Source organism: Macaca thibetana, chromosome 5 (assembly GCF_024542745.1).
Source record: "Macaca thibetana thibetana isolate TM-01 chromosome 5, ASM2454274v1, whole genome shotgun sequence".
In the NCBI taxonomy this organism is placed as follows: Eukaryota; Metazoa; Chordata; class Mammalia; order Primates; family Cercopithecidae; genus Macaca; species Macaca thibetana.
Genome location: NC_065582.1, coordinates 13,979,776 through 14,556,491, shown reverse-complemented (window position 1 = coordinate 14,556,491; position 576,716 = coordinate 13,979,776). Strand labels below are relative to the sequence as shown.

At 36.1% G+C, this 576,716-nt stretch overlaps 1 protein-coding gene and 1 pseudogene across 4 annotated transcripts; one reads left to right on the top strand and one right to left on the bottom strand.

Annotated features, from left to right (window-relative positions):
* The first annotated feature begins 29,263 nt into the window (after positions 1-29,263).
* On the top strand, positions 29,264-37,116 carry LOC126954768 (tRNA-splicing endonuclease subunit Sen2-like; annotated as a pseudogene).
* Positions 37,117-164,366: 127,250 nt separating this feature from the next.
* GPM6A (glycoprotein M6A) lies at positions 164,367-533,136 on the bottom strand. Of its 4 annotated transcripts, none has more exons than XM_050791341.1 (7): positions 532,815-533,136; positions 231,875-232,067; positions 203,942-204,098; positions 181,905-182,058; positions 171,751-171,827; positions 170,815-170,880; positions 164,367-166,485 (listed from the first exon to the last, which is right to left on the bottom strand). In XM_050791341.1, exons 1-7 carry the CDS (start codon positions 532,816-532,818, stop codon positions 166,333-166,335), a joined length of 804 nt encoding a protein of 267 aa, XP_050647298.1. In that variant the 5' UTR covers positions 532,819-533,136; the 3' UTR covers positions 164,367-166,332. The 4 variants fall into 4 exon arrangements, with proteins under 4 accessions (XP_050647298.1, XP_050647299.1, XP_050647297.1 ...); XM_050791342.1 differs by lacking the exon at positions 532,815-533,136 and adding an exon at positions 347,544-347,561; XM_050791340.1 differs by lacking the exon at positions 532,815-533,136 and adding an exon at positions 344,638-345,671.
* Positions 533,137-576,716: the final 43,580 nt, after the last annotated feature.

Sequence of the window (576,716 nt, the reverse complement as noted above, 5' to 3'; positions counted from 1 at the left end):
AAACCTTGTTAAATAAACACTGGTAGTAACATTGGAGGCTAATTCTTACAATAGCCAGACAATTTCTTTAATGAAGAGGAAAGATTTATTCACTAAATAGATCCCAGAATGAATCCCTAAATCACTAGTGTGCTGTGTGATTGGTAACTCATCCATTGAAACCTCAGATTTTTCACAATGAAGATGTTAGGCTAGATAATTTCTAATATTAATTGTTCACCTGTCTGAATATTGTATTTTAAAATATAATTGTTATTAAGTTGCATTTTGAATTACCATCTTGAGTTTTTGGTGGATTTATTCAATTAAAGTGATTGATGAGTTCAAATAAATCAGAAAATATGTAAAGACTAACAAATAGAGATGGAAAAGTTACAGTCACACCTAAACTCATATCTACATAGAAAATAAAATTTGCTTGAGTATAAAGGGCCTAGGACAATAAGATAAAAGCTTATCCAATGAAAATGGACATTTTAAATGCTGGGATATGTCATTCTCAATGCCTGGAAATCATAGATCTTGAACTTTCATAGGTTAATTACCTGACTTGACAGAGATAAGTTTGGTAAAATTATTGGAAAAGTTTGTTTTTGTATCTTCCCACTTACCTCACCCATTGCCTCTCAAAGATTGCTTTTCCTCATTAGTACCCTGGCCCTTTATTTAGTCATTCATTCAGTAGATATGTATGTAATGAAATCATTATGACATGATACCATACGCTAAAATCATAGACCTGAATAAAACATGCTTTTGTCTTCAAATAGCTATAGTTATTGAGAAAAAAGAAACAAGTAAGTAGTAGAAGTAAATGCAATGTGAGAAAAGGGATTTGGCATGCATCCAGAAAGCTCTCAGAAGGCAATACTTAAACTGAAATTTGAAAAAAAAATTATAACAACATATGAGGTGAAAAGAGAAGAGTATTCCAATCAGAGGAAATACCAAGTTGATGAGAGAGAGTGAAGCCACATTACACATTTAGAGAACGGCCAATATTTATTCACAGCTGAAGCAAAAATAGGTGTGAAAGTAAGAGTAAGTGAAATCCAAGAATCAGGAAGGAAGTGATAGTGAAGAGCTTACATTGTAAACTTAATTATTTGTATATGTATCTGATAGAAATGACAAAGCATAAAGCATGAAGAAAGGTTTAAGGTAGTAACATGACCTATTGTCACTTAAGAAGTTGTCTATGGCAGCATTTAGAGTGTGAAGGCAGAGCTGGCTCTTTTTTTTTTTTTTTGCTCTAATATGAATAATATTGATGATTATAATAAAGGCCCAAGTTAAGGTAATGGCATTGAAAACAGAGAAAACAAACTTGAGAGAGAATTTGATTAAAGAGGACTTGAAAGAAAACGAAGAGTCAATGAGGGAAGAGCAGAGATGAGTGATCACCAGATTTTGCCTTAGGAAATTGAGCTGATAACAGCGAGATTTTCCAAGGTGGGAAATATCCAAAGTGAAGCCAATTTAATGCCTAGAACCTTAAAGGATTGTTAAAAATTGGTTTCACACAATTGGTTTTAGGTGTTATACACTCAGGTAGAGATTTCAGTTAGGCAGTGATATATAGATAGCTTGTGAGATTAGGATTCCAAATATACATCTGGGATATAATTGGCAGCAGAATCCACAGAGATTTAAATGAGCTTATCTGGGAAGAACATATTGTTGAAGGACAGCATGAAGCTAAGGATACAGCCTGAGACATCAGTAATATTTGCAAGTCAAGTAGAGGAGTGAGTCTCATGCAAAAGGGCTGGGAAGACCCCAGGGAGTTAGGACGAAAACCAAAAGTCTGCTTATATGTAAGCTAAAGTTAAGAATTTGAAGAAAGAAAATGGTCAAAAGCATCATGACCTACAGAAAAATGTAATTAAAGGCAAAAATAAAAAAGACCATTATCTCCTAGATTTTTGAATTGCATTCAACTCTAGTTAGCAATAACTTATTGTATATTTCAGAATAACTAAAAGAGTTGAATTGGAATGCTCCTAACACATAGAAATGATAAATGCTTGAGGTGATGGATATCTCAATTACCCTGATTTGGTCATTACATATTGTATGCTTATATAAAAAGATCACATGTATCTCATGAATACTTACAATTATGTATTCATAATTAAAAATAGAGAATATTTACAAAAGTCAATCATTGTCTCCACTTACAAATGATACCAGCTATGGATCTTTTTTTTTTTTTTTGTAAATTTGACTTGGATTATTCCAAAGTAGTATTGTCCTGAAGACACAGGAGAGAGGTCCAGAGCACAGAGGCAGTTTATTTTTATTTTTATTTTTGTTTTTGTTTTTGTTTTTGCCCGAAATAATTACTTTCTGAGGAAGTGATACAAAAGTTTAATTAAATACCAATACTTCTAATGTGATGATTTACTTGGAGAAATAAATATTCCAATATGCTTTTCCATTTAGTAATTGTTGCATGAAAATTTAAAAAAAAAATGTTATCAAGTTCACCCATTGAAATCTGCATCATGTTCTACACAAGTTTGCTAATTTTTGAAATCCAGGGTCACTTAAATACCCTCATTCTTTTTTTTTTTTTTTGGAGACTGAGTCTCACTCTGTCACCCAGGCTGGAGAGCAGTGGCGGGATCTTGGCTCACTGCAAGCTCCGCCTCCTGGGTTCAGCCCATTCTCCTGCCTCAGCCTCCTGAGTAGCTGGGACTACAGGCGCCCGCCACCACGCCCGGCTAATTTTTTTTTTGGTATTTTTAGTAGAGACGGGGTTTCACCGTGTTAGCCAGGATGGTCTTGATCTCCTGACCTCGTGATTCGCCCACAGCGGCTTCCCAAAGTGCTGGGATTATAGGCGTGAGCTACCGCGTCCGGCCTAATACCCTCATTCTTAACCTGAAAGATCCTCAGACCAAATTTTATTCTGTGAAATATTTTTAACTTTTGAGACTAATCTGATTGTTTATATAAATATCAAAAATAGACCTTTAAGGTGTTAAATGGAAAAGAAGAAAAGCCTTAGATAAGTTTAAGTTCGAATTTATTTGTGTAAATAAAAACAAAAATGATTTGTGAATCCGCAGCTCTTTGAACAACAGCAGGTTTGGAAAACTCCAACCAATAACATGATCTGACAGCATTTACAGGAAACGAAAGTGCTGTGTAGAGACAACTCAGTTATTGATAAACTGGTTACAGCGCCTCCTGAAATTAACTAAAACTCAGCTGCTAGAGTTAAACTCCATATTGGTTTGGTGTGTTGGGCTTAGTGCAGGAGCCTCATTCCATGGCCTCCTATAAATTTTATTTAACAAAACAATATTTGAACATTTCATATTTTTGAAAAGGAAGAAGCCAAATGTTTAAATGTTTTGTGAGTCCCTCCATCATCTATATATATATATTTTTTTTTTGGAGACTGTCTCGCTGTGTCACCCAGGCTGGAGTGCTGTGGCATGATCTCGGCTCACTGCAACCTCTGCCTCCTGGGTTCAAGCAGTTCTCATGCCTCAGCCTCCCGAGTAGCTGAGATTACAGGCACCTACCACCACAACTGGGTAATTTTTGTGTTTTTACTAAAGACAGGGTTTCACCATGTTGGCCAGGCTGGTCTTGAACTCCTGACCTCAGGTAATCTGTCCCACTCGGCCTCTCAAAGTAATGGGATTACAGGCATGAGCCAATGCACCAGGCCCTCACCATACTTTATTTGTGAAAGATATAACCAACACATCAGCACAATAAAAATAATTTTTTAAAATTTATTTTTAATTATTTTTGGTGGATACACAGTAATTTTTCTTTTTTCTTTTTATGGGTACAGAGTAGGTGTATATATTTTGGGGGTAAATGAGACGTTTAGATACAGGCATGCAGTGTGAAATAATCACATCATTATTGTGATTAATGAAAGAATGGCGTAATCATCCCCTCAAGCGTTTATTTTTTGTGTTATACTTATTTTCTTTTAAACCATATCAACCACAAAACAAACAAGAGTCAGGTTATATAATTTAAAATGTTAACTTATGATATCTTAACTGAAAGTCTTAGAAAAGATTCCTTAAACAGATCTGGCTGTGCTTCTAAGATCAATTTAAACAAATAATATAAATATCTATATAAAATATATAATAATATAAAACAGATAAATAATTAAGACTTGTTACTAATGGTGTCGTCTATATTCATATGGTGATCGAACAACATAATAATCCTCCATTTCTTGCAATATTTTGATGAATATTTCTCCAGATTACTTACAAGTTCTAAGGAATATATTATTAGAATTCTTCCTATGCTAGAACATGTATGTTGAAGAAACTCATTTCATTTTCCTAGATTCCTTCCACAGTATCCATTGAACAGCGTTGTAGATTCGAAATTACATTATTCCATTCCTTTTCATGTATTTTCCTCGCTCCTAGTTCTCTTGTTTTTCCTGAATGCTGAAAGCAGTTTTTAAGTGTCTCTGACCTTCACAAATGACTGTGAAAAAATAAATGTTTATTCAAAAGTGTGGATTTTTAAACATCTTAATGGAGGTGCAGAAAATATGCCAACTGGCCTTTTTACTAATGACCGTTTTCACTCACTGCTCTGACACCGTGAGCAGTCACTGTCACATCTGTCTTCAGATGCTGGTCTTCTGCTGGGTATCAGCCAGGAGGCTGTAAAAAAACTATAGCCCAAGGCAACACGACTCAGTCCACAGGACTGCTGCTTTATCCCTTGAGGATTTGAAGTCAGAGCTCCTTATTAGTGGCCTCAGGATTTACGTTTCAGGCACACCTCGGGCCTAGTAACACAGGCCTTGTGACCATCCAAGTACCACAAGTTGCAAAAATCAACCTGCTTTTCACTGAAGCAGCCTTGATTTATTTACTATGTTGTCTAAATTTCTTTAAAATAAACTGATAGTGGACACATCACGTTAAACTTCACCAGCCCAACCTGATCATTTCTTTCTTTGACCTTTTTTTCAAAAAAACAAACATATGCTTCTAAACTCATATTTTAAAATTACCATTGACAGTTTTACTCCAGTATTTATTTAATATTTCCTGTATGTGGTAAAATCAGAACAGTAGAAGATAACATTACGTTTTGTTAACTGAACACTGTCTTTTATTTTTTATTCATTTTTACTTCCTTTCTATTTCGTATTTATATGTTTACTTCTATCCGTCACTATATTAGCCATTTGTCCCTAATCATGGTCTTTTTCTTAATTTCTCAGATTCTTTTGAGAGGAACCTTAGTCCGTATTTTGATGCCAAATCTGCCTAAAAATCATCCATGTATCTCACTTGTTCCTTAAGACAGCATTTTCAGCATTCCTTTCACTTGACTAGCATCCTTCAGGATGCCCTCTGAGGGCTGTTAGAGATCTGCTAAGGCAAAACCACAAAATATGATATAAATGAGAGCTTTATTTTACAGACGGCTTCTGAGCTCGTATCCCCTGTTTTCTAATAGACTATTGTCTATTTCTCTAATCTACAAATAAGATCGAACCAATCATCTAAGATGTGAGGATTTGATTTAAAAAAGAAAGAAAGAAAGATTGGACCAAATTAGCACTCTTAAAGAGCAAAACTGTTTTAACTGCATGAGGACCATTCTACTAGGTATCTGCATGAAAAGGTAAAAAGTCAAAATGCCATAGCTGACCCAAGCTTTTCATTCTGTCATGCTGGCTTCAGGGTAGAGCAGGTTGAATAATTTGGTTATTCTTTATAGAGGTTATATAAATTTATAGTTCCAGTGCTTTCATGGCTCCTATAATGTGGCTAAATGATTGAGGTTATGGGTCAGGAGTTCAAAGTAAAGGTCTGTTGCGATTGGCATCAGATGATTTCCTCTGCCCTCGCCACTAGGTTTGTCTACCTGAACAAATCCAGCTTCTAGCTGATGCCTTGTTCATATGGCTGCTACTACAGATTTGGACAGTCAATGGCTGATTTCCTCTGAAAATGCAATTAAGACATTGGGATTCTTAGTATTTATAGATCAATAATCTTTTTTCTCCAGCTTCAATGAGGTGTACTTAGCAAATAAAAATTGTAAATATTCAAGGCATACAATGTGATATTTCAATCTATGTATACTTATATTGATACATATGAAATGATTACCATGATGTGGCTAATTAACATATCCATCACCTCATATGGTTATATATTTTTTGTAGTGAGAATACCTAACATCTACTATTTTTGTAAATTTCAAGCATACAATACATTGTTATTAACTATATTCACCATACTGTGTATTAGGGCTTCAGAACTTGCGTTTAAAACTGCAAGTTTTTACCTTGTGATCAACATCTCCCCATTTCTCCTAACCTCAACCCCTGGTAACCACCATTCTACACTCTGTTTCTATGAGTCCAGCTTTTTTATATTCCACATATATGTGAAATCACATAGTGTAGGGTTCTTGTCACACGACCAGGAAAGATTAGGCTTGCAGACACACAGAAGGGTGAGAAAAATGGAATTTATTGGTCAAAAAAGAAAAAAAGGGAAACAGAGACTCTCAGCAAAGTAAGAGTCCTGCTAACAGGTTTCCCACCTCACAGATTGAATTCCAGGTTACCACCCAGGAAGAGGAGAGGCCAGGCTCCTCCCCACTGCAAAACTGAGCAAACCTCCCGAGGTCCCACCCCAGTGCACACTCACTCCTCCCAGTAGTATTTGTCTTTCTGTGTCTTGCTTATTTCACTTTACATTATGTCTTCCAGGTTCATCCTTGTTGCAAATGGAAGGATTTCCTTCTTTATTAAGGCTGAATAATATCCCATTGTGTGTGTGTGTGTGTGTGTGTGTGTGTGTGTCTCATTTTCTTTATCCATTCCTCTGCCAATAAACATTTAGGTTATTTTCATATCTGTTTTTGTTAATGATGTGCAATGAATATGGGAATGCAGATAAATTATCTTTTCTTCATTAGAAAGAAAAAAAACTTTACATAACATTATTTTGGCTATTTACCTTGTAGAACTCTAGAAATAACATTTTCATGTTAATAAATGGTTACTGCTGTAACCACCCAGTGGGTTCACCTTGCCTGCTGCCTAGACAGAGCCAATTTATCAAAACAGGGGAATTGCAATAGAAAAAGTAATTCATGCATAGCTGTCTATGCGGGACACCGGGGTTTTATTATTACTCAAATCAGTTTCCTACAGCATTCAAGGAAAGTGATGGGGAGAAGGGAACCAAGTTGGAAAACACTCTTTAGGATATTATCCAGGAGAATGTCCCCAACCTAGCAAGGCAGGTCAGTATTCAAATTCAGGAAATACAGAGAACACCACAAAAATACTCCTCGGGATTAGAGTTTTTAAAGACAACTTGGTGGGTGGGGGGAAGCCAGTGAGCCAGGAGTGCTGACTGGTTAGGTAGGAGATGAAATCATAGGGAATTGAAGCGGTTCTTTTGCGCTGAGTCAGTTCCTGGATGGGGGCCACATCAGATGACATAGCTTATTGATCCGGATGGTGCCAGCTGATCCATCAAGTGCAGGATCTGCAAAATATCTTAAGCACTGATCTTAGGAGCAGTTTAGGAAGGGTCAGAATCTTGTAGCCTTCAGCTCCATAACTCCTAAACCGTAATTTCTAATCTTGTGCCTAATTTGTTATTCCTACAAAGCCAGTGTAGTCCCCAGGCAAGAAAGAGGTTTATTTTTGGAAAGGGTTGTTATTGTTTTTATTTTAAACTATAAACTATAAATTAAGTTCCTCCCAAAGTTAGTTCAGTCTATGCCCAGAAAGGAAAAAGGACAGCTTAAAGGTTAGAAGCTGGATGGGGTCAGTCAGGTTAGATCTAGTTCACTGTCTCAGTCATAATTTTGCAAAGGCAGTTTCAGTGCTTTCCAAGGAAAGAACACTGGAACTTGAATTAAAAGACAAATCTTGGAAATTAAAGGGTGATTGGATAGCCAGAGGAGATAGGAGAGATTTCCAGACTACTTGTTTATTTTCAAGGGGGAATAAAATCCTGACCAGTAGAATCAGTCATTTACATATCAAAGGATTGTAGAGGAATAGAGAGCAAGAGTTTCTCTCCTTCCTTCAGGAGGGAAGGGGTAAATTTGGTTTATATAAACTCGCAGATTCCTAATTGTGAGATTCGTTTTCTACATAGAGGCTGCTGTTCTTACTGCTTTAAGGAATAATATGTTTCTTTTTTTTTTTTTTTTTTTTTTGAGACGGAGTCTCGCTCTGTCGCCCAGGCTGGAGTGCGGTGGCGCAATCTCCACTCGCTGCAAGCTCCGCCTCCTGGGTTCCCGCCATTCTCCTGCCTCAGCCTCCCGTGTGACTGGGACTACAGGCACCCGCCACCACGCCCGGCTAATTTTTGTCTTTTTAGTAGAGACAGGGTTTCACTGTGTTAGCCAGGATGGTCTCGATCTCCTGACCTTGTGATCCGCCCACCTTGGACTCCCAAAGTGCTGGGATTACAGGCGTGAGCCACCGTGCCCGGCTGGAATAATATGTTTCTTATTCAGAAAACCTTATATTGGCTTCCAGGGTAATATAAATAAATATATGTATTAACAACTCCTCAGACTTGTGAAAAGTATTTTTTCTAATTTATGATTCATTTTGAGCCAAATATATTCAGTATCAGTTGATATTTTTTGAGGGAAGCAAATATGATTAAAATACTCAGAATAGAAAAATTCACATATAAAGATCAACACCTTTTTTGATACAGCCTTGAAGTTAAAAAATTATAAAGATAAGCTAAGAATTTCCTTTTCCATTTTCCAATTCTATAGAAAAGCAGATAAAAAAATTTTGATGATAGTCACTAAAGAAGTTCACAGATGAAAAGCATATTATCTCACACCAATTAGGAAAGCTAAAATCCAAAACAATGACACCACCAAATGGCTTACAAGTGTATGGAGCAACTGGAACTCTCATTCATAGAGAATAAATGGTAGGAATTCAAAATATTATAGATATGTTGGAAGACAAAATGAAGCATACTCTTATCATACCATTGAACAATCACATTCTTTGGTATTTACCCAAATCAGTTGAAAACCTATATCCACACAAAAACCTAAAATCAGATTTTTATAGCCGCTTCATTCATAATTGCTGATATTGTCTGTCCATTTGTCTCCTCCAAATCTCATGTTGAAATATGATTCCCAGTGTTGGAAATGGGACCTAGTAGGAGGTGAATGAATCATGGGGGCAGATCCCTGATGAATGGTTGAACACCATCCCCTTGGTGATCAGTGAGTTCACCCTCATTTAAGCAACATCAGGTTGCTTATAACTCTGACATGTGCCCCAACCTCTCTTGCTCCCACTCTCACCATGTGATGTTCCTGCCTCTGCTTTGCCTTCTACTATCTTTGTAAACTTCCCGAAGCTCTCCAGAAGCTGAGCAGATGAAAGTGGCATGTTTGGACAGCCTACAGAACCGTGAGCCAATTAAACCTCTTTTCTTTATAAATTGTCCAGTCTCCAGTATTCCTTTATAGTAATGCAAAAATGTCCTCATACAATTGATAAAATTTGGAGGCCACCATATTGTCCTTCACTAGGTAAATAAACTGTGGTACATCCAGACAATGAAATATTATTTACCACTAAAAATAAATGAGCTATCAAGCCATGAGAAGACACAGTGGAAACTGAAATGCATATTATTAAGTGAAAGAAGCCATTCTCAAGAGGCTGTAAAATGGAAAAATTTCAACTATACAACATTCTGGAAAAGGCAAACCTATACAAATAATAAAAAAGCAGTTGTTGCCAGTAGTTAGAAGGAAGGGAGGGATGAATAGATTGAGATCAGAGAATTTTGAGAGTAGTGAAGCTATTCTGTATAATATAATTGTAGACATGTGTCTTTATACAGCTTGACAAAACCTATATAATGTACATTTCCAGAAGTGAAACCCTAGGTAACCATAAACTTTGGGTGACAGTAATGTGCCAATGTAGGTTCATCAATTGCAACAAATGTACCACTCTGGTGGGGGTTGTCAAAAGTGGGGAAAACTGTCCCATGTGGGGCCTGAGGATATATGGGAAATCTCTGTCCTTTCTACACAACTTGGCTATGAATCTAACGTTGCTTTAAAAAATAAAATCTACTCAAAAGAAGCTGTCTGAAAACTGTGTAGTTCATTCATTAACCAAGTAAGCTTTTATTGAATAACTACTATATGCTAGGTACTATCACCCTTGCCTTTGAGGAATTGAAACTCTAGAGCATGAAAAAAATTGTCAAGTGCTATTGTGATAAATATTATTATAGAAAAAAATGAGTTGTTTTGCAGGATGCAGCCTCCAAAACTCATAACCACAAAGATGAAAAGGTACGTGGTTGTATCTACAGATATCTTTTCTCTATTTCTGTAGCAGTTGAAATCACTGCTCTCCATGAAAGGAGAAATACCACATCTGATACGTAAATGTAGAGTGGAATGTGTAAACTAACAAGAGAGTTTTCCTCTCATACGTCATAAAGTTGTCTACCCATAACAGAAGTACCAAGGGAATATGGGGGAATAAACTAAGTACAGGTTGAGCATTCCAAATCTGAAAATTTGAAATCTGAAATGTACTAAAATCTAAAACTTTTGAACACTGATGCCCTAAAAAAATGCTTGTTTGAACATTTCAGATTTCAGATTTTTTTAATTTGTGATGCTCAACTGGTAAGTATAAGGCAAATATTCCAAAATGCAAAAAATAAAAATGGAAGTCTGAAACACTTCTTGTCCCAAGTATGTTGAATAATAGATACTCAACCTGTACCTCTGTTCCAGATTAAAATCCTAAACTGTGATACTCTTGCAGAATGGAAATTTTAGTCATGTAAATTATTTGCTTATACTATGACTTGGAGTTACACTGCTCATTACCTATGGACAACTAATTTTCCTTCATTTACTGTTCAGTTATAAAATCTATAAATATATACATACTACAATATAAAGTTTTACCCATACTGGGAAATGTAATTTTAGTTAATAATTTACAAGGATTGAGGATGAATTTCAACTACCCAAATACTGACATAACCTTGTGAAAAAATAATGGAGAAAATGGTAGCAGCTATCTTTCTGAGCAGAAATGCTTTCAAATTTAAATAGAAAGTTCAAGGTTCAGTGGTTTAAATAAATGTTATTTTTTAACACAAAGTAAAATATGATATTGGTAGTTGCTATAGTTCAGTGGTCAGTAATGTCATTAAATCTCAGAGTTGGGAGTTTTTTCTTATATTTCTGCCTATGTTGTCTATTCATCATCATGTTTGTTCCCTCATGGTCACAAGAGGGCTGCTACAGGACAATATCAGGGTTGAGTTCCAGGCAAAGGGAACATGGGAAGACAAAGTACCAGCTACATTTGTCTCATTAGTCAAGCAAAAGTCTTCCTAGAAGCTCCCTAGGAGTTAACCTAATATGTCACTGGACAGGTTGCAGAGTTATCCCAAGCTCCAATTGAGAAAATCAAGTTTCTGGCAAAGGACAACAGAGTAGTTTTGACTGACTTAGGCAAATCGTGATCCATGGCCAAGGGCTGGATTCCATTACAAGGGAGATGAGAGATGGGTATGACTAGTCAGTTGAAAGTATATTGGATACTCTACCATCAGTTGAAATTATATTTGATTGTCTGCCTGCCACCTAACCTTATGCACTAATCCCATGTTTTGCAGTGGTCAGTCCTTTCTCAGACAGGAGTAAACAGACCTATTGCCCATTTTGGGTGCTGATTTCCCAGGTAACCGGGGCTCTCAGTCCCTCACCTTCCTGTTTGATACTCCACATTTGCACATTAATTCTAGGGCTACGTTTCCAAAAATCTTTGCATTACAGACAGGACTTGATGCTTTGTTATGGAAAAAAAAATGTTGGCAACAGAAGAAGCAGTAATAAGTATCATGGGAATTTTATATTTTTAATTATTTTTTCTAGCAAATAAAATGGTACAAACTATTTCAAGGCCTCTCAGAAGAAATGTTAAAATTCACAGCAAGACGACGTTATTAGATTAGCAGATCTAGTTTCAGACCAGTGGTTACTAAATGACAATAAAATATCAGAAAGTTGATTAGGGTCTATGCATATCAGTCAGACTTCAGGTATAATGTCTTGGAAAAAGATGTTAATTGTTGGGAGGTATCAACTGAGAAACTGAGTTGATTCTTCCCATCCTGCTTTCAATAAAAAAAGAAGTTGTGGATAGTGTGAATGGAAAATCTTGGGGGCCCCAAAATTACTAAACTAAGGGAAAAGTCAAGCTGGGAACTGTTCAGGGCAAACCTGCCTCCCATTCTGTTCAAAGTCATCCCTCTGCTAACTGACGTAGATGCATATTCTGATTACCTCCTTTAGAATTTGTCTTTCACTTACCTGTGATTTGGAAGCACCCTCCCTGCGTTGAGTCGTCTCCACCTTTCTGGATGCAACCAATATACTTCTTACATATATTGATTGATGCCTCATGTCTCCCTAAAATGTACAAAACCAAGCTGTGCCCTGACCACCTTGGGCATAAGTCATCAGGACCTCCTGAGGCTCTTATGGGCACACATCCTTAACTTTGGCAACTCAACCTTCTAAAATGATTGAGACTTGTCTCGAAATTTTTCTCAATTGACAATAGATTTCTGATTAATCAGAAGAATTCAAAGACAAACAGGCCTGTGAAATTATAGAATTGTATCTTTAAAAAAGAAATATATATGATTCATCTTTTAGGAGAAATGCACTCATTGAAAAATTTAAAAATTTTTAACAAGGAATAAATTTATAGTTCCATAAAATTCAAGAAGTTTAGCTTTTGTAAAATAAAATATGAGAGGTGAAATGGTAAGCAAAAACTGAATGAAAACAAATACGTGAACAAAAATAGAAAAAAACTAGCTTGACGGAAGATAATTGGTAAGGCAATTAAATTGTCATAGCAGAATTCAAATCAGCATTAAAGTTCAAAAACACTGCACATATTTAAACTTGGGTGAATTTGAACTTGAAACTATGGGCTGGCCAATAGTCTCAACGGGAAAAAATAAAATACAATTACTACAATTTAACATTTAACAAATGTGGCCAAAGCTGCACTCAGGAGAGAAGTTCCCATCCCCAAATAGTTCACGTAAAAAGGAACAACGATAAGAATGCTTGCTATTCAATTTTTAATTTTAATAAAGGAAAAGTAACAAAAACCCTAAAGCAAGGAAATGGAAGGAAAGAATAGAACTGTCAGGGGCTGGAAGGGTAGGGCATGGAACTAGAATTTAGTGTAATAAGAAAAATGCAATGCTTCTGCAAATCTCTTGAATAAATACAGACATAGCTTATTTGAGAAACTCTGGAATAAAACTTATAATATACCAGACATTATTCTATTTAAATATTATATTATTTCTGACTGCTCCCCAAGGTATTATTACACTACCTCTTACAGATGGAAAAACCTGAGGTACAGAGAGATTAGGTAACTTTCTCTAGATCAGAAAGGCAGGGCCAGGCATGGTGGTTTACGCCTGTAATCCCAGCACTTTGGGAGGCAGACTGCCTGAGCTCAGGAGCTTGAGACCAGCCTGGGCAACACGACGAAACCCGGTCTCTACTAAACACACACACACACACACACACACACACACAATTAGCCAAGCATGGTGACGCGTGCCTGTAATCCCAGCTACTCGGGAGGCTGACACATGAGAATGGCTTGAACCTGGGAGGCAGAGGTTGCAGTGAGCTGAAATCCTAGCCACTTCACTCCAGCTTGGGCGACAGAAGAAGACTCCGTCTCAAAAGAAAAAAAAAAAAAAAAAAAAAAACAGGAAGTGGCAATACCAGGATTGAACCTCACAGTCCGTCTCTTGTCTCTGAGCTCTTAATATTAAACTATATAATTGATGTTTCTGAAATGTATCAATAAATAGGAAGTAATTTCAAGCAAGTGTCAAAGGCATGGTTTTGAGACTAGAAAAACTAATTGTAAATTGTATTTTAAGAATATTCAAAATTATTTTGGTTTGGAAGAATAATGGAGGTTGATTTTACTACCAGTTACTATGAAACACAATTATGTGTTTTTATGTGTAATTATATTAATATGGTAATATTACCATATTAGTAATTGATTAATAATTAATATGATTTTCATAATTAGACTATATGGAAACATCATTACATAATATAAAGTAACAAAATTAACCTTAATAGAATGAAATATGCATAATGATGAGATTTCAATAACTCTAGAGAGGGTTATTTAGCAAATGGACATGTTTAATCTTTAAAAAATTTTCTGATGTATAAAATGAATTACAGAAACATTTTACGATTAATTGTTTTAAATGAAAGAACTGCAAAATCTATAAGTGAACATTTATCTAAACTTGCAATGGAAGTTATTTTCTATGTATAAAAATGACAAATTGGGAAATTGACAGATTTAAGTATAAAATGTTACACGATTCAACATGGCAGAAACATCACAAAAATAATGAAAGAGTAACCTTAGAACTATAATATATTAATAAGTTCAAAGTATATACAAAAAGAAAAAGTAAATAAATATCAAATCTGCTCTATCAAATCCATTAAAGAAAATAACAAAACCCCCAATTTTAAAAGTAAAAGGCAATTCTAAAAAAAGGACCTGAAAAAAAGGGAACTCAAATTGTGAACAAATCTGTAATAAAATAATGACCCTATTATGAAAGAAAATAAAAAATAAAGCAACAATGAAGTACTATTTACATGATATCAAATTAGCAAGGATTTTTAGAAAGCATGTGAAGATAGTTCTGTGAGATAGGCACTCTTGGACCTCATAACATACATAATGTACTAAAGTCTTTACAAGCACTTTTGAAGATTTCTGTCCTGAGTGTTTTTGCCTTTGTTTTTCAATTTGATGTGTGGTGTAGTAGTGATAGCATGATGTCTAAGCTTTTATTCTCATCTTAGGTGAATCCCTACTTTGTGTTTGTCTACACACACACACACGCACACAATATTCAAGACTGAACATATGTAGAAAGTAAAGTGCATAAAGGAAAATTGTAGCCATACAAAAGCTTACTTCAAAAGGAGGGAGAGTGAGAGAGATTCTGCCTCTAGCAAGCTCAAGTGCACAGTGCATAATTTATTGAACATTTCTTTCCAATTTTCCTTAATAGCTTGCATTGTTCAAGGCACCAGTATTAGCTCTACCAATTTGATTGCTTCTTTTATGGCAGAGAATTACAGTGCTGTGAAGTCCATTATTTTTATATCACATTTAATAAGCTATTCATTTGACAATTTTGAAGCAGAGGAAATGAAAACTTGTATCTCTTGCAGATGAGTATTCTCAATGGCTTCTATATTTAAAGGAAATTGAAGCCTCAAAACCTTGGTCACTCAACTGTTTCTAACAAGTACTGTATATCACTGGATCATGCTTTCAGGTACTGGCCAGAAAATCTTACAGAAATTAGAATGCTTGGAGAAGTTTAGAATATCATAAAATCAAACTATGAAATGGCAGTATAAGAAATATCAAATTGACAACTCCCTCCCTAAATCAAAGTTCTTTTACATTACATTTCCATCAAGATCACAAGAACAAATAAGGATTCGTCTCAGGAGTGTTATTTGTTCTTCTTTATCACGACCTCTTTTCTACCTTTGTCCATTTTAGCTGGTCAGTGGAACAAAGAGTGGCTTTTGTTATTTCAGCCTGTTTTGGTTAATTTATTCAATCGAACTCATAAAAGATGTATTACTAAGCATGTGATTCAAGAAATCATTAACCTGAGTAAATATTTATTGCTCTCCATATAATATCTATGTTTTGAACAATGGCTTTAAAATGCTAAAAAATATTTTTAAACATAATAGAGAAGTAAATAAATATTTTAGATGAAAAGGGATATAGATAGACTAGTTTGTCATTTCTTGGCAAAGTGAAATAATATAGAGATAATATGTTTGTCATCTGCGGAATTTGGCTTTTCAGAGATATACAACATATTTCACATGATTGATATATTTCACATGCAATGTCTAGAAACTGAATAAAATTCTCTATTAGATACAGACAATGAAGCAATATGTCTCAATCAATTCTCCCAAAGTAAAACATAAAAAGACACATGAGTTTTATGAACAGAGTTTTCTCCCTTTGGTCTTTGAATAGCTTGATATTGAGGTTCAAATTTACTTTTAATCCTTACACTCTGTACATTCTATAAATATAATATTCTTAGAAGTTTCAACTTATCAACATCCTATAGAATGGTGAAAAAAAAGTAAGAGTAAAATTAAGCAATGTTTTCCAAGCTTGTCAAAACCATAAAAGCAACCTGTCATAGTTTCCTAGGGCTAACTTACTAGGTTATCACAAACTAAAAGGTTTAAGAAAACAAAAAATTATTATCTCCGTTTTGGAGGTAGGAAGTGCAAAATCAAAGTGTTAGTAGTGTCATGCTTCCTCTGAAGCCTCTGGGCAGGGGATCTTTCCTTGCTTGCTGTGGTTTCAGGTACCCCTGGATGTTCCTTGGCTTGTGTCAACATCACTCCAATCTTCACCTCCATCTTCACATGGCCATCTTTCCTCTGTCTTCACATGTCTTCTTACAAGCACACAGCTGTATTGAATTAAGACTCCCCCTCCTCCCCACTATGTCCTCGTTTTAATTTGATTACATCTGCAAAGACCCTCTTTCCAAGTAAAGCCACATTCATAAGTACTGGGAGGGTAAAATTTCAACATACCCTTCAGGGGAACACAATTTAATCCATAACATTATTGTGACCTTTGACAAAAGCACTGTTTCCACATTTCAAAACTAGAGATATTGAAATTCAAGGTTAAACAGCTAATACCAGAGTCAAGCTTGTTCTGTCAAGTCTGGGAATAATTGCTCCACATTTCTGAACCTAATAAATGAAGATTAACATACTTTCATATCAGAGATGTTAACTATATTTAGTGTCCTTTTTTCTTGATTTTTTGTCTTTAGTTTCCTGGAAATATGTAGTTAACTGAGTTTTTGAGGTGTGTTTATATTCTTAAGAGCAGTATTTGGGTTTCATAGCAGCTAATTACCAAAAGACAGAATTTAGTAGGATAAAAATATTTATATGAATAAAATAAGCAAGTTTTGAAAACCAAATAGAACCTTTATAGTAATTATATTTTGGAAATATATCTAGTTTTTTTATCTATTATATTTCTTAAAATGTTGATATGAACACTCAAACTCATATTATTTTTGGTAGAAAGTACATGTTACCTTTTGAAATGTCGCAATATCCTTTTAATGTCTCTTCAAGTCTTATATAGGTTAAAACTATGGAAGATTTGCTGTGACATGACTTTTGTTGCTTCTCTATTATAAGTGTAATATAAAATGTAAAATACTGTAAAAAATGTAATGCAACAAATTCCCTTTGGTGGAAGTAAAATATTCATATTAATGATGTAGGGAAGGCAAACCTTTACCTCGACCTTCATAAGGTCCCCAGCTGGGCCTTATAATTAAATTAATGTAAGATAGATTATCAGAAGAAAAATCTACAAATTTAATACAAGGTGTTTTTTTTTGTTTGCTTTAACTTTCCTTTTAAGTTCAGGGGTACACATGCAGGTTTCTTACACAGGAGAACTTGTGTCATGGGGTTTGTTGTACAGATTATTTCGTCACTCGACTATTAAGCCTAGTATTGATTAGTTATATTCCTGATCCTCTTCCTCTCCCATTTTACACCCTCCAATAGGCCCCATTGTGAGTTGTTGCCCTCTATGTGACCATGCGTTCTCATCATTTAGCTCCCACTAACATGAGCTTTAATGTGTCACAAGAGCCCTCATAAAAGGAAGAGCTGAAGTCACAGAGTTGAACATTTGTATACTAAATAGAACAAACAGTGGTAATTGTGGGAAGTACCTAAATGACGTGGAGAAGTTAAAGGTAATGAGAATTATTTTGACAAGGTCTATTTTTAAAGACTACAATTCCTTATGAAAGAATATTTGTTCAGGGAGGGCATCTTTCATATGGGAGTTTTTACCTGCTTTTCTCAGGAAGAAAGGGGGAGATCAGAATGTGCTTCTACAATCTGTTGCTTCCCGAGTGCCTTTGGCTCAGAATAATCTTTCTGACAAAATGGTGTATCATCTGGTGTCATATACTGTTAATCTTCAATGGCATAAATTGTGTGGTCTTCACTAACAATATACGATACCGTTTATAATTTTAATGGCAAATTTTCAAATGATTATTCAACAAGCTGATAGGTATGCTATAAAAATCAAATCAATGGCAATTTTTACCACCTTTCTGAATTCTCACCAATTTTCACACATTTGTAGTGTCAGAGAACTGATAATTTTTTTTCTGGTGCCAAGAAACTGGAAACTGGACAGATGGAAAACAGGCTTATTGGAGCATCAGCCATCGCTTGACTGGTAAGTTTGATTTTGAAGTTGACAGATAAAGAGGGGTTTACTTTTTCAACACCTCTTTGAGCATATCCCTAACATTAAGGCATTGGTCAGTGAAATTAAAGAACACTTGTATACTAAATGGAACAAAAAGTGGTAATTATGGGAAGTAAGTAAATGACATGGAGAAGTTAAAGGTAGATAAGAATTATTTTCACAAGGTTTATTTTTAAAGACTATGATTCCTCATGGAAGAATATTAGCATTAACAGTTACATAAATATTCATTAGGTTGTCCTTTGTTATATGCTTAGTTTTCCAGTTAAGTAAATTATTTTAGCCACTGGGCTTTAAAGAATATTTAATGGGAGAATACATATTCTTGCCTGCCTGAACTTGTTTATAATATTGCTTAAAAGCACACCTTATAATTTTAAACATTTAAGTAATTTATACAATCAAAATATTTTAAAGACACACACGCAACAAAGGCAAGCTTAAACCAAAGCATTAAACATTTTGGTTGACACTCCACCTGATCTGATAGCTGAGGGCATATCGAATTAGCAATCTAGAACTTGAGTTTTCATGCCCATGCAGAGACAGGAGATGAGGCCTTGGGTTCAGCTGAGCAGGGAATTGATACTGAGACACCTGCATGCACCTAGAATCATCAACAAGCCACAAATTCAATAAAGAATGTAGTCCCAGAAGAAGAAAAATGCCTGTAGTCCCAGCATTTGGGAGGCCAAGACAAGAGGATCACTGGAGGCCAAGAGTCTGAAACAAGTCTAGGCAAGATGGCAGACTGTCTCTACAAAAAATATTTGAAACTTAGCTGGGCATAGTGGTACATGCCTGCAGTTCCAGTTACTCAGAAGTTCAAGGCTAAAGAATCCTTTGAATCCAGGAGTTCACTGATGCAGTGAGCTGTGATCACCATTGCACTCCAGCCTGGGTGACAGAGTAAGACCGCGTGTCAAAAAGCCAAAAAGGAAGCGGCCCAGTAGAAAACGAGTCCTACTTACACGGGAAAAGAACAGGCAACAGGATGTGCGTGCAAAAGGGTCACATGTCAGACTTAATGAAGATTTTAAAGCAACCATTATAAATGTGTTCCAAGAAGTAAATGAGTGCTTAAAGAAGTAAGTAAGGAAAGCATGATGGAAATATCTTAACTAGAGAATATCCATAAAGAAATAAAAAATTCAAAAATGAATCAAATGCGACTTCTGAAATTGAAAAGTACATTAAGTGTAAAAAATTCATTAAATGGGCTCATCAGACTGTGCACAGTGGCTCACGGCCCTGTAATCCCAGCACTTAAGAGAGGCTGAGGCAGGTGGATGACTTGAGCCGAGGAGTTTCAGACCAGCCTGAGCAACATGGTGAAACCCCGTCTCTACCAAAAATACAAAAATTAGCCAGGCATGGTGGCGTGTGCCTGTAGTCTCAGCTACTCAGAAGGCTGAGGCAGGAAGATCGCTTGAACCTGGGAGGCAGACTTTGCAGGGAGCCAAGATCATGCCACTGGACTCTAGCCTGGGCAACAGAGGAAGACCCTGTCACACACACAAAGAAGGGCTCATCGGATGATTTGAACTGGCCAAAAATAATCCGCAGACTTGAAGATAGATGATATAATCCAAACAACAGAGAGATAAAAGATTAAAGAAAAATAAAAACTACTTTACAGTAATGAGGGACACTATAAGGTGAACCAACATATTCAAAAAGTACTAAAAGCAAAGAAAGGGGAAAGGAGGAATAATATTCAAATACAGAATTAACAAAAACTTCCATAATGTGATGAAAAACATTAATCTACACATTTAAGAGGCTCAAAAAACTGTAAGTAGGAGAAACAGAAAGAGGTCACCCTATCGTAATAAAAATTCTGAAAGCAAACAACAAAGAGAAAATCTCAAAAGCAGTAAGAGAAAAATATCAAGCACTAAAGCAAATACTGGTATCGCTTAATTTATACAAGCTAGAGGTATTCATATAATGTAACAGAATATTAAAATATTGCCTATATTTTACATTCTTTAGATTTTTTTAATATTTCAAAATGATCCAAAATTCTAATATTCAAAAGTCAAATCTAAGAATAAAAAAATTAAATATAACTGGAATCTAAAGACAGGCAGATGGACTGAGTGAAATTCAGCAGTAATGTTTTTTAACTGGTTCTGGTTAATCACTTCCATGTAGGAACCTTTATAAATCATTTGACCTGACTTTTTTCATGAACCCATAATGTAAACCTCAAAAATAATGTGTAGCTACCATTCCATTTGTGATGATGCAAATCTATCATTTTTTTAAATAAGCAAAATAATGTTAAAAACGTAAAATAATAAATAATCCAAGAAATATGTTTTACATTCTCTTTCTAATACTTTTAAATTGGTATTTATTGGCAAAGGACAGCGTCAGCTAATGGAAAGAAGACATAATTGATTATTTAAAGATCAGATGTTAATTTCTGACTGCCAGTGATTACAAAATATACTTGTTCACTTGAACAAAATTCTGTGAGCCTTAATGTTTTTATGTATGAATTAAGCATATTTTCTTGAGACCCAAAGACACAAGTCAGAGTAAAATGTACTGTGAGATATGAGTAATTCATAAAAATTACTTTTAATGTAGGCTGTCTTATGGTCACTGTACTTTTCCAAACCATAAATTCTGTGAAGATGGATGTTATCACCTATGTACAACTCACCTATGAGGCTTATCAATACATACTTGGGCCAGGCATGGTGGATCATGCCTGTAATCCTAGCACTTTGGGAGGCCAAGATGGGTGGATCACCTGAGGTCAGGAGTTCAAGACCAGCCTGGTCAACATGGCAAAACCCCATCTCTACTAAAAATACAACATTTAGCCAGGTGTGGTGGCGTGCGCCTGTAATCCCGGCTACTCGAGTGGCTGAGGCAGGAGAACTGCTTGAACCTGGGAGGCAGAGGTTGCAGTGAGCCGAGATGGTGCCACTTCACTCCAGCCTGGGCTAAAGAGTGAAACTCTGTCTCAAAAAAAAAAAGAAAAGAAAAGAAAACCCAAAAAACAAAAACAAAAACAAAAAACATACTTGACAGGAACCAATACATTTTCTTCTGTAAACTGAAAGTATTGAAGAGTGATACATTCTTTGAAACACAAAATGCAGTTCTCAAAGTTATGCTCTTTTGAACTTTAATTGAATATGTATTTTCCTTTTTACCACATATGCCAAGAAAATGAAATATTGAAAACAATGAGTAATGAATCAATAGGCAAACATCAATAGGCAAATTAAGAAACTCTTAGCTCCTCAAAGTTGCTTCTTCTGATGAAAAAAGTTATGTTTTATAAATTATATTGGTTTACCGATTTCACCAAATCCAACTTTCTCCTCCTTCCTACCTCACACAGAAATACAAATTTCTAATAAAACAGCTGTATCAAATCGACTACATAATTGGAAGTAAAACACTCTTCAGCAAATGCAAAAGAATGGAAATCATAACACACAGTCTGTCAGACCACAGTGCAATCAAATTGGAACTCAGGACTAGAAATTCACTCAAAACCACAAAACTACATGGAAATTGAAAACCTTGCACCTGATTGACTACTGTGTATACAACAAAATTAAGACAGAAATAAAGAAGTTATCTGAAACCCATGAGAACAAAGAGACAATGTACCAAAATATCTGGGACACAGCTAAAGAAGTGTTAAGAGGGAAATTTATAGCACTAAATGTCCACATCAGAAAGCAGGAAATATCTAAAATCGACACTCTAACATCACAATTAAAAGAACTAGAGAAGCAAGAGCAAACAAATTCAAAAGCTAGCAGAAGACAAGAAATAACTAAGATCAGAGCAGAACTGAGGGAGCTAGAGAAACAAAAAAACCCTTCAAAAAATCAGTGAATCTAGGAGTTGGTTTTTTGAAAGATTAACAAAATAGATGGACCACTAAACTAATAAAGAAGAGTGAAGAATCAAATAGATAAAATAATAAATGATAAAGCAGATTTCACAGCTGATGCCCAAAAATGCAAACTACCATCAGAGAATACTATAAACACCTCTATGAAAATAAACTAGAAAATCTAGAAGAAATGGATAAATACCTGGATACATACTCCCTCCCAAGACTAAACCAGGAAGAAGTTGAATCCCTGAATAGACCAATAACAAGTTCTGAAATTGAGGCAGTAATTGATAGCCTACCAGCCAAAGAAAGCCCAGGACCAGACGGATTCACAGTCAAATTCTACCAGAGGCATCAGCAGGAGCTGTTGCCATTCTTTCTGGAACTATTCCAAACAATAGGAAAAGAAAGACTCCTCCCTAACTCATTTTATGAGGCCAGCATCATCCTGATACCGAAACTTGGCAGAGCCACAATAAAAAAAGAAAATTTCAGGCCAATATCCCTGATGAACATCAATATGAAAATTCTCCGTAAAATACTGGCAAACAAAATCTAACAGCACATCAAAAAGCTTATCCAGTATGGTCAAGTCAGTTTCATCCTTGGGATGCCAAGCTGGTTCAACATATGCAAATCAGTAAACATAATCCATCATATAAACAAAACCAATGATAAAAACCACATGATTATCTCAATAGATGCAGAAAAGGCCTTCAGTAAAATTCAACATCCCTTTATGCTAAAAACTATCAATAAACTAGGTATTGATGGGACATACCTAAAATAATAAGAGCTACTTATGACAGACTCTCAGCCAATATCATAGTGAATGAGCAAAAGCTGGAAGCATTCCCTTTGAAAACCAGTACAAGACAAGGATGCCCTCTCTCACCACTCCTATTCAACATAGTATTGGAAATTCTGACCAGGGCAATCAATCAGATAAGATAAAAAAAATAAGGAGTACTCAAATAGGAAGAAAGGAAGTCAAATTGTCTCTGTTTGCAGACGACATGATTCTATATGTAGAAAGCCCCATCATCTCAGCCCAAAAACTCCTTAAGCTGATAAGCAACTGCAGCAAAGTCTCAGCATACAAAATCAATGTGCAAAAATCACAAGCATTCCGATACACCAACAAAAGACAAGCAGAGAGCCAAATCATGAGTGAACTTCCATTCACAATTGCTACAAAGAGAATAAAATACCTAGGAATACAGCTTACAAGGGAGATGAATGACTTCCTTGAGGAGATCTACAAACCACTGCTCAAGTAAATAAGAGAGGACACAAATGGAAAAAAAAAAATCCATGCTCATGGATAGGAAGAATCAATATCATGAAAATGGCCACAATGCCCAAAGTAATTTATAGATTCAATGCTATTCCAATCCAGTTACCATTGACTTTCTTTGCAGGATTAGAAAAATCTACTTTAAATTTCATATAGAACCCAAAAAGGCCCATATAGCCAAGACAGTCCTAAGCAAAAAGAACAAAGCTGGAGGCATCATGCTACCTAGCTTCAAACTGTACTACAAGGCTACAGTAACAACAACAGCATGATACTGGTACCAAAACAGATATATAGACCAATAGGACAGAACAGAGGCCTCAGAAATAACACCACATATCTACAACCATCTGATCTTCGACAAACCTGACAAAAACAAGCAATGGGGAAAGGATTCCCTATTAAATAATGGTGTTGGGAAAGCTGGCTAGCCATATACAGAAAACAGAAACTGGACTCCTTGCTTACACCTTATACAAAAATTAACTCAAGATGGATTAAAGGTTTAATTGTAGAACCCAAACCCATAAAAACTCTAGAAGAAAACCTAGGCAATACTATTTAAGACATAGGAATGGGCAAAAATTTTATTACTAAAACACCAAAAGCTATTGAAGCCAAAGCCAAATTGACAAATGGGATCTAATCAAGCTAAGGAGCTTCTGCATAGCAAAATAAACTATCATCAGAGTGAACAGGCAACCCATAGAATGGGAGAAAAATTTTGCAATCTACCCATTGGAGAAAGGTCTAATATCCAGAATCTACAAGGAACTTAAACATATTTACAAGAAAAAAAAACTCCATCAAAAAGTGGGCAACGGATATGAACAGATACTTCTCAAAAGAAGGCATTCATGCAGCCAACATATGAAAAAAATCTCATCATCACTGGTCATTAAAGAAATGCAAATAAAAAACACAATGAGATACCATCTCATGCCAGTTAGAATGGCGATCATTAAAAAGTCAGGAAACACCAACCTGGCCAACATGACGAAACCCCTTCTCTACTAAACATACAAAAAGTAGCTGGGCACGGTTGTGCGCATCTGTAATCCCAGCCACTTGGGAGGCTGAGGCAAGACAATCACTTGAACCTGGAAGGCAGAGGTTGCAGTGAGCCATTGCAATGACACCATTGCGCTACAGCCTTGGTGACAGAGCGAGACTCCTTCTCAAAAAAAAAAAAAGGAGAAATAGGAACACTTTTACACTGTTGGTGGGAGTGTAAATTAGTTCAACCATTGTGGAAGACAGTAAGACAATGTGGCAATTCCTCAAGGATCTAGAACCCTAGAACCAGAAATACCATTTGACGCAGCAATCCCATTACCTGGTACATACCCAAAGGATTATAAATCATTTTCCTAAAAAGGCACATGCACACGTATGTTTATTGCAGCACTATTTACAATAACAAAGACTTAGAACCAACCCATATGCTCATCAATGATAGACTGGATAAAGAAAATGTGGCATATGAACACCATGGAATATTGTGCAGTCATAAAAAAGAATGAGTTCATGTCATTTACAGGGACATGGATGAAACTGGAAGCCATCATTCTCAGCGAACTAACACAGGAACAGAAAACCAAACCTCATGTTATCACTCATAAGTGAGAGTTGGACAATGAGAACACATGGACACAGGAAGGGGAACATCACACACTGGGGCCTGTCAGGGGTTGGAGGGCAAGTAAAGAAGGGAGAGTATTATGACAAATAGCTAATGTATGCAGGGCTTAAAACCTAATTGACGGGTTGATAGGTGTGTCAAACCACCATGGCACACGTATACCTATGTAACAAGCCTGCACATTCTACACATGTATCACAGAACTTAAGGTAAAATTAAAAACAAAAAACAAAAAACAAAAAAACCCGTATGCATACACTATATCCTAGCATGTTTTCTTTTGTATATCCAATTTATGAGCAAAAGTTACACATGTGAAATATATACAAATGACATATTTTTTGAGATTATTATTCTTATAGTTTTCAATGGAATTGTATTTTACTGTAAAACGAAATGACAACAAACGAACTGAAGTGTCTTTTAAATTTTTCTGCCGCCTTTCTCCATTTCCTCATTTATCCACACTAACCCTCCCCAACACCACTACTCAACTCTTAGGAGAAAAGGCAAATCATTGACATTCTGATGGCAAGAGGTTTTCTTTTTAAGCACTCTGCTCAGCAAGAGTTAAAACAAAGTAAGTCGATCGGAATGAATAGATAATTAATCAAATATTCTCATGTTTGTAAGTGCTCCTTTCAACTCTGTAACAATAATTGATCTTCAATAGGTCAGGATTGACTCCTTCTAATTTTGTCATTAACGTCTATATGACCACCTACATTTTTTTTTTTTTTTTTTTTTTTTTTTTTTTTTTTTTTTTGAGACAGAGTCTCACTCTGTCGTCCAGGCTGGAGTGCAGTGGCCGGATCTCAGCTCACTGCAAGCTCCACCTCCCGGGTTCACGCCATTCTCCTGCCTCAGCCTCCCGAGTAGCTGGGACTACAGGCGCCCGCCACCTCGCCCGGCTAGTTCTTTGTATTTTTTTTAGTAGAGACGGGGTTTCACCGTGTTAGCCAGGATGGTCTCAATCTCCTGACCTCGTGATCCGCCCGTCTCGGCCTCCCAAAGCTCTGGGATTACAGGCTTGAGCCACCGCGCCCGGCCGACCACCTACATTTTTAAAATTAGTTTGTTAGTCTATAATTGTATATCAGACACTACACTAAGTACTTTAAGTTAATTATCTAATTTTAATACTATTTTATAAAGGAGAGAACTGAGGCTCAGAGAGGATGTTATTTGCTCAGTATGGTACATTGAGTAAGAATTATGAGACGTGACCACGTAAGACTACTGGTCTTTAAATAGCAGTTAAAATCACTAGTTAGGCACAAGAAGTTGAGCAGCTACTAAACATTCCTTGCTTGATTCCCTCTTCTGCACAGTAAGCACAATCATAATATCTATCTCCTAGAGTTATCATCATTATTGAGTGAGATGAATTTATGCAAACACATTTAGCAAAGCATTTGTCATGTAGTAAGCAATCAAAGGTTAATACATAGCCACAGAGCACTCCTAAAATATTTCACCCACATAATACAAATGCCAAAATTTACAAATCAGTTATAATAGAGATGGTCTCTCCATCACCATTATTAAATTTCCTTTGCACTTATTCAGAAGCAAGAGCGAATTTGAACATAGAGTGATGAGTATATTCTAAATTACAGAATCTGAAAATTCTTTTCTATGCAGTAATAATTCAAAAGCATTGGTTGTACAGTCTTAAAAAAGAATTTCTAAATTTGTTTGTTTTTCAAAATTAAGGAAATATTTTAAATTATTTGTCTTATTATCATTTTCTTTTCCAATAATAGAGAAATGTATGAAACCCAGTATATAAAGACAGTGATGGGCCAGGAACCCAAAATTTAAGCTCCAAACTATACCAATCTAATATACTGGAAAAAATCATAAAATGAACACATCTTTCTTACTATAGCTCCAATAAATATTCTAACTACATTAACATAGCTTAGCTCATTTAATCTAGACAGTAACCTATGAGGTAGGTACTATTATAATTTCTAGTAACAGATAAGAAAACGGAGGCATAGAAAGAGTAAGTAACTGATTCAGGGTCACACATTTAATGAGATTCATAGCTGCACAAATAGAGGACCCACAGGAAAGTTAAGTAACCTCCCTGATTTTCTGTTCTCAATTGTGAATAAAGGGCTTAAAAATGACACAGAAGGTAGAATTTTAAAATCAGACTCATTTGAATCACATCTCTTACCCAATGCCATTTTTTACAGATAACGTTATGGGTACTGGTGACTGTGAGACAGGCAAAGATGTAAACCTCTGGTATTGCTAAAGCAAATGCCTATGTCTTTCCTTGATGTAAGAGTACATATTGTGGCCCAGATTTAATATATGAGGTCTCTAAGTGAGCCATTCAGGGTATCATTTACACAATAAAAACCTGTTTAATTTTGAAACGTCTCTATTTTATACTCATATAAATGGCATTTTCCAATGGACCATGCCTCTTAAATCCATATTTTCCTAGTTTGTTTGCCATAAGCAACTCAAACAGAGCATGTACACCTTGCTAAAAAGCATCTTAAAGCTTCGAATTGTCCATTACCTTTCCACAGAAAATAGCAACAGGAAGCACATTTACTAGGTGACTTCAGGCAGTTTCTCCCCAGGATGCCCTTGGTTGGAGGACATGGCTACTAAACCTTTTTATCCTAAAGTTGAATTCGATTATTTCCAAACTATCTTTCAACCCTATCATTGTGTTACTTAAAAGTCAGTTGTGTTATAATTTATGAGTCTTGTATTTGACATGTTAAATTCTCGTTAATACCCCAAATAATGTAGTATATTAAGGAGATAAGCATGGCAAAATACTGTAGCTGGAATTCAATTCTTTAGCATAGAATTTTAAATGTTAAATATTTTTAAACAGTCCCTGAAATTTTTGTCATAGAACTACTCAATGTAATATTGTTAGCCAAAAGAGTAATAATTCAAAAAGCAGTTTTAAAAGCTTCATAAGTGCACAATTTTTTTTTTCTCACTTTGTCTGGAATTGAACAGCCAGAGATTCAATTATAGCTGTCAGAAATTCATACCTCATCATATTATGGTAATAATACATTTTCTTGGGAAACCAAGGCCAAATATTAGCTATATTTTATAAGCAACATATTGATTTTTCAAAACGGTTTATATAGGTTAAAACACCTCAAAATCATGTTACTCTTTCAGAAATATGAGAAAATATTGTGACATTTCATTTGAAAATACATTGAAAAGTTTTACTGGCTTACAATGATTGCATATATATGTTTTCACTCTGCAATCAAAATGATAAGCAGGTATGCCAAAAACAGACTGAGAAAAAAATTATATTTTTTCCTAGGTTCTCTACTAATTTGCATTTGCTTCTGGTTTATTCATTTTATCATCTTCAGGCAAGTGATAGCTGACACTGAACTATTCAGAAAAATTTTGGTGATAAGTGTAAAATTAATAATAAGTATAAACAGTCTACTCAACCTAAAAGGGAAATATATTTATGCCATGTAATAGTATATGAAGGCTTAAGTAGATGAAATAGAAAGAATAAAAATAAAAGTTGAAATGAAAATATAAGAAAATATTAACAAGTAGAATGATGAATACATCTCTGCTTTGGGTTAAATTCAAGGATGTGTAGACATATATTATGCATTACACATTTATGCTTACATTTTATTATTTAACGACATCAGTGACCTACATTTTTTCCAACTGTCACTTGTTTTATATAAAGTTTACAAATTTTTAAATCATGTATGTGGATTTTCCTTTGTGGTTTATTTATCTATAGTTTTAATTTCCTTTCTCATTTAGTCGTGAGATAAATATTCACTTTATTTTCTTACAATTTGAGGTTTTTTTTAAATATTTAAGTCATTAATCCGTGTTAATAAAAACAGTAATGAGAACAAATTCAGGGTCAGTTAAAAACAGAAGGATCGAACGGCAAGTGCATGGGGCCAAGAACAGCTCCTCTGAAAAATGGCAGAAGCAGTTTTCCATGCCTCAAACAGGAAACGAAGAATGTGTGAGACTTAAAGAGTCTCCATTGCCGATTCCTTCTGGTCAGGACCATGGTCCTCAGAAAGAATTCAAGATATTCTATGCTGAAATGATTAACAACAATGCGATTGTGAGGAATGCAGAGGACACTGAGCAGCTCTATGGGGAAGTTCTTTTGGAAAAGGTATTCTTTCAAGAAGCCGTCCAAACATCACAATTTCAGATCCTAAACTGGTTGCTAAATGGAAAGATATGAAGACAAACATGCCTATCATCACATCAATGAAGTATCAGTGTACTGTTGAGCGGGTGGCAGAGCTGATGCGTAGACAGGGGCAGGATGAGAGAGTACAGTACGCAGAATCCTCAAGGATTACGTGAAACCGCTTGAGCGTCCCTCTGGGAAAAGGAATGAACAGGCTCAAATGCATGATAGGTTTAACTCTGGAATGGTTTCCAACATGGAAGGTACAGCGGTAGGAGAGAGGCCTTCTGTGATAACCGGGGACTCCGGAAAGTCAGGTGTTATGGGTGATCCCAGTGAGTCATAGGCTGCCTGCAGGAGGGCTCTGGCCGCGATCCACCAACAGACGGCTTTGAGGAAAGCGTGGGAGAGGACGCTTCACCTCTGCCCCAAGTATGTTCCTGCAGACACGATGCTCTCGTCCTCCCGTGTGGCCCTTACCGTGAGGACAGCAGCCAGCATTTTGGTCTCCTGCATGTTGGGGACAGAGGGCCTGACCACGAGTACATGCTGGTGCAGGAAGCCGAGTGTGCGTGAGCGAGAGGAAGGATGCCCCAAATGAGGAACTGGTGCAAAGAGACGAATCTGCAGAAGAAATCCATATAGGATCTTTGAGTATTTGCGACTCAGCCTAGAGGAGGCCTTCTTCCAGGTCTGTGCTCTGGAATGTTTAAGTATTTGCTATGACAAGGAGCCTTTAACGATAGTGAAGCTCTGGAAAGCTTTCTCTGTAGTTCAGCCCACGTTCAGGACCACCTATATGGCCTACCATTACTTCCTAAGCAAGAGATGGTGCCCAAAGTGGTGCTCAAGTACGGGACGGATTTACTGCTATGTTGGAAAGGCCCTCCGCTTACCATGCAAGCTATTCTGTCATTATTGAGCTAGTTGATGAGCATTTTGAAGGCTCTCTCTGCAGGCCTTTCAGTTAGATGTCCCTGACTGCCTTGAGCAGAGTTTCCATTAATGTCTCCAAGGAACTCATACTGTGCTCTTTCATTAAATCCTCTACCATGACTGACAAGGAAATGGAGTCACCAGAGTATATGAAAAGAATTAGAGTTCAAGAGAGAGGAGTGACCAAGACGAACTTGAACAATTCCACCTCAAATTTCTAATTTCACCAACAACTATTTATTGAGGGCTAGGTAGAAAGTTCTTTTTTTTACTGTACTCCCCCATTAATTTATAAGTTTTAAAGGGCCTCGTGCTCCCAGCACCAGACAGTGATCAGTGTTTTTAAAGATCAATTACACAGAGGAGGAGAAACAGTCCTGTGCTGGGCCTGCAGATTCTGCCCTTGCATTGGCCTCTTCCAATCCCGAGCCTCTGCCTCTGGCCTCAGTCTGTGCCCTCCTCAGTCACTGGGGATGTTGGGATAATGAGTAGATGAATCCTGAGAGGACTCTTCCAACAGCAGGGACATTTTTTCTCTGATTTTACCTGAAGATTATAGTAGTTTACATTTATACAGTACAGTTTATGAAGCACTTTCATGCACAAGCATCTCTCGTTACTTACATCTAAGCTGTTCCCAAAAGAGTGTTAGCAGATTTAGCAATTACAAGATCTATGTTCCATTATTTTAAGTTGAAAAAATTGTTATATGTCTCAGCTTATCCAAGAACTTTGACCAATAGCTCAAAACATTTAAAAATCTCTTTAATATCTACTGAGGATTTCTGTATCACAAAGTCTTTAAAACATCACTTACCTAATTAATTCTCAAATGAACTCATTCGTAGGCATGTTTATGTACAGAACACAACCATATTGTACAATATTAGATAAACATAGCTTCACTGAACTTGTTATAACAGTGAGTGGTGAAATAATGTTTGGAGACATAATGAAAGCAATTAACATTTAGCAAAATATTAAAAAGTCTTTGTTTAATTGGTGAAAAAGAAAAAACAGAAGGATTATCTACAATTTTGCCACTTTCTGAAGAAATATAAATTTTCAAGTTGGCTCATGAAGGATTAGAAAATGTAAAAAAGCCAAAGATTAAGGGAGCCCCTTTTAGCTTTCAATCAACAAATTCTTCAAATATTATTAAATTAATGGTTTGTGAAGAATATATAGCATGTTAGGCACCAGTGGATGTGTAAACTGCTACAAACTTTCAGAACAGCAAATTGGCAATATAAATCATGAACCATAAAATCTTCCACACCGATAATTCTATTTCCAGGAAGCTATACTACTAAATAATCTCAAATTTAAATGATGACTTATGAACCAAAATATTAATTGTCCCATTAATAATAATACTGAAGAGTTGGATGAAATTTAAATGTTCAACACTGGGAAGATGACTCAGTAAATTGCAGTATATATGAGGGAGGAAATATGAGATAGATTTCAAAATTGATTTTACTAAAAATGTTAATGCCATGCTCAAGATTTATTGAAAAATCTATGATATACAATTATATGTATAGTATTATCCTTTTAAATAAAAGGTATAACATTTATAATTTTTAGTTAATACACAAATATACTTAATGCACAAACATACTTACATAGAAAAATTGATACAAGAAAATGCACTAAAATGAGAGTAGTAATTGCCCCTCAGAGGAAAAATTGATGTATAGGTTTTTTACCTTCTTTCACTTTTCTTTCTCTTCCATGATAATACCCATCAAGTTATTTCATTCTTCATTACAGTAGCTAACTCTGAGTCCTAACTAACACAGTGATTTTGAGACTGACTTTCTCTTTAACAAAATGGAAAATGATCCTTTAACAACAATTTATAAAAGTGTTAAATGATCTTGGAGGGTCCCTCTAGCTTTACCAAAAGAATTTTTTTCCCATAAAAAGTGAAAAGTCTCAATCCTGAATGGCACCCTGTTATAATTTAGAAAGTGCTATGGTGGGTTAATTTACTATCGCACAGCCCAGAAATGATCTCATTGACAGAGATGCCAAGGCACCATTCTGTTCTTTGATCAACCCCATATGATTTCCCCAACATATTAGCCATATTTTCCAAAGATCCTACCTTAATTTACTAACTCATTATGGACTTAGAGGAACGTAAAATGTGGATTCAATTGTTTCCCTGAACATTTAAGAAATGCACCAACAGCATTTCTTACAAATTTTTTTTGTTCTATCAACAATGTTACTTTGTCATAAATTAATGAGTTTGGTGCTTCTCTTTCAATTGTGTGTGGGAGGGAGAGAGATTCGTAATGATATTCACACTATAAATTGTAATACACAGCTACCCTTTTTGTAACTGTAAAGTCTGAGTCATTTTAGTGATGGAGAAGACGGATATGACAGGTTTGTGGGAAAGGGTGAGCCAACAGCCCATCTGAACACCAACTGTTGAGTGCCCATTCCCCCAGAAGTCATTGGATTTCTGGGAAGCAGCTTCCTAGACTTTAGTGTCCTCAATTAAAGATTAGACAGTTACGGCTTTTCTCTCTGTCTATTGAGGGTAGAGTACAAAAATAATTTCACTCAAAAGCCTTACTTAATGGCAGTGACATAAAGTGAGAGAGTTTTTAACATGCTTTCTCCACAAATCACCTACAGTTCCAGTTTCCCATTGTTAGGGGATCTTGGGGGTATTGCTTTTCTGGCTGTAAATCTGTGGCTGGTGGTACCTTTGCCCAAGTTTTTCTTGGGCCCACTGGGCTTGTTCCACCCACTTGGCATGGCAGGCTGCACTTGGCTCATGCGACCAGCCTGGATCCCACACCGTCAAGGAGAGTGTGAGTCAGGTGTGGAGGAGTGAGGGATGTGTGAGCAAGTATGGGATCCTGCCACTACACAGTCAGATACACCAGCTGCTGCTGCAGCATGGGCATCTCCAGGTGCCGGCTCTCTCTGGGAGGCTGTGGCTGGACCAGGTGCACTGCAAGCAGCTTCCCCAGCTGGTACTGGGGAACATGGTGGTGCCTGGAAGTTTAGAGATGCTAGGAACTGCAGGGCCCCAAAGAGGGAATCATTACTCTGGCTTGGGGAGCTCCCAGGTCTGGGGTCCTCAAAGGGCTGCAGCTGTTCTCTCCTTCTCTTCACTGGCAATGTGGCAAGCAAGAAGTATGTTTTAGCCCTGTTTTGGTTACAGCTCATTTAGCCTATCCATTAAGCGGGTTCCACATTATTGTCCTGCAACCAGGAAGAATGAGATATGCAGACAAGTGGAGGGTGAGTAAGATGAAGGGGAGATTTATTGAGTGATAGAACAGCTCAGAGGAGACCCACAGGGGGCAGCTCCCTTCCACAGCCAGTGTGTCCAGCTGAGAGGGTAGCTCCTCCACAGCTGGTTGTCCTGTCGTCTGCTCTGCCCTGGCTGAGCCTGAGGTTTTTATAGGCCTCAGAGGGGAGAAAGTGTATGCCAGTTGGTCCATGGGTGACCATGGGTGGGACTGGAAAGGGCACTGCAAGTTCCCACTCCATTCTGTAATACTGGCAGCCCCGCCCCCACCCTTCAGGCCCTCCATGGTGTGAAGGTAGGCCCTCACCACGACCCACTGCCTTCCACCCAAGAGCCTGTCTGCCTCCTGCAACTGTTCATGGCGCCCAGGCTGCTCGCACCAAGAGGTACTTTTAAGCCAGTGCTGAGCCACCCTCAGCCCCCAAGCCTCGGCTTCCCTCCCCTCTCCCAACCCCACCACTCATCAGCACCCAAAGTCTGGAGAGGGCCAAGGCAGCAGTGGGTTGGTGTGTCAGTGCTGCCCAAAGGATGCACACACCCCACTGAGCTGTGACAGCTCCCCAGGTTGCCCCAAGATCAGAGTGGGCGCCAGGAGTGGGGAGAGTCCAGGGAGTGGGAGCAGATACTCCTGAGCCTGTGGGGGAAAGGGGAGACCTGCCCAGGCCCTTAAGGGTGTAGACTGCAGAGATGCCAGGTCCTGTACCTGGGAGGGCAGGGCTCCTGCCAGCTTCGTGGAGCCTGTAGGCAGCCCCAGCTGTGCCTCCTCGCAGCCTGGGGTGTGTGCTCAAGGTCCACACTGGGCCTTTCTCTGCATGCCCCTCTGTGCCTGACCTCACTGCTCCCCAACTGGCAGTGGCTCGGCCCAGCCACACTGAGGCAGCCCCCCAGGGCAACCGGCTCTGGAAGTGCTCCACTTGTCTCTGACTCCCGCCGGTTCCGTGGAGTGCGGCACCATCCTGGGCCCAGTTCTGCCTCCTCCCTGTGCCAGCCCCACAGCAGTGTCAGGTGAGAGGGGTGACATGGGCCAGGATCCAGAGTGGCAGAGGCTCTGGGTCTGGGGCAGCAGTGTGAGGGTGGGGGCGGTGCAGCCAGCTGCCTTGGGGGTGCAGGGCACAGTGTTCCCACTGCCACTACTGCTGCTCCTGTAACCACTCCCTCTGCCACTGCTCACACCTCCCCACTGCAGCCATTGGTGGCAGCGGCCGCTCTAGATGGCCCGTCACTGCCATCACCATCTTGCTTCCATGTCTCCCACATCTAAACCTGAGACATCTCTGCAGCCCCCAGCCCCTGAAATAAGTTTTGCAGTTCTCTGGGGTTTTATGTTCCTCATATTCATCCCATTTACTAAACTTCCTGCTTCAAGTGCTTTTCCCTAGTTGCTGGCCCCCTCTCTACATGAAGCTGTTCTTGATTATCATGATAGTTATAGGTTTTGTTTATCTTTTTAATAAATACTTATTCTCTGTCATTTCTAAGGATTTAAGTTCTAAGAAGTGATGATACTTTAATAAAAATAATTAAAATCATCTTCCAAATGTACCTTAGATCATTTTATTCAGTTTTAAAATCCCTTAATTCTAGAAAATATTGTTATACTTACAAACCTTGGGGAAAATTTTTTGGAAAATACATTTAGTTCTAAAGGTCATTTTAGTAAGGAAGATGGTTCTCCAATCTTCTTTTTATATTTTCTGTATGTGTTTTATAAAAGTCAGATATGCTTATTGACACATATTTCAAAATTCTGGTTTTGTTGCTAAATCAGTTATACAATTTGTAAGGTGCTTACTAATGTTTACTTCATTGTCATGGGTTTCCAGTAATTGAATTGTGTAGTATTTAATTTCTTGTAGGTTTTACATTTTTTCTTTTACTTTTTAATATTTCCCATTACATTGGCTAAGATTTCCAGGAAGAAAATTATAAATTGATTATACTTGTAGATTTTGTATCTAATTGAGTTGAGCTAAATTTCAAAATTGCTATTTGTTTTCTATCAATTTATTCTAACACTTTAAACAAGTCTTGATTGATAACTACTTTGCTCAATTATTAAGGCAAAAAAATGTGAAAAGCTCTGAGACTTTTATATCATTGTTACAGAATACATGAATTATTATTATATGATTTGTGTAATTTAATTATTTTTAATGAAAAATTTTCTCTCTGATATTAATATTTTCCTTTTTCTGACATTAGCGTAGACATTTTAACCTCTGTAGGTTGTTTTGTTTACATTCTTGTTAAACTTTTACCAGTCCTTTTTTCATTTTTCAGATTTTCACAATGAGTAACAGGGTTATACCCATTCTATTTTGAAATAATGTATTTATTTTATTTTACATTTTGCTTGCCAAACCTCAAAGTTTTTACTTTTCTTTTCTTTTTTTTTTTAGATAGAGTTTCACTCTTGTTGCCCAGGTTGGAGTGCAATCGCACAATCTCGGCTCATCGCAACCTCCACTTCCTGGGTTCAAGCAATTCTCCTGCCTCAGTCTCCCGAGTAGCTGGGATTACAGCCATGTACCACCACGCCCAGCTAATTTTGTATTTTCAGTAGAGACAGGGTTTGTCCATGGTGGTCAGGCTGGTCTCAAACTCCCGACCTCAGGTGATCCACCCACCTCGGCCTCTCAAAGTGCTGGGATTACAAGGGTGAGCCACCGCACGGGGCCGAGGTTTTACTTTTCTACTAGTGACTTTGACATTTAGATTTGCTTTAATAACTGATATATGTCTTAATTCAGTTATGTAATTTATGCACTTTTATGTATCATGCTGTTTCTTTAATTTTGCTATGTGGCCTACTTTCCTGTTATGTTTTTCTTTCTGTTACTTAAAATGTATGAACTCTTTTCTTTAAGATATTTTTATACCCATGTGTGTTTAAATTGTGGTATAACTCATCTTTATTTGACTATCAATGCCAAGCCTGGAATAGTATCTATTGATTCCCCTGATGTGAGATGAAATTAGCACATTCATTTCCTGCTATCATTGAACCACCAGATTTTTGTGTGGCTACATTTAAAATAAATGAGAAATAAAAGGAATAAAAATACTAATTCAAATATAATTTGAAAAAATTTCTTGATGAGGTTGAGGAGAATGGTCAAATGCATGGCATACAAAATCATTTCTGTAAATGTCTCACCTGCATATTTTTCCTCTCGTAATTATTTTTTTGAAATGGAGTCTTGCTCTGTTGCCCAGGCTGGAGTTCAGTGGCATAATGTCAGCTCACTGCAACCTCTGCCTCCAGGGTTCAAGCAATTCTCCCACTTCAGCCTCCTGAGTAGCTGAGACTACAGGTGTGCGCCACAAGGCCCGGCTCATTTTCATATTTTTAGTAGAGATGGGGTTTCACCATGTTGGCCAGGCAGATCTTGAACTCTTGATCTCAGGTGATCCGTCTGCTTCAGCCTCCCGAAGTGCTGGGATTACAGGCATGAGGCACCATGCCCGGCCTCCTCTCATAATTATATTCGCTATGCCCAGTTGTGACTTTTCTATGTTGTTCTCTCTCCCGGATAAAGTAGTTCTTCTTTTTCCTTTATCATTCTCTCTACTCTCTTTCCCGCTTTTCTCTCTCTGCTCTTCCTTTCCCCAGCATTTTCCCAGTCAGGCCTGTTCCTCTTTTCCTTCTCAACAACTGGATCAGCCCCTTCCAGTTATTTAACTGAGACATTTTTCCTCTCTCACCTTCCTAAGTCTCCACTCACCACCATATTCAGCAAATCAAATCATTTCAGGGAATCAACTCTCTTCAGAAGAATGGGTATAAATACTAAAATTTTTTACCTGTAACATTCTTGCATAGTGAGAAATCATCCATGAAAAAGAGAAACGATATCTAATCTGTGTCCTCTCTAACCATCTTGGAGTTCATAACTCAAGCCTCTTGATTTTTCTTCCCTCACAGAGTTAGTCTTGGCTCAATTTTAAAACCTCTAAGATGTTTTCTTCAGCTCTTCTTAATCGTCTTCACTAAAACCTAGGAACTGGATTTGTAGCTGTCTTGAAATATATACACCAGTATTGGTTCTCAGAGGAGATCAGGCTGGTAAGCCAGTCACCCTTTGCTTCTTCCATGAGCATCCAGCCCCACCTCCTCTATCTACTCCCATATTTCCTAGGAAAAACAGCCTTGGATATGTAACCTGTAATTTCATTCTCTTTCTCTAGGGTCTCTCCCTCCCACTAAAGGATAAAGGACTATATACAGAGTTGCTTTTTGTTTGTTAAATTTTTCTCCCACATGGATATAATTCACCATAATATGTATCTTGCCCCTCCTTTTGTTACTTGAAAAAAATTACAAAGTCATTTCTTCTTCGTGAGTCCCTGGGTGCAGGCTTCCATTTATCCATATAGTCATGCTGGAAGCAAGTTAAGAGGAACAGTACCTAAACTGTGTTGTGAATGGGTACTGAAAACATCACTGGGAGTCAGGACCCATCTACCATGATTTCCCATCTCTCCCAATCCACGCTTCCCAGAAAATTTTGAATCTTCTTTTTCCCACATCAGAGTTGCCAAATTTTGAACAAGTTTTGATGCATTGTAGGGAATATGCAATACTTCTTACTTCCTCTCACTGACTTTTGAATTTTTCTTCCTCCAATTTTTGAACAAATAATATCATTCAATCAACTCTACTTTGCTGCTAGGATAAATGTCCTAATTCATTTGCATGCTCATGCTTCTCTTCTGCTGAAATAGTATTACATTATAAAATCCAAACTCCTAAACATAGCCCAAACTATCTCCAGATCTTGACTCTTACCCTTATTTCTCATTGGCTATAATGCATTCTCATCACACAATGAGGTCTTGCATTTTCATGCTTCTGTGCATAGTGTTTCTACTTGAAATGCTACCAGTGCTTGAAATGCTATTTATCGGACGTGTAATTTGAAATCTTACCTATCTCAAATGTCATATTTATCATGAGTCTACATTGCTCCCCACTGAGAAATAATCACTCTTGCCCTGTTAATCCCACTCTAAAACAATTGTCCTTTATTGTTTTTCATTGTAGTTACAGGCATATGATTGACTGTTACATTAATTCTCTTCATACCTTTTTTTTGTATTCATGTTCTTCTACACTGACCTTAAACTTGGCTATACTACTATTTGAAAATGGGACATTAGTTAATGTCCTACTAATGTATCTCATCAAGCAGATACTTGGTAGGTTCTTAGTAGTAGGTTCTTGAGCTTTTGCTTTTGAGAAATTTCCTTTTGGAATGCAGCTGTTATACAAAAAGAATGCCCAGGCTATCCTGCTCTAAAAAGCATCCATAGGGAAACACTGGAAAGTTGTACAACAATTGTAATAAGAGATGTCTTAGAGGAGAAATGAGGTGCTCTGGCTTATAGTTATCACCACTCTGCAGACACATGACAGAAGTGTTTTGAACTTTTCAGCCCAGCTTACTCAACAGCTGCCTAATACATGTGGCAAAAGAATGCATGAGCTAATAAAAAAAAAAGTCATCGTTGTTTAAGTCACTAAGGCTTCAGATGAGTTGTCATGCAGTGATAGATAACTCAAATAGTATGTTCCTTTGTTTCTGCTGTATTGAAAATACTTCAAATGAAATTCAGTGCATTTTTATTTTATTGAACAACACTTAGCATATTGCATTTGATAAAGTATACCTTAAATAAATATTTATCTAAGATAGTATGGACTCCTTTTATCTTCATTACAAAACTGAAAGATTTTCATGACATATTTTTATCCCTATTTAAAAATTATACAAATAATAATAGCTAACATTTGCATAGCAATTCACTACAGTTACAAAATCAATATAAAGAAGACTAACTTTGGAACTAATAAGCTATTACAGCAAGGTTGTAGAATACATGACTAATATATAAAAGTATATTGCTTCCCTACATGCCAGCAATAAATAATTGAAATTTGAATTAAAAATACAACAAAGAGAATTTTTAAAATGGAGATATATTCCATATTTAGGGATAGAAAGATTCAATATTGTCAAGAGGTCAGTTTTTCTGAACTCTATCTATAGATTTGATGCAATCCAAATCAAAATCCCAGCAAGTTATTTTGCGAATATTGGCAAACTGATTCTAAGGTTTATATGGAATGTCAAATTACATAGAAAAGCCAACACAATATTGAAGAAGAATAAAAATGTCTAAGGGCTGCGTCTACCTGACCTAAAGCCTTAATGTAAAGCTGCAGCAATCAAAACAATGAGGTACTGGCAAAAGAACGGACAAATAAATCAATGGAAGAGAGTAGAGAGCCCAGAAATAGATCCATGCAACTGATCTTCAACGAAGATCAGATGAAGGAGTGATAAAAGTTATCACGGTGAAATTTGCTCTAATAGCTAAAACTCTTGCTTAAAATTCTATTTCCTGTGAAAACTGATTCAATTATGTAAGTCTGGTATGTATCAAATGATAATTTCAAACATTAAAATTTTGATTTTAAGTGGAGGCCATCAACCTGAGTTTTAAAACTTCTTTAATAATTTATGAATATATGCACGTTATGCACATGTACCCTACAACTTAAAGTATAATAATAATAATAAATAAAAATAAAAAATAAAAAAAATTATGAATATTTAGTGTATCATATTTTCATTTCCAATTATTTAAAATTGTATACATAATTCCATCTTTCCAGCGTTTGAAACTGGATGTAAGGAAATGAATTTTGTGATTCCAGCATGTTGCCAGTGTCTGAATCACTGCCTGTCTTATTCTGTTTTGTGCAATCACATCATGTTGTTTACAGCAGCACTAGAACTTCGGGTCTGTGGAAAACAAAGCACCAAATACGTAAAGCAAATCATTCCAATACATAAAATACACTGCTGACCTGCCAAACCCTGAGTGGAATGAGTCTGACATAGCTGCCATGAAAATAGCTAGAGCTGTGTGCCCTTTAAAAACAGTTGAAATTGTTCAGCATTAAGAAGGAAAAAAGCAGCAATCATTACAATGCAAACGCTTATTCCAACTTCAATATAATCTATCCTTACCAGATACACAAATAGCTGAGCTAACTAGTATTTTGTGCATATAGGGGAATAGGTGACCTTTCAAAAATACATGGAATTGATAACTTACTGTAGAACATCAAAATAGGTGAGATAGAGGATAAAAATAAATCAATGTTGTTAAACCTGTTTCCTTAGCAACTAACCAATTGAGACAAAAAGAAAACTTTTTTTTCCTGTATGTTCTGAATTACATGCAGCTACATAATTTGCTTATTATAGACTTTATATAGACTCCTATGATGTAAGGTTTTTTCCCCTCTAACCTCAGTGTCCAAAAGTTATGAGATTTTATCAACATGTAAAGGTCATTTAAACACAAATATCTTAAACCATAAAATGTAGTCTTCCTTTGGCATTCCTTTGAGGAGAGTTGAAGGCCTTGTGATATTTGGACCCCTATTGCTAGAATTCTCAGTTTTCATAAAAGGGTACTAACCCTACTGAAACTTCAGCTATGGCATATGCCTGTGATTTCAACTGCCCATCACAGAATAGCTACACATATTATTCTGTTGTTATAACTCTTCCACATATTATTATATCTGCCCTTCTATCAAGTTAAAACAATAGGGAAACACATAGCTAAACTATTTAATTTTACCTCCTCCAGATTATTTTTACTAAATTGCACTCTGGTGTGATAGCATCAGTATATATATTGGGGATTGTTAAAACAACCCTGAAACGTTATCAAGGTATTGTCCAAAAAGTTGTGGGAAACTTTTTTATTATCTACTTCTTCAGGTTTCATGGCAAGATAATTCCCTGAATAACCTTAGTAGTAAAATAATCACACATAATCCCAAGAAATTGTTTCCATTCTTTTTTTATATACTGTGATTTAGTTAGTAGTCAGACTTTCTGATTCTCATGCATGACTAGTCTCTTATGACCAAATCTTCTCATAGTAACTATAGAGTTTACTATAATGTGGGGTTTTGGCTTGTTCCTCACTAAGCTATTGTCCCCACTCTTACTCTACTTTCTCTCTCATCTCACCTTAAATTATGAATTATGACATTAATTGGTAACACTAGTTACAGTAAGAGTAACAAATGGACCTCAAAAAGTCTCAAATACACAGAAGTTTATCTTATGTTGACATGAACAATGTTGGGCAAGTGTTTCAGGTAGGCTGAGCCTTCCTCCTTGTAGACATTACATAACACAACTAACAAAGACTTTGCCATCTGCAACATGTGATTTTCAATGTAACAGAGGCTATCTTTATCTGATTCAATAGGAAGAGAGAAAAACTATGAAGAAGTATACACAAAAGTGTTTTGTGAATCAGTCCCGGAAGGAATACTGCTTTTGTTCCCATTCCTTAGCTAAAACTCAGTGGTATGGCCACACCCGACTGCATGGGTAGCTGGAATATGTACTCTAATTATGAGCCCCAAGCAAATATTAATTTGTTGAGCAGCTAGCAGCACCGACTACCGACATATATCGTCAACTGCAAACCCTTACTAGACTGGTAGAGTAAGACTGAGTAAAGGTATTAAAGGTTGTTTTTTGAAACATTTATCAAATAAGTGTATATATTCAGCTTAAGTAAATGTGTCTTCATTTTGGAAGAGAAAATATGACTAAAATTGAATTTAAGTTATTGCAGAGTATTGTTGCCTCTGTTGATTCATATACAAAGACTGTTACTGGAGGTTTAATTTGCATAACATTTTATTAGCAATGTCATCCTGTTACATTGAACTTTATAACATTTTAGAGAATAAATCCAACGAGGAACAAAACTTTTTTACATGGTGTCAACAGAAAGACACACAGGAATCATAGATTCCATTATATACACAAACTACAGACATGCCATAACAGTTTCAAGAGTAGTGCATTTAAATTCTTACACATAAGCCTTCTAATAATGAAAATCAATATCTAGTTATTAATAAATTTTTGTATATGTAGAAACACTTTTTTTTGTTGTTGTTGTTTTTTGAGACGGAGTCTCACTCTGTCGCCCAGGCTGGAGTGTAGTGGCGGGATCTCGGCTCACTGCAAGCTCGGCCTCCCGGGTTCCTGCCATTCTCCTGCCTCAACCTCCCGAGTAGCTGGGACTACTGGCGCCCGCCACCATGCCCGGCTAATTTTTTGCATTTTTAGTAGAGACGGGGTTTCACCGTGTTAGCCAGGATGGTCTCGATCTCCTGACCTCGTGATCTGCCCGCCTTGGCCTCCCAAAGTGCTGGGATTACAAGCGTGAGCCACCGCGCCCGGCCTGTAGAAACACTTTCAAATAGATTTAGCAGTGACTTTGTATGACCTTCAGATACTCATTTATTTTCTTACTCTTTGGTTCCTTCTCAGGTAAACAAAGATAATACCAGAGAAAAGCAATCTGACACACAGTGAAATTATCAACTGTTCAGCAATTGTTTCTAGCAAATAGTTATTTCCTTAAAAATATGGTTAAAGCACCTTTTCTCTAGAGTGTGAATTATACAATGTCAGAGAAACCATAAAATATATTACTGTGGGTAATAGCAAACAAATAGCCCAACCTCATATATATGGCTCTGAATATCTATGACAATCTAGATAGCTATATCCACAAGAAGGATTCTTCATTTTAATTATTGAGCTAAGAATATGAGAAAAGTCAGTTTTACACATATTAATATTGAGGCATGCAGAAATAATCAATATTGCATTCAGGCAATTTTCATTTCAAAGGGGTCCATAGCCCTTCCTCCCTCCAAGTTCCATCAGTGTCAGGGCTGAATCCCTCCACCCCCGTAACTCAAACAGCTCTATTTAAAAGTACTTGTAATACTATTGTAGAAGGCATATACCATCAGTACTTACCTAAATATCTCTCTGATTGTGATAGTCATTAGTGTTCATCTCTAGAAATGTCTAGCACACAGTAGGCTTGCAATTTTGGTCTCCTTTTGGCTGAATGACAGCATGGGATTCATTCTGGTCAATGAATTGAAGGTAGAAGAAATAGACACCACCCCAGGCTGAGCACTTAGTCCCCAGTACAAAAGCCACCAGAGATCACTCTTATTTCCAGCATAATTGGCAGTGGTCAAGATGGGTTCTCAAATTACAAGATGAGTACAACTCATTATGCCACCTCTACGTAGGATGAATACAGCATGAGGAAGAAGTAAGCCTTTGTTGTTTTAAGCCACTTACATTTTGGAGATTGCTTGTTACAGTAACATCACTTAGACTTATAAGCTGAAATTTTATTTCTCTGTTGTTGAAAGCATTGTTTTTTCACCTTGAGTAAGTGTTTCACTGGAGCTTATTTTAACTATTCTTGCAGCTTTTCTACCCAAACTGAGAATAGCATGGATTGAAAACTGTCCAAGGAATATTCAGTTTGTTTTGTTGTTTATTTTGTCAGTGAAATTGAGCAACGCATGGGAAAGTAAGAAAAATTGCAGTTGAACAATTAGGGCCTAATTAGAGAATTAGGCCCAATTTTGAATCCCACAGATAACTCCAAGAAATTGTACCATTTGAAAAGATGAGTCTAAGGAATAGTATTTTACTAAAATTTCCTTTTTCAAGATTTTATTAAAATTCAAAATTTTAAGGAATATTTACAGGAAGTGTACCCATGGAAAAATGAGATAAGAATTTATGTAAGTGTAATTGCATGCTAAATATTAGACAACTCATCCACCAAGTCACTTAGTAATCATCTTCCAAGCACTATGTTCCCTTAAGAAATACTAATTGAACATTTCAATGCTGTGGTCGAAATTTTGCTTTGTTTGTATTCCCTAAGAATTGTATACTCTGTTTCCACCTTAGCTTCAGCTTCCCCATCTATAAAAAGCAGATAATAGTCAATACTCCAACAAAATTGGAGTATTGCATAAAATGTCTTTGTTCTCATAGCTACTAACCATCTGAACTTTATACTGTTTAGCTAGTTAACTTGTGTAGTATTTGTCTACACAAATAGTATTTAACACTTTTCTTTAGACTTTTGTGAACATGGGCTAGGATGTATGAGATGGTATGTCTTCAGAAGATTTTGAAAAAATACATTAACATTAGGGCGAAATGAGAGTGTATGCATTTGTACTTTCCTCTCAGTTGCAGTCATAAAATACACTTAAGATGCAAAGTTAAATCATGATGATAGGTGAAGCCAGCTGGACTTTCAGGGTTGAGTGGGGACTTGGAGAATTTTCTGTCTAGCTAAAGGATTGTAAACACACCAATCAGTACTCTGTGTCTAGCTAAAGGGTTGTAAATGCTCCAATCAACACTCTGTAAAAACTCACCAATCAGCACTCTGTGTCTAGCTAAAGGTTTGTAAACACACCAATCAGCACTCTGTAAAAATGCACCAATCAGCACTCTGTAAAATGGACCAAACAGCGCTCTGTAAAATGGACCAGTCAGCAGCAAGTGGGTGAGGCCAAATGAGGGAATAAAAGCTGGCCACCCCAGCCCGTAGGGCAACCTGGTTGAGTACCCTTCCACGCTGGGGAAGCTTTGTTCTTTCGCTCTTGGCAATAAATCTTGCTGCTGTTCACGCTTTGGGTAAGTACTACCTTTGTGAGCTATAACACTCACCCTGAAGGTGTGCAGCTTCACTCCTGAATCCAGTGAGAGCATGAACCCACTGGGAGGAACAAACAACTACGGACATGCCATCTGTATGAGCTGTAACACTCACCATGAAGGTCTGCGGCTTCACTCCTGAAGTCAGTGAGACCACGAACCCACCGGAAGGAAGAAACTCCAGACACATCTGAAGGTCTGAAGGAACAAACACCAGACACACCATCTTCAAGAACTGTAACACCCACCGCGAGGGTCCGCGACTATATTCTTGAAGTCAGCGAGACCAAGAACACACCAGAAGGAACCAGTTCCAGACACAATGATATTCTAGAGATTGGGTTTAATTAAGCAATATTTAATTGATCTTAGAAAATACCAAAAAATTTAAAATGCTTCTTAATATGTATAAGGGCTTTAAATACTGCCAAATGTATATGTTTTATGCCTTTTCCTAATGAGAAGATAAAGCCATATTTAAAACCTGTTATTGAAGGTAAATCAACTTACAACCTACTATGAGTTAGTCAAGCTGTCTTCATAAGAATAAAATGCATAAATTAAGAAACACAGAGATGAGCTGGACATGGTGGCTCACACCTGTAGTCCCAACTTCTTAGAGCTGAAGTGGTAGAATGGCTTGAATCCAAGAGTTCAAGTCTATCCTTGACAACGCAGTGAACCCCAGTCTCAAAAAACAAACAAACAAACCAAAGAAATACAGAGATGATAGAAAAGCATGGTCTTGGACAGGCAGCACCGCAGACTTGCTAGTTAAACTGAACAACACCCAAGCAGAGAAACAAGGGGAGAGAGAGGAAGAGGGAAGAGACTGCCATACATATGGCCAAAGATATACAAGAGATTATGCAGACTTGAAGAAACTGAGTAAGCAATATCCATTTTGAATTTACAGTCCCAGTTAGAGTCAGCATGCTGATTTACTGACCCCCAGTTTCAAGTTTTCAGGTTCTTCAGAAATTTTTGTCATTTAACCATCCTGAAACAGTATCTATTTTCCAGCAAATGATACAACCTCATCAGAGGCAGTTAAGGCACATGAAACTATATTAGCCAATTGTAAGTATACACTCTAAAATGAAAAGGAACACTTTTTTGTTGAAAAAGTACTTTAAATGGTACTTACAATCTGGTTAAAGAAATAAAAGAACTGCTGAATTTGTCAGAGTGGAAAGAGAAGTCTATGACGAAATGACCTGCTGTAGGTTTACCACGGTGAAGTAGACAAGTACTTAACCTGCAGTTGCTCTTAAATAACAAAGTTATATCAATCTCATTTATATTTTGTTATTTTATTACAGAATAAGGAAAACAAGAAAAAGCATTGGAGGATAATTATTGTATAATATATTCTCAGGGTTTGATTTTAAAAACACACACATATAACTGTACACATGCGCATAAACACATATAATGTTTTATCTTTTTGTCTGTCAAAAGGCAATTGTCCCTGGACTACGTCTACAGAGTTATTTGCCTCCTGAGCACAGGAAACTGACATGCCATGAAGGAAGGTAATATCTCCTTTTATTTTTTCTTAAGCCATTTACTCATCACACTTTAAGGGTATAACACCTACAGTCATTTGTCCCTTTGATAGTGGAACCATGTGCATCCATTCAAATGGTGTAAAGTTTTGGATTTAGTAGTGAATAAAGCTTCAGCATAATGACTGTTTTTCCAAATCCAACCCTATTGACTTCTCTGATCTCCCCAAGGAAGTCTTTCTTTCCTGGATGATGCATAATAAGCTGATTGCACAACTCAAAGACATTCACTACTTTGTCCAAGTAACACAACTTCTGTTATATCTTATTTTCTTTTCTAAGTAGGAAATGCTTAGAGGGCAAATATTATGTGTGTATTGTTTTTGGATTTCTTAAAGTTCCTTGTAGGATGTCTGAAATATCAGAAAATGTTAAATAAATTTACTAATGAGTGACTGACACTAGGATGTATGTGCCTGGATTTCCACTCTTCTAATTGGTTTGATTGACTTAAAATCGAAAATGGTTTAAAATATTACAAATGGCTATACATAGTAAAACAATGTTTTGACTTTATGACTTTATGTTATGACTTTATGTTTTGTGTTCAATATTGTTCCCCCAAAATTTATGAATTAAAGTTCTAATACCCAGTGCCTCAGAATATTGCTGTATCTGCTGTAAGGTTTTTAAGGAGGTGATTAAGTAAAATGAGGCTCCTAGGGTAAGCCGTAGTCTAATCTTACTTGTTTCTTCATAAGAGGAAATTTGGACAGAGACACAAAGGATGTGTGCCCACAGAAAAAAGGCCCGTGAGGACACAGCAGAAAAGGGGCCCATCTGCAAGCAGAGAGAGGCCTCGGCAGAAACCAAACCTGCTGACAACTGATCTTGGATTCCTAACCTCCAGAATTCAGAGAAAATAATTTATCTTGTTTAAGCCACCAATTTGTGGTATTTATGAGTCCTAGTAAACTCATATAATTTAAGAGGAAAACAAACAATGCAAGTTAAAAACTGCTGTGAAAATGTTTTATTCCGTATGGTATTAGGAATATGTGTTCTATAATACTGAATAAACAAACATGTAAAAGAAAAACTAACATATATTTAGTCACTATAGATATATAAATGAGAAACACTCCAAACCATAAAATAAATTGAAATTATTTTTAATACAAGGTTATGACAAATAAATTATATATAATCAAATAATTATAATAATAAATTATATAATCAATCAAACATCTAAATATAAATAAATCTAATAAATTATATATAATCAGACATCTAATTATATATATAATTGAACATATTAATCAAGTAAAACATTTTATTTCACTTGCCAGATCTAGGCCCGCTTAAAGATTAAAAATATATATAACTTGCATTTTGGCCTTAGAATATTAAAAGTTATATACTCATAAGTTTTCATTTGCAAGGCTTTCTATGTCAAAATGATCCTGTGCTCAAAAGGCAACAATTTTCCAGCTGAAAAACTACATGTCTGTGGGCCTGTCTAGACCACAGTAATGGGCTCCCAGTTGGGTTAAACATGTTCTCTGAAAAATGCGATATATAAAAATATAAAGACTACAAATTGAAGATCAAAAAGCCTTATACAATCTTTGAAAAATAAAATTTCAGTATGTAGTTACTTCGTTTTTCTTTAGGTATCCCAATATGCCAACTATAGAAATGGAAGATATATTAATTAGTCAGAGTTCTCCATAGAAACAAAACCAATAGCAGATAGATAGATAGATAGATAGATAGATAGATAGATAGATAGATAGATAGATAGGAAGCTTTACATTATTTGAAGTGCATGTAAGACATAATAATGTTGATAATTATATGATGTTTAATGGAAAGATGTTATATTTGGTGATAAGGAGGCGTGTGATATAGCTTGTATATTATTCCTCACTCAAATCTCGGGTTGAATTCTCATTCCCAGTGCTGGAAGTGAGGCCTGGTGGGAGGTGTTTGGATGATGGGCACAGATCCCTCATGGCTTGGTTCTGCCTTTGCAATAGTGCATGAGATCTTGCAAGATCTGGTCATTTAAAAGTGTGTGGCATCTCCCCCACCACCTTCCTTTTTTCCCTTCCATTCTCACTGTGTAAGACAGCTGCTCCCCTTCACCTTCTGCTGTAATTGTAAGCTTCCTAAGGCCACCCCAGAAGGCGAGCAGATGCCAGCATCATGCTTTCTGTAAAGTCTGCAGAACCATGAGCTAAGTAAACCTCTTATCTTTGTAAATTGCTAGATTTAGGTATTTCTTTACAGCAATGCAAGAACAGCCTAATAAACCCTGTAATTTTTTCCTTTATATAAACATTGATATTTATTTTAAAAATATATATATATATATATCATATTTTTATGGAGGCTCTGTCACAAATCTGCTATCTGCAACCTGGAGACTCATGGAGGCCAGTGGTATAGTTCAGTTTGAGTCTGAAGACCTGAGAGCTAGGGCACTCGAATGTATAAGTCACAGTCTGAGAGCAGAAGAAAACCAATGTTCCAGCTAAAACAGGCTGGAAAAGAGGTGAACTTTCCTGTCCTCTGCCTTTTTCCCTTTATACCCTTAATGAATTGATTGATGCACACAAATGCTAGGAAGGGCCATCTGCTTTACACAGTCCACTCAAAGCTAATCTCATCCAGAAACATCCTCACAGACACACCCTGAAATAATGTTTAGCTAAATATCTGGGCATCCCTGACACATAAAAATAACCATAACAGGAAATTTTGTAATTTTAATTAAATAGTAATTAAAAGCATTTTTTAGTACTCATAATGTGGATTTGGTAAGATGGCTCATTCAAATCATTTCAACGAAACATTTTCTATTAAAGAAGCTATTAAAGAAATGTGATCTGGAATAATGATTATAATACATTTACTTTTATGGATGATTGCATTGCAAGAGGACCTTGTTTGCCAACAATTATACAAAATACATTAAACAAATTACATGTGCCTTTTCTTTAGGCAAAAATGCTTTTGGTTTATTTCAGCTTAGATAATTAGAGAGATCTTTTTCTAGGCTCTTATAAAATTTGTTATACAGACTCTTATATTGATTCCAGAATTAGAAAGTTTTAATTGTAACGCCTCACCGAATTAATAAGTTTAGAAATGACCATGTGTCATATTTTAATATCTGGCCTAGACTATCCAATAGGCAATACATTCTAAATATACAGTATTTTTTGTAAAATTGATCTACTGCCCTAAGGTATGTTTTCCAAAGGAATTTTTATGTGGAATTAGTGAAGTCAGTGACTTCAAATCTAAATAACTAGTGCTGTCCAGGTGTGGTGGCTGCACCTGTAATCACCAGCAACTTGGGAGGCTGAAGTAAGAGGATCACTTGAAGACAAGAGTTTGAGACCAGCCTGAGAAGCATAGTAAAAATCTCATTTCTACAAAAAAGAAAATTAAGCAGGCACGGCGTCAGGTGCCTACAGTCCCAGCTACTCATGAGGCTGAGGTGGGAAGATCACCTGAGCCCAGGAGTTTGAGACTGCAGTGAGGTATGATCATACCACTGCACTCCAGCCTGGGCAACAGAGTGAGATCCTGTCTCTAAGTAAATAATGAATAAATAAATAAATACCTACTGCTGTGTTTTGAGTATGCCCCCAAAGTTGATGTGTTGGAAACTAGTAATTTTAACACTATTAAGGGGCGGGGCCTTCAAGAAATGATGAGGCCAGCGGGGCTCTGCGGTCATCACAGGAGTGGGACCCTGCTAAAAGGATGAGTTTGGCCCCATTTCCTCTCTTTCTAGTGGTTGCTTGCCTTTCTGCCATGCTATGATGCAGTAAGAAGGCCCTAGCCAGATGCTGAGTAGGTGCCAGCACTATGTCCTTGGACTTTCCAGACTTCAGGACTATAAGTAATAAATATATTTTCTCCATAAATTACACAGTCTGTGGTAATATGTTATCGCGGCAGAAAATGAACTAAGATACCTACCTTTATGCACACATTATGGCAATTTAGGCCTATAACACAATCTTGCTATGTTAGTCGTCCATAAACTGCCTACCAGATATTTTAATTGTCTTCTATTGAACATGCTTCCAGAACCTCAAGCACTTTGCCACTAGACCTCTCAAATTGCCAACCTAAGCCTGTTTCTTCCAATAGCTATCACAAGGGCATTATTGTGGCACAACTGGCAGATTGGTACTTCCGTAAGTTTTCTGTACCCAGTAATAAATCTAGAACAGCCCTCAGTAAGATGGCCTCACAAGTATTTTCCTTTCTCAATACCGACTGATTTTGCAATCAATAAGTATTCTATCAGCTGGGCACAGTGGCTCACACTTGTAATCCCAGCACTTTGGGAGGCTAAAGTGGGTGGATCATTTGAGGTCAGGAGTTTGAGACCAGACTGAGCAACATGGTAAAACCCCATCTTTACAAAAAAGACATAAAAATTAGCCAGGCATGGTGGTGTGTGCCTGTAGTCCCAGCTACTGGGGAGGCTGAGGTGGAAGGATGGCTTGAACCCAGGAGGTCGAGGCTTCAGTGAGCCATGATTGTGCCACTGCACTCTACCCTGAGCAACAGAGCAAGACCCTGTATCAAAAACAAAAACAAAAACAAAAAAAAAACAGCGAAAACTGTATCATCATCTATAAGAAAATTATGAGTTTAACTTTTGACATAATCAATGAAGAAATCTGCAGACCCACTCCCAGCAAAACTCCCAAGTAAAAATTATTACAAAAAACTTTTACAAAAATTGTTATAAATAACAACCACTTTGTCTCCAGAAATGGCCCAAAGTGAATAAACAAATACAAATAAAAGCAAATAAAACATTTTATTTAATCTCCTGAAACTCAGAAAGACCTATGAGACTATGATATTTTTATCTATGATTTCTTCTTATCTTGATATTTGCTATTTAAGAGTATATTGTTTTAATTTTCATGTATTTATGTATTTTCCACATTTTCTTCCATTATTTACTTCTAGTTTAATTTCATTGTGATCCTAGAAGTATGCATGATTAAATCCATATATATGTGGTATATACCATATACCATTTATATATGATATATACCATATATATATGGTGTATATATAGAGAGAGAGTAGCTTGTTATGGCCTAACATATAATTATCCTGGAAAATGTTCCCTGCATGCTTGAGAAAAATATGTATTCTACTACTGTTGTGTGGAGTGAGATATATATATATATGTACACACATGCACACACACACATATATATAATTATCAAAATAAAATATTGCAGTCTCTATTATTATTTAATTTTGTCTTTTTCCTTTAACTCTGTCCATTTTTGCTTCATGTATTTTTGACCTCTATTTTTAGATTCATGTATGTTAATAGTTGTTACAGCCTCTTGATGGATTGCTTTCTTTATGTTAAAAATTCCCCTTTATTGCTATTAAATGTTTCAATTAAAATTTTTGTGTGTGTGTGTGATATTAGTGTAGTTATTCCAGCACTCCCTCCTGGCATAGAAACTTGCCCCAGTGAGCAAGCTGGAATTGGAGCAACTGTGGCAGACTCTTTACAGTTTACTGTGCCTGTAGTGGAGGCCTTGCCCTAAACTAAAGGATGGGTGGAGAACTGGTCCCCTCGGCTTCACCTACCTATAATACAGCTTCTATAACATGGGACTCAGGGAATGAGAAATAGTTTTGCTAGACTGCTGCTCCCCAGGTGAAAAACATGCCCCAGGCTGGGAGCTGAGGGAAAAGGCAACCCCTGTCTTCTCGTCTGTCAACCTGACCAGATTCAGGGGCACCTAGAGAATTGGTAAAGCATTACTCCTGGGTGCGTTTGTGAGCGTGTTTCCCAAGGAGACTGGCATGTGACTGGTGAACTGAGTGGGGAAGATCCACCCTTCATGTAGGTGGGTGCCATCCAATAAACCGGAGACCCAGATGCAACAAAAAACGCGGGAAGTGGATTTCCTCTCCTCTCCTGGTGCCAGAACTCTCTCCTCCTCCTGCCCTTGAACATCAGGCTCTCTGGTCTTAGGACTACAGGACTTAGGTCAGTAACCCCTAGATTCTCAGAACTTTGGCCTTGGACTGAGAATTATATTATCAGCTACCCTGATTCTGAGGCTTTTACAATTAGAGCCGTGCCACAGTCCTGATATCTCAGGGTCTCCAACTTGCCCATGCCCTGTCGTGGAATTTCTCAGCCTCTATAATTATGTGACACAATTCCCCAATAAATCCCTTCGAACTTCTCTCTCTTCTTCTTCTCCTCCATATCCATATATACATGTGTGTATATATATGTATGTTGTGTGTGTGTGTAATTTTGTTCTGGATATACAGAAACAATATATCCAGAGCCAATAGAATATACATGTATATATCCTGTGGGTTCTGTCTCTCTGGAGAATGCTGACATGCCCAAAGTAACAAGTTCAGTGTAGAGCTTCTACAACTTGGAGCTGGAGTTGAGCCGAGGGTGGTAAGAGAAGACATTGTTTGAATGACATAGACTTTCCCAGCTCTAATTGAGATTTAGTGGGTTTTATTGAATAAATTGTTTCCCATATGCTGTGTGTCCTTGGGAAAATTACCAGAGATTTAAATTGATTTTAAAAAAACGTTTTTAACCACCTTAATTGGTGGTTTGCTAGACTATGCCTCTGACAAGTTCCTTTCTCTGCCACTCGGGAAGTGTTGTCCCTTTCTCTTAATTCTTATTAATTTTTAAACATGCTATATATCATAGCAATCATGTATTTCTAGGAAACATTTTCCAAATTTCTGTTAGAATTGTAATTTTACTGTCCATTTCAAAAATATATTCTTTGCTTAATTTTTCATATTTTAGATTGAATGACTAAATATACATAACAATATTCTTTTTATTGTTAATATTAATATTATTATTTTGCTGACTATTGGCTTTAGTGAAAATTAAGCTCTTCACACTCTGTGGGTCTCCTTATTCTCTGCATCCTCATCTCTTAAAGGTTTTATGTATGTGTGTTAATGTATACGTATATGGTGGCAGGGGCTGAAAGACAGTCCTGTGTTTATTTAATGCTTTCTATGTGGTAAAAATGATTTAAATCCTTATATCCTTTTAGCTAAATTTTGCAATTATACAAGACAGAGATTACTGTTCACACTTATAATATCGGTGACTAAATGAGAAGATACATTTGAAAGGTTCTTCTCTGGTGCCTTACTAAACATTAGTGTCCTTGCTATGTTTTTTTAATTAAGTTTTTTTTCATTGTCTTCTAACTTAAAATAGGTTATTACTATTTAACTTTTTCAATTGTATTTTCAAGTTCGTTAGTTTTATTTTTTCAAAGATATTTATAACAATACTGAAAACATAATAAAGACCAAATAATTATGTGTTAAGAGAATAAAAGTATACATAATTATATTCAAATAGAGAGTACTTCCAAAACCTGATATTTGTATGTTATTCCTCTCTGCATTTTTGCTGCTTCTCATCTTCTTTTCCTTAAAGAAACAATTGATCTAAATTCTGCACATCCTTCAATGGCCTAACTAAATGTATCGCCCATACCAGATTTTTACTAAATAGTTCCATACGCACTTACCTCTTCCCTCTCTGAAGTTCTGTCCTGATTGAATTGTTACATTTAATTTGTCTGTGCTTTCTCTTACTAATTTTATTTTAAATCTTGAAGGTATTACTTATATCTGCTACTTCCTTTTACCCTTCCATCACTCCTATGACAGTGATGAATACACAATACAGAGTTCATTTATTTTCCTTTCCTTGCTCTTTCCCTTAGGATGAAAGAATAGTTAGCATAGGAAAAATCATTATTTTGCTTTTAGACAAGAAAATTTTGACACAGCAATACTTCTGTTTAGCCTTCCCTCTTACGCTTCCCAAATGCATCTTACAAACCAAACCAATCTCTCTCCTTCGTGTTTCTATGCACCATTGCACATACTTTTCCTGAGATATTCACCAATTCAAATTTAGTTCAGAGGCTCCCGAATGTTCTCAATTCATGGAAACTTTCATGCCTCATAATTATTTTCATGACACCCCTGGACCAAAAGACATGCCTGACAGTTGTGCTTATTAAGTAATTAGATCCAAATCACTTAAGAAGTGTCTATGCCCTAACAACATAGTAACCGTCTGGAAAACAATAACATTAATGGAAAGAAAAAGTAGTATTTTAATTTAGCTTTTAAACAACAAAATTACTTTTGAATGGTATGTGTTTGCCTATTGGGCACTGAACAACTTCTCAAATATTAGAATTGGATTGAACAATGCCACCTTCCTTTTCTGTTCCATATTGATTTCCTGTACAGTTCTTGATTTTTATCACAACACACTGTGAAGGCCCAACTGAGCAAGGTCTGACATCACTGAAAGGAATATGGCAGGATATCATATCGAAATTGTGAAGCATTTTGAGCTCGTACTTCAAGCAGTATTCAACAAATATTGAACATCTGTCTTTCCCTTGAAATTTTAAAATACATCATGTATCCCTTGTGACTTCACTGGGGAGCCCTGGGATGCCTCATCACACAGGTCGTGAATCACTACTTCAGGTATTTTAAAAAAATGTATACTCCTCCCCCCAAAATATGAGCATCTTGAGGACAGAAATTGTGTCTTAATTGCAGCTGGCATTTGAAACTTGCCACACTGTGAATTACCTAAACTGCTAAATCAATATATTATTTCAGATGAGTAGAAACTAGAATGTTTTTTAGTTTGTATTGATACGGGGGATGATCCATGATAAATTACCTGTTGCCTATACCGACGACCCAGAGCATATTGTCATTGATTTGGTATATAACAAAAAGCCAGAAAATGGCACAGTCTAAAAATGGGCAACCCAACAGAATGGGTTTCCAAACGACTGGCTGGAGAGGAGACAGTGGGCCCTGGAAACAGAATGGCCCCTTCCTATAGAGTGTGGCCCAGACAAAAAGAGCACCTTTTCTGACACTATAAGGATTGTGTGCCCAGTGGCAGAAAAGATCTCAAAGTAAGACCAGATGTGTTTCACAGAGTGGTATCTTCCCTCTGAATGCTGAAGGAGACTTGGCTGGAATCCTTTATTCTAGGGGCCCAGGTGGACCCTCACCAGTAAGTTTCTTGCTAGTTGCTGTGAGACATCTGGTGAATTATCTTCATAGTTTATCACTGTTTGTCTAGATTTTACATTACTAATGTTTTAAACAGCATTTTCTAAATTATTTTCTGAAGAATGCTACAGTGTTCCAGGAGATGTTAATAAGATGCCATGAAACCTAGGTCGTAGCTATACACATTCGAGAATCATAGCATGCCCACATTCAACTCTTAGAGAAAAGCAATAAATACCAGCCTATTAAAAGCTCTGAGAAGTGCTGAATTAACTCAACATTCAACTTTATTCAGGACTTCTCAGAGATTTATATATGTATTATTATATGTTAAAATATATGGTTTAATATATAGATAAATATAATAAATATTACTAGTATAATAAATATACATTATTGAGTGCATAATAGATGTTGGGTTGGCAAATATTTTTTTCTGTAAAGGGTCAGAGAGTAAAGATTTTAGGCTTCATCAATCTCATACAGTCTCTGTCATATATCTTTCCTTAGTTTTGTTTACTTGTTTGATTTATAAAAACCTAAAAATTTAAAAAAAAATTCCTAACTCTCAAGCTTAAAACAGTTCAAGAAATAGAAAATTCAGCAGCAAGCAGCAAAATTTTCTACTCACATGGAACTTATATTCTTACATTACATTCCCACTCACATTCCTACATTTTGGGAGAGAAAGAAATCAAAGAAAGAATTTGAGTTAAAGTGAGAAACATTCAGATCTTTCTTTCACTTGAACATTTAGACTCTGGTGTAGAAATATTAATAGGCCTAATTTCAGTACTGTTGTTTCTCCAACGGAGAGGCCCGAGGCTAGGGAGAGAAAAGAGGATGTGGCCAGCCAATGAAGCTATCAATAAAAACATTTTTCAATTAAGTTTCCCATCTTACACAGGCACAGTTTTTGGTGCCCCCAGACAATTACACTGGTAACATCAAAGATCACCACTGATCACAGACCGTGTAACAGATATGTCAATAATGAAAAAGTTTCAAATACTATGAGAATTATCAAAATTCTGTGACAGTGAGAAACAAAATGAGCACATACAGTTGGCAATATGGCTCTGAAGACTTGCTCAACGCAGGATTGCTAGGAGCGTTCAATTTGTAAAAAATCCAACACCTGAAAATTACAATTATGCAAAATGCAATAAAATGAGGTATGCCTGTATAAGTATCATAAAATATACATGTAAGCGGTATTTTAAAAATCTGTTAAGGAAACAAAAGTGAAAGGATGCTGTTTCACATATGTATTATCAGGGATGGGGTTTCTGAGAACTGAACTTGAGTGGTTCCCTGAATGAAGTGAAGACTTGAGCCATACAAATTTCTAGGAGAAGGAAAAGAATAGTCCTAAGGTGCTTCAGTGCTAAAGGACTGAAAAGGGGCCATGGTAGCTAAAGCAGTCAATAGGGTTTAACAACAACAACAAAAAATTTGGCCAGAGAGATAATCAGAGGTAAATCAAGTCTGTGTTTGTAGAAGACAGTAAAGGCGTTGAATTTCATTCTGAATATAATAAGAAAGCTTTGGATGGATTTGAGCAGCAGAATGACTCATCTAATATTTATTATAGAAAGGTCACTCTTGCGGCTGTGCAAATACACTGAGGAGCGGGAGGAAGAATTGAATCGCAGAAACAATAGAAGCTTGGGTGGCAGTGGAAGTTGTGTTCAAAACTGATTGAATTTCTAATGTATTTTAGAGTATAAAATATATTAGAATAACAAAATGTTCCAATTAACTGAAAGTGGATAAGAGACAGAAGCATCAGAGATATCTCAAGCATTTTGCTCAATCAAGGAGACAGAGATGACATTAACTGCAATGGGTTCGCAGATCAGAAACTCAGTGTTAGGTGAGTGAAGCTTGAGATGCCTGCTGACTTGCTAATATTAGGTAAATCAATAATACATAGAAACTTGGAATTTGCCATGGGTCACCATGACAATATGCATTTGGGAAGCAGCAAGTATTCAAAGATATGGTACTTAGTGATTACCTAGAGAATGAGTATTAGACAAACCAGAGGTCCTTGGATAACAACCTGGGACATTACCTTGTTTAACAATCAGGAAGACAAAGAAGATTCAGCAAAGGTAACTGAGAAACAAACAAAATTAGGTAGTGTCAAAAGAAAAGTGAAGAAGGAAGTTTTAAGAAAGAGACAGTAACTAACTTTTAAAAAATCCTATGACATATCTATTAACCCCTAGTTTCTAGTTGTGTTAGTTTTCTAGGGCTGCTATAATAAAGTACTACAAACTGGGTGGCTTAAACAACAGAAATTTTTTGTCTTACAGTATTAGAGGCTGGAAGTCCAATATCAAGGTGTCAGCAGGGTTGACTGCTTCTGAAGCTGTGAGGGAGATTCTGTTCCATGTCTTTTTTATAGCTTCAGGTGGTTTGCTGGTATTGTGTTCCTTGGCTTGCAATGCATCACTCAAGGTCTGCTTTCATCCACACATAGTATTCTCGCTGTGTGTCTGTCCAAATGTGCCCCTTTATAGAAGGACAGCAGCCATATTGGATAGGGAAGTAGGTCCAGCATGACCTCATCTTAAGTGTCCCTCTAACAGCCCTATTTCTAAATAAGGTCACTTTCTGAGGTACTAGTGGTAAGCACTTCAATATATAGAATTTAGTGGGACACAGTTCAACCTATAACATGACTTTTGTATATAATATAGTTTAGAAGTAACTGGTCTGGACATATTTAACAAGTCCAATACTTGGGAAATGTGCTATTAAAATTTTTTCCATTATATTACAATTTATATAAATATAACGTATTTGGATATTGATGTTCTCTTTTTGTTAATGGAAGTTAAGCTGCTTTTAGAATGTTAACACAACCTCCAATATTTCTTATTTTACTTTACATCAAGTTTGGGTCAATATATCTATATTGAAATTTCCTCAGATAACCAAAATAGTAGACGCTGAGAAATAATCTAGGACATGGTGGAATTTTTTATGAGTATAAATGTCTTGATTAACTTTTGTGTAGCCATAATTATTAAGATACCCTTTCTAACTGAGGAACTCTGTGTTTGCAATACTGAGAACCAGCTATGTATTACAAGGTCTAGAGATAAATGCCAAAGGTTGAGAAGAAAAGATGTTTACACAAATCTCTGGAAATCGCATTTTGAAGTGAAAACTTGATGCCATTTGGTTTATTATCATTTTTTTCTTTACAAATACAATGTCATCAAAATAAAGATTCAAGAAGAAATGAATTTGGATATTGAAGTCCCTATTTAATTTTAATAAACCAAATCAATTTGGGTTTTTGTATGAAGTTATATTTAATTCATATTGAGTCATTTTATTAAATGTCTAAGGAAAAAATCTCAAATTTTAAAAACTTTAAACCATAAAACAGCTCATCATAGAACATGTTGTATTATTTTAGACTCTCATGCTCATTAAACACAGAATTGGCAAACAATTTTGGAAATTGTATCATATATGGAATGAGCGGAGTTAAGGCAACAACCTAAGTTATTGTCAGTAAAACAAATTCTGCTTCCTAATTCAATAAGCCTTGAGAGAACCGGTCTCCATAGTTACTACACTAAAGACAAATAATGACACCTTGTGGCTAAAAGCTTTCTTCCATTTCTGACAATTTTGAGTTTCCAAGGCTTGATATGAAGTTGTTGCTTTTCTAGATGAATACACAGCATTAGATAAAAGAACTATATATAATAAAATTGAACATACATATTCAGTTTGTATACTAATGAAATTAGATTTAAAAGTAAAATTGATTAGAATAGCTTTGGTTTCTTTTTCTTATAAAAGTAACATTTAATGTGATTCAAAACTAACCACCTAAAATAAAATCATAAAAACAAATTAGAAATGAGCATTTTAGTTTCTAGTAATGTATCAATTATTTAGTATGAATGTATATTGGTAAATTGGATAAACTGACAACCCGAGTACTTCCTATAGCTTCATGATTCATCTAATAGAAACCATTATCACAATGTTCATAACTGGAGCACCCAAAAAAATAATTTCTAAGTCATAGTCCTTTGATCAAGACTCAAAAACATACAGCAAAAAGGAAATATATATATATATATATATATTTTTTTTTTTTTTTGAGATGGACTCTTGATTTGTGGCAAGATCTCAGCTAACTGCAATCTCTGCTTCCCAGGTTCAAGCAATTCTCCTGCCTTGGAGTCCCAAGTAGCTGGGACTACAGGCATGCACCACCACACCTGGCTAGTTTTTGTTTTGTTTTGTTTTCTTGTTTGTTTGTTTTTTAGCAATGACGGGGTTTCACCATGTTGGCCAGGCTGGTCACAAACTCCTGACCTCAAGTGATCCACTCACCTTGGCCTACCAAAGTGCTAAGATTACAAGCATGAGCCACCGTGCACATAATCATTAACTTTTCTTCAAACAGTTGTGTCATCTGTCTTAAATTCCGATAGTCCCATCATATTTACTCAAAATACCAAAAGTCTAAAGAGAAAGATTTACTGCTTTTTCATGACCTCATTAATTTCTCAGTCTGGATTTAAGGCATTTTTATATGCCAAGTCATTATTTAGGAGACCTATTAAAAACCATCATTTTCTCACAGGAAGTATTAAAATAAATAGGACTTTTTGAAAACTAGTCATTATATTTTGTATCTAGAAGTAGCTGGGGATAAGTGAGAGTCATGTAGATTTTCCCACATTTGTCAAGATCCAATTGTTGTCTTATGATACTGCTTCTGGTCAAAATCATATGAATGCTTCACAGAACCATTCCCTGAGAAAAAACATTCTCCTCATCCTTTTAGTTTTGATTTTTTCTCTTTGTCAATTAGATCTGTGACTTTATTATAAACTACCTCAAATCCTTGGTGGAGCAAGCTGATTAGGAAAACAAATTAAAATAAGAAAGGATGAAATGAGTAATTATAGCCAGCACCTATGGAAAACTTCCTGCATAAGAGGCAGTGTTCTGAGTGCTTTACATGATTTAACTACATTTTCCCTTCAAAAGGCTGTATGTATGTGGTAGATACTATCCCCATTTTGTAGGTGAGACAACTGTGGCACTGATTAACTATTTCCCCCAGTGTTGCGGAGCTACTAAGTGGCAGTTCTAGGATTCAAACGCAGGCAATTTTCTAAAGGCTGCTATCCTGATTCAAAAGGAGAGGGAAGGCCGGGCGCGGTGGCTCACGCCTGTAATCCCAGCACTTTGGGAGGCCGAGACGGGCGGATCACGAGGTCAGGAGATCGAGACCATCCTGGCTAGCACGGTGAAACCCCATCTCTACTAAAAAAATACAAAAAACTGGCCGGGCGCGGTGGCTCAAGCCTGTAATCCCAGCACTTTGGGAGGCCGAGGCGGGTGGATCACGAGGTCAGGAGATCGAGACTATCCTGGCTAACACGGTGAAACCCCGTCTCTACTAAAAATACAAAAAACTAGCCGGGCGTGGTGGCGGGCGCCTGTAGTCTCAGCTACTCGGGAGGCTGAGGCGGGAGAATGGCATGAACCCGGGAGGCGGAGCTTGCAGTGAGCCGAGATCACGCCACTGCACTCCAGCCTGGGAGACACAGCGAGACTCCGTCTCAAAAAAAAAAAAAAAAAAAAAAAAAAAAAAAACTAGCCGGGCGAGGTGGCGGGCGCCTGTAGTCCCAGCTACTCGGGAGGCTGAGGCAGGAGAATGGCATAAACCTGGGAGGCGGAGCTTGCAGTGAGCTGAGATCCGGCCACTGCACTCCAGCCTGGGCGACAGAGTGAGACTCCGTCTCAAAAAAAAAAAGGAGAGGGAAATACCATTGGTTTCCCAACTTGGAGACTGTTCAGAGATAGATGCCAGTCATGGTTCAAACAGGAGACCTCAGACAAGCTAGCTACTCAGCATCCATAAACTTCTAGAGTCTTAAATGTAGCTTAGCAATATACGTATTTTTCAAGAATTCCAGGATTCAGTGAGCTTTCTGGTAAAGCTTTTGCCAGAAGACCACCATCCAATTGCTTATAAATTGTTTGCTGAGGGGAACAAAGAGGGCAATTAAAAGGAATCAGTTCCTGTATTTCACTTGGAAGTCTTAGGCTTCTAGGGAACAACCATGTTTTGATTCCCCAGATATCATGATCATTTAACAAATGAAATACCACCTCTGAGAAAAATAAAACTAAATATGACATTCTAAGTAGTTTTGCCCAACCACATTATCTTTTATTGCTCCAAGGCCTGTCATCGAGTGCTCAACATATTCTCTAAGGAACGTTCATTTAATTTGCTTGATTTTTAAATATATACATTTCAATTCACCTGATATTTGAAAGAGTCACACATCCCACAAATTACTGTATTTACTCTGTGGAGCCTGGGGAATTTAGGATTAACTGAGCAGTTGGGGTGTAGGGGGTGGGGGTGGAAAGTGTTAAACTAAAAATAAAAAGGTTTAAAATGTTTTCCAAAATTCTTGAGCATAAGAATGTAGGATTTAGTACTCTAATTAATGGGATTAGATGGCTTAGAGGAGCTTGAAAATGGGTAACTGAAATTTTTCACAGTAGAGTAGAAAATTCTAATTTCATTTACCTTAGAGTAGAAAAATTACATTAACTCATCTGTATCTCCAGAGTGTTGACACAAAGCGGATCTTGTTTATACTAAATAGAATAGAGAAAAACAATTTTCAAAGACTGGGCAAGGATAAAGCTGCAATAAAAGTCATCAGTGCTTGAAACACTCAAATGCTCCCTCAAGACTTGGCTTCAAATTTCCAATTTAAATGGAAAAACTCTTTAACAGCATCATATTTACAATGATGCATGCCAGTTATGTAATAGGAGGATAGACATAAATGCCAAAGGTTAAACAAATAAATTGATACTTATACACAGCTCTAGAAATGGCATTTTGAAATGAACCCTTGGTTTGTTACAATCTCTCTCTCTCTTACTAATCCAGTTCAATCAAAATAAAACAAGGATTCAATAAAGACTGAATCTGGTTAATGAACGTCCTATCAGTTTCAACAATTTAAACCAATCTGTTTCTTTGAAGTTATATTTAATTTATATTGAGTTATTCTATTACATTTTTTTAAAATCCTCAAACTTTAAAAACTCTTTTAAATATGCCGCAGTTCACCATAGAAGAATACAGATAGAACATAGAATATAATGTGGCTTTTAGTGAGTGACCAATAATTTCAGTGGTTTTCATTGTCAAAAAGTGGGTGTAAAAAGGGAATGAATCCTTTTTAAAATGTCTTCATCACCTAAGTTTGCTTATCTCAAGAGAATCTTTAGCTGAAATTTTAACTGCATGATATTTACACCAGTCTAGATCAAAAACTTTGGGGAAAAAAAAAAAAAGAGAACTTTTTTAAAGTAACTGCCACACTGCTTAAACAAGAAAATGATAATCATTTCTTCTATATCAAACAGATGTAGATCTTCCCAGATGCTGATGGGGAATATTCTGACATACATAGAATGTCTTTAGTGAGTGAGTCATATCAATATAACAGAGTCGTAAGAATGGAATTTATTCAGGTAAATTTCCCTTCAAATTTGTAAACTTCTATGTGACCCAATAGTGTGTGTGTGTGTGTCTGTGTGTGTGTGTGTTTGGGTATCTATCTAGAAATAAAGCTTTGTAATAAATAACAAATCAATAAAAAATTAGAATTTTGTCCTTACTATTCATTTGTTTTAATTATTTTCTTCTAAAGGTTCATATTTGTAGAATTGTTGCTTACATTTTATATACTAGTCCTCATGAATGGATACAGTCCAGGAGATGCAGGATATTTTCTTGAACCCTTCGTGGGACTAGTTACAGGGGTGCCCCATTTACTCAGCCCACCCCGCTCAACCCCTTGCAGAGGGAGTGAGCAAGAGAATGAGTGTGGAAAGCAAAATGAGTGAGTGTAGGAACCTGCAGGCCGCTTTCGCCCCAGCGGGAGCAAACTGCGCAGGCCTTGTGGCAGTGTCCAGGTGGGGGTGCCTGTGACCACAGTGCCCCAAAGGGCATGCCACAAGGCTCTCTTAGCTCTGCTGTCTGCAGACAGCAGTGTGTTATTAGCTCAGTGGGCCCTTTGCCTCACCACATAGGGCAGTTACCCTCTGCCAGCAAGGGCAAAGGGCAAGTGTGATAGCCTTTTTGGGTATCTGCCCTTTCCCGAATTCTTGTTCAGTGCCCAAGAGGAATGAGGTGATGACAAATTGAAGGATGGTGAATGTGGAGAATTTTATTAAGCAATGAAAGTGGCTCTCAGGGAAGAGGGGAGCTAGAAAGGGGATGGGGAGGGCAGGTCACTCTCCCCTGAAGTCAGGCCACTTCTCTGCCTCTCTCTTCTGAAGTCAGGTTGCCTCTTTCCAACACCCATCTACTTTTCCTCTCCACCAGCTGAGTCAGGGGTGTTCATAGGCACAGGATAGGGAGCAGAGTAGGCCATGGGTAACCTTGTTAAAGGCAATATTCAATTGGTAAAAAGACATTATTCAGAAAGAACCAATTGGGAGACAGCAGGCACACAGAGATGGAAGTTCTCACTTTGGGCCACAGGTTTCAGGCTTTTCAGCTCAAAGGTAAGGTTTTGTCAGGGACCCACCCCTGTCTGCCTAGAATTTCTCTGCGTCCTGTCATTATCATAGGGATTCCATGTTCCTTCATTAAGAAAATGATGCTAAAAGAACAAATAAAATTGCTTGGCTTTGGTATGTTGGGAGTTTTCCTCACTAACATCTTTGTATACTCTTGAACTCCCTTTTCCAACCCCCCCCCACTGATAGAATGTTTGATTATTCAAACAAATGGAATCTGCTTCCTTTGCATCCTGTTAAAAATGAACATAATTAGTCAATTAGAAGAGGATGAGGCCAAATCACCTGGGATGAGGCAGTTTTAAAGTAATTGCCTAATTCAAGACAAAAATGTTTTCGTCATTGTAACACGCAGTATAATGCCCTCCCTCACAATCCCAGGATAGCTCTGTCTTAATCACTGGAAGCTGTGAATATGATAGATTACATGACAAAAGGGAATTCAGGTTGCTAACCGATTGCCCTTAAAATAGAGAGATTATCCTGGATTATCCATGGGTTTCCACTGTAATTACGATGGTCCTTTTAAGTGGAAAAGGGAGCTAGAAGAGAGTCAGCAGGAAATGTGCCTTGGAAGATGGTCAGAATGCTGCATTACGGGGACTCAGCTGCCTTATCTGGCTTAGAAGACGGAGGAAAGGCAGTGTAAACCAAGGAATGTAGACGGTCTCTACAAGGTGGAAAAGGCTAGGAAACAGATTCTCAGCTTAAACCTCAAGAAGGAACACAACATTGACAACACCTTGATTTTACCCCAGTAAGACTTAATGTTAGATTTCTACCCGACAGACCTCTAAAATAATACATTTGTGTTGCTGTTAAGCCACTGAGTTTGTCGAAATTTGTTATGGCAGTAACAGAAAACCAACACAAAAATTAACTGAGAGGCTTTGATATACTAAGGTGAGCGCTAAGGATAGGAAGATTCAACCCAATTAACTCAAGTGTTTCAGTGAATATTTCTCATTAGGGTTGCCAGATAAAATACAGGATGTCTAAATGCATGTAAATTTCAGACAAACAATTAATTCCTTAGTATAAGTATGTTTAATATTTGACACATACCAAAAGTTATTCAATATATCTGAAATCAAATTTCACTGAGCATCCTCTATTTTATTTGCTAAACCTAGCAATCCTATTTCTGATTCATATGTCTAGGTAGTTTCAGGAATTACCTCTGCTCAACAGAATTGCTGCCTGCTAAACATGCTGAAACCCTTTTCTTAATTATGTTCCTACTATATTTCAGGTCTAATTTATCATGCACTGCCTGACTTTCTTTATGATAATAGGGCCGCCTAGTTTCCTGGTCATGCTATTATTGCCATGAATTGCAAGTAGGGTCAGTGAATTTTTGCTAAATGTGACAGTACTATATTGATTTGGAGCCTCATATGCATTGTCTTTCTTGGATTTCATCCAATTTCCATTTCTCCTCTGCCAAAATACTATGCTGACTATCCAAGCACTACTTAGAGAGCAGTGTTCAGGCTCTGACCCTGGGCATAAATGTGCTCCCCTTGCTTGTTTTAAATAATCTCATTTCCACAGCAGCTGTTGATTCTGCTTTGCTGAACCGTTCAGTAAATTGTGCAGTAATGCCATTAAATTAGAACAAATTAGCATGCCTTCTCCCACAGCACTTTCATCTGGCTGTTAACTTACATTTATGAAAATCATGACTCATGCGTAACTGCACATTTAATAGTCTAATATTTTCCAAAAGAATTACATAGTTCCTTTCAATAGGTTTTTATAATGCCAGGGAATGAATAAGAATAAAACATCTGTTTCTGTAAGTCTGAAAATATATTGTGGTACATGCCCACTTATTTCAAATTGACAAGCTTTTATTCTCATAGTATAGTAGCTATAGATCAGATTAATCTGTTTCTCATTCAGCAGAATATAACGAGAAAAGTAGAATGTTAATTCTAGATACGATTTAGGGGTACAATTTTAAGTCGATGTTACAGTTACATCTTCCCCTTAATATATTTGGAATTTATTGCAGAAATAGTTTCTTCCAATGATAAGAGAATTTTAATATAGATTCTTCAGGTAGACTTATCATATGCAATGAAATTCTTTTACACATATACGTGATTCCCAACCATAAACAAAGTCCATTTCTGTTCATTAAGTTTATGAATTATACATATTTTTAGAGTTTCAGAACAATTCCAAATAAAACTACACAAAATTTTCATTCAACACAAGCATAATTTTTCACTATTTTGCCTATGTAATAAGTACCATTAGGCAATATAGTCGTAACCCTTTCTATCTTTTCCTTTTGAGCAATACCAAAAGAAAGGTTGGCCATTCTGATTTGATAAGATGTGTAAAACACAAATCTCTACAAACATACAACCATTAAATGTCACTTTACAGTTGAAGAAACCAAGACCCTAAAAAGACAAAGAGTTTGCTTTTGGATTTGTGGTGGTTGATAAGATTAGCTAGAATACGAGATAAAAACACAAAGATTGTAAAGCAAGAGCAGAATCACAAGGCGTTGAGAAATGAGGGTAAAAATTGCAATACCATAAAGGTAAATATCTTACTGGAAATTGTCCATGACTTTGGCACTATATGTTTTCTTAAAGATGAGTAACAAAAAAGTTACTGCTTCTGCATTTTAAAGAAGCAATTAAACTAACTGCTCAGGAAAGACATAAATATTAACGGTCTTAATACTACATATGAATTCCTTCTTTTTTTTTTTTGAGATAGAGTCTCACTCTGTCACCCAGGCTGGAGTGCAGTGGCCGGATCTCAGCTCACTGCAAGCTCCGCCTCCCAGGTTTACACCATTCTCCTGCCTCAGCCTCCCAAGTAGCTGGGACTACAGGCACCCGCCACCTCGCCCGGCTAGTTTTTTGTATTTTTTAGTAGAGACAGGGTTTCACCGTGTTAGCCAGGATGGTCTCAATCTCCTGACCTCGTGATCCACCCGTCTCGGCCTCCCAAAGTGCTGGGATTACAGGTTTGAGCCACCGCGCCCGGCCAGTATGAATTCCTTTTTGAGTTCCTCATAAAGTACACCACATAACAGATAAGAAAGACATCTTACAAACTCCAGACAAGAAGCAGGTCGAAAATCCAAGTCTGCTTTTTTTCCACCAGACTACTAAGCAACATTGTTGGTTTCTGATTCTTCTCAATAAACCTGTAGAAATACTATAACACCTTCCATTCCTTCTACCTTTCAGTGAGGTTGATATACGTGTTTTTTTCTGTGAAGGCCAATTCCCTCTGATCATAACAGAAAATAACTTTTTACTATCTGTGCTTTTTATTTTTTATAATGTTTAACTAGAGTGAAAATTACAGGAGGATGTGTTCCAAATGTGTAGTATAACATAGACAAAGGTACATCATTTTTGATGAATGACTAAAAGTCTATGGTCCAATTTTAGTATAGATGAAAAGAGTGGGCCAATCTCAGTTCTCTGTATAGATCCATGTGAAAAATCACTGCAGTTTGACAAATGAGCTCATCAGGTTTGGTAAGCATAACATTTCTAGAGGAAAATGAAGCTGGGACTGCTAATAGCATGCAAACTTCTGTGAACTAGCTTTCCAGGGCCTATTTTCCCAAAGTAGCCCTGAAAAGATGCCTTGCAATTCCACCCCGGCCCTGATTTCAGTGTCCCATATGTCTAGTTGTGAGTTGAGTGCAGCTAGAAGACACTTCATTCCAATTTCAAATAAAATATTTATCTATCTACATTATCTCATTCAAAGAATCTTAAAGGCAAAAATGAAACGTTCCAAAGAGCAGGATTATTTTCAGGGTCAATGCACTAGTTGAAATTTTAAAAAATCAGCATCTTGTCTTACCCAGTGTTTTCTTTCACTGTTTAATATAAATTTCCTAGCTCTGCTTTGTACCTATTAGAACTGTTTACATTCATGCATAGAGTAAAAATAAGCAGTGTTCATTTTCACTCTTGAGGCATGAGGTTTCTGAATAATCAAATACAGACTACATTTTATATTGCTAAGAATATCTCTTTTATTTACCATAACAGAAGGGCAGGTATTTTTTAAATATCCATAGGTTTTTATGTTCTCATTTTGAAAAAAATCTCAAATATCCGCCAAAGCAAAACAAATAATACAATCAAACCCCATGGATCTATTAGTCAATGACAACAGCCTGCAACTCTTGGTCATTCTGGTTTCATCTATACCCTTACCTTCCACCTTACCCCCTACAAAATTACTGTAAAACAAACCCTAAAGATTCCCATTTCATTGTTTAATATTTGTATGTAAAGATCTTAAAGGAAAGAACTCTTTCATTCAACACTACCACAATTCTGTTATCACACTAAAACATTTACTAGCAATTCCTCAGTACCATCAAATATTTTTGCAAACCCAACTATCACACCACTAGATAATCTCATAAATAGTTTTTACCAGTGCTTTGTTCCAGAACTTTACACTTTAGTATAGTAACAACTCTATGAGTTAGATATGATTATTATTCTCCTGAGAAATGAAGAAAATGTGTCTTGAGATAGTAACACAAGACAGTTTGGTTCCAGGTGATGTGCTGTATGATCTGAAATATTCTATTAACTTCTTCCTGTAAATATCATTTAAGGGCCTAATATACAGCAGGGAGAGTAAAGGGCCATTGGAATATGTCAGTGAACATAGTAGACAAAAATGTCAGCCTCCTTAGAGCTCATATTGTAATGAAATTAGATCGAAAATAAATTTAAAAATAATGAATAGGTAAATGCTCTCTCTTGATAAAGGTAAAAGTGCTGTTGGAAAAAAAGAAAATAATATCACAGCTGACTGAGAATGATATGCGCTTCCAGGAAGGATCATTGAAATTTTAATTAGGTATTCGGGGTAGGCCTGATTGGAAAGGGCAAAGACTTTTGGGAGAGAGAAGTAATCATGCAAATATATCCGTAGAGAGACAGATCCCAGGACCAGGGCCTCAATTGGGTGAGAGAGAGGGAAGAATGAATTCTAGTATCAGCTAACCAATTGTTTCATTCCATGTGCCACTGGAGGTTTAAGCATGGAACTGTTGTACAAATCAACCAATGAGACCTGAGCATAAGCATGGTAAGAGTTTCAAATGAGGGTTTTCTCCAATGATTAAAGAACTCATATAAGAGATATTCTGAGGATGTCACTCCCTATCAAAATGTCAAAAAGTGGATGCCCTCACATCCTGCTGGCAGAGCATAAGTAGCATAAGTTGCTGTAATTTTGCTGATGGAAAATTAAATAATGCACTTAAAAGAATATTAGTAAAATTACATGATAAATATTATAATGCCTGTAGCTAAATTTTATCTATTGTCATGTATCAGACATGGTGTAATGTGTCTTACATTTATCATCTTGTTTAATCTTTAAAAACAACCCTACCCTATGAGTTAGATATGATTATTATTCTCCTGAGAAATGAAGAAAATGTGTCTTGAGACAGTAACATTATTTTCTCAGTTTTGCACAGGCAGAAAGCTAGGAGAAATTTTGGAGTCCATACCAAAATATTTGATCTGAGAAAATGTAAAAAATAGATATGAAATTATATGCATAAAGTGTGTACCAAATGCTTATTATAATGTGGAACTTTGAGAGCAAAATCAAAATAGCATTGAGGACCTGTTCAACTAAATTTGGCTACTTCTGAATAGAGAGGTAGTTAAATACATTGCAGTAGTTAAGATTCCTGAATAAAATATTGTAGAGGGAAAAGACACCAGAGAAAGGATATTGTAAAACATCCATTTTTAGACATTGAGGAGAAGAAACATACCAGAGAAGTTGAAGCATAAGCAATAATTTTATGTGTCACAGGAGAAGAGGGAAGGAGTAGTGAAGGTGGATTAAACAAAATGACCAATTTTTCAAGGAGATAGATTTGCTATTGCCTTTGAAAACTAAGAGACTATTGATGACCCTTAGGAGTGAAGATTTCAGTTGGTATCTAAAGACAGATTTCAAGATGTAATAAAAAGAAGTTGAAGCTGTCATTTCAAGATGTATTGTGGTGAAGAGAAACAAGTAGAAAATAATAGATTTATCTTTGACTCTGAGGTGAAGAGAATATCTACAGAATATTTTTTTGAGGCGTGGTTGTAGTAGTTTAGATAAGAATCGAACTAAGTGTGGTTCACACCAAGACCTTAACTTGTTTTCTCCTTTGAAATCCAGCTTTTGCCTTCACCACACTAATAAAACTATTCTGGATAAAAATGTTCCTTTTTATTTCTGTGCCTTAGATGTATTACATCATTTGAGCTATCTTTGTATCCCAGGATATCATAACCATAGGTATCAAAAATTAAAAGCATAAGTGAGGTTGAGGCTGAGACAGGAGACTCGCATGAACCTGGGAGGTAGAGGCTGCCGTACGCCAAGATTGTGCCACTGCACTCCAGCTTGGGTGACAGAGCAAGACTCCATCTCAAAAACAAAAAACAAAACAAACAAACAAAAAAAAACCCAACTATATAATAGGGTCTTACTCTTCTAAGAATTTCGGTCTGAAATTTCAGTCTAAAAAAGTTCCACTCTTTTCATGTAAATGTTAGATTTCTAGATATATGTATGCATACTATGGCTAATAAATTCAACAGAAGGAGGCCCACATTTATTTCATACAAACAATAATTTAGTGGTGGAGCATGTGATCTTATGAATTCTTTAGACTTCTGACAGTCATACCTGACCGATTTATGGCAAGGGAAAAAACTATTTACCAAAGGATACATTTGCTTGTCTGGCTTCTTTGAGGAACCCTGCCATTAATTACATAAGCAGATATTTATATCTTAACACCAATTATGACTTATTAATTCTGACAGCAATAAAGCAACTAACGAAATACTGTCACTCCTAAATACGTCACTTACGAAAAATTAACTCAATTCTAGCTAGGTTGCCATGCATTTTTAAATAACAAAAATAAATATGACTAAGTAACACTCTGACTTCAATGGATTAAAATTAAGCAAATTTTTCAAGTAATACTTACTGGTACCCAGTTTATTAAACCACATCTATCAATGACAGCAGAGCCACTATTTTTAGCGTTTTAAACTTACTCAAATATAGGATATATTGCAGATGAGTATGAGCTAAAGCTAGAGAAGCTCTAAAAAATGAAACAAATATTTTGCAAGGATATAGTTCACATTTACCATCTGATAGTTAAAATAATTACTTTGTGTTGTGAAATCTAGTGTCTTAAATGAAAACGGAGGACATAGAAAAGTATAGGCTCTCAATCTATTTTGAAGAAAAAATTCTTAATTAATTTTAAAATTCAATAGTCCTTGTTTATTTTTGAAACCAGACTTATCAAGATTTATGAAAGATGTATCTTCTGATGATCAATGTATTACATTTTTGTGAATTATTAATCAAATGGTGGTGATGAATGCTTTTATATTAACAGTATTGTGAGGGCACCCCAAAATTATTATACAGATATTAGGGTAATTCTATCGAGCCATAACTTTGCAGTGATCATCAGATTTAATTAACCTATAGAGTTTATTTAGTTGATATATTGATGTCCAGTTTCTCTCTCAGTAATTTGTAATAAAATTTGCCTGGGGACAGAACGTCGAAACAGTTAAATGATAACTGTTTAATCAGCGGTAGTTTAATGGGGTTAGCAGCTGTATTCTAATAGCATCCACAGAATGCTTTTTCCTAAGAGGCACACGAGCCCAGAAGCCAGCACTTCCCCTGGAGTTTATGCTTCGCTGTCCTGTCAGCTCCAGCTCACGCACAGTTTTAACCATGCACCGCAAAATGGCGCCTGTTACTTGAGTCATTCTCAGTCATAAACTTTAAGTCAGACAGGGACTGACTCTGCCTGTCAGGATACTAGGAGAAATACACAGAATTCATTAACAATATTGATAAAAGTATATAATATTTTTCATGTAATGGCACTATGGAATTCCTCATATTGTCTTCACTAGGTCATTGACCCTGCTTTACTCTCCTAGAATGCCTTCACATATAAAGCATCTTGTAATACCTTTTGAAACAGTGGCTATGCATAAAACTATAAAATCATGGCAGGTGGAGGTAATAGTCTTCTGTATACATGCAGAGAAGTCACAGGTAAAATATAACACCTAAGATTTAGTACATGTCATAGTTCAAAAGAAATGAAAATTATCTGCATGTCTACAGTGAAGAATGACAGAATGATAAATTTGAAAGGTGGAGCTATGTTATTGGGTGCACAGACATTTAAGACTACTATGTCTTCCTATTGAATTAACCCTTTTACCATTGTGAACTATCCTTGTTTTAGTTTAGTTTAAAATCTACTTTGTCTAATATTTAAATAGTGACATCACTTCCTTTTATTTAGGCTTGCATGGTATATTTTGTTTGCTGGTTTCACTTTCAATGTTTCTGTGTCTTTATATTTAAAATATGTCTTTAAAAATATCATGTACTTTGGGGGGCTGAGGCAGGTAGATCACAAGGTCAGGAGTTCAAGACCAACCTGGCCAACATGGTGAAGCCCCATCTCTACTAAAAGTACAAAAATCAGCTGGGTGTGGTGTCACGGGTTTGTAATCCCAGCTACTCAGGAGGCTGAGGTAGGGGAATCGCTTGAACCCAGGAGGTGGATGTTGCAGTGAGCCAGGATGGAGTCACTGCACTCCAGACTGGGGGACAAGAGCCAGACTTTGTCTCAAAAACAAACAAACAAAAACGAAAACAACAACAACAAAAAGAAACAAATAAACATGTAACAGGGTCTTACTATTCTTCTAAGAATTTCAGTCTGAGAATATTTTGTTATTTTAGTATATAGTCTGTACTTATTGTTATTACTGACCCAATTGGGTTTAAGTCTACTGTCTTCTTTGTTCTCTTATTCCAATTGTTCTTTATTTCTTTTTATTACCCTTTCCTACCTTCTTTTGGATTATTGAAGTGTTTCCTTTTATATTCCATTTAATACCCTTTCTTAGCTCGTTTTTATAGCTTTTATACTATTATTTTAGTGATTAGGTATTGGTGACTTATAAGAGCCTGCCTTAAATTAGAATATCATTACTTTCCTTAAAATAAATCTTACCATGATTTAACTTTAGTTATCTCCTAGCCCTTTGTTCTGTTGTTATATCTATTTATCTTCACATTTTATAAAACCACAGGCATAACTTTTAACACAGAAATTAACGTTTCTTTAAGTAGTTGCTGTTTTTTTCTTATTTTCTCAAGTATCTGCCTTTTCAGCATTCTTGATTAATGCCTGAAGTTCTGTATTTTCATCTGGAATCATTTTTCTTCCACCTAGAGAATATATTCTTATAGTGCAATTGTAATGGAAACAACTTCTCTCAGTTTGTGTTTGTCTGAAAAGAAAAGGCTTCCTTTTTTCTTTATTTTTGGAAGACATTTTACTTAGTGAAGAACTCTAGGTTGACCATTTTTTCCAAGACTGGTAAGCTATATGCTAATTTTCATTGTTTGTGTGCAAAGGGAGCTGAAAGTTTTATTGTTGCTCTTTTGATGCTATCACGTTTCCAAACCTCCACTCTAGAGGGGTTAGAGTTTTCTCTTTATCTTTAATTTTCAACAGTTTGACTAATATACACCTAAATATATTTTCTTTGTTTTTATCCTGGCAATCTGTATGGTGCATTTCTCATCATTTTAGGAAAAGTCATGCCACTGATCTCTAAGATTTTCTCTGTCCCATTTTCTCTCTCCGTTTTCCTGTCACTGCAATTACACAAAACACTCTGAAATACTTTAGGAGACAAATAATAGCTACCAATTTTTATTTATGTCTAAAATAAGTTATATTTCTTACATTGTGTAGTATCTTACAATATGACATAGATGAGAGGCCAGTTCTGTAAATAAAATGTATCACCTAGGTAGTACCATGTATTTTCAAGATTTTCAATCCAGCACTTGCTAAGTCTGTTGGAAATAATATTATCACAAAGCAATACTTTTAGAAGCACAAACTTACTGTACAATTCTTTTATAGATTGATACAAAGTAGATGTTTTATTTCCTAATTTTGTTAAATCTAACGCAAATAATCTCTGTATAATTGTGAAATAATTCATTTTCTGTTTGCTGTTTGTTTTCTCTCCATCGCACAAGCCCGACCTCTGTATCAGGGATGGCAACTTTACTCTCCAGTTTCCAAATTGTTAAATGAGGTCACCCTCATCTGTGACTCTATAATGAGTTCATTAATGAATTGTTCCAAAATCCCTATTTTTATAACGTTTCTCTTTCCCAATCCTTTATCCTCAAAACACTATCCCACTGCCAAAGTCTGTATGTAGGAAAAAATAAGCTCTCCTGGATATGGTGTAAGGAATAAGCTCTCCCTACTATGGAGTAAATAAGCAGTTCTTGAATTTTTTGGTCTTGGAAACTGATTGCACTCTTAAAAATTTTTGAGTATGCAAAGAGCTTTTGTTTATGTGGGTTAAATCTACTTGTGGTTAAATCTATTGACACAATGTTAGAAATTAAAGCTGAAGATGTGTTAAAATATTTTTTATTAGGCGATTTAAAAATAGAAATAATAAACCTATTGCAGGTTAACACAAGTAACACTTCAATGAAAAATAAGCATGTTAGAAGAAAAGGTGAAAAGAGCATCACTGTTGTACATCTTAGCAATCCCTTTAATGTCTAACTTCACAGAAGAATGCTTCTGCACACAATCAGTTATGAAACGGCACATCTTAATATCTATTAAAAATTCTCTCAAGGGAATGGGAATTTTAAAAGGCAGATAGCATCTTAGCGTTATTATGAAAATTATTCTGATTTGTAGACCCCTGAAAGGGTTTCACTGACCCTTCAGAGGTCCCCATACCATAGTCTGAGAACTGCTGATGTAGATACTAAGATTTTGCATGAGTGGAAAGTATCGAATTAAATACACAGTCCAATGCCCTCAAAAAAAAAAAAGCTGAGAAATTCTTACAGGCTTTCCCAGCTACTTGGTGACAGAAGCAGAATGATGACCCAGATCTTTCCCCTTCAGCATTTTTTAGAGGAAGTAAACCAAATATTCTTGGTAATGAGGATTAAAGTAAATTAAACAGTGGCATAGAACATTAATGATGGGACCTCAGACATCTTTTGACAGGTCTGGAGGGATTTTAGGAGAATAGGCCTTTCAGCTTCTCCCAAATCAAACCAATTAGAGGATTCCACATTTTGTCTGTGTCAAATCTCCCTCCAATAGCATTCTGCCTCATCTTGTATTGTGATACAGGCAGGGGGGGGGGGGGGGGGGGGGGGGGGGGGGGGGGGGGGGGGGGGGGGGGGGGGGGGGGGGGGGGGGGGGGGGGGGGGGGGGGGGGGGGGGGGGGGGGGGGGGACAAAGACATTCTAGGAGAACATAATAGCAATGAAAACAACTAAAAGTCTCTTCATTGTCTATTACTAGAGATACAAAAAAGTCAAATAGGGACATGGAATTCTTCCTTAGCGGTTGTGACCCATGCTGAAGATACTCAGATTGGTCAACTCTGTTTTCTGCATCAGCAGCTCATCTAAAGAGGTTTTGGTTGTGGCCTTCAGTGCCTCAAGAGACTATGGACTACTTCACCAACAGCGCTTCAGGTTGTTAAGGGTATGGCTCAGCAATACCATCATAACAAGACAGGACAATGCACCATCACTGATGGGCATACATACTAAGATGCAGCTCCCCTGTCGTGTTACATGATAAGGGACCAGCCGAGTTATGCATTCAGGAGCAGGACTGCAGTAGTAAAAATCTCAAGTCTGCCTTTCAGAAATTAAATGATTAGAGAAACTTTAAATAGTAACCTTAGACTACATACTGGAAAGTAAAATAAATAACAATCAAAGGGAGGGAATTTAATAAGCTAAGTAACATAGGCATATTTTGTAGAGAAACCAGAGTAATATAGTAACATACTTTGGGAAAATGTGCTTAAATTGGACACAACCATGTTTGTATAATTATGATTCTTTTCTTTTAGTGTCAAATATCTTGCCATTTTTATACTTAAGCTATGCTAGGTTCTTCTTGATATTCTTAACAGTGCTTTGCAGTTCATTTAATAAGTGCCATAATTTAAGATGAAAACTTACTCTGAAATTTAATAATTACTTGTTTGTTAAGCATTTTCCACAGAGAAAATTACCAGTTTAAAGCATTCATTTAAAATACATGCTACTAGAAATATAATATTATTTTGATAATCAATAAACTAGATTTTGCTTCTTCAATAAATATGGTTTTCCTTAAGTGTGTGTGTATGTGGACATATATATTACTATGTATTAACTATATGTAAAAATGTATATATGAAATACACATTGTATAAATATATATTATTAATATATATTCACTATATATTTGTAAAGAAAGTTTTCAATATGTATTTATATATTTATATAGTAAAAAATATGTAGTGAAAATTTACTAGTTCTGAAGACTAGGATATGTTTTTTCATAAATGAACGCAAAGGAACAATACCAGCAGAACATGTGATTTCCGAGGACCTGTTTTAGTTCTGTAATGTTTCAGCTTACTAAATTGTTCATGAACGCTTTATGTTGAGCATTAAATCTCAAAACATACAAAAATTTTCTCTGAAAACCAAATTATGTTACATTTTTCAGGGAAGTTATCATTTATCTTCTGATTGTTTCACCCTTTCTTACCTGTAGTAAGATGAATACAAGATAAAAACAGGCAATGTATGGCCAAAAAATTCCAAAGGGTCAACTAACAGATGAAAAATATTTCATAAGCATATATTTATCAGAGAAATGCAAATGCAATCCATCATTCCATACCATTTTACTTCTGTCACGTTGGCAAAAATGGAGAACTCTGACAATCCAATATGTAGTACATTATGTGGAGAAAAGATAACTCTACTATTTATTATTAGAATTTCAACCAATAAAATAGCTAGTAAACTTGCATATTTTTACAACGTAATGATAGAAGAATTCTGCTATTGACTATGCATCTCAAAGTAGCCATTGCGCGTGTGCACAAGGAGACATGTAAACTAATGTTCACTGCATCAGTGTTTGGAAGAGTAAAATTTGTAAACCCTTACTAAAGAAAGAACGGATATATACCATAATATACTTATATATGACATATAGCTTAGGTAGAATACGCTTATCTTCATGGTATGTTAAGTGCCAAATACTAGGATGAATTGAAGCTCTATAACAACCTGGTTAAATATACTGATGGTTAATTACATAAAGCCACATATTAAAGTGGCTATATCTTCAAAACAATGTTAAAAAAAGCAAGCTGCATAAAATATGCAATATGCTGAAATATATCAATATGTATTAAAAGTCTATTAAAATATAAATAAAATGATGCAATTCTATTTGTAATAACTGTTAATTCCTTTTTGTTTTCCAAATAATTTATTATTCTTATTGTCTGTATTTAAGACATACAACATGATGTTTTGTTACAGAGGTACATAATAAATGCTTACGTCAGATAAACAAATTAACGTCTCCATCACTTTCTATAGTTCCTTTTTCTGTCAAAGAGTGCCTCAAATCTACTCTGTTAGCAAATTTTCAATATACAAAACAGTATTTTTAACCATAATCTTCTATTGTATTGACTTTATATCTTTAGACTTATCCATATTACATAACTGCTAGTTTGTGCCCTTTGACTTTTGTCTTCCCATTTTCTCCCCATTCCCACACTATTATTTTATTGGTATTCGTATTTGTACATATGTATAGGTAATATGGTTTGACTGTGTCCTCTCCCAAATCTCATCTTATAGTTTCCATAATCCCCACATGTCGTGGGAGGGAGCCAGCCAGAGGTAATTGAATCACAGGGTCAATTATCCCCATGCTGCTATTCTTGTGATAGTGAGTTCTCATGAGATCCGATGGTTTTATAAGGGGCTTTTTCCTCTTTGCTCAGTTCTTCTTCTTCCTGCCATCATATGAAGAAGAACATATTTGTTTCCCCTTCTGCCATGATTGCAAATTTCCTGAGGCCTCCCAAGTCATGCAGAATTATGAGTTAATTAAACCTCTTTCTTTTAAAAATGAGCCAGTTTTGGACAGTTCTTTACAACAGCATGAGAACGGACTAATACAATGGGGTACGTGTGTTGTTTTGTTACATGCATAGAATGTGTAATGATCAAGTCAGAATATTTAGGGTATCCACTACCCTGAGTATTTATTATTTTTATGTGTTGGGAACATTTCAAGTCATCTTTTCCAGCTATTTAAAAATATATAATACATTGTTGTTAACTATAGTCACTGCACTTTGCTACAGAATATTAGAATCTATTTCTTCTATCGAACTGTTTGCACCCATTAACTAACACCCATTCACCACCCTGCTCCTATCCACACACCTTCCCTGTCTTTGGTATCTACCATTCTATACTATATCTTCATAAGATCCAATTTTTAATCTCCCCCATATGAGTGAGAATATGTACTATTTGTCTTTTGGTGCCTGGATGATTTTGCTTAACGTAGTGTCCTCCAGTTCCTCCATGTTTCAGCAAATGACATAATTTTTTTTCATTTTTATGGCTGAATTGTATTCCATTGTGTGGAGGTACCACATTTTATTTATCCATTCATACACTAATGGACCCCTAGATTGATTCCACATCATTGTAAAGAGTGTTGCAATAAACATGGGGGTGGAAGTATCCCTTTGATACACTGATTTCCTTTCCTTCAGATTAATACTCAGTAGTGGGATTGTTTGATCTGTAGTTCTATCTTTAGTTAGAAATCTCCATACTCTTTTTCATAGTAGGTGTATTAATGTATGTTCTCACCAACAGTGTATGAGTTCCCTTTTCTCTGCATCCTCACAGGACCGTGACATTTTTTTTGTTCTTTTCAATAATAGCCATTTTAACTGGGATAAGGTGATATCCCATTGTTGTTTTGATTTGCATTTCCCTGATGATTAGTGATATTGAGCAGTTTTTCATTTACTTGTTGGCCGTTTGTGTCTTCTTTTGTGAAATGTCTTTTCATGTCCTTTACCCACTCCTTAGTGAAATTATGTGTTTTTTCCTGTTGAGTTTCTTATATGTGTTTATTATTAATCCTTTGTTGGAGGAAGAGTTTGAAAATATTTTCTCTCATTCAACAGGTTCTCTATTCACTTTGCTGATTTTTTTTTCCTTTGCCATGCAGAGGTATTTTAGTGTAATATAACCTCATATGTTTATTTTTGTTTTTGTTATCTGTGATTTTGAGGACCTAGCCATAAAATTGCCTAGACCAATGTTCTGAAGTATTTTTTCTATGTTTTCTTCCAGTGCTTTTGTAGTTTCTGGTCTTATGTTTAAGTCCGTAATCCATCTTAAGTTGATTTTTGTGTATAGTGACAGCTAGGGGTCCAGTTTCATTCTTCTGCATAAGGATAATCAATTTTCTCAGCACCATTTATTGAAGAGGGTGTCCTTTCCCCAATGTATGCTCTTCGCACCTTTGTCAAAGAAATCAGCTGGCTAGAAATACATGGATTTATTTCTGGATTCTTTTCTGTTCTATTGGTGCATGTGTCTGTTTTTCCACCAACACCACGTTATTTTGGCTACTACAGCCTTGTAATATATTTTGAAATCAGGTAGTGTGATGGCTCCAGATTTGTTCTTTATGCTCAGAATTGTTTTGGCTATTCAGGCTCTTTTTCAGTTCCATATGAATCTTAAAATTAAAAAAAAATCTGTGAAAAATAATATTGGTATTTTGATTGAATGAAACTGTAGATTCATTTTGGACAGTATGGTCATTTTAATGATATTAATTCTTCTGATCAATGAGGATGGGATGATTTTCCATTTGTTTGCACCCTCTTAAATGTCTTTCATCAGTGTTTTACAGTTTTCCTTATATAGATCTTTCCCCTCCTTGGCTAAATTTATTCCTAAGTATTTTGTTAATTTTTTGAGGCTATAGTCAATGGGATTGCCTTTTTGATTTCTTCCTCAGCTAGTTTATTGCTTATGTATAAGAATGCTACTAATTTTTGTATGTTGATTTTGTATCCTACAAGTTATTGAATTTATGTATTAGATCTAATAAGTTTTTGATAGAGTATTTAGATTTTTCTAAATATTAAGATTATATCATTAGCAAAGAGAGACATTTTGACTTCCACTTTTCCAATTTGGATGCCTTTTATTTATTTATTTTCTCTTACCTAATTGCTAGGGCTGTTTCTTCCTGTACTATGTTGAATAGGTGTGAGAAAAGTGGGCATCCTTGTCTTATTCCAGTCTCAGAGGAAAGGCTTTCAGGTTTTTTCCATTCACTATGATGTTCACTGGGGATTTATCATGTATTTACGTTGAAATATGTTGAGATATCTTTATTACGTTGAGATATGTTCCTTCTGAACTTAGTTCGTTGAGAGTTTTGTCATGAAAAGATGTTGAATTTCATTAAATGCTTTTTTTAAAATTTATTTATTATTATTATACTTTAAGTTGTAGGGTACATGTGCATAACGTGCAGGTTTGTTACATATGTATACTTGTGCCATGTTGCTGTGCTGCACCCATCAACTCATCATTTACATCAGGTATAACTCCCAATGCAATCCCTCCCCCCTCCCCCCTCCCCATGATAGGCCCCGGTGTGTGATGTTCCCCTTCCTGAGTCCAAGTGATCTCATTGTTCAGTTCCCACCTATGAGTGAGAACATGCGGTGTTTGGTTTTCTGTTCTTGTGATAGTTTGCTAAGAATGATGGTTTCCAGCTGCATCCATGTCCCTACAAAGGACACAAACTCATCCTTTTTTATGGCTGCATAGTATTCCATGGTGTATATGTGCCACATTTTCTTAATCCAATCTGTCACTGATGGACATTTGGGTTGATTCCAAGTCTTTGCTATTGTGAATAGTGCCGCAATAAACATACGTGTGCATGTGTCTTTATAGCAGCATAATTTGTAATCCTTTGGGTATATACCCAGTAATGGGATGGCTGGGTCATATGGTACATCTAGTTCTAGATCCTTGAGGAATCGCCATACTGTTTTCCATAATGGTTGAACTAGTTTACAATCCCACCAACAGTGTAAAAGTGTTCCCATTTCTCCACATCCTCTCCAGCACCTGTTGTTTCCTGACTTTTTAATGATCGCCATTCTAACTGGTGTGAGATGGTATCTCATTGTGGTTTTGATTTGCATTTCTCTGATGGCCAGTGATGATGAGCATTTTTTCATGTGTCTGTTGGCTGTATGAATGTCTTCTTTTGAGAAATGTCTGTTCATATCCTTTGCCCACTTTTTGATGGGGTTGTTTGGTTTTTTTCTTGTAAATTTGTTTGAGTTCTTTGTAGGTTCTGGATATTAGCCCTTTGTCAGATGAGTAGATTGCAAAAATTTTCTCCCATTCTGTAGGTTGCCTGTTCACTCTGATGGTAGTTTCTTTTGCTGTGCAGAAGCTCTTTAGTTTAATTAGATCCCATTTGTCAATTTTGGCTTTTGTTGCCGTTGCTTTTGGTGTTTTAGACATGAAGTCTTTGCCCATGCCTATGTCCTGAATGGTACTACCTAGGTTTTCCTCTAGGATTTTTATGGTATTAGGTCTAACATTTAAGTCTCTAATCCATCTTGAATTAATTTTCGTATAAGGAGTAAGGAAAGGATCCAGTTTCAGCTTTCTACTTATGGCTAGCCAATTTTCCCAGCACCATTTATTAAATAAGGAATCCTTTCCCCATTTCTTGTTTCTCTCAGGTTTGTCGAAGAACAGATGGCTGTAGATGTGTGGTATTATTTCTGAGGACTCTGTTCTGTTCCATTGGTCTATATCTCTGTTTTGGTACCAGTACCATGCTGTTTTGGTTACTGTAGCCTTGTAGTATAGTTTGAAGTCAGGTAGCGTGATGCCTCCAGCTTTAGAACCACATGATTATCTCAATAGATGCAGAAAAGGCTTTTGACAAAATTCGACAGCCCTTCATGCTAAAAACGCTCAATAAATTCGGTATTGATGGAACGTACCTCAAAATAATAAGAGCTATTTATGACAAACCCACAGCCAATATCATACTGAATGGGCAAAAACTGGAAAAATTCCCTTTGAAAACTGGCACAAGACAGGGATGCCCTCTCTCACCACTCCTATTCAACATAGTGTTGGAAGTTCTGGCTAGGGCAATTAGGCAAGAGAAAGAAATCAAGGGTATTCAGTTAGGAAAAGAAGAAGTCAAATTGTCCCTGTTTGCAGATGACATGATTGTATATTTAGAAAACCCCATTGTCTCAGCCCAAAATCTCCTTAAGCTGATAAGCAACTTCAGCAAAGTCTCAGGATACAAAATTGATGTGCAAAAATCACAAGCATTCTTATATACCAGTAACAGACAAACAGAGAGCCAAATCAGGAATGAACTTCCATTCACAATTGCTTCAAAGAGAATAAAATACCTAGGAATCCAACTTACAAGGGATGTAAAGGACCTCTTCAAGGAGAACTACAAACCACTGCTCAGTGAAATAAAAGAGGACACAAACAAATGGAAGAACATACCATGCTCATGGATAGGAAGAATCAATATCGTGAAAATGGCCATTCTGCCCAAGGTAATTTATAGATTCAATGCCATCCCTATCAAGCTACCAATGAGTTTCTTCACAGAATTGGAAAAAACTGCTTTAAAGTTCATATGGAACCAAAAAAGAGCCCGCATCTCCAAGACAATCCTAAGTCAAAAGAATTAAATGCTTTTTCTACATCTATTGAGATGATTGTACAATCTTCGTCCTTCATTCTGTTGATGTGAAATTGATTTGTATATGTTAAACCATCTTTGCATCCCTAGTATAAATACTACTTGATCGTGGCACATTATTTTTTATGTGCTGTTGGATTCAGTTTTCTAACATTTTGTCAAGGAATTTTGTGTCTATGTTCATCAGGGAAATTGACCTGTAGTTGTTATTTGGTAGTTGTTCATTCTCAGGTGCAAAAGAGGGGACAGGAGTTAATCCTGGTAAGGATGTGGCATAGAGATAACCCCATCTAATTTAGTAATGTTGAGTTTCTTAAAAACATGATAAGAAATACAGTGCATTATGCTTTAACAAAATGGATGATGGGGTCATTAGTGTTCAATATGGTGAGCTCTACTTTATATTTTAAAGCACATGATATAACCATAGATACAAAAATTCCAGTAACATATTTTAAAAATAATTTTACTCTGATAAAACCAGTGAGGTATCATTCAAACCAAATTGAGGAATATGCACAAATGATGGTAGTACACCATTTTCCAGGGAGCTTATAAGTATAACTGGCAGAGCACTCATGAGATCAATTCTGAGCTCCAGAAGAGATGTGCATTAGGGGGGTTGGGTCCCAGTAGCACCAGATTCCTGGTTTCTAAAAGAAGATTGAGTGAGTGTTAGAGGAGGAAGTGCAACATCTAGGTAAGACCAGTCCAAGGCCACCGCACAGTTCGAGCACCTGTGCCATTCATATCCAGCACAAAGTGGCAGTGGGGTGTCCCTGGAATAGCCACAATACTCAAGTAACCTCTGCAGACATATCCTCCATTGAGAAATGAGCAGAAATTTGGCCAAATGGGATAGTACTCAATCTAATATGGCTTGCAACAAGTACCTGTAGTAATCTTTAAAAAGGGGACAATGACCTCTTTCTCAGCAAAGCTGGACTTTGGGGTAGAATGCTGAATAACAAACATTCAGAGAAAACTGTCTTTAGATTTCTAATGCATTATTCATCAGAATTATGGTCTATAAAAGCAAAACAGTTTCACTGACAAAATAGAAACATAATAGAACTAGGTTTTTTTTCTTTTTTAAAAACTATGGAACCAGTGATGACTTTTATTCATTTAAAAATTTTTATTATATATATTTAAGATGCACAACATGATGTTCTGATATACACATATATGGTAAAATTGTTACTACAGTCAAGCAATTTAATATATCCATCATCTGACGTAGTTGCCTTTTTATATATGTGTGTTAAGAGCACCAGAAATCTGGTCCCTTAGCAAATTTCCAGTATATAATACGAATGTTATTAACTATAGTCCTTATGCTATACAATAAATCTCTAGGCTTATTCATCCTTTATAACCCAATAATTTTGTACCCTTTCACATACATCGCTCCATTTCCCACTCACCTTTGGTAACCACTGTTCTGTTCTATTTCTATGAATTTAACTTTTTTGTTTTGTTTGCTTAGATTCCATATATAAGTGAAATCATGTAGTAATTGTCTTTCTGTATTTGGCTTATTTTACATAATGTTCTCAATGTTCATCCACATTGTCGCAAATGGCAGGATCTCCTCAATTTTTAAGGCTGAATAATATTGCATCCTGCATACTATATACGACAATTTCCTTATCGATTCATCCATCAATAGACACTTAGAAGTTCCCATATCTTGGCTATTGTGAATAATGCTGCAATGAACATGGGGGAACAGATATCTCTGTGAGATGCAATTTTATTTTCATTGGGTATATACTCAGAAGGATTCCTGGGTCACATGGTAGTTCTGTTTTTAATTTTTTGAAGAATCTCCGTATTATTTCCCATAATGGCTGCACCAATTTACATTCCTTTTAACAAGGTACAAGGGTTCCCTTTTCTTGCCAATAGTTGTTTTCTCTTGTCTTTTTGATAATAGCCATCCTAACAGTAGCGAGGTGGTATCTCAATGTGGTTTTTGACTGCAATTTCCCTGATAATTAGTGATGTTAAGCACCTTTCATGTACCTGTTGGCTATTTTTGTCCCTTCTTTGAAGAAACACTTATTCAAGTCCTTTGCCCGCTTATTTATTTATTTATTTATTTATTTATTATTTTTTGAGACAGAGTCTTTGTCACCTAGGCTGGAATGCAGTGGCACCATCTCACTGCAACCTGCACCTCCCAGGTTCAAGCGATTCTCCTGCCTCAGCCTCCCAAGTAGCTGGGATTGCAGGAGCACACCACCACTCCCAGCTCATTTTTGTGTTTTAGTAGAGATGGAGTTTCACCCCACGTTGGCTAGGCTGGTCTGAATCTCCTAACCTCAAGTGATCCACCCACCTCGGCCTCCCAAAGTGTTGGGATTACAGGCTTGAGCCACCGCGTCCAGCCCTTTGCCCACTTTTTAATTGGTTTGTTTGCTTTTTCCTCTTCGGTAGTGTGAGCCTCTAATATTTTGGATATTAAGTGTTTATTATATAAGTGGTTCACTAATATTTGCTTCCAGTCTATAGGCTATCTTTTCACTCTGTTGTTTTCTTTGCTGTGCTGAATCATTTGTTTAATGTAGCTACAGTCCCACTGTTTTATTTTTGCCTTTGTTACCTGAGCCATTGGTGGGATATCCAAAAAATGTCCAAGGGCAAGGTCAAGGAGCTTTTTCCCTATATTTCTTCCTAGGAGTTTTACAGTTTCAGGCCTTACTCTTAGGTCTTTGATCCATTTTGATTTGAATTTTATGTGTGAGGTAAGATAAACATCTACTTTCAGTTTTTTTGCATTTGAGTATTCAGATTTTCCAGCACCTTTTACTGAAGATACTATTCTTTCCCCACTGTATTATTTTGCTGCCCTTGATAGAAATTAGTTGATCATGAATACTTGAGTTCATTTTTAGGCTCTCTATTCTGTTACAGTGGTCTATGTATATGTTTTTATGCCAGTACCGCACTTTGTTTTTGTAATATTATTTGAAATTGGGTAGTGGAATGACTTCAACTTTATTTTTCTTTCTCATGATTGCTGTGGTTATTTGGAGTCTTTTGTGATCTAAAAAGCAGCTAAGAGTAGTAAACAGTTTTTGAAAATGATACAAAGGTAATCAGGCTTACTGAATCTTTAGGTGGAATTGAGTTGAAACAGTTTCCTATAACACTTTGAGAACTTGCAGAAAAATTTTGCCTTTAGAGGGTTCTAGCAAACCTATTCTCATTTCACTCAAATTATCTAGATCTTCTGAAGTTATTCAAGAACAACTTTCTATTTTGGCCATATTCTAAAATCAACTTGAGGTGTAGGAGCAGAGTGTATTTGTGAAGGAGTAGGAGCAAGACAGAGTCGAAGTGGGAGGGAGAAGCACATACGACCTGGAGCAATTCTGGATTTCCTTCCTTTAGGTGTTCTCTGATATACCCTCAGTCCATTTCAAATTTTCAAGCAAGCCTCTAAACTAATCCTTACAGCTTGTTTCAGGTTCAACGAGGAGGCAAACTCTCCACTACCCAAGAGAGCTATAATCTATCTATTTACACATTTTTTTTCTCTCATTTTCTGGGTTTCTGACAGCTTAACCTGACAGAACTCATGAATAAGGGCACCAAGCTGATTACCTTGCATTTCCTGCCACAGAACTATTGCCTGAGAAGTTTTGTGGAAAAATGAATGCAAATTCCACAAGGAAGTTAGTTCACACTTAGAAAGCTCTTTTTAAACTCATTAAATTGATGGCTTTTGGAAAGGGATCAAGGAGAGAAGCCATAACTGAAAACAATCAAGAAAGCATTCAGTGTAATCTGCTTTCCATAATAAGGCTTTTTTAACTATGTATATTCATCAATGAAATAAAATCAGATAAGCCTTGAGGAAGTGTACTAGCAATAACTATTGTACTAGAACTATAAGGTATAGAAAATGAAGAAAGTAAGAGACAGAATGATAGAAAGAGAAAGAGGGAGGGAGGGAAAGAAGGAAGAGGAAAATAAAGTTAAAATGAATTTGACAGAATAACTACATATATATTTAAATACAAACTATGTAATGTAACAGAACATGCCAAATACACAAACCAAAAAAGGAATGACAAGTCTTACAGGGCCATACTTTTGCATGAATAACTTCAACTTTTGTGGTAAAGCAGGGCAAAGACAGGAAATATAGGGAGAAGCACTTTCTTTTTTTTTTTTTTTTTTTTTTTTTTTTTGAGACGGAGTCTCACGCTGTTGCCCAGGCTGGAGTGCAGTGGCCGGATCTCAGCTCACTGCAAGCTCCGCCTCCCGGGTTTAGACCATTCTCCTGCCTCAGCCTCCCGAGTAGCTGGGACTACAGGCGCCCGCCACCTCGCCCGGCTAGTTTTTTGTATTTTTTAGTAGAGACGGGGTTTCACCATGTTAGCCAGGATGGTCTCGATCTCCTGACCTCGTGATCCGCCCGTCTCGGCCTCCCAAAGTGCTGGGATTACAGGCTTGAGCCACCGCGCCCGGCCGGGAGAAGCACTTTCAAATGTCAGAAGAATTTAATGCATAAGAGGTTTCTTTCAGATTACAAAAGGTCCAAGAGGTGGCAAGGCCATTTATAAAGACCTTATCCTGCACAATAAATAAAAAAAGGAAAAGGAAGGTAAAAGGAAGCAAAGAAATAAGGAGAGGAAGAAAATAAAGGAGAAGGAAAGGAGAGAACGGAAACAAAGAAATAAAGAGTGAGAGAGAAAGAAGAAAGAAAGAAAGAAAGAAAGAAAGAAAGAAAGAAAGAAAGAAAGAAAAAGAAAGAAAGAAAGAAAGAAGAAAGAAAGAAAGAAAGAAAGAAAGAAAGAAAGAAAGAAAGAAAGAGAGACCAAAAAGAAAGAAAGAGTAAGAAAGACTAAGAAAGAAGAATGAAAAAAGAAAGAAAGGAAGGAGGGAAGGAAGGAAGGAGAAAAAGAAGAAAGAAAAGAAAGAAAGAAAGAAAGAAAGAAAGAAAGAAAGAAAGAAAGAAAGAAAGAAAGAAAGAAAAAGAAAAGAAAGAAAGAAAGAAAGAAAGAAAGAAAGAAAGAAAGAAGAGAGAGAAAGAAAGGAAGGAAGGAAGGGAGGGAGAGAAAGAAAGAGAAAGAAAGAGAGGAAAGAAAGAGAAACAGAAAGAGAGAGGGAGAGAAAGACAAAGAGAGAAAGAGAGAGAGAGAGAGACAGAAACATAAGAGAGGGCTTTCTTCAGCTATATGCAAAATGTGGAGTGTAGCTGATCACAACATGTCCAGTTCGCCACAGTTTTTTCATTCTAAGTGTCAACTGTTTTATGTATAAAGAACCATAATAGAATATATAAATAAAATATATCCATCTGTGCATATCTTCAGTACATGGAAAGTATGTCCTGTTGGTAAAAGTCCTTCATAATAATGGATTTTGAGAGCCACTAGATGTCAGCATCTGATAATTCTATGAAAAAGACACATGCTGATTTTTTATTTCTGCGACAGACTTTCTGTTCAGCCATTTTCTTCATCTAAATGAACGTGAACCAGAAAGTCTACACCTTTTAAAATAATCGTATCACTTGTAAGAAGATAAACAATTTGATGTTACTGCTTTTACAATTATGAGTTTTACGATATGTTAAGCAGAGATATGAACAAAAATATCAGCCTCCGTGTGTTTGCGTATATGTATGTATACACACATACATACCTATACATGCATATATGCATGTACATGTATACCCACATGTATAATGTGCATTGCCACTATACAAGAAGAAACTGCTTAAAACATTTTTTACCTCCTTAAGCCCTCAACAAGTGTTTCCTTTCTTCCTTCAAGAGAACATTTCATCTGCCACATCATAGGAAATAATGAAGACATCAGAAGTTTTCTTTCTTGTTTTTATTCTATTGCAGAGTTCATCCTTTCTACCTTTAGTGTGGATATTTTTGGATACAATATCTCCACACCTCTGCAGATCTGTTTCCTTGAGGGATAAAATGGTATCTTGTCCATCATATGTGCTGGGCAAAATCGGTGACTTTACGAATGAATTAACATATGAGTTACTTAACTCATTATACGGAAATAATTTTTAAAGTAAGTCATATCTCTTGAGCCAGACCATGAGTTTGGAAGAAGTCATTCTGCAGAATGCATATCATTAAATTTCCTTAGACTACAGAAATTAAGTATCTTCAAATAATAAGTAGGAAATTGCTGTTTGCCTTTCTCCTAATATCACTTTTTCTCAACACCTAATTTTGTAGAGGAAGATAGCCAGAGAAGGAGAGAGGGGGAGAGTCTGTCTTCATTCCAACTGTGATGGCAGATACAATCAAGTGACATCTACCAAAGCCCTTAGCTGCAGTTGACAGTGTAATATTTTGCAAAGCCTATGTATGTGTAGGGGGCACAGATGGTGGACCCGGGAAACATTAACACAAAGGTCCTAAAGACTGATTATGCAATGGTTTTCTGTTGTGAACTGGCCACAGTTTGGCTGCATTTTTCCTTCAAGTCTTAGCTGTGAGATCCTTCTTTCAATTCCAGTTCTAAAACAAGGTCTCTCCTTTTCTCTGGGAAATTGTAACTACAGACTGAGACTGTAAAATCCATTCACTTAACAAAAATCTATTCATCCCAACTCTCTGTGAGGCACTGTGTTAGGTTCTGTGGGGGGATACAAAGATATATTCAAAACAGTCCCTATTCCAAGAGTTTAAAATGAATCATCTAAAAAAATTACAATCCTTTGTAGTCTTAATATTCCATAAGTGGTTGGTACTTCAAACCCATATAGCACAATTAGTCAGAGGACATTGAATCATCTTACCAAAAAATTCTCATTGATGCGTTTAACATACAGAGAAATCAAATCTTAGCAGCTGACTTTTTTTAGATGAAGTAATTGAAATACTTAGAAGAAATTGTTTGCTTCAGACTATGGAGTGAGCTGAGATTATATAACCATCTTCACTAGCATGCTACTGGTATTCAGTTCTAATGCCTCTAAAATCTTGATTGAAAACAATTTATTAAGCCATAGGTACAACAGCAAACATGAATTCATGAGTATGTTTTCATTCAGTAACACTGTTAATACAACAATGCTGCACGATGGCTCCTGGACACCAAATATTTAGTGGAAGAGACTTTATTTCAGCTATCTTAAAAGAATATGTCAGATGCATTTCTCTTTTTCCTTCAAATCTATTAAATTGAAACTTTTTCCCACTTTTACCTATTTCCTCTCAGTCTATTTCCTCTTTAGTAAATGCACTAAAAGGATGATGAGGCAAGAGATCAGGTGTGTCCGTGTGCACCTGGAAACATTTTCTCTCTCTTGCTGGTGAAGGGAGTGCTGGCAGAAGCGGACTTGTCACTCAGGCAGAGGGAACAGATGGAGTGAGAAAATTTCTACATACAGGCAGCCCTGAGGAGCTGTGTGGAGAACGTACTCAACAGGCATTTCATTTTCAATCTGCCTTCGCACTGTATTTATGATTTTGTGAAAATGTCTGGTTTCTTTAACTGAATGCTGCATTGAATTGCCTTACAAACTTTTATCTTAATCAAACAATAGCTCTTCAGGTAGCCTGAAAAACAAATCACAGACTTCCCAGGGTTGTGCATGAAAGGCTGAAAGCAGAATTTTGTAGCTTACAATTTTATTTTTTATGTATGTATATTTTTGAACACAGTATTGAGAAGATGTTGGATATGGGTGATTACTGGTAATATAATGAAAAGTGTATTACATATGTGTGTGTGTGTGTATATATATATATATACACCTATTATTTAATAAAATCTAGATGAAATGCTGTTTAAAAATGAGCAAAATTAAACTGTAGAAAAATGATAGCTATAAATTTAAGGACAAGTAACTAATCAGTTACTGAGCTGGAATAATAAATTACATCAAACAGGGACTGACTTGAAGACAGTAAAGCCTGTGACACCATTCATTTTACCTGTGTCCTTTAAAAACTCTCAGACAATTGAAAAAAATGGTATTTACAGAAGAAAATAAATTATTTGTCATTGTCAGAAAAAAAGCTTTGACATGTATAGATAATAAGATTTCTTAGAGTTGCTTATCCTTTTACAATAATAATATTTCAATATACCAGTTTTAAATATGTCACTGACCTTCAATTTCATAGCTCTTATAGCATGCACAAAGATCTAGGGACTGAAAATTCAGGGGAATAAGTCAATCAAATGTCATGAGTGATTACTGTGTTTGTATCTAAATGAGCTTTCCCAGAGAGCAAAATAAACAAATACATGAATAAGTCAAAAAATTTTTTCCGAAGCCACTATATTGCATCTTTATAATTTACACTTAATGATCAATGTCTTCTGTCTAAAAGGAATTATAGGAAATGAGATATAGAAGAGAAAGGAAGAAATGACATCTGTCTTATTTGGTGTTATTTTCTTCCTCTTCCCTTTTGGCCAGGTAATTGTCTAAGGTGTGGCTGTGACAGTAAAGGAAGAATGAAAGAATAGTTCTGTAGTGGGTTAAATAGTTACCCCTGCAATGGACTGAATTGTGTCACCACAAATTTCATATATGGAAGCCCTAACCTTAATCACATACAAGGAACTATATTGGAGATATGGCCTTTAAGAATGTGATTAAGGTTCAATGAAATCATAAGGGTGCAGTCCTTATAGATCCTATGGAATTAATGTCCTTACAAGAAGAGGAGGAGACACCAGTGTGCCCTCCCTGCCACATGAGAAGGCAGAAAGATAGTCATGTGCATAGGCAGGAAGAGAACCCTTACCATAACACAGACATGCTGGCAATCCTGATCTCAACTTCCAGCCCCTACAACTATGAGAAAATAAATACGTGTGGTTTTTTAGACACCCATTCTGGGCTATTTTGTTACGGCAACAGGAGAAGACTAACATGCTCCCCAAAATATATGTCCGCCCAGAAGCTGTGAATGTGATCTCATTTGGAAATATGGTCTTGGCAGATGTAACAGTTAAGGATTTCAAGAGGATATTATCCTGGATAACAGTGGGCCATAATGAAATGGCAAATGTCCTTACAAGAGAAGAGAAGGCAAGAAGACACACAGAGGAGAGGGTAATATGAAGATGGAGACAGACGTTGGGGGGATACATCAATAAGCCAGGGAACACTAAGAAATGCTGGCACCAGAAGCTAGAAGAAGGCATTAAATGAACTCTCCCTCAGTGTCTCCAAAATAAACCAACCCTGTTGATACCTTGCCTTGAAACTTCCTGCTTCTGGAACTATGAAAGCATAATTTTCTATTATTTTAAGCTACCAAATTTGGACAACTTGTTACATCAATATTGAAAAGCTAATACAAGTGCTCATTTACAATCAATCTATCAGCTAGGCGTCACTGAACACATTTCCTAACAAAAAGTTTGTCTGTATACAATACCAAGAGGCAATGAAGAAAGGTCCCAGGTGTGTTTTGTTTTCTTTTGTTTTATAGTCAATTATCATCTTCAGACATCTGGCTCCAACAAATACTGATCTACCTCGGTCACCACAGTTGGCTTTTCCTAGAAGTTCATATAAATGAAAACATACAGTATGTCATCTTTTATGACTAGTTTCTTTCATTTATATAATGCTTTTCAGATTCATTCATGTTTTTGCACATTTTAGAAGTTTGTTCTTTTTTTTTAATTTTTTATTGTTTTGAGACGGAGTCTCACTCTGTTGCCCAGGCTGGAGTGCAGTGGCCGGATCTCAGCTCACTGCAAGCTCCGCCTCCGGGTTCACGCCATTCTCCTGCCTCAGCCTCCCGAGTAGCTGGGACTGCAGGCGCCCACCACCTCACCCGGCTAGTTTTTTGTATTTTTTAGTAGAGACGGGGTTTCACCGTGTTAGCCAGGATGGTCTCGATCTCCTGACCTCGTGATCCGCCCGTCTTGGCCTCCCAAAGTGCTGGGATTACAGGCTTGAGCCACGGCACCCAGCCAGAAGTTTGTTCTTTATATTGCTATGTAGTGTTCCATTAAATGAGGTATCCAAGTTGGTTTCTCTCTTCACCAATGAATGAGCATTTTGGTTGTTTCCAATTTTGGGGCATAATGCATAAGTCACTATGAACATTCAGATTTCTTGATTTATGTATAAATACGCTTTCATTTTTTTCTTGGGTATATACCCAGGAGTGGAATTGGTGGGTCATATCGTAACTCTATGGTTAATTTTTTGAGAAACTGACAGTCTTCTTTCCAAAGTCCCTGCACTATTTTACATTCCTATCTACAGTGTGCAAGGGTTCCAATTTCTCACATCCTCGTCAATACTTGTTATTATCTGTCTTCCTGATTATAGCTATCCTGGTGTATGTGAATTGCCATCTCACTACATTTTCAATTTGCAATTCCCTAATGACTAATAATGTCAAGCATGTTTTCATATGCTTAGATTCCATTTACATATTTTTGATGACCTATTTATTAATATACATTTTGTTCATAATTTTATTGAGTTGTTTGTCTACTGACAGATGAGTTATGGGTTATGTTTTGGATGCAAGTCTTCTTTTTCTTTTATTGTTGTGACTTATTAAAAAAGTTTTATTTTTATGTAGTCCAATTTATTAATTTTATCTTTTATGCTAATTCTTATGTTTTATTTAAGAAATGTTTTACGAACCCAAGGTCACAAAGTTTTATTTTCTGTTCCTTTCAACACTTTTCATAGATTTAGTTTCTATATTTACATGCATGGTGTTAATTTTAGGTTATGCGTGAGGTAAGGGTCAAGGTTCGTTTCTTGTATATGAATAGACAATTGTTACAGAACCATTTGTTCAGATGATTATTCTTTCCTCATTGAATTACATTAGCACCTTTGTAAAAAATCAGTTGACGTATAAATATGGATCTATACCTAAACTCTGTATTCTGTTTCATTGGTATCAGAAACTGCACTACAATAATTAATAAAGCTGTACAGTAAGTCATGAACTCAAGTAGTGTAAGATAAGCAATATTACTACTTTTCAATACGGGTTAAAAGTCCTTTGTAGTTGTCTTATCTACCCCTTGTAGTTTCATTTCCAATCAATGTGCCAATTTCTAGAAAATAATAGTCTGGTGGGGTTTTGATTAAGATTATATTTTATTAGCAAATCAATTGATGGAGGTTGATACCTAACTACATTGAGTTTTCATAGCCATGAACAAGGTATAGCTCTCCATTTATTTAGATATTATAAATTATTTCTCAGCCATGTTTATAGTTTTCAGTGTATAGGTGTTATATTCATTTTAAAAATATACACCTAAATATTGTTAGATTATTATGCTATCATACGTTTTCTAAATTTTATTTTTCTTTTGATTATTCCTAATATACAGAATTCTAAGTAATTTTTGTATATTGACTTTCAATCCTGCAACCTTGCTCAATACACTTAGTTCTATTGGCTTATGTGATTGTTAATGATCATTATTATTATTCTCATTTTATTTATTTATTTATTTTTGAGACAGAGTCTTGCTCTGTTGCCCAGGCTGGAGTGCAGTGGCGTGATCTTGGCTTACTGCAACCTCCACCTCCCGGGTTCACGCCATTCTCCTGCCTCAGCCTCCCGAGTAGCTGAGACTACAGGTGCCCGCCACCACACCCAGCTAATTTTTGTATTTGTAGTAGAGACGGGGTTTCACCGTGTTGTCCAGGATGGTCTGGATCTCCTGACCTCATGATCCGCCCACCTCAGCCTCCCAAAGTGCTGGGATTACAGGTGTGAACCACTGTGCCTGGCCGTGATTATTAATTTTATGTGTCAACTTGACTGGTCCACAGAGTGTCCAGATATTTGGCCAAACATTATTCTGGCTGTTTCTGTGAATGTGTTCTTGGATGACATTAACATTTAAATCAGTAGGCTTAGTAAAGATTACCCTCCCTAATATGGGTGGGCCTCACTCAATCAGTTGAAGGCTTGATAGAACACAAAGGCGAACTCTCCTCCAAGTAAGAATTTTTCCTGCCTGATGCTAGTGGACTTTTAACTGGGACATTGACATTTTTTCTGCCTTCAGACCTGAACTGAAACATGAGCTCTTCCTAGGTCTTGTGCCTCCCAATGTTTGAACAGATACTATTCCATAGACTCTCCTGGTTCTCAGGCCTTCAGACCTAGACTAGAACTAAACCATCAGCTATCCTAGCTCTCCAGCTTGCCAACTCACCATGCAGATCTTGAATTGTCAGCCTCCATAAACACGTGAGCCAACTCCTTATAACAAATACACACACACACGCACACACAGACACACACACACACACACACACACACACCCTATTGATTCTGCTAGGGAACCCTGATTTATAAAGCTTATTTACAGATCCTTTAGAGCTATATACATGGACAGTCATAAAGTATATCTTCAAAAAAGCTTACAGCTGACATCATACTTAACGGCAAAAAACCCGAAGCTTTCCTAAGATCGGGAACTAGACAACCACTCTTTTTCAATGTTGTACCAGAAATCCAAGCTCATACAATAAGGCAAGAAAACAAAATAAAAGATGTACAGATTAAGAAGAAAGCAATTGAATTGTCTGTGCCTTCAGAAGACATGATTATTTATGTAGAAAATGTAAAATAAAAGAAAAAACTCTCAGTTAATTTTATGCCCAGCAAAGTGGAGAGATGCCTCCCTTGATTGTTGAACAAGAATCTCCCTAAGATTCCCTCTGCCAATACCAACATCTACTTTAAATATCTGATTGGAGTCTTATATTAGTCTTTCAGTTATTCGTGACATGTATCTGGAGGTTTCACTGAGATATTGATAATAAAATGTGCTGTTTGAACATGTACATTGGCATCATGGTACATTCATTTAAAGATTTCTGTTTGGTGGAAGACAATCGATTCCCTTTCAAGTGGCATATGACTATTAATATGGATTTTTCTTGTTTTATTTCTAATTTTGCTTATTTGAGTCTTGTCTCTTTTTCTTACTATAGCTAAGAGTTTATCCTTTTTTAGTTTTTCAGAGAAACCAAGTCTTAGTTTCACTGATTTTACTTTTTTTCTTTTATTAATTCCTGCTCTAATCTTTGTTATTTTCTTTCTTCTGCTAAATTTGGGTTTCGTTTTTTCTTTTTTTTTTTTTTTTTTTTTTGTTTAGTTGCTCAAGATGTAGAGTTAACTTGTTTATTTTAAATCTTTCTTCTTTTGTGTAGTAGGTGTTTATCACTATCAACTTTCCTCTTAGTACTGCTTTTGCTCCATTCAGTAAGTTTTGAAATGTTCTGTTTCCATTTTTCTTTGTCTTAAGACATTTTTAAATTTATCTTTCGATTCCATCTTTGACTTTGGCTGTTCGAGAGTGTATGGATTACTTTCCACATATCTATAAATTTATCCAGTTTTTCTTTTGTTATTGATTACTAATTGATACTTGGTATGATTTCAGTCTTCTCTAATGTATTAAGACTTGCTTTGTGATGAAATATGTAACCTATCCTGGAGAATAATTTGTGCACACTTCAAAGAATATGTATTCTACTAATGTTTGATGGCATGTTCTGCATATGTCTGATATGTCCATTTGTTCTATAACTTTGTTCAGATCTGTTGTTTACTTATTGACTTTCTGTCTGGATGTTGCATCCATTACTGAAGGGGTACTGAAGTCTCCTACTGCTATTGAAATGCTTTCTATTTCTCTCTTCAGGTCTTTCAATGTTTGTTTCATATATTTAGGTGCTCTGATGTTGGGTACCTATATAGCTATTATTTTTATATGTCTTCGTAATGAATTGACCTTTTATCATTATATAATAGCCTTCTTTATCTCTTGTAACAGTTTTTAACTAAAAGTCTGTATTGTCTGATATAAATAAGTGCCCCTGTAAAATGAGAAATTGTGGACACAGAAAAATCAGCAGGTGAAGATGGGAGGTATGCAGCCACAAATCAAGAAGCTATAATAGAAGCCTGAAATAGATTTTTCCCTGGAACCTCTTATGGCCCTGAGAACACCATGATATTGTACTTCTAGTTTTCAGAATTGTGAGACAACACATTTCTATTGCTGAAGCCATTCATTTTCTGTTACCTTGTTATGGCAGGCTTGGTAAGCTAAAACAGAAATGAAAACCATGTTCAAATCTGTTCCTTTAAGAATAAATTGTGATCAAAGCTGGAGAGAAAGTAAGAAAGTCCAATGAGGGAAAGATGTAGAACTTGACTTCCTAATATGGAGGGGCAATGGAAAGACACTGGCAGATATTATCAACCTCCTTTCTTCCCACAGGTAAACTCTTAAGGATAAAATATAACGGATCTTGTTTCCATGGTTTCCCCCCAGCCAGCTAGCTAAATGCAATCTTCTCAAATTGGTATTCGTAAACTGCCAACTAGTCAATTTACTTATGAAATTTATTCCCACACTGTTACTTTATTCATCTCTCCTTTCTTCTAAATTTTGTTTTTTTCTTATTCTTACTGAAAACAGTTCCCTGCAATAGAGAAAGCATATTTATGTGCAGATATGAAATGTCTCTGAGTTTTTCAGTGACATTGAAAAGAAAGATACAAACAATTACTGATATCTGGATCCCTCAGAAAATATTTTTTTTTAATGAGACGGAACTCATTTTGGAACTTCTTAGTATTCTATGACATGGTTCAATGTCAAGGAAAATTAATCTAGAATCAGGTTAATGGTATGAACAAAAGTACAAAGGGCTAAATGGGTATGCTATATGTAGGGAGCATATAAAATGGGGTAAGGAAATCAGATTTATTCTCATCGAAGAGTAATTACAAATAAAATTTGGTGGAGATGGTGGAGCCACAGTAGGTAGGACTCTCAGTCACTTGTCATGAAAATGAGAGACTTTTGTTGCTAGCCAGGTAAATCTGGACCTTAAATGAGAGATAATTGAAGGAGGAGGTTTCTCTTACTCCTTGTCGTGTGAGGTCTTAAATTAAAAACTTTGTTCAGAGAAACGGGTGGTACAAACAAACAATGAATTAGGCTATAACGAGGACCATGGGAATCATCAATTCATCAGTTTGTAAGTCATTCAAAAGTTTAGCTCTGACATAGAGAAGCATCAGTATTTATGCAGACATGAATACACACACACACACACACACACACACACACACACACAACCTGATTCTTTGTCATGCGTTCAGATCTGGAGGAGTATCTATACTCTATTATTTCTTATTCTACTAGATTTATTTGGTTCAGAGCATCTATGTTGCATATAATGTATTGTCACTCATAGTTTAAAAAACATGAATTAAGTTATAAATGAAAGTGAGAAAAGAAGTGCTAATTAGAACACATAGATTGATGAATTTGATGAAACTGTGGGAAGAAGAAAACAGAATTTATAAAAGATGGTATATGGTGGTATACCTTGAAGTCCTACACTATTATGGCACTATACCACATAATTAGTGAAAATGTTTTATTCTCTCAGGAGATGTGACCTCTGGAGTCATTGTATAAAATAATGAAAAGAGTGCAAAGATAGCCTGGCTCAAATGTTCTTTAGAGTCTTTCTATTATGTGCTTGCAAGGTGAGGTCTTAGGAATACATTTCTGACAGATTTATATTGGTCAAGTTCACTGTCAACAGGGCTACATTATTTTTAAATAATCATTTTCCACCACAACAAAAATTTACATGCAATAATAATTATACCTGATGTAAATGACGAGTTGTTGGGTGCTGACAAGTTGATGGGTGCAGCACAGCAACACGGCACAAGTATACATATGTAACAAACCTGCACGTTATGCACATGTACCCTAGAACTTAAAGTATAATAATAATAATAATAATAATAAAAAAAAAAAAAACAAAACAACTATATATCAAAAAGAGACGTGGAGAGCAAATCAGCATATCAGGATTTTATTCACAATTTAGAGGTATTGTCCTCAACAATTTTCTAATGATCTTGCTTTCTTCTTGTGTGCTCTTGAAATTTTGTAAGGTAAGTTTCCCCTTTATTTCACTTGATTACTTTACCCAAGCAATCAAACCACTCTTGTCAGTTTAATGAGGAGTATAATGCTCAGACTGAAAAAGTCCCTTGCCACTAATTTGCAATGACAAAACAAAAGACTAACACAAATATCTGATCCTGTGTTAAGCATTAAACAAGGAATTGTTTGTTTTACTGTTTAAACTACCATTATTGAAATTCAGTACTGGTAGCAACTTGCAAAAATTAAGATAGTATTGATTTTCACCTAAGGGTCTTATATATTCCTGAGGAAACTTAGAAAATCAGCAAGTTAAGGAACAATGTGGAAAACAAAACAAAACTTACTAAAAGTATAGGAGTATTTGAGATAAATATCTCTTCATAACTTCATCCTTTAGGCTGAAGTTTTAGGTTGATCTTGACCTAATTCTGTATGTTTCTTCCTTTTTAATATCCCCTAAATTTACTCTGATTTATTATACCAGATGTCGTCAGTGTGCTGTAGGAGTGGCAAAAGCAGAGAAAGGGATTCATCTAGACTGGCTTGAGGACTGGAGTCCACAACGGTTGAAGTGATGGAATTAGGCTCTGGGGATGAAAGGCACAAGGAGGGAAACTTGAAAAATGGAAAGAAGGAAAAGAAAAGTGATTTGGAACCTCTAGAAATTTGATGAGCAAATTTTGATTAAGAATAAAAGTTATGGTTAACTATTTAATGTATAAGAGTCAAGATGGTTGATAATATGGTATAGGTCATGGCCATAGGTCAATGGCTACAGATCATTGTGGGTGAGTTGTAAGGGTAAAACAAAGACAAGCCTGAGTGCTCTATGGGTTGTTCACATGCTTGCTAAATGCAGCGAGAGTATGGATAAGATTACTGGCAGAGAAGAAAGTAGTATCAGACACCCAATTCTCTGTAGCTCAGGATTGATTTGGGGTGTGGTTGTAAGATCAAGGAAGAAAGATAAATAATGATATAACGAGATGGCTGCCGGTTTAGTAGACTGAAAGTGGCAAATTACGCCCAAACATCTGGTCTGTGGGGCATATGGACATTCTGAGAACCGGAAGCTCCCCATCTGCTGGGTTTTACGTTGCTGAGATACAATATTTGTAATGTTTAGTAGGGATAAGGAGCTCTCCATAAATACATGTAAACGGAGAAGAGATTGTCATGGCTTTTATGAAAAGAAGATTTCGTAAATGACAGGAATATGATTCCAAAGAAAAAAAGGCAAAATACTTAGAATCAAGATAAAGGAAAAATTAAAGAGAAATGTATCAGAGTCCAGGAGATAATAGGTGCTGATCTGGGATCTTTCATTTTTGCATTACCAACCATGGGAAGTGGTGTTTGATCAGTGTATTTTAGATTCTTCATCGCAAATTACTCTTTCTCCCCCACCTTTTTTTTTTTTTTTAACAAAATAGGCTAGTAGTTCTTAGTCTTATTACTTTAGTAATTTAATTACTTTAATGATCTGAGAAAGATTGTGGAGGCTCACAGAAGCTAAATTTAAAAAGGTATTTAAATGTAAAATATTGAACGTAATTTTACAAATTTCTAAAGCATATCTTTGCCCCACACATTCTGACAAAATTCATGCTCCAGACCACTAACTGATTTTGACCTGTATCATTCATTTATGTTTCTACATGTAGTGTATACATATTATGTGGTTTAATTAATGTATTATTCAAGGACAAAGCAACAAATCAGCATTTCAGCCAGGCATGGCTCTAGTACCAGATTTTTCATTTACACAAATATGTAATAATGTATTTGTATTATTGAGATAATTTTTTGTGGTTGTGTTTTTATATAAGACATGTAAATACATTCTCATACACGACATCAGTACTTATGGAGGTGGGTCTCAGGAGCTCGTTACCTTATAATCCTAAAACTGCCACGGATTTCAATGCCTTTGGTTCAGTAAAACAATATTACCTTCCCTAAAGCTTTCTGCCCCATTTTGGAGTTCATTGATTTCCTTTTCATTTCTAAAGGGAATTTATTTTGCCTTTAAAATTTTTAAAATAGATTTAGCAGGTGCAAGTGCAGTTTTCTTACATGGATATATTGTGTAGTGGTGAAATCTGGGTTTTTAGTGTATCCATTTCCCCAATAATGAACATTGTACCCAATATATAAATTTTCTTTTTTCTTTTGTATTTTATTTACTTATTTATTTTTGAGATGGGGTCTCACTTTATCGCCCAGACTGGAGTACAGTGGCACGATCTTGGTTCACTGCAACCTCCGCTTCCCGAGTTTGAGCAATTTTCCCTGCCTTAGCCTCCTGAGTAGCTGGGATTACAGGTGCCTGCCGCCATGCCCAGCTAATTTTTGTATTTTTAGTAGAGACAGGTTTTTACCATGTTGGTCAGGCTGGTCTCAAACTCCTGACCTCTGGTGATCCACCCGCTTCGGCCTCCCAAACTGCTGGGATTACAGCATGAGCCACCGTGTCCAGCCCCAATATGTTAATTTTCAGCTGACACCCCTCTCTTGAACTCCCATTTTTTTGGAGTATCTAATGTCTATTATTCCTTTCTATGTGTCCACAGGTACCCATTGTTTAGCTCCTACTTACAAGTGAGAACATGCAGTATTTGACTTTCTGATTCTGAATCATTTTACTTAAGATAATAGCCTCCAGCTTCGTCCTCATTGCAATAAAAGACATGTTTTCATTCTTTTTGTGGTGGCATTGTATTCCATGGCATATATATACCACATTTTCTTATTTAGTTATCCATTGATGGACACTTAGGTTGATTCTATGACTTTGCTATTGTGAATAGTGCTATGATAAACACACAAGTGCAGATATGTATCTTTGATATAGCAGTTTATAGAGGAAACTCTGAGTAGTAGTGCGATTGCTGGATCTAACGGTAGTTCTATTTTTAGTTCTTTGAGAAATATTCATAGAAATTGTACTAATTTATGTTACTCTTCTCAGACCACAGTGGAATAAAACTAGAAATTGATACCAAGAGGAACTCTCAAAACTATAAAAATACATGGAAATTAAACAACCTGCTTCTAAATAATTTTTGGGTAAATGAAATTAAGGCAGAAACTAGTTTTTTGAAACACACCAAAACTTCTAGTATGTAGCAAGAACACTGCTATGAAGGAAGTTTATAGCATTAATTACCCACATCAAAAAGATAGAAAGATCTCAAATTAACAACCAAATGTTGTTGCAACTCAAGGAAGTAGAAAAACAGGAACAAACCAATAGCAACACTAACATAATTTGCTTTTAGTATTCTCCAACTGGTATTTTCCCAGCTGGTTTGATTTTCTTTCTATTTTACATGATCAGAGGCTTTGAAAAATATTTTTCTTAGGACTAAAATCAAATATAAACAACTTCAAGTAACATTTGTCAATCCAAGTTCTTCTCCTGCCAATTCCACTATTGTTTATTGTTTTATTGAACCATGGTATTCACTGCAACAGGTAGTACTATTTTTGAAGGACAAATGATACTTTAACACTTTGCAGTTTGACAGGATGAGATGAAGATAAGATAAGTAATGATTTGTTGTGTGGAAGTATGTTGAAGGACTTTGAAAACTGTGTGGATATGAATGTCTCTGATATAGGAGATATTACTCAAGACAGATACATAGCTGTTCTCCGTAATATAACTAAACAATTTACCCTTTGAAATGGAAAAGAATGACTATGGATATTTATCCGAAGTTCATATGTCTAAATCCAGATTTCCTCATCAAAACATGATATATGTTCACCTTTCCATGAAGACCCTTTTTTAATAGATTTATTGGGGAAATGTTGATATATATGCATATTTTTAGAAAACTGCATAGTGAATCCATGTGTCCATCATCTAGGTTCAGTCATTATTAACCTGTGGCCACCTGTTATTCTTTTGTACACCCACATCCTTGCTGCCTCATGAATATTCAGGAGCAAACCTGAGCCCAGTGCAGTGTATTGAATTATGTCTTGATCCAAACACTAATCCATTTTCAACCATACCCTGCCCTTTCTGCTCATCCCTGGCCTGCTCATAATGCCACCTGAGTCTCTGCCCTTCTTTTTATTTCTTCTTTTAGTTGTACTGCTCTAAAAACCTGAGCATGCCACAAGACAGACCATTAAAGTCAGTGCTGCATATAGTCAACACAAAGGGAGGAGATAGACCAGCTATGCCTCCTCTCTGCCCCTCCTTTGTTGTCACCCATAGATTCAGAGTCAAGGCTCCATAAAGGCTATAGAAGAATACCTGGTGCGTGTGAAGATCACTCTTCTGCTGTTGAGGCTGCAGGTGTTTTTGTTTCTTTCTAGATGGCCCCATTAGGCACTTTGCACACCACAGCCCCCCAGAAGTGTTGACACTTCTGAAGGTAACTGGCACTTGTGGAGTCATGGAAACCCCAGGTTGGATCTCCTATAATCTGAAATTTGGGGGCCATAGACACACTGTCCAAATCAAAGTCAAGAAGTCTTTACCTTCTCAAACCTCCAAGTGTTCATCTACACAGAGCAGGGTGCTCTCCTTGAAGTTTTTGTCCAGAATGACTGCTGCTATCGTGGTTATGTGGAAGGGAACTCTGAATCCCTGGTTGCTCTTGGCAAGGTCCTTGTATTGAGATAAAGGTATTTGATAAATAGGTAAATGTCATTGCTTATGAAATTAAGCCCAGAAGACTTTCTACCACATTTGAACATCTGGAATGTTCCCACCCATGAAATGTGGATTAACGGAAGAAGAAATAGAGAGACCAAGTTTCAAGATAGTGATCATTTCCCTTTCATGAGAAGTGGATATCAGGGCTGGTGGAGTCACGGATGGATTCTTGAACTGGCAGTGGTGGTAGACTAAAACAATTCTTCTATCAGCAAAGTATTATCTGAAAAGTTCAGGAGGAAGTAGTCACGGTTGTCCATGAAATAGATGCTTGGTGAGATAAATTTAACCACATTGGACATTGATGCAGTTTTACTTGCAACAGAGGTCTGGAATGCCATCCCTGTCTCTGAAGAAAAAAAAATCCATTTCTAGGACAACTTTGAGAATAAAAAAAAAAAAAAAAGCTCTAATTCCTGCATACACCATAATGCTTCACATGCTTTTGTAAGACACAGATACCCTAAATATCTTGGCTTAGACTTATTATGTTGGAACAATATGCAGTCTTCCTCTGAAGTGTAGAATTAGTAGGTGACACATTTTCTTTTGTTGCATTGATTGTGTTAAATGCACTTGGTTATAATTTGGGAATGGAGTATAATAACAAAACCAAAGTCCATGAGGACAAAAAATGATACATAATGTTTGAAATAGTCACATATGTAAGTAGGTATAGCAATTGCAGTTACAGTTATGCTAAATTAGCAGCCACCACTGTTAAAAAAATAATTAAAGAGGTGCTTACACAATTCACCAAATCCTGAGGTCATCTTCACAAAGCCATGCTATGTGAGTGGTGTGTTTGAAGAAAATGAGGCTTATGAGTGTGGTTCTTTACAGTTGTGTAAAAAAGATTCACATGGTTTGGCAAACTGCACTCTGAAACCTGGGGCTGCCTGTGCTTTGGGGCTTTGTTGCAGTTCATCCCATCAGGTAAGGTGTGTAGAGGACAATGGATGTGATCTTCCAGAGCGGTGAAACGGAACTTGCATAATTGTCCAGAAGATGTGTATGTGCAGGATGGGGTTCCTTGTGTGATCGGAGACTACTATAAAAAAGAGATGTAATATCTATGATAAGTGGCGCAAATAAATTTTGGCAAAAGGTCAAGAGTGCAAATCAGAGTTGCTATAGAGAGATGAATACCCAAGGTGAACGGTTTGGTCACTGTGGTATCAGTGGCACTACATACATAAAACGTATTATCTGAGATATTCTGCGTGGAAAAGCTCAGTGTGAGAACATGAAAGAAACTCCTAATTTGAGACATTATTATACTGTACATTGGACTTATTTCACTGATATCACCTGCTGAAATACTGCTGTCTGGGGATGACCGTACCTGATATTGGTGAAGTGAAAGATGGTACAGAGTGTTGTGCAGAACAAGTATGCATTGACAGGAAGTGTATCCATATGTCACTTTGGGAAAGTACTTGCTCCTAAGACCTGCAATATGAGAGGAATCCGCAACAGTAAACATCACTGCCATTGCAACCGAAAGTGGAAACCCAACAGCCTGATAAAGGGCATGGGTAGTGTTGATAGTGGCCCACCTCATCAAAGAAAAGTGAAAAAAATAGGTGTATAAAAGGATTTACCTAATACCAGTTTTTGAATTCCTATTTTCATTTTATTTTGTTATTTGTTAATTTTCTTTTGGACGATGTACAAAAATAACACATAAGGAATAACAAAACGCTCAGATTTCACCTAAGAAAGAATAGCAAAAATTTACAATTTCAGAACACAAACTCAACCCTTAATGAAATTTCCTCATGCTAATTATATGTCTTGAAAGTAGAAATGTTAGTGTATATTTAGTATATATGCCAGAGACCACTGAAAGAAAATCCCAGAGATCTATTGAAGGATCATAAACATTAGCCATTAAATAAACGGCATTCCTATTACATCTCTGCTTTTCATTATTTTAAGCATATTTACTGATTTACTTTCCATGGAATTAGTCTCTTTGTGTATCCCAAGTAAAGGCTCGTGAGTGGTAGTGATTTGTGTTTGTGTGTGCATGTGTGCGTGTGTATGTGAGTGTGCATGTGTGTGCATGTGTTTGTGTGTTGTAATTTGCTGTCTCTCAATTCCAACTTTCTTCTTCTGTTTACTCTGCTTTGTCACAGGGAGAACAGGAAACTAAAAATCACATATCTTCTTTGTCAGTCCTCCCCTTATTTGTATCTGCCAATGAGTGGAGCTAGAGGGAGACTGGAAAGCTGAGAGAAATGTTTGAGGGATATTTATGTCCGTGTTTCCTCAGTAACAGCTTTCACCTTGACAGCATCAGTAGCTTTCAGTCTGCATGTTTTTAATATAGTTAGAAGAAAAACTTTGGAAAAATTAAATTTAGTGGAGTTTGTTTACATAAAATGCAGCTTATAAATTGGGCAGCCCTCAGACACAGAAGTTCAAAGAGCTCCACCCAGCAATGTGGGCAGGTAGTACCTATAGACAGAAAATTAGCATGATGTACCGTAACAACTTGATTGATCACAGCTGGGCATTGGCTTTATTTGAGCCTGGGACAGTGAGACGTTTGCCTTATATGGACATGGTCTGATCAGTTGGCTGCTGTATTAGTCCATTTTCACACTGCTGTAAAGGTACTACCCAAGCTTGGGTAAGTTATAAAGGAAAGAGGTTTAATTGACTCACATTTCTGCACGACTGGAGAGGCCTCAGGAAACTTACAATCATGGTAGATGGGAAGCAAGGCACATCTTCCATGGTGGCAGGTGAGAGAGAGTGAGTATGTGTGAAGGAGGCACAGTCAAAGACATATAAAACCACCGGATCTGGTATGAACTCACTTACTATCATGAGAATAGCATGGGGGAAACCACCCCCATGATCCAATCACCTCCCTCACTCAACACGTGGGGATTACAGGTCCCTTCCTCTACGTGTGGGGAATTGAGGATTACAATTTGAGATGAGATCTGGGTGGGGACACAGAGTCAAACCATATCAGCCATGTATGATTAACTGAAGCTCGGCTGCTGTGATTGGCTGGGACTTAGATATTTGTTATAAGATTATACTCTTAAGTCAGGCTGCAGTTTGTTTATATACAGTTAGGCTGCAGTTTTCTACATAGGGAGTTAAAGTAGGGAGGCAGCTTTAGGAAAATTTTAATTAAATTTAATACTACATATATTTAGTAACTTCTGGATCTAACAGTATTTTCATGCCCAGAGATACCAGCACAGCTACCAAGCAACTTACCTTCAGAATTCTGAGTCCTAGGTCATTGAGCCCTCCACCAAATTCCAAAGGCTTCAGCGGCAGGTTGGCTCTGCTCTCTCCTCAGTGGTTGGAGCCCTAGAACAACAAGACCTATTCAACACTGTAGGTTCCAGGAAACCCATCCCCTTCCCTTTGCTGGGTGTCCAGGGGAAACATCACACATCAGCAGGTTCCGTGAAACTCTCTGAGCCATAAAACCAGCAAATTTTTATTAGCGATTTTCAAAAGGGGAGGGACTGTATGAATAGGGTGTGGGTCACAGAGATCACATGCTTCACAAGGTAATAAAATATCACAAAGCAAGAGGAGGCAGGGTGAGGTCACAGGACCACAGGATGGGGTGAAATTAAAATTCCTCATAAAGTTTTGGGCACACATGGTCATTGATAACATCTTATCAGGAGACAGGGTTTGAGAGCAGACAATCTGTCTGACTAAAATTTATTAGGCAGGAATTTCCTCATCCTAATAAGCCTGGGAGCGCTATTGGAGACCGTGGCTTATTTCGTCCCTTCAGTTTCGACCGTAAAAGACGGCCGCCTCCAAGGGGGCCATTTATAGGCCTACCCTCAGGGCGCATTCTCTTTCTCAGGGATGTTCCTTGCTGAGAAAAATAATTCACTGCTATTTCTCCTATTTGCTTTTGAAAGAAGAGAAATACAGCTCTGTTCCATCCGGCTCACCAGTAGTCAGAGTTTAAAGTCTTATATCCCTTGTTCCCTGAACATCGCTGTTATCCTGTTCTTTTTTCAAGGTGCCCAGATTTCATATTGTTCAAACACACATGCTCTACAAACAATTTGTGCAGTTAACACAACCATCACAGGGTCCTGAAGTGACATACATCCTCCTCGGCTTACAAAGATGACAGGATTAAGAGACTAAAGTAAAATCAGGCATAGGAAATCACAAGGGTATTAATTGGGAAGTGATAAGTGTCCATGAAATCTTCATAATTTATGTTCAGAGATTGCAGTAAAGACAGGCATAAGAAATTATAAAAGTATTAATTTGGGGAACTGATAAATGTCTGTGAAATCTTCACAATTTATGTTCTTCTGCCATGGCTTCAGTTGGTCCCTCCGTTCGGGGTCCCTGACTTCCCGCAACAATGGAGGTAGGTTTTTCCTGTAATGTTCTCATGATAGTGAACAAGTCTCATGAGATCTGACAGTTTGATAAAGTGGAGTTTCCCTGTACATGCTCTCTCTTGCCTGGTGCCATATAAGATGTGACTTTGCTCCTGATTTGCCTTCTGCCATGATTGTGAGGCCTCCCCAGCCATGTATAACTGTGAGTCCATCAAACCAGTTTCCTTCATATATTACCCAGTCTTGGGTATGTCTTTATTACCAGCATGAGAACAGATTAATACAGTTTTGAACTTTGCTCAGTACCATCTTTGACCATCTTGGGGAAATGATTTAAAGTTAGGTAGAATTTCTTCAAAATCTGAAATGAGAAGATGTTAACACCACTAAACTTCTTTGTAACATTGCTTATAAAATAGGATAAAGAAGATACTTAGAATTTTGAAAAAAAATCTAGAAAATCCCAATTAAACAATCATACTTTAAGGCTGTCAGAGGACTGTGTAAGCAATGAGGACTAAGTGAATGAAAATGTCAGGCATGGAATGCAATTCTGAAATAAGTTAAATTTGCAGCCATGTTTCCCTCTGGAGCTCTTGCAGATGCTGAATGTGAATTGAGGATTAGACTTGACCCAGTTAGGAGACCTCTGCCAAGAAAAAGAGAAACCACCAATCCTCTTAGTCACTACACAGAACCAGATTCATAAATTAGACATTTTGGAGACTTCAATTCGTAATGATTTTCCCCTAAATCACATTTGCTATATTTGAAGGCTTTGTGGGATGCTGGTGAGTTAATTTGAAATTTCAAAAAAGCATAGTTTCCTGAAATCATGTCATATTTTGGACATTAGTCATGGTAATACAGGGCTTGTCTCAAGCACAAGTATGTCTCTTCCTAAGACATTTATCTGATTTTGAACTTGCATGTGGCAAGAGGCTGGAAAGCTGGCTTCTGGACCCTTAAATGATGCAGATTAATCCCCATAATCTTTCAGAGCTGAGGAAATAAGAGCCACATAAACTCCCAATTGAAAGTCTAGCAGGCCTAGACCTGAGCAATATAAACAAAGGAGAATTAGTCCAAGATTTACCAAAAACTCCTGTGATTCATTTAGGTAATCAGGTCCTCAGCTTATCTTTCTAACAGAGGAAAGAGGAACAAATCTTTAGTGGAGCCACCTGGAACTCCTATGGTTGCTTTTTACATAATTATCAGCATACAATAAAATATTTCCCTACATGCTAAGAGTAAAAAAATTATGACCTTGTATTAGATAATAAAGCAGAAGAAAATAAAGGAAAGAAACAGAAGGAGAAGCTATAAGTGTGGTCAAGATGATCCAAACAGTGGACCAAGAGTACATTTAAAAAATGACTATGATTAATGTTTTAAAGTAGGAGAAAAATGTATAAAATATAAGAAAGAATGTAAAGTACCTCTTTACATTGAATTGGACATTATCAAATAAATATTTTAGAACTAAAATTACAGTATATTATAAGAACTCAGAATATGGGTTAAACTGTAGACTGGATCAGATTACAGAATCACGCAACTGAAAGATAAGTAAGTCAATGGGAAAATTCCTACACTGAAGCACACAAAAAAAGCATAGAAGTCAGAAGGTAAGAGGTATATAGAATACACAAAAAGTTCCCATATTCATATTATTGGAGTTCCAGAGAAAGCATAAAGAGATAATTAAATAGAGATAATATTCAAAGGGCTGTTTTAAAAAAATCTGTTAAAGGAAAGAAAAGTTTCAACCCACTGCTTCAAACCAGGTCACATACTTCTCAAGGGCATCGACAATATTTTTTTCTTGTTTATTTTCTTCTGAGAGATTTCTGCTTGCTAATAATCTGTCTTCAAGTTCATTTATTCTTTCTTTCTTCTCTTGGCTCAAATATTCTGCTTATTTCCTCTATAAAATTATTTATTTTAATTATCATACTTTTTACCTTAAAAACTTAAATTTGATTCTTTTATATAATTTATAGTTTTTTTTTCTTTTTTTTTTTTGAGACAGAGTCTCACTCTGTCACCCAGGCTGGAGTGCAGTGGTGCGATCTTGGTTCACTGCCACCTCCGCCTCCCAGTTTCAAGCCATTCTCCTCCCTCCGCCTCCTGAGTACCTGAGATTACAGGCACCCCCAACCACGACTGACTAATTTTTGTATTTTTAGTAGAGACGGGGTTTCACCATGTTGGTCAGGCTGCTCTCAAACTCCGGACCTCGTGATCCACCCCCCTCGGTCTCCCAAAGTGTTGGGATTATGGGTGTGAGGCACTGCGCCTGGCCAATTTCTACATCTTTATTGATATTCAGAGTTGCTTTTTGTATAGTCAGTGTTTGATCAGAAATTGTGCTTAATCCCATAGACTCAGTGATACTCCTATACTTTGCTAACAGATTTGACTGTGGCCTGAGGAATTCTTCACGTCTGTAATATGTCATGCTCTGATTGTAATGGCTGCACCGTAGCACATGTGCACAGCCCTCTGACATTCTGTCATGACTGTCTTCCCAGGAGAAATCTTGCTAGCTGTCTCTTTACCTTTTTCTCTCTGTTAAACTTCTGTTTAGACTGCCATTTTGCTTATTGCTATGAAGTTCATGAAGTTACTGACCCTTTATTAATTGCTTGCCACCCAACCTCCATTATTTTCAAAAATGTTCTTATTCATGAACTTCTTCATTTTCTAGTAAATAAAGTTAGTCTCATCAGTCAGAGCTAAGACCTCTCGGTCCTTCTGGGCAGAACATCTGTGACACTATACAGGAGTTGGAACTGGGGACAGTGAACCACTCTACTAGAGTGACATCTCCTTTCTACAAGAGGGTATGGAATCAAGATGGTAGACCATGGTCTTCTTGGCTTGCTCCTCCTGGCATAGAACCACTGATCTATAAGCAAACTGGGGCAAGGAAAACAGAGGACTCAGTAATCTAGGCCTGTTGTGTCTAGAGAAGAACTCTCACTCTGAGTGGAAGCTGGGTGGTTGATCTGGTTCATGGTAACACAAAATATAGCTTTTATAACAGGAAGCTGGAAATGGAATTACGTAAGTCTGATATTTGTTCTTATTCGAGTGAATGCATAGCACTAGCCTGAGAGCTTGGGGTTGAGTGAACACTCTTTTTCTTGGCCATATCTGTACAGAATATAGACAGTATCACAGATAAAAGGCAAATGCCAAAGATTTTTTTCTCTTCTACCAAGATTTAGAAGATTCATTTGGGTAAATGTTTCTCCAATTGTCGTATGCTCTTAGGACAATTGTCAGCAGCATTAAACATTTTTAAATTTTTCATCATTTGAATTGTTGTTGTGCTGAGAAAAGAGTCTGTCAAGCTCCTCATCTAGTCACTCTGAAACTCCCACCCCCATGGCATTTTGAAGAAACAGAAAAACATGGTATTTTGAAGGAGAAGAAAAACACTATCAGATATTCAATCCTATTACAAAGTTATGGAAATTAAAATAGTCAGATACTAAGCAGTGAAGTAAATAGAGAGGCCAAATGATTCTTTCAGTAGCTTTTGTTGGGTCAATTGATATCCACGTAAAAATGATGTATCTTTAGCACTTCCTCAAACTGTACTCTAAAGCCAATTTCAGATTAATTTAAGATGTCAATGTCAAAGAGAAATCAATAGATCTATTAAAGGAAAACACAGAAAGATGACTTGTGACCACGAAATAGGCAAACTTACTTTAAAAATCGGATAAGTTAAAAATATTTGATATATAAGACATTAAAAATAAGAGTGTCTATTCTTCCAAAAACACCATTAAAAGAATGAAAACACAAATCATTTCTTTATTTGGAGAATATATTTGCAAAATGCAAATGTGGAAAAAGATTCATATACAGTATGAAATACATAGGACTTGCTGTAGAATGAATGTTTGTGTTCTCCCCAAATTAATATGCTGAAACCCTAATCCTAAATGTGACGGTGTTAGGAGACACGGCCTTTGGGAGGTGATTAGGTCATGAGGGTGGAATCCTTGTGAGACTGGGGGCCTTAAGAAAGAGACCCTGGAGAGCTCCCTGACTTCCTTCTGCTACATGAGGACACAGCTAGGAGTTGGATGTATATGAACCAGGACTTGGCACCAGACACTAAATCTGCCAGTGTCTTGATCCTCAATTTTTTAGCCTCCAGAACTGAGAGAAACACATTTCGATTGTTTATAAACCACTCAGTTTATGGTATTTTGCAATAGCAGCCCTGAATGGACTAAGACAACTCCTTCAAAATATTAAGGTTAGAGAAAGACAAATGTACAGAAAATTGGGCAAAGAACTCCGTCACTTCTCCAAAGAGAGTGTCTAGTGGCCCATGAGAATATGAAAAGGCAATCAGCTTTTTAGGTATCAGAGAAATGGAAATTTAGTCTGCAATTTGATGACATTTTTCCGAACAGAATGGCTAAAATTAAAATTTTGGAATATATCAAAGTTTAGCAAGGATATGGATTAATTAGAACTCTATTATATTGGTGTTAGTTGTTGAAATTGGTTGAAACACATTGGACAATTGCTTTGAACTGTCCAATAAACATGAGCATATACATGTATTCTGATGAATTGCAATCTGAGTTATAGGCTAGACATAAGTGTCTCCATATTTTTACTGAGGGATATGAACTAATGTGTTCATAGAAATATTCATCATGATAGCTGAAAACTGACACACACCAAATAAATGCTCATCAGTGGTAGCCTAGATCAATATCTTGTGGCATATTCACATGCCAAAATAGTATAAAGGAATAAGAAAGAATGCTCTACAAATGTTTGCTACAACATGGATAAACTTACAAAATGAATGAAATAAATCAGCTACAAAATAGTACATACATATTACATTATTCCACTTACATAAAGCAAAAAACAGGTGAAAGTAATCTATGCTGTTAAAACTGAGGATAGAATTTATTCTTGCAGAGGGGTAAAAAAGGCGAAGCAACACAAAGTATACATATCTTATTTACATGCAATTTTTAATAATATAAAGCACAGAAAGGATTAGGTAACAAAAAATGTAAGTTTCAAAAACAAGACCTTCAGAAACCTTTTCCTATGTACTTCTCAGCCAACGTTAGCTACACTAGCTTTTTCCAACCTTAACTGCACTAGCTTTTTGCCTTATTTGGGTGTGGAAACAAGTCATGCCTTCTGAAATATACTTCTAAAATTCAGTACCCAAGTATATGTTTAATTAGGGTATGTGGAGATTTATCTGTTTTAGTCCATAGAATATTTTTAATATAAAATGAGATGTTTAAGAAATAAAACTAACAATCTAAATAAGAAGTTGAGTCAGGAAAATTACTTTACAAAACAAGTGATTTAATTATAGATGTATAGGAAACTATACTACCGAGTGCACAGGAAACAGATTAAATATATATTAAAAAAGCTTGCTCATAATTAATTAATAGCACCATTATTTTGAAATAATAGGAAATATTGACTTGGGAATGAAATGTAGTATAAAACACAGTTCTCTTAGTTATTTTTAAATCATCTTGATTTAAGTGCAGGCAAGCAGTGTATATTACCAATGTATGTATCATGTTGGCTCTAAGTTCAATAACATTTAGAAAATTATTTTAAAACAGTTTTGGTGAGGTATAAAGTCCATACTTTTTACAGATTTCTTTTCCTCCCCACCCCATTGTTCTTCTTCTGTAGTAGGGTCCCATCTGGGAGACCACATTACAGGCGGTCGTGTCGTCTTAGGCTCCTCTTTGTTGTGACTTTTTTGCAGGCTTTCCTGATTTTTTTATGCCCTTGACATAATTAGGAACGTTGCTCAGGTCTTTTCCAAAAGTTCCTCTAACTGGGGTTTCTTTTTCATTTTTTGTTTGTTTGTTTGTTTGTTTTTGAGACGGAGTCTCGCTCTGTCGCCCAGGCTGGAGTGCAGTGGAACGATCTCGGGTCACTGCAAGCTCCGCCTCCCGGGTTCCCGCCATTCTCCTGCCTCAGCCTCCCGAGTAACTGGGACTACAGGCGCCGCCACCATGCCCGGCTAATTTTTTGTATCTTTAGTAGAGACAGGGTCTCACCATGTTAACCAAGAGGGAGTTTTCTTTTTTTAAGGTTAAACAGAGTTTTGAGTATGAAGGAGGAAAATGACAAAAGTAAACCATTTTCATCACATTGTGTCTAGGTGCATGATGTCAACATGACATATCTGTGATGATGCTAGCCTTTGTCACTTGGCTTAGGTAGTCTTTCTCAGATTTCTCTACTGTAATGTGACTCTCCCTTCCTCATTTCCATACTGTCACCATTGGAAATAAGTCACTGTATATGTCCCAAAGTTAAGGGGTGAGCAGTCGAGGGCTGATCCAAACATGTTAATGCAGGTTTTGTGTAGACATGTTTATAGTTTCGCTGTATAAATACATAGAAAGATTTCTGGATCTCATAGTAAGAGTATATTTAGCTTTATAAGAAACTGCCAAACTGTCTTTGAAAATGGTTGGACTTTTTTCCATTCACAGCAGCAATGAAAAAGAATTCTTAACTCTGCATTCTCTGCACAATTTGGTTTTTATAGTTTTGAGGTTTTAGCCAATTTAACAATTGTATAGTGGTTTCTTATTTATTGTTTTTAATTTTCATTTCCCCATTAACAAATACATGCATTTTTTTCATATTTTATCTACAGTTCATCTATTTTCTTTGGTGAGGTGTCGTCTGTTTGGATCTATGTTTTCTTTTTCATTGGGATTTTTCTTTCTTATTACTGATTTTTAAGAGCTCTTTGTATAGATTCATAAATCTTTCACCAAATACTTGATTTACAAAAGTTTTTGTCTGATTTGAAATTTGTATTTCTATTCTCTTAATAATGTAGTCTTGAAACAAAAATATTTTAATTTAAAGTTTAATAATGTTTCTATTCATAGATTATATTTTTTTGCATTGCATCTAAGAATTTATTACCAAACTTATATTCTGTAGATTTTTTCCCATGTTTTCACCAAAAAGTGTTATAATTTTTCATTTTAAATTGATGTCTATGACTCATTTTGAGATTATTGTATAAGAATTTATTTTAGATTCTTTCTTTTCATATAGACATCCAATTGTTCCAGCAAAAATTTGAGCCATTCTCCATCAAAATGTCATTTTACCTTTGTCAAAACTGGTTGAATATATTTGCGTGGATCCATCTCTCTTTCTGATCTCTCTATTCGATTTCACTGATCAATGTATTTATTCTCCCACCAGAATCTTTCTCTCTTGACTAAACTAGCTTTATGATAGTCAGAAAATTGGGTCATGTGAGTCTTCTATTTTTGTTCTTTTTCAGAATTGTGTTGGCTATTTTAGGTTCTTTGCTTCTGTATCCAACTAAGAACCAGGATGTCGGTATCTCTAAAAACTTTATTGAGATTTTGACGGTGATGTTATTGAATCTACAGATCACTCTGGCAAGTTAACTTCTTAATAATAAGTCTTCTGATTCATGAAATAGAATACCTTTCCATTTATTTAGGCCTTTAATTTTTCAATCAGTGTTTTATACCTTTTCATATATAAATTCTGTACACCTGCGCATATTTTGAAAGATTTTTGCCCAAGTACTTCCGTTTTTTATAAAATTTAAAATTGTGTTAAAAACTCCACTTTCACATTGTTGATATATAAATAAACAATTAACTTTTTTATATTAATCTTGTTTCATATGACCTTGTTATGCTGGCTTACTAGTTCTAGGATTTTTAAAGATACTTTGAAGTTAATTACATAGACATCATGTCATCTGCAAATTCACAAATTTATTTTTTTTTCCTTCCAATATATAGACCTTATATCTTATTGGCCTGCCTTATTGCACTAGCTAAGATGTCCAATATAATGTTGAAGAAGGATCTCTGAAAAGGATATTTTGCCCAGTTCATGATGTTAGAGAGAAAGTATTTCATCTTTAACCATTAAATATAGTGGTAGCTATAAATTTTTCATATATATCATTTATTACATTAAGGAATTCACTTGTTTTTCTTTTGTTCTTATATTTTGAGAATTTTGTATTTTTAAAGGATGTTAATAATTGTCTATTTTTTCCACATTTACAGAAATAACCTTGCACTTATTCTGAACTACAAAGACTGGTTTACCTATGTTTAATCAGTCTGCATTTTTATAATGAATTCCACTTGAACTGCTATTCCCTACTTTTTATCTTTGCCGTATCCAATTTCCTAATGTTTTTAAGGATTTCTGTGTCTATTTTCGTAAACTGTACTGGCCTATGGTGTCCTTTTCTTGAAATACATTTGCCTGATTTTGTATACAGTAATGTTGGGCTCCTAAGATTAGTTGAGAAGTATTATTCTTCATTTTAATTTTGGAAAAAAACTGAGCAAAATCAGCATTACACTTTTAAATGTTTGGTAGAGTACACCATTAAAACTACCTGTGATTGTGTTTTATTTTTTAAAGCTTTTAACTCTGAATATTTTTTTTTTTTTGAGACGGAGTCTCGCTCTGTTGCGTAGGCTGGAGTGCAGTGGCCAGATCTCGGCTCACTGCAAGCTCCGCCTCCTGGGTTCACGCCATTCTCCTGCCTCAGCCTCCCGAGTAGCTGGGACTACAGGCGCCCGCCACCTATCCCGGCTAGTTTTTTTTTTTTTTTTTTTGTACTTTTTAGTAGAGATGGGGTTTCACCGTGTTCGCCAGGATGGTCTCGATTTCCTGACCTTGTGATCCGCCCGTCTCGGCCTCCCAAAGTGCTGGGATTACAGGCTTGAGCCACCGCGCCCAGCCAACTCTGAATTTTATAGCTTTTATAGATATGAAACTATTCCAGTTACATATTTTTTCTTAAGCAAGTTTAGCAGCTTGTGTCTTTTGTGAAATTTGTACAAGCTAAGTAACAAAATTCATGGCATATAGTTGTTCAAAGTATTCCTTTGTTATCCTTTTAGTGCCTGTTGAATGAGCACTAATGAAACCTCTTTCATGACTGATGTCACTTTGTGTCCTTTCCATTTTTTTCCTGATTAGCCTGACTAGAGGTTTCTTAATATTATTAATTTTTTTGAAAAATCGGTTTTGTGTTTTCATAATTTTTTCTATTTTTAAAAATTTGAATTCCATTTATTTCTGCTATATTTTGTGTTATTTTTTATGCTTGATTTAACTTTAATGTGCTATTATTTCTGCACTTTTCTAAGATGGAATTTAGGAAGTTATTAATTGAATTAAGTAATTTATTCTAATTTAAGTTTGTAAGTCATTAATTTTAACTTTATTTTCTTTTTTATATGTGCACTTACTGGTATAAATTTCCCTTATAGGTACTGCTCTTGCTACATCAACCAAATTTTCATGTTATTTTCATTCTCATTTAGTTCAAAATATTTTAAAATTTCTCTTGAGGCTTCTTTGACTCATATGTCATTTGGAAGTGTGTTGATTAATTTCCAAATATTTGGACATTTCTAGTCATTTTTTTTGTTATTCTTTTCCAGATTAACTCCATCACAACGAGATAAAAATATGTTGCATAATTTCTATTATTTTAAATTTTTTCAGATGTATTTTATGGTACTAACTGTGATCTACCTTGGTGAATATCAATGCAAAATTGAGAAATATGTATTCTACTATTTTGGGATGGGATGTTCTATAGATGTTATTTAGATCAAATGGATTATTTATTTTCAGATATCTATATCCTTGTTAGTTTTCTGCCTGCTTTACCTATCAATTATGGATGTGACACAGGGGAAAGGATATTAAGTTCTCCAATTATAATTATGGATTTGTCACTTTCAAATTTCATTTTCATCAGCTTTAGCCTCAAGTGGTTTGATCCTTTGTTGTTAGGTACATGCAAGCTAGAATTGTATTCTTTTTGGAGAACTGACCTCTTTATCATTATGCAGTGTACCTCTTTATCCATGTTAATTTTCTTTCTTCAAAATGTTACTTTATCTAAAATATATTTGTTACAGCTTTCTTTTGCTTAGAGTTAGCATGGTAACTTTCTCCATGCTTTTAATTTTAAGCTATAAGAATTTTTATATTTAAAGTGGGTTTATTGCAGACAGATATAGTTGGGGCTTGTATTTTTATCCAGTCTGATATAACTATTATTGTTAGAACATTCATATTCAAAGTGATTATTGATATAGTTGAATTGCAGAGTACTACATTTATTTATAATATTTTTATATTCATTAAATTTGTTCTTTGTCACTTTTTTCCAGCTCTTTTCTACCTTGTTTGGTTTTTAATTAAAAATTTTGTATGATTCCATTTTATTTGGTTTATCAGTTATACTTTGTTTTTTTTACATTGTTTTGATGAAACTTGGTTTGCATTACATATTGTTAAATAATCTTAGTACATCTTGAAATAACACATAGTGTAGAGTTCATATAGTAGTGTGTTTCATATTCTCCCTTCTGTCTTTCTGATATTGTTTTCATTACCTTAGTTACCCATATTCTATAATCATCGATGACCATTATACTGTTATCATTGCTTTAAGCAAACAGGTATTAACTCGAGAAAAATAAAAAGAGATTTTTACTTTACTTTAAATCATTCTTTCTTTGATTTTTTTTTTCCTGGAAATTCAGGATTTTGACTTATCCCATTCTCCTTCCTCCTGAAAAACGTTAAATATTTCCTGCCTGGGAGGTTTGTTGTCAGTAAATATCCTCAGTTTGGGCTTAAGAATGACATTATCTATCATTCATTGCTAAAGTATAATATGTAGACATAAAATTCTAGATTGGCAGGATTTATTTTTCAATTCTTTAAGGATGTCACTCTATTATCTTCTTGTTTACATTATTTCAGGGAAGAATTGGCTGTCATTCTTTTCCTAGGGGTTCTGTAAGTGCCTCTCATCCAGCAGCTTCCTTCCAGACTTTGTATTTGTCTTTTTTCCACCTGCAGTTTTAGTACAATGTTTATATGTAGTATGTCTCTGTGTGTGTGTCTATGTGCCTGTGTGTGTTTAATCTTTACCATAGTTGGTGTTTTCTGAGCTTCCTGATCTGTGGATTATTTTCGTGCCCTCAATTTTGGCCATTATTACTTTCTAGTATTTTTCCCTCTAGTATTCCCAGTACATATATGTTACTCTTTTGATATTGTTCCACAATTTCAGAGTGTTCTTGGATGTTTATTTCTTTATCTTTTTTTTTTTTCTTTTTGTGTTAAAGCTGAGAAGTAACTATAGACTTGTGTTCAAGGTCAGTTATTCCTTCCTCACTTGAGTTTCCTGACTACTTCTTCAAAAGTATTAATTTCTGGCCGGGTGCGGTGGCTCAAGCCTGTAATCCCAGCACTTTGGGAGGCCGAGACGGGCGGATCACGAGGTCAGGAGATCGAGACCATCCTGGCTGACACGGTGAAACCCCGTCTCTACTTTAAAAATACAAAAAACTAGCCAGGCGAGGTGGCGGCGCCTGTAGTTCCAGCTACTCGGGAGGCTGAGGCAGGAGAATGGCGTGAACCCGGGAGGCGGAGCTTGCAGTGAGCTGAGATCCGGCCACTGCACTCCAGCCTGGGCGGCAGAGCGAGACTCCGTCTCAAAAAAAAAAAAAAAAAAAAAAAAGTATTAATTTCTGTTAATATGTTTTAGGCTTTAAAAAAATTTAAGAAATTTTCTACCTTTTGAAAAACTCCTTTTTGTTTCCAGTGTGTATACAGCTCCCATCTGTATTTCCAGAACTAGTTTGTGTAGATACCAAACTAGTTTTTTGGTTTTGTTTTATGAAATTTACCAGTGAAACAACATTGTGCTGAGTTTCTCTGTAGAAAAGTTGTTGGCAATGAAGTCAATATAGAACTATTTGTATTTTCTGTTTCATCTTGTGTCACTTTGTTAATGCATTTTTTAAAAATTTATTTATTATACTTGAGTTGTCATAAAGGTGTCATAAACATGTTTATACTATTTTTCTAGCTATTATATGTCTACAGAATTTACAAGAATAAGCTCTCTGCTATTCTTGATATTGATCATTTCCATTCACTTAATTTTTTCTTGAGTGATCCACCTAGGTTTTTACCCATTTTCCTGCTCTTTGAAATGGTAAACTTATTCTGTTCCTTTTTTTCTATATCCTTTAGTTTGAAATATTCAGTAATTTCTATTGTGATTATTTATGCATGGATTATTTAGAAGTTGTTCAGTCTACAAATTATTACATCTCATAATATATTATTATTACATATTTAAACATTAATTTTGTTATCAATCAATATACTCAGTGTGATTTCTTTTTCTAAGTATTTAGAGTTGTTTCTTAATGCTGTACATGATCTCACTCTGAGAGTGTACCATGTGCCGTGAGTTTTCTGTGTCTGTTAGGTGTATTGTTTTAAGTATAAATTTGGTCATACTGCATGACAGAGGTTTTAAGAATACCTGTTTCTTTAATAATTTTTTCTTTGGTTGTTCTATGTAGTATTTCATTATATGGCTGTGCCCAGTTTTGGTTATCCATTTACTAGTTGATAAACAACAGATTATTTTCAGGTTTTGGCTCTTATGTATAATCCCTCTGTAATCATCAAGTAGATATCTTTGTGCAGATATATGTTTTTATTTCTCTTAGGTTACATGGAAAATTTATGTTCAAATTTTTTAAATAAAAATCACACTATTTCTGAAATTGTCTGCAACATATTACATTTGCACAAGCATATGTAATACCTTGCTTTTTCACATCTTCACCAAAAGTCAGTATTGTCTTTTTATTTTACAATAGTTTTTCTTGTACATACAGTGATATTTCTTTCTGGTTTAAATTTACATTCCTCTAATGACTAACAATGTTGAAAACCTTTTCATATGCTTGTAAGCCATTAATAGATCTTCTTTACTGAATTTCTACACAAATCTTTTGTCCATTTTACGGGTTTTGGCTTCTTATTAACAAGTTATAAGAATGTATTAGATATTCTGAATACAAGTCTTTTACAGAGATATTATTTTAAGTATTTTCTTCCAGTTTGTAGGTACACACACACACACACACACACACACACTTCATATATAAATATCTTTTTTTTAATATATATTTTTTTATTTATTTATTATTATTATACTTTAAGTTGTAGGGTACATGTGCATAACGTGCAGGTTTGTTACATATGTATATAAATATCTTAAGAAGAGAAAATTCATTGAAACAAATACATAGTTAAAATGTAAGAGCTAAGGAATCTCTGCTCATAGCAAGTAGAAGAAAATTGCTGCAGGGATAATTCTTCCTAAAATAAATAACCAAAAAAAAAAAAATCAAATTGGCTCAAAACTAACAATCCACAAATTTGTAGTCTAAATTGAGGCCTGAGGGAGTCAGCAGGATGACTAATTAAAAATGAATTCAATAAAGCTGTGAAAATTGGAATAAACATCTGTCTTGAATAGACTACACATTTAAATATATGACTCAGTAGGCTTGAAAATGATGTTATTATTTCATTTGTTTTTATGTATGCTCTTTAAAGTATGCTGTACTGCTAGTATATTTTTAAATTATCTTTTTATTTCAAATTTCTCATTTTATAATCATTTTATACATGTCAGTAGACACTTTGTATATTCTTTTTTATTCATATATATTTTAGATTTTAATCATGAAACATTAACATTTATTAATATAAAATAGCTACTGAAAAAAGATAGAAAAATGAAAGACAAAATAAAGCTAAAATAATAAAACATACATGCTAGTAGTGAGGGCTTCTTTCTCAAAATTTTGATATTTGAAATGCCTCAAATAATATAGCCAAATTTTCTTGCTTATCAGGGAAATGTCTCCATATTATATAAATTATGGATTCAGGAATAAGCATGAAGTGATTCAAAATGGCATTTCATTTGAAATGTAGTAAGTGCTCACTTAATGTCATTGATAGTTCCTTGAAAACTGCAAATTTAAGTGAAACGATATACTGTGAAATGAAACCAGTTTTACCATAGGCTAATTGATATAAACAAGAGTTAAGTTTCTATGGCATACAGCACATCATTTTGCTTAAAGTCAGAGTTTCCAAGAACCTATGAACAACACTAAATGAGGACTTACTATAGATGCGTCAAATATCTGGATCATCCGATCATAGACTATCTAATTAGAAAAGAAGGAAAAACCACTTCTACTTTTCTGACCTAGAATAACTTATATTCGATTTTGTTAGGAAGATGAGAGGAGAAGAAAGTATGGATATAAAATAAGACTGAACTCTGCTTCCTGTTAGAATACAAGAGGATGGTATCATACACAGTTGTACACATGGAAAATGACTTTATTTTTCCTTTATACCTCCCTGGTGAAAGACATGCCTGCCTTCATTGGAAATCAATATTGTAGTTATCATCAGCTTATTGAACATGTCAACATGCAATTGTCTTGCTTTATCCAAAAATCTTTAATCATTTCTAAATTATTACATGAAATACATAAATACAAGCTGATTAAGCTATATAGAGAAATAAACAAATATGAAAAGGTTTTATCTGTATAAGACCTCAAAATTTGCTAAAATGTCCTGTTTTATAATTACGTTTATTTAAAGACCTGCTATTTATATTTTTCTCCACACACTTTATGAAAAGAGCAAAAATCAGATATGCATACCAAGTGTGCAAGTTCGGATCCTAAAGGTCAAGGTTTATTCACTATACAACTTTACTAAACCTTACTCTTCTGCTTTTCTGTACACAATTTCTTTGGAAAATACCCAAAGAAGCAAATAATATTTTGCCTCATGCAATGACTGTTAGACTATCATCTTTATCAGTCACATCTTAGACTATCATCTTTACTGGTCATATCTCTCCATTTTCAATACTCAGCAACAGGAATCAGATGTTACTGCCTAACTGAGCTTCTTTCAGAGGCATTTTCATTATGATATCTCCTATTTAGAAACATTAGATTTTTACCTATTTTGGTTAGGACAAAGTAAACATGCTTTATATCAGATCTTAAAATGTATTGAAATGTAGCCTCACACTATGCAGATACTAATCTGGAAAAACAGACTTTAGCATCCTCATTTCTCTTCTACATTTAGTCATTCCTCTGACCAGAAGCTTTCTTCCATTCCCTCCTTACTGATATTTAACCATGATTCATTCTTTTAAAGGCTGCTCTAGCTGCTCTAGCAAAGTTAAGCACAGATTTTTTCCACTCCATGAAGTTTCCTGGAGCTGCACTGACTGTTGCTTCCTCAACCTCTGTACATGTCTCATTCAGTAAAAATTTCATCCCATTGATGTATATTTACATGTATTTTTGTTTTTGTATATATTTATTCCAAATCACTAAATAAATATGCTAGTTTTTGCCCCATAAAGGCACTAGCTAGGAAAATATACCCATATATAAATGCCTCCAAAACCATGTTTTTTAAAAGAGGGTGGTGAACGTATGTTAACACTGTAGAATCACTCCGTTTGTAATACCATGACTTTGTGTTCATGTTACTCAGTGCTTTACATATATTAGTGGTGATACTAGTCAAGTAATAATGACAGTAGACAACATTTATTTGTGTTAACCACTGTATTGAGCATGACCCATGTATTAACTCTTAATTCTCATAAGGTCTCTGTTATAGAGTTGGAAACATTGATGCACATTTATCTTACGTAACTAACCCAGGAAATCTGGCTCCAGATTACATTCTTACCACAATGCTGACTCTCCATAAAATGTAAATTTGATTGAATTGATTAAACATATATATAAATCCATTAAGAACTGAATTGTACACATCTTAAAATTCATTGTTCCATATGCATAACAATGCTTTAAATTAATCGGCAGTGCCACAAGTATGAAAAACTATTGTATATTTTCATGTTAGGTAAAGCCGTGCTTTTCCTTTCTTCACACACACACATAATATATACGGTGTTTCTCTCTTCAATCAATAATAATAAAATACATTATGAACACTGGGCTTAATAAATGATAATTGATTTGGCACATGATTAATTGCCCTCTGTAACAACCTTCTGGAATTTTCTGAACAAACACATCAACAGAAAGCTCTTTCTTCACACTTGTTTTACCTGTGTTATGAATAGGCTTAAGATATCACTTTTAAATAACTTTGTTGTTCCATCAATTTCTGTCCATGTAGGAGTAAGAAGAAACATTAATCAGACCTTCGCTGGGTGTGCTCTCTGCTCCATCTAAAGAAGAAAAACAATGGCTTCACTGAAGATTCAGGCAGCCCACTCATTTCTAATAAGTAGAGGGCTATGACTGGTTTTTCACGTATGTCTTTAGTTACAATTGTTAAGAATTATTTTGGGAGAGAAATGATGTCACCAATATGGAAGAGTAAGATATAGCATATTCTATCCCCCACAATAAAACAAATAAAGACATCTAACCGCAAACAAAATAGTAGTGGGAGAGCTAAAGGACCCATTTAAAAATCGGCAGCAGTGGTCTCAAACTCCTGGGCTGGGGCAGTCCTGCCTTGCCCTGCTAAAGTGCTGGGGCTGCAGGTGTCAGCCACTGTGACCAGCCTTACAATTTTTAAAATAGCATGTGGTCTTATATTTGACATAATATAGCAAATTAGGCTACCTTTACTTTTCTCTGTTTCAAACAATGTTTAATAATTACATTCCCTTGGATAAATGTTTCTGTTGTGAAAAATAACTGAAAACAAAATAATTTGTGTTTCTAATATTTACATTCTAATTGGGAGGTGTTTGGGTTATGGGGGTGGATGTCTCATGGCATGATGCTGTCTTCACAATAGTAACTGACTTCTCATGGGATATGGTTGTTTAAAAGTGTGTGATACCCCACCTCCTCATTGCCCCTTTGATGTATGTGTTCCTGCTTCACCTTTTGTCATGATTAAAGGCCTCTGAGGCCTTCCCAGAAGCTGAGAAGATAGCGGTGCCATGCTTATATAGCCTGAAGAACTGTAAGTCAATTAAACCTCCTTTCTTTTTAAATTACCCAGCCTCAGGTATTTCCTTATAGCAATGCAAGAACAGCCTAATACAAGTACCTTCATTCAATTGATGTGTTAAATTAAATGGATGGATAAAAGTTACCAACATCAGAAGAAAACAACTTTGCTGGACTCTTCAAGAAGTCAATGTCATGAGGAAAAAAAGAGAAGAGGATGTTATGGTTTGAATGTATCCCCAAATTTCATGTGTTGGAAACCTAATCCCCAAATGCATATGTTGATTGTATTTGGAGGTGGGGCTTTTGGGAGGTAATTGGGATTAGATAAGGTTATCAGGTTGGGATTACCCAGATGAGACTGGTAGCCTTACATGAAGAGGAAGAGAGATCTGAGCTAGCAGACGCTTGTTTTCTCACCGTGTGATGCCTTCCACCATGTTATGACTGAGCAAGAGGGCCTTCACCCGACGCCAGTGCCACACCCTTCAATTTCCCAGCCTCTAGAACTGCAAGAAATAAATTTGTTTCCATTATAAAATTAAAATAAAAATCTTCAGCAACAAAATGGAGCAAAAAAGAGAACATCTACACAGAATGTATTTTTGGTGATAACAGAATAACTGAGATGCCAGGAGATGACTGGGGACTAAGAAGAAAAGTGGATGCTATCAGTACTAGTTATGCAGGGGGAACAGCCATGGATTTCAGCTGCCTGGTCCATGGATGACACTAACATCTTTTGCCACTGAGGTAACCAACAGTCATTCCCGTCAAGAAATACGGAGAGGAGATGCAGCTGTACCCACTGCCCTAATAATCAGCTGCTGTTTTGATGCTCCAGGACTAGAGCTACCTCTGCCTACATCTGTCCGTGATCCCTGAGTCACAGCTGCTCTGCAAGTGCCCACACTTCAGACACCTGTCTGTGGTTCCACCGCTCACACTTATGCCTCCTACACAGGAGCCACTGCCATAGCAAGCTAGTTCACATCCTTGGCCTGGGATTCAAAGTGTCTCTATACATATCTGTGCTCCAGATACCAACTCAGCTGCCAAAGAGAGCTCAGCTACACACTCAGTCCCAGAGCCACTGGAGCTTTTCTCATGCCTATGCTCCTGTCCTTGGCTCTCTGGTTGTTTCACAAGTCCAGGCACCTTGCACATGATTACCAATGCAGTACAGAAGATGGCTGTGTCCCAGGCACTGGAGCCATAACTACTCCAGATTCCAGAAGTGAAGTCCTTACACGTGTGCCTAGGATTCAGGATTTGGCTTGGTGGCTGCTCCACAGATGCCAATTGTCAGATGCCAGTGTTACTGTCACTGCAAACAAGCTCCCAAGTTACCACCAGTGTCAAGACGGATGTCCTTGACATTGACTTTCCCAGTGAAAGAAATAGACATTGGAAGGACCCTTACAGCCATTACCAATGATCACCACTGCTGCAAATATCTAAAATGTTGGCCTCTGAGAATCCCTGCAATCTTCATCACACTGACCTTAGTTGACAGAGCTGAATAAACATCACACTGTTGCACTTCCACACACTCCTCTAGCAGACTCTTTGCCATCAAAATCATCCTGTGACGTCTAGAAGAGATGTTTGCATCACCAACTGCACAGACATCAATATAAGCCAACTGGAAACATGAAAAACCAGGCAGACATGTCACCAAAACAACACAATAATTTTCTTTCTCTCTCTCTCTTTTTTTTTTTTTTGAGATGAAGTCTTGCTCTGTCACTGGAGTACAGTGGCGTGATCTCAGCTTACTGCATCCTCTGCCTCCCAGGTTCAAATGATTCTCCTGCCTGAACCTCCTAAGTAGCTGGGATTACAGGCACATGCCACCTACCCGGTTAATTTTTGTATTTTTAGTAGAGACAGAGTTTCACCATATTGACCAGGCTGGTCTTGAACTCCTGGCCTCAAGTGATCCACCTGCCTCGGCCTCTGAGAGTTCTGCGATTACAGGCATGAGCCACTGCGCCCAGCCAACACAATAATCTGGGAAATCAGCAAAATGCCTGGTAAAAAATTCAAATAATTGTTTTAAAGAAACTCAGCAAACTTCAAGAAAATACAGAGAAAAAACTCAATGAAGCCAGAAAAAAACATAAATGAACAAAATAAAAAATTTCACAGAGATTGAAATTACAACAAAAAGGACTAGAAAGGCTGAATCTGAAAAATGCAATGAATGCAGTAAAAAATGTAAAAGAGAACATGAGCAGCAGAATTAAACAGGAGAATATGTACAGTTGAAGACAGTTTCCTTGAAAATATACAGAAAAAAGAAATAAGAATAAAAAGGAATAAAGAAAGCCTCCAGGATCTATGAGATTGTAACAAGAATGCTAGCTTTCACATAGCAGGTGTTAAAGAAGTAGAAGAAAGAGGAACAAGAATGACAGAAGGCTTATTTAAAGAGATAATAATTGAAAACCTTACAAATCTGGAAAAAAGATATAAACATTTAGGTACAGAAATAGGCATTTCTCAAAAATAAACATATAATGTCCAACAAGTATAAGAAAAAAAATGCTCAACATCACCAATCATCAGGGAAATGCCAATTAAAACTACAGTGAGACACTACTGGACACCTGTGAGAATAGTTATTATCAAAAAGATAATAGGTAAGTGTTGGCAAGGATGTAAAGAAAAGGAAATCTTGCTATAATGTTGGTGGGAATGTAAATTTGAACAGCCTTTGTGAAAATCAGCTTGAAGACTTCTCAAAAAATTAAAAATAGAATTACCATATGATTTAGTAATTCCTCCTCTGAGTATTTTTCCAAAAGAAAAAAATCAGTTTGTCAAAAAGATACCCACACCCCCATGTTCATTGCTGCTTTATTCAAAATAGGCAAGATATAGAATCAACCTGTGTTTATCGACAGATGAATGGATAAAGAAATAGTGGTGTACATACACAATGCAATAGTAAGCAGACTTAAAAAGGAAGGAAGCCTGTTATTTGGAACAACATGAATGAATCTGCAGGACATTATGTTTAGTGAAATAAGCCAGGCACAGAAAGGTAAATGATCTCCTTTGCACGTGGATTCTATAAAACATGAACTCATAGAAGTATAGAGCAGAATGGTCATAACCAGGCGCGAAGGGGGGAGAAATGGAAAGACATTAGTCAAAGGGTATAAATTTCCATTTCGACAGGAGGAATAAATTCAAGAGATCTATTGTAAAACATGACAATTATAGTTAATAACAATGTACTTTATACCAAAAATGACAAGTAGGTAATATATATGCTAGTTAACTTGATTTAACCAATCCACAATGTGTATATATATATTAAAACATCCTATTTTATTTCATAAATATATCCATTTTTTGTCATTGGAAATAAATAAAATATGAAAAGAAAAAATAGTTTTGATTTTTTGAACCATTGTTATTGTATTTACAGATCTTGTATGAAATGTAAGTATTAGCATGATTAAAATTAGTTTTCATTGGCAATATTTAAAATGCAAGATGTTTAGTTCTATATAAATTTCCTTAAAAACACAATTGGTGATGATTTCTGAAAAATATTCCATCAGTTTTTCATCTCTAACTGTTCACTTCTTGTAGATCACAGTTTTTCCAGTGTTCATTCTAGCTCGTTAACTACTATGAAAGTTTATAATTGCAACCATTCTTTGGAATCGTTTTACCAAAGGAGGTTATTAACGTCTATTTAAAATACATTAAATACAGTATATCTGCAAAAGTACAATTTTATTTTCTGCTTCAATTGAAGTTGAGTTCAGATGTCTAATGTCCTTTGACTCAATTGTAAAGAGATTGGTACTATAGCATCCACACAAAATGACAGATGGCCTCTTCATATTCCATTTCTTGTTAGCTACATAGGTGCATTTCAAGTGGATCAATTTACACTGTGGTGCGCTTTCTTTGCCTTAAAATTAGCATATTTGTTGTAGCTTGGTGGCTACAATGCTTTTGTTGCTTCTTATTATTTTACAACAAGTATGCTTTAATTTTTCTTGTCCTAGACAATAACACTGATTTAAGTGTCAGATCCACTGGGATTCCTTTTTTTGTTTGTTTTTTTTTTTGTTTTTTGTTTTTTTTGAGACAGATTCTTGCTCTGTCGCCCGGGCTGGAGTGCAGTGGCATGGTCTCGGCTCACTGCAAGCTCCTCCTCTGGGGTTCCTGCCATTCTCCTGCCTCAGCCTCCCGAATAGCTGGGACTACAGGAGCCCGCCACTATGCCAGGCTAATTTTTTGTATTTTTTTAGTAGAGACAGTGTTTCACCGTGTTAGCCGGGATGGTCTTGATCTCCTGACCTCATGATCCACCCATCTCGGTCTCCCAAAGTGCTGAGATCACAGGCTCCACTGGGATTCTTGTTAACAAAAAATTTAGTTGGTCTTGTCAGCTTTTGGCAATGACTATTTTAGGGGGAAAGTACAGGTATATGTAACTAGAAAGCTCGGGAGAAGGATAAGACCTCCATAGGGTAACAGATCTGTAATTACAGCTTTTACGGTGACCTCAGTAGCCATTTTATTGCAAATTCTATACCTTTAAACTTCTGACCCAGTTGGAACAAAAACAGTCTTAACTGGGTAACAGAAATCTTTTGGGTCAGGCAGGTTGTCACTCATTTCTCAGAACGAGGAAAGAGCTTTATAGGAAATGCTACAGTATCACATTTCATATGTCCTAATATCTTACACCTGATTCCTTAGAATGAGAGCCTAAGATAGGGATTGTCCTTCAAGTACTTTATTGAGACGATGCTCTGAGAGAAAACTACAATGAAAGAAAGGAAGGGAAAGATCTAAGAAAGAATGTGATTTTGCTAGAATGTAACTTGAGCCCACCCACACAGGGATTCTGAACCATGCATTTCACCATTAAGCAAGTCACATGTTGAGGTAAGATGAATGACATTTTTATCCCAGCTTACAACTCCTGTGAATCAACCATTGGCTGAAGGCTGCCTGGGTGTGCACGGATTAAAGGAAGATAGATATTACAAAATCATATAGTATAGAATGCTTACTCAAGTGTACTCAAGGACAAGTCTCAAGGAGAGGGTGCTTTTGTCAGCTATTAGCAACTTACCATCATGTCAGCTTAGAAGTATAAGTATAGCTAGCTGGGGTGTGGGTACACCAGCCCAGTACAGAAAATCTGGTGGGCATCCACATCTTCCACTATACTAAATAAATATCGCATAATATTCCAATTATGTTTGGGCATTTTAAAAGAGGAAAAAAATGAGTACTAAAGAAAGAGAAGGAACATGAGGCTTAAGCATGAAAGAATAGCCCAATTATACTTTTAAGTATTTAGAAAATTAGATTTATTTTCTCAGGATTATTTCAAAGTATACTTTTTTAGTAGGTCATTTGAAGTACCTTAAACAACTCGTGAGTTTTCCCTTTTATTACCTAGATTTCTGACAAAGTAATAGATTATATTTCATCTTGACTTTAAAACAGACAAAAATTATTATCTACATGGCCAATTTAATGCCAGCCAAAGTTTTATATGTAAAAAAGAGGTAATGAGAAATGATGGTAGGCTTTCATAATTCAATTCCCTATTATGAGGTTAAAATTACATTAAACCACGGTGCAATTAATGAACTACTGTCTCAAGCTCTCAGGCTACACTTACACTGTTGTGTTGCCCATATTAGTACTCTGCAAATGATACTTGTCCTTTCCCGGATTAATTGTTGCCAACAGGGAGTGCTAAAAAATTATTGACAGGAAATGGTAGGAAAGGGGTCTGTTTCTTCCTGTTTGCTATTTCTGTGACCATCCTTCTAGCAGTGGCCTTTGATCCTGTGAGTGGCAGCTGGTCTCAGCATTAGTTTGTCCCGTTGTCCAATGCCATTTCCTCCCAGAAGCAGATCTTTCACACCTTCTCTAAAATACCAACCTTAGGAGTCATACATTCTTCATGTGGTTATCATATCAGGTCTTTGCTGAAGGAAGGAAGGAAGGAAGGAAGGAAGGAAGGAAGGAAGGAAGGAAGGAAGGAAGGAAGGAAAGAAGGAAGGAGGGGAAGAAGGGAAGAAGGAAGGAAGGAAGGAAGGAAGGAAGGAAGGAAGGAAGGAAGGAAGGCCGGAGGAAAGGAGGGACTGGGGAAGAAAGGAAGGAAGCCAGCTAGGCTAATGTGGGTTTTTTGTTCTGTTTGTTTTGTTTTCTTTTTTTTTTTTCTTTGCGCTTTGCTTTATATTTTCCAGCAGGAAACTGGTGTATTAGTCTGTTCTCACGTTACTATAAGGAAGTACCTGAGAGTCAGTAATTTATAAAGAAAAGAAGTTTAATTAACTCACAGTTCTGCAGGCTGTAGAGGAAGCATGACTGGGAGGCCTCAGGAAACTTACAGTCATGGCAGAAGGACAAAGGGGATGCAAGCACATCTTGACATGGTGGCCGGAGAGAGAAAGAGAAGGGGGAAGTGGTAGAAATTTTAAACAATCAGATCTCATGAGAACTCATTCACTATCATGAGAACAGCAAAGGGGAAGTTCACCCCATGATCCAATCTCTTACCAGAGAGTCCCTTCCCCAATACTGGGGATTACATTTCAATGAGATTTGGGTGGGGACACATAGCCAACCCATGTCAACTGAAAACTGATGAATATACATGGAATTAACACTTTAAGTAAACTGATTTATTTCATAACCTTTGTGTTATTGTTTATCTAATTTTAAAGGGAGTTAAAACATTTAAGAGAGCAAGATATGCTCCATTTGTCAATGTTTTAACTAAATATAGTAAAATAAATATTAAACTTGGGATATAGTCATTTTTATTCATAAGTGTTTATTTCATTAATTTTATAAGTACTATATACACATTTAGAGAAATATTAATTTTGTAATGATTCCAGAGTCTGGAGTTATTATATAGGAGAGATTCTACTCCAAATAAAGTGTTTTAAAACAGTGTTTAAAATTTATCTCTGACCTTCACTAGGGAGTAATCAAGAATATTTACCGAAGTAAGTTATAAAACTCTGTAAATTGACTCACTTAACAAAGAAAAAATGTAGCTAATGAAAAATAAGATATAATAATTATAATTGATTTTGGTTTTAGGCTCAGAAATACTATGTTATATATCATTTGAGATATTATTCTGTGTTTATATTCTACTGTATGTGATAATAATCTAAGAACATACCTAATATGTATGTTTGTATGTATATAATGTTATTATGTATGTTCTTAGATTATTATCACATAGAGAAGAATACAGAAACATGGACTTTCATGTCATAACAATCACTGGGAGTTTATTAGGTAATCATAAGAAGTCAAGAAGAAACCATCATGGGTGCGGTGGATCATACCTGTAATCCCAGCACTTTGGGAGGCCAAGGAGGGCAGATCATGAGGTCAGGAGATTGAGACCATCCTGGCTAACACAGTGAAACTCTGTCTCTACTGAAAATACAAAAAAATTAGCTGGGCGTGGTGGCGGGTGCCTGTAGTCCCAGCTACTTCGGAGGCTGAGGCAGGAGAAGGGCGTGAACCTGGGAGGCAGAGCTTGCAGTGAGCCAAGATCACATCACTGCATTCCAGCCTGGGCAACAGAGCAAGACTCCATCTCAACAAAAAAAAAAAAAAAAAAAAAGAGGAAGTCAATGTTTTATGGCCTTTACTTACAGAGAACTTTTCACTCTCAGTAGAATTCTTTGAGGTATTATTTTTGTTCCCATTTTGCAGATGAGGAAACCAAGAAATCGAGATTTTTGGTGACTTAGCTATGTATGAACTGCTAGTAAATAGCATAGTCAACACAGGGGTTAGCAAAAATCCTAGTGGTCTATTAAGAAACAAAAATATAACTAATCTAAATAATTATGTGCTTATTTCTAACAGAAATACAGTCTCCAACTTATGATGGTTTGACTTATGATTTTTCAATATTGCAATCCTTGACAGTGACATGCATTCAGTAGAAATCATACTTTTTAATTCTGAATTTTGATTTTCTCAATAAATTACATGAGATAATTTAACATTTTATAATAAAATAGGCTTTTTGTTACATGATTTTGCCCAACTTTAGGTTAAGGTAAGTGTTCTGAGCATGTTTTTGGGAGGCTAGGTTAAGCTTTGACATTTAGTACATTAGGTATATTACATGCATTTTTAACTTACAGTATTTTCAATTTATGATGGATTTATCAGGACATGATTCTAGTGTAATTCAAGGAGTATTTGCATGGATAGAAGTCTTATGTCACATTTGTGAAAAAAAGTAAAGAGGTTCAAGATGCTAAATACTAATTAGATAATATGTAAAAATAAGTTAATTACAGGAAATTAACTTTTATATTTCTGTGATTCGTATATCATCACATTTCACTGAGTAGTTTTGTTTCCAAATAAAGATACAAAAGTTTTTTTCTGAATAGCAACTCTGCTTTTAATTGTAAAATTCTAAAAATTCTAAAATTTGTACAAATTACCTACATATTCTTCTTAGATCACTTTTAAGTACAAAGATAAAATTATCTTTATATAAATTATCTTTGTATAAAAACTGACAACTATTTGGATTATATGCATGTGTAGTTTCATATACAATTAATATCTTTAAATGCAAAGATTTTCAAGAAAACTTAGTTTCTGGCTTTGATTGGTTAAAATATCAAGGCAATCTAATTGTGTTAACGTACTGCTTCTGTGTAATAAATTATCACAAAGTTAGTGGCTTAAAACAACACAAATTTGCTATTTTGCCATTCTGGAAGTCAAAAGTCTGCAATGAGTTTAGATGGGCCAACCTTGTCCAGAAGTTCTTGGGAAGAGTTTGCTTCTTTGCCTTTTCCACCTTCTAGAGGCCCTGAGAAGCCTTCAGCTTTTCTAGGCTTTGGACTCTTTCCTTCTCACCAGTGTCGTTCTTCCAAACTCTCTGCTTCTGTAGTCACATCTGTTTCTCTGACTCTGCACCTCCATTTTTCTCTGATGACAACCCTTGTGATTACACTTGGGCCACCTGGATATGTGGCGTAACCTTTCCATCTCAAGACCCTTAACTTACTCATATCTGCCAACTCCTTTTGTCATATCAAGTAAAACAGCCATAGGTTTGGGGATTAGGATGTGGACATCTTTGGGGGACCTTATTCTGTCTAGCACAGTAACAATTTTATTTACTGATTCAGCAAATATTTATTGAGCATCTGATATGTGCCAGGCATTATTCTAGACATTAGGAATAGCTATTAACAAGAGGCCAAAATGCTCTACCTCCTGGAGTTTACAGTCTAGTGGGGCAGACAGGAACTAAGCAAAATGAATAAGAATGGCATGTATAATACATCAGATGGCAGTAATGCTTTGAAGAAAAACAAAGAAGGGGGCTGAAACACAGAGTATGGTTGGAGAAGGCCTGTCTTAGAGGCAAAAATATCAAGGTGGAAACACAGTAAATAATGCAGACATGTGGGGAAAGACCATCATAGACAATGGAACAGCAAGCAAAAAGGCCTCAGGTTGACAAAAGGGGGAAATTGTTAAATTAAGTTTAGCCTAAATTTGCCTCTTTACATATTTTAAGTTCAGCCTAAATGTTTCTCCTTGGGTAGTGAACTGTCTTCTAATTAATTAGATGTGTAAACAGACTGTAACTTACTCTTGTTACATGTGGCCAAGTGTCAGCCAATTACAGCAGATGAGTTTCAGCCAATCACAGGCAGTTAACTGTTCAAACCATGCTCAAATAAGGCAAATCCTGAGCTGTAACCAATCCAGCTGCTTCTGTACCTTACTTTCATTTTCTTTGTGTTACTTTCCTTTTTCTGTCCATAAATATGATCCCACCATGTGGCAGCCCCAGAGTCACTCTGAACGTATTCTGGTTCTAAGGGCTGCCCAATTCTCCCTTTGCTCTTTGCTCAAGGAGACTCCTAAATTTAATTTGTCTAAGGTCATTCTTTTAACATGTATTATATTCTTTTTGAATTATACACAACTTCACTAATAAACTAAATTATCTTCTTATCAAAATGAGTATTAGAAATTTATTTTTAAGAAAAATGTTGATTTTAAACAAAAATTCTGTGAAATGTGTGATTTACCTCTGGTTAAATATTAATAGATAAAAGCTGGGTCACTTTTGGACTCAATGGAAATTTCCTTGTGTGATGGAAGCAAAGATAAGGATACACTTGGCATTTCACTGAGATAAATGTTAATGCAGCATAAATATTAAGACAGAAAAGATGAGTTTGTATTTATTTGGAAATTTTAAACCAGTAAACAACCCACTTTCTGTGCTGCTACAACTGTTGCTTTCTAGATTAAGCCACAAAAATCTGGGTTACCATTTCAAGTCATACTTACTATACCTTGAGATCTTGTGGAGTCCCACTCCCTCTCACTAAGCTGCATTTAACCACAAACTTCTCCTAAAGAACATTTTCTCACTGCAGCAAAAATTTTAATATGACTCCAGGGAAATAAACTGTGTTACAGTGAGCCTGCAACACCACTGCATTTAATTGCATGTATTCCTACAACATTACTTGTGCTGTTGTGTCCTTTTGTTATGTCTTAGCACACATTGCTCTCTTACTCCTTGAACACACATTTGCTATTTTGTGTAATGAAGTAACTGCTGTTTTATATTTACAACTTGCTCAAACAGAAATTCATGCATTGGGATTGTGTACTTGATTTGTGAGCTTTTGACATCTAAAATTTAATTTTTGTTGAATTGGTTATATTTTGGAGGATGCTGAAAATCGATTTGGTGGACTAAGGCCCACTCATAAAACCCCTTCTGTCCTTGGTAAGATGTGTGCAAGTCGCTGTTCAGGATACCTTATTCACTTCCAATTTTTAAAAAAATCTCTTTTTTGGCCAGGCGCAGTGGCTCATGCCTGTAATCCTAGAACTTTGGGAGGCTGGTAGATGGATCACGAGGTCAGGAGATCGAGACCATCCTGGCTAACACGGTGAAACCCTGTCTCTAGTAAAAACTAAAAAAAAAAAAAAAAAACCAACAACAAAAAAAACTAGCTGGGCGTGGTGGCGGGTGCCTGTAGTCCAAGCTACTTGGGAGGCTGAGGCAGGAGAATGATGTGAACCCGGGAGGCGGAACTTGCAGTGAGCCCAGAGTGCACCACTGCACTCCAGCCTGGGAGACAGAGCAAGACTCCATCTCAAAAAAAAAAAAAAAATCTTTCTTATGTTGATTAAAATATCTCTTACACATGAGCTATGTTCAACAGAACTTCGTACTTACCATATAAATTTCCTTAGAAACATTTTATTTGATCTATATGCACATTCTACAGTTAGGTTTATTTTAATTAAAAAACAAACAAGCATCAAATATTAGACCATTAAAAAAATGATCCCTAGAAATAGGAACATATGCATAAAAATATTATAGACTACTTACAATCTTTTAAAAAAGTAAGCACTTTGAAAATTAGTGATTTTAATAATAAATTAAATTTATAAGGCATTTGCAGTTTACTGCCAACTATAAGTTTTATGTCCTCATGTAGAATTTCATGTCAGACATTCTCACCTGCTTGTTCCAGAATTATCTTAATTCGACCATCAGTAAATTTAAAAGTATATCTGTGGGTGTCCTGGAACCAATCCCCACCTGGTGGAAATGAGAGACAAGTATAACTAAGTTTATTATCAGCATCTATGATACTTCTACAGTTTTGTCGACTTTATTATATTTTGAAGTTATCTAAAAATGTATCGAAGGGATTATAGTTCTTCCTTTGTCATGCTAATGCTGAGACATTTGCCTTTGCCTTTCAGGCATTTTGCTTTCTGCGAGTGAAAGGAAGGAAGAAGAAAAAAGCATGAGAAAATGAGCAGGGGAATCTAGATAAATGAATGAAGTAGAGGGAAAAGCAATTCAAAACGGTTTCCTAAAGGCGTGAAAGCTCAGAAGGAGTTATCACAAGACGTGAAGCACTGTCCCACCAACCTCTTGTGTTCTTCTAGTTCTGTGTTTTGGGATTCAGCGGCTGCTGATTCTGTTTGAAGCAACGATGCCTAAAGCTGTAGAAGTTAGATTTGGGATGACTCTCACCTTTAGCACATGCAATTGCGTAAGTTACGTTTTACTTTGTTCTTTTTATCCACCTCTTGAACTTCAGGCTTATTTCTTAATTTCTTTTTTAATAAAACCGGTGCAATTTCTATTTTCAGAGAGAACTATGTGCATACATATTCAAGGTCAATCTAGTTACCTTTATGCTATAAAACAGCTGATATTTTAGACTCTAGTAGAATATAACATCTTCTGAATTTGATTAGCAATTGATTAGCATCTTACTCCTGGTTGGATCTTTAAATATATATAGAAAGCCTTTTGGAATTATGATAACTGAATTTATTAGGGAAGGTCGTGGTAAAAAAGAGTATTCTTGTGAAATCTGGCTTATTATGAGGCATATATATATATAATTTAATCATGAAATATATTGTTATCTGGATGGAAACTATTTCTGAGAAGTTCATCATAAAAAAGATCAACCTGGAATTTATAGTGATGGATTTATTAAGAAAATGATCATTCAATTGTATACACATTCTCTGAAGACAAATATTGTTTTAAGACTCTATATTCTACACAAAAATTAATATTTTCATAGTATGTTTGTGCTGCTGTAAAAATATACCACATACTAGGTGATTTATAATTAATAGAAATTTATTTTTCACAGTTCTGGGGGCTGAAAAGTCCAAGATCAGGGCACCAGCATTGGTGCAGAGCAGCAGGAGTGCAGAAAGTTTTTTAAAAATGCAGTGGCAGCTCGGGCCATCCTCTTAAGACAACAATTCTAGTATTCTGAACAAATAACACCTTTGTCACTGCTGTTACTACCTCCATCATTGAAATAGTATTGCTAGGAAACTGGAAATGAGATCACAGAGAAAATAAAATAAACAGGATATATCCCCCACTGTGAGTGTTAGAAGATCTATTTAATTCTCCTCAAGCAAAAATGAGAGGGTTTCTCCTGGGGCATTATATCCTTCTACTCTGATGCCACTCCCAAATATTGGGCTGCATTGAGTTGAGGCCAAAGTTAATGGAAAAAAAAAATGGTAAACTCATCACTAACTCAGGGATATTTCAAATTCTGTTCTCCCTCCATAATCAGCCTTTTAGTATTTAATTTTCAGTGTCCTCAAATCACTGTTTCTTGCATTCTTTTCAGGTTTCATAGCTGCATTCATCAGGTGAGACTTGGTATGTGTTTACCTCACTTTACTCAACACTAAAGCTTTACACTGTCTATTTAATGTTGGAGTGCCCAAGATATCAATGTTTGATCTGTTTCTCTCTTCACCCTCATTCCTCTGGGGAAGCCATTCAGTCTCATTGTTTTAAATAATACCTTTTAAATATCAATAACACCATTTTTTTAACCTTCATTTCAAAACTGCCACATTTTATGTGCAACTACCTACTTACTCAAAAACTTCCATTAGATATCTAATCGGTATCTTAAATATTTGTCCATTACTAAAATCTCGATCTTCCTTCCCACAGCTATTTTGCAGTCTTTAGTACCTCATTTGATAGTAACCTCATCCTTTATATTTCTCAATCCAAAGAATATGAAATCAACTTTGCCTCCTCTCTTTCTTTCAGACCTTTCTCAATTTGTCAGGAAATCCTCCTGGCTGTACCTTAACTATATATCCAAAATCTGGTCCTTTCATTTAACCCCTTATTGTTATTGCACTGGTCAGGAGTATCATCTCTTGCCGAAATAAAGGCAATAATCTGTATCCACTGCTAGAATTCAATCTACAAAAGGACTGTAATTTTAGTCTCTTTCTATAGTGATTTGAAACCATTTGAAACAGTACTTGGTACACATAAAATATTCAATAAATATTTTGTGAATAAATTACTGCATAACTAACTAACATTTTGTTGTTGTTGTTTTTGTTGCTTGTGAGACAGGGTCTTGCTCTGTTGTCCAGGCTGGAGTGTGGTGGTGTGATAATGACTAATGCAGCCTTGGCTTCCTGGGCTCAGGAGATCCTCTCACCTCAGCCTTGTGAGTAGCTGGGACTACAAGCACACACCACCATGCCCAGGTAATATTTGTAAAGATGGGTTTCACCATGTTGCCCAGGCTGGTATCAAACTCTGGGGCTCAAGCAATCTGCCCGCCTTGGCCTTGCAAAGTGCTGGTATTACAGGTGTGAGCCACTGTGCCCAGCCTCTAACATGTATATAGAATAGATATATACATTTACTCCTTACTAAAACTCTGAGGTTGATACTGTCATCATTCTTATAGATGAGAATCATGGTAAACAATTTCACAATTTGTTTGCTCTATTCATCCTAGCTCATTCCTCATTCAATCAAACAAGATTGGTTAGCTGATCTCTTACAATCAATCTCTTCATACCAACTCAATACAAACCCTAACATCATTGATAGTCTATTCAGGGTCTGTCAGAGACTTCTGTGATTCAAGAGTTTAATTTAACTGCTATCTGGGACTGCCGTGTCCATTGTTATCATCACAGTTGAGAATAAATGCAATTACTGGGAGAACATTTGCAAAAGGCTTACAGGATTACTTTACAGTGCTACATGAGTAATTTCAAGATAAGATATATTGGCCACAGTAGGAGATGCTCTCCTGTTCATAAAAATTTTCATTAACATAAAACATTAATATATTTGGAAGTTGTAATCAAATTCATCTAATTAGAAATGTTTCCTTAAAGTAATAAAACAAAATCAAGATGTACACAACACTGAACAGTATTTTGGATAGATCCCACCTCTTATCAAGCAAGCAAACGATTAAGATTTAAAAGTAAAATAGGTAAGACAACATATATCCAGAAAGCTAGTAGACAAATATGCCCTCACAGTTACCATCATTGGCCAAAACAAAGCTTTACCGAAAGACAGACAATTCCAAGTATTTCTGTTGTTATGAACCACAGACCTACTCACTTTCTTGGGCAGCTTATTTACCACTCCTGAGATAAATAAAAAGTTACATCAGACCATGAATTTACCCTGGCGGCTTGACTTTCTGGTTGCTTATCATTCCTCAAGTAACTGCTGCAAAATACATCAAAGCAAACTAACGAGCCACAGCAAGGACTCTGTCAATCACAATTTTAGTTAAAAATAGTGAGACAAAAACCAAACTAAAATGAAATAGCCTATTCACCTGGTACATCAGACTTGCATTCGCCAATCAGTTACAAAACTAGCCTGTTGCAGGTCATTTAAAGACATCAATCTCAGGTTCCTCAAAGTTACACAAAATAAAAACTATGCAGAAAAGTGATGAAAATTATCTAAATACCTTAAAACTGAAAGGGATTATGAAAGTATGGATATGATGTATAAAGTATAAAAATATGGATATGATGACAATATAGAAACACACATATGCTATTGCACAAAGAGGTTGAACCCTTGTAGTGAAATGACCAAAAGAGAGCATGAGCTTATTTCAAAGAATAGAGTAGGTTTCAGAGACCTACTCTGTCATTGGTTTCTAGTAGAGATTCTTCAGTGGCATCTTAAAGTATGAAGAATAGAAAAGGTCAAAAAAATGAACTTCCATTTAAAATTAGCTTATAGTCACAATAGCAGATCACACGTTAAGTCATTTATATTTTAATTCACTCATTGCTGGAAATCTTTGTTTTAAAGTTTAAACTATACCTTTATTCTGAAAAATCTGAAATTATAAGAACATTAAGTACACAAAGGTTTTCAATCCAAGACATAGGAATTTTCCAAAGTTTTGTGATTCTGGGAGTTAAAACACAAGATACACTATTTATTAAAAAATTAAAATATACTCTTTGGCATACAATCACTTGTAAATTAATCAGTCACAATTGATAGTTATCAATTGTGATTATAAACTTACAGAATATTATTGTTGAAAGTACCAGATAACAAAAAAACTTTCCTTCAATGCTGTATAGTTCTATTTTTTATGTAAAAACTCTGTCATTGACATTTTAAAATCACTGATTTATCATGCCACTGCTCTCCAGTCTGGGTGGCAGAGCCAGACTCCATCTCAAAAAAAAAAAAATAAAATAAAATAAAATAAGATCACCGATTTTACAAAGATTGCAATAGAAGGTCAATTATTGTGATTTTTAGCATAAAAAATTGATTCCTTTTTATGAAAAAGATGGGAAAATAGTAAATTGTTAAAATTATCAACTGGGCAGATGTTTGTGAAAATTATTAACATATGAAAAAAGCTATCATCAGTTAACATATTTAGTTCTATTATGCCTTTAATTTTTTATACCTCATGTTTTCTATGAAATTTTCAGCTCACAGTCCCTGTAGAAATCCCAGAAGCAAAGAAAATATAGCATGAGGTCATCCACTCCAGGGACCCGCCCAACTTATTTGAATCATAGTTTCAAAAACTTCGCATTTGAGCTTGAGACATAAATCAGTATAGTCTCAGATTATTGTCATGTTTTTGAATTTATTTATTTGTAAATAAAAAAATGAGAACATTATCTCTAAAGTTCTTTTTAATCCCCAAATCTAATAATTTTGCTGACATAATTAACTATTTCAGACATATAGTAATATAATGGTCTCACCGTCTGTCAGTTACTTCAAATGGATTATCTTGCAAAACTTTTTGAAGTAGGAACTTTTTTATCCCAATTTCAGTTTTACAGATACGGAAACTGACACAAATGTGATTTAAAATGCATCCAAGATTACAATGGCAGGACTAGGATATGAACCCAGAGAAATGGTCTCAAAAATATGCATTTTCCTTCTATCTTTGATTTTGTTTAATCTGACTTTTAAAATTGACATATTATTATAGAAAATGTACATAAAATTAAGTGTACAGACTAATGTACAGGTTCATGAGTTTTGACAAGTCTATGAACTCATACAAACACCACAGCAATAAAGATACAGAGTATTACCATCACCTCAGCAAGTTTTGTTAACAGTTTATGAAGAACGGAGATATCAGTGCTCAGCCCACAGGGAACTGAATCCTGCCAAAGACCGTATAAGTGCACTACCAAGCAGACCCTTCCCAGCCGAGCCTCAGGATGACTGTAGTGTTACAGATCTGGAGTCAGATGATGCAGATCATCTAGCCTAGCTGTGCTCAGATTGCTGACCAACTGAGGCTGAGATAACAAAGTTGTTTTAAGCCACTATATCTTTGGGTAATTTGTCAGGCAGCAATTGATAATGAATACCATGATAACAGGCTCATCATAAGATCTGCAGTTGATCTGGAAGATTTGGGGCAATGCCCAAAGATGCTTTTCTCTGGACTGAATGCTATCCAAAAGTGAGGGCAACTCCATGACTGGATATCTGAAAGGTTTTTATCTGAAAGGCAGAAAAGACAAGATGGTGATAAAGGTCAAGTGACAAAAAATCAGTGGTCACTTAAGTCAGCAATGAGAGGGAGAAAATAGACTATGGTTTGGGTGATTTTCTTGTTTCAGTTTCTGCCCATACATAATTCTGGAGTGGACTTGCTTTGGCCTTGTTTTATTATGGTCACGTTTCTGATGTCATGTATTTTGAAATTGTTTATGTTCTGCTAGAAACAATTCCAAACCTCCAGACCAGCTAGCTCCAAGTTGCAACAGTCAGGGGCTGCTTTCCTCTTTGTTGATGCTAAATATGCTCTGGACAGTCTTGTACAGGTTTTTTGTGGACCTGTGAGCTCGTTTGTCTTGAGTAATATCTAGGAGTTAATTGTTATAATCTAGAATTTATGGAGAATTAACGAATTGTATTTATATTAGTAATGTATGAAAATTCCAGTCCAACGACTTCTTGAACATATCCTGTTGTCACTTTTTTAAAGTTTTAAGTATTCTAATGGTGTCAAGTAGCATCAATTTTGGATTTATGTTTAATTTACCTTATAATTAATTATTTTAAGTAACTTTTCAGGTGCCTATTAGCCATTTGCACATCTTATTGGTTAAGTTTCTTTTCAACTGTATTGGACTTTCTTTTCCTTATTGACTTAAATAAATTATATATTCTGGATATATTTCCTTTGTCATTTGTCCAATATATGTATCACAAATACTTTCTTCTACTCTGTGTCTTTTGTTTTCATTTCAATAAGCTGAAGTTTTTAATATTGATAAAATCTAATTCATCAGTGGCTCCCTTTTGGAGTTTGGGCTTTTACAACATGTCTAAAGACCTTTGTCTCTACTAAAGTATTCTGCTACGGTATTTCCTTCTAGAAGCTTAATAATTTTAGCATTGAAAATTAGTTCTATGATCCACTTTACATTAACTTTTGTGCATGATGTGAGGTAGTAGAGTCAATGTTTATCCCCCTCACTTGTCCCTCAACCCCCCCACAGTAGATATCTGGTTGTTTCTTAACTATTTGCTAAAAATATTTCCCCACTGGGTTGCTTTGGACCCTTTGTCAACAGTCCCTCGACTGTGCCTAAGTCTAATATCAGATCTTTTATCCTGTTGAATTGCCATATTTGTCTGTAGTTAATCCAAAATTATATTGTTTCCATTACTAGAGCTTTCCAATAAGTCTTAAAATAAAGCACTGTAAATGGTCCAACTTTACTTTTCGTTTCAAGAGTGTAATGACAATTATAAGCCCAATGCATTTCTATATATATTTTAGAACTAGTTTCAAATTTTCTGCTCGAAAATCTGCTGGAAATTTGAATGAGTTGTTTTTCAATCTATAGATCAATTTTGGGAAAATTGACTTATTAAAAACATCGAGCCATCTTGTTTTTGAACACGGTATATGCCTTCATTTACGTAGGTCTTTTTAACTTTCTCCCTACAATATTCTGAGGTTTTACTAAAGAAATAACACATCTTAGTAAAGGCATTCTTAAGTATTTTATATTTTGTGATGCCAAGATATAATTATTTAAATTTTATTTCCAACGTCTGTAGTAGGTATATAGAAATGCAGAAGACATTTGAACATTAACTTTGTATCTTATGATGTTGCTAAACTTGCTAATCAGTTATAGTAGGGCATTTTCGTACATTTATAAGGATTTTGTATGTTAGTATGTCATATATAAATAAAAGCATTTTATTCATTTTTGTGCTGATCCATGTGTGTTGTATTTCTTTTTCTTGCCATATTGCAATAGATAAGAACCCCTAAGAGGTATGATGTTTAACAGAATTCGTGGGAGAATACTTTCTTAACTCATTTCCAGCATGTGATCTATCAAGGAGAATGTTCCACATGGACCTGAAATGAGTATAGTATTGTTCAATGTGTAGTTATTATGTTTTATAAATGTCAATTAAGTCCACTTAATTGATAGCATTGTCACCTTCCATTAGGCTCAATGATTTATTTTCTACTTTCTCTATTCACTACTCAGAACGGTGTGCTGTAACATTTGTCTGTGTTTGTGAGTTTTTCTATTTTTCTCTTTAGTTTTATAAATTTAGTTTCATCTATCTGAAGACCTGTTATTAGATGCATACACATTTACACATTTAAAGTGTTCTTCTGGCTGGGCGCGGTGGCTCAAGCCTGTAATCCCAGCACTTTGGGAGGCCGAGGTAGGCGGATCACGAGGTCAGGAGATCGAGACCATCCTGGCTAACACGGTGAAACCCCGTCTCTACTAAAAATACAAAAAACTAGCCGGGCGAGGTGGCGGGCGCCTGTAGTCCCAGCTACTCGGGAGGCTGAGGCAGGAGAATGGCGCAAACCTGGGAGGCGGAGCTTGCAGAGAGCTGAGATCCAGCCACTGCACTGCAGCCCGGGCTACAGAGCAAGACTCCGTCTCAAAATAAATAAATAAATAAATAAAAAATAAAAAAAATAAAGTGTTCTTCTAAAAATGACGTATCATTATGAAATATTTCTCTGTGTCTCTTTCTCTGTGTCTCTGGTAATATTTATTAGTCTGAAGTCTACCGTTCTGATATCAATATAGTAGCATCAGCCTTCTGATGTGTGTTCTCATTCTGCGTCTCTTGTAAGCAGGACAAAACTGAGCTTTGCTCTTCATTAGTGTAACAACGTCTGTTTTTTAATTGGAATTGAGAATGTTCTTTTTATCTTTCTTTCTTTTTTTTTTTTTTTTTTTGAGACAGGGTCTTGCTCTGTCACCTAGGCTGGAGTTCAGTGGCCCAATCTCTGCTTACTGCAACCTCTGCCTCCCGGGTTCAAGCAATCCTCCTACCTTGGCTCCCAGAGTAGTTGAAACTGTAGGTGCATATCGCCATGTCCAGCTAATTTTTATATTTCTTGTAGAGATGGGGTTTCCACTGTGTTGCCCAGGCTGGCCTCCAAACTCCTGAGCTGCAGCCATCCGCTGCTTCAGCCTCTTAAAGTGCTGGGTCTACAGGTATGAGCCACCGCACCCGGCGGAGAATCCCTTTATTTTAATGTAAATATTGATCTGCTTGGGTTTAAATCTACCATCTTATTGAAGTGGTTACCTTGCCTGGGATAAATACCTGGTGTTTGTCGTCTCGTTTCCAGAAAATGTAAGACATGGACACACACAAGGAGTTTAGGAGTAGAGGTTTCATAGGCAAAAGAAAGAGAGAGAAAGAAAAAGGAAAACAGCTCTCTCTCTAGTGAGAGAGGCGACTTCCAAGAAGAAAAGGCTCCCCCCTCCCAGTGGGGGGATGCGCCAGATTTCATGGTCAGGCTTTAGGAGGCAGTGTCTGATTTACACAGAGCTCAAAGATTGGTTTGATCTGGTATGACCTTTACATAGCGCCAGGAAGGCTGGCCTCCCCACGCCAATCTTATGCAAATGAACTTCCCCCTTGGCCGGCTTCCATCTTGTCTGTTCCTTACTGTACCCGTGGCTGACAAAGAGAAGGGAAGATGGAGCCTGTTGCAACTGCCGGCATCTATGTCTGTGGCTCAGTTTTACAGGCTGCTCTTTGTTAGAAAGAAAAATAATTTGGGGTCGCTTTTCAATAAAAAGGAAAACCTTACTGAGGACTTCCTTACCCTATCTGCCTAAGTAATTTCTTCTTAACTCCTGTATCATTATCATGTATCTATCTTCCTTTTGTCCACTAGCTTCTTCAGACTATACCTCTTCTTTCTACCTAAGTTTATTATTTTTAGTAATTTCTTGTAAATTTACCTTGTTTTTTTAAGGTATTCTTTGTATTTAGTTACTCTGTCAGTTAAAATACATATACTCAATGTATTACAGTCTATCTTGAGTTCACACAGTACCGCTTCTATGTATATTGTAAGAATCTTACAAACCTTACAAAAATATTAATTTACATTTCTTCTTGTTACATATAACAACCTACTGTTGATATACATATATCTGTACATACACACATATATTCAGTAAACTATATTGCTATTATTTTTGTATTGAACAATTTAATTTCAAATAATTTAAGAACCAAAAAGGAAATCATTTTTTTTGTTTACCAACATATGGACACTTTCCAGAAGAATTTAACTACAAGAGAAGATGCAATCTTTTATGGCAGACCAATGTTCATGCTGAGAACGGCCATGGTAACTGCATGAACTGCATAATTGTGTTTAAAGTGACATGGGAGATCTGTGAAAGCAGTGAGGATTAGGAGAATTACAATTCTAGAGAAGGCAGAACATTGTAAATTTGACCTGAAAATCTGTAAGTGTGTTTTCACTGAAGAAATTTGAAACTCCAAACACAGTTAAAAGGCTGAAGGTATGGCTTGGTCTAAGCAGAGGTCCGTTGCTGTATAATAAATACATGTGCAAATTTTGGGTTGTTATGCAAAACTGGAGAGACAAAATTGGAGAATTGAATGTCCTCATGTGCAAAGCTAGATCTCCCCTCTTTTTTTAAGAAAAGAAAATTATTTCCATAGGTTTTTGGGGAGCAGGTGGTATTTGGTTATATGAGTAAGTTCTTTGGTGATGATTTGTGAGATTTTGGTGCACCCATCACCTGAGCAGTATACACGGGAGCCGATTTGTAGTCTTTTATCCTTCACCCTCCCTTGTCCTTTCCCCTGAGTCTTCAAAGTCCATTGTATCATTCTTATGCGTTTGCATCCTCATAGGTTAGGTCCCACTTATGAGTGAGAACATACGACGTTTGGTTACTAAATTCTAATGCTGAGCTCTATAGGAGACTAAAGAAACAAGTGAAATTTTTTTGAAAAAAAGAGGCTTGGTTTCTCAAAGTTGATGAAATGAAATCATCACTCGTTCAGGTGAAATCTTTAAAGGCCACACTTTAGTGACATTAATCGAAAATAGAAACAGATAAGAGCCTTCGAGATACATGAGACAGTGGAAAAGTTTAATGTATAAAATTGAAGTTCTAGAAAGAGAAAAGAGGAAATAGGACTAAGAAAAATTCAAAAAGATAACTGAATTTTCCAAACTTGATCCAGTATGTGAATCTAATTCAGGAATCTTTGCAAACACCAATCAGGCTTAAATAAAATTTGGCCGGACGCAGTGGCTCACACCTGTAATCCCAGCACTTTGGGCAGCCAAGTCGGGCGGATCACGAGGTCAGGAGTTTGACACCAGCCTGGACAACATAGTGAAACCCCATCTCTACTAAAAATTAGCGGGGCGTGGTGGCGGGTATCTGTAATCCCAGCTACTCCATAGGCTGAGGCAGGAAAATAGCTTGAACCCAGGAGGCAGAGGTTGCAGTGAGGCAAGACCATGCCATTGCACTCCAGCCCAGGTGACAGTGCGAGACTCCTTCTCAAAAAAAAAAAAAAAGAAAGAAAACAACAGCAACAACTATATATATATATATATTATATATATATATATATGCTGAAAATAAAGGAAAAAAAAACTTGAACCAAACCAGCAAGAATAAACACATTTATTTCAAAGAAATGACAATGAAGATCACAAGAAAACAGTGAAAGCCAGAAGCAAATGGAATAACATTTTTAAAATGACAATGTAAAATAGAGTAAGTCAGTGAAAATGTCCTTTAAAAAATAAAGATTTTACAGTAAAGCAATAACTGAGAGAACACTTCCTCAGCAGGTCAAAGGAAAATAAATACCCAATGTAGTTAGTTAGGAAGAAAGGAATTACCCACTTGGAGATGTGGACTTATGAAAAGGAATGAAGAGCACAATTAAGACTGAAAAGTTGGAAAGCAGTAAAGGAAGCTAACGTGTCCTTCATTTCTACATGATTGTGAAAGGAATAAGAGTAACTTTTTATTTGACTGTGATAATCCCCAGGATGCAAATTATAATTACTAAAATTACAACTAAAAACTAGTAAAAGTATATACTTAAGACATTAATACCAGAAAATTTCTTTAAAAATGAATTAATCCAAGGGAAAATGTCAAGGAAGAAGACAAAAAACAAAGAGCTAATAGAAAACAGTCAGTAGATTATAGATAAACACCCAACTGTATCACATGAAATTAAATTGATTACACATCTTTTGTAAAAGGCTGAGATTGTCAGACTGGAAAAAAATATGCTGTTTATACACTCATCAAAACTGAAACGGAAATTCAATGGTAGGAATAGAGTATAAATAGTGCTATACTAACCTTAACCAAAAGAAAAGTGGCATAACTGCCACAACAAAATAATTTACGATCTTTTCAAGTTCACCTGAAACATTTACCAATAGTAATTTTATGTTGAGCCAAAAGAAAGTCTCAACATATTTCCAAAGATGAAAATCATGCAGAGTATTTTCACTGACCATGGTTAAATTAAGCTAAAAATTAATAAATAAATAAATAATTATAAATGTCCCCCACTGCTTAGAAATTAAATACTACATTTTTAAACCATTATTCAAATAAAAAATCACAATGGGCGTTAAGCATCATTTTATACTGAATGATACACAGATACACTACATCAAAACTGGCAGGGTGCTGCAGAAATAGAGTTCAAAGGAAAATTCATAGAAAAGAAAATAATTGAATATCAAAGATTTGGGTCAAAGAAATAATTTAAAGAACAGCAAATTAAATGCAAAATGGAAAGGAAAAATGAATAAAAATAAGAGCAGAAATAAATGAAATAGAAAATAACATGCATAAAGGACATCAACAACATCAAATACTGGATCTTTAAAAATAACTAGCATAAATGATAAATCACTGGCAAAGTTAACCAAGAAAGTAAAAGAAAAGACAAAACACAAATAACTAAACCAGAATGTAAAAGATTCATGTTTGCAGAACCTATAAGCAAAAAAAAAATCACAGGAGATATTACAAAAACATTATACAAAAATATTTGCTAATGTATATAAACTCCTCCAAAAACATACATTATGAAAATGACAGAAGAAGGAATAACAAAACATGAATTTTGGCAGTATGGAGATGTACTACTGCTTTGATTTCGCATTAAGGAAACCCTTGCCAAGAACCCTTGCTAGTAAGCAATCTAGCTGATAGCAACTTAAGTATCCATTTCACCTTTGAAAATGAGACCATACTCTTCTCAGGCAGCCCCAGCCAATAAGTGAGCACAACACGGGTAGGGCCTAGACTTTTCTTCCAAATGTGGAACTCTTCTAAGAGGCAATTTTTCACTGGAGTAGCCATTAGGTTGGCTGAGACTGTCATATTTGCATCAAGATCTCGAGGCTCTCCCTCATCAATCTTGTTTCTTCTCCAGTTTATGTTTCACAGGCATTAATTCCCAAATAGGTTAACTCTCACATTCCTAACTCTACCTCAGAAATAGCTTCTGTAGAACACAACTAACACATAAATATATGGTTACCTTTTAAAGAAATCCCACCCATTGTTTAAAACCTTTCCAGAAGACAACTCCAGGACCAGAGAGCTTTATTAATGAATTATTTTGAACCTTTAAGTAAAAAATAACACAGTCCTGTACAAACTCTTCCAGAGAGTAGCAGGGGAGGCAAGGGTGTGATTCTCAGCCCATTCATAAGGCTATCATAGCCCAACAAGAACATCACAAGAAAAAAGAGGTTGCAGGCCTGTCACCACTCATCAACATGATGGAAAAATTCTAACAAACTACTTGTAAATTAAATCTAGTTATACATAAGGAAAGATTATATGTAATACATAATCATTATGTATGTATAATGAAGTTGGGCTCATTCAAGTAGGCAAAGTGGTTTAACCTTCAAAAACTCAATAAATGAAGTTCTCTTTGTGAACAAAGAAGAAAAATGTCACATGGTCATCTCTGTAGACTCTGAAAAAGCATTTGATAAATATTAACACACATTTGTGAAGAACTCTATATGAATAGAATGGATTTCCTTAATCTGCTAAAAATGTGTTTACCAAAAATACACAAAAAATATATTTATTGGTGAAATTTTGCATCTTTGTCTAGATACAAAAAAATAAAAAAGACAGCTTCCAACCTTAATTCAACTTATTGTTGAACTGGAAATCTTAGTAAGTTCAGTGAAGTAAAAATAAATAGCTAAATAAATAAAACTAAGGGCACATGGATTATAAAGAAAGAAAGAAAACTCCCAGCATTCTCAGATGATGTGACTATGTACGTAGAAAATCTAAACAAGTCTACAAAATGTAAGAATCAATAAGTATATTTTTGCAAATCACTTATACAAGGACAATATTCAAACATCAATCATGTTTCTATAAAACATAATGCAAAATAAAATTTAAAAATATTGAAAAGAGCATTAAACATATATTAAATACCTAGGAAACATGTAATGGAACATATTCAAGATTTTTTCAATGAAGAACATAAAATACTGCAAAAGAAAATTAAAGAAGTCCTACATTAAGACAGGACTATACCATATTCAAGATTTAAAAACTCACTGTTTCAACCACGTCAATTCTTCCTAAATTATCAATATATTTGACGTACCTCCCCTTGAAATCTAGTGGATTTTTTTTTTTTTGGTAGAAAACAACAAGCTGATTATAAAATGTTAGTGGACATACAAAAGACCAAGAATAGTCCTGATTTCTTGAAATGTAGAAAAAAAGATGAATTTATATTAGCATACTTAAAATTTTTATAGAGCTATAAAAAATGTGGTTTCAGAAATGTTTCTGGAACAATTGGTTATCCTTATTAAAAAAAAGAAATTTCAAAGATTTCCAGTGTGTTAATCATACTTTTTTTAAAAAAAGGATAATGTGTTGATATTGATTCTAAGGACATCTGTCTATCAAAACATACCATTAGGAAAAGTGAGAAGGCAATCCACAGAATGGGAGAAGATATTTGCAATGTATATATTCCATAAAAAACTTGTATCTAGAGTGTTTAAAAATTGATTTTAAACAAGCAGAAAATCTAATGGAAAAAAGTGAGTGAAAGACTAAATAGCTACTTCAGAAGAGGATATCCAAACACCCAGCAAACATATGAAGTGAGCTCCATTTCACTAGTTATAATGGAGATGAACATTAAAATTCCTATGTGATAGCATAGCAGTACACCTCCACTGGAACGGTCAAAATGACAGAACACCAAATGTTGGTAAATATGTAGAGTAACTAGACTGTCATGAAAGCCCTGGTGCAAATGTAAATTGGTACAACTATTTTAAAAAACTAGTAGGCAGTATCTGCTAAAATTCAACGCATCCATAATATATGACTCAGCAATTTTATTCTAGATATATACTCAATAGAAATGAATATGCATGTATACATATATATTCATATTCTATATATTCATATATATTCATTTCTATTGAGAGACACACATGTATATGTTTATAGAAAGACAACAAGAATGTTCAAAGCAGCACTATTTAGAATATTTAAAAACTGGAAGAAACTCAAATGGAATGAATTAAATCCAAACCAAACCAAATGAAAAAACTTATAAACAATAGACATCTACATCTCAATGAGCAAAAAATCAACTACGAATATTTGCAACAGTATGAATGAGTCTCCAAAAAATGAAGCCAGACACAAAGTGTATGTACAATTCCATTTATATAATCTGTGATGTAAATTTCAGGAGAATGGCCACCTTTAAGTTAATAACTGAACGGGCAAAAGAGGGGCTTCTGAGGTCCTGGTAATGTTTTGGTTCTTTGTGTATTAAGTTTGTGAAAAATCATGAAGCATATACTTATGACCTGTGTACTTCTTTGTTTATATGTTACCCTTAAATTAAAAAGTTTAAACATATGCAAACTAGGCCCCTAAAAATTATTATAGAAACTTCTTTCAATTAAGTTAGATTTTGGATTTTTTTTTTCCTTTCCAAAAGTTACCAGTGTGCTGAATATTACATGAAATACAATTATTTTCATTCAAACTGCCTCTGTATAAGAGCTATAATACCAAATATAGACCACCTCCTTTACAGATGCCAATTTTATCAATTAAAATACAATTATTAAATAAATAGAAACTATTAAATAGAAAATATTAAATAAATAAAAATGAACACATCTCTCTGGGTTTCATGAGATTTGTGATATTCCTTTGATCTGCAGATTGAACTTATCGTAAGAAAATGTATTTATTTTATCTGACAAATCACAGCTCAAGTTCAGTTTAATAAAACCATTATTGCTTACCAAACTGCTCTGCATGGTTATTTACACAATTCTTCTATTCCCAACAGATTAATCTATTCTGCAAATATTCACTGAAAACCTGCTGTCTGACACACTACATTGTGCTGGGAATAAAAGGCAGAGGATAAGACAGTGGCCTCTTCAGGCTTGCACTTTCCTGGAAGGAAACAGACACAATACAATTTCCCCAAAATCACTTAATTATGACAATTGTTCTAAAAGATGGATTACAGCGTCCTGAGCACAGATATAAGAGAATAACTGAACTGTTTCTGAGACCAAACAGTTTGAACTGCCATCGATACAATCCACAGACATGAACTGAACGAGAAGAGGAGAGGAGTGTTCTAAGCAGAGACTGAGAATATCTTAAAGTCGAGTAGTTAAAACAAAAGAAGGATGAATGTGAAGATCAAAAGATCCCAGTGTGTAGAATTCTAACAGTCAGTAGGTAATCAGCTGGAACCTCAGTAGGGACAAGATCATGCAGAGCTTTATAAAGTATGTTATTAAAAATTATTTTCCTCCTAAAAACAAAGAAAGGCACTGAATAGTTTTAAGCAGAGGAGGGACAGGATCAGTTACATGTTGTTCATGTTGTCATCTCTCTGGCTGAAATGCAGACAATGGTTTGTGAAGCAAGTCACACAGCTGCATGTAGACCAAAGAAGAAGCTATTATAGAAATTCAGGAAGGGAAAATTGGTGTCTTGAAACTGATTGAGTGTGTGGAGATGGCACGTAATAGATGATTTTGAGAGGTATTTAGAAAATAACTTGGAATATATATGTTTGTGTTGTAGAGAAACTGTTGAGTAAAACCCTTCCAGCTGGGGCTGTGGATATGTATTGATGCTGCTTATTAAGATAGGGAATATGGGGAAAAGAGAGATGAGATTCCACATCGAATTGCTTCAGTAGCTGTGAAGCTTCCAGTGGGATGCTGAGAAGAGAGATTGAGGCCCACACTGGCTGGTTAACTGACAAATCACTGTCCTTTTTTTTTTTTTTTTTTTTTTTTTTCCTGGCACACAGCTACCTCCATTTCTCAGGGTTTTCCGCAGTTGGGTGCAGCTATGCGGCTGAATTGCGGAATCTGGGCAGAAGTCTGGCTCATAACTGCCGCACAGTCCTGTCCCCTCTGTTTCTAGTGACTGACTGAGGAAGATGAGTGGACGCTTGAGTGTGACGGGATAGCAGCCGGCCCTCAGTGACTGCAAGGGGCAGAGCTCCCTCTAATGATTCCTAGTATGCTGCAAACCACATGAGAAACAAAAATGCATAGTAGAAAGCTAAGCCACTGAGACTTCAGGATCGTTTTCACAGCTATTAGTTGACCTTACCTAATGGAGAAAGTGATACTGCAAGTGTGGTGCGTCTGCAAAAAAGGCAAAACAAAATACAAATAAACTCATAATTCTCATAAACGCATATGTGCATATGTGTGTGTGTGTGTGAGAGAGAGAGAGAGAAAGAGAGTTTATTTGCATTTTGTTTTGCTTTTTTACAGAAGCACCACACTTTCAGTCAAAAAATAAGAAATCAAAATCTTGAGAGGTCAAAAATAAGAAAACTGTTGTAGGCTTTTTAAAAATGGTGGCCTTTTGGGTACGTGATTAAAATATTTGGTAAAATGATCATTTTTTGTAACCTATTAAACCTACAGCCCGAGGGAAAAAAGTTGGAAAACAAAATGTTAATAGTGTGTTTTGGCTCCTGTTAGCCAGGTTTCCATAGGTGTTACAAGAAATAATTGAGATGAGTAAAGATGAGTTAGTTTTCAAAGAACTAAAAAGAGAGTCCAGAAATGTGGGGTTTGGCTAAGTTGAAAAAGCTGGCTGTTGCCATATAGATTCCAAACAGAAAAAGATGAGGCAGGATTGTGCCTGATAAAATCCCTTCGATACTCAGTCTGGTGATAAAGATCCAACTATTGTTTATCTTCCACACAGTTGTTTCAGATCATCTTAAGGTGGCCGCTATTAAAAGTAAAAGCCCTGGAAGCGAGGAAGCATTAGAACAATATGTTAGAAGAACTTTCGATATTGTTACTAGGACACAGAGTGGAAGCCTATTAAACTCTTGAGAAATTTGTATTGCCAAAAAAAAAAAAAAAAAAAAAAAAAAAAAATTGAGCTGGATTACATTTAAACAAATAAACCAAAACAAAATGTAAAAACAGCACAATGACAATCGAATAGCATCTATTGGATGTGACAATATAGGTGGCAGTGGTGAATTATTAGTGATAGTTATTTTGGTCAAATGAGAGGTAATGGAAGTCAGAATGCAGCTTTGATTTAGCAATTTAAGATTGGTGAAGTAAAGAACTACAGAGAGAGAACAGACAATTCCTTTGATAATTTTGACTGTGAAAGAAAAGTGGGTATATGTTGAAATGAGGTAAGGGAGAGTTTTATTTTTGCTCATGTTTTTGTTACATAAGATCAGGCAATTTGAGCAGAATCAAAAACTGAATGGTATATTCCTATAGAGAAGCAGTTTGAAGTTATAGAATATTAAAAAGTAGAAATTACCAACTAGGGCAAGAAAGCAGCTATGCAAATAGAGAAGTTCTGGTCTCAGACATGAGGAGGAACACATTCTCTGCAACACCCACAGAAGGACATTGCAAACCATTTAGTCCTGAAGTATCTAAGTGCAGTGAATACCATATTCCCTCCCATGGGAAACATAAGTGCTCTATATTTTAATCTTTCAGACACAGGCTCTCCCCACCATTCCCAAAGAAATATGATTGAGACAATAGAGAAGCATCCCATAATCTCAGTTTGATTATCAAATCATAGTATTAATACTTTGGCAGATGCATTATTTTATTAAAAATAATCATCCACCATTGATTAGCTATGTACAGCACCATCAATCTATATGCAGTAACAATATCTCATTTAATCATCCTAAAAACCTCACAAGACAAACATGTTTCTTACACACACCCCAAAATCTGAATTTTAAAGAACTGCCCCGTTTTTTCTTTTCCTAGTGCTCTAGTTTGATTTTTTTAATAATGGAGATTTTAAGTTAAATTGAATAGATGAAATCTCACTCTCTGGATGCCTCTCTTATCTATTCACAGAGGCTATTCCGATTTCCTTATTGGTGGTGATGAAATTTTTCAGTGCCTAAAATTCAATATTTACTGATGTTCTTTTATTATCAGCCCGGAAATCTGATTCCTCTCCACTGCCCTTCTTCTATTGCTCCTGAAATCCCTGTGCCAACAGTGTGGTGAAAAGTCTTTTGACCAGTTTAAGTTTCACCAAACTGTGGTATTGATTTTTTTTTTCCAGAAACCTCATCTCTCACCTTAAATTAGCATTCAATAAAGCAATGTTTTGGAAAACTTAAGAAAATATAGAAGAAAAATGTGTTCTTAATGTTTTAGTTCTAGCCAAGCCAATATCAGACAAATTCTTTGTGCCATAATTACTTCTCCTAGGACCACAAAAGGAAGAACGAATGGAAATAAATTGGAGAAAAAAATGAAATTGGAAAGAAGGCTGTCTTATTATACATATCACAGACACGTCAGGTTTCAGTGCTTCAAATTTAGAAAAAGATAAATATCACTTGCTCTCGCTAAAACATGTAGAACAAAAATAATGAGCTCATGTCTATAAAAGCGCCATAGAATAGAAAAAATTATTAGAACTCTTTTTATAACTGGTCTTTAATAAATTATCACTGCATTTTAAAAGCAAACTTATTTCAGTGCTGTGGTCATGTAACTCTTTTAATTGATAACTAGTTTAATAAACGTTTATTGCCTGCTATGTGCCATGTAATAAGGAATAAATCTAAATCTCCATGGACTTACATTTTACTGAAGGAAACTAGACAATAAAGATACATTTGTAAATGCATATAGTAGGTCAAATGGTAGAAAGTTCTCTATGAAAAATAGTTCACTCCTGTAATCCCACAGCATTTTGGGAGGCCAAGGTGGGTGGATTCCCTGAGGTCAGGAGTTCAAGACCAGTCTGGTCAATATGGTGAAACCTTGTCTCTACTAATAATACAAAAAAATTAGCTGGGTGTGGTGGCACACCCTTGTAGTCCCAGCTACTTGAGAGGCTAAAGCAGGAGAATCGCTTGATTCTGGGAGGCAGAGGTTGCAGTGAGCCGAGACCACACCACTGCACTCCAGCCTGCGACAAAGCAAGACTCTGCCTCGAAAAAAAAAAAAGAAAAAGCAGATAGAAGGTAAAGGTATAAGCCATTCTATAGATAGCTTGTAAGGGAAAACTAACTGAGACATTTTGAGCACACAAGAAAAAGGACGAGGCTCACAGGTATTTTGAGGAAAAGCATTCCAGGAAGAGTGAATGGCAAGTACAAAGGCCCAGAAAGGGCAGAGTTGTTGATGTACATGAACAACAGTGGCTGGGGCAAATTTAGAAAGGGTGAGAGGAAATGGGTTAGAAGAAGTATACGGTATTGAGTGGCAAGATAAAATTGTGTTTTGTAAGCCATAGTATAGACTTTGCATTGACTCCTGAATGTGGCAGGGAGCTTTAGGGGGTTGCATACAAAACTGTGATCTGATTTCCCTTACTTTCTAAGAGGATTATTTTGGCTGTTGGGTTGAGAAAAGATGGTTGAAAAGGGAGGTTTAAGAATGGAAGCACGGGGCTGGGCGTGGTGGCTCACGCTTGTAATCCCAGCACTTTGGGCGGCCGAGGTGAGTGGATCACAAGGTCAAGAGACAGAGACCATCCTGGCCAACATGGTGAAACCCTGTCTCTACTAAAAACACAAAAATTAGCCAGTCACGGTGCCAGGCGCCTGTAGTCCCAGCTACTCGGGAGGCTGAGGCAGGAGAATCACTTTAACCCAGGAGGCGGAGGTTGCAGTGAGCCGAGATCGTGCCACTGCATTCCAGCCTGGTGACAGAGCAAGACTCTGTCTCAAAACCAAAAAACAAACAAACAAACAAACAAACAAAAAAACAAAAACGAAAAAAAGGAAGCAGGAAGACCAGTTAGTAAAGGCCTCTAACAATCAGGATAGAAGATAATGGTGTCTTGAGGAATGGAAATCATGAAGGACTTTTTTCTGGGAATATTTTGAGGGTATAGCTAAAATGGGATATGAGAAACAGAGACAATCAAGAATGACTCACGTATCTGGGCCTGGGGCAGTTAAAGTATGGACTTGTTTTTTATGGAGGTGGAGAAGACTGTAGAAGGTGCAACTTACTGGGACAAGAGCAGCTCTGCAGTCTGGTATGTGTTAACTCTGAGAGGCCTCAAAATATGTTGAATATCCTTAGGATGAATGAGTCTGGATTATTTCAGAGGAAGACTCTAGACTGGAGAGATGAATTTGAAGTCATCAGCTTATTGATATTTTCAACGATGAGATTAGAGGTCATTTACTAAGAAAGTTAAGGACAAGGAATTACAATGGTAAAAGATGACATGGCTGAGAAAGAATGAGCAAGGAGATTTAGAAAGGCACAGCCGGGGAGTCGGTAGGAAAATCATGAGGATGAGTTCTCCTGAAATCCAAGGGAAGAATGTGTGGCAGAAAAGAGGGAATGACTGACTATATCAAATATTGCTCAAAAGTTGAGTAAGGATCCAATGGCTTGCACGACCATAACTAATGGTCTCTAATTTTTGGCCTCTTTACCTCGTTTAATGACTTTTCTTTTGTTCATCCACACTGGTTCAACTGTCATTTCAGGTAAAAACCTTTTCTTTACTGTTCCATTTGCCTGGAATGTTTTTCCCCCATATAACTTACATGACTTACTTCCTCAGCTCTTTCAAGTTGTAACGAAAATGTTACCTTCTCAGTAAGGCCTCCCCTGAAAATTCACCACCCCAGCCCAACCCTGTGACATTCCTGGAGTATCTCACATGATTCATTATTCTCCATAGCATGTCTCTCTTCAAAAATACCTTATATTCTATTTATTTATCTACTTAGTATCTACCTCCCTGCATCAGAATACAAACTACACTGGATTTTTACCTATTATATTCATTGCTAGATCCTAGTGTCTAGAAGATAACTGTAGTGGGGTCTCAAAATCACGTGATACAAAATGAATGAGAACTAAGCATTGGATTTAGCAATCTGGGAGCATTTGTCACTCTGCCATGGCATGTTGAATTTCCATGGATGTTGAATACAGGAGCTGATTACAAGGGATTTAAGATAAAATGATAGGAGAGTAACTGGAGGTGATTATACATATCTTTTACATAAATATGCTGTAAAGGAAAGTAATAAATAGGCTGGCTGTAAATCAATGTAGAATCAAGAGAGGGTATTTGTTTTTATTTTTATTCTTGATTGATTACTTTAAGATTGGGATAAACCACTTGAAAGTGAAAAAAATGATGATTCAGAAGAGATTAGAGAGAAAATAATTCTGTAGTGATAACCTTCCCTCAAGGAGGTGAGAGGCCAATTCATCCACAATAAAAAGAGAACAAGCAGGGATTATGCACGTTGATGCAGAGAGGTTGACAGATGAGTAATGGAAATTTACAGAAATGTACTTCTGATTATTTCTAATTTCTCCCTCAAATGAGAAGCAATTTTTAACTCTATGGATAGAAATAGTGTTGGAAGATTGATAGGAGTTATGATATAGTAACCAACCAGGGGATGTAGAATAGTGAATGCTCCAGACCATAAGCCAGCAAATGATGGCTCTCAGGCTAAATCTAGGCCCTCATGGGTTTTTGTAAATAAAGTTTTATTGGAACACAGAATATGGAAGTAATGGGCATTTATTTACATATTTTTATTATTGTTCTTGCACTATGAGGCAGAGTTAAGTGGTTGCAACAGAAACCCCATGGTACATAAAACTTCACATATTTGGCCACGTGCAGTAGCTCATACCTATAATCCCAGCTGGTGCAATGGCTCACACCTGTAATCCCAGCTACTTGGGAGGCTGAGGCAGGAAGATCACTTGAACCCAGGAGTTTGAGACCAATTTGAACAAAATAGTTAGAGATCCATCTCCAAAAGAAAAGAAAAGAAAAAAACTCACATTTTTCCTCTTTGGTCATTTACAGAAAAAAAAAGACTGCCAACTCTGTTCTAGAAAAATGGATAGGTTTCTTGGGGGTTCTGAGTGCTCACCTAAACTTAGGTGAGTCTCGGCAAGTGTTTTACTCCAGCCACATCACGCTATGCAGGCTCAAGTGTGGAAGAATAGGCAGACAGCTGAATTAAATCAAAGTTGGCATCTTACCATGCTTGTTTAAGGAAAGTGGAGGGTCAAAGGAGCTGAGGATTTGCCAAAGAAGTTTTTACAATGATGAACTTGTAATATAAGCTAGTTACTGAAGGACATAAGGGGAGTGAAGGACTGTAGGAGACCAATAGATATATGGTCCTCATGGAGTAAGAAAGCTTGAAAACGGCAGATGGAAGAAGGAAATTAGATACCTGAAATTTAGATTATACATGGTTTGCAATTATCAGAAATTGTGAATTTTTAGGATTTCAGTGGCTAGGGTGGAATAGGGTCAAAACCACTGGAGGAGAAGGATCAAATACCAGCCTCTGCAACTGACTTGTCAAGGTATTTATATTAATATCTGAAGTCTCCTCTTGTCTTACCAGAAACCTCTCTTGTTACTTCAAGCATAAAGTTTACACTTATATAAATCAGTATGTATTCTAATCAGAGAAATGTGAATGGTACCTGATGATGCTTGGATATTAGGTAGTAGATGTTAAGAAACCAAGGGGAAAAGTTTTAAGATATTTGTATCAACTTCTATAAATAAGATAACTTAGATGTTTAAAATGTAATTTTTTTTTTAAGGTGGAGTCTCACTCTGTTGCCCAGGCTGGAGTGCAGTGGCATGATCTCAGCTCACTGCAACCTCTGCCTCCTGGGTTCAAGCGATTCTCCTGCCTCAGGCTCCCAAGTAGCTGAGACTATAGGCACCTGCCACCACACCTGGCTAATTTTTGTATTTTCAGTAGAGATGGGGTTTCACCAAGTTGGCCAGGATGGTCTCGATCTCTTGACGTTGTGATCCGCCCAACTCGGCCTCCCAAAGTCCTGGAATTACAGGCCCTAGCCACCGCGCCTGGCCAAAAATGTGATTTTTCTATCATTGCATTTATCACATTGTTATCTGTAACCTACTTGATGTACTACTTACAAGTTATGATCTAAGTGGCTTAGAAAGCATAATTACTTTTAAATCATGGAGGTGTCATTTGGGAAAATTGTTGTCCTGCTAAGTTTCATTCACATGCCAAGGACACTCAGTTCTCATTCAGGATGCTGCATTTTTTCTCAAAGAACTGATCTCACTATCCAAAAATAAAATATTAATACTAAGAAAGATGATCAATATAGTAATCTCGGTGAACATTGTTTGCATAAAGAAAAGCAAATGTAGTTTGTAACTTGAATGACAGGGTAACTGTGTTGCATTGGCTGGGTCATTAAGTGTGGACGTGGATGGGACGATATGGGGATACTACTTCTAGCTTGTGTTATAAAGTAATTGGCTGAGTTATTCACACATTCCTTTAAATGTTGTTAGTATTTCTTAAAACTCACTCCTTGTTTCTGGGAATCTTCTTTATATATCAAAAGGCTAGGTTGACATCATCTTTTCTTTTGAGAAAGTTGATTAATAGATTAATTAATAGGGGAACAGGTTTCTAGAAAAATTAACAGACGTCAGAGTTAAATGATTTAAAAAGACTGGAAAAAAAATTGCTAATTCTCAATGCTCATTTACTAGAAAACACAAAAAAACTTCATGTGCATTTTTAGTGGATCATATGGGTAAGCTTTCATTGGCATGTCAACTAATATATCAGCCAAAATGGTAATGTTAATTTATTGATGACAAGTTATATAAATATTTCAGAGAAAAGAAATATAAATATCTTCGGGACACACCAAAAAAATGTGGAGAGAGAGAAAAAACAATAAATCTGGCGCTTAAAATCTGGTGCTTACCTACGCATAGTTAGTATCCTAAGTGATACCAAAAAAGCACCTCTGCCCCATCTTTTGGTGCAATATTTTTTGGTTATTGTTCTTTCCAATATACATGAAATGGTTTGGAGAATTTGACTCACACAGTTAGATTTATCTCCAAATATTCTACTTCTATCGGAATGGCTCTCAAGAGGCAAAAATAATTGTTGAAAAAGTAAAAAAGCAAACATTGCAACACTTCTCTAAAGACAAAAATAGTTCCCATGTTTAAAATCAGAGCAGCGGTGTTGGGTAGCTGGATGGGATCAGCTCCTCTGTCAGTGGGTTCCAGGTTCTTGGAGACTAAAGAGTGTTCTCTTTAGTGTTCCAAGACCTGGACATTGAACACTTGCTCAAGAACCTGGAGTGGAGGGCAGAGAACCCTGAAGAAAACAGTATGTGCAGTCTGAATTATCTTTTGCATAATTTTACTTAATAGGTTGTTATTTTTTGGTCTAATTTGGGGTTTTTGTAGTTTTGACTTTTTAAAATTGTTCCTACATGAAATACATGGCTTCCAATAACATTGCTCTTTTCTTTCTCTCTATTACTCAAAGGATAATAACAGAATTAGTTGGATTTACACTTAACCAGCTCTTCTCCTTTCTAGTTTTTAATTTTCCAATTGTTTGTTTATTTTTTAAATTTTGTTTGGTATTTCCAAGTACTATCTATAAAAGATTCCACAGATTAGCAATACAGTGGTCAAAATGATATTATTTCATTTAATATTTTATTTCATTATTCATTTAATAATGAATTTAAGAATTGATTTCCCTCATTTTTAAGTTGTTTTCAATTTTATATTGCTAACCTGTGATGGATTTTTGTGGTCAAGAGCCAAATAACCTAAAATGATCAAAAAGGTAAAATGTTTTTTGTAAGAAGAAACTCAAGGTCCTGGGTTTATTTAAGAAAATAAAAATGTCGGCCGTGCGCGGTGGCTCAAGCCTGTAATCCCAGCACTTTGGGAGGCCGAGACGGGCGGATCACGAGGTGAGGAGATCGAGACCATCCTGGCTAACACGGTGAAACCCCGTCTCTACTAAAAAAAAAAATACAAAAAACTAGCCGGGCGAGGTGGCGGCGCCTGTAGTCCCAGCTACTCGGGAGGCTGAGGCAGGAGAATGGCGCAAACCCGGGAGGCGGAGCTTGCAGTGAGCTGAGATCCGGCCACTGCACTCCAGCTTGGGTGACAAAGCGAGACTCTGTCTCAACAAAAAAAAAAAAAAAAAAAAAAAAAAAAGAAAAGAAAAGAAAAATGTCTACATTTGAGCTAGAAGCATTTTACACAGATTTGTCTTCATTGACTTAAAACAATCTTTTATCTGAAAACCTCACAGGAAACCAAAGAGAATTTCTTCAAGATGTTACAGTATAATTTAAATTTCCTGGTGGTCATTATATTTCTGCTGCCAGGTTGCCTAAATGAAATACATTTTAAAGTCACCTGTGTCTATTTTGTCTAAGGCAAGTAAACAAATAAATAAAACAAAGATTTACTTGTTCTTTGAAGAAATCTGATATTTTTAAGTTTTAACATAAAGAATGAAACTATTTACATGCAAGTTAGAGCTGACTTACACACATCTTATTCTCAAAGTAAGTAATTTCCTTAGGCTTAATATTACCTTTAAAATTCTCAAAAGGAAATTACTTGCTTTAAGGACAAAATGCACATTTTTACAAAGAGAAATTGACTTTTCAGTTTTCGAAAATTATAATAATCTTATAATAATACACTTTTTGTAAAGCATATATTATAAAATTGTTCATATTCATATTGTATAGTATACAATTATGTTGCTATTATAAGAATTTAATAAACACTGGAAATAAGAATTATCATTTAATAAAATATAGGTAGAAAATAGTTTTATTTTCTTAAAAATAACTTTTAAAAGCATAATTAAAATCCTTTGTCCACATCTACTTATAATTATTGTAGATATTTCTAACATAAGTCCATGAAGTTTTCATGTTCCCATTCATAGTAATATGTAAGTAGAGACTAATATAATTTCTTAAGCCTTATGAAAATTAGTATTTTTATTGATAACGATCTTATTATTTTTAACTTGCCATAACTTCTAGCTTGGCCAAAAGAAATCAGATGTAAAACATACAAAGCCTAGAAAAAAATGTATATACATTTAAATTTCATTGCTCTCACCTTTGTATTTTGAAGCAAACCAAGAAATCATTTTTCTTTCTGAATTGCATTGGGCTTTTTTTTCTCTGATAGTTTGTGAAGTACTAAAGAAAACACAAAACAATAGAGATCAGACAAGAAAATGGCAGCACTCAGAGAAAGTTATCATTTTCTAAATAAAATAACCTCCAAAGTCTTTGCTCCCTCGAGCTAGCATTCTGATAGTGAATATTTACGCACGGCATCGTCATTGAATTTTGACGGGTTAGGTCAGCTCAGCTGAAGTAGAATCATGAGGGGATAGCATCTATTGTACTTGAAAAGAGTTCACACACATAGGAAAGAGGAATAAACAAAACAAAAAAGAAAAAAACAAATACACTGCAGAAGCTAATAATAAGTACACAAAGTACACAAGTGTATTTATTACATTTTGCAAGCACTTTGTTCTACATTTCAAAAACGCCACCATCAAGCTGTTGGCACATTTATGTACAAAACAGATTAATTGTAATGCCTGCTACAAAGCACTCTGTGAAAATACAAACTCTAATACCAGAAATAAAAGTCAAAAGTGTCAACATCATTACATAAGTTGAAAAGACAGTTTTATCACAAACTGTTAAGACACGGAACTGAAACACTATAATATAGAATTTAAAGAAGCCCATTAATATTTTGCTGAATATCTGTAATACTGCATATATCAGAAAAATGTTGAACCAGTAAGATAATCTAAGCATAAAGAAAAGGAAGCAAAATGAACCCCAAATTAATTAAATAATACTACAGAATGCATAATCATGCCACAGATATCTCTAGTAGTACCCCCTACCTACTACAAGAACTTGTAAAATTACTGATGATGCATGACTAGTCATTGTACAAAGATTGTTTCCACTCAATAAATTTTATTAGAAATGCAGTTACACTGAGAAAGGATTTCACAATGGTCAAATCAGTGCACAATACTACCTAGTTTAATACACTGACAAAAATGTCTTGTCAGGCTACATCATTTTAGAAGACACTTTACAGCATTCTTGTAGCATTAGAAATAATCAAAAGAAGAGAGTCAAGGTTAAAACAAACACCAAATTTGGTCCAATAATACTGATTGCTTTTTTTAAAATTCCTTTGATACAGGTACTTTTTATAAATGAATATGAAGGAACATTCGGTTAAAATGACTTACTTGAAATAAAAACACAAATATATCACTACACTTTCAAACAATACATTCTATAGGGGCCTCTGACCACACTTTAGAAAACACTACAGGTAAACCAACATAGATTGGAAGGCTGCAAGCAAAGCTATTATATTAATGGAAGCCTTTTCAAATATATCATACACATTTTAGGAATAGTTTACAGAGGTGCAATCCATTAAAACTTTTAAAGTAGGTAAAACAACTTCCGAGGGGTTAGTGTGCTTATTCGTAATAAACCACCTTCATAAAGGTAATTAATTTTCCACATTAGCATATTAAAAGTTCCAATCCAGCCACTTCTTAAATCACAAAGAGATCATTCTCCAATAGTCTACAGTAGTTATTTCCATTAAAATTGTCTCTATATACTAAACTTTATAAAGGTAAGCCTGGTGTCACAATCTTAAAAAGGCAACTAGCCATGCATTAGCATTACTGTTTCTACATGCTCACAACATAAACATGAGTAATCTGAGATAAATACCTTTTAAGAACATCAAGAAAAAGTACAATGTTAACAAAGATAAGAAGCACTTCTTTTTTTTAAACCTACTCTTACAAATTTAGAAATTGCACCTTAGATTGATGAAAACATGAACCAGGGCCTATAGTAATATGGCCCCTGATCTTCAGACAAAATTTCCATATTTCAAGAGTCATCATGATGTCATCTCTGTCTATTGTTCATAATGTACAATGGTCCCTTTGAAGGTTACCTGTAGTTAAACTAGTTACCGAAATCAAAACTAAAAAGTATAAAAAGCTATTTTCTTTTCCAAACATAAGAAATAATGCAAAAGGTGTTATGTATAACACATGGGAAGTGGTTAAAAATCAAACAAATCTTTGCATTTGACGATGTTAGTGTCTTTGATTTTACAGAACTAGTAAATGAGTTTGAGAAATTTCAAAAAAAAAAAAAAGGCTGGATAGGAGCTTGTAGAAAAGATCTGACTTACATCAATTTAATAAATTGGGAAATTAAGTGCTAACCAACAAAGAATTGTACTCAGGTGATTCATAAGTCACCTTACATATCATTGATGAGAAGCACTTTCACTTTGTTTTTTAAAGGTTGGATGGTTGGATGGCCCTTAGTTAAACACCAATGCATTCAAATGGTAGAAAGAACAGGAAGATGCATTTATGTGTATGCATTGAGCCGCTCTTTGGAGCGAGTAGAATGGATGTCATGAAGCTCTTGCTCTTCCTTCGACTTGATGTCTTCATACTTCTGCATCCGGCAGGCGTCTTTCACATAGGCCCAGTTGGCAGACAGAACCATAAGGTAGTGAACCTAATCAAAGACAAAAATAATTTATATTGGAAGTTTGTTCAGTGTCTTCATTACACCTTGCTATCTGGAAAGAAGTCTTAGAATTATAGATCTTTTTAGGAAATGTTCACATATAAAATGGAACCAAAATTTCTCTGGTAATAGAAACAATGTAAAATATATTTTTCACTCCTCCAATTATATCCCACCTATTCTTGGCACTCTTTCTTTCAGTATCTCTTTCTCTTCTTTTTCAATTCTTGGAAGTAATCCAAGACTAATTCTTAATCTTTATGGGATGTTTCCTGCCCAATGTGTCCTCATTTGCCCAAACCATAGGCGATTCATTTCATGTTCATGTATCTATGTTTTATAATCCATAATCAGAAATATTCTCACATACTGTTTGTGTCTAATTGACTTGAATTAATTAGAGGATCTAATACCCCACTTAAAGAGAGATCATGGAAACCCCCAAATATACCTGTGGATTTGATTAACAGGTTAATTTTGCATATAATGAATTTTGCAGTTTCTTTTTTACTATAAACTACAAGAGATGAAATATTGTGTTATATGGGTTTTTTATGTGTATATACATTCACAACAGCTACAATAGTGCCATGTTCAAAAAGGAAGCTCCTGGTTTGTCTGGAGTAACGAAGTTGCTCGAGAAATAAAGCTTCTTTATTTGACTTGAGTTGACCCAGCAATGAGCCTGTTTATTTGTTTTTCTTTTCTTTCTTCCCTCTTGGTCCACAGGGGAGATAAAGCAGCTTTCCACATGATGAATTTTGATGAATAGGGAAGAGAAACTAAGTTGACAGTTATTTACTTTCTCTGAGTTTTAAAGGGTGGGCAATATTTTAATCCAACATTCAGAAAAATAGAACACTAAGATTTTGATAATTAGTAAACAGTACACTGAAAGAGGAGGCGGGTTGATTCTAGAAAAGTACAGATGGATATAAAGAATGCAATGTCAATTCTAAATAGCGAATATTGTGGCATGTTCAGATAGTCAACAAACAGCAAAAAAAAAAAAAACAATAATTTTGACATGGAATGTAGGGAAAAAGATGCATACCACTATAAATAACCTATTTTTAGAATTTTCTGTTTCCTCTGAAGTTTAGCATTTTGTTTAAGGAAAATTATAAGCCACCTGAAAGCAGGGGCTGTGAGTTACATTCTTGTACATTATGGCATTTACATAGTGAAAACTTAATCACTATATATATATATATATGGATTAAATAAGGCTTATACACATAATGAAGTTTATGCAGTATTTTGTTGCTATAAAATATCAAGTGCTGTGGAGAATGCTTAGCACATAGCAGATACACAAAATATTTGCCAAATAAATGAATACATTTTTCAATCTTCAAAAACTTTTCATAATATCTGAGAAAATGTGGCCCCCAAATTATTACTAAATATGTATGAGTGAGGCCGGGCGCAGTGGCTCATGCCTATAATCCCAGCACTTTGGGAGGCCAAGGCGGGTTGATCACCTGAAGTCAGGAGTTCAAGACCAGTCTGGCCAACATGGTGAAACCCCATCTCTATTAAAAATACAAAAATAGCTGGGTGTGGTAGCACGTGCCTGTAATCCCAGCTACGCGGGAGGATGAGGCAGGAGAATCGATGGAACCTGGGAGGCGGAGGTTGCAGCGAGCTGAGATCATGACACACTACTCTAGCCTGGGCAACAGAGTGAGACTCTGTCTCAAAAAAATACATATCTATATATTTATATAATATATATACTATATATAAAAGTATTTATTTTTATATTGTGTATATATAAACACATATGAGTGAAATACTGAAAAGAAATTCAAGGGCAGGTGCGGTGGCTCACACCTGTAATCCCAGCACTTTGGGAGGCCGAGGCGGGCGGATCACGAGGTCAGGAGATCGAGACCTTCCTGGCTAACACGGTGAAACCCCATCTCTACTAAAAATACAAAAAATTAGCTGGGTGTGGTGGCAGGTGCCTGTAGTCCCAGCTACTCGGGAGGCTGAGGCAGGAGAATGGCATGAACCTGGGAGGCAGAGCTTGCAGTGAGCTGAGATTTTGCCACTTCACTCCAGCCTGGGCGACAGAGGAGACTCCGTTTCAAAAAAAAAAAAAAAAAAAAATGAAAGTCACTTCAATTCAGAAACAGGTGCTTCCTAATGGATCTTACAGGCAGTTCCTCTGGCCTTAAGTGGAACACAAGTTACAGGGCTTATTACTGTCCCTTGCTAGGTGAACAGTGATTACTGAAATCTGGTCCAATGCTAAGTTGACTTACTTTGTCAGCATGTAGCATTCCTAACTTCTCTACAAAATAATGGAGTAGAGTAGAACAGAGTAAGTTCTTAAGAAATACTATTAATAGCATTATAATTAATATTCTTAAGTTCTTAATATTAAGTTTTTAAGAAATATTATTAATAATAAGGTGCCTGCTTTATTATTCCTGGTACTAGCAGTATTAGTACCAGGAACAGTAGCAGTCATTATATTTTCCCTCTCTCCTAAGACCTGCACTATTATTAGAGCTAATAAGTTGGAAATACGTAGGTCAATCATTTAAGCTAGTATGGAGTTTTGTGATGACTCTAGACAGAGAAAATAACCCCCAAAGAATGCTTAGTCCTTGCAAAATTATCTTCTAAACTTTCTGTTTTAAATAAAATTTATGTATAGATTTAAGAATATGGAAAGCATAGATTGCTTAAGAAATACCTAATATATAAATTTCTATCATCTCAAAATCTGTTGATTTGTTTTCAGAGTAAGCATTTTCAGGGATATTTAAATAACATTTGTCTAAATAGGTGTTTTTCACTAGTGTATACCTGTATTTTTAGACAGAATTTTATATGCACATATATGTAGGAAATGCAAACAAATGTTTATTATAATCCACTTTTTAAAAGATACCTTCACGGACTTCTTGTACCTGGGTATATATTGCTTGTACATACCCGTGTCATTAAAGTTTTTGATAGTACAGGAATGGGTGCATGAACACAAAGATACATATGTCTCCCCTGATTCACAGCCAGCATATATTCTCCTAAGGACCGTAATGTTTGATATATCATTGGCCAGAACTTGTTGATCCTTCCCCAGGGCATAGTTTAGCATTAATTTTAGGTTAAGAATATAAGGCCTTTGCTTCTTCTTCTATTTTGATCCCCCCAATTAATCAACCATCATGATCTTTATCAAGCATCTCACATTCTGAAACAAAATTTCTATATAGAGTTTTATTGTCACTAGATCAAAAATGTTGAGCAACGCTAAAGTAACAAAACATATGAAAATTCATGTTAGTACTGACATAGTCAGTTTTATTGAAAATATATGTAAGTCACTTTTAATAAAACAAATTAAATACAAAATAATTATGAAATCACTAAAATAACCAGTCTGACATGGCTTATTAGCACATTAGTATTTTTCTCATCATTCCTATTTTTAGTCTCTGACAAGAGAGAAAATCTTTTTTTTTAAGAAAGTGTTCCTTTCACCAATACATTAGATAGACACTGGCACCATAAGGAACGGAATTAAATAAATTCCAATTGGTTCACCATCTTTACATATTGACTCGGCTGTCACAGTCGTGAGGTTACTGGGAATCCTTCTAGGGCTCTAGACTACTCATCCTCAAGGATACAAACATAGACTGAAGATAGTGGCTGCAAAAGCTATTACTGATGCTCAGAGCACTTGCTCAGGGTTGATATTTGGCATTCCAGTGGGCAAACTGGAACTCATGCCAAGTTAGAAAGGAGACTGGCCCTGGCACGTGGTAGATCCTCCTCACCGTGGAAAAGCTTGATGTCTTAAAAGAAGATCTAAAGACTGGCTCTTAATATTTCTACAGCAAATTACATATAGAAGACATGACTTGAAACTACTGAGGGTTATTTTTTTAAAAAATAACCTAATTTGTTTTTCATAAATGACTCTATATGGTTTTTTAATGTTCTTAGTTAAGGAAAAAAATGTACATCAAGGAATAGATTAGATTACTCAGAATGTCACATTGGTATATACATACATGCTACAGAAATAATTTTTATATTTATAGTAATCTAATATCTAAAATCTTAATGAATTACTATTTTTGTTAATGTTCTCGATATGATAATAATACTATTTCTTGGGGTTTAGCCTTGTTGTTGACTTACTTACTTGCCCATTGTTCCCCTTGGTTTTTTAAATCTGATGAAATAAATGTGTTTTACATGGACTTCAAACTTTAGAGATAGTTTATCATCTCTACAAGCAAATAGCTCTGGAATTCACATTGAAAACCAAGCACCAGAGCTCTGAGGTCTTACCATAGCAATGACTGCTGCCCCAGCTCCAGCAAGCGCCACAATAAACAAGTGGAAGGTCATGTTCAGCTGCAACGGAAACCACAGAGAATCAAAAGGTGTCAGAGTTACAGGTAGAAGAGAGGCCAAGATTGCTACTGTCTTATAAACAAGGCTTTGTGCATCTTAAATAAAAGCAAGCCTGTGATAAATCACACACTTGATCAAAACAGATTATTACAGTATATTTTCCCTTGCAAATCATTTAAATCCTTTCAACTTCATCATTATAATATAATTTCATTATAAAGATGAGACAATGATTAATAATGATGGTTTTCATCACTAACATTACAACAATATAAGGAGGGCTATGCTCTCTTTAAAAATAACTTCATCGCTGGGCGCAGTGGCTCACGCCTGTAATCCCAGCACTTTGGGAGGCCGAGGCGGGCGGATCACGAGGTCAGGAGATCGAGACCATCCTGGTTAACACCGTGAAACCCCATCTCTACTAAAAATACAAAAAAATTAGCGGGGCGTGGTGGCGGGCACCTGTAGTCCCAGCTACTCGGGAGGCTGAGGCAGGAGAATGGCGGGAACCCGGGAGGCGGAGCTTGCAGTGAGCCGAGATCGCGCCACTGCACTCCAGCCTGGGCGATAGAGCGAGACTCCGTCTCAAAAAAAAAAAAAAAAAAAAAAAAAAACTTCGTCATGTTTTCAGCCTTCATTAAAATGAGTTTCCAGAAAATTTGAAATAGTTATTATAATGTTTATTGAAATATGTAGAGCATCTAATTCCTATTTAGCCTTTACTCCCCTGAATAACACTACTTCAAGTAAAATTGCCTCTGATAGAATAAAGGGGAAATTCAATATAGATTTAGTTTTAAGACATTATCCAAATAACAAAATGAATGCTAAAATTCTGACAAAATTAAAGGCTGTAAAACCACTCACCTCAGTAGATTCGCACATCCTCAAGAAATTCTCAGATACAGTACAAATTTTCTTTTCCTCTCCAATTGTCACAATTCCTACAATGTGTAGAAAATGACAGTTTAGCAGTATAAATGTTTTGAAGAGCCAAGAGAGAAAAAAATGAAAGTTTTTGCTAATCATATCTAAGCAAGTTCCATTTTATCTTATGTTATAGTAGAAAAAATTATTTAGCTTTCATTGTGGATAATAACTATGCAGAGAATTATGAATATAATATTCCAAACTATTCAGCCCTCAAGCAATTCAAATAATTTCAATCTGAATTTAATTGAATCTCACCACCAGAATTTCCAGATTCAATTATAGCCAGTTCATTGGTTTGGCCCATTAATGTGATAGTATAGGCATCACAATTATTTTGTTAACTATGCCCCAGACTGTGCTGAAGTCAGGATCTAAATTTGTTCAGCTGGTGCAATGCTTCTGTTAATCTATAAAAGCATATTGCCCAAAGGAGTACTTTTTTTTCTGCCAATATTGCAAATGATGCTATTAGTAACAGGAAATGAAAAGTTGCCATTTCACTTCTATTTACCCCTGTTCCAGTTGGTTCGTAGACCAACTGCAGTAGAATCACCTAGGAAATTGTGAAAAATATGTATTTTTAGACTCTAACACAAAACTGATAGATAGAATAGATGGGAATCTATGAATGTTGGGCCTAGAACACTACATTTTTAAAACGAGCACAGAGGTAATTCACTGGCTTGTCTCTTCATCTCATCTTAGAGAGGGAAAGTAACCAAGTTCATCTGATGATGGCTCTTCAATTTCATTTTCGGAGCTCTTGAAGTGCTAAACACATACAGGCATGATAAAACACATTGAGGACATTCTAACACCTAAGCCTTTAGCATTTGTTGCTCTTTAGTTGTTTTTGTTGTTGTTTTATTTTTATGGTTTGGTTTGTTTTATTTGAGATGGAGTCTCACTCTGTCACCCAGGTTGGAGTATAGTGGTGCAATCTCAGCTAATTGCAACCTACACCTCCCGGGTTCAAGTAATTTTCATGCCTCAGCCTCCAGAGTAGCTGGGATTATAGGTGCATGCCACCACACCCAGCTAACTTTTCTATTTTTAGTAGAGATGAGTTTCACCATGTTGGCCAGACTGGTCTCAGACTCCTGACTCCAAGTGATCTGCCTGCCTCAGCCTCCCAAAGTTCTGGAATTACCGGTATGAGCCATGGTGCCAGGCCTTCTTTATTTAGTTTTAATATGTATATATATTTACATATTCTTAGCTTTATGGGGTATCATCAATTCTCCCTCTCTTACAGAGCTCCTGTTGTTGGTTTCTCCTTTGCAAATAGTTTGTGGAATCTATTTCAGTGTGAAAAAATCTATTTGCAGTAAACAAACACAGAGATCCCTCTCTACAACCTTCCCTTTCTGCCAAGATGGTTCTAAGAGTGGGTACAAATTTAAAAGGGTTTTCTCATGAGATTTCCTCCCTAAAAATCACCATTGTTGAAAAAGCCTCTGGTCAAGGCTCTCTCTCTTCATAGTAATCCACTACAGACTTTATTCTGTGGAATATTTATGTTGTACTTACGTTTCCTTATCCATTTCTCAATTCATGTTTTCAGCAAAACACCTAAAAATTGTTGCCTAACCGCATTGCAATTCCGTTCCTTTCATTTCTACTTAAACCCTCTCAAGTCAGATTTTGCCCTAACCCCTCTCCATGGAAATTTTTCTTATAAAGATCACTAATGACCTCCAAGGATTAATTCTCAGTTTCCATCTTCTTGCAAGTTGGCAGTATTAAACACAGTTGATGGCCACCTTGTCTTTCATGCTCTCTTCATTTGACTTCTAAAATCTATACTTTTCAGTTTCTACGTTTCTTATCTCATTGGCTCCTTCTTCTCATATTTTTGTCTGTTGCCTCCTCTTCTCTCTGACCTCTTAAGTTGGAGCTTCCCACCCTTCACTCCTCAGCCCTTTTTCTCCCATGCATATCTCATCCAGTCCCAGATATTTAAATATTATCAACAACTCCTAAATCTATGTGGCCATCCCATATCTCTCTTCTGAAATCAGGATTCATATATCCAATTTCTTATCTGACAATTCTATTTGGATTTCTAATAAACAGTTTAAAAAAACTTCTGCTCTTCTCCTTTGCTGGTTCCACTCCCAAGCAAACACTTCTCATAGCCTTTCCTATCTTTCTTGATAGCAAATCTTACCATTTGCTCAGTCAAAAGAAATTCCTCCTTGAATTCTCTTTTTTTCCCCCCAAACCCTATATGCAATCTACCAGAAAATACTGCTGCCTCTATGTTCAAAATATATCCATAATCAGACCGATTCTTCCCACCTCCCTTGCCGTCTCCTGATCCAAGCCACCAAAATCTCCCACTGGGATTAGTACAATCATATGCTAACTGGCTTCCTCGCTTCTACCCTTCCTACAAACCATTCTTCAAGTAGCAGCCAGAGTAATCCTTCTGTTATTAGACCATCTCCTTCCTCTGCCAAAATCTGTAATGACTCTGTATTCCCCTCAGAATAAAGCCCCATACCTGTAATGTTCTGTAATGCACTCATCAAGATGGTACATCATGGGAACTTGTAAACTTCATTTCAATCTTTGCTCCTGCTCTCTTATTCTACTTCGGGCACACTGGCTTCCCTGCTGTTTCCTGAGAAACCAAGTATCATATTGGCTTGGTAACTTAGTACCAGTTCTTCTCTCTGACAAGAATATTCCCAGAGCTGTGTTCCTCCTGTCCTTCAAATGACAACTACTCATGAAACCTTTCTACATCATTTTAAAAAATACTATTGTTACAGTAGGTAGTTAGTCAGACATGAGCAGAGCAAGAGAGTTCCCCAACTCATCACCCACCCAGGGTGTCAGGCCACCATCAGGTGACAGTCAGGCAGTTGTTAACTGTCTTTCTAAAATAATAATTGGTCACAGCTGGCTCCCAATAAAGAAACACCTGTAGCTGGTGATCAGGAGCTTCCTGATACAAACTCAGGAGTTGGACAAGCAGGCTCAAGCATGCACACTAAGAGGCAAAATGGCAGAGTGTAACTGATATATGACCTTCCTCTAGGAACACTCAAATGATAAGTGAAAAACATCTCAAATAAGCATGCGCGAAACTCCAGAAAACACACTGCACGTACGGTCCCTCCCAAGTGCTGGTCAGCCACTGCGCATGCGGACAGCCCACCCCAAGGGAAGAACCAGGTGAGAAGTATGCAAGACCCTAGAAGAAGGCCAAGGTATAAAACCTCAAGTCAAAAGATCAGACAGTGCACTTGATCTCTCAAGTCGCCCGCTTGTTCCTTTTCCAGCTGTACTTACTTTCATTACTGCTCTAAAACCTTTTAATAGACTTTCCCTCCTGCTCTGAAACTTGCCTTGGTGTCTCACTCTGTCTTACGCCCCTCAGTTGAATTCTTCCTTCTGAGGAGGCAAGAAAGTGAGGTTGCTGCAGGCCCATATGGATGTGCCACTGCTAACGTCATTACTGAACCTGCAGTACTCCTGATGCTATACGTATATGTGTATACACACACACACAAGTTTTTGTGATAAGTATACCATATTTAACAAACATATATAATATATATTAAAAATTGATTGTAGTTTAAAAGTCAACATATGAATAATATGAAGCTCTAGAAGTGAGCCTGTGGAGGAGGAGCTCCAGCGTAAATTTGAAAACCTGATTATTTTGATTCTTGTATATCTGTCTATGAATGGCCAAATTGTTCTCACCAAAAATTAAGATTATTCAAATTTATATCAATTTTTCTAAATATTGAATATATATATTTATTACCTATGGAAAAGTTTTTAGCTAAATGGTGCAGACTGACATTTTCAGTTTCTTCAAAGCAATTAGGAGAAAAGGCAAGTTATAAACAAGGATGGCCAGGCTCAGTGGCTCATTCCCGTAATCCCAACATTGTAGGAGGCTGAGGCAGGCGGATCACCTGAGGTCAGGAGTTCAAGACCAGCCTGGCCAACATGGTGAAACCCCATCTCTACTAAAAAAATACAAAAATTAGCCAGGTGTGGTGGTGGGCGCCAGCTACTTGGGAGGCAGAGGCAAGAGAACGGCTTGAACCCGGGAGGTGGATGTTGCAGTGAGACGAGATCACGCCACTGCACTCCAACCTGGGCAACAGAGTGAGACTCTGTCTCAAAAATAACAAAAATAATAAGCTAAAACTAGGCAAGAGAAGCATTAAGAACTGAGTGCAAACAGAATTGGGGAGAACAGGGAGGACTTGATGCATGAAAGTTGCAGTAACAGGCTTTTTTAGTACTTTATATTTTTCATTCTAGCTAAGCACAAGTAATATATTTCTAGCATTGTGAGAATGGTTTGTGCCTGCAATACGAACAACTTCAGAGAAAATGATGCATGTGTACACAGTTACTATGACTTTCATCACTATGGCAATAAAAACCTTTGGTGCTTACTGGATGGTTAAAGTATGAGTCCTAGGGTTGTAAATTCCTATTAAGAAAACTGTAGGTCGGGCGCGGTGGCTCACGCCTGTAATTCCAGCACTTCGGGAGGTGAAGGCACATGGATCATTTGAGGTCAGGAGTTCGAGACCAGCCTGGACAACATGGTATAACCCCGTCTCTACTAAAAATACAAAAATTAGCCAGGCATGGTGGTACACGCCTGTAATCCAGCTCCTCGGGAGGCTGAGGTAGGAGAACTGCTTGAACCCGGGAGGCAGAGTTTGCAGCGAACCGCGATTGCGCCACTGTACTCCAGCCTGGGCGACAGAGCAAGACTCCATCTCAAAAAACAAAAACACAAACAAAAAATGTAAATGAGAGTTGGAGGTAAGCAGAATGAGCAGCTACTTATGACACTCTGATGTCTGATAGGATGATAGGAATTAACTCCCTACTATGAAATACAAATGCTCAAATTTAAAAATAATTTACATTTACATTGCTAATTTTAAAAATGATAGAATACCAGCGTATCCTTTTGCAGATTCTAGAGACCACCCAACTCCCCTGGCTCTGGGGGGCTTTTCTTTATTTTCAAAGTCAACAACAATGGATCTTTTCATACCCTTCTTCTCTAGTCCATCTCCCTCTGAGTGACTCCTCTCCTTTGGCCCTATTTTTCATTTTTAAGGACGCTTCTGATTACATTGATGCCACCTGGGTAATTCAGGCTAGGTACTTTCTTAAAATCAGTTGATTTTTTAGTGGCGGAGGACAGATTTGAGACTGATCTCCCATCCACCTCGGCTGCAGCACCTGAAAAAGCCTTCCTCCCTGGCAATACTTTCTGTCTCAGTGACTGGCTTTCTGTGTGGCGAGTGCTGCGACCTCGATGGAATCCCTGCTTTCAGCAACAAAAATAGTGTGAGCAAATAAGTGAAATGAAATCCTACTGAGAAGTGCTCTACGGAAATACGATAAAAACAAGCTGCTCTCGCTAACATGTGTGGGCGTGCCAAGTAAGAGGTAGGATTGGCTAAAAGTCTAAAAGAAGCCCTACCTACTTTCTCTCCATGGCTTGCCCTTAAGTTTTATCAAATCTTCAGGTTGTAATGGAGGAAAGTTTCAAACCTTGCATCTAGATGATGTAATGAGGATCGATTTTAACATTTCCTCATATAAAATTATACGAATAAACATCTAATACATCCAATGAAATTGAATCACAGAATATATAATTGGAGGATAACAGAAATCATAATAAAAGCTTCAAAATAAAAGTAAAATTATTTCCTGATGAATTTTGAAATACAGAAAATCCTAATATGATATGCTGTCTACAAATTGTCCAACTATATCAAGTAATGTCTCTGCCTTCCATTAGAATTGTTTGAATTGCATAAATGTATTACATGCATGGGAATGAATAGTGAGATGCATACCTCCACTAAGCAGGTATAATGGCCATTATAGGCTGAGAGTTCCTATTACATAGTTTAAATACCTGGTCTCCTGTAAAATAAAAGATAGCATCTATATGCTAAGGAGACAACTTTGCAACAAGGGAAATTACTTTAAAGTATATTCTTATCTATGCAATTGTCTTTTTGATGAATATTAGTAAATTCTAAATTGATCCTAATACAATGTTTGAGGAATGGTTCTCTGATGCTTCTTGATAATAATGTGGTTGTATACATACATTCAGGAGTCTTACCAGGATATATAATTTAGAGGGCAAATAAATACTATACAGCAATAGATTTTATATAAAGAGTTAAACAGAATGTCTTAATAGCTCATGTAAAGGCTGCATGACATCTAAAAAGTGCCTCCTCTTTCTTCCAAATTCACAAAAGAAAAGGTACATTTGGATAAATCTTGATAAATATGTTGTAAACATTGGTAAGCTTCAAATAATAATTTTAACCACATATTTATGCTTTATGAAATATGGAAACAAATAATATAGCACATTCTTTTTTTAAAAACAAGACAATCAGAGATATGAACTAATGAGACTGAAATAAGATTTTTGACCTTGAGTTGATGTCATAATGGGATGAAACCTTTGGAACTTGGGGTAGGTTGAATGTATTTCACAGAAAGAAATGGATGTGTATCTTTGGTGGCCAGAGTAGGCAAAAAATAGGCTCCCATAGACTGCAGTAGGCAAAAAATAGGCTCCCACAGATGTTCACATCCTTAACTCTGGAACTGGTACCTGTGTTGGAGTAAGCTGTGAAGGGGAATTAAGCTTGCAGAATTGTCAGGGAGATGCAACTTTGCTGGCTTTTACAGAAAATGGATTGCCATCATGATCAAGTAAATGTAGGAGATCACGAAAACAATAAAGTGGTTTGGGAAAAAAATTGACCTTTGCTTTCAATATTGTATTTGTCTGCTATTGCTGCTGTAACAGATTGTCACAAATGTAGTGGCTTAAAGCAACACAAGTTCGTCTCTTACAGTTCTGGAAGACAAAGCTAAAAACCAAAGGGTCATCAGGGCTGCACTCCTCTGGAGGCTCTAGAAGCAGGAGCAGTTTCCTTTCCTATTCCAGCTTCTCCAGGCCACCCACATGCCTTGGCTCTTGGCCCCTTTTCTCCATCTTTAAAGCCAGCAACACTGCATCTTTCTGCCTTTTTTCTGTAGTCTATCTCTCTCTGACTGACTCTTCTCTTCTGACTCTCTCTTCCAGTTTGAAGGACCCTTGGGATTACACTGGGCCCATCTGGCTAATCCAGGATAATCTCCCCATTTTAAGATCAGTTGACTAGCAACCCTAATTCCCCATTGACAAGTCATCTCACATATATGTATGTTTTAGGAATCGGAATGTGTACATCTTTGAGGATCCTTTATTCTGTCTACTTAACAGACTAATGGTTTACTTAAGATTATAGTTGAAAAAAGCTCTTTTGCTAAAAATTGTATTTGAAAAGCTGTCGAGTCGAAAATAATTGTGCTAAGATTCAGGACACTCACCTTTCCATCCCAGCATGGCCTGCTGGGTAGCTATATCCCTGGAAAATAATTTCATTTCTTAGGGCTCCATTTCTTTTAGACCAGACAGCTGGACTGGTGATAAATGAAGTCCATTTATAAAATTCTATGATTCTAAGACATATTCTGTGCTTAATGTCATAAGGAATCCTATATGCTCAGTGGTATAAGTCTCAATACTTTCAGTGAAATTAGGTTCATTTGGGGATCACAAGCACTTGAATGCATTGAGAATTAATAAGTTTTTCTTTTTTTAAAGTTGAAAATATTAAGATGGTCCATTTATCTTTTACAAAGGATTACTCTTTCTGTCCTTTAGAAAACCAACTTGGGGAAATTTTAAATATTATTTTTCTAAAGTCTCCCAATATTTTTTCAGTTTAGAATCTGGTTTGATAATACCAAAGACCTTATAATCACCTACTTAACTATTAGCATTTATTACACTATAAGAAATGAAATGTTTCTAATCAGAACATGCTAATCTGTTGTGTATTTCTGAAAATATAAACAATCACATTCAAGAGAATCTGACCCTCATGTATTCCAGTGGTAACACTTTCTTAAGATAAACCGAAGCTCTGAGAGTAGGGTTAACAGATTTAACAGTGAAAACAATCTCAGTGTCGCTTAGTTAAACTTGAATTTCAGATAAAGAACAAATCATTTTAGTATAACTATATCCCATACAATATTGGGTACCATACTTGTAATTAAAATATAGCTTGTTTATCTGAAATTCAAATTTAACTGGGTGCCCTGTATTTTAACCTACCAACCCTATTTGAGAGGCTAATCACATGTTTTTCAAATTTAACTTTTAGGATCAGCAGAATAAAAGGAAGACGTTTAGGACAAGGGGCTGAAAGCAGAGTCATGGCTTTCTAAGCAGCTGTTCTGCAGTGTCCTCCAGCAGCATTTGCTGTGGGCTCCTTTTCTGATTTCTACAAGGGATTTGATTTTGAGAGTAAAACCTCCCCAATGTCTGTATTCCCTCTTGCCATAATGTCACCCATAGAACTTTTCCCCCTGTATGCATGTACATATGAGTATTATTATTACATGAGATTTTTGCCCTAAATAAAATTAACCAAAGAGGACTGCTCACTTATTTGGCACTCTTTGATTTTATCTGTATTTATTTATTTATTTATTTATTTATCTTGATATGGAGTCTCACTCTGTCGCCCAGTCTGGAGTGCAGTGGTACCATCTCAGCTAAATACAACCTCTGTCTCCTGGATTCAAGAAATTCTCCTGCCTCAGCCTCCTGAGTAGCTGGGACTACAGGCATGTGCCACCATGCCCGACTAATTTTTTTATTTTTAGTAGAGACAGGATTTCACTACATTGGCCGCACTGGTCTCAAACTCCTGACCTTAGGTGATGTGCCTGCCTTGGCCTCCCAAAGTGCTGGCATGAGCCACCACGCCCCACCTGATTTTATTATTATTAAATGCGAACTAGTGTAGTGTAGTGGATCACACTACGGGGGGACTTAAGGCTTCATCTGTTAGGATGGTAGGTAAGCCTGTTCTGAACACACAGCTAGTTGGCTACCCTATAATCTACTTACAGCATAACCGTAAAGCCACAAGCCCTTCACACCCCATCTAAGTGAAATGTTTCCTGCTTTTCTGAAGTATGAGGAAACCTCATTAGAGAAAAAAGCTCAGTGTCCCCAGGTGTTAGTAGGTTGGCTTTTAATGTCTGTTCAGATAAAAAATAATCCATTTGCAAATGTGGATTTGCATGTCTTTATAAATTCTGTAGCTCCCATCATGTTACACATGATAACATAGAATCTCAAATAGGCTAACTGAGATTATACTCTACTTTTCCACTTCCAGCTCAGTACTAAGTTTTAATATGAAAGAGAGTTGACTTATGAGCAAGAACACAGCCTCTGATTCAACCTGTGTTGCCCATGTTTGAATCCTAGCTCTGTCAGTTGCTAGCTGTATAACCTTGGACAAGTCACTGAACAACCCCACTGTGCCTCAGTTTTGTCATCTACAAAAGAAGAAAACAGTATTGCCTACCATATAGAGTCATGAGAAGTAAACAATGTGACACATGTGAAGAACTTAAAATAGGGTCTATATGTGGTAAACCTATATACATACGAGTATTATTTTTACATGGGATTTTAGCCCTAAATGAAAATAACCAAAGCAGACTGCTAATTTATTTAACGTTTTTTGTTTTTATCATTATTAAATGCTAACTAAGATGTTGTCCTCCCATTTCAGAAGACAATGAACCATGTCCTTCTTAGGTGATCTTTATTGTAGACTTGACATTTTGTGCAGTTTTTCATGGGAGGATGAAAGTAGAATGCAGATATCACATTGAGTTTGGAAAAGAGCAAAGGAATCAAGAAAAGGAAACCACACTTCTAACCTGTCAATACCAGGGAATGTGATCTGACATCCTGGTCAATATACATGTGTATATGTTGTGATATTAACATCCATTCACCCTTGACTTTCTACTTTAAATTTGAAAGGAATAGTCTTAGCAGGAATACTCTGATAAATTTATCTCTGTGGTAGAAGAGGTACTGATCATTCCAAAGGGATCTGTAATATTTTAGAGGCAGCTATGTAGGTAATACAATACTGGGCGGGGTTTTACAGTTAAGAGATCCAATATCCACCTACCAAACTGACGAAGGTCCAAGCAGAGATTTGCTCCCTCCACTAATGTGGTGTTCCGGCAGATGGTCCACAGATTGAAGTACATGTAAACTGGCAGTGAGGTGAAAGCCGTGACTCCCAGCCAGGCCAACATGAAAAGGTATGTCAGCATAATGAACTGCAAAAGAGAAAGAAATGGAGAGAGAAAATGTAATCTACCAAAAAGGAATAATTTTGTGTTTAATCTGCAAAGCTCAATTATAGGAAGTTTATAGGTACACAGTATATAAGTCAGTATCACAACACTGTTGATTTGCAGCACAGGAAGTTGAGAAATAGTGCGTATAATGGGTTAAGTGAATAAACCTGCTGGAAAATCATATCTTGGCAGAGGTTCTGATGTACAAAGAAAAAAATAATCTATCTGCATTACCATGCCTTTTCATCCATGTATTTAAACTTAAAATCGCACCACGGATTTTTTTTTTAACTTTAGAAAATATTCCTAGGTATTTAGAAAGTATTCACCTTGCAAAGGGAATTCGGAAGAATTAAAAGTCTGTCAATAAATTTATGTAGGACTAAACTGTCATCATGTCATGTCATAAATATTTAAGCTATTTAACCATGTTTACAATTAACAAATATGGTAATTCTTAAATCACATTAGTATATAATATTAGTGTGTACTCTTCTTTTAAAATTTTTTTATAAACTTAAGTCTGTTTTGTTTTATGCATGTTAACATATATTTTATATATATAGTATATACATACTTATGTATAGTAAAATATTATTTTAATTTTGAAAATAAAGTTTTTAAAATACATTTCAGAAACATTTTTAATATTTATAAAGTGCATAAAAGGAGTTCATGTATCATAGACAGAACTGAATAGAATACTTAGTTTAAACATGGATTTACATGAAGTTTTAGTTCACACATAGTATAAATGCTGAGTAAAAGGACATGTAGATAGATGTATGTATTAGTGGATGGATGATAGACATTAGATAGAAAACGGTCTGAAATATAGCCCCTGGATGCCAAAAGCTACATTTCTATAGATATTTGGTTCTTCTGAATTTCAGAAGCACACTTTGATCAAAGACTGGAATAGATTCACTAGTGCATTCTGGCTAAAGTTTTAACACCTCAAGCAGTCACATTTTCAAAATAGCAATACAGCATATAATAAATATACTGAATGAAGCTAGATACCTTATTCAACCCTATTCATCTCTTTTGTGATGAGTTATTAGCTAGATTTTACCTCATGATTTAGGTGAAATCTCAAACAAGTCAAACTTATTCTATAACCCTCTTAATATGTACTGAAATTAGCATTTTTGAAAAATAGTAAAATGGGAATCAATCCTGTGATAGAACTTATGCATCTATATTAAAGTTGTATAGTGATTAACATAGAGTTTATTGGGATTAAGGATAGCAAGAAATTTATATAAAACATATAAAGAGAGGCAGGAGATCAAACCTTTCCATTAAATAGCAGTTACTAAATGCCCCAGTACTTCAGAAACCCAGAGCATTCTTGAACACATGTTTTCTAATAATATTGTTTTATCTCATCTCAACTCTTACTTCCTTTTTGTCTCTACTATGAAATGCTAGTAGTGGGGGCCAACATCTGTCTTGACAACATCCTTAAGCTAAGATTTGGCAGATGTATTTAAACCTTATACATGTAAGATGAAACAAACCCTACCTTAAGAATATTAGCGAATAAAACTTGCTGAATGTTAATTTATTTAAATCACCTAAGGAAGGAGAGTAACTATCATTAAAAAGCTATTCTTTTTAAAAATAATATCAACATTTACATTCCTTTTAGAATTATTTTGGTCTCGCTGAACATATACTTATGAGGCTAACTATGCGTAAATATGCATAAAGATTTATGGCAGGATTTCAGCCATGTAAGGCAATAACACTTCCCCCTTATTTTACTGATTAAAGAATAAAATAACCCAGGTGGAAATATAGAGAATATTTGGTCTTAAGACACACTTGAGACACACATGAGCAAAAGGGTAAACATTTTGCTCATCTTCCCCAGAGTGAAAGGATACTATTAATATTTTTAAGTGGTCTTTATCCTTTCCTTCTGGAATGTGAAATGAAGTATATCAATAGATGAAGCTCACAGAATAGTGGAGGGGTCAGCTCAGAATTTCTCGCCTCTCAAAGGCTTCCCTGCCCTATCACAACATTGCTTAGGCACCCAGGCTAAGTGACAACAGTCACCTAAGCCTCTGAACATGGATAAGCATACTCCAAGCGGCAATACCCATTCACCTCTAACCCTAATAAACTATACGATATAATGCAGGTCATTTTCCATCTTTTGCCTTGGATTCTAATATGCAAGAAGTAGAAATCTGTCTCTCTATTAATTTAACAAGCACTGACATGCCAGTTACTGTGTTCCTAAACTGAATATCACATGCTTTTAGCAATAAAAGGGGTCTTCCGGCATACTCGTGAAAGGCGTAGGCTTTTCAGCTGGCTTGAGTGTAGTCTGCTCTTTATACTTCTGTTTCTGCCTCTGTAAAATGGAAGTAACTCTAAATTGGCTTCATATGTTTAAGTGAGCCTGCGATGAGATAATGCATGAAAAGCATTTAGCATTGAAACTTGTTACATAAGAAGCTCTGACAAAAATATTAGCTATTTTTATCATTGCAAATATCAATGCAATTACTACTATTGCTACATATATTGTGTACATACTATGGAATTATATAATTATATATAGTCTTATAGAATGAAGGAATTAGATTTCATTACATGTTTGGATAAATTAAAAGAATAAGTTCTTGAGTTTGGGAAAGTTATTCAAAATGAACTCTCTCTCAAGAAGGAAGGCTCCAGAAATTCTTGGAAACCATGCTGAAAGTGAAGAAATCCTCTTAAAAGAACACCTTTGGGGGAAAAATCTTTTCTATTAACATTTTCATTATTTGCAATTGTAAATCTCAAGGCTAATGTATAGTCTCTAGAACAATGAACATGATATGGCAGCCGGAAGCACATTGCTTTGGAGGACTAAAAGCAACTCTAAAATCCATGGAAGAGTAATCAGCATGCTTTTGGTTGCATCCTCTTTATCTTATTTTTCCTTTGTTCTACCCTGAGGGATCTTTCTAAAGCTTCTTTTGAAGATGCTGTTCAATGTAGAATGGGACTTATAACTCAATAGGTTTAGATTCAAAGTAGCTTGGAACACTTTGAAGTGTGTCGCTACTGCTACTTTACAAGGCGATAAAAGGTCTAACTGCTGAAACCACAGGACTGACTTACATCTTCTTTCTGCTCTGAGCTACGTTACAGCAAATTAACAAAGTTGGATGATATAAAGTAAATCAGTGTGGTGAGAAAATATTTTCATTACTATTAATGCATAAATTTTGTGCTAGAAAAATGCAAAAGTCTTTATTTTCTAACTTCGAATGTAAACTGATTATATTTCAGGGTGTAGCAGTTCACTAAAGTATTCACTGAAGTATTTAAAGAAGCTAAAATGTAATTTGATCTCTCCATTTTATGTTCTATTTCAGAATCTGATAATTACTAAAATTGAAGAATTATTCAAATTGATCATGCATAATCCTATGTAGAAAATCTTTTGCTGTAATAAAATATTGTATAATTATAAATTTATTTCTAATGTCACACTGTTAGTCATATAATGGATATATATTTTTTGTCATCTGAATGTTAAATAAATTAGTAAGCTGCTCTTACTTTTGTTAGAACAAACTCTGAGAATGTGAGAAATTTTTCTGATTCTGAAAACAATTTTTGTGTATGTGCACCTTTATTAATTTCTGCTTTTTGATTAAACACTTTCTGAAATTCATCTTCATAATATCTGTTTGGGAAACAGTGGAAAAATGAAAAAAGTGATAAAAGTACTACTGAACTTGAAATCAGATGACCTAGTCACTAGTTTGACATATCACTTAATCTCCCATAGTCACTTTTGTAATTTGTGAACTGGAAATTATGATACTTTTCTTATAGGGCTATGATGTAAACAAGGGGAAGATTCTATATAAAATCACTTAGCAGAAAACGTAAGCAGTAACTCAAAGAGAGGAGATAGTCTGATTTAATAAAAATGTATTACTTAGTACTTTCAAAAGGTAGGTATGGACATAAGGAAACTATTTCTGTCCCATTGGGTGTTTATTGCTTTGAGCAGACACTGAATTTTAATTTATAGTAATTCTAGGAAAGGAAGATAAGTTCTGTAGAAATTACATAAATAAAGTGGCCTCATTGGCTTTTCTTATTTTGGTCATTATCTAGGATCACTCACATATATTAAAATGCTGACTAATTCCTCCTGACTCATACACACACAAAAAAATTCAGTAAAGCTTCCTTAATTTGAATTAGTTAATTCATTGATCTTTGATAGTAAAACTGGTATAAAATGATAAAAATTGGGTGCTATATATTTAATTAATATCTGACATATTCCATTTTTAGTAGCATTTCATCAGAACATGCAAATGTGGCAAAACAAGCATCCTCCTACTATATTTCCTGCTTGATTTTTGTTTTTACTCAGTATAAATTTCTTGATATCCTACCACATGTTAGCATTGATTCAACAAAATTGTTATGAATTATTTCTTTGTCACTTGAAATTAAATAAAAACACATGTGATTATTGTTTTGATGTCAGTCTGGATATTCTAATCACTTTTAGAAATCTGGTAGAGAAATTGAAACAGAATTGCAAGAGGCAAGGTTTCATGTTCTTTAGAAAAACGCGACATATTATTGCTTCTTGATTATGTAGCCATTGAGATTGCAGTGTATTTAACATGAAAATGACTTGTAAAATATAATTGGTTTTTCATCTGAACTCCTATGAACTTAGACTTAATGTCTAAGAAAATCACTCCCTGTTGAGGTCGAGACTTTCTGTGGCAACTTCAGCAGATGTGCACCGGTAGAGGTAAAAATAACACCTTGGAAGTCAGCAGCATTGATGAAAAGAAGCCAGCTGACTCTGATTCCAAAAGTCTCTGAGTCTCTGAACTAACTGATGAAAACATATGCTACATATTGAATGGAATGTTATGATATAATGAAGAGTTTCAGATATAAGGCACATTTAAACTTTAGTGAAATGAATAAAATGGATGTTTTGATGTATCCAAAGCCTCTTTATAACCAACAATATTCTATCAGATTGAACTCAGGTCATTGTTTCTCATTTTTCAAGGCATAGGATATAAAAATAGTTTACTAAATCTTAGCTCAGAACCTTATATTTCACAGTAATATATTTTGGTAGTATTTTCTCATCTTGGAATGAATTTAAAGAGTAGCAATCCAATCATGTTTCCCACTTTAACAACAAAGGAAATACCTTTAAATTTTATCAAAGGCAGAAATGGCTCAGAGTTTAATAATCCTGTGATTTTAAACGAAGCTTCAATAGATAGACAATAGCTGAGGGAATGCAACTTCTAATAACGGTTTTTACCATGGCCAGACATTAGGATCATCTGGTTAATGTGAGAGAGAAAAAGAAGCTCAGGTCCTCTTATGCTAACTATATTTATATTTTTAAAATCACTGCAGGTGATTCTGATAGATATGCAGTGTTAATAACTCCTTCTATATTGGAATCAAAGGAGATCTCAGGAGTACATTTGTTGTAAAGACTTCTTTGCTCTTCAACTGCAGACACTGACAGGGTACTATTCCTATTGTTTAAAAAAACAATGAGATGATAAACCAGACACACCTACTAATGTCAAGGAAATAGCCAAAGGCATTAATGAATGGGGTAACTGGATATGAGCCAAATATCTAAATCAGAGTGTCTTGAATTTGTCACTACTGAACTTGAGGCCAGATCATTATTTGTTAAGGGGACTGTCCTGTACAATATAGGACACTTAACAATATCACTGGCCTCTAACCACTAGATGTCAGATATCGGTTGTGCAATCAAAATGTCTCAATTTCCCTGAGGGGAAAATAGCTCCTGTTTGAAAACTGCAACACTAAGGCAGGAAAACACCAAGTTAAAGGGAAGAAAATGAATACCAGAACATACTATCACTACAATTGCAAAGTGAAAAAGCATTACAATCAAGTAGGCTCTGGAAATTACACAGTGTATAGCTTAATGCAGAGAAAATTACTAAATTGTTATGTAAATTACTCAAAAATATGCAATGATCATGATCGTCATCGTCATCAGCAATACAGCCCAAAACTACCTATGCTCAAGTTGTGATCAAAAAATTATTTTAAATGATTTGTTATGCTTATAACTTTATTCAAAAATGCCCAAACTTGGAAGCAGCCAAAATGTCCTTCAGTAGATAAACAGATAAATAAACTCCAGCACATCTAGATAAAGGATGGAATATTAATCATCACTAAAACAAAATTAGCTATCAAGCTCTGAAAAGACTTAGAGGAATTTTAAATGCATATGACTAAGTGAAAAAAAGCAATCCGAAAAGGGCAGTCACTTTCTGTGTAATTTCAGCTCTATGACATTCTGGAAAAAGAAAAAGTTGGGAGACAGTAAAGAGTGCAGTGGTTGCCAAGTGTAGGGGGAATGAGAGGGATGAATAAGTGGAGCATAGAAGATTTGTAGAGCCATGAAACTATTCCGTATGAAAGTATCATGGTGGATACATGTCATTATACATTTGCCAAAACCCAAAGAATGTGCAACACCCAGAGGAAATCCTCGTCTAAGCTCTAGACTTTGGGCAATTGTGATGTGTCAACGTAGATACATCGATCGTAAATTTGCCATTAGGGTGGTGGTGAGGTGTTGATAATGGGAGTCTGTCCATTTGTTGGGGAGGGGGCTATGTAAGAAATCCCTGTACTTCCTTCTCAGTTTTGCTGTGAACCTAAAATGGTTCTAAAAAATAAAATCTATTTATATAACAAAAAATGATTTGAGGAATCTATTCATGAGCATATATGAAATGCTAATATTATAATCTAAGTGTTCACTGTGTGGTTTGGTTCATAAAAACCACCAGTGTCATTGTGAAATGATTAAATACTTCAATCTCATTTGGTAAAGATGATTTCATCAGAATAAAATGATCGGTGAAACTGTCTGGTTTCCTACACTGAACTACAGGGATAAAGCTACAGAGAATTTTCAGACAGTGAGTGTAAGGGCTGAAAAATGTTACCTTAGATATAGAGGAAGAAAATCTTAAATCCTGTCATATGAGGTAACTTGTTTTTGTTTTGTTTGTTTGTTTGTTTGTTTTTTGAGACAGCATCTCACTCTGTGGCCCAGGCTGGAGTGCAGTTGGCATGATCTCGGCTCACTGCAACCTCCACCTCCCGGGTTCAAGCAATTCTCTTGCCTCAGTCTCTCGAGTAGCTAGGAATACAGGTGCACGCCGTCACACCTGGCTAATTTTTTGTGTAGTAGAGACGGGGTTTCACCGTGTTGCCCAGGCTGGTCGCGAACTCCTGAGCTCAGGCAATCCGCCCACCTCGGCCTCCGAAAGTTCTGGGATTACAGGCGTAAGCCACTGCGCTCGGCCGAGATACCTTTTTTTAAAAAGTAAAATAAAACTATCAGCCCACCGAAATAACAAATACATTATTACTATGTATTGTTACTTTGCAGAAGGTAAAAGAGTATTAAAAGTACTCAATGTCCTTTTTTAAAAATAGTTAAGAGAAAAATAGCATAATCAAAACCAATTATTCTGCTCCATAAATTTATTTTTTAAATGGAGCAGGTTTACATAATGTCTAAAGCCACAAAATGATAGTCACGAAAACTGCTAGAAAGGCAAGCACACTCTTGGTAAGTTTATCACATCACATTGTCCAGAGTTTTTTTATTCCCAGTTAAAATTAATAGAAATCAGGGCATGAGCTCTTATGCTTTGGTGGGGAAATATATTCAACTTTTTGTCTGTTTTACTTACTGCTTATCTCTAATGCTCAAGATAGTGCCTGAGACACAGTAGACACTCAGCAAATATCTGTTGAATGAATGATGTTGTGAATGTTAGGCTTGTCTTGTGAGAAAATGTATCTTACCATGTGTTTATCCTTATGATTTATTGGGTTTTGATACATTAACCTGATAACTAAAAATAAAAATATGACAAATAAAAGGCAACTGTTCACAATAATACAGTATTGACAGTTAAATGTCGTTTTTAAACTGACAAATCTCAAGATTTTACAAGACGATGATTCCTCATTTGTTGGAAAAGATGAGGAAAAGTGAAAGATTTTGGGGGAGAGCAAAATTAAAAAGAAGTATATAGGCTGGGCATGGTGGCTCACACCTGTAATCCCAGCACTTTGGGAGGCTGAGGCGGGTGGATCACAAGGTTAGGAGTTCAGCCTGGCCAACATGGTGAAACCCCGTCTCCACTAAAAATAAAAAAATTAGCTGGGCATGTAATCCCAGCTACTCAGGAGGCTGAGGCAGGAGAATTGCTTGAACCCGGGAAGCAGAGGTTTCAGTGAGCCGAGATCGTACCGTTGCACTCCAGCCTGGGTGACAGAGCAAGATTCCGTCTCAAAAAAAAAAAAAGAAGTATATGGACATTAAAGTTGTCTACAACCAAGTATGGCCCTAGTGATAAACATATGAATTCAAGTGTTGAAAATTTTAATATATTATGTTAAAAAATAGAAATACTAGATATACTCTTGGCTTGTAAATATTTTCTTAGAAATATAATGCTGAATAAAGGAAATATGGTGCTAAAAACATTAACAAAAATATTGCTGGAAAAATCATACACTAACATAGTCACAATTTTTTTAAAACACAAAAATAAAGTGTTGCTATTACTTAATAAAACAGAGTAACCACAAGTGAGCTAAAACTACTCAAATTTCCCTGTTAACAAATTTCCCTTGCTTCTTCTTCCTCAAGTTAAAATTAACAAAAATTAGAATGAAGAAGCAAAATAATCAAGTAAATGAAACTGTCATTGAATGCATATGCTGATCTGATTTATGTGGAAGAAAAATTATAACTATGGCTGTAGTATCTCACTTAGGTTGACAGTGTGATACTTTTTACTAGCACCCCTGCAAGTAAGGTAATTCTGCCATTGATGAACAATTATTATGGACTTTTCTACCTTGGTTATTCTAACTTTCATTATTAAATATTTTGCTAAGTAACCAAAAAAACTGAGATATCAGATTTACAGGCAAACCCTACATACATTTAATTGTGCAACTAGTATATACTTAGTATATACATAATAAATTTATCTATAACTCTGATGAAAACACTAGAATATTATCTTTCTAAGTCAGATGGAGAATTTAAACAATGTTGACACATTGACTGTATCTCAATATCAAAGAAAAATATAATTTCATTAGAAGTGAGTGATAACCAGTGTGCATTCCTTGATGGGCGTTTAATTTCAGATGAAATGGTGAAACCCCATCTCTACTAAAAATACAAAAATTAGCCAGGTGTGGTGGCGGGGCTTCTGTAATTCCAGCTATTCAGGAGACTGAGGCAGGAGAATCACTTGAACCCAGGAGGTGCAGGTTGCAGTGAGATGAGATCACGCCATTGCACTCCAGCCTGGGTGACAGAGTGACACTTTGTCTCAAAAAAAAAAAAAAGAAAAGTCACTGAAAGTCAGCGAGGATGTTAGTTTTCATATTTAAACTTGAAAAGAAGCAATGAAGAAGGCCATGCTAAAATGTAATTATTGTTTTAAAGGTGTTTCCGTTGTTTGAAAGTGTATGATCCCTAAATCAGCATGTGCGTTGTTGCTCTTCAAATCACCTCCTCCACTGGGACCTTCAGAAAGTTGTGCAAGACAAGCAAAAGTCTTGGCAATAAATGTTGGTGCATCTCTTCATATCATTGTCCTGGGATGAAGTGAAATATGTTTCAGACCAGTGAGATTATGTCTGTTTTTCTACCAAATGGCAACATACAGGCTCTAATTTCTATGTGAAATTGTAGCATAAAAATAGCTCTTAAAATTGATCACATAAAGGAAATTATAAGCTTTATCACAATCCAGGAGAACACCACATATAGCATATGCATGTGTCAATCTGCTGAGAGATTATCATTGAATCAGAACTTCAAATATTTAAAAATGTTAAAAAAAATAAATGCTACTTGAATACTTTTTGGCACATTCAATAGAAATAAAACAGAACTATACAGACTGAAATGATAATTTTTGTAAAAAAATTACATCCAGATTTGTGATAGGAAAAATTTTAAAGAACCAGAGAAAGCAACTAAACAAAACAATGACGGGTATATTTAATATTATTATGATTGTCAAAGGAATGAGGCATACCAAAGAAAACATCTAAATATTTGCCACAGGGTGATTCTACCTCCCTGTATAATATACTCGGGGTTTCGAGGGAAGGAAATGATTACAGGAGCACACCCTCTTGCCTGTACACCAGCTCACACACATTTTCAACTAGTGCTTTGCTTTCTGTCTCACTTAAAACCGTATTTAGCTAGGCCGGGCTTGGTAGCTCATGCCTGTAATCCTGGCACTTTTGGAGGCTGAGGTGGGTGGATCACCTGAGGTCAGGAGTTCAAGACCAGCCTGGACAGCATGGTGAAACCCCATCTCTACTTAAAATACAAAAATTAGCTAGGCATGGTGGTGTGCGTCTGCAATCCCAGCTACTAGGGAGGCTGAGGCAGGAGAATCACTTGAACCTGGGAGGCGGAGATTGCAGTGAACCGAGATTCCACCACTGCACTCCAGCCTGGGTGACAGAAGTAGACTGTCTCAAAAAAACCAAAACCCAAAACAAAACAAGAAAACATATTTAGCTAACAGGCAGGAAGAGCGATAGATAGATAGATAGATAGATAGATAGATAGATAGATAGATAGATAGATATGTACATACATACATACATACATATGAAAAACCGAAGAAGATTCTATCAGGATGATTTATAAATAGCACACCCAAAATGGCAGCTAGAAGAAAAATCATATTAATTTAGAAATGACAAGGCCAAGTTAAAATATAGAAAGTTTTAAAAACATCACTGCTCATACAATTGGAAGCAAACATGGTAGTGAAATAACTGTATATAAAATCACAAAGTAATAGAACATAATTGACAGAGTAAACAATATAAATTTTCCCTACCTCAAGCATTTTTCCTCTTCAATCCAGCCTTTACTTTTAGTCAGAAGAATTTTTCTAAAGTGCAAAACTAATTGCAATGTAGGAACTCTCACATATTTTTCATGGGAATGCAAAATGGTACAGCAGCTTTGGAAAGGACTTGGCAACGTATTACAAAACTTACCATACTGTTGCCATATAATCCTGCCATCAACTCTCTGATATTTACTTGAATGAGCTGAAAACTGGTGTCCACAGAAAAACCTGCACACAGACATTTAAAGCGTTTTGCTAATTGCCAAAACTTGGAAGTAACCAAGATGTTTCTCAGTAGGTGAATGGTTAAATAAACCTTGGTATATCTAGACAATGGAATATTAGTCCATGCTAAAAAGAAATGAGCTGGAGGTGATGGGGTTGGGGATAGATACTGGTCAAAGCACACAAGATTTAGTTAGACAGAAGGAATAAGTTAAGAAGTCTATTGTACAACATGGTCACTATAGTTAATAACAGTGTGTTGTAGTCTTGAAAATGGTTAAGAGAGTAGGTTTTAAGTGTTCTCAATACAAAAAAACCATGTGAGGTAATGCATTTATCAATTAGCTTGATTTAGCCATTCCACAATGTATACATATTTCAAACCAATATGTGGTGCAAAATAAATACATACAACTTTTATTTGTCAATTTAAATCAATCAGTCAGTAAAATAAAAATATTTTTAAAAAGAACAAATTGGGCTATAAAGCCAGGAAATGATGTGGAGGAAACTTAAATGCATATTGCTAAGTGAAAGAAGCCAACCTGTAAAAGCTGTATACTGCATGATTCCAACTATGACTTTCTGGGAAAGACAAAACTGTGGAGACAGTGAAAGAATCAGGGGTCTCCAGGTGTTGAGGGTGAGGGAGGGATGAACAGGTAGAGCGCAGAGGACTTTTAGGGCAGTGAAACACTCTGTGTGATACTATAATGGTTGATACACAACATTTTACATTTGTTCAAACCCGTAGAATGTACAACACCAAGAGTAAACCCTGATTTCAACTGTGGACTTTGGGTGATGATGCGTCAATGTAGGTTTGTTGATTGTAGCAAATGTACCAGTCTGGTGAGGGATTTTAAGAGTAGGGGAGGCTGCATATATGTAAGAGAAAGGAATACATGTGAGTCTGTGTACCTTCTGTTCAATATTGCTGCCAATTTAAAATGGCTCTAAAAAGTAAAGTCAACTTTTAAAAACTAACTGCAACACTTTCTTCTTTATTATCTTGCATTGGTCTCATCCACTCCACAAATCATGTTCATATACTTCAAGATTTACATGACACATCAGAGTTTTGCAACTACTGAACCTCTCCATCCAGATCTAGCACATGTATGACTGCAGCACTCTATGTATTTCATTCTAATTCACACCTTCTGGGTTACTTGTAGAAGTTCTTTCTATCCTCCCAACCCAAGATCAAGAGTCCCTTTTACTCACTAATTTGTTAATACAGTTATACATTCTTAAAAGAAAGGAATACATTTTGAGAAATTCATCATTAGGCAATTTAGTCCTTGTACAGACATCCTAGCATATACTTACACAAATCTAGATGTGTAGCCTACTACAAACCTACGTTACATGGTATAGCCTATTGCTCTTAGGCCATAATTCTACACAGCATGTTACTACACCAAATACTGTAGGCAATTGTAACATGATGGTAAGTATTTGTGTCTCTAAACATATCTAACCATAGAAAAGGTACAGTAAAAATATGGTATTGTAAGCCTATGGGACCACCCTCTGACACGTGGTTCAGCACTGATGAACACATTAGGGGGTGCATCACTGTAATTAAAATGTCCTGTGTGCCCACAATGGGTACTGTACTAGGCCTTAGATCTCCACTAGTCAACACTTCTTTATCACAGACATTAATCCCCTCCTCTTTGTGCAGTGTAAGCTATATGCATGTTCATCAATAGGTTTAGTACGCAGGTCTTCATGTACAAGTCTCCCATGTATTCTGACAGTACTAGGGGCTCCCCAGGGACAGGGACTCTGTTTTGTTTCTTGATGAATCCTCGCAATGCAGAATGACACATCAATCCTTGTAACAGATTCTTAAAAAAAATAAAACTGAGCTAGAGATTTTATTTTTTCAATTGAAAATAAAATTCAAATAAAGTCAAATTATATAAAAATAAAAGCATCCGATGGGCTTCGTGGTGGCTCATGCCTGTAATCCCAGCACTTTGGGAGGATGACGCCCGCTGATCACCTGAGGTCAGGAGGTGTTTGAGACCAGCCTGACCAACATGGTGAAACCCTATCTCTACCAAAAACACAAAGATTAGCCTGTCGTGGTGGAACACCTGTGATCCCAGCTACTGAGGCTGAGCCAGGAGAATCTCTTGAACCCAGGAGGTGGAGGTAACAGTGAGAGGAGATCACGCCACTGCACTCCAGCCTGGGCAACAAGAGTAAAACTCTGTTTCAAGTACAACATACATTTTTCAGCAAATATTACTGCAAAGGAAATTTCCATTTGGTGAGTACTAACAATATAATATAATTTTAATATCAGTGACACTGTAAATGTCTGAGAAATATACTTTTTTTTTTTTTTTTTGAGATGGAGTCTCACTCAATCAACCAGGCTGGAGTGCAATGGCATGATCTCGGCCCACTGCAACTTCCACCTCCCGGGTTCAAGCAATTCTTCTGCCTCAGCTTCCCAAGTAGCTGGGATTACAGGCACCCGCCACCACGCCCAGCTGATTTTTGTATTTTGAGTAGAGACAGGGTTTCACCATGTTGGTTAAGCTGGTCTTGAACTCCAGCCCTTAGGTGATTCACCTGCCTCGGCCTCCCAAAATGCTGGGATTACATGTGTGAGCCACTGTGCCCGGACTGAGAAAAGTACTTTTGACCAGTGTTCCCAATATAATAATGCTAGTCTTACTAATTCTTCACTGAATATTTAACTTTAATACCCTCAAAACACTTAGTTTCCCCGTAAAGCAACCTTAACATATAAACTATAGTAGTGGTTAATCTCAAAATGAGAAACAGAGATAAAGAAATGGAATCTCAATATGTTGTGAAGCAATATCTTTTGCAAAATGTTATTGCTTGAAAGGCAGAGTCCAAAAAAATATATAGCTCTTGAGTTTTTTCTGAAAATAATTTTAAAATATCTTTGCATAAAGATTTTTCCCAGTATGGCAGGCATAAAATTTCTAGTTGAAAAATAAAGGCATTCACCAACAAATCAGTACTTCAAAAGACCATTAGTAGTCTGTGGTTATTATTTCATCCTTACTCTAGTGGTCTATTTAAATACTAACTATTACTTGTTTGAAACTATTTGGCATACTAAAAGTATATTTGAGTTTGAATTAGCCAATTTTACAAACCATATTTTCCTTTGTCAAGTGTCACCTGAATGTGTAATATTGAGGCTAATCACATTGACAACAGTTAATGTGAGTGAATGTACCCAGATCGTTGCCTTGGGAGCCATCAAGTCTAAAAAGTTGAGGATGAGTATTTGCTATCCTTGAGATTAATTCCTGGCTTTATTGCAAAATTGGATTGAAAAACCTATACCTGAAGATGCCTTCATTTAAACTAGAGTATATTTGTAAGTAGAAATTAGAAATTCATATGTTATGGAGATATTTCCCTAAACTTTTTAGAGGGCATCACATTCTACAATTTAATTTTATATTAACAAAGTTAGAAACTGGAAGATTTCAAGTATTCTGTAAAAAGAAAATAGAGATCCATAGAGTATTAACCTTCAATATACAGGATGTTTATCATAAAATAGATGCTTTACATAATTATTTTTAATAGAACTACTTTGCTTAGGAAGGCTTGGATCAGATAATGTGTTATTTTATGTGTTTAGTTTTTCTTTTTAAGTAAAAGTACTTTAGACACTCTTGATACGATATGATGAGAACAATACCTCATCTCTGTGACCTTCCTCCTCATTACTCAAAACCCCAATCTAACCATGAGAAAAATATCCAACAAATTACAACCGAAGTGCATTTACAAAATGTATTACTTAGCTAATACTCCTTAAAACCGCCAAGTCCTTTGAAAACAAGGCAAGTCTTAGAAAATGTTGTAGTTCTTAGTAGTCTAAGGGGAGACAATTAAAAGTAATATGGTATCTTGAATGGGATACTGAAACAGAAAAAGAACATTTTGCAAAAACGAAGGAAATCAGAAAGAAGCATGGACTTTTAGTTAACAATAGTGTATCATTATTGGTTCATTAATTGTAACAAATATACCATACTAATGTAAAGTGTCAGTCACAGGGCGGACTAGGTTTGGTATATATGGAAACGGTACCATCTTTACCTTTCTGTAAATCTAAAATTATTCCAAAATAAAATGTTTATTTAAAAATTACTTTAGGATTATAAAAATGTAAGCAGTCATAAATTATATAAAATTTTATCCTAGGACAATCTGATAGGAGAATATATATATTTTTTTAAAGTTTTGGCCAAAGAGTATATATCATGACTTGAATAATCTAAAAAAGCAAACACAGACATAAACAAAATAAAATGTTCAACATTTTGAGAAGTTATTTTATTTTAATTTAATTTCAGTCACAACTTACGGTGATCTGAGAAGCATCCACATGATGCAAACTTTTTATCAATTTTCCATCTCTGGCTGCCGTAAGTCTCTTGTATATTAAAATCTAAACTAGATGCTTTACAGAGTTTTCCATTTTATCAATGCCACCTTATGAGACTAGCAGAAAATTTCTGTCAACTTTTCCATTAGACATCAGAAAAAATAAGAACTTTATTTTTTAATACTTTTAATAAAGTTTTAACTTTTTAAAAAAAGTTTAGAACTTTTTTAACTCTAATAAAGTTCTTATTTTTTCTTATTTATTTCTTCCTATAATTTATGTACTAGCATAGTTAATATCTTAACAGTTACACTGAGATTGGTCCACTGTCCCAGTATTTAGAGTTCAGTTCTGAAGCAATATACGAGATCTACTTCAGATACTTGCAGCAAATAAAATCCTGGCCCTTATTCCTCAATGCAATGGTTTTTCAAATATTATTTTAAAATCTCACCCCTATGTTTGAGGGAGTCTACACCTCCTACACCCCACCCTCCAAATCTTCCCTACTGATAAAATCTGAAAAAAAAAAAAAAAAAAATGATGTTGCCTTAAGTTTCCTAGAAAGAGGTAAGGCTTTATTCTAGGAATTCTGTTTCCACAGTTTGGGTTCAAATGTGTGTGTGTGTGTGTGTGTGTGTGTGTGTGTTTTATTTTAAAAGGCACTAGATTTTGGGGGCAGACTAGAACGCAGAGTTTCTTTATAATACTTAGAAATTTATCTTAGGCCTCCTTATAGCTAGTCATCAAAAGTTAGTCACAGAAATGCATCTAGGCTACCAAGTTCTTTCACATCCTGCAGGGCATTCTTGTATTTGTAAAAAGAGATAATTCGTGATTGTTGATGAAGTAAAGGTTAAGTTGAGGACATCTCTGTAAGGAATCAGTGAGTGATCTTACAAAGATGCAAAACTGAAAATGACTGCCGAGTTACAAAAGACCCTTGGTGAACAGACAACCATCCTATTAAATTAACTCAAATAAACCATAAAATGGTAGGGAAGCCCTGATCATGAGGTTAGTGGCATGGGCTCTGTGCCAGATGCTTGGATTCAAATCTGGCTTCATCACCCACCATGTACTCCAGGCAAATCAGTCATCCTCTCCAGGTGGCAGCTTCTTCATCTCTGAAATAAGGATAATTCTAGTATCTATGTGGCATAGTTTATCAGAGGATTCAGTGTCCTACAATTAAGTATAGTAGGTATAGTGCAGGCATATGTAAGTGCCTAAAAAATATTTCCCATTATTATTACTGAACTTATTATTAGCACTAAAATTTGATTTTAAGCTATGAAACGGAGCTGTGAGTTATACGGAATAGATTTTAAGATAATTATATAGAGTATGTCTTAAATAACTAATCTAATGTGCTGTGGTCAAATCTACAAACACCTGAGGCTAAGGAGTTCGTAAACCAGCCTGGTCAACATCATGAAACCCCGTCTCTACTAAAAATACGAAAATTAACCTGGCTAAGGCTGAGGCTAAGACAGGTGTTTTGAACTAAACAAACAGAATAAGGGTTGAATATCCTTTATCTGAAATGCTTAGGGCCAGAAGTGTTTTGAATTTCAAATTTTTTTTTAGGTTTTGTAATATTTGCATTAGACTTACCAGTCGAATATCCCAAATCCAAATACCCTGAATCTGCAATGTTCCTGTGAACATTTCCTTTGAGCATCACGTTGACAGCCAAAAAGTTTCACATTTTGGAGCATTTCAGATTTGGGATTTTCAGATTAGGATAGTCAACCTCTTATGTTTCTTTATCTCTGAAACAGGGTAACAATAGCAATTAGTTAATTTTGTTGCTTTAAAACTTATATATGGAAGAACGTTGCTGTTATAATAAGACTGTTATGAGTTGAATTGTGCCCTCACAAAATTCATATGATGAAATTCTACTATCAGTATCTCAGAGATTGACCTTATTGCTCTTTATTGAGTTGAAAAAGAAAAAAATAGGTCACTAGGGTGGACTCTATTCCAATGACTGCTGTCCTTATAATAAAGGGGAAATTTGGACACAGCCTTTCAGGCAGGAAGAACATCATGTGAATGTGAAGGTAGTGATGACTAGGACTTCTATAAACCACTGGATGCCAAAAATTACCAGCAGCCAACCAGAAGGTAGGGGAGAAACACAGAACCAGGTGATCTTTACAGCTCTCAGGAAAAAAAAAAAAAATCAACCCTGGTGACTCTTTGGTCTCAAACTTCTAGCTTCCTGAATTGTGAGACAACGAATTTCTGTTGTTTAAGCCATCCACTTTATAGTACTTTGTTGTGGCAGCCATAGCAAACTAGTAAACACACTTCCAAAAGTTATTATTGTTTTATTTAACTCTTAGAGCAGGTAGATTTATGGAAAATAAATTTATTAAAAATTCCATAGACTTTAGTACACTTGGGAAATCCATTACTTCGAAAGTGTTTTATTTAAAAATCTAAATGTCAGAAGAAGTACAGAAAAATTCTGAGATCCATAATGATGTCACAGTAGCAATCGGAAATTTGTAGAAATAAGAAAATTGGGGATGGGTGCAAAACTATCTCAAGATTTGAAAATGTGACACACTGAATGTCTCCTAATTTGCAGTGGAATAAATATGTTTTGGCTTAAACTTTAATAAGAAAATATGGTTAAAAAAATAAATATTTCTACATTAAACTTAATAAGGTTATGTTTAAAGTAGTCAATAACATATATTTGACTGTACTCAATTTGGTGCCATTTAATATTTAAGGTAAATCAATTGTGTTACTTAAAATACTTTAATAACTTTTCATATAATGTTTTAATAAAGTAGTTAATAATGATTTTCACCCCCAAAATGTAATATTGTGGTTTTATGTACTTCAAATTCTGGATTTTGAATGATAGATAGCATTAAAATATTGTAATGAACTTGAATTGGCCCTGATACTGCATGAGAGGAAACATAGAATGCAGATCAAGTTATGCTTTCAAAGGCATTCATTGAGTAAAGGGGATATTGATTATCTCTCCATTCAATGATACAATGCTGCTGCTTCTTTTTTTTTTTTTTTTTTTTTTTTTTTGAGACGGAGTCTCACTCTGCCACCCAGGCTGGAGTGCAGTGGTGCGATCTGGGCTCACTGCAACCTCTGCCTCCTGAATTCAAACGATTCTCCTGCCTCAGCCTCCAAGTAGCTGGGATCACAGGTGCGTGCCACCATGCCAGGTTATTTTTTGTATTTTTAGTAGAGACGGGGTTTCATTATGTTGACCAGGCTGGTTTACGAACTCCTGACCTCGTGATCCGCCCGCCTGGGCCTCCCAAAGTGCTAGGATTACAGGCGTCAGCCACCGCGCCTGGCCTGCTGCTTCAAAATTAATTGCATTTGTGCTGATGTAATTTCAATGAGTAACCGTTTACTCTTCATGCAGCAGAGAGAAACAGGGATAGAATAACAAGTTTCTGTTAGTATCAACTAAGGAAGATTTTTATATACTTGTTGCAAAAAAAAAAAGCCCAAAAAAAACAAAAAACAAAAATCATGCTTTAGTATTATTCGGTATCCCAAGTAGAGCTGCACTGATAGAATACCTTCAAAAGCACAGACTCATTCAAAGCTGCGGAACACAGGCAAAACAGGTTAACAGGTTCACTTTGAACATAATAAGGTAGACCGTAAGATACAATCTGCCTACAAATGAAAAAAATAATTATTATTATTATTTAATTAAAAAAAAAGGCAGCATCAGTAGAATGGAAATAAGTAGCAGGAGAGGGTGGAAGATAAATCTCTTTTCCCCTCGATTTCATGGAGCTGCAAGTCCTGCGTGATATGCAAGCTGAGGTGGGGGTGTGGAGGAATGGTTGGCAGAGAAGGGAGGCAGGGTTCTGCAGTGCTGGCTGCAGCCGCCACTGTTTACTTCTCAGTGGTGGAGCTAGCCCCCTTCGTGAAGGCAGTGCTGGGACAGCCAGGGTGTGGCTCAGAGCCTCACCCGCCGCTCTGCTCTCCCTGCAGAACGCAGGAGAATGCAGCTTCTACTCCTGTCTCTGCTCTGCTCATTCCGGGGTGGCGGGGAGGTGTTACAGGAGTGGGCGGGGCAGCTTGCTGGGCTGACACCCTGCTGCATTGCCTCTGGAGGAGCCCACGCAGCTGCTGCCACCCTTCTGGTCTGTTGGGTGGGACTGGTGACATAATTGTTACCATTATAGAAAAAAAAAAAAAACCAGAAACGTGGCTCATGGTTTGCTTCGAAAATTCCTGTTTGAAATACCTTTAAGATGCTTGAATGGCAGGCAGCTAACCAAGTGCATATCTCTCTAAATATAGATCTGCAGTTCTTCGTTGATTGCTTTTTCTTTTTATTATGAAGTTATTTTCAAATTCTGAATGAAATAACACAATTGACTGCACTCTTCCTGGCAGAGGGTTATTACCTTATGGTAAAGACGTGCTTTCAGACCCCCTATCTCATTATTTTTTCACTAGGGCTTTAGCATCACAGACTCGTCAAGCTGGAATAAGCTTTAGAAATGATCTTCATTTTGTAAATGAGGAAACTGTGATCCATAAAAGGTAAGTAACTTGCCAAGGCACACCAGTGGCATTACAGTGTTACTCTTCCAATTGTAATAAAAAGCCAATTACTATATAACTCAATTCACTCTATTGGCAGAAGAGAAATGAATCTTAAAATCGGAAGTTGCCTTTTTACTAGAGAAATTGCTTCGGCATCACTGAAAATTGGACCATGAATTATTCATGTTTTATTTTTTCATCAATCCAAGATCTCTGTGTAACTAAGTTTTTCTGGATCTATAATTTGATATTACTGATTTAAATAATTTCAATAATAAGGCACAGTTTAAAGCCACTTAGTCACATTATTGGGATCCCAGTTTTACTCTAATTCATATATTTTAGCTCTTTGGGTGTTACGATTAGTCTTGTCCCAAACTAAAATAGGTGATTCTCATAAGAAATAATTCCAGAGACCATTACAAATATCCACTGAAAGGAGCTGGGCACATTCCTCAGCCCCGGGCTCAAAACTCCCTGAGCCTAGCACAAACACATCCCATCCTCCCATCCCACCACCATATATCTCTCAAACTCCCTGAGCCCAGTACAAACACCACCTGGAAAGTCTCCGATAAGGAGACAGCCGTTCAAGGTTACTGAAAGCGCAGGAGCCAAAAGAATTTCTTTGTTCCCCTACAACTTTCGGGCTATAAAAAGCAAACGCTCGCATTGTTCGGGGCCCTCTTGTATACTGTGTAAAGGAGGGACCAAGTTCGAACTTGTAGTAAAGATCCTTGCCGCTTGGCTTTGACTCTGGACTCTGGTGGTCTTCTTTGGGGAACAAACAGTCTGGGCATAACACCACAGCTCAGGCAAACTATCTTATCAGATTATCGTTACTGTTGACACCGAGAAGCATAATAAAATGTGTTAGAAACAGGTTAAAATAAAAAAGGTTTGCTGGTTAACAGTTTTTTTTTTAACATTTCTGTGAGATTGAAGTAATTTACATCATTCCCTATTAGAAAAAGTTTACTTAATATGAATTATATGCTATAATTAGACACATGTTGTTACATAACATTAGAAAAAAGGAAAATATGTCTGTCAAGAATGGAAGCTTCAACATTTCATTCTAGAAAAATTATTCTGCATAAAAGTGCAAAAGTACTTTCAACCTTATTACTTTTCATTTTCACCGCTCTTATGCATTAATATGCATTTTCTGTATTAGGAAACTCTAGAGTAAGACTGTAAGTTTGATTTGCCATTAAATATTATATAAATTAAAATTTAAGGTGGAAATTAATAGAATTCTTCAGTTAAGACAAAACAGAAATCACATGATATAGCTGTCCTCAAATTTACAGTAAAATACAGACACATATGTTTAACAGGACACAGGCACATATATTGCTTATAAATTGGAGATGAATTTTCCTGTAATTCTCAGGAGAACCACAAAGCCCTCTGAAAAAAAAACCATAAATCAACCAACAGTGTTGCGACCTCTAGAAACAAAACTAGTTGTGCTACATAGAATCTGAGGATTTGAAACAGAATCTTCACAAGAAATAATCTTCATTTCAAAAATAATGTTATCAAGATTTAAGATAGCATCACAGAAATAAATGTTACTGTGTTTAAAAAAAATACTTTAATTCTTGGGAGATGAATGCAAACACCTGTGTGCTATTGAAATAAATCCACATTAAATACTGAATGTAAAGAATGAACATACCCAAGCGCTCACACATCTGCCACAAGTGGTGATTTTGAAATCCCCATAGAGATCTTTGATGGCCCCAGTCGTGAAGAAGCCTTCCACCATCAGCAAAATGCCATACACAAAGAACGCAGCTGCGATGCCGTAGATCACATACTTAAAGATGTCAATCCTGAGAGAGAAGACAAAGTGACTTATTTCAATAACTTCTCATTGCTGCTGTGCAGAAATTGACTCTCACATGCTCATGATTCTTTTGGAAGGAAAGTTATAGAATATTTATATTTATAATGAAGGTTGGATTTAAAAACATGTTTGCTTCATATATCTAATGTTTATATATAAATTTTGTGCTGCCACTTCCATATTTGTCGACAAGAGATTTAGGGTTTTTGTGTTTGTCAGTTTCTTCCTCTTCTTTTCTAGCCTCTCCTCTTCCCTGGTTCTTCCCTGGTTCACACTGAAGTAAGCTGAAATAAGCAATAAATTATACTTCTAAAGGAGTTTGCTCCTTATTCTTTTATTATTATTATTATTATTTTTTGAGACAGAGTCTGCTCTGTTGCCCAGTCTGGAGCACAGTGGTGCGATCTCGGCTTACTGCAACCTCTGCCTCCTGGGTTCAAGTGATTCTCCTGCCTCAGCCTCCCAAGTAGCTGGAATTACAGGGATGTGCCACCATGCCAGGATAATTTTGTCTTTTTAGTAGAGACAGGGTTTCACCATGTTAGCCAGGCTGGTTTGAACTCCTGAGCTCAGGCAATCCACCTCCTTGGCTTCCCAAAGAGCTAAGATTTCAGACTGAGCCACTGCTCCTGGCCTATTCATTTGTTAAGTAGGGTAATCATCATACAATTTCTCTAATTAAGACAAAATGACAAATGTAAAGGTTTGTGTATGTAACACTGGTTTTTAAAACTTATATTAAAAAGGAAGGAAGCTTTATAGTTAATGATGCAGTAGTTTTACATAAAATGATATAAATCCCATATTTTTGCATTACAGATAGTCAATTATGGTTGTATTCTACTTTGTACTTATCATAAACATTATGTGTATTTGTTAATGATAATGCAAGTAATGAAAAAGATGTGGTTTTGCAGATTAATATTGACAATGAGACTTTTAGGTATAATCACTAATGGATATTCTGCGGAATTGGGTCTGAGCCAAGATATGGCATACTTTTATGGTGGCATGGGAAGGTCCTTTTCATGTTCTCACAATTGATTACCCAGTTTTTCTTTTTTTTAAACACCATGTGGCTAAAATAAAACATTTATCTGGAAAATGTAAAACAGTGCACAGCCAGAACTGATACATAATAACAGATGGATATATGGATAGATAGATAGATTTAATTCTTTTCCCCTAGCTCTGTAACTAGGAAATGATATTCAATAACATTAAGAAGAATAATTCGTTCATTTATGAATTAAGATCATTGAATTAAGATCATTTGCATTTCCATGTTTTGAAAGCATTCATTCCATACATATGCTCCAAATAATATCTTTTAAATCTGTAGGAATATTCATAGTCCTAGGTGTAGCTAGAGTTAAATACTCCAGTAGGATTCATTTTATATATATCTCTCTCTACATGATCAGTGAGCATTTTATATTCAATGTAGTAAGAGCTGTAGAAACAGTCAGTTAAATGCAGATGTGGAAATAACACCAACCGAATGCTATACAATACTTATTTAACCTAAAAAATAGGTTGTATTTAATACTGGGAACGTATTAACTGTATCCATTTCTTTGGATAGAGATCATGACTTTCTAATTAAAAGTTAATACAGCACCAATATATAAGTACTCGTTGAAGCTAAATATTTTCTTGAGACTGCTGGGTGAATTCAGTGAGTATGAAATAAATTTACACTTTCAATAAACTCACCAATCTTCCTTTGAACTTCTAATTTCCTTCATAATTAAGATTTTTAATGATTTTTCTTAGCATAATTTCCACCTATTTATTTATTTATTTATTTATTTTTCAAGACATGGTCTCCCTCTGTCACCCAGACTGGAGTGCAGTGACACGAGCATGGCTCACTGCAGCCTCATCCTCCTGGACTCAAGTGATCCTCTCGCCTCAGCCTCCCAAGTAGCTGGGGCTAGGGGTGTACACCACCATGCCCTGAAAATTTCTTCATTTTTTTTTGTACAGGTGGGGTTTTGCCATGCTACCCAGACTGGTCTGAAGGGATATGAACTCCTGGACTCAAAGGCATCTGCTATGGTTTGGCTGTATCCCCACCCAAACCTCATCTTGAACTGTAGTTCTCATAGATCCCCACATGTCATGGGAGAGACCCATTGGGAGGCAGGTGAATCATGGGCGCAGTTACCTCCATGTTGTTCTTGTGACAGTGAGTGAGTTCTCATGAGATCTGGTGGTTTTCTAAGATGCTTTCCTGCGGCTTCTCGCTGCACTTCTCTCTCCTGCTGCTATGTGAAGAACGTGTTTGCTTCCCCTTCCACCATGGTTGTATGTTTCCTGAGGCCTCTGCAGTTGTGCTGAACTGTGAGTCAATTAAACCTCTTTCTTTTATAAATTACCCAGTCTCAGGTATGTCTTTTATAGCAGCATGAGAATGGACTAATACAGGATCTGCCAGCCTTGGCCTCCCAAAGTGCTAGGACTACAGGTGGGAGCCACTACTCCCAGCCTCACTTTAACTTTTGACATCTCTACTAGAATATAAGTTTCATAAAGGCAGAAGTTTTGGTCATTTATATCAACTACTATATCTTCCACTAGAATGCTATCTGACAGTACTGGATAAAAAACTGAATTGGGTGGGGGCAGTGGCTCAGGCCTGTAATCCTGTCACTTTGAGAGGCTGAGGTGAGAGGATCACTTGAGTCATGGTTCAAAATAGCGAGGTCAACATAGCGAGACCTGGTCAACATAGCGAGACTCCATCTCTACAAAAATAAAAAAAACTAGGCAGTCTTGCTGGCAGAAGGCTGTAATCCTAGCTAGGTGGGAGGCTAAAGCTGGAGTATTGTTTGTGTTTGGGTCAATGCTGCAAAGAGCTACGAACACACCACTGCACTCCAGCCTGAGAAACAAAGTGAGAACCTATCTAAATGTAAACAATGTGAAAGGAAAAAAAAGGAAGTAATTATTAAACTAATATATGTTTAATGAGTAATCACAAAAGAGCCAATGAATGAGAGAAGTGTCTATCAAAGGCCTCTTAATTCTTACCTGTCATTTTCTTGAAAAATACATTTGAATCCTCCAGATCTACTTAAGTATCTATCCCATTCTTTTTTCCCAATTAAAACTGGTCACATATATATCCTTTGTGGTTCAAACTTAACTTGTCAAATTATTTAAACAGATTTGAGTATACCAGTACCCTATTTATTTTCAACAGTAATTTTTTAGATCAAATTCAAGATTCATCAATGTAATTTTAATAGTTTCTAATTTGCTTAAATTCCATACCTCAAAAAACTGCATTTCTCATTGTTGTTTTTTATAACAGTGCATAGGGAACAAATATTCTATAATGTGTGAAAAGTGAATACATTTTTGCTACGATAAGGAATACATTTTCATTCTGTAACTAATGTTTAGCCTCTAAATTTGGTCTGAAATGTTATGTTTTGGTACCATTTTGGGGAAGTGAGGGGTTTAACATCTTTCTCCCTCTTGGGTAAATAGGTTTTCTCTACTTTTCTATGCGCTAACACATAAACAAGAAAAGCTAAGAGAATTTGTTGGCATAAGACAAAAACCTGTAAAGTAGGGAATGATTTTCTTGTAGAGGACTTGTTTGGTAGACAAAAGTACAAATGACTGGGGGTGAAGAAACAAAGAGAAATTTCTGAAGGCCTAGAACTGAAAAAATTGCAAACATGCTAAATGGGAAGAATTTGGCCAAAAAAGTGCTTTCAGTAATTTTCGTAGCTTTGATATGAAATCAATTATTGAGGGAAATCCATTTTAATCTCTAAAAACTAATTATTGTTCAGAAAATCTTTTTCCAATCATTTTGGTTCTAAAAATTTTCTGATGTAATTAAACAAAAACATTACACCCTCAAAGAACTAGATAATATCTGCTGAATAAATTTTTTAGAAAAGAACCTATAAATAAAAAGCAAGAGTCTGTATTAAAGAAATCCTGATATAAGCATATTACCATATCTAAATGTACCAGTCATGAAAAATGTGGTCACAGATTGCTAGTCCATTGAATAATTCTTTCAACACAAGAAACAATCAAGCAAAAAAGTTTTTGCGTAAGTCAGTCACATGATGGTTAGAATATAGCTATTTCTATTAAAGTATTGGACCTCAACAATATTTCTTCCTTTAGCACATGCATTTATATATATGGAAAAATCAGAGTATACATCTTGAGTTCATCATGTGGAAGCAGCCAATTAATATTTCAAATTCCCCACTCCAGGCCACACAGACACATGCAGAGACACACTCAGACATATGACTTCACACTGATAAGGCAAAGAACATATGGAACATCTGGAGAACTGTCAATGGCGTTGGAGAAAAGAGAAAGGATCTTCTGGGAGTAGGAGTTTTATTGAAGTGAAGAAGGGGTCATGGAGTGTGGAGAAGTATATATATTAACTAAAGGTCTATTTCTGCAGCCTTGATACTGTTTTATTAACAAATTGTTGTTTATTTCACATTCTCAAGCTTGAATTTATTTTCTTAAATTAATTAGAGTACGACTAGAATGGAAAGGGTGGCGTTAAGTGATGGAGACATCCTGTGATTATATACAAGCTCAAAATCAGGGGATAGAAGGCTTGATCATGCTGATAGAAATCTAGGGATGCTCTGACAATATTTTCGAAAGAATGCATGAAATAGAATTTGCTGCATATAAGATGAGAGAGAGAAGAGCTTGGTAATGGTAATGTCCCAGAGCAATTGTTTAGTGGCTGACTTTCACTGCCTGAATATTGCACAAATCTATTTGTCAAAGGCAATGAGGCAGATGATGTGAACTGTGTAAACCTGTCATGTATTTGAAAGAATCTGAGGATGTCAACTTTCAGATCAAATTTGACATCAAGAACACTTTAAAGAGTGTTTCATGGACTATTCTATACAATTTTTTTGGTTAAAATGGCATGTTTTCTAAACATATTTTAATTTTTTAATTTGGAAATGATTTCAAATTTACAGAAAAAATTTGAATAAAACAAGTAGTATGTGGAGCAACTTTACATCCTTTCTCTACTTTATAACATTTTATCTCATTTACTTCATTATTTTCTCTGGATGATATATCTGAACATAGAGAACGTCTTCACAGTATATAGTTATTGATCTCAGGAAATATATCATTGACATAATACTTATGTCAAATCTTTATTTGTATTTCAATTTCATCAACCGACTCAATGATGAATTTTGTGGGATTTCTTTCTTGCCTGATAACGGATCCAATCTAGGGGCTACTGTTATACCTATTTGCTGTGTCTCTGGTCTTCTTTAATCTGGAACATTTCCACTGTCTTTCTGTGTCTTAATGACATTTATGTTGTTGAAGAATATAACTCTATTCTGCCCTTTTGAACGGAATGTTCTTTTTGAGTTCATCTGATGTTTCCTCATGGTTAGATACAGGTTACTCATACTTGGCTAGAGTACTATACAAGTGATATTGTGATATTGTGCTCCTGTTAGGGTATCTTCCTCCTCACACAAAGTCCTTCCGCCTCTCAGTACTAATTTTAATTTTCATCATCTAGTTAAGATGATGTCTGATTTCTGTATTGTGTACTACTTCTCTTCCAACTAACAGGCGATCTGTGAGGAGATACTTTAAGACCAATCAAACATCTTGCTCCTGGTCAAAACCTCTCCCCAGTGTTTGCATCCCATCCAATGATGAATATTGCCAGACCCAATTTTCTTATCATGTTTCCAAAATGATGATTTCCTAACTCCATTACCAGTTCCACATTTGCAAACAGCACCTGGTATTCTGATGCAAGAAGAGCCCACCCTTTCCCCCCATTTACTGATTTGTCTATTTATTAGTGACACGGACTAATGGTGTCTGATTTTTTTTATCAAGGTTTAAATGCCATTACAATAGCTCATTATTTTGGTGCTCAGATTTTTCTAGACTTGAGCAATAGGAATCCCTTCAAGCTGGCTCTTGTATCTTTGTGACATGTGCCTAGCAATTTTTAAGAATACTCCTTACTTTCTTATATTGCAAGACGTCCCAGACTCATCTAGCACATACCTCTTTCAACCCCAGAAATAGGCATCTCTTTGAGAAACTCTTGTCCTATTAAAGAGCAATGGTACTGGGGACCAAGATGCGCTGCTAGTTGTGCTCACTGCTAATGTTGTGTCTGTACCTCTAGGTGTTTTTATTGTATCAAGGTAAGAAATACATGTATGTATACACACACACATCAATATATGCAACTATATAAACACATCTATATATGTGTACATGTATGTGTGTTCATATATACATATATATACATGTGCACACGTAACTGCATAACAAATATACACATATTTTAGAAATATTGAGTACACAGTGATACCTCCAAATCCAGTCTATCACTACAGAGACTTTTATTGCTTTCCTCCTTTGATATTTGTATGTCTTTCTTCCGTAATGAGCACACTGACTCCTAAGAACAATAACACATTTATTCTTTTGTTTATTTCCATAATAAATCTAAAATTATTTCAGAATTACTTATTCACCTCATTAAAAAATCATATCTATCTGGAAAGAGTTCTGGTGGTTTCCAATCCTTCCCACACCTTGCCCAAGACTGAGACTATATAGTCAATATACTGTGTTTCTAAGTTACATGGATTGGTGTATTTTTTCTTCCATTCATTGTGGCCATGCTAATGCAACTGGGTCTGTTTGTTTCAGTTTCACGTTCTCCATCTCATCCATATTGATTTAGTTTCATTTTCGGATATACAGGACATTAACATGCTTCTAAAAGTCAAATCTATACAAAAGACATATCCAGAAAAGTGGCAAGACCTTTTCTATCCTGTCCATCCTGTTCCTTGTAGGTAACCCATTTCGTTGGATCCTTGATTATCTTTACTGTGTTTTATGCAAAGGCAAGTGTGTGTGTGTATGTGTATATGTCTATTTTTCCTTCTTTTTACATGAAATGTGCATACTCCATATATTCCTTTGTACTTTGATCAATGAACAATAGCCTCTGAAAATTTCTCTATACAAATTCGTAGAGTATGTTCTCATTCTTTTTAACTGTTGCATACTACTCCATGTGTATTTACCCCCTATCATTTATTCACAAAATCTCCAATGCTTGCTTATATGGTTATCAATATTTTACAGTTAGAATATTGCAGCAATGAATAACTTTGTTCATATGTATTTTCAAATAATTGAAGACATATCTTTAGAATTAGGATGGGAGGATTGTTGAGTTGGAAATTAAAGACATAAGTAGTTTTGTTACATATTGCCAATTCCTCTCTACAGGTCTTGTACCATTTTGTATTCCCACCAGCAGTATATTAGAATGTCTGTTTTCCCCATCTTCTACAGAAGAAAGCATTGTTAAGCTTTTAAATTGTTGCTAATCTGATGGGTGATGAGTGGTATCCTAGTATTGCTTTATATATCTTAGGTATTTATGAAATTCAACATCTTTTCATACGATTATGGGCACTATATATCTTTTTGTGAATTGTCTATTCACGTGTTTTGCCATTTTACCATAAGATTTGTGGTCCTCTCTGCACCCCATAATTTTTAAAAGATCTTTATAAATAAGGGATATTATACTTTTGTCTGTTGATAGTTTAGATATTTGTCCTTGCCTAAACTTCATGTTGATTGTAATCCCCAGTGCTGAAGGTGGGGCCCAGTGGAAGGTGTTTGGGTCATGAGAACAGATCCCTTCTGGCTTGGTGCTGACTTAAGAGTCAACTCTTAAGTCTTCCAACCCTCTCTTGCCCCCGCTTTGGCCATGTGATGTGCCTGCTCCCCCTTCACCTTCTGCTATGATTGCAAGATTCCTGAGGCCTCCTTAGAAACCAAGCAGATGCCAGCACCATGCTTCTTGTAAAGCCTGCAGAACCATGAGCCAATTAAATCTCTTTACTAATTACCCAGTTTCAGGTATTTCTTTATAGTAATGCAAGAATGGTCGAACAGAGAAAATCGGTACTGGAGAGTGGGACATTGCTATAAAGATACCTGAAAGTGTGAAAGCAGGTTTGAATTAGGTAACAGGCAGAGATTGAGAGAGTTTGGAGTGCTCAGAAGAAAACATGAATATTAGGGAAACTTTGGAACTTCTTAGATAGTGATTAAATGATTGTGACCAAAATACGTGTAGTGACATGGACAGTGAAGTCAAGGCTGACAAGGTCTCAGATGGAAATAAGAAACTTACAGGGCACTGGAGCAAAGGTCACACATGTTATGTCTTATGAAAGAACTTGGCTGCATTTTGTCCACACCCTGTGCCTCTGTGGAAGTTTGAATTTTAGAGTGATGATTTAGGGTATCTGGCAGAAGAAATTTCTGAGCAGCTAAGCATTTGCATGGCTGCTTCTAACAGCCAATGCTCGGATGTGGGAAGAAATAAATAACTTTAAATTTGAAATAATATTTAAACAGGAAGCAGAGCATAAAAATTTACAGAATTTACAGCCTGGCCATGTGGCAGAGAGTAAAAAAAAAAGTTTCCTGGAGAGGAATTCAAGAATTCAAGCAGGATGTGGAACAACCTCTTGCTAGAGAAATATGCATAATGAAAAAAGAGCCAAGTACAAATATCCAAGACAATGGAGAATAAGCCTTGAAGGCCTTTCAGAGACCTTCGTGGTAGCCTCTCCCTTCACAGGCCCAGAGGCCTAGAAGGAAAGAATGGTTTCAGGGGACAAGCCCAGGGCCCCACTGTCCTGTGCAGCCTCGGGACACTGTTCTCCACATCCCAACTGCTCATGCTCCAACCTTGGCTCAAAAGTCCCCAGATACAGCTTGGGCTGCTGCTTCAGAGGGTGCAAGCCATAAGCCCTGTCAGCTTCCATGGTGTGCTAAGCCAGTAGATACACAGAATGCAAGAGTGAAGAACACTTGGTAGCCTCTGCCTAGATTTCAGAGGATGTATGAGAAAGGCTGGGTGCCCAGGAGGAAGCCTGCTGCAAGAGTGGAGGCCTCACAAGAACCTCTGCTAGATGCAATGCCAAGTAGAAAAGGGGTTTGGAGTTCCCACACAGAGTCCCCACCAGGGCACTGCCTAGTGGAACTGTGAGAAGTGGGTCACTGATCTCCAGACCCCAGAATAGTGGATCCACTGGAAGCTTGCACTTTGTGCCTCAAAAAGATGCAGGCACTCAAAGCCTGTGAGAGCAGCCACAGGAGTTAAACCCTTGTGCAAAGCCACAGGGGTAGAGATGCCGAAGGCCTTGAGGGCCCACCCCTTACATCAGTGTGGCCTGGATAGTGGGACATAAAGTAAAGATTATTTTGGAGCTTTAATATTTAATGACTGCCCTGCTGTATTTTGAACTCGCATGGGATGTGTAAGCCTTTTTATGTCTGTCAATAATTCTCCCTTTTGGAATGGGAATATTTACCTACTGTCTGTATCTCCATTGTATGTCGGAAGGAATTAACTTGTTTTTGATTTTAGAGGCTCACGAGTAGAAAGGATTTGGCTTTTCTAAGATGAGACTTTGGACTTTTGAGTTAATGCTGGAAAGAGTTAAGACTTTGGGTGACTGTTGGGAAGGCATGATTACATTTTGCAACATGAAAAGGACATGAGATTTGGGAGAGTCCAAGAGTGGAGTGATATAGTTAGGATATTTGTCCCTGCTTAAATCTCATGTTGAATTATAATCCCCAATAATAAAAGTAGGGCCTGATGGGAGGCGTTTGGGTCTTGGGGGTGGATCTTTCAAGGCTTGATGCTCTCTTAACAGTGTGTAAATGTGTAGCGTCTCCCCTTGAACTCTCTCTCTCCCTCTCTTGCTCCTGCTCTGGCCATGTGAGGTGCCTGCTCCCTCTTTGCCTCTCACTATGATAGGATGCTTCCTGAGGCCTGCCCAGAAGCAGATGCCACTGCACTTCCTCTATAGTGTGCAGAAATATAAGCCAACGAAATATATATGCATACACTTTTTGTTGTTTGAGAAGGAGTTTTGCTCTTGTCTTCCAGGTTGGAATGCAGTAGCATGATTTCAGCTCACTGCAACATCTGCCTCTTGGGTTCAAGCAATTCTCCTGTCTCAGCCTCCCAAGTAGCTGGGATTACAGGTGTGTACCACTGCACCCAGCTAATTTTTGCATTTTTAGTAAAGACGGAGTTTCACCATTTTGGCTAGGCTGGTCTCAAACTCCTGACCTTGTGATCCACCTGCCTCAGCCTCCGAAAGTGCTGGGATTACAGGCATGAGCCACTGCGCCTGGCCTTACATTTTTTAATATATATACATTATTCAGTCTTAGTTATTTCTTTATAGCAATGTAAGAGAGGGCTAAGATACAAGTGATAGATGTTACAAACATTTTCTTCTAGTTTGCCATTTGTCTTTTGGCTTTGCTTATGACATTTTGATATGCAACTTAAAAAAAAGAAATATGTTGTCAATGTTATCAGTGTTTATTTTTATTACATCTCTTCTGGGATTTTAGTCACAGTTAGAAGCCTTTACCTACACCCAGACGAATTCACCCATGCCTTCGTCTAGCATGTGTCCATTTTCATGTTGTTATATTTAGACATCTGATCAATTTAGCATGTATTCTTTGGCTAGCACAAGAATTGAATCTAATTTTATCTTTTTTTTTTCAAAATGGCTGTCCAGTTGTTCCAACATCATTTATTCAAAAGACCAGCTTTGCTGCAATGATTTTAGGTCTACTTCTGTCATACAATGGACTTCTATATCTAGATTTGTCTATTCTGTCCTTTCCATTCTGTTCCATAAATCTGTTCACTTGTGTGCCAGTGACACACTGTTTTAATCAAAGGGGCTTTGAATATGTCTTAATATCTTGTAAGATTAGATCTCTCATAGCTCCCCATTCTTTGTATTTTCTTAACTATTTGTGTGTGTTTATTTTTATACCTGAACTTTAGGTTGTTCCTGTCTAGCACTATTAAAATGCCCACTGAAGTTTTATTAGGGTACACTGAATCTATTCATTAATTCTGAGAGAATTAACATTTTGATAATCCTCAGCAAGAATGAAGAATACCTTTTCCTTTGTTCAAATCTACTTTTACATCTTTGACGAGTGTTTCACAGCCAACTTCATGTAAGTTTTGAACATTTCTTATAAAGGTCCTTAATTTACTTTTTTGGCTACTATAAATCAAATTTACCTTTACCTTTAAAAATTCTTCTTTAGCAATACAAATGTTCCTGATTTTTACATGTAAATTTTATATCCTACTATGTTGCTGAATTCTATTATTACTTGAATTGGCTTAATCATTGGTCCTAACATTTTTCAAATATATCACCCTGTTATTTGGAAATAGAGGGAGTTTTATTTCTTATTTGCCAATTATCATGTTTTCTGTTTAGAACCATGGTTTAAGCAGAGATTCGGAGAAAAGGAGGAGAATGAGAAGCAGAGATCATCCTAGCCTCCTTTGTTCTTGACTTTAGTGGGTGTGTCTCATTGTATAATATTCTGGATTTAGAGTTGTGACTTTTTTTACACCCACACACACACGTATCATACATCTCTTTCTAGTTTCCCAAAAGTTTATTGGGAAGCAGCATTTTTACTAACATAATTTCTAGATTGAAATAAAAATGGTCATTAAAAGTGTGTGTGTGTGTGTGTGTGTGTGTGTGTGTGTGTGTGTGTGTTTCTGTTTCAGGTCTTATGGAATGGGGTCTAGTCCTTCCTTTCAACTTAGAAATCTGCTTTCTTTTTGTCTCACCCACATATTCCAATGTTCCAAGATGCTGCTTATGCTCGCGTGATTTCTTCCCAATGCAAAAAGCAGGAAATCAGATGTGCCTTCAGTGAAACTACACAGGCATGCTTACTTTGTTCATGCATTTCCAAAAGTTTCTATCATTTTAATTCTTACAAAAAGTTCATGCATTTCCAAAAGTTTCTAACATTTTAATTCTTACAAAAAGTTGTCACAGCCAGCAATTATTGCAAGAGCAAAAATGAACCTTGATTACTATGGTCAGCTATAAAAAACCCTGCTTCATACATTTATTTAGATTAGTGCAAAAGTAGTTGCAGTTTTAACCATTACTTTCAATGGCAAAACCGCCATAACTTTGCACCAAGCAAATACTTCCTAATCTCAGACACCTATGACTATAACTTAATATGGCAAAAGAGTGAATATTAACTTTCATGGCATAAATTGTGATTGAAAATCTTGAGAGAAGTTTATCCTGAATTATTCAGGTGGGTCCTCAATGCAAGCTCATGTTTCCTTATGAGATACGAGGAGGGAGTTCTGAGAGACACACAGAAGAAAAGAAGGTACTGTGAAGACGGAGGCAGAGATTAGAGTGCTGTGGCCTCAAGTCAAGGAAGGCTCACAACCACCAGAGCCAGGAACAAGCAAGAAATAGAATTTCCCCTACCAATCTCTGGAAAGAGGTCACCCCTGCTGACGCCTTGACTTCAGGTGACTGGCTTTCCCAACTATGAGAGAATACATTTCTGCTGTTTTAAGCCAACCGTTTGTGACAATATGTTATGGCAGTCACAGTGAACTAATAAAGTTAACTAATTATTATATCTTTTTGTTCTGTTTGTAAAGACTGCTTGAAACAAATTCTGACATTGTCTAATGCACTTGTATGTTACAAGCCATTTATTAGAACACAGTGGTTTGATGCACACAAGTTGCTAGAGTATGCAATATTTCTTTAGAGCTGGAAAATGGCAATTTTAAAAAGTAAGAAATGGCTGCTTCTTCCTAAGCACTGAAAACCAAACATTCCTGAGTAAAAATGAGTAGCTTCTCTAGTCTGGGGTATAGATATATTGAAGTTGATGGTTCCAGTTGCTTCTCTACCAGACTTCAGAACAGAGTATCTGCAATTTTGCAGGCTATATTGAAGCTACTTTAGAATGTTTAGGGTTGTGATAAAGAAAAGTCATGTTTCATTATTTTTTATTGCAGTAAATAACACATAGTATGGGATTCACTGTCTTAACATATTTTTAAGTGTACAATACAGTATTGTCAAGCATAAGCACAATATTGTTTAGCAGATTATTCAAAGGTTTCCATTTTACATGACTGAAACTCCATACTCATTGAACAGCCACTCCCCATTTCCCCCAGGCCACAGCCCTGACAACCACCATTCTAACTTCTGCTTCTATAAGTTTGACCATTTTAGATAGTTCATATAAATAAAATCATGCAGCACTATCCTTCTATGACTGACTTATTTTTACTTAGTGTAATGTCCTTGAACTTCTTCCATCTCATATCATAATGACAGGATTTCCTCCTTTCTTTGTGGCCAAATAACCTTCCATTTTATGTATACACTGCATTTTCTTTATGCATTCACCTATCCGTGCGCATTTAGTCTCTTTCCACATCTTGATCACTATGAATTATGCTGCAGTAAACTTGAGAGTATATGTATCTCTTCAAGATCCTGGTATGAACTCCTTTGTATTAATACCCGGAAGTGGGATTGCTGGATCACATAGTGTTGCTGATTTTAATTTTCCAAGGAACTGCCAAACTTTTCCATAGTGGTTGCGCAATTTTACATTCTTAGCATCAGTGCACACTAGGGCTCCAATTTATTCCCATACTCACCCACACTTGTTGTTTTCTGTCTTGTTTTGTTGTGTGTAATGGCCATCCTAATAAGTGTGAGGTGACAGCTCATTATGGTTTTGATTTGCGTTTCTCCAGATGGTTAGTGATTTGGAACATCTTTTCACATACCTGTTGGCCAACTGTAAGTCTTCTCTGGATAAATACCTATTCAAGTCCTCCTTTGCCTATTTTTTAATCAGGCATTTTTGGTTTTGTTTTGTTGCTGTTGAGTTGTAGGAGTTACTTATATATTTTGGATATTAATTCTTTACCAGATATGCAGTTTGTAAATATTTTGTCTCATTCCGTAGGCTGCCCTTTCACTCTGTTGACTGTTTCCTTTTCTGCACAGAAGATTTTTAGCTAGATCTAGTAACACTTGTCTATTATTTTTGCTTTTGTGACCTATGACTTTTGTGTCATATCCAAGAAATCATCACCAAGATCAAAGGTATGAACTTTTCTCCTATGTTTTCTTCTAGCAGTTTCAGTTTTATAATTTCAGGTCTTACATGTAAAGTCTAATTCATTTTGAGTTTATTTTTGTGTATGGTGTAAGATAAGCATTCAATTTCATCATATTGCATATGAACATCCTGTTTTTCCAGCATCCTTTATTGAAGAGACTACCTATTTGTCATTGTGTCTTCTTGGTGAAAATTGGGTGATAGTATATGCTTGAGTTTATTTCTGGGTTGTCTACAGTGCTACCGTGGTTTATATGTCTGTCTTTATGTCAATACCAGACTCTACTGTTGAACAGCACAGTAGAGTGACTGTACTTAACAATAATTTACATATATTTCAAGATAGCTAGAAAAGAATACTTGAAACATCTCCAGAACAAAGAAATGATAAAAATTTGAGGCAATGGGTATCCTAATTATGCTGATTAGATCATTATACCTTGTAAGCCTATATCAAAATATCACATACACCCACAAATACGTATAATTATGTACCAATACATACATACATACATACATACATACATACATACATATCAGACTGTTTGTTTTTGTTGTTTTCTGTTTTTTGTCTGTTGGTTTGTTTTTTAGAGACAGGGTCTCACTCTGTTACCTAGGCTGAAGTGTAATGGTGCGATCATAGCTCACCACAGCCTCAAACTTCTGGGCTCAAGAGATCTTCCTGTTTCAGCCTCCTGAGTAGTTTGGACTACAGGCATGCACCACCATGCCTGGCTAATTAATTTACTTTTTTTGTAGAGTTAGGGTCTCACTATGTTGCCCAGGCTGGTTTCAAACTTCTGACCTCAAGTGATCTCTTCAGCCTTGGCCTCTGAACACGCTGGGATTACAGGCATGAGCCACAATGCCTGGCCAAGATTGTTTTGATTACTGCCGATTTAAAATGTTTTGCAGTGAAGAAGTGTGAAGTTTCACTTTTATTCTTCTTTCTCAAGATTGTTTTGACTATTTGGAGCCCTTTGTGATTCCATATGAATTTTAGGATTTACTCTATTTCTGCAAAATGTGCCATTGCGATTTTGATAAATATAGCATTAATCCACAAATGGCCTTGGTTAATAAGAACATTTTAATGAAATTAAGTTTTTCAATGCATAATATGGGATGTCTTTCCATCTATTTGTGCCTTCTTTAATTTCTTTCAAGAATGTTTTACAGTTTACAGTGTAAAAGCCTTTTCCCTCCTTGGTTAAGTTTATTTCTAGGTTTTTTTTTTTTTAATTTTTGAAGCTATTGTAAATGGAGTTGTAGAAATATAAGTTCAACCCTCTTAAATTTTTTAAGCCTTGTTTTATGAGCTGACGTGCTATTTCCTGGTGAATGTTCCAGCTCCACCTGGAAAAAATATGTACTGTACTCCATTGGGAGGCATGTTCTGTACATGCTGTTATGCCATTGTTCTGTGGTGTAATTTAAGTCTCTGTTTCCTGTCTGGATATTCTGTCCGTTCTTGAAAGTGAGGTATTGAAATCTCCTACTATGATTGTGTCACTGGTAATTTCTCCCTTCCGGTCTGTCAGTGTTTGCAGAACAATGTTTGTGAACCTTCTCCCAATTTCACTGAGATGTTCTCGGAGGTCACCATGTATCTACACTAGGCTAGTTCTGTCACTGCTTAGAATGAGGTGAGACAAAAATCAGTCCCTCAAACAAACCTCCAAAAAGCCGGAGCACTGGGTGTGTGCTCAGCCCTTCTGGTCTCTTTTTCTCCCAGTGCTGAGGTGAGCTAGCTTGGAAGAAAGGCTGAGGTGGGATAAGTAAGATTGCTCTTGTCCTCTGTTTCAACATGGCTATTATAGGCTTTCTGCTCCCCTGGAGTACTGCAAACTCTTAAGGGGATTCTGGAAATCTCATAAAGGTATTGGTCTGTAAATTGTTGCTGAGTTGATGTTTTATGGGGGACAAGGGCTGGGACATACAGTCCACCCACTTGCTGACATCATTTATCTCAAATTCATGTTTCGTTCAATTAAAACATATGAGACTGCAAGGGGTGGCATCTATGCTAGAAGTATAATTGTAAATTATTGCTGGCAATCACAGCAAACATAAACCTTTTAATGGTACCTTTTCAAACTTTATCTCAAACACGCTGTAAAAATACCTGGCAGGAAATGCTGCAATAAATTAGCCTAAGTTATGTGTTAATTTCCTATGACTGTTATCATCAAATTACCACAAACTTTGTGACTTTTAAAAAAAAGACACTTTCTTATGTTCTGGAGGTCAGAAGTTTGAAATCAGTTTCATTGGGCTGACATCAAGGTATTAGCAGAGCCCTGCTCCCTCTAAACACTCGGAGAAACTTCCCTTGCTCTTTCTAACTTTCAGAGTACTCCATTCTGGGCTTTCCTTGGCTACTGGCCCCTTTTCCTTCTTCAAAGCCAGCAGGTAGCATCTTGTTTTAGGAGTAACATTGCCTTCTTCTCTGGTCAAATGGCTCTCTGTTCCCCTCTCATGAGGACACTTATGTTGGGATTTGGGGCCCATCCAGATAATCCATGAGGAACTGTTCACCTCAGGATCCTGAATGCAATCACGACTTCGAAGTCTGTTTTGCCATAAAAGGTAACATATGATGTTACAGGGATTATAATATTGGGAGCCATTATCAGCCTGTCACAAGCTATAGACATCATTGAAGCTTAATGTTAATTTCTTGACATTCAAATATTCTTAGGTAAAGTTTTCCTTCAAACAATGTGGTGATGGACATTTGCTAATGTTACATTCCAAAATCCATTTCAAATTTTTAAATTATCGAACATTTAAATTATAATAAACCTGACATATCTTACTGACTTAATTCTCTTCTTTGTCACACAAGTATCCTTTTATCAACATGCAATATATAAAGTTAATAGAACATATAGCTTCGAATATTAAATTAGGAAAATTAAACTCTTACTTATCTAGGTAAGGATGAATTTTTGTCAGTGATATATCAGAAGATAACCCTCTGATGAAGAAATCATTAATTATGAAGTCACAGAAGGATCAAATAGAGAAGTAGTGAAGAAATTTTACATTCACTACTTTTGCCTTTCAAGACAACCATCCATATTATCCTACTTCTTAAGGGATTAATTCACATACTAAATTCAGACTTTCAGACTTTGTTACACAACTGTTTTACTAATTGTAAAAGCAATATATAAGCCTTGTAATTTTTTTTTAAAAAGCATACCAGAAAAATGCAGATTATTCACTGTTTATACTACCAGTTTTTATTTTAATTAATTCCACAAAGCTATGTTTCCTATATACCCCTTTGAAAATTTCCTTTTAAATCAATATATTATGAACATTTTAAACTATTATATACCTTTTAAACAATGTTTAGGATATGACACATTCTGTCATTTGAAGGTATCATGATCTATTTTACCAATTGTCTACTTTTGTTCAGTGATAGGAAGAATAAAGGGCCCCAATGATGTTCACATTCTAATCTCCATAACCTGTAAATATGTCATCTCATATGCCAAAAAGAATTTGGAGATGTGATTAAATTAATGATATTGAGGTGGGGAGATTACCCTGGATTATCTGGGTAACCCCGTTGTAAGCACAAGGATCCTTAAAAGTAAAAGAGAGAGGCAAGAGAGGCAGGGTCAAATTCAGAGTGAGATTTGAAGATGCCACACTGCTGGCTTTGAAGATGGATGGGGACCATGAGCCAAGGGATGCAGGTGGCCTCTGGAATCCAGGACAAGCAAGAGTACAGTTTTTCCCTGAGAGCCTCCAGATGGAGCACAATTCTGCCAACACCTTGATTTTAGCTCATTTCAGTTAGCCCAGTAAGACCCATTTCATACTTAACGACCTCTAGGACTCTAAGATAATACGTTTTTTTTTAAAGTAACCATATTTGTGGTGATTCTTTTTTGCAGCAGCAATGGTAAGCTAGAAATTGTTATTTAAAACAGCATGGAAACAATGATAATATTATGTAATATTTGTTCACAATCTAGATTTCTTTCCTGGGATAAATTCCTAGAAAAAAATTAATGTACATATGGTCAAAATGGTGTCCAGAAAGTGTGTGCCAAAATAAAGACGCATTAATAAAAAGCAAAGGTCCTACTCTCTCTTTGTTCCCTAACGCTAGGTATTATAATTTAATTTTCCTGATAAATTGATAGGTTATAAATAATGGTATCATTAAAATTACTTTTCTGAGTTTACTAGTGAGGATGAAAATATGCTTATAAGCTATTAATCTTTTGTAGTTTTTAGTATACCTGTTTTTATATTTTTCCTGTTTCTAGTGAGATATTTTGCTGTAGATGTAACAATTCTTCATTTATAAAATGAGCTCTTTTCATGTAAGTGGTAAATATTTTTATCAGTTTTTTAATACATTTTAATGTTTTTGTAACACTTCAATGAATATCATTTTAATTTATAATATGTCAAATACATAAATATTTTCTTTTGTGATTTATTATATTGCTTGTATCCTTCTTACCCCATGGTAAAGAAAACCCTAATTTATATTTTTGTCTAGCTTTTACAAATTAGCTTACTATTAAATTTTAATTTTTAATGCACCTGAAAAATTTTGGTAAAATATAAGGTAGCAACATAGTTTCATATATATTTATGAGTACTTACATGGATTTAGGTCTCTTTTTGCATTTGTATTCTGTTCCATTTTATATATTTTTCTATGTCTGTGCTAATACCTTACAGTATGATATTAATTACTGCAGCATCTCAATTCCCTCTGTTTGGTTAGCTTGATGCAACCTATAACTCTGCTCCATTCTCTACATTTTCCACCATTCTCTATTTGTGTCTGTTTAGTCTGATGTGGATGGAACTTTGCTCACATCCTTTCATATTTCAGGGCTTGAAGACAAGGAATTTTTCTTGCTCTACTATGCTTTCCTAAAGATGAGCACAGTGAGTGGCATATAATATCACCTAATTTTTTTTTCTGAATGAGTACATTCAATAAAAGATTAATCAGACATAAGATTAACCTAAATATATATATACACACACACGTATACAGACATATACATATACATATATATATATATATTTGGAAACAGGAGTATTAAAGAAGTATAATAAATACAAAGACTTTAAAATAAATTTTCATACTTGAAATTCATGATAGCTCAACTTGTGAAATAGGAACTATTACTAAGATAGCTATTCTTGAATTAACAAGACTAAGTGAATTATAGATTGTAAGCATTTCAGAACTATAAGTTCATTACCATCCTTGCCTAAACACCTTAATTGATAGGAAAATCACCCCATTTCAAGGTAGTCTGTGTATTCTTTTTTGAAAAGACTTTTGGAAAGTTCTTTATATGAAGCCAAAGAAAATATTTCTCTATAAATTGAAATACTTTGGCTTAAGTCTTTTTCTCTTTGAACCATAAAGAAAAAAGCAAGTTTTCTTCTACCTGATAACTCTTCAAATATTATTTGAATGAAACTATCATGTTCTTATTTATAGATATGTTTCCTTAAAGTTGCTATGATATGGTTTAGATCTGTGTCCCCACCCAAATCTAATGTTTAATTGTAATCCCCAGTGTGAGAGGTGGAGCCTGGTGGGAGGTGGTTGAATCATAGGGGAAGTTTCTCATGAATAGTTTAACACTATCCCCTCAGTGTTATTCTTGTGAAAGTGAGTGAGTGAGTGAGTTATGGTGAGATGTGGTTGTTTAAAGGTGTGCAGCACCTGCCCCTACTCTCGCTTGCTCCTGCTCTGGCCATGTAAGATATGCCTGTTTCCCTTTTGCCTTCCACCATAATTGTGAGTTTCCTGAGCCCCCACCCCCCCCAGAAGCCAAGCAGATGCCAGCATCATGCTTTATATACAGCCTGCAAAACTGTGAGCCAATTAAATCTTGTTTTTTCTAAATTACCCCATTTCAACTATTTCTTTATAGCAATGTGAGAATGGACTAATACAGAAAACTGGTACCAAGCAGTGGGAAATTGCTATAAAGATACCTGAAAATGTGGAAACCTCTTTGGAACTGGGTAATGGGCAGAGCCTGGAACAGTTTGGAGTGCTCAGAAGAAGACAGGAAGATGAGGGTAAGTTTGGAACTTTCTAGACACCTGCTAAATTGTTGTGACCAAAATGCTGATAGTGATATGGACAGTGAAGTCTAGCCTGAGGAGCTCTCAGATGGAAATGAGGAACTTACTGGGAACCAGAGCAAAGGTCACTTTTGTTACGCATTAACAAAGAGGTTGGCCACATTGTGTCCCTGCCCTAAGGATCTGTGGAACTTTGAACTTGAGAATGGTGACTTAAGGTATCTAGTGGAAGAAATTTCTAAGCATCAAAGCATTCAAGATGTGACCTGGCTGTTTCTAACATGCTTATGCTCATATGCATGACCAAAGAAAGGACATAAAAATGGAAATTATATTTAAAGGGAAGCAGAGCATACAAGTGAAAAAAATTTAGCCTACCCATGTGGTCAAAAAGAAAAGCCCATCTTCAGCGGTGGAATTCAAGCAGGCTGCAGAAATTTACATAGGTTAAAAGAAGCCAAGTGCTGATATCCAAGACAATGGGGAATAGGCCTCAAAGGCATTTCAGAGACCTTTGTGGCAGCCCCTCCCATCACAGGCCCATAAACATAGGAGGAAAGAATGGTTTCAAGGGCCTGACCCAAGGTCCCTGCTACCCTGCACAACCTCAGGACACTGCTTCCTACACACCAGCTACTCCCACTCCAGCCATGGCTGAAAGGGGCTCAAGTATACAACTCGGGCCACTGCTTCAGAGGGTGCAAACCATAAACCTTGGCAGCTTTCCATGCAGTGTTAAGCCTGCAGGGAAGCAGAGGGCAAGAGTTGAGGTTTGGAAGCCTCTGCCTGGATTTCAGATATATGGAAAAGCCTAGATGTCCAGGTATAAGTCTGCTTCAGGGGTGGAGCTCTCATAGAGAACCTCTACTAGAGCACTGTGGCGGGGAAAAGTGAAGTTGGAGCTCCCACACAGAGTCCCCACTGGGGTACTAGCTAGTAGAGCTGTGAGAAAAAGGCCACCATCCTCCAGACCCCAAAATGGTAGATCCACCAGCAGCTTGTATTTTGTGCCTGGAAAAGCCATAGGCATTCAAAAGCAGCCCATGAGAACAGCCACAGGGATTGAACCCTGAAAAGTCACAGGGGCAGAGCTTCCCAAAACTTGGGAGCCCCACCTTTGCACCAGTGTGCCCAAGATGTGAGACACAAAGTCAAAGGAAATTATTATGGAACTTTAATATATAATGACTGTCCCACTGGATTTTGGACTTGCATGGGGGCTTGTATCCCCTTTCTTTCAGTTTTTCTCCCTTTTGAAATTGGAGTATTTACCCAATGCCTATACCTCAATTGTATCTTGGGAGTAACTAACTTGTTTTTTATTTTACAGGCTCATAGGTGAAAGGAACTTGCCTCATCTCAGATGAGACTTTGGACTTTGGATTTTTGAATTAATACTGGAATGAATTAAGAATTTGGGGGAATTTGGGGAAAGCATAATCGTATTTGGCAATTTGAAAGGACAAGAGATTTGGGAGAGGCCTGGGGCAGAATGATATGATTTGGATCTGGTCCCCACTAAAATCTCATGTTCAATTATAATCCCCATTGTGGGGACTGGCGGGAGGTGATTGGATCATAGGGGTGGTTTCTCACGAATGGTTTACCACCATCTCCTCAATGCTGTTCTGATGATAGTGAGTGAGTGAGTTATTGTGAGATAACTCACAATAACTGGTTGTTTAGGGTATGTTCAGGGACAAACAGACTTAAGGCAGCATGATAGTAGGTATCAAAACTGTGAGTCAGTTTCAGAGTAGATGTCGTCATTATCATAACCACTATCACCCCTACTACCACCATCATAATAATAAACACTTGTATAGTGCTTACTCTGTGCCAGTGACATTATAATTCTTTTGAAATATCAACTAATTTTATTGTCATACAACTCTAGAATGTAAGCAGCATTAATACGTCTCTTTTACTGATGAGTTACTGAGGCAAAAAGGTTAAGTAACTTTTTCAAGGTAAGAAAGCTAGAAAGGGGCAGAGACAATATGGAACAAACATGGGGAGTTTGGCTCCAGAATCTTATCCACCATTCCATCTCGTCTGTCTAAATTCCTCACGGTTCAAGTATTGGGTTTGTTCTTGTTGTTATTTCACACTCTGGTATTTTGAGGTTTTTTAAAAACACCCATTCGAGAAGTACTAACCTGGCTGAAATATTGCCTAATGATATGCACACTATTTGATGGTTAATTCAAAGTCAGGAATTCAGTATGGTTTTCTAACAGGAGTTCTAGTTATGACTTACATTATGTCTGACTCCCAAAGACTAAATAATAAACATACATCAATACAAATTTGGCAGATCTTCAGCCATTGCTGTGAGTAGAAGACTTCAGCAATTTGGTTTACTTGTCAACAACCTAGTTCAGTACACGCAGTTTGCACAGTACTATGATTCACGTTAGTCTATGAAACTTTGTTTCCTATTTCATGTTGCTATTAATTCACAGTTTTCCCTTCTCACACTCATCCATTAAGCTGCTAATAACTGTTTCCTACTTCATTAACCTCCAAGGAGTAAATGTAAACTACAAGCAAACTTAGAAATGTAAACCCACATGAAGTTAGTTGAGAGCAAAACCTATATATCTATTTTGTCTGAGCTTACTGATTGATTTTGTTTTCGGTAAATATAAACTATTTTATATGTGCATGCAATATTAAAGAATTCACTAGGTAGTGAACTCAGTTTTTGATGTGTTAACTTGAAATTACAGTCAATTAAAAAAAATCAATAAAATTTTGAAAATAAAGTATTCACTCTGAAAAACAACCCAAATACAGTCTTTATCTTATAAGTTATAGGAAGGCATGCTTATGAGTAAGACTGTTCCTTGCCCAGTCCTTAGGAGAGCTATTCGAAAAGCCAAGTCACTTAGCAAAATTAGTGGTTTGGATTTCTGTGTGATATATAATTTTCTAACCAGTCTCCATATTTTATTGTCCAATATGAATCTGCTTCACAGAAGCAAAACACCTACCTTACTTCTTACTTACTTCATCAAATGACTTAGGAAGCACAGTAATAACATCTTTACAAAAGGCTCTCAGAAGAAAAAGCCTGAATCACAAGTATCAGAAAAAAATGTCCTCCTCATCACATAGCAGAAAGTGGCAAAGCTGTTCTGAGTGCTGAGTAGGTCTAAATGGCAATGCTAAACCAACAGAAGTTGTGATTAAAGTGTAGGAATATCTCCTAATGGATAAGAAGTTGCACACTTCTTATCAAAGCAGTTTGGAACTCATAAATGACCTGGATTTGAGAAACTAAGCTGAAAATTAAGGGATTAAAAGCTTCAGGGGAACAAAATAGACAAGAGACAGAGAGGTACTAAAAGTTATATAAATGACTATAAATGAGTTATATAAATGAGTAACAAAATCTTTGAGAAATTCTTTGAGAAATACATTCTTCTCTCTCTCTGGAGTTCTCCACATCTCAAATGTAATAGGAAAACAAAGTTTAATGAGTGATATCAGCTAAGAGTTTAGGAGCTCGACTTCAGGCCAGCTCCCACTGTCAGGGGCTGATGGCATTTAGAATTATATGTCTAAAATATGGATTACATAAGAATGAGAATTATTTGCAAACTCATTTATGGTCAGTATGGTTTGCATTATGGACAGGTGATTAGTGAAACAGAATAGTCACACGTCATTGTGTTTGCCATTGCCTTTCATGTCTTCTTCTGGACTTGGAAATATTGACCATGTTGAGATAGGTGTATGTATTTAAGAGAAGGGAGATAGTGGAGAGAGAAAAAGAGAGGGAGAGAGAAATTTTGTGGTCCCTGAGATAAAGAAGTGGGTAATTCCTCAAATCTTGAGGACCACAGATGGAAGATTCAGGGCTTGGACAACTGGTTTTATCTTTAAGTTCACACATCCAGTAAACAAGCTTCTTTTCCAAGTATATAATATAGGAGTGATGAATTTAGTTGAACTAAGTATGAGAACTATGGAGAAAATAAATAGACTGTAAATTACTAAAATTAGGTAAGTTTTTTCTCTGCAATTATGCTCTTACACATTCTTTTCCAAACCTACCTTAGTTGATTTCCAAGAGAGATGTATGGCGTGCAAATGTATTGTTCAGCCTCTTCTGCCTTCTGCTTGCTTATTTTACATCTTCTGTTTCCCCTGCATTTTTTCCATCCCTCTGATACCCCATAATGCAGCCCTGCATAGAGTAATATCTACCTCCTCGAAACCTTTATGTAATCTTTAAATTTATCACTTGGCACTAATAGTACTAAGAGGTTTACAGTATATATTTTCCCTCTGTGTTTTCATGAACTATTTGTTGGCAGGGAGAGAGTCTCAAATACTTTGTTAGCTCCAGAGGGCCTCTATAAGGAATTTTAGTAATGTGAAATATGAAAAGAGAGAGAATTTTGACATTTACATGTATTCCAATCAAAATGGTATGTTTTCTATTCCAAACATGCATTATTGGTTTCATATTTAATATATAATATGACAGAGCAAAGGTAAAAGTATGAAATTAAGCATATAATCTCCAATCTTTCTTCTAAACTCTCCTCACCCCCCCCCACATACACTGCCGTTAGAGCTTTAGTAGCTCTCTACAATATATGAAAGTTTGTTGTTTAAATATCAAATATCTTAACCGTAATTGCTGATAGATGTACGCAAGCATCTCTTGCCATTCATTAGGCTTATGATTTCTTACAAACTTGTAATTCTATAACTAAATTTAACAATTTGGATGTAGTTTATATAGAGAGAATCTGTAGATGTTAAGGACATCTGTGATGGCTTAAAATAATGCACAGTGAGAACATATTTTGTCCAGGGTAGGCTGCGATAAATCTAGAAAATGTCAGTTTTATCACATTAGAATATATCCATGCAATCATTTACTTAAGACTCTCTAAAAGCTAACCTGTAATAATCTAAAGCATTTTAATTATATTCCAAATGATGAATATGACTTATAATCTTTAAAGGGTTGATTCATGCTATTTGAATCTAAGGCATTGACAGCTATTAAATTTTGGTTTTATACATAGGTTTGTATTTAGTTTGATGAAAATTGATAAACTGTCTACTAATGCTTAAAGGATTCAATTTAATGCATAATGTCAATTTTTCAGGACTAATTTGTAAAATAAATTTACTTGCAAATAAAATAATAAAAAGTTGCAAATAAAATAATATGCAACTTTCAACTTGCTATTAATTCTTCATTCCCATTTGTCAGTGACCTTGGTGAAGCTTTCACCTGATACTACAGAGTTACAGACTATATTTTTATAATAATTTCACTTCTTAATTTAGTAGCTAATCAATTCCATTCTTCTAATCCCCATGTATGTGTAGGGCGTGGGGGGCACTGGTTTTCTCAATCTCATTTTCCTCATTTTATTTCTTATTTTCTTATCAGTGTTTCTCTAGGTTTTAAGTATCAACAGGTTTTAAATAAACAAATATTTCAGCTTTCCTTTTACTAAAAGTTTTGCTATGTACTCTGACCAGAGGTAAATGTCATCCACCCACCCCCTAAAACACAGCATTCTTGCTCTGTTACCTGATAGAAATGTAAAACTCTATTCTCTTTCTTTTTAATTTTTATTTTTTGAGACAGAGTTTCACTCTGTTGTGAAGGCTGGAGCTGCCTTATGTGCTCAAGAGATTCTTGTGCCTCAGTCTCCCTAATCGTTATGATTACAGGCATGTGCCACTATGCCCGGGTAATTTTTGCATTTTCAGTAGAGATGGGGTTTCACCGTGTTGCTCAGGCTGGTCTCGAACTCCTGGCCTCAAGTGATCTGCCTACCTCGGCCTCCCAAACTGCTGGGATTACAGGCGTTAGCCACCGTGCCCAGCCCACAACTCCATTCTCTCTTCATTTTCAGGGGAAATTAGTAACTTTAATAAATAAATAAAAGATGTTATGGTATTTATAAAAAATACTTTGAAATATACTTTTATGGAAAAAATTTATGAAAATTACTTTGAAAAATACCTTGTTCAAGATAATCTGCCTGTACCTGATGGAATATAAGAAATTTAGCAATATGATACATTCCTGATATTGTAGTTGGAGAAAATTGTCTTCTACCTAAAAAACTGTCTGGGTTGGCCGGGTGCAGTGGCTCACGCCTGTAATCCCAGCACTTTGGGAGGCCTAGGCGGGCAGATCACGAGGTCAGGAGATCGAGAACCTCCTGGCTAATGCAGTGAAACCCGTCTCTACTAAAAAAATACAAAAAATCAGCTGGGCATGGTGGCGGGCGCCTGTAGTCCCAGCTACTTGGGAGGCTGAGGCAGGAGAATGGCCTAAACCTAGGAGGCCGAGCTTGCAGTGAGCCGAGATCGCGTCACTGCACTGCAGCCTGGGCGACAGAGCGAGACTCCGTCTAAAAAAAAAGTTGTCTGGGTTGACCAAGTGTTTTTTCAGAGTAGGATCTTAGGTTATAATTACACCAGGTCGACAGGAATTGCCCTGCATAGATGAGAATTGTGATCAAGCTCTTTTAGATGGAATAATAAGATTAAAAAGCAAAGCTACACTAACCATCCAGATACCCACTCAGATTTGTAAATCTAAAAGCATCATATTAGTTAAAAAATGTATATACATTAAGAATGTTTGAGTTTATTTAGAATGACAAAATAAAGGAACATGAAGAACTTTACAAACACAGGTATCAAACAGCATGAAATAAACACAAGAAGTTATAACAAAAGCTATAAGGGCCCAGGAGACAAGTTTATTATCAGCTGGGATTACAAACAAACTGTAATAAATTATTTTCTTTTTGTGGGCATAAAAATCACTGAATAAATTATCTCAGTTAGTAACTTATTTAGAAATAAATGTTTCTATAATTCAATCCCAAACCTTTGTTCTCTATATTCTCCAATAAGGAGCTGAAATTTCAACAGCAAACTAATTTTCAGACTGTTTAAGTTACTTTTCTAAAAAAGTTATTTTAACATAATCATAATATAGTGATCTTAGGAGTTTTACATTCTATGAGAGAAAAGTATAATTGGTGTTTGAAAAAAAAAAGGTTGCTCGATTTCTTATGATTTACTCTTTTACGGAAGACAATAAGAACTTTGCACAATATTTATATCATTTCTGTGAGGCAGCAACAGTAAGATACCATACCCCAGGGCTGAGTTTATTTCTTTTAAAGGTGGGAGCACCCATGGAGCTTTGGTGATTTTCCTAAAGTTAGCAGCAAGGGCCAGATTTGTACCTGGCACTATTCTAACAGAACAGCCTCTGTTCAAATTAGAAGAGCAAGAAAAGTGCCAGAATTCCACTTAATGGTAACCAAATTTTGAATACAACTTTACATTTAAAGCATTGGTTAATCCCTGATTCAGTCGGCCTCTGATCCCGTGCTACGTGCCTTCTATTGACTGTAAAGGCAATTATGAATCATGATTGCCCTTCTGAATCATGTATGCCCTAAGAGTGCTGTTTCATTTATATCATCACCTCATTTAACTGTAGGCCCCACTTATTTAACACACAGAAGTGTAAATATATACACTGCAAAAATAACAAGAAATACTAGAGTGACTTACATGGTAAAAACATCCAGTGTGTCTCCAGCAGTTCTTGCCATCTCAAAGTAGGTTTGCAGAATGTTGACAGTTCCAGAAAGGGCTTCATGACCGCAGCCACAGAACAGGGCGACACCCGCATAGAGCAGGATGGTGGCAATCAGAGAAGCATAGGGAATGCCTCCCAGGCATTTGATACAGCATTCAAAACACCCTGTAGAAGATCACAAAGGGAGAAATTCATATTTTTGTTAATCTAATTTAAAATTTTGTTTTCAAACTTCAGCACTATGGGAAAGTATATTTGCACTGATAATACCAGGTCAAACATATAAATCAAGTCCTAGAGTATGTTGAAGGATACTAAGATCAAATTCCTTAATTATAAACCCATCCTCCACAAATAAGAGAATGTTTCCTATGACTGATGTCTTCCTCATCTACTGCAAAATCCAGAGAAGCCGTTCCTTCCCAACTGAGACTTTCTATAATAATTAATCTTCACCATAGTTGCATGCGTAGCAATCCATTTTGAATTTATTGCTCTCAAATGTTACATGCTTATGGTTTCATTTCAATGGTATTTATTCTTTTGCACTCCATGTATCTGTATTACCTTTTTTTGTAACAGATTTTTTTATTGATGTGTCATAGTTGTACATGTTTTGGGGATACATGAGATATTTTGATACATGTTTATAATGTATAATTATAAAATCGGGGTAATTGGGATATCCACCGCCTAAAATATTTATGTTTTCTTTGTGTCAGGAACATTGTGATTCATCTCTTCTAGCTATTTTGAAATATACAACAGATTATTTTTAACTATAATTTCCCTACTGTGCTATTGAATATTAGAAATTATTCTTTTTACATAAGTGTGTTTTTGTACTCTTTAGTCAATTTCTCAGACAGTAAGTTGAAGCCTGTTAGTATATTGTGAAGTCAACTTAGTGAAGTATTTTTTTCTTTTTTTTTTTTTTCCTTTTTTGAGACAGAGTCTGGCTCTGTTGCCCAGGTTGGAGTGCAGAGGCACAATCTCAGCTCACTGCAATCTCTGCTTCCCAGGTTCAAGAGATTCTCCTGCCTCAGCCTCCCAAGTAGCTAGAACTAAGGGCACGCACCTCCATTTCCCACTAATTTTTTTTGTATTTTTAGTAGAGACAGGGTTTCACCATGTTGGTCAGGCTGGTCTTGAACTCCTGACCTCAAAACTTACTGAACTTTGACCAGCAAATATTAAAAGTGGCAGAGACTGGAAGAGACAATATCTGAATGCATTTTATGTAGTAAGGGAAATTACTTTTGACTCTTTTGACTTCAGTGCTCCTATATGATATTTGAGTAGTGACTCATAATGAAAACCTACTTCTTGCTATCATTCATGGTTTTAAAACAATGACAAAGACAGTGGCACAGCAAACGAGAGCACGTTGGACACACCGATCACTGTGTGGTTTTTGCCAAATTTATTCTTTTGCGCTTATCATCTTTAAAAATGTGACAATAAGAGAATTTCTCTCATATGGTTCTCATGAGGATTAAATGAGTTAATATAAAAAAAAGTGCTTGACGTAGAGTAACTATTCACTACATGTTATCTGTCCTTATTAGATGTAATTTATTATTTTTTGGGGGGTCGGGGTGGGGGATGGAGTCTCGCTTTGTCACTCAGGCTGGACTGCAGCAGTGCGATCTCAGTTCACTGCAGCCTCCGCCTCCTGGGTTCAAGCGATTCTCTTGCCTCAGCCTCTCAAGTAGCTGGGACACTGAAACGCATCACTGGCTAATTTTTGTCTTTTTAGTAGAGACAGGGTTTCGCCATGTGGGCCAGGCTGGTCTCAAACCCCTGATCCACCCACCCCAGCCTCCCAACGTGCTGGGTTTACAAGTGTAAGCCCCCACACCTGGCCTAATTTAACTGTTATTTATGTGAACTATTACTGTGCTGTCATGTAGTTGTCAGAAATTCTTTAGCCATCGTGGTCACTTTTGCTTTTTGAAGTCTCATCACTTTTACTTATTGAAACACAGCTTTAATCATTTAAACTGAGACATCAGGAAACGATGGTAAATATTCAAAATAAAGGTCACAATTTCCTAGGCTTTTTCTAGATATCTTCTAAGAAATTAACTAGAAATGCTTAAGTGTATATATTTTGCAGGAGGAAATATTGATGAGGCACTATGTGACAGCCACAACTGATAAAGGAGAATTTAGGTAAGAGGACTGACAGGCTAAGGGTACTTGCAAGGATGACCTAGGTTCCACATGCACCCACCTCTAGCCACCCCACGCCTCAGATACACACACATATCCTCATGCCGAAGATTTCCTCCTTATGAAAATTCTTGATCAAATCTGTCTTTGTAATGCTGAAGCCCCTCAGATAATTAATGACTTTTCCTTTTTCTTCAGAAACAAATGACAAACAGGATTTAAAAATGGATTCTTATTGTGCTTAAGTCATAGGAAGATCCGTGAACACTTTATCTAGAAGGCATAGATGCATATAGCAACATATGAAGCATATGATAATTGCAAAGTTCCTGTGAGAACTAAGTTTATATTGAGAGATTGAGCTAGTCGGCTATTTTTAATGCTGCTCACTGAACTGGCCTTCTTGAGAATTCTAGTCCATCCCATCTGCCCCAGAGGAGGTTAAAAAAAGGAGTCTGAACACCTTCCCATTTCAGTAGCTGTTGTTTGTGCAGGCAAAATTGTTTCTTGAACATTCCTCCCCCAACACACATCACACACACCCACACACACATCCCCCACACGTGCACGCACGCGCGTGCGCGCACACACACACACACAATGTGGGGAAGTAGAAAAGGTTAGAACAGCTTGAAACTTCATGTAATAGGAAGAGATTTCACCAGCAGATGGCTAAAACCAATGTGTGTAGTATCTGAATGTCACTGAACACAGTTTTGGGTGGAGATTAACAGGGTGGCAGAAAAATCTTTGAACTATTCTGTCTCTTGTTGTTCTACAATTTCTACCTCACTGATTATTTAAAAATAATAATAAAAAACTTAGTGCCAGCCCAAAGTAGAGCTATCCCTATTTTTGGCAAGTATACCACATAGTCTCATGATTTCAAATCCTATTCATCTGTGATTTCTGTCTTTCGCTCTTCTCGAAGCATTTGATGCGGTTGTGGGATATTTCTACTATAGACAATCAGAAGTATAAAAACCAGATAGATGAACATGTTTCACAAAACTGTTCAAAATAGAGTAAGTTCATATATAAAGAGTTCAAACACTGAATGCCTGGGTGGGAACTGCTTTTGCTGGATTCTAGAGCCTAAAGTTAATAACTGAGTAAAGACTAAATCAGAATCAGAATAGCTCAGGAGCAGATAAAGTGGTAAGCTCATGACTGACCACCAAAACCACTTCTGGGGACTTCTGATTAATTTAAATATTAATTCAGGGTCGGTTTCGCTTATTTCTCATTGTCTCCACTCTACTTTAAATGGACCACTTCTAGCCTCCACACTATGCTCTGTAGCTGCAAGGGGGATACTGGAGTTGCTGCATCAGAGCATCAAGTATAACTTCAATTGAGTACTGGCTTTCAAATTTAGAAAGAAAAGCCCAAGATAAATTCTAAAACTGGGTCAACCCAAATTGACAAGGCTGAGATAACGTGCATTTCCAAATGAGTGTAAGGTCTCTTTACTCTATTTAAATGATACTATTTAAATTTCTCAGAATCATATTACCTTTACGGCAAATGCAAATTCCTCTAAACTTGCACTCCTGTGAAGTTAAGCTAGCATCTTTTGACTTAAGACCCCATCCTCCGTGGAACTTCTATTCAAAGGAAGAAATCTTAAGTATTTCATCATACACATATCGCGCTTGTAATGGGCTAGATCCTGACTATCCCCACTCTTCCACAGAGCCTGAGCTGCCTATCCGTGTTTAAAGAAGACTCTCAGAACTCCCATCTGGGGAAGCAGCGCATTATTTCAGTATTCTCTCCAGCTGCCAGGATCCCACGTAGTTGCTGGCAGGGGAGCTTCTTTCCACCCACAGAGAGGAACAGCCTTGGCTGAGCAGCAGAGTTGCCATAGCAACCCTGCCCCTGGGCCCCGGATAGGTTCCCAACAATCACCCTTTAAGGCTGCGGATCCTATGCCCCCAGTACCACGTTTTCACTGAAATGCAAATGAAAAACCACTCGATTAAATGAATATTAGTGAAGGCATAGTAAGTGGAGTGCTGGTGCTGGAGAAGATATTTTTTTTCTTGAGAAACTCTCTAGTAAAATGATAAAGATTATTTTGAACAGGAAACATTTTCAATGCTAGATATTATAATAAAAATGGGCCCATTAATTCTCAAATAGAACTGATGGCTCAAATAGGGAATACCGAATTTACATGTTCTAGTCACTACCTATATACACAAAGAGGTATTTCTCATATCCATTTTCTGGTTATACTTTCCAAAATGAAATAATACTGTGCCTTCAGCTTTAACATGAAAACAAATATTAAAAGAATTATGAGATGTTCAACACACCCTCTGAAACATTAGCATTTGCCCAAAGATTAGTGAAGTTATAGATGGACTTGTACTAATACAACAATTTCAAAGAAAATAGAAGCTGTTAAGATACGTTATTTTTTAAAGAAGATACTGACTTTTTAAAAAGATATTAATTTATTTCCATTTAAACATTGTGAAGTCAAACACATGCCTTTGCTTTTGCTCACGTCACAAACTGCATCAAAACAAATAAAGGGAAAAGAACCTAAACCAATAAGAAAAAGACCAGGAGAGATAGACAACAAAGAAGAGAGGCCAACACAATTGTGGATTCTGGAAAAGTGATTGACAGAGGAGAGGTTGAGAAGTGAGATTTACAATAGACTGACAATTGACTCATTGATACATTTTTCCTAATATTATTTACCAGACAGCTAATTCCTTTTCTCCTGACCTATGTCATCTTTGTCATTATCAAGTGTCTAGAGAGGTATAGATCTGTTTGATGGCTGTCTATTCTGTCCTATTAGTCTATTTCTCTGTCCCTGTGTCAGAAGTGTTTGAACCAAAGCAACTCCATCTTGAATAAGGGCCAGGTGAAATAAGGCTGAGACCTGCTGGACTGCATATCCAGTGGGTTAGGCATTCTAACCCACAGGATGAGAGAGTAGGTCAGCACGAAATACAGGTCATAAAGACCTTGCTGATAAAACAGTGTGTAGTAAGGAAGCCTGCTAAAACCCACCAAAACCAAGATGGTAACAAGAGTGACCTCTGGTCATCCTCATGGGTCATTATATGCTAATTATAATGCATTAGCATGCTCTGAGGCATTCCCACCAGTGCTATGACAGTTTACAAATGCCATGGCAGTCATGAGGTTACCCTATATGGTCTAAAAAGGGGAGGAACCATCAGTTCCAAGAATTGCTCGCTCCTTTCCCCAAAAACTCATGAATTATCCACCCCTTGTTTAGCATATAATCAAGAAGTAACAGTAAGTATCCTAGATAAGGCAGCTCAAGCTTCTGCTCTGTCTATGGAGAGTAACCACTCTATATCCCTTTACTTTCTTAATAAACTTCCTTTCACTTTACTCTATGGGCTCGCCCCGAATTTCTTCTTGCTCAAGATCCAAGAACCCTCTCTTGGGGTCTAGATGGGAACCCCTTTCCAGTAACAGCTGGGCCAATACCACACTGCCTTATAGTATGTTTTGATGTGTGGAGGAAATTGCCTCAACCAATTCATTTTCTTCATGAATGTCATGGCTAGTCATTGCCCTTTTACTTTACCAATCAATTTTTAAAACAGTTTGTCTGATTATACAAATTAACTCATTGGGATTCTGATTGGTCTTTTTCCATTTGTATAAATTATTTATGTAATTTAGATATTTTTTTTTACTCACAAACTTTAAAATTATTTCATCGATTCTATGAATTATTTTGAGTTTGTGGATTATTTTAAATTTAGGTTGGTAATCATACCATCTGTGAAAATTTTGAGCTTTCTTTCTTTTCAGTATGTGTGCTTTTTAATTTATCTTTTTATTGTCTTATGCTATTGGATAAAATACAGAGAGGAGATTAAAAATAATGTGAAAAGGTATCTTTTGTGATCCTGATATTATAGATAATACTTATGCTTTTACCATTAAGTTTGATGCTTGCTGTTGTTTTATTGGTTAAATATAGTCTCTTGTTTTAAATTATATCACATGCTTCCCACCTGGTAAAATAATTCTTTTTTCTTCTTTTTATCTGACGTTTCAATAAACTTTTCTAATGTAAGTTAAACATGCATTCATGAGGAAAAAAAAAAAAAACAATGGCGCCACTGGGTTTTTAAAAATACATCGCTAAATTTGTCATGCTAACTTTGTTCAATACTTTTGCATTTATCAATTTATCCAAGAGTTATTGAGCCCTCACCAGGTGTCAGACACTATGCTAATTGCTGAGACTTTAGAAGTAAACAAATTCAGTGAAAATCTCTGCTCTCATTGTAGAGGTGCGAGCAAGATTATAAACAAGATACTGAAGAAATATAGGTGAGATTGTGAAAAGTTCAAAGAAGGAACCCTAAACAAAGAGGTGGGATTAGGGAGTATTGGAATATCAGTTTCAACTTCCAATAAAGAGGCTAGGGAAGGCATAACTGTGATGACATTTGTGAAAAGGTCTGGAGGAGGCAAAGGGACCGTCCAAGAGGCTATCTGGGAGAAAGTTTCTTTTCTTTTTATTTTTTAATTTTAGTTTTTATTTTTATTTATTTATTTATTTTGATACGGAGTTTCGCTCTTGTTGCCCAGCTGGAGTGCAATGGTGTGATCTTGGCTCACTGCAGCCTCTGCCTCCTGGGTTCAAGCGATGCTCCTACCTCAGCCTCCCTACTAACTAGGATTACAGATGCCCGCCACCACACCCAGCTAGTTTTTCGTATTTTTAGTAGACATGGGGTTTCACTATGTTGGCCAGGCTGGTCTCCAACTCCTGAGAGAAGGTTTCAAACAGAGGGAAACTAAATGTCAATGCCTTGAGGCAAGTGTGTGTCTAGAGTATCTGAGGAAAATTTAAGAACCAGTAGAGGCAAGATAGATTGAGGTAGAGACAAAGGCACACAAGGAGAGGTTAGAATATAATAGGTGAAGTTATGGGGTCATCAATATGTTAATGAATGTCATTGACAACAAATTTTTGCTGTCTTGTTTTGTAAGGAAGTTTATACCAGCCTCGTAAAGTGATCCCTTTTTCCAATGCCCTGGGAGAGTCTGCATAAAGTCGTAATTACCTGCACAGTAAATATTTGGTAGAACAACCAGTAAAACCAACCAGTCCACTTGCGTATTTTATGGGAAGAATTTAAACTGCTGATCTAATTTGCTGATGTTTATAGAGTGATTCAAGTATTCTATTTCTTCTTAAGTCTGTTTGCTAAATTCAATTTCTATAAGCATATGTAAACTTCATAAAAGATATAAATTTTCTCAGTAAGTTGTATATAACATTTTAAATAATATTTTTAATGCATTCATCATCTGAGCATATATCCTTTGGTCTTCTCCAATGATTTTAATTCTTTCTGTTTTATTTCATTCCTTCTCTCCTTCCTCCCTCTTCTCTTCCCTCTCTCCTCCCTTTTGGTTTTTCTTTCCCTCCATCTGTCCCCTTTCTCTCTCTCTCTCTCTCTCTCTCTCTGTCTCTCTCTATGTGGGCCTCTCTCTCTCTCGTTTTCCCTCTTTCTCTCTCTGTCTTTCTTTTCTTCCTTTCTCTCTTCTTAAAGAGCATCAGCCAGGACAACCTATGTTTTATACTTTATTTTTGCTATTAAAACCAACAGGCCTGGCACAGTGGCTCAAGTCTGTAATCCCAGAACTTTGGGAGGCGGAGGCGAGTGGATCATGAAGTCAGGCGTTTGGGAGCAGCCTGGCCAACATGGTGAAACCCCATCTCTACTAAAAATACAAAAATTAGCCAAGCATGGTGGTGCTCGCCTGTAATCCCAGCTACTCAGGAGGTTGAGGCAGGAGAATCACTTCAACCCGGGAGGTGGAAGTTGCAGTGAGCTGAGATCGTGCCACTGCACTCCAGCCTGGGCGACAGAGCGAGACTCCATCTCAAAAAAAAAATAAAAAGATAGGATAAAATAAAAATTCCAATGACTTTAAACATCACATTTTACTTTTCAGTAAGTCTACAATATTTCCTTCCCAGCTTCATAGTGGGGATCTCTTCCCATTATAGCCATTCAGAAACTCAGGTTGATAAAGGAAAACCGTCTTGAACACTGCTAGTCATGGTATCAGAATAAAAACACCAGGGAAATCTCACTTTGGCAATCAAGTATTCTAGGCTCTAGGTAGTACACGCCATTTCTAAGCCCAGTGGGTAGAAAGAATCACTTTCCTCCCTCTCAAATACAAAGACCAAAAAGTGCAATTCTGCTATCTTTCCAGAAGACAGGGAGCTACAAAACTTAGCAAACAGCACTAATGGCTATCATAGCAAGTAAAGCTGAAGGTTTTCCAACATGATTATTCTTTTCAAATAAACTTATTTTGGTATGATTACTTTGTTTCATTAATTTCTCTTTTTAGATTAATTTTTTTTCTTTTTTATTTTCTTTGGGTAAATTTTCCTATACATTGTCTAATGTTTTAATGTGGAAAGATGGATGCTGAGCTCATTGCTCTTTGGACTTTTCTCTAATAAAAATATTTAACCCCATAAAGTTACCTTCTAATTCTGATTTGAGTGAATTCCACAAGTTCTGATATGCAAACTTTTCATTCTTGTTCAGTTTTAAGTATTCTCTAAAGTTTATTGAGATCTCTTTTTGACATATGTCATTTTTTTCTTGGATTATTTATTTTGGTTTTCAAATATGAAAGCTTTTTAAATTTTCTGTATGTTATCTGTTTGTATATTTATTGCATTATTGTTAGAGAATATGGTCTATAGGATGCCAGTCCTCTGAAATGTATAGTGACTTCCTTTAAATTAAATCGTAGATTTGAGTTTCTCAGTTTCTGAAAGCAGCAGAAATTTAGATCGCCAACTCACAGGAGAGCTGGCCTGTGGTACCAGATTCTCGGGAGACATATTTTCCCCGTCAACTCACTCAAGGTATAAAAGATGTAAATTTTCCCTTTCTGCCTTACACACAACTTTTGTTACTATTATTGTTCTGTAATTTTTTGCTTTGTTTAATTTTGTTTTCCTGGCTCAGCCTTTCACGGAGTCCTTTAGAGTCCTGACCCTCATGCTGTGTGTTCCAACTTGACCTCCCGTCTCTGGCTGACCTCACCTCTGTTTCCTAACTTACATTACCAGGACACCCAATGTGAAGCGCAAGGAAACCAGGAATATGAAAATGACCCAGGACCTGCTGCTGCCTGCAGTGCTTTCTTGCTTAGCTCCCTGAACTTCTCCTTTAACTTTATTTTTGGCCTCTGAGGGTTCTGCTTACTCTCTTGACAGTACATCAGTGTGTACATATATGTGTACATATATAAGTAATTATATTTTAATTGCACCTATATTTTAAATACACAAACGTATTTGTTTCCAAACTTCAATTGTTTGGGAACAAAAAAAGATTTTCTTGCTATTTAGTCTACCATACTACTGGTAACTCTTAATTAGAAAGAGACAACCACTAGGTATTTGAGGAATGCCTCCAACTTGGAAGATGGAAACCAAAAAAAATAAGCAAATGAAATTCCAAGAAATGAGAGATAAAGCAGTCAGCTGAAGAGAGTTTAAAAAGGGCATATTGGCACACCAAATATATATACATATGTATATATATACACATATGTGTATATTTATTTATTTATATACATATATTTGTGTATATACAAATACATATATGTATATATTTTTATATATTTCTTTAGAATATTACAAAATATATTGCATTCTAAACAAAATGGATGTATTTCTTTCTAACTAAAATAAGAATATGAGGCAACCAAGTAAAAAGGGCTCCCCAGAAAATAGCTGGCTTGAGTATTGGGAGGACGGAGTTGGGCCTCAGAAGTTCTCGCTGGTTTGGGTCAGGGGTGGGGAGGCTGGCCTCTTCTGTCCCTGTGTGGTAACCAGGAGATTCATTTGGTAAAGTGGGAAGCCTTTTATCAGGACTCCATCTCACTTTGCTGAGTTATATTTTCTTTTTCCTTTTCTCTCAATGAATTCTACTCATCACCCTTATATGTGTCTGCTAGCCTAATCTTTCCTGGTCATGTGACAAGAACGGTGTTTTCCTACAATAAATAGATGCTCTAAATAGGCAACTGCAATAAAATTAAAAGCTATTATTAAATGGAAATATAGCGGAAGTTTACATTTTCACAGTTTAAAGACACACACACACAAAGAAATCTATGACAAAGTAGAACAAACAGACAAAAGATGGAAACTGGCAAGAAAAGATAAGCAACTTAGAAGATCAGACAAGGAAGAACAACCACCACAATCGAATATAATGATATTCATCAATAAAGCAGTGAAAATGAAGATTAGCAAATTACTGAATAATTGATATAAAACAGTTTCCTAGAGTTAAGGGCCTGAGTCTGTAGATTGGTAGGACTCACTGAGTTTGTTTCTGGGGCTGAATCCCTCCCTTCCTGTAGCTCTTACAGCCCCCACTACCTCCTGCTGCCCCACGGCCACACTATGGCAGAGACAGGAGGCCTGATGCTGGCTCGTGCCCTCAGAGTGCTCCAAATTAATAAAGGAGGAATAGAGCAATTGGGGTCATGGACGATAAGTGTCTTAGAAAAAGTCATCATCAGAGAAGGAGAACGAGAAGTGCTTTCAGCTAAATTTAAAGCAAATGCTTTTATTTAGAGGACTTTTTCTGAAAACTTGGAACAGTTCTAAGTTAGCCTTAAGACCTTTTTCTGTCTATGGAAATATTAGTGGAGTGAGGCCAACCTGACTTTCTCTTATCCTAACATTGAGGGAAATATGTCCCTTGGGTAGAAATAAGAGAACAATTCAACCAAGACCTAACTGTAGTAAGTTTATTTCACATGCTCACTTCTTTTTTCTATGCCCTGCTAGCAGCAGGAGTATGGATTCACTACATCAATATTCAGAGAATGTTTCTTGAGCACCTATTTCTTCTATACACTGTGTATACAGAAGTGATAAAAAAAAAAAGAAAAAATATGGTCTCTACTCTGTTTGAGCCTATATAACAGTGAGAAATAAAATTAGGAAATTCCGGCACCTTTTAGAAAAATTCCAGAAAATATCCTATGAAAACATCCAGTATTGTGATATCCTTAGTGTCCAGCTGGTGTAGCCAGGATTGCAGTGTTCATCAGCACATCAGAATCAGTGGTCATGGGCTTGAAGTTCAAAATTATCCAAAGAATAGTAGACTAAAAAGCTTCTTGGCATAAAGTATAACACGCCATAAAGATGAGTAAGGATATTCCAAAACTGGGCTTCTGAGGAAGACTTTATACTGTAAAATGTTTAGCAAACATACTCTGTAATAGTTAACCCTTTAATGAATGACACGATAATCTCTATTTTTTTTTTTTTTTTGATAAGGAATCTCCCTCTGTCGCCCAGGCTGTAGTGTAGTGGCACAATCTTGGCTCACTGCAACCTCCGCCTCCCGACTTCAAGCCATTCTCCTGCCTCAGTCTCCTGATTAGCTGGAACTACAGGTGCGCACCACAACATCCAGCTAATTTTTGTGTTTTCAGTGGAGATGGGGTTTCACCATATTGGTCAGACTGGTCTTGAACTCCTGACCTTGTGATATGCTTGCCTCGGCCTCCCAAAGTGCTGGGATTACAGGTGCGAGCCACCAAGCCCGGCCTGATAATCTCTATTTTTAAAGCCTTTTAGAATATAGCTTAAATAATCCTTAAATATTGTTAAATGTTTATTAACATCTTATTTAAATATGTCCTGGCCTAAACAGAGCATAGAGTCAAAGTAAATATTTGAATCTTTAAGAACAAAATAGTATTACCAAAAATAAACTCAAAGGACAGGCTTTCATCTTAAACATTGCAGTCATGGCTATAATACTCTGCTTAAACAAATCAGTTACAAATTTAAAAAGAAATGTCTTTAAACAAGAAAATATCCACAGTGTTCAAAGGCATTTTTGTATCCTGTAGTACACAATGGAGGAGGATTTTCACTGCATTTTTTGCTGAATCTCATTATATTTGATAGTGGTTGTTGGTTTTCCTTGTCTGATCTTCTAAGTTGCTTATCTTTTCTCTCCAATTTTGATTTTTTTGTCTTTTTGTTCTACTTGTCATAGATTTTTTTTTTTTTGTCTTTTAGTCCTTCTGTGAAAATGTAAACGTCTGCCATCATATTTCTATTTAATAATATCTTTTAATTTTTTTGGTAGTTACTTATTTGTGGATGGGTATCAAAATCACCAGGGACGCTGTCAAAAATAGAGATTTTTTGATCCCCTGGGTTGAGAATCTTGTGGGTTTTTATCAAGTTCTTCAGTTGATTCTGATGCTGCAAGATTTGCAAGTCATGCAGTATTCTATAAAATCACATGAGATGCCCTGAATCCTTTAAAGTATTTGATAAACTGGGATATGCATGTAATAAAAAGATTAAGAAGGAATTACTCTAAAAACCTGAACAAATGCTTAAACAACATATACAGTTTATAGCTATTTATCTCAACAAGACAGATTTTTTTTTTTAAAACAGTTCCAAGGCATCAGAAACAATATCAAGACTTTTTTTGTTTGTTTTTATTTTTATATTTTAGAGACAGGGTTTCAGTCTGTGCCCAGGCTGGAGTGCAGTGGTGTGACATAGCTCACTGTAGCCTCGACCTCCAGGACTCAAGGGATTCTCTTGCCTCAGCCTCCCAAAGTGTTGGGATTACAGGGGAGAGCCACCATACCTGGTCACCAAGACTTTCAATGCATTGCCTGGTGTGATCTCCACAGCTCATATGAAATAGCTATAATTATAGTTAGGCAATTTCTCAAGTGGTTATTGACAGTAGATACTGCCAGAGTACATGAAAGCCTATTTATGATGATTTTTTCAGAAGAATGATGACATTTTTATTTTTAAAATGCCATCATGAAAATGTTTATTAAGATTAATATTTAACATTCAGATAGGTTTTTTTAGAAATATATTACTAATTACAGAACATTCTGTACTGGTCAACATGACTTAGCAAGAATGTTTTGATTAATTAAACTTGTTTCCCTAAGGCGGAGAAGTTAATTGCTTCTATTATGAGTAGAACCATACTCTTCTGACTGTGATAAATAAGCCCCCAGGGTGAGGGAACAGTCAGGTGGAGACATGTTTCTGATGTAGAAAAACAATCCCTGGAAGGAAAAAAAAAAAAAAAAAACTAGAACTCCATATTCCATACAACTGTGGGGTTCTGATAGCATATACTCTGCTTGTTCAGATAATGTCTGGAAATCCAGTTAAAACCCTCATTTTATCTTGTAATGAATGGACTGATGAACATAAATGCTCTTCCCCTAAATATTCACACGGTTTGATCTCTCACAGTCTTCAAACCTTTGCTCAAAATACTCATTCATTCATTTGTTCTTTCGTGTGTGTTTGTTGAGTTATCCATTGCTGCCTCACAAGCCATCCCCAAACGTACTAGCTTAAAGCAGAAATTTATTATAATTTCTCACATCTTATGGGTTTATTGGTGTCAGCTGGGCAGCTTTCACTCGGGATTGTTCATGCAGATGCAGCCTGAAAGTGAATAGGTCTGCGGTCATCTGAGTGCTTGACTGGGCTGGATGTCCAGGATGGTTTCTTCCTTGCAAGTATGGCACCTCAGCTAGCATGCCTCGAACTGCTGAGAACTTGCATAATTCTCCCACATTTTATTATCAAAGTAATCACAGGCAGCTCAGATTCAGCCGGGAGAGGGGATGGGAGGAAGAGTTGAAGACTGAATGGCAGTGGGGTAGAATCTGCAGCCATGTTTAGTCTGACACAAGCTGATCTATTTTAAAATTGAACTTTCCACCCAAATGATTGCTTTCTTTTCCCATAACACTTATCACCATCCAATGTGTTGTTTATCTTACTATTGACATTTTTTTTTTGAATTATTGAATCTCTTTACCAAACTATGAAAGCTATGAGGTCAAGAATTTGTATTTTGTGACTGGGCATGGTGGCTCACACCTGTAATCCCAGCACTTTCAGAGGCCAAGGCGGTCAGATAACCTGAGGTCAGGAGTTCGAGACCAACCTGACCAACATAGAAAAACCCTGTCTCTACTAAAAATGCAAAATTAGCCGGGTGTGGTGGCACATGCCTGTTATCACAGCTACGTGGGAGGCCGAGGCAGGAGAATCACTTGAACCCGGGAGGCAGAGGTTGCGATGAGTTGAGATCACACCACTGCAATCTAGCCTGGGAAGCAAGAGCAAAATTCCATCAAAAGAAAAGAATTTGTATTTTGTTCATTTCTTCATGCCCATGCTCTAGCACAATATCTGACACATAGTAGGTTCTCAGTTAATATTTGTTGAATAAATAATCCAATTGAAAAACATGTCTCAACAACCAACTAAGACAGATCTAAAAGTGGTCATTAGCTTCAAACCCTCCCCCATGTCCAGCTTGCAGAGAAATACCAGAATCATGATAATTTTCTACTTTGGGATGAAGAATGAGAAATGTGGGCAATGAATGGTTAGCTAAAACACAATTTTGTGTTTTCCTTCTATAACTCTTTAAAAAAGTGAGCCTATTTTTCTTTCTGAGTAACTTGTAAAGAGTGTTTTTGTAAGTTTGCTGGAGAGATAATTCAAAAGTCTTCCTGTATTATATACTACAATCTTAAATTTGTAGAAGAAGAAACTCTTGTTGTGTACATCATACAACAGAATGCAACAAAGTCACTGGCAAACTTGGACTTGTACTGAATGTATTCATCTCTAAACTTCTGTTTTGTTAATGACGCAATGTTCAGGATTATCAGTATGACTCTCCACCAAACCCAAAATAAAAACACAAACTTCCACATCAAAAACAACAGAGAAAGAGTTACAGAAGATCCTGAGACCTTCAGAACTATTAAATTCCAAACAGGGAAAGCTGAAGACATTGCCAATAAATGTAAAAAGAATTAGCCTCTTAAGCAAACTAATTCAGGAAAGAAGATAGTGTTTTTCTTAAAGGAATTTATGGTCACAAGTTATTTACTAGTATTTAATAAAATTGTCCATAATTTTGAAAATAATTTCTTAAGTATTGCTCCAAAATAATGTGGTTTCTGAGATATGTGTTTCATGGAAACAGATTTGTCTATGTTTTATCTTATCTCACATAACATCAATTCAGCAGCTGAAGGAATTATTTCAAAGTATGACCTGGAGTATGTCAGCCTCCTGCTTAAGATCTTCCAACTTTCCTTTACATTAACTTACCATTATATTTTCCACTCTCTCCTTCTACACTAGGATGCTGTTTGTGATCTCGCCAGCATCATTTTCCATTGCGGCCCACTTGACTCACTGCACACCAGCTACACTGGCCACCTTTCAACTCCTTGCAAACCAGCCTTTATGCTCTTCCTGTTTCCTCTGCCTTGGTGATCTGATGCTCTTCCCATGCTAGGCTCCTTCCTGCTTACAGCTTAAATGTCTCTTCCTTAGAGAGACTCCCTTTACTGTCCATAAAAGAGAACACTATTTATTTTCAATGTTTAACAAGGACTAGTGCAAATCTGCTATTCATTGGTGGTCATGTAGAATTCTCTTGATCATAACATCCGTTCAATTCCATGATTTAATCATAGAAGCTTACTTTTTAATTATGCATTTTTCTGCCTAATCTCATCACTCACAGTGATGAGAGTTCACAGACTGCCAAAATGTTTGCTGCAGTTGGAATTTTATAACATAGTATGGTAGCACCAGCATAAAATGCTGTTTCCACATACAGACATAGACATGAGTAATAAAATAGAAATAGTCATTACTTAAGACTGATTCTTCTTAGATAGACAACTTTTTCAAGACAGTTAAAGAAGAGAGAACCAGGTGATAAGATTGGTCCTCTAGGAAAAAAATGGAATGTGCTTCATTAGATAAAAATATCTCAAACTTATGAGAAAAACACAATTGAGTCTTCATGTTTTGTTCTTGGTTAATGTGATGAAGAATGTATTATAATTTTTCTAATGTCTCATGGATATCATGGAAAAGCTGTTATAATTGCCAAGAATTTTCAGCGTAAATAAGGTATTTTGTGTTGCTAAATAAGTACTATGTGTTATTTAGTGAAGCAATATGGCATATGAAGTTATTTTTTAGCTTTAAACAGTATATAAAATTTTGTAAAACTGCACCAATTAACTATAGCAGTTTGAATACCAGAACAGGTATACTGTTCTGGTGCCATAAATGCTTTCTCATGACCAGAGCAATTTTAAGATGCTTTCATTATTATGGTTATTGAGAAATTTTCTTAAAACAAAAATAACAACTGCAAAAATGGCAATAGCTTATGTTACATCAGATATTCTGTAGATTTGTTTTTATAAAATTAGTGTTTATATGTATCTGCTTTTTATAATTAAATGAATTCATCTGGCTTTTAAAGACAACAGAATCCCTTATACACAAATTAACTCATCAAAAATTACTTTCTTTTATATTTTACTATATTGTTACTTTAAAAACAATAAAAGAACAAACAAAACTTTATAAAGTAATCTAGAAAAAGAAATCTTTACATTAGGCTGGGTGTGGTGGCTCACGTCTGTCATCCCAGCATTTTGGGAGATTGAGGTGGGAGGATCACTTGAGGTCAGGAGTTGGAAACAAGCCTGGCCAACATGGTGGATCCCCATCTCTACTAAAAATACAAAAAATAGCTGGGTGTGATGGTGGGCACCTGTAGTCTCAGCTACTCAGGAGGCAGAGGTAGGAGAATCGCTCGAGCCCCGGAGGCGGAGGTTGCAGTGAGCTGAGATGGAGTCACTGCACTCCAGCTTGGGCGACAGAGTGAGACTGTCAAAAACAAACAAAAACAAACAAGCAAAAAAACAAGAATGAAAATATTTACATTTTTACAATTAAATTGGTGAATGCTTAAACCATATGACCCACACACATAATCCAGGAATGTGTGAAACAGGTTTGTTCAAAGCTCCAATGTAAAAAGGCAAAGATGGGATCATCTACCAGCACACTCTACTACATGATTAAATACAAATCATTTTAACAGAATTGGAGCATACTTAAAATACACTTGAGAAATTTGAAGGCATTCTTAAAAATGAAAATATAACTTTAACACCAAGTGACTAAAATAACTATAAAATAAATACTGATTATGAATTCAAGTTGTAAAAGAAAAATTAGAAATTAAAAAAAAAATCCAAATTCTCTTTAAAAAGAGAACATGAATTACTTATAGAAAGTTTCTTTAATTTAGTTCATAGAAATTCACTAAGACATTTGCAGATATAACCATCTCACTGAAAACATAATGATAGATTTTTAATGCAATCTGGCTTTTTAGAATTTATATATTTATTCCAAATTTTAAAAAATCATTTCTTTTAAGAAGCACATATTTTTAAAATTCTCTCTCATAGTTACTACAACATACCAAAATTGGGTATAACACAACTTTTTTTTTTTTTTTTTTTTTTTTTGACAGTCTCGCTCTGTCACCAGGCTGGAGTACAGTGGCACAATCTCGGCTCACTGCAACCTCTGCCTCCTGGGTTCAAGTGATTCTCCTGCCTCAGACTCCAGAGTAGCTGGGACTACAGGCACCCGCCACCATGCCCGGCTAATTTTTTGTACTTTTAGTAGAGAAGGGGTTTCACCATGTTGGCCATGATGTTCTCGATCTCTTGACCTTGTATAACAAAACATTTTAAGCCATATTCTCAAATATTTCCTACATCAAAAGGTTATTTCAAAATATGTATGGGCAAGAAAACAAAACAAATTGTCTCCTGATAATCACAGTAAGCCATTTTGTATCATAAACATTAGCAGAATGTTCAAAATGGATATGTAACAATTAATTTGTTACAATGTCAGAAACAAATTGTTACCAGTTGTTAAGAGGAAAACTCTGGAGTCCCGAAGTGCTGTCTAGAGAGCTTGAATTGTGTCAAGTACATTTGGAAATAGAGAGGCAAACGGCAGTACTTCAAAGTAGATACGTCACTTCTGCAATCAGTATCTTTTCTCAGGCATCAGAGACTTTCAAAAGCGAAAATATATTTTTTAAATCAAAAGAATATTTTCCTTCTCTCTCCCTCTCTCTCTTTCATTAAAGGAGCTATTGGCATATGCTTGGCTCCCTAAAGGCCAGGGAAATATTAGTTCAAAGTCCCTCATAAATCTTTTTAAATGTTATAGAAGAAACGTCGATTTTATTTGAGCCAAGCATAAGCCTGTCATTTTGTTGCTTCTATTACAACCGCCTGAGCACCCTGATAACAAAATACGGATGCACTGTTTTTTCTTCCAGCAAATTCAATCTTGACTAATTTATCCCATCACCTAAATACTTAATGTCCTTTGCTTCTTTTGATCATATCTCATATGACTTTTAGATGGTAGGGGCTGAAAATAAAGGTTTAAAGAGAGGTTAAAAGAACTCCAAAGCGGCCTATGAACGTATGATAACAGAATATGCCTTTGAGCTGTTTTTGTATTCTGCTCACCACAGGACACATCCTTAAGAGGGCTCAGCCCACATATGAAAACCTGCACTTCACATAAATCTTTTTATTTCATGTTACTAATCCCCAGAATTTTATGAATACACACAAAGCTCATTTTCAGTTCCTATCAGTCACCTCTGGTGACTGTGAAGTGAAAATAAGAATACTGCAAAATAGAAGAATGTCCATGGAATATCTGAAAAGGCAGAAATGCTGAAGAAAACATTAGATCTTTATTATTCTAGAATATGCTCTACACTGAAGTACAGCACTCCTGTATTGTAGTCCAGATGAGGTTAATAACTAGTTCCCAAGACCAAGGAATATGTTTCATGTAGCTTTATTATCCTGCATTTCATGCAGAGTTTGGCTCACGGACACAGCACTAAATAACCCCAATGACTTATCTTCTACCTCTATTTTCTGGTGCGTTTTTGTTCCTTTTGTACCAGAAGGATTAGTCAAGTTTACCCACTAAAATGTCTACCCTTCAGTTTCAACATGATGTCCAGTCAAATTACATTGGAAAAATATATACTGAATTCACAGCAAGAGAACCAAAAGATGGATCTTGAACTGAAGACGTCTTAGAAATGTATTTCACAGTGTAAAGAAAGATAGTCATTTCTGCATTTGGTTGTAACTGTTCACTGCTGAGGTGTGATGAAAAGACTATAGAGAAAGTAATATCAGAACTATGCTGTTTCTGTTTCGTGGGTATTTTCCCAACAACTAGTAGTTACTTTAGCTTTTCTAGTATATATGTGTGTGTGTGTGTGTGTGTATATATATATATATATATTCTATTTTTTAAAAAGCAAGATCTAGGCCAGGCACAGTGGCTCATGCCTGTAATCCCAGCACTCTGGGAGACCAAAGTGGGTGGATCACCTGAGGTCAGGAGTTCAAGACCAGCCTGGCCAACGTGGTAAAACCCTGTCTTTAATAAAAATATAAAAATTAGCTGAGTGTGGTGGTGCATGCCTGTAGTCCCAGCTCTTTGGGAGACTGAGGCAGGAGAATCGCTTGAACCTAGGAGGCAGGGGTTGCAGTGAGACGTGATAGCACCACTGCACTCCAGTCTGGGTGACAGAGTGAGACTCTGTCTCAAAAAAAAAAAAAAAAAAAAAAGCAAGATCTAATTTATCAACTTCATTAAGAGATGGTAAGGGACAAAGGACTGGCTTTATTATCGTTGTAGCTGCTGTACAAACTTAATAGTTTAATGTTTTCCTCAAACCACTGGAAAGCCAAGGGAGATAATTCTTAAAGACACTTCTTACTAAATAAATAACATTATTTGGAGTTAAGATGTGGAAGACAATAAATATCCTGCATTCTCAATGAAAAACTGTTGACACTTCATGTGGTTTCAATAGGTAGAAAATAGGTATTCACAAGGTATATATATTTGATGGTGAACAAATTTAGATAATTGAAAAGATTATTTTTACACAACATCTGATAATATTCATATTAAGACTGAACTTGGAATTGAATGTAATTGGAGTGAAAGACATTCACAGTGGTTTTAACTAATGACAGAGAAAAATGTACTCCAGCGGTCTAATAACTTTTACTATTTTACTTTTGTTCTCAAGTGTGACCAAGTTACATGCAATAATTTATAAAATTATATTATGCGACAGGTGCAATGTCTCATGACCATAATTCCAGAACTTTGGGAGGCTGAGGCTGGAGAATTGCTTGAGGCCAGGAGTTTGAGACCAGCCTGGGCAACAAAATAAGACCCCACTTTTACAAAAAGTACAACAATTAGCCTGGTGCGGGGGTGTGCACTTGTAGTCCCAGCTACTTAGGAAGTTGAGGCAGGAGGATCCCTTGAGCCCAGGTATATTTTAAAGACTGCATGAGCTGTGATCACACCACTGCACTCCAGCCTGGGTGATTAGAGAGTGGAAATCACCTAGTGATCCTCAAGCAGACCACCTAAAGACAAAAACTCCTTATCTGAGGAATTTAGAAGGGAACGAAGACCCTCTGGTCACATCTGGTTCCAGGCCTCTTTCAACTTTTATAGGTAACTAAAATTTCTATGCGTCTCCGGAATGCCATGCGGAAACTCATTTTACAACCTTAAGCTCCCGCCTTAAGGTCCATAAATACCACTAAGGAAAATCCACAATGCATCGCGGCTGCACCCTTTTGCAGCTTTCTTCCTTTCTAATAAACTTTCCTTTTTCACCCCTGTACTCATGTCCATAAATTACTTTTACCAACCTGTGAGTGGACCTTTTTTCCGTGCGGGGGCTCTGACACCTCACCCAGCAGGTGACAGAGTGAGACCCTTTCTCAAAAAACATTATATTGTGCATGACGTACAATATGTATAATTTTCTCTTTACTGTTAAAACCAGCAATATGTTTAAAAATCCTTTCTTTGACCAGCCATGGTGGCTCATACCTGTAATCCCAGCACTTTGGGAGGCTAAGGCAGGTGAATTGCTTGAGCACAGGAGTTCGAGGCCAGTCTGGCCAACAAGGAAAAACTGTCTTTACAAAGAAAAAAAAAATGAAAAAAAAATGAGCTGGGCATGGTGGTGCACACCTGTAATCCCAGCAACTCAGGAAGCTCAAGTGGGAGGATTACTTGAGCCTGGGAGGTGGAGGCTGCTGTGAGCCATGATTGTGCCACTGCACTCCAGCCTGGGTGACAGACAGAGACCCAGTCTAAAATATAGAGACAAAAGGTTTATGGTAGCTCCAGTGGTTTGCCCTCATGATGAGATTCTAAACATGGCCTACTCTTACTGCTGTTTAGTTACAAAAAGCTGATATATTTCTCTAAGATTATTTTTCTTTCACTTGACAAGTCACAAGATCTAGGGTAATTCATAATTCTGACTGAATGAGCAAAATCCAGAACATGAATGTGACAGAAGCAACCTTGACCATCTGAGGACTAGGAAGCAAATGTCCCTGAGGGACTTGGATTCCATTTATCTTTGGTCCCAGAAAAAAGTTAAATAAAAGTGAAAATCATTGTGCGTTAGGCTTTTCTCCCTATTTTCTCAGCATTATCCTGACTCCCATTTCAACTATTTATTTGGTTTTTAAATTCCTTAGAGGATGCCAGTTTGAAAATTCAACAGATGCTGTTGTGCTAAAAGGCAGGCAAAAGGGTATTTCTGAGGGAGTTTGGCTGGAATACTATATTTTCACCAAAAAGTTCCAGAAATTGAACTTATAAACTTACTGTGTTTTAGTTCTTTATTACCTAAATTAAGAAACAATACGGAATGGAATGTTCATCTTATAGCCGGGTTGCATTTGAAAATTAAGAGTAATAAGGGAAGGAGCTGGTCTTATTGCTTATAAAGACATATTAAGTTACACTAAATATTGAGTCTTTTACTGGACAAATAATAGATAAACTAATGGAACATTATCATCCGTTGATACATTAACCCCATAACTTTTGGGACTCTCATATTTTAAAAAACTTATTTAAAATGTATAATATATTATACATGTCATTTGTTAATGTTATCTGTTGCTTATTACAATTAAAAATAGACCTATCATATGATCCAGCGATCCCACTACTGGGTATTTACCCAAAGGAAAGGAAATCAGTATACCTACGAGATTCCTTCAGTTCCATGTTCATTACAGCATTATCCACAACAGCCAAGATATGGGATTAATCATCAAAGGATGAACAGATAAGAAGGATATGGTGTACATACACAATGGAATAGCATTCAGCCTTAAAAAGGAAGGAAATTCTGTCATTTGTAGCAACAGGGATGGACCTCAAGGCCATTATGTTAAGGGAAATAAGCCAGGTGCAGAAAGACAAGTATCACATGCTCTCACTCATATGTGGAATGTAAAAAAAGTTGAACTCGGCCAGGCATGGTGGTTCATGGCTGTAATCCCAGCACTTTGGGAGGCCAACGTGGGCAGATCACCTGACGTCAGGAGTTCAAAACCAGCCTGGCCAATATGGTGAAATCCCATCTCTACAAAACCACAAAAATTAGCCGGGCATGATGGTGAGTGCCTGTAATCCCAGGTACTCGGGAGGCTGAGGTGGAGGATATCGCTTGAACCCAGGAGGCGGAGGTTGCAGTGAGCCGATACTGTGCCATTGCACTCCAGCCTGGGTGACAGAGTAAGATTCCATCTCAAAAAAAAAAAAAATTGTTTAACTCATAGAAGCAGAGAGTAGAATGGCACTTACAGACGCTGGAGGTAGGTAGAGTAGAGAGATGCTGGTCGAACAAATGTACTGTGCATTGTATATGTTATTTGTTAATGAATAACAAATGTGTGTGGCAATAAAACTGAGATAGCTTGAGAGTCAGATGAGAATAGAATCAGGCCTTGAGAGAAGAGTGCTTTTCTCTAAAACCTGCAGCAGCTCCTCATTTCCCTTGGAGTAAAGACAGAATCCTTACAACAGATTGCCAAGATCATGCATGATGTTATCCCTCGTAACTGCTCTGACCTCACCTTCTACTTCACTCCCTCTCCCTCACTCTGCCACGCTCTCCTCCTTGCTGTGTCACTAACACCCAGCACACACCGGCCCATGGGCATTCTCCCTGGTGAGATCCTCTACTGCAAATATTCTTCCCTTACATATCTCCTGAACTAATTTGCCTTCAAGATTTTGCTCAGATTGTATCCTGACTACTCTACAAATTGCATCTTGCTCTACCCATATCCATAGATGTAAACTCCAGATTCTCATTTACCTGCTCATACAGTTGTTGCTCAATTAATATTTTATTTTAATGATAAAATACATATGTAGTAATTAGAAGAGGATCTTGCACATAATAAGAGCTAAACAATAATAAGCTGTTATTGTTAGCCCCAAAAGAATGGAGCTATATTGTCTCTTAATGTGTTATGTTTTGGGGGTTTTTTTGGTCTGTTTTTGTTTTTGTTTTTTCCTTTTTGCAACAGATTCTTGCTTTGTCACCCAGGCTGGACTGCAGCGGTGCCATCATGGCTCACTGCAGCCTCCACCTGTTGGGCTCAAGTGATCTCACCACTTCAGCCTCCCAAGTAGCTGGGAGTCGCAGGCATGCACCACCACACCTGGCCAAATTTTAAATTTTTTGTAGAGATGAAGTCTCACTATATTGCCCAGGCTGGTCTAGAACTCCTGCCTCAAGAGATCCTCCCACCGGGGGGGGGGGGGGGGGGGGGGGGGGGGGGGGGGGGGGGGGGGGGGGGGGGGGGGGGGGGGGGGGGGGGGGGTCAGCCACCCAAAGTGCTGAGATTACAGATGTGAGCCACCACAGCTAATCTCATTTTCTTATGCAAAATGAAGAGTGTTTTATTAGTGTATATTTTTGTTTCCCATCATATTTTCATTCAAATGTAAATGATCAGCCTGTATTTCAAAAACAATAAAAACAGTATCAATGAGTACCGTATAAATAAAAGGTAAATCTGTCTTCTGTCTATCATATAGGATAGTTCAATGTCTTGAATCAATACAGAAAAATTTGTATGCTATTTTGCATTTTAATAATTTACATGAAATGAATGCTTTGCAGTTCATTAGAGTAGATACAAACCATAAATCATAATTCAATTTGATAACGTGAAAGACATAATTAAAAATAATTAACTTTTATAGCAAGATACTTCACAGACATATCATCAAATTTATTTTCATGTATCATATAATGTTTTCCAAATACCTTGTTTCTTTACTAATACAACTAGAGTTCATTTGAATCATTATTTATCTGCATCTATAAAAAATTCTTCTGAAAATCTCTTATAAAAACTCCTAAGAATTGTGTTTCCTTTACCAAAAACTGTTGTCTCCATATTGTAGAGAATACATTTTGAATAAATTCTAATGAATATGTTTGTGTTAATGTTTTCAGACATTATTTCAAAAGCACATTATACATCTAAATAGCTAATCTTTCCTTATTGGAAACTATGCTGAAGCTTTATATGTTATAATCTTCATTCTATGTTGGTTATCTGATTAGATATTCTAGGTTATTCTAGGATTGATAGGAATGTTGATCCCATTATGAAATCGCAAAGCATTGTTATAATTATAATGTAGAGGAGCTAAAAGACACAAAAACTAAAATGCAAAAATGTTACCTTAATTTTTTATAAAAGGCTGGGCATGGTTGCTCACATCTTTAATCCCAGCATGTGGGGAGGCTGAGACAGGTGGATCACTAGAGGTCAGGAGTTTGAGATCAGCCCGGCCAACATGGTAAAACCCTGTCTCTACTAAAAATACAAAAATTAGCCAGGTGTGTTGATGTGCACCTGTAATTCCAGCTACTCGGGAGGCTGAGGCAGGGGAATCACCTGAACCCAGGAGATGGAGGTTGCAGTAAACCAAGATCATGCCACAAAACTCCAGCCTGGGTGACAGAGCGAGACTCTGTCTCGATACATAAATAAATAAAACTTCACATTTTCTGGAAGAGAAAAATCTCCCATCACCTTCTAAATTTTAATACCCCAAAAGAAAAAATAGTCAAATTGAAAATGGTCAGATTGCAGAAATTCTATACTGCATTTCACTGAAGGAAAGAAAACAGCACTAATTGACAATATGTCATCAGTATTACCAAAAGATAACATGTTTGAAATCTTTGAAACACACTTTTAAATAATTATTTATTACAAAAATAGAAGCAGTACTAGGCTTCACAAAAGCAACCTAGTAGACTTAAAAATAAAGTTCTGCCAAGGAACTTAGTTCACTCATATCAGAATGTGTACAGTGTAAGAGTTGAAGAATAGCAAATACTCATCTAAAGTTGCAAATGGTAAAAAAAAAAAAACTAAATTTAATGACGAATGCTACATAGGGAAAAACAAATTCATCTTGTCTGTATTCATTCAATATCCTTAACTTTTAGTTACAAATCTGTTAGTGAGATAAGAAATAGGACAATTTCTAGTCTTTTTAATAAAATAATTTGCCAGAGTAGTGAGTAGATCCATGGGGAAAATGCTATGCTAATGTGGTCTGACTTGCCATGGATTTGGGTCTCATAGTTAACCGATTAGAAAACTCATCACCTAAATACACTGCTTGAATGTTACCAATTATCCACTAATTTCTTCCATTAATGTCATTATACAATTATAAAAACTTACAGTGTGGGCCAGGCATGGTGGCTCACACCTGTAATCCCAGTACTTTGGGAGGCCGAGGTGGGTGGATCACCTGAGGTCAGGAATTTGCAGCCAGCCTGACCAACATGGTGAAACCTCATCTCTACTAAAAATACAGAAATCAGTTGGGCACGGTGGTGCACGCCTGTAGTCCCAGATACTTGGGAGGCTGAGGCGGGAGAATTGCTTGAACCTGGGAGACGAAGGTTGCAGTGAGCCGAGACTGTGCCTCTGCACTTCAGCCTGGGTGACAGAGGGAGACTCCGTTTCAAAAAAAAAAAAAAAACAAAAGAAACTTACCGTGTGTTTCTAGAAAATATCCCAAACAATTTCAGATCATCTCACTTCTTACATACTTCTGGTAACAATGGAGCAACTGTACACTCGTTTGATTATTATTAATCATCATAAGGTTATAATACTAAATTATAAGGAGGAACTTAGAAATATTAGATAGAATGAAACATAAATATTTTGAACACATGCAAATGGATTGTAGCTATTTTCCTGTAAGAATCTAAGAGAAACAATGAAATATTTTCCCTTAAAAACACAAACTAAAAATGATCTATCACCAAATAAAATTTAAAAATTAAAAAAATTAAATTCAAAGCAAAACAAAAAGACTTCATTTAACATATCTTTGTCAGATATTATTTTGAAAAGAACATAGAGCATCTGAAGCCGGAGTACAAGATTTTGTTTTCCAACCTTTGTGTTTATTGTTTTTGTGACCTTGTAGATTTACTTTCCCATCATGCCAGTTTCTTTTCTGTAGATAAAGATACAAATAATTATTTCAAGGACTATTAGAATATTCCTCGTTGTGGTGCAGAGGTCTCAGTACTGCTAAGTAATCGTGTTTTCTCATATAATTGTTTCTATTTTCTCCGTGCTCATAAAATTTCCTTTCAACTTCCCACCTATCCCTTAACTCTCAGATCACCTTCCGTTGCACTGTAACTGACTCTGAAACTTAGGCTGAAAGCTGTTGGTACCCTCTCCCTATTGCATTTCCCCTAGGCCTTCCCTAGTTATCAGATATTTTTCTTTCAATCTGCAGCCTTTGCATTTCTTTGTCTGAAGCTGTCTTCAGCCTCACAAATGCTTTTTCTGCTCATGAGGCAAATGCAGGGAAATTAAGGCCCATCTAAGAACACCCTTCATCCAGTGACTGACAGGAGCTGAGTATAAATATCGCAGCTTCTCTCGTGGGGCGACAAAACTCTTAAGGTGTATGATCTACACTGGCTCTAAGTGGTTCCCCAGGTGGATGTGGTTCCAACTGTTCAAAGTGATACACGGCTTGTAATCTGTGCTTTCTTGGTTTTCTTATTTCCCCAAATTGTATTAGCCATATTAATTTCCTACTCCCCTACTGATGTTTTCCTCATCTATCAGATCTAATACCAAAACTCAAATCTCTGTACCAGAGCAGTTTCTGGGGGAACTCAGTTGAAGATAGTGACCATAAGTTCCCGTTTGCTAAAACAATCCTAGCTTCATGATTAATAGTGCCTATTTTCACTCTCAAAAGTGTTCCAGTTTCAGTGACAAATTACATGGTCATCCTACTCTAGGGATTATAGAAACCATCAGATTAGAATGCCCCTCTCCTTCTGGTGGCAAGTGTGCAGATCTGCCAGAAAATGCACTTTAACCCATTCAGAGCCTCCTCTAGGTTCAAAGTGAAAATCCCTTCCCTATTGACAAGTGACAAGCTCTTCCTGTCTATTTAAAGTCAGTCTCACGTGGATACAAAAAAACAGCTGGAAAAAATAAATAAGAATTAGTATCTGCTAGCACGACAGGATGACTACAGTAAAAAATAATTTCATTATTCATTTAAAAATAACTAAAAGAGTATTGTTTGGAACAAAAAGGTAAATACTTGAGGTGGGTGATGGATACCCCGCTTACCCTGATGTGATGGTTATGTATTGCATGCCTGTATCAAAATATCTTATGTAAATGAATGTATACACTTACTATGTATCCAAACAAAATTAAAAATATATATATGTGTATATATATATATTCAAAGTCAACTTTCTCTCCTCCTGATATCTAAATATTCCTGTACAGTCAATAATGCTGCCTTTCATGCATACTCAACTTTCTCAACTGGATTTTCGCATTGGCTTCCAACTATTACTGAATCTTTTTAAAAAATTTTACAAATAAATATAAAACTCTCCTATACTCTGCATGCCCTTCTAGCAGCTGAAGTATAAGCTGCTGTCCTTGTTTATTTCTCTTTGCAGCCAAATTGCTCCTAATTGCTGTTTGTATTTTTACATCTTTTTGTCATTTTCTTTTCTTCTCTTTTCTTTTCTTTTCTTTTTTTTTTTTTTTTTTTGACAAAGTCTTGCTCTCTCGCCCAGGCTGGAGTGCAGTGGCATGATCTAAGCTCACTGCAACCTCTGCCTCCCAGGTTCAAGTGATTCGCCTGCCTCACCCTCCCGAGGAGCTGGGACTACAGGCATGAGCTACCACGCCCAGCTAATTTTTGTATTTTTAGTAGAGACAAGGTTTCACCATGTTGGCCAGGATGGTCTCGATCTCTTACCACACACAAACCATTCTCATGGTTTCCCATGTTCACCAAAGTACATGATTCAATTATCAGCTAAACTGCCCACTAATGGCCCCTCCATTTTTTTTGACACTACTTTTACTTGGGTCAAAAGATCCATTCGTTGTCTGGTTTCTTGGCATCTCTGCATCTCTTCCTCTACTCCTTGGCCTCTATCTTCTTCCACCAACCTCCTGGCAGTCTGTCGGACCATCCTTTTCTTGTCGACCACTCGAAAGGAACTTAATGGGTCTGATTGCATCTCCACTAGCCCATTTCTATCAGAAGACATTGAATATCAATTTGTCATTTCTCCAATTTATGCTTACTTGCTAATTATAAAAAGATACCATGGCATATCTGAAATTAGTTAAGAATATTCTTGATGTTAGAATAAAGACAAACTCTCAGCCTGGCTTTCAAAACTCTTTTTTCTGTGGCCACTGCTTAGCTGGAGTTTCATCTCTCACTGCAGCTGATGGAATGGATTCCTTGAGATCCTCCCTGGCGCACAGCTGATCCTGCAGCACCCCAATGCCTGGAATGTGCTCCCAAACCACACCTGCGCCACCCCTTCATTTTCACTTACTGAACTTGTACACTTCTGCAACAATTACTTCCGGAGACAACTTCCTTGATCTTCCTGACAACCTCATTCCACCGAGAATCTGACCTCAAGCGTGTCTTTGATTCTTTAAGGAATGTCGCTCTCTACAAGGGTAAGGCACAGCAGGTTTTTGCTCAGTGTCCTCTACACAGTGCCCAGCACAATATCTGACACAGGCCAGGCTCTATAAATATTTGTGGCAAGAACAGTTAAAGCGTCTGAAAAGCACTCTGTAGAAAATAAATTGTTCATTATTACAACTTACTTTTATTCTCTAGAGAGCAGCCTGAATAACTTTTTTTTAAAGTTAGATGACATCATTCCTTTTCTTAAAACACTTCAATAGCCCCTAAGTATACTCAGGGTGATAGGCTAGTCCTAGCAGTAGAAAGCCTTCACAGTTTCAACACTTGCTACCTCTCTGATCTTATCTTTGCTGAGCTCCAGTCCCACTAGCCTTGCCGCTGCTCATATATGACAGGGATGCTCTTGCCTCAATATTTTTGCACTGGCTGTTCCTTACACCTACAATGTTCTTCCCTCAGGTAGGGAACATGACTTCCTTTGTCACTTCCTCAAGTCTTTTTTTTTGGGAGATAGAGTCTCACGTCCTGCTCTGTCACCCCAGGCTGGAGTGCAGTGGCCCTATCTTGGCTCACTGCAACCTCCGCCTCCCGGGTTCACATGATTCTCCTGCCTCAGCCTCCCAAGTAGCTGGAACTTCAGGCGCCCGCCACATCGCCCGGCTAATTTTTGTATTTTTATTAGAGACAGGATTTCGCTATGTTGGTGGTCTCTATCTCCTGACCTCGTTATCCACCTGCCTCAGCCTCCCAAATTGCTGAGATTACAGGTGTGAGCCATGGCGCCCAGCCCACTTCCTCACTTCTTTATTCAAGTATTATTGCCACAGTACCACACATTTTTCTGAACTTATCTAAAACCCTTTGGTGTTCCCTATTCCTTGGTCTCTTTTTCTTCTATATTAATTATTGCTTTCTAGCACGCTAGTTAAATTCCAGATCTGTATAACTTTTAAGAGATGAAAGACTTTTTTCTATGAGTATGTGTGTATATGGATGTATATATACCTCATTTTTTTCATTAAACTTATCTATATAATCTGGAAAAGCATGGGATTTTGGAAGATTAATATTAGTTTCTGCAATTATATTAAACCAGGTAACAAAGATTTCATCCTATGTCTTTAAAAATGTACAAATAATGAGAATTTTTTGAGATGAAAATATCACCTTTCTATAACTAACTCAAATACTTAATACTACAACTTAAGGCTACCTTATAGTAGCAGATACTAGAAAAGCTTATAGTAGCTTCTTATGATACTTCTTCATACATTGAAAGTAATCATCAAATTTTCATTTACCTCAGAGAAATATTACGATATAATGCTAAGATTTACATTTATATAGGGGTTTAAATTTTGAGGAGATTTAACACCTATTAAGCCAATGATTAGGCAAGAATTTCTGTGTTATTAACTGTATTTCATGACCTGAGGAAACTGAGACATGGAATATTAATTTATTTGCCTAAGTCCACACAGACCACAGCAGCAGAGTTAAGCTATAAGCCACAACCACTAAGTGTGGGACCCAAGTTAGGGACAGGCAATGTAACAACGAGTGAAATGGACATGTTACTTCCCTCATGAAGTTTTTAGCCCAGTAGTGAAATGTCTTTTGACTGTACAAAATCACTTTCTTTTTTTTAAAGACAGTCCTTGTGAAGATGCAAGATAAATAAATAAATAAATAAATAAATAAATAAATCTCTGAGAAATAAAGCCTAAACAGTTCAAACTATTGTTAAAAAATAAACTAGGCAGCATGCGGTGGCTCACACCCGTAATCCCAGCACTTTGGGAGGCTGAGGCAGGTGGATCACAAGGTCAAGAGATTGAGACCATTCTGGCTAACACAGTGAAACCCTATGTCTACTAAAAATACAGAAAAATTAGGTAGGCATGGTGGCACTCACCTGTAGTCCCAGCTACTCGGGAGGCTGAGACAGGAGAATCACTTGAACCTGGGAGGCCGAGTTTACAGTGAGTCAAGATTGCACCACTGCACTCCAGCCTGGGTGACAGAGCAAGACTCCATCTCAAAATAAATAAATAAATAAATAAACAAACTAAACTCAATTGCCCTTTGTTGTTGCTGTTATTGTACCTATGTGAGGATAAATGTCTCCTTACTGGAGATTTGACTAACTTCATAATGTTCCTTCGCTTAAAAAAAAAGTGTTTTTTTTCCAAATCAACATGTGCTCTTTACTTTATGCACCTGAGAGCTAACTCATTCATTCTATCTCTGAGAGACCATGAAAAGAATAAAACACAAAGATTAAGGGAAACAATCTTGTTTACAAGCTTGACTGTGTGCCTATGAGTAGTGGGCACAGAGCATCGGCATTTAGTTCTGCTTTAAAAAATAGCATTAATCATCTCTAAAATGGTCTTTTAGTGATAATTTAATAATTACTTTATTAGGAAAATTAAAATGCTGTTGTGAATCATCATAATATTTCTGGCATTCCTATTTAAACTTTTATCCCAAACATCAAAATTCTTGTGGAGCATGCCTAATTTAATGTTTTGTTCTACTCAAAATTTCCAAACCTGAATTTCTTCTCTTTCAATTTGACTTCCATCATCAAAGCTTGAAAAATTAAAGTGTATTTTAATTAAATCTATCTTACTGCCTATATTCAATCTGAAACCAGGTTGTTTTAATTTTTGTGCCATATATATTTTTAAAATTTCAACATTTTCTTCTGATTGCCAGTGCTGCTCTTCTTACTTGCAACTCTTCAATTTGTACTTGGATTAATGGTTCAAAACCAGACTCTGTTCCCTTGCCTTTAGCTGTTCTCTTTTCTAATTTGCACCCAAAAGGCCATCAATTAAATTGGTTCACTACTGTCACTTGATCATTTTCCTATAAAAATCATTCAGTGGATTTCTGTGCAGTAATTATTAAGACATACTGACATTTTCTGCAGAGTTCTGCCTGATTGGCCACGATGAACAGTGAACAAAGTCACTTTATTTTGATGTTGGGTGGCTGACATGGTTTGAACGTTTAGTCTCAGTCTTCTTTGCTAGTTTCAAGGTTTCTCAGTTTATGTTAATTTATTTCAAATGTAGTCAATCCTTTACTTAAAAAAAAAAAAAGCTATATAATGGGCTGGGTGCGGTGGCTCATGCCTGTAATCACAGCGCTTTGGGAGGCTGAGGCAGGCAGATCATGAGGTCAGGGGATCAAGACCATCTTGGCTAACACTGTGAAACCCTGTCTCTACTAAAAATACAAAAAATTAGCTGGGTGTGGTGGTGCACGCCTGTAATCCAAGCTACTCGGGAGGCTGAGGCAGGAGAATCACTTGGACCTGGGAGGTGAACGTTGCAGTGAGCCAAGATTGTGCCATTGCACTCCAGCCTGGGTGACAAGAAAAAAAGTGCTATAATATTTACTTTAGGTAACTTATTCCTTATCTGAGCCCTTTTATACCCTTGAGAATGACTTATTTATAAGGACTTTCCATACTACATGTGTTTTTCAATAAGACAATGAACAATTATTGAATGCTTACTTTATAAAGGTCATGAAACTATATTTATCTTTGTTCAGAGCAGTGCTTTATATTGTATATTTTATATGTGGCATTTCATGCAACTTATAATAGTTTTCAGAGTACTTCCTTCTTGAGTTTTCCTTACTTAGGCCTAAATTAGATCTGTGAAATACAGAGTTAATACTTTTTTCTTCTGGCAAAAAAATCTCTCTCAAGCTCTATCAAGGGTGAAGAATTAGTGTGGAAATTTTAGAGGAAAGCTAGACACAAATGGCCCTAGATTTCAGGAGTTTAAAATCCTAGGGCCATTTAAAGAGAAAACTGATTATAGTTATATTCAGATTTGATCCTAAATTCTGCCTAATTGGGGAAGCAAGAAGGAATTGCTATTCCTAATTATTGTTATTAAGTAGTCCATTCTTAGTCTCTGAGAAGGACAAATTTGTCCTGAGAAGGACAAATCAGGCTGTGAAATGTAATGAATGCACAGATGATATCACTGTAAATTTTTTTCACAAATAAAATCCTTAATCAAAAGTAGTATTCAAATTATGAGCCTTTATTACAAACAACCATCAGAGTTATTTATGAATTTTTTTTTTTTTTTTTTTTTTGAGGCAGAGTCTTGCTCTGTCATCCAGGCTGGAGTGCACTGGTGTGATCTCAGCTCACTGCAACCTCCGCCTCCAGGGTTCAAGCGATTCTCCTGCCTCAGCCTCCTGAGTAGCTGGGATTACAGGTGCATGCCACCATGCCCAACTGATTTTTTTGTATTTTTAGTAGAGACTGAGTTTCACCATGTTGGTCAGGCTGGTCTTGAACTCCTGGCCTCATGATCTGCCCTCCTCGACCTCCCAAAGTGCTGGGATTACAGGTGTGAACCACTGTGCCCAGCCTATTTATGAATCTTAAAACACAAATGGATTTGGAAGATAAACGTCATATGTATAGAGTCATTTAGAAACAGACCTATGTGAAAATATAAGGGCAGTCACAAACCTTTCTAAATTAGGTTTCATCCACAAGGTCTGTGAGACTAAAACAATGTTTTCTTTTATTTTTATTTATTTATATTTTTTAGAAACACGTTCTCACTCTGTTGCCCAGGCTGGAATGCAGTGGGGCAATCATAGCTCACTGCAGTCTTGAACTTTTGAGCCCAAGGGATCCTCCAACCTCAGCCTTCCAATTAGCCACAGGCATGCACCACCATGCCTATTTTTTTCTTTATGTGTAGAGATGGGGTCTTGCTATGTTGTTCAGGCTGGTCTGGAACTCCTGGCCTCACGCAATCCTCCTACTTCATCCTTCCAAAACACTCGGATTACAGGCACGACCCACAGCACGTGGCATTAAAAAAAAATGTTTTATTGTAGAAAGGACTCTTAGAAGGAGTCATGTATAAAAATGCAAATAAACTAAGGTAGAGTCTTCACTTCCGAGGATCCATGCCACCTGTTTTAAAGGATGACCATCTGATTACCAAGTTATTTTCTCCTGGTGCACAAAATATTATCAATATTAAGATTTTCTTTTAAAGAAATTTGAAAATAATTATAATGCTCCACAAAGAAGGTAATCACTTTTGTTCTCAATAATATTGACTTTACATTGTTGAAACAAATAAATAATATCCCAAAATAGCTAAATTTACTGAGTAAAAACTTCTAGTGAAATATAGCCTTCAGATTTATTTTAACAAGGATGCTTACTGGCATATTTTAGTCACCAAGAGACAACATATATGACTGTGGACCCATAAGATTATAATGTAGCTGAAAAATTTCTATCACCTAGTGACATCATAGGCATTATAATGTCATAGCACAATGCATTAGTCACATATTTGTGGTGATGTTGGCGTAAATAAGCCTATTGGACCACCAGTAGCATAAAAGTATATTACAAACAATTATGTACAGTGCATAATACTTGGCAATGATAATAAATTACTATGTTACTGGTTTATGTATTTACTATATTCCTGATTTTTAAAGTACTCTAGCCTGGTCATGTCAATAGTAGAATTCTCTTGGGCACCCACCATTTACAGAACACAGTGTGAAGTAAAAGAAGTTCTCTGCTTTTGAACACTCAAAACCCAAAGCACCTCTTGGTCACTGTATTTGTCTGTTTTGCATTGCTATAAAGGAATTCCTGAGACTGGGCAATCTATAAGGAAAAGAGGTTTATGTGGCTCATTATTCTGCAGGTCATACAAGCATGGTACCAGAATCTTCTTCAAGTGAGGCCTTAGGAAAATCTGAGTCATGGTGGAGGGTGAAGGGGAGCAGATGTATCATAAGGTAAGAGAAGGAACAAGAAAGGTGCCAGGCTCTTTTTAAACAATCAGCTCTTGTATGAACTAATAGAGCAAGAATTCACAAATTACCTTGGGGAGGGCACCAAGTCATTCATGAGGGATTCACTCCCATAAGATGAGGTCATCTAAACACCTCCCACTAGGTCCCACTTTTTCTTTTTTCTTTTTTGAAGTGTAGTTTCGTTCTTGTTGCCCAGGCTGGAGTGCAATGGTGCAATCTTGGCTCACTGCAACCTACACCTCCTGGATTCAAGCGATTTTCCTGCCTCAGCCTCCCAAATAGCTGAGACCACAGGCACGTGCCACCTTGCCTGGCTAAATTTTGTATTTTTAGTAGAGACGGGGTTTCACCATGTTGGCCAGGCTGGTCTCGAACTCCTGCCCTCAGGTGATTTGCCTGCCTCAGCCTCCCAATGTGCTGGGATTACAGACATGAGCTACCGCGCCTGGCTGGTCCCACTTGTAACACTGGGGATTACTTTTCAACATGAAATTTGGAGGGACTAAACGTTCAAAGCATGTCAGCCATCCAATATCAAAATAAAGCTACTTTGTTCACTGCTCACTGTGGCCAATCACACAGAACTCTTCAGAAAATGTCAGTATGCCTTATGGTCAGTCCTACAATTTTGCTTCTCTTGGTGGTACTAATTTGAGAAAATATTCTCAATATGTTTTCTTAAAACCATTCCAAGCAAACTAAATACAGACACTAAACTGGCAAGTAAAGGACTCAACTCATCCGTATACTTCATAGTATCTCTGGGTGAGTTAGGTAGGGAGGCAGAGAAAAGGGCATCAAAATGCATGGGAGAAATAGAGGGTTCAGAGTTGAAATGTTCAGTGATTTGAGGATTAACAAAATTTTTATAGAAATTTTAAAAATCTCTAACCTTTGATAAACAACATGCAAAGATAATTTTTAAAAATATAATTCTCAGTTTCAAAAGGAGCAATGTGTTCATACTGTAAATAATTTAATGTGTAGCTAATTTGATTAAGTCCAACAAATTCCATGAGTTTTCATTTTAGATGCATGCTGCGCTCCACCCTCCCTACACACCATCTGCTATTTGCTTGAGATATACAAAGTTATCGGTGGCGTGGATATCAGGCAGAATTTTAAAACCTCAGTTTTTAAAAACTCACAGCTTAGTTTTGAAGGCTAGTAGTCTTTGCTTTCATAAAAAAAACATTTAAGTATAAAACTGACATAATTTGTGGAGGTGGTCATATCGTGTTCTAAGAAACCAGCGAGCATTTGGTATAAGTCTAAAGCAAGCATTAAAGAAAACTACAGCTGTGGCTGACAAGGTGTTGAATAGAAGATACTTTATTTTAGTTTTCATTTGACAGAGTAAATTCCTAATTGTTCTCATTAAGTTCTTCGCCTGAATTTTAAAAATTGTATGTTTGTCATTCTATTTACCCCATTCTTCTCCCAAAATCTCATGTTAGGTCATTTAGTCATCTGGTATGTGTATTTTTGCCAAAGAGATATAAATTCAATCATCAATAATAATAAATTAGATTCATTTTTTCAAATACCTCTAGATGGAAGTTGTTTCTAACAGGTTTCAGACATGAAATCTGCCATATTTTCCACCAAAAACAGAGGTCTCTATTGCTAGAAACAAATGTTCTTTCTAAGCCTACAGATGACTAACGCCTGTAGCTTAATACTGGTAATTCCCAATTTGAGAGTTAATAATGATCAAAAATTAAGTGTTGTTGAAAGTTACTAACTATATGTGTTAGGGAAATTCTCTACATATAAAAATGTAAAGATTGGCAGAATGGCTGAGCTGTTTTGTAAACATACAGACATTTTTCTTAATAAATTCCATTCATGAGTCACATTTTTTTGAGTAAATTATTCTATAATAGCAAACCTCAAATTCTTAAGGTTTGGGGGAAAAAGTGACATTCTGAAAATATTTTGATGAACCATTAGAATGCTGAGTCATTTGGCTTCTCTGAATGTGCTGAGCCACCATGATTTTGTAAGTTTTTTTCTGAAAAATGCTAATTCAGCTTTATATATTAAGAAGTTAATTTTTAGAAATTACCAAATTATTTTTGTTTTAGTTTCATAAAAAATAAGAGTTTTGATGATGATCATACTATTCCACAAAAGTCAAAATTACATAAAAATATTCTGGAAAACAGAAAATATAAAAAACTTTCAACAATGACTTTAAAATAGTACATAGTATTTGACCAATACTTTGCTAATACAAATATATAGAAAATATTGTCTCTAAAACTATTTTTTAAAGCTAGCTTAGTTAAATATTAAGGAATTATGAAGAAATACATACTAAATTTAGGCTAGCATATTATACATGTTTTGTCCCACTTGATTTAATTACATACTCAAAAATCACAAGCACTGAAGTCATATTGCATTTGATAATACATGTAGTCCAAAATAAAAATTGTATTAAAATTACTAGCTATATGATAAAAATGAAAGTACATGGAAAGTTAACTCAGAACGTTTTCTGTCACCATATAGCAGATAACTGGATGATATTTTGGATGATAACTTGTATTTATTTAAATTTAGGAAGAATCAGCATTACAGGCAAATTATGAATAAAATTTAAATAACCTAACATTATTATTTACAACCATTAAAAGTAATTCATTTATGGAACCTAATATTAAAGACCAGCAAGTATCATTGTGGACTTTTTCAGTGGAGAAAAATCTCTCATTTTCTATTTTCTTCCAGTATCTTCCCATGAATGCCTCCCAACAGAAAGAAAAACTAATGGAATATATCTTAATAGTGATATATTTTGAGCTCTAAAAATAGATTGGAGGTAGGTAAAATTTGCTTCATGTATATATCATGTAGCTTAGAAAATATTTTTCTTTCATTTTATTATTATTGAGTTTACCTCTTTTAGTTTTTAGAAGAGATTATTTCATGCTGTGTTTCTCACAAAAAGTTCCAAAATATAAAGAGCATCTGAGATAAACTAAAAGGGAAGCATTTGAAGTAACACTAAAGAAAATGGATGAAAGGGATTTTTTTTTTTTTTTTTTTTTTTTTTTTTTTGAGACGGAGTCTTGCTCTGCCGCCCAGGGTGGAGTGCAGTGGCCGGATCTCAGCTCACTGCAAGCTCCGCCTCCCGGGTTCACGCCATTCTCCTGCCTCAGCCTCCCGAGTAGCTGGGACTACAGGCGCCCGCCAGCTCGCCCGGCTAGTTTTTTGTACTTTTTAGTAGAGACGGGGTTTCACCGTGTTAGCCAGGATGGTCTCGATCTCCTGACCTCGTGATCCGCCCGTCTCGGCCTCCCAAAGTGCTGGGATTACAGGCTTGAGCCACTGCGCCCGGCCGAAAGGGATTTTTAAAGCCGGGCTTTGAATGCCACCAGTAAATATATTCCATGAAGGTCTGGATAGATCAGTGCATAAAGATCCAGCTGCTAACGTTATCCTAGTTCTGGTGTTCAAAAATGCACATTGCATCCCTTTTCTCTGTAATCGTACCCATTATAATGATTTTGAAAATTACAGGCTTATATTTTTCAAATTCCTCTGTAGTATAGATTGTCTCCTAAGAATCAGAACTGTCTAATTGGTTCTCCAACATATTCACAGGCACCTCAAATTCAGCATAATCAAAAATGACTTATTTTTGCATTACCTTGTAAAAGCTGATAGGGCTCAACAACCACTCAATTTAGAAACACAATACCATACATAACAAATATGAGACATTTCCCTTTTCTTTGTATCTTTCCTATCCCTAGTTATTAGGCTCTGTTTATTTGAATTTCATGAATTTCTTTCAAAACCATTGTCTATTCTACCTCTTCATTCCTACCATCTTAATTCAGGGCATTAAGAATCTTCTGCGTTTATTATAACCACAAAACTGATGGATCTCTTCTAGTAGATTTTTCACATTGCCACCATTCTTAGTTTTAATGTATGTATCTGAGGATATAATTGCTAATGGAAGACATCCCAAAATATCTTCACATGGAATGCATGACCCTTCATTATCAGGCTATATCTAACACCTAATCTTCTGTCAGGCTCTTGTGGAATATCAAAACATACCAAGCTCCTTAAAATTTACCAAATAAATCAGTTCCACACACTACTTTATATTTCTATCAACAAACATCACACTTATACTTGTGGGTTTGCACTGTTAATGACTAACCTAGATTGTAGACTCTTGCAACCCAGGATATATGTCTCATTTATCTGCTTGTCTTCACTGCTTAGCATGGTAATTAGCATTTAGTTGGCACTATTATATTCCATAATTTCTCAGTTTCATAATGTGTTTTTTCACAATTTAATGTTTCTGGGATGTCTTATAATTATTGTATAATTTAGAGCAAAATGTCTTCTTTTTTCCTTGAAAATGTTTTGGTAAATTAATGACAGATCTTGCAATCAAGGGTAACTTAGAGTCGGAGCTACACTTTTAGGGAAAGAAGAGAAAAAATGAGAGTTAAAGGTAAGAATTAAATTATTCTAACTAAAATTAAATGTGTTTATGGAACCAACTGATAAAAATATTCTATATCCATTATTTTACATAAAATTATTTAGAAACTTTTTGAAAATAAAATATTTGGGAGAAAAAAAGGATTAAACTTTTCTTCATCAGTGGATGAAATTGAAAGGGTAATTATTTCCCTAAGTTAGTACCCAAATACTTATATTACAATGTGGGACAGGAAGTCTATTCTGATTCCTAAGCTATATCCTCCAAAATGTAAAATAATTCCTTCTCCTTTATGGTGGATTGTTCTGATCTAGAGTAGCTGTGAATTCTCTATTACATCATGGATTAGACCAGTTTGCAAAATGGCTCACCTGCTTAAAATGTAAACTAATTACCCAGCAGCATTTATGAGAATGAGATGCCATATACAGAATAGATCAATAATACATGGGCTTATCAGTGACTTTTCAAAATGTGCATTACCAAAAACTGAATTATACTGTTTACTTTTTCTTACTTTATTTCATCCTCTTTGTATTGAATTTCACTGTATTAACAAACTCTGTTATTCAGGAAAGAATACACAAGTACGCATTAGGAAATGGACATTTAGAATCATGCATATTTAAGGCTCAGTTATTGGGTTTTTCACATTCAGTACAAAAACTGTTTCTTAGAATAAATTTCCTGCAGAAAACAATTTCAGGAATTTCAAAGCTAGCTATATACTAGAACATACACAAGAGCAGATGTGATTTCTAAGAGAAATCTAAGCACACTTGACATGAGGGGCCAAGGTCCTGAAGAGAAGAGAATCAAGGAGAGCCCTAAATATGTTGAGAATATGAACAATGAAAGTCAAAGACATGATCGCCTTAAATAATTAATTATTTAGCCAGGCATGGTGGCTCATACCTATAATCCCAACACTTAGGTAGGCAGAGGTGGGAGGATAACTTGAGACCAGGAATTTGATACTTGCCTGGGCAACATTGTAAGACCCCATTCACCACAAAAAGAAAAAAGAAAATAATAATAATTATTTCAAGTGTTAAAAGAAAATATTTTGCAAGAACAAGAGTAGAAATAAAGAAAACAAAATAAAGATTCTTTTTTTCTTTAGAAAGAAAAACATAAATGGAAAATAATGCCAGAAAGAAGGACAAGGAAGGGAAAATGAAAAGCCTCAGAAGGGCTAAATCTAGATTAACCCTGATTAAAAAAATAACTTATGTGGTTCAAAAGGTAAGTACAATTAAAATAAATGTCCATAGTAGTTCATGATGAGGCAGGAAGACAGAGTTAAAGCAGTGTAGATTCCAGTATAAAGTGTGGAAATTAGTACATTTTATTCAAAGTCAATTCAAATAACTTAAAAATTCATGTTGTGATCTCTTGGGGAACCACTAAGAAAATTTTAAAAAGGAATTAATACCAACAAACTAATAAAGAGGAAATACAAAAGATACAATTAATCCAAAACAAGTTACAAGAAGAAAAAAATGAAAACCATACAAGAAAAATACAAGTAAAAACTAAAAAGGTAGGTATTGACCTCGATTATTATTAATTAAACTAAATGTAACTGTACTAAATACTTCAATTAAAAGACAAATGTGTCTGAAAAAAATGAAAAAATAACTTTTACAAATACTAAACACTAGAAAATTCTGTTAGTATTCTGATATCAAAGTAAATATTAAGACAAAAATGATTGTTAGAAATAAAGAAGGACATTTCATTGACAGGCTTAATTCAAGAGAAAGAACAATTTTAAATTTGTAGGCACCTAATTAAACAACATTGAGTATATAATGTAATAACTGACAGAATTGAAAGGAAAATGAACAAATGTAAAGTCATAGTTGAAGAGTTGAGCAGATGTACATCAATATCCAATAGAATGAAAAAACCCAAAAGGTCAAGAAGACCATAGAAGAGATGAACAAAATGATTAACAAACTGACCAAATTGACATTCATTTACAACTGCAACCACAAGTTACAGAATATACATTCTTACCAAATGCACACAGAATATTTACCAAAATAGGCCATGGAGTAAGTAATAAAGTAAGTCTCAACAAATGTCAAAATACTTGAAATATACAATATTTCCTCACCAAAGTGGAATTAAGTTACAAATAAAATTTTTAAAAGGAGGGGGAATATCCAAATATGTTCAATTTAAGCCATATATTTCCAAATCACTTATGGGTCAAAAAGAAATCAAAAAGGAAATTAGAATGCATTTTGAATTAAATAATAATAAAAAAGGGCATAGCTCCAAACCTCTGATGTGTACTAAATCTGTGTTCCAGGGAAATTCATAGTCATAAATGCATAAATTTTAAAATAAGAAAGACTACCAGTCAATGATCTAAGTATCTACCTTAAAAAATTAGAAGAAAGAGAATAATAAAAATAAGATGGACAATCAATATAATATAAAAATTTAAAACTCAACATTTAAAAATATCTAATACTATTTTTAAGACTATTAATATTGGATTAGTTTCTTTAGATTTTTATATTTAAAAAAAAAATAGCCCAATATCATTAACTTTCTGGAGTTTGGGAAGAAAAAATAATAATACATATAAAAGCCTTCAAAGGTCCCTGGTACATACCATGTACTCAAAAGATTTTAGTTTGTCTGCCATTCACTTTTCCCTAGCAGATAAACATTGAAACCTTAAATATTAGCTGTCCATCAATACAAAACACTCTAGTAGAAAGAAACCTTCTTTTTCTCTGAAATTAAAATACATCTCCTGTTACTGGGTACAACGTTCTGATATTACTTTTTTATTTGTGCTGGAAGTATCGGGGGGCTGAGGAGGAATGGGTAGGAATTGTGTGTGTCTATTGCAGGAAATATAAATTGTTCAACCTAATAAAAAGAAAAAGGACAGGAAAGTAAGCAATTTGCCAGGTCCTCAATTCGTCTTTTCAATATTCTTTTTCTCTGAAAGGAAGTGCAAATTGTTTTCCTTTTTGTGACACTGTCTTATCTACTGCGGAAGCCATAAAGAAGAAGATAAGAAAGAAATACTCTGAGAGTATCATGATAAAAAATCAGAAAAAAACATGAAATACTAGATTTTTTACAACATACACAAAGTATTCATGCACTAAATGTAAATCTGCTATCCTGACATACATTAAGTGTCTGCTTTTTAAACGTGGTCTGAGACTATAGGCATTGGGTTCATTTTGGAGACCTGAGAATATTATTCTGCAGTAGTTCAACAAATTTCAGTGAAAAATTAAGCAGATGAAAGTGTTTTCTTGGGCCGGTTCCTCCATATGTGAGTTGGCTACAGCTGCCATTGTACTTACTTTGCATGTTTAATTTGCAAATTAGCAAATGAGAAAGATAAAAAACATGAGCTTTGTTCCGTTCAGTTAAACAAACATTTGTTGCCCACCATGTGCCAAGCACTGGGCTGGATGCTAGAAGAACGCAGATGAATGAGAGCAAGTCCCTGCCTCAAAAGACCTAGTGTACTTGGCAGGGAAGCTGCCGAGTCTTCCATCCAGGATGATACAAATGTGTGGTTCACAGAAATCCTCATAACGAGAACATTATAATTATTCCTAAGATGCATAAGAATCACTCAACTATGGAAAGATAAGATTGGCAGAGAGTGCAAAATAACCAAATACACAAAATACTCAACATGCTGAGGGGAGAGAAAAAACATCACCACTGATATTACCGAGGTGTACGTTGCAAAGTAGGAAAAAATGTGATCTGAAGCTGGAGAAGGAGATGGGGGTCAAGTTGGGAGGACTTGGTCATGTGAACAAGTGTGAGTTTTATTTTCTCAGAGTGGTATACTCAGATTTGCATTTTAGAGAGATCGTACTGTTTGTAGTGTGAATGATGGATTTAAGCTGGGACAAGTTTTGGGCAAAGAAGTAAGGGGTCACCTTTAATAGTCCAAATCAAAGATGACCAGGGTTCTCATTAGGACCTTAGAATGAGTGACAAGAATAAATAAAAGAAAATGAATTCATCATCTGCTAAACTGAAAATGGACATTTTGAGCACTTCCAGACAAAGAGGCTAAATTTCCATGTAATTCATAGGAACAACAGCTTTCCCCCAAAACCATACATTCTGATTCAGAAAGATGCATTCTGGATTGCTAAAAGGGAGAGAATTCGGGTGTGATGGGGAAAACATTATGAAAAAAAACCGTGATCTAAACGGGGTACTGTAGAATCACTTTCTGCACTCCTCTTGACTAGCAGTTTTGTTAATTCTGTAGTAAAAAACTATTAAAAGTTATGAAGTTAACTTTAGGTTGCACATCTTAGGTTGCCTACACATTAGCATGTATATAAATGTACAAAATTATGAATTCAATTATTCTGCACCAAGCCTTTGTTTGGTCTCTTAAAAGATCAGATTTAAAATCTAATTTTTTAAATTCAAAGATCAAAATCTGCAGCAAAAAAAATGACATTTGGAATTCTTATAGGTAAGTTTCTGAAATGTGTAACTCATTATAATTAGAATCAAGCTCCTCATACCCAAAATGGGTAGATCAAAAATATCTCTACCCTTTAGAGAATGGATCCTTTATATACTCATTTTTATCCAAGGACTTTGATTTTATATTTCTAAACCTATGCCAAATCTGATTTAGTCTTAAAAAAACAGAGTTTCTCAGATCAACTAGATGATAATTAAGGCTATCTTATGAAAAACTTAAATATTAGACATCAGGAGAGGTCAGGCTTCACAAACTGATGTGTGTTTACATGTATGGATTATCAACACACTAACAGAAATAAAAATTGGGAAGTGAACCTTGTTGCTTTGTGTGATGACTTGCAAGTACTATAATTTGGAAAATTGTAACCCATTAAGAAGATAGTCTAAATCTCTTGTCATGCACACACTGAAATACTCAAATATATTTTTAAAGAAAGAAACCGAGGCCGGCACGGTGGCTCACGCCTGTAATCCAAGCACTTTGGGAGGCCGAGGCAGGTGGATCACGAGGTCAGGAAATCGAGACCGTCCTGGCCAACACGGTGAAACCCTGTCTCTACTAAAAATACAAAAATTAGCTGGGTGTGGTGGCACGTGCCTATAATCCCAGCTACTTGGGAGGCTGAGGCAGGAGACTTGCTTGAACCCAGGAGGCAGAAGTTGCAGTGAGCCGAGATTGCGTCACTGTACTCCAACTCCAGCGTGGCGACAGAGCAAGACTCCATCTCCAAAAAAAAAAAAAAAAAAAGAAAAAAGAAAGGAACCCTAGAACATAGTATTTTTCATTGGTGTCATAATAAGTATAAGACTGAATTAAATATTACATCATTATGAGGGAGTATGAAATACAGAAATACTGTTTTTTATATGTGTATATATAGTAGTATGTACTGTGCTTTAAATATCTCTAAATATCTTTCAAACATATTCCAAGATATTGTGGGTTCCATTCCAGCCCATCACAATAATGTGAATATTGTAATAAAGCGAGTCACACACATATTTTTTGAATTCTCAGTGAATATGTTACGTTTACACTGTACTGTAGTCTATAAAATATGGAATAGCATTATGTCTAAAAAACAATGTATAAACTTTAATTTTAAAATCCTTCCTAAAAACTGCTAGCGATCATCTGAGCCTTCAGCAAGTCTTAATCTTTTTGCTGGTGGAGGGGCTTGCTTCGGAGTTCATGGCTGCTAACAGATCAGGGTGGTGGCTGCTGAAGGTTAGGGTGGCTGTGTCAATTTCTTAAAATAAGACAACAGTGAAGTTTGCCACATTGATTATTCCTTTCACAAAAGATTTCTCTGTAGCATGTGATACTGTTTGATAGCATTGTACCCATCAAACTTCTTTCAAAATTGGAGTCAATCCTCTCAAACCCTGCTGCTGCTTTATCAATTAAATTTATGTAATATTCTAAATTTTTATAATATCTTTACTAAGAGTAGATTCTGCCTCAAGAAAACTTTTTTTCATTCAGAAGAAGCAACTCTTCATCCATTCAAATTTTCTTGTGGGATTATAGCAATACATTCACATCTTCAGGCTCCATTTCTGATTCTAGTTCTCTTGTTCTTTCCTCTACATCCGCAGTTACTTCCTGCACTGAAGTCTTGAACCCCTCAAAGTCATCCACTAGGGTTGGAATCAATTTCTTCCAAAGTCATGTTAATGTTGATGTTTTGACCTCCCCCCATGAATAATGAATATTCTTAATGGCACCTAGATTGGTGAATACTTCCTGGAGAGTTTTTAACTGACGTTGCCTGGATGCATGAGAGAAATCTCTATCTATGGCAACTACAGCTGCACAAAACGTATTTCTTAAGTAACAAGGTTTGAAAGTTGAAATTACAGCCGGGTGCAGTGGCTCACGCCTGTAATCCCAGCACTTTGGGAGGCCGAGACGGGCGGATCACGAGGTCAGGAGATCAAGACCATCCTGGCTAACACGGTGAAACCTCGTCTCTACTAAAATACAAAAAAAAATTAGCCAGGCATGGTGGCGGTGCCTGTAGTCCCAGCTACTCCGGAGGCTGAGGCAGGAGAATGGCGCGACCCTGGGAGGCTGAGCTTGCAGTGAGCCATGATTGCACCACTGCACTCCAGCCTGGGTGACAGAGTGAGACTCCATCTCAAAAAAAAAAAAAAAAAAGAAAAAGAAAATTGTAATTACTTCTTGATCCATGGGTTTCAAAGTGGATGTTGTATTAGCAGGCATGAAAACAACATTAATTGCCTTGTACTCTCCATCAGAGCACTTGGGTTATAAAGTACATTGTCAGTGAGCAGCAATATTTTTAAGTAAATCATTTTTTTTCTGAGCAGTAGGTGTCAACAGTGGGCTTAAAATACTCAGTAAACCATGCCATAAACAGATGTGCTGTCACTCAGGCTTTGTTATTCTATTTATAGAGCATAGGCAGAGTGGATTCAGCATAATTCAGGGCCCTAAGATTTTTTGAGTGATAAATAAACATTAAAGTTACCAGCTGCATTAGTCCCTAACAAGAGAATCAGCCTGTCCTTTGAAACTTTGAAGCCAGGCATTGACTTCTCCTCTACAGCTATGAAAGTCCTACAGGACATGTTCCAATATAAGGATGTTTTATCTATTGAAAATCTGTTGTTTAGTGGAGGCACCTTCATCAATGATCTTAGCTAGATCTTCTGGATAACCCGCTGCAGTTTCTACATTAGTACTTGCTGCTTCACCTTACAATTTTTATGGAAATGGCTTCTTTTCTTAAATCTCATGAACCAAGATCTGTTAGCATCTTCTCTGCTTCAACTTCACCTCACCTCAATCAACCTTCATAGAAATGAAAAACGTTATAGCCTCTCTTTGGGAGTCGGATAGGAAAATGGCTGGAGCAGTGAGAACACATACAACTTTTGTTGATTAAGTTTGCTGTCTTATAAGAGCACAGTTTATGGCACCTTAAAACAATATAGTATTAGATTGGTGCAAAAGTAATTGCAGTTTTTGCCAAAAAAAAAAAAAAAAAAAAAAAAAAAAAAAAAAAAAACTAATGGCAAAAACTGCAATAACTTTTGCATTAACCTAATAACTTTGACAATCACTGATCGCAAATCACTGTAACAAATATAATAATAATGAAAAAGTTTGAAATATTGTGAGAAATACCAAATGTAACACCAAGACACGAAGTGAGCACATGTTAACAGTGAGCTGTTGGAAAAATGGTGTTAACAGACTTGCTGGACACAGTTGCCACAAACCTTCAATTTATAAAAAATGCACTATCTGCAAAGTCTATTAAGTTAAGCATAATAAAATAAGATGACGTCTGCATGTATAAATAAATGTCACATTTAACTGTAAAACATACAGAAGATAGCTTTAAAATGTATAGTAATATGTTCTTTGGTATCATTTATATAACTTACATTTTTGATATGTTTCATTTCTCTGCTCAAATACCAAACGTAGGGCATAACATTTTATCTCAACCCCTATAACCACACATCTCTGTGTGACACCACTTACGAGGAATGCATATGTAAAAAGTGATTGATGTCATCAAATCACCCTTACTTTTTTACATTTACATAAAATGTCATGATAATCAGGGTGTGAGGTCCTCTTTAGACATCCTTCCCCACAACTGAAGGCCAGCATGAGTTGTCAGAGAATGGAAAAGATGCCCCCACATCATCTATGCCTTCTGTGTGCTTTATGGTCTAACTACGTCCTCCAGGTCCTGCTGTTTCACACTTGGCCTATGTGCAGTGTTCCCAAAGCTTTAACCATTTCATTTTGTACATAAAGATCAGATTCCCCAACTGCATTCTGTTAAAAATATCCTCTAATCTTTATTCTAAGTGAACCTATTTTTTTTTTTTTTTTGAGATGGAGTCTCACGTTGTTGCCCAGGCTACAGGGCAGTGTAGTGATCTTGGCTCACTGCAACCTCTGCCTCCTAGGTTCAACCAATTCTCCTGCCTCAGTCCCCCGAGTAGCTGGGATTACAGGCGCATGCCACCACGACCTGCTAATTTTGTATTTTTAGTAGAGATGGGGTTTCACCATGTTGGCCAGGCTAGTCTCGAACTCTTGACCTCAGGTGATCCACCCGCCTTGGTCTCTTAAAGTGTTGGGATTACAGGTGTGAGCCACCGCGCCTGGCCCAAAGTGAGGCTATTTCTAAACCAAAGCGTGGACCTTGAGGCTCATAAAGGTAATGATGTCTAGGGGCCCAGACTTTAATGTGTACTGGAGCACTCTTAGATTGAAAAGTAGAGGATTTCCTGAGAAATTCTAGAGACGAAGTTAACATGGTAACATGGAAGAGGTTATAAAAGAAAGTATATGTATGTTAAGAGTTAAGAGTTTGGGTTTTTCTATTTTAGCTCTTTTTTTTTTTTTTTTTTCAGGGGTCTGGCTCTGTTGCCAAGGCTAAAGCGTAGCGGACCAATCTTGGCTCACTGCAACATCCACCTCCCGAGTTCAAGAGATTCTCCAGCCTCAGCCTCCTGAGTCGTTGGGATTATAAGCGTGTGCTACCACGCCCAGCTAATTTCTTGTATTTTTAGTAGAGATGGGGTTTCACCATGTTGGCCGGGCTGGTCTCAAACTCCTGACCTCAAAGTGATCTGCCCACCTTGGCCTCCCAAAGTGCTGGGATTACAGGTGTGAGTCACCGTGCTGAGGATATTTTACTATAGCCTCTTTTTTTTTTTTTTTTTTTTTTTTTTTTTGAGACGGAGTCTGGCTCTGTCGCCCGGGCTGGAGTGCAGTGGCCGGATCTCAGCTCACTGCAAGCTCCGCCTCCTCTTAACTAAAGCTTTTCAAATAGTTCTAGATGAAATCCAAAGCAAAATAACATTATAATTATAATATTCAAGGAAATTCATTTATTATCTGCAAATAAAGTATATGTATTGCCTTCTCAGTAATAAACATGGTAGATTAAATTATAATAAATTGCAGATGTAAGACTTGAGATGATATGATAAGCAGAAAAGGGAAAAAAGATTTGTATAATCTTCTATACAATTTATATTCTAAATATCTGAATACACTAATAAAAATTTAAATACAGCAAAATAAAATGCTTTAAAGAGTCAGAAAGGTGAATATGAGGATACAATAGCATTTAGTATCATACAGAATGTAGAAGACATGAAATATCATAAAATATAAAATATAGACAGAAAACTGATTGCATAAAATCATTACATTTTAGGACATATGAGATGAAAATCATGGAAATCATAGTCAATCAGTAAAATTAATTTTTTAAATTTCTCCTTAATACCTAGAATGACAACTTATTTCCCCAAGGATACTGTAGAAAAAATATTCTTTTGTTTATTTCTTATCACTAATCTGATAATTTAACTGTATAAACTAACCATATATTACTGTAATATTGAACATGTTTATATTCAGCAAATTTCTTAGACTCCACAGGGTTAAATGATGCTATCTATAATAAGAAGACTTAAGAAGACTTGTATTAACTTGGGGTTTCTGGAGAAAGAGGAGCTTTTTCCAGCTCACTTGCCAAAAAGCCAAATCTATTTTGTGCAAACTATATGACAGATCATTCTGGAAAAATGAGAGCTAATGCAGTATTATATGTGGTTATACCATGGACAATTAATAGTGACCCAGAGTCACACGAGGCACCTGTTTTTTTTTGTTGTTGTTATTTGGTTTTTTGTTTGTTTGTCTTACAATTCAAGGAAAATGAAATTTTATTTTATCATATGGGGAAAAAAAGGGAAATTTTTAAACATTGGAGAAACTATAATTGAGAGAGCAAGTTAAAGTAAATGTTATCCTTACAAATAATGGCTGACAGAACTTGCTCTATTTTCAAGAGCATTGTTAAAACAAAACAAAACAAACAAACAAATAAAACAGGAGTCAATTGATGCTAGTTCCTTCTTCCCTTGCATTTTTTATCCTGGGTTCCAGTCTTGCCTAATGGTACCAGGAAGTACCTAATTGCTGAAAACTATGGACCCCTCCTGTTTTTCTCTTTTTTCAGCATTTCCACATACTGATTCAGTCTGTCTTACCTAGTAATTTTGTACAATTGTGGATCATTTCTTTCTTAGGAAGATCATTTCTTCCATCCTCATTTCTTGCATACAGTGCATAGAGTGTTGCCTTCTAACCAGTCCAAGATGATGGTTTGAAAGTGAAATATTTTCAAATCCCTGTCCTTTGTGGAGCTCTTTAGTGTCCTTTTGTCCTTCCCGTGACCCTGATGATATAATCTAAGCCTGTTGGTGGACAGCACAGCAAACAGTTCCCTGATTTAGGAAGTGTCTCTGCAAGCCCGAGCCTTTTTCCACGCTGTCCTTTCTACTTGGAATTGTCCCATGTTTGCCTAATTATTGTCTACTGGTCTTTCAAACCGGTTACACTTGGTTCCTTCATCTTCCTCAAGCAGAATATGGTGATCCTTCCACTATGCTCTAAAAAGTCAGCTCTAAGAAGGAAGAATTAGGCCAAAGAAAGAGCCTGAAAGAAAACATATTTCCAGGGTTTGAAGGTTGGTTTCAACTCCTTGACTGCTAAGAACATCCACTTTTGACACATAATAAAGCAAAACAGCTTTTATTTCTATCTTCTTCTGTTTGCTTATGTATCTCTTACATGAAATTAAAGGACAAAGACCTCTTCCTGCTTTTTAAATTGTGTTCTGGAGCATCTCCAAGTTGGTTATGCCATCTTCCTTTCTTAAAAGGGATTTGGGGGCATCATCTGAATAGTGAGACAAGGCAACAGCTTACTTCATAAAGCTGTGTTAAGGCTCCATCTGCAGAGAATGAGCCGACTCTGTCCAATGGTTCGAAAGGAAAGCATCATGCTTGACAACGTGCGAACAACTAAAGACAGAATGTTATCTAGTTTTAGAAAGTATCATTTAATCAATTCCATTAGTATTCCCATGCACTGAAACATAGTGTCTGCATTTCCCATATGGGACACAGAGTTAAAACCCACAGGGATGAATTCATTTCCAGAGATCTGCAACTTTATCATTTTGTCTGTTATAGTACATGAAACAATCCCAGAGATTTTCAACATCATTAGTATTTGATGTTCCAGGTTCAATATACTTCAGTCATTCTTAACCAGAAAAGGAGTTTAATTTTACCATGAAACATGTATCTATATAAGCTAAAAATAATACTTAGTGATGTTTCATATTTATTATGAGAAAGCTGTTCAAAATGAGAAAGCTGTTCAAAATGATCAGAAAGAAATTATAGAGATACTAACACAGTCAGGTTAATAAAAGTCCTATATGTATAGAGAAAGCATAGGCATATTATTAACTTAGATTGCAAATAAAAATATCAAAGCAAAATGGACTGCAGATAATTACGTTTTATAGATGAAAATAGGAATGTAATTTTAAAAGGAATCTAACAAGTAAATAGTTGTAGCTGAATTGATAAACTCTGAAACAATGTGTTTTTACCTTCATAAAGTACCCTATTTGAGGCCCCAGGTATCACATTCCCTTCACTACATGAGAAATTGTATTCTTTGGCATTTAAATTCTAATTCTTCTTTATATTACAGCAAATTATTTACCCCCTCATATTTTAAACTAACAGCCTCCTTAATGGTCTTCCAAATTCTGCTTTCTTTACTTTCCAAGGCAGCATGCATGCAAATTTGACTTATTTTTCTAGCAATCCTATTTCCATTTGTAGTGTATGACTCGACTAAAATACAGGTTACTTTGTAAGGACCTATGTTAATGCTCGACAATTTGATCTTGTTGTGTCTTCTGCATCAAGCATCAGCCTTTAGGTACTCCATCATCTACTGTTCCCTTAGCAATGGTGCCCCAATATATACTAATGCACCAGGTAGGTCCAATCCTCATAAAGTTGGAGACCATTTTCACCTCAGAGTTTTGCTTATGTCAATTACTCCAACTAGAAAGATCTATGCTGCAGTCTATCAATTCACTTGTTCCTAATTCACCTATTGAAAGTATTACCAAATCACTATTTTTCAACACATCTTAATAAGAAAATGTTTCAATGACTTCTTAGTCCGAATCCCTTTCCACTCACTGCTAATTCCCACTAAACACTGAGTGAACTGTGGTTGAAAATATTGCCTACTGGCTACATGCATGGGTACGTGCCTGGCTGGCTGAATCAACAATCTCCTTGACGTGCTCAAGTTAGTTGGCTTAAACGACAATAACAGCAACAAGAACAAGGTCCTTGGCTTAAGGGAGAGGGACCACGGTGTTGAAAGGCAGATGTTAACCACGTGAAAAGTAGAATCCTTTTGATCCCAAAAGTAACTTCCAAGCAAAAAAAGATAAAAGAACATCTAAGGATAAAAAATATCCCACACTTCTAACTCTCTATGTACAAATGGGTTCATGTTGAATTTGTATTTCTATTTACATAATTTAAGCCCACTTTGTTCAATTGCAAAGCTGTAACCTAAGTAGGAATAATAATCCCAAAATGCTCAATGTTAAACTTTAGGACTACATTGTTTGTAGGTACTGTCTTTCAAAGTTTGTGGTTATTTACTTCAAAGCACAATAATAGCATACAAACTAAAGAAGGAATTGGCTGGGCGCTGGCTCACATCTGTAATCCCAGCAAGCACTTTGGGAGGCCGAGGCGGGCGGATCATGAGGTCATGAGATCGAGACCATCCTGGCTAACATGGTGAAACCCCGTCTCTACTAGAAATACAAAAAAAAAAAAAAAAAAAAAAATTAGCCGGGCGAGGTGGCGGGCGCCTGTAGTCCCAGCTATTCGGGAGGCTGAGGCAGGAGAATGGCGTGAACCCGGGAGGCGGAGCTTGCAGTGAGTCGAGATCAGGCCACTGCACTCCAGCCTGGGCGACAGAGTGAAACTCCATCTCAAAATAAACAAAAATAAAAAAAAAAAAAACAAGGAATTATAGGCAAAGCCAGCATCTAGAAGTACATTCACATTTGTTTTACCTACAAATAGAATGCGTAATGCAGGGACACAGACAAGGCTAGTGTAGAGCTGCAAATTATTTATCTAATTAAGATAGAGAACATTATTCTGCCTTCATCTTCTCAACTCTTTATTCCAGATGTCAGTGCCCAACCATTCTATTCCAGCAATGAAGTGAAATATTCATTGATTTGATATTCCTGTTGCTCTAAAGCAATCTCAATCTCTGTCTCCCTTCCTTCCTCCCTCCCTCTCTTCCTCTATGTCTACCATCCCCCCACACACGTGCACACAATTACACATTTTGTAGGCACTTTTCAACTACGTCTCAAGAATTAAGGAAAAAAATCTTTTAAAAAATTTTCTGTAATTTGAACATTATAATATCTTAAGGGAAAAACAAAACATTTAACCTTTCTTAATTCAAACACTTTCACATTTGTGTCATACATAACAACATAAAGACCCAAGGAAATATAATTGGTTGTTGTTACAGTACAGGGGAAAAAAGAGAATAATGATAATGTAGAAACAATGTGGTATTTCTGGTTGACAATGTGATAACTGTACTGAAAGATGTCTTAAATGAAAAAAAAATAAACAAATATGGTATCCTTAGCTATACCTAAAATAACTTCTTATTTTCTTCTCTGTAATTACATGGATGCTACAGAATTAACATTTTATGGTTTCAAATGCAGTCAGAAAGACTAAACATGAAATTTACCTTATAGCTTTCAAGAAGTAAAAGAGATTTTTCAATTCTAAAGTGAGTCTCTGTAATCATGCAATCAATAATAACATTTTCAAGGACCAAGGTTCAGGGTAGCTGAAATGTTTATTTATGTTCTAACACATTAAATAGGAAATAAGAAAAACTAACTCGTTTTCCTTAATATACAAGTTCAATCTAGTGGTAAAGAAAGTATAAATTAGCTTCTATTTCAAAATTGCATAAAAAAGTTTTCTCCAATTACGTTAGTAGTACTTACTTCTCTGCAAGCCCAACAGACAATTGCCTGGAAATAGCATTCACACACAACCTGTGTTGTAGGTAATTATGTAGTGTTCCAGGATGAGTCAAATATTCCTGTAATCCACCTACCTAGGTCAAATGAAGGGATTTCTATTTCCATTCATTAGCATTTTACTTGATAGCTTCTGTGTGTCAGTGACTACAATGAGCTCAGGAGATTTGGAAAGAATAAGTCATAATCATTGACATCACAAGGTCTGCAGACTATCAGGAGAGAAAACTGAAGACAAAGGCAAACTGAAAGAGGCAAACTTTGTATTGAGCCTTGAAAAATTAGTTGCTGTTCAGTAGGTAAGAGAGAAGAGGATAGAAGGTTTCAAGTCTGATCATATCACTATAGGAGCTAAGGCCTGATGTGTTAGGAATATCAAGTTATTTAGGTGATTAAGATCTAGCATGTTCTGGAAGGTGTTAGATATGGTGGTGGAGGGAGTGGTAAGACTTAAGGAAAGAAGAGAGTGTAGGGTTTTTTTGCAAGGCAGTAAGGAGCCATTGAAGGATCCTAAGCATAGGAGGCATATGCTCACATTTGCATTTTGGGAAGAATGCTCTGGAAGCTCTCTGAAGAATGGGTTTGTGAGGGAGAGATGGAGAGAATGGTGAACATATAGAGATTAGTGACATAGTTCAGTAAAGGAATGACAAGATTTGAGTTATGGCTGTAGTAATGGTGAGGCAGAATATATGGCAATCTTGAAAGGTTTTAAAAGGTAGACTCCATGAAACAGCCTGGCTGGTTTCATGTTGTGTGTGAGGGAAAGAAAAGAACTCCAAATTACTGACAGTACTTGGTTTATGAGACTAAGATATGGTGGAGCCATTCACTGAGTTTGACAGGATAGGATGTGGAGCCAGTAGAAGGAAAAACACAGACAGACATTAATTTGAGCTGTCACTGAGATATAAAAGCAGACATATCTAAGGGACAGAAGGATGTGTAATCTAGAAAAAAAATCTCAGAACTAGGTATATGAACTTATGAAACACCTGTACACAGTGGAATAAACACACTAAATAATATACGCAATCATTAATAGTCATGCACTTTGAATTAGTATTGAAAAATACTCTAGGTGATAAGCAATAAAAGGACAAGTAAAATCAATTGCCCCTTTGATAAAATACTGGCATCTCAAAGTAAATTGAGACTGTAAGCAGGCAAGGCAACTCTGGGGATAAAGAGAATGTTAGTTATCTGACGAAGAAAGAGTAGCAAGGTAATGAAGGCAAATATGGAGCAATGGGTGGGTTTAGGAAGGCGAAATGGAGGCTGCCTCTGGGAATGTGTAGCAGCCAGTCTGCACGATGACTCCCAGCAATGCTTGGGGTATTCATGCCCTTAGATAGTCGCCTCCAGCATTGCATTAGGTGTTATCTGTGTGAGCAACTGGATGTGACAGAGGTGACAGTGTGCCCCTCCTGAGGCCAGCTTATACAGGGGAGTGCTGCTTCAGTCACTCTAGGAGAAGTCAGAGCCAAGCTATGAGGATGCACAGGCATTCCTGTGTAAATACACAGATGGAGAGAAACTGAGGACTCCCATTGACAGCCAGCACCAGCCAGGAGCAGGTGAATGAATCACCTTGTAAGTGGATGCTCCAGCCCTGTCAGAACTGCCTGTGACTGCAGCCGCCATTCACATTTTATTTCAGTCTCATTAAAGACCCCAATTCAGAACCGTCTGGCCAAGCTACTCCCAAATTCCTGGCCCACAGGAATCGTGGGATAAAAAATGTTGGTTGTTGCTTTATGTCATTAAAATATATTACTCATGGATAAGTAACTAACAAGCACAATCATGATCAGTTACTCAAGTGGGGAATATACATCGTTCCTGTAGTGGTTTTAGCAAAAGACTAGGTTCAAAATCAATGTTCTCAACATGAAGTGTATTTCTTAGCAAGGAATGCAACAATTCATCATTTACACAATCAGAGATTGGGTAAATTGGTTTATACGACTTAATTTTAAAGTTCATGGAAAAAGACATGTAATGAGAAGGTTATCTGAGAGAATCATATGCTCATTAGAAAGTATTACCACAAGACCAAGGAGAGGGAACATCCCTGTATCCAAGAAGGAAGAAGGGTAACACTTGGTTGACTGAACAAAGAACCATTCATAGAACCCGAATAAGTATAAAAATGTACAGATAATACGTGTTTGAACAGATTAGCCAAGAAATGGAATTAAAAGTAGGTTAAAAGCCTAATATCATGATAAAATAAAACTGCAGTGACGTAACTGCAAATATGTTATGTAATCTAACATTTACAGCCAAGGCAGAAGAATGGAGAAGTAAGTGCCATCACACAATAGAAGAAGTTCAGTTCCTGGAGCAGGAAAGGCCCCTGCCAGTTGTAGCCCTTCACTTCCCCAGGGAGTGACCCAAGGTAACCCATTGAACCTCTCCAAATCTCTGTTTCCTAAATTAACCAGGGTCATCTCTAAGAGTTACTGTGAGAATTAACATTTGTATTACTTATTTTAAAACATCCAACACAGGGCTGGGACATAAAAAAAACGGTTAGTAAGCAGTACTTTCTCTTGTTTATTCCATTTCTTTTTTAAAAATTGGAAAAAATATAAAGTGCCATAAGAAAATCAAGGGATTTTGCTTTCTCATCAGTAACATTTTTAAGAAAATGGATAACAACTTTTAAGACGTCAATAAGGAATAGCAAGTGATATGATGAAAGTCTTAAGTTTGGCCAGACTCAATCAAATCTGTTGGCTTCACCAATTCCAAGCATATGATTACGTATGTAAAATAGCTTTCTAACTGTAATTCACTGCCTAAATGTGGAGTGTTATTTAGGAGACACTGACAGAGAGTATCAATTGATCCACCAGTGAATAAATAGCAAATTAAATCTAAAAATGACCGTTTTTTATAGATGCTAAGAGGAACATTGAGAAAATTTATTTAGATTTACAGAAACAAAGAATGTTTTTCCAAGATTGTTCCTGGGGTTGTAACAGTAGGAAAGTCCTAGTACATAAAAATAAATAGAAGATGCTGAGTACACCCTGCTGTCCTCTACTGAGGCACAGCAGGGGATACAAAATCACACACTGAACACGCAGTTTACCTCCAGTGCCCAGGAGGCGGTCAGCTTTCTATTTTGTTTTTAAAAGGGATTGCAACATCAAGTTTTATTTCCAAATTCATGCTAATTTATGCAAGGCAGACAGCCTCTTCCATTTTGTGGCCAATGAAGTCACAAAAATTGCTAGAATCTACTCTCCTTGAGACCTGAGCTTTGTTTGCAGTGTCTAGCATGCAGCACACAGTTATATTATTATAAAAAAAAAATTGTGCAAAATTAAATCTTTAGTCCATGCAATCAGCCATTCAAAAACTATTAAGTGTCCATTGAGTGCCAGCATGTCAGAGAACAGATGCTCCCGAAGGCACTTCTGAGCCCACAAGCCTCACTGTTAGTGTCTGAACACAGTATCCAGTTATTTGCTGTGTGTAGCTATGTGGGTTTTTCATAAGTGGTTATTTGCCTCATGATGATGCTTTTGTGACTCTGATAAAGGAAAACCAAACAAAACAGGGGTTAAAGGAATACAGGGTGGCAAGAGAAAATAATGATTTCAGTTATATGTAGATAATTCTTCAAGACAACTTAGCGTTAAAAATAAAATCTCAAGGCAGTAAGAGGTTAAATTGTAAAAGGTATAAAATTTTCTTTATCCCTTTTCTCCCTTTTGAACATAGCTTGCTAAAAAAATTTTGTTATGAATTTCAAGGGTCTTTTCCTTTTCCTTAAAAAGGACTTCCAAACCTATGCTGGCAATCAACCCATGCAAAATTCCAACAAGCAACTCAGTTTATTTAATGATAGATTGTGAGTTTAAACTCATGCCATGTATTTGAATCAAAATGTAGAGGAAGGTACAAACCTTTCAATGACGGTTATGCCAGAAATGAACACTGGGGTTTGTGAAGGGCTAAACTGGGACTGTTAATTTGTTTTTGTACCATCCCATAGCTTTTGATGTTTTACCGTGATTATGTATCACTTTATAAAAAATTTAATCTCTAAAATATGAGGAATTATATATTAATGAGGGGATATAGCAATTTTCTCCTTCATAAGAAAGAGATTATCTTTTATAGAATATTACCAGAAACAATACGAGAATGTTCTGTTTTAATCTAAATCTGGCTGGGCACAGGGACTCACTTATGTAATCCCAGCACTTTGGGAAGCCAAGGCAGGCAGATCACCTGAGGTCAGGAGTTAGAGACCAGCCTGGCCAACATTGTGAAATCCAGTCTCTACTAAAAATACAAAAATTAGCCAGGTGTGATGGTGCATGTCTGTAATCCCAGCCACACTGGAGGCCGAGGCAAGAGAATCGCTGGAACCTGGGAGGTAGAGGTTGCAGTGAGCCAAGATCGCACCACTGCACTCCATCCTGAGTGGCAGAGTGAGATTCTATCTCAACAAAAATAATAATAAAAGTAATAAAATAAAATAAATCTAAATAAATAAATCTGAAACACTTTTCTTCTCCAATCAAATTGATCCATGTGTATATTTTAAAATTTTTGACAGTCCCCAAGTGATTCCCAAGAATAGGTAGGTGTTTATGGAATTAAATATTTGTGAAACTAACAATGAAGAAGCAGGTACAGATGTATAAGAAGGTATCTGAGAAAAGGTGAGGAGACAAGCAATACAACCTTGGGGGACTGTTTTTATCTCTTATATCTCTTCACATTATAAAACTCTAGGGCATTTTATGAAAATATGCTCAAAAGACTCTCATGTTGAGGAAATATGTTTTAAAGGTTTAATCTATACTCAAATGCAGATTACAAAGATTAAATCAAGATTGCAATGACGATTATAAATTGCATGAAAATCATGGGAAAAGAATAAATACTCTTCCTATAAACTGAAAACCATAGAGAATATTTATAAAACTAGAGCTCCATAGCTAGTGAATTATTCAGCCATTAAATAAATGCAGGCAGAGAGAGAGAGAGAGAAAAAATAGATATAGAGATATACACCGAGATCTTCCTGCTTAGGGATAAAACTACAGAAAAATAGGTCTTTTAGAATGAGAAATGTTTGTCTGGGTACATACGAAATACAAACAGTAATAATAGACAATCAAAAAACATCTTGATAACCGCAGAATGACTGTGACATTAGAATAACAGCTAACAATTATTGAAATTGTGTTTTATACTAAGTCTAGTATTAAGGCCTTTTTATTTATTATCTCATGTAATTCTCATAAAAACTTCTAAGGGAAGTACTATTCTTATCCCAGAGTTACTGAGAAATTTATGTATCACTTTGAGAAGCAGCGACACATTCTCAGAGTCACTAGTCAAGATTTACGCTGAGCTAGAAACGAGTAGCCTTGCTTTAGAGCAAAAGTTGTTGTTTTCAAGATGGAGTCCTGCTCTGCCTCCCAGGCTGGAGTGCAATGGTGCGATCTCGGTTCACTGCAACCTCCACCTCCTGGGTTCAAGCGATTCTCCTACCTCACACCACGTTTGGCTATTTTCGTATTTTTAATAGAGACAGGGTTTCACCATGTTGGCCAGGCTGGTCTCAAACTCCCGACCTCATGATCCACCCGCCTTGGCCTCCCAAAGTGCTGGGGTTACAGGTGTGAGCCACCGTGCCTGGCCCATACAGTAAGTTTTTATATTTGTATAATGACATTAGTGGAAGAAATGAGTGGATAATTGGTAACATTCAGGCAGTGCATTTAGGTGATGAGCCATCAGGCCCAGCCTAGTGCAAAAATGTTAATGGCTACACTGCTGCATACAATATGATCTCCATAAATATCTGTTGAATGATGTGACAATGTTACTATAATGTAATACTGTATTTCTATTAAAATACAGCAGGTATCCTTCTACCAATATTTCAAATAGACATTGACCCACAAAAGCTACACACTTTTATTCAATTGTTTTTAATCTATTTTGCCACAATTAAATAGTTAAGTAATAGATTTCAAAATGTAGTATATAATTATTTGGACATCTGTAATGTAATAATTAATAATATACTAAAAGTTTTTTAAAGTAATAAAACTCACCTGATTTGTGTCTCTCCATTGACAAAAAAGTAAAAATAAAAATCATAAAATCTAAATTAATTGACGATTTCTAGTCTACGGACATGATAAATATCATCAACAGTTTCTTACCAGCCAAATAATAAGCTCTTTTTTTTTTCCTTTGAGATTGAGTTTCGCTCTTGTTGCCCAGGCTGGAGTGCAATGGCGTGATCATGGCTCACTGCAACCTTTGCCTCCCAGGTTCAAGCAATTCTTCTGCCTCAGCCTCCCAAGTAGCTAGGATTACAAGCATGCACCACCACACCTGGCTAATTTTGTATTTATAATAGAAATGGGGTTTCACTATGTTGATCAGGCTGGTCTTGCACTCTTGACCTCAGTTGATCCAGCCACCTCAGTTTCCCAAAGTGCTGGGATTACAGGCAAGAGCCACTGTGCCTGGCCATAATAAACTTTCAATGTCTGCAAAAGATGGGGAGCTCTTCAGATGCAAGTATTCTCGTCTAGTGTGCTTTGAATTCCCTTGGTCATTCTATGCTCACTTGATACTGAGTATGCATTTTATGACAGTTTGCTAAGTTTTTAATATAGTGCAGGGATGCCACTTAATATGATCAACCACCAAAGAAATTCAGCCAAGAACATCTATAATTGGTATTAATAATATATTGCTCCATTGCTCATATAACATGTTTGCCACATTTTTATTCACTCATTTATTTATTTATTTATTCTTTCATTCACTCACTCAACAACATTTAGACTAGCACTAACATTCGCAATATGTCAAATATTGAAGCCATAGGGGTACATTCACTATAGGTAGCGTCAGCTTGCTAGTCTTTTATCAAGTATTGCTATATTTATTATGAAATGTATTTAAATTCTGACTGAAATCAATAAAGGACATCAGACAAAGGATTTAAATGTCCTAATCTAAATATTCACTTCTAGACAAAATATTATTCGTGAATATTATAAAAAGGCATTCGATTAAAGAAATTATGGGAAAGTGATTCCCAGTGGGTAAACAAAACAAAAGAAGAACATAGGAGTATCTGTGCAACTGGCCACACGTGAAAATGCATGTCTCAAGGGCAAGTGCAGATGATTGCTTTTCCTTTTCCCGCAACCCCCAGGGTGGGAGTCTAATTCAACACTAAGAAAAACAGAAATAAGAAACAAAACGGATTAAAGTAGATGCAGCCAACCTATAGAGACAGAAACTAGATTGATTAGTGGTTGTGTGGGACTGGGAGAGAGGGAAGGGAAATGGGGAATGACGGCTAATAGGTAGAAGGTTTTTTTTCTGGAGTAATCAAAATATTCTAAAATTAGATTGTGGTAATGTTTTCTCAATGCTGTCTGTGTTCTAAAAACCATTGAATTGTAAACGTTAAGTGGGTGAATGTTATATGTAAAATATATATCTATAAAGTTGTTAAAAAATAGATGCTGCCAGAGTTTTTTCACTAACAATAACTGCCTTTCAATACATTTTCAATTATTTTTGAAATGTGTTTCAAAGCTATCTCCATTTCCAGAATTTTTTTTTTTTTTTTTTTTTAAATGGAGCCTCACTTTGCTGTCGCCCAGGCTGGAGAGCAGTGGCGCGATCTTGGCTCGCTGCAACCTCCGCCTCCCAGGTTCAAGCGATTCTCCCGCCTCAGCCTCCCGAGTAGCTGGGACCACAAGCTCCCGCCACCACACCCAGCTAATTTTTATATTTTTAGTAGAGATGTAGTTTCACCATATTGGCCAGGCTGGTCTCGAACTCCTGACCTTGTGATCCACCTGCCTTGTGCTCCCAAAATGCTGGGATTACAGGCCTGAGCCACTATGCCCAGCACAGAAATGCATTTTTAAAAAGTAATCTTTCCCTTCTGGATTAACATCAATGAACTCATAAAATTAGTTTCCATCCTGTGATTGCCATCAAGTATTTTGTCTTTTAATGGTAATATTATTTTTATTAATCAGATTCTTTTGACTAATTTATTAAAATTTTGAAGTTTTAGATAAGCATAGGCCCACTTAAGGACCAATGAAAATTAATTTTATTTTCCACTTATTGACAGGCCCTCATTAAATACTGTTAATCTAGGGAAAAAACATAATCATAAAGAATAACCCCAGATTATTTAATAGGCTCTTTAGTTAACAATGTGAAATAGAACATTGTGTGTGTCCCAATAATAAACTGAGTAATAACAGTGATTTCTTATGGAATTAGATCTACTATCAGAAAACAGGCTTTTTTAAAAACAAAACAAAATAAAAACAGTCTTTTATATATCCAAAGAAAATAATTTACTTTAAATTTGTTTTTACTCTCCAGTGAAAAATGTTTAATGTTTTAAATCCTAAACTACTGTTGATATTAATAGATTATAACACCATCTTTGGGAAGTCCTGCAGTTAGTGTTATCAGACTTGTTTTTGGAGTACTTTTTATGCAGTTATCAGAAACATGATTTTGGAAATGCTGTTTTAGTCAATAAGTAACAAGATCAAATAAAATATTATTTGGTCCCTTTTGTACTGAGGTAAAATACACAGACATAAACATCACCATTTTAAAGTGTACAATTCAATGTAATTGGTGCATTCACGATACTGTATAACCATCACCACTATCTAATTCCAGAACGTTTTCATCATCCCAAAAGAAAATTGTGTACCCGTTAAGCAGCGCTGCCTCATTTCCTGCCTCCCTAGAGCACCTACCAATGACTCATCTGCTTTGTCTTTAAGGGTTTGCCTATCCCGGGTATTTCATATAAAGGGAATCATGCTACACACATGCTTTTATGGCTGACTTCTTTCATTTAGCGAAGTGTTTTCAAGATGTGTCCATGTTGCAGCATGTATCAGTACTTCATTCTTCCTTATGCTTGAATGTTATTTCATTGTATGGGCATACCACATTTTGTTTATTCATGCATCGGGTGGTGGACATTTGGCTTGTTTCTACTTTGTGGCTATGATTTTAGCAGTACATTTGGCTTGCTTTTATAGATAACATATGTCATGTGATAGGCTTCTTTTCCAAATAAAAATTAAGAAAATAAGAATACAGGATTTGGGGAAAATTGTTTTCATTCTAAACAGGATAAATACCTTTGCAGTATAGAACTCATTCTTCATATTCAAAGATAAAATGTATATCCTCAATGAAGTATGAAACTCACTGTTTCAAAAATATAATAAAAACATCAGAATTGATAGTCAAGTACCTCCTTGACACATTGATTTGGATATCTGGTATACATCTCAAAGATAATATGTCCCGAATTGAATTATTTTATTTGCACATCCATATTAAATTTTCTTTAACCTTCTCCAATAACTCCATTCTTCTAGTGAATCAGCCCAAAGACATTCTTTTTTTTTTTTTTGATACAGAGTTTCACACTTGCCCAGGCTGGAGTGCAATGGCACAATCTTGGCTCACTGCAACCTCTGCCTCCTGTGTTCAAGTGATTCTCCTGCCTCAGCCTCCCAAATAGCTGGGGTTACAGGCGCATACCACCAGGCCCAGCTAACTTCTGTATTTTTAGTAGAGACGGGGTTTTTCCATGTTGGCCAGGCTGGTCTCGAACTTCTGACCTCAGGTGATCTGCCCACCTCGGCCCCGTAGGTGTGAGCCACCGCCCCTGACCGCCTGGTAGCCATTCTTAGCACACTGCTTTCCTCCCTATCAATGTAAAGTCCATCTTCAAATCGCATGCAAACAGTTTGACCTCTCCCGCTTTTCTTTAATATCACTGGCATTATACTAGACCAAACCACCATTTTACTTCGACTCTTCCTTCTTGCCTTGACCATATCAAGTTTATTCTCCACCAAAAACAGTGGAGGGAATCTCTTAAGAATTTATTTTTATTGATATATTGTAGTTGTACATATTTTGTGGGTACATGTGATATTTTGATATGTGGATACAACCTGTAAAGATCAAATCAAGATAATTAGTATATCCATTGCCTCAAATATTTCTCTTGTCTTTGTGTTCACAACATTGTAAGTCTTCTAAATATTGTGAAATATGTAATAAATAATTGTTAACTATAATTTCCCTACTGTCCTATTAAATATTAGAATTTATTTCTTCAATCTAATGTATTTTTATACCCTTTACGTCACTTCTTTGTTTCAAATCCTTTAGAGACTCCCTGCTACTCTTAAAATAGAAACGTCAGGAGGCAACAGGTGCTGGAGAGGCTGTGGAGAAATAGGAACACTTTTGCACTGTTGGTGGGATTGTAAACTAGTTCAACCATTGTGGAAAACAGTATGGCAATTCCTCAAGGATCTAGAACTAGAAGTACCATATGTCCCAGCCATCCCATTACTGGGTATATGCCCAAAGGATTATAAATCATGCTGCTATAAAGACATATGCACACGTATGTTCATTGCGGCACTATTCACAATAGCAAAGACTTGGAATCAACCCAAATGTCCATCAGTGACAGACTGGAAAGAAAATGTGGCACATATACACCATGGAATACTATGCAGCCATAAAAAAAGGATGAGTTTGTGTCCTTTGTAGGGACATGGATGCAGCTGGAAACCATCATTCTCAGCAAACTATCTCAAGAACAGAAAACCAAACACCGCATGTTCTCATTCATAGGTGGGAACTGAACAATGAGATCACTTGGACTCGGGAAGGAGAACATCACACATCGGGGCCTATCACAGGGAGGGGGGAGGGGGAAGGGATGGCATTGGGAGTTATACCTGATGTAAATGATGAGTTGATGGGTGCTGATGAGTTGATGGGTGCAGCACGCCAACATGGCACAAGTAGACATACGTAACAAACCTGCACGTTGTGCACATGTACCCTAGAACTTAAAGTATGATAATAATAATAATAATAAAAATAGAAACCCAGTCCTCACTATGACCTGTTAGTCTGTCTATGATCTGATCTCAGACTTGTTCCCCAAATTCATTTCATAGCTCTCTCTTTTCATATTGCCCCAGTGAAATCAGCAGTTTGTCACCATCTTCTCTGCACCACACTGTTCTAGAACCTTCTTAAATGCTGTCTTAATTCCTATCCACCCCCCCGACACACCTAACCATTCTCCATTTAACAACGTCCAGCTCATTGTTCAGGCCTCTATTCATATGTCATATTCTCCAAATCACCTTCCAATCCAAATCAGGGTGCCCCAACATTAGGTTGTACTTTGAAATGAACTGAAATAATTTGATTCTTTATGGTTTATTATTCTGCATTGTTTGGCACTGCTTATTATTTTAACTACTCATTCCCACATGAGACTGTAAGCCCACTGGGGGTTTTCACAGTAACAGATGAATATTCTTCTTTTAAGTAGAAAGTTCATATGGCGCTTAAGTCCATGTTATTCTTTGATCTCTAGAATAGTTCATGTAGTTAAAATTTTCATAAAGCCTTAGAAATTAGGAATAGTGACTTAATCAACTTTATTTTATCCCTTAATTTTTATAGATGAAGAACACAAAGGGGTTAGAAAGGTAAATGATTCTGAAATGCAGCAACTCTAATCATGTTAGGAAAACATTCACTCAGTAAAATAAGCCCTTACCTGGAGGAAAAAATCTGAAGAAATGTCAATCCAGATTAAATGAGTGATTCCAGTTAAAGCAATTTCAATTTACACTAGTCAGTTAAGTTTTGATCACTAGCTTCATTTTGCTTTTGTTGTTGCACCTGATTGCCTTTGATATATTAATTTATAAATAAAATGGATTTAGATTGATCTAATATACCTATCATTGATGCAGTGCTCTCTGCAGAGCACGTTGTCTAATGATGTGTTAGAAGATCAGTGCCTCCACTCACTCTTTTTTTTTTTTGAGACAGAGTCTCACTCTGTCACCCAGGCTGGAGTGCAGTGGCATGATCTCGGCTCACTGCAACCTCCACCACCCAGGTTCAAGCAATTCTCCTGCCTCATCCTCCGGAGTAGCTGGAATTACAGGCAACTGCCACCACGCCCAGCTAATTTTTGTATTTTTAGTAGAAACAGGGTTTCGCCATATTGTCTAGGCTGGTCTTGAACTCCTGACCTCAGATGATCTGCCTGCCTCAGCTTCCCAAAGTGCTGGGTTTGCAGGTGTAAGCCACCATGCCCGGTCTCCACTTACTCTTTACCTCTGAGTTTCCTCTGTAATCATAAACCTTTTCAGCAGTTAATGAGTCAATCCATCGTTTCAGCCATTGCCTTTCAGGGCATGAAAAGGGTATGCAGTAAAAGGTAAGGACGACTACTCTTTTTCTTCTTTCATTTTATAATTAATGAGTCTAGCACATTTTCCTGAAATAAAAGCTATCAGTACTGTTTAAATATTCAGGGGCACGTCAGTTCTCCTGAAGATACATACTATTCTTTTCAAAGAAGTTAGAGAATTTATAGAAAAGATCATGAGCCACAGATGGAACAGCTCTTGAAAGCCAAGATTCAAAATCTGCCCCCTTTTTGGCAGAATAGAGCTACATATGTTGTGAGAAGGTGACACTCCTGTGGGGGACAGGAAGATGATTTCTCTATACATGAGAACTGCTTGTAACCTGGCCAAAGAAAATGTGCTTGCACTACGTAGAGCAAATTTTTGCCAAATTCAGAAACCCCTGACTGGGCGGCTTTACCATTAAAACCTCAAGAAATCCTTTATGAATTCATTGTCCAGTGTTTAAACCAGAAATCCAGCATGTTTTAGAAAACAGAGTTTTTAGAGGACAGTTTTTTCACATTTCACTTTTTTTAAGGAGACTTTTAATAAAAGTAACTAGACACCAATTGTGCATCATCCAATAAAATATGTGGCTGTAGTTATGGCTTCAGCCATTGGGCAATAATGCATTTTAGGAGTTTTATAAACATTTTTTCTCCTGTATGTGTTCAATTACTAGCTAGAAAGTTTGAATTTCCTTAAATATGTTCAGCAGACACGGGATTGTCACCCATGAATTCAGAGTTATAATGCGGATGTTGAGTGGGTGGTTTCACTCTAGAACATCCCAAGGCCTCCTGCTTTCTGGCACTGGGAGAAACTATAAATTCTTTATGTAGAAGATGTCTTAGATGCTACATATTACAGATACCTACACTGAAAAATCAGGTAGCCTACTTGGGAGATTCAAGCAGATAACACATTTTTCAGAGATTTAGAGATTGCTGCATTTAGTTTAGCATTTATCAAACCAGATAGTAATTCACCCATAAAACTGAGAAGAAAATACAACGAAATTGGAACTTCTGTTACGAACAATATGCCTGGCTGGGCGCGGTGGCTCACGCCTGTAATCCCAGCACTTTGGGAGGCCGAGGCGGGCGGATCACGAGGTCAGGAGATCGAGACCATCCTGGCTAACACGGTGAAACCCCGTCTCTACTAAAAATGCAAAAAAATTAGCCGGGCGAGGCGGCGGGCGCCTGTAGTCCCAGCTACTCGGGAGGCTGAGGCAGGAGAATGGCGTGAACCCGGGAGGCGGAGCTTGCAGTGAGCCGAGATCGCGCCATTGCACTCCAGCCTGGGCGACTAAGCGAGACTCTGTCTCAAAAAAAAAAAAAAAAAAAAAAAAAAAAAAAAAAAAAAAAAAAGAACAATATGCTTCGTGTTTATCTAGAAAGTGGGAGAATTTCTGTTTTAATTACCTCTGATTTTGAATTACCACTTAATTACAACATGATGATGCTCAATTTGACAACTAAAATTCTAAGGAAAAGCTTTCACCTGATTAAGATAGGGAAATTATATGAAATGTTCAAAGGGATTTTTTTTTTTAAACTCTAGACTGTGAATATTGTATAAGAGAGTGCAAAGCATTCTAGGAAGGAAGTGTATCAGTTTTGTATCACTGATTAGACAGATTATGCCATCTACATTTCTTTCACTGAAAGAATAAATTCTCTCCATAGAAGATATCTTAGATGCCATTTATTGCAAATAAGGGAAAATGATGTAGCTTCTTGGGGAGATTCAAGGCGTTTCTTGGGAGCTTAGAGATTTTTAGAGCAAACAGAAAAGAAAATAAAAGCTAAAAAAAAAATAATAATAATTTGGTATAGTGACTAACTCAAGCAACATAAGGAGAAATAGTGAGGGCTAAGTTAAAAAAGGGAAAAAATGATGCATTGTCTAGAAAGTTCACTTGTCCCCTTATAAGAGTAGTTTATGCAATTAATTTTTATTATATAATAGGCTATACTTCACATGTATCACCAAACTTGAATCGAAATATCTGGCACTATGTATCATTCTGAACATAAATATTTAAAGATAAATACAGACATTCATGTGTAGTGCAAGATTAGAAAATAAGGTACTATCTTGGCCGGGCGCAGTGACTCACGCCTGTAATCCCAGAACTTTGGGAGCCCGAGGTGGGTGGATCACTTGAGGTCAGGAGTTCAAGACCAGCCTGGCCAACATGGTGAAATTCTGTCTCTACTAAAAATACAAAACTTAACTGGATGTGGTGGCAGGCACCTGTAATCCCAGCTACCCGGGAGGCTGAGGCAGGAGAATTGCCTGAACTCGGGAGGTGGAGATTGCAGAGAGGCGAGATTGTGTCACTGCACTCCAGCCTGGGCGACAGAGTGAGACTCTGTCTCAAAATAAATAAATAAATAAATAAATAAAACAAGGTACTATCTGAAAGTTAGTTTTTAGGAATATCTATTTTAACCCTCAATAATAAAATATCAATTGAAAGGTAGTTTATTAACCATGGTTGCATATTATTTCCAAACAAACTTGGGTTTCAATCTTGACTTTCCAATGAAAGTTTTCAAATGAGTAGCAATGTGAATGTGGATAAACCACATAATCTTTTTAAGCCCCACTGAGAAAACAGGCCTAACTTATCTTACCCTATAGTATTAAATGAAAAAATGCACAGAAACAATTCTAGGACTGTAAAATTGATTTAAACACAAAGGCCAATCTGGGTTTCAAGTTGGGAGAAAATGAGTAATCAGATTAGCAAACGCTTTGTGCAAAAGACCCAGGTGAGTTCAGAAGACAAATCAATGGACCCTTCTGTCCAGGGCCTCCCTGTGACTCCTCATGTCAGGGATACAAATCAGTGGACCATTCTGCCCAGGACCTCCCTGTGACTCATATGCGCTCCATGGTCACTCATCCAAACACCCCCGAATGAGGTCGCCACCAGGCCTGGGAACCCAGGGTTGTGTGCCATCCAACTTTTACAACATTAGATTGCAAGAGGAGCCAGGATGATACTCAAGAGTCTATCCACCAAATAAATGATTTATTCCCACATCTTATTTCTTTCTGTCCATGTCTTACTACCCTTTCAGTAAATGCTAAACTTGCCTGCTAACTACTTTCATTCCATTATATTTTATATCTCTTAGCTTTTGTTCCATTGGAAAAGTTCATGTCCAGAAAATATTAAATCATGGAATAAAGGTAAGATGAATCACAGGTAGTCTCCACTGATGAGCAGTCTCATCGAATGGCTAAATTCTATTCCTATGTGACATTCCACTAAAATATTCAGGAGGTAGAATATCAAGGTGAATAATAACATTATTTTTACACTTTTGACCTATTATAAGGAACTTTAGTTACAGTATTGTAAAAGAGATACCTAGATTCTTTTTTTTTTTTTTTTTTTTTTTTTTTTTGAGACGGAGTTTTCCCTCTTGTTGCCCAGGCTGGAGTGCAATCTTAGCTCACTGCAACTTCTACCTCCCGGGTTCAAGCGATTCTCCTGCCTCAACTTCCTAAGTAGCTGGTATTACATGCATGTGCCACCACGCCCAGCTAATTTTTTGTACTTAGTAGAGACAGGGTTTCACCATGTTGGCCAGGCTGATCTCGAACTCCTGACCTCAGATGATCCACTCACCTCAGCCTCCCAAAGTGCTGGGGTTACAGGCGTGACCCACTGTGCCTGGCCGATACCTAGATTCTTTTAACAGCTCTGTGGCTGCCAGTCTGGCTCACCTTTAATCTCTTAGCTCTTAATTACATCTCTTGGCATCCAGAATGACATTTCAAAATACTAACTTTACCATATCATTCGTGTTAGCAATACATTTTCAGAGAGGTTTTCTACACCTCAGAATGAATTTCAGGCTCATAACTCCCATTTTGATCTGCCCTTTGCTTGACTATCCAGCCTTCTCTCTCACACTTTCTTCCGTTTGTTCTACTTTAAGTTATCTTCCTTCACCACTGCACATGTGCTATATTTGTGCAACTTTCCTTTTCAAAATTTTCCCATGTGGGTCCAGTCTCTGAAGACTGAATTCTGACATCCCTGCCAGCCCTGATCCTTGCCACCTCATGGATGACCTCACTGCACAATGTCCTCAGCTGCATCTCTGACACCTTTCTACTGGTTCATCGGCCATAACATCCAGATATACTTAGATGGTAGCTGTGTGGACTGTTGTTACTATCTCTACACAGGCTTCCCAGAAGAGATCACTCACAACAACCTAGCTGATATCTGCCAAAATGATTAATTCATCCCTGGTGCATCCCTTGCTAGTATTAATCTGAGAGCTGCTTCCTGCACCTTCTGAGAATAAAACAGGTTACAAGAAAAGTACTTATTGAAAACAACAAGGTTTTTGGTTACCTGTCACAAATATGTAATGACTCTTCATTCCTGTGTTTGTCTGGAGCAGGAAGAATGGGGTGTTTTAGAAAATATTTTCTCTATCCTAACCTATCTCACCTTCATTATGGCCACAGTGTCCTAGCTCCTCCTTCCTTGACTTCTACCCATCACCAACCCTGCAATACGAACATATCATCTTTGACACATTCTAGTTGGATTTTGTCACTCCCACTGCTTCAGCTGTTTTAGTGCGTTCCATGTTTTCATTTTCAGTTTTAAGAATCTTCATGGCTGGGTGCAGTGGCTCACGCCTTTAATCCCAGCATTTTGGGAGGCCGAGGCAGGCAGATCATGAGATCAAGAGGTTGACAGCATCCTGGCCAATGTGATGAAACCCCGTCTCTACTGAAAACACAAAAATTAGCCAGGCATGGTGGCGCGCACCTGTAGTCCCAGCTACTCAGGAGGCTGAGGCAGGAGAATCGCTTGAACCTAGGAAGCAGAGGCTGCAGTGAGCCGAGATCACGCCACTGCACTCCACCCTGGGTGACAGAGCGAGACTCTGTCTCAAAAAATAAAAAGAATTTTCGTAAACCTTATATGTGATGTTTAGAAGATGTAAAAAAATCCAATTAAGATCCAAAGTAAAGTGCCAATGATTACCTCAAAACTAGCCAGATAGATGGCTCATTTTATTTATTCATTAATTCAGAAATGTTTATTACTGCATCAGGCATGGAGCGAGCAAACAATGCGCAATGGGTGGTGAACAAAGCAGGCAGGATCCCTGCTTTTATTCTTCTCAGTCAATGGACTGACTTTGCCTTGCCATAGTCTAATCAAATGCACTGACTAAATCTCTGTGAAAACCACACCTTCCTTGCTTTACTATAGAATTTAATTTTGCTTGTCAGTAATCTGAATTAATTTGTCTTGATATAAGAGGCCAACAGACTTATTTCTGACCCTTGGTCCTGTCATTTTCTCCTGTGCATTTCTAGGAATTGCCCCTTCCATCATCCTCCTGTTCAGGGCACATTTGCTGATCCTCCCAGGCCAATCACAAGGGGAAGCACAAGGGTATCTTAGGAATGTTTCCTATACACCTTCTTATTGTAAATAGATTTTTTCTGTCCCACAAACACCTTAATATGAGGCCAGTGTATCTGTCAATCACAATTTATTATCAGTAATTTCAAATAGTATACTGCTCCTCTTTTTATCCTCCAGTAAATAGCATTTTTAAATTGGAAAGAGAATGAATCCTGAGAACATGTCACTTTGAAAGAGGCTTTGGTTAGAGTAAAAGCCTCAGGAAAGGCTGAAGTCCTAGGGGGTTTAAAGGATGAAGAGCAATATGAGAGAAAAATGTTGCATGCTTACAAGAGTGTATCACTGACAAAGAGCTCTGTCACGTCCTATGTTACCAGTGTTTCATCCAGAAATGTCACAAATAGATCACAGAAGAAGGAGCTTGAGACTATCCCAATTCACATTATCCCTTTTTAGACTGGGAAACCTCCCTTCCTGTCATTGTGCTGAGTTTTGAGCCTCAGAGGTCTTCCTAACTGGCTTCTATCCACTCCCTCTGGAGGAAAGAGGAAAAAAAAATTAAGAGGAAAGGCAGAGACATCACACTGTACACTCTAGTCTCACTTTCCACATTCTCTTGGGTTCAGCATCCATCTTCCTTTCCTCTATTTATTACAATCATCCATGGGCTTCCATACTTTTTCTACCTATATTTTATGCACCAAAATAGAAAGACAGAGAGAGAAAGATATTCATTATAGAGTAAGAACCTTAATTATCTAGTATTCAGAAATCAAATGGAAGCAGGGCAAGTCCAATCAATATAAAGTAACACGCTTAAATCTCAAAGCATTTAAAATTTCCTCTGGACCCCCTTGGTCAATAATTAACCTTAGGCCTTGGCCAGGGCCATTGGAATAAATCAGCATACTAAAAGCCTTTTATGATTATTTAATTAACCAATCCTTTTCCATTTGTGCAATCTTCATTTTGAAAAACCTCATCCAGTGATGTTTTGGTGGTGATTCCTTCCACCCTTATAAATATCAAACATCAGTTTACATAAGTTTACCAGCCTAATGTTTACAAGCTGCAGTGCATATTAAAAAACAGTTGAATGGGTTTTCAGGAGAACAACTTTCTCTATTTGAGGCTTCTGAATTACTAAAATCATTTTGACCTGTTATGGAGTAAGATGGGCATATGCCATTCAGGATTCAGTGGAGAAAAATCTCTATTCTTATATACTCAAAGCCTTAAACAGATCACATGCTTAGCTCTGAAATTATTTCCAGAATTCACTATTGCATCTTTACGGCAAAAACAGAAAATAGGAAAACCTAATTGGCATAGACTGGTTGAAATCGAAAATGAAATAAAATCTCAACATTCAAACTTAGAGAAATAGCTTAATTGGAGCTAAAAAAGGATGATTCGCAAGGTAAATATTGATTTTGTATTTATCAAACTCTTTAAAAATAAGAATAATGCTAAATAATACTACTTTGATACAAAATGACATGTATATATCAGCACACTTGTGAGAGAAAGTAATGACATTTTATTTGTGTTCTTTAGTAAATAACAGAAGCACTATTATATGTTAACAATTTGAATGGGGAGAGAATAGGACTGGCTATCACTGTGCATAAAACCTGTATACCTCAGAGTCCTACACAGTTTCCATAGAAACACAGCAATAGCTAATGTAGAAGCTCTAGGCATCTCCAGACAAAAGGCTTGTCCGAGCTCTCATATCAGTATATGCAAAGTCTTAAGAACAAAGACTGTTTTTAAAAATAGAAAGGAAAATTTTCAATACACAAATTGTCAAATCAAAATGATATACCATTTCATAAATATTTTTAAAAATACATCCTTCCAAATAAATTAAATGGAAGAGTAAATAAAATTCCATTTCATTAATCAACATATCAAATTCATAAAACCCAGTCCTATCAAGTTTTTTACCCAAGACAGCTTGAGATTCATCAGGAAACCAGAAAATCCCAGTTCTCTAATGTCCATTAAGGACAATCAAGTTTCATAGACCACAGTTCTGTTAATATCGCTGTTTTCACCTTAGATATTTGTTTAGTAAAAGTAAGATCTCCTTAATGTGTGTCAAATCCAGTGAGAAGGCAATTTGTATTTCAATTTATTTTTTGTTTCTGTCTTCTGAGCCAAAGGTCTCTAAAATGCTCAGTAATTAACTCTTGGATTAACAACATCATAGCTAATGTAACTCATTCTGCTAATTATTTAAAAATATTAATAAGCATATTAATCTTATTTGTATAAAATCTAAATCCCTCAAATAGGGTAAGTCATTAGATTCCTCTCCCCTCTAATCTTTAATACTAACATTGCAGTATGTGGATATTAATTTAACACAGTAAAATAATAAAACAATCAAACTAACTTCTGTTTTACAAAAAACTTCCAATATTTTGTTTTGGCATAGAATTCAACAATATATAAATTCTTAAGAGAAACTAAAAACAATCAGCCACTGAGCTTATTAGATAAAATAATTTAAGTTATAAGTGAATTTCACAAACATTTTATTCAATGAAGAGTCTTGTACATAATGGCAAGATCCTTGTCACAACTGAACAACAGAGCAAAGAATACTGTTAATGTCAATATTACATCATTAAACTACAATTAATCAGTTAAAAACGCAGTCATGGCTGTCTAATGAAGGACATTTTTCCTAGGAAAGCTTAACAAATCACTATAAAAAGTTATACAAAACAGTTATTTTCTATCTCTGAGTTCATAATAGTGATGCTATATAAAAAATAATTCTTAAACATTTTGTTCACCCATTCATTGTTTTTAAAGAATTTCCATAAAATACGTTTTGTTTCTAAATAAACCAGATGATCTCAAAATTTTGACCAAAATATTAGTCAATATGGATATAAAATAATATCAGGATATAAGGTGAACAGATAGATGTGTGTAGTGCTAACACTTTTATTTTTAGTGTGTAAAATCTATCGTGGCTTCGAAGGTTCACATCCATATCAGTGTTCATTTAGGCAGAAATCTTTGGAAGTATTTCTAGTTGCTCTAGAACACTGCAAGGCTATATAAAAGAAGCATCTCCAAAACGTTCGCAGTTGAGAGCGATATCTCTCTATCAAATAAATAATTTTCACCTAATAAAACTTCAGAAAATTTAAAAATCTAGACTCAATCCGGTATAAAACACAGATCTGATAAAGATCCCAGATATTTTGTAACACTGAAAGACACACATGGGAAAGGACAAAGTGTTTTCTCTGTTTTGAAGATGTAAAAAAAACACCTTTTCTTTTTTTTCTTAATATACCCATTTCTTTTCTTTTTTTTTTTTTTATAATTATTATACTTTAAGTTCTAGGGTACATGTGCTCAACATGCAGGTTTGTTACATATGTATACATGTGCCTTGTTGGTGTGCTGCACCCATTCACTTGTCATTTACATTAGGTATATCTCCTAATGCTATCCCTCCCCGCTACCCCTTCCCCAACCTCACAACAGGCCCCAGTGTGTGATGTTACCCTTCCTGTGTCCAAGTAGGAACACCGTTTCTATAGTGGTGTTTCTCCAAAGTCATGCCCAACAAAATGAATGTGAGGAATGTTATTTAACATATATATTCAGAATTTCACTAAAAACCCTAGATTTTTCCATTAACCCAAATGTTGTTTCATTCTGCTAATAGTTTTTAATCCTTCCCTCTCCACTATTAGCTATTTCGTATTTCAAAATCAAGTAGAAAAAAATGGCAAATTTGATACAGCAGACGGGAAAAATGGCAGTTTCCTTCCAAATGCCTTGCTTTCATATTCCTTTAAAGGACTACCTACTAATTGTCAAAACCATTGAAAGAAAGAAATCAGGAAAATTTCTGGTGGTATAAAAAAGTCCACAAATTAATATAAAGCAAGCCATGTAAAATATACTCCAATAACAGTCTACGCTTTTCAGATAAGTCAATTAAATGTTTATTACAGCAGAGCCATTTTTCTCTGCCACCTTGAATCAACATGCTGCAGAAATCCAAGTCATAATCCATCAATCAGCCCAATGGAATGAAAGCACAAAAAGAGAGGTTATATTTTAGTCAGTGTTGACCAGAATATGAAACAGGAAACCTTGAGAATGAGAAAAAAATGAAAATTTCAAAAGACACTAAATTCTAGAAAATCTTCAGATTATAAAAAGCCAAGGACACAATATACCTGACATCACTCTTAATTTGTGGTGTGAGAATTTCCATAACAATTGCAAGAAGTTGAAACCAGAGATTTTTTTTAAAGGGACGACAAAAGAGATAACACATCCGTGGGCAAAGGCTTTTTCAGAAGGAATCTATGGCAAGATCCTTAATACAACTTTCTTAGAGAAAAATTTCAATTCAATATTATACTGAGTCTATCCTAAAAGTGTCCCATTTTGAACTGACTTACTCCCTGTGTTAAGTCAATTTATATGTAAATTCTATGGAAAATTAGGTTAACGTGCCTTTTTCATGTAACTGACAGTGAGAGCAAATGTATCTTGCCACTTGGCTTCCAAACAAAGGCCTAGCCACAACCTTGACATGAGGAAGGGAATCAGGAAGGAGGAACAGAAGCTCAGACTGAAAGAGCAAACTGTGCTGATTCATGATGTCAAAACTTGAGCTGCTGCCAAAAAAGTCAGGTGTGCAAGGGATCTCTGAGCATATTTTAACTTGTTCAGTCTCTAATACATTCAACCATTGATCTTGGAAGCATGACAAGGGTTAGCAACAGCTAAGAGGCTGCCCTGGGAAATCAGTTTCATGAACAGGCAAAGTAAGAATCCCTACTTAAATAATATGTAGTTTCACATGTTTTTCCTAGCAAAGTTTTAATTTCCTTACTAACTCTTACTATTCAATTTCACATTTACACATGATTTATCGAACCCCCACCATGATTTTTAAAATAGCCTAATACACTTTAATATATGCAAATGAAGAATTATATAAAATAAGTGGAGTTCCTGGGAACAAAGGGAAAATAAATTCATATACATAGAAATGGTGAAATCAATAGTGAGGTAAATCTCCAAATCTCATAGTGTCAAGGACTACGTACACAAATGAAAGTCCAACAGCTAGCCTTGTATAAAGAAAATATAATCTTTGCAAAAAGCAAAGAAAGAAACATTTTATGCACACACGGGTGTGTGCATGTGTTTTAATAACAGACATTTATAAATTCCGAATTTAATTTTAGACCATTGAAAAAATTATTAAGGATATATGTGTAGAGGAAGATTGTAGTAGGGAAGATAGTAAGTAAATGCAAGATAGTGAGGTATACTGTTGTTATGCAAACATACATAGGCTTTGGAGGAGAAGAATTTGGTGTTTGAATCCTAGTTCTGGCAATAACTAGCTATGGGGCCATAGTGAGTAAGGGCCTGACATATTAACTAGAGATAATGAAGATCATAGGTTTTATTTATTGTCTTTATGAAAAATAGCACTCAGCCTTTAAGAACCTTGGCAAACCTGTTTATTATTATCTCTTTATTATTATTATAATACTGAGTAGAGAGTAAAAAAATTACATATCTTAGTCCCTATCCTATCATAAGGTACTCGACAAATAATAGAGGCTTTTTAATATTAATTTATACTAAACATGCAGTTATTTCTTCATATAACATGCAATTGTGAGATAGAGAACATTATCTTCTTTATTTAGTTAAAAAAAAGGTAAAAATAATCTCTACAAGAGTCCACAAGTGAATGTATTATATCTACTTATGGGATTAGTCTTTATATTTTATAATTAGCAAAACAGCCAATTTTTAACTAGAAAATATCAAGACACACCAAATCTTAAACATAATTAATTTACTAACAGGATGTTAAATTAGCATAAATGAATTGGATATGCTATAATTTTCAACCTTCTCTTCAATGTTATTAGAAATCAACAACGTGCGCTATATACTGTCTACAGATTATGAAGACCATAGGAGTTTATTCAACTTTCTTAGATTAAAAATAGATTTCATTCTGATGGTAAGGAAACTGTAAAAATTAACTAATAAAAATTTTTTTAAATCCCTCAGATTATATGATAGGAATTATTTTTGTTTTATAACATTTACACATCAATTAAACCATAAAGGACAGTTTATCATCTAAAATAATGTTTTTAGTTAGTTCACTTGCTATTCATAGAGCAGAAACTCTGCAAACTACTTACTTTAGAATTTACTTATTTATCACTCATTTATTTCACAGTATAATGGAGCACAGATTTGCATGTAATCTGCTTACCTTTCAACTCTGACTCTACTACAATGCTTATTAAAAAATGTCAGAGTAGAACTTAAAGATTACTAGGTTGGGACCACCAGAATTCTGTTTTCTTATGGGATTAATGTTTCTTGTGGGAAAAATTATCCTAAGGAAGGCTGAAGCACTTAGATCTAGGCTACAAATATTAGACTGATATTAATAGAGTTGGGTACTACTATTTAAAATTCAAGTTTGGTGTCTGTCACTGGCATTCATCCAATAGCCCAGGTTCATGATGACAAAGAAAACTCTGTAAGGGGTCAGGTGCAGTGGCGCATGCCTATAATCCCTGCACTTTGGGAGACCAAGGCAGGTGGATCACGAGGTCAAGAGATTGAGACCATCTGGCCAACATGGTGAAACCCCATCTCTACTAAAAATACAAAAATCAGCCAGGCATGGTGGCAGGCGCCTGTAGTCCCAGCTCCTCAGGAGGCTGAGGCAGGAGAATCGCTTGAACCCAGGAGGCAGAGGTTGCGGTAAGGTGAGACAGCGCCACTTCACTCCAGCCTGGCGACAGAGCAAGACTCCGTATTGGAAAAAAAAAAAGAAAAGAAAATTCTGTAGGATAGTAGAAAAATCAAACAACATAGTTTTTTCCTTATTAAAGACGCCTCAGATGCCTCAAATTTTTCTACTGAGTATGACATAGATGACTATAATTACCTAACAACTTTATCACCTTAACAACATGTATATCTACTAAATATATAAAAATAACATAATTACTATATACAACAACATATTATATATTATGTAATTGTAACAAACAGATATATCAATACTATAATCATATAGTGATAGCTTGTGAATTACTATATAATTATACATATATATAACACATAAGTATAAATATCAATTATCCAGTTGGAATAAAATTTACTAATGTTTTACAAATTTATTGTATAACATTGTTAGTAATTGAGGTAAAATCTGTATTACAAAACGATATTCCAGAAACAAAGAATAGTTGATAGTAAGCTATCCAGTTCCCAGAAACGCTTATGGAAAGGATGAGAGCGTGGCTCCACGCTTTCTTTATTCTGCCTCACCCACTCTTGTTCTTTATCCTGTGAGGACTGCAGTTTCTCACCATACTGCCTGTTTAAATCTTACCCTGCTTGATGCAATCGTTGTTACCCATTTGATGTGGAAGTCTTTATGAATAGCATCTGACCTATAAAAATATTTTAAAACTCTCATGCACAGGTAGAGCAATTTCCATTTTATTTTAGCTTTATAATGTATACTAGACATCCTCCCAAATCAATATAGATTTACATCATTCTTCTCCAAAGGAAATTATATTTCACAGAAGAACTTAGGCTATATTATCAATATTGAATATTGAGTGTATTGAATAGCATTCATGTGGCTTCTAGTTCAGTAGGCGGGTTTCGTATGGGGCAACATGAATGTGTGTTTGCCTTGTTGGTACTGTTCTACCACAGCTTTTCAGGTCTCATGGCCCTCACGAATATGTTCTACCATCACCAAGACAAATTAAGGATAGTCTGCTTCACGCATCTCTAGAGGCAAACACTGAAGGTCAGTTAACAAATTTAAAAAAAAGAAAACTTTTCTGTTAAGCACAATAAAAATGAACATCTCTGCTCTTAGTTTTTCCCTTTGGCAACAGATAAACCCACCTGATGGTAGCATGATTGTTACCTAAAAGGTTAGCACTACATATATTCTGAGTAAGGAAATACGAGGGTAAAATTTTAAAAGGAAAGTGAATCGTAACTATAAGTTCAAAATGAATGTGTTTTATGAAAAGAATGACTTCTTCCAGAGAAGGTAATACACATGTATTCATTTTGAAAAGGATAATACAACCATAATAAATTACAGTAACTCAGAGGTGGCAGTATGCTCAGTGAAAAAAAAAATAGTTTAAAGTCAGAAAAAATTAGTATTTTAATTCATGTGTTAACTTTTTTTTGTTTTTGAAATGGAGTCTTGCTCTGTTGCCCAGGCTAGAGTGAAGTGGTGTGATCTCGGCTCACTGCAACCTCCACCTCCCAGGTTGAAGGGATTCTCCTGCCTCAGCCTCCCAAGTAGCTGGAATTACAGGTGCCTGCCACCATGCCCAGCTGATTTTTTTTATTTTTCGTAGGGACGGGGTTTTTTCATATTGGCCAAGCTGGTCTGGAACTCCTGACTTCAGGTGATCCACCCGCCTCAGCCTCTCAAAGTGCTGGGATTACAGGCATGAGCCACCATGCCTGACCCACGCATTAACTTTTGATAATTCACTTGCATGAGCTTCCTATTTCTTACTCTGCAAAAGGAAGTGGATATGTACAAGAGCACAGTTTTCTGTCTCTTTTGTTCATCCCTAGTGCTTGGCACAGAGTAGGCACTCAACAAATATCTGTGGAATTCATGAATGGCTATCATGCAGTTATGGTGAGACTTAAATAGCGTAACACAGTGTGTCACATTCAACACATTCAAGCCTATGTTTACCTATTTTATAGTTTTTGTTTAATGATTTCATATGTCTCAATAAGAATGTAACTTATTTTAAACTATGTCTTAAGGTTAATGAAAATTTGAATTTCCGCTACACAAATTAGCCAGTGTTTTCTGAATAATACCTAAAATATCTAGACACTATAGTGCTTTAGAGAAGCAAGAAAACTAATTTAACACTTGGGACTGTGATTATCATAGCCAAGACTTATAGAGCCTTACCATGATTCAGCCTTGCAAGAATCCAATGAGAAGACACCATTATCATTTTTACATTTTATGGTTGAGAAACCTGAGGTTTCAAGATATTTTGGGACAATCAGTCCCCAGTGTGTTCTCTATCTCCGAAACAAGTGAATTTGTAATCACCCATCTATAATAATACTGTGTTTTATTGGATGAATGTAAAAACTTCCTAATGGTAGGATTAAGCCAAATCCTGAATTCGGTCTACTCAGATTAGTGAGGTTAAATGATAAAAGGTATAGAAAAGATGAACTTGTGGTGGAGGAATTTAGGAGCCTTAGAAAGTATATGATCAATCAATTAGAAGGGCAAGATATTAGGAGAGGCCAGAAATGAAATATATAGTTAATCACCAAAAAGATCAAATAAATCAGAGATGTACAAAAGCAGTCTATAAATGAAGCAAAGAGCCTCAGGCACAGTAATAAAAAAATAAAAAATAAAACAAAAAAGATAACGTTCACATTAATGTCTTTAATTTTAATAACACGACTCAAACAACACCCACCGTGCGAAAATAAGATCATACAAGCACACACATGCTTCTATCAGAGGCCCAAGTGGCCTGAGGAATCCCAAGTGGTGTGTTTGTTTGGATGCCCTGAAGAAATGAAGGGAAGGGGGTGTCAGGGAGGGGCACCCAGAGCTCTTCTGTTGTAGCATTGACCAAAAAAGGTGCAGGCAAAGAAGGAAACATATTTCTTATATCATTAATGACATCCCTACTTCTGGATCTGAAATTACTTGCCTCTCAACTTTAACCATGTCAAGCTTCCTAAAACCCCTTCCTTTTTGAACTTCTACTTCACAGCACCAGCTGATCTTCCATACAGTTCTCTGATACTTCGGCTCTTTTCCTTCCTTTGCCTTCTAACTATGGGCGTTCACTTCATTTGGTCATTACCTCAATGATTTATTTTTGCTTCTGATTTCCTGCACTTGAAACCTTTAACTAGGGTCTCTATGCATATTCACATTTTAAAAATTCACAATCTTGATCATTCATTTGAGATTTATTTCACATTTCTAAAGGCTGTGGAACTTTGGGGATGCTATATAACATGGCCATTGAGATGACTCTCCTGTGCAAATGTCCTAAGATATCTTGAAATCTCAGGTTTCTCAACCATAAAATGTAAAAATAACAATGGTGTCTTCTCACTGGATTCTTGCAAGGCTGAATCATGGTAAGGGTCTACAAGTGTTGGCTATAATAATCACAGCATTGTTATTATTATCAATTTTGTGCTAAACCCTAAAACGTTTAGGCTAAAATTTTCCCATTATCTGACCCCAATTTTATTTCACAGACCATTCTTCCATATACTCTAGGATAAACGAGGAGAATATCTTTGTGTTTCCCAACAATTTTTTTCCCTCAACCACCTAGGTTTTTGCTGGTACTATTTTTCATTATGGAATATCATGTCATCTGCTTTCACCCTTCAAAATCTTAATCATCCTTGAAGGGTTCTACAAAAATGTCACCTTTATGCAGAATTTTAATCTCAACTGAAAGAATACTAAGGAAATTAAACCCAGTCATGTAAGGTAAAAGTGCTACGTCATGTCTTCCTCCCCTTACATATCTCTAATATGTTTTTCAAAGATGGAAATAATGTTCTGTTCATCATTGTTTTCTTGATGGTCTTTTTTAATACAATGTAGCAAATTAATAAAACTCAAATGCAACTATACTCTCCAGTTTATGTCAGTTTATTACATCCGATTAACTAGTAGAAAGACAAGCCATGGAAATTACAGATAAGTTGTTATTACCTTATACATTTAAACTACTTATATTCCATATGTAGTATAAATTACATTATTTATTGCCTGTAGCTTAAGAAATAGAACTTATTAATAAATAAATGTCAAAATTAAGTAGTGAAAATAATTATTCTCATTTCTTTAATATACGATGTTACCGTTTGAACTACTAAAATACTCTTTATATACCATCATTTTAAAATAAATATTTAAGCTTATTTTGTTGTCAATACACTGAGTAAACTTAACACAGACATGGTAATATCTGTACACGTAATAGAAATCTGAAAAAAATTTATTTTCATAAGTTATTAGCAATGATGGAGCAAAACTCACATAGTAATGCTATTAAATTATTTTCAAAATTTTCTAGTTTAATGATGGTTTATTTAATTTGCTTGTGACCTTGTTTTATTTATCAAAATGAGAAATGTTTTGGATTAACTTTTTTAAAAAAGTAATTTAAAAAATTTTTTGGCCGGGCGCGGTGGCTCAAGCCTGCAATCCCAGCACTTTGGGAGGCCGAGACGGGCGGATCACGAGGTCAGGAGATCGAGACCATCCTGGCTAACACGGTGAAACCCCGTCTCTACTAAAAAATACAAAAAAAACTAGCCAGGCGTGGTGGCGGCGCCTGTAGTCCCAACTACTCGGGAGGCTGAGGCAGGAGAATGGCGTGAACCCGGGAGGCGGAGCTTGCAGTGAGCCGAGATCGCGCCATTGCACTCCAGCCTGGGCGACTAAGCGAGACTCTGTCTCAAAAAAAAAAAAAAAAAAAAAAAAAAAAAAATTCACCTTTGCCATAATAATAAGGATGCTAAACATAAACATAAATTATTAAATAATCAGACACTGCCTTGTCACCCTATTTTCATCTACATAAGAAACCTAATTCTAATAGAATTTGTGTCCGATTAAGTCACATTAATTTTGCCACTAATTTTTTTTAAAATAATGGATAAAGGAGTAGCACAATTGCGAATTATTCATGATGTTATATTTTTCTCCATTTTTGTCAGAAATTCTTTTAATCCTTTTGACTTCAATATTTCATAAATTAAATTAGTGAAGAAATTCAGTATTTGTGGAATACCAAGTTAAATAATATGAAAGAAGCTTAACATACGACTTAAAACAATGCACAATTTTTGAAGCATAATATCAAAGCTTATTATTTATTTGTGCCAAATTATATTCTTTGATATAATTAAATAAAATGAATGCATACTTTGATTCAATTCCTTAAGGCAGAGATAGTAAATGGAACAAATGAACTGTATCATTTAAATGTTTTATACTTTAACTGGGAAATGGATTGTATTTGAATTTATATAGATTGATAAGAATTATCGGCAATATTTTATGGATTTCCATTTTGTCACATTATATCCCAATATTTGCAGACAAAAAAATTAGAAAAATAAATTTTCGTAACAAAAACTTCAAATCAGAGGAGAAAAATAAAGACTCAAATTCATTTTATGAGACTCATTCTATTTGCATAGCCTCAGAGTATCTCTCTGAAACATATACCAATTACAATGGTATATTAACATACATCCACAAATTTTTTGATATCCCTTCCTCTAGGAAGTGGAGCTTATCACCTCTCTTTAAAAGTGTAGTATAGACAGAACGTCTCACTTTCTTAACATACATAGTTTGAAAGGGGAAAAATAGTAACTTCATAGTGAAGTAACCTAGTAGACAACACCTTAGCCAAGTGATCAATGTTAATATTTCCAGTAATAAATATGGTGGATAATATGTGCTTCTGGATATGAAGTGATGAGAGAGGCAGATCACTTTTGTCCTATTCTTCCCCCAAATCTATAATCCCATTCTAATCATGAGAGAATATCAGACAAACACAAAATGAGGGAAATTCAACAAAATACATGACTAGCATTCTTCAAAAGTGTCAGGTCATGTAAAACAAAGAAATATGGAAACACTGCCACAGCTTGTAGGAAACTAATGCAACAGTAGTTACTTGGATTGTATCCTAGAACATTAAGTGACATTAGCAGATAACTAGTAGATAACATTAGCAAATCCAAATAAAGTCTGCAGTTAATTGGAGATTATTATAACAATGTTAATTTATTAATTTTGATTAATGTACTATGGTTATGTAAACATTAGAGGAAGCTGGCTTAAGTGTATAATCCTAGTTTCTGTACTATCTTTGCAATGCTTTTGAAAATGTAAAATTATTTCAAAATTAAACAATTGAAGGAGAAATTCATCTCATGAGTAAATAAAATAATGAATGTGAATTCTAATGAACTAGTCAAAAACAAATTACCATGATTATAGTCAATATCATCATTACCATCATGACCTCTAAATATGCTGTGTGTGTGTGTGTGTGTGTGTGTGTGTAATCATATATGAGAATGAACAATATTGCCAGAGGCTGAGGCAGTATTTGGTTGTGATTAAAGACACAAACTCTTGAGAGCAAATTCTCTAAGTATGAGTACTGGCCATTGCACTTCTCCACTATCAAATTAAGTTACTAGCCTCTCCATAAATCAATTGTCTCAATCCTAATTAAGAAAAGTAATAGTACCTACATTTGGTAATAGTCGAAGATCTCAATTCATCCCCTTTCTGTATACCCATGCTGCCTATTACATGGAAACATAGAATCTAATTCCCCCTCCTTGAAGCTGGGCTAGCTTTAGTGACTTGCCTTTGCAAGCACAATGTGACAGAAGTGAATTTCTTCAATTTCCAAAGCTAGATCATAAGAAGCCTTGCGACTGTTGCCTTAGTCCCTAAGATTACTTGCTCTGGGGATGTCCCCTGACCGAGTCCAGTCGCCATGCTATGAAAAGTCCAAGTTCCACGCAGAGGCCACACCTGGGAATTCTGGCTCAGAGTCTCAGCTAAGCTCACAGCCATCACCCAGCATCATCTGAGCCCTCTGAGACATTCCAGCCCAATCAAGCTCCGAGAAGACTGCAGATGTCCCAGCATCTTGCAGCCAACATCACATAGAACAGAAGAATGAATCAGACAACCCACATAACTGTGAAAAATAATAAATGAATGTCTTAAGCTACTAACTTTGGGGCTTTTTGTTATGCATCATGCCTCCTACAGCTGTTGGGAGAATAGAATTAGTAACCATATTGTATTAATATTAACTATTGTTATAGTTATTATTCTCATCTCCTCTAAAGCACCCTTAACAGTTACTCAAACTGATTATTCTTTTAAATCCCTTCCCCTCTTAGGCAGAACTAAAGAAGAAACCCCTTTTTTTTAGCATTTGCATTCATACTACTCACATGTTTTCAACAGATTTCACATAGATCATTAGAAAAATTCTACTAAAAGAAATATGCCAGAATATAACTTAGAGTTTGAAAAATAGATGCAGATAAATCAGCACTGTATATAAAGACAAATAAGATTACTCCCCTCATAACTGGGATTAATTCAACATCTAGTTACAGAACATATGCCACAAGCCAATCACCATGGCTGGGCAAGGCGGATTCAATGAGGAACAAGATGGAAATGGTTCTTTCCTAGTGTAGCTTGCAGATTCAGTCCAATCAGAAAGACAGATAATTACAGAAGCAATTATAATAGAGGGCCATAAACACTTTGATAGGGAAAAAAGAAAAAAAAAATGAGAGAGCATGGCATAAACCTATAGTTTCCAACCTGTGACCCAAGGCATCTCACAGAGTGGCAGCAAACTCACAGGATATTGCTGGATATTTTAAACTTTCAACAGAAAACACAGTGACATCCATTAACTTAAAAGTGCTAGGTGGGCCGGGCGCCGTGGCTCAAGCCTGTAATCCCAGCACTTTGGGAGGCCGAGACGGGCGGATCACGAGGTCAGGAGATCGAGACCATCCTGGCTAACACGGTGAAACCCCGTCTCTACTAAAAAAATACAAAAAACTAGCCGGGCGAGGTGGCGGGCGCCTGTAGTCCCAGCTACTCGGGAGGCTGAGGCAGGAGAATGGCGTGAACCCGGGAGGCGGAGCTTGCAGTGAGCTGAGATCCGGCCACTGCACTCCACCCTGGGCGGCAGAGCGAGACTCCGTCTCAAAAAAAAAAAAAAAAAAAAAAAAAAAAGTGCTCGGTGTTTCTTTTGACTTAGAGACGCCATGAGGAGAAATTACTAGGACACTACAGACACCATGAATTGAGAATGTTTAAAATCTCAGGTAGAGACACTTACAAATAACACCATCTTTTTTGAAGGTCAGGGAAGGTTTTTTTGTTTTTTTTTTTTTTTTTTTTTAAATGACTAGCAGGTATTCAGTTGGCAGGTAGCATTTGATCCAAATTATCCTTCTTCTCTCCCTTTTCCTGACTCTCCCCCTGCCACCGCCCCAATTACCTCAATTTGGGCATCTATAAAGTTCCCATGCTGAACATTTGCCCCCTCTACTTTTTTCAGTTCCTCACTTCTGATTGTCTATTTTCATCCCATATGGTGTCTTAGTGTCACTTCAAACTCAAAATGTCTAAAATAACACATTTTTCCTTTACCCAGCACCTTCTCCTGCCATTCCTGTTTCTCTATTCTCCTTATCACTCATGAAAGCACCTTGAGTCTAGACGTTCTCTTCTCCCTCAGAACTAATAGGATATGTGCCTTATCAGTCCATGCTCCCTTGAGTCAGTTGCACCCTTTCATTCTATGACTTTTCCCTTGGTCTGACCTCTATCATCATCCACCTCCAGTCTCATTCTCTAATCCATTCTGCACAAAACCTCCAGACTAATTTCACCACAATTCTTTCTCCAACAGAATGTGAGACCGAACACACACAAAATGAGAATTAGCCAAACTTTCTTTCTCTGAGTTCAAGGGACAAGGGTAAACTTTATTCTTTAAAGAGAAAGAAAAATATCTGTGGTCTTCCTTAAAAGGGTTTATTAACCTTTCCAGCCACTTGCTGGATGGCATTCCCTCCCACAACTGACCTCCCCCTGTGAGTTTTCCTTTAGCCTGTCATCTCGGTGTTTTTTTTTCTTTTGTTTTTCTATTTCTCCCTCTGTTCTTTTTTTTTTTTCTTTACCCTTGATACGTATGACTGTTCAAATCTTTATCAAAGATCAAACAACACAAAAAATAGCATCCCTTTCACTGGATGTGACATGCCAACTAATAACATTCATCTTAAAGCTTTAATAATGTATTTAATGAGGTATGCGCTATAGAGAATAAAGCAGAAATGATTTTCTCAATAGTTTCACTGATAATACTCCCTCAAAAGTCCTCCTTGACCTTACCTTCCACATCTGTCATAAAAGGGTGACACTGTTGGCCACTCGCTCCCTGTGAACTCTGTTCTCCTTTGATTCAAGGGCACATCCTCTCTTCTGTGACAATTTAACATTCTGTTTCCTGTTCTGAGATTTTTTCTAAATTGTTTTTTTAAGTCACTATTTTTGGTCCTTTTTGTTCTACCTTTAGGTTGATTTCACCAGTATCAACATCACCAATGATCGCATACTTGTTGATGATTTACAAGTACAGATTTCTAATTCAGCTTTTTTCCCCAAATCACAACCCGTGTATCTAATTGCTTTACTGACAAAACTCTTCCTAGTCAGACAAATTTAATATATGCAAGACATAATTTTCTTTGAAAAATCTGTTCCCTTTGCTCTCACTTCTGAAACAAGAATATTCACAAGCAATATAAAGCACCATTTTAAAATGACAGTTTTACCTACTAGAATATAGTCTCCATGAAGGCTGGTTTTGGCGTGTTAGCTTGTTTCTAATTACTGTCTTCCCAGCAACTTGATTACAGCTGGCCCACATTGGGTGCTCGTTATATATTTATTAAATGATGAACGAACGAACAAATCAATCTCACGAAGATGAAAAAAGTCATACATAGATATACTGTGAGATTTTAAGTTTTGAAAATTACACTTTTCTATTGTTTCATCCTCTCTTCCTCATTTTTTCCATCTATATTCTTCTCATCCTTTATTTCAGATTTGACTTTGCTAGCACCTCGCTTCTCCACCTCACCCTCCTCCTCCAGCCTCTTTTTGTCCCTTTGTGGATATTCATTAATATGTGTTACTCCAGTCAAAGCAAATGGAAAGGGGAGAGAGAGGATGTGTCTGAACAGGGAAGAGCAAGACAGAGAAGAGAACAAACAACAGAAAGGAAAAGGAGAAACATCTGAAAATAGATTTAAAGAATAAACGAAGGAGGATGAAAACAAAGATTTTTAACTGATATGTCAAGAAAAACAAAAGGAACAGTCAGAGATACATGTATTTTCAATCCTGAAATCAAGGGAAACCGTCATTTGTTTCTCAAAGAAATTTCTTTAAATTGGCAAGACATATTCAGTCTGTGTTATTAATAGAAATAAAAGTAGAAACATACGACTTTTTTTAAAAAAAATAACATTTTTGAATCCCAATACTTGAAAAGCTTTAATCAAAGCAATCAAAGCATCATACAGATGCAAATATAACACAGACAAAACCCTCATCCCTAAACCTAGAAAATTTAATGTTAGAGACAGTTATAAACTAAACTGAAACTAGATTTTATTACTGTTAATTATTTGCATAGCAGAAAATGAAAATTTTGCAGAATCATGCATCTATAGTGTTACAGGGGAATTTCAGAAGTGGATTTTGTTTTAGAAGTACATTTTAAAATACCAGCCAAGGATGAGCAAATACTTGAACCTATCCACCCTTTAATAGTTCTTAATGAAGAAATCAGACATATAAATAGAATGAAGACATTAATAAGGCTATCTAAAAATTTAAGCAAACAAAAACTGGTGCATAATGTAATAAATTAGAGCCATAGCTCCATGCAAGGAACTATGACAGAGAAAGAAAATGAGGAATATGAAAATAAAACTCATCAACGGTGCTGGTTTCATTTACACTAAGTGAACATCTCCTGGAAGTAGGAAGTTAACTTGTTTTGACCACAATGTGTTTGGTAGTGAGATTAGAAGGCAGCATGGTGCTGTAAAAAGAGTCTGCATTTGAATGAGGCCAGCAGGGTTTTAGGCCCAGTTCTATCACTAATTAGTTCCTAATCCTACACAGTTAATTTACTTTTGCAGAACAAAGGTGATCTTTAACACGTCTTCATCTCAAAAGTGCTATAATGAATAATGATTTTTAAAATTTATTTCAACAATAGACTTTTGGAATAAATGTGGCCTATTTAAAATATTTATTTTTATAGTTGATATCCATATTCAGCTTCTTGATTAATCAAAACATCCATGTTTGAATTTTAATACAAGCATACAAATAAGAAATAATAAAATTAAGACATGCCCCCTTAATTGATCTCACATATTGATTGTCTTGGCAACTAAACTCAATTGCAGAAGCTGTAAATCTGCTATGTTCAATTTATCTTGTTTTTACTATTTTATTATCCAGATAAAAGCAGGCTAATTTTAAAAAATAGTACTTTCTAGAAAGTCAATTCCTTCTCCTAGCCCAAATGTTTTCTGAGGTGTGAGAAATCAAGGAACATGAATAACAAAAAAACATGAATTGTGTCCTAGGACATGATAACTTGCTTTAATTTTCTATCTCCAAATTTTGTCTTTATGTTAACCGTTATACACCAGCCAAAGGAAGGGAGTTAAAATGTAGAAGAAAAAAGGTATTAATGAGTCATACCATCAAACCAACTCTCTGTTTCTCTCCTTAATCATTTGTCCTTTTACCATCTTCCTGGTCCCTAAATTTGGCTATGGCAGAACTGGCCAGCAAAGGCTGTTTCTGTGTGCCAATGTGCTTTTGTATGCCATCTGCAGATATCATCTGCCAGGCACCTCACAAAATCATTTACAAGGGGAAAGAGCTAAATAGAAATTGCCATTGATAGCAAATATATTTGTTCTGAGTAATATCAGAATTATCTCTAATAGAGAGTCCTTAATACTGTAAGACTGTTCCAACCTTTTCTTATTAAAACACATATAAAATCAAAACTATATTTTGAAATCATCTAAGTGAATTTTTAAATATCTAGCTTTTTACACATACATTTATCTTGTTAGCACTACATAAATAAATGTATAATAGCACATTCAAGGCAATTCTTAGAAATTTCTGCCCAATTTGCCATTATCTACACAGCTTTTTATTCCCCATCTAGTTAACAGCTTTTGAGAAGCCCAGGTTCCCAATTTCTGAGCATGTTTAATCGACCACTATGGTTGTCATGCCAACCAACACAGAGAATTCTGAGCTTACATGCGGCATTTCAATACAGTGACCCAATTACTTTCTGTCAACAAATTCACCAGCAAAATAAAGGGGCTAACACATTAATGAGATTTCCTGAGACTGCACTGTAGAGATGCTTGCAGTAAGATCACCACCAGTTTTTAAAATAACTAAAATGCTATTAAGTATCACAAGTATGATTCTTTTTATCTTCTGCCTTGGTTATTGTTATCTTTATGAGTGCATTTTCTATTAAAAATGCCTGAAGTCCATATATTTTAGCTTCTCTTTCACTACAAAAGCAAATGCCACTGGGGTGTCCATGATATAAGGATACCATATTCTACAAACTGGAAGTCACTCTATCTCAACATGATTTTAATTTTATATTATACAATGAAAATTTATGAAGGCATAGGGAAAGTTGTATACCCTTTTGGTTATTGTTTTAAAAAGTCTTCATTTGAAAACCAGAAACAACAAATGCCATGAATTAAAGGACTTTACAATATGATGAAATTATCTATTCATTGCATGAAAGATATTTTGTTCCTTCTTTTAGGGAGGAAGAAAAGAGAACATAGATGTTAGCACTAGGTTGAAACAAATATTTAAACTAATTCCTTAGACATATAATATACAAAATGTTTTAACTTCACCTGGGTATTTATTATATTTACAACTAAAGTTTGCTTTAATGGGGAGTGGTTGTGTGTATGAGAGAGAGAGAGAAAAGAAAAAAAGAATAAATACAATATGAATGTACCTATTTTCTGGCAAATCTTTTTCCTATGTCTTTTGGACTAGAGTTCCATTTTTTCACACTTTATAATCATGTTATGCATAGGCTCTATTAGGTAAAAGAAAATTAATTCTCAGATGAGTTTATTTAATAAATAAATCAGATGGCAGATGGGCTTTATTAAAACAAGTAGAGATAAATAAAATGTATAAATAGAAAATATATTCTTGTTTTAGCAAGATGACAAGAATTTAATAATATTTTTACATTACTCTTGATAATATTAGCTTTAAGAAATGCATCTAAAATTAATAGACGCATAGACATGGAATTCTAGCACCACTCCTTAGCATTGCAAATAGGAAAATTAAGGTCTCAGAGGTTAAGTGACTTGCCATATGCCACCAAGTCAACTGGTGGTAGTCACACAATTTGGAGTTTGCTTCATGATTTGACATTAATTTGTAGACTGATGGATGTATTGTTATAAACGTCCCTATATGTAAAGTAAGAGCAATTGATAAAAGGTTAAATTTGCCTATTTAAAATTGAACTCAGAAATTGATTGCAGTCACCATCTTAATCCACATAACAGAGAAGAGATTCAATTTTCTCTTACTTAATAGATGGAGACTACTAACAAAATGATTATATCAAAATGAAAGCACTCATCTAAAACATACAGAAGCAATATTCATTACAAAATAGTGACATTCATATTTTACCCGTTTATTCATACACATACGCACACACACACACTTTTCTGTAACAAGAGCAAACTAGTTTCCAAATATTTTATGGCTTTTATGCCTTCTGGAAATTGACATATTGTCCTTCTACACTCCCAGAAATACTTCTATATATTAAAATCTTTATGGGGAGCCTACTTTTTAAATCAAATTGATGCTTTGATACCATAGCATGTGGCCATATTTAGTTATTAATCATATAACCTGAGGAGTCTTCATAAGACCTAAGCAGTCATCAGTAAAATTAGCATTGAAATAAAATAATTTATAAAGCTGCAAATAAATGATTGTATTTGTTTATAGTATAACAGTTATTGACTCTGGTTTAAGTAATTTGATCTTATTATAAAAATATATTTCAGTCTTCTTAATTTCCAACTCATATGTGCTAAAAAATTTTAAGCTCATATGTTCAATCTCTCTGTTTACTGGTAGTAACATATAGTGTTTATTTCTTCTGGTTATGCATTGGATTGAAATTGCCATGCCAATAAATAGTTAAGTCAAAGGTGTAGAATGTATTAAGCTCAGAGTGTGGGTTATACCGTTTTTTTTAAATTCTGAAGCTTTGTACTGGATATTTGGTATCTACTCTTTCAAGTACATTTAAAAATAAAAAATAAGACTAGAAAAAATTAAATGAAGAAAATAGCCAAAAAGAAGAGGCAATCTTGTATGTTTTTTTACTGCTCTTGTGATACATTTATTTTAATGGACTTGGGAAACGCATGCTTTCTTGTAAAGATACTCTGTAAAATTGGGAATGGCATTACTTTTCAAAATAACAACTAAGTTTACTTAGAATACATCCACTGATAATTATAATTGATGAATATTAGTAAAATGTGAGATGCTAAATTTCAGTTTGTTTAATAAGTTTATATTTTAAAATACAATGTAAAACTCTTTATTTTGGAATTTAACTTATAATTCTTTGACATCTGATCAGAAAGTTTATTTGCCAATTTCAAAAGAAATATTGAAATTAAAGACAGAAGTACATATGGGATTCTCATGTTATTGTATTCACAATGCCTTTTCTTTTACATATTTATATTAAGAAACCTTTCAAACATAAAGCAAATAATATAACACGCAATGATAAAGTTAACAATGTGGCCGACCATGGTGACACATGCCTTTAATCCCAGCACTTTAGGAGGCTGCAGCGGGCAGATCACCAAAGGTCAGGAGATTCAGACCAGCCTGGCCAACATGGTGAAACCCCATTTCTACAAAAAATACAAAAATCAGCCAGGCACGGTGGTCTGCACTTGTGGTCCTAGGTTTTTCATTTAACATTATATCTTAAAAAGTTATCCATGTTAATACATTCTTTAACTAGTACAGATGAGTCTACTATTATGGACTATATTATGTATTTTGGTAGAACTCTTCCAGAAAATTAATAATAATTGCCCTTCTAAAAGATGTTCTATGGCTTCATACAATATGAATCCTCTTCCTCTGAGCTATCCAGGACCCTGTTGGTGGAGATTGCCTGGATACCCACCGTCCCCATCTTACAGCAATTAAGAACATGTTGGAATAGTCTGTAAGAGATCCATGAATTCTATTTATTTGTTTATTTAGAGATGGTGTTTCGCTCTGTCCCTCAGGCTGGAGTGCAGTGGCGCCATCTTGGCTCACTTCAACCTCCGTTTCCTGGGTTCTCCTGCCTCAGCCTCCTGAGTAGCTGGGATTATAGGCGTACATCACCACACCTGGCTAATTTTTGTATTTTTATTAGAGAAAGGGTTTCACTATGTTGGCCAGGCCCGTCTCAAACTCCTGACCTCAGATGATTCGCCTGCCTCGGCCTCCCAAAGTGCTGGGATTACAAGTGTGAACCACCACGCCCAGCCGAGTTCCACGAATTCTTCTTCACATCAGACACTACTTATACTTTTTACTTTGATCATGTGATGTCTTGACTTTCAGAAATGCATTTCCCATTGTTTATGATAGTAGGAGTTCTTTTCCTCTTTAAACTCTGGGAAGCTGCCAAAATTCTTCCCGATATTTAGAGGGAAAATATTTTAAAATACTTTTTTATGATGCTGTAAATTCTGATCCTCTTGGTTCACAAATATAATTTCATCCATTTATCCTAATTAGTCTTTTGCCTTTTAGTCTTTGTTCATTTCACTTTTTAACCTTTGTTAATTTATGTCATCTTGATTTGGATTCATTTAACTTTTTAACCTTTGTTGATTTATGTCATCTTCATTTGGATGCATCTTTGGAAACCATTTTCCTTCTAGAGTAATACAGAGTATCTGGATCTGCATTGACAGGCCTAAGAAGCAACTTCACCACTTACTACTGAGTGACCTTGGAAAAATCATCAAAAATCTCTGGGTCTTAGGATCCTCATCCATAAAATAAGAGTAATAAAAGTATCTGGTTTGTATAGTTATTGTGAGGATTATGTAAATTAATAAACATAATGCACTTGAAACAGTGCTTAGCTAATGATGTTATCTTAATAAGTGTTGAATATTCGTATAATTTCTTTAGATTTATGTATGTGAGTCCCTAATAGAAACCATAATCAAATGTTTATCTTGTTCATAGCCCTTCTTTGGACCTTCTATAGTATAAATATTTTCCTTTCAAAGATACAGTGCAATTACACACAATAACTTAAACAAGGAATTGTTTATTCTCTCAGTATTTACTGTCAATCATTATACTTTTCTGTTCAGAACTTTGAATTCAAGATTCATATTGCTCGGAAGTTATTCTAAAAGGATAGCATAGAAAGAGAAAAAATGAAGCTGATAATTCAATGAGCTGTATGACATTATAGAAATGTACTGGAACCTGGGGAATTGCATGACTTATGATGAATATGAAAGCCTGGAAAAAGCTTCCTGATGAGGTACTGGTTGAGGCATGGTCGGTAAGAAAGAAGATGGAAAGGAAATCATGATGGGCCTGTACACATCACGTGAGGGCGTGCCAAGAGACTATTTCAATGCTGAATGATGAGATTGGATAATAGGCCTAGAAACTTTGCTTTGGGCCATATTACAAATGGCTTGATATACCAAAATAAAGCTAATGGATTTAATTTTATAAGTAGTATAAACAATGGAAGCCTTTAAAGCAACAGAATCCATGAATATATTTTGTTTGAGAGAAATTATTCTAATTAAAGTGAATAGAGATTGGATGAAGAGAAGCATAATAAACACAACCTCAATAGCTTAAGGAAATAGTCAATTACATTACTGAGTACATGAAGATGAGAATCCGGAATTAGAAGATATTTCTGAAATGAAAGCATTTGATAACTCATTAAATATAGAAGAAAGTGTGAAAGGCATTAGTAATGACCTGTAAACTTCTAGCTTGGGACACAGTGTACATAAATGACAGATGTGATGGAAGTCAAGAACAAAGGATGTAGAGTTGATTCAGCAGTCAGTTGATAAATTCCATTTTGGACATATTGCAGCTGAGGTGCCTATGGTTATCTGAGGCAGGTAGCCTCTTCGAGGACACTCAATAATCCCTTCCTAGTAGCATTCATGTCTTTCTGAAATCTTCTCCACCTGAGTAAGGGTTGCACTTTTTGACTTGCTTCTAATGAATAGAATACGGCAGAAGCAATGAAATGTTGCTTCCAAGATTACACTATAAAAGCACTGTGGGGTGGACATGGTGATTCATGCCTGTAATCGCAACATTTTAGGAGGCCAAGGAAGGAGAATTGCTTGAGGCCAGGAGTTTGAGACCAGCCTGCACAACATACTGAGACCCTATCTCTATAAAAACTTTAAAAAAGTTAGCTGGGCATGGAGGGACACACCTGTGGTCCCAGCTGGGAGGAGACTGAGGTGGGAGGATCACTTGAGCCCAGGAATTTGAGGCTGCAGTGAGTCATAATCACTACTTTACTCCAGCTTGAGTGACAGAGGAAGACCCTGTCTCAAAATAAAATGAAATATAATAAAATAAAATAAGTAAAAGTACTGTGGCTTCCAACTTACATGGAATCTCTCTCCCCATCTACCTTACATCCTTTGCTCTGGAGAAGCCAAGCACCATGGCATGAGGCAGCCCTGTGGAGAGGTTCATGTGGTACAGGACCAGGCCTGCCAACAAGTCATCACTTGAGTGAGCCACTAAGCAGATTCTTCCCCCGACTCCAACTGAACCTTCATATGAGACTACAGTTGAAACTAACAGCTTGATTGCAATCTTGTCACTTTCTAACAGGCCACCCTGTTTTTCTCAAACTATATCACTGATATTTTCTTAAATATCTATTTATTTATGTGTGAATGCTGTTTTAGTTGCTGTCTGTCCCCCCCTCTTCTACATCAAAAGCTTTATAATGTAGTCTGCCTTGGACAGTGACACTTACAAGAATGGCTAGCAACTAGTCATTCTAAATTAATTATCTACTTATTTATTAATAAGACTTATATTTGTGTTACATATAATCACAAACATTGCAAGTAAATGGCTTTAAGTACATACAAGGAGGCGATATAACATAATGAATGAAGACAATAATATAATCTAAAAGATGAATAAAAATCTACTTTGATAATCTCTAATTTACCAATCAGTGCATTCAATGGTTTCTAAATATCTCAATTATTCCAACATATAGACAGTTTTCTTCCTATTTGATGGATAAGAAAATTAAGTCTCTTGATCAGAAGTTAAGTTAACTGCCTGAAAACACAACCAGTATATAGCAGAGTTAGAATGTGAATTTATGTTTGAATGGTTCTGTTTATTTATTCTACCTTCCCTCTGGTACTTTAGTGTTTTTCATTGTAAGTATGCAAAAGCTAAAATACAAACCAATCACCCTATTTGATTGCATTCACAATACTTTTATGTTGTTTTACCAAATATGGATTATAATTTAGGAGTGATATTTACATCTGGGAATTCTGGAAGCAGTTGTGAAGTTTAATTCCTATGGGAACTCATTATATATTCATTAGTTCAAAAACAAAGAAGCAAATAGCATGCACCAATGAAGGAGCTTGAAGACTACCTTCCTCTCAGTGATACCCCTAGGAACAAAACCTCACAATTTTTTTCCTGTCTAAACATGCTTTGAAAGTTGTTCTGACTCAAAACGGTATTTTCAAACATTTCTCATAAGTCCTGAATTGTTTTTTTGGTGTGTGTTAATCCTATGTCATTCTTTGTTGTTTTTAGTAAGTACTCAATTCTCTCAGATTACTAAAGATTCTCTTCTCTAAAAAAAATACTGGCAAATTTAATATCATATTCCATACCAATGCATGAAAAGCTGCTAGTCATTTTATTTCTTCTAGATAACTAACACATGTAAAATTGAACCAAATAATGCCAGAAAGCAAATACCTGATTCTACAGCACATGGTAATAGCTGGGGTCCTGATAGTTACAGTTCTTTCTTTTTATTCATTTTATTTGTAGATAAAAGATGTTCTATGATCTTATTCAGTCACAATATTGATAACCAACTATTTTAACTCTATTCAGAGGTAGAGTTCATTGGGCCTTTCATAATCTTGGTCATAAAATTTATTTATTAATGATGTTTGGGTAGGTAGCTGTTGGGATTGACAATAGTATTAATACCAGCAGCAATGTGTGATGTGATATCAATGTTTATATCCTGCCCTCAAATAATTGAGCTCCCATGTATATGGAATACATGGTAACTGTTTTATTGTTACATGCATTAGCATTTTCAATAACTGTAGGCTATCTCAATCAATTTCCCCCATCATTCCATGATTGCAGTTTCCTTCTATGCCTATTGAGTAATCCAGATTAAAGGCTATATATCATTTAACTCTCCGCCTCAAGTGATCGGCCCACCACAGCCTCCCAGTCATTTCACAATACTTTTTGAAGTAGTCAAGGGCTTGTGTACATGATTGTAGACTTCGAAATTCTTTTCATTTTCAAAGGCAAAATTATAGAGGTGTTGTCCAGAAAACCCTTAAAGTTCTCATTTTAAATGATTGCAATCTCTGAGTATAATTTCCTCTCAAATTTTGGGAATTCAAATCCATAATATCTTTGTCTTGGTATATAAATTATGAATCACAATTGGGAAAGCTACCAGGGTTTTTAACCAATAATCTACAAAACTAGCAATTCTCTAAGTGTGGTTCCAGGATCCACAAATATAGCATTACCTGAGAAAATACTAGAAATTCAGACTCCTGGGCCCCACTCCATACTCACTGAATCAGAAACTTGAGTTGGGGAAATGAAGTGCCATAATCATCAACAAGTAGGTGATGCCAAAGCAAACTAATATTGAAGAGCTACTCAGAATACAGTACTTTAAGTTACTTGTGTAACTTAAAAAGACAAATAAACCTCAAATCACAAACATAACACATTCATTGCAAAGTAAATAATCACTCTTCTAAGTTATTCATTTATAACAATCTAAGGCATAATCACCTCACCTTTCACAAAGGTTGTTGTTATGTCATTTAATAATTTTTAATGAAACTGAGTTATTTAAACTTGACATTAAGATTACCATGTACCCAAATTATCCTAAAAGCACTCAATTCACCTATTTAAGGCTAAGAAAACTCTGTTTATGACGCTTACAATCCAGTTATTCAAGACAAATGACCATTTCCTTCACATAATGGCCTCATTTGAAGAGCAAAACTGAAAAGCTAGGTTACAGAATGAGGAAAACTTGAAACACTTAAATTAGATTTAACAATGAGCAATATGGTCAACTTATGTCGTATTTCTTGTGTATTTACCAGAATCACTTTATCAAAAATATACATACAAACTTTGTACTAACTTTCTAATTATTATATTTCTTGGTGGGGGAAGGAGAGGCAACTTAACTCTTTTACTGACAATCACAGACAGGTAAGTTTTGAATGTTACTACTTCTCTCAAATATGTTCTTTCTGTTAGTCTCTTAATCCCAAGTCGATTCTTTTTCAGAACAAATGTAACCCACATTGGAATGTAAAGACATATATTTCTTAGTGTCCCATTTTCTCCTTAGAATACAGTGGATTTCCTCGGAAAGCAATTTTGCCAAGGGAAATGTAAAATGCATTTTTTTATATTACACCAAAAGAGGTATTCAGTTTTTGTCTGGCATGTCCTCTGCTGTATTGCACATGAAAGTGAAAGGAAAGCAATTGGAAATCCTTGCCAGAGGCTAGTTATGAGGAATGAGTTCAAAGATTTCAGTGGCCTGATACATAGTGCTTAAAATATATGAGTCTACTGTCTCCTTTCCTTTTTTCCTTTTTCCATTTTGCAAAACAGGAAACAACATTGTTCTTTCCCAACGTGGCTTTAAATAGCTCTTCCAATCTTGTTTTCCTGCCCCAAGATGTCTTAGGCAGCACTCACAGTCTCCCTTTGCTCATCCGTCTTAGGGAGCTCCAGTCAGCTCCCTTTCCTAGAGTATCACTGGCATCAACCCTTTTCTATAATATAAATCATTTCTTTTCTGGCCAAAAAATACATGCAGTTCTTTAATTTTTGACTCTGGGCCACTCATTTTGACTCATTGTGGGGCAATAGCATTCAATGACCTCTTCCAAAACAACAGACACTGAGCTCATAGTTTTTAACATTCCCCTCTCACACTAAGAACTGCTTGAATCTAAGTATCTAGGAATCTAAGAGTCAATTGAAGAACAGTTTTGCAAACTCAACTTATAAGAATAGTGACTGAACTTGTGCAAGAAAGTAAAAGCATACGAGGCACAGAAGTAATATTACTATTTTTGTATACAAAAGTAAAAAATGGAAATATTGGAGTCAAGAAGACTGAGGTATAACAGACACTTCCAAATGACTGCATTTGTCACCCTAAAAGTAGCAAATGTTTTCAAAAACAAACAGAACACCCTTGAGCAAGAGACTTAATATAAAACCCTATTGATAAGGATACAATTCAAATATTTTTTGAGGTTTAGCTCTTTTATTCATTCAACTTCTATGGACCCTGAAATGGGATTTTTAATACTAAATTTTAAAGATGTTTCAAAATTTTAATTTAAAAAAAAATGATCCTGAGAGTACAATATTTTTTAAAAGTATATGGATTCCAAAGTGGTGAGGAAGCCAATAAATAATTCCAATAACTGTGTAATCTGTGGTTGAGGGCTGAATGCTGTGGTTGAGGGCTAAACTGAAGAGTAATCTTATTTGAGAATGTACAAAATAAAAATAAATAGGTAAAAAAAATACACAAAATACAACAAAAACAAAATTATATAACATATACACAAATCTAGGTAGAGATATAGATTGTTTTCCTTAATCAATGTATGCTAACCCTGTGTATATAAGTCCATTTTAGATAATATCAATACCATTTTAATTTCACTGAATGCAAATTATCCAAGTCAGAGAAAAACCTCTAGGCCAAATCTTGTCTAAAACATTTTAATCCGTCCTGTAGTAACATCGGGTGCATCAAATTCTCTCACATCAATCCCCCCTTGTTTCCATACCCACACTTAACAAATAATAGCTAAAATTATATATCTACATAAAATAAAGTGCATTCCATTGTCCTTCAGTACTATACCGTGTTATTGTCCACTCTGAGGCCTAAACCATGGCTTCATCATATTTCTAAAACACAGATCATAAAACCCATTCAATGAAGGCTTCTGTTTCTTGCAAAATAAAACTTCAAAATCACCAGAGAGGTAATAATGGTCAGGTTAATGCCTGGGTTACATTCAATATTGAAATGGTATATAACTCATTTTCCCTCAAGGACCACAAAACAGCCTTGTAAACTCATCCCAGAGGATCTGAAAGAGAACCCCCTCATAACAGAATGGCATTCCCAGCTTGTGGGCTCTGAGACTCCATTGAGTCATGCCACATGTATGGAAAATGATTTTTGGAGTGTTATTCTATCCAAGGAAAAACAAAACACATTTTCCCCTTTCTAGATTAAAGGACATACTGTCTACATTAAGACAAACAGGGTTAGTCTTAAACACTTGTTAATCTTAGCACTATGTTTAACAAGCCTCCCAAGTATTGAACTCAAGAAACCTAAGAAATGAGATCAATGTTAGCTTTTTCATGAAATTTAAATGTGTCAGACAATAAAGTCTGCAAATAGTTTGCCATCTTTTGCTAACAGGGAAAACTAAGCAGCGAATTAATGACCTCCCAAGGATTTTGGAGAATGCCGGGTAAGTTTACTACACTCCACATAAGTATAATATGAAATAATTAGGATTATTATTTAATATCCTATATTATTTCATATCCTATATTTCTATTTTGTACATTGAAATCAGGATCACGTTAAAAACTTTTATAAATGTAGCACACTAATATTATAGGTATATTGAATAGCTGTTTTGTAGATAAAAAGTGTTTAATATTGGTAATTTGACACGGTTCAAACTAATACATCTATAATATAGACAAATAGGTAACAAACCACTCAGTAGACTTAAAAAAAAATAAATCTATTAATACCTGAAGGCTGAAGCAAAATACATTTGTCAGTTAATAGGAGAGAATTTTCCAGGAATCTGATAGAGGTGGAATGAAGTGACCAGTGGATATGATACATTTTTAAAAATTGAGTATGTTAGATAAATAAATACACTATGTTTTTTAATACTTTAAAGACTATGGAATGCCTCGAGGGACACAAACATGGGTAATACAGTTGCCTGAAAAGACTTCATCATCATTAGGTTATAGTGATGTTGCTTTTGCATCACTGCAGAATTTAAAAGAAAATAGAGTACCAGAGTTAAGTCCAAATGTTGCAGTGATGATATAACTGTAAGTATGACACAAAGTTTCCTTCCAATTTAGCAGAAACAATGGGCAAAGAAATTTTGATATTTATGTAAAATTAGTGGTCACTCTTGATACACAGATGATATGAAAGAACACATGTGTCATAAATCAGTAGCTCCTTTTAGACCTTTGGTAAGTATACTACTCTCCACGTAAGTATAATATGCAGATCCCAATCATTTGGGAGGGGGCTCAAAGTTGCTAAAAGGTGTTGTAGAGATCAATCATGGAAATACATTCTTGTTGTCTCTTTGTGAATTAAATTTTCATGTAGTGTTGCAAAAAAAAAAAATTACTGTGTAAAAATAACACCTAAATAAATAAGCTTATCTTTCTTCAAGATTATACTTTTCAGCCTGGCTATACAACTGACCTATAAAACAAGAAGTTATTTCAGTTGTTTAATAAGAGTTCATTCTCAGTTCCACCAAATAATGGTATCACAAATTCATCTCAAAACATAAACTAGTGATTAATACATCAAAAAAATTAGTATACCGAAATTGTAGGGAGAATATGATGAACATTGAAAGGTTAGAAAGAAATACTCTTCAAATACCATTGACTAGATCTCAAATGATCTGTTTTCAGATTCTGTCGTGACCCCATCTAAAATATAAGCCAATTGGATCAGACTATATACTGATTAAAATACAAAAATTAAAATAAAGCTTAAAAGAAGGCAAAAGAAAATTGATTACTCATTGCATGCTATTTTTTAAGTTCATTGCCTTAAAAATTACTAAACATGTCCTATAAAAGGTCTTATCTTATTAAACTGTCCTCAAGGATTTCAAACTGTTATTTCTTGCATAATTTTGTTTTCTTTGATCAATTCTTATGAATGAACACAGTAAGCCTAGTGTCAGCAAATTTGTAAACTACTTCGTTAAATTTTAACAGCATATTATAAAATATTATAAGACATAGTTTTCCAAGTTCCAGTAACCATTTGCTGAACCTGACAGTTTAATATATTTGACTTCATTGCTAGAATCAGAATGCTAAAAATATGTGTGGGCTCTTTAATAATAAAAAAAGAAAATCTATTCATTTTTCAAGAAGGCTGCTACCAAACTGCTGAATATATTTCAGGTCAAAGAAGAAAAGAATTATTTTTAATTCAAATCTAATGGCATAAAATGGAGCCCTTGCTAAATTCTCCCAAGCCAGGTTTAGCTGCTCTGTTAGATCTGTCTCTATTTAGGGGAAAAAATTGTGTTTTATTCTTTCTTTAGTCTGTACAGTTGAACCCTTCTTCTTCCTCTTTATCCTCTTCTTTTTCTTCCCCTCCCCCTCTTCCTTCTCTTTCTCCTCCTACTCTCCTTTCATCACCATCATCACCATCATCATCATCATCAATCAGCTATGAATGGGTTTGTTTTCAGGGCACTTTGCAGGTTGGGTTCATGAACAAATGACAAATCTTTACCCTTCAGGGATTTGTACTTTGAGAAGGGAGCTACGGCATGACATATACATAAAAAAGTAAACAGTAAGAGGTGCCGTATATTAAATTAAAACATTTAAGAAATAATTGTTACAACAATTCAAAAAACTTATTAGTCCTTTAATTCCAGTTCTCTGACTCAAGGAAAATTGCTTGGTCAGTTTCTCAGATGGGCACAGTGTGTTATGATGAGAGGAAAGGAAATGTGGAGAAGGAATCTCTGCATTTACTCAACTCCTACTACATTCCAGGAATTATAATAGACGCTTTTACCAAGTCATTATTACGTCTAACTCACATTAAATGGACCTAAACCCCCCCAAAATTAATTCTCAAAATGGAGATTTTGAAAAAAATACAGTTGAATAATACAGATGAAGTTAGAGAGAAAATGAAGGTGGAGAAAAGGAGCCAGGGCTTTAACAAAAGTCATCTGATTGGGAAACCAAAAGTCAATTGGCCACTCATTAGGATGATCAACTGAAAACTGCTGGCACTTATACATGTTGAAAATTCATGGAGACAATCTGAGTGCGTGGTTTCTGAATTCTAGATCTTATGACTTAATTACAACTTTTTCCTGTGAAAAAGTTGAGAAGAGATTTAAAATGTTTTAAGCTCAAGTATTTTGACCAGTATTCAAAGCATTCTTTTCACAGTAAAAGGGGTTTTTTTTTTTTAACTTGATGAAAAACTAAAATCAAGTTTTCGAGACAATAAACCACTAAATGAATCTGGCTTTGGTAATACAAGGGTACTTTTTAAGACAGAGATTCTCAAAGCCTATGGTTGGTTTTAAATGGACAAACCACATTTAGTGTCATATCTAAGAGTTCCATTGCTCAAACAACGCTCAATCCTTATTTTAATAATGAATTCTAGTATTGAATATTGAAATTTTGAAAGGTATTTGAAGAAAAATAAATATAATTCTTTACTGCCACTCAAATGTAGAGTCTGTGGTTACAAAAATTTGAATTTAAATGCCCTTATTATAGGAAAAATAAATTTTTGACTAGAAAAATGGAGAAATCATTTGGCTCATTCTCCCTTCTGACCACCTCATAATTTTTCTTGTGGAATTTTTCTGAAGTGGAAGACTATCTCATTTTGTTACATGACAATTTTTTTTTTTCTCTGGATGTTTGTGTGAGGTTTTCTCTTAGTTTCCTGTAGAGTTTGAACCCAATGGCCATTGACTAAATAGTGTGACCATAAAGTCAAAGAACGTTTGATATTTATTAAAAAACTGTAATCACTATTTATTAACTAATGTCAAGATATATTGACATTAGACACTGCAAATGAAATGCTTAGAACAGTGCCTGGATTATTAAATATTAGTTATTATTACTAACATTTTCCTTGAAAAATAAATCTTGCTAGTAAAAGTGATTAATTATGTTTCTGATGTTCAATAACTAAACTGAACTGAAAAAATGGTATGGTATAGACTGTTAAAAATGAAAGTGGATATCTACCAACAAAAGAAATGTGTAGAAGAATCTCAAAAATTGTTTTTCAAAAAAAAAAGCTGTGAAGTTTTGGGGGGAAGCAAATTTGGGTATGTATTATTTCTTTATTTGAATTAGTTACTAAACTTTTTTGCATAAAACAACAATCAGGGAATAAATACAGGTGTAAAGTTTTTCTCCCATATTTTACTTTTGTTAAGAAAGAATAGGTAATTCACCATTCAGATAACCTTTCTCATGGGGAATATTAATTGCAACCATAAAAATGTAGAAAATAGGCCGGGCGCGGTGGCTCAAGCCTGTAATCCCAGCACTTTGGGAGGCCGAGACGGGCGGATCACGAGGTCAGGAGATCGAGACCATCCTGGCTAACACGGTGAAACCCCATAGTAGTCTCTACTAAAAAAATACAAAAAACTAGCCGGGCGAGGTGGCGGACGCCTGTAGTCCCAGCTACTCGGGAGGCTGAGGCAGGAGAATGGCGAAAACCCGGGAGGCGGAGCTTGCAGTGAGCTGAGATCCGGCCACTGCACTCCAGCCTGGGCGACAGAGCGAGACTCCGTCTCAAAAAAAAAAAAAAAAAAAAAAAAAAATTGTAGAAAATAGTTTCCCAGACATTGGAAGTTCTATTATAAATCAATGAAAAATGCTAATTAGCAAAATGCTTTAATTGCCTCACTTTTACTTGATAACTAAGAAAAAGCATGGCCACCCCCTTATAGGAGGCAATATGAACAATCTCTTATGTTTCTAGCATCATTCTCAGGGATAGTCCATCCAATTCCTCTCTTTGATGGAGGTAAGTATACTAAAACTCATCATTTTTCATATGATAAAAATTTAAGTCCAAAAACATTAAACAATTTAAACAATGTGAGAAAGTGTCTTTCCTTCTTTTGGAAATGAATCTGGATATATACAGCAGTTAATATTCTAACATGTTGACGTCTCTTAATACACATCATTTAAAAGCCAACCGTCATTCTTCCTTTTTTCTGACCTCAGATTTCCCCATATTATAACTTAATTCCCTAGTGAACTCTATAAACAGACTCCAGTAAGGAACCGACTCTCATCTTTGACCAAAATTATATTTCCCACTTACAATTTTAAAAAATAAATCAGTTATCTTCTGTTTTTCTTTCTTTGTATTGTTCACGGTAGAAAGAAGGAAGTTACTGTTAGATTAAGAATATCCAAGACAATGGTCACAACTTGAAAGCACATGGAAAATCATGAATTATTTTTATAATGTCAGCTAATCCACAGCTGTGCCACCTGTTAGTATGGATGCTATCCAAAAGGATTTTTGAAAGTAAGCCAGGCAGTCTGCCTTCGATGTATGAAAAAGAAAACTGTCAAACATTTTGAATGGTGGGGGAGGGGTCTTTGCTTGGGGGAAAATGGAGTTCACAATGGACAAACTAGGAGTGATCTCCTGTATCCTATGAATCCCTCATGAGTCATTGTCTTCTGATGAATTAGGGAATAATTAATTTCTAAAAACCATTTCTTAGAAGTCATCACTCCAAGAATACTATCAATATCTACCTATCTATCACGCTGTACTTCTCATTTAGTCTCTTTAAATATTTAAACTTTAATTTAAGGAATTAATGAAGTAACTATATCAAGCACTTTCATTCGGAAAGGTGAATTCACTCATTTTAATGATATTGTGAAAAATCTATTCATATCCTTCATCCTAACAAGATGTTAGAAATGTATTATTAATATTTTGGATCTTTGAGATAAACAGTACCACAGACACTAAAAGAAACCATAATTAGCAACTGATCCAATGAAAATATAAAATGACAAAATTCTAAAATGTTATATCTAAACCACAGCAGACATAACCACAACAATGCAGAAGTTCTGGGAATATCTATTCAACTTTATTAAAAATATAACTAATTTTCCCTACTGACAGATGTTATAGAACTACATTTGAAAACACCAAGGTATAAAAGTAATTTCTTATACCCAGGAGGACACTTCAGGTTAAGCACAATGCGAGTAAAAGCACAGCTGTCAAATCTTAGGACAGATTTTTTTCTCCATGCTTTATAAAATCTGATTCTCTACGTTTCTTCCAGCCTTGTTATCCAAATGCAGAAACGGCAGCTGAAGAGATGATTTGTGACAGTATTTGCTGAGATGAAGTCTGTCCACTAGATGGATAAAACCAGTTCCCTTTTCATAGGTCTGTAAGTAGCCAACAGCTAAGAAACAAATTATTAATTCTTACACTTAAACGACTGCTTAAAGCTTTTTGATGTTGTTTTTGTTATTTTCTTAGCCACTAGTCTACAGACTTCAATGACATATTAAGGATTATAAATCTATTAATAAACCACACACATTCTGTCCTTTAATTTCTTTGCAATAGTTCCCCAAACGTTATACCACCAATACTTACTGGTAGGCAATGATTTAGGGACGAACTTATTTAAATTGTAAAAAATAAAAGATCAGTGAGGGAAAAAAATCAAAATCATCAAGGTTATACTAAAGAGTGGTGTCAAAGTTGAAATTTAATACATTAAATATACAGTTGATTCAGCTTCCACTCACCAGGTTAAACTCAGGGAAAATTTCTTAGCACTAAGCCTCTTTATGTAAGACTCCTAAAAGGATCTGAAGATTTGTTTTATTTAGAGGTCTTTTGATTGCAAAGAATAGAGATTCACCCAGGGTAGCTGAAAGACGGGGCAGCATAGGCATTATAAAAATTTGCCATGGGATAAAGAGATCCTCAGAGCATACTGAGAATCGTTTTTTTCCCAGTTCTCAAGAAAGAAGGCCAATTGAACCAATTCATCATTTTGGATCCAATTCATGACTTACAAGTCATAGATTGCTAGTGCACTCAGGGATTGGCTGCCCTTGAAAACGTTTTCATATCTGGCAAAGGAAAAGAAGCCAGAGTTGGTGGTAAGGAACACAACAATAAATTACAGATCACAGCTGATGAGTGCAATGGAAGCATGTTGGGGAGGCAGTCCTTCGAAGGAGTGTGGCTGCCAGGCAGGCACCTGTGGACATCTAGTTTAGAGAGTGGGGCTAAAAGTTCAGAACCTGGACTCATTCTGATTGTATCGAACCCAGCTCTACTATTTACTGCTATGTGACTTGGGTCTAGTCAATTAACCAATTTGATATATATTTTCCTCAACATTAGTACCACTTAAGGTTATTGTGAAGAGCCAATGAGTTCATTTAGGTAAAGTCCTTAGGCCAGTGTCTGGCACTGAAATCACTGGGCAATATAGGTTGGTCAATATTTCCTAGTCTCCTAAAGCCAAAACTGCCTATTTTTTTTTCATTGATTATAGTGGTGTCTCTTCTTCAGAGATGATGTCTACTTAAGGAAAGGTTAGGTTTCAAGATAAAAATAATCTTACACACAAAAAAATGTCTGAAGAGACTTTTAGTCAGCATATAAGCTGTACTGTATATTAAATATACTATATATTAAGTACAATATACAGTATATCCTTTTGTGCATAGACTCCTTTATAGTAATACATGTTATAAATGTATAAAGTATATGATGAAGAGTTCTCTTGTCAACAATAATTGTACAGTATTTTGAATAGTGAGATAGGCGGACATTAACATTGATATGAAAAATAAAGAAAATAAACCTGTACACTCTCCTTTCATTTATGTATTCTTATTGGTTTTAATAAGCTAAAGATATGCTGAAATGACAAATAGGTTAGTGCTATTGAGCTAAGGATGAACAATGACCATTGAACTTTGGCTGTATATTGTGACCCAATCCCTGACAGTCACCAAGGATTGATTCCACTGAGGCGATGGTAGGTGGGGTTTTGGTGCTGGAAAAGTCGGTGGTTGACATTGACAGCACAGACTCGTATAAGCTGCTGGTTTATTACACTAGAAAAACATGGTGAGTGATGCTGTGGCTGTTATCTTTTGTGCTGATCAAAACTTTCTGGTATACTCCATGTAATTTTGAGACCTGTTTCATAAAATGTTCATGTTCAGAAATTAAATCCATCATGGTTTTGGCTGTTTGGAACAGTTCAGTCAAATTATGAAAATGGAGAAATCATTTGGCTCATTCTCCCTTCTGACCACCTCATAATCTTTCTTGGAACTGAAGTGGAAGACTATCTCATTTTGTTACATGACAATTCTTTTTTCTCTGGATGTTTGTGTGAGGTTTTCTCTTAGTTTCCTGTAGAGTTTGAACGCAATGGCCATTGACTAAATAGTGTGACCATAAAGTCAAAGAACGTTTGATATTTATTAAAAAACTGTAATCACTATTTATTAACTAATGTCAAGATATATTGACATTAGACACTGCAAATGAAATGCTTAGAACAGTGCCTGGATTATTAAATATTAGTTATTATTACTAACATTTTCCTTGAAAAATAAATCTTGCTAGTAAAAGTGATTAATTATGTTTCTGATGTTCAATAACTAAACTGAACTGAAAAAATGGTATGGTATAGACTGTTAAAAATGAAAGTGGATATCTACCAACACAAGAAATGTGTAGAAGAATCTCAAAAATTGTTTTTCAAAAAAAAAAGCTGTCAATTTATGAACTGCTGGCTCTTTCTGTCCATTGTTGTTTTCTTTTTATCTCCATACAGTTTTGTTGCTCCCTTTACTCATTGATTCATCAGTCTTCCTCTGTAAACCCCTCCTAATTCAGCAAGGCCTTCATTAGGGCTGTCCACAAAGAGATGGTCACCCACTTGTCTGGCAACCTGAATGTGTATTCACTCCTAATTAGAAACCCATAAATCATTTACATATTTTCTCTTAAGATTTGGCAAAATGTTCTACAAACAGTTGCATGGCTACAAGTCATAAATGCGTACCTGTTAAATCTTCATCCAAATATCTTTATTCACTTTGCTCAACCCCTCTGCAGTAATTGGGGTCCTTGTTGCCATGATTTTGTGACTATGGTTCTTGATTTTGGTGACAGATGATGCTAGGTTTAGGACGGCCATACTAAAGACCAAATTCCAAACATTCTTTTCTTTTTTCCTTTTTTTTTTCTTCAGTACTAGAATACCATTTTGGCTGTTCAGTTTTGGCTGAACACAAGATGAAGTAAGTGGCTTCTATTTAGAGGCCACGTTTTACCAAAAACTATATGTTTCTTAAAATACTAGCCTCCCCTCAGCATAATGAGACACTCACCTTTGGGGAGGGTGGCAGAAATTGATGGAGCAACAGATTAATGATTCCCATTTCAGTTTCACATCAAGCGTGGGCTCATTGAACAGAATGGCTGGTGGGTGAAGTCACCCATACTTCTAAATTATCCTCCCTCTCTGGCTGAACACATATACTTAAATTAGGATAACAGTTAAGGGACTATTCTCAATTGCCTTTTAAAGCTTGAGGGGGGAGTGGGCTCTCACTATGAAGAAAAATATATTTCTTATGGATGATCTCTTTAAGTGCTTGAGCATCAAGTATCTCTATTTTCAAACATATGAAATTATAATTAATTAATGAAACCACTCAGTTTTACATTCTAGTTGAATTTGCAAGGTAATATGAGTAAACACTGATGTGAATTTTAAGTCTTGGTGACATGTGACAGGAAAGACAAGGTCTAAATTTTAAGAAAACATGGAAAAGCCACTTACTTCTTGCAAATGGAAGAAAACTCTGTGATATCTGAATTATTGTTTAAGAAAATCCTATGCAGTTTAAGAAAAACAGGATAAGAACACAAAATGCTGCTTTTCTTGAGACAGATCATTAAGTCTCTCCACCTAAACTCTTGAAAAATCTCTAACGATTTTATCTGCTTGTCAAATTGCTCCTCCAGTAATTTCACAGTTACAACCCACGCACATATCGACAGAGCATTTCGATTCAAATGTAACTTTCTAACAACAAACTTATATAGAAAAGGTGTCATAGGCGTAGTTGAGAGGAACAGAACATCAAGAGTGAAGAAAATTAAATCTTCTTTTTCTCAATTAAGAAAAAAACCTAAACTATAAATATTGTATTCACATACATTTACAAACTGATAGACCACTAAACATTTTTCTGATTTAAAATTGCTTTCCACCACTGTTGCTGGTGCATATATTAACGATGAAAAACCCACTGTGACAGAAATCTTTCCTCACAGCATTGCCACCTCCACCCCCATAAAAGAAAGCTTTTCAGTGTTACCTGAGGAAAAAAAAAAATCACAACTAATTACATCATTTTTCTTGCTTCCTGCATCTACCAAAGCTTGCTAAGACACATTCAACCTGTTAGCACAATCCATGATTTAACTCAAGGTTTTAGTTAGTGTAATGAGTATCATTGCTCTATTTAAAGTGTTGTTTACCTTTCCTTAAGCAAATTGATCGGCCAATAAGTATCATCATTAGGTATTACAAAAAAGATGTTGTCATAAGATATTTTATTCTAAATTAAAACAGTCCATCGAGATACCTTGTAAGAACAGAAATTACCATTAAAATTTCCCATTTACAATCACTGATGAATACTTAGGCTATTTGTGCATATAATAAAGGGAGCTGAGGTTTTTTAATTTAAAAATAGATCACATGCTATTAATGTAGATTTTTGTGTTTCTATTACAGATTATCATTAATAAGGGTACTAAGGACTAAAATTGGGAAATATCTATTACCTTTTGCTTATATCAAACTTTCATATATTTAATATCAATGGTCTTTTATTACGTGTGTGTGTCTGTGTATATGCACCATATATGCCTCAAAGTATGTGTGTGCACATTAAGGGAAGAAACCCAGCATAGCTAAATAGCTAAAAATATGGTAACTATACTGTGCTTCCACTCTGTATATTTTATCATATAAAATATAGTTTTTTAAAATAAATGCCTTTATATACATTTGAAATTAACTTTGATAGCTGAATCTTTTTCAACACTACTCTTGAATATTACCTTTATGTAGCATTACCTGTGTTACCGTTTCAGTCCTAAGAAAATGAGACCATTTTCTCTGACATTACATAAGCCCGCAGCAGACGAGAGAAACGCTGCCTGTCTGGGGTGAAAGCTAGCTCCCTCTGAAGCTACCATTTGACACATTAAAACAATTCTCGAGTTGATTGAATCATTCCAAATTACCAATATTTGACCATTTCAACCTACAAAAATGGCAATTTCACTTTAACTCATACAGCCAGATATACCTAGACAAGCTTTAAAAATGCATCAAAAAATTTCCTTTAACATTTATTACTCAGAAGTTGATTACAGTCAACTATATATAGAAAGGAAAATCTTAACGTTTCTATACACCCTGAACATTTATGAACTTTTGCTCCATCTGCTTAAACCGAAAGTGCATCCTTGTTTTTATGTTTTTATTTTTTAAAGATTGTTTTAAAAAACGTGTAGCAATCAAAAGATAATTAATGGTCCTGGTCTTTGTTCTATCAGATGTCCATGCAAAGGTATGGATAGTGGTTCCATCACCAAATTTTTAACTAACTCCAAATATTGTATTTGTGGCTCACACTAGGGATCCCTTGACCCAGCTCGGCAAGCGGCAAGCGTGAAATCACGAAATAAATGAAGGTTAACAAAGACTGGTCTAAGGAATAGTTCACTACAATACCGCAATGCTCTTCTCACTAATACTCGACTCTGCATTTCGCTACTTATATCTGAAAGATTTGCAAATAATGACAACATTCGTGCCAGACATTACTGCAAGTGAGGAACAGACTAAAGGAGAGGAAGGAACAAAATGCCTTCCAAGAGAGAAACATTCATTAGCCTTACTGGCAAGTGTCTAAAGCAAACAAGGAAACTGCAAAATAATTACTTAGTTACAAATAAACGCTTTTTAGCACAGTACCTTTTTGTGTCTGTCCCTCTTCCATATTCTCTTCCATGGCTACCTTTCTTCAGTAGAATCTGGTACACGGAATTAATCAAAAGCTCAATTAGATGTTGGAAAAACTGGTGTTTTTTTTTTTTTTTTTTTCCCTGGGAAGCTCCAACAGCAGTGGCTTGGGCAAGTCCTCAGAGCTTAGCTCAGGCTCCCTCGTTCCTCTTGTTTGCTTGGAGACGAGCTGTCAAGTGTAATTTCATTCAAATTACTCTTCCATGAAGATTATCAATTTTTCTTCTCAAAGCTGCCCATTGTGTACCACTGTAAGCAGGTATTCAAACAAACAGCCTGAGAATTTTGGGGGAAAATTTGGTCTGAATCCCAGGAACAGAGACACTATGATTCACAAGTCTTGCTTTGCATTTAAAATGGGGAAAAGAAATTGAGGTTTGTATTGAAATCTGGGCTTTAAATTGGAAACAGGCTGAGCTGTGAACAGATGGAGGGGTGTCCTCCTAACATGAAGCCGACCACCAACCCATAATTCCCCCCTTCGCTTCCAGAGTGGGAAAGCCCAGATTCCCGTCGGTTCTTTATGTTGCAGCAGTGGCTTCTCACCCAGTCAGATACGTTGCAAAAAAATGTGTTTTCCTTTTCTCTCCTCACTAAGTATTTAGTTAATTTGATTTAAGGTGCCAAGAAAGGATGCAATTACACCATCTCAGGGTTTCTCTGCAAAAGTTTATTACTAAGACAGGACTTGTAAGCCCACACCTTTGAGATTTAAAAAGAAATAGAAGCGTGGCTGTCAAAGGAGTGAGTATAAAGCTCTAAGCCTGAGAGATACATGTTTTAAGTAATTATTTTACTTAGTGCCATATGACTCTTAAGGAAAAGGGAGAACACCACTGGAAGGAAAAACCCTATTGATGTCTTTGTTATTTATTGTTACGATTTTAGCCCACGAAAGCTGCTGATTTCCAACGAGAATCTCTTGAAAGGGAATTTCTTGAAAGGTCAGTGTTAGGGAATGAAAAGAGTGATGTAAGGGAGGAAGAAATTTGAGATAAGAAACAAGAGGACAGCAATTTATAATGGGAATCTGCAAGCTGATTTGGAATGCAAATCACAATGCTGCAGTCTGGCAATAAATTAGCATTTGTACTTCAGCCTACTGAGTGACAGGGCACAGTCCAAGAGTCTCAATACTTCACAAAAGGTATAGCAAGAAAATAAACAGTATCTCTTTCAAGGAGCATAAACCTTTCCTAGAGTAGAAAGAATGGATCCTTGCCTCTGTCTCCATCTCCAAATGAGCCAGCACACACACAGAGGGAGAGAAACACACCCACAAGCACACACAGACAGATGTACACACACCCAGAGACACACAAGGACACTCACACAGACATAACTGTAGCTCTTTGCCTTTAATGAAAAATAACTCCATCCTCATTATCCATAGCATACGTTTCTTGCATTATAGCTTGTATTTCACATGCATTCTTTAAAGCAGGCCAGTAGCATGTGGCACATCACCCTCTAAATATTACAAAAGCAACTATTTAGAGGAAACACAATCACTGCATTCCACTTTATTTCTCATACATGAATGTTTAGTCCTCTTACTTTTATTATCATTTGTTATTATTTTCTCTTTTCAAATGAATTTTGTCCAAAAATAACTGGAGTTCAGATAACTCAAAACCTATCTCTTCTGAATATATATCTATTTGTATTCAAGGGTTTTTGAGAGAGCTGCTTGCTCAGTGCACAGATTGAGAGAGAGAAACCATAAGGGAAATCAAAAAGCCAAATTGTAGCAGCCTCTCTGCTTCAACTCATCCCTAGGCTGACATAACCTGGCATATAATCAACACCGAACGGAGCAACGCTCCTCATTTAGATTCTTCGTTCATTTTATACCATGGAAATCATTCGTGAAAGCAATCGTTTATTGTAGTGCCAGTAGATACAATAATGCCACCTTAAATTTTTAGAACACTTTATAATCTATAAAACATGATTACATACATCAACCCATTGTAAATCAAAAGGAAAAGGCATAATTTTCCCCACTTTATGTTGAAAAAAAAAACAAAAAACAAAAAACACTGACGCTCACGGACACCTAGAGACTGGGCTAATAAATGACCAAGTAAGTCTCAGAACCCATGTCTGTTGATTTCTTGCCTGATGGTCTGACCTTAGAAGCGAATTTTCCTTCCTACTTTGTTCCTTTATGAGTATCTTCAGCATCTTCAGAAATAAGCCTCAATTCATAGCTTTCTTTTTCACCACACATATAAAGCAAAAGAGAGGGAAAGGAGACGGAAAGGAAGTTTTTAAAATATTCATGGTTTCTTTTTCTTCTGGAAATTTTGCAGCAGAACACGCTCATATAATCATTCACTTTTGTCTAAAACAGGCTTTTTCATGTGACAGTTGGTACCAACATAAGCCAATATCAACTTATACTAATTTTTAAAATATGCAAAAAAGTCCTCAGAGCCAGTCTAAATGGACTCTTGTCAAATGAATGAAGAGAGACACATACACATACATAGCCTCCTCACAGCAATCTCCTGTCAGTAGGTTTTCAGTATTTGTTACTAGGGCAAAATGCACAATAAAAATTGGCCATTTTGATCATTTTTAAATCTGTAGTTCAGTGGCATTAGGTACATTCACATCATTTTGTGACCATGGCCACCAGTTATCTCCAGGACTTTTTCATCTCCACAAACTAAAACTCTGTGCCCATTAAAAATGCACTCCCCCTTTCCCCTTCCTCCTGTTTGATGGCAGCTGAGCTGTTGATACTTTCCTTTCTTTCTTTTTTTTTTTTTTTTTTTTTTTTTTTTTTTGAGACAGAGTCTCGCTCTTTCACCCAGACCAGACCGGAGTGCAGTGGCACAATTTCGGCTTACCACAACTTCTGCCTCCAGGGTTTGAGTGATTCTCCTGCCTCAGCCTCCCGAGTAGCTGGGATCACAGGAATGCACCACCACATCCAGCTAGTTTTTTGTATTTTTAGTGGAGACGGGGTTGGTTTCACCATGCTGGCCAGGCTGGTCTCAAATTCCTGATCTCAGGTGATCCACCCAGCTTGTGCTGGAATTACAGGTGTGAGCCACAAAGCCCAGACAAGTTGCTGTTGCTAATGGTGGTTTTAAGATTATTTTTTTAAAATTTGGATCTCCTTTGAAGTAAAAATATTTTGAACCTCCAGCATCTTAAACTAGTTAGAAAAGAAAAATGTTTGACATTACAGTAGATTTGCTTTATGAATTATAAAATATACTATATGAGCCTTAATAACTAGCAATGATGTGTCCTCATGGAGACTGAAATGCCTCATCTAATATTCTTTCCATTGTATCATATTGTATTTGTCCCACTCTACTCTTACTCATGTATTTAAAATATATGGGCTGTATGCAGTGGCTCATGCCTGTAATCCAAACACATTTTGAGGCCAGGAGTTTGAGACCAGCCTAAACAATACAGACAGACCTTATTACTACAAATATTTTCTTTTTTTTTTGAGATAGAGTTTTGCTCTTGTTGACCAGGTTGGAGTGCAATGGCACGATCTCAGCTCACTGCAACCTCTACCTCCTGGGTTCAAGTGATTCTCCTGCCCCAGCCTCCCGAGTAGCTGGGATTACAGGCATGTGCCACCATGCCCAGTTAATTTTGTATTTTCAGCAGAGACAGGGTTTCTCCATGTTGGTCAGGCTAGTGTCAAACTCCCAACCTCAGGTGATCTGCACACCTCGGCCTCCCAAAGTGCTGGGATTACAGGCATGAGCCACCACACCTGGCCACTACAGATACTTTAAAAATCAAATTATCCAGCCATGGTGTTGCACACCTAGAGTCCCAGCTGCTGGGGAGACTGAGGCAGGGGAATCACTGGAGGCTGGGAGGTTGAGGCTGCAGTGAGCTATGATCACATCACTGCACTGCAGCCTGGGCAACAGAGTAAGACCCTGCCTCTAAAAAATAAAATAAAACAAATATAAGTTAACTAAGTGGTTAAAAATATGATTATATTTTTATCAAGTCAGATTTCCCTTTCAAATACTGTCTAAGAAATGTTTATAACGTATATTACTTTTTCCTGTGCGAACTCACTCAATCCAAAACCATTATAATTATCTTTCATTTTTCTTAATTAATCTTAAGTTGGAGCTGCCTTTAACACTTCATCTTATTTTATGGATAAACACATTATTATATACACTGAGAAAATATTGACATATTCCTCTATTATGTAATACAGTCATCTTTGTGATACAATTTTCATAATATAGACAAGTAAGTAGAGTTAACAGATTAAGGAAGTTGTGGTTCCAAATACAGCATTAAATATAAAAAGTGAGGGGAAAAACGTTCGTGGTCCCTGGGTCAGAGTACAGAGAGATGTGGAAAAGAAGATCATGAAAACCAAGCCCAGTGCATAGGACTAACAGGCAAGAACACGATTTAGAAACTGCCTTTTTTTCTACCTCAAATGTTTCAGACACAGAATTAGCATTATCTCTAGAATGAAATGTCTGAGTTGGGACCTTCATATATTTTGACAGAGAAAAAGGACCCCTTTGTCTGCTACTCTAAGCTCCAGGTCAGAAACTGACTTCCATAACATTTTCTTTTCTTTTTTTTTTTTTAAATTGTTTTTGAGATGGAGTCTTGCTCTGTTGCCCAGGCTGGAGTATGGTGGTGCTACCTCGGCTCACTGCAAGCTCTGCTTCCAGGGTTCACACCATTCTCCTGCCTCAGCCTCCCAAGTAGCTGGGAATATAGGCGCCCACCACCACGCTCAGCTAATTTTTTGTATTTTTAGTAGAGACAGGGTTTCACCGTGTTAGCCAGGATGGTCTCGATCTCCTGACCTTGTGATCTGCCCACCTCAGGCTCCCAAAGTGCTAGGATTATAGGCGTGAGCCACTGCACCTGGCCAACATTTTCTTAAAGAAAGTCAAAACCACCACAAACACTGCAACGTCCATTATAAAATGACGATAACATTCTTCAGAGTTATATAATCATAGAAAGCAGTCAATTCACAGAATGATCATGGTGTTCACAGTGGTATCATTACCCCATTTCCTTTTATTCTGAATTGTAAAAGTGTTTATTAGGCATTCTTACAGGAAAGCGATGTAGGCAAAAGGGATACTAATGAGACAAATTCCTGCCCTAATTAGGCATGTAGCCTAGTAGCATAAGACAGACCAAATATCACAATGCTAAATGACAAGTGCTACCAAATAAACATAAAAATGCATTAGATGCCACATGAGCCTACCTCAAGGATATCTAACCTATATTTAGTTTTGATCATTGGAAAAGTTTTTCTGGTTTCCTAGAAGGTACAGTTTGATCTGACCTGATCAAAGCAAGTGACCTTTCACCCAAAGGAGATGAAATTAGATGGGAAAAAGGGGGAGGCAGATTGCTGGGGAGAAAGAAAAGATTTTCTAAACAGTTGAAAGTGAATACATGAAGGCCTACGGGGAGGGAGACGTACTCTGCTGAGAACACGTAATAGACTAACATCTGGGCGCATGGGCGGAAACTGTTTTACATTTATTAAACATTGTGTCCCCAAGGTATTCAGTAGTCCTGTGCTGGAACATCCAATTCTGAGTCTTGCTCCTTAGTTTACTTAGAGTACTGAAAAAGAAGACACTCCTAAGACCTAGCTTGTACTCTATAAGATTGGAGCCTAAAGGTGAACAATGGCAAACCCGTTAATATTTACCCCCAAGAAATTACCTTTCGGATATCTTAGGCTCTTTCTTACCAAGACCTTTCTTCTCCAATCTATTAATACTGTATTTTCAGGGCTCTTGTCATGAGTGTGTCATAGGCCTGTTTACAACTGGTGAATGCTTTTCCATTGTTCTTAGGATAAAGTTCAACCTCATTAGCCTGACTGGGAAGATCGGACATGACCTGGCAGGAGTTCACCTCTTTGGCATAACCTTCCCCTGCTGTTCATTCATTCATCTCCTTCTAATTTCTCAAAATTGTCCATTTGTGAACGTTATTTCTTCTTCCTAAAACACTTTTCCTTCCACCCTCAGATAGCTAGATCTACTCAGATCTCAGCTGGAAAATGTTATCCTCAGGCACAACTTTTCCGACAGCATAGGCCTCTTTTAGTATTCATATCACATGATGTTACAGAGCTATTCCTCAAAGTCTCCAATATATATATAGATATAGTCTGCAATATGTATGTGTGTGTGTGTGTGTATATATATATAATATATTTAGTTCGAGATACATATATATGTATCTTCCCCCGAGCCTGCAGCCTATAAGCTCCATAAGATAATGGCCTCTATCTTTCCCCGTCACACAAGACAAGAACATAGCAAGCTTTCAATAGATACTTGTTGAATGCATGCATTCATGAATGAATGAATCAATAAAAAAAAAATGATGTACAAATAAATGAATGAAAAAACTCAGTGGCTTACACATACCTTATCTTATGTTTATTTGCTTCCACAAAATATTTTAGAGGGTGAACATAATTTACAATAACTTGGGGACATACATATCATGTTCATACGTAACAAATGTCATTCCCCAGCAGTTGAAGGCAGAATGATAATGAGATATTTCAAAGAGCAACCAGCAAAACAAAAAGGGAGCTGGGAAATATTAATTGTGTTTCCTGTTTCCTCTAAGAAGGGAAAGCTGTATTGTCATAAATGTTGATTACAGTTAAGGGGTGACACTCTTTGGGCCAAACTTACCCTTTTATAGAAAGATCAGTTCTAAGTACTCATGCAATCCTATAATCATAGAGGTGATCCAAATTTTAAAACTTATAAATAGTTCTGTTTTCTCCAAAATGCCAGAAAGCAAGAGTACTCCAAATCCCTTTTCTGGGAATTGTGTTTTCCATAAAACATGGCAGAAAGCATGATGGGTTAAAAGGTATGCAATGGGAAAACCGCAGTGACCTCTGTTTACTCAAAATCCAAACACCACTACTAATTGAGAAAGAGATCATAAAAATTGGCCCAAGCTGATTCTCTCTGGTCACAAAAATGCTACTTTAAATTGAGCTCGCCAAAGAATAAACTTTATAGCCCACTCCTTCACTCAAGTTGCATTTATTCAGTGACTACTAGGTATCTGAAGCTGAGCCAGGTGAACAGGGCAGATGTAGTTTCCTGCTCTAACAGAGCTCATAGCAAATATGGAAGAGAGAGACAAACAGTTGGAAGGAAGTATGATAGGCGCAGTTATATTAATATTAATGACAACTATACTCAGCACTTCACCTGTGAAGCATTGTTCTAAGGTTCTAAAAAGTGTATATCCCATTTAACCTTCACCACAACAGCCCTGTCAGGTAATTACTATTGTCCCCATTTTGATACAGGAGGAAATAGGGACAAAAAGATTAAATTCTTTGTAGCAAGTAACAGGGTGGTGAAGATGGGATTTAAACATAGGAATTCTGATCCCAAAGCCCATTCTTTGAACCACCTGGGTATCTGTCTACACTTATATAAGCAGTAGACCCAAAGGCATTTAATGTAGGAAGAGGCCCTGATTGTAAAGTCTTATTACAACATAAATATTTGTATTCATCCAAAAGCAAAAACATTTAACTGCTTCCCATTTGCCCAACATGTTGCCAGATGCTGTGAGAGACACACAAAAAAGTTGAAGAAATGATTCTCATACTCAAAAAACTTATGATTGAAGTTAAAAATATTAATACTCACTTTAAACAGCAACAAATCAACAAAAGTATGATTTCAGAGTAAAACTACTATAGGGAGTTGAAGTAGAGAAAGTTTGTTAAGATTTCTGACATGCTTGATAGCTTTCGTCAACAAATGCAATTATCATCCAAGCAGTTTAGCGGAAATATGGAGACCTTTACTCAATGGACGTATCTCTGATCTTCAAACTCTATTCAATGCCACAATTTAGCTATTAGGATTTTATTCACAGTTATTATTCCTTCTTATTTTCTTTTTTTAAATTAACTGTTCGGACTGAAATAATAAACACTTGTACTACCACCCAACATAGAAAATCAAAAGAAAGCCGATTATACATCTTCTCTAATCGCATTCCTTTCCTTATATCTTCTTCAGCTCTACCTCCTGTTAACAATCACTTGGGACTGGAGTGTTTTTATTCCTGTATGTTGTCCTTATAATTTAATGTGTGTGTGTGTGTCTGTATACAGATGTGTATACACACAATAGTTAGTATTGTGTTGTAGGTTTTTCTTTTCTTTTTTTTTTGGAGATAGAGTCTTGCTCTGTTGCCCAGGCTAGAGTGCAGTGGTACAATCTCTGCTCACTGCAACCTCTGCTTCCTGGGTTCAAGTGATTCTCCTGCCTCAGCCTCCCAAGTAGCTGGGATTACAGGCATGCACCACCACGCCCAGCTAATTTTTATATTTTTAGTAGAGACGGGGTTTCACCATGTTGGCCAGGCTGGTCTCAAACTTCTGACCTCAAATGATCCACCCACCTCGGCCTCCCAAAGTGCTGGGATTACAGGCATGAGCCACCACACCTGGCCTGTTTTGTAGGTTTTCATAGGATATCAAGGATATCTTCTTATATGTCTCTTTTCACAACTTCTTCCTCAATCTTTTAATGATATATGCAGATCTGTTGATAAACATTTAATATTGTTTCTAATTTCTAAATAACTGTAAAAAATTACAATGAATATTTTTATATATATTTAGTGCATACATTTAAAATTTTCCCTAGAAGTCTGAGGTGTGTGTATGTGTGGAATCATTGGGTAGGAGAGTATGTGTGTCTTCAATAATACATGTGTTAAAAAGCCCTTCAAACTGCTCGTGCCAATTTAAATTTCCCTGAGAACTATCTGAGAATCCTACTGTTCTACATCTTCCATACTTAATAATTTTTAAATGTTACAAAGATAAATTTTTAATTTATATGAGTATTAATTATATATCTTAATATGATTTCCTTAAGTATCTCATATAGTTGAGAACATTTTCATGCTATTAGCCAATGATTTTCCTCTCTTGAGAAATGCATATTCATGCCCTTCACTCATTTTCCCATGGTATCGTTTGCTTTTTGGTATTATTCTATAGATGTTATTTGTAAGTTCTGAATACTAATTCTATAGCAATTAAAATGTCTAACATATATGTTTTTACAGTGCATTAGTTAATCTTGACTTTTGGTTGTCTATATACATTTCAGAATCAGCTTTGAAATATAATGAAGGGGAGGTGAACTTATATTTATTGAACTTAAATTAACTTCATAGATTAATGAGAGATAATTAACATTTTTACAAAATTGAATCTCTTTCCATGAACATGAGATCTCTTTCCATATGTTGAGAACTTTTTTTCATTTATTTTAAGAATGTTTTAAAATGTTCTCCCTAGGAGCTTTGCATATTTTTTTTTTGTTTTTATTCCTAAGTATTTTGATTTCTTTTAGAGGTATTTTATACTAAATCTTTCAAGTCCTTTTTTTGACTGAAGTAAAGGAACACATTACCAGATTTTAAAAATTAGTCATATAAGAAGCAAATTTGCTAAACTCTCCCTATAGTTCTAATAATGTATAGGTCTTGAAATTTCTATGTAGAAAATCACATGTTTGAATTAAAACAAATATGAGTCTATCTGTCCAATCTATATATTTTAATTTATTTCCTCTGTTTTACTGTGCATTCTAGGGTCCCCAGTGCAATGTTGAATTGAGCAGTAATTTTAAAAGAAATGATTCTATGCTTTCTCTATTATATGTGATTTGTAGTAGGTTTTTCTGAGATTCATTTATTATACAGTACTGAATCACAAAAAAATATTTTATTCTCCATCAAGTAAGATGATTATATAAACTGCATCCATTAATATATTAAAGTAAGAATTGCATTTGTAGATTTTCTGATGTTAAACTCTGTTTGCATTCCCAAACAGAGAATTGGTCATCATATGTAATTGCTTTAATTTCAATTTAATATTTTGAAAACTTCTTTTAATTGGAAATCTTACCCTTTTCTATCTATTTTTCTCTAAATATAAATAATGCTTTTTAAAAAAGTTTTCCACTTTAGGAGAATCGTTTATTAAAAATTTTAGTACATCCAAAAATGGGAATACTATATAGCAGTTAATGATTATATAAGTCATCTATATTAACAATGAAAAGCTGTTCATAATAAAGTGATAGAAGTATATAACAGCAGTATAAATAGTATCCTTTTGTAGTTAAAAATGTTCATAAACATTTACATTGAAACAAGCCTATACAGATCTATTGGAAAATGTTAAGAGTGCTTACTTCTAGAAAGTGGTATTTGAGATAATTTATTCAATTCTTTTCTTTTCTTTTTTTTTTTTTTTGGCTTAAAAAAAAAGTTAAGTTCTTAAGTCCTTAAGTTCTGGGATACATGTGCAGAACTGCACGATTGCTACATAGGTATACATGTGCCATGGTGATTTTCTGCACCTACCAACTCATCATCTAGGCTTGAAGCCCTGCATGCATTAGGTATTTGTCCTAACGTTCTCCCTCCCTTTGGCCCCAGCCTCCAGCTGGCCCCAGTGTGTGATGTTCCCCTCCCTGTGTCCATGTGTTCTCATTTTTGTACATGCTTTTTGATACTTTTTATACAATTACAACATTACTTTAATTATCACAAAACTTAATAATTTTACAGAACTGGCAATAATAAGTTGGTTACCACTAACTGCAGCTAAAATGTGATAGGCATTGGGCTAGCAATTTTTATAATTTTTTTCCAATATTCACAACATCTCTGCGAGACAGTTTTCTTTCATGTGAGAAAATTGAGGCTTTCAAAGGTTAAGCAACTTTCTCAAGGCTACACAGCTGGTGAATGAGGAACTGAGATTTGAATTTTGGTTTCCTTAATACTAAACTTATATCACTCAAAAGATAAGCTATTCAGTACTTGATTAACACAGTTGTTAGCCAACACATGTCAGCATTTCTTCAGTTTTGAGTAAAGGCTTAGTGTTACGTTAACGACAATGAACATAGGTTATAACTTATCTGAAAAGTGGATGAGTTTTTTTGCTTCATTCACTTGAACCAATATTTAACAATTAAGAAATATCAGTTAAGCCTAACCTCATATATCATATTGGATATTGCAAATGACAATCCTGCAAAAATAAATAGATAAGTGCAAGAGAGAGAAAAAGACAGACAAGAGGGAGGGGTATAAATACAACTTTATGCAAAACTAGTCGCTTGTCATAAGTCCTGAATTTTGAAATAGTGATTTTAAATTGTTGCTTTGAATCTCACTGCAGATGCAGATGGTAGGAGATATCCTCTGAAAAAGCTGATTACACTATATGGTGCATAGAGAACTGATGAGGAAAAACAAGACTCAAGTTTTCTCAGCTTTATCATAAGCGTTTTGGTATTTTTGCTTATACGTTAGATTGCAAGTCCTCTGTGGATGAAAAAATACATTAAAGTGTACTCTTACATATCCAGAGATCACTTTAGGTAACCTAAAAATTCTTATCTCAAAAAAGAAAACTCAGACTGACAACTTTTCTCATTCTTCAAAGTGCCTTGCCCAACACATCTGAACCAATGACTAAAAAGGCCGGGAACACTGGGCTTCTACCAATGGGCAATCAAGGTGAAAGGCCCTTCCTTTCCTACTTCTGAGAGAAAGGTATGATTTTACACATTGTTCTTTTTTTTTGTGAGTTAGGTATCTGAAATCTTTAGGGAGTTTGTCAGTTCTGAGCAAGAGGCCTTAGATTGTGATCTACTCTCCATTAAGGAGACAACAAATAGGCCCACATCCTGGGTGTTCCAGAAATACCCAGAAAACATTTTCTCTAGGATGTTTTATTGGCCCTGACATACGGTCTCTTTGGATAGATATTTGGCCAGACCATGGCTCCAGGAAGATTGATACACTCAAGTAATTTACATCCTAGAAGTTCCTCTGCTGCAATGTGCACACTGTGATTTTCGAATGAACCTGCAAACACCACTTGACTGCACTGTGCTTGTGCGGCGGTCACACACTCCATCCACCGTGTTCTTCACGGTTTTCAGCGGTGTGCTCCAGTAAGCAGTAAGCACCCTGCTGCCGCTGTCCTGGACAAAATGCAAAGCTGTCTTTAGCATTTACTATTGCAAATATTAAGGTAGATGTGATTTATTTCCTCTCTCTATCTGACTTCCTGAATTTCAATATCATTTGTCTGTAGCTCCTATTTGCCAGGTATCATACATTTTTTTATTTTTAATATTTCAATATGTCTGATATTCATTTCCCCTGCCTGTCACTGGCATCAGAAACCGTAAGCTGCACTTGTTTCTCCCTTACCATTCATAAAATGAGACTGAGGTTAGACTTATTTGGAGGTGCCCAGCTTTCCAGGGGCTAGGTTCAGCTCTTCTTATTCACTAATATTTAACAAGTATTTGTGTGGTATTCACTGTATGCTAAGCACATATTTTTTTCTTATTATTTACAAAGCTGAGAGTAAGTGGTATTTTACAAGGTATAAGACAAGCAAATTGAAAATAAGCAAATTATTTTCATAAGTTCTACAACTATGAGGAAGCAAAATTTGAATATAAAAGTTGCTCAAAAGTTCACTGTTTCCAATACATTAAATGACCCAGTAAACAAAAAGTAAACAGATGTTGACTAATCAATTCCTGCAAAAGTGATGTAAATATATCTTCAAAAGATGTCTTTATTTAGGTCTTAACACTTGTAGCTAAATGGGTAGGATGCCAGTATAAATTTCTAGATACTTTTTGAGGCATCTCTTCTTGTATACCTCTCGTAACCCATAAAGAATCTTTAATATAAATTGAATTGTAAATTTAAAATCAACTAAAAATTTTTAAAACCATTATCCTTAAAAAACAGAATGAATGTTAAAATCACACAAGCCATGGTTTTACAGATAATTTTTTTACAGGTACTAGGTTTTACAGGTACTAGGTTTTACAGGTACTAGGTTACCCTGGGGTGCAGTAATCTTAAAAGCAAAAGTATACATCATGGGAGTAGTATCAAACAGAATTTATAATAACTGATTTAACAGGAAATGCAATATGCCCAAAGAAATCCTGCCCAATGATAGTCTTTCAGTCATTAATTCATTGATTATATATTGAGTGCTTATCATTGCCCAGATGTAAATCTAATTTATAGGGCAAGTCCATGAACACATATACTGGGTCCTTGCTCCCATGGTCTTTAGATTTCAAAAGAGGAAGGTAAGAGGTCAAATAAACAAATACGTTAAGGAGCCAATATCAGGTTCTTACATGGGCAATGATGAAAATATATCAGAATGAGGCAGTGAAGAGTGTTTTAGGGGCTCTGTTAGCTTGTGTGGTCAACCTAAAGATGATGTCAATCTTTAACATCATCCATAGCCAAAATAATAAAAATATGTCAAAAATCTCTACTATGAAATGGTCATTATTAGAATTGTATTATTCATTAGAAAGGAAAGAAGACAATGAGAGAGACACTTGAACAATCAGCAGTGGTCATGAATGTGCTTTTTGTCTGGATGGGATCTTTTGTAATTGCTTTCACGTGGTGCAACACAATATTTTCAAGTTGAACATTTTCAAGTCAAGTTGAAAAGATTCTCAAATTTTAGTTTAAAAAAATATCTTGGCTGGGTGTGGTGTCTCACAGCCATAATCCCAGAAATGTGGGAGGCCGAGGAAGGTGGATTGCTTGAGCCCAGGAGTTCAAGACCAGACTGGGCAACATAGCAAAACCCCATCTCAAAAAAATTAGAGGGCACGGTGGAGTGAGCCTGTGGTCCCAGCTACTTGGGGGACTGAGGAAGGAGAGTCAGTTGAGCCTGGGAGGTCGAGGCTGTAGTGAGCCATGTTCATGCCAATGCATTCCAGCCTGGGTGTCAAAGGGAGACATTGTCTTAAAACAAACAAACAAACAAACAAAAAACTGTCTCTTATCATTTAGTCTCAAAAACCATTGGCCACTGATCTGTACCATAAGGTTTAGAAGACCTCGACATATTACCTAATGCAGAAATTAATCTCTTTCTCTCTCTCTCTGTCTCTCTTCCCCCCCTCCCCGCCCTCAGTCACGTGTGCGTATGTGTGTGTGTGTGTGTGTGTATCGTGAATTAGGGACAAGATTGAGACACAGGTCTGTGTGACTCCAAAGCTATCACACTTTCCATTATGAAACACTGCTTTTTAAATGTAATACTATCATGTGGTCGTTGCATATTTCTGAGTTATTAATATAGTAGTTTCAACATTATGTTGACTTTTGATTACATTCACTAAAGGACGTAAATATTGCTATACATAAAATGAAAGATGGAACGGAAAACTGGGGTGGTAGAAGAGGGTGGTAATAACCAGCCTTCTCTGAATGGTTCACAGAGAAGTGAATACAGAAACATGCAATTTGTGCAGTGAAATTTAAAACACCTTTTGTAAGTCAACAAAAACAAGTTTCTCATGGCTCAAAAAAGAGAGCTTACTGAGTTTCCTATTAATAAACTCATGTTACAACCAGCTTGCGCATGTATACCAACTAAGGCGCAAAAGAAAATGGAGAGATCACTAGCCTTTTAGGAAAAAAAAAAAAAAAAGCTTTAATGTTGATTTATTTCTTTATTAACAAGTAATCTGTCCGCTTACTCCACTGTGTGTGAAGATGTACCACTAACTCATCATGACTTTAGGTGAAGATATTCTTTATCTACCTCCTCAAATACAGAATGAAATTAATACTTGCCTCACTGACTTCACAAGGTGAGGGCACCAAGTGCCCTAATACTGTACTAAGTGTTTTAGGTACATGATCTCATTTTATCCCTCCAAGATGCCCATGAAGTAAGTGTCATTAATTAAAGCCTTTTACAGATGAGGAAAATGGAGCTTCCAAAAAGTAGATACTCTAATGACAGAAGATGAAAAAGTTCTTTGAATAATATAAAATGTTAAACAAAAATGATGTAGTTATAGCCATTTTAAATAGGAAAGAGTGAAGCACGCATGCTGTAAAAAAATGTCAGCTATACCTAGTAGCTCAGTAAGACCATCCGATATAACTCATGTAATAATACAAAACGTTTAGTTAGAGCTTATATACGCCAACCACAGGTCTTAGCATTTACATCTGCACTTTCATTCATTCATCTTCAGAATAACCCTGTGAGGCACATGGAATAACACTATTCTATGTTATTATCCCCACTTCACAGCTAAAGAAACACAGAAACAGAACAAGTGACTTGTTCCAGGTAACAGCCAGTAAACGGCAGAGCTGGGACTAGAACCCAAGTCTGGTTCTTAAACCTGCACTCTTCATCAAAACACTGCTTCTATGAAGCAGGCTGGAAAGGGTGCAAACCAATTAGCTACTTATTCAACAGGCTTAGAGAACAAATAGCTGGATTATTTCTCATCACGCACAAGCCTTCGAGCCATTCTCTAGGCTCTGTTGGTTTGGTCCGCATGATGTTCTGTAAGGAGCAATCAGAGTTTCAAATGGCAGCTCAGCCAGCCCTGTTCATCCTCCATGACCTCTTTAAGGTTCTGTTTCCCATTCGTCAATGAGGAAAAGAATACCTATTCATCAGGGATTTAGTGAGGATCAAATGCGTTCAGCACAAATCTTGGCACAGACATGGTTGGCACTCAGTAAACATTAGTCTCCTTCTTTCTCTGGCCTCAAACGTGGTGTCAGTTCAAATAATTTATTCTCCCATAAACTAGGAAAAGATAAGAGAAAGGCCTCAGGTCATGAAATATCAGGTTTTAAATCAACTGTATATTGTTCTGAGTGATGAAATAATGTGTTTTTGTGAAAATAATGTTATCCTGAGTGTTTATAAATAGGGTTTGGTTTTTTTTTCCGAAAACATTGTATATTCGTATACTGATTTCTCAGAGGTCAGTATATGCAATTTGAAAGACTAGTGGACTGATCTGGTTTGGCAATTCCTGGATCAGTTCTATACTTGCTCATGCCACAGGTCTGCCAAAACAAATTTTATCAACAAGTAGAATTGTCTTGTAACAGTTATTAGTCAGGATAGAAGGCAAGATACAGCCTGCTAAGAAACCACATGGAAATATTTGAAAGCACGTGAGTTTTTCAAATTAGTAATTGTGTCCAAAATTTAGCAGGGAGCATATTTTGAATTTGTTATGTGTTTGAACTTTGGATGGTTCCATGGCCTCATTTTAAAATTGTATTTTAATTGTTCCTGAAATAGAAAAAAATGAAGATGACAATCTCACCACGTTGTTTGAAGAAAACTGTTACTCTTTACAGAGTGATTCTTCTGTTTACAAACAAAATATTTATGTTTGTAAGAGTATTCATATTACAAACGCTCTTTAATCCCCTAATGTGAAGAATTTTTAATTAGAGTTAATAAAATTAGCTTAATTGCTTAAAAAACTTAGTACTTTTGTGGCCCTAATTGATATCTAAATCCCAATCTGTGGATGAGCATTTGAAATACACTAAGCAAAATAATAATAAGAAAGGTGGTAATTACAAATGGATTTACAGAACCTATAGATCTTATGAATTATCAAAATGATTTAGGAATTTAAATTTGCAAAGTAAATTTTAATTACAATAAACTTTATCTTTTAATGGTATAAAATATATTTATATAAGTACAAAGACTGTAAATTTATATTAGCATTAAAAACATTTCAAATTTTAAAATTATAAATAATATTAACTTTTTTTTTTTTTTCTGGAGACGGGGTTTGACTTCAGTTGCCCAGGCTGGAGTGCAGTGGCACCATCTTGGCACCATCCTGGCTCACTGCAACCTCCACCTCCCCAGCTAAATCAATCTTCCCACCTCAGCCTCCCAAGTAGCTGGAACTACAAGCATGTGCCAGCGTGCAGCATGTCTGACTAATTTTTTGTATTTTTTGTAGAGACTGAGTTTTGTCATGTTGCCCAGGCTGATCTCGAAATCCTGAGCTCAAGCAATCCACCTGCCTTGGCCTTCCAAAGTGCTGGGAGCCACCCCAGGCACGAGCCACCGGGTTTGGCCAAGAATGTTAAACTTTTTGTACGTCTAAAATAAACAGAAAATGGACTTGATATAGTTCAGTTATAACCATAATCATATCAAGACAGGGGGAAATTTTCAAGTTGAAAGATTATTTAGTAATACCCTTTTAGATTAAATCATATGATAAAAACATACAACTCTCTATTTTAATACCAACAATAATTTGTTAAAGACACTGTGTTGGGGAAATTGTAACCTACAAAGTTAAATAAAATATTAAAGTCAGTTAAACAGTAAAGTCAGTGGTATAGTTGGATGCCAAGCAAAAACGTGTTTTACCCACTATTTTACTTGGAGAGCTGTCAGTTGGGGGTTTTTAGCAGTTTCCAGTTTTTGCATGTGGACACTTCAATAACCTTATTTCAGAAAAACTACCAGAATAAGTCCTTTACGATATATATATATATCTATCTCACAAAGTAAGATATATATATCTTACGTAAAATAAGATATATATCATAAAGTAAGATATATATATATCTTACTCATTTTTCTTGGAGAATCTGGGAAGTTACTATAAAACTAAATGCAGGACATGAGCATTTTGTGACCATAAAACTAAGTGCAGGTTACTAGAAAACCTAATGCAAAATCTGCCACAAATAGTTTTTTGTAACACATATTAATCTCAGCTTTGGATACTATATTATCAACTTCTTATAACTGCCGTCATCTGGGCAAAAGTGGTCAAACTAAGCCCAGTGTCTAGGCATGGTAGTTGGCCTTGCATGAAGTTGACATCCATCCTCTGAGTTTAATAGATCCACTGCCACTGATTTGAAGCAGGGAACAGAGGACCAGAGAAAGGAGAGAAAGACAGAGTGAGACAGAGGGAGGGAAAATGCACATGAATATGGAAAGGTGGGGGCATGAGAATCAACAAAGATCTATCGCTGGGTGGTGATGGTTGAGCTGGTCATGTGAGTTTGGGGTCCATGAGCTAGCAGTGATGAAAATCACTTTGCTTTTTATTTTTATTGAGCATCATTCCCTGCGGTTGCGTTAAATGCTACAGTCTGATCATAGGTGAACTTTAGAGCATTAAACTTGGTCACGTTTGTTACGTCACATTTGTTAGACACATCAATACACGAATGCTATTCACAACTTTATATGTTATAACTATGTAGGCCAAAGTGTATATAAAATAATGATGATGTAATACTAATAGCTAATGCTTATATAAGCCCTTTTTATGCACCAGACACTGTTCTTCACACATGTATCATCCCATTTGATCTTCACTATACTTCTATTGGGGGCACTAATATTATACCTATTGTTTTCATATAAAAACTGAGGCACAAAGGATTTAAGTGATTTTACCAAGATCATATCACTCATAAGTGGCAATAAATGGCAGAGTTGAGATTCACAGTAGGTAGATTTCTTCAGAGTCCATATCTTTCATCCATTTTGAATAAAGAGTGTATAAATAAAATAGAAGGTCCTTACTCTATGTGTCATGTATGCATGCCACCATTCTGTACTTATTGATTTCACTCAGTGTGTTTGTTCAGGTTCATTGGTAGAATCTCCATTATTTCTGGTTTCTTTTCATATTGATTTGTTCACTTATATTTCCTGACTTACTTTTGCCTGTATCTCCATATATATCCCTACACTAACTGGACTAGGGAAAAAAAAAGTAAGTGGAACAACTTTGATTTAATTGGACAATTTTTATTCATCCCCTAAACTGGAAAAGAAATCTAAATTGCTGAGCTTATTTGACTCCTTTATCTCATTTATTTGTCTATTTAAAAAAAATACAATTCCTTTTTATTGGGACTAATATCTATTATTAGCATCTATTTCTACTCGTCCTTTTATTGTCAACTGGAAATTAAAGCTGGAGTTTTATCAAAACACATGGAAGGGTAGAAAGAAATGCCCTTTATTTAATTACTGCAAATCCCTGCAGAGCTACACTTTGGATAAATTAAACTCACCGGATAGAAAAAAAAATTGAATCTAATAGATTACATACTCAAGTCTAAAGACACCAAGAAAGGGCACGGTAAAATTATTAGTCAAAATTGAACGTACCTTTGAATGGCTGCACTGTGTTTATTGTAACATTCACTTCTTCGGCACATTTTCTTAAATAAAAGCTCAAAACACTAAGCTTGCATTTCCAAAGTCTAAATTACTTTATGCCTGACTATAGACAGTAATTTATTTTGAACAGACCAATCTCTTCAATGAGTCAAACACAAATTTCTCAACATGAAATTTAAAGTACTCCATTGACAGTCCCCATGTCAAGAAAGTAACATCTTTTTCTATTTTGCAAAAGAAATCCATGCTTAATTAGATTCATTGACAGGCTAATCCCACCCTTCTCCACCTCCTAGGAAGTCCCCTGCAATTTGATTTCCCTTCAGTTTATTTCCCCAATATTGTTTTCTCAAAGGTCACAAATAGAACTGTGTAAGGGCCATTTAGCCATCTTAAATGTTTTTTTTTTTTTTTTTTTTTTGAGACAGAGTTTCGTTCTTGTCGCCCAGGCTGGAGTGCAGTGGCGCTATCTTGGCTCACTGCAAGCTCCACCTTCCGGGTTCAAGTGATTCTCCTGCCTCAGCCTCCCGAGTAGCTGGGACTACAGGCACGTGCCACTACGCCTGGCTAATTTTTGTAGTTTTAGTAGAGACGGGATTTCACCATGTTGACCAGGCTGGTCTTGAACTCCTGACCTCAGGTGCTCCACTCTCCTCAGCTTGCCAAAGCACTGGGATTACAGGCCTGAGCCACCACACCTGGCCTAGCCATCTTAATTCTACTTGACTTCTTAATGCTGGAAGTAGCTTCCCTGATGCTCCCTTATCTAGACCAGAGTCCCCTTGATCTTTCCTCGGATTGTCAACTCCCTGGCTCTTTGTTTGTTTCTTGAAATTCTGGCTCTCTAACTTTCCTGTTTTCCTTCTCAAAGAATTCAGTAACTCATTTAGTAACTAACAAATAAACAAATAATAAGCTATTATTCTTCAGCCAAGTTACTCCAAAATTATTTTCTAATCTTGATTTTTCAAAAGTGTTTGAGATTTAAACCTCAACCTCAACTAAATAAGAAAGAAAGCAGTATTTTTTTCTTTATAAAGACAAGGAGGATAAAGCAAAATAGTGTAGTATATAATGTTATGTGAAATACTTGCTATTTTAAGGATTTTTCTTTTAACAAAATATGTTATATTTATTTATATTCAAAGTTACTAATACAGTTTTTATTATGCATCATAAATTGTGGTAGGTACTAACAACACAGAAATGATGAAAATGTATCTATCCCCAGGAGTTTAAAGTCTGTTTAGAATCTGGCAGAAAGAATTGGTGATAGCTGGACCAATAGGAATGAAGCATTAATTTGGTTATTATTTTATTGTCCTAGAAAATTTTCACATACTTGACAAATAGTAGAATGTTTTATGTCTTGATCTCTACTTTCTAACTCCCGAAAACCATGCAAGCTTTTCTAATCTATTCACATACAAGTATTACATTGATCTGGTATATTAATGAAGGCTCTTTTAATGCAAGAGAAAGAACACGAGCTGCAACCAGCTAAAAGCAAATGGGGAGTTTCACGGTGCACATCCACAAAGTAGACAGGTCATGACAGGGGAACATCTGGATCACAAGAATGCCGGTTCCCAAAGACAATAAGGATGGCTTCCAGCCTCTACTATTTCTGCACTGTGAAGCTGGCATCTCCATTTTAGACTTTCCCACTAAATAGGAAATACGATTGCCAACAGCAGCTAGCTTCATACCTCAAAGCAACACCAGATAGAAGAACCATTTCCATTGAGGGAAGGATTGACTGGAAGGAGTATTTCCCCCAAAAGGTAGGATTGCTTTCTCAGAATATGGGAGGAGCTGAGTAGGGCATGATAAACGTCTTCTCTGGAGAGGCCCTTAACAAAAAGGCAAAAATATCATCAGTAAGAAATTCTGGTGAAAACTATTAGTATGGATAAAGACTCCTGGGGGTGGGCGGGCTAAAGAAAGAAGACAGAATGATGAAAACCAGAAATCAGTGACAAAGACAGATTTCCATGGCAAAAATTATAGAACATGAAACAAGGTGGACCCTTTTCCCCAGCTCCTCCTCCTTACCACCTGTAGGACTCTGTAGAAGTATGCAGAGACTCAGCTGAATGCTGGTCTGTTTGTTTTGTTATGTTTTGTTTTTAAATCCCTTTACCACATCCTTAATCCAGTTCATAGAGCAATCTTCAATCCTTCATGCTTTTATATCTTCCTGGATAACAGATTTTTTTTGGAATAAGGCAAAGTATAAACATGCAAACAAATCAATATTTTTGGTGAAGTCTAATTCAGCTTCATGTTGTTCCCAGTAGAGAAATTAAGATATATTATTTTCCTATTTAACTAATAAGGAAATTAAAGGACAAAACGTTTAAACAGTATGCCCTGACAGTAGATGAATCATAGCAGAAACCGTGATTCCTTGCAATCCTCGGAACTTTTCTGCCTAACCACCAGCCACAAATTATTTTGGGTCCCTGGTGGGCATCTCAAATCAGCTATACCCAGGACATCAAACCAACCAGCAGTTACTAGGTCTGAGAGAGAAGAGATCAGAGAGAAAATCAGTCTGATAAGACCTTACATGGGTCGGTAAGGTGGAGACCACGATTTCTTGAATTATAAATGAAGAAACTGGGCTAAAAAATTCCCAAGTCCTTCCAGAGAAGTGCTGCGACGCCAAGTCTCTGAGCTAGTGTGTTTCAGAAAAAGCTGGTCCTATTAGGTTTTGTGTAGCTACCCTACTAGGTATCAGAGAGATGGACACCTGCAGTGACTTCAGAGGAAAGCAGAAGCAGCACTGCCAAAGAGGCCGGTGACTACCCAACCGAGAGAGATGTGTTACGATTTACTCAACTGTTTATTTGCCAGGCCTTTAATCTGAAAATGATGGCCTGGCTTTCATAAAGCCATGCAAAAATCTGCTATAGAATGTCCCCATGTCTCAACTCTGGCTTCCAGCCTGGCAGCAGGGAAGGGCAAGTATATGCTTCCACAAAAGGACAAAAGACTCCACCATCCCTTAGAATTGTTCGGCTACTTTTTTTTAGTTTGTTTTATTCTTGGCTTGCTTGTTTGCATGGGTGGTTACAAAATCTTTAAAAAGTGAAAAAGGGTGCAGAATTGTCAGTACCCCGACTCAAGGATGGATGCAGTCTGCTAGCATATTCAGAGTTTGCATCTGTGACCTTCACAGACTCGTTTTCTCTTCTTGACTCCTTTTGCATTGAATGTGTACTGTAAACTCACATTGCTTGACTATGTACACAATGTCTCCACTATATTTCTAATCCTGCATGGAATGGATTAAACTATCAACATTCTCTCACCTGTGCACTTTTCCCTTACCAAGAATTTAAAAAAAAAAACAAAACTGTTTATAAGTTTATACTAACAAGAGCTGAGAGAGCCTTAGTCATAAAAATGATAATTATAACCAATCTTCCAAGTATTATTACCACCACTACTATTAGAAAACAAAAGTACATCTCTTCTTAATTTTATTAAAGCTTTCCTGAATCTTTTGCATCTGATATCTCTTCCAAAGAAAGAGAAGAATAAAGAAGCACAAAGATTGATTACTGGTAATTGTATTTCTTTTCATTCCCAGTATTTACATAGAGTCAAGAGCTCCCTGAACAGCCACATGGCACCTACTCTTTTTCTGTCCTAGAACTAACTACACTGCCTTTATTCTTCCTTTCCTTTATCTTTTCTCCAGTGTCTCCTGCTGAGCTCACCATGAGATCCCATCATGCATTCATGCCTTGAGAAGACAGTGCTGCCGAACTTTATCGGATTATCTTGGGCACTTGTTAAAAATTGCCAATTATTGGGAGCTTAGAAATCCCCAATCAGACAGCATCGCCCAGGTCTTTTTACTATACCATGTTTCTCCTTTGGACTCTATCAATATATAAACAGCACATGAGAATATCATACACTAAGACTCGTTAAATGATTAGGAAACATACATTTTATCTCATGGTGGAAATTGACTTGCTTACTTGTGTTAACTTTAGTATACCATCTTTCTCAAAAAGCTTACGCTCTTCAAGAATATGGCTGTCTTGGGGAACCAGACAGAGATCATCTTCTAAACCTCACTGTACATTTTGATCATCTGAGAAGATTTTAAGAAAACATAAATCCCAAAATGTATTCTATACCTAGTGAATCAGAAAATCTGGAGGATGAAATACAAAAATATATGTAAAATTAAAAATCTTCTCTGTCCTTCTCCATTTCTGATTGCCACTATACTGCCAAAAAGCCAATGACTCCTGGTGTGCATACTTCAATCCCTTTTAGCCTGCCCCAGTATATGTGTTTGTGTGTATATATATATACTACACACACTTGTATGTTTATGTATAATATATAATATATACTTTATAAATGTACATAATATATACTTTACAGTACACATTAACTATAAATAATATATTATTTTTGAAGTAATATTTTCTAAAATATTGTATAATAAAGCAAATATAATATATACTTCAAAAGCATATGTCATATATAAATTATAATGCATACTTTATATATTATACATATTTTTATATGCATGTGCTTGAAAAATAGGGGCTTGAAGAACATTTACCCAAAAGCCAGAAAGAGAAGAACATAAAAGTGTGGAACGTGGAAAGTTTTTTGGAGGTCTCTGGCCTGGAAGAGATGCCCATGGTTCCACTGACATTCTATTGGCTAGATCTCCATCATGTGGCTATGCCTAATTACAGGGCTGAGACATGTGGTCCTCAGCCTGGCAGCCACTTCCCAGGACAGCTCCACATTATAAAGATAGAGTAAGAATCTTTGGCAAATAGCTGACTTTCTCTACCCCTCTACCCAATTATACTCATTATTGATATTCCCTGAACACTTGATTCCCTCTGTATTTCTAATCACCACCCTCTCTCAACCTGGAGTACACTTCTATACATATAGCAAGCCTAATTATTCTTCTGTCTCGGTTCCATTTTCTTCTGCTCCTCAGATCCCATTCCTTTCGTAGATTCTTTCACTCAACTAATGTGGTGTACCAAATGTCAGAAATTTTTTTAGGTGAAGGAGAGCAAAGAGTAACCTAAAGGGACAAAATATCTGTCCTCTTGGAGCTTATATTCTTGGACAAATAAACAAATGTTTAATAAGTAAACCATATTGTACGATAGTATGTTCTGAAGAGATAAGTTAAAAAAAAAAAAAAAACATAGAGGAAAAGTATAATATTTCCAGAAGTAGGTTACAATTTTAGACAGGTTGGCCAAGGAAGGCAACAATGAGAACATGAATTTAAGTAAAGACTTTGAAAAAGTGCAGGAAAAAGAAGAACCAATGCAAATTTCCTAAGGCAGGAATATATTAGAAAATGCCCCCAAAACAGCATGAACATCAGCACAACTTGAGCAAAAAAATAGAAGGGAAAGTAGAATATGATGCTACAATGACAATGGAGTATGTTATGCCCAGCTTTGTAGATCACAGAATTTTGGCTTTTATGGAAAATGAGATTAGAACTATTAGATTACTTGAAACTGAGGAGCCGCATGATCTTATCTACCTTAAAATGGATCACCAGGCATAGTAGAGAGAATAAAAACTCCCCAAAGATGTCCATGTTCTAAACCTCAGATCATGTTAATATATTACTTCACATAGCAAGAGGGATTTTGTAAATGTGATTAAGTTGAGGATCTTGATATGGGAGGATTATCTTGGGTTAGCTACATGAACCCAATGTAATCATAAAGAATGTCAAAGGAGAGAGGTGGGTCAGAGTCAGAGAAGAACCATGTGATGAAAAATAGAGGTGCAAGAACAAGAGCGAGAGCGAGAGAGAGAGAGAGAAAGAGATGCTATACTTCTGGTTTTGAAGATGAAGGAAAGGGCCAGGAGCCAAAGAATACAGGAAACCTCTAGAAAGTGGAAAAAGCAAGAGAACAGATTCTCTCCTAGAGCCTCCAGAGAGCATCATCCTGCCTACACCCTAACTTTAGCCCAGTAAGACTCCTTTCAGACCTCTGACCGCTGGAACTGTAAGGCAATAGATGTGATGTTTTAAGCTAATTGGATGGTAATTTGTTACAGCAGCAAGAGGAAACTAATACAGCAGGCTGCTGTGCTGAGAATAGCAGGGAGCAAGAACGAAAGCAGGGAGACCTGCTAGAGAGCTACTACAGTAACCCAAAAGGGAGAGAATGATGGATCCAGCCAAAAGAGTGGCTGTGGGGTTAGTGAGAAATGGACAAATTCTGGCAATACTTTGAAGACCATACTGACCAAATATCCTAAGAGACTGCCTGTGAGGTAGGTGAGAAAGAGTTAAGGCTGGCACTAGGGTTCTCAGCCTGAACACTGACAGAGAGTTTCTATCAAATGAGACAGGGACAACAGCAAGAGGATCTCATTTGTGGAAGAAGAACCAATGATCCCTCTTCTCTGTGACATATGTAGGATTTGATTATTTTATCTGGCATTTATTAGACAGTCATCCATGTCCTCGTCTGCCTTTGTGGCTAGATTATAAGCTCGGAGATCTCTATTTTTTTCTGTGTTTTTCTACAATTTTAGCTTAAGAACTTTGTTAAGTACAAAATTATACAAGAAAAAAAGGGTGGCTATCCAACCTATGACCAAAACGTGAAAATGGTACAACTTTTGAATAAAATCTGCTTTTAACGAAAGGATCATCTGCAGTCAGAGAAAACACCAAATTTCTATGTGCTTTGGTTCTCCAAAGCACATACCACAGCTCCTAATAAAGAATAGCCATTTAATAGGCCTTGGTTAAAACACACACACACACAGACACACACACACACACACACACGTACCCCTTTAATAATGACTTACATCATCAGTTCTGCTTGAGTTTTCCAAGAAAAGGGATTGAGAGAAAGAAAGTAAAGCACTTCTTAATCTATTCATGAGAATTTTGCCATTTAATTTGAGATTTTCTCTTACCCTCATGGAAAAATAGAAATAAATATCACCCTATCATCCAAGTTTCAGACAGAACTTGAAACTCATGATGCATTTGCTTGGATGATAGGGTGATGTATATTTCTATTTCTACCCTAAATAAGGAAAGTTGCACATTTTTTCTGTCTACTCCACTAAATGCTGGTTCCCTGCAACAAAGTCAGTAGTCTACTCCAATGAAGCAGTACTGAATATAAACAAACATAAGTAAGTGCTGTGACTACATCCCCATTCACATTTAATCTGTTACTCCTTCCTGGTCATTAGGAAAACTTTATGTGAACAAAGGATATGGTGTTTCTAGTAGTGATTTTTTTTTTTTTTTTTTTTTTTTTTTTTTTTTTTTTTTTTTTTTTGACAGGGTCTTGTTCTATCACCCAGGTTGGAATGCTGTGGTGAGATTTCGGCTCACCAGAACCTCTGCCTCCTGATTCAGGCAATTCTCGTGCCTCAGCTTCCCGAGTAGCTGGGACTACAGGCCCACAACACCAAACCTGGCTAATTTTTTATATTTTTAGTAAAGATGGGGTTTCAACATGTTGGCCAGGCTGGTTTCGAATTCCTGATCTCAGGTGATCTTGACCTCAGGCCCACCTCAGCCTCCCAAAGTGCTGGGATTACAGGTGTGAGCCACCATGCCGGGGTGAAATTTTTAATCTACATATGATAATGGATCTGACTTCAGCAATAATCAAAAGAAACACCTATTTGAGGAGATATTCTCTACTATTACTTTGGTCTTAATATTGCTAGTGTCTTTTCATTTAAGATTATTCAATATAAAGTAAACATTAATAGCCTATTTTAAAAGCCAGACTTAAATAAATGGTATTGGTTCAAGACAGCCAGTTTGAAAAAGAAAAATTTGAATCCACACTTCACATTATATACTAGAATGAACTCCTGATGAACCAGAAGAAAACAAATAAATAGAATCAAACAAGTGCTAAAGAAAACATGAATGAATTCCTTTGTCACCTGGATAAAGGAAAAGCATTTCTAACTATGACTAACATTCCACAGGCAATAACAAAGAGGATTAAAATATTCCACTACATTAAATTTTTAAAAATCCTTTGCATAAAAATTAAGCAAAACAAAATACAAATGAAAACCTGGAAGAAATAGTTTGGACTTCACCAAAAGTAAAACATTCTGTTTCTGAAAGACACTTCAAGAAAATCTAAAGTCAAGCCACAACAGACTGAGAGCAGCACTTACATTATTTGATAATGAACTTGCATGTTGAATATATAATATACTCAATTCAAAAATAAAAAAACACCTTTTTTTTAATGAGAAAATATGATTTGAACAGAAACAGACATTTCACCAACATAGAAGGTACCACGTAAACCTTTTCACTGTGGGAATAGACTAGTCTTGAACACTAGATTTCAAGAAAAATACTTTATAGTTGAAGTTGTTAATCATTGTTAATTCCCATTTAGCTTGCTCATATATTATAATTGCAAGGAGTTTCTTGATGTATTTATTGCCATCAAAAACTACACAAACTTATCAAAAGAATTTATAGGAGATCCTAGCTAATAATATTACTCTACCATGACATCTTTAGAGATTAATGTATAATTAAAATTAGGAATTTAAAAATGAAAATTATAATTCCTGAAGCGAGAGAGAGATATCAGTGTAACTTATGTCTAAAGTAGAGCCATCCCAATTAAATTCTTCAGTAATGAGATTGTTAAAACCAATTCATCTAGAACAAACAGCTATTTCCAATATGACTGGGAGAAAAATGATTTTATTAGCTTTATTGATAGACATTAGAAGACAGCTATAACTACAACTGACCGTAGAATAGAAAAGAGTTTCTCATAATTAGCATTAAACAACATCATAATGTTTTCAGGACATAGGAAAGTGCCTCCTTTGGAAATCTAAGGATGATTTCAATCTTTATTTACTTTGCGAGTTAGAAAAAAGGGGAAATGTCTACTCCAGTTTAAAGAAATTTTCTCCATTATTAATTACTTTAATAAGTGCATATTGAATCCCTTTCCATGTGGAAGAATAGAGAGTCAACTAGTAATAAAACAAATGCAGACCAGGCGTGGTGGCTCACACCTGTAATCTCAACATTTTGGGAGGCCGAGGCGGGCAGATCACCTGAGGTCAGGAGTTTGAGACCAGCCTGGCTAACATGGTTAAACATCGTTTCTACTAAAAGTACAAAAAATTAACCGGGTGTTGTGGCACATGCCTGTAGTCCCAGCTACTCAGGACGCGGAGGCAGGAGAATCACTTGAACCCGGGAGGCGGAGGTTTCAGCGAGCCAAGATCGCGCCATTGCACTCCAGCTTGAGGCAACAAGAGTGAAACTCCATCTCAAAAATAAATAAATAAATACAGAATTTCCGAGTGTTCTAGTGGCAATAAAGTGGAGAATCCAGTATGAGAGAGAAAAGTGTTAATGATAATTCAATGATATACCCAAAGGGCTAAGTTATAAGGCAGCAAAAGTTTTAATGCACTTGAAGAATGAACAGGAGAACGGTAGAAAACAGCGAAAGACAATAATAGCAAAACACTGGCAAATATAACATTAATTGAGTTCCCATTTGGTTCAAATTACTTTTTTTAGTGCTTAACATATAGTAACACATGTAATTGTCACCATAACTCTGCTTATTACTTACTTATTATCCCCATTTTACAGAGAAGGATATTGAAAAAGATACAGTCGAAATAATTTGGCAAAGTCACACAACTAATTAGCAGCAAACAGATCCTAACCTAATCTGTCTCTCTATAAAAATGAATTCTAAAGATAAGTGGCTGCTAAATCATGAAAGAATATGTAGGCCAAGGTTGCATTTAGATAAGCAACATGAGTAAGTTACATGATTCTGTTCATGTTCCAAAATATTCTCATATATAAATTGCAATTATATAATTTAACAGTAATTTGAGAGTAACGTACATTTTATAAGCTGGAAATTGGAAATGGATTCTGGAATTCATTGTCATAACACTTTTTTAAAAATCTTTGTTTTTAGAGCCAGGAGCTAAACATTCATATTGAATGTACGTGCCTGGAAATTCGAACGTCCCCCACCCTCCAGGATCTTGAGAAATCCCGTTGGGAAAAACATTAAGAAATATGGTAAAATAAAGATTAGTGTTTTTATCTGAAGGATAAGGATGCTTGTCCAAAACCAACTTAAAATGATAAGAAGTCTATAAAAAGCAAAGCCCTGCAAATAAACCTACTTGAAAATCTTATTTCCATGACAACAGAAACAGAGCGTTAAAGGGCCAGCACACTTCTGCAATGCGATGTTGTTGACACATTCAGTCAAATAAAACATTTTCAATAAAAGGAATAACCTTTCATATCCATGCTAAATTATAGCTACATATGAACACAGAAAAAAAAATGCTAGACTGTTTTATAGCATTTTATAACATTTTTATAAATGGAGGGATTATAAGGCTGATTTTTAAAATTATCATGAACGGATTTAACATCTTTTCTACTGATTCTGAAAAATTTAGAAATAAAATATAAGGTATGATCTGACATTGCATACAGAAAATGAGTTTTCTAGTTTCCATAGCTGTCATTCCACTTACTGTTTTAGAAACATCCAGTTAATCATATTATTTTAAGATAATATAGGGTGTTCCTTCGTGAATATACATGTAGCCAAAATAATTTCTTCATTTAAAATAATCACTATTATTTCATGATGTGAGATAGATTTACATTCATAATTCTGGATATTAAAATTTAGTTCTTTTTGGTGTTGCATAGATAAAACATTTAAAAATATTTTGAAAAAAATAGCTTTTTTTCCCCTATGGTAACAGCAATTTTTTGTACAGAATTCCTTTTTCATATTATGTTTTTAAGGCTTCCTAAATTTAAATGATTCTCCAAAAGCAAATTTAGCATTAAAGTATGTAAAATAATTTTGACTCTGCTATTTTAAACAATATATATATTACAGATTTTAAAGGTGTTACTATGTAAATGACTTTGGCCCTCATAACAATCCTGTGTAGTGAGGAAAGGGCAGATACTGTTATCATTTTTTTTTTAACAAGTGAAATATTTGATGCTCACACACATTACATGGTAAGTGGCCATAGGAAAAATAAACAGGCTGGCCATGTTGGTTCACACCTGTGATCCCAACACCGAGGTGGGAGATCTGCTTCAGTCCAGGAGTTTGAGACCAGCCTGGGCAACATAGGCATATCTTGTCTCTCCAAAAAATAAAAATTAGCTGAACATGGTGACACACACCTCCAGCCACCCTGAAGGCTGAGGCTAGGAGTTCAATGCTTCAGTGAGCCTTGACCTTCATGCTACTGTGTTCCAGCGAGAGTGATTGAGTGAGATCCTGTCTCTAAAAAAATTTTAAAACAAAGAGAATAAACATAGTTCTTTACATTTCCATGGCCAGCTTTTTTCTGCTGTATGATGCTACATACCACAGTTAATTTAGAAGATTAAATATTGACCTTATAGGTCAATTTAGTTATACTTTAATATGAGTTGAATTACTGGCTTTATGCAGAAAAGAAAAAAGAAAGCATTATTAATCCCAATCCTTGCTTACCTAATTATAAAAGTGATAATTCCTTATTAATAATTGATGTACACTTTTTCTTTAATTTTATATATGTAAAATATATAAATTACATATATTATGTATTTTCTATATAAACACATTACATATTTTATATATATTTATGTATGTAGGTAGTTAGGTAGGTATATCAAACTTCAGGAAATCTTTCAGGAATATACCAAATCTCTGAATTTCTAAACTAAAGAGGTCTATTGATCTATACCCATGAGCACAAGGAAAATATTTGCTTGCCAAAAATAAGAAGCAGAATTTCCTAGATGAAGAGCATATAAGAAAATACATAATACAAACAATTATTTCACCTAAAATAGGGAGGAATTTACAAACAATATGATTAACTTTGGTTTCTCCAATATAAATGTCTTTCCTTTTACATTCATTTTTTCCTTGACAGGAATGTGCTAAATGTGTATCTACTGAACAGAGACCTCCGCCTCCAGAGTACAAAACAACAAGGAGAAAAGTCCACTGTATCAGACCATCTCATTTGTAATCCTAGTTCCATGGCAGAAATGCTGAGTGATCCTCAGATAGTCATTTAAACCTACTGGATTTCTGTTTCAACCATTTATTCAGGACTTTGGCAGTTATGTGAGCCATAAATCCTACTCTCAAGGAGTTTGGGACCCAGGCCAGCTTCACAGGCAGGCAGCCTATGGAGCTGAACTAGGTGCTATGCTTAGAAGAGACCACCACTTGGTTTGATGTTCTGCTTGAACATCGTCTTGAAATTCTTAAGTTTTGTACAAGGGGTTCCACATTGTCATTTTATACTGAGGCCAAAATTATGTAGTCACTTCTTGAAATAATCGCTTAGAAGCAATTTCACTTGTAAAATAAGGTGACTAGATCCATTCATGACTAATGAAGACTCCCCTCTTGACGAAAACTTCTCTGGGCCCTTCTTTTGAGGATGCCTCATCCTTGGGCTCCTTTCTCAACCTGGTTAGCCTAATTTTAGCAGGAATCCTGATAAATCAGTCCAGAGAGAATCCACCCTACCTTTGCTATCTGCAAGTTCCTCATCCCCCACCTTTGATACATAAGTCCTTAGCTACAATTAGCAGGAATCCACCTACCCTTAATGTCTCTTCTTAGTAATTTCTCATCCCCTGACCATATCACTCTGCTCCTTGGCTGTAAATCCCAAGCTCTCTTTGTTGTATTCAGAGTTGAGCCTAATCTCTCTTCACTATGTCAATAGTCTTGATCCTTATTGCAAAAGCTTTTAATAAAACCTTCATTGCCATTTTAACAAATGTCCAAATAATTTGTCTTTAACATGAGAAATATAAAATTGTGAGTTTATATTCCTTTTTCTGAAAAAAACCCTCACCTCAAACACAGATGTCACGAGACCTCCAATGTTAGTTCAGAAGACAAGGCCATCTTTCCAATTCCTTCTGCCACCAGACTGAATTATCTCAAACCTGCTTCACTCTCTGTCAACCATACTTTTATTCAAATGGTGACATGGTCCCTTGTCACTGTATGAAACCAAGAATATGGAATATCCTCCTAAGTCTTATTTTGGTTTTTTACTGATTTGTTCGTTTTAGGTTTCAATAATAGAACAGTGCTCTTTTCTCTATGCAGATTATAGATGCTTATTCTCACACATAAAACTATTGCATGTTTGCTTTTCTTTCATTCTTTTAAATCCGATATTATTAGAGCTCAAGAAGACCTTAGTGATCATTGTCCAGCTTTCTGACTCTACAAATGATGAAAAGATAGTTAAAGAAGTCTTGTAGCTTAAACAAAAACCAAGTTTTCTCAAATTAATTAAGAATTCCTCCAATGCCTCTTAGCTTTCTTTTAAATACTTATATCAGATTTCCTTATCACTCTCAAGATTTTATAAGTATCTCTTGGGTTCCAGGTATTGAATTTGTTTTCTTTAAAACTCTGTTTAGACAATTGCTACTTCCCATGAAGAGAGATGAAGAAGGGCATAAGTGATAAATATCTTAAACACTTTTTTCGGTTATAATGTCTAGAGAAAGGAGCTGTATTATATTTTGCATAATATTTGCATGTGTTTTTTATCTACACCAACTTAATTCAGCCCTCTTCTTTTTCTAAAGTCAACTAACACCTTTAATAGTTCCATTGTCTTGACCGATTGATTTAAACTTTACTCCAAAAAAAAAAGAGAAACAGATTTTTATTTTGTGACAGAAGTCAATTAAAAATATTTTATTAGTTAATTACAGAAACTGTTTGTTTCCTAAAACTTTCTTTCCTAGTGGTGGATCTATGTAAATGCGATATAGGATATTGTTTCCAAGAGCTTCTCAGCATAGAGTTTATAATTACAATAAATACACACAAGTTGCCATAGTAGAAAACAGTGTGACCCACATTATTAACTGGGAATGTAAATTTTTTACTTACAGGGATAATATGAGGTTCCTAGCATTGATTTCGATGTTTCCCTAACAGACATGGATCCCACCATTGTATTATTTCACATTCTTGAGTAAAGGATACATTGGATTAGTAACTTCTCATTCTCCCTAAGTGTTCACCTAACAATGTCAGCATCTATGCATACTTAGAGTTACTGTTGTGCTTATGAGCTCATTTTTTCCCTTAGAGAGTATAACTACATTTAAATCTTCTTGAAACAAAGAACGGAACTAAATATGCAGGTTTCAGTTCAGATTTCTCTTTCCTTGAAATTTCTGCAATAATCTATTATCTTACTATTTTCACAATTTCTACTTTTAGTAATCCTTATCTGGATCATTACAATCAGATACCAATTAATTTCGATAATTCAAGAGCTCTCCTTTTCAGTATTGTCAGGACAATCACCATAAGCAGGGATTGTTTAATCACATTATTCCCAAGCTAAAAAACGTTCACTGTCTTTCCATTATTTGAATGCTAGAATATATGAATCTGCCTCCAAGCTGCCTTCAAATGTAAGTTGTACTACACCTTTTGTCGTACTTAAAAGTAGAGAAAAAAAATGCTGTCTCCAAAGTACCCCACCATGTGTTTTCACTCACTGCCATTTCCTCTATTTCACTTTTCCAAATATTAGTCACCCTCAAGTTCATAACACCCCCCACCCCCATAAGAATTGTTCTTTTCAAGTTCTCATGTGTCATAACATTGTGTCTCTACTCTCAATTTTGCCCTTAGTTCATTATTCCAGTTTGCCTTATATTGAAAACAAAAGAAAGAAACTATTATTTCAATAATGCTTATTTTTTGTACATACAGGCTCATTTGATAATCTGATAAAAGCTTTACACCTTCTGTTCTATCACCTGACAAATGAATATTTGAAACCCTACCAAATTTTGTATACATTTTTGCTGTTTTATGAGGCTCAACATGAAATCCTATTTTAAGATACGAAAACTTCAGTTTAAAAACCTCTGGAATATTGGAAAGAAACTTCAAACATTGATTCTTCCCTGAAGAAGTTTATAGAGAGAAGTCCCCAGAGTCACCACGGCTAATTCATCTTTGCAGCCCGAAGTCAGTATGACCTTTGCCCAGGTTGTAAAACCTTTAACGTGAGAGGCACTCTGGATTAATTTAGATAACAAGTGAGTCATTACAATTTCTTTTTTAAAAGAATATTATATAGCACAAATTTGGTTACATCTGTATAACTTTTAATATGTGGAAAAACATGATTTTTTCTTAGCGATTAAAGAAATGTTTATACTGAAGAATAAGTCCTTCTACTCTATTTCACTGATTCTGCCAATTTTCATAAAATTGCAAAAGCCCTTATAATAGGATTTTACTCAAAGTATCAAGAAATTGAGATATAGAATGATATAGGCATGCAGCATTATATTAAGTACTTTAATACAAATATACAGATCTTGTTCCTGATTATTCAATCTTCGTTAACTGTGAGATGTGTATCTCAATGTGACTTAGTCTAAAGATGAAATAATGAAGGTGAGCTGCTTAATGCATTTGTCTTACATGGCCTCATTTTGAGGTCAAAAACAAATAATAATTCTGGAATATTTTTGTTTTCAATATGTGCTATATAAGTAAGAGCCAAGAATCAATGAATCTCCCTTTTTAGCTCAAACAGTACTAAAACATATAGAAAAAGAAGTAACGCAGAAAGTTACCAAATCAAAAAAGTAACTCAGGCAAAAGTAGGAAGCAGTTTGGTGTAATAAAGGAAAACACATAGAATATGCCATTCAACACATCTTTGAAACTATCCACTGTCCTCCTTTCTTTCAATCTAGAAACAAAGTTTCTACTTGTTCACATGCCCATTAAAGAAAATTCCTTTCCTTAAGATGCTCAGAGTATAGTAATTTCACTTATCTGCAGTTTCGCTTTCTGCTCTTTCTGTGACCCAGGGTTAACCGTAGTCCAAAAATATTAAATGGAAAATTCCAGAAACACACAATTCGTAAGTTTTAAATTGTGCTCTGTTCTGAGTAGTGTAATGAAATCTTGCACCTTCTTATTCCATTCTGCCTAGGACATGACTCCCCCTTTGATCAGTATCTCCATGCTGTGGATGCTACCTGCCACTTAGTCACTTAGTAGCCTTCCTGGTTATCAGGTCTACTGTCACAGTATCACAGTGCTTGTGTTCAAGTCACCCTTATTTTACCTAATAATGTCCCAAAGCACAAGAGTAGTGATGCTGGCAATTTGGATATCCCAAAGAGAAACCATAAAATGCTTCCTTTAAGTGAAAAGATGGAAGTTCTTTACTTAATTTTTTTTAAAAAAGACAAAAATTATATGTTAAGATTAAGATCTGTGGTAAGGAGACATCTTCTATCCATGAAATTGTGAAGAAGGAAAAAAAAATTATGCTAGTTTTGCTGTCGCACTTCAAACTGCAAAAGTTACAGCCATAGTACTCGATAAGTGCTTTAAGATGGAAAAGTCATTAAATCTGTGGATGGAAGATATGAACAGAAACGTGCTCTGATTAACATCAACCAGGTATGGCAATATCATCCACTGGAGGGTCTTGGAATGGATGACCATGAATAAGGGGGAACTGCTAAAGTCTCCTAACAAAGGACAATGTTCTGCAACAGAAACATCAAATTCTTTAATTCTCTCCCAAGTTAATATCTTCATTTCTCTTTGCCTACCCTTAGCCCCTAGCTCTTTTCCATTGTTAATTGGCAAAAAGCTCAGAGTTCCTTTTCTTGAGTAGTTGTCAAAACACCAAGGCTATAATCTAGTGACTGTCCGCATTCTAGTGCTCAAGCTTTTTTCTTGAACATTTGCAATAATGTATAATTTTAAATGACAGCATATTTTGTAGCTGTCTTGTCTTCCTAGCTTCAAGAATAGCAGCTTCTAATGAAAAGCCTTTTCCAACATAACTATCTTTCCATTTACCTCTGAAAGTCAATGAAATAAAACTATTTCATTCCTTCTGGGACTCATCAGATGACAGAGTTCTTAAATGGGAGGCCCTAGATTTTCCTTCTTATTTTATACCTACATTTGAAAAATATCCAAGTGTCTTACAGTGTTTAAAATCAATACATTACAGAAAATTCTGGAGGTAAAGAGCCAAACTTAGTTGTGATAGCTGGCTTTAGTAATTTACCTGAAAACAGATTATAGTTTAGAGACTAGAGCTACACATAATGAAGATCAAATTCTGGCTTTACGTTGCACTAACTGGTAATTTTGGAAAATTATAATTCTATTTTGATTTCAATCCTGTACACATAGAATATTAACAATTTGCCTACAACAGGGAAATGATGTTCTGAAATTTTAAGAGATAATGTATACATCGTTATTGACACGTTTTTATTACACAATAATACTGTTATTTTTAACTAATAAACATAAATGTCTAATAAATACTATTATCTATGCCATAAAGCAAATCAGATATGATAATTTCGGAATTTTTAAAAATCTCTGTGTGTAAATAAAAGGAAGAGTAAGAAAACATATATACAATTCAGATTCATATAAGGAAAAGTGATAAATTTTAATTTTAGATTTTGTTGTTGTTGACTGATTCATTAACAAGGAAATGGTATTGAACTGCCTGAAATTTCATTGCTTGATATTTATTTCTGTATGTGAAATGTATTAATTTCAAAATATGTAATTCATTTATAAATATGTATAGATTTAAAAGTGTAAAAATGTTTCCTATCTGGACATATAAGGTATGTTTCCTATCCAAAGGTAAGTACAGTATTAATTAATCTGGTAGAGAAGTGTAATAAAGACATTGCACCAAATATTCAATTATTCAATATCCATGTGCTTCCCAATTCTCCCAGCCCCCTTTTAGTTGGATGGGGCCTTGTGACTAATTCTGGCAAATGGACTAACAGTAGAGTACATGTGTATCACTTCTAAGCAAAAGCCTGGATGATAGGTATGAGAACATGGATGCTTGTCTACCTTTGGTGAATGCAGAATCATACAGGTTTAGCCTCCATTGACCCAGTGCCTTGAATAGCAATGGGGGGCAGAGTTCATTTGATGATCCACATTGGACATGTAACACCACCAAAAATAATCCATGGACATGTTAAGTCACAAAGATATGGGAGTTAATTTGTTACTGCAGCATAATATAGACTGCCCAGATTAACATGGAAATGGTTTCATTGTCAAAAAGATGAAAATAGTTGTACTACACTAATAATCATTTCTTCATAATTGCCTTTATTTTTAATATTTGCTAATCTCATGACTTTTATTTGATAAATATATATTGGAACTTATTATGTTGAAGCACTTTCCTCCCCAAAGTAAGTCATTGTCTGACATGAAAGAGAAGACAGAAATATTTATAATAAAACATAGAATGTTAAATGAATTCTGAGGAAAGGAATATTGGTCCTACTAGATTTGTGGGAAGAGATATTATCTCCTTTGAGTCTTGAAGAATTGGATGTATTTAGACATGTGAGGATGAGCAAGATATGGTAATGAAGTAATGGGGAGTATTCTGGGAGAGAGATTAACATGAGCAAAATCATAAACAGAAAATAGTGACTTGTTGAGTATGGACAGAGTAAAGGCTAAACTAAACAACACAGAGTTGACATCCACCCTCATGTGCTTCTATAAAAAAATAAGAGTATATCCAAGAAAGTTATTAAAGAAAAGATCTGAAGAGAGACATGGAAGCTTGACAGCACGAAAGAAGACAACCTTCTTTCATTCTTTCTAAATTCCTGAGGGATATCAGGAGAAAAACGTGATTCTAAACTCTACTTTAGAACCTTAAGCTATAAAGGGAGGGAACAGAGACACGCCTATTAGAAGTTTATTACAATAGCCACCATGGGATTTACTAAGAAAAGAAATTATTGTGACAAGGGAGTAACAGTGGGAATGCAAGAGAGACGAAAAATTGGAACATTTTGTAAATGCAGACACAAGAAATTCAGGAAAACAAAATTGTGGATATGAGGGCAACAGGAAGAGAGGAGATAAAAACCAGGATGATTAAAGGATGACATTAGGAAAAACAAAAATAAGAACATAAACAGGGGTGGGGTGAGGCAATTTGATTTTGGACTTGTTGACTTTCATATACTAATACACCATGTGGGAAGAAGATAAAAGTAGGTTTGGAATTCAGGAAAGAGTTAGTCTGGGTGATGTATGCTTAACAGCACCAACAGTCTGAACTATTTCACTGTAAGTAATCTCAGGTGGAATTTTCTTAGACCCCAATATCTGTTTAGCTGATGCATTGCAAGAAATATATATACATGTAAAATAAATATGTATATAAATATACATAAAACATATATGTAGGAAGGGCACCCACAGAATGGGAATATTCATTTTACATATATATTGCATACTTAAAATCTTATGTATTTATATTTTTCATATGTATTATATAAATACAATATTATATATGTCTATATATAATTTTATATATGATATATATTTATTTGTAACATAAAATAGTATATCTATATTAAATATGTTAAAAATTGATTTCCCTATCATGCATGTGTTCTTCCTACTTTCAACAATTTTTCTTACTAGAAATATTCCTCCTAGGGTACAGCATATCACTGCAGCCCATTCTCTCCTTTTGCCTGATGCTTTGTTTTCTGAAGACTGTAGCCTCTGGCCGGGCATGGTGGCTCACGCCTGTAATCCCAGCACTTTGGGGGACCCAGGCGGGTGGATCACAAGGTCAGGAGTTCAAGACCAGCCTGGCCAACATGGTGAAACCCCGTCTCTACTAAAAAATCAAAAACTTGCTGGGCATGGTGGCAGGCGCCTGTAATCCCAGCTACTCTGGAGGCTGAGGGAGGAGAATTTGAACAAGGCAGGTGGAGGTTGCAGTGGGCCAAGATCGTGCCATTGCACTCCAGCCTGGGCAACAGGGCGAGACTCCATCTCAAAAAAAAACAAAAACAAAAACAAAAAAAAAACTGTGGTCTCCAAATGAGTGTCCTAACACTCTTAATGTTCAATGAGAGGGAATAATATTCAGGTTACATTGAAGAGGGAAGAGTACCTAGTTCTCTAATATAAAACAGGGATCGTAGATACAGAAGCTTTGGAGTAAGGAGGAGAAAGTCTGTCAATCTATTTCCCTTCAGACCCACACAATTTGTTCCACCAACAGGTGGCACAGTATGCAAATCAGTTGTGATTGGCAAGTCCAGTTCAATTTGCATTCTGGGTTTTGTTTAGCTTGCAATTTAATAATTAATTTAAATAATTTTCTATTCCGTATTGGACTATTATCTTCCTCCATCATTGTTTAGTTTGCAGTCAAATCTGTTTTACGAAACAGTCACATGTCGGTGGTGCCTTAAGAAACAAGAAAAGAGGACAGTGGCCACACACTGGGTGAAGCAATATGGAAAGAAGATGTTAGCCCCAGGAAGTGACTGGATATTAAAAGATCAGTCAAAGCAGGAATTCGGAGTCAGAGACAAACACAAGAAAATAAGCTCCCAGGGGAGGGTATTGAACTCCCCATAATACTTGGAATGGGGGCTTTGGCCATCTTATTAGCTGTGAAATAAAAGGATGAGACCAGAAAGTGAAATCTTTTCAATTTTAGCATTTGGCATTCCTCCTAGGATGGAATAGATACTCCATCAGTTTGGAATGAATAAATAAATAAGTGGAAATGTGTGAAAACCTGAAGGAGAAAATATTGAGAGAAAAGAGAATTTAAAAAAAAAGGAAATTTTGGAAGGCTCACATTTTTAAAAAGGAGTAATGAGAAAAGGAACTGATAAGAACCAATGGATACTTATGGAGATAAATGAATCGCCAGAGACCAAATAAAGATTGGCTTTAAAAATTTAAGTCTTCTTTCAGAGCAAAGGCCCATCTTCATTCTTGTTTCATTCTTCATTCTAGTGAAAATTCTAATAAATTTCCACTTTATTAGAGAGGGCAAAGAAAAAGTGAACTAGCCCCTTATTGTGTCATGTTAGATCTGCATTTCAAGCCCTTTCAGTATGGAGGCCCTTAGCGCTTATATTAATAATAAGTATTTACACTCCCAAATTTGAAAATGTACTTGAGCTTATCTTTAAAAACAAAGGGAATGAGGTCTGGAAAATGGTTTCAGAGTGCCAATAGATAGCACTTAATTTCCCTCCTTTGTTTACTACTCTGCTGCCTTTAAAATATAAAGAGGAAAGTCCTTTTACATCTGCCGTCAGGGAAACAGGAAGGAAAAAAATCTTGCAACTTCAATGAAAATGTCAAAGTGCTAATAAAATAAAGCATTTCACACATCCTTACAGCAATATGAAAATCAGAAAAGATATATCACCTTGTTCAAAGCAACTAATGGATTATGCAATATCCAGCAAAAAGTCTCAATCAATGCACAATAAACATTGTTTTTTTTTCCATTAACATTGCACCCCAAATGGGTCATCCAGTTATTACCAATATCATGCTTCTTCTTAGATCTAACATCATCTCCTTTAGGGAACTTGAATCCCACAAAAACCTGATTTTACAGAACTACAGAAAACATTTGAAAGCTACAATTGATTGCCTCATTTTTTCTCCTATGATTTATAATTTAAAGAAAAAATTTCAAACCACTTTGGTTCAAAGAGATTAAAATACTTTACGAATAATTGACTGCTTCTATCCTTAATAACGTATACATATTTAGAGTGATTATTTCAGTTCAACTCAAAAATATTATTGAAATAAGGCTTTTTTGGCATGATATCAAAAAAGATTATTTAATCAAATACTCTAGAGTTAAGTTTACAAGAAAGTAGTATCAAAAGAAGGTTTAGGTTTTCATTTATTCCTTTTTACCTTAATTAAAATCTTGACTAAAATCTTGAGTTGAAGCTTATCACAATATTGAGGAAGTATTAAATAATAGTGCAGCACACATCAGACAATAATTGGGAATTCAAACAAGTTCTTTTTTTTTCTTTAGCTTAGCAAAGCCACAGAAACAATGAGATCAAGAAGTAAGAAAATCAGGAAATCTTCATTACTCTTTACAAAGAATTAATAAGATTACCAGTAGAGTCGTTCTATGCTTTTATGTAAGGGGTTATGTTCCAAGGAATTCAAAACAAAAAAGGAAAGGAAAATACCCAGCAAATATGAGTTGTGGCAACTTGAGAACTCACATGATGCTGAGGTTTTATTTCTGAGCAGTACTATTGTGTGAAGATATTATGATAATTAATATCACTCAGTTACCAAAAATAAAACCTTTAAGCCTTCTTAGCAAGTTTGAACAATTGTTGTAAGCCTAAATACTCTTAACTATTTCACTATCAAAGAGTATTTATACAATATGTTTTATAATTGGTCCACATTAATTTGAACTATAGGTCCACATTAATTTGAACTTTACCTTGAAACAAAATGCAGGTTGCCAGTTGACTTAAACATCTCACAAAGTTAAAACAAAGGGACCCCTATAAAAGTAGAAATAGGAAAAAGCACAAGGAAAGCACATTTCTGACTTGGGCAGGTAAACAAATTTTTGAAAGTTCTGAGGATATAATTTTGATTTTAGCAGAGGCACTTTGGAAATAAATATGTGTCAGCACAAGATAGCAGAAGACAAGCATATCCAGAATGAAGATACTGAGACCATCAATTTCTTAGGAAAAGAATAAAAGGCAAACAAACAAATAAGAAGAAACAAAAGAAAGTAAGGATATGAGGACACAGGAGAGGTGTCTCATCCAGAAATTACATGAAGGCTCTTGAACTAAAAGATGAATAAAGTCAGAGTCTGTTTCATCAAGAACTCTTTTTATCTGATAGCAATGAAAGCTTAGAAAGGTGAAAATCCTAGGACTTAAGAGAAAAAAATAATCTAATGAATGACTGGTGGATGGACTATTGCTTCAAGCCAAGATTGAATAACTAGGACTGGATTTACCTTTACACCTGAAACAACAAAAGATTGAACAAAAATGTATGAAACAATGGTTTCCAAGACAAAGGGTGGCATATAATAAAATACAAAGATCTCTGAAAAAGGGAATACAAATGAAATGAGCCCTATAATTGCCCTGTTACTGCCCTGAAGGAATTTCCAGGCAGTGGTGCAAAAAAGAAAAACCCAGGCAGAGTGCTGAACTCCGTGAGTTAAAAGATTGAACTGAGACTACAGAGAGACCTAGACAACAGCAGTTAAAAGAATGGAGTATCCAAGGGAATAGAGCTGCACAAAGAGGTAAGTATGGAGATACACAGAGGGTTTACCTTCAGTATTCAGCAGAGCACTGGTTCACAAATAAGCATTAAAAACAAAACAAAAACAAAACAAAACCAAAAACTCAAGAAAGAACCACCTGAAAGGATTAAAAGGAACAGCGCCAGTTGCTCACACAGAGCAAGAAATAGTAGTGTTTGCTTCTACCATTAAGGGTAGAACATCTCATAATTTTCAAGTCACAGGGTAGACATTCAGAAGAGTTTTGCCTCAGTGGTTAAACTAATTTGACAAAACACTGCTCTGATGCCAACCAGCGAACTTAAAAGGAGTCCTTGGAAAGATTACATTATTTCCAAGTAATTAACTGCATCCTGGAACGTAGCTCAACAATATTTTTTTTAAAAAAGAAAAATTTCAAAATTTCTAGCAGGCAATCAAAAATTACTATGCATGCAAAGAAGTGGGAAAATATACTCTCAAAGAGAATGAAAATAATCAGTCTAAACAGAGCCAGATCTCAACTAAAGATTAGAAATAGCAGGCAATAATATTAAAAGTTATTACAACTATAGTCCAAATATTCAAAAGTTCAGTTTGCATTTGCAAAACTTATAAAACTTTATGACACAAACAGTACAACAAACGTATGCAAATAATATATTAGGACAGAGGATCCCAGGAAAGAATGCAGACTGTGACAAGAGAATCTAACTATATTACAAATGTATGAGAAAAACCTCACTTAAGAGGTTGAGAGTAAGGTACTGAATGAAATAACTTTGGAAATGAATGGAGTCTATGAGACATAAGGCAAAAGGAATTGAAAATAAGCTCTGTATTCTAGTCAACAAAATTGTTTTCTACTGGGGTAGAGGATAACAATTCTAATAGTACTAGATGAAAGTACTGGAATTGAACAATTAAGTAAATAGATGACAGATGATGCAAATGAGGTTTCTCACTGTTGGAGTGGAAATTTTTAAATCAGCAAGGGAAGGAGGCTAGAATGATCCATTTGGTAATGGATTAGAGTTGAAGATACGAGAATTCATGTTAATATAATACTGATGCTTACATACGGAAATATTTATAAATATGTACATATTATGGGTTAATATACACATATATGTTTCTTTTTTCTCTCAACTGAGAGGGCCTGGAAGTAATGACAATCCAGCAACAATGAGAACACCTAACTAGCACACAGGAGCATGTAAGAGCCTAGAGCTCGGCTCTTGCTTTTTAATTCTACTCACCAAGAGAAGGAACCAGAGATCATTGGATGAATGGCTGATTCTAGGACTGGGATGAGATATAAAAAAGATAAGTCTGTAACATCTTTTAGTTCAAGAAAAAAAGGAATTACTCAAAAAAGCAAAAAAATATATTGATATATTAATGTTTATGTGGTTTTCCTGGGTAAAGGGATTTTTTAAGGTAAAAACTAAGAAAAATCACTGGGTAAAAACAAAGAGAATAGAATAAAATATGCACTTTGATTAAAAGCAATGTATTAGTTCATTAATTATAACAAATATACCAGATGGGAGAGTTCCCTTGATCCCTTTGTGGGACTTGTGACAGGGTGTGGCTCGGTTACTCAGTCCCTGGGTCATTTGCTCATACTGCTTGTGGGAGGGGTAGCACATAGGTGAGTGGGTGCAGGAGTCGGGCAAGTGCCTTCGGGCACCAGCAGGAAAGAACCCCATGCCAGCCTGCGTGCAACATCTCGGGGTTGCCCACGACCTCTGGAGCCCCAGAGGGCATAGGTGACAAAAAGTTTTAGCTTTGCTGTCTGTGGATGGCTTAAGTGTTAAACAGCTCAGTAAAGAGTCAGTATGACAGCCTTTTTAGGTTCCTGCACGGTGCGTCCCAAATTCTTGTCTGGCCTCCAGGAAGAATCAGGTTACATGAATGGAGTGAAGGGTGGTGTATGCAGAGGATTTATCCTGAGCAATGGAAGTGGCTCTTAGCTGGATGGAGAGCTGGAAAGGGGATGGAGTGGGAAGATAATCTTCCCCTGGAGTTCAGCCATTCCCAGTTGACTCCTCTCTATGTTCAGGTGCTTCTTCTCTTCTCTCCTTCTCTGCTGTGCCACTCTGCTCCTCTGCCAGTGGAACTTGGGGTTTCTATGGGCACAGAGTGAGGGTCATGGTAGGCCAGGGTGATTTTGGAAAAGGCAACATTTGGGCAGGAAAACAGGAATGCATATTCTCATTTAGGGCCTCATGTCCAGACTTGCAGGTGGAGCTCTCACCAGGGAACCTACCTTCTTCTACCCAGTATTTCCCTACCTCCTGTCTGTATCAATCCTTATGTAAGATGCTAATAATAGGGGAAACTATGTGTAAATAGTATGGCAATTCTCTGTACTATCTTCTCAATTTTTCTATAAACCTAAAGCTGTTGTAAAAATTAACATAAATATTTTAAAATGTAATTGATTCAATGAACAAAAATAAGCACAAGCAATTATATCACGAGCAATATATAGCATGTGATATACAAATATGCGAAAAGTAAAATGTATGAGTACAGAATATTTCAGTACAATACATTTCAGTACTGACTGAGAGGAGAGAAATGAAGCAAAGAATGACAAGATTCTTACAGTATACGTGAAGAAGTACAAAACCACTTGAAGGTAGATTCTGATAAGTTAAAACATATAAAATATATTAAAATATCCACGACAATAGCAAAGTAGTTACAGCTAACAAGCACAGAAAATATAGAAAATGCAAGCATAAAAATCAGTTAAAAACAGGAAGTGAAAATGGAACAAAGAAGAAATAAACACAAAATGAAAATAGCAAAATGACAGATGTAAACCTAACCATATCAGTAATAACATTAAATGTAAATGGTCTGAATTCTATAATATTTTCAGGAAAATCCATTTGAGACAATGCAATATCCATTCTTGTTTTTAAAAACTCTCTGCAAATTAGAAATAAAAAGAAACTCTCTCAACCTGATAAAGATTTTCTGAAAAAAAAAATTAAATCTAACACCATACTTAATGATAAAAGACTGAATGTTTTCCACCTAAGATCAGAAACAAAACAAGGATGTTTGCTTTTACCACATATATTCACGAATATACTAGAGGTTCTAAATAGTGGAAGAAGGATTAAAAAAAATAGCAACCTGTGTTTTTGCAGATGACAATTAGAAGTAATTAGAAATTGAAATTTTAAAAATATCATTTATAATAGCATCAAAAAACATAAAATACTTAGGGATAAATCTGACAACAATGGTCAAGAACCACACACTTGAAAACTACAAACGATTGCCAAGAGAAATTAAAGACTTAGATCACTGGAGAGGTAGGCTATGCAAATAGATTGGCCAAAGATTTAAGCAAACATTTCAACAAATAAATATATGAATGGTAAATGAGCATATAAATAGATGCTCAACATTATACGTTATTAAGGAAATGAATATTAAAATCACAATATGACATTTTTACATACTTATTAGAAAGCTAATGAAGGGTCAGAGGCTGTGGCTCATGCCTATAATCCCAGCAATTTGAGAGGCTGAGGTGAGTGGATCACCTGAGGTCAGGAGTTTGAGACAAGTCTGGCCAACATGAAGAAATCCCATCTCTACTAAAAGTACAAAAATTAGCTGGGTGTGGTGGTGGGTGCCTATAATCTCAGCTACTCGAGAGGCTGAGGCAGGATAATTGCTTGAACCCAGGAGCAGGAGGTTGCAGTGATCTGAGACCATGTTGTTGCACTCCAGCCTGGGTGACAGGAAGAAACTCCGTCTCACAGAAAACAGAAAGAAAAGTTAAAGAAAGTTGAACATAACCCAGTGTTGGTGAGCATATGAAGGAAGTGGAACTTTCAAACACTGCTGGTGGAAATGCCTAATGGTAAAAGAAACTTTGGAAAACTTTTAGGAAATTTGTTAAAAAGTTAAAAATATATCAACCATATGATCGATCCACTCCACATCTAGGTGTATACCCAAGAGAAATGAAGGTGTGTGTCCATATTATGACTCTTCTAAGAATATTTATAGCAGCTTTATTTGTAAGAGTTAAGGACTAAAAGTAACTCAAATGTCTCTGAACAAGTGAACAAATAAACAAACCTAATATATGCATGAAATGGAATTCTATTTGGTAATAAAATGGAAGAAATTCTTAAAAGACACTACAATATAATTAGGCTGCATGAAAGAAGCAAAAAAGGGTATATACTGTATGATTTCATTTATCTGAGATTCTAGAAAATTCAAACTAATCTATGGTGATAGAAGGAATATTAGTGACTGCCTGGGGATGGAAGGAGGAGATGGGGTGGTTCAGGTAGAAAGAATTCCCAAGAGGCATGAAGAAAGCTGAGGAAGGATGTATACATGTTAAATGCTTTGACTGTGGTTATGGTTTCATGGATGTATAAATATGTTGAAATATCAAATTGTACATGTTTTATGTGTAGCTTTTGTATGTCAATCATCTTTCAATAACACTATTAAAAATATGTCTAGTCACAAAGAAAAATACTAAAAAAGAAATCCAAAGAAATTTAAGTTACACCTGCGAAAACCTCAGAGGCTGCAGCCTCAAAGTCTGGGAATCAATGGTGTGACTGTGCATTTAAGAGACAAAGAACAAAAGGTAGAGGCAAGGTAATCTTCTAAATTAGTGCTAAACTAGTTAAGCAACACGAAACTCAGTTTGTGTCATTCACTTTTAATTCCGTATAATTTGTTCCATGAAATTCCTGTCTACTAGAGAAAATATATCGATACACTTCAATGAAGTCTGTGTTTACTGTGTAGCAGAAGTACAGAAAGGTGAATGTCCTTCTGCCCTACAGAAGAAAGAGCCAAATGAACCCAGAGAAATAATATCCAGACAAGATTATCTCCTCACTCCCCACTCACTTGATTCCTACTTCGTGTTAGATTCCTGAAACCAAGACAGACGTGACAAGAATACAGATGAAGTGCTCTGAGGTTTTCCTAAATAATATTCTATATCAAGAAACTTCAAACAGCTAGGAACTGGATGCCCCCAAAACAAAACCAGCCATGTGGTGTATCCAGGAATTTAAAATAACCATGAGTAAGATGCCAAAGGCTCTAATTTAAAAAGTAGACAACACAAAATAGCTGCCAAATACCAAATATTTAAAAAATAATCTACACATTTCTAAAGGACACATGGGTCAAAAATGATATTTTGAGACAAATTTAAACTATTTCAACATAAATAAAAGTGAATATACAACTTATTGAAATTTATGTAATGCAGAGATAGGAGTGCTGGATGCTTAGAGGGACATTTCTAACTTTAAATTCATATATTGAAAAAGAAGAAAGACCTAAAATAAATAAACTAAGCTGCCATGTTGAGACATGACAAAAAGAAGAGCCAATTAAGCCCAACACAAGCAGAAGCAAGACGATAACAATACAAGTAAAAATAAATGAAATTGGAAAGACTAAAGAGTAAAACAATAGAGAAAAATCAATGAAACTGAAAGCTGAGTCTTTAAAAAAAAAATCAATAAAATTAGCAAACTTTAGCCAGTCTGATGAAGAATAAAAGAAGGAAAATACACAAGTTACCAATATTAGAAATTAAGGAGGGATCATCACTACTGATGCCATGAACATTAAAAGAATATACTAGATTCTATGAACAATTCTATGCCCACTAAGCTGATAACTTAGATAAAATGGACCAGTTCCATGAAAGACACAATTTACCAATATTCATTCAAGGAGATATAGGCAATCTGAATAGCACTTTGTTTGTTAGAGAAATTGAATGCATAATTTAAAATATTCCAAAAGCAAAGATGAGATGGAAGTGTAGCACAGAGTGATAATATCTCTAGAAACCAAATATTATAGTATATGCTGTCAATTTATATTGACCATTTTCCTATTAGTTACTTCAGTGACAAGCAAGCAGAACATCCAGCTTAAACACCGGCAGTAAAGATCACACATCACTTCATGACCTGTTCCTCCTACGCAGTGCATCTGGGAGTAGAACCAGGAAAATCTTTCCTTAATGGTCAACTACTATGCTTAAGCAGATTGCCATTTTTTGGCTCTGAGTATTCCAATGCTTTTGAGAGGAAAGTTAAGTGAATGTTAAGGCTATTCTTTATGTGTAAAGCATATGGTGAATTCTAGGAAAAATATCTCATTTCCTAGAAATTTCCTCACATAAATATCTCATCCACATGGAAAGGTCTGTAACAAAAAAACACTAGGCCAGAGAATAGCACCAACTTTCTTCATTAATCTGTATAATCGTAAATGAATTTAGATCCATGAAAATAAGCATTATGAAAAATTGCTAATAACATGCAAATATAAAACAGGAATATAATGGAATACTCTAGCATGGTCAAAGGATATTTCAAGTTTACTCTTTATAAAGAAATTAAAGGCACAAATATAATATTGGAGCTTGTATAAGGCGAGTGAAAGACAGAAAAAGACAAATATATATGAATTATAAATATATATTTAGATAAAGGATAAAAACACAAAAATAAGGATAAAAAGGGCAAATAAAGGATAAATCAAAAGGATAAAAATATAAAAATAACATATATATAAAGCTATGCATTTATAACTCCAGTCCTCTTTCATTTAAATGACTCAGAGAAACAAGTTCAATAATTTTAATTCAAACTAAAAAAAAAAATTAAACACTTTGAATCAGATGTATACTGGCTGCGCACAGTGGTTCACGCTTGTAATCCCAACAATTTTGGAGGCCGCAGCAGGCAAATCACTTGAGGTTAAGAGTTTGAGACCAGCCTGGGCAACGTGGCAAAACGTCATCTCTACTAAAAATACAAAAATTAACTGTATGTGGTGGCCCACGCTGTAATCTCAGTTACTGGGGAGGCTGAGGAATGAGAATTGCTTGAATCTGGAAGGCAGAGATTACAGTGAGCCACGACGGTACCACTGCACTCCAGCCTGGATGAGAGAGAGAGACTCTGTCTGAAAAAAAAAATGTTTAAAGACATTTTATTTTTCACTATCCCTAATATAAATTTGTTGTTTTCCAAATTTATAATGTATTATATCTTCCATAAAATAGAAATGAAATAAATAACTAGATGGAGCAATAAATAATACGAAAGTAGCATATTTTCTACAAAAAAGTATTAATACAAATATTCACGTTTACTCTGTTAATCTAAAATTACTATTTGTAACTGCCATAGTGTGTACATTAATTCAAAGCAGAATTCACAGTTTTACATTTTTAAGTCTTCCTATCCAAAGCATAGTTTTGTATTGATGTCTAATTTATAACTTCCATGGATTCACTTTTTGGCTGAGGCTTTAAGTTCCTTTAAAAACTTTTTCATAAGTATCTCATACATGGAGAAAAGTGTGCGCTTTGCAAGAGTAAAATCCAGTGAATTTTCACAAGCTGCATATATCCATGTAAACAGCACCCAGAAGATTATCTCAGTGCCGGAAGACTCCACCAGACCCCTCCAGGTCACTCCTTTCCATCAAGGGAAACTGTCCCTGTCTTCTAACACTATAGTAGTAGACTGCCTGTTTCTAGATTTTATAGAAACTAAATCATACACTATTAATACATTCTTTTTAATTTGTTTTTGCTCAACATTATGTTTGTGAGATCCGTCCCTGTAGTTACAGGTCATTTATTCTTGCTGCTGAGCAGTGTTCTCATTGTGTTAATTTAGCACAATTTATTAATCCAGTCTACTGCTATGAATATCTACATGCTTTCTGGTATTGACTATTAAAGACAGTGCTGTTTGAACTTTCTTGTACAAGTACTTTCGTAAACAGTGTACACATTGCTTTGGAGCACATGGCAATGTTCAACTTTAGTAACCAGTCTAAATCCCCATCAGTATTACATTAGCATTCCATTTACTCAAAGCACAAGGTTTTATATTTTTGTCTTTTTTTTCTCTGAGTGTCCATTTTCATTCAAGCAATTTTGGTAGGCATATCCAGTGACTATTTCATATAAATTTTGCATTTAAAAAATAAATTTTACTGCTAATTTTGAAAGCTTTGGTTGCTGTTGCGAATAGGGTGATCTCAGCTTTGCATTTTTTCAAAGTCACTGGACCAATTATACCCGCACCATGAGTATCAGCATGTGAGTTTTTCCAAATACGATTTTCTGTTTGTTGTCTTTCTCTCTCCACCCTGTCTCATCTCTCTCTCTTCCTTCCTTTTCTCCATTTCACTGATTCTGATGATTGTATTGAGCAGACATTTTTGACAGCTGTATTAAAGGATAATTGAAATACAATAATCTGTAAAATTCAAAGTATAAAATTTCATATTTCAAATGTGCATGCATATATTAAAATATCACCACAATATAGATAACATTTCCATCACACCCTTCCAAGTTTCCTCATGCCTCTTTGTGATCCATAGTTTCCTCCATATCATCCCTCCACAGCACTAGATCTCTTCTTTGACATTATTGTTTAGTTTGCATTGTCTAGAATTTTATATAAATAAAATCGTATACTATGCACAGTTTTTGTGGATTTTTTCACTCAGTAAAATTATTTTAAGGTTATCAATGACACTGTACATATCAATAATCCATTACTTTTTATTGGTGAACAGTATTCCATTGAACTAATATGCCACAATATGTTTATCCATTCATTTATTAATGGACTTTTTTTAGTTTTGGGAAGCTACAAATAAAGAGGCTGCAAACATTTATGTATGAGTCTTTGCATGAGCATATGCCTTCACATTTTTCTTGAATCAATATCCAGGAGTGACATTACTGGTTTATAAAAGTATATGTTTAATTTCATAAGGAATTTCAAAATTATTTTCTGAAATTGAACAAATGTATGTTGCCACCAGCAATGTATAAAAGTTCCATTTTCTTGGCCAGGCACAGTGGCTTACATCTGTAATCCCAACACTTTGGGATGCCAAGGTGGGAGGACTCTTAGAGCCCAAGGGTTCAAGAGCAGCCTTGGCAACAAAGTGAAACCCTGTCTCTAGAACAAATAAAAAAATTAGCCGGCTGTGATGGCAGATGCCTACAGTCCCAGCTATTGCAGAGGATGAGACAGGAGGATCCCTTGAGCCCAGGAATTCTAGGCTGCAGTGAGCTGTGATTCTGCCACTGCATTCCAGCCTGGACAACAGAGAGAGGCCTTGTCTCAAAAAAAATAAATAAATAAATAAAATTCCATTTTCTCAATTTTATTGCCAACATGCTGTGCTCAGACTTTTTAAATGTTGTCCTTCTAGTGGGTTTACGGAGATATTCATTGTGGTTTAGATTTGCATTTCCCTAATCAAATAAAGTTGAGCAAGTTTTCATGTGCCCTTTGTTTTTGTTTTTGTTTTTTGAGAAAGGGCCTGACTGTCACCCAGGTTGTAATGCAGTGGCACGGTAATGGCTCACTGCAGCCTTGACCTTCTGGGCTTAGGTGATCCTCCTGTGTCAGCCTCCCAAGTAGCTGAGACTACAGGTGCATGTCACCAGGCTCAGTTAATTTTTTGTATTTTTTGTAGAGACAGGGTTTCACCAGTTTGCCCAAGCTAGCTTCAAACTCCTGGACTCAAGCAATCTGCCCACATCTGCCTCTGCCTCTGCCTCCCAAAGTGTTGGGATTACAGGCATGGGCCACCATGCCCAGCTTTTTGCTAATTTTTGAATAGGGTTGTTTTTCTTCTCATTGATGGGTTGCAAGGGTTCTTCTACTATCCTGGATACAATTTTTATCTTATAAAAAATTTGTAAATATGTTTTCTATGGCTAAGCTTTTTACTACTTCAAGTGTCCTTTGAACAGCAAACATTTTTTAATTTGATTAAATCCAATTCATTATATTTTGTTTTATAGTTTGTGTCTTTGTGGGTCTGTACTATTTAGGTAATCTTTGCCTAATTCAAAATCACTGAGATTTCCTCCTATGTTTTCTTTTAGAAGTTTCTATTTGGTGTTCTTACTTTATATCTATAATTTTCATTTTTTAATTTCATTTTTTCTTTTTTCCTCTTTTCTTTTTTTTTTTTTTCTTTCTTTTTGAGACAAGGTCTTACTCTTTTACTTAGACTGGAGGGCAGTGGCATGATCTCAGCTCACTGCAACCTCTGCCCCTCAGGCTCAAGCAATTCTCCTGCCTCAGCCTCCCCAGCAGCTGGGATTACAGGCACACCACTACCACCCAGCTAATTTTTGTATTTTTAGTAGAGGCAGGGTTTCACCATGTTGGCCAGGCTGGCCTTGAACTCATGACCTCAAATGAGTCACTCGCCTTGGCCTCCCAAATTGCCGGAATTACAGGCGTGAGTCACTGTGCCTGGTCTCATTTTTTTTAATATAGTATGAGGTAATAATGAAAGAGTACTTTTTTGCATGTGGATATCATTTTAGCACAATTGTTAAAAAGATGATCATTTCACTATTGAATTACCTTGGAAACACTGTTGAAAATCAACTGGCTATATAGATGTGGTTCCATCCCTGGGCTCTCTAGTGTTCTCCACTGTTCTGTATTCTAACATTATAACAATACCAAGTGACTTGGGTAATGATAAGTATTGTTATCAGATAGTGTAAATTACCTAATTATGTTCTTCTTTTTCGCAATTGTTTCAGCTATTCTAGGTCATTTGGATTTTTTTTTGTAAATTTAAGAATGAGTTAGAATATTTCTACAAAAACTCTGAGTGGGATCTTGATTGGTATTTCATTGAATCTGTAGATCAATTGGAAGAGAACGAACATCTTAATAATACTGAGTTTTCCAATCCATGAACATGATATATGTCTTCATTTGCCTTAGTTCTTCTTTACTGTCTTTCATAAATCTTTTATCTTTCTACATGCACATCTTAAATATTTTGTCAAATTTATTCACTAACATTTCATATTTTGTGATGCTATTGCAATTGCTAGTTTTTGAGATTTTTTTTCTTACTCTTAATTTCTGATTGTATTTGCTGGCATGTCGAATATTTATGTCTATTCTGCTGAGGAATATTTGTCTGTAGTTTTATTTCCTTGGGTTTTCTTTGATTTTGTTATCAGTAGAAGAGTGATTTGATAGGAAACCACTATTAAACGAAACAGTTTGTGTGGAATTGGCATTACATCCTTCTTAAATATTATGCCGAATTCACCACTGAAGCCATTGGAGCCTAGAATTTTCATTGTGGAAAAATTTTTAATTGAAAACTCAATTTATTTAATAGCTATAGAGCTATTTGCAATTTATATGTTTTCTTCAGTGAACTTCAGTAGTTTAAGTCTTTCACAGAATTTTAAAATGTTATCCAAGTTACTTAATCTATTGCCATAATATTTGCAATATTCATTTTTTAACAACTATATTTTAGAGTGGTTTTAAAATCCCAGGCAAATTAAAAGGAAGGTACAGAAATTTCCATAAGGCCCCTTATGCCAATACATGCATAGCTTACCCCGCTATCAACATTTCCCGCCAGGATGGCACGCTCATTACAACTGATGAGCCCACATTGACACATCATAATCATCCTAAGTCCACAGTTTGCCTTAGGGTTTGCTCTTGGTGTGGCGCGTGTTAAGGTTTGGATAAATGTACCCATTATTATAGTATCATACCGAGCATTTTCACTGCCTTGAAAATCCTCTGTGCTCCACCTCTCCATCCCTCAACCCCTGACAACCACGGATCTTTTTATCATCACCAATCTGCCTTTTCCAGAATGTCATATAGTTAGAATCATACAGTATGTAGCCTTTACAAATTGGCTTCTTATACTTAATTATATGCATTTAAGGATTCCCAGTGTTTTTGCATGGCTTGATGGTTTATTTCTTTTTAGTAATGAGTAGTATTTAATTCTCTGGATATACCACGTCTGTTAATCCATTCACCTACTAGGGAACATCTTGGTTGCTTTCAAATTTTGGAAATTAAGAATAAAGCTGCTATAAAGATCCATGTGCATGATTTTGTGTAGACATGTTCCCAACTTCTTTGGGAAAATATAAAGGAGTGTGATTGCTGAATCATAAGACAGAAGTATGTTTACTTTTTTAAGAAACCACCAAATTGTCTTCCAAAGCGGTTGTACTACTTGGCATTCCCACCAGCAATGAATGAGTGTTTCGGATGCTCCATATCTTCATCTGCATTTGGTGTTGTCAGTGTTCCAGATTTTGACCATTCTACCAGGTGTGCATTGTTGTTTTAATATGCATTTCCCTGATGACATGAAGTGTGGAGCATATTTTCATATGCTTATTTGCCATCTGCATATCCTATTTGACAAGGTGTCTGTTAAGGTCTTTGGTCTACTTTTTAACTGGGATTTTTAAATTTGTTCTTGCTGAGTTTTAAGAGTCCTTGGTATATTTCAGATAACAGTCACTGGATATATCATTTGCAAATATTTTCTCTCAATCTATGGCTTGTCTTCTGTTTCTCTTGACATTGTCTTTCACAGAGCAGTTTTTAATTTTAATAAACCCCAGTTTATCATTTGTTTCTTTCATAAATTGTGCCTTCGATGTTGTACCTAAAAAGTCATCACCATACCCAATGTAATCTAGCTTTTTTTCTCATGTTATTTTCCAGGATTATTATAGCTTTGCATTTAACATTTAGGTCTGTGATCCATTTTGAGTTGGTTTTTGTGAATGATGTAAGATCTCTGCCTAGATTATTTTACATGTGGGTGTACAGTTGTTCCAGCATAATTTGTTGAAAAAAAATCTTTGCTCCATTATATTGCCTTTGCTCCTTTGTTCAAATATAGTTGACAATATTTATGTGGGACTATTTCTGGGCTCTCTATTCTGTCCCATTAAACTATTTGCTACCATTGATCTATTTCTGTTTCCATAGATCTACTGATCTATTCTTTAGCCAATATTACATTGTCTTGATTAGTGTTGCATTGTAGTAAGTGTTGAAGTCAGGGGTTAGTCCTACAATTTTGTTCCTTTCCTTCAAAGCAATGTATTGGCTATTGAGTTGGTATTTTCCTTCTCCCACATGAAAGGCTACAGCTGATTGAAGTGGGGTATTTCCCTTCCCCCAGATCAGTTAGGTTCTGATCATACCCCACCACATTTGGTTCTGGTTAAGTAGTTTCTCTTTGGGAAATATCTTGTTAAGAACAGAATTCTCTCATGTATTTCAAAATGGTTCCCTTTCCCCTCCCCCTGCCAGAAGAACAATGGACTTTTCCCCTGATATTTACTGTGGGAACCAGGTCAATTTGGTTGAACTTCTGAAGGTGAGTATTGTGCCTTGTCCCCATGACTCGGTTTCTCTCAAGCTCTTCCTAAAGTTGTCCACATCAAGCCTCCAGCAATTTGTTCAGGTTTTCTTATCCTCAAGAGTCTTTAATCTGGTAAGGCTAACTCCCTGCATTCATCTGTCTCTCCAGTGTTGGAGGCAACAGTTGCCTTGTGTCATCTAGATTCAGAGTGTTGATTTTTCAAACTATTCAGCTTCTCACTTGCTGTTAGGAAGTAATGGTGATTTCCAAACTCCTTACATGTGGAACTGGAACCTAGTCCTTTATTGTTGTTTTCATGTCTGTAGTATCTATAGTGATACACCTTTTGTCAGTCCTGTTTTCTATGTCATTAACTTGTTTTGGACAACTCTTCTTTCACTAATTCATTATTCTCAATCTATGTACTTAATGCTATAAAGTTCCCTCTAAGTAGAGCTTTACCTGCATCCCACACATTTTGAAAATTGTTTTCCTTTTCATTCAATTTCAAATCGTTTCAATTTTCTCTTGTATTTTCCTTAGTTATTAAAAAATATGCTGAGATCAGTGTCCAAATGTTTGAGGATTTTCCAGTTATCTTTCTGTTATGGATTGCTAATTTAATTTTGTTTCATGCAAGAACATGTTATGTATCATTTCAATCATTTCAAATATATTGTGACTTATTTTATGGTCCAGAATATGACCTGCCTGTTATATCTCATTATTACTCAGTGACCATTTTTGTAAATGTTGAATCCTTACTTGATGAAAGAATGAATAAATGACTCCACTTCTCTGGAAGTTTCTTTCATCCTTTTCTGTTCTCATTTGTTGCATGACTTCAGGAAAGTGTGAGTTCAGCTTGATCTTGTGCTATTGATGGCTTACTATTGTCCAATTGCTTGTATTATTGATGACTTGAGTTGGTCTACACTAATTCCTGGGTACCTATCAGTTTCACATGTTGTGATTACATTTCAATAAATGCATAGTGTTCTAAATGCTGATTCCAGGCATTTGATTTGACTTGGTTACTAATGATTTACTTCAAAACACCATCATGCCTAACAAAATCACAAAAAACTACATTTCACAGACTTCCAAAGCTACTCTCAATTTGTCAAAAATCTCGTTATTCAAACCCATAAATGCCAATGGCTTATTGTACTTTCATCTGACCTTTTTTCTATGCATTTCTTACAGTTGTAATCATACTTTCTAAAAATTATATGAAATAAAGTGTATCTTGTTTATTTTCCTAATATCATGTTGGTCTCCTAGCTAAATGCTAATGACTTCAAAAGTCTTTTCTATATTTATAATAATATGTGATTCTGTGTATAGGACACACAAAATAAAAAGGTAGCACATATACCCAGGGAGTAAGTTAATCACTCACAGATATATCACATTTATTTATTTTAAAAAAAACCACAGCCAGGCATGGTGGCTGACGTCTGTAATCCCAGCACTTTGGGAGGCCGAGGAGGGCAGATCACGAGGTCAGGAGTTCGAGACCAGCCTGACCAACATGGTTAAACCTCGTCTCTACTAACAATACAAAAATTAGCTGGGCATCATGGCACGTGCCTGTAGTCTCAGCTACTCAGGAGGCTGAGGCAGGAGAATCGCTTCAACTCAGGAGGCAGAGGTTGCAGTGAGTCAAGATCATGTCACTGTATTCCAGCCTGGGTGACAGAACAAGACTCCGTCTCAAAACAAAACAAAACAAAAAATTTAAAAAAAATCACTAACATAGCACTTAGTATGTACCAAATATTTTTCTAAACAATTCACAAGTTCTAGATCTTTTAATCTTCCTACCAAGTCTATGGTGTAAGTACAATCATTATCTCCATTTTACAAGTAAGGAAATAGTATAGGCTTTAAAAAATTTAGACAAAGTCACATAGCTAATAATTTACAGCACTGGGATTTGAACCAAAGCTATCTGGTTCCAGATTCTGTGCTCTGAATTATTCCTCTGCATGATTAGGCATGTTATTTATTTTCCTTTATTCACCAATTAATTAACAAACTGAATTGCCATAGTAGTATAGTGTGATTAGTGCTATTAGTGTTTTGTCATTGACCTTAATTATTAGTTTCCTTGAGCCAGAATACAGCATCTAAACTTTGCTTTAAAATACAACATCTGCTTTTTTCTTGAACGAAGTCAATTTTTTTTTCAATTTTTTCAGGGCAGTAATTCAACTCCTCAAATGTCAAACATCAATGCATTATTAAAAAGCCCCTGTGTAAGTAAGCTATCCTAAGCCTTTTAACTCAGGATCTTAGGCTACCTTGTTGAGACTAAACATTCAGCTATCAAGTTTCCTTTATTCACTCAATAAAATGTTATCACATACCTACTATGTAACAGGCACTATGCCAAATATGGAGGATACAAAGATAAAAATTAATATATATAAAATATTTATTTTTGCAATTAAAAGCTTTCTTAAGTTTTTACTTTACATTCTCAATCTCATAGTTCTCCTTATAGACTGCTATCTAGAACCCTGAAATTTTCCTCTGTTAAATATATTCTGTTACATTACATGGCTTCTCTTCTTTAACTTCTCCTTATTCCCACACCTTATGTCATGGTGAAAATTTGCTCTTTGGGAAAATTATCTCTCTTCTCTTCTGTGTATAACTGTGTTTCCTAGAGTTCTCCTACGGTTAGACAGCTAAGTTGGGAAACTGTTTCCCTTATTAACTGGCTTTAATCCTGAACAACTACTTTGGTCTTTCAAAACCTCGAAGTCCTCTCTATAAAACAGAGACTAGAGTAATTATCTTTTTAAAGAGATGTTGTAAGAATGAAATAAAATCACTCATCACACAAAACATTTATGGCAAACAAGAAAGATTCAATAAATGTGAGTAGCTATTATTATCTTAATTATGTTAATATCATATTTCTAGAGAGTTTTTAGAAACATTCATCTTCTTAATCCCATGCCGCCTGCTTGATTTATTTGTATGCTAGAGCCTTCTGGTACTTCTCCAGTCTTTCCTTATTTATCTTTCTCACTTCATCTTTACCTTGAGCAAATAGTTTGAACCAAAATTTTGGAATTTTTATCTTCAAAAGAAGTCAATCTGCCAGGTGCAGTGGCTCAGGCCTGTAATCCCAGCACTTTGGGAGGCTGAGGCAGGTGAATCACCTAAGGTCAAGAGCTCGAGACCAGCCTGGCCAACATGGTGAAACCCCATCTCTACTAAAAATACAAAAATTAGCCGTGTGTGGTAGTGGGTGCCTGTAATTCCAGCTACTTGGGAAGCTGAGGCAGGAGAATCGCTTGAACCCAGGTAGCAGAGGTTGCAATGATCCAAGATCACACCACTGCACTTCAGCCTGGGCAACACAGTAAGACTCCATCTCAAAAAAATAAAGAATTCAAACTTATTAACAAAAGTAGCTCCTTTCCTCCTGATTTCTGAATATTTTTCAGCCTTCCCTTTAACCCTGGTCACAATAGCTTTCTCTCTTTTCTATGCATTACCTTGATTAGCAAGTAATGGCACTATCCCCTATATTCATTCACCAAGACACCATTTTTGGCTTATTGTGACTTCTTCCATCCCAGGGTTATCCGTGCTGTTATTTCCCCTGTAGAGGAACATTGCCTATTTCAGAGTCTTTGTGCAAAATTAATAGCATGATGTCTCTTTAACCTTGGACAAATACAATCTCTAGTGACCATTTTGTATGAGAATATCTGTGATCTGCTCACAATTTTTGCTGCAGAAATAAAAAATTTTATTTCTTTTTGTCCTGACAGATATTCCCAAAGAGATCATAGATCATTTTATTACTAAAGCTCAACTAACGCATTATTTTTGTCTCTGACATATGCATTCCAGAGAAAATGTCTGACTCATTCCACTGGGAATTTACAATTATGGCTTGTAAAATACAATCTCTCTATCCTTTTTTCCTTCTCTTCACCTCAGAGATTCCAAACATTTATTATTTTACCTCTATTGGCCTTTCCTTTTCCTCCTGGTTAATTAGGCAAACCAGCATTTTAAATCAATACTAGAAATAACATGTTTTTATCTTCTCTCATTTTTGCAGTTTACATAGGTGTATATTTATCAGGGTGTGGTTCATGCCTTTTTGTTCTACATACCTCTGCAAGCTCTCTGGAAACTACTCTGCACCGTGGTGTCACCCTGAGCACTTGTCTCCACATCCTCCTTCACTACACTACTCCAGACTTAACACCCTTCTCCTCTATTTCCAGGCACTTCCTAAAAATTGCTTCCAGGGTTTCTTTGATGTATGTCTTTCTGTCTGAGGCATCAGCCATCTTGGCCTTAACCCAGGAAGCACTAAAATATTCCTATAATGTGGGTATGGTGAGTTGCCATGCAAATTGAAGTATGTATAACTAAGGCAAATAAAGAAATTAGAGATATTTCAAAAGCTTACATAATAGAATTCTCTTTACTTGGCTTTCTTTGAGAATTAGAAGAAACATTATACATTCCTTTGATCATAGTGAATATAATATTAATAAATACTCCCGTCTTTAAAGTTGAGTTACTATTTTGAGTGTTTAGAGTAAAATTTCTCCAATGCTAGTCTAGGAACCCAAGGGTTAATATGTAAACAATTTATGTGACAAATAAAAGGTGCAAAGAAGTTAATGCATTTGAAGCAATAAATTAACATGTAGACAGATGGTATCATCCTCCTGTGAAAATAAAATTCTAAAATTTACACTTCTGTGAAACCAAAATGTGATCTCTAACAAGTCTTATTAGGATGAATTAAACTATATCCTCTGGGTTTACAGATAAATACTAATTAAACTTCTTGAAGGACTCAAAAGAAATGGAATTGTTCACTGGACAAGTAGATACCTGCAGATTTTATTTAAGGTATTTGGGGGAAGAAGAATAAGATACTAAATAAATAATAAAATTTTATTTTTATTTATCTGCGCCTGTGTGTTTTAGCTATGTTCAATTGATTAGATAGATAGATATGTTAATTTTCAGATGTAATGAAGGGAAATGTGTATTCTTTTCTCAGTTTAATGAAGTAACATAAGTAGGTCCTAAAAAAATGTCATTTACCTGGTACTCAGATTTAAATGTCACACACAGGCATTCCATTATTAAATTAAGTACTTTGTCATTTCTAATTTTATGTCTAGAAAATTTATCAGCAAGTCTAAAAGACTAGTGCCTTGTGGAAAAAAAAAACATTGTCAACATTTTGTATGAAATATTATTTAAATTACAATTACAGAAAACAATCACATTTTCTTGTATCATAGGTGGATGTTCACACTTTAAAATATGTAATCATTTGCTTGTTATTCAGCTATATTATTATATTTTCCACACAGTCAATGGGAAATATATTTTGATAAAAAATATAGCCAAACTATAAATAGAGTAATTATGATAAATCAAAGATTTAAAGGACTGGCTCTGTTTTTTTCCTCATAGATGACTAACAATTATTAATGAATTAATTTTATTTTTTTCCAAAAAAGGCACTTAATTTCTGTTACAGAAACTTTTTTCTCCCATTATTTTCAAGATATGTAATTTTAAAATGAATCCCCAATATTTAAAAGAGATAACAATATGTAAAATTATCTCTTGGTCTCCTCACTATTACAGACTCTCAATATGGAAACAAATCCAAATATTTGTATTCAGGAAGCTCAGTAAACAATTGTGGTTACAGTCATAAAACTTTAGTGTGTCATAAAGTTATGTTTAATTATCTAGCTTTGTTTCTATTATAGTCCATCTTTCTACAGACTTTTATTAGGGAGTCTATTTTCCCCTGTAGTAACTTATTAATTTAACAATTATTGACTGAGCACCTGTTGTATATTAAACAAAGTAATAAAAGAGTCCCATAAACTCCAGAAAATTGCAATCCATAGAAAACTAGGGAAAAATACACGACTAGCTAGCGTAAAAAGAAAATGGTAACTTTCATAAAAGAGACGTGAGGCATCACCAGGAAAACACAGAGCACCATATTCCTTACAGCAGGCGGAATCTCAGCCGTACATCTTCATGTTCCTCAGGTCAATAAAGATTGTGGCATAAAGAAATAGAAGTGATGACAAATCTAAGGATGTTATCATTGATGAGCACCCACATATAATTTGTTAGAGAAACAAAAAGTTCCAGGAGAAATACAGAAAACAAGAGGTCAGAGACATTTTAAAAATTGAATGTAATGCTGCAAAAGCTGAAGAAGGAACTATTTTTCAAGAAAAGACCTGCAGCCAACGGGGTTCTGAACGCTCAGTGAGGCTGCGGCGGGGTAGAGGACTGTTGGTGTTCTCTGGAAACTTGAGAGAGCAGGTTCGGCACCCTGGTGTGGAGGGGAGGGAGGAGTAAACACTGAGGGAGCAGAGCCGATGGGTGTGTCCTACGCTTTTGAAACTTACACAGAGAAATTGGAGACATTTAATGGTACCTTAAGGCAAGAAAAAGGTCAATGGAAGGTTTTTAATATTTGGAAATGAGATGGCGAATAGCTTAAAGTCATGAGAAAAGAGAGACTGTAATGATGAGACTGAAGACGAGAAAGAAAGTGTATGAGATATAGAAATTTCCAGAAAGGTAGATGGCATTGAGAAAACATGAAGTTTTTCCAGACTCAGCAACCTATAAAATACAGAAGATCATTCTAAATCCTCCTTTGGTCCCTTAAATTCCTAAGAACAGAAGCCTTGGAAACAAAAATATTACTTTTGTTTTTAAGTGCAAACGCTATGGTGGATCACCTATCTTTGAGAGCTATGATTTCCCTTTGGCAGACTAACCCTTGATGTAAATCTTGTCGTAGTAATTATAAAGCAAGCAATAAGAAATCCAAAATACGTACAAAAGAATAAGACAAGTAAAAGCAAGTGCTGGTTTTATTTCTAACCACTTGCTTGTCTGGATAAGTCAGATAACCTTCTTTGTCATTTACTTTCTTCATCTGTAAATTGAGAACGTCAGACAAAATTGTAATGCAGCTCAAACCTTCTAGAATCTGCACTGTGATTCCTCTATGTAGTTTGATTCCCATATGGTGCTTAGATCTAAAAATAGTATTACTGTGGGTAGAAACCTAAGAGGAGTGTGGTGACAATCCTATGAGTTTCGGATGAGCAATTTCATAAAGTACTTCATATCAGATTTCCAGAATACTGACCCCCTACCAGACTGTGCTACAGGAGTAATAATATGACTCATGCAATGGCCAAAGCCATAATTAAAATTCATTAAATGCATTAAAGTAATAAGGAAGTTTTAAAAACTAAAATTAGACTTTGCATTTTACTAACATATACTGTACTTTTTGTCCTCAATTTCTGGAGAGAAAATATGCCACTCTATCTATTTTCAGTTTTTACTTCTGTTTGTGGAGGAGATACATTTCTTTCTGGAAACTGTCTTTTGAGTACCATGGTAACCACATCCTTCCAGTCAAATCTGTCCTGTGGGATGCGCAACTTAAGACATTTGAAAATGCCACCTAAGAAGATCACACCAGAGACCTGAAAGGGTATGCTTGCACGTGAAAGTGGGAAAATTCCTCAGTGTTAGTCCAAATGAAATGTCAAGAATCAGGAGGAGAAACAGGTTTCAACCAATCCAGCAATATTTGTCATTGCTCCGAACAACCTGAGTTCTTTTTAAATTTTTTTTCCTGGCTATTTTCTCACCATTAAGTCACAGTCTAGTATTTGCCCCTCATCTGGTTCTCTGTATTGAGGTTAGAAAAGACAAAGGGTAGAAACAATAAGATTCTAGCTAAGAGATAAGAAGGGTCACAGAGACTGGTGACTCTGTCGTGACAGACAGGATTCTCCATCAACAAAGTGTGCCTCAAAGTCCACGTGGGCACCTATCCCTCCTCTGGCAGAAACCAGCTCCCCAGCTTTGGAGGCTCTGGAAACATAATTGGAAGGAATACGCCTGATGAGTCCCTGCCATCAGGGAAATGAAAGTCAGGGGATGTCCAATGGTGAGGTTCAATAGGGAAGTGGCATTTGTCCTGAGGTGAATACAGACAGAAGATTCATGTGTGGGCACTGTGTGGCACAATCCTCTGCACCTGATTCCAGGGATGAAGTTTTGTACCTGCCTCAGTGGCAGGCAAGAAGCAAGGGACAGCAAATCTGAGTCATTTTAATATTACAATCTAAATAAAAGTAATTCTAGATGTACAAGGACAGCAACTCAGTTACAGTGTTCTAGACTCCAAGCAAGCAAAGGCAGTTAGGCAGAGTATTAGTCCATTCTCACCCTGCTATGAAGAAATACCCAAGACTGGGTTATTTATAAATGAAAGAGGTTTAATTGACTCACAGTTCTTCATGACTGGCAAGACCTCAGGAAACTTATACAGTCATGGTGGAAGTCACAGAGCAGCAAGAGAGAGAATTAGTCTTGAGTGAAAGGGGAAGACCATTATGAAACCATCAAATCTTGTGAGAACTCATTCACAGTCATCAGAACAGCATGGGGGAAACCATGCCCACGATTCAGTTATCTCCATCTGGTCCCACCCTTGCACATGGGGATTATTACAATTCAAGGTGAGTATTGGGTGGGGACACAGAGCCAAACCGTATCATTCTGCCCCAGCCCCTCCCACATCTTATGTCATCACATTTCAAAACACAATCATGCCCTTCCAATAATCCCTTGAAGTCTTAGCTCATTCCAGTCAAAAGTCAAAGTCTCCTCTATGACAAGGCAAGTCCCTTCCACCTATAAGCCTATAAAACCAAAGCAAGTTAGTTACTTCCTAGATACAATGAGGGTAAAGGCACTGGATAAAATACTCACTCGAAATGGGAGAAATTGGCCAAAACAAAGGGGCTACAGGCCCTAGCAAGTCCAAAATACAACAGGGCAGTAAAATCTTAAAGCTCTGAAATGATCTCTTTTCACTCCATGACTCCCATCCAAGTCACACTGGTGCAAGAGGTGAGCTCCCACAACCTTGGCAACTCTGCCCCTGTGGCTTTGCAGGGTACAGCCTCCCTCCTGGCTGTTTTTATGGCCTGGAATTGAATGTCTGCAGCTTTTTCAGGTACATTGTACAAGCTGTCAGTGGATCTACCATTCTGGGGTCTGGAGGATGGTGGCCCTCTTCTCACAGCTCCACTAGTCAGTGCCCCAGTGGAGACTCCATGTGGGGGCTCTGACCCCACATTTCCCTTCTGAATTGCCCTAGCAGAGGTTCTCTGTGAGCACCCTACCCCTGCAGCAGACTTCTGTGTGGATATCCAGGAATTTCCATACATTCTCTGAAATCCAAGTGGAGGTTCCCAAACCTCAATTCTTGACTTCTATGCAACCGCAGGCCCAACACCACATATAAGCTGCCAAGGCTTGGGGCTTGCAACTTCTGAAGCAATGGCCTGAGCTGTATCTTGCCCTCTTTTAGCCACATCTGGGACAGGGCACCAAGTCCCAAGACTGCTCAAAGCAGCAAGATCCTGGGCCTGGCACAAGAAACCATTTTTTCCTCATCGGCCTCTGGGCCTATGATGGGAGGGACTGTCATGAAGGTTTCTGACGTGCCCTGGGAACATTTTCACCATTGTCTGGGTGGTTAACATTTGGCTCCTCATTACTTGTGCAAATTTCTGCAGCCACCTTGAATTTCTCCTTAGAAAATGGGTTTTTCTTTTCTATCACATCACCAGGCAGCAAATTTTCCAAACTTTTATGCTTTGCTTCCCTTTTAAACATAAGTTTCAATCCCAAACCATATCTTTGTGATTACAAAAAGCTGAATGCTTTTAACAGCACCCAAGTCACCCCTTGAATGCTTTGCTTCTTAGAAATTTCTTCCGCCAGATACTCTAAATCATCTCTCTCAAGTTCAAATTTTCATAGATCTATATGACAGGGGCAAAATGCTAACAGTCTTTTTGCTAAAGCATAGCAAGAGACACCTTTATTCCAGTTCCCAACAAGTTTCTCATCTCCCTCTGAGACCCCTTCAGTGTGAATTTCATTGTGCATATCATTATTAGCATTTTGGCCAAAGCCTTTCAACAAGTCTCTAGGAAGTAGCAAATGTTCCCATGTCTTCCTGTTTTCTTCTGAGCACTTCAAACTGTTCCAGCCTCTGCCTGTTACCCAGTTCCAAAGTTGCTTCCACATTTTCAGGTATCTTCACAGCAGCACCCCACTCCTGGTGCCAATTTACTGTATTAGTCCCTTCTCACATTGCTATGAACAAATACCCAAAACTATGTAATTTATAAATAACAGAGGTGTAATTGACTCACAGTTCCTCATGTTGGGGGAGGCCTCAGGAAACTTACAATCATGGTGGTAGGTAACTCTTCACAGGGCAGCAGGAGAGAGAAGGAGTGTCAAGTGAAAGGGTAAGCACCTCATAAAAGTATCAGATCTCATGAGAACTCATTCACTATCACGAGAACAGTATAGGCGAAACTGTCCCCACAATTCAATTATCTCCACCTGTTCCCACCCTTTACACATGAGGATTATTACAATTCCAGGTGAGATTTAATTGGGGACACAGAACCAAACTTTATCAAGCACCTTTATACAGCAACATCAAAATAGTAGGCAAAATGGCCTTCTTCCCTCCATTAATTATTATGTAGTAGACATGGATATTTTTTCTAAATATTTTAGTATATCATTTGGTTAGAAAGAATGTTATGCTGTTATTGAATGTTTGAGAAAATAATAATAAAAAAATTGAGAAAGCCCTTTTAAACACCCAGTGTGTTAAACGAGAATCAACCATAATTTGCAGTCAAACGCATTCAAAAAAACAGGGGAGAAATGGATTAGAATAATTTTCATATAATTGTTTAATCATTTGTTATACATTTGTTTGTCCATAGTTTATCATTTTAATTAATTAATCAATTTTAGCTGTTTCCACTATTTCCATTTAATATAAGGCAAGAAAGACATAAATGTTTTCCATTGTGCCTGAGCTAGTATGCCTCTAAAAATATCAATTACTATTTTCAGTCACATACATTTCTTTAATATTTTTCTGTGAGCTTCTAATATGTACTTATTAAAAAATTCAATGGTAACTGACATAGCTAGTAATTTAATGCACAAGTGAGCAATAAAATTATTTTATGCTATTGGATGATTAAGAAAATTGTGAGTAAATAGTAAGTCTTCAATAATAATATATTAAATTATAATGTCTTATTTCCTACTAAATAAAAATTAAAATCACCTTTTTGTACTATTTCAGATTTTTCACAAATAACTTATTCCATTAAAGCTAAGAAAATTTCCATATAGACCCAGACTACCATTTTTAAGAAACTTTTAAATTTTTAATTTTCCCTTTATTTATTTCATCCTGTCTTTCAAGTCAGATGTTTTACTTTTAGTTTTTGTCTTTCATACATTTAAAAAGTATTCATATATATATATATGTATGTCTGTATATGTGTGTGTGTATATATATATACACTATATATATATATAGTTAAACCAGGTGCTATGCCAGACATGTAAAAAAATGTAGGGAACAAGACCAGAAAGAATTTACAGGTGGTAAGAAAATAAATATTTCAAACAAAAACATTTTGATAAAAGGTGATAAGGGGTGTTTGGCAAACACAGTGGTAATACAGATTAGGTAAGTAGTGATTAATCTTCCAGTGAGAAATCTCAAGGAAATTATTGAACAGGAACAAATAAGAGTAAAGTCTTGGAAAAACTGATAGGAATTCTCCAAGCAGTAAAGATGATGAAGGCATTCTAAGTAGCAGGTACAATTGATGTAAAATTTTAAAACTCATGAAATTGAATGGCATCATCAAAAATAGAAAAAAAAAAACTCATTTCTTTAGACACACTAAAGTACAACGGAGAGAAGAGTAGCTCACATGGCTGAAATAAGAGCCAAATATTTGACCACAGAGTCCACCGTATCCTAAGGAATTTATCTTACTTCTCGATGGAAGTAAGCTAGTGGGAAACTACTGGATGTAAACACAAGTAATTAACCCAATTTGCTTTGTGACATACTGGTTTGAGATTGTTTGTTCTGAAAATATACACATTTAAGCTACTGCTCTAGATTTTCACTGTACAATAGAAATATAATGTGAGCCAAATATGTAATTTTGAATTTTCTAGTAACCACATTACAAAAACAGAAGAAATTTATTTTAATAATATACTTTATTTAAACAAATATTCAAAACCAAATATTATCTTGCAATATCCAATCAATATAAAAAATTAAGGAGATAGTAGTTCACATAACTTTTTCACTGAGTCTTCAAAATCCAGTAAGCATTTTATACTTACAGCACATCTCCTTTTGGATGCTAAATTTTCATCAGAATTACTTGATCTGTATTAATATTACATAGAATTTACAATAAGAAAATAGATGCATCTTCCCAAGTTATTATAAACTTACTTGAAAGTTTCCTAATAACTGAATTGAATAGCAAAAATCATCTTCCTTTAATATCCACAATATTGACAACCCTGGTCATCTTTTTTTTTAGAACAATAGATTTGAGTTTTAAGCAAGAACATGTCAGTTTCAAAACTGTGTCTCAAAAGTACATCTGTCTCAGATAAGCAAATTTACTTTTGTGTGAACTCAATATTGACATCAGATTCACTGAGGTATTACACAAATTGAAAACAATTCTAAATTTACCAATGGAGAAATGTTATTGAAATTTTTCTTCTAGTTTTTACAATCAATTTGCATAATACAGTTGATTATAATTATAATGTTCTATACATTGATTCATATTTGAAAATGTATAAAGTAGATCTTGTTGATTTGTATTATGAAAAGTTTCAGTTTCAAAATCAAATCTCATATCTACCTGGCTACCTCAAAAATAAGCTTTTCCCTTTCCTTGGAGGTTTAAATTCACGTGTAGTGCAGTGTGACCTTGCCGATAAAACATACGTCACAAGGCTATTTTTGTCCCTGATTATTGAATATTTGTCAAGCATTACTTTTGTTTTAAAATTCTTGAGTTGGGGTTGACAGAACCATAAATCTTTGTAAAATTCTTCTATGACTCAACCAACAAGCATTGACAAAGAACGCGAGATCATTAGATTCATTGTCTTCTTTTTCTTTCAACATTTTCACATACTAGTGATGATTCACATCACTTACACATATATTCTGAACAGTTTTAGCAACCATATTCATGGTTCTTTCCTAGAATTTCCTTTAGGAAACTAAGTACAAATATTATCAGACTTTCATACAATAGAACAAAGCAATAAGGCAAAGACCACTCTTACTTTAAAATTCCAATAAATGCAACATTTGAATTCATAGTTGTAAAGCATCATTTATTGTGACCAAAATTATAATTATAATAATAATAATTATTATTATTGAGACAGAGTCTCGCTCTGTTGCCCAAGTTGGAGTGCATTGGAGTGATCTTGGCTCACTGCAAGCTCCACCTCCTGGGTCCAAGCAATTCTCATGCCTCAGCCTCCCAAATAGCTGGGACTACCAGTGCCCACCAACAGCCTGGCTAATTTTTTTGTATTTTTAGTAGAGACAGGGTTTCACCTTGTTGTTCAGGTTGGTCTCAAACTCCTGACCTCAGGTGATCTGCCTGCCTTGGCCTCCCAAAGTGCTGGGATTATAGGGGTGAGCCACCATACCAGGCCAATTATTTTTATATCTAAATATTTCTTTGACATATTAAAAAGGTTTTTTTAAAAATCTACTGTTTTCAGATTCCTTTGCAAATTTGGAAATTCTTTGAGACAAAATGGTAAAATGGCAGAGATAGCCAATACTAAGTGCTGGTGAGAATATAGAGCAACTGGAACTCTCATACAAACCTTATGACTAGTAATTCCACTCTGTAGGAATATACCTTTCAGAAGAAACATATGTATGTGCATCAAAAGTGTTCAAAGTAGCACTCTTTATAGTATTCAAAACCTGAACACAATACAGCCATTAATGATAGAATGAAAAATAAATTGTGGTATAACCATACAGTGAAATACTATAAAATGATGAGCATTATTGATCCAGCACTACCTGTAACAAAATGGATGAGTCTCACAAGGATTATGTTAAGTGATGGAAACTAGACACAGTGAGTACATACTTTACATTTATAAAAGGTTCAAAAACAGACAAAAGTAATTGATGCTGATAGGAATAGACAGTGTTGAAATTAAGAAGGATGGGCTGGGATGGGAATGAGGGACACCTCTTGCTGGATGATCTCTTGAGACCAACTTGGACAACATAGTGAGACCCTATTTCTACAAAATACTTTAAAAATTAGCCAGGTGTGGTGGTGCAGACCTGTAGTCTCAGCTACATGGGAGGCTGAGGTGCGCAGATGGCTTGAGCCTGGGAGGGCAAGGCTGCAATGATCCATGATTGCACCATTGAACTCCAGCCTCAGTGACAGAGGAACACCCTGTCTCAAAAAAGAAAAAATTACAAATTACTTAATCTAGCAATCCCACTCCTGGGTATATATCAAGAATAACTGAAAGCTGAATCTCTAAAAGACATTTGCACCACCATGTTCATTGTAGAAGTTGCTTATAAAATTCTAGTCTTAATCGGGATGGTGGTTACATGGATGTGTTCAAATGTTGAAAATTAATTGGTCTATAATTATTATACTTATGATTTGCACATTTTAGATATGTATGCTTTGAGTTTTACTGTTTTTTAACAGTCTTGATAAATCTATTAAACACCAATTTACACAGAGCACACAAGAAATTTAAGGGAGTTGAAAGATCTGAGGAAATCACTCAGAATACAGCATGAAAAGATAAAACGTAAAATACAAAAACAGCATTAAGAGACATGGAGGTCAGAATAAAGAGATTCTATATATATCTAACAGAAGTTCCAAAATGAGAAAATGTAGAGCCTGAGTTAAGGCAATATCAAAAGCAATAAAAGCTTAGATTTCCACCTATCTAATAAAACATACTGTCTCAGATGCAGGAAATACAGTGTACCAATAATAGGGCGAATAAAAGGGTTTCTACAACTGTACTCGTTATAGAAAATTACTAGATATCAAAACAACCTCAAAAGCAACTAAAGAAAAAGTTCACAGTATCCATAAGAGCATTAGACTGAAAGAAGACTTCCAAAGCAGCAATGTAATCCAACAGAAAGTGAAATAATGTCTGTAAAATGTTGGGAGAAAATAACTGTCAAGCTAGAACCTTTAAGCAAGCTAAATTGCCTTTCAAGAATGATTGTGAAACATTTATAGACTAACCAAGCCTGAAGGAGTTCCTAACTCACAGACCCTTACTGAAATAACTACACAAGTACGATAAGGTCACTGAACCAAAAGGTCCTTCTATGGTCCAGAATCAAATGGAGATATTGATTAAATTAAGACTGCATCACATAATTTGTGCATGTTAAAAGTGTAAAGGTATAAGAACTTCATGTAATAAAAAAACAAAAAGAGAGTTAAAAACATTTGATCAACAAAATACAACAGAAAACAAAGAGGAAAATGGTAAAGGTAAAACTCAGTAAACACACACACACACACCCCAATAGGATGATAGAGATAAAACCCAATTCTCAGAAACCCAAATTAGTGTTATAACATTAAACTTGCTTCTAACTGAATTTTGGAAATCTGTTTATGCCAACTTATAAGACACAATTGTGGCAACCAAAAAAATGAAAAAATAAATTAAAAGGAATGAAACTAAATAAATGGAAAAGTGTATATGTCAGGTAAATACTAATCAAGGAAAAGTTGATAGCTAATTTAATGTCACTAATCAAAAATTAATATCACAACAAAATATTTCCAGACAAAAGTCATTGTTTTAGAATGCAAAAACAAGACAAAAAGTTTATCCAATGGACATAGATGAAACCTGATATCCAATAATTAAAGTAAATACATTGTTTTTCAAATATAATATATGTAAAACATTTATAAACACCAATCAATTATCAAGCCATAAACTAAGTCACAACAATTGCCAGAAAAATTTATATAATGTTCATAATGTCACATGATCAAAATGCAGGTAAATAAGGAATCACTGATGAAAAGGTCATTAAACACAATTTAAGCTAAAAACTTCTAAATCATGTGTGGGTTAAAGAAAAATTAATAATAAACTTGACAAAATACTTACAACTGAACTTCAGTGAAAAAAATTATCCATCAAAATGTATGAGAATGCAGATTAAACAGTACTGGAAAATTTAGAGCCTTATATACATATTTTAGAAAGAAAAACATTCAAACAAATTCATTTGTTCTCTTAAAAGAACAAAGTACAAGGAAAAAGCACTGATCACAAGAAGCAATAAAGATGAAAAGAGTAATTAGTAGAATTTTAAAAATCAAGAATATGAGAAAGAACATTTTCAAACCCAGTGTTTTGAAAACTAATACATTTGACAAACCACTGCAATTGTTATCAAGAATGAAGGAGAAAAGGTAAAGTATTAGACACAATAAAAGTATAACCATGATAAAAACTTAAAAAAAAAAAAAACGCTAATTTCTTAGGTATGTTGAAAATGTTGTTAAAATTCATACTTTAAGTGTTTCAAAAGGAAATAGAAAACTTGAATTGCATAATAACAATTTAAATAATCAATAGTTAAAACTTTGCCCACTGATCAATAACCAGATCCAGATATTATTAAATAAGGGCCCCATTAAAACTTTAAGGAGAGATAATTTCTATTTTGTACAAGTTGCTACAGAATAGAAGGAGCACATTTTGCAATTTAATTCAATGTTACTAGATAAATCTTAATACCAAAGACAGGTAAGGATATCATCAAAAAGAAAAAATTAAGGTTGATTTTATTTACAAACTAAAATTTTAAAATCTAATTTAAAATGGAAAAATAATACATAATAACCAATCACAATTCAAGGATGGTTTAACATCTGAGTACGAAGGTAGCTTAAAATTAGAAAATCTTATTTTAATACACCATACTAACAGATTTAAGGCACAAACTTATTGAACAAGGTATTTGTGCAATAAAATAGATTGATAAATTCAATATGCTTTTATGAAGAATAAAAGCTTTAAGCAAATCAAAAATCTATTAAAATTGTCTTAACCTCTTAATGATTATTTATTTTATAGGCAACAGTATCATAAGAAGCATTTCCTTTTAATTCAGGAATAAGCTAGAGTGTTCGCTTCCATAAATCAAAACAGAAATTAAATATACAAGAACTAGAAAAGAATAAAGCTGTCATGACTCACAAAGATAGTTAATCTATTATAGCAAATCCATAAGAACACACATTATATATTAGCAATGTGAGACTTATGCAAGATTGCTGAATATAAGATCAGTATATGAAAATAAAGATAATATGTAACATATTTAATAACTGTGCTTTGATCTAAGTCTAAAACAATCTGTAAGACCTTACTGAGAAAATTTTTAAATCATTGAAGAACAGAAGTGGCTTAAATAAAAGAAGATAATAGACCATGTTCACTAATAAAAAATTTCAAAGCTTAAAGGTAGATATTTCCCCTATAATTGTATAAACTAAACTCAGTGCTTATTGAATTACCAAAAGGATTCCAAGGACCTTAAAATAGTCAACATAAAGTAATATGGCAACATAAAGATCTACAAAAAGCTAAGTCAGCTTTGACCAAGAAACAGGAGGAAAAAGTACGACTAAAACATTATGATACTGCCATAGTGCTAGGTAAATTGAAGAATGTAATTAAATATAGAACCTAGAAATAGATCCCTGTAATTATAGAAACTACACTTAGGAATTAGGTAACATTATAATTCAGATGGGAAAAAAGTATTGGACAACTGACAAACTATATGGTTAAAATGGAAAAATAAATTCCTATTCAAATTATGCACACACACACACACACAAACACATACACAGAATTAGGTGAACTAAAGATCTGATGTGAAAAATAAAACTTTATAACTTTTAGGAGAAAAAGACAATAATTTTGTCATTAGAATAAATAGCATTTTTAAGCAACAAATAATACAAACAATTTTTTAAGACCGATAAATTTGATCACATGAAAGTTTAAAAATTCTGGGTTAGAAAATGTCACAAAACCAGACAGACTGAGCAATATGGCGAGACCCTGCCACTACAAAAAAATTTTAAAATTAGCCAGGCATGATGGCGTGTGCCAGTAGTCCCACATACTCTGGAGGCTACAGCAGCAGGATGACTTGAGCTCAGTAGGTCACGACTGCACTGTTTACACCACTGCACTCCAGCCTGAGTGACAGAGCAAAACCCTGTCTCAAAAAAAAAAAGAGGCCGGGTGCGGTGGCTCACGACTGTAATCTCAACACTCTGGGAGGCAGAAGCGGGTGGATCACGAGGTCAGGAGATCGAGACCATCCCGGCTAACACATGAAACCCTGTCTCTACTCAAAATGCAAAAAATTAGCCGGGTGTGGTGGCGGGCGCCTGCAGTCCCAGCTCTTCCGGAGCCTGAGACAGGAGAATGGCGTGAACCCCGGAGGCAAAGCTTGCAGTGAGTCAAGATGGTGCCACTGCACTCCAGTCTGGGTGACAGAGTGAAACTCCATCTCAAAAAGAAAAAAAAGCAAAAAAGAAAGAAAGAAAAACAAGCAAAGTAAAGAAGAGGCCATGAAAAAAGGAAAAGATAAGTCACTGACTATACAATTAATAGGAACCCAAAACTATGAAAACATACCACAAATCAACAAGCAAAACACCCACATTCAATAGAAAAATAACCAAATAATATAAACAAGCCATGCACAAAATTGGAAATGCCAAATGGGCAAATGTTATATAACAAAATATGCAGGCTCACTAATAATTAGATAAAAGCACACAAAAATAACAGTGAGACTCTACTGCATACCCAGAAGTCTGGGAAAATTTGATAACAAGTGCTGTTGAAACATACAGGAAAACGAACTCTGCAACAATGCAGGACAAAGTAAAAACTTATACAATCAGTTTTTGGAGACCAACTTGACAATATTTAGTAAAGTTGAAATGTCCATCCTATAGAATCTGGTAATTTCATTTTAGAATAAACACCCTAAAGAAATCCCTATGTATGTATGTAACATATATTCATAGTTATAATTCTTGACACCACTACCTATAATAGCAAAACAGCATAATGAAATTGAATGTCCACGTATATTTAGGAGGCTTTTTGTATAATGGAAAACCATACACACAGTCAAAAAGAAGCAAACTGAATATGTTTAAAGCAATTTTATTTTATTTTATTTTATGCTATTCTATTTTATTTTATTTTATGAGACAGAGTCTTGCTCTGTTGCCCAGGCTGGAGTATAGTGGTGCAATCATGGCCCACTGCAGCCTCTAACTCCTGGGCTTAAGTGATCCTCCCAAGTAGCTAGGACTATAATCACATGAAATCAAACCCAGCTAATCTTTATTTTTATATTGTAGAGATGGGGTCTTGCTGTGTTGCCCAGAATGGTCTCAAACCTCTGACCTCAAGTGATCCTTCCACTTTGGTCTCCCAAAAAGCTGGGATTACAGGCATGAGCCACCACGCCCCTCTAAGAATGAATATTTTAAGAATCAAATTATTAGAGATTATGCATACAGTATGACAACATTTACATACATTTAAACACAGAAAAAAGATACATAGCCTAAATGATATAGAGTATATGCAACTAGATGTAGATATATAAATATATGCAAAAAGCAGCCCTTGACATGTGTGAGCAAAGCTAACACTAACAATTAGGGTCTGGCCTGGAACTCACCTTTATGAGACTGACGACCTGGGCTTAATATTCTTCTACCGAACATAAGTAATTTTACATCAACATCAGACAAAGCCACCTTGTGATCATTATGGACCAAAATAAAAACAAGTCTGAATTGATATTAAGCGAAGGCAAACCAGGATTATTATCCAAACCACAAGTATGACCAAATCTCCTCTATTTATGCTTTCTTCTCTCTACTGAATGTCCTTTCCTCTTCCCAGCTAATAGGAGTGATTGTTGCTTCTCTACCAATTACTCCTTTAGCTTTGTCCTATTATTCCCTCCTTTTCGGTAAGATTTGACAAAACATTCAATAATAGAATTACTTCTGCTTCCTAACAGTAAACAATTTGGAGCAAAGTCCCACTTCCTCGAGTCCTCCCAGACTTCCCTAATGTAAGTCCAAATCTGTAATAATTCCTTTCTAACACCGTGTTACTGAGGTGCTCCACGCTTTCTTATGATGTGCATTCTCCATCATCGAAATGTACCCAACTTATTCAAATAGAGATTTTCTGATGCTCTTTGTTAGGAGGCATTAACCAGTATAAGTAATTAAAACAGAAACATACAGGAAAAAAAAGTCATTCTAATTTCAGGACAGTAGTTATTCCTTGAGAAGCTGTAAGGGAGAGAAGAAGGTGGTGAGAATTTGAACTGTCTCTTAAAAATTGCATTGCTCTTTTAAGACATGTAAAGTATTGAACCAAATTTATACTCAGAATAGCAGAATCAGAGACTAGTCTGAAGCTTCAACTCATAATTTCAAAGCTCATTTAGATAATTATAGTACTAAATAAAGAATAAAATGAAAAGGCAAGGCTATGATTCATAATATTGCAAGCTGTGATGCTGCAGGATTGCCAGGAACAGAGATCAACACGCAGTACAGCACACTTCAATGTGGCTTTTGCCCATTGTTACCTTGTATGTTGTATGCGTGTTGACACAGACTCAACAAAAATCAGAGGGCTTGTTTGAGAAGCAGTCTGGTGCTTTAAAAGTACTATCAAGCATGTAACTTTGCCACCTTTTGGTAGCTAAAGCAAACTACAATTTACATTCTCAGAATAAAATTAACAAAATGGCATCTTGCAAATATGAATCCTACCTAATTGAGAGATAATATCACAAGCATTTATTATTTGCATAATTAAAATCCTTAAATAGGGACTCAAGATATCCTCTTATTTCATTCGAACTTACTTTATTAACCTTAAAAAAAAAACCTAGAAAAACAATCTGCTACTTATTGTTCCCTATCCCTTCCCTACTTTTTCTCACTTCTTGGTCATTATTTATGCTTTCCTGTCTCTACCGAATGTCCTTTCCTCTTCTCAAATGTCCAATACTGTCTGTCGTTCAACTTGTAATTCATGTGTCAACTATTTCATGAATTCGCAAACAGCCCCACTGGAATAATGGTCACTACTGTGAAATACTGTTGCCCTCTATTTTTACTTCTTATCTTTATTGTTCATTCTTTCTTTCTTTTATTCAATAAATATTTTCACCCACTTCGTAAGAGAGAGTGAAGGACTAAATTTTCCACTACTGCTCTTTCATGTGCTTGATCCCTACAGCTGTCCCTTCCTCCCATCCCCTCTGGCACATGACATTCACCCCAGTTGTCCCTTCTCACCCTGTTGACATAATCCAAATTCCCCAAACAATGCAGTGAATATACAAGAATCATCTTTGAGCAACTATTCCCAAAACTAGGTGAACTTCAACTAATCCCTCTTGCTAAACCTCAGTAAAAGCTCCATCTTCCAGGTTTTACCTGTATTGTTCTGACTCATTTTCTTCCAGGGTTTCCATGTCAAGGCTCAGATCAGGACTGTGTTTTCCGGTGTTGGCATTTCATCATATGCCAGACACTCTGTTGATGTTTCCTCTCTTTGGAGTCCCAGTGACTAGACAGTTGGGCTGGTCCTGCTCCTGACCACTGTTCTGCTCCCTTTGCTTGAAAGCACTATCTAAGCTTTTATTCTTCCATCTTAATTGTCCTTGGCGTAAGCTTTTTCATTTGCATTGTTTCACTGCTTAATGGATCTCCCCCATGAATAAGACAGGCATTGGAGACAGTGATGGTAAACCTAAGAGCCTGATGCTCAGGTTCCCTTATTTTGAATCAGTGAACACGTGGGTTGCTATCCAACTTCTTAAACTGTGGCAGGCTTTTATCAAGAACAACTTTGAACTGTATTGAGGATACTAGAAAAACTTGGAATATGAAGAAAATAATCCTTTGTGATATGCCGTAGGAAAGGAGAAGTTTCAAAATTTCAAGTATTCAATGATTTTATTTTTTTAAGTGGCCTCTACAACTTAAGAAATTTCTAAAACTGATTCCCTTAAGAACTCCTTAGAAAAGGTAATAAAATATGGACTACCTAAAATCCTAAATGAAACACTTCTCCCTTTCACCTGACCTTACTCTGATCAGCCTCCCGCCTGTTCTCCCTTAAGCTGACTGCCTTCTCCCTCTTGGTCTATTCTTCTCGCTGATCCTCCAGCACCTTCATGGGGCCCTCCTCTCTTTCCTCAGCCAGTTTTTCTTAAACTACCCCCCTGAATAGATAATATTCCTTCTTAACGTCTTATAAGACAGATGAGGATGATAACTAACCACATTAGTTTTACATCTTCAAATCTTTGTTCTGATCAGATTGGCATAATTAAGTTTCCAAATCTTATGTTAACTTTCCAAAACTTAACTATTGGCATAGTTAAGTTTCCAAATCTTCCTAAGTAAAAACAGAAGTTCACTGAAGAATTTAAGTTTATTCTAAGAATGTATAGTCTAAGATACCTTGATATCTATCAATTCATCTCCTTGTAGGACATGAAGATGCTAAAACTTGTTAAGAAAAAGCAATATAAATTCATTAACAAAATGATATAAAATATAATGATCAACATTCGAGAGAGCTGCACACCTCACATTATATCTCTGAGATCATACCTGTTAAAATGGATTGGTCAAAAATCCAATCCTTAAAAAAAAAAAAAAAACAGAGATTAAAAATAAAGTAATCTCTTATTTCAGAGACCCCTTAACTCCTATTTCTGAGAATACTGTTGTCTCAGTGTGGCTGATAATTTCACAAGTGCCTCATCCACCTTCTTTGTTGATCTTAAAACTGAGATGGTAGATATAATTGGAAAACAGAAGATAAGATAGCAGACTGTGCTCATCTTAGAGTTACATTTTTTTTTAGTTCTTTGAAGATACTTTTGCTCAGAGAAAAAAGGAAAAGTGATAGACCAAATTAAATGTTCTTAGCAACTACTAAGTCCAACTGATAAATCATCTATATCTAATCTATACGAAGATACTTCTGTACACAGCAAAAAAGCGAGGAAGGGGTGCTAAAGGACAATTACTGTGCCTCAGATCAAAAGATATAGTCACAAGATACAAAAGACTAACTGTGTCTGATAGATTGACTCCCCTCTGAGGAAACAGCTGCTCCGTTCTGCCCGCAATTGCTTTTCATGAAAAGAAAGAGATTATTATGCGTGCAAAAAGAGTGTGTTCCATGGTTAATAATGTCTTCTAGTTAATAACGAGACTACATTTTCTACCCTTCTACCTTTCATCATTCCTAATCCAGAGTAACCTGCACAAACCAGAATACAAGGATTTTAGTGTTAGTAGTATATATTCTTAATAGTAAAACAATAGAAACCACTCAAAATTCTGTCAAAGGGGGAGTGGTTAAATCATATTAGCTAATTAATTTCAAAGACACTCTAGTATCATTTAGGAAGAAAATTCATACACAAAATATTATATAAAGAATGCATGATCTCATTTTCTTACATAAGGGTCTTCGAAGTTCAAAGAGAGATTAAGTATCACATCTAAGGTCATGCATCTACTAAGTGGCAGGTCCAAGTTTTAAACCCATTCTCTGTTTCCAAAAGTCAAAACACTATTACTGTAACACACTGCTTCCCAAATCAGTATACAGTATTGATAAGACATGTTATAACTGGTGTCTTGCCATCCATTTTTTTACTGTGTTACTTTGTGCTTCAGGGGACCCAGAGTGCCATAGAGTAAGAAACCATGAATCAGTGAACTTTAAAGCAAACTCAAATGCTTAAAGGCAAAACAAAATCTTCTTAGATCTTTAGAACAAAATCACCTTATGATTCAGTATGCCAGTGAATCATTCGAGATGCTACCAGTGTAGCCAACTTGCTTTTAAATATGTGATCCATTTTGCTCTGTTTGGTAAGCTTCTATAAGGACGGGAATAAACTAAATGACTCCATTTAGTTGATATAAGGCATACATGATTCAAAATCCTATTTATATTTTTCTCAGAATAAATTTAGGTGAATTTCAATTAAAGTAATACTGATATAAACAATGCATCCTATCTTTTCAAAACAATGGTGAATAAGTTAACTTTTCTTATTGCCAATTGGAAAAAAACTGAGAACTTGGAAGGTAACTAACATTTCAAAAGTGTTACATGTTCTTTGCAGAAAATTTTGAAAACACAGATGAGGAAAAATAATATCTACAGGTATGTATATCACCAAGAGATATATAGTTACTAATACATTTAAACAGATGACATGTTGTGAACAAGTTAAAATTCCAAATCAGCCTATTAATACAGTAAGGGTAGGATATTGGTAAAGTCTCAATTGTATGAGATACAAATAATCAATGTCACAAGTACTTAATAACATAGAAATTAGTTGAAAATGGAATATTTATTTGGTTAGCAATATTTTCTAAATTCTGTATTAAGTATACTGTATACGAGGTAAAGGTACAATAGTGCTTTTTTTGTAATTACTTCAAATTAAAATATTCTTAACAGCTTTTTCAGTAACTCTTCATAATCGTACCTTGGCATAAACCCTGAAATCTTTGATCTACTTTGCTTTTTATTTTATTGTGTTTTCTATTACATTGGCTTTTATTAATCATGAGTGTCTCCATTTGTGGCCTTTTCCTATGACCTTTACTAAGCAAAGTTGCCATTAACATCTGGTAGTTAAAATATGATTTGTAATAGCTTTATAAATAAAAAAGCATGAACTGCGTATTATTACTTTTGCAATGGATATAAATAAGAGTCAGTAAATTCAGGTATAGATTTAGTGTTACTTTTATTTATTTCCTTAAAATAAACTTAGTTCTGACTTCTAGTTTCCATCCTGGAAGAGTGGCAGGAAATTAGACTTTTATCTTTTTGGGAAGCTTTACATTTCAGGATGATGAAGACTCAGGAGGTTTTGGGGGACTCAAGGTAGATGGTAAGATCCCACATCAGTCTGCTTTGGTGACCACTGACACTTAATATCCTAATCCACATAGTTCCTCAGGCCACAAAGTTCTGGAGTCTCTATGACTAACTTTCTGGAGTAACCGGCACCTACCATCCTGCCTCCCTAAACGCACCAGAAAATTATCTCCTGAGATAATTCAATTTGCTCAGGGAGGTGCCTGGGACTGTGATGTGAGTTCAGCTATTCCTGAGATCCAGAGATCTCTGCCCCCTTTGAAGCCTTAAGCTTTTATATAACTCCTCAAAAGCCTTATTACTTCAAATTCTGTTTTCACTCTACCCCAGTTATGGATCCAACACTATTTCTTTAAACAGTTTAAGAAAATTCAAAAAGCCTTTAAATTCAAAAGCCTTCTGCTTCTGTTTTCTGCCTTGCAAAAATCTCCCCATTAGGTAGGTACCACAGGCCCTGTCTATCTTCTTGTGGTGGGGGCAGGAGGCAGGGTAGAATGTGGGGAGAAATGCATAAAATAATATCTTGGTAAAGAAACTTGCCATCACATTTGTGATTCAAGGCCATATTCTGTATTAGTCAATGAAAAGACGTTGATGTTTGAAAGGACTTTTGGTTCATTTGTTTGTTTCAAATCACCCAGAAATCCTCTTCTTTGAGGTGGCGTCTTTCATTTGAATAGTATATCAGAGAAAATGATTATATTCACTGAAAATGTTTAATTCAAGATGATTAACTGAAGCACTTAAAGATCTTGCTTGCCTCATGAATCAGTCAGGGCCCAACATAGAAAACAAAAAGCATTCTAAGCATTTACATCAAAGAAGTTAATACAGGGAACAGGATGAATAGGGGACAGAAGAGCCGAGAAGCCACACAGAAGACAGGGAGAACCCCTCGGGATTAGGAAATGTAGGAGGCTGGTGTCCAGCCTGGGTTGGAGGGAGGAGGTGATGCTTGTGATGTCCAGGGTCAGTGCAAGTTGCTGCAACCAGGATGGGCTTACATTGGAAGCTAGAGCCTCAGAGGAGCTGCATTTGAGGGGTGCCACTGAAGTCAGAGAACAAGGATAATAAATATCCTGGCTTCTCCTTACTGCCCACTCTCCAATCTCACTCCAGTGCCTCCCATTGGTGGAATCCAGCTGAAAGGAAGCCAGCTGACAGGAAAGCCTGTGAAATGCGGCCTGCAGAGGTCAGGTCTCTTATATATTGAGAAGGGGAGAAGTGAAGAATGGACCTTTCTGTATGCAGTCCAGAGACCAGTATATTTAAGAATTCTCAATACAACATACAACAGGATTCTACTCATTTATTGTACAATGTTTCTACTACCGCTGGATTCCTTTAGTGAGTTTATTTCTTACCTAAACTATAAAAATATTACAGACCCATTCTTCAGAATACAAGATACTTAAGATTAGGGAGGCATGCACTTGAGAACGTAAGAGAGAAGAGTTTAATATAGACTCTACATTTCTTTTTATTCTAAAATATCTTCCAGAATTTTTAAAATGTGTCTAGAGATGCATTGTTAATTGGGTCAATTGAGCTACTTTGGTTAAAGAATAAAATCAGCGTAGATTTCAGAACTGAAGAACCAGGTCCTCTATATAAGCTAATGATTCTAAAAATTGACTTTACTTAAATTAGAATCCCTCTTCTCTTGGCTACATTAATGATACCTATTATATTTTACTAAAGTTGGCAAGTAACACAGCACTAAGCCTCTCTTCTCAATTTCAAATTGTGAATAATGAGAGACGGGCAAGATAACAATATCTTAAATCAGAATTATACCATGGTAGTTTGGTATTATAAGCTAATTTTGATAAATAAAAGCTGTCACTCTGAGTAGAAACCTTCTAGCTGCCTTAATCATTTACCCCTTAAACCAGTACAACTGGTTTTTCCATACCAATCCTGTCTTCTTTCATCTATCACATAAATTTTGAAATGATCTATATAAAATTTAAATTTGATTATGTCGTTCCGCTGCCTGTATCACTTCAGTGGTTCATCATTGACTGGATAAAACTCAAACTTTTCCATATATAATTACAAGTTCCCCAAGACCTGACACCCAACTACCACTGGTCTACTTCTATTTTTGACTTTGAGCCTCTGTGAATTCCAAGCTGCTTCTTGCTTACTGTATTCACTGGGTCTCAGGGAGTCTCTTTGTTTATGGTACATCTTTTGTAGAAACATTTGTCCGATTTCCCTCTTCTGGTTGTTACCCATGTAGATTCAGCTCCAGTAAGGGATTCTAATGCCCAAGAATGGCCTTGCAAACACAGGCTCTTGGGGAATACGTTCACCACTGTAATGCTTGCACTGTGATGTAATGTCTGTTTCTATTTCTTTTTTTTTTTTAATACTTTAAGTTCTAGGGTACATGTGCACACATGCAGGTTTGTTACATATGTACACATGTGCCATGTTGGTGTGCTGCACCCATTAACTCGTCATTTACATTAGGTATATCTCCTAATGCTATCCCTCCCCCATTCCCCTCCCCACAATAGTCCCCGATGAGTGATGATCCCCTTCTTGTGTCCAAGTGATCTCATTGCTCAATTCCCACCTATGAGTGAGAACGTGTGGTGTTTGGTTTTCTGTTCTTGTGACAGTTTGCTGAGATGATGGTTTCCAGCTGCATCCATGTCCCTACAAAGGACACGAACTCATCCTTTTTTATGGCTGCATAGTATTCCATGGTGTATATGTGCCACATTTTCTTAATCCAGTCTGTCACTAATGGACATTTGGGTTGATTCCAAGTCTTTGCTATTGTGGATAGTGCTGCAATAAACATACATGTGCATGTGTCTTTACAGCAGCATGATTTATAATCCTTTGGATATATATCCAGTAATGGGATGGCTGGGTCAAATGGTATTTCTAGTTCTAGATCCTTGAGGAATCACCACACTGTTTTCCCCAATGGTTGAACTAGTTTACAGTCCCACCAACAGTGTAAAAGTGTTCCTATTTTTCCACATCCTCTCCAGCACCTGTTGTTTCCTGACTTTTTAATGATTGCCATCTGATCTTTGACAAACCTCAGAAAAACAAGAAATGGGGAAAGGATTCCCTATTTAATAAATGGTGCTGGGAAAATTGGCTAGCCATAAGTAGAAAACTGAAACTGGATCCTTTCTTTACTCCTTATACTAAAATTAATTCAAGATGGATTAGAGACTTAAATGTTAGACTTAAAACCATAAAAACCCTAGAAGAAAATCTAGGTAATACCATTCAGGACATAGGCATGGGCAAGGACTTCATGTCTAAAACACCAAAAGCAATGGCAACAAAAGCCAAAATTGACAAACGGGATCTAATTAAACTAAAGAGTTCCTGCACAGCAAAAGAAACTACCATCAGAGTGAACAGGCAACCTTCAGAATGGGAGAAAAATTTTGCAATCTACTCATCTGACAAAGGGCTAACGTATGTTTCTATTTCTACATCTCAAACATTCTGAGAATGCTTTGGGAGCAGGATTCACACCTTATTCTTCCTTGGTAAAACTACCAATTATGTGAGGCCCACAATGGCCCTCAATAAATATGTGCTAAATGAATGACTAAATACTACCAAAATATTCCAAACTGACTTCTATTCTCTCCCTTCTGACATTAATTATACAAATAATTATCAAAGTTATGCTTCAAAATAAACAAATAAGATCATGTCATTTATCTCTAGTAATATTGCTGATGCTACCCATGAACCTATAAGTCACAAGGATTCGATTATTTATTCTTCAACACAGATTTGTTCAACACCTAAGAGTTCGCCAGGTACTGTTCTTGGATCTACAGTCTAAATAACGAATAAACAGACAAGTTTCCATGCTCATGGAACTGACTTTCTGTGCTGTTTCACACCTTTCTTTCCTTACATACTCTATTGCTTCTTTTGTTAGGCAAAACCTTAGTCACTTTCCAGTCCATGTTTAGATGCCACATGTTCTTCCACACCCACAGCTGAATTATTTGCTTCTTCCTCTCTCTTCTATTTCACAGAATTCATGTTTCTACTAAACAACTTAAAATTGTATTACGTAATTTTGTATTTATTTGCTTTTCCTGTAGTATTCTCCTAGTCCTGTTAAGGCAGAGATAAAGAACTTGCATCAAGACAATATAAAATAATCCTACAATTCAATAGTATAAAACAATTTTTTAAATGAAAAAAGTCTTTGAAGAGGCACTTCACAAAGAAAGATATATAAATAGACAATAAATACATGACAAATGCTAAGCATCATTAGTAACTAGGGAAATACAAATAAAACCATTTAAAAATAAGATAGTGGAGGAATAACATTAGCAAACTTCAAATTATACTACAGAGTTATGATAACCAAAACAGCATGATACTGGCATAAAAACAAAACAAACACACAGACCAATGGAACAGAGTAAAGAACCCAGAAATAAATCTATACATCTACAGTGAACTCATTTTAAACAAAGGTGTCAAGAACATACACTTGGGGAAGAGAGAGTCTCTTTAATAAATGATGCTGGCAAAATTGGATATGCATATGCAGAAGAATGAAACTATACCCCATCTCTCACCATATACAAAAATCAAATCAAAATAGATTAAAGACTTAAGTCTAAAACCTCCGACAATGAATCTACCACCAAAAAAAAAAAAAAAAAATTGGGGAAAATCTATAGGACATTGGTCTCAGCAAAATTTCTTGAGCAATACCTCCCAAGCACAGGCAACCAAAGCAAAAATGGACAAATGAGTTCACCTCAAATTAAAAAGCTTCTGCACAGCAAAGGATCTCATCAACAAAATGAAGAGAAAACCCACAGAATGGAAGATATTTGCAAACTACCCATCTGACACAGGATTAATAACCAGAATATGGCCAGGCGCAGTGACTCACACCTGTAATCCCAGCACGTTGGGAGGCTGAGGCAGGCAGATCACCTGAGGTCAGGAGTTCGAGATCAGCCTGGTGAAACCCTGTCTCTACTAAAAATACAAAAAAGTTAATTGGGCGTGGTCGTGGGCACTTGTAATCCCAGCTACTTGGGAGGCTGAAGCAAGAGAATCTCTTGTACCCTGGAGGTCGAGGTTGCAGTGAGCCAAGATCACACCATTGCACTCCAGTCTGGGTGACAAGAGCAAGACTCTGTCTTTAAAAGAAACAAAAGAGAGAGAGAAGAAGAGAAAAGAAAAAAGGAAAGGAAAGGAAAGGGCCAGAATATATAAGAAGCTAGCTCAAACAACTCTATAGGAGAAAATCTAATAATCCAGCCAAAAAATGGGCAAAAAATATGAATAAACATATCAAAAGAAAACATACAAATGGCAAAAAAGCATATGAAAAAGTGATCAACATCACTGATCATCAGAGAAACGCAAATCAAAACTACAATGAGATATCATCTCACCCCAGTTAAAATGGCTTTTATCCAAAAGATAGGCAATAACAAATGCTGGCGATGATGTGGAGAAAAGGGAGCCCTTGTACACTGTTGGTGGGAATGTACATTAGTACAACCACTATGGAAAACAGTTCAGAGTGTCCTCAGAAATCTAAAAGTAGAGCTGCCATATGATCCAACAATCCCACTGCTTGGTATATACCCAAAATAAAGGAAATCAGTGTATCAAAGAGATAGCTGCACCCCTATGTTTGTTGCAGCACTGTTCACAATAGCTAAGATTTGGAAGCAACCTACATGTCCATCAACAGATGCCGGGATAAAGAAAATGTGGTCTAGATACACAATGGAGTACTATTCAGCCATAAAAAAGAATGAGATCCAGTCATTTGCAACAGCATGGATAGAACTGGAGATTACTATGTTAAGTGAAATAAGCCAGGCACAGAAATACAAATTTCACATGTCTTTACCTATTTGTGGGATCTAAAAATCAAAACAATTGAACTCATGGACATAGAGAGTGGAGGATGGTTACCAGAGGCTGGGAAGGATAATGGGGGTCGGGGGTGAAGTTGGGGGCAGCAGAGGTGGGGATAGTTAACAGGTGCAAAAAAAAGTTAGAAAGAATGAATAAGACATAGTATTTAATAGAGCCACAGAGTAACTACAGTCAATAATAATTTAATTGCATATTTTAAAATAACTTAGGAATGTAATTGAATTGTTTGTAACTCAAAGGATAAATGCTCGAGAGGATGAACACCTCATTCTCCATGATGTGCTTATTTTATATTGCATGCCTGTATCAAAATATTTCATGTAGCCCATAAATATGTATACCTACTATGTGTTCACAAACATTAAAAATAGAAAAATTAAAAATTAAATGAGATAGGATTATAACATTAGAGTAGCTACTATTAAAAAGAATAAAACACCAAATGTTACCTAGGATACTGAATTACCAGAACTCTCATATATTTTTTGGTGGGAGTGTAAATTTAGAACTATTTTAGAAAAAGCTTTATAATTTTCTTTCTTGTTTCTTTTTTTCTTTTTCTTTTTCTTTTCTTTCTTTCCTTTTTTTTTTTTTTTTTTTTTTTTTTTTTTTTTGACATAGTCTCACTCTGTCTCCCAGGCTGGAGTGCAGTGGTGTAATCTTGGCTCACTGAAACCTCTATCTCCTGGATTCAAGCAATTCTCCTATCTCAGCCTCCCGAGTAGCTGGGATTACAAACGCCTGCCACCACGCCCAGCTAATTTTTGTATTTTTTAGTAGAGATGAGCTTTCATCATGTTGGCCAGGCTAGTCTTGAACCTCTGACCTCAGGTGATCTGCCCACCTCGGCTTCCGAAAAGTGCTGAGATTACAGATGTGAGCCACCGTGCCCAGTCTATAATTTTCTCAAAAAGTTAAATTAAATAGCAAAATATTCCTCAACCTAATAACTCCACTTTTAGATTTTTATCCAATAGAAATGAGAATAAATGGCAACAAAAAGATGTAGACAAGAATGTGTGTAGCACCTTTTTTTGTAGTAGTCCAAAACTAGAAACAATCCAAAAGTCCATCGGCAAAAGGATGGATAAAAATTTGAAGTATTCTCATGCAAGATGCTACTCTGGAATAAAAAAGAACAAATAACTGATATGGGGAACAACCTGGATGCCTTTCATAATCATTATGCTGAATGAAAGAAGCTAAAAAAAAGAATACATAGTTATGATATGGGAGTTAAAAAGAAATTATTTAGGCAGTTAGTGAGGGTAAGAGATTCATTGGTAAGGTTTCCCTGTTAATAGAAAGCAGTCCCCAAATCATTTATTTCCTAAAAAAGAGCAGCCTGAAAAATTGAGCTGCAGACACCGATAAGCAAGTTGGAATCTTGCATGGATGAACATCAGCAGCTGTGCCAATAGGAAAAGGCTACCTGGGGGCCAGACATGTTCAACATGGAGGCTCCATCTTCCCTTTCGTTGTCACCATGTGTACAGTAAGGAACAGGCAACATGGCGTTGGCCGGGTGGAGAACCATCTGCAAGATAAAAGATTTGGGCGGGGTGGCCAGATTCTTCTTCGCTATACAAATGGCGCACCTGGTCCGACCAATCTTGTTTGCCCTGTGCAAATCAGACACTGGCTCCTCAAGCTCATCTACAAAACCCCGTGCATTTTGACACGGAACCAGAAACCCATTTTTCTCCGGGACCCCTCGCTCTGCAGCAGAGAGAGCTCTTCTCTTTCTTTCGCCTATTGAACTTCTGCTCTTAATGTGACGCTGCTGTGTTTGCGACCTAGTTCTGCGTGGCTATGGGACAACGAAACTCAGCTATTACCCCAGACGAACGATGCAGCTTCCGTTACGATTCCATTTTTATAAAGCTCTACAGTAATAGCTAATTTATGAAAAATAAATATAGAAATAAAGATATCTAAATATGTACATATGTTTTCTAGAGAAAGCTGAGAAGCAACAACACACTAATAACAGTAAGCACATCTATAACCCAGATCTTGGTTTCTGAATATTAATCTTCACTAAAAGAAACCACGGCTCCTTAGAGAAATGATAGATTCTGGGGATGATGAAGAGAAATCTGATAAGCTGGAATCTCTTGTTGCAACAGAAAGTGACAAAAGTTTTTAAATAATGATGGAATCCTATCCAAAAGACCCGGGAGGCTCTCATTGGCCAAGCTCAGGTCATCTGACTATCAAAATAAATAGCTCTAATAGATTGTAATTCATTGAAAAAAATAAGAATCAATGAGTAAATTAATAGACAAATAAATAAAAAAGTCTCCCTTAAAGGGGAATGTACACTAGTAAATATAGAGAGAATGATGAAGTTAGAAAATATCATTGAATTACTTGAAGCTAAAGCTAATTAGGTGAATATTTGATGAGAAAAAAATTTATATATAATCTCAAAGTATCTCCCCTCAAATTACTTATTAATTACAAAGGGTAAAAAAAATAACTTCATACTGGAGAAGCTTTAGTCAACCAATCAACATTACCACCTGCAATTTTAGGGCAGACAACAGGTGCCTCCTGATGTGATGCACTGGGAATAACACCACGTGTTCCTGTGTTATTCCTGCAGAAAAAGCAAAACCTGAATTTGATCTTGAGGAATCAGCAAACAAACCCCCACTGAGGGACATTCCATGAAATAAATGTCCTATAATTTTTTAAATCTCAAGATTAAAAACAATGGTTGAGAAACTCTTTCAGATTGAAGTAATCTAGAGAACCATGATAACAAGTCCAGTGGAGGGTCCTAGAGTGGGTGAGGAACCAAGGAAAAAATTGGGACAGCCAGCCAAAGTGAATATGGACCATGGATAACATGATATATAGTATCAATATCACACATCAAGATGGGATCATTGTACTATGGTTATGTCACAGAATGTCCTTCTGGGAAAATACATGTGAAGAGAATATTTTTCTCAAAATAATAGAAAACAAAACTTGAAAGAGATTTCTACTATATTCCATGTGGATGGAGTAAAAGAAGTAAAGTTAGAGAGTAGCACACTACTTTTTTTTTTTCAATATTTCCAATGACATTCAGAAATATAAGTAATGGGAAGATAGCCACATTTACAGTAATCTCTATTAACATTCTTAACAATTTTTTTTTTTTTTTTGAGACGGAGTCTCGCTCTGTCACCCAGGCTGGAGTGCAGTGGCAGGATCTCAGCTCACTGCAAGCTCCGCTTCCCGGGTTCCCGCCATTCTCCTGCCTCAGCCTCCCGAGTAGCTGGGACCACAGGCGCCCGCCACATCGCCCGGCTAGTTTTTTGTATTTTTTTAGTGGAGACGGGGTTTCACCGTGTTAGCCAGGATGGTCTCGATCTCCTGACCTTGTGATCCGCCCGTCTCGGCCTCCCAAAGTGCTGGGATTACAGGCTTGAGCCACCGCACCCGGCCATAAAAATTTTTTAATTATCCATGAAAGACACTATTTACAACCGACATTTATTATTCTGCCTAAGATAGCAAATGCGTTTTTCAGTTTATGACAGGCAACTGATGTTGTTAGAAATAATAAAGAAGACAAAGAAAAGTCAAACTTCATTGAAACTATCTACTTACAGTAAAGTGTCAAGCATTCTTAGACTTGAGCTAACATAAAAGATATTTGACTTTGAGTGACGTTTTACATATACATGTATACATGTGTCTACATACATATGTATAAATATACACATACATATATACACATACATGTTCATAAACACATACAAGATGCACACATTTAAAGTAGACATTCTATTTTTTGAGATTTTTCTTAAGAAATAAGACCTCCAGAACAGTCAAAAGTAGAGTACCACCACTTGGCACTCAACACTGGTAACCCTGAAAGGATGAACATTTGGAGACTTTCTGTTTTATTATATCAGAGTGCGAAGGTATAGTACCTTGAAAAAGATAATGCCTTCTCCTGACAGCAAAGCTCCTACAATTTATGTACAAAAATGAATAATTAACTGCATAATTCCTAAGTGCTTTTGTCTAGTCTTGTGCTTAGTGCCAGTTGTTACTAAATATTTCCTGAGTTACTCACGTAAGATACATCAAAAGTAACCAAAGAAGTTATTTTCAACATCTTCAGAAAGTATATCAATTTTAAAATTTGCCGTTTCTTATTTCACTTTAAACAAGACGGATATTTTAAGAAAGAGAAATTTTTCCTCTACCTTCCTAAGTTCAGTGGCTGGTGCCCCGCAGGTTAAACCTACAAAAGGGAGATTAACAGGAAAAATCATTTATCACATATGCCTATGAAGTTCTTCCTAGAAAAAAAGCGAAGACCCAAAAAACCAGTTAAACCCAGGGATACACACCATTTTAACATAGAACAACAAACTGTGTGGAAGTGACAAGATGAAGGAAAACAGGATTAGGCTTTTAAGGGTGGTTAATTGTGGGAAGGTAAATATGTAGGAGAAACTAATGAAAGATAGGGGTTGTTTAGTAAGGTCTGTTATTCAGATTTCTCTCAGGTGCTGTCTCTGGGCTGAGCCTAGGTAAGCTTGTTCAACCCACGACCTGTGGGCTACATGTGGCCCAAAATGGCTTTGAATGCAACCCAACACAAATTCATAAACTTTCTTAAAAGGTTCTACGTTTTTTTGTGATTTTTTTTTTTTTTTTTTTTTTTTTTTAGCTCATCAGCTATCGTTAGTGTTAATGTTAGTGTATCTTATGTGTGGCCCAGGACAATTCTTCTTCTTCCACTGTGGCCCAGGCAAGCCAAAAGATTGGACACCCCTGGAGATCATCTCCAGTGATTACGAACATTCTCCCTTTCCTGGCACAAGAGAAGGGAGAAGGTGGGGAACCTTCACGAAGGGAAATTTATGACCTGATTTTAGCCAAACACAGGAGGGTAGAAGTCTTGTCAGTGTTTACTGTTTCTCAGTTGCCTTCAGCACAAAATAATCGTTATGCCAAAGTGGTATATTTTGAGGTGGCTTACTCTGATCCTTTTCAGTATATGTTTTCTAATATTAAGGAATCATCTAAAAATACTGGTCTTCATACTGTCTAAGAATGCTAATTTTGGAAAATTATCAATCTTCATGCTTCCCTTTAATTGTGAAGATGCAATGCCTTTTGTCCTTTTGTCATTAAGGAAAAAAGAGCATTTTAGTAGACTTTTACTAAATATCAGCATTTAGTTTCTTTCTCAATTAGATTGAGACAGCTGGTGTGGACCGCATTTCCCTGTATCTTTGCTTACCAGAAGCATTTGGGAAGTCAAAAGAATAACATTGCAGCAGGGACTTCTCTTGGTAATGAAAATTGCAGAATGGCTTCAATAAGAGTGAACATTTAAGGCCCATTAAGTCATCTTTCTTATTGTGCTTACCACCATCAAATTCAATGAGTGAATCAATGGCCACAGCTGGATGCAAGAAGCATTGAAATTCAAGAACGATGTCACTGCATCAGTGACAACAAGCCTAAGAAGCAGTGGGTGAAAGATACAAAGTCATCACTGAATTTTGATTGTAGCTCAGCCTCAGATTAGAGGATGACTTAATGTCTCACAATGATTCATTAAACCTAAGATTCATGATGTCGAGGGGAGGGAAAGACAGCACAAACATTCTTGAATGTTTAGCAGTGAGCATTTAAGGAGAAATTTATAATTTGGTTTTGGCTTTTGATTTAGTCAAGATAATGCAAACCACAGGATCTTTTCATTTTATCAAATAGATAAAAACCAATTTTAGAAAACAAGCCTTCAAACCCCAGTGCTCTTATTTTTCTCTCCTCATTATTTTTTATAGACCGTAACCATGGTGATATTCAGACACACAGCTCTGTTTCTTGCATAGCTTCCAAGCTTACACGTCTGCATGTCACCACCTCCGCGCAACAGCAGCCACACTTAGACTCTTTGAAATCCAGTTTACCTTTCTTTATTTCATTTCCTTGTAATTCTAATGAGTCCCATCTGATACTGCAAACTTGGGGACACCATCAAGCACATCTTTCTCTTCTCAGAGCCGTGGGTGCAGATGCTGCAATTGACTTGGATGGAATTCTACCGTGATGAGAACCCAAATTAAGTTGGGAAATCTCAGCTACAGATGTGAGGAACATTATCAACCATTGAAACAGACGAAAGTGAAAAGCATTTATGACATCAACAAAAGCAAATTTTGTCTTTCAGATTCTGTTAATAGGTAAAATTACCTTTAGAGTCACAGAAGACCAGCCATCTGCCACAAGGACAAATGACCTGTGGCCATTCCAGTTAAAGAGCTAGCATTTCTCCTTAAACCTCATAAGTAAAACTTACCTCTTAGCCATTGCAGCTGGCAAGCTCAGTGGGTGCCTCAAGAATAATTTGGCTTCTCTGGTGTACCATGGTAGCTTCCTGGCTGCCATACCACCTCTTCCTGGTCTGTCTTACAAAACACCTGCTGCCTCAGAACACTGTTTTTTTTTTCTCTTACATGCCATTCTTCCACCTCCAATCAGATTCACATACACATGCATACACACAAAACGACTTGTTCCCACTAGAATCCTCTAATTGTATTTGTGCTCTTTTCTAATCTCAATCCCAACTAAATTCACTTTATTCCTAGACTCTCCTTGTCTCTCATTAAATTGCTGGTCTCAAAACCACATCTGTTTGAAGTAGCAGACCTTCTAGACATAGTTCAAATGAGCTTGCCTCTACATCTCTGTCCTCTGATGTTCCACAAATCCTAAGTCTATTCAATAGTCATGCATAGTCATTCCCATCTTCTGCATCAAAAATCAAAACTGTGGATAGGAGTTCAGGACATGCTACTCCAAACTATGACACCTCGACATTTGAGAAAACAGCAGAAGCAGGAAAGTTACTCTGACCTTCTCTTGCCCTTCTCTCCTGAAACAGGTCATAAATGTGAGAAGGGAATATCTTCTTATCTGAAGGCACCGGAGCACAGAGAGAAAACTGAACCAACCGGCTTGCTCTGTTTCTTCTAGTGTATTACTATTAGATCATACTTGATATCCAATCATTATGACTACTTCTTCATCAAACCTAGCACAAAAGATAAACATATATCCATTTCTTTGGGTCTTCATTTACTTACGAAGGCTCCTGTGTCACATAAAAGGTGTATTAAATAAGTTTGTATGCTTTTTCCTTCTTAATCTGTCTTTTGTTATAGGGACCTCAGCCATAAACCTACGATGGGTGAGGAAAATATATTCTTCATCTCCTACAATGTTGAGTAGTAAAGGTTTTTTAAGGTCAATAGGAAGCAGGGAAGAAGTGAATGTAAAGACTGAATGTGAGCAGAGAAAAACAGTAAATATAGTAAATACAGAAAAAAGAATATATTAACTAAATAACTATTTGGCCATAGTTATCATGTTATATATAATATCACTTATTACTATGTAATTTATGAAAACATGTGTCAAGTTTCCATTTGTCTAGTGATAATTTTTTAAAATGCAATTTATTTTAAACAAACTAGAGATTCTAAATAATTTGTCCACAGCAGATGCCCTATTACCATTCATACACAAATCCCGACATACTAATAATGTCATGCCTATGAATGGGGCAATCTATTTCAAACTTATCTGACCTTGAACATGCCTAGATTATTCATATACCTTTGTCTTCTATATCCTCATCTGCAAAGTGAAATTGATGAGAAGACTGCCAGTATCCTACCAGTCTCTGAAGGCTAGTGTTACTCATTCCCCTGGCTTTAATTTGAACACATAAAAAAAAAAATCACCACACATAGACTGAAAATCCTCAAGTTTTCCAAAGTAAAAAAAAAAAAGACAGTGTAAAAGAAAAGATACCTGATCTAGGGATAAATTTTGAGGAAGAAGTTTGTATCATCAAAGGGGTTTTTATAGGAAAGTTGCCTTAGCTGGTTCCAGCAAATAGAATCTTTATATTCCTACAAGGATAAAGAAGAAGATCTCAACAAAGGAAGGATATTTCAACAAAAATTTAAAAGCTATTTTTATATAGAACTATCACTGAGGCTTTGTTTCACATCGACTAAAAATAGACTCTGTGAAAACAAATCAAATAAATTTGTTATGAACCACATAACAAAAGATTGTTTTTCTCATACTGTATTGGGCTTTGTCTTTGCAAGAATAATCACTAGAAAATGAGAGTAAGCCAGCTTTATTGATTTGTTCTCTTACATACCCTATCCACAAGAGCACACAGTGATTTTGTTTTCCCATCGCTCTTGAACCAGGATGCTCCCTGTATAATCCTGATCACTGCATTTTGCCACTAGAGGCAGACCACAAAGAAAAAAAAAGAGGGCAACTAGCTCATAGCCAACTTAATCGGGTCTTACTATAACTCAGAAATAGTAACTGAAAGAAAAAATGGTGTTAATACAAGTTATTTTATTATCAGGAAAGATAGGTCAGAAAATATCACCAATTAGCTAGTAGTCATCAACGATTATGTGACAACAGAGAAAAGAGGTGCCTTGACTGAAAAAGGCAAATTTAGCTTTAGTCAAACACATATCAGTGGTTGCTAAGACAGTCCAAATATTTTCAGGTCCTTTATCCAACTGGCGCATTTGGATAAGTAGTCATACTTTTCAAAATTTCACAGGTATTATCTGATTTAATCGTCCCGATAATTTAGAAGGTAGAGAAATGCCAGTGTTAAATATAGAGTAAGTTTACCATATTTATTCTTGAGTAAACAGTTATTAATATATTTGTTTATAAATAAATTGCTTAATGGTAACTATGAACATGGAACTGACATGATAGAAGAATGAAAGAAGTTGTGATTCCTACCTTCCCTCAGCATACAATATAGGTAAAGGGAGAAAATACGGAGGACAAAAAGTGTTAATGCCATGGTTGCTTATGGTTTTACACAATGAAACACAAGTACTAAAGGAAGAACAATAAAGAGAATTCAATTTAAGCTGCAGTAATCTGAAAAGATTCGAGAAAAAGGTACAGTCCATGGTGAGTCACAAAAGTTGACAGGATTTGTATAGGGCAAACAGAGAGAGATCAACATTTCTTTGAACAAAACAGGTTAAACAACATATTTAATAAGAAATAATCATAAGTGTATTTACAGTACAGTGATAATGACACCAAAATGTAAATCAAAAGAAGAGGAACCTAGTACTACCCTTGGATCAAACATGAAGAGTTCATGGGGTATAACAAAAAGCCCACCCTTTTCAACTTTCACTACACTTTCAGAGTAGTCCCTGGGGCATGTCATGGACCAATGATGCGCTAATAAACTGACTCTGATTTTCTGGGGGGAAACAGTCCTGATTGGCAGCATTTATCAGTTTCTGTGGCATAAATATGTCCACTGTGGCCAATTTCAAGCTACAGATGTTCTAATCGCAGGGTCCTAGAGTTCCTGAATATTTAACAACCAGCTCTCTCAAGCCAGTGGAATTCTGCTACCGCACATCACTGGTTTCCCTGACCCTTGAATAAAGGTGTTTCTACCATATGTCTTCTCTGGTTACTCTTAGGCTACACAAATTTCGAAGTCTCTAAGTTGCAAAATGCTATCTCCTTTTAATAATAAAAATGATGAAACTCATGTAATAATAAAAGCTTTGAACCAGCTTTAAAGCTGGGCAGGGGTGCAGGTGTTCCCAGGTAAGCTCATCTTCTTTGTCCCCTCCTGCTGTTACTCCTCTTCTCAGTCTGGTACGTAATTCACTCTCTCAACCTTACTAGGCTGGTGAATGGAAAGGAAGAAGAAAGGGATCTAACAAGCACTGGACCTGACTGAGACTATGATGAGCTAATGTTATAACCACAGGACATGGAATATATATCAAGCAGGTGTGCTCTTTTCATATTAACTAGGCTTCTAAATGTCTGTCTTTAGCGCCCTTCTACACGACCTCCCATAACCAGGATGATTGCTTCTCTATTCTAGTTATTTTTGCTTTCCCCTTTCTCTGGCCTAAGAAATCAAACAATAATTTCACACTTTTTCTGCTGAAATCTGCCTACCTCTCCAAACCAGAGTTTAACAACTTTTTCTGTACAAGGCCAGATAATAAATATTTTCGGCTTTGTGGGCCAGATGGTCTCTGTAGCAACTACTCTACTTCTACAGCCCGAAGCAGCCATATGCAATCCATAAATGAATGAGCATGGCTGTGCTCCAAAATTTACAAAGAGGCAATGGGGCTTGGCCCGAGGTGTTGGCTTGCCAACCTCTCCCTCAGACAGCTTTAAATAACATGTATTATGACCCTTGCTGGTTCACTCTCATACACAGTCCATTGCAATGCTTACACATCCTATGCCCCAATAAACCAGGGTGGTGAAATAACTTCCCAAATCTTGGGCTGCCTAGGCCAGAAATCACTTAGATTTCTCAGGTGTCTTAGACACCAGTCTATCCAGCCCTCCAAATGATAGGGACATATGTTAAGCTTCTCAATTGATGTTAGGATCCTTCTCTTCTGACTTGGACAGAAGGTTTAACACCAAGTTTTGGGGGCAAATGAAGGCGTGAGGAAGATGAGACTCATAGTACAAAATATACACTTCTTAAAAAAAAAATTGTCAAAACTCCTCTCCCCATCTCAAAAATATAATATATTTCATGTCCTATACATTGGCAAGAGGTTTTTCCTCCCTTATTTTGAAAATACTACTTAAGGCCGCCTTGGAATATGTTAGCTATTATCCCCTGCTTTTCAGTTCAAACTTCCATTTTAGCACCCTGTGAAAAAGGTTTAATAGGAATATCGGCATAGATCATTGGCATAATAAGCCATGTATCCCAAATAAAGTGATTTTAACTCTATTCACGGAGGAACAATAAAGTAGTTAGGGTGAAAAATGATGAGTGACATAAGAAAACTACTCTTTAAGAAAACATAAGTTCAGTCAAGAACTGGTTGTATTGAAAATCAGGAGATATTCTGATAGCAGGGAAATTAATTAGAAGGTTCTTACAGATAATGTAATAACCTGAACTAGGATTATATGTATGAAGATGGTGACAAAAGTGGGAATATGTAAGAGAGACCAAACATCTGAAGGTGACTGATTGCAGGAAATGAAAGAGGAGTGAATAAACTTTTCTCCCCTTTCAAGTTTAGATGTCAAAAAACTGACAAAAATAAGCAAATCAAGAAGGGCAGGAAGTGGAGTGATAAAGAAAATGATGAATTCTATTCAGGACAGGCATAATTTGAGGTCATGTTAACACACCAAACTGATGTTTTATGCTAAGCTGTGGCTATATCTATACAGATTTTGAGAGCTAAACAAGTAGATGATATTATGCAGAAACAAGGAAGTTCACACAGCAAAGGAATACAGAAAAGAGAGACAAGTTTGGAAATGCTCCCAGCCAGGAGCAAGAAAAAGAAATAAAACTAAAGGAGTAAACAAATTGAGTTTATTTTTTATTAACTTTATATAAAATTTTGGGGAGTAAGTAAAGTTTTTAATTTGATAAAGACAAAAAAGTTCCTTAAAACCAATTTTTAAACACGTTTAAATGTTTGTATTCAATATACAAGGAAGATAAGAAATACTCTTTTATGTAAAGTAGTAAGATTTGATTTATATACCATTTCTGAGAATCAAGTCTTGGTTCAAGTCTCGCTGGGCATGGTGACTCAAGCGTGTAATCCCAGCACTTTGGGAGGTTGAGGCAGGTGGATCCCCTGAGGCCAGGAGTTAGAGACTAGCTAGGCCAACATGGTGAAACACTGTCTCTACTAAAAATACAAAAACTAGCCGGACGTGGTGGTGTGTGCCTGTAGTCCCAGCTACTTGGGAGTCTGAGGCAGGAGAATGGCTTGAACTCTGGAGGCGGAGGTTGCAGTAAACTAAGATCACGCCACTGCACTCTAGCCTGGGAAACAGAGCAAGACCCCATCTCAAAAAAAACAACAAAAAAAGAATAAAGGTGTCAGTACCGGTTTGATTTCAAAAAACAATATCTTCTACCTGGAAATTCACATCAACTGTCTCAGCCTTATCTCCTCATATTCATAATGATAGTGAATGCTGCACCTGTACCCTAGAAGGATGGTGAGAGTTAAACGAGGTAATGCAAATAAGGCAAGAGCATAATGCCTGTCACCTTGCAGGTGATAAATAAATGTTAGGTATCATTATCCTGCTCATTATCAATAAAATGAGAGCAAACACACTTTTCTCTCCTTACTAAAATACAACATAACTTTTTAATTGCATTTTTCCCTAAAAGTTACTTTATATATACATAAGTATATGGCAAACTGGTTCTAATGGAAACAAACTGCTAGCATTTTCTGTAGAAAATTTACTAACTCTTCTGCATAAGTAAGATTATAGACATATGTCATTGCAAATAAGTGCGACATATATTGCTGAATTTCTTTCTATGCATTGTTCTTGTGTCATTTCAAGTTGACTATACGCTTTATAATAACAATCTGAACTTTCAAGACAAGTGTTTACTACAGGAAGATTCACATCTATAAAAAGATGATTTGTAAACAAACAGAATCACCCACTGTGTCCTCCCAGAATTTTTTCTATGCATATATACTCACATGTTTTAATACTTATATATGGAAAAAGAATGCATCTATGCAAAGACACTGTGTTATACACATAAGGTCATATATTTCTGTTCAGTAAGTGGCTCTCTTTCCCAAAGTAGTAGCAGGTAATCCTTTAAGATATAAACAGATTGATCATGGCTTTGTTCACAACCCTGCAAAGGTTCCCATTTCATTCAGAATGAAAGTCCAATCCTTGCAGTAGCCCATAGTGCTGCGTGATTTGATACCCTTATATCATCAGCCCCATCTCCCACTATTCATCTACCTATTCAATCCGGCCACACCAGCCAACTTGCTTCTCCTAAAATAGGCCAGGCATGTTCCTGCTTCAAGATGCTTGCACGAGCTGTCGTATTTGCTTGGTGCTCTTTCCCTGCCTCATCCCTTCATCTCCTTCAAGCCTTTGCCAAAATGACACTTTCTTGATGAGACCTACTCTGACCACTATATTTACAATTGTAAACCTACCCAGGTAGCATGGAATTCTCCAACCAACTTCCTTCACCTGCTCTTCTTCCTTTCTCCATCATACTTATCACCTTGTAGCAGAATATAAAAATCCCTTGTTTATGAAGTGTATTTTACTTTTCCCTCTCACCACTGACATCATCAATTCCATGCGACTGTAAACCAAAGAAGTGTCTGAGACAGGTCTCAATCAATTTGGAGGATTATTTTGCCAAGTTTGAGGGCATGCCTAGGAAAAAGCCACAGGGACACAAGCCACCATGGGATCTGTGCCCCACATTTTTCCTAAGAGGGTTTTTAGGGCTTCCACATTTAAAAGAGGAAAAAGTGGGCAAGAGGGGAAAGAGATAGAGAAAACACAAGGGGAGGGTGGGTAGGTATATGTAGTGAGGCGAGGTGTCACATTTTTGTGAGGCTTTGATTAGTGTTCACTTAATTCTGAATCCACGTGTTGCATGTGGAAAGAGGGGGTAAAGGAACAGTCAATCATGCATTTGTCTCATGCTCAGCAAATCTGCATTTTTTTTTTTTTTTTTTTTGAGACAGAGTCTCACTCTATCGCCCAGGCTGGAGTGCAGTGGTGCGATCTTGGCTCACTGCAACCTCTGCCTCCTGGGCTCAAGTGATTTCTCCTGCTTCAGCTTCTTGAGTAGCTGGGACTACTGGCACATGCCACCATGACCTGTTAATTTTTGTATTTTGAGTAGAGATGGGGTTTCATCATGTTGGCCTGGCTGCTCTGGAACTCCTGATCTCAAGTGATCTGCCTGCCTTGGCCTCCCAAAGTGCTAGAATTACAGGCGGGAACCACCACGCCCGCGCATAAGTCTACATTTTACATAAGATAAAGTAAACATAAAGTAGAGGAAGAAGTCAAATATGCATTTGTCTTGTCCAGTGCCAGTGAAGATAAGCGGTTAGTTTACATTGTCAGAGTGAGGGAGGCCACTTGGGGAGATCCGTGGCCTTCTATCTTGCAGCTATCTGTTTAGGAACAAAAGGAAAGGTAGCTTTTTGTATGGCTTGGTTTTCAAGCTTAATGTTTCCCTTTGCCACAGTGTTTGTGGCCCCAACATTTTATTTTCCTTTCACAAGACACACCCCAAGCAATAACAATCAAGAACCTAAAAAAATGACCGGCATAGTACACAGGCTCAATAAATATTTTTTCACAAATTTTAATTAATATTTATTTTAAATGTTGAAAGATATTGCCAAATTGGCCTTCTAAAGCTTTTTTTACTGTTATTTCTTTCCCAAAGAGAGAGAAAAATACACAAAATAAAACCATAATAGCATTGAGTAAAGAAAGCTTATAATGCAAGTTATACAAAAATCAAATGTTACTTAAAAAAGAAAATACTGACAAATGTAATCATATTACAATTTAAAATATTTGTCTGAAACCAAAAGGCAAATAATCAACTATGGAGAAGTATTTGTAACATCTATACCAGACAGGAGGCTATCCTTCCTTAATTAAAAAGATTTTTTTTTTTTTTTGACATGGAATCTCGCTCTGTCGCCCAGGCTGGAGTGCAGTGGGGGTGATCTCAGCTCGCTGCAATCTGCCTCCCGTGTTCAAGTGATTCTCCTGCCTCAGCTTCCTGAGTATCTGTGATTACAGGCGCCCACCACCACACCCGGCTAATTTTTGTATTTTTAATAGAGATAGGGTTTCATCATGTTGGTCAAGCTGGTCTCGAACTCCTGACCTCAAGGTGATCTGCCCACCTTGGCCTCCCAAAGCGCTATAAGTCAATAAGAAAAAGACCAATAACCCTATAGAAAAACTGGCAAACAGGCATCTCACAGATGAAGTAATAAAAATGATCAACAAAAACATAAGGAGCTAGGCACAATTTGATAAATGCAAATCAGTACAACAATATTATTTTTCACCCACCACACTGGCAATATCCAGGGTACGGGGAAAAAAAAGGGTATGAGAAACCAGACAGCGCTGTCTGGCAATATGTTAATCTTTTCGTGTTGTCCTTGGTAGTTGCTTTGGTTATTTGGAGGTTTGTTGTTTTGCTTTGTTGTTTATGCATCTCCAAATGTGAATGTAGCCATGCGGACCTTACATTTGTCATCCTCTGCTACTTGCGTGCACACGGGGGCTGGGTCAACCATCCCCCTTCTCAGATTGAATACTGAAGGGAAGACTGACGTGTCATGCTCAGCATCATCTCTCACTCAGCCTGTTTTTATTGGATTGATATGTGGTATTTTCCTATCTCCACAGCCAAGTTATACGATAGTCTCACCATATAAAGTGATACATACAAAACAACAATTTTCACAGGCCCCCGCTATGCAGGCCCCCAAGGTCCCAGTAGAAACCACATTTGTCCCTCCTTTTCCCTGTCCCTCCCTTTCCCTGTCCCTCCCTTTCCCACATGCCACTTCTTCCCTATTTGTTTTCTGTGAGTTGCAATATACAGCAGAGAGCTTGGGTTTGAGAATACCATCCATGCTGTACAAATACAAAAGTCTGATTTTCTGTTTAGTGCATCTCCTGACTCTCTTAGCCATGGGCAAGGGTGGATTAACATATACAGGCTACCTAATTCCATCAGCTTTGGAGCTAAATCAAATTATTCCATATTTTGGCAAAATGTGAAGTTTTGCTTTTCAGTAGTTTAGACTTTTGTTTTTTCTTTTTTTTTTTTTTTCCTGTACCTACTGTTTCAGAGGGAAGTTATGAGAACCTGTAAGAAATGCTAACTGTACATCCTATGAATCAGAGTTCTTGAGACTAGTCCTAAATTTGTATTTTATATCCCTCATTCTATATCATGGGCATCCCTGTGAGAGAAAATAACCCAGGAGGCTGGCCTGAATGATGTGTACATTATGGGGGGGAACATAATAATCTGAGCTAACACATACTTTCTAATTATAGAATCAGATGCCATCAATCAGAGGTCTCACATGCTTTCAAGCTTTACTAATATTTTCAAGGATAGGAGCAATCAAGGGTTTCAGGTAACCAAGTCCAGATCCCATGACACTCCCCAGGTCCCTCCTTCCTGCATTAAAAACATAGTTTTCCTGGCCAAGAATAACAGGTGAGGTGCGGGAGAGGCTCTGCTGATTGTTACTCACAGAAAAGAGAATTTTTAACTTATGAAACATCTTCCTTTTATACCCCCAAAGTGGTCTGTGGTTTATGGGCATTTTCCTACCTCTTAAATCCATAGGCCCAGGGTTGATTTGCTATAAGCATTCTTTTAGCCAAGGATATCCTGTTAAAAACATCCTGCTGATGCAATTAAGTCCTGGCAAATATCATCCGTCTATAGAAGTCCACTGAACAAGGAGGCTGGAGCAGGTCGCTGGCCTTGCTACCTTTCCTCCAGTGGGTGGGGCTAGCAAGAAGGTGTCTCCTTGGAAAAGCAAGCCAATGAGTCCCAAGGCAGCTTCTTACACTCCTCCCTCCACACAATCACAGGTTTTTTTGTTTGTTTTTTGTTTTTTATCTTTAAGCATCCTGAAATTTCAGATGCTCTCTCCATTTTAACATTCCCTGTAAGAGCCATCTTCTTCCCCAAGCACTGTCCCTTGCTTGCATCGAAGGACCCTGCTACGGATGCTGCTGCTGATTTAATGTTGCAAGAAAAGGAATATTAGCAATAAATAAGCAAAACAATGAAACATAAGGGCTTGAGACAGCAGAAGAATTCCTATCAAAAAAAAGGTAACATATGATTCTAACAAGAACCAAGAAGTCAGAAACAGGCTGACTGGATTATATACCCCACGTATGTTACCATAGTAGTGTGGGCGGCTATTAAAAATCCGCCTAACAGATGATCACTCTTCATTCATTCTCCTTGATACAAAATTCACAAAATGGGAAAGGGGGTGTCAAAATAATCCAGCATGGACATGTTAAAATGTGTGAGATCTGGTATGTGGGAGGAATGAGTCGGTGCAAAAACACACATAAAAAGACAATGGAAAAATAATGCCAAATGGCTTCAGAAATCTCAACTTAAGGAGAAAAAAAGCTTTCTAAAGAAAACACTAGAGAGACAACAATGTTAAGTAGCCTTATAAGTGTCAATGTGTAATTTGTAGGGGATTATATACTATTATAATAATTTTTAAATAATTGAATCCTTTTTCCCTGGTTCCCTATTTAGTAAAATTTAAAACAGTTTTTAAAAAGTCTATCTCATTTTAAATCGTAATTCAAATAACTGCTTTAGTAATAGATCCCATCAAGATAAAAGGGTAAATTATCATAATTCTTTTCCTAACATATTAATCTTGATACCCACAATGAAAATGTCTATAGAGAGCATATTTTATACACATAACTTAAAAGCCTGAGATTGAACATGGACAGCAAAATGAAAAAAAAAGGGAAACTTTATAATGAAGGCATATTTCAGACAATCTTGATGATAACCATATGCGCAAGCTATGAATGTTTTTAAAAAACATTGGAGAAACTACAAAAATATATGCTAGGAATTTGTCAGATTTTAAGGATATGCAAAGTTTTGCTTAGGTAATGGAGCTGATAAAGTGGGCAGCAGCTGTTGAGTTACATGTGGAAGAGGCTTTAGGGGAAAAAATAGAATTGGAAAAGAAATATCTTTAAGTAGGGAAAAAAAATGAGGCACACAAAATAACATCGCAATAGTTTTTAAGAAAAATTAGTATTCATCAAGAAGGTGCAGATATGGTTCTTGTCCTTAACATAAAAAGTCTACAAATGAATTCTGGAAAATATCTTAAATTATTGTTTCCCATTTCCATGTGGAAGACGGTTTAGCAAGACAATGCTTGGAACTAAAGATAGCATTTCCTTAGTCTAAGATCTTTGGCTGAAAAGCTGTTAATTTAGTTTGCTGGAGTTTCCTAAGAAAACTGCATATCATGTTTCTTAATTCTTTTTGTCAAAAATGTGTTTCCAGTGGGATGTCTGAAATACAGAAATGTATATTTAAAAATTTTTTAATATTTTGTGAAACAAGAGCACACCATATTTTTTATCTTATGTCTTTAGTTATTAATAAGAAGGAATTATCATCACATCTATACACCATTCTTTTCTGACTTGTCTGCTTATATCTTTGTTTATTTTTTATGAGCTTCTGGTTTTTGTCTTATTAACTTAGAAAATATATTTAAATAATATGGAGAAAGATTTTTATATACTTGTTTATTTATATAGTCTCATATTTTGAAACAAAACTGAGCTCACTAATAAATTGATATAAAACTAGGAAATGTGGGAAAATTACCTTTTATCATTAAGATAAGTTAAAATATCTGCTCATTAAGGACTGCCGCCCATCACTTATGAAAATAACTCAACCCTTCTCATAATTTTCTCTTTTTTTTCCCCTTCTCATGATTTTTCTTGCAAAAATGAAGTCCCTGGCAGTCTAGTAAAATATAATGAGTTTTTTTGAGGTACTTCTAAAAATTCTGTGTATCATAAAAGGTGACTTGTGGGTCTCTCCCCACCATAACCTCCTTAAATCCAGGATCTCACCTTTTTAATCCAGCAAGATCCACAGACAAAAAAAAAGATTAATGGGCCAGAAGAAGTTTAAAGAGCATTTGACACTTTTACATAAACATTTCTAACTTGAAAATAGAGGGTCTCTTTATTTTTGGATCAACAAAACTTACTCTTACTTAATTAAAAGCATCAGTGAAGTTTGCCGACGACTTTCCAGCAGGCTTCTAACTAACAGAATGCAAGGGTGAATAAAGAAAAATTAGGCCAAAGTTTTCATCTTTAACAAAGAGAAGTAGTCAATAGGTGAACTCATGACTGCTTATTTCCTTTCAAGCATCCATTCTCTCCTTTTCTGTCACATTAAGAGAATTGGACACACTCCTAAATGGTCACATTTCCCAAGCTGTGATGAAGCTGGGTACTGCTCTGGACCAAGTTATGGACAATGAGCTGTAACTACAATCAAGTAGGGATCCAATTCAGTCGGAAATCTTACTGCCGCCTCAGGCCTCCCCTGTAATGGATAGCTACGTAGCCTCCCAAATTTCCTCATGTGTTTCAGATTAAAAAGCGCCATCTATGTGAAAGATGGTTCAAATCCTTATCCCTTGTCTAGACTTCCATCAATGGACGTTGTGAAGCAAAGAGAATCTTACTCTAGTACACTCTTCTTTCTGTCTTCTCATGTCTGGCCATCTTTGGTCATAAAAGGAAAGTAACCTTCAAAGGTGATGGAGCTTGGCTTATGCCATCAATCATGCATGTGAGTATGTTTATTTCTGTATGTGTGTTTCTATGCTTATGAACAGAAAGGGAAAATGTCCTTTCCAGGAAGGCAACATACCACAGAATCAGTATTAATTACTACTGATATTATTATGGCCACTGGGATCCTATGTCTGGCAGGAATTTAGGGCATAATGTTTAATTGATCCCACCCCTGCTACCAGTTGTGTTAGCCCAAGCAAGTCACTCACCCTCTCTGTGCTTAATTATCTTACCAGTATAAAAGGGTCAATTACCTTTTAACATTGTCTTATTAAATGACACAAAAAATTAAGAACTGAGAACTGTTCCATGCATACAGCAAGCACTCAATGAATGTTAGTACCTAATATCACTGGTAGTGTTAATCTAGATGATGATATCATTTGGTTATTTAGTCACTTACTGAGTTCAAACTGTGTTCACAGAAACAATAGTTAGACTACTGTTCATAAGAATTATAAGGCCGTGCATGGTGGCTTACGCTTGTAATACTAGCACTTTGGGAGGCCGAGGCAGGTGGATTGCCTGAGCTCAGGAGTTCAAGACTAACCTGGGCAACATGATGAAACCCCATCTTTACTAAAAATGCAAAAACTTGTGGTGGTGCATGCCTGTAATCCTAGCTACTCAGGAGGCTGAGGCAGGAGAATCACTTGAACCCAGGAAGTGGAGGTGGCTCACTCACGCCACTGCACCCAGCCTGGGCAACAGAGTGAGACTCTGTCTCCAAAAAAAAAAAAAAAAAAAATGCTTTGAATATACTCAAAGTCTCTGAAATATTATTACTTTTTATTGAGTTACAATATTGATGTGTGATCAATTATAAATATGTTCTTGCATCAGAACATTGTCAAAGCATATGCTTATATAATAGATGAGGAAACATAACTCCACCAGTAGTACTACATTTATTAAATAAGAAAATAATTTCTACCATGAAGAAAATTAGGATTATCTTTAACCAATCTGTTTATATGTTTAATGTGATATTTTACATTCCTTGGAATTTCACAGTGAAATCTTTATAGTGTCAACTTAGTTTTGATTCATTAACAGCTTTCAATAACACAAGATTCAGAATCTTCCTTTTTAATATTCAGTGTGATCTATTAAAAAATAATCATCTCTTAGTGTTTTAGACATGAAGTCCTTGTCCATGCCTATGTCCTGAATGGTACTACCTAGGTTTTCTTCTAGGGTTTTTATGGTATTAGGTCTAACATTTAAGTCTCTAATCCATCTTGAATTAATTTTCGTATAAGGAGTAAGGGAAGGATCCAGTTTCAGCTTTCTACTTATGGCTAGCCAATTTTCCCAGCACCATTTATTAAATAGGGAATCCTTTCCCCATTTCTTGTTTCTCTCAGGTTTGTCAAAGATCAGATGGCTGTAGATGTGTGGTATTGTTTCTGAGGACTCTGTTCTGTTCCATTGGTCTATATCTCTGTTTTGGTACCAGTACCATGCTGTTTTGGTTACTGTAGCCTTGTAGTATAGTTTGAAGTCAGGTAGCATGATGCCTCCAGCTTTGTTCTTTTGACTTAGGATTGTCTTGGCGATGCAGGCTCTTTTTTGGTTCCATATGAACTTTAAAGCAGTTTTTTCCAATTCTGTGAAGAAACTCATTGGTAGCTTGATAGGGATGGCATTGAATCTATAAATTACCTTGGGCAGTATGGCCATTTTCACGATATTGATTCGTCCTATCCATGAGCATGGTATGTTCTTCCATTTGTTTGTGTCCTCTTTTATTTCACTGAGCAGTGGTTTGTAGTTCTCCTTGAAGAGGTCCTTTACATCCCTAGTAAGTTGGATTCCTAGGTATTTCATTCTCTTTGAAGCAATTGTGAATGGAAGTTCATTCATGATTTGGCTCTCTGTTTTTCTGTTACTGGTGTATAAGGATGCTTGTGATTTTTGCACATTAATTTTGTATCCTGAGACTTTGCTAAAGTTTCTTATCAGCTTAAGGAGTTTTTGGGCTGAGACAAGCAACGGCAACAAAAGCCAAAATTGACAAATGGGATCTAATTAAACTAAAGAGCTTCTGCACAGCAAAAGAAACTACCATCAGAGTGAACAGGCAACCTACAGAATGGGAGAAAATTTTTGCAATCTACTCATCTGACAAAGGGCTAATATCCAGAACCTACAAAGAACTCAAACAAATTTACAAGAAAAAAACAAACAACCCCATCAAAAAGTGGGCAAAGGATATGAACAGACAGTTCTCAAAAGAAGACATTCATACAGCCAACAGACACATGAAAAAATGCTCATCATCACTTGCCATCAGAGAAATGCAAATCAAAACCACAATGAGATACCATCTCACACCAGTTAGAATGGCAATCATTAAAAAGTCAGGAAACAACAGATGCTGGAGAGAATGTGGAGAAATAGGAACACTTTTACACTGTTGGTGGGATTGTAAACTAGTTCAACCATTATGGAAAACAGTATGGCGATTCCTCAAGGATCTAGAACTAGAAGTATCATATGACCCAGCCATCCCATTACTGGGTATATACCCAAAGGATTATAAATCATGCTGCTATAAAGACACATGCACATGTATGTTTATTGCCGCACTATTCACAATAGCGAAGACTTGGAATCAACCCAAATGTCCATCAGTGACAGACTGGATTAAGAAAATGTGGCACATATACACCATGGAATACTATGCAGCCATAAAAAAGGAAGAGTTCATGTCCTTTATAGGGACATGGATGCAGCTGGAAACCATCATTCTCAGCAAACTATCACAAGAACAGAAAACCAAACACCGCATGTTCTCACTCATAGGTGGGAACTGAACAATGAGATCACTTGGACTCGGGAAGGGGAACATCACACACCAGGGCCTATCACGGGGATGGGGGAGGGATTGCTTTGGGAGTTATACCTGATGTAAATGACGAGTTGATGGGTGCTGACGAGTTGATGGGTGCAGCATGCCAACATGGCACAGGTATACATATGTAACAAACCTGCACGTTATCCACATGTACCCTAGAACTTAAAGTATAATAATAAAAAAATCTCCAATCTTCAATTATCTAATCTCAAAAAATAATATTCCATCTCAATCACTTAATCTCAAATTTACTTAAATGTCAAATTTGGCTTTGCTTCTTATATATTCTGCATGCACTTTTTCCAATTCATTACAGCACTCAAAAAGACAGTTGAAACATAATTTTGTTCATATATGGATAGAGAATTTCAGTATTTTAATCAGAGTCTTTAAGTAAATCCACGCATGATCCTGCTAAAAAAAATCATGGACCATTATTTCCAAAGAAAAACATGAGATATAAATAAGATTACATAATCATAACCTGCTAAATAAAATGAAATAACAAAGGCATCAAATAATTCCTGGGAAAAATAGAATTATGCCTTAGTTTTGTTTATTCAGTAAATGTAACACATTTTGAAAATCCAGTTTGTATGGAAGACTAGAGTAAGATATATTTTACACCATATTAAGTATTCAAATCCTGACCATGATCCATCATCTTGTTTGCAGCACTAGCTTTCTTGCCTTTGTTTTTGGAGTGGAATTTTACATTTACTTATTGGGGTGTACCATATTTCCAAACACAGATAACAAAAATGGTAACACAAATTATATTGGCCTTATATAGCTGGTACAGGAAGTCTATACAGGATGGCTGTCCTTCTTCAGTACTTCATTTCTCTGGAACAATAATCCAGGTCACCAGAACTGGAATGGGAGGGAAATCTGCTTCTAAGTGAGTAATGGAAGACCTAGTTTGTGTGGTAACTGAACACAAGCCATAAAGACCAAGACAGATGTTAAATCCTGCTTGCCTACCTAATATGTTTATGATTCATAATGTGGGATAAAATATGCTTATGTAAAATGGAACTTCTAGTACATTGGGGTTAATGGGAAGGGTTAATGTGAAGATTGTAAGAGAAAAGGTATGTGAAATACCTGACACATGTTAGACAGTCAATTCATGTTAGCTTCCTATCCAAGCTAAAGCAGTGCTCAGGGAATTTCTATTAACACATAATGATACCCAAATGTACTATAAGTTACACAATGGTCTTCTTGAGTATCCTGATATCAGCAATCAGTCCACATTAACAGATTTTTACCTCCTCCACATCTTTATGCTAAAGGTTCCCTTGGACTCTTCAGCCTGATATTAGTCCAGCTCCATAAAGATCTCAGAGTCCCCAAAGATCCTAAGGTATTAGTCAGGAAGTACAAATTATCTTATTCTTGTATGTAGATATAAGCCAAGCTGGAAAGGTTCCCAAAGGCTTCCAGACTTACCTCTGCTCTGAAACTCACACCAAAAAGAAGAAATCTGATATTGGAGAAATGAAAACTTTTCCAAGGTGATATAATGAAATAAAAGGAAGAGGGCAATTCAAGAAGCCCAATTTAAACATCTCTACATAGATGAAACTAGCGCATTTGATTTTCCCTCTAGTGGAATGAAGTCAAAGTCTGGAAAAAGATGAGCTTATTAGGGGTTTACAATAACACTTACTTTATAAAACTTACAAACCCTAAAGCAAAAATCTCTAGCTACTGGTAATTTTAAATCTACCTAACATAAAATTTAATTGAATATGAAAAAGCTCTTTCAGCTTTTCTTTTCCTATCTTTTCTTCATTTCATTAACGGATGAAAAGAGATACTGTATTAGCAGTTATAAACGGAAGCACATCATTGCCCACTACAATTACCCTATAATTTAATCAGTACACCTTTTAGCTCATTTTTATCTCTGTACTGCTAACTAAAATATAATCCACACTTGTTATTTGTCTAGGATATCACAATAACATGACTTCGTATGTAGATACTGTGTTACTATTCATATAACAATTGATTTATAAATCTTTTTCTAGAAAAATAAATGCTGAATCTTTACTAAGGTATAGGTTAAACAGTTATTACAAACTTTTGTCAAAGACAATCTGTATAGACCCTGGCATTTCATAACATGATTAATATATATACACCATACAAGTGAAAAGATTAACAACTTGAGAGTGTTCTTTCTTTAGAAGAATATTTTACTGCAAAGGAAGAGAGCCATGGGAATGTGTATGAGCACAGTGAATTTAGAGTTCAAGTTCCAGCTATGAGATACCTGGGAAAGTAACACACATTGAACAGTAAGAGACAAGCATACACCTGCCTCACCAGCAGATGAAGTATGAGCAGAAGTCGGTGACGGAGGGGGAAGGTTCCAAGAACTACCTCTAGTATTCCATGCTCACTTTCCTGAAGTTTTGGGTTTGATTGTTTGTTTTTGTTTTTTAGACAAGGTCTGGATCTCTTGCCCAGGCTGGAGTGCAGTTTCATGAGCTTGGTTCACTGCAGCCTCTGCCTCCCAGGCTCAAGTCATCCTCTCACCTCAGCCTCCCAAGTAGCTGAGACCACAGGCATGCACCACCATACCCAGCTAATTTTTGTATTTTTTGTAGAGACAGGGTCTCATCATGTTACCCAGGCTGGTATCCAACTCCTGAGCTCAAGAGATCCTCCTGCCTCAGTCTTCAAGAGTGCTGGGATTACAGCTGTGAGCCATCATGCCCAACCTCATCTTTCTGCTTTCGAATTAAGTTCTTATGGCTGGCATTGCCTCAGCCATCTTGATATTATTAGACAACAAGCATGAAGACTAAAAATGGTCATCATTCCTGATTTGCCTGGGATCATCTAGGTTTGCCTAGAATAGTCCTATTCAAGTATTTGTCACAGGTATTTCCTTTCAAATAAATAATCATTATTAATAGTTGCACTCAAATAAGCAAAGATGCATTTGATAGCTCTCTACTTCCTACTTCCTGCTTCCTGTTTCTGACATGACCATATTAGTAGCGTGTGGGAATCTTACGCAACAGTCAGAGCTCTCATTTTAATACATGCTTAAATCTAAAGATTAGTAGTGACCTGTCTTTATTGCTGACATTCGCCAAATGAAATATTACTCAAATCACCTTACAGAAAGACCAGGCAGTATAATTAAACACAAAATGAAGTCCACCGGACGCCAAAGTCCAACAGACCAAAGCAGAAGTGGGAGAAGGCTTTGATGCTCCTGTCATTCTGACCACACGCTGTAACCCTCCAAAGGTGCTGTGGCCCTTGCTAAAGACTGTGAAAGGAACACAGTAGACAGGCCACTAGTCAGAGAGATAGGTAAGGAATACGGGAAAGGATAGGTGAGGTGTATATGAAATAGATGAGGGAAATCAAGGCTGAGTGCTTCTGTCTGAGAACGAATCAAGAGAAGCCTGAGGCCAGGTGGGGCAGCTCAAGCCTGTAATCCCAGCACTTTGGGAGGCCAAGACATGCGGCTCACCTGAAGTCAGGGGTTCGAGACCAGCCTGGCCAACATGGCAAAACCCCATCTCTACTAAAAATACAAAAATTAGGCATGGTGGCCCACGCTGGTAATTCCAGCTACTGGGGAGGCTGAGGCAGGAGAATTACTTGAATCCGGGAGGCAGAGGTTTCAGTGAGCTGAGATAGCACCACTGCACTCCAACCTGGGCAACAGAGTGAGACTCTGTCTCAAAACAAAAAAAAAAAAAAAAAGAAGTCTGAAAAAACACTTGTGCTACAGTGGTTTTGTCATTTATTGTGTGATGCAAATCTACAATTATTTATGCAAATTATTTTGGGAAAGCTTTTTAATTTTGTAAAGAACATTAGTTCTTAAGTGCATGTCTAATGAAAATATTAATACCACATTTCCATTTATCATCTCAGAGAAATTAATAATGAACCTGTAAGTTTTCAAAGTGTTTGTCAACCAGGGATCATAGTAATTACTATATCTGATCACATGAAAATCAGAAACACAAAACCACTGAGGAAGAATCAGCAACTTTTTAAAAGTCTGGCAGTTATGTTATGAAGATGGTAACTGAATACAATAATTTATAATGTGAAAGTGGGTGTTTACAAATCACTGTGGAGTGTGCTTTGCATTTACATCAAGTGCCTGACTTCTAGACTAATTTTATGCATTATTTTATTCCAAGTTTTCTTGTGAACATACGAAGAGAGATAAATTTGTTACTTCCATTTAGCAAATGATCTTCAAAAGCAGTTAAATAATCCTGTGTCATAAATACTTCAAGCAGAAGCATAGAAATAAAAATAGAAAATTAGTTAAATTTAGTTATTAAAATGATTTGAATTTTAAATCTAATTTACATATTTAAAATAAAGCTCTTATAAGCTCATTCTGTTGAAACTGAAACATTATATTATGGTAAACACTATCGTAAATGTAGTTAAAAAGTTCATCATTGACAAAAAGTTATTTGCTTTATGGTGATAATGTGAATAGCAGTCTTATTGTAGTATAGCTTTGGAATAAAATCAATGGTCTTAATAAAAATATTTGGAAGTGGCTGAAATGAATTAGAATTCATAACTTCATCCAAATTAGTTTTTAATTTATTGTATTAATATTGTAGTCATCAAAATACAGCTGTAGTTGTCAAAATTTATAAATGTGTATGTGTATGTATTTATACACAAATTATCTTATTATTTATTTATTTATTTATTTTTGAGACAGAGTCTCACTCTGACACCCAGGCTGAAGTGCAGTGGCGTGATCTCAGCTCACTGTAACCTCTGCCTCCCAGGTTCAAGCAATTCTCCTGCTCCAGCCTCCCAAGCAGCTGGAATTAAAGGTGCCTGCCACCACACCCGGCTAATGTTTATATTTCTGGAAGAGATGGAGTTTTGCCTTATTGCCAGGCTGGTCTCAAACTCCTGACTTCAAGTGATCTGCCCGCCTTGGCCTCCCAAAGTGTCGGGATTACAGACGTGAGCCACCGCGCCTGGCCACAAATTCTCTATATTTTAAATTCAGAAAACATTTAAAACATGGAAACACTAAAAAATTAAAAATAGTCAAAAACATTGTCAAATGTTTATTCAGAGTATTCAGTAAATGGAATGCCAAAAAATACTGGCTTTTACAGTTTGGGGTCAATTGCAATTACTAGGAATAGGCTAGAACAGAAAATCACACACAAGATCAAGGAAATTGGGAGATCAAATGGGCCTCAAGATTTAATATTTAAATTCTCTGTATTTAGAAATATATTGGATTGTGGGAAGAATCTTTTAATAGAGCTTATATTTTTCATTGGATAATTTTAAACTCTGTATAAGATTAAAATAACACTGAGATGACCTGCAATTACATGGTGCTGAAATTTGATAAAACACTCAATCAAGTTTTGACAAATTTAAATGTGACAATTTTCTAATTTGATAATCTGAAAATTTTTGTCCAAGAAAATTACTATGAATCAAGGCACAAAGATAGTATTTGTAAAATATTTTAGCTGAAATATTTATTATTTTACAATATGAAAATATTAGAAGAATATGTTCCTTTTCGCAAAATTTTCTCAAAGCTTCCGGGAAACTCAACATGTAGAAAGTGACTATTGACAATTCAAAAACATTATTTTTCATAGGGAAATGCAAATTGAAAGGGTACTAATTTTGATTTTAATAACTATGTAATAAAATAAACTGAACCTAGAGTCAGATCATCAAATCACTGCCTTAACCTATATTCCTATATGCAGAAGCTTATTTAGTCACTTCGCTGTCAATTAAAACTGTACTTACAATAATATTTTAGTAAAACCAAATAGGTGCCTATGCTGTTAATAAAACATTATTTAAAATGTTCACTTTATCTAATGCTTTTCTAATGTGGTTATTTTTAATAATCTACATAATGTGTATAATTTAAAATAAGTGGACACCTATTGGATATGCATGTGGAAAATATTTTTACTCATAGAGTGCACAAAAAGTTAAGTTTAGAGACCAACACAAGAAATGTATAACTTGTCTTCTCAGACTGCCTATTAGGACAGAAGAACATGGCTTTGAGAAAATGATTCTTTCTATTAAGAAATGTCCAATCATTTCTGAAAGCACTGAACTATTCACTGACCACAGTTCAAATACAGACAAAGAATGTGGTTTCCACAGTCACTGTGAGCTCTGTTTTCACTACAAAGAGAAGTCCAAGAGTAGCTAGTACATGTTGAATACAGATTATGGCATTTTTTTTAATAGCTAGAAGAGACGTATGATTCCCTGAAAAAGAAAGATGAGGCCTGTGGCTTTGCACAATGTTGGGCAGTGGCCGAGCTGGACCTAGATCTCCCGACGCATGTATTCATGCTTTATCCCAAACTGTACTGGATGCCTTGTTCATAGTTAGCTCTACTTAAGAGAGTACTGGTTAAGAATGAAGGTATAACTTGGTTAGGCGCGGTGGCTCACGCCTGTAATCCCAGCACTTTGGGAGGCCGTGGTGGGTGAATCACTTGAGGTTAGGAGTTTGAGACAAGCCTGGACAACATGGTGAAACACCGTCTCTACAAAAAATAGAAAAATTAGCTGGGTGTGGTGGTGCACGCCTGTAATCCCAGCTACTCCAGAGGCTGAGGTGGGAGAATCGCTTGAACCTGTGAGGCGGAGGTTGCAATGAGCTGAGATCGTGTCACTGAACTCCAGCCTGGGCCACAGAACGAGACGCTGTCTCAAAAAGAAAAAAAAGAGGCCGGGCGCGGTGGCTCAAGCCTGTAATCCCAGCACTTTGGGAGGCTGAGACGGGCGGATCACGAGGTCAGGAAATCGAGACCATCTTGGCTAACACGGTGAAACCCCGTCTCTACTAAAAAATACAAAAAACTAGCCGGGCGAGGTGGCGGGCGCCTGTAGTCCCAGCTACTCGGGAGACTGAGGCAGGAGAATGGCGTGAACCCGGGAGGCGGAGCTTGCAGTGAGCTGAGATCCGGCCACTGCACTCCAGCCTGGGCAACAGAGCGAGACTCCGTCTCAAAAAAAAAAAAAAAAAAAAAAAAAAAAAGAAAGAATAAAGATATAACTCATCTCATGCTAATGAACCTTCTTTCTTTTTTTTTTTTTTTTTTTTTGAGACGGAGTCTCGCTGTGTCGCCCAGGCTGGAGTGCAGTGGCTGGATCTCAGCTCATTGCAAGCTCCGCCTCCCGGGTTTTTACGCCATTCTCCTGCCTCAGCCTCCCGAGTAGCTGGGACTACAGGCGCCCACGGGGTTTCACCGTGTTAGCCAGGTCTCGAACTCCTGACGTCGTGATCCGCCCGTCTCGGCCTCCCAAAGTGCTGGGATTACAGGCTTGAGCCACCGCGCCCGGCCCGAACCTTCTTTCTTTCTACTGGATGTTTTTGTAAACTTTAAAGACTCTTGCCTTTTGCTTAACTGGTTTTGGAGTTAGAGGGTCATTGTTGTTGAGCAAATTATTCTTATTTTTTAAGGAGGACATGAAAGTGGTTTCTAAAGAAAAAATAGATTCATAAAAGAGAAGACATTTATATTTTTCATACATTTATACTTTCCTTTATAAAATAAGTGTCCGGAAGCGAGCATTTTCCTCTTTTATGAATTCCAAAAGCTTGAGAAGACTGACTTATTGCAAAGAAGTTTACACAATGCCTTCTAATAATATAAACCTGCTCATTAACACTATGGGACTTAGGACAAGAATGCTGCAATACATGGAATGAAATATTACAGTTTTAAAGGCATTATTCTGGAAAATGTCCTATGTGGGAAAAGCTTGCTCTAGCGATATAAGCCTTTACCTGGGAAAATTATCCAGCTGTTTTCTCTTTTTCTTGTCCACATGTGGTGCCTTGGGTAAATGGTTTCATAACAAGCATTACAAGCTTAAAAGACTGGAACATTACTCCTCACTTCCACTACCACTTCTCCAGCCAAAAATAAATAATTGAAATTGAAATATCATCCATAAGGGCTTAGCACAAAAGAGGAGAGTCATTTCAGAGTCATTTCAGGAAGAAAATATTTACTGACCAACGAAGTGGGCGCTGTAGTAGGCCAGGCTGGCATGTGGTGGGCAGTGCAGAGAACTGAAAATGCACCAAGAAACACACTATGAAACTTTTGGCTATTTTGTTTTCTGTTTAGATCATAATATGCAAAAGAGGCAGAATATAAACAGGTGTTGAATCTTGATTCATCACATTTTGCTCGGTTTTATAGTATAGTTTGGCCAAAGAACTCAGGTTTATCATAGAAATGTCTACTTCTTATTAAACTCTGAAAACTAAAATAATGAAGCTCTACTGAAAAGACTTGGTTATATTCTTGATTAATTTGCATGGATACAGTTGTCTGAGAATACATTTTAAGCACATTTCAACAATATTCATATCTTGAGGAACACTTACGTTATTAAGTGACAGATGCAAAAGAAACTCAGATGAGACTATCTCATGCCGTAAATCTAAGGTTCATGTGGAATAAATAAGTATACATTATCTCTCAATAGATTCAGAGCTGTGATGAAGTAAAAGAAATAAAAAGTTTTAAAAGCTCAGAAAAACCAATGAATTTTAAGTGCTACGACAAGGAACAAAACAGCAGGCTTCAATTTTAGAACTCCAATTACTTTTTTCTGTACATAAACACTTTCATAAGCACAAAGGATCATCTTTATATTCCTGACATCACCTATCTCGGTCAAAATATTTTGAAAACTAAGCCTCATAATGAAACCTCATTAGCTCACGCTCAATGCCAACAGTACTTTGTACTTTGGAAGTATAGGGGCCGTTGTTACAGGTCTACTGCTCTGTCATTATTCTCTGAAGAGTACATTCCCACTGGTGGAAAGATGTGTAAAACAAAGAGAAGCTCAGTGATTAAAATACAAATAAAGTAATATGGTTCTGCATTTGTAAAACTGTCCTGACCCATATTAATTAGATGAAGCATGTATACAACTTGCCAGTTACAATAGCACTCCTTCCTAAATCTATCCTTGCTGCTCTCCTTCACTCCTCAGATGTTTCCCTTTGAAATAGAATGAGATCATGCTGTTATGAATCAATGATTCTCCCTCAAAAAATGTACACAGGGCTTTGGGCATATTAGCTAATCCAATTGCTGTAAATATAAACAAAACAACACTCCTAACTTGTTGATGCTTTCAGTTTAGTAAGTGGAAGAAGTATATAAACCATCAAACTATAAAGCATAATGTGATAAGCCCTTCAGAGATAGAAACACACAAAGAAGGAGGATGATGAAGATATCCAACAATGGTAGAAGAAATAGGATCTCTCAAATACATCATAGCCTAGTACCTGTCTTGGGACTATTTAAACCAAACTATATTTTAATATGAAGAGTTAGTTCTGTCTCATTCCTGTCTCGAAAGAACTTATATATTCCCTATAGATAAATGAAAGGCTAAAAATCATTAATCTTAACTTTCTTTTCTCTGGTTCTTTTTGTTCTCAACACAGTCAACAGTTGTTTTATTTGACGTGCCATGCAAGCTCCAGAGATGAATAACGTTACAGTCATGAAACAGAGAGATAATATTAAGTCGCTCTCAAACAAGGCATCTTCTTTTGTTAATAAAAACATTCTGTAAAAATTGTGCTTTTTGAAACTGCTTGGAAACAGCATTAGCACTTTCAAAACAAAAATGCCAGGGAAGTTTATTTTATAGTCAAGATGACTTCCATGTTAATATTCTTCTTTTTAAAGAGAAAATTTTTAGCCGAGACCAGAGCAACAATGAAAAGCATAACATAAGCCTAAACTTAAAAAAAAAAAAAAATCTTTAGAGACTTTTCATCTGTTTTTTTATCTTTAAGTTTCAACATGAACTCATCTTTCTAAGGAGCATTTTGGGTATTATACAGCTTATTTTATGCACTTCACAAGCTAAATTTAGACAATTATACTCAACTCTGAATTTCGGTTTTATAAGAACCTTTTTTTGCTTGGTGAGGTTCTTTTGAGCCTCAAAAGCTGATCCTCATTTTAATCCCTTTGAATTCTTAAGGATAAAAGCTATTCAAATAATTTGAAGACTTCTATCAAGAATCCTGGCATTTTTCCTGCAGATAAAATGAGCATTCCTTTCTTCCCACATACCAAACAGTGAAGGCGATGTAACTGTTTTCTGAACATAGAGTTTACTTCTTCTCAGTTAATATTACATAATTTTGGTACAATATATTATTAAATAATTGACATTTTTATAAATAACTATGTGGCACTATGTATGGCATTTACACGATACCTGGCATAAAGGTGTACATAAATTAATTATCCATTATTTAGAATAATTATCCATTATTAGGATTTGCTAAGAAGATGGCATTTAGCTCTTCCTACCAAAGTACCAAATTCCTGAGACAGGAAATCACATCTAATTTTAAAAGCAACAAAACAAGTAATATTCATAATCACAGTGACTCTGTATGGTAATCATTACTATTGTCTTTAACATCATAGTGAATATTAACTGGGCACTGAGATTGAGACTGGCACAGTTCTAAGAACTTATTTCTATCTCAATCTTTGCAGTTGTCTCATGAATAATAACTATTATTGTGCCCACTTTATAGATGAAGAAACTAAGACCTAGAAAAATATTCAATAAATATTAGATAAACCCTACTAAACTCTAAGCCACAGAAATTAAATCCTACAACCTTACATTCCCAGATGCTCTCTAAATTTTACATTCACCAAGAGTTTTTCTAAAACACTTTTTGACACTTTTTGTCTTGCAATGTAGAATTTTGGCCAGTGAGCAAACAGACATTTTGAATTCTAAATGTGTTATAGATGAGAATTCAGATGACTTGTACTTTTCTCTGCATATTTTACTATTAGTTCAATCCAAGAGAAAACAAAACATTATTTTTAAAGTGTTTAAGAAATGAAAAACTGTCAATCTCAAATGCTATGTCCAGGGAAATATATATTTAAAGAATCAAGGCAAAATAAAAACTTTTTCAGATACCAAAAAGCTTAAAGAGTCCATTCTGATATATATATCAGAATTATGCAATGAGAGCAGATAAATTCAAATCTGCATGTCTACATAATGGAATAAAAAGTACTAAAAATGGACTGGGCATGGTGGCTTATGCCTAGAATCCCAGCATTTTGGGAGGCCAAGATGGGAGGTTCACTTAAGGCTGGGAGTTCAGGACCAGTCTGGACAACATAACGAGACCTCATCTACGAAAAACAATAAACAAATAAATAAACGTTAATTAGCCAGGTATGGTGGTGCATGCCTGTAGTCCTAGCTACTTGGGAAGCTCAGGCAGGAGCCCAATCACCTGAGCCCAGGAGTTCAAGGTTTCAGTGAGCTATGATTGTGCCACTGCACTCCAGCCTGGGAGACAGAGTGAGATCCTGCCTCTAGGGAAAAAGAAAAAAAAGAAAGAAAAAAGTGCTGGGAATGGGAAGTATGTAAGTATATCTGCTATTGTTTGGATGTGTCCCAAAATGCAGGTGTTACCAGTGCTATAGTATCAGGAGATGGGGTCTTTAAGAAGTAATTATACCATGAGGGCGCTTCCATCATGAAGAAGATTAAGACTCTTATAAACAAGGCTGCACACAATGCTCTGCCCTCTTGCCTTCCACCTTCTGCCAGGCGAGAACTCAGCATTTCTTCCCTCCAGACGCTGTAGCATCAAGGCGCCATCTTGGAAACAAAGAGCAGCCCTCACCAGATACCAAACCTGTGAGCGCCTTGATCTCGGACTTTCCATCCACCATTACCGCGAGAAAATAAATTTCCGTTCTTTATAAATTGCCCAGTCCGAAGTATTCTTTTATAGCTATACAAACAAATTAAGACGATATCTTAAAGGCAATTTCTCATTTCAAAATATTTATTTATGAGATAATTGATGGTTTAAAACAAAAATAATAGCAAAATATTCTGGTTTATAACATGTATAGAAAGAAAATACATGGTAACAATTTTACAAAGAGAAGAAAGTAGAATAAAAGAACACTGTTTTATGGTTCTTACACCATACATGAAGATATATATTAAATTAAGGTAGACTGTAATAAAATGCATATTGGGAATTCTGGAGCTACTACTAAAACACTAAAAATAAAATATGGTTGATAAGAAAATAAGAGAATGGTAAAAATACCTAATTAGCCTAAAAGCCAGGAGGTAAGTATATAATAAAGAATAGATGAGATCTGCATAAAATAAACAAGAAGGAGGACTTACGCTATCAATTACAGTCAAATTCATTGCATGAAGTCCACAAATAAAAATGTGAATTGTCAGTCTATAAAAAAGCACCACACAACTATATGCTTTGTACAAGATATGTCTTTATATAAAGAAATAAATAAGAGTGAAAGATTGGAAAAGATACAGCAGGCAAATACTAATCATAAGAAAACCAACAACTCCATTAAAAATGGGCAAAAGGATGGGATACTTCAAATGATCAATAAGCTCATAAAAAGACCCTCAGTGTCTCCAATCTTCAGAGAAATTCAAATTAAAACCAGAGGGAGATACCACTATACACCCTCTAAAATGATTAAAATTCAAAAGTTGACAACACTTCCTATAAGTGAAGATATTAGAGTAACACGAAGTCTCATACACTGCTGTTGAGGATGTACAATGATAAATTTTGGAAAACAGTGCAGCAGTTTCTTAGAAAGTAAAATGTAGACTTACCATATGATTAGTAATTACAATCCTCCCTGTGTCAATAGTGAATAAAAATGAAAATTTGTGACTACACAAAGACTTACACGTAATGTTCTTAGAAGTTTTATTCGTAGAAGTCACAGAATGGAAACAATTCAAATGTCCATTAACAGATGAGTGGAAAAACACACTGTGAATCCATATAATGGGACACTTTTCATCTTTTAAAAGAAATGGGCTATTAAAATGTAGAATATCATGTATGAATTTCAAAAGCTTTATGCTGAGTAAAAGAAATCACATATCAAAAGTTACATCCATTTATATTAAATTCTATAGCAGGCAAAACCAATCTGTAGCTGAGGGTTGGGGTGGATTGACCAGCAAAGAATTAAAGGATTTTTCTGAGGGATGATGATGATTAAATGGGTTTCACATTTGTCAAAATTCATCAAACGTTATGCTTAAAATGGTTGCATTCGTTGTGGGTAAATTTGTCCTCCCTGAAGTCGACTATTTTAAGTGTTAATTTTAAAACATTTACTCTCTTTTGTAAACCAGTTCCTCCCAAACTTTCATCAATTAACACTTAAGAGAAAAGGGATTATAGCCATGAATCTCAGAAACCATACATTAGCCAAATTTCTGTATACATCAAATAAATGATTTACCTACTGGTTAAAAACTAAATCATTGACTTAAGTTGTTAATTTGAAGTTATAGTGACTCAAAAACTCTAAAATATAACCCAAATCTGAAGAGGTAGGACAAATTACATAGACTATATCCATTTCAATATGTGTTGGCACTATAATTTTCAAGTGATATTATTCTAACACTGAAATGTATTTTGTTCCAGGGCATGTGACAGTGTTGGTTCTTGGTTCTAAAATTTATGGGGTGTTTGAAATTAACTAGCTCAATAAAAATAAATATAAAAAAGAAATTAACTTTCTATAAATGCTTTCAGATACCCTTTCACAGAACAAGAGGGTAATAAAACAATCACATTTAATTTATTTTCCTTCCATTTATAATGCTGAAGTTCTCATTTATGCCTCCAGTCATAACAACAAATTGTATAACAAATCAATTTCTTCATACTGACTAGGTTAGCCCGAAAGTGTAGCCCCATATTTGAAATTGCCACCTATGACTAGCTAAGCCTGCATGTATATCCTTAAAAACAATAATGATAAAATTAAATTATTGTTCAAATCCCTACTTTATGTTCAAAGGTCACAACCAAGCACAAAATTCCAAAGTTAATACTAAGAACTGTTTGTTATTTAAGAGGGAATGATAATCTCTCAGTCTCATTTAATTCCCTCTGCATACCCTGACTACTTTAATGTGGATGATATCATTACTAAAATACCCTCTACTCTAAGTATTGCACTTTAGAGTATAGTAACAAGATTTTATTCTGAGTTCCAATTGCAAAACCTGATGTTTGGACAGTGTGACTCATCAATCTGGAATTAGCTGTTCTACTGCTGCGAAAGAGCCTACACTTCACCTTCCCACCTCTCCACCTCTGAACTGTTAGGTGACAGATCCCTTAGACCCATTGAATTTGGTTATCTCAGCTGTCAGGAACTTCTCACTCAACTTTGAGGAAAGAGAGGCAGGATACTGTTTAAGGAAACTTACAGTAGCCAAAAGTACAGACTGTCAATGTACAAAAAAGAAGTTACCCAAAAATAATAAAGAAGTCCTGCCCAGCTGAATATTCTCTGCTTTCTCTACTGCCACCTCTAATCCATTAAAAGACTTAGATTTCTAAAGCCACTACTGGAACAAAAGAAATACTCAGAAAAATGAGAATTTAAAAAGTCACCATTTTCAATGCCAACATACTAAAAACAAATATATTCCTTATGAAGAAAAATATAAAAGAGAAAATATATTTAATACAATGAATAAAATGATTTGAGTAAACAAATAAATATCATATTCCTGAATTCAAGGACTCATTAATATAAACATATCAGTTCTCCCCTAGTTAATCTATCAATTCAATAAAACCCCAATACAAATTTTATAATTTTATAGGTTTTGTAAAACATAACAAGCAAATTTATAGTGGATATTCAAGAGTAAGTGTTCTAGACTGCCAAAGAATAATCAAAAAGTACAAGGAGAGGGGATATTGGTTTAATAAAATTAAGAAAGGTGCAATCTGCTCATCTGACAAAGGGCTAATATCCAGAACCTACAAAGAACTCAAACAAATTTACAAGAAAAAAACAAACAACCCCATCAAAAAGTGGGTGAAGGATATGAACAGACACTTCTCAAAAGAAGACATTTATGCAGCCAACAGAAACACGAAAAAATGCTCATCATCACTAGCCATCAGAGAAATGCAAATCAAAACCACAATGAGATACCAGTTAGAATGGCAATCATTAAAAAATCAGGAAACAACAGGTGCTGGAGAGGATGTGGAGAAATAGGAACACTTTTACACTGTTGGTGGGACTTTAAACTAGTTCAACCATTGTGGAAGACAGTGTGGCGATTCCTCAAGGATCTAGAACTAGAAATACAATTTGACCCAGTCATCCCATTACTGGGTATATACCCAAAGGATTATAAATCATGCTGCTATAAAGACACATGCACATGTATGTTTATTGTGGCACTATTCACAATAGCGAAGACTTGGAACCAACCCAAATGTCCATCAGTAATAGAGTGGATTAAGAAAATGTGGCACATATACACCATGGAATACTATGCAGCCATAAAAAAGGAAGAGTTCATGTCCTTTGTAGGGACATGAAGGCAGCTGGAAACCATCATTCTCAGCAAACTATCCCAAGAACGGAAAACGAAGCACTGCATGTTCTAACTCATAGGTGGGAACTGAACAATGAGATCACTTGAACACAGGAAGGGGAACATCACACACCGGGGCCTGTTGTGGAATGGGGAGGGATAGCATTAGGAGATATACCTAATGTAAATGACGAGTTAACAGGTGCAGCACACCAACATGGCACATGTATACATATGTAACAAACTTGCTCGTTGTGCACATGTACCCTAGAACTTAAAGTATAATACAAAAAAAGAAAGGTTTTAATTTTTTAAAGCAATTATTTGAGTTTTAAAATCAATGAACCATGAAACATTATGCAATAACTTGAATAGAATATAATGACTAAATATTTAGTAAAAAAAAAAAAATTTCATTCCTGTTATACAATAAAATAAAAATAATTTCCAGGCATACCTTTCCTTCATTGCACTTGTCTTAGTGTGTAACTACATGCATTAAACTGCGTATGTGATGCCAGTCCTTTAGCCCACTAGAACCAGTTACCCAGAGAGCGGTTGGGATTGCTCTACGTTGCATCTGACACAAATCCTAGCAGCCTGCAGGCATTCAGTGGGTATTTTATGAATTCATAAATAAATAACTAAATGTTAAAGCACACTTAAGAGATTTAGGAACATTTATGAAAGAATATTTCAGAAAGTCAGGTTATGTAAGTATAACCTAACAAGATATCAAACCAGAAGCAGTATTTTTTAAAAATTGAAGAAAAAAAACATAAAAATTAAAACATCTGTAGAGTAAAAGTACCATAAATTAAAAGTTAAGCACAGGACTGAGAGAAACTACTTGGTAAATTGTAGTGGGGGGTTCTTATCCATAATATATTTAGAACTCCTAAAACTAAATAATAAAAAGGCAAGTAAGTAAATAATAAAATAAGGAAACAATATAAACAAAGAAGTCACAAAAAAATAAAAATGTCAAGTAACATGTGTGAATTTTTCCTTCATCTTGACTATTGTGGAGTTTAGAGAGATGGACGATCACATCAAAATAAAAAAAAAAAAAAAAGGACATTTTATCTTTTCCTCAGATACCTATAATTAAGATTGATGATTTCCAGCATTGTCAAGGGTACAGACAACAGAAACCACTATTTCTTTTATTAGAATTAAAAATGGAAGTAGTTTTGGGGGATGGCAATTTATCAAAATATTAAAATTATTAATGTGCTTCTTCTTTGACTTAGAAATTTCACTTTTAGAAGTCTATTCTATGGAAATACTGACGTGCACTCAAGGGCAAACTTTTCATTGTAACATTCTTTGTAAATGCTAAATTAAAAAGAATCAACTCAAATGTCCCTCAATTAAATACACTACTTTACATACATATTCTGTTGTCTATGCAGTCTTTAATGCACTTTAACGCATTTAAGATGCAAATAAGCTCTATCAATACATACCTCTATGAAGAAACTTACTGAAAATAAAAATTTAAAACTAAGTTACAGAACAAGCTGCGTAGTGTGACTCAATTCATGTCATAAAAGTATACAAAAGTTTCTGACATGTATAAATGGAGCTGACACTCTGCACAAAACATAGTACTTAAAATGTTTGATTAATGAATGAACAAGTCAATGAATAAATAGAATGAAACCTTAAAGTATCCAGCATGTTGAAAACAGTGATCACCTAGGGGTTGTAGAGTACAATGGGAGAGGGGAAATGTTGTAAGGATATGAAGGAGACTATTCTATTTTATTTTATATATTTGCTTGAATTTTTGAAACAAGTTGCATTCACAATGTTGAATTTAAAATTAATTTAAATTAAAATATTAAAAAGATCTGGCTATTAGAAAAATACTAACGTAAAAACACAAAGTTGAGAGCAAAGTTAAGCTAAATGAATAGTCTATTTTTACAATGAAAAAAAATGCGCCTAAATTACAAGTGCCACTTAGATCAAAAGCTGCAATAAAAAAATGTAATTAGGCTAATAAGGTGACTTTCCATCACCCTATTTAATTCTAAAGTTGATAGTCAGTTATTTATATGGATGTGACCTCAAGTGAATAGATTACATAGAGTTTGAGTTTTAACTTTTTATATCTTAGGCTCACTCTCAATACTTTTTAGATAAATAATTTATTACATTATTAAAATGATTTTGACATTGGTCAACAGGTACAAACATAAAGAGAAGAAATAAGTTCTAATGTTTGATAGCAGAATAGGGTGGCTATACATAGCAATAATATTTTGTATATTTCAAAGTAACTAAAAGAGAGGATTTGAAATATTCCCAACACATAGAAATGACAAATACTCCATAACGGGATTGCTGGGTCAAATGGTGTTTCTGGTTCCAGATCCTTGAGGAATTGCCACACTGTCTTCCACAACGGTTGAACTAATTTACACTCCCACCTACAGTGTAAAAGTGTTCCTATTTCTCCACAACCTCCCCAGCATCTATTGTTTCCTGACTTCTTAATAATCACCATTCTAACTGACATGAGATGGTATCTTACTGGGGTTTTGATTTGCATTTCTCTAATGACCAATGATGATGAGCTTTTTTTTTGATGTTTGCGGGCTGCATAAATGTCTTCTTTTGAGAAGTGTCTGTTCACATCCTTCACCCACTTTTTGATGGGGTTGTTAGTTTTTTTCTCGTAAATTTGTTTATATTCTTGTAAAAAATCCTTAATTATGTAAGGATACATAATAACAGAATGTTGATTCTGAACATTAGATCTTTGTCAGAAACTTGAAGTAAAATAAAAATTTTTTAAGAAGTAAAAAAAAAAAAAAAAAAAATGACAAATACTCAAGGTGGTAGATAGTCCAAGTACCCGGGCTTTATCATTACACATTCTGTCCAAGGAACAAACACATGTACCTCATAAATATGTAAAATATTATGTATCAATAAGCAAGGGGAAAAAGACCAGAGTCAACTGTGATTTTAGAAACAAATTACATTCTAAGTTTTCACCCAACAGTGTTATAGCTTTTGCCAAAATCCATAATCCATCTCTTCCTTAACTCATTCTGTAATTTAAATGCTGTCTCTAGTAACAAAAGGAATAACGCTTAGTATAAATAAACAAAAAAAGGTGAAAATGGTTTTGAAATATGCCATACCTAAAGATGTCAATCCTGTTTATAATTGCCAATTAAGGGTATCTGCATAGAATTCTAAATTATATTGATCACAACTCTGGACTAGAGTTAGAATTCAGAATGAATGCAAGGAAGACCCAATATTGTTCCAGCAAATACAATAAATGCCATTCAGCTGCTGCAGTGCCAAAGAGCCCTGAGGGGGTAAAACAACAGGCAAGCTCATGTGGCAGTCTTCAAATCTTTATGTCTACAATTTCATTCCTAGAGTATTTAGAATTGTGAATAATTTAGTAACCTGTACACTTCCTGATGTAAAATCTGTTATCTGGATTAAGAGATTTTTGTCTCTCTTAAAGCAGTACAGCTACATTTAACAGAATTATGCTTTGCTGGCTGATTTACACTTGCTGCCAGACAAGCTGAAAGTACTAAATAAAAAGCCAATAAATACATCTTCCCCAATTAAAGAGAGGCCACTCTTCACCAGTTTAAATGGCAATTAAATAGTTCACTAATTTTATAGCTATTTCAGTTAACAACATAATATAACCATTACATGTGTCCATTAACTGTAATATCAGCCTACCAGATGGAAAAAGTCAGAAAAAAATTCAGCTAGAAGTTAAAATGAATTTTGTAATAAACTACATATAAGTGGATATATATGGTGACCTAGAACTAGGGTATGATGACATTCAACAGAAACAACAAGAAAAAGTTAAGACCTTATAGCAGGAAATTTTTCAATTTTTTATTTTACATTTATCTGCTTCACTCTTAATAAGCAGAAAAAAAAAAACCTTGCAATTTGGCAATCATAAGTTTTTCCATAAGCACAAATAGAACCATAGCACCTGGTTCCAGACTACATATAATATTTCTGAGAAAATACATACATGCCATGAAGATCTGTACCAGTATTGTTTTATAATACAATATATTTTGTATCAGGACTAGTTTTACCAATGAAATTAAAAATGCCTGGTAGACTAGCAATAAGAAAATAGATAAGGGGACTTGGAATCACAGGAGTCATAAAAGTACCGTACATTGATTCTTTTTGAAAATGTGTGTATCTTCTCATGTCAACCAACATAAACATGATTCAGATATGTTTGGGAACAGCATCGCAACAATCTACAATAAAAATTACTTTTAACAGTCTAACAGAAAACTTTTACCTATGGGTTTGGGAAGTGGTATTCTGTAATTTTATGAGAAAAATAATGCACTTTTTAGTTTATTATCAAACATTTTACTAAGGCAGAAATGTAGGAAAATATATTTTATTTAAGAATAGTAATAATAGCACCATCATATTAATAATCAAAATGCAAAGAAAAGTTTAAAAAGTTCTAATACTCTGAAAGTTCTATTGTTGATAAAAAATTTTGTTGATATTTCATTTATAAGAGCTGCTCAGCTATGAAATTATAGTAAAAGTGAATAGAAAAGTGAATAGAAATACCTATAATGTTTTTTATGTCTTCTTTATTTCTTCCCCCCCCCCCCCACCAGCCCCGTCTCCCCAAGATGGAGTCTCACTCTGTCACCCAGGCCGGAGTGCAGTGGGCGCAACTCACTACAACCTCCGGCTCCTAGACTCAAGCGATTCTCTTGCCTCAGTCTCCTGAGTAGCTGGGATTACAGGCACATGCCATCATGCCCGGCTAATTTTTGTATTCTTAGTAGAGACGGGGTTTGACCATGTTGGTGAGGCTAGTCTCGAACTCTTGACCTTGTGATCCGCCCACCTCAGCCTCCCAAAGTGCTGGGATTACAGGCGTGACCTACCACGCCCGGCTATGTCTTCTTTAACTAGGTTGGCACAGTTAAGTTAGGATTACTGCAATAGGAACTAAAAAGCCAGATTTAATTCTGGCTGGTCCTCCATTTCATGGCAGGATGTTGGGAGAAATTACTGGTGTCCCTGGCATACAGGAGCTTAACAAACATTAAGAAATACTGTTTTTTACTAAGTGATATACAAGATTCTTCAAACTTTCAATATAGGGAATTTTAATGTTCATGTTATCTATAGTTGGAAAATATTAGCGCTCAAATACTGGTTTCTGGCTCAACTGCTTAGTCACAGCAATCTAATAATTTTGGTTTCTAAATAATGAACATCATTTTAATAATGTTTTCTGAGAGAGAAACATTGGTAAATGCATATTAATTAATATGTTAGGGGTAATACTAGTGATGTCTCACTTGTAATAAGCCTTCATCTTTTAAAAATATGTTATTAGTTATTTTAACATAATCCACTTTAGAAGCTTATTTTCTTTTTTTAAAAAAATTGCACTTTAAGTTCTGTGATACATGTGTAGAACATGCAGGTTTGTTACATAGGTATACATGTGCCATGGTGGTTTGCTGCACCCAACAACCTGTCATTTACATTAGGTATTTCTCCTAATGCTATCCCTCCCCTAACCACACCCCCTCCCCCACAGGCCCCAGTGTGTGATGTTCCCCTCTCTGCGTCCATGTGTTCTCATTGTTCAATTCCCCCTTGTGAGTGAGAACATGCAGTGTTTGGTTTTCTGTTCCTGTGTCAGTTTGCTGAGAATGATGTCCCTGCAAAGGACATGAACTAGTCTTTTTTATGGCTGCATAGTATTCCATGGTGTACATATGCCACATTTTCCTTATCCAGTCTATCCTTGATGAGCATTTGGGTTGGTTCCAAGTCTTTGCTATTGTGAACAGTGCTGCAATAAACATACGTGTGTGTGTGTCTTTATAGCAGAATGATTTATGATCCTTTGGGTACATATCCAGAAATGGGATTTCTGAGTCAAATGGTATTTCTGGTTCCAGATACTTGAGGAATCGCCACACTGTCTTCCACAATGGTTGAACTAATTTACACTCCCAACAATGTAAAAGTATTTCTGTTTCTCCATATCTTCTCCAGCATCTGTTGTTTCCTGACTTTTTAATGATCATCATTCTAATTGGCGTGAGATGGTATCTCATTGTGGTTTTGATTTGCTTTTCTCTAATGACCAGTGATGATGAGCTTTTTAAAATATGTTTGTTGGCCACAGAAATGTCTTCTTTTGAGAAGTGTCTATTCATATCCTTTGCCCACTTTTTGATGGGGTTGTTTTTTTCTTGTAAATTTGTTTCAGTTCTTTGTAGATTCTGGATATTAGCCTTTTGTCAGATAGAGAGATTGCAAAAATGTTCTCCCATTCCGTATGTTGCCTGTTCACTCTGATGATAGTTTCTTTTGCTGTGCAGAAGCGCTTTAGTTTAGTTAGCTCCCATATGCCAATTTTGGCTTTTGTTGCCATTTCTTTTGGTGTTTTAGTAATGAAGTCTTTGCCCATGCCTATGTCCTGAATGGTATTGCCTAGGTTTTCTTCTAGTGTTCTTGTGGTTTTAGGTCTTACGTTTAAGTCTTTAATCCATCTTCAGTTAATTTTTGTATAAAGTGTGAGGAAGGAGTCCAGTTTCAGTTTTCTGCATATGGCTAGCCAGTTTTCCTAACACCATTTATTAAATAGGGAATCCACTCCTCATTGCTTGTTTCTGTTTTTGTTTTTTTGAGGTTTTTCAAAGATCAGATGGTTGTAGAAGTGTGGAGTTATTTCTGAGGACTCTGTTCTGTTCCATTGGTCTATATATCTGTTTTGGTACCAGTACCATGCTGTTTTGTTTACTGTAGCCTTGTAGTTTGAAGTCAGGTAGCTTTGATCTTTTTGCTTAGAATTGTCTTGGCTATACAGGCTCTTTTTTGGTTCTATATGAAATTTAAAGTAGTTTTTTTTTTTTTTTTTTAATTCTGTGAAGAAAGTTAATGGTAGCTTGATGGGGATAGCATTGAATCTATAAATTACTTTGGGCAGGTTTGGCCATTTTCATGATATAGATTATTCCTATCCATGAACATGGACTGTTTTTCCATTTGTTTGTGTCCTCTCTTATTTCCTGAGCAGTGGTTTGTAGTTCTTCTTGAAGAGCTTCTTCACATCTCTTGTAAGTTGTATTCCTAGGTATTTATTCTCTTTGTAGCAATTGTGAATGGGAGTTCACTCATGCTTTGGCTCTCTGTTTGTCTGTTGTTAGTGTATAGGAATGCTTGTTATTTTTGTACATTGATTTCATATCCTGAGACTTTGCTGAAGTTGCTTATCAGCTTAAGGAGATTTGGGCTTGAGACAATGGGATTTTCTAAATATACAATCATGTCATCGGCAAACAGAGACAGTTTGACTTCCTCTCTTCCTGTTTGAATACCTTTTATTTCTTTCTCTTATCTGATTTCCCTGGCCAGAACTTCTAATACTGTGTTAAACAGGAGTGGTGAGAGAGGGTATGCTTGTCTTGTGATGGTTTTCAAAGGGAATGCTTCCAGCTTTTGCCCACTTAGAATGACATTGCCTGTGAGTTTGTCATACATAGCTCTTATTATTTTGAGATACGTTCCATCAGTACCTAGCTTTATTCACAGTTTTTAGCAGGAAGGAGTGTTGAATTTTATCGAAGGCCTTTTCTGCATCCATTGAGATAATCATGTGGTTTTTGTCACTGGTTCTGTTTATGTGATGGATGACGTGTATTGATTTGCATATGTTGAACCAGCCTTACATCCCAGGGATGAAGCCAACGTGATTGTGGTGGATAAACTTTTTGATGTGCTGCTGGATTGGGCTTGCCAGTTCTTTATTGAGGATTTTTGCATCGATGTTCATCAGGGATATTGGCCTGAAATTTTTGTTGTTGTTGTTGTGTCTCTGCCAGGTTTTGGTATGAGGATGATGCTGGCCTCATAAAATGAGTTAGAGAGGAGTCTCTCTTTTCTATTGTTTGTAATAATTTTAGAAAGAATGGTACGAGCTCCTCTTTGTACCTCTGGTAGAATTCGGAAATGCGTCCGTCTGGTCCTGGACTTTTTTTGGTTGGTAGGCTATTAATTACTGCCTCAATTTCAGAACTTGTTATTGGTCCGTTCAGGGATTTGACTTCTTCCCAGTTTAGTCTTGAGAGGAATGTTCAGAAATTTAACCATTTCTAGAAGCTTATGTTCATTTCAATAACAAGTAGCATAATAGATTTAAAATTACGTACCAATGTCGTCTTCATTATATGTGGTAATAAAGTGCCAAAAAAACAAGCTACAAGCTGTTTGTGGCCTAAGATATGCAAAGAATTAATTTTTGTGCTGGCATATACTGTAATTAGAAATTGTTCTGTGCATCATGATTAAACCAGTAACTATGGTAACGAGAGCAGGAAAGCACAAGTGCAAAAGGAAAGAGCCCAAGTAAGTCAGGGATAAGCTGTGTTTCATCTTTCTTTTTAAGTCTTTGTAATAAACAGAACTATCTAGAAAATGCATACGAATTTTTATTCCAATTCTTATCACTCATTTACAATAGATTAAAATACATTATTCCTTGAACATACACACACACGTACAAGACAGAACAGACACAGATTATTATCACATTTGGAGAGCATATAGCTCTTAACAATATTATCAGGGGAATACTATTGCAATCTATGTACATCTCCCTCATTTTCATAGGGCTGTATGAAGAAAATGACGGAGCAGAACACTCAAGTAAGAAATCCACAGTTTTTGGCTTTTGCCTTTTGGCCACAAATTTTCAGCAAAACTGCTTGTCTCTTAGTTACATGAATGACAAATTCACATTAACAGGCAACAGACATGAATAGAAAGAAAAGCAGCAACAACACCATTCCTAATAACGCATTTTGTAGACTTTACCCACTTCAGTCTTCGACAGACATAAATACAGAAACCTCAGTTTCAGAGACTTCGAATCCTTAGGCTTCATATACATTTTTGTTTTTTTGGTCCCCAAACCATCAAGTGGTATGAGAAATAATTAGGGCAGTTTCAAAGGAGAACACCAATCAAAACTGATTAAAGGTTTAAAAAGTAAGCCTTTTGAGAAGAGGGTGGGTTTGTTTGTTTGTTTGTTTGTTTGTTTGTTTCTTAATTCATTGAGGCTAGAAAAGAGTCTGTGATGAAGCCAAGTATGTGAGTGTGAACAGCAATTATCTCTTTATGGAAGACAGAGCAAAATGAAACAATATAAATTTCAGAAAAACAACTTTAATTTCTGGAATAACTTTTTACTGTACGGATATAAGAAATTGAACATATCACTAAATAAGCTGTATAATCTAATTGAATTTATTAAAGAAGATGAATGAGCATCATGCTCTTGTTTAGTACAAACGAATATTTAATCTAGCGTTTCTATAGTATAGTTTCTGTATAAAGAATTGTAAAACTTTTTAAAACCCCATCTGAAACAGAAAGTTAAATACCACATGGTATTAGTTTTAAGTAATATGTACCCATATTACTTAATTATAAATAATATAACTTATAAGTAATATAAATTTTAATATGTAAGTTGTAAGTAATATAGCTGATGAGAAATATAAGTTATGATATGTAAGTTGTAACTTATAAGTTATATTATAATTTTATAACATTTTATATAGGTTATATTACTTATAACTGAGTAATATGGGTACATATTACTTAGTCCTATTATGTATAAGTAATGGACATAGAGAGTGAAATAATAGACATTGAAGACTCAGAAGACTTAAGGTGTGTAATGTAAGCTATTTGGGTGATAGTTACATTAGAAGCCCAGACTTCACCACTATGCAGTATATCCATGTACTAAAACAGTACCTGTACCCCCTAAATTTATAAAACAATTTATAAATCTATAAAAACTAAAAAAAATTCATGAATCTAATACATTCATTTGAATGTAAAGTTAATGAGGAAGTTAAATTATTTCTAAGATTACAAATTGAGTATCAACTAAGACAAGGCACCAAAAACAACTGAGTGTTTCAGGAAAAATTTTAAACAAATGACAACAATTAGTTAATGTTAGTATCATCTTCCATTCATTTATTCATTGTGTCAACCAATATCGAGCACTTGCCATGTGTGAAGCACTGTTCTAGGGTCTGGGTCACGATCATGAAAAGATGCACAAATCTCTGTCTCATGTAGCTTCCATTCTTTTGAGGGATACAAACAAAAACTAGTGGAAAATAAATTACACTATTTAGATGATGGTAAAAGTTCGGGAGTAAATAAATGGATGATGTGATAATGATGAACTGTCAAAGCCTACTTTTCTAGGTGGGTCAGGGAAGACCTTCTGCAGGCAATGGACCATAGAAGCCAGTGATGTGAGGCAGAGCATGTCAAGAACAGAGAACCGCAAGCACAACTGTGGAGTGTATGAAGGATAAAGATGGCAGCAGCCCAAGCACTGTGGGCAAGGGCAAGGCAGGACAATGCCAGACTACAGAGGTGGGCAGAGGACAGACAATAGGGGCCTGGTAGACCATTCTGGGGCTTGGATTTTTAAAATGCCTTTATCCTACCATCAAATTAAAGTGTTTCTGATTTTGGGAGTGATTTATAAGAAAGGTGCCTTTAAGAAAAATCAAAATATGCTTACTCACGCAGAACTTCTGCTCAACTTCCTGTGAGGAAGCCAAGACTAGAGATTACTGCTGTACTGGAAACCAGAACAGAAAAGAAAGCAAAATCATTTAAGAGCCTGCATTTGAAAATGCTTCATCTATAGGATGAAATGGAGTGTGTGTGGTTTTTCTATTGCTTTTTTCAAGCCTAGATATATTAATCATCATCTTCATTAAAATCCGTTTGATGCCATAAAAGGACCAAATAATTTTCTTTCTAATTTTCAGAAACTGAGTGCTGTTATATAATTTTAAAATCCAACTGCAGAGTCTTAAAAAAAAAACAGTAGCTCGAATTTCCTCAATAATTCTGGCTATTTGTTTTTCAATTATGGGTTTATTTTCCATTTGAACATTTAGCATTAGAAAATCTTCATGTGATTTCCACAGCAACCACTAGAGGGAAAACTTCGACTGAAGAAAGTCATTTAAAGATAACAATAATATTTCTTAAGTATAATATTAAGTATAATATTTCCTAAGTACAATATTCTTAAGAATAATATTTCTTAAGTCTGAAGAACTCAAAAATAATGATGTCTTCAAGATATTATAAATGCATATCATAAATCCCACATGCATTTTCAAATTATTCCTGATAATAATGAGCATTTGTGTTGTAATATGTATTCTGCAAATGCTCTTACATTCATTACCGCATTTGTTTCTCCAGATGAATGACTAATAGTGCAGGAACTGTGATCACTCAGCTAAAATAAAAAAATGCAAATAATTTAACCAAAGACACCCTACATTTTAATTGCACAATCAATATTACTACTGAGGGCTAAGTATATTTTTCAAGTACATTATATTCTCTCCTCACTACTTTTTTCAAAGAAAATATGAAAATATTATTGTCTCAATTTTCTCATCATATTCTAGATTTTTTAGCAAAATCCCTAGAACACAGTAGGCACTTGATAATTACTGAAAGTATGCATGCATTCATATATGAATAAAAAGATGAATGAATGAACAAAGCCCTACTCTTTTTCTATGCAACACTATATGTCAGCATGGCACCTAGCAATAGCAATAGCAAACTGTTTTCCAAACACATCCCATTTCACAGTTACTAAATGCAGAGGACACCTGAAGATATTACTCGCAGCTTAATCAGTGCTATAAAGAGGACATGTTTTTGTGACTTTTGCTCCAATATTATGATACCCTCATGTTATAGATAGGATGTGTCCCCCTGAAAGTTCGCATGTTGAAATCCTAACCCTCAAAGTGATGGTATTAAGAGGTGAGAACTTTGGGAGGTAATTAGGTCATGAGGGTGGAGCTCTCATAAATGGAATTAGTTTCCATAAGAAAAGACATGAGAGAAATGATTTTTCTTTCCTTCATATAAGAATACAATGAGAAGATGGCCATCTGTGGGCCGGAGGAGGGCCCTCGCCAAGAACCCGACCATGCTCACACCCTGATTTTGGACTCTCAGCATCCAGAACTCTGAGAAATAAAGGTTTGTTGTTAAACAAGGTCTATTGTATTGTGTTATAGCAGTCCAAACTAAGATGCCACATCTGATTCTACCTCCTTTACATTGTTTGACTTTTGAATATTTAAACTCTAAAATTGAGATTATTCCATCAAACTTTATATAATTCGTTATTGTAACTCAAAATCACAAATACGTCATATGGGTTAATACAAACACATAAGAAATCAGAAATGGCTAACTGGAAGTGAGAAGAATTATAATTGTGATTCTGCCCTTTCCTTTTGCAGGAATCCTGAAACACTGGCCATAAAGTTATGCTATGGACTCATGCCCCTACTCAGTAAATTAATAATGTTAATACTAACTTACTATCAATTGTTACTAGATTGAGCAATTGAAATGCCATAGAACCTTGAAGACAAACGACAACTTCCTGATAAAGATGAGATACTTTTCTTATTCTACCAACAAGGCTGCATTTGGTGATAAGTGTGTGTATGTGTGTGTTGGAGGGATGTGGTGGAGGGATGAGGTAGATTTGGGTCTCTCTTTACCCACAGCTGAACTCCCTTCCATACAACTAAGGAATCAAGAAAAAACTCCCAAAATGAGTAGCTAACTTAAACTTTCACAAAATATTTTTAAAAGAAATACTCAGAAATATTAAAATGAGTTATCAATGGGTAGTGTGATTAGAAGTAATTTTAATGTCCTTTTTATGTTTTTATATAATTTCTCATTTGCTTACAATGAAAATATGTACATTCATTTTTTAATAATTGGGAAAGTTTTTTCACTAAAAGTAAAGTTTGTTTATTTTTGTTGTTGTTGTTGGTAGAGACAGGGTCTCATTGCTGTGCTGCCCAGGCTAGTCTTGAACTCCTGGCTTTGAACTCTTAACAGCAAGTGATCCTCCTGCCTCAGCCTCCCAAAGTGCTAGGATTACAGACCTTAACCACAACACCTGGCCAAAAGTCAAAGTAATATAAATTTTACATTACATCTTAAGATCATCATTAACTGTGTTTGGCATATATTTTATGTAAAACAGACATGAGTTTGTTTTTTTAATCTAAGAAACTAAATAGTCAAGGGTTGTTAGGCTGAACCATAGCTAATACTCCTTGCATCTTCTTATCGAGAGCTAACCTTAGTAAAGATTCCTTCAAACCAGTAAATAAATGAGGTTTGTCTTCTCTGGCTGATACTTCCAGAGTTCTCAGAAGTTTGATTCTAAACGCGTGAAAAAAATAAAGTTGAACCAACAGGCTTTACAGTACTTGTTCATTCTTCACATTTAGTACATTCCTTGAATAGATGGTATTGCCAACAACTTGTTTTAAAATTGTCTGATAGCTGCATTAAGTTGTTTGGATGACAATTCATGAAATCAAATAGAAAAAAAGTACTGTAGCCTTACGAATTCTCGCCATGTATTTTCAATAAATTTTACAAATCCATGAGTGAAGAAAGATAAAAGTGTCAGTAATCAGACAATGTACAAACACCAATGGATCACAAACATTTTTATAATAAAAATAAAGTAAGGACACCCTCAAAAAGTCTTAAAAACACACAAATTTCTCCATTAAGAAAGCAATTTGTTTTATAATGAATACAAAGGAGAACAAGATTATATACACTTTGACAAAGTTACTATATTTCTTTCTACTGTATTGTGATATTTTAAGAACTCTATGGCCCATCCAAATGCAGATGTGTCATTACATCGTTAGAAAAGAATAAATAAAACTATATTAGCTATGGGTCTAGCAGAGTCTCAATGAGACATAACAGATGTTTATTTTTACTCAAAAATTTTTACATTATTTTAATGACTATTAATTAAAATAATTACAAAAGTGCCATTGATTCCTAAGACAAGACAGTCCAAGCACACAATATGTTCTATACAACTAGATAAAATTTTGAAATGTGAATATAAGAATATAATACTTGTGAAGTATTTCCAACTTTAAATAAAACTTAAATATTCCAGGTTTAACCATGACTTTCCAGGAAAGGAATTGCAAGATGATGTCTGGTTATTGAAATGTGCTTCAAAAGTGGAAAAAAGTAGCTTTGGGGGAGTTTTTACATTTAACTTCACTCCCAAAAGAACCTAGGACAATCTGCTGCAGTCAACAGATTGGGCAGTGCTATTTTTTGCTATGCCTGAGCGTGCTGGCAAGGGAAATGAGGGGACAAAGTCCTCACTTACATTTAGAGAAAATGTATTACTTTAATGAAAGTATTTTTAAATGACACACAATAGTTCTAAATGCCATGATATTTCTTGTCACCTTAAATGATTAATAGCAAGCATTCTATTATCCCTGCAGAAATTATCAGCCATAATTTCAACAATGTTAATTTCCGAAGAATCCAAAATTTTTAGTCAGGTCAGAAAGTAGAGCTCTGAAACTGAAAATACTTACAGGGGCAGAGATAATTCCAAATATTAAAATACAGTCTTTGTAAGACTTTCTTCTCTTTCCTATGAATATTTAGAAAGCCTTTTGGTTATTTCAGGCTTCTGTCATAGTGAATGCCACCCATTCCAAACGACCTCTAGGAAAGGGGGTTTTATCTCTGCAACCCAGAAATTACCACTCTTAAAAACAACACGTTGATAAGTAATTGGAAAGCTGCATCTATCATCCTGCCTACGGAACTCCCCATGGAATGAAAAATGTCACCCTCTCAAGATGATTATCTGCCCAACTGACCCTGTAACAAGCCATTTTTCTTTATAAATAGTATTTCATGTGGAAAATACTATTTTTAGTAGGAAAAATGGGTGGAAGAAACATACATTACTATTTTTTAAATCTGTGGATATAGAACTGAAGATGGAAGGAAAACAGTAAAAATAGATATTGATTTCCATGATGTCCATATGATCAGGCCATGAACAGACAGAAAAGGAAAGAGAGAGGACAGAGTTGGACAAGCACTGGCCTACACGCCAGAAATTTCTGGACTCCATCCTCATTACCCCCGACAGCCAAATAATCTCTTGAGGCTTCAGCGTCCTTAACTAAAAATGAGGGGAATACCGTCTACCTTGAAAGGCTGTTGAAACAATGAAGATTTGGGCATTTAAAGCAAGTAGAATATGCAGTTAATAAGTAATAGTTAATAAGAAATATGAATGAATTGCAACAATTTTCTGGAAAAAAAAAAAAAAAAAAGCCTGGATTTATCACAGAATTGTATAACTTTATAACAGTCAAGGCTTCTTCACATTTATATTACCTGGATAGTTAATGGTATTGGTCAATGTGGAGGGTGTTTGTAAATGAGATAAGACTTAAATTGGTAAACTTTTCATAAACAGATTGCCCTGCATGATGAGGTAGGCCCCATTCAATCACTTGAAGGCCTGAATAGAAAAAAAAGACCAGCCTGTCTGAACAAGAGGGAATTCTCCAGCAGTCTACCTTCCAACTCTACCTGCACCATTGGCTCTCCTGGGCTTGCAGCCTGCCGGCAGCCACGCTGCAGACTTTGGACTCACTAGCCTCCATAATCATGAGTCAATTCCTTATGATAAATCTCCTTCCATACAGACACACATTCTGCCGATTCTCTTTCTCTGCAGAACCTTGATAAATACAATGATATTACAGGGCCCAAGTGACCAAGTATCTCAGAGACAAGTAACTAAAACAAATACCTCAGAGACAAGTAACTGAAACTCTCCTTTCCAAGAGTCAAAAATCTGTTCGCTTTTTGAGAACATTCTTTTATGTTTGCAATATTCAAGTTAAGATATTATATTTCCTTAAGAAGCTAGGAGAAGTTCATTTCTATGTAGGCTTCAAAGCTAGATGTCCAAGGAGTCTAGTGGAGTTCTAAGCTGCATAATGGATTCCCATGATGGATTGTAGCTTAAAGTAGTGATCTCAAAACGAATGTCCCCAAAGGAATGGAATTAACATATTACTCAATTATTTTCCCAGTTGCCCATTGTAACAAGGAGCAGAGGCTACAATACCTCTACTTTCCTAGGGTAAGGATTGTTGTAAGAAAAAATTTTAAATTCTTCCATTTAAGCAACATGTAACTAGGAATATTAGAAAGCGTTAATCCATTCACTCATTCCAGAGATATATTTGTATGCCTCTTTCCTGCAAATTTTTGTAACACATTTTGTCACAGAGCCCATAAAATCATATAATAAAATAAATAATGAGCCATCCTGTCCACCAATGAGTCCAGTCCTGGTATATTACAATGCCCAAAGAAAGCACAAATCCTGTCGGGGCATGGGACTTGGGCCTGTAATCTCAGCACTTTGGGAGGCTGAGATGGGAGGATCCCTTGAGCCCAGCAGTTCAAGACCAGCCCGAGCAACATGGCAAAACCCCATCTCCACTAAAAATATAAAAATTTGCTAGGCATGGTGGCGCATGACTGTGGTCCCGACTACTTGGGAGTTTGAGGCAGGAGAATAGTTTGACCCCAGTGGGTAGAGGCTGCAATGAGCGAAGATCGCACTACTGCTCTCCAGTCTGGGCGACAGAATGAGACCCTGTTTTAAAAAAAAAAAAAAGGAGAGAGAAAAAGAAAAGAAAAACAGAAATCCCTTGCCTTAAAAGATAAATAATGGGAATGTTCTACTTTGATTCAAGAATAGAGCATGCATTCTACATATCTAAAATCCTAAATTTTATAAAACAAATAAAGAAATGAAAGGGCAGGGAAATTTTATTCTACATCAAACTGTTCCCAGAATTTGATAGTTTTTGAAGTGAAAAACCTATAAATATACTGTGTTGGAACCTCTGCTGTATCATGACAATTTTCCACAGAGAAGTATTCTAAGGGAAAGTAATTTGTGCAATAGATGTGAAAATGACTCCGGAAATAGCATTTGCAGAGACCTAAACTGTACTCATTTTAAGATATGTAGTACAAAGAATTAGGAAGAATGCACTTTCTGGCCACAAAAGGAGTAGCCAATTGCCTGTAAAGCAAGCAGTATATGGCAGGAATTTAATTGATATTTGCATGTCATTATTTTTAGTTAATATAGTATTATTGCTTTCTTTATTATGACACATTACACAACTTTGAGTATTGCAGGACACATGGCAGACTTATAACGTATATAAAAACTACCATGGAGGCCAGGCACAGAGGCTCACACCTGCAATCCCAGCACTTTGGGAGGCCAAGATGGGCGGATCACCTGAGGTTAGGAGTTCGAGACCAACCTGACAAACATGGAGAAACCCCGTGTTTACTAAAATACAAAATTAGCCAGGCATGGTGGCACATGCCTGTAGTCCCAGCTACTTGGGAGACTGTGGCAGGAGAATTGCTTGAACCCGGAGGCGGAGGTTGCTGTGAGCCCAGATCATACCATTGCCTTCCAGTCGGGGCAACAAGAGCGAAACTCTGTCTCAAAAAATAAAATAAAATAACCACCATGGAAACTATTGAAATGGAGTTAGAAATGTTAATCCAGTTGGTTTAAAAAACGTCTTTCCTTACAGTCCTGAGAAACACTGACAGCACTCATCACTGGATGATAGAAATTTATTCAATTACATGTCCTTAGCTTTTCTTCCTGACCCACTCTATACTTTCAGTTTTCCTAGAGGGCAGTATAGTCTAGGGCTGAGCTGTCTTAAGAAGGTAGACACTAGTCATATGTGGCTATTTCAATTTGAATTAACTAAAATTAGATGAAATGTAAACGCCTTTGCTCAGTTGTGCTATTGACAATCCAGGTGCTCAACAGTCACTTGTGGCTAAGGCTCAGGTATTGTGCAACACAGATCTAGAACGTTTTCATCATCTCCACGAGTTCTACGGGACAGCACAGCTCCAGTGGCTAAGGGTGTGTGGCCCCTGTGGCTAGGCTATATCAGTGTAAAACCCAGCTCAAGCACTTTAGAGCTGTGTAAGCTTAAATAAGTTTCTTGTCTTTCTGTGCCCCAGTTTCCTCACCTGTAAAATGAAAACACTATCAGAGTTCTAATTAAAATGTGTAGAGTACTGAGAACAGTGGCTAGCAAATAGTATATACCGCACTGAGTTTTGTCCACCTGAAGGGTCAAGCCAAAGTGAAAGTCTTAAGAGGTCTAAAGAGGAGTGAATCTGAGATGATGAGTTAGACCGTCTCTGGAGGGACATGGAAGTCATCATTTCTGTTTTCCTTTCAGTGAGGTTGCACCTGTATCTTCACCTTTGTAGCCCAGCTACATCCCTGTCACAGGGCCTCATGCCTGTCATTTCCATGGATCTTAAACATGATTTGGACTTTGAGCATTTTCTACTTATCTAGGGCAAGAGTAAAACCTCAACCTGGCTGCCTGAGAGCAAACAGACAAACCTTGTAGTAATGGAACAAAAGAGAGATAGTCAGTGACTATAGTAAATTACCAGCAGTGCTGAGAAGGTACTACAGGAGCTGAGAGGGCCTAATAATACTTAAGTCAAAGGACCAGACGATGACCTCAAACACAGATACAACACCCTGTGTCTACTTGAGAATCCAAAACAAACTCCACAATTTTTTTTAAGAGTCCTGAGAAGTTCAGGTGAATCACCCTATTCTCAATATTCCAATACCTGGAAGAAAAGTCCTTGGTTTTTGCCACATAGATAATCCATGGCTGGACGAAGCCTGCACTTGACCTCTGGACTTTTCAAGTCAGTGCTGGAGATGAGGAGCAAAGGACAGCTTTTCCATCTGTTCCAACAAGCCCACATACCACACCTGTTCCTGGGGTCCATGGGAGAAAGGAAAATCTAGCAAGTTCATTTGAAGGGTAGCTTATTTCAATATTTGGTGTCCTTTGCTTTATTCAACAAATATTCAATAGCAAATATATAATATGTTCACAAAAATAAGAAAATGGTAGACTATGGAACCAGGAAAGTCACATTTAAATCCCAGCTGCATAAGTTTCTAGCTCTGATCTTTCAGCAAAAATACTAACTTCTTGGGATTTTAATAGGACTGGAACAAGCTAATACATGTAAAGCATTAAAAATAGTGCCCAGTATGTATCACGTGTTCAAATACAATATTAGCTATCGTATATTTTCATCAGTAGAGAGGTAAGGTAAAATTTCTTCAGGAAGATTTATTTTCAGGTTTTCAGTTTTATTTATGAGTATCCAATCTATCTCTGGTTCACCTGAGTGTGAAATCACTTGGCTCTATTCTTAATCAGTAATAAGGAATAACTTCATTCCGAGCAGTAACAACAGCCAAAACAAAGCTGTTTGGCTCCATCTGTTTCTTGATGGAGCTTGCTTCATTCACTGTAATGAGTAAACTACCCATTACTGAACACCCAGATCCAGTGTCGGATGAAGCAGGGTTTGGAGAGCTGTGACTGGGGACATGGTGGTATGCTGGAGCTGGCTCTTATGGCTTATGGAGAGCCCATTGTGTGTATCTCTTTCCAGCTCTGCCTTCAGTGATGTTAAAATTAGCTTTTGTGGAAATAGTTATACCTTGAAAATAGACAAATATGTCGGGTAAGGGCTGCACCCTCACCAGAGACCCAGCTGTAAAACATTTACCAACACACTGCTAGGGCAACACCAAGTAGGTCCTACAGAACTCCATGGATGGGAGCCATAGTGCACGTGCATCATACAAAACCAAAGGCTCTGCGATATACATTAGAAGAACCTCTTGGTCTTCTAATATTGGTCATCAAAATTTAAAAATGTCTGTTCTAGAGGACCCATTAGCCAAATTTTTCTTGGATATACCAGAAAGACACATATTCTGTATTCATTTTACCCTATGGACAACAGACTTTCCCTCTTTTGATGGATGTTAGAAAAATTATAGATAATTTTTGAGCCATCAATAAATACAAAGTAGGGCTTAACAACACAAATTCTGTGTAAGAATCTCATCCAAGCTTCACTTCATTGTTCTAATTATATTTCCTTTGCTCTAATTCATATCACTATTTCTATTTTTTAATCTCTCCTTTTTGTTTGTTTATACTTAAATTTATGTTATCTCTGGTAAGTACAGTTTTACAGTAAGTTTTAAACCAATAATTAGGCTGCTTTTATTTGATTCTGTCAAATTCTAAATGATTTCTCACTCAAATAAAAATTTTTGAAGTATTTAGGTGAAGATTCAATGAGATATGAAGCCATTTACAGAGGTGTTCAATTGATTCAGCTTAACCGGAAGGTACAAAAGAAAATTTATTAATCCCTCCTCTAATTCTAATGTGTACACTTTTAAGTATTCATTTCAACTGAATACTATGTCCCTGAACAATTTAATGTAATTTTAATCCCAATTGTATTTTAAGAAAGCAAAATGCATTTTTAAATAGAGGTGGAGAATAAGGACCATTTGGTACAAGTAAGAATGTCAAGGCATTCATTATTCTCTAACATAAACATGAGAATAAAATAAACCATGTATTCTAGAGTACATATTGTCAGAGAGTGCTTCACAATATTTCAATGGGGGAATATACAGAAATTACTCAATATTCTCTATCAAAATACAGCCTATCAAAATATATTTGGCAATTGTTCATATGAGCATAGGGAAAAAGACAGAAAAATGGATTTTTTTTACCAGAACAGCTTCCAAAAACACCCCTACTTTTTACAGAACATGCACCTTGGAAATGTCCAGACTGAATGCTCAGGCTTAAAAGTAGGCTGGCAAATGAAGTTACAACACACGAACAGGTGTGTTTTACCCATTATTATAGCCTCTTATCTCAGTGGGTTTCTATGAGTTCTTCTCCACCCACACCACTTACTGAACAAAAATTCTGTGCTTCACACTAAGCTAAGAGCAAAGGCAGATAAAAAAAAAAAAAAAAAAAAAGCCATAGATGACAGGGTACCTGCTCTCAAAGAAGTCCATTAATTATTTTACACTTTAATTGAACAAATTCATAGGTAAGTCCCTACCGTGTATTTATGTACCAGGCATGCTGCAAGATGATGACTATAGCATCATTCTCAGCAAACTAACACAAGAACAGAAAACCAAACGCCACATGTTCTCACTCATTAGTGGGAGTTGAACCATGAGAACACATGGATACAGGGAGGGGAATATCACACACCGGAGTCTGTCGTGGGGCAGGGGGCTAGGGGAGGGATAGCATTAGGAGAAATACCTAATGTAGATGACAGGTTGATGGGTGCAGCGAACCACCATGGCACATGTATACCCATGTAACGAACCTGCACGTTCTGCACATGTATCTCAGAACTTAAAGTATATATATAAAAAAAATTCAGTGGCAGGTTCTCATAAAAAGTAAATGAACACAGTTATAAAAACAGCCTAATTTTTGTGCTCACCTTTGTAACATTAATGTAACTTGTCATCCTAACATATCACTGATATTTCACAGTTTCTGAGTCATTGTTTGTTTTGTTTTGTTTTGTTGTTTGTTTGTTTGAGATGAAATCTTACTGCAACACCCACCTGGAGTGCAATGGTGCAATCCTGCCTCACTGCAACCTCCACTTCCCAGGTTTGAGCGACTATCCTGCCTCAGCCTCCCGAGTAGCTGGGATTACAGGCACCCACCACCATGTCTGGCTAATTTTTGTGTTTTTACTAGAGATGGGGCTTCACCATATTGTCCGGGCCGTTCTTGAACTCCTGACTTCAAGTGATCCACCTGCCTCGACCTCCCAAAGTGCTGGGATTACAGGCATGAGCCACCACGCCCGGCCAGTTTCCAGGTCATTGTGAATGCTGGAGAGCATTGCCTACTTTGATTTCCTGTAAAATATTAGTTGGGCCATATAAAATACTTGAATGGCATCATTCACCTTCAAAGTACATTTTAAATGGTAGCCAATGAAAGAATAAAATCTCCACAAAGTTTAGGAAACCACTCTTAATTCAGAGGCATGTTTATTATTCCACTCTGTAGCGTTAGGTTACAGATGTGCATACTGTGATTGTATTTGAAGTGTATTTTCAAAGCCACTACCCTTGAGAACCATAAAGCCGCTTTCAAAATCTGTCTCTAAATTCAATTGCTGACTGACAGGGTGACGTGTACAAATGGCTAAAACTGTATTCTAAACAAAGGTATTGGTCTTCCCCCAATTCATTGACCAGGAGGACAAGTTTCCTCAGACCTCTGGAGGTCCCTGGAGAATACTTGCCTCTAGCCACTCTGAGTGTATATTAGCAGTCCATTAAGCCTGTGTGATCTACTCACATCTGTGTTATCTACATTGCCACAGCACTAGGGTTTCCAAAAGGAGGCACAGTTTACACTAAAGAAAACCTTTTTGGTTTCAGGTTTCACCCAACAAAATCACGGTTTACTCTCTTCCTGCTGTCTTTAAAAAAGCTACTCGGATCCATTCCCTTTCCTGCTAAACATAACCGGAATGTATTGTCTTCAAATGAAGACTGAATTTCACCTGCAAATGTAATAAATGAATGAAGAACATAATGAGTGTCTGAATACACAATAAAATTGCCTGGAATCCCAGGATTTTTCATAAAAAGGTTTGCACTGAATCTGTCCAAAACACTTAAAAACCCTATAGTTACAATATAGGTAGGAATATTAGATGGAAGGAAAACCAAATTGTTCTACAAAATCAATTCAAGAAATAGTGACTAAAAACAGAGATTTTGCCAAGTATTTAAAGGAAACTCGAAACAACAATAAAATTAAAAAATAACTATCCTCAAAATCGCTGGGTAGATGGGACCAGGAACTCATGGGAACTCTATATTCACATTTTTATAAACAGTCATGCCCCCATCTTCATTCTACACAGCTTAATGTTATACACATTATGAGAGTTCAGGGAACAGCCCGCTTCACAAATCATGATTCAGGTACTGCACATGATCCTTGCATGTTTGCTATCTAATAACCTCTCATGCACCTAGAAATGATCCTGAATACACACATACGCCCCTCCCGCACACACACACCACATACACACAGTTCAGTGACTGCTGCAATTACAGAGGCTTACTTAAAATTACCTAAGAAGATGATAACAGAAAGGATGAGAAGAGTATCAGATAGGAGAACTGGGATGTGGGGATTGTGCTACTTCACTCACTAGAGATGTATGCACAATAAATTTCAAGACTAGGCTTTGCCACCCTGAGTGACAGAAGAGTGAATTATTGAAACTCATTAGACACATTCCTGCCTCCCCACCACTGCCTGCCCCACTCCACACGCATGCAAACATATTGATACAAAATCAGTAGAGGGAAAGGAACTATTTCAGAGGTAATATAGAAATGGCCAATCATCTGTCCAGGATGGTTTTAGAAAGGGTTATAAATAGAGGAGGGCTAAAAATGCAAATCCTAAGAGTCTGAGTATCTGTTCTCTTTAATTATAATAACTAATATTAATTAGGAAATGACTGTCAGACAATGTTCTAAGCAATTTATACATCTAATGTATTTAATCCTCAAAATAACCCTATGAGAAAGAAACTATTATCCACATCCCACTTTACAAGGAAGAAAATTGAGGCACAAAGAAGTTAAGTAAATTAACCACGGTTACACAGTCACTAAGTAGCATCCTCATTGAATAGGACCAAATCACAGTCAAATATTCTACTTTGGAATTTACAAATGTCCTGACATGTTTTCTTAAATAAGCTCCTGTTAAGTCACATCAGTTGGGACCAATGTGTTTGAATTAAACTTTTCAAAATGAACTTGACATACTTGGAGTCAATTTTCAAATAACTGGTATAAAAGCAAGTAAAAAAAAATAAACTAGGATTCTAGGCATAGAATTTAGCCATTTTGTGGTTAGTCAGATATTGCTTTGAGGTCCTCCAGAGTTTCAAGCTCATCATTCTAAATTCCACTATATGATAATCCCCTGATGAAGTAAATAAGAACAAGATGGTCTAAATCTGTCTCGCTTTTACATTTTAATTTTGTTTTATTTTAAGTTCTAGGACACATTGTAGGATGTGCAGGTTTGTTACATAGACAAACATGTGACATGGTGGTTTGCTTCACCTATCAACCCATCACATAGGTATTAAGCCCCAGATCCATTAGCTATTTATCCTGATGCTCTCCGCCATCCTCCAACCCCGTGTGTGTTGTTCCCTTCCCTGTGTCCATGCGTTCTCATTGTTCAGCTAAATCTGTATTAAGACCAAGACTGATAGTCATATTTTAAGATACCATAATATAATTATTCCACATACTAGCTTCTGACCCTAAATAAGACACTTACCTTATATAGACATGATCTGTAAAATATGAAAACAAAACTATACAATGTTAACGATATCTTCAAATTCTAAAATTCTGTGATGCAATGACTAATCCCACAGCGTGCTAGTTTAGGATATACAAAATTCATGGCATTTTAAACTATGGAGTTGTTTCAATTTTGGAAAAATGATAGTTACTTACAAGACATAGCTACTTTTCCACTAGGAATTAGGAACAAAAGCAAATGATGTAGTTTGATGAGCACATACTGTTTAATGCACAAGAATGTGTATGTTATACCATAATATTCAGCATACTAATGTGTTAATTTCTGAAACATTATTAACCAAACTTTCTTCAAATGTAGCTGACAATACAAAACACATTTTGGCTAACGGACTGTCCGCTGCAAATATTATTATCTAGTTATCACTCATCAGTTGCACACACATCCCTTTATTGGGAATTTATCATTCTCTTGAAATATGCAAGCTTACAAAACTTACCTTTAGATTACTTTTAAAGAAGCATGTTCACTTAACAAAAATCAAAATAAAACCGATTTTTCCTTTTTTTGGCCAGCATATAGGAGTTCAGAAGTCACTACTCCATTCCAACAACAAATAGAAAGCTGAATAAGTTAAAAATCAACAGCTCTTCTTAGGCCCATGAGAGAATTGAGGTCTTGAGACAAATGGACACCCCCCAAAAATTAGAGAGAAAGATAGGCAGACACAGAAATCCAATTTCCTGGAGCAGAAATCTCTGCTGGAACTAGTACTGGAGTTGAAATCTAAAATTGTAATGTATGAATTGCTGGAGGCTCAGTTTGGACAAGTTTGAGAATTAAAACTCCCAGTGGGGTCTTCCTAGGAGGTGTCCCCCCACTTTTCTGAGTTCTACCTTCAGGAGCCCTACCAGGCTTTCACAGAGAATATCAGAGAAAAATCGCCTATAGCTTCCAATGTGTGAGTGGGTGGAGAGTGGGAGAGTAGCTCTTTCAGAAAACACCAGAGCTTTCTGTTATCAACAAGACTTACCCTCAAGGGAAAATGTTCTGCCAGTGCCTACCCGACCTCGAAGAAGGTAAAGGCTCAATTCCAGCCCACTCTAGCTTTCCTGTTTCACCTAAGCAGGGAAGATACCTGCAGAGTTACAGCCCAAGGGTACAGGCTCACTAAAAGACTGAGCCCTAATTACAGGACAGGACAGTGCTGCCCCTCACACAACCTTAACCACCACATCAATCTTGTATATTAACAGGGGAGCACACTTGAAAATGTTCATGTCTCAGGCCTTACTTAAGAAATTTCTAGATGTTGCCAATCTGGCTAAAGTCTTTGGCCCAAGAATAGTAGCCCATGCTGTGCACCATCCAGGCCCAGTGACAATGTTACAGGACATCAAGCATCAACCCAAGGTGATCGAGCACCTGCTTTCCTTGCCCCTGGACTCCTACATGTCATTGAAAACTCAAATGCCTTTTCAACACCACAGATACCAGATGTTAAAGTGAGTTTACTGGGACCTGTGCCCACTCCTGAACATCAGCTTCTCAAGACTCCTTCATCTCGTTCCCTGTCGCAGAGAGCCCATTCCACCCTCACCAAGAACGCTCCCATGTGGGTGGGAGCAAAAGCAAGTCTGCCACCAACCTATGACGACAAGGCAACTTTTTTTGCTTCTCCAATGCTCAAGTGAAGTCACAGCTGCCTCTTACTTCGCAGCAGTGACTGACTATAAGAAAGGACATTCCTGTACTCTCCGCTCTGCAGCCTCCCATACTCATTACTACTGTGGTTTCTAGGGAAACATAAAGACAACAGAGGTGATAGAAACATGGACCCCTGAGGAAATTTTAGCCTATGACACCTATGGCAAAGAAAATTAGTAAACACAGCCTAATTCCTAGCCAGATAGAAAAAAAAACAAACCCCACACTAAAGGCCTATTTACCTCATTTACTTTTACCCAGTATATAATGTCCTACTTTCAACAAAAATTGCAAGGCATACTAAAAGATAAACGAAATTTAAGAGACAGGGTAAGCATCAGAATCAGACTCAGATATAGTAGAGCTTTTGGAATTATAAGACAATGAATTTAAAGCAACTATGATTAATAAGGACTCTAACGGATAAAGCAGATAGCATGTAAGAACAGATGGGTAATGTAAGCAGAAAAATAGAAACTAAGAAAAAAATCTAAAGAGTGCTAGAAATCAAAAACAATGACAGAAATGAAGGCTACCTTTGATCAACTCATCAACAGATTGGATAGAGTCAAGGAAAAAATCAGTGAGCTTGAAAAAAAATGTCAATGAAAACATCAAAAAAGAAATGTAAAAAGAAGAAAAGAAATGAAATAGAGTATCAAAGAAATGTGGGACAATTCCAAAAGTTGTAACATATTTATAATGAGAATTCAAGAAGGAAGGAGAGAAAAGAATAGAAAAAAATACTTGAAGTAATAACGACTGAGAATTTCCCAAAACTAGTAACAGACACCAAACCACCAATCTAAGAATCTCAGAGAACACCAAGCAGGATAAGTACAAAACAAAATAAAAAATGAAATCTAGGCAAACCATATTCAAACTGCAGAAAATCAAAAATACAAAAAAATCTTGACAGAAGCTGGGGCAGGGTGGAGGGTGGATGAGCTTACCCAGAGAGAAGTAAAAATAATATCGGACTTCTCTCTACAACCATGCAAGCAAAATAGAGAATGTAGTAAATATTTAAACTGTTAAAAGAAAAAAACCCACCCACCTAGAAAAATTGTTTTCAAAAGTGAAGTCTTTACCAGGAAAATGAAAATTGAGGATATTTGTGCTAGCAGATGCTTCTTTAAAAGAGGTTCTTCAGAAAGAAGGAAAATGATATAGATGAGCAACCTGGATCTACATAGAGAAATGAAGAGCTTTAAAAAAGGAATACATAAGCGTAAAATGAAATCTTTTATTTTTCTTACTTTTAATTGACATAGCAGATAGCAGCTGGTTCAAAATAATAACAACAATGTCTTCGATGACTGTATCTCATGGATAAATGAAACGCCTGACACCATTGTTACAAGAGATACGAAAGAGGAATTAGGAATAGTCGGTTGCAAGGTACTTGTTCTACCTATGGTAATATAGTATTGCCAAGTGGTAGAGTGTCTTCTGAAAGTAGACTTAAATTAATTGTAAATATATATTTAAACTCAATGGCAACTACTAAGAAAAGTTTAAAAAGTATAATTGATACGCTAAGAGAGAAGAAAAAAATAGTCACATTAAATGCTCAGTTAAAACCAGAAAAGACAGAAAAACAGTAGAAGACAAAAAAAAAAAAAAAAAAAAAGAGAGAGAGAGAGAGAAAGAAACAAAGAACAAGGGCAACAAGTAGAAAACAGTAGCACAGTAAGAAACATGATAGATAATAATCTAACTATATCAATACAAAACTACATCAAACAAACAAACAAAAATGAAAAAAAAAAACCCCACCTAACTATAGAGACAAATAGATAAAAGTAAATGAATGAAGAAAGAAATACCATTACCATACTATATTAGTTCGCAAGGGCTACCATAACAAAGTACCACATTGACTGGGTGGCTTAAACAACAGAAATTTGTTTTCCCACAATTCTAGAAGTTCAAGATCAAAGTGCCAGCAGGGTTGGTTTGTTCTGAGTCCTTTCTCCTTGGCTTGAAGATGACCACCTTCTTCTCTCTGTATCGTTATATGATCTTGCCTCTGTGTGTGCCTGTGTCCTAATTTCCTATTTTATAAAGACAACAGTCATATTGGACTAGGGCCACCCCAATTACCTCATTTTACCTTAATTACATCCTTAAAGACCCTCTCTCCAAATACAGACACATTCTGAATTTGGGGCACACAATTCAGTCCATTACGTTGTTAACACAAATCAAAAGCAGGTTGCAGTAGCTATATTAGTTTCAGGCAGTGCAGACATCAGAGCAAGGAAGGTTATCAGGGATAAGGAGAGGCACTACATAATGATAAAGGAGTCAGTTCTCAAAAAGACAAAACAATTCTTAATAAGCATGTACTTAACAATAGATTAGCAATATATGTGAGGCAAAAACTGAAAGAACTGCAAGGATAAAAAAAAAATGAATCCACTATTACAGTTGTAGACTTAAACACTGCTCGATCTGAAATTGAAAGTTACAGAGCAGGCAGAAAAGCAGTGAAGAAAACAGCACAATCAATTGAATCTAATTGACATTTATGGACTACTTCATCCAACAACAGCAGAACACCCATTCTTCTCAATCTCACGCAGAACATTCACCAATATAGACCACATTTCGTGTCCTAAAACACATCTCAATAAATTTAAAAGAATAGAAAGCACACAAAGTATAATGGAATGAAACTAGAAATCAAGGACAGAAAGCTATAAATTGATAAAGACAGACCATTGATACTTCCACAAAAATTTACATAATTGAATGCATATATTAGAAAAGAAGAAAGATAGAAAATTCAATCATCTAAGCTTCTACCCAAGGAAACTAGCCAAAAAAGAGCAAACTAACTCTAAAGTAAGCAGCAGAAAAAAAATATTAATTAAAGTAGAATACAAGACATTGAAAACAGGAAATCAAAGGAGAAAATCAATGAAACCATAGAATGTTTCTTTCAAAAGATCAATAAAACTGATAAACCTCTAGCTAGGTTAACTAAGGAAAAAAGAGAAAAGAAACAAATCAGAATATCAGAAATGATATCAGAAATGGTCTATAGATGTAATGTAATTCCAGTCAAAATCCCAGCCAGTTATTTTCAAGTTATCAATAAATTGATCCTAAATTGTATATGGAAATAAACAGAAAAAAATACAGAATAGTTAGCACAATATTGAAGGAGAAGAACAAAGTTGGAGGACTGATATCACCTAACTTTAAGACTTACCACAAAATTATAGCAATCAAGACAGCGTAATACTAGCAAAAGAATAGACAAATAAATCAATGGAACAGAATCGAGAGTGTAGTAATAGAATTACACAAACACAGTCAATTGATCTTTGGCAAAGGAGCAAAAGCAACTCAATGAAAAAACAACAGCCTTTTAAACCAAAGGTGCTGGAACAAGTAGACATCCATAGACAAAAAAAGAACAAATACAGAAGTATTATACCTTTCACAGAAATAAACACAAAGGACATCACAAGACCTAAATGTAAACCACAAAACTGTAAATATCTTAGAGGATAACATAGGAGAAAAATGTAAGTGATTTTAGGTTTAGTGATGAATTTTTAGATAGAATACCAAACATATGACTCATGAAAGAAATATTGATAAGATGAACTTCATTAAAATTAATCATTGCTGCTTGGCAAAAGATGCTGTAGAGAGAATTAAAAGACAGGCCACCAGCTGGGAGAAAAATCTTTGCAAAACACATATTTGATTAGTGACTGGTATCCAAAATATATCAAGATTTCTTAAATATCTACAATAATAGAACAGATAACCCAATTAAAAAATGGACAATAAATATGACCTAACATCTCACCAGAGAGGACATAGAGATTATCGATTAGCATATGAAAAAACACTCCACATAATATGTCACATAAACAACTGAAGGTTAAAAGAATAAGATATGTTTACACACTTGTGAGAATGGCAAAAATCCAAAACACTGACAATATCAAATGCTGGCAAGGATGTAGAGAAATAGGAGTTCTCATTCACTGATGGGCTGGTGGAGATGCAAAATGGTACAGCCATTTTGGAAAACAGTTTGGCAGTATTTTATAAAACTAAAAATACATTTGGCATATGATTCTTGGTATTTACCAACATGACATATGATTCTTGGTATTTACCAACATGAATTAAAAACTTAAGTCTATACAAAAATCTACCCACAGATATTTATGGCAGTTTCATTCATAATTGCAAATAACTTGGAAACAACCAGTATATCCTTCACTAGGCACATAGATAAATTTTAGCACTTCCATACAATGTAATATTTTACAACAATAAAAAGTAATGAGCTATCAAGTCATGAAAAGATAAGGAATCTTAAATACATATTATTAAGTAAAATAAGCTCATCTAAAAAGGCTACACTATATGACTGCAACTATATGGCATTTTGGAAAAGACAAAATGTCTATAGAGACAGTAAAGTGAGCAGTGGTGGCCAGAGGTCTAGTGCAAAGAGGGAGAGAAGGCAGAGCACAGGGGATTTTTAGGGCAGTGAGACTATTCTATATGATATTCTAATAGTAGGTAGGTATCATCATACATTTGTCAAAACTCACAGAATGTGCAACATAATGATTCACTGACTCCAAATATAAACTCTGGACATTAATAGTAATATTAGTCAGGCGAGATGGCTCATGCCTGTAATCCCAGCACTTTGGGAGGCTGAAGCGGGCAGATCATTTGAGGTCAGGAGTTCGAAACCAGCCTGGCCAACATAGTGAAAGCACCTCTCTACTGAAAAAAAAAAAAAGAAAATTATCTGGGCATGGTGATGGGTGCCTGTAACCCCAGTTACTTGGGAGGCTGAGGTAGGAGAATCTCTTGAACCCGGGAGGCAAAGGTTGTAATGAGCCGAGATCATGCCACCGCACTCCAACCAGGGCGACAAAGCAAAACTCTGTCTCAAATAATAATAATAATAATAATAATAATAGCAACAATATATCAACATTGTCTGATCAGTTACAACAGAGCCCAATGTTAAAAATACCGGAAAGTGTGTGTGGAGGGATGCGGGGTAAATTGGAACTCTAGTTACTTTCAACTCATTTTTCTATTAATCAAAAATGTCTCTAAAATAATGTCTATTAATTAAAAAAAAAAAACACTACCAAAGAGCATAGAATGATCTTTGGAAAATGAGTCATTATTAAGCACAAAAATAAAGCTATTTAATTACTTTTACTTTCAAGACCAATTCAGCAATTACTTTCAGATTATTATTGTTCCTTAAAACACAATGATGCTGAAATATTCCACTGTGTCCTTTCTTTCTCCTTTCTAAAAACATTTTTCATCAAAGAAAACTTCTCCTACCAAAAAATATTTGGCAAATTATCTGGAAATAAAACTATTTTGCCTTTGCACTTTGCCACCTCTCAATAAACAAGTTTGTTTTCACTGGAAATCTGATTTTTTGGATTTTAAACAGAAACACACCAGACTTTTCCTTTATAACAGAGAAGGAAACTGAGGGTTGAAGGTCAGACTCTCATTGCAGCAAACACGTGGACCCCTCGGCAGCCAAATGCCCCACAGTTTTCAGAGGCACAGTAAAGTGAACTTCCATGGAAAAGAACAAAATTCAAAAAGCAGGGGAAATGAAGAAAAGGTTACTGGTAAACAATAACAATCGACTTTGGTTTGGTTTGGTTTGCTCATGTGTGTGTGTGTTTCACATACGTATTTACTGACAAACGTTTATAAAATAGAGGGCTATAAGGGATACACAGAAAGAGCTGGACAGAGTTCTTGCTCTCTTTGAAAGACAAATTCTTTCTAAGCTTATTTCTTTCCTCATTCAAATTAGATTTAAAGGGTCATAGGCAGGGTTGCGAAGCTTAACACAATCACAAGTGAAAAAAAGGAAAAGGGAGAAGGCAATTGAAGAAAGCTGTATCTTCAAAGCCACAACAAACTTCTCATGTTGAAACAAAAGGTCACATTAAAAGGAAGGAATTGCAATTAGAAGGAAAGCAAGATTTTGTTTTGCTTTGTCACCGCTTCTATTTAAATTACTAAGCTGTCAGGAGAAGGAATCTTCTGACTGTTAGATCCACTGCGCTTACCAAGTGTAGGCATCACCCGATACTCACAGACCCTTTTTCCCCAACTGAAGAACACAGGGTGCCCTACAGAGATGGAAGCCAGAGCCTGTGCTTGAGCAGCGCAGAGCGCTCCTGGGGAATTCAGTGAAAGTTGCAAATACAATACAGTCTCAGTTAGGAAAGTAAAGGATACAGACCCCAGAAAGGGTCCAATTCCCAGACAAAGCCTGTTTGTCTGCAGCATCAACCACCTTCAGACATTTTTTGTTAACTCTATTTTAAAATACAGAACATATTTAGATTTTCTAGAGCCCTAATATCTTAGTGGTTTGGATTAAAATTGTAGGCTTCAAGGTTAACTCCACTGCTGCTGCGCTCCTGTGAAACCTGTCATTAGAGACCTGTGTTCTCTTTGTCTTCTGGGGGGAAAAAGAAAAAATCTGAAAAGGAGCCAATACCTGCCTTTAGGTTACTATTCATCAAAACCAATATAAAGCATATTTTCTGAGTCATATTTATTTTCAAAGCTGCAATCAAATGGGGAAGTAAAGTAGGTGCTTCATATACCAAAAATATTGTGTGCACATAATTTTCTTTAAAAACCTCATTTATCTTTTTCATATACAAATTAGAACCAAACACATTCAACAGAATGACATCCAGTAACTCCTCTCCCTAAATTAGCCCCCTCCCTCTCCTTTGTATCTCCCTCCAACTCTACTATATTCCCCTATTGGGAAGCGGGGAGGCATCAGGGTAGCCAACCAAGCTATTGAGAAAACCAAACCAAAGGAGAGAAGGAGGTGTGCAGTGAATAGAGAGAAAGTAGAAGAAACAGTTGTCTTGTCTTGAAGTCTCTGCTGCAGCTGTCTTTCTACATTAAAGGTTTTGAAATAAAGCATTTCATGTATTTTTTTCCAGAAAAATGAAAGTAGGATAGAGATGGTGTTGAAATCACCAATGAAGAATGGATACAGTCTGCATAATTTCTAGCTGTTTGGTTTCTGAAAGAGAAACCAGTAGAGATAAAAATCACACCTTGTGAAAGTCAGTTACGGGACCTCTTGCCTTTGGAAGGGTGGAAACAGTTATTTCCTTGGCCTGACACATGCTGCCTCACTGCTGGGGCATGCAGCTGAGTACATAGTTCTCTGTTGTCTACTTGAAAAGTATTTCCAGTCAGAAGAGAGTCACGTGCAGTGTATTTGACCTAAATTCTCCATGGTGCTACTATTCATTCTTCACTTCCCTTCACATTATGATTCTTTGCATATACTTTATTATTCATCAGTTCACTCAAAGAACCCCCGCTTAGCTCTAAAATTTATTTAAAAAACAAAATTTGTGTCAGAGTCAGCTACTAAAAGTAATAGAAGTTATTTTTTTTTAAATTGTGGTGTATATACATTTAAGAATAATACAATATTCCAGTGTATCTATATAAAAATACTAATTATTTATTTTGCTCAAAAAGATTTTATTTACATTAAAATGCAAAATCACTGATGATTGTTAAATTCATGCCAGTAATTATTTCTAAAGAGATTTATAGATAAAAACAACAAAACAATCCTGATCATAGCATTTTAAAACTGATATTAAATGCAAACATTTTCCGACTTGCAGATTTGCTCTGCCTTCGATCAACCATACAACCTTGGGCAAGACGATTCACTTTTCTTGGGCTCAGGTTCCACACTATAAAATAAGATGTTTAAGAATAAAATCTGAAATGGTAATTTACGGCACTAGGATCTTCATATATATAGCTTATTATTTAAAATTTAGAGAATATTCTTCGTTCACACAGAGAAAAATAAAATGCAAAACATTCCCTCACCTTTGTTTTGGGCTTGTTTCTTTGCATATGTGAATACCTGTTTGATGTATGCTTTTTAGTGTTTTGAAACATTCCTTTCCATTGTTATGCGAAGTTTCCTTTCTTGATTATGAAGGGAAAATTAGTTACTCTCTTTTCTATGCTGTGATAATGTATATCTCTATTCATATTTCTCATGAGCAGTTACATCTATTATCTTTCTATATTATTAAATTCAGATCCATGGGACAGTCAATAGTGCTGGGCATAACCTGAGTGCCCATTAAGTGTTGGTGGAAATGAATAGAGGATCACATGACTATCATCTATGTCCATTGATAATCTCACAATGCTATGTCAATGAAAACAAAGTGTGGCCATACCAGTGAACACCCACCTGAAAAGAGATGATTTATGGCAAATCATGAACTAGAAGTTTAAAGAAATAGACATGAAAAAATCCAGAGGATTTAACTTTATAGGTGCAACATCTTCTAAAGTCCAAGATTAGATAATATCGTGAATATTGAGCCTTGAGACATTGAGTGTCTACTCAAGGTCTTCAAATAAAAAACAGTCCACATCAACAGAGTTTACACAATGAGGAAAAGTTTATTCTTAAAAGAAAAAAAAGGCATGATCCAAGAAATTGTTTAGCTTTTTATCTAATCACAAAGTGAACTTCACAAAGCTTTAGAACATGGTTTTGCTGCTTATATTGTTGTTGTTTTCAGTAAGGTCCATCTTAGGAAAGCTGTGACTCCTCTGAGGTGGTCAAATTAAAATTTTGCAGAAAGCTTACAAATTATCACATGCCAAGTGAGGTAATTAAAAGGGTCAAATACATAATTAAATTCACTTCCAACTCAATCATACTTGCTAATGGGATCTTGGGACAGGATGAATAAATGAAGTTTTCAGTTAATCCCAAACCACATCATGACTATCAATTGCAATTTTAAAAATTACTAAGCATTCTTCAAAAAGACTGTTCTGAAAGAATATTAGAAAGATCTTACTCAGCTCCCCTGGCTAGTCCCTCAGTGGAGGTGTTAATGAGCAGTGAAATGGCTAAGAAGGGACTAGAAAGATAAAATAGCAAATGTCTTCCAACTTATTCACCCAGACTCTCATTACTCTGGTACACATCTGTGCCACCTCCATTTGTCTTACCCGCTTTTAATAAATTATCACATGATGCTTTATGCCGACTTTTTTTCACCAGCTTTTATTGCTTCACAGTTTTCAACTCATCATTTTTGGTTTAATAATAATTTGTGTTATTAAAACAGCCTGGTCGGGCATGGTGGCTCATGCCTGTAATCCCAGCATTTTGGGAGGCCAAGGCTGGTATATCACCTGAGGTCAGGAGTTTGAGGCCAGCCTGGTCAACATAGTGAAACCCTGTCTCTACTAAAAATATAGAAAATAGCTGGGTGTGGTGGCGCACACCTGTAATCCCGGCTACTTGGGAGGCTAAGGCAGAAGAATCGCTTGAATCTGTGAGGTGGAGGTTGCAGTCAGCTGAGATTATGCCACTGCATAATCTCAGTGGGAGATTGAGTGAGACAGAGTGAGACTTCATCTCAAATAAATAAATAAATAAATAAATAAATAAATAAATAAACTGTATGGTAGATCCTTTGTTCTGTCTTATCCCTCTCAGGTCCACCCTGCAAAAAGCTTCCTAAATACATTTTTGCTGTTGTTGTTGTTGTTGTTGTTGTTGTTTTGAGACAGAGTTTCACTCTGTTGCCCAGGTTGGAGGACAGTTGCACCATGTCGATTCACTGCAACCTCCACCTCCCGGGTTCAAGCGATTCTCCAGCTTCAGCCTCCTAAGTAGCTGGGATTACAGGAGTGAGTCACTGTGCCCGGTCCTAAATGACACTTAAAGGGCAATGTGACTATGTCAACTATCTGTTTAAAATCAACAGCTCCCAGCTGCTAGGATAAAATTGAAACTATTCAACATGACCACAGGGCCATGTACACAAGAATCCTATTTATGTCCTCCAGACACCTCTCCTGATACCTTTCCTTTATTTTCTTATTTTATTTTTGAGAGAGGATCTCACCCTGTGCCTCAGGCTGGAGTGCAATAGCACAATCTCGGCTCACAGCAGTCTTAACATCCCAAGGTCAAGCTATCCTCCAGCCTCAGCCTCCCGAGTAGCTAGGACTACAGGCACATGCCACCTTGCCCAGCTAATTTTTGTATTTTTTGTAGAGACAAGGGTCTCCCTATGTTGCCCAGGGAGTGGGCTCAAGTGATCTGCCTGCCTCAGTCTCCCGAAGTGCTGGGATTACAGGCATGAGCCACCGCACCTGTCCTATACATCAGTCAATCTGAACTACTTGGAATTCCCTCAAGTCCATAATCTCCTACCTCTCCACTTTCAACCTTCACACATGCCTATCTAATACAGCAAGCTAGTGCTCGCCTGCATTCTCTGCTCATCTGTGCCATACATGATTAGGGGACAGGCTCTGAGCAGCAGTCTCTCGTGCACTTTGCCTGTATACAGGTAGATCTGTCCAATTCCAAGCTGAAGCATTAATAAGCCCCCTTGGAAAGACTAACTAAAGTTATTTTCTTCAAAACTCCTTATCAGTAAAAACAGCTAACATTTTTAGCTCCATCTGCCAGAATATTTGTCTACAATCCAAACTTGGGTGAGTAACAAGATTATTTGTTGGGTCCTGTGGAATACCAATACTGGAGTTGCAGTTATCTACTTGCCTTTCTTCCCCATTAGCCTGTAAATATCTGTGATATAACTAACCATGTGTATCTTGATCACGATTATATTTTCAGCATCTAACAGTTTATCTGGAACATAGGAGGTACATGATGGGCATTCAATCAAAATGTATTCAGTGAATAAATGAATGGACACAAAACAACCAAAAAATCCAGACTTCTCAGCATTGCATTCATGCCTATAGAATTTCATTGCTCACCAGTTCCTAGCTAATTTTCAGAAATCTTTAAACACTTACACCTTATTCTAAAACATTATTAGTTCTTATTGCACTGATTTAGCATTTGATAACTTAATCTATGATATGTTTAAATTTATCATTGTTCAACAGAAAAAGTGTATTAGTCAAAGATAAAGTACTATAATTGTAATCACAGAATCCTCAGTGTGAAAATTATTTTATTAGTTATCTATCGAGAAAAAGCATCCCAAAATAACACTAAATTAATTTCTCTGTGAAAGGTGCTGAGGTAATTTAAAATGATTTTCATCTACTTATACTGTTAAAAAGATAAGATTTTTCTTTTTAAAACCGTAGTAATAGTGGCTTTGAAGGATTTTGGTATGTTAGGAATAAAAAACTATGCTATTTGTGTTTGAAAATTCAGTGATTCAGACTTTCTTCTAATTTGGCCTTGTGTTATCCAATTTTAATAAGTCACCTACCATGCTTCACACTGATGTTTTTACCAGGTTTTATTACTTCACAATTTTTAACTCATTTTGGCTTAATATGTTGTCTTTTTTTTTTTTTTTTTTTTTTGGTCTTGAAACAGAGTCTCGCTCTGTTGCCCAGGCTGGAGTGCAGTCGTGTGATCTCAGCTCACTGCAAGCTCCGTCTCCCAGGTTTGCGCCATTCTCCTGCCTCAGCCTCCTGAGTAGCTGGGACTGCAGGCTCCTGCCACCATGCCCAGCTAATTTTTATTTTTATTTTTTTGTATTTTTCGTAGAGACGAGGTTTCACCATGTTAGCCAGGATGGTCTCGATCTCCTGACCTCGTGATTCTCCCGCCTCGGCCTCCCAAAGTGCTGGGATAACAGGCGTGAGCCACCGCGCCCAGCCAATATGTTGCCTTTCAAACCATTTTTTTATTATTAAAACTGTCCTTTTTCCTTACCACAGGCAATTGCTAAATAAACGTAACATTATAGTGTAACAATGTGGTTCGGAACCAACGATAGGTACCATGCATACCCATTAAGTGAGGGTCTACAACAAACAGGGCAAAGTGCCACCGAGGCTTGACTGTGGAAATGGGTACACAGATGAACGGTCCTCTAATAGGAAGCTCCATTGACTAGGCCCTGCCGTGTCACGGACTAAGGCAGTCCCGTGGAGCTCTCTGCTTCTGACCATCATTATAACTGCACAAATGAGGTGGAAATACCTACACAGAGAAGTGACAACAGAGAACTCAAGTAAAACACACAAATTGCATAACAAGTAAGTAGAATGCCTAGATTTAAGCATAAAAGAACAGAATTGAATAAATCAAGAAAAATAAAACAAAAAGGAAACCCTGCATTCCCTAATGGTGTTGGATATAAGAAGTCTAGGTGAATTTGCATAATTAAACTATTGGAAACTATCCAGATCTTTAAAATTATGTAAATGTTTTACAAGCTAATATGCTAATAAATGCATTGAAAAAAGGTCAAAATATTGTATTTTAAAATAATTAATAGGCAAATCAAACAAATAGAACAGTGTGAACAACTGGTCTCCAAAAGACAAGATATCTGAGAGAAGAATTCATTAAAGTTAGACTTTAGACTATGACATGACTGTAGAGTAGCCAGACTGACTTTTTATGTCCTAATAATGGAAATTCCTATCACAAATTGAAAATCAGTGTTCATATCTTTCATATTCTTACAATGTATAAAACAGTCATGTAAGCCCAAAGTTTAGCTGTATTTTATTTAGTACTTTCTTGTCAGCATGCTGACAAATATAATAAAAAATGAGCAACATTTTTTTCAATGTTTTGTCTTTCACGGAAAATAAAATTCTTATTGCTCTAATAGTATCTTGAAATATAGGTTTTAATTTACATAAACTCTTCATACCTATTAGAAAAAATCTAGATATTCCTAGTGAATGAAACATACTATATTCTTCCTAATATCTAAAAATAGTAATACATTATTTGCTACATATCTTAAATCAAATTCTTACCAAAAATGCCTTGTGATTAGAAACTTGTATTCATATAAAATAATATTTATATAAAAAGTTAAAGATAATCTTAATAATTCTCTTCTTCCCTCCCATATGATTAGCCTTACAGCGAGGCTATTAACTACACATTATCAGGAAAAGTGTATGAAACCATATTCAATATCTATGTGATGCAGTAACATTAATGCTTAAATGCAAGTAGAGATTCCTGGTTCTTCTTAAGAGGTGATATTTTATAATCAAACTACAGAAAGAAAGTGTGACTCACAATTGAACTCTTTTTAACCTTCTTGAATTCCTAAACACTTCTGCTAAATAGTCTCCCTTTGCAGGCGCACCACTTAACCCTCTAAATACTGACTATGTGGTCCTACCTCAATGCTGTCAGGTTCAAAAGGTTTCTCCAAATTTTCTAAACATTTAAAAATAAGTACGTATGGTTACTTTTTTCAAGATGCTAAACAAAGTTTTAAGAAATAACGCCATTTTTGATGTGCTATTGTATTAGCCTATTTTCACCCTGCTGTAAAGATACTACCTGAGACTGGGTAATTGATAAAGGAAATAGGTTTAATTGACTCACAGTTCCACATGACTGGGAAGCCTCAGGAAACTTACAATCATGGCAGAAGGTGAAAGGGAAGCAGGACCTTCTTCACATAGCAGCAGAGAGAGAAGTAATAGAGGGGAAACTTCCAAACACTTATAAAACTATCAGATCTCTTGAGAACTCACTCACTATCATGAGAACAGCATGGGGAAAACCACTTGCATGATCAAACACCTCCCTCCCTCAACAGGTGGGGCTTACAAAATTTGAGATGAGATTTGGGTGGGGACACAGAGCCAAACCATGTCAGCTATCATTTACTATTATCTTTCAGAGTACTCCAAAAAAGGTCAGTCCCTTCCCCTCTTGCCTCCACATACCTTCTTCCCACTCATGCCAGACTGTGACTTAAGAGAGAAATAAATCACTTGTGTGAGTCACTGAGTTGTATTATTATTATTATTTACAACAATGAGTCAATGCTGAAAAAATAAATAATATGGCAATAAACAACCATAGTGTCTAATTCAAATATTTTCAACCAGGTATTCAGGCTTAGCTGCCTATTGGATTCAAGTACTATAGGTTTTTCAAAAAATACCGATATCTGAGTTTTAATCTGAATCAATTGAAACTCTATCTCAAGAGGTAAGCCAAACAGTCCTAGTTTTTAAAAGCTAAGTGAGTCTGATGCATAGTGAGAGTTGAGAACCGCTGCTAATCATGAACTATATTAACTCAATCATAGTAAAGGCGGTATCTTCGCAGAGTGTTTTATCTATTTTTATCAAGGCCCATGTAAAGCCTAAAACTGTCCATTTAAAGAAAAAAAAATTGAAATCTGGAAACCCTACTTTAAAATTCCAATAAATATTTCACAATTGCTCCCAATAATTTTATCCCTCAACTTCAGGCAAATGTCAACTTTCCCTTAATTAAAATAAATATTTGGTCAGAACACAAGTTCATTTTTACCAAGAAACAAATGCCACAATAATGTAAAGACTAACTACAGTTTCATGAGGTATAAGTTTAACAACACTGAACACTACTTCGACTCTATTTCAATTCCATAAACTAACGACTTGTTTTTCAAGCAAGCATCAACCTATACTACTGAATATTTAATCACCATACTGCCCAAAAGGTTATTTAAACACAACTTTTCCAGGTGGTATAGGATAAGCAAAACCCATCACTTCAACTGAGTCAGTTATTCCATTCCTAAGTTCAGCAGCGTATTTCTAAAGCAGAGTCAAAGGTAAATATCAATCATATTAAAACTTTATACGCAGAGCTCCTGAGTTTCTGAGATCAGCCTTATAGACCTGGAACCACAGCAAAAGTTCACAGGAAAAGACAGGGAGAAGACAATGAATTTCCACTTAGGCTATGATACTGAAAATATCAGTTACTTATTTTTTCAACCACAAATTTGTAATTAATAGCTTTATTCTATTTGCCACTAAGTTAATTAAAAATAAATAATAATAGTAACAACTAGCAACAGTAGTAATGCTAATAGAGCCATCTGCTTCCTGTTCTGTAAGTTTCACATCTGCTCCTCTGCAGTCAAGTATACTGATCTGGTTTACTATTTTGCCCTGACTATAATTAGGAGTATTATTTCACCCAGTAATGAAATTTATAACAGCTAATTTTGAAGATCTGCTAAGGTCTGGGTACTGTGGGAGATAATTTACATATCTTTAATCCATACAACAAACCTTGAATTAAGATAATATTATCATTTTACCAAAGTTAAAAAAGCAGCACTTTGGAGGGCTCGGGCAGGCAGATTGCTTGAGCTCACTAGTTGGAGACCAGCCTGGGCAACATAGCAAGACGCTACAGAAAGAAATAGCTGGGCGTGGTGGCATGCATCTGCAGTCCCAGCTTCTCCAGAGGCTGAAGTGGGAGGATTGCTTGAGCCACAGGGATGGAGGTTGCGGTGAGCCCAGATTGTGCCACTGCACTCCACCCTGGGCAACAGAGTGAGACCATGTCTCTAAAAACCAAACCAAAACAAAAACCTTGAGGCCTCACAGTAAGATCACTTAAATTTTTTAAGTTGTTTTGAGTATACTGGCCACAGGATTTGAACCCCGGAAGTATGACTATTTAGCTTACTTTCTGACGTGGGCCTTATTATTAGTTTCCATATGTGTAAGATCAATGTCTACTAAATGGAATATTCTAATAAATTTGTGAATGTTCTTCCTAAATAAATTGGGGTTCTTAAAATGAGGATTGAATTGGTTTGATGGATTATAATAATATTTGTTTCCAAATTCCACTGGGTAGAATCAAGATAGGTTTTTGAAAGTATGTTTCTCAAATTTGAAAAAATATATGAAATATTTATGTTGGTGATAATAATAGTGATGTGACCCCTGAAAAGATTTATGTACATGTCACTTCTCAAGAGTTAGGAATCCTGAGGCTTCTCCTCAATCAGTACACCAACTCAGCAGGCGTAGGGTTCGATGTTTGTTTGTTAGCGTATTTTGCCATTTAAGATGCATTCAGTTTTTAATATAAAATAAGTGAAACATATTATCTAATGCATAATGGTTGGCTAAATTGAATGATTTTAATTAAAAGTAGCTTACAGAAATTCTCACTTCGATTATGTCGAACCCTTAAAGATTTTGTACATTGTATGAAACTGAAGGAAATGAAGGGGATAAAAGAAAGATGACAAATGCAGAATTTTATGGTTTGAAGCAGGAATAGAGAAGGTCTTATCTAGAGGTAATTATTTTTTAATATTTTTAAAACTGGGGAAATAATTTTTATTTTATTTTTATTTGAGGGAAAAAAGTATAAAAATAATATAATAAACAAAAATGTCCTACCACTCAAAATCAACCAAGGGTAATGTTTACTTATATAGGATTCTATCTGGCTTTTAAAGGGATATAACTTGTTGCATAGAAAACTCACCCTTTTTAGAATAAAATTCTAAGAATTTTGGAAAATGTATGTGGTCACATAAACATCATCATAATTAAGACATAGAACAATTGTTCATAAATTATCTGTAGTCAACCACCTGCCTCACTTCCAACCATTCTTAAGTACTGCTTTGTTTTTTATCTTTATAAAGTTGTCTTTTCTAGAGTGTCACATAAATTGATTGATAGCTGTTAGAGTCTGGCTTCTTTCACTCAGCATGCATTTAAGATTCATCCATGTCTTATGTTATTGAGAGTTTCTTCGTTCTCTACTGCTGAGTAGAATTCCATCTATGGCTGCACCAGAGTTTGTCTGCCCATTTAGCAGCTGAAGGTCATGGTTTATTCCCAATTTTTAATGACTACAAATAAAACCATTATAAACCTGCACTTTCAGATTTTTGAGTCAACATACATTTTTATTTATCTTGGGTAAATACATAAGGGAGGACTTGCTGGGACATTTTAAGTGGATTTTTGACTTTATACAAAACAGCCAAGCCATTTTTCAAAGTGGTTGTGCCATTTAGCAGACCCACACAAATGTTTGAGAGTTCCAGTTGTCCATTGTCAGGAGTTGGTATTGTCAGGGTTTTTGGTTTTCTGTGCTTAGATTTTTGTTCTGTTTTCCTTTTTTTTTTTAATTAAAAAAAAAAAAAAACTATTCCCATAGGTGTATTGTATTATCTCATTGTCAGTTTGATTTGCATTTCTCTACTAATAATATTTTACATATTTTTGTGTTTATTTGCCACCTGTCTATTTTTCTTAGTGAAGTGTCTATGTAAGTTGTTTGCCCTCTGTTTTCTTGTTAGCAGGTTTTTATTGTTCTTTATATATTTAGGATATCAGTCTCTTATCAGGTATATGTTTTGCAAATGATTTCCCCCAGTATGGGGCTTGTCATTTCATTTCCTTATCAATGTGTCTCACAAAGTAAGTGTCTTCCATTTCGATGGATATCAACTTTTTCTTTTAAAACTAGACTTTTTGAGTTAATGTCTTTATAATGTACAAGTCAGGTCAAAGTTCAAGGTTCATTTCTTTATACATGGTGTCTAATTCTTCCAGTATCATTTGTTTAAAATACTTTGCTTTTCTCCACTTAATAGTCTATGTATCTTTGTCAAAAATAAGCTGAAATTGTGATGTGGGTTTATCTCTAGAGTTCGTACTCTATTCCACTAATGTATATATCTCTCCTCTCACCAATGCCACACAGTTTTGATTATGATGGCTGTAGAATAAGTCTTAAAATGAATTAGCATGACTCCTCCAATTTTGTTCATTTTTAAAATCACTTTGGCTAGTCTACTTCCTTTGCCTTTCCATATGAATTTGAGAATCAACCTATAAAACTTCTCGCTGGTATTTTTATTGAGGTTGTATTGAATCTATAGATAGGTTTAGAGAGATTTGTCAATTTAATGTTGAGTCCTCCAATCAATTAATGTGGTATATCTTTCTATTTAGGTCTTTGTTTTCTCTCATGGGCATTTTGTATTTTTCTGCATAAATAACATGTATGTATTGTGTTCAGTTTATACCTATTTTATATATTTTGGTGCTATTCATAAATGGTTTTCATTTTTTATGGGAGTCATAGAACATAACGCAATTTTATTTTGTCAAGTGCTTTTCATTGCAAGCTGCATCCCTGGTATCTAAGTTAAATAATAAATAATATAGCACAAGGTGTCTCAAAGATGGGGAGGGGAGAATTTAAAGGATCAAAACAAAGGAGGAAAGCTATGAGGACAGATAATGTATAATTAGATTTTAAAGGACCTTCAACTCTTCATGTGGCTGTGATTATTCCATAATGTATCAGACAGATACATAGAATGGAAAGTGGCTGAACAAATACTTTAAACAATGCCTTTAATTTCATGGTGATAACACAGTTGCACTGTATTTCTCATGCTTCTTTGGAGCTCTTTATATACCATGCAGAGCTTTCTATTTTGAAGGTCCTGTCTCAGCAGACAAAATTCCATCCCCCTCTGTGATTTTTGAAATGTCCTTTATCAGGTTAAGGAAGTTTACTTCTATTAGCAAAGAAATTGATCATGAATGGGTGTTAAACTTTGTCTAATGCTGCTTCTATGTCTATTGTGGTCATTGTAAGTTTTTTCTTTTTTAATCTGTTCTTACGGTGAATTACACTAATTAAATTTCAAATGTTAAACCATTTGAAATCATTTCCTTGCTTTCTTAGAATAAAGCCCATTTGGCTTATATATGTTACATATTGGCTTCAATTTGCTTAAAATTTCCTTGAGGAAGTTTGCATCTAGGCTCCTGAGATATATTAGTCTGCAGTGTTATTTTATTTTTGTCTGGTTTTGGCATCAGGGAATGCTGGCTTCATAAAATGGGGTGGGAATGATTTTCGTCATTCTTTCTTTCTGGAAGGTTTTGTGATAGAGCTGCTGCTATTATATTTCCCTTAAATGTGGGTCAAATTCCCCAGGGAAGCATCTGGAGTTTTCTTTGATGCAAGCTTTACAACTATTAATTCAGTTTATTTAATGCATATAGGAGTACTCTGGTTACCTATTGTGCTCTCTCTCTCTCTCTCTCTCTCTCTCTCTCTCTCTCACACACACACACACACACACACACACACACACACACACACACACACTTGATTTTCTGTAGTTACCAGAGATCAGAGCATTTCTTGATATATTTATGGGACATCTATGATTACTTATTCCATGAAATTCTCCTGTTCTTTTACTTTTTATTTTTATGTATGTATGTATGTATGTATGTATGTATGTATGTATGTATTGAGAAAGAGTCTCGCTCTGTCACCCAGGCTAGAGGGCAGTGGCGTGATCTCAGCTCACTGCAACCTCTGCCTCCTAGGTTCAAGCGATTCTTCTACCTCAACCTTCCAAGTAGCGGGGACTGCAGGTGTGCGCCACTGCACCCAGCTAATTTTTTTGTATTTGTAGGACAGACGAGGTTTCACCGTGTTAGCCAGAATGGTCTAGATCTCCTGACGTCGTGATCCGCCCACCTCAGCCTCCCAAAGTGCTGGGATTACAGGCGTGAGCCACCGTGTCCGGCCCTCTCCTGTTCTTTTATTTGCTCATTTTCTATTGTATCGTTTGTCTTTTTTCTTAGTGATGTATAAGTTATTTAAATATTCTTAACACTTAAAAAAATCCAACCTGTTTTTTCAATATTTTATTGCTTCATAGAAATTCTTTACATTTTGATATGGCAAAATTTGGCAGTACTTTTTATTACTATTTTCCTCTATATTTTTAAAATCCTTCCCTGCCCTAGTGTAATAAAGATGCTTTCCTATATTTTTATTGTTTTTCACAATTAGATCTTTATTAGGTATCTCTTATCAGATGCATCTAGAATTTATTTTCATGTATAGGGTAAGTTAGGGATATGTGTGAGGCAGTAAAATAATTTATTCATTGTTTACACAAACCTGTTGTCCCATCATCATTTTTTGAGTAGTCCTACATTGATTAGTAACTCCTCCCCTATTATATATCTAGGACACAGAAAGCTGAACCTATTTTTGACCTATATCGGGTTATATTCATCTATGTATTTATTTAGTGCTAAACTGCAGTTGCAATTACTGTAGTTTAAGAATAAGTCTAGATATTTAGAAGGCTTAATTCTCCCACCTTCTTTTTCTTTTTCGGAATTATGTCAATTTATAGAAATCCCTTTTCCTTACAGAATTTTAGAATCAGTTTGTCGATTCCATGAAAACTTTTTTGAAAACGTTCTTGAAATTGGATTGGAAAACATATATCTATATCTATATATGTACACACACATATTTGAAAGAGATGTGATAATGAGATTGCATATCTGCTAACCAGATCTATCTTATCATGTGTTCACATTTGCTTTCTGCCATTAAAATCTCATGTATTTTTGGTAAATTTACTTCTGGGATTATTATAAAACTTTTTGCTATTGTAAATCAGATTTTAATTACCCTTGTTTTGGTATTGTTGAGACACTGAAATGCTCTTGATAACACCTGTTGACCTATGCAAGCATTCCTGCTGATCTCTTACTATTTGTAATTCTCGTAGAATGTGTTTATTATATAGACAAGTGCATTGTCTCGATTAATGCCAAATTTGCCTCCTTCTTTCCAGTCTTTCCACTTATATGTTTTCTTTTCTGATTGCCCTGGTTAGGACAACAAAGTGAGCGCTGAATAGCAATGGCAAGAGTGAGTGTCCTTTCCCTGTACTTGACGTTATTGGGAATGTTTCTAGTGTTTCACCATTAAATATAATGTTACCTACAGTTTTTGCAGGATATCCCAGATCAGTTTATAACCATTCTATTCTATTCCTAATTTACTTATAATTTTTACCATAAGTTAATGTTAAATTTTATTAAATATGTTTTCTTTTATTTATTTATTTATTTATTTATTTATTTATTCTGAGACGGAGTCTTGCTCTGTCACCAAGGCTGGAGTGCAGTGGCTCAATCTGGGCTCACTGCAACCTCTGCCTCCCGGATTCAAGCTATTCTCCTGCCTCAGCCTGCCGAGTAGCTGGGATTACACTCACGTGCCACCACACCCAGATAATTTTTGTATTCTTAGTAGAGATGGGGTTTCACCATGTTGACCAGGCTGGTCTCGAACTCTTGACCTTGTGATCCACCCACCTCAGCCTCCCAAAGTGCTGGGATTACAGGCATGAGTCACTGCACCTGACCTATATTTTATTAAATGTGTTTTCTATGTTTACTGAGATGATCATACGGTTTTTTTTCTTCAAACACTGAAAACGAAATTTCAGCTCTTTAACCATCCCTCCATTCCAATAGGTGTTATTTGGAAAGAATTATTTTTAGGACACTTTTAGGCCAGATGTGATGCCTCATGCTTGTAAATTCCAGCACTGTGGGAGGTCAAGATGAGAGAATTGCTTGAGGCCAAAAGTTTGAGACCAGCCTGGGCAACATAGTAAGACCCTCTCACTACAAAAAAAAAAAAAAAAAATTAAATAAATTGGGTGCAGTGACTGTGGATATAGTCCCAGCTACTCAGGAGGCTGAGGCAAGAGAATTGCTTGAGCCCAGAAGAGTTTGCATTCTGCCCACCAGGCTACAATGAGCTAGTATTGTTCCACTGCCACTCCAGTCTGGGCAACAGAGTGAGACTCCATCTCTACAAAGAAGAAAAAGAAACTTTTAAATTTTTGTAGTATTTCATTGATGTATTTACCTCTATTCTTAAAGAAAACCTTTCTTATATTTTCCTGTTGTTTATAATCTCCCATGTATCATATTTTTCATTTCCATTGCTGCTAGAATGATCATTTTAAGTTAACAATTTAAGTGTCTTATTTCCCCAGCAAATACCCAACAGTGCATCTACACGCTTACTGCGCAAAAGGCCAACCATCTAACATGTCATGCAAGAGCCCCACCCCCAATTGATCTCTTGTTGATCAATGCACATCTCTCACATTTCTATACTCCAGTCAACTGAGCTGCTTACAATTCATTGAATACCTCATGCTTTTTTCACTTCAATATTTTATTTATACTACTTGTCTGGCTAGAAGGCCTTTTCCTTGATCCATAAGTCAGGCAAATCATTTCAAAGTTTTATGGATTAGCTCTAGCCGGTCTCTGAATCCTTTACTGACATTTTAAGAGGAATTTCAACTACTCTCTTCTGCCCATATACACCATATAAAGTCCCACCTCAACATCTGTTATGCCATATAATTCCTACTGTTTTATTATTATACCAGGTACCATATTTTATCTTTCTTTAGAAATGTCTAGCACTAAGCATTCTGTCTAGCAAATAGCAGGTTTAAAAATTACTTGATGGATGAATTACACAGACAGACTTAGCAAGCTCTGATTTTTAGGACCATCTCTAAGTGTCTTTTGACCAACACCTGCCTCTTAATTCTAGCTTCTTCCTAACAACATCCATAAAAGCTATACATGATCAACTTATTCCTAAGAAAACACATGACTACAGTGTGTACTGGTTTAGAAAAATAACCATTCATTTGATTGAAGTTTGTCTTAAATTACAAATCTAAAGTTCTTTTTATGATAGATTTAAGAAGAAATGAAGACTTAAAACTTAGTTAAGACAAACTTACTTTTGTACTAAAGTGTATCTGTGTGTGTGTGTGTGTGTGTGTGTGTGTGTCTTTATATTAATTGGATACTTTCTCCTGGTCACTTTGTTAAGCTATTTTACTTATTTTCCCTCATTTGTTCATCTCAACAACTCCATGAGTATATATTATTTTTATTAGGCCTGCACATGACATAACTAAACTTACGGATATTAGATCCTTTCTCCAATTTAGTGGATCTAGAAGTTGAGACCAGATTGTTCTAAATCAAATAATGCCATGAAACTGTCATAAATTTGCCAAGGAAGGATGTTTTGTTTCAGGTTGCTTAGAAATTAATTAATTGAATGCCATAAATTTTTTTTCAAATGATATATAAAGTAAAATAATATAACCTTTTCTCACCCATTAACCTGACTGAAAAAGTCTAAACTTTATAACTCCATACCCCCAAAACAGGTTTCATATAGGCAGAAATTAGAATTATTTGTTAGTTGTGAAAAGAGAAAAAAATCCATTTGTATTTATAAATTGTATAGTAGTAGAATTTAATACAAAACAAGATTATCTTCCCAAATCTACCTTTATCTAGAAAAATAAAATAACCATAGCTATCTCCTCTCTAAACAATATTATTGACTACAAAATATCCTGAGGCTTTGTTGAAAATGAACTTTTTGTAAATATTTATTGTTTGCCACTATAGCCCACTTCAATGCACTTCTCTTTGTTACTGCTGGGTATGTTTAGCTTAGTAACCCAAGCAATGGCACCCAACAACTTGGCAATTAATCATTTTAAAATTAAAAGATTAAGTCCACTGAAAGCCTAATTATGAAAACTGGACAAAGAAAGAAAGGAGTGCAAATAATTTCAGCTTACTTGTTCAGAAATGAGCATTAGACAAGAATGCTTAATCAGCTCTATGAAATTGTTGTCCTATGAAAGAACATATTCATTTTCACTAGGAGATGAAACTTTTTGTAGTCATATATTCAAAGACTAAAGAAACTTATTTGAGATGCCCAAAAGATATTAAGTAGGACTTGTTGCTATGACTTCAACAACCAGCATGCAGCTAATCAACATCCACTGCAGTCACTGAAAAGGAACTGGCTATTTCAGTCCTTAGCTTTACTTCTAAAGATGCAGTGATCAAAACTGAAATTTGACCTAGAAGCTGTCATTGGTCTAAAGATGCATGACAAAAGATTTGGCAAGTGCTAATAAGAATAGGAAAACAACAACCAACAAAGCAGTCAGATTTCTCAAACTTTCAGGATGGTAAAGTACAGCAAAACCAGCCAAGAGCCTAATAGGCAAAGATTATACCCAATGTAGCGTGAGGGGCAGGCTCATTACTCTGATTTGTTGTCAATGTTAAAAGAGTAGATGCTTTTTCATACTAAACGGCTAATAAATAAACAGTGAGCTACAGCCACTGGGACAGAAGAAGAAAGCCAGGGACAAAGAAAACAGAAGGACTCAACTTGAGCAGAGCAAACAGCTACTTGTACCCCAAGTCTGTAGTCCTTGGAGGAATTGGAAGATCATATTAAAGCCGCGCCTACCAGTAGAGCATTACTTCCTATACACATTTGCATCTAAAAATTCATCTGCACATAGCACCACATATCAATTAAAGAAGGCTTTACTGAAAAATGAAGACATAATTACAAATATCCTGTTAGCTTTAAAAAATACTATTCAGAATGCTTTGTTTTAATTATGCTGTATTTTATTTTAATTATGTTGTTTTGAGTCAGTCCTTGATGTAGAAGATAAGAGAGAACTGAATGAGTCTTTCAACCCAAGGATAATAGCCTCTTTAAACATTCATCATTTGAGCTTTAAAAGCCAAGAAAAAGCAAGAAAGGGGAAAAATAGGGGACAAAAGGGAAGGACATGGAAGAGAGCCCCAGAATTATGGAGACCTATAGACAATAATGTGAAATATAAGGTATTATGAGAGAGGGATCTTTCTTCCTTAGCCTTCATCTGAATTAAGTCATACAATATTAAAGTATTAAAAATATGAAAATAAATTTAATAATGCTAAATCATTTGTAATCTTTTTTAGAAAAAAGCTGTTGGTATCCTGCCATTACCAACACTTAACTATACATTTTCTGATAGCTAAAGTTTCTAATTTTTAATTTTATAACTTAGTTTGATCATTGGAATAGTCCACTATGTTATAATCTATAGTTAAATATGTTAAATTATTTCCTTTATAGTTAATCAGATCTCTTTATGGTTTTGGGTCAAATTTTATAAATTTCTGATTATATCATGGCAATAAGTGGGAAATAGAATCTTAAAGGCTTGTCTGGAGCTTCTGTTTAGTTAAGGAGTGAAACCAACTGCATAATCTTAAACATTTCTGTCATCTGTAAGAGTCATCCTCTTGCATAGCTTCCAAGGAGGACCATGTGGGGTAGTAAGAAGTGATGTAACAACTCTCTCTGTGGACAAGTAGACCAAGAAAGCAATCCTGAATCACCTGGTTGACAGAAGTCATACTAGATCATCCTCCTACTTAATAACATGGGATTTGATACACACAGTTATTTATAATTGGAAGTTACCAGAATTATGAATACTTTTCATTTGTTCGTGCTTGATCTTGATGACTCCTTCCTCTCTTCAGAATACCAACTTCTTCCAGTTTGTATTCCAACAAATAAAAAGATGTTTTTCCTTCTTATTATCCCACATATTTTCTTCCTTTTTATTACATCTGTAACCAAATCTACTTGAATCTCCGTCATTCCCTGTAGGAAATGTTGCAATTGCATGACCATGTAGTAGGACGATTTTTGTAATCCTTATATCAAGCCTTTCTCCGATCTATACTGCAATAACCCAGACTCGTTTGGACAAAGGGCCTAGGGAAGCAAGAATATTTTCATAAGCATGGTTGGATCTCTGGACTATGTAGTCTAGACTGAATAGAAAAAAGTAATGATAGGTTGAAGTACAGAGAAAGCAAATGGGACCAGTCTCTAAGGACCCTGTGAGGACAGTGAGAAGGTTTAGAGTTGGAATAAGGGTCAGGGGACAGGAAGGATAAGATGCAGGGGCTGGCAGAACCCCTACGTTGCTCACCACCAAGGCACTAGTATTCACATTGTTTCTACAATTTCCATTAGGGTGTGGCCCCATATCCCATTCCAGGGGTCATGGGACATAAAAAAAATTCATTGTAAGAGACCTGGAGGGGAAGCAGACTCCGATGGGTCCCAGAGCATGCTTGTCCTCCTCCATAGCTTTCTTCATGCTCTTCTTGGGCTATTCCCACACCGTTACTATCTCTACTTCCTGACAAAGTCACAAACCCTCCAGCTTCTCAGCAAGGTACTCATTCAGAAAGCTTCTCTTGATGACTGTAGCCTCCACTGATGTCCTCCGTTCCTGACCAGTGGTTTTACCAATGATTATATTTAATCTAGCTCTCTGTATCTTACAGATTTTTTAAATAGGTTTCTGTGTGCAAGTTTTATATCTCAATGAAAGCATCAGTCCTTTAGAATCAGAAATTATACTTACCCTGCATCCTTCATTATGTCATTATGTGCAGAGCAAGGGTGGGCATGGGATAGACCCGTCAGTAGACCCTTAAGAAATACTTGTTCAATCAAGTCAACACTAAAATAAATTTAAAAGGCTGTTTTGGGGGTGCAGTCTTTGTTTGTTTGTTTGTTTGTTTTAATCAGGGAATTGTTGGTGGTCCTATATACAAAAATTCTGCCACAACAATGATCTTAAGATGATATAATGAGATTTGTGAACTATCATTGGAATTTTTAAATATTTGACATTTCTTGAGTTGAGTATCCCTTTACCTGTCAGCTGATTTAAACCAGGATGTATTTATCATATGATGTAAGGGGATTTCTCCTAAGGTAACTGCTGTGAAATGAATGAAATTATTTAATAACACTAATATTTGTAGGTATCTCTATGCCTTTTATACCTAAAGAACCAACTATTTATAAATCGTATACTTATATTAATAGTTGCTCTGCTTTTTTTCACTTTAGAGGAATTTGCTTTCTTATATACAATTAACAAATAAAATTTCATTCTTCTTTTTAAATCTTTCTTTCTTTATCTTTCCTTTTTTTTTTTTTTTTTTTGATATGTAATTTCGCTCTTGTAGCCCAGACTGGAGTGCAGTAGCACGATCTCACTGCAACTTCTGCCTCCTGGGTTCAAGCGATTCTCCTGTCTCAGCCTCCCGAGTAGCTGGGATAACAGGTGCCTGTCACCACTTCCAGCTAATTTTTTTTTTGTATTCTTAGTAGAGAGAGAGTTTCACCATGTTGGCCAGGCTGGTCTCGAACTCCTGACCTCAAGTGATCCACCCGCCTTGACCTCCCAAAGTGCTTGGATTACAGGTGTAGCCACTGTGCCTGGCCTAAATCTTTCTTTAGAAGGGAAAAATATGTAAAACAGTGACAAAATGTATAGCCTTGTCAAACATATCTCATATCTCAAGTACATCCCTATGAATATTTATCCTTTTATACTATTTAGTAAGAAAACTGAAAAAAAGAATGCAGAAAATTCCGTGAGTATCCAGTGTTGAAGTTCATTATTTGCACTTCAAATCTAGATGGAAATAGATAGTTGACTTATGTTAATAAAAACTATCTACTAAATATAATGTGTTTTCAAAATTTTTTGAAAGCACAATTCCATTTCAGCACTTATCTTTTTGTATATTTCTGTATTTTTCTTAATAAAAGAAAGAGCAAACAAAAAATATTACACCCAGAAGGAATAAGCCAGCACTGAGTTATATGTTATCAGATATGATCTGTTTTATGCCCTGATATTTCTTTAAAAAAACACAATATATTTGTTTCAGGCGTACAGACTAGGATTTAACCATGGTGGTCATTTTCACCTGGAGACAATATTGCCAATGGAACAAACATCATTTCTAGAACTTGTAAAATGATTCCTTTTAAATGAATCATTTCTAGGACTTGTAAAATGATTTCATTGTAACAGCCATACAAAACACTATCTTGTACTCACATATATAATAATGAAACAAATCAATCAAAATGAAAAAAACAAGAACCCCCTACACACAAACACACACATGTGCACACACACACACACAGAAAAAGAGAGAGATGTAAATAGCAATCCAAAAGTTTAGAGTTGTTAGCATAAAACATATAAACTTACATGTTAAAATGTATCAAATAGTTCCCTCACTAATTAATAATATATTAATAATATATAACGAGTTGCACATAAGTAATGTGCATGTAGCCTAAGGAAGTCTCAGATAATTCCTGATATATTGTATATTTGGTATTTGTTTTGTTTCCATTTTTTTCTTATCCTCACTTAATAAAGGGAAAAAAATATCGAAAGACGTGAAGAAAGAGAAATACTCAAATCTGGTTGAAGTTGTCTTCTCTGTCAGAAAGTCAGGGTTGAAAACACAGAAAAATTACTAACAAGGAAAGATCTGTCAGCTTTGAGAAATGCTGCTGTGGGAGCATCATCTTCATAATTTGATGAGGACGTGGGGCTCAATATAATTGATTGATTGACTAGTTTATAGGCATCTAGAGCTGAATGAAATCTTACAGGCTACTTAATCCACATCCTTTGCTTATACCTCAGGACTAAGGTAGCACAGATCAGTAATAGCTGAGTTATTGGGATGAGAACAATTATCTCCTGACTCCTAGTGTAGTGATTATTTAACCACAATATGCTTCATCTCTGTTGATTCATTTCACAGTTTGAATATAAGTCATGTATTTATCTATCTATTCCTAAATATGTGAAGGTATAAATAGTCTCTATAAATAAAATACAAGAAAAATAAGCAATACAGTTTTCAGAATAGATGCACACCAACTTTACTAGACATACTGTATTATATCACAATTTCGAACAGTCAAGAAGCATATCTTATCATTTAAAAAACTCAAATGCCATCAAACGTTCTTAGACAGTTTAACTTTTGAAGTTACATTTAAATAATAAATGTATGTCATTAGATCATTTTGTAGTAACTTGCTGAGGGATTCTGCTATTCCATGGCATTTTCAGTCTCTGCCTTTCCCTTAGATCATTCCCCTTCTGAAATCATGAAACAATTCTTTCCCACCCAACAAAAATCTTTGCTTGACCTTGGATCCATCCAAATTTCCTCCCACCCTCCCTCCTTTTCTCTTTCCCTCCCTTCTCTCCCTCCTCTCTTTCTTCCTTATTTTTCTTTTTCTTTCTTTTTTTTTTCTAGTCCTTGTAATCTGGTCTATGAGAGCAGACTTGTATCTTCACTCCTTTATTAAAAATGCTTTGGTTTCAATACACTGATATAAATGAAAAAACCCTTAAAACAAAATATATTGTATTCCTTTCTGTTCTTTGTGTTGCACTGAATAATGTAGGTCACTCATTTCTTAAAACTCTTTTTTTTTTCTTTGATTCTTCTGAATGTGCACTAACTCTGTCTCATCTACTTTTCAGCTGAAAAGTCCTTCTTGCCTTAATATTCTAGATCCTTCTCGTCTTAGTGTTTCTTTCACAAGAGCCTTTGGTGTAGTGTTGACTCCCTCCCACAACTGTTTTCTACACCCTATTCTGAACAGATACACTCATTCCATAGTTTTGCCTTCTTTCCTGTCTCCTGCAATGACCAATACTAAATACATTATACTTTTTAAATTTTGTATTTTTGTACCTTTCTGAGTTAGCAAAGTAGGCAGTCATAGGCAAATAGCTTGATGATAAGAGCATTTGTTGGTTTCTTTGTCAATTGTCTAAATGTTGTTACCTTCAATGTCTGGACATGACCCCAAATAAGGAAACAGTACACATTCACAAATAACTGTAATGCAAGGAGGAAACAGCTGACATAGCAGACACAGAGAGACAGAAAAGAAAGGTAGACTTTCATCAGATGCAGTGTTTACTGAACTCCAGGCATTTGTGCAACATACTTGAAGCTTTACCACATTTTCCTAGCAGTGTGTACAAATGTAATAATATATGCAATATTTATTATATTCACATTGCTTTTCCAATATGCCTTAATTTTCTACAAACATCTTTCCAAGATAGATATTAGAGAGAAAGGAGAGTTTTGAACCTATTGAGGCTGAAGGACTAAAGGGACAGCCAGGTGAAGACAGCTGACAGGCATAGATAAGCAGATTTGAGAGATACATAGATATAAATGACACTGAAGCTATGAGACAGGAGGTTATTAGTACCTTTCAGGGGAGGGGTTTCAGTGAACTCTGGAGAACATCACTCAAAAATGTTGATTAGTGACTGATGAAAAAGAAGAGACAGCAACTACAGAAACTTAGTTTAGTAGTGAAATGAAACAGAAATGTAATAGTAATTCCAAGAGGTAGCTCTTGGTAATATTAGGATCAGGATTAGAAAATAAAAATAATGCAGACATGCCTTAGAGGTGTTTGGGGTTGGGTTCCAAACAACTGCAATGAAGCGAACATCACAATAAAGCAAGTCACACGAATTTTTTGATTTTCCAGTGCATATAAAAGTTATGTTTACACTATGCTAAATTCTATAAAGTGCACAATAGCATTATGTCTAAAAAAAACCCCAATGTATATACCTTAACTTTAAAATACTTTATTGCTAAAAAAATTGCTTACAATCATCTGAACCTTCAGCAAGTCATAATCTTTTTGCTGGTGGAGGGCCTTGCCTCCCTATTGATGGCTGCTGACTGATCTGGGTGGTGATTGCTGAAGGTGGCTGGGAAGTTTCTTACAATAAGATAATGAATTGCATTTGTCTTATTTTAAGGCAATATAATTGCTGCATCAATTGACTCTTCCTTTCATGAAAGATTTCTCTGTAGCATGTGATGCTGTTGGTTAGCGTTTTACTCACAGTAGAACTTAAAAATTGGAGTAAATCCTACTGCTGCTTTATCAATAAGCTTATGTAATATTCTAAAACCTTTGTTGTCATTTCAACAATATCATTGCATCTTTACCAGAGGTGAATTCCATTTTAAGGAACCACTTTCATTATTCATCCATAGAAAGCAACTTCTCATCCATTCAAGTTTCATATGATATTGCAGCAATTCAGTCACATCTTCAGGCTCCACTTCTAATTCTAGTTCTCTTGCTAATTTCTAGTTTCTCTTTCTACCACATCTGCAGTTTCTTCCTCCACTGAAGGCTTAAGGCCCTCTAGGTTATCCATGAAGACTGGACTCAAACTATTCCAAACTCCTATTAATACTGATATTTGATCTCCTCCTGTGAATCATGAATGTTCTTAATGGCATCTAGAATGGTGAATAATTTCTAGAGGGTTTTCAACTGACTTTGTCTAGATCCATTAGAGGAATCACTATGTGTGGCAGCTATTACCTTATGAAATATAGTTCTTTAAGAATAAGACTTGGAAGTGGAAATCACTCCTTGATCCTTTCAATTTGTTAAAAAAAAAAAAAAAAAAAAAACCACAGTATCTACGAAGCACAATACAGTGAGGTTCAATAACACAGGGTATGCCTGTATATTAGTGATACAAGTGAAGGAATAACAGCTGTAATGAGTGGCTAAGTCAGCTTAGAAGAAAGGCATTCTGGAGTCGGTTTTTCTCGTTACATGCCCCGGACTTCCTGCTTCATCATCAGTCGGATTACATGTTAAAATTGCAGGTCCAGCTCTCAAGCCCAAGCCCTCTGAATCTGAGTCTTGGGAATTGGAACCCAGGAATCAGTATTTAATATATGCCTTAAGGTATTCTAGCTGGACAATAAAATTAGAGGTTCTACAATAAGAAAGTTTATACAACTAGCAAGAGATATTTATTTTGTTATTACTGTATATTATTTAAGCATACCTTATATATCTTAAAATAAATAATGAATATATTAAACTAAAAAATAATTTGTTTTATGATACTACTTTCTAGAATTAACACATTATTCTGGTTATGTCGTTCATACAGGTCAAGGCTTCATTTCTCATTGGGATATGGTTTTGTTTGCTTGCTATAGCATGGATAATGAGCATCGAGTATCCGGCTTTGCAATATTTACCCTCATCTCCTCACCTCTTGTCAAACAGTCGAAAATAGAATGACCTCAAGTTAAATAAGCTGAAACACAATAATGAACTAATATTTTTTAAGGCCTCTAAATTTCTAGGTTGAAATTAATTCTGTCCTGGAGTTTAAATCCATCTCATTTACCCTAATTTTTCTTTGTTTTTCAATTGTCTGGAGAAAGGCCTCGATTTTTTGTAATCACAGAGACAGCTTTAACTTTGCCAGATAAAATTATTAATAATAAAAAGAGATTTACATGAAGAGTTTGTTAAGTGGAACCTTAGTTAGTTAAATACATCTCTTCAAAAGAAAAGTATGGTGAAGCCTCTAGTGACATTATACCAATTCAAAGTTTGTACTTTGTAAAACTAACACATTCTTGAAAAAATAAAGCAAACTCTTAAACAGTTCACTACAAAGCATCTAGTTGATTGTGACAAGAGGATATTGAGCAAAGGATTTATGCAAATTGACCTACATTCCAATTTTTGACCAACTCTTTTCTAAATAAAATGAACAGTACTTTACAGTAGCCTTAGAAACTTCAGATTCAAGGGAAAATAAGAAAGATTAGCTGATTTTATTTGAAACTATTTTGAGTAGAGCTTATCCCAGTATTCTACCAACACATTTCCACCCAGGCATGAATTTCCACACTCAAATGTTTTGCTGTGAAATTTTAGTGTGACTGTTTAGATTTCTTCATGTTTCTAATTAAAAATGTAGTCTTTAATCATATGTTTTTCTCAGAACTTGTACTGAGTTTTCAGTTGTAAACCCAATGTGAAGCACACTTAACAAGACAGCTCTTTTAGGAATTAGATCAGTTAGTCGGCTACCCTCAATTTCTCCTTTCCTCGTATGAGCAGGCTGCTCCTCACATCAAGGAAAAGAGATGTCCTGGGATTTCTGATGCTAGATCATAAGAATCTTTGCAGCTTCTGCTTGGGTTTTTTGGAACATTCATTCTTGGGATGCTGCCTCTTGGAACCTAGTCATCATTTTATGGAAAACCCAAGCCACTTCAGGACAGTTAAACTCGTAGTCAACAGCTGGCATCAACTGCCAGCTATATATGTGAGCTCTCTTGGACGACCAGTCCAATCCTGTCTTCAGATGGCTAAATCCCCTACTGCCATCAGGCTTCCAAGGCAGGAAACTTCAAATGAGGATTACTCAGCAGACAGTCAGCCCGCAGAACCATGAATGACAATAATACGTTGTTGTTTTAATCCACTAGTTTGGGAGATCATTTTATGCAGCAATAAATGCTTCGAACATGAGTTTTATCTTTTTCTGCTGAGTTTGGGACTCTTATCAGACCTTGTGATTTCGTAAGGAAAATAACACACTGGAAGCCAAATGATCAAAAGTATTATCCAGTTCTCTAGCATCATAAAAGTGTTCTTGATTTGCTTAAGGGAAATAGCTTAATCTTACCTTCTTTACATGTTTTTTTTTTCTCTCTCTCTCTAATGATTACTGGATCAAGAGCTGAGCTACATAAATTTGCAGAACCTTGCCCAATCCTCTCATCAAACAAATGAGGAAGTAGGATCCCAAAGATTTATAGAACCCATTCAAAGACATAAGAGATTGTCATCTGCTTCTCCTATTTCAAACCTTGGCTCTTGTACCTTTGTTCACAACTGTCTCCAGGGAGTCATAGTTTCCCTGAAAAAAAAGTTACGAGCTCAAGACAATACTGTGTGTCGTTATTCTTTGTCTACATTTGCAAACAATTTTACAGATACTTAACCAACTCCATTGTTACTCAAATTGAGTAAGAGCAAAATATTTCCATTTGATATTTTTTCTCTTGTCAAAATGTGTAGACTCTCAAATCTAACACGGAATGTTTAAGTTGTCACATTTCGCTGTTCTCATGTTAGGGCATTTAGTACATATCATGTCGTTGGTGTCCTTCTTTAGTCAAACAGGATTTATCCTTTCCCTCCCTGTCCCTCAGCCAGTACTCCCTATACTCACACTTTCAAATAGATAATTCAGTTCACGGGTTTTCCTCTCACTAAAGGTTCGTAACCCTTTCATCTTTGTTTTCCTTTTTGTTCTGTGTTCTGATTAAATTCTCAGGTGTTTCTCACACACTAAATATTTGTGTTTAGATGTCTTGCTATTACTTCTTTTTTTTGCCTGTTTGTTTTCTTTTTGTTTGAGACTGAGTCTCTCTCTATTGTCCAGGCTGGAGTGTAATGGCATGATCTCAGCTCACTGCAACCTCTGCCTCATGGGTTCAAGTAATTCTCGAGCTTCAGCTTCCCGAGTAGCTGGGATTACAGGCGTGTGCCACCACACCTGGCTAATGTTTGTATTTTTAGTGGAGACAGTCTCGCTATGTTACTCAGGTTGGTCTCAAACACCTGGCTTCAACTGATCCACCCACCTCGTTCTGCCTCCCAAAGTGTTGAGATTACAGGCATGAGCCACCGCACCCAGCCTTGCTATCACTTCTTAATAACATTTCAAATATGAAATTAATTTTTCATCCAAAACATGCAGAAAGTAAACCATCTGGTTTATCCTTTAAATATTCTATCAAGGAACCCACTACTTCCCAGGTCTTCAAGATTTCAAATTTCTAGACAAAATATTATATTCATTGTCTTATTGCTCCATTGCCTAATTTTATAGATTTTTCACTTGACTTATCTCTCATTCATCTTTTGCTCTCCAGTTCCACTGGCTTAGACATATATCATATTCTATTATTATCATATCATATATATAATATAATATTATTCCCAAAACTGGTTTAGACATATATCATATTACCTCAGGATTACTGTAACAACTGGGTCTGTTCTCTCTAACTAATTCTGTTTTAAAAAACATTTTCACTAATCTCATTATGTCTTCCCTGCTCAAAAACCTTCCAAGGCACCCTACTTCCTATCATGTGAATTCTAAATTCTTCTCATTGCTTTTAAAGGCTCTCCAAAATCAAATCCCATCCTGTCAATCCAGCTCCATGTCCTACTGCTCCCCAAACTCACCTCCTTACTGCCTTGAGAAGGAGCTCCTTATTCTACCTAAAACCACTTCCCTTCCAAATGTTTCACATTCCTCCAAGACAGGTTCAGTACCACTCCCATTAAACTTTTCATAGTATCTGTCAAATTAAATCATATTCAACATCATTTTTTAAACAAAACAGTCATTAACGGTCTCATAGTGATATATATGTGGTCAAGTAGAACAGTAAGTGTTGTGTTCAGGAGAAAAATTAAAAATATTCCTGACCTATCTTTCCAATGGGGCCTGAAATTCCACAAGTAGAGATTTGCAGGCTAAAATTCAACTTGAAGTTGAAATGTAAGTACTCTGAGCAATGGGTTAGCCCTGCAGGGTTTTTTTAGTGTGAACTATGTTGTTGCATCCTTTCTGCAGAGTAGAACTTTGGAGTGGAGGGAAAACCCTGCTGCATACCTAAAGAAGCCGAGGGCATCAATGAGGAAATCAAACAACAAAAGGAAGAGATGCCAAAATTGCAATTGCCTACTTTGCAAATAACTTTTTTTTTACAATCAGCCTTGTGCATTATGGATATGAAGGACTATAAATTATTCAGAATATTTGATTAACCAATTACTCTCATTCTTCCACAGTGCTAGAGTTCAGATTTCTTCTTCTAAGACAAATGAGAATTGATTGCTACATTCATCCCCATAACACTATCTTCCTTTCTTTACGTGATAAATTTTGGTTGTCATTATACCAGGAAAAGCAAAACAAAACAAATAACAAACAAAAAAAAACTGGATTCCATTTGTTGGCGCAATCTAGCATTCTCCTACACTGTTTTTCCCTCTTATCATAGCCATTTGGACTTTAATGCTAAACTCCCTACCATCCCTACTACCACTAAATAGAAGAGATTCTAAGTAGTAAAGTTTTGTTTTTCATAAGTAAATTAAAAGGAAGAGGAGAGATATGGCCTTAAGTGGCCAAATGTTTTCTATTTCCCCTATGCACTTCCTTCCTGCTTTCCCTGCTTTGCCCCTTGCTGCTTATTGGCTCTTCCTACTCTCTGGACTGCATACTTGAATCTCTGTCCTGAGTTCTGGCTTCATGCCCTCACTCTCCCTTGCTACAGGCCTGTTCTTTTCTCTATTTCCCTCACCTCTGGCTTCCTCACTTTATTCCTCTACCTCCACCTAAAGAGAGTTCAGGAATATTTTTAATCTCTCCTACTAGGCCCCTGACTTCATGAGTTTCTGGTGACCTCAATTACAATAGGAAAAATGTAATCCACTTCTGGCAGAAGAAGGAACACACAAATTTTAGGTATCTCTCAGATTACAGATAGGAAAGAGAACTTCTAAGAGTTACAGACCAAGCTTTGGATCCTGACAACTCAGTTGTTAACTCCACACCATCCCACACAACAGCACCTTCCTATAATGAGGGATGATTGATAATTATCCATGAGCATTGAAGCAAAAATCCAGGACAAATTGTTTTCACGATAGTATGGAAATGGAAATTAAAGAAATAATTAACTTTGAAATTATGAATATCTTACCTTTGATAGCCAGTCCTCTCGAACTTGAGGTTACAAGGGTAAATTATGTAATTGTTTCTGGACATTTTATTATGTTGGATCCAATTGGCATCATAATGCTTTTAATAGAGCTAATGAATAGAGTACATCAAGTCAATTATTTTGACTTTCCATTTATGACAGCTTTTCTCCTGTGTGAGCATATAAACAAGAGTTTATAGGCTCAAGTAGAACAGTAAGTGTTGTATTTAGGAGAAAAATTAAAAATATTCCTGTCTTTCCAATGGAACACAACACTTAACAACCAAATTTAAAAAAAAGAGTCCGAAATACTCTCTGCCACACTTGGGAAAATGTTTTATCTTTCTTTTTTAACCTGAAAATACTCCTTCCTTTTCAGAAAACATTTAAACACAGTTCTTCTTAAGACCATTTCCAACGCTGTTTATACAAAGGCCCTAAAAATGGGTCCTTCTAAGACTCTTCCAAGGGTCAAGCAAGAAGAGACTATGAATGTCTTGATCACAGCTAACATTCATAGGCAAAAATGTCCTCAGCTTTCTCTTTTTTCCTTTCTTCCAAGTTGGCTACTGTCTATAAACTCCATGATTAGTAGTCAAAGCATCCCCTAACCCTTGAGCCTGTGGGAATTTAGGAATTTCAACCCGAGCACGTAAGTCCCCAAGGCCTCCTTTACTCTTGAAGAAATCCCTCACAACAAAGGACAAGGGAGAAGCCAGGGGGAGGGGCGCCCAGTGGACTTGGCTGGAAGAAGTGAGCGCGCTGGGGTTGGAAGAGTAACTCGGGCTGCGGGCTGAACGTAGCCGGTAACCGCGCAAGAGCAGCATCGCCCCTGCGCCTGTGGATGCTGCAGTCCGGGGATGGCGAGTGCTTTCTCCTCCCCAGCCTCTCCCTCGCTCTTCGAGGTGACTCGTGGGACCCTGCGTCTTAGTGGTGGGTTTGAATCGGCTATTTCACACCCAGTTCTTCCTCCCCTCCGCCACACACAATCACATTCCTGGAGCTATTCCAAGCTGCCTCCGCTAAACACCGAATAAGCGAACCCTGCCTGGAAACTTGAGCGAAGCTGAGCTGCGCCGAACTCCACTATCCAGTGACCCGAGCCAGTGTGGACGCCCTTTTAACCACGCTGTTTACCCAGGTCGAATTTAGGAAGAATCAGCCTTCGGCCTCAACCTCAAACCTATTGTGCACATGGGCACAACGTTTGGAGAGGGACTAGAAATTGTCCCCAGTCTGGCCCTGCCCCAGCACCTTCCTTTGCTCAAACCTGTACCAAGTGGAAGTTTTAGGAAGTTTCCATTTCTCGTGCCCCGTTTCAACTTGCTCCCCAAAGAGAACATGAAAACGTGGGAACTCCGGAGGACAGAGATCTCCCTGTAATCTGCTCGCTATTCGGATCCTGGGTCTCTTAGTCTTTCTTTATTTCCCAGATACCGCCCCAAGCACAGTAGACCGGACCCCCAGGCTTGGGTCGTGGGGCCGACGCAGAGGATCAGCGCCCAGGCGCAGCCTCCCACCCTCCTGACTCACTGTAAACAGTCGGGCACCCTCCCTCACCTCCAGGTGCCACCCATAGCCATCGCCTCGCTCCCAGAAAAAAAGTCCAGAGACAGGAGGGCGGGGGTCGCGGGGCGCGGGGGGAACAGAGCTGGGAGGGACGCAGTCTGAGGCCGAGGAACATTCATTTTCTTTCTGTAATGCCCATTCCCGAGGACGAGCCTTTGGGCGAAGTGTCCGCGCCCGCCCGCGCACTCACCCATGGCCCGAGGTCCTGCTTCTCTGCAGTCCCCAGAGGAGAGCGAGTGACCAGGCGCTGCGCGGGGCCAAGTTCTCCAAGCCGCGCTCGGGCTCCTCGAGCCCTGGCAAGTGACAGCCTCGCCCCTCCCAGCGGAGACAACTCGCAGGACGCCTGGCGACTCTGCGGGCGCACAGACCCCTCCCTCTTTCCACCTGCCTCCTCTGCTAGAAGCCCATTTCCCTCCCCTTCGCTGTGGATCTCCTCCCCAGAGGCCCCCACCCTGCCCCCTTTCCCTTTCATTAGAGACACGTGCAAAGTCTCTCTCCTAAATACATTGAATGCACGTTACAGACACACACGTTGTCTCAGTAGCCAAGATAATGATCTCTAAGTGGAATCTGGAAGGAGATTATTCCAAGAGACAGGTTTCATATGATAATTTTATGGTCTCTTGTCTTCTGTATACCATTTTGTTTCTTAATGATAATAACATTAATAAAGAGAAGAGGAAGATAAAATTCTCCCTTTAATTTATACTTTGTCATCTCCTCTTTCTTCTACATAAAATATGTTTCTGTAACTGGACAAGGTTATAAAGTCCTAAAAACCATACACATAAACACACACGCACGCACCCTGACACACACACACACACACACACACACAAAATAATATGCAGAAATCACCTGGAAAATGAACAACTCAATCCAAGAGGCAGTTGATGAGGCTGAAAGAGCACAGGGTTTGGCAGTTGAGAGGATGAGTTGTAATCCTGGCTCATTTCCTAATTTGTAAAATGAAGGATCTGGAAAAAGTGATCTCTAAGGCCTCTTCAAGCTAAAAAAAAAAAAAAATATATAATTCTATGGGTTATTGACCTAGTTCTTTCAAGAGTCATACTGGAGAAGTTATTTCAGTAAATCAGTCCCCAAGGTATCGTACACTGCTTTTTCATGCAAAGCACACCCAGAAGTATGCACATATCTATGCTGTGAGTAAGCGGAAGAATAAAATAAAATGGACATGATTACTTACCTTGAGGAACATTGCTACCTAATGGGGAAAAGGTGATATGAAAAATCAGTAACAATATTTTTAGCAGAATGCATGGATAAATGCAGAACATATCATTAAAATGCCACAGAAACATCTGCACAGCTCTTTCTCACGTAATGGAAGAGCTATATACTCCTGGCAGGGGTGTTGTAAATGCACTTCAGTTACATGGGAATACAGTCATTCTTATGGGAGGGAAAAGGAATTAGTCAATAAAAATTAAAAGTGTTCAACATATCACTCAGAAATGCATCACCATTCTGGAAATTGACTAACATGAACTATGACTGTTGCAAAGCATAACACTAATACATTTGTTCAATAAAGGTAAGTTGCTGGCTCAAGCCTGTACTTCCAGCACTTCAGGAGCCTGAGGCAGGCATATCGCTGGAGCTCAGGAGTTTGAGACCAACCTCGGCAGAATAGTGAGACCTCATCTCTACAAAAAATAAACAAAAAATTAGCTGGGTATGGTGGCGTACATCTGTAGTCCCAGTTACTTGGGAGGCTGAGGTGGAAGGATCACTTGATCCTGGTAGGTTGAGGCTGCAGTAAGCCAAGACTGCACCACTGCACTTCAGTCTGGGCAACAGAAAGAAGTGCAAAAAAAAAAAAAAAAAAAGTCTCAAAAAAAAAAAAAAGATAAGTGATAGATTTTGGAGATTGATTCATAAGCTCAGTTTTAGGATCAACGCAAGCAACTTACAATCTATTTCCTGAAGATTTATTCAAAGTAATGTTTGAACTCTAAAAATTAGAACTATTTTTTGTTTTTCTCCCATGGTATTCTATGATAATCCTGAAATACAAAATAATAATTATAACATAAACTGAGTACAGTGTGCTAAGTGTCAGGCATTGTATTAAGGGCTTCGTATTAACTAATATAATTCTCACTACAAAAGGAAAATACTGGTAACCCCACTTTACAGATGAGGAAATTAATCCACACAGAGATTAGGCACTTGCCCAAATTCTAGTAATAAATGGGAATGCAAAATTCGTACCCAAGACAAAATACTCCAGAGTCCATGATATTAGTCAACTAACCACATTGTTTCTCAGTATCCAACTGGTTTTGCCACATGCTTGAGAAAGATGGTGATATCTTTTAACACTAAATATAATTCATAAATATTTTTAACATTCCCGGTAAAATATATGACATTTGTAATACATTAAAGATACAAATCATCATATATTGGCCTTTAATAATCAAAATCATGATGTCTTTCTTTTGGCTTATTATAAGTGAATACATCAAAATGTTGATGTTTAATTCATTTATCTTACAGTGATGATGTAAATGGTGTCAGTATCCTAGATCTCAGGCATACAGAGGCCATTATCTCACCTGAAACCTAACAAGTTACATGATTTTATATGGGAATTCAATAAACATATGCAAATTAATTCATTATCTCACTTAGTACATTATATTTTTTTACTCTAATTATCCAGTATTTCTGCTTTCTCATTCCTGTCACCTCATTGTCCATCAAGTATTAAGGTTTTGCTTCCAAAATATTCTTCCCACTCATCCCTCATCTTCAGTTTCATTGCTTAGACCACCTTTTAGCAAGTCCTGTGGAAATATAACTAACACTTCTTTTTTAAAATATGGAGATACTTACCAACCATGGGACTCAAAATTGAGGCTTTAGCTAAACTTGTAAAATTCTGAGATGAATAGAAATTTTTCTTTTTTGAGATGGAGTCTCTCTCGTGTTGCCCTGGCTGCAGTGCAAAGGCACGATCTTGGCTCACTGTAACCTCTACCTCCCAGGTTCAAGCGATTCTCCTGCCTCAGCCTCCTGAGTAGCTGGGATTACAGGCATTTTTTAGTAGAGACAGGGTTTCACCATGTTAGCAAGACTGATCTCAAACTCCTGACCTCTGGTGACCCACCTGCCTCTGTCTCCCAAAGTGCTGGCATAAGCCACCGTGCCTGGCTAGATATTTTTCATTACATAACCTTGTCGGTGCCAAGGGAAGACTCCCCCTTTGCTCTCTGAAAGTTCACTGAAAATCTACTGAGCAAAGATGGATAAAAAGGAGAAATGGCGTACAAATTTATTAATGTGCGCAGAGAACCACAGAGTGATTACCTCAACCCCCAGTGGGGTAGAGAATCTTATATATTCCATCTTGAGGTTAAAGAAAGAATCGGGGCTTATATTATGGCAAAATAGGTTATGGTGGCAAGACAGCTTATGGGAGGGGGAGAAGAGGAGCCCAGGCTTGCAAAGGTGGCCTTTCTATGCAGATGAGACCTTGCAGGGCTCAGCCCTCACTGAGAACACAGAGTAAATGTTTCTTTCAGACATTTAATCTTTCCCACATCCAGACAAAGGAAGGTCTCAGAGAAAGCCTGGCTGCATCAATGAAGGTTTTCTCTACTGATGCGAATCTCCCCCCACGAAAGGCAGCTTTTCAGCTCTTCTTGAATTTCTAGCTTTTCTGAATAGTCTTCTTGAAATATGTCAAGAAAATAAATTTGGAGGGGAAATATTTTAGTTTCTTTCTCTTCTCCTTTGGAAATTTTTCTTTAAGAAAGTTTCACTTATTAAAGGCAAGGTTGATAACTTTGGAAAGATGTGAGTTAAAGGTTGCTGTTGAGGAGGCAGGCAAAGGAGGAGAAAAACAAGTTGGGATAAGCAGAAAAGAACAAATTTAAATATGTTATCCCATATCTTCTCGAATCAGCCTCTTAGTCCTGAGAAAAGTTCAGCTGAGGTAAACAGTAGGGTCCCACTCCAGGAGGCGGCATGACAGATGGGCTTGACCTCCATTTATGGTGCAGACAAACAGATCTTTAGTAAGAGGCATTTCTGTAGATACATAAGAAAAACAAAGATTAATGTCTGGGAGTAGTCTATAAACTAATTTTTCTAGCATATCTGAAGGATCTTTAGATGGCAATCTGACAGGTTTTTTCTGGATTGTAGTTTGAATCAGATATTCAAATGAACGTTTGGAAGAGTCCAGACATCAAAAGGCATGAAGACTGTTTGTATATAAGTTGCTGTAGTGATTTTTCTCAAAGTTTATATCATGTTATCTAGTTTTAGTTTGCAGAGCTTTTTTTAAATGGCACATTTTTAATTTCTAATGATTTCAAGTTAGAAAAATGACACAAAAATGTGAAAACCTTAAAGACTTGTAGCCAGAAAATAATTCAGAACACAGTCCAAATTGTAGGCAAATAATAAAAGCTTAAGAACAATGGACAAGGCTAAAATCCAATAACAGGTATACTATAGTTTTCTTCTGAAACATATGTTTCTCTCTCTAGTCCCCCAGGTCTACCAAAGATGAGTCATAGTAAGACCAATTTATTTGCAAAGTAAGATTTACTCTTATTATAATTGGCCTAATTATGTGCACAAAGTGCAGTAAGAACACTGATTTGCTATACAGCCTTTTTTAAAGTTGGCTTTGCTGGAACTTTTACATGAGGAATCTCACATTAGATTTTTAAAAACCTCCCAAGGCTAGGAAGCCAAACCATGGATTTGCTATGAGACTGTGTCTAATACCTGTATGAATTGGGTACATTCCCCTTTTCTCAAGGATTCCAAAATATCTTGAGGTTCCTGAACGTGCCAAAAAGTGACATTCTACTTGCTGCAAGGTCAGGAACCTTGTAAGAAAACCATATAGACAAGCCACCAGGCCAGTATTTACTGGGGGCTTTTTTTTTAAATCAGTTCTAGAAAGTCAACCTCAATTCCTCAAAGTAGTGTGGTAATATCTGAAAATAAGTCATTCCATCCACAGCCTTGGTAAAATATTGTCTACAATTGTGTATTCTTTTGGAAGAAGACAGATTCTTATTGAACATATGCAAATAACTATGTTGCCATAAAATAAGACCACCCACAAATAGTTTCTAAATTCTAGTGACATCAGGTAGAGAAAATGGTAAATGTTTCCACTTTGCTCACAAAACTATACTTTACCAATTACCGTAAGCTATAAATAGTTCAAAAGAAAAAAAGTTTTCTTGACTCTAGAAAACAAAAACCATCAGCTATATTTCAAATTTAAAAAAATCATAGAAAAATCATTCCAGTTCTCTATCAGTTCAGTCTTATATGACTAACTTTTGTTCTGCTTGATGTTGGGTTAGCAATCTTCATGAACTCATTAGTTTTTCTATTAGACTTCTGAAAGTTTTTACCTAGTCTAATGGTATGACCTCTGAAGTTCTCAGAAACCTGTATTCAAAGGTACTTGGCAATGTCTTTTCCATGAATTTCCTTGAAAAATAAGCACATTTTGGACTGCAGCCAATTGCAAACTACTTTCTGAGAAGACTCAAAGTAAAACAATCATTGTCTGAGGATGACAAAAGATACAGAATAGCCATGGTTAAAGGTGCAATTGACAAGGACATTTGGTCATTTTTGTGGTATACTGCAATTTAACATAATAATTATAATCGTAACTGATATCATATACCAAGACATATCAGAATTTTAGGAATTTCATGCAATTTTGGAACACATTTATACAAATATAACTCAAAGAGAGTGAAGCACCATTTCTTATTTGACAATATTTCTGTATGATTTTTACACATCACATAAGCCTTATATATCTCTCTTGGACTTCCAGGGGTTCTTTATAGAATATCCAAAAGTTAGTTTGAGGCCAAAAGACTTAATTTTAGAATTTAAAATTTGGTTTTGGAAGTTTGTCAAATATCAAAGGTTTAAAACACTTTATATTAAAAAAAAAGTTTTAAAAGATTTGATCAAAATAGGATCACAGGTCACTGTAAAATAAGTTGTTCATTTAGTCAAATTCATAATTAAAAGATTTCAAAAGCAAAACACTTCACTCTTTGAAAGAGAGGAGACTCAGTTTTCCAATCAAAGTACCTAATAAAGACAGTGTGAGTCAAACTCTCCCTTCTACTTCTTATTTTTTGCAGTTTATTCAAAAGATGAACAATAATCTTCCATTATACTATCTCTTGTCAATACTACATGAAAATCATGTTCAAAAGAGAAAACTAAAATATATCTTTGCATCAGTGTGTTATTAATGTTAGAGCTAATTTAATAAAATACTATAAATAGTTCCATTTAATCTCAATCAGTTTTGACCACACCACATAAGATTTGTATAAAACTTTTATAACTCTCAAAAATTTTTTCATTCTTTTCCTTTCCCCAACTTTCTATATCCATTTAGTTTTACCTATTATTTTTCCCTTCAATTTTAAATAACTTTTATATGGCCTCTGAACTAGGCAAAAATTAATTTACCTTTTCTTTAACAAAAACCACATTCTCATACCTTTGTTATAACCTTCCTCACCCAAAACACATTGTACTTTCCTTATACATTTTTCATACAGAAATGTTTCTCTTATACCTGGTAGTTTTAATTTTATATATTAATTACAATGCTAACTCTTAGTAACCCTAATTTTCAGGGAAAAACCTTAGAAGTTAGCAATTTTAATTGTTATATACCAGAGGCAGTGCCCAGGACATTTCAAGAGAATTCCTGGTGAATCCAACTTCTTTCCAGGGGGAAAGACCTTTCAATACAACGTCTAGTGAATCCAGCTTCTCCCGGCATGACAATGAGGCACTGCTGGGTCAGGTAGGATGAGGTTCGGGTGCTGTGCCCTAGCCCTCACTGTGACCAAGTCTCTAAACCCTAGACTCTAAAGACTCAAAATCAAAGAAATAAACTCACAGACAAATTAAGCAAGCATCAAATATATCACAGAAGAAATTGTTTTCTGGCCTTAAAAAAATCTAGAAGAGACAGTAAAAATTTATCTGTCCAATAGATCCAGGCAAAAATGTATGAATTATATTTAATACCTACAATTCTGAAGACATTCTAATTTTATTTTACTAATAGTTTTTAAGCCAGTTTTATTTACCAAAGATCACTAATGTCACATGAACTTGAAAAGCATTGGGATTTAATGTAGGCATAGAGTGACTATGGGTCATTGAATGAGCATTTTATGTCCTAGCCAAGTATCATTTCTACATTGCCAGTGATTTTTTATTTATGTAGGGAGAATGTTCAGCAAGAGGAAAGGAACACTGACGATGGAGAATGGGAACACACAAACATTTAATAACTGTGGACAAGAGGAGTTCATGCAGACGAGTGCAAAAAATAATCTTAGGCTAGGGAAAGAACCCAGAGAAAGTCCTGTAGAGAACGTTTCAACAAGAAAGAAGTGTCAACTAGAAAAAACAGAAAGAGTGAAGAAGAAGAGGACTGGCAAGTTCCCTTTGGACTGGTGGTTATGAAGTCACTGGTGAAACAGTAGCAAGAGTATTATCAAAAAGTGAAGAGCAGAGAGATAAGGAATAAGGAAATGGGTGATAGGAAAAGAGTGTAGACAACCTATTTACAGTTCACAGTGAAGGAAGGTAGAGTGGGCAATAAGTGTCAGAGGAAGTTTATTTATGAAAGAAAAAGAACTGTATGTTTAATATGTTAATGCATATATATGTTTCAATCTTGAGATCTACTTCTTAGAGTAGAATGAAGAGATGTTATCTGGAACACAGGAGGAGGAATAAGCCAGAGAGAAGAGGCAAAATTACCTAATCCTCTGAGATAGAAAAAGAAGTAGAGAAAGAGAGTGTAAAGAAAAAAGAAGAAAGATTTTTATTTCAATATGGAGCTTTGGAGCAGAGGGCTGATAACCTCAGGACCTCATGGAGGCCTGATAACTTCAGTATTCTGTAGGTACTAGGAAGGAGATGTGCTGAGAGAAAACAAACTGGGGCTGCAGCCCCACTTAAGAAAAGTAATGAAGTTTGTTACAGCTGCTGTAGTGAAGAGGATAGGGAGGTGACCATGGTATAATAAAGAAACATCCAGTAACATTGAGGTCCAAGCAGAGACTGAATCTAAATTTACAGAGACACCAATCTATAACTTGACTATAGGAGAGGATAAAACAGAAAACTGAATTAATAGAAAACCAAGAGCATTTGTGAGTGTAATGGTAGAGCAGTAGGGAGAAAAGGGAGGTAAGGTTGATGGCAAAAACAACAAAAGGAGTTAATTTATCCAAATTAGAACAGGAAGAAAGAAGACCCCAGGACAGTAGCAATGGACTGTGAGAGAAGAAGGGGCCAAGGTACTGAAAGGATAAACGAAGTTTAAGAGCAGATTTGGGGTAAATAAATCTTGAAAGATGGGGATAGACGAAAGTTGTTGGTCAGCTATTGCTATATTAGACCTTAATATTTCAGAGGCTGAGAAATTTGGAGTGCAGTGAGATCCAGGGAAAGACTAAAGAGTAGATTTGTAAAATTCAGCAGAAGTGACAGTTCCTGCTATTGAGGCAAGTCTTCAAAGACAGGTGCTGGGAGAATTATTAATAGGGATACTACAGTACACCACAGTGATTATGGGGATTGGAAAGAAAGAAAAAAATGTCAAAGTCCAATTTAAATAAGATAATGCATTTGAAAGACTGAACATTTTAAACAATTATACAAATATTAGCTGCAATTATGAAAATTGCTGATGGGAATAAATGAAAACAGTCTATATAAACCATAAACATGAAGCATAAATTTTCATAATTTATAATGAATAACGACCAAGAGGAAATCATGGATCCTTGAGCAGGGTAACCAACGATGAAAAAGATGGGGAGGTCAGACTGGTTTACCAGGGAGTGAGGTTCCATCTACAAGACTCAGATTTTTTTGTGTTTGCTTTTTGTTTTGGTTTGGATTCGGTTTCGCTCATTTGTTTCAGTTTTATAAAGATTGAAGTGGTTGTTTCACAAAATACATGTCGTTACAGATATGACCCTCAGGCCTTATTTTCCCAGCCAGAAACACCAACACAACAACTTCCAAATACAGTCTCCTTTACAATTCCTTAACTTCTGTTTTATTCCTAGGATGGCCTCACTGGGCTTTGGTTTCCCTTGAGGAAAGTGATTTTGTTTGTGGTTTGCATTTGGGTCACAAGATAATTTTGAAGGCTGTTGAGCCTCCCCATTGCAAAGCTGTAGGTAAGTGTCTTGTGACAGCTATAGCAATAAAGCAGAGTGGTTTTCCTTAACATTTAAATGCAATAATTAGTATATGTTGTTTTAATTTTTTTTTTTAATGTTTACAGAACCATGTTCTCGAAGCAGTCCAGTCTCTAGAGCTTCACCAGGTGGGGCAGAGGGCCAGGCCTATGACTAGGGCCAGAGGTCTCTTCTCTTATCTCTCTGATGAATACTGACAGTCCCCCAGGCTTAGAGTTTGGACACCTGCATTCTTCACTGCACAAAGCTCTCTTGACCATGCACCCGGCTCATCTCTGGCATCTCGGTGGGTTCCATGGAGCTCATGGTCTTCGTTCTCCAGGTAAAATCAGGGAGCACAGCTTGAACTCCTGACATTCTTTCTTGATTTTATCACTGCCTCTCCTGCCTCTGCGCCCATCTTGTTATGTCTGATACACACTGCTTTCAGCTTCATGCTGTTATTTTTCTGGCCAACTAGAAACATACGTATCTGCAGATCAATGGTGAAGAACCTCCCAATGTCCCACTGTAGGCTCTGGGTGTTGTCAGAAGAAGAGGCTGGGGGTCATATCCTCAGGCATATTTTGCTGGACATGCATCTGTCTGAACTGTCCAGAGTGAAAGGAGTTTCATTTGGAGGATAGACTCTGGAGGAAATCAGTTTCAACTTGGGCTTCACCAGTGCTGCTGGCATTGTGGGTAGAGAGGGAGGCCACAGGACCATACTGGAGGGCTATGCTGTAAGGAGGTGGTCTTCACTTCCATGCAGGTTAGGTGACTAGAAGGCACTTTCACAGAGCCACTGGCCTTCCACTCTGACTCCTGGTTCTGCCCAGGCCACTGAATTCTTGTGGTACTCTGACTATGTTTCTGAAAAAATGTGATGAGTTCATGTGAATATTCAGTGATTCATGGATAGGGTAGCAGCAGATAACAAGTGGTTCGGTGCTCCACAAAAGGGCTCATAAGGGGACTTTTAAAATAATTTCAACTTTTATTTTAGATTCGGGAGTACATGTGCAGGCATGTTACCCCAGTATATTGTGTGATGCTGGGGTTTGGGCTATGAATGATCCTGTTGTCCAGGTAGTGAGCACAATATCCAATAGATTGTTTTCAGCCCTTTTGCTTCTAATATATGTCTATGATATATATATAAATATTATACATATAAATATATATTTTTTCAGCTCTTTCCCCTCTAATATATGTCTACTATACCCATCTTTATGTCCATGTGTACCCAATGCTTAGCTCCCACTTGCAAGTAACAACATGTGATACTTGGTTTTCTGTTCCTGCGTTAATTTGCCTAGGATAGGATACTCTAGCTGTATCCATGTTGCTGCAAAGGTTATGATTTCATTTTTAGTGGCTGCATAGTATTCTAGTGTACATGTAGCATATTTTATTTATGCTATTCACCACTGATGAGCATCTAGGTTGCTTCCATGTCTTTGCTATTCTTAGAGTAACAATTAAAGGTGGGAACGGCAGGCTCATTGAAACTCTGCCGCTTTGAGATGGCAGAGATCTCATGCTGTACCGTGCAAGTGCAGAAGGAGTACAGCTGTTGGTGGGATCAGCTGAAGCCGAGGCTTGAGGAGAATGGGGTAGTGCTCCATCTCAAATCTCTCGTAGCCCAGAAGCAGATGGATGTTCATTGCTTTGTCATACTTCTGACCCATTAACAAGTTCTGAATCTCTTTCCACATATAATCCATGGGCATTATCTCAATCTGTTAGGGATTCTTAAAAGCAGGAAGTGGGTCAATGTAAGAGTTTAGATTTCAGTTCCTTCTCGTGGTTCATGTTCATCCATGGATGCTTCCTGATTTCCTCTAAAGTGCCTCTCCTGCCAGAGTTGAGGACAAGAGATTTCTTGAGCAGGTTTTCACACTCCATGGACATATAGAAAGAAGTATCAGATGTTCTTCTCAATATCTGAAGTTCTGTCTATCATAAGGCAGCAGGGACACGCTGAGCAGCCAATAGAGGGTGACTACCAGTCTTTACTTATTCACTGGCAGCTGTTGTACTTTGGGCCCTGGAAGAGCTGTGGGGCAATATAAGGAGGGTTGCCACAGAGGGTATCTCACTTGCTGCCAAATGTGAATTCGTTGTGAAGCTAGCCTGCAATGTCAGCTGTGCAGGTGTTCTGCCTACAGGTCTCTAAGGACCATGCACCTCTGGTGGTAATACTGCACAATAGGCACTTCGTAGCAAAATTCGCCTTGTGATTTTTTCTCTTTCATGCTGCCATCAGCCACCAGGTAATGGAACACCCCTCCTCCACCATCATACTCCACAATAATGTAGAGTGTTTTCTTAATGTCAGTCACTTCAAATAATTTCGCTATGATGGGGGTGATCCAAGGCCTTCTTGATTTGCTCTTTCTGGAACAGTCACAGGAGGCTGGAAGAGTTCTGTTGAGTCTTATTGATGGTCTTTGCAGCCACCTCTTTCCCCGTGAAAATATGCCAGACCAGTTTCACCTTGGTGAAGTTACCCCCACTGATGGTCTTAAGGAGCCAGTCGTTGCCATTACGGGTCTCTTCCTGAATAGAGATGGCTGAGAGGCACTGCAGCATGTTGGGCTTATAGGCAAGTTGTCACAAAGTCAGCTTAAAATTGGGAAAAGCTGTTGAGAAGCTTGGTCCTAATCACCTCGACAGAAACTCAGGCCCAGATTCTATGTAACGAACTGGTCATTGAGAGGAATCAAAACACAACACCAAACAAAAATAAAAAGTGCCAGAATAACAATAACTAAATGAAAAAATGAGAGAAATTAAGAAAATTAAAATGAGAAAAAGGCTGAATAATAAAAATGAGAAAAATAAAAATGAAAAAAGGAAGTGAGAAAAAAGAAAGTAAGAAAATAATAAAAAATGAGGAAAAGAAAAAAACAGTATAGAAGAAAAATTTAAAACAAGCAAAAGAGAAAAAAAGCCAAAGAGAGAAAAAGTTAACTTTGGTCAAAGTATCTCAGGTTGTGGAGAACCAGCTTCCTGAGCTAGAAGCACCAAAGTTTAGACCCAGAAGTTGTAGGTTCTTAGAATTTTATAACAATAGCTCCTTATGCGGGTTATAGCAAGAAATGAACTATCACTGGTAAGGATAATCCAGAGTGGTTTCCTTACATTTTGATTTTGGAACACATTTATCTTAAGAAAGGGGGTTGGGGTGTTCCTAAAAAGCTTTTTATCTGAGTTATATTGATCAATATTTACCTTGCTAGAATTTAAAACCTGCAGAGTGTTTCAGTGACCTTTTCATTCCTAGTTTGAAACCTATAATAAACTTTGGCTTTTCAAGAGCTCATAGCATCTACACTTAAAATACATTATTTATTTATTTATTTATTTATTTACTTATTTATTTGCTTATTTATTTCTCTCTCTCTCTCTCTCTCTCTTTTTTTTTTTTTTTGAGACGGAGTTTTGCTCTTGTTGCCCAGGCTGGAGTGCAATGGTGTGATCTCAGCTCACTACAACCTCTGCTTCCTGGGTTCAAGAGATTCTCCTGTCTCCACTTCCTGAGTAGCCTGGGATTACAGGCATGCCCCCACAAGCCCGGCTAATTTTGTATTCTTAGTAGAGACTGGGTTTGACCGTGTTGATCAGCCTGGTCTCAAACTCCTAACCTCAGGTGATCCTCCCACCTCGGCCTCCCAAAGTGTTGGGATGAGCCACTGTGCCTAGCCTAAAATTCATAATTTCTTTTTTAAAAACTCTGAATGATTGGTCTCAAAATGATGTCACAGCTTAGCTGGCATCATGATACTATACAAAAATGTTCCACTGTATAAGACACAATAAGATATACATTAGGTATACATGATAGCATCTTTAAAGCTCAGGGGAAGATAGCTCCCATCATACTCTCATTTCTTATTTAAAGCTTTGCCTTTCTTTGGAGAAAATTCCTCCCTTCCATGAGATAGATGATTCATTTTGTTCATGTCAGTATTTTCAAATGTAGAGGTTGCAGCTGTCAGTTGAGAAAGCAAGTTTCTTTTTCTTTCCTTCTTTCTTTCTTTCTTTCTTTCTTTCTTTCTTTCTTTCTTTCTTTCTTTCTTTCTTTCTTTCTTTCTTTCTTTCTTTCTTTTTTTCTTTCTTTCTTTTTCTTTCTTTCTTTCTTTCTCTTTCTTTCTTTCTTTTTTCTCTTTCTTTTCCTTCTTTCTTTCCTTCTCTTTCTCCTCTCTCTCTGTCTCTTTCTTTCTTGCACTTTATAGACTATTTAAAACAGCAGTATAGGTTCTCAGCAAAAGTGAATGGAAGATATGGAGAGTTCCAATATCCCCCTGCCCCACACATGCATAGGCTCCTCCACTATCAACATTCCCCATAAACATAGTTCACTAGTTACAGTCAATGAACCTACATTGACACATCATTATCTTCCAAAGTCCATTGTTTACACTGGGGTTCACTCTTGGTGTTACATGGTCTATGGGTTTGGACAAGTGCATAATGACATATATCCACCATCATAGTATGCAGAATAGTTTCATTGCTCTAAAATTCTTCTGTGCTCCACTTAGTCCTTCCTCCCTCCCCACTAACTCTTGGCAACCACAGATCCTTTTACTGACTCCATAGTTTCGCCTTTTCCAGAATGTCATATAGTTTTAATCATACAATGTGTAACCTTATAGTTAAAATTAAACAGTATTGGCTCCTTACACTTAGTAATATGTATTTATGGTTCCTCTGTGTCTTTTTGTGCCTAGATAGCTCATTTCTTTTCAGTCCTAAATAATATGTAACTGTTTAAATGCGCCACAGTTTATCCATTCACTTACTGAAGGGCATCTTGGTTGCATCCAAGTTAATGAATAAGTCTGCTATAAACATCTGTATGCAGGTTTTTGTGTGCATATAAGTTTTCAACTCATTTAGGTAAATAACAGGGAGTGAGACTGCTGGATTTTATGGTAAGAGCATGTTTAGTTTTATAAGAAAGTGCCAAATTGTCTTTCAACTAGCAGTGAGTGAAAAGCTCCAGTTTCTCCACATTCTTGTCAGTGTTTTGGATTTTTGCAATCTCACAGTTGTGTAGAATTGTCTCATTGTTGTTTTAATTTCCAATTCTCTAATGACATATGATGTGGAACATCTTTTCATATTCTCATTTCATATATTGTTATTATCTCTGATTAGGTGTCTGTTCAAATCTTTTGCCCTTTGAAAATCAGGTTGTTTTTCTTATGGTTGAGTTTTTAAAGTTCTTTATTTATTTTGACTAACAGTCATTTATCAAACATGGTTTTGCAAATATTTCCTCCCAGTCTGCGACTTAAGACTCATATTTTAATTGTTATTATTTAGCATATTTTAATGATTAAATATTAAACAGAATTATACATTTACACTACACCACATAGAAGCTGCATATGTAAGTATTGTTTTGCTAGAAACAATTGCCACTTAAGTTTCTGCCATGGTAAGAATGAGTATTCACTGGTCTCCTTAATAGTGGGTGAATTGGCATGAATCTGTAAAGGTGTATGCATGAGACAAGAATTTTCCAGTTTTACACTTTTTACACATTGGCAAGATATTATGATATATGATCATAAACATCACTAACATATACAGGTGCTAAGTTTTAGGGCTTTCAGATAACTACCTGTAGTTTTGTGTTGAATTAATTGGTTTAAAGACAAGGCTCAGATATGTATTCAATGATCAAAAAGAAGCAGTAGGAAATCCTTTTTTTCTTCCTCAAGAACATTGGCACCTCTTCAAATACATTGATTATAGAACACAGACAACCACTGGGAAAAGAATTTTCCAACATCTGCATCCATGAAGACATTTTCAAACAGATGTAAAAGCAGATTGCTGCTTTCACTGGATTTGTAATTTTTTTTTTTTTTTTTTTTACTATAGAGGGATTTGTAGCCTTCCCCTTCATTAAACAGTGTTAATAAAATCACCTCTAAGTAAATGAAATCCTTATGGTTTTTATTAATTATATTAATTTCATCTTGAGGTTTCCACAATTGCTTTTAAAATCTAGTTTCTAATATCCTCTACTCTTCATACATCTTTAACTGGAAAAGATATAAGAGCATTAGCAAAAGCTAATAAAAATGGCCTTATATGTTTTCCAAACAAATGGTTAACAATTTAACATCTCTGATATTCCTTTCAAGCTACCACTACTCTTCTGTGTATTGAGTCCTATAAATTACAGACCACTATTTCATGCACTTATATATGAAATAAATGCTATAGCTAAAGGTAAATGCGTTGGTGGGAAATTTTTAATCTGAACTTTTGTCTAATGTTGTAAAATATATCTGAGAATCTTGGGCTTTCATGTAAAGCCAGTGTGCAGCAATGTACCCCTCAGGCACCTTTAACTATACTAGTGGTCCTACCCTGGCCACACTTACTTTACTTTTCCTTTTTTTTTTTTTTTTTGAGACAGGGTTTTGCTCTGTTGCCCAGGCTGGCAGGATCATAGCTCACTGCAGCCTCAACCTACCAGGCTCAAGTGATCCCCCACCTCAGCCCCCTGAGTATCTGGGATTACAGGCACATGCCACCACACCTGGCTAATTTTTTTGGGACTTTTTAGTAGTGATGAGGTCTCACTATGTTGCCCAAGCTGATCTCAAACTCCTGAGCTCAAGCAATCCTCCTTCCTTGACTTCCCAAAATGTTGGGTTTACACGTGTGAGCAATCATGTCTCAGCTTAGAATTTTAAAAATTATACCTGGACACCACCACCATTTAAATGTGTTAGAATTTCTGGTGATTAATATTTTTTGAAAGTTTCCTGATGTGACCGTGGTTGACAACCACTATGCCAGATCTCTTCATCTACTTCCTGGAATGCCTTGCCTCACTTTTAATAATTCTAAAGCTGATATTTTGTGTTATATGCATTACTTCCAGAATTGTATTCTGCTAATGTTTATTCAATGAGTACCATTGAATACACTTTCTTAGCCTCTTTACATTGCTATTACCTGAAAACCTTACAACAAAACAATAAATAAGGTTTTCATGTTGTTTCTACATACAGATGGAAAGACTGAGACTCACACATGTTCATCATCTTCTCCAACATGTTCCTTTTTTGTGTGTTTGCTGTTGACCTCAAGAAAGACTTGGCAATAAGACCGCAATCTGTAATTTTTTTTTTTTTTTTTTTTTTTGAGACAGATTTTTGCTCTTGTTGCCCAGGCTGGAGTGCGATGGCGGGATCTCGGCTCACCACAACCTCCATCTCCCGAGTTCAAGCAATTCTCCTGACTCAGCCTCCCGAGTAGCTGGGATTACAGGCACATGTTACTACACCTGGCTAATTTTGTATTTTTGATGTAGACAGGGTTTCTCCATGTTGGTCAGGCTGGCTTTGAACTCCCGACCTCAGGTGATCTGCCCGCCTCAGCCTCTTAAAGTGCTGGGATTACAGGTGTGAGCCACCATGCCCAGCCCATGATCTGTAATTGTAATCAAAAGTGTTAGGTTACATAGTGCATTGTAAATTTTCAATTATGCCCAATATAAATAAGCACAACCAACACTATTTTTCAAAGTCACATAAAAATGTTTAAGAAATCACAGAGGCTGTCTACATAATAAAAGTAAAAGTGTGAAAGGCAGAATTTAAAGTGATTTGTTAGAGAAGAACTGTAGGTTCTGCATATAAAATAGGCTCATTTAACAGTACGCCATTCTGTATGCCCCAAAGGATACAGGGGAAAGTTAAGAAACTTCATTTTAAATCAATTGTGAAATGTGGTTTAATTATCAGAAGCAAACGAGACATAATTTTTTCCAACAATAAAGCAGTTTTAAATGTTGTTCACTTTAGATATTGTAAGCATAAAGATGATTTGATAAACCTAGACAAAATTTTTGAAGCATTTCATGAATCCAAACATGCTTATACTATAATAAATTATTTCAAAGACACCAGAAACACCACAGCTAAAATACAATTCAAATGAGATCTACATTTAATGTAGAAGAACCAGACATCCCTTATCCATATCAACAACTAATATCCCTGCTGTGAACTATAAATTAACGAGGTTCATTTTGTGCATGTGGCCACGGAGCCAGGCTTCCAAGCCCCATTTAAGCCACATCAGTCATACCTCATATATTTATTTAATGAAGATAAGCACTTTCAAGTTGCTTCATGCATTTGCATCTTTGAAGGTACTGTATATTATGTTTTTACTGCAACATTTGAGTTCTAGTTCTGTATTTTGTGTGGATAAACCTAAATACGGTTTGACGTTATTTTGATTCCATTTATATATTCGCATTAGGCAACTGGGAGAAGGAAATACATTTGACATCAGAACACTCAAGTCTTATGAGGAAAAAATTACAGGAAATCTCAGATCAGCTGTAAATAATAAACATGTTCTATTGTAATGCCTACAATGTGCCAGACCTGTTACATAAACAAAACAATATAATCTTCCCGAAAACCCTGAGATGAGTGTATCATTGCTGTTAATTTCTAATTACATTGTTAACGTACATAAATAGAGGCAGATTAGGAGACATTAACAAGTAGCAGAGTGAGTCTGAAATCCCAAAGTAACTCTATAGACCTGCTCAGTGAAGGAAAACAATGATGGCATTCTTAACAGAATTCTGAACATGTGGTCCAAATACAATGGTGGAAGCTTAATAGTGAAAGAAATGAGTTAGTCTGAGATCACTAAAGGGCTCTTGAATAGTGAAAGAAATGAGTTAGTCTGAAATCACTAAAGGGCTCTTGTAGTTCTTGATTCTCTGGACTGGAAGAGGAACATCTGGACCAGAGCAGGAAGTGAGAGCTTGGAAAATATCCTCTCAGGAGCGTGGTGGAGATCGGCAGTGTTTCAGAGCAGGAGAGGGCTGTTGGAAACCATCTGATTGACAATAAGTAATAACTTCTTAGTGGTGTCCCTGCACCTCATCATTTTATCATCTACTCTTTAGCCAAATTTGTCTTCCTAAAACTGGAAATCTGGTTATGTAATTTCCTGGTTTAAAATCTTCCACCTAAACAATAAAGTAATACCCAAACATTTTAAATGGCCCATAAAGCCCTTCAAGCTATGGTTGTCTTTTGCTTAACCTTCCAGCCTCACCCCATTCAGTTGCCACTCCCTGCATTGAGCCTTATGTTCAACCTGCACATAATCATTTAGATATCATGATAGTTCCTATAATTTGCCACACATTCACTTCACACATTTAAATACGCTGTTCTTTTGGCTTCAAACAATTGTTTCTCCCACAAAATGACATCCCCTCTCCTCCTCTACTTTGCTCTGTAAACGACTACTATCTTCATTTCCAACTTGCATTTGCCGACCATCCATGACCTAGAGACTCAGACAGTTGCACTGTTCACATGCTCCAAACAAACTCTGGGCTCCTCCCATGACAGAGTTCAGCAGATTGCACTGTGAGTCCATCTGTAATTATCTGTGTCTTTACTGGTATAGGCTCTGGGAGGGCGGGAACGAGGCTTATCCTGCTTATCACTGTGTTCCCAGTATCTAGCACCATGCTTGGGCTCAATACTTGAATGAAGCTGGTTTTTTGAGACAGCATCTTTTTCTGTTGCCCAGGCTGGAGTGCAGTGGCATGAACATGGCTCACTGCAGCCTTGACCTCTTGGACTGGAACAATCCTTCTGCCTCAGCCTCCCACGTAGCTGGGACCACAGGTGCACATCACCACTCCTGGCTATTGTGTTTGTTTGTTTCTTGTAGAGCCAGGGGGTCGCTTTGTTGCTCAAGCTGGTCTTGAATCCCTGAGTTGAAGCAATCCTCCTGCGTCAACCTCCCAAAAATGTGGGATTAGAGGCCTAAGCCACCATGCCCAGCCTGAATTAAAATTTAATACATTCATACAATACTTCATGTATCAGAGACATAAAAGATGCTTTTTAATTCATGATCCCTCATCCTCCAGCTTGTGTACAGGAGAATGCTCCTTCCTGGAGATCTAAATAGTTTTTCTTAACTCATATATTTCATTAGTGCTTAGTGAATACAAATCTCAGTCCAAAAATTCAGATGTGCAAAAAACCTGTTGTTTTATTTTCTAAAAATTACCATAACTATCAACTTAAATCTAAATTCCCCTGAGATGGCAAGGCACTCAACCTCGGGTTTCTATGTGCTCTCTGTGGAGCAATTGCAAAGTCTATGGAGTCTTAACAGTCTTATTTTTTAAGCTATGCTTTCAGGCTTCCATATCACCTTCTCCATAGTCCTCCTAGCCAGACAGCTCTGCAGCTTTCCTGTCATGCTTGGCTGTCACCTGTTTGGAGAAGATGGGTGTACTGAAGCTTGGAGTCCCACCTGGCATAATGCATCACTCTAGCACCTCTTATGAGGCCTGGCCACCTCCTCAGAGCACTGCCCGAGAGCAATGTCAAATTCCAGCTGATCTTTTCTCCATTCCCTCCCAATTGGAAGCCTCAGAATATATTATGTTTAATATTGAATAAATTGTTATTTCCCTTTTCATGTTTCTCATAGAAGAATCCTTTTCTCCTCATTCCCTTCTCTTTAAGGCACTTAGACTTCAGGTCACAAAAGCCAAAAAGGCAATTGAACTGAAGACAATTTTAGCTTTCTAATTTGGTTAGTTGGAATTTTTCTGGTAGCAGGTGAACATACGCCCAACTCATACAGCCTTATGCACAAAGAAACATGAATTGGTTATAGCACTGATAATACCGAGGTATAGTTTTGGCTCCCAGCAAGCTGGGTTTCAGGGCTCAGATTACGTCATCAGGGTTGGGTTTTCCTCTGTGGGTTTTGGCTTCGTTCCTCTCATTGAATTTATTCTCCGAGAGATTCTCCAATCATTATTTCCAGTTACACCACCATCTTAGCTTCAAGTCCTCTAGGGAAGAGAATGAGATTCTCCTTTCTAGAACAACCAGAAAAATAAACTTTATTGGCACTTATTCGACTTCAATTGGATCACATTTTCACTTCTGAACTCAATGACCAAGGTTGTATGATGCACTGAGTGAGTTAAATCCAGGTCCCATACTTTACACTGGAGCTAAGGATGGGAGTTACCTAAAGCATATGGGCTGAGAGGGGAGTAGTGTCCTGAGGAAAAATGAATATGATTACTGAAAATGGGAGAAATTAATCTAGATTGCACGTAAAAATAATGTATTGTCTTACAGAGAGTTTCAACAATTAGGTGCCAACAGTTCCTCTCTTCCCTGGGTGCACATGCTACTCATCCCATCAAGAGGTAGAGTCCATTTCCCTTCCCCTTGAATAAGGCTGGCTTAGTGACTTGCTTTGCCTAATAGAATGCAGCAGAGGTAACCCAAGTGGGAGCTTTCAGGCCTATTAAAGGCTAATCCTCAAACTTCAAAGTTCTCTTAAATCCTTGAGCCTCTAGGTAAAATATCCAGGACATCCTGATAGAGGAGCTATGTGGAATTACACACCATGTAGAGAATGAAGCGACTCAGAATGAAGGACTCAAAAGTGAGAGAGGCCTGCTTGGACCTCCCAGCTCAGTAGAGTTATTAACTCAATGCAGTCATTACAGACCCCAGTCAACTCCATCTGGAGAGAAGAACAACTACCCAGCCAATCAGTCCTGAGAAATAGTAGGTCACTATTGTTTTTAGTCAACAAGTTTTGCGGTGGTTACATGTCAAAAGGCAACTGATGTACTTTTTTACCCTCTGAGGGAAAACTCCACGAGATGAGGAAACACAGAACCTGTCGCATGCTAAAAGGAGAAGGAGAAAACCAGCAACCTTAGTGCTATTTATCAACCCACTCTACTTGCAAGCACCCTGGCCTCTGTCTCCTAATTCAGTGCTCTTACCACTATGGTTCACTGTCATCCAAAATATTGTGCCTTAATATTCAGAAAGGCATATACACTAGCTAACTGTAAATTGAATTGGACAAAAAGGTGCACGGGCAATTTAGATTCTGACAAAAGAATAAATTAGAGAGCAAATAGGAGAAAGAAATCATTCAAGGAAAAAAACTTGACTGTAGTGTGACAAACATTGTAAAACTGATTTGATTATTTGTACTGGTCACAGTTAACTGCTAAAATTATATGGTGGTTTATCTTACAGCAAATAAATAAAATTAAAAGACAGTTGGGAAGTTTAGACCCTGTTATCATTGTTATTTCTCTTTTGCTCCATTAATCCTTAAATTAAATGAAAAAGCTTCAAGTTTTACTAATGAATAATTTCATAAGAATGAGAGATGTCTTATCTGTTGTCTGCAATGATTTTTAAAATCACATTGATTAAAGAACAGCAATTAACGTATTAAACAACTTTTATATATGAAAGGCCATGTTCATTTCAGGAACAGTAATATCCTAAGGCTAAGATTGTTTAGAGTTTGGAAAATGTGACTTTAAAAATAGAACTTTAGAACCCTTACACTTAAATATACTTAAGTTTTTCCGTCAATTTTGAAAAGTTCTTGATGATTACAATAAAGTCTCAGTAGTCTACTCTGTAATTATATTCAATCTGTGAAAATTACATAATTTAAATATCCATCTCTGAAAATAAAGCTGGTCCCAGTTAATCAATAGAATAAAAAAGCAATCCACAGAATAGGAGAAAATATTTGCAAATTATATATCACATAAGAGATTAATATCCTGAATATAGAGAACTCCCAAAAATGCAAGAACAAAAAGACAAACAACCTGATTCAAAAATGGGCAAAGGACATAAATAGACATTTCTCCAAAGAAGATATGCAAATGCCCCACGAGCACATGGAGAGGTGCTCAACTTCACTAAGCATTAGGGCAAGGCAAATCAAAGCAACAGTAAAGTAACAACTCATACCTATCAGGATGGCTACTGTTAAAAAAAAATACAGGCCGGGCGCGGTGGCTCAAGCCTGTAATCCCAGCACTTTGGGAGGCCGAGACGGGTGGATCACGAGGTCAGGAGATCGAGACCATCCTGGTGAACATGGTGAAACCCCGTCTCTACTAAAAAATACAAAAAACAGCCGGGCGAGGTGGCGGCGCCTGTAGTCCCAGCTACTCGGGAGGCTGAGGCAGGAGAATGGCGTAAACCCGGGAGGCGGAGCTTGCAGTGAGCTGAGATCCGGCCACTGCACTCCAGCCTGGGCGACAGTGCCAGACTCAGTCTCAAAAAAAAAAAAAAAATACAAATGAGCAAAGATATGGAGTCATTGGGACTCTTGTGCATTGTGAACGGGAATGCATAATGGTACAGCCACTGTGGAAAACAATTTGGCAGTTCCTCAAATAATTAAAAATAAAATTACTATATGATCCAGCAATTCCACTTCTGGGTATACGCCCAAAAGAATTAAAAACAGGATAAGGGAGAGATATTTGTATACCCATGTTCATAGCAACATTATTAGCAATACCTAAACCACAGAAGCAACATAGGTGTCCATTGATGGATGAATGGATAGCGAAAATGTGGTATATACATACAATGGTATATCATTCTGCCTTAAAAAAGAAGGAAACTCTGACACATGTTACAACATGCATAGAACTTGAGGATATTATGTTAAGTAAAATAGACCAGTCACAAAAAGACAAATACTGTATGATTCCACTGGCAGGAAATATTTAGAGTAGTCAAAATCATGGGGACAGCAAGTAGAATGATGGTTCCCAGAGGCTGCAGGGAGGATGCAAGGAAGATTTATTGTTTAATGAGTATAGAGTTTCAATTTTACAAGCTGAAAAGAGCTCTGGAGATGGATAATGGTAATGGTTACACAATGTTATGAATGTATTTAAAACCGCTGAACTGTACACCTAAAAATGGGTAATATGGTAAATTTTATGTTTATGTGTATTTTACCACAATTTTATGTTATGTGTATTTTATGTGACATGTATTTTACCATAATTTTTAATAAATAGGAGAAAAACTAGTTCTAGTTAAATTACAAAAGAGCAGGTCAAGAAAGGTTAGGGATTGGGAAAAAGAATGAGAATAGAGCAAATGTGGAGGTGAGATGACATCGGATGGGGTAATTATAAAGGTAATTAAAAGATAAAGCTATAAAGAAAGGGAGAGGTGTGTATACATGATTTCTGCTCTCACAACATTATGATTTGCCCTCCTTGCTACTAATTCTGTTACCTCATTGTGATATCATCCAATCTCATCTTGGATAAAAATGAATGTTAACATTCTTTCAATAAACTTATTTCCTTAAGCTTTGAAAAGCAAAGTAAGAAGAGACAAACAAAAAAGTAAGTTAAATTTGAATTATCAAACACCATGGAATGTATGTATATGGTATTATAAATTATCCCAGTGAGCAAATATGAAGAACACATGTATGGTAATAATGAAGTACAGATCCAGAACTACAACACCAAGTTATAGGTCTAAAAGGACAGATAAGAAAGCATTAATCAAGCCTTCATATGGGCATTGTTTAAAGGTAGAGTTAATAATAAAATCGACACTACTCTCGATTGGCAGCAAACCATCAATAAATGCCCCTCCAGAGTTTCTGAATTTTATTTCCAATTTTATCACAAAATAAGTTTTATTTTTGTTTTATTATCATTATTATTATTATTGAGATAAGATCCCATTCTGTCACCCATGCTGGAGTACAGTGGTGTGATCACAGGTCACAGCAAGCTTGATCTCCAGGGTTCAAGCAGTCCTCCCACCTCAGCCTCTTACGTAGCTGGAACTATAGGCATATGCCATCATGCTCAGTTATTTATTTTTAGAGAGACAGATAGGGTCTCACTATATTGTCCAGATAAATCTCAAACTCCTGGATGGAAGCAGTCCTCCTGCCTTGGCTTCCCAAAGTGCTGGGATTACAGGTCTGAGCCACGTCACCCAGATAATTTTTAATTTTTTTATATTATCATCAATATATATCATTTTTAAAAGATGAAGATCTTCTTCATTCCTTTTAACTGGGCCACTACAATTTAGCAACTAAGAAAAACCCCTAGAATACAAGTATTTTGATTTACATATCTACTCAGGCTGGTAAATTTTAAAACTGATAATATCAAGACTGCCCAATCATATAATTATTTAATTTTTCTCACAGTAGTGTTGTCACTAAAGTGACATTTTCCTTAAGCTAAGATTCATAATGCAAAAGTTATAGAAAACTCTTTCCTGTTATGTGTAATACCAACTACATGGTGCCATATAGTTAAGAACAAAGATAGGTTAAAATAAACATCAATTGTGATTAAAAAAAAAAATGTCTACAGTTCCTAATCCTTGCTGCTAATATCAGGGTACTGCCAAACACTGACCCAGACATGGTGAATTTAAGCTTCAGTAAAGAAATCAAACCCCAAGACAGTAAATGGAAAAACATTCATCTGTCTTAAGAATATCTCATTCCCTATATTAAAAAAAAAGAGCCACACTCTTAAAATATTCAGCACCATTACATTTAAAATTATTTTTAAAAATATGACTAATGCAAACAATTGCTTATTATAAGAAGGAAATGAACTCTAAAATCAGTAGCTTTTTACCAAATGACCTATGCAAATGTTAGAGAACTTTTAGATAAAATTAGCAGTGGAGAAAACAATTAAAACATAAAAATCCATTAAGAAAATAATTAAACTAGGGAAAGATAAAGACAATTATAGAATATATCTTACTTCTGATTAAAGCAGAACTATTATGAAATTAGATCATCACAATTTGGCAACCATCATAGTAATAACTGATTCCAAAGGAATCATCAGCATATGCTAAAACAAAGTAGATGAAAGCCAGATGAGTAATAGAATATTTATATACCTTAGTTTCAAATGATCTCTCAGAATGCACTTATTAATTACAAAAGAAACAATACAACTGTATGTGGAGACAAAGGAGGACACCGAATTAATGAAATGATCAAAGTTAATATCACCGACAATTGGACAATCTGACATTATGCACCTCCTGATGGGAAGCATAAGAAACACAAACACGCTTCTGCAATGTTCCTGCCAAAGATGCGTGAATTGAATCTAGTCGTGTTGAAGTGCCTCAGAATGCATGTTTAAGGACGTTCTCTGAACTAGCTTGCCTCCTGTATATTCTCCAAAAATATAAAGATTACGAAAACAAACCAACAAAAAACCCTGGGGAATGCTGCATACTATAGCAAACCAAAAAGACGTGCAACTGAGAACCATGTATGATCCAACAATTTCTTTTCCTACAAAGGACATTATTGGGACAATTGACAAAATGAGAATGTCTTTAGATGAGATAATAATATCAATGTTAATTTCCTGATTTTGCTGGTTCTACTTTATTTTATTTATTTATTCATCTTTTGGAAATGGGGATCTCACTAATGTTGCCCAGCCTGGACTGGAACTCCTGGACTCAAGGAATCTTCCTGCCTCAGCTTCCTGAGTAGCTGTGACTCCAGGCACATACCACTGCACCTGGTTCGATAATTGTACTTTAGTCTATGAGATAATGTCTTTGATTTTAGAAAATATTCAGTAAAATATTTAGGAGTAAAGGAGCACCATGTGTGCTACTTAGTTTCAAAGACAAAAGAATATGTAAAGGGAAAATTGTACTGTGTGTGTGTTTTATGTATGTGTGTAATATTACATATATACATACATAAAAGAGAGAAAGAGCAGTAAAGTAAAACAAAAGCAGCAAATGTTAACATTTAGGGAATCTAGTAGGTTTGCTTCATATTCTTACCATCTTACCATCAGTCTGAACTTATGTCAAAGTAAAAGCTGAAAAAAGAATGAAGCATGATTTTTTTTAACATTTTCAAATACTATCCGTTGTTATGACCTTGCCAAACGTATTTTCAGTCTAAAATCCAAAATTTTATAGGTCATTTCCATTTAATCACAGAATATTAACAAGAAAAATAGTTATTTTTGTGCCATGTTGGAAGTATGTGATATGTATTACTCTAAATTCTGTTTGCATGTCCTCATGTCTAAGCACCTGGTAGTTTTTGAAAAGGGTAAGTGGCAAATAGCTGCAATATAGAAAGATAGTATTATTAACCGATCTGAGGTAAACATGTTTTGAATGGCAAAATATATGTGCTTCGCAATTTTTTAGGCTACTAAAAAGCTGTAATATTGACTTAATATCAATGGATAAATGAAAGAAGAATATTTTACCGCCCTGAAATTATGGCGCACCTCGATTTAGAAAAGAAAAATAAAAACAACAAAAACAACAGCAAAAACTCTGTTTCATGAACACAGCTGCATTCAGAGCCCTAAGAGTACAAAAAAGATGAATATTCATCTTGCTCTTAATGAACTTTCCAATTGATTGAGGTAAAATGTATGCTTAAAACATAACAAGTACAAATCTGTATATAAATATTTTTTTAATTATGAAAAAAAGAAATACTACTTCATTTACATATCTTTATTAAAGCATGAGATTTTTCTTTTTAAACTGATATTCAAGTTAATTGATACTTGGTTCATCAAAATAAGTTTTAGCAGTTGCTGCTTAAAATATCTCCAAAGGCATTATTTGATTTAATACCAGATGTAGGGCCATTCATGATTATTATTTCTTGTTCTCTTCAGAAACAGAGGAGGTTTAGTTCCTGGGGTTTTTCTAACCTATGATGTTCAATTGATTGGTTCTTTCAGCCTTCCCTTTTTCTGAGTTCTTCAAATGAGCCAGAGTTTGGTAATTCAAATGATCGTTAGAATTTCTGACAATGAAGAATCAGTATGCTCTGAAGTTGGTCTGTAGTCCTTTGATTCAAAATAAAATAGTGCTAGCTCTAGTGCTTATAACTTCAGATGACACAGAATCATTTATAATGTTATTTTCTGATTCTTGGCTAAAGTCTTAGCTGTAGATACAGTTTATGTTACTATGATTAGCGCAGCATAAGGAAATGATAAAATATTGATGGACTGAAAAGCAGTTTTCTATGTGACTTTAAAACTAGGTAATCAACATAATTGGTGATGAGTAGTATAGAGAATATTCTATGAACTTTCATTCAAACGGCAAAAAATGTATCTGTAGATTATGAGGTAAGAAAAGCATCTCGTTAATTTTATGATGGTGTTTTGATTTTTAATAATTGAAAGATAAAAAATACACATCAATTCTCTATTCTTTTTAAAGAAGTCAGTGACAGGTAGTAAAATGATGAAGTTTGTATATTTCATAACATAACTAACACTATATTCCATTAATAAATCAAGCCAATCTAAGAATCTTGTATTGTCCTGAAGTTGTTGGGGAATCATTTTATCTCATGTTGGTCTTTGTTTATCTGACCAATTGTAAGGTAGTGGATAAAAATGGGATATAGAAACATCAGAGGAGAATGAGAATGACGAAGTGAGTGTTCCCAATGTTTAGGGTGGAGGTTTTATTTAGAAAGTGCAGTGAGGCACATACAGAATGGATTCATATTTAATTAAAGCTCTGACATCATGAATTATGCCAATCATATGTGATATTTTAATGTAACAAGACCATTTGCATGCAATAACAACAAAAACAAGGCTGGGCACAGTGACTCATGCCTGTAATTCCAGCACTTTGGGAGGCCAAGCCAGGGGGATTACTTGAGCCCAGGATATTGAGAGCAGCCTGGGCAACATAGGATAACTCCGTAACTACAAAATGAAAATAAAAATCAAAAGTTAGCTGGGCTTGGTGGTGCACAGCTGTGGTCCCAGCTACTTGGGGAGGCTGAGATGGGAGGATCGCTTGGGCTTAAGAGGTCGAGGCTGCAGTGAGCATTGATTGCACCACTGCACTGCAGTCTGGGCAAGAGAGCAAGAACCTGTCTCACAAAAACAAACAAACAAACAAAAACAGCAATAATAAAAAAGACACCATTAACACATACTAAGTGCTTACCATGGGATGTGTGACTTTACAATGGATTAAATTCTCATCTATTTATGAAGCATAATTATGAAGCAAGAGGTAGCTTGGTCACATTTACGTTGCTAGTAAGTCCTTAAGCAACTTCGACTACAGAAGTGCTCCTCTAATTTGTCCAAACCAAGACAGCACTTGGTATTCTGAGTAGTTTCTAATCTTCCTGCCACTCACCTTATATCCTCTTTTCCTGTTTATGTCATCCGGTCAACCTGAAGATTAATGCAGCTTCTGTAGCCCTGATCTCCTGATTCCCTGTTCAACCTAATTTGTATGCAGCCTGAGGCTACTCTGGAGAAATACTTTAACACATCCTCCCTCATGCCTGGGGCCTTATACAATCATCACAGCCAGCATTGCTGCTGACTTGCCCAGGCCTGTGAATGACACACGTTATTACTATTTTATTTCTACTTCATGAAATTAGGTAACTGGGTCATTTACTTGTGAAAAGACTATCTGTAGTGTGATTTCTTTTAACTAAAACTTTCTTTGCAAGGACTCAAGTATTGTATTTGGCTGCAGTTTGTCTTTCAGAGATTGGGTATTACGAGTATTATGTTCATTTAAAAAGGACATTCATTCATTTAATAAATATGTCTTGTGCATCAGTAAGTACATACTGGAAATCCAGTCCTAAATGCTGTGGATATAACAGTAAACGATATAAGCAAAGTCTCTGCCTTTATATTCTAGTAGGAATAGTGAGAAATAGACAGATGAGGTAGGTAGATAGACAGAAGATAGACAGATGAAAGAGAAAGAGAAATGGATGATGATAGAAAACAGATTAGATGGATGGATAGAGAGATACTAGATTGGATGGATGGATGGATGGATGGATGGATGGATGGATGGATGGATGGATGAATAGAGAGATGATAGATAGATAGATAGATAGATAGATAGATAGATAGATAAGAGAAGAGAAGAAGAAAGAAAAATAAAATAGATTAGATGGATGGATAGATACAGATTAGATTAGATGGATAGTTAGCTAATAGATTAGATGGATGGTTGGGTGTTGGATAGATAGATACAAAGATAATAGATTACGTGAATGAATAGATAATAGATTAGATGCATCAACAGATAAATAATATAGATTGGATAGATGGATAGTTAGGTAACAGATTAAACAGATGGATAGATGGGTGGGTGGATAAATAGACACATAGATAATAGATTAGATGAATAGATAAATGATAGGTTAGATGAATGGGTGGAGGAATGGATAGTTAGATGATAGATAGATATAGATGATAGATAGATAGATAGATAGATAGATAGATAGATAGATAGATAGATAATAGGAAGATGGATAGATAGAAAGATAGATAGATAGATAGACAGATAGATAGGAAGATAGATAAACAGATATATATCAAGTGTTGTTAACAGGATAAGAACAATAGAAAGTAGCAGGGAAAGAGTTGCTATTCCATATGGCGTGGTCAGGAACATCTCTTTGATAAGACAACATTTCATCAGAGACCTGAAGGAAGCAAAAGAAAAAAGACATGAGCTTCTGCACAGCAAAAGAAACTGTCATCAGAGTAAACAGGCAACCTACAGAATGGGAGAAAAATTTTGCAATCTATCCATCTGACAAAGGGCTAATATCCAGAATCTACAAGTAACTTAAACAAATTTACAAGATAAAAACCAAACAACCCCATCAAAAAGTGGGCGAAGGATATGAACAGACAGTTCTCAAAAGAAGACATTTACGCAGCCAACAAACATATAAAAAAAAAAAAAAGCTCATCATCACTGGTCATTAGAGAAATGCAAATCAAAACCACAATGAGATGCCATGCATGCAGGGCTTAAAACCTAGATGATGGGTTGATACGTGCAGCAAACCACCACGGCACATGTATACCTCGGTAACAAACCTGCACATTCTGCACATGTACCCCAGAACTTAAAGTAAAATTTTAAAAAAGACGAAGAAAAGAAAAACACACATAGAAATCTGGGAGAAAGATATGTTAGGGGCAAGGGCACACCAAATAAGACCAGTGCGTAGAGACTGAATTTTAAATTACCTCTCTTGTTATAGATTTCATATAAAGAGGATATTCCCTAGTAATAACTAAGAAAATGTGGGTGCCTATAGCAGCAGTGGATAACATTTTTCCCATTATATGAACACCCTGTAGGCCTCACAGCATGATAAGATGCATCTACAGCATAATTACAGAGAGCCTCCTCCACACATTCAATGCCAAAGAGAAACTGTAAGTGAAGCGTATTTCATTTCTTACAGAAAATAAAGATTTAAAACCCTAAAGAAGAGTCTGATTCACTTTAAGAATCTGCTCTCAAATAATTGTAGTTCAAATCACATTCCCACCAGAGGTCAGCCTAACCACAGGAATGAATTGTTAATTGGCAAAGCAAACTGGTGTTGATTCTTTACAAAATATCATATTAGTGAAATTGTGACTTGAATCTCTTTATTTCTTTATGTTGTTTTGTTATAGTAACTAGCTACTTGTTAGGTGCCTAACCATCCTTTGAGCACATCCTTTAAGTGAATCAAACTTTTCTTCAGGTGACTTTACCTTTTCTATTTGTAATAAAATATGCTTCACTTATAGTTTATCCTTTGGCAATAAACATGTGGAGAAGGCTCTCTGTAATTATGTTGTAAATGTACCTTACAACACTGTGGGGCCATGTCATGCACTCACATAGTGGAGAAAATCGTACCCACTGTTGCTATTGGCACCCACATTTTCTTAGTGGGACTGAGGGATTTCCAAGGAGCAGGGAGGTGGGCCTTTCAGTACTGGAACCAGGAAAGTCCTGAGCTAATCAGGAGCAGTTGTTCACTCTATTACAGTGACTCAAGCGTTTGCATTTAGTCAGAATTTTTTTTTTTTTTAGACTACTGGGCAACACAGTTCTGATTCAGAAGGTACAGGAAACTGAATTTTTAACAAGCTCCTTGGTAATTGGGGTACAAATAGACCTGGTTTCAGAAACACCAGTTACAAGATTTCCTATTTAAATTATCTGAAAAGGGGGATATGTTATATCAGCCTAAGAATAGAAACACACATCTTACATACTAATTGAACAGAACAATATATTACTATGACTTTATTGTATCTTTTCCTAAAAAATGCTTTTACTTTGTAATGAAGAAATTATTTATCCCCTATTAAACTGAATTATGTATAAAAATAGGCATATTATCCACCCTTTAGAAATAAAACTCAGTAATATAATGTGTATATTACTATCTAAATTATAATCATAATAATAATTATTTACTGATTGCCTACCATACCCTAGCTGTATGCTGGCACTTTTACATCATTTCCTCATTTAATCCTTAAAATAACTCTGTAAAATAGGTACTGTTTTTCACACTTCACAAATTAGAATACTGTAGCTCAAAGAAGTTAAGTAAATTTCTTGCACCACAAGACTAGAAAATGACAAACTGGAGCCCAAACATATGTCTATGACTTAAAACTCATTTTCTTTTCTCAAAGACAACCATGCCATCTCCAAACTTTAATCTTTTTATGCTTTTCAGTGTGTCTCTCCCCAGGCATTTGGGGAGAAGTTAAAGAGGCCATCCTCATTACTTACAAAGTGAATCCTTGAAATATTTTTCCCAGCAGAAATAACCAGATACAGATTCTCTACCTCTGAGCAAAAGCTTCAAGCCAAACTCAGACTTGCGCATTTATTTTTCTCCATTGACTTAATTCCAAGTACTATCACCTTTGAGATTTCAGACTTGAGTTATAAATTATCTCATCATTAGGCCTACAGAGAAAAAGTGGGGTCTAAGACTGGGCTGAGTCAGATCTAAGTTAGTTTGGGGTCCTAATGTAGACTATTATCCAGTTAGGATTGGCCCATCAGTTGAAAGACTGCAGTCTCACCGAGAAGTGGGTCTAAACTAGGAAGGAGGTGCCAGTGGACTCCTTGGAGTCTGTCTCTCATAGTTGACTACTCCATCCAAAATATCTCTTTCATTTTTTAGGTCACAATTCTTGCATCCCACTTTATATTACTTAGCTGCAATACTCCCCAATTCTGATTTTAATCTATGGTCTATTTCCACTAAGTTGAGGCTCTACTCCGCTCACTCTTGGACTGGAAAATGTACCTTAGTCCTGTCCACTTACATTATGACTCAGAGAGTCACCATATTTCACATTGTAGATGAGTTTGTTTCTCCATGAGATGGAAATCTGGAAACATAATGTTTTATCTCTCTGGACCATGCAACTAACCTCTGTATTTACATTGAGAGTTCTTCAAACTTTCAGAGGAGAGCTAAGGAGGTACTACTTTGCATTCCCCATCGCCACTGGACTTTTATTTCTAAGTCACAGGCAGCTGTGTAGGCCTATTGTCTGTTTCCTTCTTCTCTTGCAGTGGTATGGTTTTTTTGTAATTCTCTCTGTGGTTTTTCTTCCTATAAGCCTGGCTAGAGAGTGAGACAGAGCCTCTTCTGCCCCTCACTTTCTACGAAAATTGGCACACTAACCTTTTGGTATTAAGGGATTTACTGCTAATTGATTCTGTTCACAGAGCACCTAGTGGTTGAGACCTTCCATTTGAAGTGGGCAGCGATTTGATGGATGCTTTTGGGGAGCAGGCTGAAGAGTTGGATTGAGAATGGTGATAGGACAAGTCTACACAGTAAACTAGTGCTGTGTAAGGTGAGATCCATGAATTGCTAGGCTTCCTGAGATCGTTTACATAACATCACATTTTTTCACATAAAAATACTAAGGCATCATTCGCTTATGTTTTTCTCTTGTTCTTTCACTATAGTTTTCTGGAGGGCTCATGTGTGTGATGTCCCAATAGATTGAATGCAAAGCAGATAACAGACTCCAACAGTGGTTTTCTATTAAGCCATTCATTAGAGAGATTTCAAAAATGCTAAATAACATTGCTCTTCTCACTAATTTTTTTTTTATTTCGGCAAATATAGGTATTTTTCATAGAAAATGTTATTTATGTTTACTTGAAATGAGTTTATTAGTGTTGTTTTTATAGAGATTAAATAAAATTTTTTAATTATTAGTTTTAATTTCTAATGCCATAAATTTCAATATTACCAAATTAACCCAAGCTCTTTGGGGTCCTCAATAATTTTTTTAAATTGTAAATCATACCTTTTAATTATATCTGCTTCTTTCATCTAACAGTTTATTATAATATAATCCTCTTAATAATTAAATTATGTTTGCTTACATGTCTGCCCCCTCGATGGACTGTAAATTTCCTGAAGAAATAGTCCATGTTGTTTCATCCATGTGTTTACTTCCCTAACAGAATCCCTACTACAATGCCTGAGGCACAGTTAACACCCAATAATAATTATTGAGTGAACGAATAAATGGGCAAATATCCCCAGCCTTAACTTCTTGCTCAAATGCTAAGCTATCTTCTGTCTAGTGGATATTCTCCCTCTGAAGGTATCTGTGCCTCAACATGTCCCTATCTTCTGTTCTATTCTCCAGCTTCCATAACGTCATTTAGTAACATCATTCTGAATCAATCAATACCTCTGTCTCTCTATCGTTCTGTCTTTCTCTTCCCTCCCCATGTTCCTTACTCCCACATGCAGACACACAGACACATGTACACATATCAAACACATACATACACAAGCACTTATTCCTAGAACACTCTAATTTTCAGTTCAAGTCACAGCCCAAAGTGACTTATCCATTATAACAGCATTATAATTGTACCAACATCCATTCGTATTAAGTTGGTTCAAAAGTAATTGTGGTTTTTACCATTATCTTTAATTAATTTTGCCATTAAAAATAATGGCAAAAACTACAATTACTTTTGCACCACACTAATAGATTATTGCTCGTGTTGAATTGTGAATCCTTTAATTCTAAAGTTCTTATTTTACTTTATTTTTTAAATTTTTCTTTAACTTTTAAGTTCGGGGGTACATGTGCAGGTTTGTTATACAGGTAAATGTGTGTCATGGAGGTTTGTTGTACAGATTATTTTATTACCCACGTATTAAGGCTAGTACCCCTTAGTTATTTTTCCTGATTCTCTCCCTCTTCCCTCCCTCCACCCTCCAGAATGTTCCAGTCTGTTGTTCCCCTCTATGTGTTCATGTGTTCTTGTCATTTAGCTCCCACTTATAAGTGAGAACATGCGGTAATTGGTTTTCTGTTCCTGCATTCGTTTGCTAAGGATAATGGCCTCCAGCTCCATCCATTTTCCTGCAAAGGACATGATCTCATTCTTTTTTTCTGGCTGCATAGTATTCCATGGTGTGTATGTAACACATTTTATTTATCCAGTCTATCATTGATAGGCATTTAGGTCTAGTCCATGTCTTTGCTATTGGGAATGGTGCTGCAATGAACATATATGCATTCATGTACCTTTATGATTGAACAATTTGTATTCTTTTGGGTATATTCCCAGTAAGGGAATTGCTGGGTTGAATAGTAGTTCTGTTTTTAGGTGTTTGAGGAATCGCCACACTGTCTTCCACAGCGGTTGAACTAATTTACACTTCCACCAACAATGTGGAAGCATTCCTTTTTCTCCACAACCTCGCCAGCACCTGTTATTTTTTGTTTTAGTAATAGCCATTCTGACTCGTGTGAGATAGTATGTCATTGTGGTTTTAATTTGTATTTTTCTAATATTCAGTGATATTTAGCTTTTCTTCATATGACTGTTGGCCACATGTACGTCTCTTTTTAAAAAGCATCCGTTCATGTCCTTTGGCCACTTTTTAATGAGGTTGTTTATTTTTTTCTTGTAAATTTGTTTAAGTCCCCTATATTAATAGATGCTGAACCTTTGTCAGATGCATAATAGTTTGCAAAAATTTTCTCTCATTCTGTAGGTTGTCTGTTTACCCTGTTGATAGTTGTTTTGTTTCTTTGTTGTGTTTTGTTGCTGTGCAGAAGCTCTTTAGTTTAATTAGATTCCAGTTGTCAATTTTTGCTCTTAAGGCAATTTCTTTTAGCATCTTCATCATGAAATCTTTGCTCATTCCTATGTCCAGAATGGTATTGCCTAGATTGTCTTCCAGGATGTTCACAGTTTTGGGTTTTACATGTAAGTCTTTAATCTATCATGAGTTAATTTGGTTATATGGTGTAAAGAAGGGGTCCAATTTCAATCTCTTGCATATGTCTAGTCAGTTATCCCAGTATTACTTATTGAATAGGGACTCCTTTTCCCATTGATTGTTTTTACTGTCTTTGTCAAGGATTAGAGAGTTGTAAGTGTGCAGCCTTATTTATGGGCTCTCTATTCTGTTCCATTGCTCTATGTGTCAATGTGTCTGTTTTTATACCAGTACTATGCTGTTTTGGTTACTGTAGCCCTGTGGTATAGTTTGAATTCAGGTAGCATGATACCTTCAGCTTTTTTTCTTTTTGTTTAGGCTTGCCTTGGCTATTTGAGCTCTTTGATAGCTCCATATGAATTTTACTTTTTTTTTTTTCTAGCTTTTAGTGTACTATCATCGGTAGTTTGATAGAAATAGCATTGAATTTATAAATTGCTTTAGGCAGTATGGCCATTTTAACAATATTTTCTGTTCCTAGCCATGAGCATGAACTGTTTTTCCATTTGTTTGTGTCATCTCTGATTTTTCTGAGCAGTGTTTTGTAGTTCTTATTGCAGAGATATTTCACCCCCACCTGTTTAGCTGTATTCCAAGGTATTTTATCCTTTTGTGGCATTTGTAAATGGGATTGCATTCTTGATTTGGCTCTCAGCTTGACTATTCTTGCTGTATAGGAATGCTAGTAGGTTTTGTGCATTAATTTTGCATCCTGAGATGTTGCTGAAGTTGTTTATCAGCTTAAAGAGCTTTTGGGCCAAGACTATGGGCTTTTCTAGATATAAGATCATGTCATCTGCAAACAGGGATAGTTTGACTTCCTCTCTTCCTATTTGGATGCCCTTTATTTCTTTCTCTTGCCTGATTGCTCTAGCCAGGAATTCCAATACTATGTTGAATAGGAGTAGTGAGAGAGGGAATCTTTGTATTGTGCTGGTTTTTAAGGGGAATGCTTCCAGCTTTTGTCCATTCAGTATAATGCTGGCTGTGGTTTTTTCAAAGATGACTCTTATTGTTTTGAAGTATGCTCCTTTAATACCTAGTTTATTGAGAATTTTTAACATGAAGGGGTATCGAATTTTGTTGAAAGGCTTTTTTGCATCTATTGAGATAATCATGTGATTTTTGTCTTCAGTTCTGCTTATGTGATGAATCACATTTATTGATTTATGTTGAACCAAACTTGCATCCCAGGGATAATGTCTATTCAAGGGTGGTAGACATGCTTTTTATGTGCTGCTGGATTGGGTTTGCCAGTGTTTTGTCAAGTATTTTTGCATTGATGTTAATCAAGGATATTGGCGTGACATTTTCTTTTTTGTTTTGTCTCTGCTCGGTTTTGGTATCAGGATGTAGCTGGCCTAATAGAATGAGTTAGGGAGGAGTCCCTTCCCCCAAATTTTTTGAAATAACTTCAGTGGGAATTGTACCAGCTCTTTTTTGTACATCTGATAGAATTCAACAGTGAATCTGTCTGGTCCTGGGCTTTTTTTTGTTGGTAGGCTCTTTATTACTGATACAATTTTGGGGATAATTTTTTATCTATTCAGGGATTCAATTTCTTCTTGGCTCAGTATTGGGAAGAGGTATGTGTCCAGGAATTTATTCATTTATTCCACATTTTCTAGTTTACAGGCATATAGGTGTTCATAATATTCTATGATGGTTATTTGTATTTGTAGGGTCAGTGGTAATATTCCTTTTGTCATTTCTAATTGTGTTTATTTGGATCTTCACTCTTCTTTATTAATCTATCTATTTCACTAATTTAAACAAAGTAGCAACTCCTGGATTCATTGCTCTTTTGAATGATTAGGTTTTCCCTCAGTTCAGCTTTCATTTTGGTTATTTCTTGTCTTCTGCTCAATTTACAGTTAATTTATTCTTGGTTCTCTAGTTCTTTTAGTTGTGACATTAGGTCATCAAATTAGCATCTTCCTAACTTTTTTATGTGACTATTTAATGCTGTAAATTTCCCTCTTAACACTGCTTTAGCTGTGTCCCAGAGATTGTGGTATGTTGTATCTTTGTCCCCATAAGGTTCAGAGAACTTCTTGATTTCTGCCTTACTTTCATTATTTACCAAAAGTCATTCAGAAGCATATTATTCAATTTCCATGTAATTGTATGGTTTTGAGCAAATTTCTTTGTCTTTATTTCTAATTTGATTGTGCTCTGGTTCAAAAGAGTGGTTGCTACGATTTCAGTTTTTTTTGCATTTGCTGAGGAACATTTCATATTTCATTATCTGGTCAATTTAAGAGTTATGTGCCATGTGGCAGTGAGAAGAATGTATGTTCTGTTGCATTTGAGTGGAGAGTTCTGTAGATGTGTATCAGGTCCATTTTATCCAGTGCTGAGTTCAGGTGCTGAATATCTTTGTGAATTTTCTACCTCAATGATCTAATACTGTCAGTGGATGTTGAAGTCTACCACTATTATTGAATGGGAGACTAAAGTCTCTTTGAAGGTCTGTTAAGAACTTGCTTTATGAATCTGGGTGATCCTGTGTTGGTGCATATATATATTTAGGAGAGTTAGTTCTCCTTGTGGATTCACCCCTTTACTATGATACAATGCCCTTCTTTATCTTTTTTAATCTTTGTTAGTTTAAAATCTATTTTGTTGGAAATTAGGATTGCAATCCCTGCTTTTTTTCTGTTTTCCATTTGCTTGGAAGAGTTTTCTCCATCCCTTTATTTCAAGCCTATGTGTGTCACTGAATGTGAAATAGGTCTCTTGAAGACAGCATACCAACGGGTCTTGGCTTTTTATCCATCTTGCCACTCTGTTCCCATTAATTGGGCATTTAGGCTAAATGACTGTTTACATTCAAGGTTGGTATTAATACATGTGGATTTGATCCTGTCATCATGATTTTACCTGGGTACAATGAAGACCTGTTTGTGTGGTTGCTTTTTAGTGTCACTGGTCTGCATACTTAAGGATGTTTTTGTAGTGGCTGATAATGGTCTTTCCTTTGCATATTTAGTGCTTCCTTTGGGAGCTCTTCTAAGGCAAATCTGGTGGTAACAAATTGCCTCAGCATTTGCTTGTCTGCAAAGGAATTTATTTTTCCTTTGCCTTTGAAGCTTAGTTTGGTCAGATATGAAATTCCATGTTGACTTTCTTTTCTTTAAAATGTTGAATATTGGCCCCCAGTCATTTCCTACTTTACGGTTTCTGCTGAGATATCACTGTTAATCTGATAGGCTTCCCTTTGTAGGTGACCTGATTTTTCTCTCTAGCTGCCTTTAACATTTTTTTTAATTCTTGGAGAATCTGACGATTATATATCTTGGGAATGATCTTGTGAATTCTCTTACTGGGATTCTCTGAATTTTCTGAATTTAAATGTTGGTCCCTCTAGCTAGGTTAGGGAAGTTCTCATGGATGATATCTTAAAATATGTTTTCCAAGTTGCTTATACACTCCCCTTCCCTTTCAGGGACACCAATGAATCATAGATGTAGTCTCTTTACATAGTCTCACATTTCCCAAAGATTTCGTTTATTCCTTTTCATTCTCTTTTCTCTATTCTTGTCTGACTGTCTTATTTCAGAAAGCTAATCTTCAAGCTTTGAGATTCTTTCCTCAGCTTGGTGTATTCTGCAATTAATACTTGTGATTGGATTGTGAAATTCTTGTAGTGTGTTTTTCAGCTTTATCAGGTCAGCTACCACCTTTTCTATACTGGCTATTTTGTCTGGCAGCTCCTAGACCATTTTATTGTGATTCTTAGCTTCCTTGGATTGGGTTTCAGTGTACTCCTGCATCTCAATGATTTTTGTTTCGTTCCATATTCTGAATTCTATTTCTGTCATTTCAGCCATCTTGACTTAGTTCAGAACCCTTTCTGAAGAGGTGACGTAGTCATTTGGAGGAAAGAAGGAAGTCTGGCTTTTGGAGTTGTAAGAGTCCTTGCATTTGTTCTTTCTCATTTTTGTGGGCTGATGTTTCTTCAGTCTTTTAAGTTGTGACCTTTGGATTTTTTTTCCTTTATCCTATATATTTCCTGACCTTGAAGGTTTGATTGTTGTATAAGGATTCAGTCAACTGGATTCATTTCTGGAAGACTTTAGGGGGCCACTGCTCAGTTCCAAATTCCTGGACTGCATGCACTATCTCTAGGGTTGAGGCGGGGGGTCTTGTATGAGCCCTGACTTGGTTCTCAGGCTCCTCAAAGTTAAGACTCTATTGTGCTGGATGGGAGATGAGGTGCTCCTGGACTGCTGGTACTTGTCACTAGACTCTGATGGGTGGTGTCAGCCAAAGAATTTCATAGTTCAGTGGCAGCAGGATTTGTCTTCATTTGTACATGTCAGCAGCAGCAGTAGCTGCAGCATGGGGTTCACACTCAGCTCTGGCAGGGTGCTAGCAGATACAGGGGTGCCTGCTTTCATGCAGGCGTTTATCACAGTAGTGGAGGCGACACAGCTGGTTATGGGGGTGTTTGCTGTTGACTGTGCACAGTCACACTTGTAAGGTGGGGCGCTGGTGGGTGCAGGTCTGTGATTATTCTCTGTGGCCGTAGGCATGGGTGATCACTCAGGGTAGAGAAGGGTTTGCTGTTCTCTGTGCCTTATTTCACTATCATGGCAGGGCTGGTGCAAGGGTGGGGAGCTGGTTGGGGCAGGGCTGGCTGGCTCTGTTCTCTATCAAAGTTCTGATTTCAAAGGCAGTCCAGTCAGGGGAGAAGGGGTGGAGGGCATGCCCATTGCAGCAGTCACAGGGCAGGGTACATGCCCACATGTGTGTTAGCAGCACAAGGAAAGCAAAACCTGCCCACTCCCACAGGTGCCAGCAAAGTTATATGGAGGTTTACCATGCGCCCCAGGAAAGCTATAGCATGGGTAAGACATGAGCAGGCTGGTGTGTGGCCATGGGGGCTGAACTGCTGAGCTCTCTGCTGGTCAGGCACAGTCTGCCAATGCAGGAGCTATGATGCAAGCCCCTAGGGTAACTGAAACTGCCCTAAAAGCAGATGTAGCCAGGCTGGGGCCCAGTAGGCCAAGGGGTGCTCAGGTTGGACCAATCATGTCTGATGGGCAAGACTGTCCTGCAAAGTTCAGGGCCTGCAGTTCTCTTAGGGCTAACATCTCCTATGGGAGCAAATTGAGCCTAGGGAGATGGGCTTCCCTTGTTGTGCTCTGCTACAGAGATTCCTGCAAACCCTCTGGGCTTCACTTCAGCTGGCATTCTGCCCCTACCACTTCTCTAAGCAGCTCTCCCTGCCTACTCGAGTTTTCATGGTGATTGAAGATTCTCCTCCTGCCAGGATTCCAAAGGAGCATGGGAGAAGTGGGTTGCTCCTTGCCAGTTCAACTCGCTTGTTCCTGCAGAGTCACTGAGGGCCAGAAACAAGTCCTGGTGCATGGTAGCCCCATGCAGGATTCCCAGCTTCCTCTCCCTTCAGTCCAGCTTCTGTGTGTTCCTTCTGTCCACCCTTTGTGCCTTCCCTCTGAAGATCTGTCAGAAGTGTGCCAATTGTCTCAGTCCCTTGGTGGCAGCTGTTCCAACTGTGTCTAGTTGGCTATCTTGGCATCTCTCCTCAGTAACTTTTAAGAATGTAAAAGGCTGTAAGAATAAAACCGTGATTATATTGCATATTGAGAATGAGAAACCAGAAAAAAAAAAAAAAAAGAACAACACCATGAGAGCTGCTGCTATAGACCACTGAGTTAATGTCACCTAAAGAAGGGGAAACAGGGAAAAAGCAGAATCAAACATTAAGCTTACAGTCGAACAAAATATTGATCTAAGAAAGTCAGCCACAAAGAATATTAGAGTCACAATTCAGCAATCAAAGATAGATTAAACTAGTAGAAAATCAAACTTCAGCTTTCCTGAAAATGGAACCATCTAGACTCAGGGACCTTGCCATAATGTATTAACCAGAGTTCTCTAGGGAGACACAACCACTAGGATGGATGGATAGATAGATAGATAGATAGATAGATAGATAGATAGATAGATAGATAGATAGATAGATATAGATGATAGATAGATAGATGATTGATAGATAGATAGATAGATAGATAGATAGATAGATAGATAGATAGATAGATAGACAGATAGATAGATAGATAAGAGGGGGATTTACTAGGGGAACTGACTCACATGGTTATGGAGACTGTGCAGTCCCACTACAGGCCACATGCAAGCTTCAGAATCAAGTATGCTGGTAGTGTGGCTTGGTCCAAGTCTGAAAGCCTCAGAACCAGGGGAGCTGATAATGTAACTCTTAGTCCAAAGGCCACAGAATCTGGAAGCCTGCTAGTGCAAGTCCTGAATCCAAAGCTCATCATAGCTCCTGAAGAACCTGGAGTTATGATGCCCAAGGGCAAGAGAAGAAGGGAGGCCCAACTCTTCAAGAGAGAGACAGAGAACTTGCCTTTCCTCTGCCTTTTTGTTCTATCTGGGCCCCCAGCCAGTTGCATGGTGTTTTCCCACACTGAGGGCAGATCTGCCCTACTCAGCCCACTGACTCACATGCCAATCTCTTCTGGAAACACCCTTAGAGAAATAATGCTTTACCAGTTATCTATATATCTTTAAACCAGTCAAGTTGACACCAAAAATTAAGCACCACACTTAGAATAACTGTGGTCTCACTGGCAAATGGATAGGAAGCTATCAAGTTATGTGAAACAAGTTCTATAATTACAAATATTAAATATCTATATCCTAGAGAAGCCTACAGTTTTGTGGAGGAATGCTACATTTATTTCTATGAAAGGTTTACAGTCATGAATTAAAGTGAAACCACATAGTGCCTTTGTGCGACTTTTTTTTCTCCCAACAACATTCCAACACTTGAGCATAAGCAAGTAAAGGGTTGGATTGAGGTGTTTCTGGCATGCAGAGAGAAACAATGGAATTGGAGACATTGATAAGTGAGAAATTATAATGATGAGACATTATTTTGGGGTGAGTTAAAAGGGAAGTGAAGGTAGCAGACGACGGGTTGGATAGTTAAAAAAAAAAAAAAAAAAGCTTGAAAGATAAAAACAAACAAGCATCCCAGTGAATTAGACATCTTGAAGGAGGTAAGAATTGTTGGAGTCTGGGTACTTGAATGAATGAGTTAGAAATATACGAGCAAGTGATTAGAAAGTGGGATGCATAAAACAGATTTTAGAGCATGCTTGTCGAACCCACGGCCCAATGGCTGGATGCATCCCAGGCTGGTTTCGAATGTGGCCCAACACAAATTTGTAAACTTTTCTTCAAACATTACGAGGTTTTTTGCATGATTTTTTTTTTTTTTTTAGCTTTTCAGCTATGTTAATGTTAATGTATTTTATGTGTGGCCCAAGACAATTCTTATTCTTCCAGTGTGGCCCAGAGAAGCCAAAAGATTGGATGCCCCTGTTTTAGAGGTTGTGCAGGTACTGACTGCAGCAAGATAATGGCCCCTGGGTTTCTTCATGTTGCTACTTGGTAAGTAGCTTCTGAGCAATGGACATTAACAAAACATAAAGATAGGGAATATCTTCTCTCCCCCAATTGCTCATATTTTTTCTGATATCAAAATCTAAAGATAGTTTTCTAATCTTCCCCGGAACCAATAGCTTACATCCCAGGGTAAAAGGACTTCCCATCTTTCCCCAAAAGAAGATATGTTCACATTTCAGAGTAAAAGATAGTCAAGTCAAGCTCTCTCCCTCTCTCTGAGGATATGCCAGCAGTTCCAATATAAGCTCTGGGTTTTAATAATTTCAGAGTTCCTCTCCTACGATGCTAACCCCTTCAGGTACATATGACTCCTGTCATGTCTCTCCATGAGGGACTGGGGCATGGAGAAAAGGTATTCTGTGAGTAAACAAAAGCTTTGTTCCTTGATCCAGAGGTTTGATATTTCTGTTTATGTGTCCATGCATGTGCACACACACACATACACACACACACAGACAGGGTAGTTTTTTAGCTTGTAGGTGGGATAACATCTTAGACTCTTCACAGTTCCAGGTTTAACACTGATGATCACAAGATTCGTGGAATGAAAAGTTGAGTGTAGTAGAGCAAAATACTGAAGATGAAGATAAACTGAGAGGCCTGACTGCTAGACAGGTCATCCATAATGATGTAACATCATTGGTTGCAGAACCAGGGTTACAGAGAATGACCTTGTGCCAGAAGCTGAACTCTTCAACAAATGAAAGAACTGAGAGGAATACTGACATACGAAAGCTAAATGGCCATATAAACAGAGGGCAAAAGCTTCCAAAAGCAGATGTTTTTGGTTCACATCATTTTCTCCTCCAAGAGAATATGTGGTCCAGAAAGTCAAGCATGCCAATGTATTCCTCTTTGTTCCCACAGCACTAAGACTTTCAGGATGAGGGTGGGGAGAGGGAAGGAAAAGAGAAAAGGAAGACACACAGTGGTGTAGCTAGCACAGATGCTACCTGTGTGGCTGTCAATGCGAGAATCAGGGAGGAGAGGGTCAATGGATAACTTTTCACTTTAATGACACAAAATAAATTAGACTTGCATGTTTGTTATTTAAAAGCCAGAAAGATGGAACTAAAGCATTTTATGCTTCCTTTGTTCTTAGATGCCCTTTCATTTTATTAAAACATTTATAAAATAATTAAATTTTGACATGTCAGCAATATTACATAAAATCTGACTTCTAGAATAGCATGAAAAACTCAAGGAATGAGAATGCTTGAAATACCTTGTTTATGTTGTATGTTGCTATGTGTATTCAACAGTAATTGAGCTTGTTCCTTTCATGTTTCACTGCTCTGTGAACTGAGGGTGTTTTCTTGCTAAAGAAAACATAGGAGAAGAGGGACGTTTTGAGATGGAAACCCAAGGTTTAT

Bases quoted from the DNA above. Each gene is read 5' to 3' on its own strand.
- GPM6A (XM_050791340.1), bottom strand. From the start codon at position 344,674: ATGGAAGAGAATATGGAAGAGGGACAGACACAAAAAG. The intron at 171,828-181,904 runs GTAGGTGGATAT...TACACATTGTAG, and splicing joins CTTGGACCTTCGTCAGTTTG to GAATTGTGACAATTGGAGAG. The intron at 166,486-170,814 runs GTAAGACCTCAG...GTCTTTGATTAG, and splicing joins GGGCAGCAGTCATTGCTATG to GTTCACTACCTTATGGTTCT.